The 556182-nt window shown below is 28.9% G+C and overlaps 9 protein-coding genes across 11 annotated transcripts; 5 read left to right on the plus strand and 4 right to left on the minus strand.

The window, feature by feature from the left end:
* Positions 1–13473: 13473 nt before the first annotated feature.
* Positions 13474–14506, minus strand: LOC123300601 (NFU1 iron-sulfur cluster scaffold homolog, mitochondrial-like). The gene is made up of 3 exons (XM_044883197.1): positions 14371–14506; positions 13905–14311; positions 13474–13844 (listed from the first exon to the last, which is right to left on the minus strand). The coding sequence occupies exons 1-3, from the start codon at positions 14436–14438 to the stop codon at positions 13522–13524; spliced, it is 798 nt and encodes a 265-aa protein (XP_044739132.1). The 5' UTR covers positions 14439–14506; the 3' UTR covers positions 13474–13521.
* A 224-nt stretch (positions 14507–14730) lies between these two features.
* Positions 14731–15920, plus strand: LOC123299816 (general transcription factor IIH subunit 5). Its single transcript, XM_044882185.1, has 2 exons — positions 14731–14803; positions 15734–15920. Exons 1-2 carry the CDS (start codon positions 14769–14771, stop codon positions 15918–15920), a joined length of 222 nt encoding a protein of 73 aa, XP_044738120.1. The 5' UTR covers positions 14731–14768.
* On the minus strand, positions 14881–16854 carry LOC123299813 (meiotic nuclear division protein 1 homolog). 2 transcript variants are annotated; one of them, XM_044882183.1, is made up of 5 exons: positions 16751–16854; positions 15633–15782; positions 15338–15580; positions 15132–15278; positions 14881–15020 (listed from the first exon to the last, which is right to left on the minus strand). In XM_044882183.1, the coding sequence occupies exons 2-5, from the start codon at positions 15720–15722 to the stop codon at positions 14883–14885; spliced, it is 618 nt and encodes a 205-aa protein (XP_044738118.1). In that variant the 5' UTR covers positions 15723–15782; positions 16751–16854; the 3' UTR covers positions 14881–14882. The 2 variants fall into 2 exon arrangements, with proteins under 2 accessions (XP_044738118.1, XP_044738117.1); XM_044882182.1 differs by having other exon boundaries at positions 16713–16834.
* Positions 15933–16461, plus strand: LOC123299814 (zinc finger HIT domain-containing protein 1). Its single transcript, XM_044882184.1, has one exon. The coding sequence runs from the start codon at positions 15933–15935 to the stop codon at positions 16392–16394; it is 462 nt and encodes a 153-aa protein (XP_044738119.1). The 3' UTR covers positions 16395–16461.
* A 6467-nt stretch (positions 16855–23321) lies between the features above and the next one.
* On the plus strand, positions 23322–33592 carry LOC123300661 (NPC1-like intracellular cholesterol transporter 1). The gene is made up of 14 exons (XM_044883268.1): positions 23322–23438; positions 23501–23747; positions 25346–25422; positions 26302–26553; positions 26617–26788; positions 26849–26955; positions 27904–28154; positions 28214–28377; positions 28549–28797; positions 29610–29922; positions 30237–30541; positions 30605–30756; positions 32340–32583; positions 32646–33592. Exons 1-14 carry the CDS (start codon positions 23365–23367, stop codon positions 32841–32843), a joined length of 2805 nt encoding a protein of 934 aa, XP_044739203.1. The 5' UTR covers positions 23322–23364; the 3' UTR covers positions 32844–33592.
* A 2429-nt stretch (positions 33593–36021) lies between these two features.
* Positions 36022–449298, plus strand: LOC123301809 (dual 3',5'-cyclic-AMP and -GMP phosphodiesterase 11-like). 2 transcript variants are annotated; one of them, XM_044884715.1, is made up of 18 exons: positions 36022–36118; positions 82793–82873; positions 407336–407558; positions 425793–426129; positions 429509–430243; positions 438767–438874; positions 438957–439205; positions 439670–439767; positions 439915–439978; positions 442617–442751; positions 442829–443029; positions 444708–444794; positions 444872–445039; positions 445107–445216; positions 445306–445494; positions 445571–445805; positions 445868–445951; positions 447095–449298. In XM_044884715.1, the coding sequence occupies exons 3-18, from the start codon at positions 407368–407370 to the stop codon at positions 447467–447469; spliced, it is 3366 nt and encodes a 1121-aa protein (XP_044740650.1). In that variant the 5' UTR covers positions 36022–36118; positions 82793–82873; positions 407336–407367; the 3' UTR covers positions 447470–449298. The 2 variants fall into 2 exon arrangements, with proteins under 2 accessions (XP_044740650.1, XP_044740649.1); XM_044884714.1 differs by lacking the exons at positions 36022–36118; positions 82793–82873 and adding an exon at positions 288311–288637.
* Positions 449299–453856: 4558 nt separating this feature from the next.
* On the minus strand, positions 453857–454471 carry LOC123300756 (U6 snRNA-associated Sm-like protein LSm7). Its single transcript, XM_044883403.1, has 2 exons — positions 454366–454471; positions 453857–454308 (listed from the first exon to the last, which is right to left on the minus strand). The coding sequence occupies exons 1-2, from the start codon at positions 454387–454389 to the stop codon at positions 453982–453984; spliced, it is 351 nt and encodes a 116-aa protein (XP_044739338.1). The 5' UTR covers positions 454390–454471; the 3' UTR covers positions 453857–453981.
* Positions 454472–456048: 1577 nt separating this feature from the next.
* Positions 456049–466459, plus strand: LOC123300225 (protein brunelleschi). The gene is made up of 10 exons (XM_044882753.1): positions 456049–456168; positions 456244–456732; positions 457031–458038; positions 459252–459412; positions 459479–459722; positions 460810–461632; positions 462949–463194; positions 464332–464681; positions 464864–465071; positions 466165–466459. Exons 2-10 carry the CDS (start codon positions 456285–456287, stop codon positions 466382–466384), a joined length of 3708 nt encoding a protein of 1235 aa, XP_044738688.1. The 5' UTR covers positions 456049–456168; positions 456244–456284; the 3' UTR covers positions 466385–466459.
* Positions 466460–474031: 7572 nt separating this feature from the next.
* On the minus strand, positions 474032–504425 carry LOC123299775 (estradiol 17-beta-dehydrogenase 11-like). The gene is made up of 6 exons (XM_044882118.1): positions 504368–504425; positions 502471–502841; positions 484858–484982; positions 476243–476353; positions 475809–476173; positions 474032–474572 (listed from the first exon to the last, which is right to left on the minus strand). Exons 2-6 carry the CDS (start codon positions 502730–502732, stop codon positions 474377–474379), a joined length of 1059 nt encoding a protein of 352 aa, XP_044738053.1. The 5' UTR covers positions 502733–502841; positions 504368–504425; the 3' UTR covers positions 474032–474376.
* Between the last annotated feature and the right edge of the window lie 51757 nt (positions 504426–556182).

Below are 556182 nucleotides of genomic sequence, written 5' to 3' on the forward strand. Positions count from 1 at the left end.
GCACCAATCTGGGCGATGTCTTCCTTTCGGTCGTCGTGTGCTTTGTACTGCGCATCTTTGGTTTTCAATTTTTTGTCTTTTTCAATTACTTAGACAGCCTGATGCACAGCACAAAGTACTCAACGACTGATGATTAGACCCCGCCCGGATAGGCACCTTAAATTCAGCCACGGGCGCTTATAGCTCGGGATAGGAATTTCATGTCCTTATTAGAAATGTTCCTGCATCACACACAATACATTGTCTGAAGACTTTTTCCTTGTCTTATACATAAAAACGTCCCCAAAAACTCTTCTTCCTCCATATATTTTAAATGGCTAACGAGATGGTTTCCAAACTGTATATAATTCTACCTTCAATATTTAATAAACTGTTAGTACTTTAGTTGTTTCATGTTTATTAGTAAATAAATATAATATACGTAATATTTGTGTTACCTTCAATTAATAATTTGTTTGTGTTTATGTGAATAATAAAAATAAATATGTATACACATTAAATCTGTATAGTCATTGAAGAATGTATATTTATATTATGGATATACCTACAAATCATACATCATAACGTGGATAATGATTGGTACTGGTATTCGTGAAATCGGGTCTTTTGCAACCAAATGCATTCTCATTTTTGTCCTATACAAGCAGGTAAATTTTTTAATACCCTTTACTGTGTTAAATTTATCCGTTTTCGAAATAGAGGGCGCAGAAGGTGTTGCGCTCAGCTTAACGTAATGAAAAAAGTTTCAGGCAAAATTTGTAGAAAATTTTACCCTGTACAACTTTTACAATCTTTTTTTAAATTTTGTTTAAGAACATTATAAAATTTGTCCACGCTAAAAAAGTTTAAACTATAACTAAAGTATTATCAATATGAGCTTCTTAACATTCATTTTATTTCCTTTAAAATGAAAATAAGAATATACTGGGGTTAAATAAATGTCAATTTCCATTGTAGTGTATGAATCGCCACAAAACGATTTAAGTGTCACAAAAAAAGCTGGAGCTCAAATATTCGACACAGAAATTTTGCAAGAAATTTTTTACTTTGCAACCAAATCAATAATTAATCAAAAAGCAATTAATTTTCATACTAACTTTAATAGCCTCAATAAATTTCAAAAAAAAAATAATAACAATAAGATTTGAGATAACATTGTAGGAAAATGAATTTTCTTCGTATTGCCTAATATTAAAGTTAATTACATTTTTAGTTATTTAAACCGACTGTTACCATACTGGATATATATTCCGAGGGACAGCATCCTTTTTGTTAAATGATTAGTACATGCTTGAAACTTGACAAGTTCTTTTTGGTTCCTTTTGGCAAGTCTACCAAACTTTCTCTCTACGACTTTTTTCGAAAGTGCTGTATTCGAAAAAAAATGTTGTTGATTGCACACTATTTTTACAAATTATGGATACAAAAAGGGTATGTACTGAATTTACAAAATAAACATACCTTTTATATAAATCCTTTAATATGGCTAATTTTAACGGTAACAGCCTGTATAGAGGAAAAAGTATGAAAAACAAAACAACGAGTTTTGTTGTTTTTCAACCATAATAAGTAAACAGTGCGTTGGTGTTTAATATAGCACCGCGGGTGTGGGTTTTAACTAATCAAGATGCCTGGCTGATGTAATTATTAATAAACAAGTATCTAGTATCTACCGGTAACTGTTGTAATATTAAACTACTCTTACTCTCACTAGCATAGTAAGCGGCCACTACTACATTAAAGATGAGTAATTCATTTATTTCTAAGGTTCCGTAGAGAATTAGAGATTTTCTTTCCACTGACCATAGAAGGGGCTCGGTAAAAATCACTTCTTAACATAATGATGGAAGCGATGGTAAGTATATAACAACGTGTATATTAATGCATTTACTCATCAAATTTATCTTTCTTCCAAAAGACAGAACAGAATATTTGTGGTATAGTGAGTGTATAGTGAAAATCTCTTCTTAATACAATGGTTTCCTTTCTGCACCAAATAATCAAAATGGTTTTTAAGGTATTTCCAAATTTTTTCGAAATTTTTCAAAAAATTACCCGTAACATTTGAAAAAAAATGCACTTTTTGCGAATCTTTTATCAAAAAACTTAATAACCCGATGGGCATTCTCCCAAAGTTTTGAGAAAAAATATTTCTAAGGAATTGAGGTAAGTGTGTACCGATATTTCAAAACAACTACGTGATAAATTGAAAGAATTCGAAGTAAAAACAGTCGGAATCGTGCATTTTATTACACTATGTTTATAATGATACATGTTAAATTTCCCCAACTTAGAAAAAATTCAGCTGAGGATTCGTTTTACTAATATAGTAAATTTCGAGTTACTAATATAGTAAAGTTCTTGGCAACCAAAAAAAAGTTTGAATATACCTTAATATTTTAGTATATAAAAGCAGAGTCAATGTGTAGGAAAGGAATATAAGAACCTGGTAGAATATTCTAGACAGTCTTGGAGCGTACCTCGGGACAGCGCTGGTCATTGGTGCTAGTATTACTTTAAAAGTTTTCGTAAAAATACTTCATTTTTATGTATAATTATATTTTTAAAAGTTCGGTAAATACCTACTATTTTGAAAGGAGTAAAACTTATAAAATTGGAAAGCACTGAGGAGGTAAAACATCAACTAAAAATTATAAACGTTTATAAACGTTTCTGTGCTTAAAATTTTCTTTGATAGTTGCCTGAATATGTGCGGATATTGCGCGCTTGATTAATTGATCGATAACATGCGAAATATCGGTTGAAAAATCAGTTGTGAAACATTTTGAAACACTATATTAATTATTTTTTCAATTTTTTATGTAATATAATTGCTTCAAATTGATATTTTATACTATTAGTGATGTCTTAGTTATGGATGGAGGTTTTTTTCTTCACAAATTTGCTTGGGCATCTCGTAAAACTGTGCTAGAAGTTTTAAAATTGTTTCCAAACTGCAAGCAAAATCGTTTTTTTTTTTTTTACGGTCATCCGGATGATGCTAGAGTACTAAGTCAGTAGAACGTATGCATTGACAATTGATAAAAACCCGCTCTTATAACAGAATTTGACTGATAATAATACCCCCAAAAGAAAAATTTTTTGTAATGAAAAAAAAATTTATTGTTAAAAAGTACGATATGAGTGAACTGCATCACCTTCAGTAGGTGGAAGATTCGCTAAGTTAAGTAACCACCTACATATTGAACTTTTAAACTTTTCAAATCACTCCGTACCAAAATCACGACTCAGTACCGATGCATTTTTCATTACAAAAAATTTTTCTTTTGGGGGTATTATTATCGGTCAAATTCTGTTTTAAGAGCGGGTTTTTATCAATTGTCAATGCATACGTTCTACTGACTTAGTTCTCTAGCATCAACCGGATGACCGTAAAAAAAAACTATTTTGCTTGCAGTTTGGAAACAATTTTAAAACTTCTAGCACAGTTTTACGAGATGCCCAAGCAAATTTGTGAAGAAAAAAACCTCCATCCATAACTAAGACATCACTAATAGTATAAAATATCAATTAGAAGCAATTATATTACATAAAAAATTGAAAAAATAATTAATATAGTGTTTCAAAATGTTTCACAACTGATTTTTCAACCGATATTTCGCATGTTATCGATCAATTAATCAAGCGCGCAATATCCGCACATATTCAGGCAACTATCAAAGAAAATTTTAAGCACAGAAACGTTTATAAAAAAGCACGCGTATATGAGCTATTGTAATTTAAAGAAACATGGCTTTTGGTCGATAAAAGCGATTTTTGCCCAAACTTTTCAATATTTTTCAAATTTGCTAAAACGATCTTCTTGGGAATATTAAGGACAAACTTTTCACTAAGGGTCGTTTAAAAATATATTTTTTTCAAAGAGATATGGGCGTTTCAAAAAAATGCAATTTTTAACAGTTTTTTTTCAATAAATTTTTTATTTTATAATTTTTTGACATCTAACTGGGCTAGCTCGATTCGAAATTAAAAGTTACGCATTTTTTGTTCGAAACTTTTTTTTATACAAAGCGTATTTTTAAAAAAAAACTTAAAAAAATGGTTTTCGAGCAACTTTGGCAGCCATTTTGAATGTCTTCCGGTAATTTAAAAGTGTAAAAAAATAGTGCATTGAATTCTACGGAAAATTTACGACTTTTTACATGCATTGGTTTGCTGTATCTCGGTTACTAAAATTTAACATTGTGCTCAAAATAGATAGACTAGACTATTATAAGATTTATTGTAGGTACTTATATTTATCGAACATTCTAAGAAAATTTAAAAAAAATTTAATAACTGCTAATAACACCGTTACTTAATATATTTATAGCAGGCTTTTAGATTATAAACAAAATTTTTATTATGCTTGACTGAAGTGAAATTTGATATTTCCAACAAAAATTTCCATTTCTATAAAATTTATAATAGCTTATTTTAAAATGGCTATAACCTGTACGATTAATTTCCTTTTAATTATTACTCTAATCTTATTATTACAAAATCACGTAGGTATAAAGGTAATAACTATTATACTTCAAAGGAAACTATCGCCTTAATCAAAAAGGGGTTTTGTAGAATGTCTACAATCTATTTTTCAAAATGTAATAAAATTTTGAGTAAATGTGAAATTCACAATTTGTCCGTCAATTAGAAAAGTATAAACTTTCTGCATGGGTTAAATGTACCAGTTGACTAAACCTGACACATTTTAAATCATATCTTAAAAAACTTGGTTCAAAAATATTTTCTTAATTCCTTAATTTATGGCGAATTTTCTGGTTTCAAGAAAACGGTTCTTATTCGTCTTGTTAAAGCATAAACAAAAAAATTTTATAAATATTCAGCTGTGTGTATTTAAATTGTATACGTATACATACGATGTATAAGTATTATGTACAGTTTCATGATTGCTGGCACAAATAATATACATTTTAGCAGCATGTTTATATGAACTTGGCTATAACGGGCGCTCAGTTTAATATCTACTAAATTATTCAATTTTTTCCTCTGACGAGTCCCAAAACTATTAATCAAAGAGAATAAGATAGAGAAGAAGCAGCTCATAAGAGCTAATGTGAAATCGTATTATACGAGTTTCAGCGTCTCTACCGAATAAGACTTTCAAACGTCGCCCCCGCAAAGTCACAATTATATTTCTTAGTTGCAATCCTGGCTGTTTACCATTCTGTATTCTGTATTTCCGGTAAAGACTTCAAAGATGAAAATTCAAATAAATGTCAATCATTTATTAATCGTTATATAATTCCCGCCTTTCGGATCATTTTCTGCCTCAGCGAATTCATCGAATTTTATAAAGACCTCCCACCCTTCAGCCCACTGACGACGCCATTTGTTTTAAATTACAGTGTTTATTTGCGGCATAATTTTAAGATGATTCATTAAACAAGAACCTGAATGCTTCAATAAAATTAATTTAAAATGTTTATCCTTGATTTTTGAGAAAGAATAAATTCCATTTATTCAAAAAGAAAACTGTGTATCATCTTTTCAATTTTGCAAAATATTTTTAATCAATAACTATCAATTCAATTTTTTAATGAATTATTCATTGATTTGCGAACTTTGCTTCACTGTTTTTATGGCATTTTGATGTATTCAAAGGCTTAGAACTTTCAATAAAAAATTATTTATTTATTTCTAATGCAAATTAAACTAGTATTAGTAGCCAAACAAGTTACCAGCCATAATTATTATCAATTAAATATAAATCATATTTTTATCTGTTTACTGACTTTTAAGCATTAATATGGCAATTTTATGTCAGCATAGAATTCATTTGAACTTGCCTTGAATTGATTCGATTATAAAAGTAGGATTAGCAAGTCGCAAAATAGATATCTCCGAAAATCTTTCTATTGACAGGATGGTTCAAGTTATGACAGCAGGATTTCATCAAATGGTAGATAACGTTTAAATAGTGAAAATATCTCAATACACTTATAGCCGGGAAAGAGTCTTTTTCAAGACGCTGTTGAAATTTTGGAAAATAACGGATATTTTTGTGAACATTTCCAAAACGTCTTCTTAGAAAAATTGAAAATTTGACAGTATGAGCGAAGGATCCTTCATGATTTAAGTTTTATGTTGAAAAATGCGAAAACTAGGGCTAACAGATCTGGATTTGCAATTTTCACCTGCCGAGAAAAAATCTGTAGCACAAAAACTTAAATAACCCGATTATTGTGTTTCTTTGATAAAAATCAATTATCAACTACATCTATATAGAGGTTTTCCAAATTCTGAAACAAACATCGCTTTTATTTGACGACCTTTTGAACAGTTTCTGAGATGTCGACCAAAATCTGTATACGAAAGGTGAGATGGTATGGTTCGTATGTACCTAAGAGCAATATCTTAGAAACTACGCAGCCTATAGTGAAATAAATCGGTCCAATTTTGTGGAGTTTCCGTCGTTCAATTCCCACAATGAAATGTATAAAATTTTTGTCATACTTCATTTAATTAATTGCACATTACAATAATTCATATTACATTATAAAATATGAGTCCCAAAATTTCTAGTAAGGATTTAAGAAAAAGGTTTTTTATTGATTATTTTTATGCAGGCGCATTTGACAGAATACCCTGATAGATTCTGTCTGAGAACTGAGTCCGCAATTCATTATACGGTCATTTAACATGATGTTATCGACTCATGTCTTGAAAATAACTTTCTGCAAAATTTGAATCGTTTTTAATAAATTTGATATCAATACGACCTTCAATGAAAATTGATTATGCAATCTTTTAAAATTTAACTTGATATTTTTTTATTAAAACCATACTTAGATAAACTAAGATAAATTAATAGAAACCTCTTCGGATTATTTTAAACGAGGGAATATGAAAATCTGCTGGTGCATTGCATCAGCCTATTTCATTTATCATCTCGTGTAACAGATACAATTGTGTGTTTAACAAAATTTATGACTTAATAAAACATGCGCATAAATTAAAATCTGTTTAGGATTTATTAGGCGTGATATGAATTCACCTGAATTAAATATAGATATGTGATTTTTCAAACATAAGGAAATTCAGTATATTGCCGTAATCAGAATCTTATTGTATCCGATTTTAATGAAAGTTCTTGAAACCTATCCTAGTTCAACAATTATCGCTCAAGATCCAAACACTTATCTCTATTAGTTATCGATTTGAGATGAAAATGGACTCCTGGACTCAAATTTTTCCAGATTTCAGGTTTAACTTCCAATCATGAGTAAATCCAGTCAAAGTGGAGTAAAAAAGCAAGCGCTACATGTAAATATACGAAGATACGATAGTAACATAGTTCCTACCGCGTGTCCCACAAAAAGTCGGGGTTTTCCTATAATCGTTGTTACTATGTTATAGACGAAGAAATTCCTTTCAGAACGTTTTAGATTTTATTCTAGTGTCACTCAGAATAGCTTACACTTCACAAAGAGTAGACCGGCATGTATAGAAGTGCTTGTGCCCGAAAGTTTCTCATATCATTTTGACGATGATGATTAATTATCATTAATACTCGGCTTTAGACTATATGTATAGAAATCACTGTAATTGTAGCACTTGCTGAGAAAATGTGCATCGAAAAGTAGACGAAAGGTAGAAAATTTATTGCCGCTTCATTCGATTTAACATTATGGAACTATTTCGATTATCCTCTATATTTATTTATTCAACAATATTTATCAATCGCGGTTACAGATATGTGAAAATATTTTTGTTAATTTAAGCCACAATGAACTAATCCCACCACAACAGCTTACATCACACGTGTTTATAAAAAATTTCAAAACAAATTAACTTTATTGCGTTTAGTTTATTTAAACATTATTCATAGTTTTATGTTTTTTTAACATTGAAAAAAAAAAAAAAACTTTGAATGGCCCATTACAAAGATTATATTTCATAAACAAAACAAGCATCTGTTTTTTAATCAACCAAAAATAAAACCGGAAGTAAACAAACAATTATGAAGATGTGTTTTGTGTACATAAAATTACTACCTCTATGTAGTACGACACATTTAGGAGCTGTACGATCCTATTCGATATCCAACAATTACGTTGAATTTTCAAAATTATTACAATCTGTTCAGAACCGTGAGCAGTGTCTTAAAAATAGTCGCCGGATAATTGGAAGGTTTTGTATTCAGAACAACTCACTGTATCATTTCTTATCCCCATGCCTACAGCGATGGGTATTGATTTTTTACCCAAATTACCTCGACTTAACGTAACGCTACTTGGTAGCCTGTAGAGGAGAAAAAACAATAGAGGAGATGGATCCCTTTACTGGCAATGTTAAAAAAGAGTATACGAGTTTCAAAGCTTCTAGTGATTGGGTCCAGTCATAAACGCTTTTCACGTCCATAATTTTGTGTAGAAAAAATTTTGTTAGCAGAGCGTAGTTTTGGTCTACGGACGTCTGCGTCACTTTGCGCCTCTTTGCTCTGTGTAATAATATCGTAATAACATTTACTGATTCTGTTGTAAATACAGCATTATTTACAGGACACAAATGTCCAGATGGCATTCGTGCCTGCATTCGCGACCTTTTTCCCTATCTTATGCTCATTGGGACGCTACCAATAAAACATGTCCCAAATCTTTTAGAACCCATTTATAGACCCCCTCCCTATAAATAATTTAGAATATAAAAAAAAAGAAAAGGTTATGATAAAAATTAAAATGATATTGGCAACGAACTTCGTAAGTCACGTTTCTTTGAAGTTACGTCCTCCCCCATGTAATACTTCACCACGTTAAACAATATCCCTTCTCTCTCCCCTGTTTTTGTGCCATATTTCATGAATAGTCCCTAGCTCTCTACCTATGGCGGATTTAAGGAAAAAGGTCCAGTGGACAAAATCTGGAAATAGGGCCGTTTTCTTCTAACCTTTGTTCATTAACTTGGAGCCCCCTTGTGGTGCCCTTCCCTACAAATATCTCTCCTCCTTGTATTTGTCTCCTTTAATGAACTTCGGATCCTCTTTTGGTGCCCTATTTCGAGGGCCCCGTGATCAACTGCTCCTTTGTCACCAATTAAAACCGCCACCGCATCTACATTGGACATTTCACATCTGATATACAGAAGTTTGTGGGTGGCTATTCACACTAGATTTTTGTGTATACATTTGATTATTAAACTGAGTAAAACTGACAAACATTTCGATGACATAATACCAGATATTAAAACAATGAACCTTGAGAATTATTATCAAACAATAAACATTTTTTTTTAAACAAATAAAATGTATATTCTAATAATTATTATTTATATTATATTATGTTTTTCATGATTTTTCCTTACCCGTATTTAAATATTTACGCTAAACAGCACGTAAATTGTCTAGGTCTGGCCTATATTATTCAAAACATTATCGCTATTATTATCACACAATATAAAGCCATGACAGTGATAAATAAACAAATGAAAAAAGTATCGATAAACTATTTTATAAGTAAGCTTTTAAGATAATTTTATACTGAAGTGTATAAAATAAAACATAATAGGTATCAGTTTTTTTTACTCATAGGTCAAAATGTATTTTTGCTCTAGGTTATTGCGACTTATTTTTTTTAATTAATTTACTGCATGTTTTAGAGTTTTAGATTATGCCAAAACTTGGTACTTAGGATTGGTTCCTTCTTCTAACGTTGATTCATAGTGAGATAATCGTAGCAACTGCCCCCTCCAACATGGAAACATCTTATAGATCTAATACAATTACCTTAATTTTGATCATTTGGCGTAAACTTTAAAGTAGCGAACAAGTAAATAATTATATCAAAAATTCTTTTGTAATGAACAATCAGCATTATTCATATATATTTTAAAAATTGGCTAAAAACAAATTACCAAACCGTACAGAGAACTCTTTTACCATTGTCATTAAATATTACCGCACATTATAATTAATACAATTAGCATATTTTTAATACAGAATAATTTGAACCATTTAAGCCAATTATTTAATGATAATAATTATGTATGGATATTTAAAAACATATTTGTCCTTGAATTAAAGAAATACAATCAAGTCATACCAATAATTATTATTTGACTTCAAAAAAAAACAACAACAACAAAAGTGCGTGTTTTGGAAAATAAATATATGTAGGTATGTATAGGTACCAATTTCGATAACTGCCATTATATTCAAAATACCTGTAGGCGTGCGTAGGTATTACGGATAGAAATTTAGTTTCCTGGGAAAAAGGGACATATTATATAAATCTTTATAGAGTAATTTCAGAATTTTCTCTTCATGAGGACAACTTTAACAATAAATAATCGAAACCCTATAGCCTTTCAAAGCAAGTTGGAAATATTTTTCGGGCTTTTGCTGCCGAGCTACGGCATCTGGAGCACCCTCAAATGAAATGCAGATGTCAATGATTTTAACTTCCTTACTAGTCTCGTTCAGGACCAATAGATCAGGACGAAGACTACTCCTTACGCCGGGTACTTGTCTATTGATATTCAAGACACCAACCGAGGTAGATGCGATCCTCGAGCAAGTCGGTCTTGAACGGCATTATGTAGCCGTTGCCACGCCGCTGAATGAATGGTACAATGATTAAGTAGTCGCTTATTACCGTTCTCAAATCGCCGTGTTCCATTTAATGGTACGACGCCGAGTCGGGCTCGGTGGATAAAGCGGTAATCGCAAAATCGAGTGTACCGCCCATTTAGTAGGAAGTGGTTGCTCGCTTCACTTAAGTTATTAAAAACTTGGCCAATTTGAATATTTGATAAAAAAATACTTTTCACAAACAAAGTATCACTGTCATAGACACGGCTTTCCTAACGACTTGATCACTGGACTGATTGAAAAATACTTCCTGGGCGCTATCAATTTTGGAAATTGATACGGAAGTTGTTTTGAAATAGATTTTTGGTCTGTTAATTTTTTTTTTTAAATATGTATCTATTTATTGAAAAGTTATGATTCTTATTATAAAACTTTGAAGTCGGTTTTTTTTACTTCTTTATTTCTTAAAATTTTCATTATTAAAAACATTTTTTATTTTGTGATTATTTTTCATACCATAAATTTTTTCAAAGGTAAAAACAATAGATTATGTAATTTCACATTTTTTACGAGTAAAAAGGAATGCATAGTATTTTTATTGCCTTTTTTATAGCAATTATGCAAAAATACAAATCAAAATCATTTTCAAGTATACTTACTTTTTCGAATCATAATTCTCAAGGTTTCGAAAAAAATAGTCCAATAAAAGTTATTTTTATCTGTCTTGTTTTTCAAATTTTACGAATTTTTTACTTGAAAACTGGAGAGTTTAGAGAAAAATGTCCAGGAACATGTTTTGTAAGTTTTAAACCCAAATTTATGATAAAAATTTTTCCGAAGCGATTCGGTTCATATTTTTTATTAGTTTATACAAGATCGTACTGGGTTCCTACCGACAACCTGCACTTTTACATTCAGAAGCATTTTTTAAACGGGATTTTGTAAAAATTTTCCATGCGAAAAACTCATGAACCTTCATGAAATGAATCCTTCATGAATGACGGATTTTACCGGGTCTAACTGTAACTAATCAAATCGCAACTCTTCAAACTTTCTTTTTACTCAACAAACAGATCTATAATCAATTAATAATGCGGTGATACCCTACCAGTAACAACATTCATCATGCACGCACAATTAAAATGACCACATCTCAAGTGGATTTACTAATTATAATCATGATAAATAAATTAAATTAGCAAACTGAGCTAATCAAAAATTGCTACTCAAACAGAAGATTAGTATTATTTTAAGAAGTATTTATTTAAAAATCTCAATTCTTAGAATACATTTTGGCAGTAATAAATTAACAAACTGGTAAAAGAAACATGAAAAATGAATTTTAATTTATAAATTATTTAAATAGCATGAATGTTTTAACTTATTACGCATTTCAATATATTAAAAAAAACATACTCCTCGATCCGTCCGTCCGTCCATCTGTATATATGCTGATATAATATCAACGTGTAAAAAATATGGCGCTTAGTTAAAATAATATAATTCATTTAAGTAATACAACACACACATGACTCCCCGCTTGAAAAATGCCGGCTGCATCAGTCAAGGTCGATAGTCAAAATAATAATAAGGAACCAAACGTAAAATCCAATAAATTAATTTACAAAAATTTACATGCTCTAGTAAGAAATATTATAAGAAAGGTTTATTTTACGATGCCACGAATATATTGTTATACGCTTCCAATTATGAAAAATTGGTCGTCAAAGAAGTAAAATTTAGAAATTTTGTATTATTTACAGCTCTTCATATTTCATAATTAATAAATTACACAATTTAAATTTCATAATTAGATAATAAAATGCAAGTTTTTCTATTATTTTTGACTTACAATGCCATCTGTTGTTTAACAATTAAACAAACATTTATCAATCAAAACGATCTCTGTAATCACTCTATTATCATGTTTCAACGGAATCAAATGTAGAAATACGCGTACACTTTGGGATAAATGTACTGTTTTCTACGAAGTAAATCACTATGATTTTCTGGGACCTTTTGATAAGTGTTGTAGGCTGTATAGACCGATATTTAACCCCAAAAAATGGGTTGAGACTCTGATCCCGACGCCATTTACATTGATTATTGAATTTCAAGTATACTTGGATGAATAGAACTTTTATTGTACCTTCAAAATGGTGATATTTACCGATTACTAGATTTCCCGATTCACGGTTCTAAAAATTGAAAGTTTAGGATTCACTCATCACTCGAAAAATAAGTTTTATCGATAAAAAGGAATCATGCAAAAATGTTGGATGTATAGGCGCAAATATTATGGAAGCATTAAACTTGATTTGTTTCCAAGCTCAATGAAATGCTTCCTCTACTCCAAAACTGGTAATAGATAGATGAACACTTTAAGTTAGATACCGACAACCGTACAGTTTAGGCAAAAACGTACTTACTGAAAAGTTTTACCCAAATTTATTTTTTCGTATAATTGTTTCTGCGGTATCTATACACTCTTCGAAAAAAATTCCCAATTAAAGTGATTTGTTTTTCTAAATTTTTGCTATCAATAACTGTCTTAACTATTCGGTTTACAAAAAAAGTTTCAAACAACAAATTTTTTGTTTTTATAAAGAACAACTTTCTAATTTAAAGTGTTCGTCTATTAAGTTTGCCAGTTATGAATCAGAGTGAGCTTTCAATTATACCTGTAAACTTAGATGGAATTTAATAACTGCATAAGATGTGTTCTTTGAAACTAACATTTTTCGTAAGTATTTTTCTCGATTTAATTTATTTTTCGAATTTCACATATATGTCAAGTTAAAAAAAACACCCTACATATACCCAATGAGAAAAAAATTCCCAATTTTGTTCACTTAAATGTCAATTAGTTTCATGAAATTCAAAAACAAAATAATTTTTAAAACATGAAATATATTTTTCGCATCAACAAAATACAAATCTAAATCATAAATCTAAAAAAACTATACTAAAAATTACAAGTCTTCACCCTTAACTTTCATTTTCGAAATAAATTTTTCGAATTCCTTTTCAGCATTTGTTTCAATTTCATTCTCAACTTGTTCGACACCAAGTACTTCTGGGATATAAAACTGCATCATATTCTCGATACCATTCTTTAACGTAACCATAGAACTTGGACAATTTGAACATGATCCTTGTAATTTTAATTTTACAATTCCATCTTCAAATCCAACATAAATAATATCGCCACCGTCTTCTTGTACAGTTGGGCGAATTCGAGTATCCAATAATTCTTTAATCATTTGTACAACTTCACTATCATCTTCGTTAATTTCTATCCAAAAAAATATAACGTTTACAAAAAAAGCATAAATAGATTGTATATAATTCTTACGTGTATCTGAACTTGTGGGTTTTGCATCGATTAAAATTGGTTGACCACTAGCAAAGAAATCCATTATTACAGCAAATATTTCTGGCTTTAATAGCTTCCAATCTGTTTCATCATCTGCCTTTGTAACAGTGATAAACTCAGGGCCTAAAAACACTCCGCGCACTCCTTCAATTCGATATAATAACTTGGCTAACGGTGAACAGTGTGCGGAAGCTACATTTGGAAAATCCATAGTTTGGCCTGGTTCTAATACAGCTTGACCAGGCAAAAATTTCAAACTATTTGGATTCGGAGTATCTTGCGTTTGTATAAACATCGAAAGTGATTGAGTCGTAGAAATTCTTCGACACACATTGTTGACGTTCAAATTTATTGATGTATTATTTATTTTGAAAAGTTTATTTGATCTAGAAAAATTTCAAAATTTTTCATTTTGATTAATTTATAATTTAATTGTATTCTTTACCTTATGGTTTTCAAATTTGCATTTCTATAGCAAGAAATGCAAGCCCATCGAATAGTATTTCGCATCATTTTGTCAAAATGTCAAGAGATTCAGTAATTTCTTATCACGTTTGACACTCATGCTCCAAATGTCAAAGATGTAAAAATAAAATATAAATACATAATATGTAAAATAATCACAAAAAAATCCAGGATTCTGAAATTTCAAATAATTTCGAATTAAATTGATTGGGTTTGGTTTAAATTAACAATTTATCAAAAACTTAAATATTTAACTACATATTTTCAAATTTGGCGCTATTTTATACATTAGTTGGCAGTATACAACTATAAAATGAAGCTATCTTCAATTCAGATTATTACAGCATTTTGTAAAGTAGTGTCAAATAATCATCGAAGATGGTTAATGTTATGAAAGGAGTTTTAGTTCAATGGTAAATATTAACGAAATATCCTTTTTTAAATAATTTTATTAATATTTAGATTATAAAAATATAAAAAAATTCATGAAACTTAGTTTATATAATCTAAATCAGCGGGAATACCAAACTGCTTATTTAGAACCGATTCCTCGACGAAAAATTTGTTTTTAGCCCATGATTTTACCGCAAAAATATTATCGGTCCATCGATTAATTGCTTCCTTCACCACCTTTAAATAAAAAAGAAAGATAGGTATTTATACATAACCCAGTATATTAAGTACTCTCGTTAAAGTGAAAATTTGGAGAATAAAATGGTTCGAGAAGTAAGTAGTCCCTACCTCTGCTTCTTTTTTCATTGCTTCCAGGACTTCAGGGTCGTTATCCTTATATTTTTGTATTTCTTTGTTTAAAACGAGCTCCTCAGCTTCAAGAATGGTCATTTCTTCCAAAACATTCTTACGTTCACTGGATTCTTCTCGATCGACCTATAAAATATTATTAAAATAATCGCTTCGTTTACACTAAATATCGAATACATACTGACCTTGGATAAATCAACTTTTTCTGACAAGGTTTTTAATTTTTTTCTACTTTCATCTAATTTTTCATTAAGTTCTTCAAGTTTTCTCTTTCGAATATGCTTTGCTTTGCTAGGATAAGCCCAATAATAAACAGAAGTTCCAATTTTATCTGTATCGATTAAACCGTCATCCACTAAGCTTTGAATTACATCCTTTACACTTTGAGCGATTATTCCTTTTTCTTTTGGTGCTATTTTCTCCAATTCCTAGAATGGACGCAATTTAATTTTTGGCTGAAATTCGAAGTAGTTTTCTTACCTTCAATTGAAAGAATTCCTTTTTCTCATAAAATAATTGTAACATACGACTTCGTTTTTCTTCAGCACTCACACATTTACGTTTCGACATGTTTGTTTCAGTGATCAGGCTATGAAACAATTTTTACTTCATTTGGATGAAACATTGAAACTGGGAAAAAGATTTATAATTCAAGATTTAGACGAGACTCATTTATTTATTGCAGCTGAAGTAATTGAAACTTTACAAGCTAAAATCGACGATTTAATGGATCAAATTAGTTTCCCGGTAACAGAAAAAGGATATTAAACATATTATAAAATGGCAGCAAGGGAATCAGGACGTATCAAGGACGCGGATAAAAAACGTGTCCTTGATGAAGCCGCTCGTAGACGTCGTCAACGTAAAGCTCTTGAGGCTTTAGAACAAGATAATTTTCATGATGATCCACATGCTGACTTGGTTATGAGTAAAAAGGCACCCAAATTTCAAGATAATACAGAATCACGAATTCGGCGAAAGAAATTAAAAAGTGCTGAATATTATAAAATGCGATATCGTAAATCATTTGCTCAGTTATTAGAAGAAGAAAAGAATATTAATCCGGATCCGCCGAATTATTCGACAGCTCAAGTTGGACCATCAAAATTACCACCAAGGAAATTTTGTGCAGTTTGTGGATATTTTAGTACATATACTTGTATTCCCTGTGGTGCTCGATACTGTAGTATTAGATGTCTTGGGACTCATTTAGATACTCGGTGTTTAAAATGGACTGCATAAGTGTTAATTATGTGTTAAGTAATTTGTATTTTTTTTATATTGTAAGCAATAATATTAAATTAATTGATTGAAGTTTAAAATCAACCGATTCTTTATTTTTATTTACTTACGTCTTAGCTGATATCCTTATTTCCGACTTCCTGAAATAAATTCATCTATTGTCCTGATTTTAGTTCAAATTTATCGAAAAAATAAGAACAACCGGAAATTGCACCCAAGTTACAAAAAACTAAAAATTTGCAATTTTGTGATATTATTTGAAAGCTTTAGGAGATGTGTATATTCCAAAAGAATGAAAAAAATTTAACATTGACTAACCTCTAAACAAAAAGTTGTTATATTAACAAAATACCTACTTCAATTAAGATTAAATGAATTATGCAACAGGCAATTAAGTCAGTTTAATCAAACAATACTTTTAAAATTTGACATTTACGAACAACAACTGCGCGGAGTAACCTATAAAACGAAAAAAACCCTATACTGTATACTTTAAACATTATAGACATACAAAATACAATAAATTAGTTTTATAAAAAAATGAGACAAAAAAAATTCGAACAAACGCTTTATTTTAATAGAATCCAAAACGATTTTTAATTTATTTCTACAAATTTATAAGTAAGAAAATGAAAAGTCAATTCTAAAGATGTTATAATATAAGATAACATTAATTTTAAAGATGTTATAACATTGAAACTAAAAGTAATTAGTAATTCATAGCAAATCTTTGCCGATGGTATTGTTTCCTGCCAGGTGCAAATTTTTGTTTTATTCCACAATATTATTTAAATATAGACTCGTTAGATGACGTAAGTGTAACTAAAAAAAGAGTGTACTATGGTGACCTAGCAACCATCAGGGGTCTGAAACTCAACGTTAGATGGGTACGTCTTATTTGGCTAGAGAAATATATAATTTAGACATTGTTTTTTTCCTGCCATTGGTAGTGTGTAGTGGAGTAGTGTTTTTACATTACAAGAAAGAGCTATATTTGTCATGGCAGCCACTATATTTCATTCATCTCATTTTTTTAGACTGTTGGTATTGAATTTATTTTTATTTATCCTGGCATTTAAAACGTTCCCTGTCCATCTGAATTTCAACCCCCTGGCAACCATAGAATAAGATAATGCTGGCGACTTAAATTGAATTAATGTATCCAGCATAGACAAACATTCATAAGACGATTCAATCATGTTAATAGAATGGAAATGAGCGACATCAGCGTATCTCTTGAAAGTTACACGAACTATTTAAAAGTTAGGGTCCCCGCAGACTGCAGACTTTTTATCGGCCGATAGTTTAGTCGGGTTGGGCTGAAAGTGCGCACACCGAGCCAATTAAACAGTTTGGTTGGTGAACAGGGCGCACACTAGTCCAACAGTCGGCCGACTATTCTCGAACTAGTTTGTAACTGACTGTTGAAGTGGTCGCACAATGAAAATATTGTCCAGGAAAATTATTGGTCTCATCATACTCCGGAGGAGGAAAATCAACAAGAGATTCCGAGAGTATCGGGTGCATCCCATTCTCAGTGATAGATTAGTTAGTGGAAAATTTTACACTATGCATTCCAAATTACTTGATTACCCGAAAAAAATTTCCGCCTATTATTGAATGAGCATTACCAGCTTCAATGAACTTTTCAAGCTAATTGGACCAGCAATAGCGAAGGAGGATACAAATTTAAGACTTTCTATACCTGTGGAAGAGCCACATCACAGAGCGAACTGAGCTATCGGCCGACTAAACAATCGTCATGTATGCGCAGACGTGTATGCGCCAATACTGATTAAACAGTTGGCCGATAGTTGGCCGACAGATTTGTTTGAATGTAATCGGGTAGCCCATCAAACTTTTTTGTCGGCCGATACTGAATCGCTGTAGTGTGCGCATATGCATTCCTCTCCATACTGATTAAGAAGCCGACCAAACTATCGGCCGATAAAAAGTCTGCAGTCTGCGGGGGCCCTTAATAAGATTATCTTTTATAGGTGTTGCATGTAGCCTTACATATACATAGCCAACCTGTTATAACATCGGCATCATATCCTGAAGATAGCTGGTTCAAATCTTAGGTATACCATCAAAATTTTTTAAAATGACATGATCAAAACTTTGAATTCGTGTAGCCCTCAATAGTGTCGCTAGCGTACGATTGTTTCCAATAATTTTATTCATATTGCACTGTCTTTTAGGATTTGTCCATGGTTATGGTATCCAGTATTGTGTAGGTATTCGTGTTATCTGTAAGGACACCGATTACGGACGTTACGAGACTTACAGTAAACAGTACCACTCCAGAGTGTTTAACTCGAAATAAAATGTGGTTCCTAGAGTTGTCCTATAGAAAAAATCGTTAAAAAATTACAATTGTTAAATATGTAAAAATAGGATTGCTTTGGGGTACCGCAAGCTCTATAAATTAAAAGTAATGTAGAATAAGTAAACAAATATTATCTATTACGTATTTTGTAAGTTTATAATATTATGATTGAAATCAACTTGAGTCATGCGTTCCCAATTTAATACGACAAATGTTTATATTAAGAACATTTTTAATATTTAATTAATTATAATGATTTTAGAGTAGAAAATAAGGTTTTCTATGTATATTTATTACATGGTTTGATAAACAATGACCCTTTCTGCAATAAATTATTATAAATTTTTAAGTAGTGATAAGTAAAAAGTTGTTCTCTTTTTGTTTACAAAAAATTTCCTTCAACCAAAAAAAAACTGTTAATTTATTCTAATTTATTGAAATGTTAGTTTTAGTCCAACAACACGTAATCAAGTACTAATATAAATTCATAATATTATCAAGTGCAAATTTTAATCGGAATTGCAGCCTTGCATATTATCTTTTATTTTACAGTGTAATAAACACTTATTGTTTGTATTGTGATGAAAATTTTTGTTATTTACTATTAAAAAGTGTTGTAAAATTTTTTTAATTGCGTTATTTTTATCTCTTGAAAATGCAAATAAAAACTTTCTTAGTTAAAAGTTCTTTATATTAATGATAAGTAAATAAATAAATTACTGAGTTACATAGATAATTTTCTTAGAATATGCATTACAAATTTGTACTGAAATTTAAGGTATTTTAGGTAAATTAGCACTCTGTGATTAATAATTAAATTTTATATCGATATTTTAACTAACCTACACATGACTTTTGCACCAAAAAAAAGTATGTCAATTAACCATAAAATGCTTTCTGTACACAGTTTTGTTTATAAAATAATCCCGTAGAAATTTTTTAGAGCGGCACGCTTTTAAGAAAGGGTACGTTAAATTTATTTAGATTGAAAATTTTTCAAATTATTTTGTAAAGTTTTATCTTTGAGTGAGTGCATTGAACCCTAAAATAAATATAAATGTTCATTTTTTATAAGCTCCCAAAACAGCAGAATTTATATTATAATTAACGATGTTACTGAAAACAAACACAGCTTTTTTTATTATATAAAACTAATTTGGTTTTTATTTTAGGAAATAAAGGTTGGATTGCACCAATCGGTTTTAGAATAACCAGAGTTCTAATGCGCCTAAATAATTGTACATAGAACATAGCATACTTTGCTTAGCGCTAAAAACCGAATGGTGCAACCTAAGATAATATATAAGAAGGTATTCCAATCCTGCAATGCATGATGGGAAATGTGTCAAGCCAGACACACTAGCCGGGTTATAAAGTCGTTTCATGCTAACTCCTCAAATAATAAAATTTATTTTTTAATAATAATTCAGCGTCAGAAAAAATTATTTTTACCCTTCCATAACAATAATAAATAATAATTAGTAATTAAAAACCTTTAATTAATTGTTTTTTATTGTGTCCGCAACTTTATAACCCGGCTAGTGTGTCTGACACACTCGTGGTGGCGCGACCGCTTGACACATTTCCCATCATGCATTGCAGGATTGGAATACCTTCTTATATATTATCTTAGTGCAACCCTAACTAGTTTGCTAAAAAAATTTTGAAATATTGGTTTTGCTTCATTTACCAATCTTTGTCCTTTTTATTCAGTTTTTTCTATTTTAATTTGACTAATCCTAAAGTACCTAATATTTTCATATTCACTACTATAGATAATCAATTATAATAGTTAGTTTTTAGTGATTTAGATAAATTGCATGACTGATGATGTACTCATGATAGTAAAATATAGATCTATAACTTGTTCACAGAGTGAATGAAAATAAATTGTATAAAAATGATCCACTTTCACTCAATACCTAATGTATTTACAAGACTGATTAGTTGGAAGATTCGTTTAATATGGCACGTTAGGAAAGCGTTCTAAACAGTAGAATCTGATCAGATCAGACCGACTTTTTTCTCATTGTGAGAATTCTCTCCGTGAACATAGTATAAACAAAAGGTGATTGCATAATTTCATTAATTTAGGTAATTAGGATTATTACTAGTTTCAATAGATACAATTTTGAAGTGTGTACTTTATTATTTCCCGTTAATTAAAAATTTTTTTTAAAATAAAAATATGTTCTAAAGGTTTGTTTATATTTGCAGTTCAAGAATGTTCGTTACGTATGAATAAAACACTATGTTTTATTCCTTGAGTACACAAGGCCAGGGTTTAAACGTAGCACAGTATGAATGTGCTGGCCATAAAAATTTGACTCAGTAATTTTTACATATCAAACAAAAAATAATGAATTGAAATTTGAAACGGAATTAGTTGTGTTAAATATAAATGGCTAGAACTGGCTTACTGTACTGGCTTCAAACTGATTTTATGTATCCGACATAGATACAAAGTAGCAGAACGCATTTTAATTTCATGCAATCATTAAAATGAATCGTTTTTTGCATACAAAATGCCTTCAAAATAAATGGATAATATAGGTTTGGTATCTTTAGCCTGAAATAAAACCGGCGTAAATGATATTTTTGTTTATTGATAAAAATATTTTTTTATCCTCTATCTACTGGCTTATTTTATTAATACCTATAACTTTTTTAAATATTAGTTCGTGTCTTTAAGTCAATTTTCCGGAGATGGTAATTATTTCTGTTTCTAGCAAAAATTGGGTTGGGTTATGTTGGGTCAACTTTTTTTATAGTGTATGCAATACATATTGCAAGATTATATCATTTATGGAATTTGTATTGCATTAAATCAACAAACAGAGAAGTTGTCATAGACAATTGCAAATTCTTCAACTACTGGAGTGCGTATTTGTATTATTAAGGCCTTCGTGATGAGCGCCGTTATTTATCCAACTATCTATAGTCAATCAACCCAAAAATCTTTTGAAAAGGTCGTGCTGTATGTAATACTTTACGGATTATATGAAATGATATCCGACTATCAGTTCCATTTAGTATTTGTTGTTTCTTCAGTCTGGACGCATTTATGTGAGTTTTTTTGTTTCTGTCAGTAGATTTCCACTTTATAAACAATTTCTGATGCGATGTAGGTACTTATAATCTTGTACAAAAGCACTTACTTTGAAGTATCTCAATGTCACAAAAAATGCACGGATTACATATAATACTATATGTAATCCGTAGCATTTTTTGTGACACTGGGATACTTATATTTTGTTTGAAATTATACTAAATTTTATTGTAATTGCACTTATTCTTCCATATCAGACAATAAGGATTTTGAACTTTAAGATACTGACACAAAATTTCTAAAGCAGTTGTTAAAGTAATACCGACACTTAAAAAGGACGAATTTTGAAAAAGGACTAAAACAATTTGTGACCGACGTTATTCTATTTATTACATGATGATTATTTTCTTTTTGTCATTTCGAAAAACTTCCACCATATCGTCGTAAATATGCCGCTTTTTCGACTGTAGGTGGATTATTTGAAACCGTCGAAAAAGTACGACATGATGATATTCGTGAATAAAAAATAAGAGAATAAAAATGATTACTTAAAAATAATTAGCCTGTAGAAAATAAAATAACGCCTAGCGAATAAAGCAAATTATTTTAGTGTTCTTTTGATTACACCGATACGATGAGCGCTATAACCAGGATCGGGCGTAGCTTTTTCTCTCATCATAGTCCCCCAATTTTTACTCTTGTTGATTGTTGTTGTTTTACGCCACGGTTGACTCTGCCGCTTATCTTTAGTCTTCGTAAATCTACCTGAGGCACTCGATGGAAGCCCTTAACCCAAAAGTTTATTTATTTTCTTCTACTTTCCTTCTATTTCTAAACTTTTCTTTCTTTTTTTCAGTCCTCGTAAATTTTCCTAGGGCCCCACACGGGAGACCTTTACTAAAATTTTGTCGCTCCTTTTACCTGCCGACCCTACACCTTGGCATTGTTGAGGTAGGCCATAGTCTGACCTTGGTTGTAATTATTATTTTCCCGACAATAATTACGTAATTCGATTTATCAACGAATCGGTAATTGATTTCAAGTAGTATGCATAAAATTAATTTCAAATTCACCAATGTACATAAACATATAAATTATTTGATCATGGAAAAGAACTCTGTACCTCTTTTCATATGCTCAGCGAGTCTCTGGGGGTTTTTATTAATTTTATGATAAATGAATCAAACAAAATAATTAAACAGTGGATTTTTTGTTTTGTTTAATTTTTACTCGTGTTTGATTTGTTCATAAATCATACCTATGTTTAAAAACGTGATAAAATAAAAGGAAATATTCACGGCTACAAATTATACATCCATTTCCACATTTTTAATATTAGTACAGAAATAAAAATTCAATAATAATGTGATCATAGATTTGTTGGAGATCTATTGTGATATGAACTATATTTAATACTGATTTTATTAATTCCATTGTGTAATTGATTAATTAAAGAAAGAAATATATAATTAAATTTTACCATTGTCATAAATTATTATGATTGAATACATGATTAAATTAATAATCATTGATAATGAGTTAAGAAAATTTTATACTTTTTAAAACAGAAAAATAAAAGTGATAATTTGTAAATGGCGCTTCTTATAAATAGCTGTAATCATCTCGCGTCATATATTTTGGAAAGTTCTGATAGATTTTTTTACGAGTAAGTACTCATTAAAAAATCTTTAAAATTTTGTATATATTTTAAAAGTTTGTCATCATCAGTTTAGGTGTGTCAATAGCGAAACATCCATGGAAAACTATTCTATATTGTTGGATATTTGTTGCATTAAGTGTAGTAGGCTTAGTACGGTTTCGTCAAGAGAAAAATCCTCTAAATTTGTGGGTGCCACCTGATTCGAATTTTCATAGTGATACATTATGGTTAATGGAAAATTTTAAAACTGCGATACGTCCACAAACTGTTTTAGTCACTGCGGAAAATGTGTTAACACCAAATGTTTTACGACAGGTACGTTTAAAGTTTTTTTGTGTAGTGGTCATGCGCAGATTTCTCAATTGTTAACTTAAACAATTAGGTACTACTGGGTTCAAAAATTGTGTAGGTACTCTGATTAAATTCATGCTATCCATTCATGCCAAATTGATTTGCTGCCGAAAATAAGTGATTGGTATGAGCGTATGATCTCAGAGGCTCGATCATAAATTCCCTGATTCATTTTTTTTTTTCATTCAAAAATTACATATTCTATGACTTTGCTTGTGATAAATATTTTTATTTTAACAATATTAATGGGAAAATTAATTATTATTTTTGTGCCTTTTCTTCTCTTTTAACTCTCTTTTCTACGCTTCAATTTTACTGGAAATCTAATGTGATCGGCATCTCATAGAACCGACCATATAAATTGTCCTTTTTTTCCAAGAGTTAAGCATGCCAAAAATTTTATATTTGATCACACATCGATCGCCAGGCCGTTCAGTTAACAGCATAGCCTTTTTACTAAACGGCGCCGTTCAACTTGTGTCCTGAATGATATTCAGCCATATTCTTATTTGGTAATCACGATATCAAATAACATAACTCAATAACACAGTATACACATGTAAATAATTAAAATATTATTTGCTAACGCAGTTCAAAATCCACGGTAGTTGTATTCGTAAAAAACTATGTTTTTAAATCAAGCCCATCTATTATTGCGCCATGGTTCAAAGCAGGCCTACAACTAAACTTTTGGAATCTTTGACCACCAAAAGGTGACTGCATTACCTCAGTATCTCTCGAAGAAACTGAACTTTTGAAATTTCGACGCCATAGTTTGTATCAGAGTACTTTAACTCTTGTTGTGAATTTTTAATAGTACCAATTTTTTGTCACTATACTTTTCCATTGGTATTTTTTTGCTTCAAACTGCGAGAATCATTTATAATATTGTTGTTGGCCGTCGCCATATTGACAGTGTGCTAGTTTCAGTGCCAGGTGACAGAAAGCGGAACTAAATTTAAAAGACTAGGCTAGGCAAATAGATAAACGTTATCGATTTAAATCATTAGCCTAGCTGTTAGAATGCCTATAGAAAAATAATCTTTTTTTAGATACAAACTTTTGACCCATAATTTTCTTGATGTTTTGAAATTAAAATGAAGTTCTTAACGGAAATATAAATCGGTATATTAACTCTTAAAAGCTGACACACGTTTCTCGATTCAAAAAAATCGATTTTTAAATAGCATTATCATTTAAATATTAGCTTTTCATTTATATTTTGGTATTTTTCATTCATAATGGGTAATGAACAGCTAATGGGTAATGAAATTGTCCACCCTTGCTTTGTCCCAGCTGCGCCAATGTTTGGACATCTTTTGTTACAAGTCTGAATTTGTACATTGTACAACTTTTTTGACCATGGTTGTAGTACTCTTTAATAAAAAGTAATGGGACCTTGAAAATCTTACATAACGTTTAATTATGGTTTTTTTAATTTTATCGTAACAATTAACTAAATAATTTTTACCTTCAAGTGTTTATTTGAAAAAAACTTTATTGTACGCGGTCAAAGTGTAAAATTTTAATTTATTTAACGGGGTGTTCTAAATGGTTTACAGGTGGCCGAGCTAAGTCAAAAGATTAAGAAGGTTCAGACAAGTAATGGCATGGTTAAATGGGACGATGTTTGTTTTAAGTAAGATTTTATTTGATTTTAAACTACCTTTACCTCTGTAATATTTATTCCTAGGTCCACGAATAGGTATGTTCCAGGATCACAATCGTTACAAAAAATTACGTTTTTTTGACATAAATAACCAACGTCGTTAAATAAAAACTGAAAAGGAAAAAACAAACTTGCTAGAGTAATAATATATAAGATGTACATATGATTATTTTAAGGGCATAGGGGAACTCACTGACAGTCTTAGCTCTCGCGTTCGACCCCCGGCGTTCTCTATATGTATTATCTCTATGGTTTACATAGCGATTTTAACAGTCGATATCTATTAAAATGTAGACCGGCTAAAATATTTCCAATAAAGGGTCCTGACAATTAAAACCGGTATGTAAACTACTGAACTTGATTATTTCTTTCCAGTTTTTATTTAACTCAGTCAGGCTTTTTTTTTTTTATAAATTTATTATTTTTACTTTACACTTTTTAGTTAGGATTTTTTAGTTCGTTGGCTTTCATTTTCATCCTTGGTATGTATGCTTGGTTCTTTGTGGCGCTCTAGAGATACACGCGTGGACCGATATTAATGTTCTTACATAAATCGATTTGTGATATCACTCGATAGGTTTTAAGAGGAAAATTTTTATTGAAGACATATAATATAGCGCTAAAAATTGGTCATTTTAATTTTTATAATTTTGATATTAATATATCCAGTAGTTTTACTCCCACAATTAAGACAAATATAACGACACCTCTCAAGCTAAAATCCATTGAACCGTTTAGACTACAAAGCGTTCCAAAGAAACATACACACATATACTCGAAAATCATATCCCTCCTTGTGGCGCAGTCAATAATAACCCAATAATATTAAAAAATTAAATTTGATTTCAGAGCACCAATGTTGGAACTATCTTTTGCAGAACGCTCAAAAATTGATCCCAATGATGATAACATAACAAATTTTTTTGACGAATTCGATCCTAGCGTAGATTTAAATATACATCTTTACTGTGCAATCCTAGACAATATGAAATTAGGATGTATCGAATGGAACATTGTTGATATTTGGAAATATGATCCAGAAAAAATTAGCGAATTAACAAATGAAGATATTATTGACGATATTAATTCTGTAGCAATTAGGTTATTTACCATTATCCTTTGTAAAAAAATACTCCTTATTTAATGAGAATATTCCGTTTTTAGTCCTGTGTCGGGACATCCAATGAATTATTCCTCTTTACTGGGTGGTGTCAAACGTAATTCAACTGGTCACATTATATCAGCGGAATCGTTGGTAGCGTTATGGATGGTTAATGTAAATTTTGAGGATGTAGATATGAATGTTGCTGGAAACGATGCTGGGACCGCGGATTGGGTATGTTTAAAAAAATCATTTTATTGAATTGAATTAAAAGTTAAAACTAAAAAATATAAGGCTTCAGAATCATCTTTGAAATGGGAAAAAGCATTTTTAAATACAATGGAAAAATTATCGAAAAATGTTACTGATGACGTCAAAGTTTTTTATGAAGCAAGTCGAAGGTAAATATTCTGAGAGTTCGTCAGAATACTGCTTTTAAATTTCAGAAGTTATAAAATTTATTAAAATAAATTACCGGAATAAATTTCTATTTTTTATTGGCTGAAGCTTATATAATTAAAATTTTAGGGACTTGAATAGATTCTCGCTGTTTTCTATTCGTATAGCATTCAATTCCATTGCTTTTGAAACATTCCTTGATTGATTTGAAACTTTTCCGATATTAATTCATATTAATTCTGCAATGAGTAATGCTTTCAATTGTTCGACTTAACGCACTTGAGCTTTTTTTATTTTCAACATCAAAGTTATAATTTTTTAAAACAGATCACCATAAGAACAGTTACTATAAATAATTTTAGGAATGTAGAACCAATAGTTAGTGTTATCTGTTGAGCAAGCCCATGCGCAGGAATCAGCCAAGGGAGGGCGGGGGTTGACTCCAACTTTTATTTATCACGTTACATCATAAAGTCAATAAAAACAAGAAACTCTTTTTTCTGCAAGGTTCAGAAAAAAATTTTTCCAAAACTTTGTGCACATCGACTTCTACACTGCGATGTATATAGAGCGAATCTTCTGACATTGTCGATCTAAGGTATGGTTCGAAATCACGCAAAGTTGAAAAGAAACGTTCATTCGTTGCTGTTGTCACAGGTAAAATCGGCAGAACGAAAAGCAATTGGTAGATATTTGAAAACGAATCTTCATTGCAAATATCGAGTGCTTCGAGTGAATTTTTGACGTCTTGCTCGCTAATGCATTTTCAGGACTATATTATTAGTTCAAATTTATACGAAGAGATTCTCAATAGGTAAGCCAAAATGACCCCTAACCCTTCTCGTACGCACGGGTCTGTTGTTGAGAAACTGTAATCTTGAACTTCTGAAATTTAGAATTGTTTTTTTTTACAAAATATTGTAGAAATAATTTTGAGATGTATATTGTAGTTTTGGAGATGTTAGCGGAGCGACCATGTTTCAAGATATTGATAAATTAGCAATTGGAATTACCTTAATGGTGATTTATGTACAATTAGTATTATCAAATTATAATTGGATTGAATTTAGGGCAATTTTAGGTGGATTTGGTTTATTGTGTGTTGGAATGGCTTTTATATCAGCCTGTGGAATTTGTTCGTTAATTGGAATATCATACGGACCGGTACATACTTCATTACCATTTTTATTAATGGGATTAGGTAGGAAACTATTTTAGACTTAAATAATTTCCATTTACATGATATTCCATATTCTGTAGGAATTGACGATATGTTTGTCATGATGGCAAGTTGGAATCAGCTGGATCAATTGGACAAAGTTGATCTAAACATTTGTATTGGAAAAATGTTACGTCATGCTGGTCCTTCTATAACGCTTACTACATTTACAGATGTACTTGCTTTTATAATTGGAGCTTCTACGGTAAGTACTTTTAACAGACTTTCTTTGTATCAAAACCAGTATTTATGACATACAGTGATTAGAAAAAAAACTGCCCTAATAAAATATTATGCAGTGTCTTATTTTGGCACTATTATGTATAAATGCTAGAACTAACAAACAAAAATGTTAATAAAAAATTCTTTGTTTCAGATTTTACCATGCTTACAATCATTCTGTTTTTACGCTGCCGTTGGTGTTTTTCTAACTTTTGTATTTGCTGTAACATTCTTCACAGCGTGTTTTACGTTAGATCAGAAACGTATTAAAAATGATTATAATGCATTTATTTTTTGTTACAAACATCCTGATTATAAGTATCCAGCATGGAGTCAACGGAATTATTCTTCAAGTATTTTTGAAGCTGTTTATTCTAAATTTATTTTAACGAGACCAGGAAAAGTAATTATTATTTTAATTATACTACCAGAATAAAATTACTAAAACGATAATGCATTTTTAGTCTTTAATTGTGAGCTAGTGAGTAAAAAGAAGACGATTTGAGACGAGAGATTCTTCCGTTGTATATTCATTAGAAGAACTGTGGCACATGAGTGCCGATCTCCGGCATATAATATATCCTCCACGGATTATTATATGCCACGGATATATGATATTGTTGAGTATCGCCGTAGAGATTACATATAAAACTCTGTTTTGCAAGAAAGAGACGGGAAACTATTTTCGAATGCTTATAACTTCTTCATTTTTTAATCAATTTTAATTTAATTAAAGAGAATTGAAAAAATACACTCACACCAGGGCGCGAACACCGGACCTCTTGAATTCATGCCAAGCACCTTTTCCAGTTCGGTTATACGAGCTCTAGACATAGAGTGTAATTTTTTTGTAACTCATCGAATTTTTATTTGTCAACAATTAACTTTATTATTATTTATATTTTTTGTTTTCTAGCTTGTATAAAATTTTTAAGCGTAAACTTTAAGATTATAATTGATGTTTATTTATGATACAATGACATAAACTATAAAGGCAATTTTAACTTGTCAATAATCTTAATGGCTTTGATTTTTAAAAATTGTATACAAGCTAGTTAACAAAAAAATAATTAATTTTAATTTAAGATTATGTTATCAAGTCAACTTTTACATTTTTATGGGCTATGTGGCAAATTCGATAACAGTCCTCTACCCAAGCGTTCTTTGAAAATAATCTCATAAAATTTTACATTTCTAAAATAAGTTCCTTTTCAGGTATTAGTAATTTTGATTACATTAATTACTTTTGGTGTAAGTTTACAAAGTGCGATGGAATTAGAACAAAGATTTGATCCATATTGGTTTATACCAGCTAATACATATTTACATGCCTATTTGAAAGAACGGAATGAGTACTTTCCACAAATGGGATATGAAGGCATTGTATTTTTTGGAAAATTAAATTATTCACATGAATTTATGAACATACATAATATGGCGTTGAAATTGAAAGAACGTACGGATATCGTTAATAATGTGGATACTTGGACTGTACCATTTATTGAATACGCTAAAGCTTTAAATGCAGGTAAGATAAAGTCGAGCATCACTTCTCAGCCCCGGTCGGGTCTAGTTGGGGCTCAAAAACAGTTTTAAAGAATACACAAATTCACTTCATCTACTTATTTTAATCCTACTGGGTCATTTCATCATACGCGCGATTATTCGATATTGTATTCATTTATTAATTTCTGTAATTCGTTTCGTTTGATATGGAATTTCCGCTACTATGAACACAAAGCTTAGTGTTATTCTTTTTCCCGTACGTTAATCCCAAGCGAAAGTTATTGAATTTTAAAACTCTTAATACTTATCCATTTTTTATTTAATTTTTTTGTGCAGATTTCAAACCATATAATATGTCAGACGAAATTTGGAGCGAATACATCGGAAAATTTTTATACAGCCCTAGAGGTGCACGCTATCAAAGAAATTTTCGTTTTGAAACTGATCTACTTTGTGGACTTCCAGCACCTCCAACAACAGTTGCTGGTTTTGAGTTTCGTTTTAATATTTTTAAAGGACCTGAAGAAACATTACCAGCAAAACAAGCCGTAGAAAATATAGTTCGGAACAATAGCATAACAACAGGCGATAGATTTGCCACGGTTTGGGCAAAAATTTTTGGTAGTTGGGTTACAGATGAGGTAATAACATATTTTCCTAGCTTATTTGATATTTTTTTAAAAACAATTTTACATGTTTTTAAGGTGATAGAAGTTGAAGTTATAAGAAATTTGATGCTTGCATTGGCTTGCGTTATGTTTTGTACCGTGATACTCGTTACAAATTTACAAATGTGTGTATGGATATTTGTATGTGTATTGCTTACAATGATTAATGTTTGCGGTTATATGCAACGGTACGGATGTGAATTATTTTTTCTAGATAAAATAAAAAATCTTGTAATATTAAATATAGGCTAACATTACATATTATCTGATCATTTTTATTAATTCTATCGAATGTTGCTACCAGCAATGTCAGTGTGATTTTATATGTCTGAAATCAAAAAGTGGTGGTTTCCATTTTTATTAACACCCGGGCATAGTAACATGCCGATGCACAAACGGGTATATTTCTTATAAGATGTTTTAATTCTATATTTAATATTGACATATATGAGCCAGTAGCCGGCATATTTTAACAAGTTTCATATTAAGATTATTTATTATCGTAGACTTTATGTACAGAGAATGAGGATGCAAAATTTCGATTATGAATTGCTTTAAATCGATGTCTAAATTATCAAATCAACAAGTCTGTCGTTTCATGCGCTTGTAAAATGTTAATGCAAACTTATTATGAATGTGTAATAAGAATTGCATACAAAGAACAGGCGGAAATGTCACTTTATAAGAATATGATTTTCAAAACTCGAAAAGTATCTGTATATTAAGTAAAATCATGAAACTTGTTCACGGAATATCTATAAATTACGTAACGCATTTAAGGGGGGGAGTCAATTTAACATATATTATGTAACAAAAAATTAATTATATTGCTAACATTGAAAAATGAACGTTAATTTTTTCACATTTCCCAGCAATTCTTTTATTTAAAAACTGAAGATATAGCAATTATTTTGTGCAATAAATTTAAGGTTGTTATGAAGAAAATGCTATTTAATGACAAACTTTCACAAATTGAAATCCAAATTCATATAATAAGAAAAGCCTAGGCAAAATAAAAAGTCATTCTTGTTCTTGGTTTTCGTGAAAAACGACGTTAAAGCTACTAGTTTTAGACGATTTATTACATTGCATTGTAGGGAAACAACGGCAAACAAACTAATTTAAGGTTCATAACCCGGAATGACACAAAAAAGTACCATAGTATTTTATAGACCTTTTCATCGATTTGCTTTTGTTTCGGACAGTTGTCAAAAAACTATTTAATCTAAGATAGTTAAATATATTTTATCTTTTTCAAGGAGCGCTTTTTGACAAGGATAGAAGATATAAGATATGTCTATACTTGCTTGATAACAGTCCGAAACAAAATGTATCATTTTGTAAATGAAAAGCCCTATTAAAGCTTTATAAATAACTGTACCCATTTACAAAACATCCTGTTTTTAGTTGTTAATATAATTCAAAAATTATCCCAAAATGTATGAAATTTAATATAATTGTATTACGCTTGGTAACGTTGCATCTGTGTTGAAGGTATGTCATTGTATTGTCATAAAATAATTTTATTAAATAATTAATTTTGTTTATACACAATTGAACTTTTCATGGAATTAAAATTTTCAAATACTTTTTGGATTATGATATCATGGACTAATCGTACAATGTCAACATAAACATTCCAGGAGTCTAAAAAATCTTCAAAATGTGTTACGTAATTTCTAAAATACCATAAGTCAGGCGATTGTTGGCTCTAAGACTATATGGCTTTATGTTAACATTTAAATTTTGATAATAATTTTTTTTCTTATAGGTGGGGTTTGACTATTGACTTAGTTGCATGTATTGGATTAGAGTTGGCAATTGGATTATGTGTTGATTATGCAACGCATATAGGACATACATTTTTAACAAATACTACGGGTAATCGCAAAAGTCGAGCAATTGCTACTGTTTCATATGTTGGTAGCGCTGTCTTTTATGGAGGTGGATCCACATTATTGGCTCTGTCTATGTTAAGTCAATCTGAGGCATACGTTTTTCAGTCATTTTTTAAGGTAAAGAAGTATACTCATGAATCGCATTTCCAAATAATTCATTTTTGGTTATTTTATTTTAGATATTTTTCCTGGTCGTGGTTTTTGGACTATTCCACGGTGTTGTGTTCTTGCCTGTAGTTTTAAGTATAATTGGTCCGCCGCCTTATCAATATTTACGTATGCCTCAATCTAATGAAGCTCAAAAAGAAATGGATAATGAGGGTTCTGATGCATTCGAAGGAGTGCCAACAATAGAATTAAAAGAAAATTTTGCGTAAATATTTCGACACAACTAGCACATTATATGACAATCAATTTTTTATTTATCTCTTTTTTTATACATTTTGTATTTTATTGATATTATTTTCTGTACCCTGTGATAAAATATTCTTTACTTGATGATGTGTAGTAGTTAAGATTTTTCTGATTAGCCTTCTTGCCAATGGTGGATTTAGCTTTTTGCTGCTATAGGCTGATAGCTTCATACCGTCTTACCCACGCAAGTAGGGTTACAAACTTATATCTCCCAAAAACTAAAAATTCTAATAATACTAATAAATTCGGTTAGTGAATAAAAAAACTCTTAATAATGTGAGTCATTTTTTAGGACCTTTGGAAAATGATATGTTTTTTATGAGCTACTGTGTTCCTTTTAAGTTTTAAGTTGTTTCCAAACAGGGTAAACTAGTGGCTCGCTTTCTTTTGCGAAAATGTGCTTTTAGTTTGACATTAATTAGTCAATCTGAAGAACGGAGAAAATTCATTATGCTCCGGTGTAAAACGGGAGGGTTGACAACTGCACTTGACAAATATTTGACAAAATAAAGCAAAGGAGGTCTACAATTTAATGCAAATGTAATCAATGAAAACTTAAGTATGAAGCTTACATCAATATTGTTTTGTTTACCGTTAAAATTACCGCTTTAAGCTAAAACCACCTGCTCAGTCTATACCAAAATCCGCCTCAGTTTATTGCACAAAGTTTTATGATATTTCCAATAATTTTCAATAAAGACTGTTAAACATTTTTAGTTTTCTTTTTATTACAATTCGCAGTGATGTTCAATTATTTTAAAGATAAGTTTAAGGAAGTCCATATTTATTTACATAAAATAATATATAGTGACGCAACGGTATTTTCAACGTGAGTGTTTGGGTAAGGATATACTAAGAAATGATTAATGAGCGATTCATGTGATTAATTTTTATAATTACGAAACGCGAGTTGAATAAAAATTACCTTATTATAAACAATAGCTGTAACAACAGTTGTGAATTTTGGTAATGTAATTTCAAACTAATGAACTACAAAGATGTTAATTCATTTATGGCTACATTTTTGCCGTAAGTTGATTTTGTTGAATCGTACATTTATAATGTTTTTACCATAATATAGTTTTTGTCATCTGAAGGTGAATATTGTGTTAATGCTTAAAAAACCTAGGACAAGAATTCGATTTTTGAGAAGACATAAAGGTTTGTATCTTTAAAAACAAAAATGAGTTAAATTGTTCAATATCTCACTTTTTCTTTCAAAATCTTCCTTGAAAGGTTGCTACTGAAAAAGTTTCGGATTGCAAATAATCTCACATTCTAGGTTTGTTCCAGTATTACTCGAATACGTTCCTGCTGCCCAACTAACTACATCTGAGGTAAAAATCCATGGAATTAAACAAACCTACAATTTGAACATTTTTTTTATTTTTAAATTTCGATATATCGAAAACCAAATGAAGGAACATATTGAAAATACTTCAAATCTTGTTTCAAAAAATTAAAATTTGCTTTATTGTTGAAAAATTATAATAAGATTTTTATTCGGAGAATCTGATCTATCGTAGTGGGTAACAATCCTGTTGTTAAGAAACTTGGTATGAAACCTTCTTCAACGAAATAAGCTATGGACTTATAAGTCCAGATAAAATAAATTATTTTAAACTTGAAAGCCAGCCTAACTTTAGAAAATTAATTTTATAAGAAATAATAAATGGACATGGGCTGATTTCGATGCTAAAAAGCGAATTTATATGCGTAAACTTTCGATTAATCATCAGTACATAGTATAAAACAATGTCGGTTCCGTCTGTCTACCCCTATGTATGTATTTCTAATCGTGATTCAAGAGGAAGATTTTTATGTATAATAATACATGCATAATATAGTAGAGTAAGGGGTTGAAAGGGGTGTGCTTCAAAAACTTAAAGTTGTGCATCGATTAAGCTCAAATATTGACAATATATACAACCAGCTTCTAGGATTCTTTTTATCTATTTATAACCTTGGGGATGTGGAAAAGCGGAGCGAGAAAATGGGGATGTATAATGTAATATTTTCAAATATACCCAAATAGGGTAACAAATAAAAGAGCATGACGTGTATATTACAAAACTGTAATCCCTGCATAAGGGGATATGGGAGGAGGGATGTAAGTGGGGATGTTGCTTAGCAAAGCGGGTAGTTCACAGCTAGTAAGCAAACTAAATAACAAGTCATTGAAGTTAACCAAACTAATCAAGTTAATCAATACTGAATTAACTAATGAAACTCAAGCGACTGTTTTTAAAGAATCGATAAAAAGAAAATAGTAACAATTAAATACCTTATCAACACATACAATTTCGTTTGGCTTAGCAAAGTAATCAAATATCACTAGTTAGCTCGTTAGCTGAATGTTATGTCCAAAATATAACAAAATATTTCAAAAAACAATTGAATAACCATATTGAGCATGCGTATTAACTAAACTGAAATTGCGCCTTTTCTATCACCTGAAAAAATTTCTACTGCGCAAAAGTGTTAGTTTTCAAATAAACAATGAAACAGTTTGAAATGGAAAGTGAAATTTTATGATAAAAATGTGTTTTATCACAAAAATGAATTAAAAGAGTGCTATATTATTGTTTTAATGATAAGTACCTATAAATTTAATACAACGCGTAGGTATTTGTAGGAGGTAAAGTATTAAGATACGCGATATAATACATATATACAGTTCGGTGCCCCTTACCCTTCACACACAAACACCCAGCCAGAAGCAATAACAATCTAGCGTGTGATAGAACGTCGTACTGCCGGGCACCAACAGTCCATACGGCAAGAAGTAGTCATGTCGTGTTTATAACAATTTTTTTTTATATAGAAAATTTTGTACTAAATAAAACAGCAGTTGCAGTAAAATTCAACATATTATTTCAGAGACATAAATTGATTTCAAAACTTAATTTCCAAAAATTAGGTTAGATATTAAAAATTAATACCGTATCAAAAAAATATAAACAATATAACAGTAAAACTAATTTTCAGTGATTTTTAAAATGTTATTTAAAAAAAAAATGTGAAGTGATTAGTGAAAATTATTTCTGAAGGAAAATAATGTTTTAAAAGTTTGTGAGTTTTATTTTTTTTCGATTTTTTTTAAGTGACCATATTTTTTTGTTTTAACAATATACAAGTTGAATTTTAATGCATGTTTGTTTTTTTTTATATTTGAATTCAAAGATCTTATAATAATTTTTTGCAATTTGAAGTGAGAGAAGTGTTCTACGTTTTTGAGGTATATGACAAAGATAGATTCACAAAAGTATTATTATAATAATGTTGCATATCAGCTGTTTATGTTGTAATATTGAAATCATGAGTAATTTTGTGCTTTTTTTGTATGTACGATTTGTTTTTTAATTTTTTTTTAAATAATTTATTAGATAGTTTTTTTTTGGGAATGGGAATTTTGCATGACAATGTTTTCTTTTGCCAATTTAGGATAGTATACTATTTTCATCAGTGTTGTTATGGTAACGAGTTTGTTATATGAAATTTTGTTCGATTTTTGTTTTATTCTGTACGTATAAAAATTTCAATGAAGAAGTAAGTGTAATTAAAAAACAATGTGACAGTCCACACGACCTCTCTGTACAATTAGTACAGTAAAAGATGTTACAAATAAAGGAAAATGAAAGAAACTGTTCGTATTTTGCTAAAACCTCATGGAATGTGTTTCTTAGGCGTCAAATATCATTAGTAAGGCATGATTTAGTGGTGCAAATGTTTCTATTTGTTTGTAAACAATAAATTGTTAATTCAATGAAACGGTTAATGTTAAAGTTGACTTACAAAATTAATAAATAGGCAACTTGAATTACGTATACGTTATACATGTATAATAATTTTCGATTATTTGACAAACACTTAACATTTACGTCATACTAGTTGTCTATTTACTAATTTTTTAAGTATAAAAAGGAAAATAATGCAACTTGTTGGAAATGGATTTGTTTGAACCAACATGTACAAATATATCATACTACATCTATACATCTAACAACATCACTACATCTAACTACACTTACATCTATCAACAGATTATTATATCTATAAATTACTAAATGACCCGGTGAACTTCATTTTACCAACAGTTTATTGTAACTATTGACCACCGATTAATAATCTTAATTAACCTGCAGCTCCAATTCATTAATAGTTGTACTATGCTTAGTCAGCCCGCAAGTTATTAAATTCATTAAAGTTTTGTTATAGTTGGCACGTCGTTTGAAACATCGAAAATTTATCCATCCATATCGAATTAATCTTAACCTAATGGATGGATAAGCCATCCGTAATATTAACTGAATCAAAAAGTGACTCAATATCGATTTTTCATATATCATTCAGAAAAGCGAAGTACCAATGATATTTTATCGTATATAGCCAGTGGCGGATTTATACATTTCCGCCAGTAGGCTATTCAATTCTTGCCGCCCCTAGTAACTTCTGCAATTCAATATGCTAGTTCACAATTTCTCGTTATTAGTATGATTTTGAACTAAGGGATCGTTGCGTCAGTTCCTAGATTTTTCTTACAACTTAAGATTTAGTGAAGTTTCCTCAAGAAATAGTCTTTGCACTTACAGTTTAAAAACTTTATTAAACTTTATGTGTTAATAATCGGTTTAAAGTTAGCAATGCAATCAATTAAGTAATGAAAGTTTTTACTATGCGAGGTTTTAAATCCGCACCCTGTATATATAGCCCTGGTAGGTAGCACATGGAAAATTGATTCTATTTTGGAATATGTGGTTCATAGTAATAATATAATAATATGGAAATGGGAGTGAAGTTTTTAGCATATAGATTACAAAGACCTACTTTTAGTATATATTTCCTGATGGCTTAGGTTAGTTTAGGTTAGAATGGCTATTCTGGGGTCGGGCACACTTAGAGCATAGGGTCCGTTGTGAAACCGAAATAAGGGTTGTTCCATCCCCGGCCACTACTACATGAACCATTTGGAGTTGTTCAAGAACAACAGGAGCGCTTTGACGTCAACGGACTTTAGGTCGGAGAGGTCAAGAGCTGGACAGTGACAGAGAAGATGAAACATAGTCTCCTCCTCCACTCCACTGTGACAGCTCCTGCAATAGTCATGATACAATGTCAGACCCAGTCGTTCAGCATGCCTACCGTCCAGCCAAAGTCCTGTAATAGCCGCAACGATTTTGTTAATAGAGACCCTTGGAAGCAATATAAGATCTTCCGAATGTCTGCGATTGTACTCAGACCATAAGGCTGATGGTTTAGTTCTCCTTAAACTTAAAATCATTGTAATCATGGATGTTAAAAACTGCCTAGTTTTCAACTAAGACTTTATTGTTGTGACTATTGTTCTGATTCTATTATGTCCTATTGCCCCTGACACTGATTGAATATGTGCATTTTAAATACATTTTATCCCCTTCATTAAAAAATGTACCTATATTATACATTTTTTATGCATAATAAATTTACGATGTTCTTTATAATATAAATATACAGAGAGATCCATAATTATTCGTAACTTTGAATATAAAAGTAGAATTCATCATCAACCGATTGACGGAAATAAGTTATTATTGGCGTATGTGACATAAAGACCGAAGTGACTACGATTAATATAAAGGGTGAAGTGAAGTTGAGTTGTTGCCTTAGCCATAAGTATGGTCTTTCGGATAAAGATAGAGTTGATCATCAAGCGATTAATGGAAAAAAGTTATTCCTGGCGTATGTGACAGAAAGACCGGAATGACTACGATTAATATAAAAGCTGAGGAGAAGTTGAGGCTTTATATCACGCCAGGACTTTGTGGTCGTAGATTGTATATTGTTTTATTTAATGCCCTAGCCATAATATTATAGCCCTAGCATTATATTATATAGACATGCCTTAGCTATATCTTCTCGACAGCATTTAACTCCAGAAAAAACGAATTGTATGGCTTGCTGGTATGCTTCCGAGCCCTAAAAATACAAGCCATAAAAATTGTCAATCACGAAGTTAAATGCAGCCGGGAAAACGGTATTATCGGCCAGGGAATCGAAAAAAGTTAAATAAAAACAATAATTCCGCTATTCATATATTTTCAACCATAAATTCAAATTATTTTACTATCGAAATTTTAAGTGCCTTGACCTTTTTTGAAAAATACTTCTAATAAATTCAATTTATGATAAGAAGAATTATGAAGAAAAAAAATTTTCAGATCATTGTTCAAATGAGCTTCGATCTGATTTCTCGATAAGCTCTATATATTTTCTTAAGTTATGATTCATAATTTTGCAACAGCCTGTATACAGGTTATAAAACGTTTTTGTTATAAAGTCGTTTAGTGACCTACTTAAATGTCATTTGCTTCTTGACTGTGGAACGAGGTTTTTAGTCCAATGCATAAGCTTTTTGAACTTTGTTCAAAAATTTTCTAGGTTAGATTATGATGACTTATACAGATAATTTCACTTTTATGCAGGTAAACTACATTCTTTCACTTTCGAGCTATTTTTTTTAAAGTATTCGACCATGAATTGTTATAAAAATTCATAATTTTCTTAAGCTCCATGAAAGATTTCATTCAATTCTTGACTGAAGTGGGTATGTAGGTACTCATTAACACTAAATAAAATAAATAATTTAAATAATAAAAATTCGACTGCGTTAAATATAATCTGAAAAGGAAAAAATAAGTACAGCAATTTGCATAGCGACTTTAACAGTCGGGGCCCATCCTTGGAAAAATTTGAGTTGATCTAGTCGGTTTTTTTTAAATTTGTAATATTTTAGACTTTTCAGTGTCCCAGCACTAAAAAACCCTCCTACTATATATTATATTAAAACTTTTAAACCAATTTATTATTCCTAATTAAATTTAAACATATAACTTATTTTTGTAATCCCATTTTAATTTCCTTTATTTTGATACTTTACTCGATAGGTTTTGTTAATTTTTTTAAATTAACGTATTACTATTTCGCTCCAAAAATCCTCCATTTTGTTTTGTTTTTTCAAACACCTATCTAAGAACACTTTAGTTTTTCATACAAATATAAAGATGTCCTACGAACAAGGCATCACGAGGTCATAAAGAAAAATTCACAAACAAATATACACACATACATTCATACAAGATACGCGCGAAAAACGTAGCCACTCCTTGACAGTCGGGTAATAAGGTGCAAATTGTAAATGTGGGGGTTTTTGAACACAACATTGTCGATTGAAGTACCGTTTTCACAATCGCGAAATCTTCGTTGATTTCCCGTATAGAGCATTAGGTAGTCAGGTATAGATTGTTACATCGGATCTTGGAACCATTTTGAAGAAGCTTTTGTAATTTGGCGCAGCTGCTATAAATTCTGTCACTACATTTGCTTTTCATAAAATCTGTCGTGAGACGATATTTACCTTTAGTAGAGTTGCATTGAATGAGAACATAGAGGATCTATTAGTTTTTATTAAGGTAGTACCAGCATGAAATCACTTTTCGACAGATTTGGCCGAATTTTTTTTCTCGGGTTTATAATAGCTTTATTTATGAATTCCTAAAATTTCATAATTTTTGACCGTTTAGATCGCGAGATATTTAAAGACAAAGTTCGCGATTTTGAGGGTCATGTCCCATTTAAAGCATGTAAAATGTCCGGTCTCTCCAATTATTTTTTATGATATTATTATATATTGAAGAAAAAGTAGAAAAAAATGTTTATACAATACAATTCTAAAAAAAAAATTTAGAAATTAATTTTCACTTTCGAGATATTAATTTTGACGTAAATTGGTCGAAATTGGGACGTTGGCATAATTATTTCCCATTTTAAACGGTCAAAATTTCTGAAACTTTGGGAATTAATAGTAAGCATTATTAAATTCTTAAATTTAATTTTTCGTTAAATTCTGTCGAAAAAAAAATTGTACCATTGCTTTAACATAGAAACTGCAAATACCATGCTAGAACATCGTTAAAACTATTTTATTATCGTACTTTTTAGGTCAAACGATTGAATTTTATTTGAATAGATGCTAAAAATGTACCATATTATTCCAAACGTGTAACAAAAAATAAAGTTCATTGTCATAAATTTAGAATTTAATTTACGTTAAAATTTATTTTATGTGTATTAGAAAGTTGTAACTTTTCTAGCAAATTATAAGATAATTATTTTTTCATTAAAAAAATTAAAGAAATTTCAAAAATAATGATATAACCGCAAAAAATATTGTCTGTGGTTAACATATTTCTTATTAAAAATCAATGATTAATTAGGAATGCAACTATTACAGTTCTAATTTACATAGTAAATTTATAATAATTGTGAATACTGTTAAAAAAAATCTGATGAAATTTTTAATTTATTGCGTTTCCTTTAATTTATTGCGTTTATTAGATCGTAGTTTTAATACGTGTGATTTATAGGACCCATTGTGAACTATATGTCTGGTACATGTGGATATATGGATCCATTGGAGTATTATTTGAGAATATAATTGATTAATATATCTACGCTACCGTCAAAAAAAAATCGCAGTTTGTACATATATTGTTTTCTCTTTTTTCTTTACTCCAGTTTCTTTAGAAAACTGTTTTTCATTGTAGTGGAGAAATTGTTTCCTAATGGCGAGTTGTACATCAGATGGTAACTTTTCTCGTTCTTGTGGTACACCCTGTTGCACCTTTTTTACAGATTCTTCACTGCACTGTGATTACTCCAATGGTAACGGTTACAAGATATTTGCTGTATTTTAGTATTTTAATAGTTTTATCTGTTTTAGTTTCGATTCTCATACCACCTTGACCTTAAATACCTCATGGCTTTGCATCAACAAGCATATCGGTGAAAATAGTGTTTCTTTCGCCTCTACGCTATCTTTCCTCGCTGCTCATTCTACCACTTCATCTGCTTTAATATCTGACTTCACATCATCCAAAATCTAGTAAAGTGTAGAGGAGGTATGGGCGAGTTATTTTAAGTTGAAGTCATCATTGTTATAACTTTTTTGTGTGTTATAAACTCTATTGCGTGTCTATTTATCCAAGTCCGCATTGTTCATAGAGGAGGAAGCGAGACGGGTATACGAATCTTCTACCTATCTCAGTTTCTCTAATAGTAATGAGATAGGTAGAAAAAAAAAAAAGTTGTCTCTCTGTCTTACTCGTATTTTAGGTTGTCGTTGGTTAGGTTGTCACTGTCTTATTCGTATTTTAAGTGAGGAGTCCGAGGGGTTTCTCTGAGTTACATTCGTCCATGCCTCATGTAGAGACTGACCGCACCTGCTCCGGTTTATTATAAAATTTTTTCACAATTCCTCACTACCTTTCTATCTATAAGCGTTTTAGATATTATAGCCTTTAGTGCTTGTAATCCAACCAATCAGTGCATGTGAAGTTTTGTCATTTTCGTTCAATTAAGTACGATTATTTCTTTTATTCCCAGGATAAGGCAGTTCTAAATTCTTGCAATATTTAAAAAAAGTTAAACAAATTTTTGAACTCCTTGTATATATTTTATATGGTTTTTATCGATATATTTACAAAATTTTAGCTAATAACTATGCAAATTTTTTTTTTAAACTTAAACAAACAATTTAATTAATTAAAAAAGATTTTTTTAAAAGTTAATAAAAAATCAATAATTATAACCAAAAAACCCATTCAATAAATTTTTTTTCTAATCTTGTTTGTTTTTGTGAAACAAATTACAAACAAACGTCCAATTATGTCCATAAAAAAATTATATAAATTTGTCCTCAAACATACCAAAAACCACCAATCCACACCATTTGTGTATTACAAAAAAATAAAAACCAGTTTTTTTTCTTCATTTGATTTTTGCAGTAACAATTATAATAAAAATATTTTAATGAAATGGAAATTAACCACCGATTTAGTTTTTATGATTATTATTATTTTTAAATTAAGTAAATAAATATAATTATGCACAGACGTTAAGCATTATTATTTAGAGGTTTTTTTTAACTAGCTTCCAAAAACGAAGGAAGTTTATGGGTTTAGTATCAGTTATGGGAAGAATGTTGCTTGGTGATGATCTAGAATTTTCAAGGTTGTTGTAGAATGTTTTAGACTTGAATGAATGAAGCATACTCGGGCAATGCCAAAATTTGTATTTTCTCAAACCTCAAACATAACTATTGGCTCTTAGCATAAATGTGGGTCTGGCTGGAATAATTAAAAAAAAAAGAATTAAATGCATTCAATTACTTTGCTGAGTAAAAATTTAGTTTTTAACATCACATGCTTATGGATTTTCGTCAGTGTGCCTTAGTTCATGATAAGCTAACAATTATCACTAAAGCTTTTCTTACAAAAATTTTATACATTTCGCTTGAATTTAAAATTGGCTCTTGGTAACATTACGAAACACTAAGAACAGACCAGGAAAATGGGCGCAAGTGTAAGACCAAACCAAAATCTCGTGTATCATCAATCATTTTGTCATGAATCAATGACCGTTATCGTAAATAGAACAACGATAACAGGCTTAAACTGGATTTTAGCAGGCGTTGAATATATAGACGGATGTTAAGAAATCGTAGTAATTTACAACAATACTGTTATATGTTTGAATAAAGCGTTTATTAAAAAATGTTCACTCCTTTAATGGCTTAGTTCAGGGATGGCAAACCGCGATACAATATTTTGGACACGCCACCGATAACAAAGTTCACTATAAAGTATTATATGACGAACGAGCAAATGATCGCGAACGAATGGGAGCTCGTTTGTTATTGTCACTTTGAAACAAATTACATATCTGGAGCTCAAAAAAGCGAATCTATTAGTTACTCGACTGCAAATGTCATTGCTCGGCATAGTAAACCTTTTCAAGAGGGAGAGGTTTGAAGGAAGCCTGTTAGCAAGCGTTTTCTCACTTTTTGATAATTGCTATACTAAAGATAAGATAATTTAGCATATCAAAGATATTCCTCCTCTGTCTAGAAACACAATAAAAGAAAGAATCTAAAAATGACTGGAAATTGAACAGATCAACATAAAATTTACATTAACGTCGCTCTTTCTATATTGCTTTGTCTCGACGAAAGTAATGACGTCACCAAATCTGCACGTTTAGTTGTTTTTGGTCGATATTGCATAGAAAACGTCATTAAGGAAGAAATAATTGCGAATCCCAATAATCACGGAACCAAAATTATTTGACGACACGTCTAAGGCCTCAGTAATCATTTCTTTAGAAAAAATGGTTCTGTGATACATAAAGGTATGCCATTCCTGGTCTAGTCATTCCTTAGACCACTACTGTTTTCTAAAGATCTAAGCCTGTATATTACTGCCATATTGACTGCTTCACGTATTAAGAAAATAAAGTAAGATCAGAAACAAATTCAGTCTGCAAAAACCATACAAAGCCGTGAAACAATAAGAGAGCTCTTTTTTGAAATTGAGTGTATTGTTTTGTTAAAAGGTTTTTAACTTTTATAGTTTAAAGATAAGTCGAATATGTTTGTACTACAATGACAAACCTTTTTTTATTTTGTTTTTTTGAATTGTTGGTCCTTTGAAACTATAATAATCTGTTATCTTAAAATTACTTATCTTCACTTTGATAATTGAGAATTATTATTATTAAAAATTTTAATAAGGAAAATATAATTGTTATCGTGTTAAATCAAGGTTATTTGTTTTGAGTATGTGTTGTAATGTTTGTACAGGGTGGTACGTCCTGATCAGCCTATACAGACAATTACAGTTTCTTCTAGATTTGTTCGGTAAAATCTGCATGTAACACTATACAATCTGAATGCGATTTCAATACAATTTTACACCAGTCAGAGCCCAACAACACTTTAGGTCCAGCCATTACTCGTTCCCTGTCTGGTAAATTCATGGTAAAATCATGTGCACCTTTTGAATTCGAATAGCACTCACTTTACTATTACTTACCAGTGATTGGATGAATGTTGTGTTTTGTACATTCACGAATGAGAATTTTTATCTCCAATATTCGCAAATGCTAATGCGAATGTTAACGTTAACGTTATGTATTAACTTAATACATATGATTCTTCATTAGCGTAAAAGTGTCTTTCATATAAATTTCGTTAAATACAAACCGTATAAGTCCATTAAAACACACCGTATACCTAAATCCATTTAAGGTGTTTGTTTCCCTACGGTATTGTAAAAAAGTTTAGGTTTATTGCACGGTACATACATATAAACCAAATACATGTTTTGTAGTCAAGTAATGTGTTATTTTTAGCTTTACAATGCCACGCAACTACAAAAATATATAATATATTGTGTGCAAGAGCTGCTTATAAATTTGAAAATGTAGTTGTCTCTGTTCATCAAATGATGGATCTTCGATGAACTCCTAATTAAATTAAAATTTTGTTTTTATATGATCGACAACCTGATATTATTATAAAACTACAGAATTGTCTAAATATTTTAGATAGTTTTTTTATAACACTCTCTAGATTTTTTGTATAGAAATATCCAATTGAAAAGGATAACCAATATGATTGATCATTTTTTTCAGCCAACTTTGAACGATAAAATAATAATAAAAAACCAGATGGCCTAGGAATTTTTTGTGATTTTTGGAAACTTTGTTAATAAAAAAATGTATTTATAAAGTTTTATTGAAATCCCTAGTATTATTTAATCCTTGCATATCTCCTTAACAAACTACAGTTTGTTAATATTCTGTTCAACACGCAGTATAGTCATGGATATAAAAACAAAAAAACTTCAGTTTCTTTTGATTTGAGGTTAGTTTGCTATAATTGCATTTGCGCAATAGTCAAATTGAACTGTGATTAAAAAGGATTATAATATAAGCACATATTTGTGAATTTTTATACCATGCATATATGTAATATGCAAGGTATACTAAGTTTACCCTATGGGTTTTAGGTGTTTACCCGTGAGGGCGCTAATTAGGCGTAAATTGTATAGTATGTATTAGAAAGAATAGCCTACTTATTAACCGACATAAAAAAATGAGAAGGTTCTCAATTAGACAGTATTTTTTAAAAATGTTTGTTACCTCAGAACTTTCGTCTGAGCGCAACGATTTTGATGATTTTTTATTTGAAAGCTGGTGCTTTCCGTGTGGTCTCATTTCAATTTGGTTCTCAGTTCTGACAATGAAATTCATGAGAAAAAAAACCACATCTCTTAAATTTGCATTAAGTATATGCGCGTCAAATGGGCGAATAACTCAATATGACGTCAATCGATTTCGATGATTCTTTTTTTAGTGACAAATTAGTTAGTGTACTTCAGATTCACTAAAAAGTAAAAAATAACGATAATATAATGTAGTTACAATTATTGTTATTTTTGAAGTCAGTGCCAGCCAAGTTAATGTAGCAAACTGTTCTGTCACAAGTGTTTCCTTGGCTGACACTGACTCCAAAAATAACAGTAATTGTAACTACATTATATTACCGTTATTTTTTACTTTTTAGTTCATATTAATTTGTTTTGGAATATTTTTTTTGAAGTAGGTGTTTTTGTTAAAAGATTTTTATTTTTTAATGTTCTAATCATTAAATGGAGCTCCGCTTTTTAAATAAAAAAAACTTACAACTGCTTATGACTGCTACATCTACTTGTGACGTTATTTTTGATATCCCCAATAGCATCTTGCGTAATTTGTTTAAAAATTGAATTAAAAATACATTGACAATTTGATCTGTTTTTGAAATTTAATAAAATAATAACATATCATTTTAAGAAAAAAATTTCTTAACGATATGCAAGGGTAATTTTCTTTTCAAAGTAGATGATCGTTTATCAGTTCAGATGGAAAATCCAAAGCTAAGACTAATAAATAAATTGTATTTTTATCGATGAAATTTTTCTTACATATGATGTGATTTATGGTAACATAAGACTTGTCTCCAATATTAAATTGAATGTAATAAAATCTACATGAGAAATTTTATCATATAAATAAAATGTGTTTGCTGTAATCTGTATTATATAATGTGATTTTTTTTGTAATAAAATGTAATAATAATATTATATGTGCGACGTGCGTCATTAAATCAAATGAAACAGAAACCCTTTTCTTATACAAGGTGGTAAACAAAAAAATTTTTTTCATAAAGCCTTCTGCTTTCGTAATTTCTCTTAATACGATTTCAACGCTACTTCTGGTTGAATTGACGAAAAGGGCCACTAAAGATGGAAAAATTCCTTTATAAATTGGCTACAGTGCAAGGGCGTCGCCAGCCCATGGCAAAGAGGGGGGCAAGTTTGTAACGCTTAAAAAAATCTATTGATGCTACAAACAAAATTTTGATATAGGTATTTATGAAATTGATCTAATTAGTCCATTACCGTTTGTCTGTCCGTTAACACGATAACTCAAAAACGAAGAGATATCCAGTTGAATTTTTTTAATATCGTACTCCAGACCCAAAAGTGAGATAAAAAAGTAAACAAATTTTGTTTGAGACATTTTTTCGTAAAAAACTTTTTTTCCGTAAGAGTCCAAATTAAAACAAAAATTTAGTTCCTTTTTTCTCAAAAAGTATAAAAAATGGTTAGTTGACAATTTGTAGTTAGCTTGATTGATTCTAATTTCATATTTAACTCACCCCATAACTAAAATTTTGAATTCAGTTGAATTTTACCATAAAAGTGGGAAATTTTTCGGGGGTTGCGATGTGGGCAATATAATTTTTCGAACTATTCTGTTAATTTCGAGACGATTGATGGTTATCCCATCCTCCTAGTAATGTATACAACAGAAAAACGTAATCTTGGGGCGGGGTATTGTTTCGATTTTCTGTTATTTTAACTTTATTATGTTGATTGGTCAAAACGTCATGTTTTGGGGGAGTTTTTCCAATTTTCAGGAGGGCTGAAATAAAAAAGTTGTTGTTTTTTGTTTTCCCCCGAAGGTTTCAAGCAATTTCACGTCGAATGCAAAACATCGCATCTTTCTAGCATGTCTAGAAGTGCCTTCGAATTTGTGTATGCCAGTGAGTCAGTCAGCCAGTCACTTTCACTTTGAGAATTTGCATTTCTCTGGTTAACATTTACACCCGACTAATTGGTCTGGTTTTTTGATTTTTTAATTCTTTAAATATCTATAACTTAAGGATATACAAATTTCAAAATGCTTTAATAGATCTAGAATATCTCATTTAGGGGTCCTTCAAGGATAATTTTAAAATTTTCGTAGTGCCTGACTATTGTAATGCGAATTGTTCAACCGATCCCTACTAATATGGACACATCAAAATTTGCTTTCAGAGGTAATATCGTCTTGTTTGAAATAAGCCGAACACATTAAAAGACGAGCAAATGAAAACAAATTATGACATGGCGCTGTAAAACCTATTAATGATCGGGTCTTATACAAAAGCATGAAAAATAATAACATATTGTTTGAATAGATTATGAGATCATGTGCTCTGTAAAAAATGTGATTATATTTTATATATTATTATGAAGTAATACAAAAATGAGTAATAATTATGTAAATGAATACAAATAATCAATAAAAATTATAAAATAATTGTTATGCATTTTTAATTTTTAATAATTATTACATAAATGTATATAATTTATGTTCTAATTGAATTATATGCACTTTATCACCTTTAATTATTTAATTATTATTCACGTTACTTTTATTATTTATTAACTCCCATTTTGAAAATTTATTTTGGCCTTATTCTATGTATGTAAGAGTGTATCAATGCAACTACTTTAAAATAAAATTATTATTGTAATTATTTGATTTTAGTCTTTGATTTTAGTTACAGATTGTGATAATCCTTAACTGAGTTTCTGGCTACCTGGCACTTACCGGCAAACTTATTAAACGAATGAAGCATACTTTTAGAGATTAAACCGTTCAAGAGGAAAGTACGAAAACTATAGAATATACACTTTTTGAAAGTTTGCAAGATCAAGACTACTTCCATGGTCCAAGATCAATACCAAGACCACGATTAAAAGCATATTTTGATCTCGCAAGATCTCTGTGCCAAATGTCACCTAGATCCGTTCAGTCGTTCTGGCGTGATTGAATAACAAACATCCATCCATCCAACCATCCCAAAACCATCAAGCACTGAAAACTTGAAACTTGTTTTAAGGCTTTAGATTAGTTATAAATAAATACGACATACAAAGTTTCAACTCTTTCTAATGTATCTCCTTCACCCTAATTTAAGAAATGGCAAAACAAAAAATTAGATTTTTTTAATTTCTTTTTTTTCACTCCTCAGGCAAGACCTAGTCATCCGCTCATCACAATTTTCACTTCTTAGATGACGCAAATTATATAGGAAAATGGGCGGACATATTACATATTATGACAAGATTTTCACTTTTACTTTCGCAGCCTCCACCCCCGTATCAGTGATTTTATCCGCCATTACCGAAAAAGGTTCCCTCCACACCCCCTTTACATAATGGCAACAACATCGGAAGGACTACAGATCACGAGCAGAACACGTCTATATCTCGTAGTCCAATAGTAATGAAGTCGCAAATAGTTTTAGCTAGTCATAGTGTACAATTTAGCATATTAATTATATACTTTTTTAGTACAAAAAAATTACCACCGATAACACATATCTCACACAGTCATACAACATATTATTATTATATCGTTGAATAAAATCATAAAAAATAAAACTATCGGTTAAAATTAAATTAAAATGAGAATATGTTATTGATATGACATAATAATCTATCTAATCGTTGTTTTAAATGTAAACAAGGAGAGCAACTTATTATAAAGAGTTTTCCATTAAGACAGTCCGAATTCATAAATTTAAACTACTTAAAACAATTTGTATTTGAGAAATCATAAAATTTTTATAATTTGTATATATGAAATATATTAAGGTATACTAAGTTTAGTCTCAAGTTTCTAACGCTTAGAAATATTGATGTTACGAACAAAATTTTGATAAAGGTGTTCATAAAAACATCTAATTAGTCCATTTTCGGTTGTCTGTCCATCTGTTTACCGACACGATAACTCAAAAATGAAAAGAGATATCAAGTTTAAATTTTTATATGTATTTGAGATGTTTAAACGCAGTCCTTTTGGCACTCTCTGTTGATGACATATTAATATCTGAGATGTCACTTGGTGACAGTTCAATGTACTGTTTCCTACAGGTGTAATACCCACGTATGTAGTAATTATGATATATTTCCATGATAATACCATACATAATATAAGTAATTAATACCATACAGTATGTCAACAAATCTGACAAATGACATACTATGACGTCACGTCCGTTTTAAAATTTGAATTTCCTTTTTAGAAATTTGAATTTCTCTCAATGAATTTGTCAATGGTTTAGTTCAAATGTCCAGCCAAAAAAACGACGGTTTTGGAATGGTTAGGGAATAATTTTGCACGAATTGCTTTAATTATCAGTATAAAAGTACTATCATTTATGTGGTAGAATACAATATTTATTATTGCGCTATCGTACACAAACATGACAATTTCATGAACGAACATTTTTTACCCATTTCAAAAAAGTGTACAACGTCGCTAAAGAAGTTTTCACTTCAAAAATTTGAACCAAATTTAAATTTCATGAATATTCCTTATTGGTGCAATAAACAAACAGTGAAGTTTGGTCGATTACCCTTACAAGTAAGCACAAAGTCGTCAGCGATGATATCGAACTTAATCCATGTGATCGAGCCATCAAAGAAATGTATTTTTCGTATAACAGTGGACAGCATAGCTGCCTGCGGTTGCCATATATCAAACGAATGGCTGGGATGGAATGCTCATAATTAAAGTTTAAACTTTGACCACTCTAATGGAAAACCTTTTATTAGTTTAGTCGTAGTCAACTGTTGTACTCTGTATATGCTACGATCATTTTTAATGTTTGTTTACTCTTGCATATCAATAATTATTATCAATAAAAGATAGTATTATATTATATACGTTTTTATTATTAATATACCTATCATCATCTATGATAATCATATATGAAGTTATTAGTGTATCACGGAGTGGCACACGGGTGCGAAAAAAATTTGCACGAAAATTTTTCCTCTGGGTTTTAATAAACTATTATTGACACTGGTGGAAATTAAAAAAAAAAAAACTATTTAAATTAAATTTAAACCTTACTAAATTTATTGAAAACAAAAAACCCGTTGTGCTCGACTAATTAAGGATGTATGAGCACGATACTGGAGACACAAATAAAAAAAAATATTTTTTGAATTTTGATGATGAATTATGTTGACTGAATAATGAACTTGACAATATACGAAGAAAAGTAGGAGTAAAATTTTTGATATTTGAATATATCTTCAAAATATCGAAAATTGAAAATTTTGTTTAATTATTTAGCTTTCGATTTTGGATAACTCTTGGCCTGTTCATATCACTCATAGAGATTTCTGGCTTGTTCCGTTCTCATTTTTTCACGTTCTATAGTTGATCCATATGAAGTATATTGTTCCAATTTTATCGGTCAGGGAACTCTCTGTACATAAATGCATTTTGTGTCATACTTTAAACCCATTTAAATTTAATGATATTTAAAATGAATCATGTTATGATATTAGATTTGTATACCATGCATATATGTAATATGCAAGGTATACTAATTTTAGTCCCAAGTTTGTAACGCTTAAAAATATTAATGCTATGAACAAAGTTTTGGTATAGGTGTTTATAAAATCACCTAATTAGTCCATTTTCGGTTGTCTGCCCGTCTGTCCGTCTATCCGTCTGTCTATGTGTCCGTCTGTCCGTTTGTCTGCCAACACGATAACTCAAAAACGAAAAAAGAAAACAAGCTGAAATTTGTACAGCGTACTCAGGATGTCAAAAGTGAGGTCAAGTTCGTAAATGAGCAACATAGTTCAATTGGGTTTTGATCTATGGGCCCGTAGGACCCATCATGTTAGCCTTTAGAGATAGAACAAAAGTTGTATGTAAAAAATCTTCCTTATAAAAAAATCAACAACTTTTGTTTGAAACATTTTTTCGTAAACATCACTGTTTACCCGTGAGGGCGCAAATTAGGTGTAAATTGTATAGTATGTATTATATGGGGATATCAGTTATGTATGTGTGACATGTATGTATATTTGTAATGTGATAGAGTAATCAACACTGTCTATGCATGGTATTTCAACATTTAACTCTATTTCATGGACGTTGCCAAGGGGAAGGACGGAGTTCAATTACTTGTTTTAAAAAAGGAAAATTCGATCGTATTCAAAATTTCATTTCGCATTCAAACTTTCATTTTCATTTATCAAACTGCATTTTTAGGTAAATTAGGTCAAATTTTAAAATAATAACATTTTCGTTTTTTTTTTCCTGTATGACTTGAATGACTTTTCAAGATAGTAATTTATTACTAATCAGCCATTTTTATTGACTGACTATATGAAAAAAGAGTCCTATAAATTTGTGTTCTTATAATTCATATTCTGTATCTTTCAGACCCCCTCTCTGGCCCAGTGGCTGGCGATGCCCCTGTACGTTTTAATATATATTTACTGATGATCCCTCATTTTGTGTGCTACTTGCTTGTAGAAAGTAAAAGAACTATTGCAATGCCGAATAACATGGTGTTGAGCTTTCATCGGGAATATCTACTCGTAGTTTGAGCAGCCTGAATTCATTTTAACTAGTTTCGGAGTGATGTCTGTACGTGTGTATGTACGTATCTCCTATAACATAAAACTATATGCGGTAAAATGTTAAAATTTTTGATTTAGAACTATTAGATTTAAAACTAGTAATTTCTAATTGTGAACTTTCGTGCTGGTACTTTACAAATCTTTATATTTCAACGGGGCAGTTTTTCTAAAGAAATACTTTATAAGACCATAAACGTGCCCGCCAAATAACTCTTCCTTAATGAAGTTTGCTACGCAAAAGCAGCTAAACGAGCAGATTTAATGATGTCAGTCTTTTGTCAAGACATAGCGATATGAAAGGAGTGGTGTTAAGGTAGATTTTTATTGATCTGTTACATTTCCGATCAGTTTTAAGAAAGAGTTACACCCCCCCCCCCCCTTTGAAAGAGTTTCTATGCCGGGCTAAGATATTTGTTGCCGAGTAACATGCCGCGTTCCTATGATTATTTTTGCCAACATATTTAATCATATAAGTTGACTGTTTATTTCTGTCTTTCATTGCCCTAACAGTTAATTCCTTTTGCTCCTTTTGTGATTTGTGACTTGTTTCAAAATGCCGAGTAGTCTAAGATGTAACTACAATAATAAACTAATGCGGGTTCGTAAGATCACTCGCTTTCGTTCGTAATATTATACTTCATAGTGAACTTTGTGATCGGTGGCGTGTCCAAAATATTGTGTCGCGTGCCACTGGTGCGCCATCCCTGTCGTATAATGTTGATATTTTGTATTGAAAATTACTATTTTTTTGTGTATTTGTACGTATTTTCAATCCCGATAGAAATATTCGTTTAGAGTATCCTTGAATTCATTTAGATCTTAAAAATAAACAAGGAACTCATGCGGTGACCACATTAGATTTTTTATACTTTAATTATGATTGATATTTTTATAACCTTAAAGCAATGATAGGTATTCTCTATGATTAATTTATAAATAATGCAATTTATTAATTAACGTTGAATGATTGTTTATTATAATATGAAATGTAATTGTATCAAAGTATATATTAACTACAGTAATTTTAGACGACTTGTTCAACAAACTGCTTAAATAATACTTGCAACCTGCAAATTGTAGAAATATATTAGCACAACAAAATTAAATAAAAAATAATGGTAATAAAGAAAAAAGTTTTGCATCTTTGAAATTTTCCACAGTTGTTCATTTCAAGCATTGTTCATTGCTTGTAAAAACTTTGTACCGTAAAGTCGACCACTCAGGGTGGGGGATGCTTAACCCCGTTTTTTGGAGGATAGTTGGTAGGTTTTAATCAGTTTTTTATTTACAGTCTGTTTTTTAATTACAAAACAACTATGCATCAAATAAAAGTTCTACCTGAATTAATTGAGCACATTTTTGTTTTTTTTTCGTCTTTCTAGCTTTAAAATTGACCGAAATATGCCAATTTTAAAATGGTGTATTTTTTGCTAATTCAATCAAATGAAACATTATCCTTCTTAGTTCAGTAAAATAATACATTGTGGTATGCAAAAGGTCGGGTAGTTTTGATTTTTTCCTATGTTGTTAGTATTAGGCCCATGACTTAAAATCCAAGTTTTCCACCTCGGGGTGCCAAGGCCCGCCGCGGGGCGCGCCACTTTTTAATGAAATATCGAAAATTTGACCATTTCTAAGTGAAATCTCGCGAACGGTTTATTTTACAGAAAATATTATTTTAATAAATTAAAGGGTAATAAATTTGTGACAGTTTAAGCCCAACACCAGGTTTGTAGCGTAAATAATGGCTGAAATACAAACCTTCAAAATAAACCATTTTTTCAAAGATTTGTGAAAATCGTGATTTTTTAAAAATATTTCCACAATATAATTGTTTAAATCAAACGCCGTATAATTTAATTGTGTATGTTAGTTTATTTGCTATAAAAGAATAAAAGAAAGTATTAATAAAATTATGAAAGAAAGAATGAAAAGTGTGTTTGTAGGAGTTATATATTAACATTTTTTTATCAATGAATGTCCTATTTAGTTAAAACAATACAGTACACTTTGGAAGTATTTGTTACAAATAACGATAACAGTATCTATTTAAAGTTTTCGCATTTTTGATGGGCCAGGATGGAAATGCTCAAGCCCTGCCTGATGCTCCTTGTTCTCTTCATCCAGTGGAAAATTTAACTCTCCTATATCTTCATGTTTAGAGTTATTTATTGACGCCAGCATGTCGTCTTCGTCTTCAAAGCTCCCCTCAAACGGATTTATTTCCGAAACGTTTTCGCAAGATTCTCCTAGAGAACAGGTGCATAGAGAAGAACATATAAGACCAGCTTTACGGCAACCACATGAGTTCTTGCACGCTTTCTTACAATTGCAAGATATCATTTTAAGAAGGGATTCAGGAGCTGCATCTCTGTCCATTTTGAGGGGAGAGAGCCCAAATCTGGTAGATATCCAGCCCCATTCAAGAGGGTTTTTCTCTTGACCTAGCCACTTCTGTATCTTAAAAATGATACTTTTAAGCAATAACCATGTACGAACATTCAGATCATTTTAAACAACAAATCTGACAATAACATGACAATAGAATTAATTTGTTTTTACTAAACTACTAACACTCAGCTGATCAATTAATAATGCAGGTTTACCAACCTATATCATTGATCCCAATTATCTTAGTTAATTTATTTTGAAGATCTATAATTCAGCCATTATTTACGCTACAAACCTGGTGTTGGGCTTAAACTGTCACAAATTTATTACCCTTTAATTTATTAAAATAATATTTTCTGTAAAATAAACCGTTCGCGAGATGTCACTTAGGAATGGTCAAATTTTCGATATTTCATTAAAAAGTGGCGCGCCCCGCGGCGCGCCTTGGCACCCCGAGGTGGAAAACTTGGATTTTAAGTCATGGGCTCAGCACTAACAACATATCCAAAAATCAAAACTACCCGACCTTTTGCACAGCAACCCCATATTTTCATACATATTTACTGGATTATCTTGTAAATTGTTAGAGATAAAACATAAGTTTAAATTTAATTCCTTATAAAAAAATTTTCAAACAACTTTTGTTTGAAACATTTTTTCGTAAACATCACTCTCTTCTCTTGAGAGCGCAAATTATATAGGATGTATTAGCCTTTTTCCTCTGAAGATTAAAAAAAGATCCTCTAGATGGCAGAATATATTTGTACCTCCCCCCAGTGTTGCCATCTAGCGGACCATTTTTTAATCTTCAGAGGAAAAAGGCCTGGAATTATTAATTATTGTATGTCCGGATTTAATGATAATATGATAATGTTTATGTAGTTAGTTAAAATATGTCTTATGTAGTTAGTTAAAAATTTTTATTAGTATTATTTAAAAAATATAATGCTTTAATTAGCCTTTTTACTCCGAAGGTTAAAAAAAGATACGCTAGATGGCAACACTAGGGGGTGTACATATTTATCCTGCCATCTAGACGATCTTTTTTTAATCTTCAGAGGAAAAAGGCTAATTGTATGAGCCTGTCTATACATGGTATTTCAACAATTAACTCAGTCAATTGTTTGTGTTCACTTGTTTATATACGTATGTGGAAACCGCTGAAATTCTTCTCTCAAAATTGACTTATCTTCTATCTGAACCTAGTTTTCTATTATGGTTTTTCTAATTATACAAAATTCAAATTGTTACACAACAGCCACTACACAGATGAGAATTTTATTACTCGATTTGACTCCTATTCAGCTAGACTGAATTTTTTTGAGAAATGAAAACCAAAAGGAGTGTATTAACTTGTTATTATTATTGATGAATAATACTGCGCGTTAGCTACAAACCAACTATATACATATATACCGTCTCTAATGATATTTTGAGTGATGAAATGCTTCTTTGAAGTCACGATTGATATTATTAGTGCAAGCATGCATCGTTTCAAATATAATTTTTAATTATTAATTATTTAGCGGATTCATACGTGCACATTTTGTTAATATTTGACTGATTATTGATTCTGACATTTTATAATTTTATGCAATGCATTATGAAATGTCGGCAAAAATAGCCTGAGATATCATTATGTGTATGTTTCTTTTCCATTCGATGCTTGATGGAAATTATCTTTACGTTTCGATTAAATGTAAGTTGAGCCTTTAATGTTTGTTTTCACGGTCGCCAGGTCTTGTTTTATTTAATTTACAAGACAAATTTTTTTCGAAATGAAAGCAAGATTACGCCATCCTCTTCCACTAATACATTACACTAGATTGGAGTCGACTTTGACTTTATTTTGTATATTTCGAATAGATTAACGCATTTTATAATAAACAATTTATAGGTAAACATATCGAATTAAAGATCCGATTTTGATAACAGCTTCTTAAATTCTGCCATTGAAATTTTCTCAAGTTAAGGAGATATATGCAAGGATTGAATAATACTAGAAATTTCAATAAAACTTTACAAATACATTTTCAAAAATCACAAAAAGTTCCTAGGTCATCGGGCTTTTAATTATTATTTTTCAAAGTTGGCTGAAAAAATGATCAATCACATAGGTTATGCTTTTCAATTGGATATTTCTATATAAAAAAATCTATCGGATGTGATAAAAAACTAATATTTAGACAATCTTGTAGTTTATAATAATATCATAAAAATATAATGTTGTCGATAATATAAAAAAAAATTTTTAATTTAATTATGAGTTCATCGAAGATCCATTATTTGATGAACAGGGACGACTATAGTTAAGAGTATTGATAACTGAAGAGAGATATCTATGTTATCAAATTTATAATCAACACTTGCACACAATATATTATATATTTTTGTTGATGCGTGGTATTGTAAAGCTAAAAATAACACATTATTTGACTACAAAGCATGTATTTGGTTTATATCTATGTACCTTGCATATAAACCAAAACTTTTTTTACAATACTGTAGGGAAACAAACTCCTTAAATTACTTCAAATAATTACGAAAGTATAGCTTTCAAAATATTTATTGTGACTGTTTGTCAAATACCTATGTTCAAAATGTTTATTACGGAATCGGCGTTAAGGTTTAATATTTTTGCCCTTTACTTTTTCGACAAATGTAAAATATTGGATGTTTCTCATTGATATGTTTTTATGCAAAAATAAGCTTATATTAAGAGATAACAAAAAACTTATTACCCTTAATCAAATGTTTTACAGCTCCGATCAGCTTTAATGCGTAAATTTTAAATATTTTATCTTTAATGATGAAAGGGTGCTAATCGGTTACTCGGACTCATAACTGAAAAGCGATTGTAAACAATTGTTTAATTTCGTACATTGTGTGGGGTAAGCAGACGTAAGTTCGGTAGCAAAGTTAGCTGTTTGTTCGAAAACCACATTTTTGATTACATTTTTATGACATTTCCTTCATAGTTTTGAATAGTATTGTTGTAAATTACAATGGTTTCTTAATATCCATCTATTTATTACAGTTTAAGTATGTTATCGTGGTTCTATTTTAAGCCACCGGTTGCAGCATCGCAAATGATTTTACCAATATAGTTTTCTGTGAAAATTGGCAGGTCTTCGAAATTTTTCACTGTGGTCACTATCTACACGCTTTGGATTGTCTAGCGAAGTGGGCAAATAATATCTAGTAAAAATATAAAATAGTGTTTAATTAAATTAATAATAAAAAAAGCTGATTAATGATTATATTTTATTATATTGTTATTATTAAATGTAACTTGCTAGTAAACGCCATACAATTAAATATTAACAGTGTTATTATAATGACAATCAATCATAATATATTATTACATGTTTCTTATACCTCTATGAATATCAACGTTAAATTATTTCTTTATATTAATTATAAAGCGGTTATTCAGATCTGTAAGTCGGCATAAGGCCTTGTTTTGATCAGTTTAACGGTCGATAAATTTTTCCAATTTTTTACTTTTTATATTTATTGGTAAAGATGAAGAATGGGCTCATCTATCAATTTTCATCACATTTCGAAATTTTTCACGATTTTTTCAAATCCGATTCTTTTGGAAATTTCAATGAGATAGCAGGTAATTTCTAAGATACCGACTAAAACGTCCGGGAAATGATATTTCTTCAAACAATATCTCGCAAAACAATCGCAAAATCAACCAGACTATTTGCACTAATTAGAATTTAAAAAAACAAAATTGAATATGATGAAGTATTTTTGAGATATCTTTCAAATCTCTCGTCAAATAAAAAGCATTTTCTCATGGGATAATAGGCGACATTAAGAAAAACGAGAGGTGTTGTGTGACACCCGGTAGGAACTATGGTAATATCGTATGTTCGCACATTATAAATGTGGCGCTTACTTTTTTATTCAGATTTGGTTTAATTTTTTTGATGGTTTGAATGATTGATTATGCACATGCTCAATTTAGTAAGATCATTTTGTGTTTTTTTCCTCTGTCTATATTTTATTTTTTTAAATATTCGGAGCGACTTTTAGTCGATTTGCTAAAAAAAAAAAAAAAAAAATTCCAAAAAAAAAAAAGAAAAATAAAAAAATATACAACATGATAAAAATTATTTGAAAATACAAATAACTGTAATTAGTAATTAATTATAAATATTAGTTTTGTGGTACGCTACCTTGCAGGCTTTGTGTAATTTGTTTCTTTAATGTTTTATTTTTAGTTTTTCTCTCTCGATACTTTAAGCATTTCTGTGCATTGGTATTTTTAGGTTTAATTACAAATAATGATGTGGGTGGCCTCTGTGATTAGGCATGCGTCAGAAAAACGGAGGTTAAACCCCCATTATTATATTATTATTATATACATATTTTTAGGTTTAATTTGTTTTTGTTTCCATTTTTGAGAAGTCAAATTATTACTTGTTTTATTGTGCAAAGAATTAAATACTATAGCTACTTAACTCTATACTTTATGTATTAATTGTAATATTAGTTAGACATACTTCTGGTTTAGTTGTCAACCCAATATGTGCGTACATTACCCACAATTTGTTTGATCAGGATATTTAATATGGCATAACATAAAATTTCATTGTACTTAGGTACTTTAAATTATCTCTATTATGTATAACCTCTGATAACTCATAACTCATTGTTTTTGTGAATGAAAAAACATAAATTTTGGACAAAAAATACAAACTGACAGATTGTAAAATATTTTTGCATATACTCAAATTCATGGCAAGCTGAATCGATTAAAAAAAATTTAATTTCCTAAGTAATCTACATGTCGAATTTCGGGATCGTTTTTATTTGTTGCACTTTTTTTGGTTTTACCTCCCAACCAGCAAACAAATCATTACGTGCGATAAAGAACATAGTGGCAATTGTTCTAATATCCTCTGAATCGTTAAATGAACGCAATTTTGTTTTTTTGTGGTCCTAATTTCCTTATATGCTACATTTTCAAATTTGAAAACAAAATTTTTTATCATTTTCTCGATTTATTCAAAATGTTTTTAAAAAAATACAAAAAATCGAAAAAAAAATTTTTGTACAAACCTATTTGGATAAAAATTATTATCTAGAGAATTTTTCACCAAAAATACAGACTTCTTTAATAATGGTTAAATGAGCAGTGTGTGATGTCACTTATTTCTGAAGGCCGATATCCTGGAGTTATTTTATTAAATATCTTAGAAACTTGATGTTTAATTGAAAAATTACTTAGTTTTTCGTGTTTTTTCTAGTAAACTACTAGCCCAGAGCCAGTAAGTATCTAAACAAACTAAAAAGAGAATGCAAAGTAGAAAATTACTTATCACTAACATAGTACTCGTGCAAAGTTCATATTTTCAAAAAATTTTCTCGATCTGCGTTTGCTAAACTACACCAAGTCTTGTAGATAAATTTTATGTTTTTCATTATTGATTAACATTATTTCAGGAATAAACTTTTAAATATAGACGACATGCGAGATTTTACACCAAATGATTAACATTACTTTTTTTTGTTAAAAAAAAAAAAAAAAAATGTTCTGTAGTAGAAATGTAGAAGTCAAGGTAACGTTAAAAATTTGTACCGTACGTATATCTATTATTTTATAATTAACATAATAAAAGCGAAATATTTAAATTTTTCACATGTGACTAGCGAGTAGGCACAAATGTTTGATTATCATTGAGTAAATTTTTCCATAATCACATACAAAAAGACACATTTTTATGTTGAATAATTTTTCTAAAGATAATTTGTATTCATTAATAAACTTCTACACATTTACTACAGTCATTTAATGCAAATTATCCCACCAACGTTCACTTTTTCCAAACTATGTAAAATTTTGGTGACATGTATTTTTTTTGTAAATTGAATCATAAATTTATGTATGTAAAAATTATGAAAATTTGCAGATGATATAACTCATTTTAATCGATTGATCCAAATATCTTCATAAAAATTTTTCAGGTTAAAGTGGAATATCATATATTCTAGCGTCGGATTTGATCTGGACCATGTGGATCCTTTTATAGTCAACTCAGATCTTAAATAGTAGAAGATGGAATCACACTTTAAATTTGAAAATTGATCCTCTTAATAAATAACATTTTTATTTAAAAACTTTTTTTCGAAAATTGCAAGCTTTTGGATTAAATGCTACTTAAAAATATTCCATTATTGTTGTAATCGAAAGAAGTCAGCCTTAGACAACTTTTGGCTAAAGTATTTTTTTGTAACTAGCGTGTTTTCTTTCGCTTCATCGCGTGTTCTCAAGCTTCACAGAGCTCAAATTTAAAACTCCAATAAATTGGCTACGCCTTGAAAAATACTGAAAATACGTACAAATAATTGATGTTCATTATTTATTGGTCCAAAATAACTTAGTAATTGATTTTTTATTAAAACTTAAGTCAAAAATATTTATTTACATTTTTTCTAAACTCTTAAAGAAAATCGTAAACAATCGAGGAAAAATTTGGTTCTCCAATTTTTATAATAACATCGTTCTATGTTCATTTTAACCTGGAGAAAACAGTTCCACCTACTAAAATACGCTTCCAATTATGGTTTGGAAGATATCAACTTCCTTAGGCTCAAATTTTAAATAAAATAAACTGGGAATTTGTATAAATGTCCCATATTTCCAATGCGATGAGATTGTATTGAGAAAAATAATTTTATTTTCAGATTAATTTTTTACTCAATTATATTATTACCTAAGCCTAAGAAAATTTAATTTCTTAACACAATCCACTTAATTTTGAATCAAACGATAGTCAAACAGTGTATGTTTTAATGAAATTGATTTCGATTGTGACCAGCTAAATTGAACCGTATACCTTTATCATATCGCGGCAAAATTGAGTACGCTTTACTGGATTTTTTAGGTTGGCTTATAATCTAAACACCCTATACAAATATTATGCCTTACTTCATTTAAATATTGATAAATTTGTGTTGCCCTTGTAAATTTTCTTAGCCATGGTACGGTACTTGTATACATTTAGTTATTTTTCATAACATAAAACACGCAAACCCACGTGTAAATATTTATTATTAAATATATACAGTTTAATTTTATAAATTTTATGTAAATTGGAAGAAAGATATTAATATTACGATTTATGACTATTTTGTCATTGAAAATGAAAAATTATTTTACTTTCTCCTTGTTATTATAATGAAAAATATAATATATAATGGCTACGGATGTTTTAGCATATGTTAAACAGGATTCCAAAAGTTGTTAAAAATCCGTTTCGTGTTTGGAGAACGTATACAAATATTTATAATATTTAATTATAAAACAGACCAACATGAATGCAAAATATACACTTCTCAAAACTAAAAACACAACATTTTATACCCGACTGCGAACGGAGTGGTAATGTGTTTATCAGTCTAAATATGTTTATATGTGTGTTCCTTACAGGGACATTAGAGACCAAACGCGTGCGCTGATCTTGACGATTGTAACATCAATCGATTTATATTAATCTTGCGAGTGTCAGTGAAGATATAGCAGTAATGAAAAATGCGAACACCAGACGCCATATTGTGAAAAAGAAAAAAATGAAATTTAACGAACCCTATTAAGTGGGATATCATTTAATAGATATTAAATACACAAATCGATTGATGTTGTCATTAAAATCGGCTAGGATGTTCGGTCTTCATAGCGAAAGGAATAAACATCCAAACATGATACTGAAAATGAAAGTTGACGAAATATGGTCAGTTGGGTATCATTTAATATGTATTTGAAAATCCTAACTAAAAAGTGTAAAATAAAAGAATAATTAATTTAAAAAATCAACTGCTTTAAATTAAAACTGAAAAGAAAGAAACAAGTCCTGTAGTTTATAATTATAATCTATATCTGTTAAAATTTTCCCATTAATGAGCCCTGGCTGTTAAGTCGCTATTTAAACTATTGGACTTTTTTCTTTATTTTCAGTTTTTATTTGACGCAGTCGGGTTTTCTTTTATTTTTTGAAATCAAAAATCTCTTGGCTTGTATTTCATTTATAATTTTTATATGTTTATATTAAAAAATATATGCGGAGAATTATCCCTAATATTTTTTACTAGAAATTATGACATTTAAAAATATGTATTTTCGCCTTTTGTTTGATCGAATACTGACTTGTTTTGAGTACAAAACATACTTTTTATAATAAATAATTAAAATAATAAAAAATAATTTTATTTAATATATAATGTGTTTTTTTATTTGATCCCAAAATTTTTCGAACTTGCGTTCATTCTCAAGCGATTTATAATATTCATGATCAAATCTCTTGAGAATGAATGCAAGTTTGAAAAATTTTAGATCAAATAAAAAAACTTGTACACTAATAACAAAAATATTTTTTATTATGTTAATTTTTTATTATAATATAGTATGTACTACCAAAAACCTAATATAAATTCACTTAAAATACTTTTTATTTTGTGCTCCAATTTCTGTGATGAATCTAGTACATGCCTGTCATAGGGCTTTTCATTTTAAAATCACGATTCACATTTGTTTCGTACTAAATGATTTATAGCCGATGTGATAAAATGAATAACAAATATCTTCTATCTTAGTCCTACTTATTGCTGTCAGTACGAAAAAATAAACTCTGCACTTGCGCTTATGACATGATGAAAAAGCCTATTATCACACCCTAGTTGCCCTGCGAGTCAATAGGAAAATAAAAAAAAAAGCTCTAGGAATAATGTCACAATCACAAAAGCTTTTCATAAGGATGAGTAAATAGTTGATTGGCTTAACAAAACAGTAACTGTTCACGATTTATGCGATTAATTAATAAAAAGAATTATCCATATCTGGAATTTAACATTTGGAAAATTATTAAAAGAACAATAAAATCATTCGTTTCACATTTTTGTAGAAACATTTTACTATAATTAAATATTCAATAACTGTTTGGCCTATATATACAATTGACATTTTAATTTAAGTAATTAAATTAATTACATAATCAATTAACGTCTTTGTTGTTTTTCTTCAATGGCATTATTGTCATATATTAATAAAATTAAGTGATTAAAATTGACGTAATTAAATTTGGAATAATTAAATTCACTTAAGAAATATTTTACTGTTTTATCATTTTATTATTTTAATAGAATGGTTATTATTTTAAAATTTTCATTCATCTATTAACGGTTGTCTATTTTCAAAACAAAACTAAACAAGGCTTTGCTGGAGTGCTCGTTATTCACTTTAGAAAATAATTTATCGTGTGTAACTTTAAATTAAAATAAGTAATTATTTTTGTCCGTAGAATGCCCCCAAAGCCTAATTCCGATTGCTGGTATCTTAATAAACCCCGTATTACCATCACTCAACGAGAACCTTTTTTTATTGAATGGTATGCTTAAATATGTGTTTCGTTTACAAGATTGTATGCAACATTTCCGTTAAATATTATGTATCTATGAGAGATAATAAACACTGTTTCTTTTTCTATGGGTAGATAAAGGTTTTCTTAGCATTAAAATCCAATAAATTCAACCTACTTCTTTATTTAGAAAAACTGTACTCTTGTAAATTTTTCTTAAGTTAAGTTTAGATTACTGCACATTCAAAAATTGGATACAAACATACGTATGTGAGATTTCCTATATGGAAATCGTCTCATTTTCTAGAATGTAAATACGTAAATCACCTGACTACAGATTGTCTGCAAGTTTAATTCAATGTCGACCTTACAATCATTTATAAAAAGACATTCTTTATTTTTTCTAACCTTTTAGTGTCATCATAAGTTCACTGATCGATTCATCAATTCTTCAAGATTTTGTACTCAGAAAAATTTGATTTTTTCGAGTCGGATTTACATCAGCGACATATGGTTTACTATTAATTTTAGTGTCTTAAGTCGATGCCTTTACCAACTGCGCTATCATTTCAAATTCTCTGTCTATTAGTACCAACAATCTTCGTGTGGTTGGATCAATCACATATGGACCAGACATGATAGATATGTTTTCGTACTAACCTAATTGATAATAATTAATAATGTAAAATTATATATTATATTTTTAACTTAAATGTCATTTATACAGTTGTTTTATAAGTTATTGCGGGTGTTACACTACTAGGGAATAAGTACAAGTTTATTTTCCATCAATAAAATGCATGGCTTTAAACTAAAATCAATCTCTTTCATAGAAGTACTGATTTTGTATATTTAACTTCAGTGATTTTGTATCAATGAATTCATATTTTGAATTTATCCACTCTATTGTAAATACAAATATTTAGCTGTACTTGTTCCAATCGTTAGGAAATCGTTTGTAAGTTTTTTTTACTTTATTTCAATATGAAACGGCCAACTTCGGAATGAGGTTGTCATTTTTTTTCCAGTGTATGCCAGCGTAGGTATTTCATTCCGTCCATTTTCTACTTATCAATTGGTCATCCGATATTGCTTGAGTAAAACAATCCGAAAACTAGAAACTCTTCAGCTTTGTGTACATTTAGATGTTTGTGCTATTCCTCAAGAACTAAAATTTCCTAGATTTTCAGAAAATTTGTCTGAAAGCCATTTCTCATACTATAAATAGTCAATAAATTAACACAAAATACTTATAATATTTTATTACAAAAAAATTTATGAATATTCAATCATATTATTTGAAATATAATCAGGTAGGTGGTCTACAAAACGATTGTTCAGTGTCTTTGTTATTAGAATAGCACTTCGGTACTGAAAGGTTAATGAAATACTAATTAAATTACTTAAGTCGTATAATCATCTTACGCAAAAGTATATTATATGTATTATATTATAATCTCATACGTTGAAAATTAAGTATGCTTTTAAAACGACTTAATTAATAATGTCAGTAATTAAAATATTTGTGCAAAAATTTGTATAATATGTATTATTCAAAAAATAAAATACATGTGCTATATTAAAATATAATTATTATTTGAATGAAAAAAAAAACCGGTATTTAGAATATTTATTTTAACGATAAAATACAAAATGCATGTGTTGGAAGTCTATGAAGCTAGTTGTGTAGGACGGCCATGTAGGTTATAGTGACGGTCCAAGGTAAATCATCGTTTCTTCGTTCTCATTGTGTTAGCTCCGAAAGCTCGTAATGCTTGGTCGTAATTCGTTCGGTAGGAATTATTTTTGGTGAAAGGGATAAGGAATATCTTTGCAGCTATTCCAAGGTATTGGTGGAACGTTCTAATAGCCGCATATATGGAGGATATTTGAAGTGAGATAATAAATTTGAAACATCTCCGATTTTTCTCTAACCATATTTGTCCTATGGTATCCCCTAAGTTCGTTTCCTCCTCTTCTTAATTCAAGGCCTTGTAAATAAAAAAAAATTTCTAAATAAGTGCCAAAAATTAATAAAGCTATTTCACGATTGGAAACGATGTATTTTTGTTTCCTCTGCTCGTGGAGTATTTTCTTGAAAATATAGGCATTAGAACTGCCACATATTCAAAAAGTTTAATTTTTGCAGTTAACTGTTTTTGGTTATAATAAAAATTTTAGTTGATTAACGTCGTATGAAATGCGGTTTTCGGGGCATGAAAGGGAGTATCGTAAAATAATTTTCTGTTTGTAACTCTTACGGTACGCGCGTATGGGATACAACTTATCTTACCTTACCTAATATTATTTTTTACAGATTTAAATAGATTTTAAAACATATTTTGTATACGAAATTTTTTTTTTATATACAGAATGGACAAAGTTACAGCAAGTTGAAATTTGAAATTACGTATAATCAGGATGTATACGAAATCGAATGAAATTAAATCTAGTAGCCAGCTGGCTATCTTTATTTTCGGTGAATCTTTATTATCTTAATTTTTGGAGATCTTGATAAAAAATTCGTGTTTACGCGAAACCGTATCCTCATAGTCACCCACATCATAATTATATGGTTAGACTTGTAAATGAATCGACTGAGGTTTTCGTGTTACCAAAAACTGTGAGCATACTTTATTTTGTATATAAATTGACAAAAATAAAGAAGAGCCTATCTTGTATGCGGTCTTTTATAAATTTGACCTGAAAATATCTGTATTCATCTTCCCTGGAAATATGACCAGTTTAAATTTCACAAAAGCTAACATACTTTTGAATTTAAAGAGGGTAGAGGCAAACCACTTCGGGGAACTCCAAGAAAAGGAATTTTCAGAATGCTGAGAGTGGTGAAGTCGCATTGTTTGGTACCATACTATTCCAAAAGCAAATAAAACAGCAGAAAAAGATTGAAAAATGAAATAACTAGTAATGTAACTCAAAACAAGTTCTTTGTGCCAATAGGGGATCGGACAAAATTTTTTTTATCGCTTCAGATTATAAATTCTCACTTCACGAATAGAAATCGATTTTTGAATATCTTTACAAGTATGCAAGATATGAACGTTTAAAATTCCTAATTAAATAAAGAGGAAAATACCCACTAGTTACGTCATACGTGGGTATCGCCATAGAGATGACATATAAAACTTTGTTTTACTAAAAAGAGGAGCAACCTTTGAATGCAATGTTTGATTGCTTATAACTTCTTCGAATCAATTTTAATTTCACTTTCAAAATTTGACATAATATCAAGTCTAGTTTTACATTTTTATGGGTAATACGGCCAATTTGTCATAATGATTATTCCCTATTAGTTATTTGTTTGGATATTTTAATTTATTTCAGTTTAAGAATTTTAATCGTTGAATTTATTGCATTGAAATTGAAATGAACAATGAATTTATTCTTGAACAAAGTCATTGGTATAGAAAACCAATCTTCCTCCAACTACCGAATCAACAAATGTGTTTGCTATCTTAACAGACATATTTTCGTAATAATAACATATAACCAGTATTTTTCTATAATTTATAATATTATAACATTACTACAGTAATTAAAAAGTAAAATTCACAGTACATTTTAACATTTAATTATTTGTGTTAAAGTCAAGTGTAAAATTGTTAAGACTTTAACATTACTCAGTTGTTAGTTTGTGGTGATTTTTATTTCAATGAAATGTTTTATTTTTTTTTAAGAGATTTGTATTTCTGATTTTCGCGATTTAAGTTATTGTTATTTTAATGATAAGTGTGAATTTTTGTGTGTGATTGTTATTTAAATTTTTGTTTTTTGTTCGAAAGTTATTCTTTTATTTGGTGTTCGTAACGTGTTGGTGATAATGTTTTGTTGATAAGTAAAAAACTTTGCCGTATGTGCTTTTAGAATGTGACATATTGTGATATTTGTTTCTGTTATTTTTGCGATTACTTTTTCTGCCCGATTTAAGTTTTTTTTTTATTAATATTGGTTTAAGATACCGTAGTTATGGAATGATTTGAAGATGATTAACTAGGTATGAATAATAAAAAGATTCCAATTTATTGGGCTAAGAATTATTTATGTGTTACATCTTTCTGCGTAATTCCACCAGACAATTTTCCACAAACGAAGAGCGCAAAGTTGGAATACAAAAATTAATTCAAAAATTTTTAAGAAGTCTAGCCCTACTCTCATATATTATCTGACAAAAATAATATCGAATATACAGAAATGACCTAAATATTCGAAAATGAAGTACGGTGAATATTAAACCGGTGAGTTCAACATTAACCGCTAGTTTTACACTTCTTTATTTATTTATATCTATCAATATGACAATACTAAACTTAGCTTGGAAACCGAATCGAAAGTATGTCGAGAATTCGATATCCATAAACTTTTGTTTAATAGCCTATCTCGCCCTAAAATATGTATAAATCCTGACGCCGTTCAACAGTTTTATTCACTTTTTGCATCTTTTATCGATAGCATAAACGGTGTTAAAATCTAATATGCGTAATAAATAAGCGTAAAAATAGATCTAAGAAGTAAACGTGATTGAGAGTCATCAGAGAAGGCTAAAATGTTTTTTTGCATTCATTTTTAAATTTATGTTAGTAAAGCCCAGATTAGAGCTCCATCCCAATTTTCCGATTATGACTTATTCAACTAGGGTTTCTGCACGTTTATTCTCGAGAAATTTATCGAGATGGGAAAAAAACTCAACGCCACGAGAACTCGTGAAATCAATACCGTGCGCTAGGTAACTAAAAAAACATGCATATAATACTTGTGGATAAAAGACATAAAAGACTATATCCAAACTCAAATTCTAGTTTGATCGAATTTTCGACATCGCAAACCAAAATAATGGAGAGAACCGACAAAGAATTATTTGAACTTCAACTAAAAATCTATTCAGGCAGCTGAAACCACAGACAAAACCAGTCACACTCTCACATAACTAGAAATTTAATAAACAAAGGAGACCTTTACTTTTTTGAGTCAACTGGGCAACGAATGCATACTCTTGAATGTATGTATAAAGCTGTTGTGACTATTAACATAGTCTAAAATAGCTTATAAATATAGAAGAAAAGACATTTTTAGTTGTTGATAGCAAAATGTTTGTTTTGTTAAGTTTTTAAAATTATCTAAATATGTACTAGTAATTTTGTTGATTTATTTTTACTATTTTTTTTCAAATTAAGGACTGGTGTACTTTTGGGAACTGATAGGGACCCAATAATTATAAAAAAGTTAAGTACTACTCCAGCTTTTATTTTTGCATAGACGAGCCGAATACATGTTTAATTTATTGCCTATTTTTTATTTGGTAATTAAAAAGGACAATTTATGGTAAATATTATTCTAATTTGTAACACAGCAAAAAATTGGAGATAACATCGTGATTTATTATAAATTTCATAATTTCTCGAGATATCCTGGTCGAGAATTCTCGTGCTTCGAGAAAAAAAAGGTCAAGAAACCAGGAACCGTACCTTCAACATAAAAGTAATGAGCATGGGTGTATATATATTAAAGTAAATTTTAATAAAAATCGTTCATTTTAATTAAAATTTTATTAAATATATTCGAGAATATTTTAAATTATTCTTGAATAATATTTAAACAAATTATGAAAATAATATCATAAAGTTCTTTGTATCTATTTAACATAAAATTAAACGTAGATACTTTTTCTATTCATTAAATAGAAATTTCGAACTTTAGAGGTCATATTATATAGTCGTTTAAACTGTTAAAACAAGCAAAAAACAATGAAGATAATAAAAAACATTTAAAATAAAATAAAATTATTTAAGTAAAAAACAGACTCCAAAGTGGGAGAATATACCCTATTTTCAGGAACTTCGCATTATTTGTAAATGAGAGCTATACAGTTTGACAAATATTTTTTATAAAACAGTACCTATGAAAAGACAGATTACAGATTACAACAGCTAATTATCTTGTGGGCCTTGTAAGTTTTTGGGAAAGCAAAGAAAACTGCAAAACAAATGGTGACGCATTAGAGCACCTTTGATATATTCTTATTCAAATATTTCTAAAAATATTTACTTTGAATCGAGTGCTTTACGCTTACTAATTAAGAGGCGCAATACATTTTATAAGCCACTGTGTAATATCGCTTTAACGCGTGAAACAATCGATGTGGAGGTTCTGCTTTATTCTGGCAATGTGGTTAGCCGCCATCTTGAATTTATACTGAGTAATAATTTTACACTTCTGTTATAATTTTACACTTTAAGCATTTGTATCTCTAAGTCAAAATATGCAAAACTTAACCATTTTAAGGGTTATTTATAACATTACATGTGATTCACATATACTTTTATAGTTATAACACTTACAATCGTAAAACACGTGCATTTTTGTGTGTTGAGTTACAATACGTACATCAACAAGTTTTTGCCGTAAATGAATTAATTCTTAGGAACAATGATCTGAAATGAGGCCTCGCAATGATCCACTAAATAATTTTATACTACTGTCAAAAAATATATTTTGTGTCAAATGACTTTCTGTTGTTTTAACTGCGCGGCTTACTCAATTCCCTGACGCAGTTGGCAGGTCAATATTGACAATTCCGTAAGGAACTGAGATATTTCATTAGCGGTTCATCCTAATAACTCCAAAACTAAAATTTTTTTGTTCAATTGAAGAAATGTGTTCAATTGAAACAGTTTACTTTTGCAACAATAAAAATTGTTTATGCAACCGTTGGTAGCTTTGACTTAGAGGCGATAGCATTTGGCGTAATTCGATTCGATTTAAATATCAACTCTCTGAGTTCTATATTTCATGATTATTTATTACAATCGATTTATTGGATTAGGATTATAAAATTGCTCAGAAACAAGCTGTATTCAGCTTTAGTAAATTCATTTTAGTACCTCGTAAAACTACATCGTTTCGATAGCATATATCTGACACCTGTTCTATCGTTCGCTTGACTGACCGCAGTATGTGTGTGTACACAACTACTATAACCATTCTTCCAATTATCAGCTTTAGTAAATTAAACGAATTTTTTTTGACCTTGGTCTTAATCCATAATTGAGATAAGCAAATGAAATAAATTTTGCATTTTTTACAAATTGTGATGTGGGTATACGGGTTGCTGAATGAAGACATACAAAAAAGTATAATAAATTGAAAATAAAATAATGGTTTAATTAAATTTTTAACATAAAGTACACACATACACATAGCTCGTACGTTTTAATACCCCAGCACACAGACCGTACACTGAGCTTAACGTCCCAATGGATATTTGTAATTGGAATACTCAAGTAGTATATCACATTTGAATATTATCATCATTGGGTATCAAATTTACGTTATCGTACACAAAAAAAAGAGAAATGAAATAAAAGCTCATAAAAAACTTGAATAAAAAGAAAACGACACTAAAAAATAATATAGTATTTAGTTATTTTAAATATATTTCAATACCCTACGCATTATTTAAGAAAGGACTATGAACTGAAAGGATCGAGATCAATGTCCGAACAAAAGCTTTTAAACACTTTTGTTTTATCATAAATATGTATCAGCTGTGTATGAGAGGCAAATCAAAATAGCACAAAAAATAAATGTATTAAGAATGAAAGTTCAATTGATTTTTGTTTGATAGATTTGACATAAAATTCAAATATTTTTATAAAAAATTGAAAGCAGACACATATATGGCATGTTAAATCATACAAATGCTACAATAATATATGAAATGTAATTTACATTTTTATGTATTCCTTGTGTAAATATCAATTTATAGAAAGGACTCACTACCCTTTGTTCATAGAGTCGCGTCAGTTAGTTCAAAAACCATTCTTTGATACAATAAAAATGAATCTCATTGAAATTAGCTGTTATTTTGAAATATTGGCACAAAGACGTGACGGACTTGAGTGGAGAGGGTATCAGGACAAAAGACGCCTAACTGGGCGAAGTCTAATCCTCAGTCGTTGCTTTGTTTTCAAGTAATTGTAAGTGATTAAAAACAATTGAAATTGTTGGGCAGCCTGATTTGCAGTACAAATATCGCAACGACAGATAACTAGGCTCTGTTCATATAGGCGCCCAAAATTCAGTCACGGGAGCTTAAAGCTCGGCATTGGAGGTTTCAAGTCCAAGTATATATGTTCTTGATTGGCACTAGTGATGAACAAGACCAGGACAAAAGCCTACACTCAGAGATCTTTGTTTTGCAATTAACCTTGAACTTGGTTTTGCTTGTATTCACCTAATTTTTATTTTGGTTTTTGTTTTGCATGTAGTGCAAGATTTATTATTTTTGTTTGCTTGTTTGCTTGCTTACTAAATTTTGTATTGAAATTGAATAATCAAAGTCGATAATTACTATTATAAATTATATTTTTATTATGAAACTAAAGTTTTTCCTACATGATATAGCAAATAGACAGAATCGAAAAAATTACACAGGAGCTGGAACTCTAACCCGGGTCCTTCTGATATCCGGTTTATTATAATAAATGTTAATAATACAAATGATGACTTAATTAAACACATCTTCGCCCTATTAGCTCAGTTGGTTAAGGCGTAACCAATTCCGTCCGCGAGATGCTTAGGGTAACGGGTTCGATTCCCGGCGTCGCAATAATATTAATTTAATTAATAGTTGTGATGGACTGGTGTAGTGCGTGGTATATGCATGAACGAGGTGCACTCAGCTTCTGAAATTGAAACTGATAAATGAAACTATCAGCGAAAAGGTGGTAAAACACATATATGGTATCACAATGGACACTATCGCCTAAGTGTTTCCTTCGTGGACAGCCAACATAACCTAACTTAACTTAACCTAAATACACCTTAGCTTTTACTTAAAAACCATGGAAACCGGTTTTGAATCCGAAAAAATCATTTTTTCACATTCTTTTTTAACCCCAGAACTAAAAAAAAGGGGTGTTATAAGTTTGACCGCTATGTGTGTGTGTGTCTGTTTGTGTGTGTGTGTGGCATCGTAGTGCCTAAACGGATGAACCGATTTTGATGTTTTTGGTTTTGTTTGAAAGGTAATTTGATGGAGAGTGTTCTTTGATTTGATATGTATAAAATGTGAGTTTAGGGTTCCATACCCGAAAACTTTATCGGGGCTTTTTTAAATTTTGTAAATTTAGTTGTTGGAATTAAACTGTTAACATAATTTTTACCGTGGCTAGCACAGAGTCGAATATTATTCTAATATTAAACAAACAAATCAGATCATTTTAGCGTGGCTGTTATTTTAAAGATATGATTACAATACTAATTAATTAATTTAACTAGGATTTGTTCTTTTAAATTTTTTTAAGAAAATAATTTTGTAACAATTTAAATTTGATTTTGATTCAATTGCAGAATACATATGCTTTAATTATAAATAGACCAGAGTACATCAAAGTTTAATTATCTTGTATGCTCCCATAATAATTATAATGTTGATTATTATTGACCCCTAAGGACTTTTCTAAAATGTAGAGTATAAGACCACTGTGGCACACAATTACCAATTCTCATTATCATGGGATACAAATTATAGTTTTGTTTATCATCCTACGTAGACAGTATATTCCTCCTACGTAAATGTATTCGATTTATATAAGGATTCAATCAAAATCATGAAAGATATCCAACGATAATATGGCGTTTTATGTTTCTTTTTGATTTTATCCAAATGTCAGAAACCTGATATTTGGAATTTTATGGTTTTATAAAGTTTATGATTTTATAAAAAGCAGTCTACATTTTTTTAAATATACTCAAAAATCCGGTAATCGGAAAAAATAGACCGAAAGTTTTATAGTTCCGGCGTATTGTTGTAATTACGAGTTGGTTGGTTTGAGTTTTCTAACTATGGAGAAATTGGTTGGGGTCTGAAGTTTTTATTTTGGTTCCATTTTTTCCTAAATCCAACATAATCCAGTTCTTTTGATGATCATAGAAGTAGTTTTCGAGACTCCATTTTTCGAAAAGATATCTGATTTTTGTATTTTCTGGGTCAAAATAAACCCTATAAGCGGAATTCTGAAACAAAAACTTAAGATCGTGAATTTTTTTAAAAGGTCTTAAAAAACAAACTGGGAAAAATTTGTTGTCTGCTATTTCGGTAAAACTTAGCCGACAAGATAATTTTGACTAAAAAATACAAAAATTGGATCGATATGGTATTTGGATGTATATACTTTTCAATATATCGTCAAAATGCCCGATGATAAGCAATTAATCGTAACTTTTGGAATCTAACTTAAGAAAACCTAAAAAAAAAAACAAAAATTTAGTTAATTGAACGACTAGATGAATAGATCTCGAGTTACAAAAATAAAGAATTCCTGTAGGATTTGGAAGGATACAGAAAAATATTCGACAAATGGTCAAATGGATCGATTTTTGTATTTTTGGGTCGAAGCTTTCCTATTGGTCGTTTCTTTTGATTTCTATCTACAATGTTGCTTTTCAAAGTCGAAGTGAGAGATAACGCGACATCTTAGAAAGAGAAAAATATAGTTCTCTAAATAGTTGTTGTATTTGTACAGCAAATTTGTCAGCGCTATTACAAATATTATCATAAATTATTCATCTGTGCTCATAAGTTACATCGCCACTCTTGCTAATAACTTCTGGATTAGACTAAATATACATCAAAAAGTAATTTTAATTTATTGTTTTTTCGTAAACTAAACGGTCAATTACAACCTTATTTAGCCTTAAGCATCCCTAATTTGTTTATTTACATATACATAGTTTTTTTTTGCAAAGTTAATTTATGTAGCAAAAACGCAAACTTAAAATGTTCAATAATGTCTATGTCTAATAGTATGGATTCCTATCCTTTATGTGTTAAATATAGACAACTTTGATAATTTATAAAATCTAACAGAGACAGACAATAGTCCTACAATTTTTTTTTCAACTTTATGCCGTGGAAAACTGTCCCCTTGCAAAACTACTTTAAATAACATTTCATGCAAAACTACTTTCAATACCATGTCGTTACAAATATTTTAAATTGGGGATGATCCTGATGTCGAATTGGCCATATTACCCAGAAAAAGGTAAAACTAGACTTACATACCATTACAAAATTTGAAAGTGAAATTAAAATTGATTAAAAAACGAAGATGTTATAGCAATCAAAGATTGCATTCAAATGTTGCCCATCTCATTTTAGCAAAACAAAGTTTTATATGTAATCTCTATATCGATATCCATGTATGACGTCACTAGTGGGTATCTTCCTCTATGTTTAGTTAGAAATTTTAAACGTTCATATCTTGCATACTAGCAAAGCTTTTTAAAAACCAACTTCACTTTTCTGCGCCTTCAGTTAGAATTATTTACCTGAAGTGATACAAAAAATTTAGTACGATCCCCTATTCATTTTATTTCTAAGACTAGATATTCTATATTAATACAAATAAACCATTATTTATTTAAGTAAAAAAAACACTAAAAATAGAAGCATATTTTCCATAGAAAATAATAAAATGACAAGAACTAGATATAATTATATAAAAGTATAATAAAACAATAGATTGCTAAGTGTAAATTATAATTAATAATAGCTAACGGTTACTGTAGTCAATTTAGCACCAACAACTTACTATTTGCTAATTATTTATAATGAATGTTGTACCTACTAAACGGATAGGAATGATATCATTTTATTTATATTTATTTACCTATTTATACTTATAAAGGTATCTATGTATGTATGTATGTGTGTGTGTGTTTATTAAATTATGTAAATATTAAAATTTAATATATAAGAATTGTACAAGATCTGTCAGAAATAAGCCATGAATTTGGTAGATGATAAGTATTAGTAAAATTTATTTTATAAAATTTTGTTTATGGTGAATATTATTTCCATGTCACTAATACTAACCGAGAATTTTCAAATTTTGTTTGTTGGAGCTTTCAAATCGTAAATATTCCTATTCACCCATGCATGCGATACGCCAAGTAAGGGGAGTTTTTCAAACAGAAATACTGTAAGCTCAGTTCGATATATCTCTAGAAACAACGAATTGAATTGCTTGAACTGCAAGATAAATACCAGGACCAAGACAATCCTTGCGGAATAAAAATAATGCTTACAAGAACAAGACCGAACTGAAAGATACTTGCGAGAACTTTTCTACTATTTCTAAAATATTTAAGTATGAGACAGATCCTAGTTTCATATATAAATGTTTAAGTAGGAGACAGATCCTAGTTCGGTTTTTAATAGTTATTTACGATTCCTAACGTACGAGCTGGGAAACCGGAGAGGTGCGTTAATAATGCATTATCACACGTATATCGTACAAAACTTTACTTACGCCTCTAAAATGTGCAAATAAACGGTAATTATAATTTAAAATTTGTTTTGTTATTGAGATAACAAGAACATTAAAATAATTACCATTGTTTATTATTGTTATTAGTTAAGACTTTGGCGGTAATTTGGCTCACTGGATTGCTTGTAAATTCGTGTGGTAATGAAAATAAAAACCGCTAGCTTCACTGGCCTTAAAAATAATAGCCATCGCTTTATAGCCTCCACCTTTCTTGATCTCGCTTATCCCCCTTCCATAACAATAAAAGGATTGTTTTACACAGCTAAAATATATGCACAGTTTAATTTTTTTAAAGTGTAAAATAGTCATAGTTCATTAAGTATATCAAAAGAAGGCTATGAATTGTTTGATATTTACTATTTAAAATTTTTACAAAAATCTTTAATTTTGTGTTATTTTGATGTATTCTGATAATCTGATGATATTGTACAATTTCATTTAAATCAATTCAGTAGTCCTTGCGAGAAAGCATAACAAATAAACAAACAAATATCCTTACTTTAACATTTATAATATATAGGGACTCGATCAAATTTATGAAAATGAATGTAATATTATTAACGTACGCCACAATGTTGAAAGGTTTTCTTGTTAAAATAGTATACTTGGAACAGCGAGTGTAAATAAATATAATTACTTATGATTTTGTTAACAGCAAGATTGTATCCCAGATCAAGAATAAAGAAAAAATTGGTAAAAGCAAGGCCAAGGCCAATAATTAGGACTCCTTCCTTTTTTTACCATGTCAAACAGGATAACTCCTTATCAAAAAAATAAACAACTTTTGTTTGAAACATTTTTTTGTAAACATCATTGTTTACTCACGAGGGTATAACATACATTAGATGCAAATTTTGTATTATGTATTAATATGGGATTATCAGTTATGTATGTGTGACATATATAGGTAGGTATATGTATAATGTGATAGAGTAATCAACATTGTCTATATATGGAATTTCAACAATTTACTCAGTCAATTGTTTGTTTTAACTTGTTTATAACAATATTCAATGTTAAGGACTGTTTTGAAAGCTGAAACCTTTTTATATTTAGCACAATAAAAAATTATCCATATCCGTATACTTTTAAAAACTCTGCGCAGGTAATATGAACCTAAACTTCTGAATCAATCTGTACCTATAGCACCCCTACTCATTAACTATTTTGTATAATTGTGAGTGAAGCTAACTAGCTAGTTAAGTATTATGTACACAAGTTTGTTGAGTGTGATGCTAAATTTAAAGTATGTCAATAAAATGTAATAAAGATAAAAACACATTATATTCATTATGATTATTAGGAGCTAGTATTATTTGAATATTTTGTGAGAAGTGGGAAAAAATTAAATACCTAGGATTTGGTATCCATTTCACTAACAATAGCGCAACACAATGGTGTAAATTTAGGAAAATCAAAATTCAAATACACATATAAAAGGACTTGTACATCATGAAATAAACATTTCATTAAACATATTGCCAAACTTGTTTGACAAACAAACCACAAAAATCGAACATATCAATCAAAGTATCAAACACATCAAACTCATTCCCTTTTATTAGTATCAAGAAATGAATTTCCCGCAATTTGTCCTCGCGAAAAAAAACTATAGGGAGCAAATTATAGTTTGGATACCATGGGGACTCTTTTGGACGAATATGGTACACTGCTGTTCTTCTTAGGTTCAAAAATTTAATTTTTCGAATGCTCGAAAACTTGAAAAAATATTGAAAATTGTCGCAGAAAAGTTCGATTCATGAGATATACAGGCATTAATGGGATGGACGAAAAATTATTCTAGTTTATCTAAAAGGCTTAAACCGTTGAGCTGTACATACGGTTGAGCCTGAAAAAAGATCGCTTTCTTGAAATATCATTTATCTGCCAAGGCTGGAACGTGATACACCAGTACTTATTTAGACCGGAAAATGGATTGCTGATAAAGGGCGTTCGGAAATATTTTGAACTTTAGATCGAAACTAACTCAAGCAATGCGACTAATCAACAAAAAAAAAACTTACTTGGCCCATGATTATTATACCATACATATATGTAATATGCAAGGTATACTAAGTTTAGCCCCAAGTTTGTAACGCTTAAAAATATTGATGCTACGCACAAAATTTTGATATACGTGTTCATAAAATCACCTAATTCATCCATTTTCGGTTGCCCGTCTGTCCGTCCGTCCGTCTGTCAACTCGATAACTCAAAAACGAAAGAAGATATCAAGCTGAAATGTTTACAGCGTACTCAGGACGTAAAAAGTGAGGTCGAATTCGTAAATGAGCAACATAGGTCAATTGGATCTTGGTTCGGTAGGACCCATCTTGTAAACCGATAGAGATATAACAAAAGTTTAAATGTAACCAATATTCCTTATACAAAACAAAACAACTTTTGTTTGATACATTTTTTCGTAAACATCACTGTTTACCCGTGTGGTCGTAAATTGTATAGTATGTATTATATGGAAATATCACTTATATTAGTTATGTATGTGTGACATGTTTTAATTTGTAATGTGATAGAGTAATCAACCCTGTCTATGTATGGTATTTCAACAATTAACTCAGTCAATTGTTTGTTTTCACTTGTTTTTACCTTACTTTTTATATTTTTGAACTAAGTAATTTACTTTCTCTCAATTCAAGAAAATTTTCTTCGCCGAATGCAATCTTTATTCATGAATATTCTTGGTTTGAGATAAATTTCATATTTTTATTATGAACTCAAGCGTACTTTTGTTTCAATTTTTTGTGTACTCTTTATATGTATACGAGTCCCTCATACATCATATATTTAATAGCTTTTTCTATATTAACACGTTATATCAAATATTATATGAGGACGAGACTTCTGCATCTCTTGATTTTTCTTTTAAAATTAGTTTTTGTTAGTAGGCAAGCCGCAAACCCCTTGAAAAACAAAAATAACCGACCAATCACTAAAAATGTGAATGCAACTTAACATGTAATTTTCGTAAACCTTGGACCAAAAGGAGTCAATTCGTAAAAAAAAACTTTTGCGAGTGGGCTATTAATTGTTATAAGCAAATTAACTTATTAATATACAGTTTGTTTTTAGGTTAGGTAAGGTTAGGTTAGGTTGTATTGGCTGTCCACGAAGGACACGCTTAGGCTATGGAGTCCATTGTGATACCATATATGTGTTTTACTACCTTTCCGTTGATAATTTCATTTATCAGCTCCTCAATTTCAGAAGCTGAGTGCACCTCCTTCATGCATATACCATGCACTACACCAGCTCATCACAACTATTAATTAAATTCATTTTGTTGCGACGGCGGGAATCGAACTCGCTACCTTAAGCATACCGCGGATGGAATTGATTACGCCTTAACCAACTAAGCTAATAGGGCGATCAGTTTGTGTTTAATATTGTAGAAAATTTTATTATTGTAGAAAACTGACTCAAAAAACATATAGGAACTGATTTTGCGACCTCTTTATGCGAATTGACACGACTCTACATGTGTATAATAATGTATTTTAACTCGAAAACAAACGCTATATCTATACATAGATTTTTCGACGAGAGAAATGTATATTTTCTTTTAAAAAAAAAAAGCCGGTTTATGCTTAAGATCTGAGGAGTATTTGGCGTAGAAGTTTTTTGGATTCGATCAACACTCATCGATATAAAAAAAAATTAAAATTGGCTCCTTTTGGTCCAAGGTTTACGAAAAGTACAAACATGTTTAGTAACATTTACATTTTCAAAGATTGGTCAGTCATTTTCATTTCTACGGATTTTAGGTTTGTCGCTTATCTATAGAGAAAGTGCTTTTGTTTGAAAAAATTTCGATTTTGAATTGAATTTCAAATCGTTATGTTTCGGAATAAACTTTAATTAAATTGACGGAATAATCTTCAAATATTATTTGGAGGAATGTTAACAATTGATTTGAAAGGCGTCATCAATTTTTTGCGCAGTGAATTAACTCTGAGTATTTTATTAAAGATCCGTATAGAATAATGGACACAAACTACATGGAATGATAATAATATACGTATGGTACTGTTTGCTTTATACAAACATACATTAATTTTAATTCTGATAATTATTATGGTACAAATATAATAAATAACACCTTCAAATCAATAACATTGCACAGAACCACCATTCATTATTATTTTATTGTAATTTTAATTATCTAGTTGATATATTACTTTTATGTGGAAATGGTGTTGTTTTGTTCTTTATCTATAATATGAATAGTTTTAGTTTATAAACATATATATCGATGGTACTTTTAAAAAGGTCCATAAAATTGGCTAGCCCAAATTAAAAATATTGAATTTGGATTTAGAACTTTTTAGATTCAATAGTAATTTGTTGTGTGCGGACGATTTTCCATTAATTGAATAATAAAAAAACTTTTAACAAAAAGAAAACCGACTTCAAAAGGAAAACTTTTCCAAAGTATATTAAAATGCACTAAAAAGTAAAAAAACAACGATAATATAATGTAGTTTAAATTATTGTTATTTTTGGAGTCGGTGTCAGCCAAGGAAACAACTTTGACAGAACAGTTTTCTACATTAGCTTGGCTGACACTGCACCGACTCCAAAAATAACAATAATTTTAACTACATTATATTATCGTTATTTTTTTACTTTTTAGTGCATTTTAATATATTTTTGAAAAGTTTTCCTTTTGAAGTCGGTTTTCTTTTTGTTAAAAGTTTTTTTATTCTGTGATTTTTAGTGAATCTGAAGTACACTCACCAACTTGCCACTAAAAAAAGAATCATCGAAGTGATATTGAGTTATTCGTCCTCTTGTCGTGCATACTTAATGCAAACGGGAAGCACCAGTTTTTTAACAGATGAATCATCAAAATCGGTTCACCCAGTCAAAAGTTTTGAGGTAACAAACAAAAAATACAGTCGAATTGATGACTTCTTCGAATAACCTCGAATTGATAACGTTTTTGTTGGAAGTCGGGTTAAAAAGAAAGGTCTATCAGGATTTAATAACCTAACAGTCCTTCATATAAATGTTGATATTTTGTTTTATTCTGGGTGTAACATTTAAGTGCTAATTGAGTGCTTCCGAAAATCTTGAAAATTTTTAAAAAAAGATGAGTATTTCAAAAAATTAAAAGAAATATACTCAAATAATACCTTAATGTATTTACCTATTTTCTCATAGTGTTTTTGCATTACGTTATCAGAGTGGGTGGATACCATCACAGGGTAAACGCAATTGCGAAACAATCCACAGACCCGTGCTAACTCGACCCCATTAAACGCGTGCCAACCCGTGAATCACAAAGTGGACGCTATCACAGGATAAACTCAAGCGACAAAAATCTCGGAAATCCTTGCTAATTCGACCCCATTAAAGGCATGGCCAATATGGTGAAAGCGATGGGAAGACAAAACCATATGTTCGTTAAAAATGGTAAAGCACACTTTATTTGACAACGCTTCTTTTACTATCTATCCAGCCAAAATTGTTGAGTTTTTAACTGTTGAGCAACAGGTTTAAATAACTTTAAAAATAGACATTTAAGGTATTTCCAGCATGAATGCACTTGTCCACAGGCTTGGTCTATTTTTTCATAGACTCAGAAAAATGTTAGTTGTGAGATCTTGAAGTTGCAGAATTTTTGGTGGCTTAGATCGCGAGGTCATCAGCTGTTAATTGACTTTTCCGATTGCGACTTCCAAGTATGTAAAACTCTAACTGTCCTTCCAGCTATTTTTTTACGATATTAAAAAATTCTTTCAACAAAATTTAATAAAAATTAGGAGAGTTGAAAAGAAGTTTTTAGAAAAAAATAAAAATAATAACTTTAGATATTAATTTTCCTGTTCAAGATATTTAATTTTGACGTAAATTGCTCAAAATTGGGAACGTAGGCATAATTGTCAAGTGTTTTAAATAGTAGAAATTACTCAATTTCATTATCAATTATTGAAACTTTCAGATTTAATAGTAAGCCCTATTAGGTTTTTAAATTTAATTTTTTGTTAAATTCTGTTGAAACATTTTTATACCTTAGCTTTAGCATATGCACTGTAAATACCATGTTGGAAATATTTTACCCTAATATTTCACATTTCATATTTTTTTGAAAAATTTCTTTGTCAAAAGATGAATTGAATTTCTTTTCTCATATTTACAGGTTAATTAAAACACGTCAAACTGGCGACCTCAGGTGATCATCCATCTCCGCCCGTGTTGTGGTCTGCACGCCATAAACCAGGTTTGTTATATTACAATAAAAAAGTTTGTAAATATAAGTTCACTTACTAATAGTTTTAAGTAATTGATACAATCCGTTAAATTTGTTTAATCGAAATTTTCAGAGAGCCAATTTCGAATGGCCCGAAAAAAATTCAATAATAATTTGTTTTCACTCTCGCATTTTTTTCACAAACTTATTTTCTTGAAAACGTGCACGCATATATACAAGTAATTTTTGTCCATATAAAAATAAGGATAATAATTTTCATTTAAATTTAAAAATAATCCTTTAAAATTGCGTATGAAGGAAGAGCTTTTAACTTTTTTACCATTCATACTTATTATTTATTTAATATAGATACGAAAGAATAGATACTTTAAGCTCTTTATATGATGATTTAGTATTTTTGTTTTTTAACATTTAAAAAGTATCATAATAGAGCTTTTATTTCTTTTCAATTTGGAAAAAGGGTTTTTTTGTTCGTTTTTTGTTATTCATAGATGCGTAAATAAATTTTGTATAAATCACTTTTTCTTATACAGAAAAGTTTTTTTCTTTTATTTAACTTTTGTAAAGGGTTCCGTATCAAAAACACAGACATTTACATTTAATTAAATATTAGAAACATGAACTTTTTCAATTTCTTAATGTAAAAAAAAACTGTTGAAGCGTACAAGAGTCTAGAATAACGAAATTGAGTATTAGTCATCCTTTATTATTCAATTTCAAAAGGCCAGCTAATTTTACATCATACTTTGCAAAATGTGAATCTGTTAATCAAACATAGAACTTGTAGGATGATCAGGAATTTCCGATTGTATGACTTTTAGAATGAAATTCGTTTTATTTACCATGAACTTCTTTGTATGAACATGTAATTTCTTATATACATGATGGGCCATTTTCATTTATGTATATGAATGTCTCGCCAGAAGCGCCACCTATTAAAAAATGACCAGAACAAAAATTGTAGAGTTTCATGGAGTATACCATGTTCATGACATCAGATTGGGCTTAGTTCTTCGGGTTGCTTTAATAGTCAATTTAGATCCTAAACAGTAAGAGAAAACAGTTTTCATCTACACCATTTTTTCGATGGTTTAGAATGCGACTTAAAAATATATCATTATTGCATAATATATGTCATGCCATAATCGAAATAAAGCACGCTAACTACGAGAACATTTGCATGTGTCCATAACTTTGATCTACAATTATCGATAAACTTTAAACGTCCTTTCTTTTGGTTAAATGTAACAATGACATATGTTTAAGTCGCATTTCTTCCGAAAGCTAACGTTTTTCGAAAAATTGTTTTACACAAAAATTGTTACTTTCTATGAGGATCAACTTTATGATTTAAAGTGTTATCTTTAGTTGTTATCTCTTATCATTTAGAATCTATATTTTCTACTAAAAGAACTAGGTCAAATCGGGTATCAGAACCTGATACCTCCTATCCAATTCTACATTTTTTTGCTGAGGTCATTTTGTAATAGGCGACATATTCAGATGCATAGATTAAAATGGCCCACCCTGTATAATAATATACTTTATATGTAAAGTATGGAAGGAATATTAAATTTTGCTTAAACTTTGTAACGGTTAGAAATATTGATGAAAGAAATACCTTAAGCAAAACCAAATAGTTGTTTTACTTTCAGTTGTACTTTATCCAAATATGAAACTGAACCTCTGAAAATAACGGACTACTGTTTTTTTTTTGTTTGATTTTCTTTCCATAAAAAAATTAAATTGTAGGAATTATAACTTTAGTTACATTTATTAAAAAAACTTACTATACTATGTGTCATTTTGTTTAAGTTTTCATGAAAGTTCATACAATTTGTTGAGAGACATGCTATACAAGTTGCATATCAAAATAAATGGTTTGAATAATTTTATCTTTTTATACCATGTATATATGAAATATACATAGTATATTAAGTTTAGTCCAAAGTTTGTAACGCCTAAAAATATTCATGCTACGAAAAAAATTTTGGTATAGGTGTTCATAGAATCACCTAATTAGTCCATTTCCGTTTGTCCGTCCGTCCGTCCGCCCGTCTGTGGACACGATAACTCAAAAACGAAAAGAGATATCAAGATGAAATTTTTATAGCGTACTCAGGACCTAAAAACTGAGGTTAAGTTCGTAAATGAGCAATATGGGTCAATTGGGTCTTGGGTCCGTAGGACCCATCTTGTTAACCGTTAGAGATAGAACAAAAGTTTAAATGTAAAAAATGTTCTTTATAAAAAAATAAACAACTTTTGTTTGAAACATCACTGTTTACCCACGAGGGCGCTTATTAGGTGCAAATTTTATAGTATGCATTAATATGGGAATATCAGTGTGTGTGTAGCTATTTAAAAGTGGATATATTTTTTTATTAACGTGAAGTCAAAAAACAAACGATTGCTTCATCAACACTGTCTATACATGGTATTTCAACAATTAACTCAGTCAATTGTTTGAGTTCACTTGTTATAGTATAATTTTATTTATTCAATCTTGAGAAAAAAAATTTATTAAATCACTCTAATTTGAGCACCATTTGCTTTTAATGTTAATATGTTTTAGTCTAAGATCCGTACTAAAATCGTCCTTCACCGAACTCCTTACCAGACAAAATTTTGTTAATACCAAGATAAAGGATTTTTTTATTTCATTTATTTAACAAAGAGGGTGTGGAAATTGTGTGTAATTAGCAGCATTTTGTTTTTAATAATTGCAAGAATTAACGTGTCCTCTAATTCTAATTTTTGCTAACATAAAATTTCGCAGATCATTACTCCTGGAAAGTTAAGCTGGTTGAGTGCTGGTATGGAAGGTCAGGGTTTATGGAGTCCATGAACGCGGTAGTCGGCGCTTATTCATATTTAGCATGTCAAAAGTGTTAAAATTGTCCAAGCATTTTAATTAATACCAAAATATGGAAACGCTTATCACCTCCATTGATATAAGTATAACCTTATAAGAATCATTTACTAACACTGAATGGTATAAAAGTTTACAAAAGAATCGAAATTCGATAGCTTTTTTATAAGACTCGTTTACAATTCAACTAATTGTAAGAAATAATACCTTATATAACTGTATAGTTACTTATACGCCCTTTGTAGTAATTAGTATTGCTATTTTTATACATGTTTATAAAAGTTTAATAAGCAAAAAATTTTATATTTAGGTACTATTAAAATTAATGAACATAAAACTAAAATAATTTATTTTTCAATTAAAATACAATGAAATAAAATGATTTTATATATCTATATTATCATAAAATTATAGACCGTTTTTGTTAAGTGCGGTGCTCATCATTAGAAAAACTATTAATGTTTACTAAATTAATTTTCTTTGTATTAAGAAACTTTTTACATTTTGTAACACACATATGTTCGTATTCAAAAACAAAAAAATTTATGTAGGGCATGTTCGAGGTGACATACAAGCTCATCGGTACAGTATTTTTGCTGGAAAATATATTTTATTGTTGAATAGTTATTAATGTTATCAAGTGATCATAATGTCAGACAAATTCCCTACTGCGTTTTTCCAGAACGATAACTCAAATATGACAGCATCCTGCACATTTGAAAACGCAGCTTTTTCGAAAAAGGAAGCCATTCACGAAGTTTCAAGTATATATTTATCATTCAAAAAACCCGTGGTGTTCCCGGGTCTAAAACAACTTTGTGATAGTCTGTTATATAAAAAAGGTTGAGGGTAAGGGGAAAGTTTGATTATTGTACAGTTATATGTATCTAAATTTATTCATTTTTTATCACTAATTACAAGAGGGTATTTTCTTTTATACGAGAAATAATCTAAAAATATTTTTTTGAGATAGCTTAGACAAAAAGTAGTAAAACAACAAAATAAATTAAATTCAAAGTTTTCGGTTTCCTTTATCTGTTTTTAAACACCATGAAGTAGTAGCCGGTCATGTTATTACATCATAAAGCTATGTAAACAAAAAAGTTTAAACAATAATCATACAAAATTTCAGCGCATTTTTGTTTACATAATTGTCTAGCGTCATGACCACACAGGAATTCATTGTCATTATTCGAGCGTTTTTCGCCAAATTTTGTCCAATGGAAAATTTAAATGCATTTTTATACCATGTATATATGAAATATATCATAGTATATTAAGTTTAGTGCTAAGTTTTTATCGCTTAAAAAATTGATGCTACCAACAAAATTTGGTATAGGTGTTCATAAAATCACCTAATAAGGCTATTTCCGGCTATCCCTGTCCGTTTGTCCGCCAGTCTGTCTGTAAGCACGATAACGAAAAAACGAAAGAGATATCAAGCTGAAATTTTTATAGCATGCTTAGGATATAAAAAGTGAGGAGTTCGTAAATGAGCAACATAGGTCATTTTTTTGCAAACGTAAACACTGTCTATACATGGTATTTCAATAATTTACTGACTCAATTGTTTGTTTTCACTTGTTATACCATGTGTATGAAGTATACCAAGGTATATTAAGTTTAGTCCCAAGTTTGTAACGCTTAAAAATATTGATACTATAAACAAAATTTTGGTACAGGTGTTCATAAAATCATCTAATTAGTTTCTTTCCGTCTGTCTGTCTGTCTGTCTGTTGTCTGTCGTCTGTCGTCAGTCCGTCTGTCATCACGATTACTCAAAAACGTAAACAGATATCAAGCAGAAATTTTTATAGCGTGCTAAGGACGTAAAAAGTCAGGTCAAGTTCGTAAATGAGCAATATAGGTCAATTGGGTCTTGGGTCCGTAGGACCCATCTTGTAAACCGTTAAAGATAGAACAAAAGTTTAAATGTAAAAAATGTTCCTTTTAAAAAAATAAACACTTTTTGTTTGGAACTTTTTTTCGTAAACATCACTGTTTACCCGTGAGGTCGTAAATTATGCACAAATTGTATAGTTTGTATTATATGGGAATATCAGTTATATATGTGTGACATGTATGTATGTGTAATGTGACAAAGTAATCAACACTGTCTATACATGGTATTTAAACAATTAACTCAGTCAATTGTTTGTTTTCACTTGTTTCCTTATCGATTGAATTTAAATTTTGTTTTTTTCGTGGTTTATAAGTACTATAGAATCTAATTGAAACACTACCTACCTTATTATTTCTTTAAGATATATTTAACAGCAATTGGATCACAGACCAAAATACTTTCCGCACAATAAGACCTAGAAGCTTAGAATTCACGTACAACGACGTAATTACGGGTATCAGCTGGTAAAATTTAAAATTAATATAAATGTAATTTTCAATCCACATACATACCGTAGTTGTAGGAGGTACTTTGTGCCGATATGAAATTTGATTTCCTGTTCAAGTAATAATATTTTAAATCGGATATAAACATGATTGAACATATTTTAGTGACATACATTGATTATTATGAAAAAGAAAACTTCATTAATATTCATAACTGATATTATTGTACGGAAAAATCACTTTATTAAAAAATATGGGAAATTTTTTATTGTGATGACATTATTATACATTTTTATTTTATTTTTCATTGTCATGGTTAGAGCTAGGTATTTTTTAGGTGGGTGTTTTTTATGGATTATAATTGTGTAATTTATGTAGTATTCACAAATTTTTTAATTTATACCTACTATTATCATCAATCTTTACTAGAAATTATATATATTAAAAATTTTATCTCCAATTCCATCCGCAAGTATTTCTACGTTCATTAGAATTAGAAACAAGCCGTGGATAGAGTCTGGCGCGACCCTTGGGGTCCACACAAATAACTTCATAGCATGACAAGAAGTCATAAAAAATAAAAAAAATAAAAACTCGACCGACTTAATTGAATGTCATATTACCGTTAATACGCTTCCATTGGCACATCAACTAAGTCGATATAATTTTTTGTTCCGCAATATTGGTCAGGAAAAACTTTAAGAAAAATCTCGCCCGGCTCGAAACGACTTGCATGACCGAATGTTATGAAATTCTTTTCGGATCATATTGCTGTTCATACGCTTCGATCGGCAATATAAATCAGAATAAAATTTAAGAAAAATCTCGCGCGACTCGAAACGGCTCGACCGAATGTTGTGAAATTCTTTTCGAGCCATATGGTACGAGAGTTGGAAATGTTTTGGAACGTTTTTTTTAATAACTAGAAAATATTTGACACGATGTTATTAATGCAAAACTATCTAGAAATTATAATTCCTATTGCTAGATGATATAAAACAAGTGAAAAAAAACAATAGACTGAGTTAATTGTTGAAATACCCTGTATAGAGAGAGGAGTCTATGCTGGTTTTATTTTTTATAAATTAGAAGAGTTTAGAACACACAATTATGGCGGCCTTCCGGGCGCCATTTACTTGGTTTTCGAAAATATTTTCAAGATTTCATTTTTTCCGTCTTTCGAGAATGTTGCGCAAGACCACTAGTTGAAGCTACCTGCAAATCTTCAATTCCTTCAAAAGTTGTTTATTTTTTTTATAAGGAACATTTTTTAAAATACTTGTGCTCTATCTCTAACAATTTTTTAGATGGGTTCTACGGATCCGAGACCCAATTAGCCTATAAATTGCTCTTTTACGAATTCAAATCCACGTTTTACGTCTTGAGTACGCTATAAAAATCCTGATATCTCTTTTCAATCTTAATTTATCGTGATTACAGACGGACGGACAGCCGGAAATAGACTAATAAGGTGATTTTATGAACACCTATAACAAAATTTTGTTTGTATCATGAATATTTCTAAGCGTTATGAACTTAGGTACTAAACTTATAGTATACCTGCATATTTCATACATTCAGAGTATAAGATCAGTTTTATAGTGAATAGTCAAGTCAGTAAACGCACTTAACTTATTTTATTTTATTCCTAACTAATTGTAATAAGAAAATAAATTTTCAAAATACAGCTTAAAATCTATCTTTTGATAACATTATCAGATCTTATAACATGATATTACGTGATACAATTGTACATAATAGCAACGACTTTCAAATTTTATTTGTACAACCGACGAAAAAGGAGGAGGTTCTCAATTCAACCCGCATTTTTTTTAAACGACAACGCATAACTTAAGAAGTTGGCTACATATAACTTTGAACAAAAAGTTTGCCCCTAAGGGTAGAAAAATAGAGAATGATCGATTGTTCACCCATTGAATTTTTATCTGTGAATCGATTCTTATATATGTTCACTGATTTCCCCGCCAATTGTGGACGATTTTGAAAGGGATACTCTCGTTTGTTTGAAAGAGTATGAACTCCAAAACTTTTAGTTTTAAAGATATAGACTAATGCGGGTAATATCTGAGTTTATTTATTACGTACTCAGGCAGACCTTAACTTAAATCATTGACTGGAGTCGATACTTATTAAATTTAATTTTTTTATTTTTACTTTTTATTTTTTACTTTTTTTGTGCGTTGTTTGTCGGTTTTATTTTTTGCAAAATTTTGTTATCTAGAGTATGATTAATTGTTTTGTTTAGAGACCGTTGTAATAACTAAGAATGTAATTTTAAAACCGAAATAAAAAATATTCGATGTCGCCAAAAGCGACATATACACTATATTTTTAGGATAACTATAAAAATTTTTACAATAAATTCATTTTTCTCTGTACGTATGAAAATTATTTTTTATACTGATAACAATTTTTCTATAGACTGGAATGAATCGCTTCTGATTATAATATCACATATTTAATTCATATCACGTACGGTTTTTCCATATAAAATTCTGGATATATACTTTTCTGCGTCTTTTTTTTTTTGTGTGAAAAACATTTGGTTATGTTGATTGATAGATATTATTAGGTTCTTTCTTTAAAGTAAAAGTAAATTTTATTATTTAATCAAAATTATATAAATAATAACCCTCTGAAATGTCGTATTTGTGCGTGTTTAAATTCCTGTTATATTGGGAAAATTAATTCGATTTAGGATTATTTCATTAAACGTTGGCGCATCCAGGCGTCACATGATACGATTTCTGACTATGTCGTAGTGAAAATGATGGGTATTATGAAGATGAGCATGATCGTTATCCATTCATTCGATTTTCAATGTTTGGTGCTTCCTGTTCTTTGTAAAGTTCCTGTTCAGAGGTAGACCGTGCACCTTTTGTGTACATTTAGAAAAAACTAGCTGTTAAACCCGCTTCGCTGGGTTGTTTTTGCACATTTAAATATCAAAATTGTTAAATGAAAGACTTTTTTTTTTAATTCTCTCTGTGTGTACGGAACAGTAAGATTTTTTTGGCCGATCCCAATATTATGTCTACACTCTCTGTGTGTACGGAAAAGTAAGGGAAAGATCGATAGAAACCCATGGAACATTCCAGAATATTCGAGAAAGTTCTAGAAAATTCGATAGAAATCCATAGAACATTCCAGAATGTTCGAGAAAATTCTAGAAAATTCGATAGAAATCCATAGAACATTCCAGAATGTTCGAGAAAATTCTAGAAAATTCGATAGAAATCCATGGAACATTCCAGAATTTTCGAGAAAAATCGAAAGACATTTGCGCCAGTAGCGCCATCTAGTGAAAATTGTACTATTGACAGTGGGGCCTATTGTACTATTAGAACTATTTTTTTAATCTATTTTCTATGAATTTCTAGATCATTTTTAATTCCACCCCCTCCAAACTCCCTTATTCACAATGGGAGCCTAAGGGCTACCCAATGACATAATCCCCTACCGAAGGTCAATGGTTAGTTTTAGGGAAAATCGGGGACATACAAACAAACACTCTCTTTTTATATATATAGATTACACTTTGAAAAACATTTTACGCTAAACTAAAAGTAGTAGGGATTTCGTGTTTAACGCAAATTGTAGTAATAACTACTGTGATTCGTGATTTTTACTTCGAAGTGAAGATTTCCTAAAACTAGAGGAAAACAAGATTTTCTAAAGTCGTAACTAAACTATAATGCGTAGAAGGTAACGACTAGCGATTAGATATATTCTTCCTCCTCGTTGCAACAGAAATTTAAGATGTAATTCTTTAGGTTATACTCAAAATAGAAATTTTATTTATTTAAATTACTTTTTTAAGAATCTTTGATTTGAAGTTTTCTATTTCGAATGTTTAAAATATTTAATTCAATCCCAAGTCACAAGACAAACAGAAATCCAATTTAGAAACTCTATCATATAGATAATACATTGCTTATCATCTAACAAGGATAAGCTCTAACCAATATTTGCATTTAAGAGCATCAGAAATGTACCTATAATAAGTAAACATTTTCGTGAAATTATGTACACATTTTATATACAGTGTTCTTAAAATATCGAAGGTATGAATTAACACTCCAACTGATGTATGAGATAATTTTTTTCGTTTGCGACCTCGATTCGATCCGATAGTATCGTCACCATTGTATTTGTTCACATATAAGGATACTCTCTATCTTATCTCACGTTTCGACAGAGTTCGCTTTTTGTCTTATTTACTTTTTTCCCACCGAATGACAAGTAGTGGACTCATATTGACGATAGCCTGATCTGATCATTTATTTGTTTAAAAATTTTCTATAATTTGTGTGCGATATTCACCTTTAACGACGTAATGATGCATGGTGATTTTCCCAATATTAATTATATCGTGCTGCCCAGAAAAACTGGTAACTGCAGCAAGATTGAGACAAAAATTAAGTTTCGAAAAATTATTTACATTTGATTCAAGTAGTTTTTAGATAAAAGCAAATTGGCCACCACCATTGATTGATCCATTGATTTAAATACCTTAGATTATTATTTATTAATTTGTTAAAATCGTAAAGAAAACGCCGATATGAATAATTCATATTGTTTAAGTCTTATTTTATCGAAAAATATCTTAATCAAATGTAGTTTTTCGAAACAAATGCATTATTTTTTTCTCAACCTGGCTACTGCCAAAGATTAAAATTGCAAATGTTGTGTAAACCCTAAGGATAATCGATATTAACGAAGAGCACTTTTTTTGAAGTAAATAGTTTTTCAGTACACATCTAAATTCCATACTTAAGTAGGGAAGAAAAACGGTTTCAAAATTGCAACTTCAAGAGCGTACAGCGCCAAAACGGTGCAACTGTTACTAGGACATGTCTAGCTAAATCGCCTTTTTTGAGCTAAGCTATATGTTTTGGAGCGTTATAAAGACTTTTTAGCGACACTCTGTGTAAAGAAAGTCAGTATATAATTGATGGTGGGATTTCAACGAAAATTATTTTGATTGAAGTTAAAACTAATATTTGCAATCCTCCAAAACGCAATTGTAAACCATGAGAATAGTCGATGTCTATGAAGAGCACCTGTTTTAACCCTCGAACTAAACAAAAGGGATTTTATAAGTTTGATCGCTATGTGTGTGCGTCTTTCTGTCTGTCAGTCTGTGGCATCGTGGCGCCTAAATGGATGAACCGATTTTGATTTTTTTGTTTCGTTTGAAAGGTAATTTAATGGAAAGTGTTCTTAGCTATTTTTCAAGTACGACTTTAGAGTTCCGTACCCTAAAAAACTAAAAAATTGGCGATTATCTTCAAAATTGGCTCAGTTTGGCAAAGGCTTTAAGAAAAAAGGTAATTTAATGGAGAGTGTTCTTAAATATGTTTCAAATGCGAGTTTAGTAAGCAGTTAACTTTGTCTAAATTCCATACTTAAAAGCATTTACGTCCATTGGCGTAAAAATTTAAGGGGGCTAGAGCTACCAAAATCCCCACATTTTACGACCTTGAGTTGATTGATATTACTTATAAGGTTGTTATTAGTTGTTTTGTATGAAAAACAGTGTCGCAACAACAAATTTTATCAAAATTGCGCTATCTGCTCTAAAATTAAAAAAAAAAAACCACTTATTTTGAGCTAAGTTATATGTGGTATAAAGCGTTGTTGAGACCTTTTAGCGACACCCTGCAGATGAAAACCTATGCACGTGTAGTTACCGAAACCCGATAACAAGTAAAAGGTATTTTATGTGAGTTAATACAACTAATATTACCAGATTAGTGACAGCTTAAATTTGTCTACTATATCGCATTATTATTTAGGAGGATCAGGTGGCCAACTGTTCCAACAACAACTCTGGTTATTATTGATATTGTTGGCTTTAAACTCTAAATACTGTCTGCTTTAGTTTATTTTAGTAATTAAATTTTGTACATAATTAAAAATTGAAAAAAAAAACCTCTAATTTACTGCAATATTGACACTATAGTAAACCACAATTTACCCTAATTTTCAATGATAATTTATTTGTTTTCAATAGTACAAAATGCTAGAAAAATGGATAGTTTATTACATAATGCAGTATTGTTGACATAGTTTTACATATGCATTTGTAAACTAAACAGGATTATGTAATTTGTTTCTTTGTTACGTACATTTTAAGCTCTTTGCATAATTGGTGACAGTATAAAGAACATCGGTATCATTATGGACTTATTGTTAAAATAATGTACACTGATTGTTCGGCTGTTAAATTTTCCTTGACTATATTTATCTTTTCGAATCAAACAGTCTCCCTTTTATGGAAATTCTAGCTATTCTAGCGTAAATGGCACAAGAGCATTTAATGCCCAAATCTAAATGAAAAATTGATAATTGTTAGTAAAGATGACAAGCGGTACTTACTTCTGAATAGATGAGGGAAAAACTTCTTATTTCATATTTTTCCCTTCGTTCATTTTTTATGGGTACCTAAGACATTGGAAATATAGTCCCTCGATCCATTTTAATGCAATATGTTATACATTCGGTTTGGTTTTTTGGTTCTGAAAAGCACAAAATTAAAGAATTTCACTCGGCTTCCTTGATATTCCTACGAATAATCACTCGCAGAAATAAACCATTTTCGAATTTATTAGTAACTTATTAATACTTTCCCGATACGGTAAACAATTAATTTGTATTTTCCTTGACTGTTCGAATCGACTTTAATTTGTACCACCACGAAGCTTCGTGAACTTTGATGTAAAATATCAACATGACCCTCCGTAAAGAAGCGTATCACGTTATTACCCAAGTCGGAAAGCTGACTTCATCTTCATGATTCTTTATGGAATATTTCAGGTACATATTGTATTCGCAGATACAGAGAATATCGGAAAAGCTTTTCTAAATGCACATCGGCCTATTCTTTTGGTTTCTTTTCTATAAAGTTTAAGAAAATATCCTAATGCATACCAGAAAGTAAAGGTAAATATCATTCTTTTAGTACGATAGAATAACCTAAAATTTATTGATTCTATAGAAATAATTGCTGAGTGTATTTCTGTAAGCAATACACTCAGCAATTATGAAATAAAGTAAAAATTATATTTTTAATATTTGAAAATATTTTAAAAAGGTCAAAATAATTTTAAATGCTAAAGTAATCCGAAATTTAAGAGGGTGCATAAACTTCTTTATGCACCCTACCTTTCGGGGGTCTGAAAGACTGAAAGACTCACAAAATGACCTTTTTTGAAAATTAAAATTTTTAAGGGCGAATAACGGGTTTTTCGAGGTCGCTGACCTCGAATTTTCAGTCAAATAGTTTAACTTGTTACCCCCTGCCCTTTTTTAATCCACAAATAAATAATTCCATTTTTTTTAAACTTAAGCCTTTTTAAGGCATGTAAAGGAGTTCTTAAAGTTGCGTGTCTCGAATTTATGCTCAAATTGATTCCATTTCACCCCTTCCTCTTTTAACGTGTATAAGTAGACCCCCGAAATAAAAAATATAATTTTTTTTGAAAATTAAAGCCTTTATAAGGCATGTAAGGTAGTTTTTCAAGTAGTTTTCTGAAGTCAATGCTTTTCCATTCAATACACCCAGCAAACAATCATTTCTATAGAAAAATTTTGATTTATTGTGCTATTTGAACAATATGTAAATTGAAAACCTTTTTCTTACTCTGACTTACAGTCACACATATACTATACAATATAACAAATGGTATTATATGGTTATTGTATTGGGTTAGCTGCATTGCAGGGATAGACAATGTATAACTTACCATATGTACATCCAGTATTTTATATCTGTGATGATGTTGTCTTTGTATGATAAACCATCCCGTCCGTTACTGAGTGTGACAGGGACAGTATTCTAATTACAAAAAGAAGTGAAGAAATCGACAATTTTGAGATAAATAGTTCATATGAATTGGAAGCATCGAAATTTCTGTCCTATATCGTACATATTAAAGATACTGAAACTAAAAAAAATTCTTTGAAAAAAAGTTTCATAGAGCATTTATTAAACCATTTTATTGCGGTATCTTTCTTGGTACGCCCATATTTTATTGCAGTGCGAATGATTGAAAATCTTAATAGCTTAATTAAGCTTAATTTGTGTCCTAGCAAATGACAAATTTTTGGTGTACAAATTTTATAAATTCAACTGTATAACAAAATCTATGGAAAGTTCCCGTCTAGGGGGGGGGGTACATGCCTTCCTCTGGTTCGCCCATGGATAAATGTGAATAATACAAAGGAGTAAGTGAGGAATATCTTAAAAGCACGTAACTTGGTGACGGATTATGAAACTTGAGACAAAGACAAAGTTTCCTTTGGTGTGGTCATTTTTTCTTTAACACTCAACACAGTTATCCTATTGGTGTTCATGTCTCTTGTGTGTATTTTGAGTATAATTATAATTTAGTATTATAGTGCAATAAATAAGCCGGAAAATGTGGAAAAGTGGTGGAACAGCTCCGATTTCAAAAATTTTTTGTGTACGTATTCCTTAGACCTCTAGGAACATTCAGCCGCACTAACCTTGGCATTGGAAAAAAAACTGAGAAAGTTAGGGTAGTTTTCCCATCCCCAAAACTCTCTAAATAGTAGCAGTGAAAACAAATCAATATTTCAACTCAAAAATCGTCTTCCGAGGGTTTTTGAGGTCGTTGATCATGAATTCAAGATTAAAAAGCAACTGAATATGGTTTCAACCCCATTAAAATTACCCTTAAAGTGATAGAGACAAAAACTTTATTAAATTCAAAATTTTGCCTCAGAAATTGTCTCTCTCTGGTTTTAGAAGTCATTGATAATGAATTTGAGGGCAAGAAGCAACTGAATGTAGTCCCAAGCCACCCCTAAAGGCCACCCCTAGAAGTGACAGAGAAAAAATTTAAAATTGTTCCTCGAATATCGTCTTTCGGGGGGTTTTTGGGGCCGCTGATCGCGAATCCAAGGTCAAAAAGTAACTTGGATGGTTGCAACCCCATTAAAACTACCCCTAGAAATGATATGATAAATAAATTTTGAAAATACTGAATTTCACCACAGAAATTGCCTCTCTGCGGTTTTAAGAGTCGCTGATCATGAATTTGAGGTCAAAAAGTAACTGAATGTCACAGCATCCTTATTAAAACCTCCCCTAGAAGTGACAGAGATAAAATTTTAAATTTGAATTCTCTCCTCGAATATCGACTTTCGGGTAATTTTGGGGGCGCTGATTACGAATCCAAGGTCAAAAAGCAGCTGAAGAGGGTTGCAACCCCAAAAAAACTACCCCCAGATGTCTTGCCATCAGATTCATTATCAACGACTTCAAAAACCACAGAAAGACAATTTCTAAAATAAAATTCAAAGTTTTCAAAATTTTTTAATCATTTACACTTCTAGGGGTAGTTTTAATAGGGTTGCAACCATCCAAGTTACTTTTTGACCTTGAATTCGTGATCAGCGATGCCAAAAACCCCCCGAAAGACGATATTCGATTAAAAATTTAAAATTTAATCTCTGTATCTTCTAGGGGTGGCTTTTAGGGGTGGCTTGGAACTACATTCAGTTGCTTCTTACCCTCAAATTCATTATCAACGACTTCAAAAACCGCAGAAAGACAATTTCTGAGGTCAAATTCAAAATTTTCAAAATTTTTTAAATATTGACACTTCTAGGGGTAATTTTAATGGGGTTGCAACCATTTTCAGTTGTTTTTAAACCTTGAATTCATGATCAGTGACCTCGAAAACCCTCGGAAGACGATTTTTGAGGTGAAATATTGATTTGTTTTCACTGTTACTATTTGGGGATGGGAAAACTACCCTAACTTTCTCAGTTTTTTTTCCAATGCCAAGGTTAGTGCGGCTGAATGTTCCTAGAGGTCTAAGGAACACGTACACAAAAAATTTTTGAAATCGGAGCTGTTCCACCACTTTTCCACATTTGATGGTATTTTCCGGCTTATTTACTGTAGTATTACTAGACTATACGATTATTTACTAGAATCTAGAAACTTTGTTGTTGAGGTTATTACATGCATATAATACGGGTGTTAACATACATTTACTAAAATTATACATAGTAGACGTGTCTTGTTTAGTAGGTATTTAAGTTTGTGCAAATTATTTTGTGTATTATCTTATTGTTGCTATCTAATATATTGTTACTATTTGTTGCCTTTAATAATTAGTTAACTTATAATTGTTTAAACATTAGACAGATTTAATGTTGGATATAATACGGCAATTTAAATTAAAGAAAATCAACATAAATCTTTATAGTTGGCTTACACAGTAAAAAAATACTGATCTTAATACTTAATTAATTCAAGAAAATAACTGCTACCATGTTAAGAACATATTATCTTGCTACTAGCCCTGTTTTTTCTGTGTACTATTGCTAGCTAATCATAGAACATAAACAAGTTCAAATGATAACGTTAAAGATAGATAATCTTCAAACGTTTTCGTAATTTATCACTCTAGGCCAGGGATGGTGAGCTAACGGCACAAGATTTTGGGTACGCCACTAAACACAAAGGTAACTATGAAGTATTATATTACAAACGAACTCGAGTGATCCTACATTTTCTGTAAAACGGCATTTTGATATAAATCAGAAATTGGTTAGTTAAAAAAGCGAACCAGAGCAAAGGGCGCAATGAAAGACAGAAATAAACAGTCGCCGTCATGATTCAATGTTTGCAAAAATTGTCATACGAGGGCGGCAAGCTACTCGACTGCAAATGACATGGCTCGACATAGTAAATTTTTTCAAGAGTGACTATTTTTGATTGTAGAGATAAGATAATTTAGCGAAACAGAGATACTCCAGTATCTAGAAACGCAATAAAAAAAAAGAATCTTAAAGCTGGCTGGGAATATAACAGATCAACAAAAATTTGACATTTACTCAAAGTTGACGAAAGCACTGACGTAACGAAATCTGCACGATTAGCTGTTTATGCTCGATATTGCATAGGAAACGTCATTAAGGAAGAATTAATTGCGATAAAGAAATGCTTGCTGAGAAAGAAATTTATTTCAAAAAAAAACTCAAAGTAGGCACGTCTATGGCCTCATAAATCATTTCCTTAGAAAAAATGACACGTTGGTATATAAAGAGCCGCTGCCCCTGCCCTAGACCTTTAATCATAAAAGATTCTTAGCTTATATTGTGTGCGAAATTTTCAATTAGAATTTTCACAATAGTGTGTATCCTTTATTTTCTAAAATTTCAACACAACACCCTGAATCTTTAAATCTAAAAAAGACGCTATAAGTGTATTGAGAAAATGCCATTATTTTGACTTTATGCACGAAATGGACGATACTTGCAGAGGATTTAAATAGGATTCAAAAACTTAAAATGTCTGATTAAAAATTGATTTTCTATTTTCATGAAAATTTCGTTTACAAAGCCTTTTTTTTAATAAACGATCCGAATAGTGGATATCGAATCATTAGCTTCACAGACCTCATAAGTTTTAATTCAATGAAGCTGATAGCGTTCATGTTATAATAAACAATTAATATGAACAAACAAATTTAATTTTTTAGAGCGTTAATTTATGGAATTCTATGATAAATAAATAAAACTGAATTATTTTGTAAAATTTCCACTATATTTTTTAATTTTTAATAAATTAAAATAATATTGTTACAATTGTTTCAACCATGACGGAAATTATAAAAAATTAAAAAATGGAGTGGAAATTTTGCAAAATAATTTAGTTTTATTTATTTTATTTAATTTTCGTTATTTTTGGGTCAATATTATCCTAAAAAATAATTTTTACCAAATATTAATTATTACAGAATAATTACACCATTACAAGAGTGGACAGTCTTGATTTCAACAATCATTGAATATCCATTTAATTATTCAGTGATTGTTGAAATCCAGTTTAAGTTGGTACCATAGTTCTAATTTAATCCTCCGGAAAATGATTTTCTCAATACACGTTACATACTTTTTAATGGAAATTAATGGAAATTCTTTTACAATAACTGTAAAAAAAATAACTTTTTATTTACTGCAATTAAAACAATTTTTTTATTCTAAATATTTACTTAAAATAAAAAGTATTTAATTAGCAATTAATTTGAATGAATTCAATTTTAGTAACCTTTGACTGTTGAATAATAATTATCATGCGTAGAAATTGAATATAATATAATTGAAGACATCTTTCTTAATTGACAAACATTGTATTATTGTGTTAATTACATTTAAGTAATTATTGTATTATTAGTTGTATACCGAGAGTTTGTAAATATTCATATTATTAATTTGAAAGAAAGTATGATTGGATATTTTTTACTCAATCACACCAAAAATACTGAATCAATTTTATTTTAATGAAATGATAAATGATACCAGTGGGGACACCGGTGACTGAAGATGGCACGATAAAACTGCATTTTTGGATCTATGCTTCTTATGTGTACGATACAGATCGATACTTTTTTAATTGTTTATTACGTTGCAATATTAGCAGTTTTTCAGTTAGGCCGTGGTCTTGTGGTTACGGTGCCCACTCCTCCTGAGGAAGGTGGTTAGGTTAAAAGGTCGTTAGGTTTTAAATTAAAAATAGAATATATATATATATATATATATATATATATATATATATATATATATATATATATAAAAATTAAAGCGAAAATAACATTATTTTTACCGGGTGCCCACCATACCTCAAGCTCTTTTTTTACAATACGTAGATATTCCTTAAATTCTAAACTAATATCTTGACAGCCAAGCCGAAGTCAAGGCAAGAGTCGTCTTATTATTCATGGGGTCTAAGTAAAATTGATGTTTAGGAGGCGGGCTAAATAGGCGTAAGCGGGTTGAAAGATAGCATGTGGTAGATTTGTTTCTCAAATTGGCATTGATTATATTGTGAGTATTCCCCAAAACACTTTATCGAATTTCTCCAAACCCTTTAAGGGCAAATTATTGATTATTAACCCGCCAAATATTAAATCGCAACAAACTTGAATTTTAACGCTCCAAATACGTAACAGATGTGAGTAAATTTTCAGACTATTTTAGCTCAGAGCTACAAAGTTTCTATTCGCTTAGGTGTACTAAATCCTAAAATGTAGATTGTTTATACATCATTCAATGGTCTTCTTTTAACCCGCTCGACTTCAGTTAGGTTTATTGAAAAAACCCTTCAACATAATAGAAAGAAGTAAGAAAGTGGTCAACCAAACTAAATTCTGCTTTCAATTTGTTTCAAACCTCTTGTATGTTTAATTATTTGAACCTTGACAATGGTATATTTTAAATTGATAAAAGCTTGACATTGATTTGATCTTTATTCTGCGCAGTAACACGTAAATTTTACGCACGCATGTGTAAAATACAAAAAAAATTTAAATAAGCACTGATTGATAAGGGTTTTTTTTTTTTATAAGATACGCTTTTAAACTTTGTAAATTTTATTTGTGGGTATATTCACGTAATTAATTTCGGGGAAATCTGGATAACCAATATAGTGTTAGTTTCCTTTGAATTTTGCTGTTTTTACAAACTTTTATTTAACTTGCAATGCGTAACTATGTTTATAAGGGGGAAATCTTTCAACTCAATTTGGAAGCAACTAATTCAGCTGAAATTTTGTATACGCGTTAAGTTTGAAGTGATCTGATTTTCCTATCGCTTCCACCATAAATATATATGTCATTTTTAGTTTTAAATTAAAAATTGAAATAAAAAATACTTTTTAAAGAACAAGATTTGATTGTACTAAATAGTAGACAATTATTTTGTAGGAGCCACTCATACATAACTATTTGTAAAAGCTTGAAGCGGTCAATATAAAATATCAACAATGATTCGGAGCACCTCAAGCTTTTACGAATATTTATGTATGACTGACTCCTACAAAATATGTTCTACTTTTTAGTACAATAAATAAAATATTTTTTATTGAAATTTCTATTCATAATTAAAAATCTGATGAACTATCATCTTCGTAAAAGTTTTTTTGGCAGAGGCACATCTCAAAACGAAATGATTTTATGATTACAATGTTTTCGTTTCACAAATATTTAGAGGGCGTTTAAAAAAAATTCTGGGTGATTTACACGTCAATTAGGTATATATACTGAGCGAGCTAATGACCTGCCATTCAAAGCAATAAAATTGGATTTTAGTGGGTACTGCATCCAGTGCCCAAAGGTATTACATAACTTCTTGTTCTAAAAAAATGTACAGTTTCCCACTGATTTTTTTTCCGAATTAAATTACTAATTTATATATATGAACTTTCTATTTATATAAATCATATTATCTGGATGGAATTTTTCTTATATTAAGGTTCGAAAACTTCAATAAGGCAAAGAAGACAAAAATAAATTGGATGCAATTAAGAGTATTTTCGCACACCTTGTTATCTTGAATTATCCTATGTATGTATGTATGTATTATTATAATGGACGTCTGTCTGTTACACAATTTATTTCATTCATTCATAAATTTAAAGAGGAAATGAATTTATAAATATGAATAAAAAACAATAATAAACAAAATTATAAATTTGTGTTCTGTTGTCTTAATTACTACATACTTATTATTATATCTGGTGAAAACTTGAATTATGTATCTGTTGTTTCATGTCTTTAAAGTTAGCAGAATCGAATCTATACCAGACAAACATTGTGTTGTATGGTTTTTGTTATCAGGTTCGCGGCATTTCGAAATATCCTTTATTTTCGTCCATTATTCTATTATCATATCATTCAAATATTTATGTTACCTGTTACTCTAATAATTAAGACCAGTCTTGAGTCGCTTTTGTTTGCCATGCAATTTAAATTTAAAACCTCAAAAATTATTATTTTTGAATATTTAAATAGAAATACTAGAATACTTAAAAGCTTAAAACTGTCTGTGACAAGTTCTTATAAAGGCAAATATTTTATCACATCATTAGTGCGGTAAAGGGTTGTCAATGGAAAAATTAAGCGTAGGGCTATACGATAAAAGAACGCGTGTTCACTCTTGAGCAATATTTTAAAATAAACGAAGATTTGCCAACTACATCTTGCAATTTTCATTAAACTATGGTTGGATTAGTTCATCATCCAAGCCATTGAGTTAAGATTTACCGCAAATCTAATCTGTTGAATTTTTTTTCTTAAAAAAACTGTTCGTTTGTGACAGCAAAACCTTTACTCGATGCCTTCGCTACAAATTTCACCCGATGTGTAAGTCTTTTACTATATTATTTTTTAAGCCCTTTACCATATATTTTATGAGTCAACAAGAGAAATTTACAAACTTAAAAAACCTCAGCGTGATTTTTCAAATAGGTGCATCCGTTTAGCCGCTGCGATGCAACAGACAGTAAAAACACACATAGCGGTCAAACTTATACGACTCCTTTTTTTGGTTCGGGGGTTAATAAAATATTCACAATTTCTAGTTAAAAATCTGTGTTTTCTATCAAATTTATTTCAACTTGATCAGTTTATAACTTTTAGAGTTATTAACGATCAAATATTTAATGAAGCATTTGTACAGTTCAAATCTAAAAGAAAATTTTTTTAAATTCTTTTATTGAAAATTTAAAAAATCTCTGTTTCTACACCGTAAAAATATAGCATACTTATCTATGTGTTTCTGTAATTTAATAATTAATTAAGTTATTTCATCCAATTCAAACTTTGGTATCCAAGTATATGCAAGTTATTTATACAATCAATTCTGTTACTCGTTATCTGCTAGCTTTACAGATATGATGCCTCCTTATAAGATTACATTATTATTTATGTATACAACAATAATATTAAATATTATTATTATAATGCCTACAAACGAGGATATCCTTTTATCTCATATAAGTCTTCTTAGTTCTGAGTATAAAAAATATAAAATAAAACAGTACAAAAGACGGACGAACGACTGACAGACTGACTGACGGACGGATATGCACCCACACGCTTCAGTTTCATTCACTAAATTTAATATGTACATGAATACTACATATGGTTGGTTAATTTATGTGTTTTATGTAAGCAGTAATTACTGGAATCATTATTAGGTTGGGTCTTATACTTGTCTCTAGCGAAACGGTTTTGGAAATGAAACATTTATAAGATAGTTGCATCAAAAGTAAGTGTATGAGAATAAAGAGTCTCGATAATCGGAACCTTTTTTATTTGCTTGCACGTTCCATGCCGCTTTCTACCAATCACTCAAAAATGATATTGTTTGTCTGTATGTACATCTAATGTGAGTCATTATTATGATTTTAAAGGCGCAATTAGAGTGAGGCAACACTGGGCGACATATCGCTCGTAATTTCTTGTCAAGTGTTGCTTATTGTGGGCGTGCGACAACATAGTACAAAATTCAATTTAATTTGTCCATATTCCATGTTGCATGTTACAAGCCGCACCGATCCGTTCACTTTTGGGTAGACGACGACGCTGTTCAACTTAATGTATAGCGTACGTCAAGGATATATATTTTTTGTCGCTTTGTGTTCCCTCTATCCCTATTGAAAGACAATGTGTAGCATACTTGAATCCCGCATGATAGCATCATTATAAAACATTCTTAAAGTTGTGTGTACAGTTTCGCTTAAACACATACATCTCAATGCTGTTTTTGAAATGCTTTATTTTATTTATACTGAATATTTCGACACATTCCCGATAATCGAAAACCCCTGGTTTTTATTTAGTTCCGATTATCAAGAATCTACAATATTCGATTGTGGTTTTCTATTTTGATATAGAGAATTCAAATGATACAAGTGAAATTTATAAAATTTAAAAAACCCCTGAAACATTTTTCGGGTACGGAACACTAAACTCGCACTTGAAACACATCTAAGAACACTCTCCATTAAATTACTCTTTTCCTGAAAGCTTTTTCCAAATTGAGTCACTTTTGAAGATCATCACCAATTTTTAAGGTTTTTCGGGTACGAAGCCCTAAACGCACTTGGCTAAGAACGCTAAAGTCGAATATTTATGTTATTATTTATAATATTTTTTTATATCCAAGTTGATAATTTCAATTTTAAATTAAGAAATTTTAGTTATTCATACTTTAATTAATTTAAAAATTATTAAAAAAACACAGTTATACCAAAGTTTTTAGTTTTTACTTTTGTCGACAGTACCTGGATTTCTGCCAGTTTTATGACTGAATATCATTTCTTTTTTTTTTTTAATTTTTCGATTAATATATTCGATATCAATTATTTTTATAAAAAGGAACAATTCATGATGAATTTACTCCTTTTGACAAGCACAATGAATTTCAGTTGAATTTAATATATGTATCCTTTATTATTTAAATTGAATTTTCGAATCTATTAGACGCTTTCAGTTCAAGCACAACGAAGTTAAAATTTCCATCTAATTTTTAACAAAAAAAGTTCAATAACTTTGTTCTTTATCAGAGTGATATATAACATTTGTATTACTTCACAGTCAAATTGTGAACAAAAAATGTTTTATTAATTTTTTTTTTAATCAATCGGATTGAAAAGTTTAACAGATATTAAAAATATGAATGAACTTTAATTAAAAACTATTTTTCAATATATGTGAAAACAGTATTATATTTAGGCAAGAAAATAAACATGCAAAAACGTTGATCGATCGAATAAGCACAAAACAGGACCGATTTACTAAAGATACAATATCTTCTGGGCTTGTTATTCTTTTTTGCATTTTAGTTTCAATTATGACATCCTCTATTAAGATAGTAGGCAAAAAAGGACCTAATTTAAAAAAAAATTATAACAAATTTTTAAAATTAAAATCGTAATTTGGATAACATTCCTATTCCAAGAACCGATTTTGATTTTGTTTGTTTGTTTGAATGGTAATTTGATTGAGAGTATTCTTAGTTATATTTCAAATGCAAGATAAGGGTTCCGTACACGATAACAACTAGAAAAGAGGTGATGATCTTGTAACGGATGATCAGATTTTCTTGAAAGATTGCTTAGTATACTTTTGATCAAAATACCTTTGAAAAAACTAAAATCGGTTTATCTGTTAGGTACAACATCACAAAGGAATCGATCAGACTGATTTTTGCCGGTAGAATTTTTAAATTTTAAATTTAATATTATTCTAAACCGCCGAACCAAAAAAAAAGGGGTGATATAAGTTTGACCGCTATGTGTGTTGTTTGTCTTTGGCATCGTAGCACCTAAATGGATGAACCCATTTGGATTTTTTTGTTTCGTTTGAAAGGTAATTTAATGGGGTATTGTTAGCTCTGTTTCAAGTGCGAGTTCCATTAGGGTTCCTTTCCCAGAACAACTTTAAAATATGCAATGATCCTCAAAATCGGTTCAGTTTGGAGAAGGTTCTGAGGAAAAAGATAATTTAATGAAGAACACTGTCCATTAAATTATCTTTAAATACGTTAGGGTTCTGTGCCCGAAAAATTTGTCGGGCATTTTTTAAATTTTGTAAATCTTGTCCTGATATCATAAGGAATAAAATTGCGTGTGGTATCGTACGTAATGAAATCGCTCTTGTTTCATTCCAGTTCGTACGATCTTCGCTTTTTGTCCGGACTACTTGTTTCACAGTACTAATACAAAAACATTCCATATGTGACACACGATACAGACAGAATAAATCATTGATACTCATTCAGTGACATAGCAGCTCTCTTTTTTTCCATAGTTTATATTTACGGCTTTAGTTTTGTTTCGTATTTTATTTTGTACTTTTCTTTTTTTGTTATCATATCAAAACTTGTCGTCTGTTCTCTCATCGCATTGTTTGTATTAAATAAAATATACAAATTTTTGTGAATAACATATTTTGTGTAATATTGGAAAACGAATCGTATTATAAAAAGTTGCTGTTAACTTTGTTATAAATTTATGTGATGACAAATTTGTTTTTCTTTTCTATATACAGAGTGCTTTTCCATGTTCGTTAGTTCCAAGTAAAAGGTGTTTGTACACTAATTTAGCTGATATAATTATATTTATACTACTGATTCGATATATTCAATTCGATTTTTCTATTTTTAGGATGAAAAGTTTCATTAAAATCCGTTATAAATTTGTTTTGTTTTATTCTCTTGTCGATTTAGATAAAATTCATTTTCAAGGGTAAAAAATTAAAATGTAAGGGATTATGGTAATTAGGATCTAAAAACATAAAGATCCAGATTATTTGAAGATAATGCATTTTTTGAGATATCTGATTTTGAAATAAATGTTTTTCAAACAGAATTTCAGGCGATATCTCAATAACTGGCCACCTTATCGTTAAATGAACCCTATTGTAGTATTGTTGGGGTCAAATTTACACTATACCTATACCAAATTTCATCAAATTCCAAAACAATTTTTGTGTGTGATTTTCTCAATTTTTTCGTCTTCAAATTTTACAAAAATCATATTTAAGTAACTTTTCTCGTTAAAATGCAAAAATCGTGTCCATTACAGTTTCTTAGGTATGGACTTAAGTCTTATACGAGGGGTGATATCCTGAAGAACTTTATTAAAAATCAACCCAATTTTGTGTCAATAGGTTATTTAGCAAATTTAGATTTCATCCATAAAATATTCGTCCATAATTTGACGAATGGTCGATAATTTTTTCGAGATATCTCGAGAACGGCTACGAAATAAATTATTGTCACTCAATAACTGTTCACGTAATCGTTAAATAAACTTTATTTTGGTAATTTTTGGGTAAAAAGCACCCTATATTCCACGAATTACCAAATTTGTAAAACAAAATATGACCTGTGAATCCAATTAGTTTTGTGATTTGCCAGTTCCAGTTTACATTTGAAATTCATTTGAAAGTAATTTGCAATTTGATAATTTGGCGTTTTCTCTTTAAAATTTGTATCTTTGTCTGATTTACCGAAGAAACTACTTAAACTACTTCAAAAATTTGAAATAACGTCTACTTATAGAATATTCTCACACAACATGTATGGAAAGAATTGTTATTTTAGTATATTTTTAATAAACTAAGAGATTGGTATTTTAAACAATTGCCAAAATATGAGAGTTATTTTAAAATTCCATAAAAGTCTCAGATAATAAATTAGAACAAGCTTCTCTACTGTAGAGAATGCAAAAATCATAAAAGTTAAATAAAATGTTAAAAATATAAAAGAAATTAATCCAAAGTGTTCTTGGCAAATTCTACAAAATCTGCAATGCACCAATATTTTGATTTTTGAAAGAAAAATCGGTCATGTATGAAATATTTTACTCCAACAAGGATTCTTTATTCTGAAAATTGTTAATCTAATACAGCTCTAATAGACCACAGTCAGGAATCACGTTGTAAAAGATGCTCCTATATATAAAAATAAGTTTAAGCACCACGCGTCAGTTTATCGTGATTCAGGCGAGTACAGTTTAGAAAATGAATGTCACGCCCCTTGGTATCTAACCCGTATACTAGCAAATACGTACGGCGTTGCTGGTTCTAACTCTACATAAGTATTTTAACCGAACTACACAAAAATGCACCGAAATTACCGAATTTCTTTCTGTACGGTATTTATCTAATTCGCTTCGAATACTCATGCAAAGTTAGTATTCACCAATGGCATACATATTTGCTGGTGCAGGGGTGAGACACCAAGGTGTGTGAAATTTATATTTTCACCTGTAATTACCTGTATCGCGCAAAACTGACGCCATGGTGTAGTGTATAATAAAAAAAGATATTTTCTAGATAATTTTAAAAATTTGATTTGAAGATTTCGATATCCACTTAAAAATCGATTATGAATTTTCATGCGACATTTCCATTTTGAGAATTTTGGGTACTTAAAATACCATTTTCATAATTTGTAGAACAAGTTTTTAAGAATTATTTCAGCAGAAAGTGAATTTTTTGAAAAAAGAAGAAACTGAAGTCAGTTTCATTCTTTCAGCCCTTCAAATGTTAGTGGTCCGTAATCTTGGTGAAGTTTCTCTCTCTCATGACAGACTCTTGTTTTCAGTTGAACCCACAAGAAAAGTAGTTATTATTAGATCCCCTACTTTATAACTTAGGTATGCTTATTTAACTTTATTTAGTTAAATTAAAAATACAATTTGATTTATGCAATTTTCTTAAGTTATTTTTTATGTACTTTTACGCGCACAAAATTCTGTGCTGAACTCTATAACACATCTATTTAAAAATCATCTCCTTAATATTTTCAATAAGTATGGAAATGTATTGTATGCAAAACAGTATAAACCAACAGAAAAATGATATTATAAATATAAAATTATTGTAAACAAAATTCATTGCGTAAATAACTCATAATTTTTCAGAAGGGTGTTTGTACATCGCTACAAGACATAACGATAACAACGCTGCATACAGTGATAATATTAATAACATGTCGTCATCTTTTCTATGTATTCAATATAAATATTTTCTTCTTTAAATATTTCGATGTAATATGTTTGAATATACTTATTTGTATCAATATAATAAATAAAATATGTATTTTAAGGATAAAAATTCAAAAGCCAATGGAGCAAAACTTTACACTGTTATCGATATTTTTATATATGTCGCAGATAGATTGCCGAACCAGGTGTTTAACATAACTGTTAGTTGTTTTGCATAATGGAGCTCTTTTATAGTAGGAGAAGCGAACGACAAAAATTGGTAACATTTTCTAAAGGCTGATTTTGTAATATTTACGTTCTATTTTTATTATTTGTTTTGGTTACTTTAATCATGTATACGATTTTTGCTTACATCAAAGTCTCTCGATTATAATTGATGATTTTAATATGATACAGACAGCGTAAACTAAATATTGACAAATATCTTGTCTATTAATTTTAATTAAAGAGAATTGAAAAAAATACACTCGAACCAGGACTCGAACCCGGACTTCTTGGATTCATGAAAATATTTCTTGGATTCTTAGATTTACGTTATATTGGTGGAGTAGAGAAACGTGCCAACAGTCGGTTGGTTAGTGTACCGTTTGGCGCGGGGGCGGCTTTAAATCTTCAAAAAACGTTTTGTATATTAGTGGAAAATTTTTATATTGGTGCAGAATACTATTGTCAATATAAAAAATATAGTCAGTCAGTTTTGTAAAACTGATACGGTAATCCATCTGCGACATATATATCATTTTTATTTTTATTTTTGTAAATATTATGAATTACATTGAACTCGCATAGAATTTAAATTTGTTGGAACATTCTTCGAATATCAAGGAAATAAGTTTTATCTTGATTAAAAAAGGACTTTAACCCATGAGCACTCGCATTATGAGCATTTTGCACACGCTCGGTTTAAAACATAAATAACTTTCATCAAATGCTATATGTGGTTGATACTTTTTCTATTTACCTATACTTTTATCTATTTTCCAATTATGAATTTTTTAGATTTTGAACTGTTGAAGCGTTGTTCAAATAAACCTCTATCATTAAAAAAATTTGCATTTCGTTAGTGGTCATCCAAGAAAAAAAAAATTATGATAAGAAGAACCAACTATTGGGAAAATCACTAATGGCGTAAAATCACTATTATTACTATTGGGAAAATCACTAATGGCGTCAAGCAGTTAATATGGCAGTCATGAGCAGACTTACATCTTAAAAAACACGGCAGTGGTCTTTGGAACAATACTTTGAAAATTACTAAAGTTTCTTATTATCTTTCTATTTATTCAACGTCCTATGAAACCCAGATTGAGGTTCTGTCACATGCCTTTCTAATTTTAGTGTTTCTATAAAAACTGTTGAGCAGAGTTATGATTTTCCATCTCGGCGAGTGTAAAGGATATTATTTTCTTTTCGGGAATCCCAAGAAACTTGGTTTTTTGGTAGTTATTTTTATGATTCTGGAGGATTAGCAACTATAAATTAATTATTACAGAAGAGTTAAAAATGGTAGCAGAGCATGGTTTCACGATTGTTTTTAAGGATATGTTTTCGAATATAATTTCTACATTATTAGTTTTCGAATATAATTTCTACATATTTATTTTTATTCCTTTTAAATAAAGAATTTCCATTTAATATTTCTTTGTTAACATCAACACACATAGATGTAATACATATAATTCTGTCACCAAGCGGAAGGAAAAAATTGCAATACCATTATTGAATCACATTATGCAAATATTGAAAAAAATTAAGGTTTTCAAAAAAACTTTATCATTACACACAAAAATATTAATAATTTTATATTTTTTGATTGCTTCAATATTTAAATAATATATTTTACTTCCTTGTACAACGTTTGCGGTGAGAAGTATTGCAATAGCGATAAAATTCAATGCTGAGTTGTAAAGGGAAATACTGAAGTGACGTTTTTTTTATGTAAATGTATCTTACTCAAAATCATTATCCCTTGAATATTGAAATTCTGGTATTAAGGCCTTTGCTTTTATAATTATTTCATATTGAAATGAAGTAAAAATACTTTAAAACAATTTCCTAAAGATTGAAACAAGTACAGCTAAATATTTGAATTTACTATAGAATAAGATTGAATTTAAAATACGAATTCATTGATACAAAATCACTGAAGTTAAATAAACAAAGTCATTACTTCTATTAAAAGAGATTGATTTTAGTTTAAAATCATGCATTTTATTTTTGAAAAATAAAATTGTATTTAGTTGGAATATGTAATCATGTAAATAAAGCGAATCGATGAATTAAAGAAAATTTTTTTACCTTTGCTTTAAAAAGAGGACTTGGTTATTATGAACACATATGTGTCATGCCTAGTCAATATGTGATTGTTTCAACTACATGCTTTTGTTGTTACTAACTTACAGAAAGTTTGAAATAACACGTATCGATAGCGCAGTTGGTTTAGCGATATAATTAGGACACTAAAATTACTAGTAATCCATATGTCGCTGGTTTAAATCCGACTTGAAGAAATCTATTTTTTTAAATATACCTGCTCATGTGGTTGTGACAATCACATAAGTATTTTATTATAATATTTATATTAATTGTTTGAAACTATTTCATAACAACAATTTCAAAACAACAATATTTGAAATTTGATAGACAGTATATTGCTTTCATAATAAAAACTCATGCGTTTGTGTCAACTTCACCACTCAACCCCGTACGATAGTTGTATCACATTCGTTGCACCATTCGTCATATTTGATCTCACGATGAGGTTACGATAACCTAATATCGATTGGTATTAAGAATTTTTTTTTCAGTGTAGCCATTTCGAATATCTTTGAAACTACTTTTACTAGTTTATAAAAGTACAGGGAAGTGATATGGTGTTCACATATTTTTGTAAAACATACATTCTACATATATACAATAATGACGTAAAAGATTGAAAAGGAAACATAACATCTGGTACCATTTTCAGAATCATTTTGTATAAGTAATGTAGGCTTTTGTTCTAAACGAATAAAATTTATTTGTCTTACAAAATAATACATTATTTATGTAATTTCTTATTATATTATTCATTTTATGATATTAAAAATTGTATGAACTCTCTTTCTTTCCTTTACGTTTGTGTAAGTGGAGAAACATTGAATATTTATTTAAAAAAAATTTAATATTTTATTTGATTCTAAAACTAAATAATGACTTATACGTGTTTGGTTTGGTTTTACGTCAGTACACAATTTTTGGTTTTCGTTATGTATATCAAATATTTACGAATTACGTCAAAAGTATACCGCAAAGTGTTTTTAGACATCATTTATAATGGTCACAAAAAAAAAACAAAAAAACAAATGAAACCAAACAATTGAGTTGAAATAGCCTGTATAGAAAATGCTGAATATCAGTGCTTGCGTCAGTTTTTATAAATTTGAATGGTTTAAAAAATCAACACAATTATGGCGGTCGAAGGCTTTATTTTGCTAAAGAAAAATTCGGAAATTTTCGAAAGTATTTTCTAAAATTTTTTCATTTTACGAAAATGTTTCACAAGGCTAGTTAAAGCTACTTGTGACTTTTCAACCCTATATGTAATAGTTTTGGAGAAAATGTTTAGTTTTGATCTAATTTGTGCCTTCGCGGGTTAACAGGGATGTTTACAAAAAAATGTTTCAAACGAAAGACATTTTTCATATTTAAACTTTTTTTTATCTCTATGTTCTATCCCAAGATCCAATAAGATCTACGTTACTCATTTACGAATTCAACCTTACTTTTTTTTATCCTGAGTACGCTAAAAATTTTAGCTTCATATCTCTTTTCCTTTTTGAGTTATCGTGTTGGCAAATGAATGGATAGACGGTCAGACAACCAGAAATGGAATAATTTAGTGATTTTATGAACACCTATATCAAAAATTTGTTCGTAGTATCAATATTTTTAAGCGTTACAAACTTGAGCCTAAACTTAGTATACCTTTATATATATTTAACAGAACTGCAAACTGAAAACTTTTTTTTTTTTTTTTAATTTTTTTTTATTATTAATCTTAATTAACCAACTGATCCAATTCATTAGTAGCTATACTATGCTTATCTTCCCCTCTAAGTCCCCTAAGGTCACCCGCAAGCCCACTCCCTGTTTAATCCGCCCGCTAAAAAAATTTTACCACTATCTCTTGGAAATGCTTGCGGTCCAATAAAAGCTGTAATAAAAACTTCACAGTACTTGAATAATAGTATGTAATACCTCTATACTATAATATCGTATGGCTTAATTGGCTAAGGCACTTGACATGAATCCAAATGGTCTGGGTTCGAGTCCTAGTATGAGTGTATTTTTTTTAAATTAACTTTAATTATATACAATTGATTTATCAAAAAATTTGAAAAAATCTCGTCTCAAGCTTAGTATAATTACATTCCTGGTATTTTTGAAATTGTTTAAAAGTGGAGTGAAATTGGAAAAATAATTTTTTTTTTTTTTTTTTGTATCTGATGACGAATCGTAACTAAATGGGAAACATCATGTTAGAGCCCAAATTGTTAAAACAAAAAAAGAGTAAACCGTTAATATTACACTTAATAATAACAATTTTAATAGATCTTAACTTTTATAATACACATAATTTATACTTTCCATATAGAATTTAATATAAAAATAAAATCCATTTTATTAGGAAATAACATTATTTTATTGTTCATTTGAAGACCTTTTACCATTATACGTACGTCCATATACAAACAGAGTGGATCCTAAGTGAATATACAGACTGACAGTTAAAAAATAATTCTTAGGGACTATACATTAATCATGGCTAGTCTATATGTGATTGTGTCATCTACATAAAGATTGTTGGTAACAAACTTACAGAAAGTTTGAAATTAACTTATTTATCATTTTTATTATATAAAGCATATTTTTTGGTAATATATCAAGTATCGGTAGCGCAGTTGATTAAGCGATAAAAAAAAAACCTAATAAACCTGCTCATGTGGTTGTGACAATCACATGAGTATTTGTTAATTATGTCATAGGTTAAGACGAGGGGAGGGGGTTAACGAAATGTGAAATGTGTGAGAAGGGCAAGGGGAGAAGCTTTGTGACATCACATGTCAAAATCTTAAATGCTAAAACGCAAAATTTATAAGTAAACCAAAAACTCATAAATACTTTTCTGTGAGACCTTCGACAAGTGTTACCGCACGCGCCATACCATTTGATAAACATTTTGAAACAGCTGTTATAACTTAATTATTTCTAAATATTCAATTGAAAAAAAGGGGAAATATGTCACATCAAGGGCAAGGGATTTTCATCAATGTGACCTGTGATAAAGACGAGGAAGGGTCAATGCATCAAATTGTGTGATGTAATTAATAGATGGTTCCTCAGTCATTGTTTTCTTACGTGCATTAGTTCTTGCGATTTGTAAACTTTCTGAATATGGCCCTATGGATTGTAATAATGATTTTTCGAGACACTTTGGGTCTGTTGGATTTCTGTGTTTCAAACATCTTCAGTTCGAGGTATCCGAGCCAGATATAAATAGCATTCAAGATATTATAAACCACGCCTCTTAAAATCGATTAGTTTATAATTTTATAGTTAACCAATTTGGTAAGTTTCGTAATATTTCATTGTGATGAGGTCACATTTTTTTACCGATTCATTCTTTGGATTTATTTTTCTAGTAAATGCACGTAAAAAGTTTCACTTCAAGAAATTGTTCCGCTAAGAAAGTTTTTGGTTTTAAGTAAATTTCTTCTCGTTTCTAGAATATTTTTCTTCCTTTTAAAACTAAAATGTATTCCCCATTCATTTTTTTTCTAGTCCACGACAGATAATAAAGAAACTAATACTTTTTATAACTATATATCCAGTTAGGCCTCACTCTGTAAAAGTTGTTACTATTTTTAGCTATTTTATAGGTTATATAATAGCAACAAACGTATATAATAATTTTTATAACCATATTATAATACCTACTCTTCTTTGTTGTTGTTGGTAATATGCGGTAAAAAAAAGTTTATACGATTCTTTTCTTTCCATTCTTTTTATTAATTATAGTCGTAAAAAGGCTTTAAATCGAAAAGCAACGTCTGGTGTAGGTAGTAACATAGTAACCGAAAAGAAAAGTTATGTTTGATTTATTAATATTATTTGGCTAACTAACAATAATTTGTTATGTATATAATGGAAAATTATTATTTTGGCGTTTTTTTATCGTTTTAGACCAGTGATTCCTAAACATTTTTGTTTCGTAGATTCTTTGTCAATTTAAGTAGAATTCATACCAGGCACAAAGGGGGTTAGAAAATTAGAGAAATAGCTGTGACATTTTTTTGTACCACACAGTCTTCAGTTTGTGGTTATCATTCTAACTCCACCCATTGTACGATTGATGGTTCGTCACTTTAAGCTTCGAATTTACGTTTGTCTCCTTTTTTTTATTTGTACTGCCATAGATGCTCTTGATTGCTTCTCTGTTGAAATCACTATAAGTTGGCCAGAGTAGATCTAACGTCGAAGCCAGCAAATTAACCAACCATTCATGAATTATTCAAATAAGGCAGGTTAATAAGTGATAGAAGATTTGTGAAAGTCTGGAACCCTCTAGTCATTAGATGAACATGCACGATAACACTTCTTTGATTTATTGACTGAAACACTTTGGCGCCTTATTTTCTTGCTTTGCCTAGAAGAGGGCTAAAAAAATATTTCAGTGTTGAGAAAAATGAGGAGAAATTTCCGAATGAATCTCGTGAACTGAATCCTTTTTCTTTTTTCCTTAATTTTCTTTCCAACCCTTAATTTTACCTGATTATTCCTAGACTTTATCCTAATATTTATTTGGGTTTTCAAAATTCACCTCTTTGATTGGGAAAAACTTTTGAAATGTAGAAAATTTCCATGTTTTCGTATAAAAGCATTTATTTCAATTTTTTAGCATTTGTAATCCTAATCACTAATGTTTTACAATGATAGATTCATTAAAATATTTTCGGATTGATAGCCATAACTTCATAAATTTTCTCTCATACTAGTCTAAACTAATATACTTCATCAGCCCCAATTCAATATACTTTAATACTTTTGCTGATGTATGTTAGAATTATAATAATCGAACAGTCACTCTTACATCAAACTATATTATTGTACCAACTGAGGATAATAAGTTCTTACTGAATCATCCTGTACAATTTAGTAGTTTTTTTCAGCAAATATATTGTTTCTTCCTAGGATTTATTACCTAACAAATTGGCAAACATGTAATATCCACAATGCCAGTAGCGAGTGTTAAAAGACTACATAAATTATTTAATAAAAACAGGAAAAAAGGAAAATTATTTGCTTTTATTACACGCCACTAAAGGCGTCGTAACTTTTATATTTATTTTATGAAGAGGTCAATGTCGTCGAAAAAATTTGACGGTTGATACTGGTCGATATCAAATGATAATCTCTGATTGTGATTTTGTTTAAAAAATATTCTAAAATAATTTGTGGGTTTCGAACAAGAAAAGTCTATTTCTATAAAAAGTTATAACAGTAGCAGTAAGTAGAAAAGCATAACTTTCCAATTATCCATAACGGCAACTGCAATTACTTAAAGTTATCTTGCGAGTTATCTCAAGTCATTAAAATATATTTAAATAAATCAAATTTAAAAAATATTATTATTATTATAATTTATGATATGAAGTAAGGAAATGTTCTAATTTAATAAATTATTATGCATATATGACTATAGAGAAAGAGACAAGTAAACATATTTGATAAACAAAGATCGAAAGATAAATTATGTTTGTAATTCATGAATGAGTTTCAATTTTTATGAATGATATAAAAAAATGTCATTGGTAGTTGTTGTTTATTGCTTTATGAAAATAAATAAATAAAAATGTTTATATAAATAAAATACACTGAAATTAATAAACGACTTTACTAAATTGAAAAATTTAAGTAAAAAATAGTAAAAGTTTGAATTCATTTCTATTTTATTTTAATTTGGCCTTTATAGTTGAAGAATTTTTTGTTTAGTTCATTAAATGCATTTGTTTTTATCCCTAACCATATCCCTATAGATTTCGCTGAATGGATTCGATTGAAACTCTACAATAATATAGCTCATACGTCAGACTAACACATAAGTTATAATTTTTAAAGATGTATTAAAAAATAAAAAGTTTAATTTAGTCTGATATTTCTCTGCACCATCTATGCGCATCATTTTGAGACATACATTAAAAATGGCAAACGTAAAAAATGAAAAAAATTGTGAAAATACAATTCACGACCATATAAATGAAACAGCAGTCCTTTTGACGATCTCTGTTGATGACGCATTAATATGCGACCTGTCAATTGGTGACAGGTCGTGACAGTTCAATGTATAATTTACACTTTAAAAAAATGAATTTACAACACAGAATTGACACACGTTATTATTAAGTTATCTAATAAAAAGCCGTAGAATAATATAACTCAATGTAATACCAAACAAAATATAAGTAATTAATACCATAAAGTATGTCAACAAATCTGAAAAGCCACATACTATGACGTCACGTCTGTTTTAAAATTTCAATTTTCGTTTTAGAAATTTGAATTTCTCTCACTGAATTTGTACTTTTATTAATTAATTTTAAGTAATTAATAAGATTAATTACTAAAATAATGATTTAGTTGAAATGTCCAGCCAAGGAAGCTATGGAAAAAAAAATTTGAACCAAGTTTCAATATCATGAATATTCCTTATTGACGTCTATTTTTAAATTCATTTAAATTCAAAACAGCGACCATATTTTTGGAATTTATAGGAGAGCAATTTAACTGAATACCATGCCCATGTATGAATACCAATTTATAGAGGCAACTTTTTTCAAGAGCTCGTTCGTTGCATGCGAAATTGCTTACTTCCATCCATTTGAAATATGTGTAGTAGGTTCGTGAATTTTCAAAAATAAACAAGCTTTTCCTTCATACAAACTCAAGCCTTCGTATAAATTGTTTCAATTTATCCTTTAAGGTTTACACGAATGAACTTCATATAGTGTTTATGTGACGGTAATATTTTATTTTCGTCGGATTGTAAACTAACTAGTTAATTTAACTTTCAAAAAAGGCTCAAAAACTACACTAAACCCGTGCTAACTCGACCCAGACCAACTAAAGATCACGCAATGAGTGTATTTTCGTTAATAGGTGTTAAATTAGCGCTAGTTGGAGTTGTTTCTTGTAATTCACAATCTGTCGGTAATTACAATATAACGTTAACATATAACAGTACCAAATTACAGTATTATTATTGTCACAATATTACTTTGACAAACATTAGTGATAATTATCTGTAATATCGATTATTTGTTTACAGAATTATCAAAAATAATTATTGCAACCAAACACAATATGCCAAGTCAAACAGTACAGTGATAATAATAATAATAACTGATATGTGGGTGTTAAAATAATGAAGAAGAGAATATTAATAATAATTATCATATTGTTATTACTTCAACCAGGGTGTTTGTTTTAACACATTTATCCTTTAAGAAAATGGAGCTTTTGCTTTTGTATTTTTTAAGCGTTCTAATTTTAACTATTATCAGTTATAACAAGAACTATGAATAGAGTGAGTGATCACTAGATTAAAATCGTGATTTGTGTCTACCCAATGGAAGACACAAAAATAAAGAATTATTTGAATACAATTATCACTAGAATGTCAAATAAATCTATATTTTAGTTCTAAAATATTAAGTTTATTTAGTCTGTTTAAGGTTTCACTATTGTCGAGAAGGTTAAGCACATACACATTTGGATGCAGTTCTAAACGATACACATAGAATTCACTAAATCGCACTATTTTTTCACGCACTATGGTCACATTTAAACTACGATCGTACGCAGCACTTTGGACTGAAATAGCTTTAAAATCTCAATGTTTCTTACAATTGTTGTGCCCTACAATTGATTGCCGTATGTCCAAATAGGCTTTTCTTAGGCTAATTTTTCGATTTAGAACGATTCCAGGGAAATATACACACCAATAGTATAAATATGATGAAACCTTATGAACTTTGGGCTTATTGGCCATTTTTTGTTCGAAATATTTAGTTAGTCATTTACATGTTTTCGATGTATAGGAGCGCACTTTTTAGAAGCGTTTTGGTACCGAAATGCCTTAAGCCACTGCATCATTGTTCAGTCAGAAAGGTTTGGAATCTATGATAATATAGTTACATAATTTTATAACAGTTACATAATTTTCTGCAGATGGCACTGCTCATCATTCCAATCCAGAGTTGTTCAAGGAGCTAACCCACTGCATCAATTTTCAGCCAAAAAGGTTTGGTATGTATGGTAATGTATAATCTAAAGCCAATCATATACTTAAGAGCAGACTGTTGTATATGGTCGAACCAAATTAGATTATATTACTTCTGTCGAAGTTTTCATAATAGATAGGCGCCATGGCAGATTTTAATTACGAATGTATTCAAAAAAATAATTGCTAAATTGAATAGTTGCATTTCTAAGATTCGTTAACGAATTTATTTTTTAAGGATATTTTTTAAGGATAAGGATATGGGTGTTGGTATTGGTGGTATTTCGCTAAAGATTTCTTAAAATAATCGTCGGTCTTGCCCCGCATTGATTTAAAAAATGAACATTGTTAAAATTCAGATATTCTTTACATTGAAAGCAAAACGTGATAAATTCAGTTAGTTTGATATTATTTACGTTCAAAGCAAAACGTGATTTGCCTTTAAGAGAAATTTGCTTAGTTTACGCAGCTTCTGCGTTATGGAGTTTGTTTCATAAGATTGGGTAGGATGAAACAAAATGTTATGTTAGTGGGTTCTTCTTTAAGGTACTGGAAACATATTTATATGATGACGTTAATACTTTTCCTAGTAAAAGTTTAATGTATATAAATAAAATTTCAACGTTATAACATGTCCATATGTTTTATGTATAAGTCTATTTTCGTTTCGTTTTTATGGTTAGTATAGATTGTTTATTGGATATTTTGCTAATAGCGTTCAAATTTTGCATAAATTCATACAGCCTGCCATTTTTGTCGTCAGTTATACAATATCGCCACATTTATAAGCTTGATCTGCTTTTTGTAATATAATTTTTTAATTAAGTTTTCACCACATGCCTGATCTCTAAAAGGTGAAATATATTTAGGTGTATGAAACGATCATAATACAACAATACGATATCATATATATGAAAAATGAAATTCGAAAATACGATTCAAAATAGAAATTTAAATACAGTGTGAGGCAGAAGAGTGTGCTATTTTGAAAACCTTGTAATACAAAAACTTATAATTTTATTACACCCATATAAGTAGTTTTTAAAAAATTGAAAAATTATCAAATCTTTCAAATCAATTATAAATTTTTATTTTTAACTAAATTAAGTAAATTGTATTTTTATCAATTAGAACTGTTAAATTAACTAAAGCATTCGAGAAAATTAACTTAATGTAATTGAGCTCAAAATTCACTACAGTAAAATGAGTTTCATATAGACGTAAACATTCTTCCAGACAACCAAGATATTCATCACATTCTGCAGGATTTGAACAACATATTGTCAAATCCGTTCTTTCAGTGCTTTAACCGTTGGTAGTCGATTATCCCTATTATTAAAATCGTAGTTTTATCTAAAAATCATATAGTGGATCCAATTTTAAACACAAGAATAGAAGAAATTTTCATAAATCATACTGTAGGTATATTTCACATACATGAAGCTTCATAAGAATCCAAATATGGATAACACTATACATAAATAATAACACGTATTATTTATGTTAGTATGGCTAGCTGGCGGCTGAGCCTACTTGTGGATGGATATTCATTCAAAAATATTATCTATATTAATTCATTCATAGTTTCATAAATATTTATTTTCATAAAGTTATGATTTAATTATTAAAAATTTAATCCCTACATATTATAAATGTGAAAGTAAGCATGTTTGTTTGTTTGTTTGTTACGCTTTCACGATAAAACTAGCGAATGGTTTTTAATGAAACTGTACTGCAATATAGCTCATACTTCAGCATAACACATGAACTATAATTCATAAAGATATATTTAAAAAAAATTAAATTTAATTTGACATTTACCTTTTTTTAAATTTTATAGAAATATTTAATTTATGATCTGATTTATAGATCTGATCCATTTATAATCATCATTTTGAACCATAAATTAATGAATTATGTAAAAATTTAAAACAGTAAATGTCAAACAAATCATGGCCAATTATTCTGAAATACTATTTTATAAATTATGACTATTTTACATTTAACAAAATTGAATACTGTGTACATCAAAAGAGCGTGGAGGCTATAAAGCGGTGGTTTTTACTTCTAAGCTCAGCAAAGCAAGCGGGTATCAATCTAGTTATATATACGTGTTATTTGGTTTGAAAATGAGGCAAAGTAGAGATATCGTGTCCTGATATACTTTTTACCCATTTTTAGGGGATGTTTTTACATTTTAATTAACAATATTTGTTTGGTTTTTTAATTACAAAATTTTTAATAATAAACATGAAATATTGTGTGATTATTGTTTTATTACTTTTGTTTTTATAAGATAATTAAAAATTTTATTTTGTTCTTTTGATTAAAATTGAAAATGAATAAAAAATTGTAATAAATTATCGTTGCCTTAATGTTAATGAAAATGTGTATTACAAATTCAATTGATGTGAACGATATTTTTTCAACTGAGTTTCAATTTTAAAAGCTTTTGATTCGGTACAAATTTTATATTTGAAAATTAATCTTCTTAATGACAAGATATATTATTTTTGACTAAAACACTGTATAAGTATTTTTTTAATACTGTCTGACAGAATTGTAAATATTTCACAAATTAGTGAGTATTGAATGAAGTTTCGTCAAATAAAATATATATTTCGGAAATAATGTATCGAATTATTAAACGAATGTTATGTTTTGAATCTAAATTAATTTTCATTCAAATCAAAATCAGTTACATAAACAATTGTTTTTCGAACTGTCTCATTTTCTGGCGTATTTCATAATATCGGAAGCTCAAATCTCAAAAACATAAGTTTTTCTACGAGGTCTACCTTGTGAAGCAATATAATAATAGTATCTCTCCAATGATTACCTACTACTGGCGTTTTTAAAATTTCGTTGCTTTTCTTACTAATAGCCTTTTTCTTTTTAGCGTATTGTACCTTGAGCTTATTTCCTGCCCTTAAACATGGCCTTGTGTCAATGTCACAAGCCAAAAAAATATCAAAATTGGACAAAAATAAGGATTCAAATTCTGTGGCAGCCTTGATTTACAATCGACATATTTGTTAAGAAATGAATGATCTTTCTGTGAACTACTGTCTATGAACCTTGCATTAAATATATTTTGTATAATAAGGTCCCTTGCACAGTCAATCCAACTTCAAAAATTTTGGATTTTGGGGTTCCAATCGCGCTTGATCTAACATTTATGGCCAAGTCACGCAAAATCTCTACTTTAAGTTTCTTTATGGGAAAAGGCTTCAAAGTGTTAGCAACTGGAGATAAATTATTTGAGAATATCGATTGGTGTCCTTATTGGCCATCACAAGCTCAATAAGGATATGTACAAAGTCAATCTGCAGATTTTTTCATTAAAAGGAGGAACTGTGTAAATGCTCTCTCTAAAACGACATCATCACTTGGAATGTATTGTTCTCCGCTCAAGTGAAATAAATGAATTACAGCCCAGGAATATCGTAAAGTTTATTAAAGCTGTAGAGCTTTTGGGGCACCTTTCATGCAAAATGGCTTTTCTTTATGTAAAGAATTTTAGTGGTTTTTCGTTATATTATATTGCCTGCCTTTGTAGCATAAGGTTGTGCAACCAAAGTCAAGCTATAATAATTGATGGCATGCAATTCACAACGGCCAAATGTTCTCAAAGGGTTCTAGAATTCATCACAAAAAGAAAAGCCATTTTCCTTATGACAATAACCCCTCTATCTGTCGTATAGGATGAATTATTAATTCTTAAAAAGGCATGCAGTAGAAAAAGGGAGAACATTTTCTGTCATCATCTCCTTATTTGTATACCCTTGAATCTCTCAAAAGCTCAATATAGATTTAATTTTGGTAAAACAAAATCATTCTCATAGCCTATTACGTAAAGTAATTTCATAATTTATTCTGCATGCCTTGCTGTATATTTTATGGACGTTATGATGTCATTTTTTCCGGAACACATTTGTAATGTTAATAAGAATTTCACAATCATTTTAATTAAGAGAAAATTATTGTTCATATCACTGATGTTGATGTTGATGATGTAGACGGCAATAAATGATGCTGACGATATGATATGATGCATATGAATGATATGAGATGAGAGCGAGTGTAGGCTGTGTTCTCTGGTCTCGTGATTGACGGACGACTGATTATATTTCTCATAATATTCCATGAATATTTTATTATTAGTCCTGTTTGTAAGTATGTCACTTTATTAATACGCCAAATGGATATTTGAACATTTTTTGTTCAAATTTATATGAAAAGTAGTACAGGGTGAGTTGTTAAGGATAAATGTGTGTTTCAGTTAACGTAGTAAGAACAAGGCAAGTTTAGACTTGTTGTGATTGAAATAATTTGTACCATATTTTCAACTTTGATGATGAATTTTGTTATAACTTCATGAATGTGGTAGAAAAATAAGAATACAATTTTTCGATATCTGCCTTGGTTTTCGAAATATCGAAAGCTAAATAATTAAATAAAATTTTCAATTTTCGATATTTTGAAAATTACTCCAGATATCAAAATTTTGATTTGTACTTTTCGTCTTATTTTGTCAAATTATAACATATTTCACCATCAAAATTGAAAATATACATTTTTTTAAATTTATATCCCCACTACCGTGCAGCATGAGATGGATAACTTTAAGACCCAGAGGTAGATTTTCCATAAGACAAAGTAGGCACGTGCCTACAGGTCATCCTAGCCAGACGTCATCCTATTGAAAATTGACAGAATTTACGTAAAAACACGATTAATTTCGTTCAGTATTTAATTTTCTAAAACGCTTTGTTATATATTGTAGTTTAAGGAGCTTTTATCATTTTTATGAGTTATTGAGTATTGAGCGTAACGGAAGCAGAGTTTTATGTAATTATTAGTCCTGACAAGAATAACTTCCTAAGAGCTAACATTATTTTGATGGATTTACTCAAGGTTTTGAATTGAGGCTCCGCTATAATTTTTGTTATGTTGTCTTCTATTCAAATTCTAATCATTATTTAGAATAATCACAGGGCAATTTCTCTTTCAGAAATAGGATTCAAAGAGCATAAAAATTACTAAAATCAAAATATTTATAACTACCGAAGTTTTAAAACATTAATTTCACTATAATTTATCAATTTTGCTACATAATTTAAATAATCAAAAAGTAAATTATGTAGTAAATACTTGTCAATGAGTCAACGTGTGTCTTTGATTACCTCCTGTAACGTTCTGTCTGATCAATATTTTATGAAAATTTTCATTTAAAATATTTTTCATTATACATATCCTTTGTTATGGATTTGTGTACATATTTGGCATTGTGTACTTATTAATGGAATTTTTAATTTATTTTCCAAGAAAAGTTTGAAACAAGATTTTTGCTTTTGGAATGTTCGTTTTTAATATTTTAATTGTATGTTTATAATTATTTAATAATGAAGTTTCAATTTATTATCAAATAATTATTCTTGAAATAAATTATTTAGTTTCCACGTAGAAAGAAATATTCATGTAGATTTTTCATATGTAAATGCAACCGAAAAGCTAACGAACTTGTTCATAATATTCCAATTCTTCTATGATTTTCTAGATATTTTTAAAGACCCCTTAGGAAGTTTACAAAAAAACCGAGAAAATTTAATTGTATTTGATTTAGATTATTGTTACTCTTTTGGGTCATTTATGCTCATAAAATCAAATTATCGGGTCTCTTTGACGGTTGGGCGAGTAGTTTCTGAAATATCGAATGAAGTCTTATAAAAGGAGTCATTTCTATTTCGGGATAGAAATATTATATAGGATATGATATCTCGGAGTAATTTCTTCAGACGACACTTCAAAAACTTGTTGTTCAATCGCAAAATTAACAATATGTAGTGAGTCTTAATAGTTTAGAGTCTTTATAGTTTAGTAAAAAGTTCGCAAATACTTAAAAAATTAAAACTCGTTTGAAAAAAGTAAAGGTTGTTAGGATCCATTTTGTTTTTCGGCTTACTTCAACCAAACCCGCCTCCGAAACCACCAAAAAGATTTGCCTGTCACTTTTTTGCCGGTTTTTAAAAAATGGGTTTTGATTTACCGTTGCTTTGAAGATGAAGACTACTACTTTCCCTCACACTTTCGTCATTTATAGGAATATCGATTTGAAAATTTGCATTGTCACGCAGGAAGATGGGTCACATTTTTTACGATATTTAACCAAAAACTGAGCCTTAACCTCAGCCTACTACAAATTAACAAATAGGGCAAATTCTTAAATTTTTGCCTAGCGCCAGAGATGGTTAGAGATTTCGAAAAAATTTATTAGAAATAGTTGCTTAGAAGGTTTTTTATGCCCATATACCGATTTTCATGACAAAATTCGCAATTTTTATGTTTTCATTATTTTTGTCTGCACTCAAAATTATTACAAGTTTATTGAAATATTTGAATTCATAACACTATTAAATTATCAATTTGTTCAGTTTTTACATTCCATAGTTATAAAATTAGAAAATAAACTTAGTAATAACTTAGAAAATAATGAAAAATTAAAAATGCTAATTTTGTCATGAAAATCGGTATATGGGCTTTTATATAAGAAACTTTTTTTATAATTTTTTTCGATATCTCTAACTATCTCTGGTGCTAGGCAAAATTTAAAGAATTTGCCCTATTGGTCACTTTGTAGTAGGCTGAGTTTAAGATTCAGGTTTCTGTTAACTATCTTAAAAATGTAACCCATCCCCTTATATTACTTTGCAAATTTTTAAACCGATATTCCTATAAATGACGAAAGTGTGTGAGAGAAAATATTCCACATCAACTCAGGAGCTTATTTACTACGCGGAGCTTATTTACTAGTTAGGGTTCATCGATTTTTTTAGGTGCTATATCCTAGAAAAAATGAGTTGAATGAAGTACAATCGAATGAGTGGGTTGTTACTTGATAAAAGTCTAATATTTGTATTAAAATGAAACAATTGTTGCATATTTATTCTATTCCTTGTTCTAAACGGATATAAGTGAAACAAAACTAAATATAGAATCGTATGAAACCTGATCTCGAATAAATATTATGAATTCTAAATGTTGTTTTCATTTAATGTATTAAAAAAACCATTCCAAAATTACATTACAATTATTATTACATTAACAAAGAAACTTCATGGTTCAGAAAATTCTAACTATACTGGGTTTAAAAGAGTCAAAATTCTAAATTACTCAGACTATCTCAAAGCAATTGTACGGTGATATGTAATTATCTTTTATTACTTTGGTTTGATTGTGGTTTATTGACTTTTATTTTTACCTTAAAAATTTTTGTAGAATTCGATACACACAGAATGCATATTGTGTATTAATTATTTATAATGAATCTACAAATGACCGGCACGCAATCAATATTGTAACGAATCTGGTATCGTGTATGGTTGGGGAAAGGTAATTTCTAGAAAGGAATAAAATTAAGTCTGGCATCAAAGGTAGCTGTGGAACCGAAAAGGATAGACCGTGGTTTTCATGAAAACGATTTGTATGAAAAAGTGTATTTATAGGTGTTGAAGAAATGACAAGTCAGTCGATAAGGAGAGAGATTGATGCAATAGTGTAGTGCCAAAAGTTGTTGATGAATTATCACTATACAGAATGTTTGATTTACATCTAGGCATATAAATATCACGAGTATGACAGAATACATGCATTAAGCAATGCATCTAAGTGAAAGGTATTATATACATGTGTTGAAGCTTCGATATGCGTTGAGATAGTTGTTAGACGCTTGGAAAGTGGGGGTTTCTTAGTTGAATATATAATGCAATTTCATATAACACCTATAATACCTCTTACTTAGATGCATTGCTTAACGCATGTACTCTGTCATCCTAGTGATATTTATATGCCTAGATGTAATTCGAACATTCTGTATATTATAAATATGAAAGTAAGGATGTTTGTTTGTATGTTTGTTAAACTTTCACGCAAAAACTCTCTAATACATTTGGATGAAATTATACAAAAATATATCTCATACATCAAAATAACGCATGAGCTATAATTTATAACGATATATTTAAAAAAAATAAAATAAGAAAATTAAATTTATTCTGACATTTTACAGCTCTATCTATGATCATCTTTTGAACCATAAATTAAAGATTTTTGTAAAAATTTAAAATAGTAAATGTCAAACAATTTATGGTCATCGTTTCTGCAATACTCAATGAATTATGACTATTTTACACTTTAAAAAATTGAAAACAATGCATATATTTTAGCTTAGTAAAGGAAACCCTTCGAGTGTTGTGGAAGGAATATAAGTGAGACCAAGAGAGGTGGAGGCTATAAAGCGGTGGTTTTTACATTTAAGCTCAGTGAAGCGGGTGGGTATCAAGCTAATTATAAATATATTTGCTGTGAAAATATTGTGAAAAACAGTTTTAAAAATTGCTTTTATGGAAGAAACAATTTACTTTTGCAATGCACAGTAAACTATATCAAAGTTTTCAAATAACTCATCCAGTGGTGCTTTTATTTCATCGAATCTACGGGCTAGAACGCTACAACATGATCCTGTTATCGATTTAAGATGATAAAATAAAGTATTTAAGCTATTGTGCCAAAGTTATTACAAATATCTAAACTTCTTATAATTTAAGGGCTATACTAATTTACTTTCTGTTTAAAGAGGCAAGAAGTACCTAAATTATTTTGTTGCAGCTTTAACTAATATTAACAGTCATAAAATTTCACTTTAGAATCTCTTTTGATGCAGTTTTGTAAACAATAACGCTTTGTTATAACAATTGATGTAAGTATATTTAATTATACTCGGTATAGGTATTCTATAAATAGAATAATGTACAATACGCCTTAATAATATGAATACGGTATGTTTATTTATTTTAAAATTGAGAATTCGAAATCATACTCCTGAAAAACTACGAACCGTCAGATATAACACACTCCTTCTGGTGTGGTCGGATAGAGAGTGTTCCGTCATGATTGTATTTAGTTCATGATATGTTAACAATTTCTTTCAAATAAGTTAACAATTGTAATAATTATTAAAGAGACAAAAAATACAAATGGCAAAATATCACGGAAATTGACGAACGTGTACAACTATATTTAACAGAATGCTTAACTCAAAATTTACGTCGATAAATAATTTCTAAGAACTTTTTGATTTTTTTGTGATTTAAGGTGTTTATTTCCCTACAGTATTGTATAAAAAGTTTTGGTTTATATGCACTGATTTACATTCATATAAACCAAATATATGCTTTGTAGTCAAGTAATGTGTTATTTTTAGCTTTACAATACTACGCAACTACAAAAATATATAATATATTGTGTCCAAGTGATGCTTATGAATTTGATAATATAGATATCTCTCTTCAATTACCAATACTCTAAATATAGTCGTGTCTGTTCATCAAGTGATGTATCTTCGATGAACTCATAATTAAATTAAAGTTTTGTTTTTACATTATTGGCAACCTTATATTTTTATGGTATTATTATAAACTGCAAGGTGGTCTAAATATTTTAGATAGTTTCATCACACTTATCACACGAATTTTTGAAATAGAAATATCCAATTGAAAAGGATAACCTATATAATTTATCATTTTTTCAGACAACTTTGAACGGTAAAATAATAATAAAAAGCCCGTATTTATAATGTAAGTTAAAGTTTTATTGAAATCCCTAGTATTATTCAATCCTTGCATATCCCTTTAACGAATCTATTCTCCAAAGAATCAATTTTTCGATGTTCATACTCCCGGTATATAGCTTCAAGTATACTCCGTGTATATTTTTCTCGTGTAAACAATAAAAAAATGTTTATAAAAAAATTAAAGAAATTAATAAAAAACTTAATTAAGAGAGAGTAAAGTAGATTAAGTTTTGTTTGTAATTTAATACATTACAATGTTATTATTATTATTATTAAAGTAATAATTATCTTATGTTGGTTTGTTTATATGGTTTTTAGTGTTGTAATTGTAACAAATGAAATGAAGGTAGATACGATATACTTTTTATTTTTTTAATACCTTTTTTTTAGTAGTAATATAATGTAGAAAAAAAAAGTCGCCAGTCTGGATATGAGATGGCGGCATACGGACGGACGGGGTTCCTCTAACCGCTACTGTTGTTCGCTATCTGTTATAATATCAGTCACCACAAAGTCACACATTAATACACACGATTTAATTAAAATATAATAATTATCATTATTATTATTATTATTAATTATTAATGTCCTTTGTTTAATCAATCGCTAGCGTGATAATAATGCTTTTTTAGACAAAACACAATTAAGAAGGCGATTTTAATAATACCGAAATAATGCATACGGAATGCCAAGTCGGTGCTCAACCAAAACTGGTACATAACCAGGAAGCCAAATTAGAGAGGACCTCGCAACTGCGTTACGTCTCAAATGTGGGACTGGTTGAACACCTCACTTACCGTAAGTTTGGAAGCCAAATTAAGATGGAACTCGCAATTGCGCTACGTCCCAAACGTAATCCTGGTTTGAGTGCCTCAATTACCTCAAAGTTGACATTCATTCATTAATGCCTCACTGAAATTTCTAGTCCGGCGAAAGAGAAATAGAAAACCAAAAGAAAATAATAGGTTGCCGAACTTGTCCCTGACTAGGTTCAGATCAACATTCACATGTTGTGCCTTCCAAATGTACGCCACATTAAACGTTCCTATAAATTAATGTATTATTATTGATGCTCAATTTTTAATTTAATTTTACTTTGCCTAATGGTGGTGATGGGATTCGAGCCGGCGGCCATCGGGGAGTCTTGAATGCTAACCATTACACCAAAGAATCATATAGATGATTGTTAATATATAATGCTTATATATTGTTAGACAGTTAGTTTATGATCCTAGAAAATTATAGAGGCACAGATTAGCTAGCATGAAAATTATTTATTACATATTTATATGTATAATGCGTCTTTGAAAAAAAAAAAGGTAAACATTCGATTATCGTTACTTTATATCAGTCAGGCTTTCCAATTATATCTAAAACTATTAACCTTTTAAAGACTTTGATCTATTTGACATGATATTATCTATGCCTATGTCTCTTTCAGTAGTAGATAACATGGAGCTTACTATGATAAGAGACTTATCTATATATATGCTGTAATTTATAGGCTGTGGTTGGAGCTGCTCAAAATAGATATTATAGTTTCGCGATTTCAAAACTCTCTATTTGCGTGGTGGCTCGATCATTTCGATTGAAAAGGATTAGAGCTGTAGATTAACTAAAATAGACATATCTGATATGATCAAATTAACTTTTTGAATAATTTAATTCTGAGTTCGGAGAAAAAAATTGAATTTAGTAGATCATTATGATACAAATTGAGGAAACTAAAATCCAACATTTTTTGATGGTCGGAAGGGGTCCAAAAAAAATGGTAAAGTGGCCTAATCCGGTCTTTCGCGTCAGACACCGTCGGATTGAGTTAAAAATAAAAAAGTGTTCAATAAGCTTACGCGCCGTAAAAAGGCGAAAAGAATGAGCTGCGAATGAACCCAATTGGTCCATCGATGTCCCCACAAATTGCAAAAAACCATCGATTTTGCTCGAAATTTCAAAACTTCATAGCTCTTGTTGTTTTAAAGATTCAAAGCTGAGATTTAAATGGATTGTAGCTTTTGTACCCATGAAGTATCACACACAATTTCAGCAAGATCGAATTTATACTTTTTGCAAACCGCAGCTGAATGCAAAAAACAGGACCTTTGTAAAATGGCCCTAAAAAAGTTGTGGTGCGGTAACGCGCTATTTTTTTTACGCGATCATATGCTTCAATAGTTAAAGTAATACCTACTAAAGTCTCAACCTCTCATCTTAAGTAAAAGTTAATAAAATATTAATTTTAAATTACTATTATTTTAAATTATAACATTAAAAATAGGATGGGAGTAATGAGAGCAATTATTAAGAGACAGAAGTTATGTGACATTATAGTCTTAATAATTGCTCCCATTACTCCCATCCTATTTTTAATGTTATAATTTAAAATAATAGTAATTTAAAATTAATATTTTAGTAACTTTTACTAAAGATGAGAGGTTGGCACTTTAGTAGGTATTACTTTAACTATTGAAGCATATGATCGCGTAAAAAAAATAGCGCGTTACCGCACCACAACTTTTTTAGGGCCATTTTACAAAAGTCCTGTTTTTTGCATTCAGCTGCGGTTTGCAAAAAGTATACATTCGATCTTGCTGAAATTGTGTGTGATACTTCATGGGTACAAAAGCTACAATCCATTTAAATCTCAGCTTTGAATCTTTAAAACAACAAGAGCTATGAAGTTTTGAAATTTCGAGCAAAATCGATGGTTTTTTGCAATTTGTGGGGACATCGATGGACCAATTGGGTTCATTCGCAGCTCATTCTTTTCGCCTTTTTACGGCGCGTAAGCTTATTGAACACTTTTTTATTTTTAACTCAATCCGACGGTGTCTGACGCGAAAGACCGGATTAGGCCACTTTACCATTTTTTTTGGACCCCTTCCGACCATCAAAAAATGTTGGATTTTAGTTTCCTCAATTTGTATCATAATGATCTACTAAATTCAATTTTTTTCTCCGAACTCAGAATTATCTAAAAATTGACGCCATTTTTTTTTTATTTGATCACACTAATCATGCAAACTATGAGTTCTGGCAACTCTGTTAGTTATTAGTAGGCTTATAGGTCGTGAGAGTTGTATTTAATATGCCCATCTGTTACTCCATGAACACTGTTTAAATGCAATTAGCAGAGATGTAAAACTACTCAAATTAACATTAAATTAAATATTTTATATGCATTTAAAGTTAAAATGAAAGTATCTCTCAAGTTATTCAATTAATTGAAGGCAATTAATTGAATATTACTAAATTGATTAATTAATTGAATTAATATATTGATTGAATGTTCAATGTTTCAAAAGAAAAATAAATTGAACATAATACAGACACTTTCCTATCTTTATAAAACAATAAGTATAAATCTTAACGCTTGCTGATTACTCTTTATGGTTGATAAATGAGAGTATAATAGTTCGCGAGATAACTTTTAGTATCTTTATAAATTACAGAGTAAAAAACGAAGCTCTTCAAAGAATAATTCCATATAAATGGTTTTAATTTAGAAGAGCACCGTTAAATGCGTAGAAAATATAGCACATTTCTTATGGAATCGTCCAAAGCCTTTATGACATTTAAAGAGAAAAGTAAGGCTTAGCTTGGCTTAGCTCTTCTTAGAAAAGTTAGGAAAGGCTTATTATTTATAGAAGAAATTTTGCTTTCACCATTTTAATGGGAGGAAACTTTTATCTGCCCTGATACTATAGAATTTTTTTTTATTATACCTTTTTATTGTACCTGGATGTGAAAAATGAAAATTGTGAAAATTAACAGCATTTTCGAAGCAATTTGAAAAACTGCTTTTCTTTATAAAAATTTGTTTCCACCAATTAATGTTTAAGAGGATTCTTAAAAAAATTATAAAGTTTCACGTCAATCAAAGCCTTAAGTATGAATTAGTTACCAGTAATTATTATGTTATTTGGGGCTCATTAAAATTTTTCTTCTCCGAGGATAAATGGAAATTGTTGACACCAGGTTTTAATTTTTCTTTGGAGTAGGATGATTTTTATTAAAAGAGTCCAATTAGCTCCTAGGCATTTTCCACAGAAGATAATTTACTGCAAATGCCGTTTATACCGATTTGGCCTGTGATGTAAACTTCCTTAAATTTTTATCGCTTCCACAAAAAATTATCATCACCTACGTTGTTTTTACTATCCCAAAGGTTCTCGTCCTTCAAAAACGTCAGCTGGAGTAGTGGATAGTTGTGTAGAAAAGTCGGTGACTGCTTTTAAACCGGCCTAAAGGGTAGAGGACTCAAATGTAAAAAAATTTGAAGGAATTAGAAAGTGAAATAATATATTATTTGAGACATTCTGAATTGATTGGTTGTTGAGTTGATTTCAAAAAATTTTCAAATAAATAATTCGTTAATTTCAGTTACAATGATCATAATATGATATGACATTTGACCTATATAATTAAAATATATAATATTGTCTTGAACTATAGTTAAGTTTCTTTCCCATTATTATATGTATAATTAATAAATTAAATAATATTATATTAAGTATTTTAAATGAAATTATAAAATCACAAAATATATTATAATTGACCTTAATTAATTAAGTCATTCTTTCTAATTAATATTTGTTTGCATTTAACTTAACACTTTACAAGATAGTGGGGTACAAAATATACAATTTTATATTATAATATATATTATGTTTCCTATCTAATGTGTTACATCATATGATTATTGATTACGGTTGAGAACAGTATTCTTTCTATTTATGTAATTAATTAATTTTTTGTTTTATTTTATAGGTAAGACCACTGAAGAAGAGTTAATTAAATGTACAGGAAGAAAAGAAATTGTAAGTACAATTTCTGAGTTTTTTATTTTTCTAAGAAAAAACCACCCCGAAAAGTACGAAATTTAGTTGTTTTGACGGGTTGTTTGCAAGATTTACTATTTTCGCGTATAGTTTCAACGAATATCTCGAAAACATATACACAATATCATAATAATACAGGAGAAGGATCCCTATCATCTTGACCAAGAGGTCCTTTGTATACTCCTTCAGAACAGCCATTTACCCGAAGGCGAGACGTCTCCGGGTAAGAAGTGCTATTTTAAACACATGAAGCAATAGGATTCTGTTGAGACCAGACCCTCCACAGAAAGCCCACAATTCTCCGTCAGGATTATTCCAAGGATCGATGCATTAATGGTTTCGATTCTAAGCATTCTGTACCTGACACCCTACCACCCTGGGTTTCTGCAAGTGCAAATAAAATATATGGAGGTTTCATTCCGTACAGGCCCTATAAGTGGCATCCTCAGAGATCCCCAATTTATGAAGCTAGTGTCAATTTACAGTGTCCTGTCAAGAGTCTCACCATCTTTTTCAGATGTGTTCTAGTGAGATTCAGTTCAGCACGCCTAATGGCCTAGATGTGGCTGTGCACAGCTAGGCCTATCACATCCCTTGCGCAAAGTCTGAGTAATCACAATAATAATTGTGATTTAAAACAAATTTTATTTTGTTTTTAGACAAATTGAATGAATTTAGTAAACGTAATTTAATTCCTTATAAGTTTTTACTTCAATAAAATACCAGTCGCTTGGCGTAGACATTTTTACAAATAAATCTTTAAGTTCATGCAATATATCCGAATCACAAGGTTATTTCATACATTAATAATAGCATTATCAGTGCGATTTGAGACACTTGTCGGATCCGCTCTTTCAGTGTTTCAATATTATTTTGATAAACATTTTGACAGCGTAAGCGCAATGCTAGGGTGCCCACTGCTCGTTTTAACTGCATGAATGGCAGAAAAATTTGTTCTGCGCAAGTAAATTTCGAATACAATTTACTCAATTAACAATACTGACATATAATTTACTTCCTTCAGAACTTTGTTAAATTCTCTTTTTATAATTTAAGATGCTAAAAAGATAATTTGGAAAAATTGATGCAATTTCTTTCTACATCGTTTTCAAAATAGTACACTTCTCTGTCCCATTCTGTATTAATTGTGACATAACTACAATGATTCTTGATACCATCCATTATTAATTGTAATAATATCATTTTATGATCTTCATTAGTATGTATAAATGTTGACAGCACATGTTAAATAATGACTGCCAGAGGCACATTCTGAATATTACATAGTGTACGTATATCACACACTTTGTGGAGATACATGCAGCCGACAACCAGAATCTAGAGAACGATGTTCTTTATCCAGTATATTTTATATACACGTATCGTTGTCGAACTTGTGAATTCTGGTTGCTAGCTGATTTCGATATAAGGTAGGTCTATGTTTATAAACAAACCTTCAATAAGATTACTGTGAGAATTATAATTAATGATATGTATTAAATAATTGCGAATAAAATTAAATATTTTTGCATTTAGATTTATTTATTACATTACTAAAATAATATATCATTGATATATCAGTAATTTTCCTTAGCTAATCGTTATTCGTTGCTATTAAATCAAAAATTAAACTGTGTATTTACCTACTGTTTAGGAATATTTTTGTGAGTATATTACACAATCTAAAACTGAATTGCAATTGCGCTTTGTGAAGAAACATTTATTTATTTTTATTTCTTATTTCGAATATGTTTCCTACATTGTCAGAGATAATTATGCGCTGAAAAATTGTCTTGCAAGTTAGAATATACAGGGTGGTCCATTTTAATATATTATGGCTAATAGCTCGTTTTGTGGTAAACCAATCAAAAAATAACTTTAACAATAGTTGCAGAGTTTGGGGGGGGGCATCATGTTCTGACATCAGATTGGGCCAAGTTCTTCGGATTTCTTTAATAGTCAATTTAAATGATACAAGGTAAGAGATAGAATAACACTTTAAATTACAAAGTTGATCCTCATAAAAAATTAACATTTTTTATTTTATTTTTATTTTTTCGAAAATCGTTACCTTTTGGAAGAAATGCGACTTAAAAATGTGCCAATATTGCATTTAATCGACACACGGTAAAAACAGAAAATTGTGTTAGCCAAAAGTTGCCAAGGGCAATACAACACATCCGCCTGGGTCCATGACTTTGACCTGAAATTCTAGTTTTAAGGTCATTTGACCTTGTTCTTCAAATGATATTGAAAATTTACCTGAGCTTACAAATTATTAACACAGACGAATGATTATTTTGGTAAAGCTAGCGTAGTTTCTTTCGATTAATTGCAATAATGACATATTTTTGAGCCTCATTTTTTCTGAAAGCTTACGATTTTCGAAAAATGTTTTAAATAAAAAATGTTCGTTTTTTTTTTGTGAGGGTCAACTTTCTAATTTAAGTAGTATTCTATCTCTTTCCTTTTAGGTACTAAATTGACCATTAAAAAGCAACCCAAAAAACAACATTGCATCTGATTTCAGAACATGATGATGTCCCCCATCAAACTTTGCAACTTTTGTTTACTTATTTTTTACTTACGAAACTAGCTTGTTTATGATTGTCTAAGTACAAAACAAGCTATTAGCCATAATATATTAAAATGGCCCACCTTTTATTTGTATGTTTTTGGAATGTGTAGGGTAAAAAAGACTTAAAAAACACGAAATTGAAATTGTTTGGAAGACAAAGTAAGTACCTCATGAGAGAGCGCCTTAACCTTTTCAAAACATACAGTTTTATATAGCATTTCGGGGGATACTACAGAAAATACTCGACAAATCGACAAAATATATTTTGTTTTTTTATCCATTAACATTAATCTATATACCTAGCTTTACTTATTTTCGAAACAAATTTGAACGAAGACGTTAGAGTGAAATTTTTTTCCTTTCAGTAAATGATGATTGAATACATAGTTTGTGAGATATAGTCCGAAATCGATTTTCGGTAACTTATAGGCTTTGCTCTAGAAACTTGTATCGATCCATGGAAACATGTAAGTTCACGGTATGTCTTATTCTTGAAATCATGGAACAGGCTCAGGGCTACTCATGGAAAAATCGTAGGACTCAAGTGGAAAACCTCAAGTTTCTTTGTCGCTATACATAATAACAATATTTGATTTTAAAGTTTGTATGTTATCTCTAGAGGCTCGTAAAATCTCTTAGCACCTGCGACTCTGCGAGTAATTTCAAACAAATGTATATTCTACATAATCTATTCGGCTTTTTGCATTTTGATTGAAGTGAAAGTTGTTATTATCCACTGATTAGTTTTGCAAAACTTGATGCTTTCAATTACATCCACGTTAAGGAAAAGTTGGTTGTCACTTTAAATATAATGCTGTCATTTATAATATCCAGAAAATAACTTCTATTTGAATAACTTGTTCACTGCATTCGTTTTAAAGTCCATATAAAAAAATAATACAGTATATCTTGAAGAACAAAATGAATTATTTATAAGAATCTTTAAATACTTACAATTTATTTTCAATAAGGAAATTTTATAAAATTCATAAATATTTATAAGAAATAATAATTCATTTTTAGCATAAAGTTATCCAAGTCATATTTATTTTCAATTATTGGTATCAAGATAGTAAAATGTCATGACAAAAGATAAATTAATAGTAGCTAAAGTTTGTGACATCCCTGTATCTGAAGAGCTATAGGCTTGCAAGATTAAATAAAGAGAAAGTAAACGCTTTCAGTTCTATATTTTTTCATCACTATCAGAGGAAACCATTTTCTTTTAAATAACCATTTATGCTATGCAATTTCGGTTTGCTCACAAGTATTTTGCCCTCCTCACCAAAATTCGATTCGATTTTTTTTTTGGAATTTTCCCATAAACATTTCAGTTTATTTGGATTAAGCAAAAAAGATGCCGCTTTGTTTATATTGGCCCTAAGGGCAATCAAAATTCATCCTAGGGATGTATCAACTGCGCAAAAAATATTTCAATTTAAAATTTATATGAATAACTGACAATTTTTGATTGTTTCTATCAACAATTAAGGAGATATGTAAGGATTGGATAATACTAAGGATTTCAATAAAACTTTTTAAATACATTTTTCGATTTACAAAGTTTCCAAAAATGACAAAAAATTTCTAGGTCATCGGGCTTTTTATTATTATTTTATCGTTCAAAGTTGGCTGAAAAAATGATGAATCATATAGTTTATACTTTTCAATTGGATATTTCTATATCAAAAAATCTAGAGAGTGTGATAAAAAACTGACTAAAATATTTAGACAATCTTGTAGTTTATAATAATAATAAAAATATAAGGTTGCCGATGGTATAAAAACAAAATTTTAATTCAATTATGAGTTCATCGAAGATCCATCATTTGATGAACAGAGACTACAGTTATAGTATTGATGATTGAAGAGCGATATCTATATTATCAAAACTATAAGCAACACTTGCACACAATTTATTATATATTTTTGTACGTGCTTGGTATTATCAAGCTAAAAATAACATATTACTTGACTACAAAGTATATATTTGGTTTATATGTATACAGTTTGTTTAAGTTTAACGTGTCTGTGCATTTGTGTAAATTTCGATTTATGTCCCAATTTCCTAGATCCATTTTTGTATTATATAAGTTCGTATTTCGACTACCAAGTAGTCATCATCAGTATGAATCTGCAAACTGTTGTTTTGATGTGTTCACAATTTATACTTTCCTATCTGAAAATTGTGACATCAGTCTTCATAAGATCTATTACATGATACTTTTTGGCCAATGATATTCGAGTATTTTATCACCTGATTTTGACAACTAAAAATAATAAAAACCTTCCAAATCCAACAATCCAATCCAAAATAAATAACATAAAATAACAGTAAAAAACCGACAAAAATTCTTGAGACCATATAATTATCTTGAGACCATATAATTATCATTTACTGGAACTTATATGTTTTCCATTCCAATTTACTTCGTTTAGCATGAAGTGACTTGATTTTAAAAATTAAATTTAGTAACTGCTCTGCTTTGAATGTTTGCTTAAATTGGATAAAATTAGGAAATGTATCGTGCATGTTTAATATTGTTAAAAGTGTCAATTAGCTTTAAGTTTTTCCTGTATGTCTAGGTTTGGCATTATAGCTCCCAAACCGATGAACCAATTTTGATTTTGTTTTTGTTTGAAATGTAATTTGATCAAGAGTGTGCGTCAGATTTAATGTATACATAAATTGTTCCGTAATTTATGTCGGTTAAAGTACATAAATTACGAACAAACAGATTATATAAAATAATAGAACTACTTTCTTATGCGCAATGATTGATGCGCGAATTAATTTACCTACTCGTTTGAGTATTGATTAGGAGCTCTCTTCTTTTTGGGATCTCCTAGAGGATGGATTGAATTTAAAATATCAACAATAATGGATCCTAGATCCAATACAACCTTTAAATTATTTTTGCACGTGATGTATTTTAAAACGATATGTGAGCAAGCAGAAGTATTTTTATCCAAAATAATCTGGTAATGTTTAATTTATTATAATTTTTGGAGATAGTTTGAAAGGGTTTTTATTTCAATATGTGATGCATCCATTTAAACTTTGATATAAATTAATTTAAAGTTTCTTGACTAAAATGTCTTAGTATTTATCAATCTTTATTTGTAAAACACTTTAAATTTTGTGTATTTACTAAATATTTGATTTTGTTATTCAGTAAACACTTAATGTGTTAAATTTAGGATACTGTACCAATTCTTGTTATAAAATATGGTTGACATAAAATATCTTTCAAGTTTATAAATTATCTTTGATTTTGTTTTTAACTCTTTCCTTCTGACATTTTGTTTTGTAGGTGTGAAATTTAAATCCATGCGGTAAATTTTGGAAAGGTAAAGAAATGAAGCCTTTACTTGAACATCAAACATTTCATCCAGTTCTGATCTAAAAACCTCTGGACCTGTCAGTTTAAATATCAGGGTGGCTTTAAATAGTACAATTATCCCGGAAAACTGTATGGGTGGGCCCTTAGCATACTTTTTAACTCGTACTCTAAATCATTTCTTAACTTCGTAACTCGTAACTCTTGTAAATCTTAATTTTCATATTCTACTTTTTAATAACCCCATTAGGGTTATAATTTTCTTTTAACTTTTTGCTTCAAAATGACTACATTTCTTTGAACAAATCTTTAGTAGTATTTACATCTTTGGATCTGAAAATGTCAAAATTTCTTTAACATTTAAAAACTACCATGACGTCTTCTTTACACGTGTATTAAAGAAATTTTTATTTTGAAACCTCCAATTAAATTATATCTGAACTATTCACACAGAATTGATTCGTAGGAAATTTTTTACAACACACCAAAGAGTCCAAAGGTTTATTACTTACATGTTAATAAAACATGTTTTGATTTAGTATTCTTCACAAATATTTACATTGTGTCAAAAAACAAAAAATAAAATTTGCAACATACTAATAAAACCATTTTGCTTAATAATAAAATATACGTTTGTACACAAAAAACATATGTGCGCGAAGCCCCCCGGGGGCAAGGTCACAAGCAGTACATGCTATATGTATATTATTATGTATGTATATACAAACTGGTGGTGTTGGATCAAACCGGCGCCACAGCGGACATGCACTCTCATATCACATTCTACAACTATGTAGTACCAGCTCCCACCTCTATAAAACATAAATCATACCAAATATGTATTATAAAAAAAAATTAAATAAATAATAAATTGGTACGCGATTCAGGTTCTTCTAAAATAAAATGTTCCATACCCCAAAGGGGCGATAAAATAAATAATTTTGATAAACTAATATAAGTTACTAACTCGACTCGTGCGGAAAAGCGCAATGCGGTACCCGTGGACGTTTCTTATATTAGTATAAAGAGAAAAAAGTATTGAAAATAGATCAATTTGAAATTAATTCTCATAATATACGTTATTCTTTATTTTGCTAGTTATTCAAATATTCGCATTCGCCGTTGGTTGGCCGTTTCATGTTGAAATAAAGTAAAAATACTTTCAAACAATTGTCTAACGATTGGAACAAGTACAGCTAAGTATTTGTATTTACAATAGAATGGGAGTGAATTTAAAATATGAATTTACTGGTACAGAATCACTGAAGTCGAATAAACAAAATAATTACTTCTATGAAAAAGATTGATTTTGGTTTAAAGTGATGCATTTTATTGATGGAAAATAAAATTGTACTTAGTTGGAATATATAATCGTGTAAATGAAGCGAATGTACGAATAAAAAATCTTTACGTTTGCTTTAAATATAGAATTATATTAGTACGAAAATATATCTATCATGTGTGATTGAGTCAAACACATGAAAATTGTTGTTAGTAACAGAGAATTTGAAATAAACTAATTAATCATTTTTGTTAATATTTGGGATATTTTTGTATTTTTATATCATCAACTGATAGTTGGTAGAGCCGTGAATCCAAGACAATAAAATTAATAGCAAAATTACATGTCGCTGGTTCTAATCCGCCTCGGAGAATCAAAATTTTTTTTTTAAATAAACCTACTTGTACGAATAAACCTTTTATTTTTTTACCTGCCCATATAGTTGTGACAATCACACCAGTATTTTCTTATAATATTTATAAGTGGTAGAATCGATAAAAAAAAAATTGTTTAAAACTATTTTGTATTTCAAAACAACAATATTTGTTTATATTTAACAGTACTCGTATATTAATTTCATATAAAAAACTCATGCATTTGTGTCAACTTTATATCGGTTGATATTAAGATTTTTTTTTCCAATGTAGCTTTGGCAAGACCTCTGCATATTAGGCGCGACCTCTGTACGTAAGTATCTCGCATAGCTATTACCGTAAGATGTTGGCCTTTTACATCGTAGGACTGTAGATTTAATTACTTAACTTCTCCATTTTTACTCATCACGATACTCAAATCATGTTTGACAAGCGTTACAAATTTAACTATAATTCCTCTATGCACAGTTGTATATTTTAATGATTACAAAACATATAGATATGCATGATGTACATAAATTAACCGATTAAATTTGTATACCGATTAATTGTATTTTCACAAATTCAACCTTCAAATCAAACCAATATTTGTATGTTGAATATATATGAATTAAAATGTTTGGTTGGATGTACTAAATAGACCGCGAGTCCACAAACAAACGCAATTTCTATGATTCATTTTTTGGCTGACTTTTTCAGGGTTGATAAAAGTAAGTTTGGTAACAAAGAAAGTTGAAGTTTTTAACGGTACCTATGTTAAAAGATAGTTATAAACAATAAAATATGTGATAAAGAAATTCAGAAAGTTTATAATAGTCCTCTTTATATTAGTAACTTTCTTGTTATCAATAAGTTTCTTCTAATATTATTTTAATAAAATTTTACTTCAATATGAGAGTTAGCCTTTAAGGTATTTGTTTCCCTACAGTATTGTAAAAGAGTTTTGGTTTATTGCACGGTACATACATATAAACCAAATACATTCTTTGTAATCAAATAATGTGTTATTTTTAGCTTTACAATACCACGCAACTACAAAAATATATAATATATTGTGTGCAAGTGCTACCTATAAATTTGATAATATAGATATCTCTCTTCAATTATCAATACTTAATTATAGTCATCTCTGTTCACCAAATGATGGATCTTCGATGAATTCATAATTATATTAAAATTTTGTTTTTATACCATCGACAACCATATATTTTTATGGTATTCTTATAAACTAGAAGATTGTCTAAATATTTTAGATAGTTTTTTATCACAATCTCTAGATTTTTTGATATAGAAATATCCCATTGAAAAGGATAACCAATATGATTCATCATTTTTTCAGCTAATTTTGAACGGTAAAATAATAGTAAAAAGCCCGATGACCTAGGAATTTTAAGTGATTTTTGGAAACTTTGTTAATCAAAAAATGTATTTATAAAGTTTTATTGAAATCCCTAGTATTATTCAATCCTTGCATATCTCCTTAATATTTGTGTGCTTTGCCTTATGATACAGAAATAACAGAGGAATCGACATATCTGATAAATCTTTATGTGTCGAGAAAAAGATATTAATTTCTGCGGTATCATCCCTTCAAATGGTAGACAGATATAATCAAGGAAATTTTGCCTCGTTATCGGCTCACGATCAAAAATGTTTGGAGGAACTAATGTAACATATTCTTGGCGTCAATATAAAAACCACAGCTTTTTTTCTTTCAATCACTACATATATTTTATATTTATATATGTTTTTTTTTGTATTGTTCGATAATAATCTGCTTGTTTAATCTGCATATTATGTTATTAAACAATAAATAAATAAATAAATAAATACATACATAAATGATTTATTCTTTTTGAAGTTTTTGCAAATATTTTTTTTATTGTATGTATCTATTGTGATATATTATGTATTAACTATATCTAATCAGTGCATAGATCAAGGTTAGATATATGTTGTGTGTGTGTTCAAGAAAGTGAGGATAATATTTTAGTATTTAGACTCATCCATTGTGTACTTTTTCTATAAGGAAAATTTGGGTTATCAATGTAAAAGATGCTTAATTTACAGAGAAGGCAACCGCACGATAAAAAAAGAGTACTGAAAAATACACAATATATATCCCTATTATATATTATAAATATGAAAGTAAGGATGTTTGTTTGTTTGTATGTTTGCTTTCACGCAAAAACTACCGAGCAGATTTGAATGAAACTGCATAACAATATAGCTCGCACATCAGAATAACGCATGAGCTATAATTTATAAAGTTATATTTAAAAGAAATTAAAAAATTAAATTTAATTTGATATTTTACTGCGCCATCTATGATCATCATTTTGAACCATAATTTAAAGATTTCTGTAAAAAGTTAAAATAGTAAATGTCAAACTATTGAGGACCATCTTTTCTGATATACTGAATTATGACTTTTTCACAATTAAAAAAAATTGAAAACTGTGCATATATTTAAGCTGTGTAAAACAATCCCTTCTAATGTTATGGAAAGGGGATAAGTAAGATCAAGAGAGGAGGAGGTAATAAAGCGGTGGTTTTACTTTTAAGCCAGTGTGGCGGGTGAGTATCAAGCTAGTTTTAATATAAATTATACTATATTTTCAACAGATAAAGTCCACACACACACAACTACTTAATATATTATATATGAGCGTCGTCGGTATTCCTTCTATTGCTGTATCGTGTATCAGATACTTGCACACCCTGTAATTTTATTTCTTTATTATATACCTACTTAATATTTTGACATTAATGTTAATAATAATTATTATTATTGGTAAAGTATAGTTATTACAAGAAACAGTTGAATGAACATTAAAAAATCGTTAAAAACTTTCCATCTCACAAGGTTGCAAAATACGAAAAATTTTTTTTCCTTCAAAAATTTGATAATATCTTGCAGTGTTTTTCTATTATATTATTGCTGTTTTGTTTTGCAAATTAAGTTTTTAGAATTTTTTTTTTTTTGATGTATTGAATAAACCTTGAGGTTTTTTATTATATGGCGCCTGCTAATCCATGCTTTTATTAAAGGAATTTGTCAGGTGGAATTTTAATTCTTTTTTTTGTGTGTGATGAAATTTCTGATTGCTCAAGCTTAGTATGTCAATATATAGGAAATTCATGTGAATAATGTATTCTTATCTTTAAGATTATATATTTTGTCCAATGAAAATAATACATGTATGACAAGACTTATCTATCTGTCTTTTGTTAGCCGCTTTCTAAGACTTAAAAATACTTTAAATAGCTTAATTTTTAATTAAACATTAAATATTGAATTAAATATTAATTTCAGATAAAGACCTACTCGTGATATTTTTGCGGTTTGAGTTCTAATAATTCGATATTTAATGTTTAATTAAAAATTTAGCCGTTCTTAATTTTAGCTCTTTAGTTAACACAGCTCTTAGGTTTAGAAGGCGGCTAATAGAATACAAGTAATTTGGAATACATGTATTACATTCATTAGGCAAAATACATAACGTTGAAGATAAGAAGATCGTGGCAGATTGTTCACCTGAATTTCCTGTGTATTGGCATACTAAGCCTGAGCAATTAAGAATTTTATCACGAACACACACACACAAAAATAATTAAAATTTCACCAAACAAATTCGTTTAATCAAACCGTTTAGGTGATTTTGCCAAGATATAATAATGCCGGTTTTCCAGTATAGACATCACATAACAGTAGATATCAGTAACATATAGACATCAGTAACAGTAATGTATGTGCTCATAAAATCAATAATCAGTCATAATTAGTCCATTTTCGGTTGTCTTTCCGTCTGTCTGACAACACGATTACTCAAAAACGAAAACATAGATCTATTGGGTCTTGGCCCGAAAGACCCATTTTGTAAACCGTTAGAGAACAAAAGTTTAAGTGTAAAAAATTTAAAACTTGTGTTTGAAACATTTTTTTGTACGTCACTGTTTACCCGTTAGGGCGCAAATTATGACAAAAATTTGGGGTTTATTTTCTCCAAATCTATAAAAGATAGTTTTGGAAACTAGTGGTTTTTTTGAACATTCTCAAAAAACGAAATAAAATACTATTTTCTAAAACCGAATAAATGGCGGCCGGAAGGCCGCCTTCATTGTGTTGGTTTTTAAACTCCTACTAATTTATTAAAAAAAAAAAAATTCAAGCACTGATATTCAACACTTTCTATTAAGGTATTTCCACAATTAATTGTTTGTTTTAGTCTCAATCTCAATTAATTGTTTGTTTTAATCTCAGTCAATTGTTTGTTTTAACTTGTTTTAGCTTGTTTAACTCAAGTTGTTCTCGAAAAGTATTCTTGTATTGTAACTCAAGTGGCTATATGGGTTAATGAACGCTTCTTATCATTACTGTTTTTGTTCTATTGCTATCAATCTTTTGAGCCATTATACAACCATCTTCATTATGCCTTATCTTTTCTATTTAAAAAGTTAATTTTTTCAAACATTCCTTTCTAACTATCAGCTTATTCGAATCCATGTTTCTCTTAAAAACAGACTTTGTCTTTGTGTATCCGAATTCTTTACTCTCCATCATCCTTGATCTTCACATTAAGCTCATATTAAGCTACTAAGCTGTTCATTTAATCGCAATCTTGTACAATCTTTTCCATACTTTTTAAGGAAAAGTGCATCATAGTAAGTATCTAATAGGTGTTTTTCTTTTTTTCATAAAAGTTATAGTGTTTTTTATTGAAGTCAATGTTTCGAATGTCACTTACATTGAAACAATTATTTGATTGTTTCATAACTAGGCCACTGATAATAATAATTACATAAGAATCAAACAATAACATTATATTATTAATATAATGCATCTGAATTATGACCATGAATCATTAACCGTTAATAATGTCGGATAAACAGACAAGTCTGTCTTATAGACTAGAAAGAATTTCAGAAAATATAACTTTTAGAAGCAAATCATATTACTTTTGGCGAAAAGTCGTTTCTCCATATTTCGACCCTGCTGAATCCGAATATGTCGGTTGCCCAACCGAAATCTCGATCGGAAGTGAGATATTCAAGATGGCGGCCAAATTTTTGCCCTATTTTCTGGTTTTTTCAATTTCATTGTTATTTCAAACTTTATTAAAAAAATTCGTCAACATAGTTAATGTGTACTTTTGTCAGATATTAATTGACGATGATATTTTCACTATATATTAAAATTAAAACTTTCGTAATTTTTGAGGCACCCATTATTTTTCTGTTAATGTATTGTTAAAGAACAATTTATTGACCATTTACCCTTTTTATACCATGTATATAAAATATACCAAGGTATATTTTCACTTGTTTACATCTGAACTACATAGCTCAAGTTTCGATCCTGCAAATTTATACAAGAGATATTCAAATAAAGATTATTAATATCAAAATGAGAGCAATTTCTTCGAATGGAGACATTGTCGTTTATAAGTTGGAAAATTAAAAGGTGGTCCACTAACATAACATGGGTTACTAAATCCCCGCTTTTGCAGCCCGCTATTACCCAACTAAGAGGCCGTTTTTCTCAATATTCAGGTAGGAAATTCAAATAAAATAAACTGCGTATTTACCTTTTGTATAATTTGAAAAAAAAAAAGATAAAATAAATACTAGAATAGAAAAAAAATTTACTTGGTAAACACAAAAAAGTTCTATTACGATGTGACGATGGAAAAATTTCAATTTATATAAAAAAAAACTATGAATCATACACATAATAGATTTTCAAACATTGTTTAAATTTTTTTTTGTACATGAAGTTTAATTGATGTATAACAATTATAATTTATGTAATGTTTTAATTATTAATTTGTTGTAATCGGAGAAATACCTTACGGCGAGACAACTTACATACAACTGAAAAGAAATATAAAAAAATTATATATAATCAGGCGCCTTTAATTGCTTTCTTGCTATTAGCAATTATTTTTATTGAATGTTTTATATAGCCACAGATATATATATTAACTGGCAAAAAAAGCAGGGCAATAAATATGCTAAAGGTTTCGTTTAAATTATTTGGAAAATCTTGGAACATTTTGCGATTGATTAGCTGGGTAAATATAAGATATGTATATTGAAAAAATTGTTCTGGGATATCGTCTTTCGTATTTGATTGTCGTCGATATCTTAAAGGACCCAAATTTTGATGTCAAAGTTACTGTAAATAAATATAATAATCCAGAGAATAAAGAATAAATAAAGACCGAATTTCTAAATAATTCCGGGAAAGCTGGATTTTTGCATGACTTCTATTTGTGGCTCTAAACAAAATCTCAAAAGTCCCCATCGATCTGAATGCCGCTACAAAAGTAACCTGGGGTCATAGGTCACAAAATACGATTTTTCGCGAATATTTCGTTAACGGTCACTGTTATCGAAAAAATAGCCGTTATCAGGAAATTGTCTATAGAAAATATAAAATTACTTTTTTTCGTAAGACTAACGGTTTTTAAGAAAATTCGACTCAAAAATTTGTAACGTTGTACCGTTAAGGAGTGTACTCAGTGAAGTATGCACTCCTTAGCGATATCTGTGTTTTGAATATTTATAATTAACGGCTGAATGAAATACAGATATAAATGAAATAAACATTACAAAAAGATTTAACGATCAACTTCAAAAATTTTTGAAGTATGAACTAGTTGCATTTCCATTAACCATTATATTGCAAGGACACCTATACAATCATTTATTTTTTAAAACCAGAAAAAGCCAAACTATAAACAACAATTTATTCCTCGAAATCTTAAGCTTGTATCCATCGTGTAAAAATAAGCTGCATTAAATCTTTTTGTAATTCTTATTTCACTATGCTTTCACAGATACTTATTATTAAGGAATACAACTTTTTGAGTTGAATTTTCATAAAAACTGCTGAAAAAAATTAATTGCATATTTTTATAGGCAATTTCCTGATCTAAAAATTTGATAACTGCTATTTTTTCTGTGGCCTTTAACCACGGGTAACTTTTGAAGCGGCATTCGGATCGTTGTAGACTTGGGATTTTGTTTAGAACCACAAATAGAATGTTAATGCAAAAATCCTTTCCCCAAGTAAAATGTTTATATTCTTTGGATTTATAAGTAATCAAATTGGAGGCAAAAAATGCATCTCGCTTATTTTGCAAATTTCTTTATTTGTTATGACCAAAAAATACAAAAATCAGTCATCATATCGCCAAAAATTCTGTACAAAATCTTTTATTTCGGAGTGATTCCCGAAATATCTCGAATAATTAATTGTATCAATTGTAGATTTTTATGTTTTTGGGTTCTAACATCACAGAAACTTTTTGTCAAATAGACAAACCCGATTTTTGTGTTTTTAGGTTAATTTTTCCCCTGAAAATAATGTTGAAAAATCAAGAAAAACACACGAAAAAATTTATTACAGAATCTTTTTTCATACTTTTATAGATGACCCTAAAAATACAATTATCGAATTTATTTAACTATCGGGTGATTATGCCGCCTAATATTCTGTATAATAAGCATTTATTTCGGAGCGATTTTGGAGAAAACTCGAAAAATGATCGTCTCAAATGTTCTGTACTTTTATGTTTTTTGGATCTCAATTACCCTAAAAAGTTGCTAGATCACTTCATGGTTAGTTTTGCGATTGAAACAAGTTTCGGAAGAGAACTTTTTTGTCTTGTCGGGTCGTTTGGTGTATCCATTTTGACTAGTTTACATGAGCACAAGCAATTGTTATGAAGTGCCCACATAAGATTTTTATCTCAAAAAACGATATTAAAAAAAAAATTATAATATTTTGTGTTTAAATAATTGATTTTTAATTAACTTCCAGCTTTGATTTTAGTAAAGAATAAATCTCAAAAAACATTTTTTCACGTTTTGAAACAAGCATGTAGGCATTCTTGATGCATAAAGGTATTTTTGATTGAAAAGAAATACCTTAACACGGAAGATATTCTCTCAGGTTGAATAATTTATTGAAGAAGATCGTGATCCATTTTTAATGATGAAAGTATTTGAGTCCATTAAGAGTAAACAATAGTTGTTGAATGATCATTTAAATGAATTTTTATGAAGTCTAACACGGAATCAGTCCATGTGTAATTCCTTTTAACCGGTATGCTAATTTTGAACCCATTTTGATAAAGAAAAGGAAAGTTCGAAAATAGAATCGAGGAAAAAACATGTTTTAACAACCGCACAAGATGTAACACCTCGCTAAGAGGGTAATCTTGATTTATGCATGGTACTCAAAAAAGAACTTAGTGGAAGAATTTTTTGTATAAAATGAGAAATTGAGAATTTTTTTATTTCATCAAATTAAAGGTAAAAATATAACCTTTTTTTGCGACCCATTCTTAACTATTCGTAAGAAATATTAAATTGAAAAAGTGAATTTTATGGTTTAATTAAACTAAAAGTATTGCTAAAATATAACCTTATTTTTCGACGAATTGCTTCAAAGTAAAACATTTAAAGATCTTTTGGCTAATCGAAAATTGTTGGTTTATGCATTTACTTACGAATAGCTAAAACCGCTTAGGTTTTAAAAAATTTAGTTCGTAAAGAAAAAAAAAAAAATGATAACAATGTAAGAAAAATTATGGTATTCACAATGTGAGCATGAAAAGAGAGTGTCAGCCGGTAAATTTTTTATTCGAATTATTGCTTCCCTAAGCTTATATTGGGGGTCATCAGGTATTATGTAAACAAATGTAGGGGAAGGTTGTTCAATTTTTTCTTACTTTTGTTGACAAAGGGGGTGGGAGGAATATTATAAATCTTACGTTTATAAAAATATTATAAAATAATAAACATATTTTCAAAACAAAAATTTTCTACTTTTCTTTTGTACTAGGCTAATTACGTGCTTAAGGTGATTGTAAACCTACAGTTTTGTAAAAAAGTTTTGGTTTATTGGACGGTACATACATATAAACCAAATACATGCTTTGTAGTCAAGTAATGAGTTATTTTTGGCTTTACAATACCACACAACTACAAAAATATATAATATATTGTGTGCTAGTGAAGCTTATAACTTTGATAATATAGATATCGATCTTCAATCATTGATACTCTAACTATACTCGTCACTGTTCATCTAATGATGAATCTTCGATAAACTCATAATTAAATTAAAATTTTGTTTATATATCATCGCCAACCTTATATTTTTATGGTATTATTATAAACTACAAGATTGTCTAAATATTTTAGATATTTTTATCACACTCTCTAGGTTTTTTGATATAGATAGAATAACCAAATAGATTCATCAATTTTTTCAGCCAACTTTGAACGATAAAATAATAATTAAAATCCCGGTGAACTAGGAATTTTTTGTGATTTTTAGAAAGTTTGTTAATCAAAAATTGTATTTGTCAAGTTTTATTAAAATCCCTAGTATTATTCAATGTTTGCATATCTCCTTAAGAACTGTGTGCTTTGCATTATGATACAGATTTTCAACCAGCCATAAATTCCGTTGATTCTATTGGCTGAAAATCTGTATATTCTAAACTGTTAATTTTTTTGATTTAATAACAATTTCGAAAAGTTCTCATAGCTTATCATTTGGAGGAGTTAATAATATTCTTATTTTTGCTTATACATGGCGGGAGGGGATTTTAAATCATTGAAAGTTTGCCTACATAACAACTGAATGACCCTAAGGCTATAGAATTGCTAATGGGATAAAATTAACCCTGGCGCCTATTTTAATTCAAACCTTATTTTACCTATAATTTATGGAAAAACAATAAAGACCTTGGTTCAATATATTTAAACACCTTGAATGAATTAAGTTGGTTTTATTTAAATATAATTATATTGTTTTAATAAATTTTCAATATGCATTTTTTTTAAAACTATATGATATTGAGTAGCATACATATTATCGTAATACAGTCCCTGACACAAATTTTATTAGTTTGTCGTGAATATTTAATTTTTTTTTAAATAATAAAAGAATTTTTAATAATTACTACATAGATATAGTTTGTAGAGGAATATATACGTTGATTATAAATTGTTTTAGTGAAATTGAACTATGACTCATTAACAAACCATAAATCATAAATAAATTGTTTGATGCATTTTAAAAAAATTAATTATTTTGTTATTGACATTATTCTATATTTTATATAAACTTCCTTTTTAAGCTAATTCTTACATAAGAAAAAAAGTTGCAGGTGTGTTTTAGTCAAAAATTTGTAAATTTACAGATTATGAACCCGTTTATTTGGTGAAAGCGGCCTTTTACATGGAAACCTTTTAGGCTATATAGAACATCATATTTCCTAAAGAAATATTGTCCCCATACAGCGAGGAACTCCTATTCTAGAGGATTGGGATTGAAAACAAAATCTTTCAATAAATTGTCGATATCATCGTTCATTGGTTAGTGAAATTTTTAAATTATGAAAGTAAACTTTATGTACTCTTTTCTTACACGATTTACCAAAAAAGATCAATCTGTGCTTGTTTTACCCGAGTTAAATCAACCAACCCAACTTAAGTTGTTTTTGGGTCATTTATCAGCAAAAGTTTGCTTCTAGATGAATGATAGTATTTTACAGTGTGTCGCATTTAAGATGAAGACAGCATTATATAAGGGGGAGGGGTTTCTTCATCTTAAACCACTCTGTATATTAAAAAGCCTTAAACCTTAAAAACCTTATATAAAACCAATAGCCTTGTGATATTGCTCCAGCCAAATTGTTTTTTTTAACATATCCTCAATAGCAAAAAATAGCGTTACACTTGCACATTCAATTTTATTCATTCTTTTAAAACAATACAATATTGTACAGAACATGTCATAAAGAAAGGATAGGGAAAATGAAAGGAAGGGGACGAATGTAAATGTCATAAAACTGTTATAAAAATTTAATTACCATAAGACAGAAAGAACTGCCGTGTATCAATGTATCTTATAGTAATTCTAAGCAATCAGGTAATGCAAATAATATTCGGCTTAATTTTATTACATGGGTTTCAACGTATTCAAAAAAAAGTTGCCTTTATTATTCAAATATGTCATATTCTTAAAGATTTTCTCCATATTTCGCTGTTTAACAGTTTTCAATTTTATTACGGTAGAGTTAAAACTGAAAGGTGAGTGAATTTATGTTCCAGAGGTCATTTTTTATAAGTATAAATTAATTTTAAAACTTTAACATGAAATTGTTCACATTATTATGATAAACAATAAAACTACTTCTCAAAATTAAAATTTAATATCTTAATTTCTTTTTTATTTCTAAATTCTATAAAAAAAAATTGTTTTGTAAAATTCGGAGCAAGAAAATAATCGGAAGAAATGATTTAGAAAATATGTTTTCTTAGTCATAGATAGAAATATCTATTCTTTATATTATTTAACCTTAAATAGATATTTATATTAGAATTTGCTCATTATATTATTGCATATATGTAATATGCAAGGTATACTAAGTTTAGTCCCAAGTTTTTAACGCTTAAAAACATTGATTCTACGAACAAAATTTTGATATAGGTGTTCATAAAATCACCTAATTAGTTTCCGTTCGTCCGTCCATCTGTGGACACGATAACTCAAAAACCAAAAAAGATATCAAGCTACAATTCTTACAGCGTTCTCAGGACGTAAAAATTGAGGTCAATTGGGTCTTGTAAACCGTTAGAGATAGAACAAAAGTTTAAATCTAAAAAATGTTCCTTATCAAAAAATAAACGACTTTTGTTTGAAACATTTTTTCGTAAACATTATAATACGTATTATATGGGAATATCAGTTATGTACGTGTGACATGTATGTATGTGTAATGTGATAGAGTAAGATCAACACATGGTATTTCATGTCAATGCATGGTATTTCAATAATTAACTCAGTCAATTGTTTGTTTTCACTTGTTTATTTTCTAAATTTAGTATGTATGGAAGAAATTTGCTTTAAATAAAAATATACATTTATGAAATCGAATATTCATAAAATCAAATTGAAAATTTTGAAAAAAATATATATATAAAATACATATAAGATTTTCTAAATAGTTGTTGAATATATATGGAAAAATATGTATACAAATGAAAATACTCTTATGTGGTTTGCTCATTGTTGATACAGAAAATTCTAAGTTATAGAGACAACCAGTGCTAAATAAAGGTCGACTAAATAGAATTTTATTATAAATATGTCATATTTTAGTATATTTTTAAAAATATACATTGGTAAAGTCACGTTTACATTGTAAGAAATGTTTTAGCTCTGTGTAAACAGTAGTTACAAAGTTTCTTATTTATTACAGGGAATGAGTCTGTTTGAAATATTTGTTTAGGGGCCATTTCTAAATATCATAATAGAATTATGCAGCAGGTTTATAACTTTTCCAAAAATCGTTACAAACTTGGGACTAAACTTAGTATACCTTGGTATATTTCATATACATGGTATAAAAATGGACTCCTAGACGTTCATAATGCGTAATAGAAAATTTGAAAGGTACATTCACATTACAACAAATTAACATCGAACAAAGTTCGAGAAACATAGTCTAAACAGCTTAACAATTGTATTAAAACAAATATAAATATAAATATAATAAAAAAATGTATTATTGTAGACAAAAAAAGATTAATATTTGTAAATGGAAATATTAGTATGTTTGTTGTAAAGTTTTTGATAAAACGGTAACAACGATGATTGTTTTTTTATTTTGATACAAAAACAGATTATTATCAGTGTTTACTTATTTTTGTTGTTACTAAAATTGTATTATTGTAAATGTGTAAATATTATTTTCAAAAACATATTTGTTAAGCAGGTGTGACTAATTGTAATTTTTATTATTCCATTAACCTATGTAAGGACATTGGAAAAGTTTTTCTTTCTCTGACAAGCGCGAATTCAAATTTTTTTTAGATGGAAATACGATTTTTCGATTTTATAATTAGTAGTTTTTTTTCTGTGGACCTTTGCTTTATTTGCAATAAAAAAGTCACAAAAATATATTTCTTTAAATCTTTAGAGTTCAGCTAATTTCTGAGATATAAATATCAAATTAACTCAATGTTTTCGAACTCGATTTTGATCGACTTTAGGAATATCGCAACCAGAATGCAATTTTAATTAATATCTGAAAAACTAATATTTTTAAAATTTTGTGAATTGTTTTTGATATTCCATCTAAAGCTCAATTGAACTTTTTAGGTCCTCTACAGAGAGAAAACGATAAGCACGAAAATATTTTAGTGGATATCTTAGGAACTACTCGTCCAGTCATCAAAGGCCCCTGATTTCTTGATTTATTCCAATTTTATTAAGGCGCAATTCCACTGAAGCAACACTGATTGACATGTTGCTCGATATTTGTTGTCAAGTGTTGCTTATTGTAGGCGTGCGACAACACAGCACAAAATTCAATTAAATTTGTCCAGATGCCATGTTGCATGCTACAAGCCGCGGAGATCCGTTCACTGTTGGATAGACGACGACACTGTTCAACACGTAGCAAAGAGACATATTTTTTATCGTTTTGTGTTCCCTCTATGTCTATTGAAAAACTGTACTTCAATGCCGTATGCTACATGTTCCCTGAGTGGAATTGCGCCTTTACAAATCCTCCAAAAATGAGATAATCTATTCTAGGTAAGGGATATCTAATTATGGTTATATTAAGACTAGGGGAAGCTATACGTCTTTACTTTTTGTAAGAGACAACTTTCCTGATTTCCCATCTCTGGTCATACATGTTCTGAGTACTTTTTATGTAAAGAAAATTTAATTCGATTGACTAACACATTATTACACCCTATATACGATATTGGTAATATCTACAGGCCATTTCTTATCGTATCAAATATGCTTCATAAAGCAAAATTGCACACAAAATGCAGTAGAAATTTTTTGTCATATTATGTAATCTACTAAGGCAGAATATACCAAACTATGTATATTATTATTATTATCTTTATCATATGTGTTACTACACAATTTTAAACTTACTGTGCGGAAAATCTTATTATATACAATTTTCATAAATTTTAATCAATATCTTTTCTTTAGTATAGATACATGTTTCGTTTTTCACGAAACATGAAAAATTTTATGCTTATAAATGTTATGCATATAAATAAATGTATTGCCATTTTTACACTCGATTAATGCTAAAATCACTCTATAATGTATAATTTATGGGAGAGGTTCTTGAACCATTTAATATACAGGGTGTCCCCTAAGACACCTCCAGACTTATATACGTTTGTCCAAAATCCCGTAGTTAAAGTAGTACGAGCTCTAAGGCAAATTAAGACTTATGATTGAAATTATTTGTATCCTATTTTCAACTTTGATGATAAATTTTGTTATAACTTCATGAATGGAGACGAAAAATTTGAATAAAATTTTTTGATATCTGCCTTGGTTTTTGAAATATTGAAAGCTAAATAATTAAACAAAATTTTCGATAGTTTAAAAATTACTCCAGATATCGAAAAATTGTATTCATGCTTTTCGTTTTATATTGTCAAGTTATAAAATAATTCACTATCAAAATGTGTCCGCTCATATATCCTTAATTGTTCGGGCATAACGTTTTTTTTTTCTCTGTCACATTACACATACATACATGTAACACATATATAACTGATATTCCGATATAATACATACTATACAATTTTTGCGCATAATTTGCGCTCTCACGGGTAAACAGTGATGTTTACGAAAAATGTTTCAAACAAAAGTTGTTTATTTTTTGATAAGGAATATTTTTTACATTATACTTTTGTTCCATCTATAACGGCTTACAAGATAAGTCTTACGGACCCAAGACCCAATTGACCTATTTTGCTCATTTACGAACTCGACTCTACTTTTTACGTCCTAAGCACGCTATAATAATTTCAGCTTGATATCTCTTTTCGTTTTTGAGTAATCGTGGTGACAGGCGGGCAGACGCAAACAGGCAGACAATAGGTGATAGGCGCTACAAATTTGGGACTAAACTTAGTATACCTTGGTATATTTCATATACATGGTATAAAATCAAAAATTTTGTATTTCAACCATTTTTACAATAAAAACAATAACAATAAATGCACTTAACAAAATTAACAAATAAAATCTTGAATAAAAATGTTTAACCTTGAATGAAAATCGTCTAAAGCGTATTTTATAATTAAAAGTTGGAAAACATTTCCCTCTTTTATTGTATGCAACGAAGCACTTAAACCAACAATAATAAGATAAAAACAATATTTTCTTATTATTTCCTGGCAGCAACTAAACTGTTGTACTCTCAATAAAGAAAAGCATAGAGATATACGTAATTTGAATGTTAATGAATTTTTAACCGACATCAAACAAAATAAGGAGGTTCTCAATTAGTTTGTATTTTTTTTTTCATGTTTGTTACCTCAGAACTTTCGACTGGGTGAACCGATGATTCTTTATCTATTTGAAAGCTGGTGCTTCCCGTGTGGTCCCATTTTATTTTGGTCCAGTTCTGACAACGGCATCCATGAGAAAACCATAACAGTCTTAAATTTGCATTAAGTATGCACGACAAGAGGACGAATAACTCAATATCACGCCAAACAATTTCGATGATTCTTTTTTAGTGGCAAATTAGTTTGTGTACTTCAGAATCACTAAAAATCACAAAATAAAAAAAACTTTTAACAAAAAAAAAACCGATTTCAAAAGAAAAACTTTTTTAAAACAATTAATATGCACTAAAAAGTAAAAAAAATAACGATAATATAATGTAGTTAAAATTATTGTTATTTTTGGTGTTGGTGTCAGCTAAGCTAATGTAACAAACTGTTCTGCAAAAATAACAATAATTTTAAGTACATTATATTATCGTTATTTTTTACTTTTTAGTGCATATTATTTGTTTTGGAAAAGTTTTTCTTTTAAAGTCGGTTTTCTTTTTGTTAAAAGTTTTTTTTATGTAGATAAAGAAGATTTGGATACGTGTAATGTAAAATAATTCATTCAAATTCAGGAGTATTGAAACTAAAAAAAAAACGAACAAAGTGTATTATAATTTATGTAAATTAATATTGTTTAAAATTTTAAATAATGCAAATTTTTTGGAAATATAGTCACGAACACAGAAACCGCTTTCTTGAACCAGCACTGAGAAAAAAGATTTGGAGTCATATGATTTTCTGTCGTCTCAACTGCGCGGCAAAGCTCGCATAAGCGCTTAATCAAGTCATTACATTAACAGTTCTCCTTATATTTATTAATTTAGTTTGATTATTATTGTTATTGATTAGAAAATAAAATTTGGTTTATTTGAAAAGACGCGTTCAAGTAAAACTTTTTACTTTTGAAACAATAAATAAAAATGTTGCATCAAATTTTGTTGTATCAAAAAATAAATTCATCTATCCAATTCAAATTTAGTGGACTCAACTACCTAAAACTTAACTTCAATTCCTTCAATTCAACTGCGAAATGTCAACTTTGCACAGAGTTGACTCGATTTCGTGAATTTTTATCAGTGTGTATCTCAATTTTTAGATCAGCAAAAACATTGGATATTGGGAAAAAATTATGTGGACATTTTTTTATGTAAAAAGGTAGAAAAGGATAAACCAATTAAGCCCCTTGTTTTAAGAATAATGATCCCAGTTCGGGAACACGTGTCTATGTAATAAAAACTATTGAAGATAGAAGTACTATCATTATTTTACAGGAAAATTTTTAGGATCAAATCTGTTATCTGTTCAAAGTTATATAGGCTTATAGAATTTTAAGTTATATATACTTTTAGAACGTAAAATTTGATATCTGTATTTATAAATTTGCAATCAGGATTTATTAAGTTTGGAACTAATTTTGTCCATAAAAATTTGTTGTAAATTGGGATGACACTTCTAAAAAAAGGGGCTTCAGTATTTACCTTTTTCTCCTTTTATAGTAAAAAAATTCTTCTTCCAAAATTAACCAGATAACTTTTTGTTTTCGTTGGCACATGGTAAAAATTTTTTTGTGGATATAGCGTATTGGTAACGCCATACTGTATACTGTATTAAGAAAGGAATAGTAACATTAGCAAAAGTTACGACGAACGAGTCAATGCAAACGTCAGGCCCATACTGGTTAGCAATACCCACAATACTTCTGGTGAATTGTCCTATTAAATACTGTAATATTACTTATGCTAACATAGATATTATAGAATCTGTCTCTATACCATACCAACATTGTAGAAAACGCTATACATTTCTTATCGATTGTTGTGGATTAAGATATTTCTACGATTTTTTTATTAAAAGTTGAAATGTGAAAATACTACAAAGAGGAGTAGCCATGTTCTGAGGTTAAGGTTGATAGTGTTTTTAATTACTCCTTAATTCTTTTAATTCCTCTTCAGGTGTGTTGGCATCTAATTCATAATGCGAGATTTAAGTCCAAAAACTGAAAAAAGCTGGGGAACTCAGCTCCTTTAATTCGAAATCTAAGAGGTGGTGAAGGCTTTATAAGGAGAAGTTTCAAGAAGTCAAAAAGAAGGACAGTAAGAATATTGTGAATACTTTAAATGTTTCGGCTTTTAGAGCAAGTATTCTCAAGTAATTTTTTATTTGATACTGTTCGTTGACTTTCCACTGGTTTTCCCTAACTTCTATCGTATATGTTGTCCGTATTTTGAATATATTTAGTGAGTCATTTTTTTCATATGTAAGTGTATTACATTTGCGGCTTACTTTATTTTCCTTTTTAATTTTCCGCTACTATGCGCTAATTAACATTCTATTCTTCTTACACTAAAATAATTGTTTTCCATTATAAACAAATTTTTGGTATATTTCTGAACTACTTATCGTTACCCGACAGATTTACTGGATAATTTCCTTCACTCCTCTTTTACTCTCTTTCTCTTCGGAACTTGTATTGATTTATTATAGATTCCCATTTAGGGATCCGCCTGGTAGGATATTATTGCCGAATTTCATTCTTTATTTTTATATGTGCGCGTATAATTGGAGAAAACATTTGAATTAAAAAGTAAAAAGGCGCATGCTTTTCTTGTCTAGAGCCAGTGCTGTTGCTGATTAATAAATTAAAACTAAACCTTCAAAATAAAAACTTTCCATTTGCATCCAAAGCATAATGTAACAATTTCGCCTTGGTAAATATAAAAAAAAATTAGAGAAAAAGGTGAAAAGTCTTCTTACTGACGTTAAATTAATATTTTTTGCGCTGTATGATAAACATAAATCATGTGCTTTTATATTCTTCATACACAATATTATTGTTTAGAGAATTCTTAAGATAAAAACTATTTTGCATAACTCATTTCAAATAGTTTATTTTCTCATGAATACTGAAATAAAAACAAAATATGAATAAATATTGTGCAATTTTTTGAAATTTAGCCGTGATTTTATGTATTGGAAGATTTTAGATTTCATCTTATCAATTGGAGCAATAAATATATTTAATAAAATAAGTGCGTTTCAAATAGAGGAGTATGAGACAACGGGAGCGACCATAAATTTGACTGGTCTAATGCTCGTTCGAGTGTCTTCGTCTTTGTTTGATAAAGCTGTAAAATTATTTAGTTACCGCAGTAAATTATTTAGTTGCACTCATACAGTTGTGCGAGGCGGTTGTTTGTTTTTTCCTACTTCCTTAAAAAAAAAACAAAAGTATAACGTCCGAGATAACCATTAAAATGCATACAATATTTTATATTGTATTTACATTAATTATATCCCTAAATCTATCTTAACGAGATATTATTTTGAATTTTATGTTCTTTCATTACCCCATCACATAATTTTTTAATTCTGGCACCTAAAATAATTTGAGATGGCTCCCATTCGACTAATAAGACATTTATTCGCTTCGATTTCCCGAAATGCGGGGTAATCGAAACTAATGGTAATGGTTACTTAGGTTTAAGATTTCTTTGTGATATTTTGGTAACTAATTAAGTAAAGTTTTCGTTTATAATTAATAAAAATTTAAATTAAAATTTTATTAAAAATATTTCTTAGTATGATCCTATTCCTCCACGCTCTCCTAGTTTGGAAAGAAACGTTCTTAGTTACAAACTTTCAAGATTGTTTTTATGACAAAAAATTTTGAAAATTATGACACAAAAGTAATTTTAAAAATTTATTTATATTTATATTTCATGACAAAATTCACATTTTTAATTTTTGAATTATTTTGGTCTTTACTTAGAGTTAATTAGTCAAAATATTAAGAATCGACCCTATTTGTCAATTTTTAGTAGGCTGAGTTTCCGATTTCGGTTAAGTATCTAAAAAACCTATGAGACTATAAATGTGAAATAACGAAAATATGAGGGTGTCTTTATCTTAAATGTGACACTATATGTTTATGCATACAATTATATTAACATTACAGTATCATTATTACAGTAGCGCGTCATTTACGTGGAAACTCCTGAAATAAAACTCATGCACGGTGTGAATAGTTATTAATTTTTAGTATAACATATCGTTTTTCGTCAATTGTGTATATATTTGCAATTCAATAATTTCCTATAAATCTTTTTTGCGTACACGAATGTCTTGCGGTGTCCTTGCACATACGATTTTTTAATACCTTGCTTAATAGACTCAAATCTTCGGTATATGAAGTTTTAGGAGTTTAAAACTTTAAAATCTTAAATTAAATGCTATTAAATTAAAGTAGTTTTAATTAGAGCAGATAATAAAACTTAAAACGTTGTTTATACTATATAAAAATTATAAGATGTAGTAAAAAAGTTTTAGAAATAAATCTTAATTTAATTGTGTAAAAAATATAATTATATTTTAAAAACCCATGTAATGAGGTATAGTTTTAAATGGTTATTACACTGCAGTTTTTCGTAGTAAGTTGTCCGTAGCATCTTTACATCATTTTACAGGATTATTCATTTTAGTCGATAGATCTTTCTTACCTTACTTGTCAAAAGTTTCTAAGACGATAAATTTTGGCTACCGAATTAACTTCTGGTTTTCTTTAATAAATTATTTTTTTTACGTTATATGTGCTTCATAACACCTCCTTAGTTGTTGTTGTTTTTTTTTTTAAATTTAGTTTAAAATTACTTGTTACAACTTGTCTAGCTAACAAATTTATCAGACTTAATTTTGAATGAGCAGAAAATGAATATTAAAAAAGAGGAACTCTTTTACGATTGGAGTTGAGTAGTTTCTTATGATATCGACTAAAATCGTATCCAAAGGTGATACCCCGGAGCTAATTTAATACCTTCAAAACTTGTACTGAAACTTTGGTCCATTTTTATCATATTTTTCAACTAAACCAAAAGTTTATTGTCAGATTATAACATGAAATAAATCTTAATTTAAGAAGATGGAAAGTATATAATTATCAGCTCCTAAAATAATGCAAATACTCCAATCTCATGTAAAATTTATATATTCTGCGTTTGAAAATATTCAAATAATAAAAAAAAAGGATTTTCGTCAACTTTTTACAAATAAAAGTATTTATGGAGCGGCGATTAATCTGAATTTATTAAATAGAAATTACTGTCACATTTTTCAAAATCATCTAGTAAAACGAATGTATTTTTTTTAAAGATATTAATTTACAAAATTAAAAACTAGACGTTTATACGATAAATTTTCATATTTATTAGTTTTATTTTTTCTTTGTTGCATAAAATAACAAGAAAATGTAGCATGAAAAATGCTTTTTAAAGTACTTAACGACCACCATATAACATAATTATCTACGATAATAAACACTAGATATGATGATGATAATAAACTCAAATTACTCATCACTTAAGTTCATTTCTACCTCGCTAATATTAGATTGATAGCAATGCTTTAAGAGACTAGTATTTAGACGGTAAAATAGGTCGGAACTATGACCTGGGCGTAGCTCGCTTCAATTGTTGAGACCGAAAATTTGTGGTACGCAAATTGGATCTTGACGTCGTTTATACTGTCGATTAAAGTTGCAAACTGGAAACAAAACTGATAAAGGACGTCAAATTGTCGTCAGTCGTTATATATTTTAACTATCAAGGAAAAGAGTATGGCGAATCAAATTTCTAGCCCTTTTTCTGATCAGTTTTAAATAACCAATCGATATGAGATAAATTAAGGTCTTCCAATTTTTTATTGACATAAATTACCCTCAGATTTAAAAGATCAAATTTAATTCATTATATTTCAAAGAAAACATGACTTAAAATTTCTAAATACCAGTCTATAAGAGAGTTATTTAAAAACCAGCTGAAAACTAGTTTGCAATAGTGATGCGACTTAAGTAGGATTTTGTGACTCGAATCGATCGAGTAAGTTTACTACGTTAATCTAATCACTCGAGTTTTCGAGCCACTAGAGTTATCTATTTACACTCCTTGCAACACGAGCAAAATTTGCTGAAATATTTTTCAAGAATTTTGCCTCACATAGGATTGTCAAGAAAAAATTGACATTGAGATGAAAATTACAAGAAAAAAATGGCTACCAATTTAATATCTTAAAGTTGGAATAATGAAAAGAAACTTCGCAATATTCTTTCTGGTAAGAATTCATAGAAAAGTTGTGGATATACCCATTATTAAATACCTTACTTATACGAAATAAAATACAAAACATTGTTTATGTGTGTCGTTGAATCTACTCAGCGAGTTGGCTGGACAACTCAGGTACAATCAAGCTCGAGTAAAATTCGTTTTCATTCGAATACGAATTTGACAAATTCACTCGAGTCACTGGAAATTTAACAGTACTCGAGTCGAATCACTAGTTTGACACCACCAATCGCTTTCCGTTGTTATTTGTTTATAAATTTATTGTTACCAAAAGTTGTATCGGTGTAGGTGACACTTTAGATCCGGAAAGTGGTACATGTCTTTGTTATACGGGGTCCTTCAAACGCCATCTCTTATATGAAAGTTTACGATTTTTTCCATTTTTCAGCGAAACGTATTCGCGATTTTAGGTCATGAGCAAAAATAGTTCTCACAATATTTTTCATAAATAAGATTTGTGTGCCAAATTTAAAAATGATATCTATAAATATATAGGAGACTTTCTATAGATATAGATAGATAGTCACTCATCACGATATCTCTGGAACTATAAGACCTAGAGACTTGAAATTTGGCAGGAATATTCCTTTTGCCAAGTAGAGGTCAGCTAAGAACGGATTTTACGAAATTCCACCCACAAGGGAGGTTGCGGGGGTGTTCATGAATAAAAAATTCATATTTTTCAATTATGGCTTTTAATAGTTCAAAAATTGGTCAGAATGTTTTAAATTACATTTAGAAATTTCTTTAACCTTCGGAGGGTAGAAAGGTGTAGCGAGAAAGTGGGAAGGAAATATCGAATATTTACAAATATACCTAAGTGGGGTATCAAATAAAAGAGCATGACGTGTACATTACAAAACTGTTATCCAACGCAAGGAAATGTGGAGGGAGGGGTGCAAGTGGGGATGTTGCCCAGCAAAGCGGGCGGGTAACAGCTAGTATAATATATTTATGAAGAAAATTCAAAGAAATACGAATGGGAATGTTACAATTGACTTTAGGGGTCACAGATTTTAAAAAAAATCACCCCGTATTACACTGAAACATACTACTTTCAACTTCGAATTCCAACAGGACACATTTATGGAAATTATTTCTCTTAGTTTTGCTAATATTATTGAGGTATTCATATTATCGTATTGTTTGTTTATTAATAAAGACTATTTTTTATAATTTTAATGTATGTACTTCATTCAAGTTTTAGATATGATGGTTATAATGTTTAACGGATATTTACTAAATATATTCCGTGCTTGAATTTTTCTATTAATTTTGCTTATGGAATATAGCCTCATATATACGGTTTTGAAGTCCGACAGCTGTATGCGCGTTCTCTACGGTTCGTTGTTGGCCAGAATATGTTCCTTGGTGTTATTGTGTGTAATACATAATAATGTCCTCAGGAACGTTACAAATTGATATATTTTTAAATTTTAAACTAGTGCTGGTAGGTAGGTAATATATTTTTATATTCAAATTAAAAAATAAGAAAAAAACATCTCGAAATTCCATTTATAAAAAATATTTACCGCGAAGGAAACATACCTATAACTTTTCTTAATTCTAAACTCGTTACTAGCTAGTAAAAACTGCAAAATAGTTTTTCGAAACGAAGCAAACATAAAAGACTGGGAAAATGCAAAACATTGTTAGAATCACTCAAATGCAGCACAGGACTGAGAAACGTTCTTAAATGAGCTGGCGGAATAAATGAATGTAAACCTGAAATGGACAGCGGAACAGCGGGACATTGCAGGAAATTGTGTAGCTACGAGCTTCTTAGAAATATCCCGAGATTGTCAGACACAAGGATCAGAAGGCATCTGGGAGTTCCGTTTGCAAACCGCAATTTGCTCTTGAATGAAGATATCTTAAGAAAGGTCAATCTTAGATAGAGGCATGAACGCACTTGTGGTACTACAAGACAGATATTGTCTGAGTACAATCTTAGGTGTTCCGAAGATCTTATATTGTTTCCGAGGGCCTCTATAAGCAAAATCGTTCCGGTCAGTACAAGACACTGGTTAGGTGGCAGGTGCATTGAATGCCTAGGCCTATCAGTGTATCACGATTATTGCAGGAAGTGTCCTAGTGCGGAGGAAAAAACGATGCCTACGCTTCCCCGTCACTATCCAGCTAAGGCCATGCTGAAATGGACTCGTCTGAATCAGCGTTTCTTTGTCGAGCTCTCCAACCTGAAGTGCGTTATCGTTAAAACCCTACTTCTGTTCTTAAACAGCTCTAAATGGTTCATGGAGTAATGGTAGGGGATGAGTCAATCGTCTTTTCTGTATCACAACGGATGGTCTGTGTATCATTCCCCAAGCTAGCCACCCTAACCTTACCTTACCTAAGATCGCACCAATTTCATTTCTATGAATGCTTTTTTACAGATTGTTTTTCATAGATTTTCTTTTTCTAAATCTATTTCAATTAAAAGTTCATGTTAAAGACCAGCTCATGTTAATGTAGAATAACTGAAATAAAAGTAACTGCCGTGGTTTTTCCCTGGATAATATATGTAGAAGAAAAACAAATATTCATAAAATTTTAATATTTTTAATCAAACACATTTACATAACACATTATTAAGTAAACACTGAGCAATTAGTTTGAAGCACTCTAAAATGCTATCTGAGTTTAAAACTAGTTAAATCCTGGTATTTATCATTTTTTGAATAGATACTTCCAAAACAACATCTGATTATCAAATTTAATTTAATATCCCTATCAATTTTGTGTTATAAGTTAAAACCTACATTTACATAGATGCTTATGATAAATTTATATAGTCAAGTGTTACTCTTGGTCTCATTTTGTAAAAGAGAAAATATTGGGAATATTATGAGATATGATTTAGACCAAGCCATTTAAAAATATACCAGTTGAATCGTCTGAGACAAACTATTCTTTATCTAGGTTTTTTTCTCTCCCAAGACTATAGTCGTATATATACGAGACGAAACCGATACGACATGAGATCAATTTTGATGAGAACGAGACGATACACCTTTACAGAAATTTATTGAATTTTTTTCCATAAATCTCGTCATGTGTAAAGCCTACATTTCACAAATGATACTTTGTACATCTAGCATACTCAGAAACCATAAAAGTAGACGAATATTGGAATAGTATGAGCTTAAAATGGATGCGTTTGAAATGGATTTTCATCTTTGGATATCTATTCTTTATTACCTCCATGCGGGAATTTAATTCAGTATATTCTTTTACACTTCTAAAAATCATCATTTCTGAAATTTTCCAGTTAATTTGATTTAATCATAATTTCTTAAGCTTTTTTTAAATTTCGTATGTATCGGTTTATCTTCCATTGGTTTTCCAACTCAAAATTGTATAAAGTAAAAAGACTTTCATCATGATGGATACAAAACTTCATCTTATTGAATGCTTTAAGTTTTAGGAAAATAGACAGAAACCAACACCAATACCAACCTAATAAACAAAATATTAAATTTTAACAACTAATCTTAGAAAGGATTAAATTTGGAAAGCTATTGTTAAAACCGTGCCTTGTATCTTAGTACGAACATTCATCATAGTCATGGACTCATGCTGAGTGATCTTAATAGTAAAGAAATTTACCATCTTAATTTCTCCATCAAACACGTGTGGCGGTAGTTGATACTTATTTACCATTAAAAATTTCATTTTAAAATATATACATAAATAATAAAATTAAAAATATTTCTATCACCATAGAAATATTTTTGCGAGTTCAGTTGCATTGGAATGTCAAATTTTACTTGTAATGCCCAAAGTATCTTTTTTATGCCTGTGCCGGGTGTTTTTCGCTATAAAATTCCCATAACGAGTGAGTTTATAAGCTTTTCAAAGCACTGCCTTATATAAGATATCACAGTTATGTTACTCTCCCCATTTTCCTATCTTTTAGTCTCGTTTTAGGTCAAAATTGTGTTTTACAAGGGAATACTCGACACAAAAAATTTCAAAAAACTCCTGGCGATTAGACAAGCTTTAAAATTTAGATCTTTTAGCACTTCATTAAATTTATCTCCAAGATTTTCTTTTAGTAATTAATCTTACCGCAAAAACAACAATAATGCACAAAACAATTACAATTATAATTTTCGTCCTACGTTCCATTTAAAATCTTTTTGCTAGAGAACAGAGAAATTGTATTATTAAAAGCTATAACCGTCTATATAGATGGCAGCTATTTGGGTTTACCTTGTGGTATTTATTCGTTGACTGACGTTATAAAAATATAGTTTTTTAAATCAGCAAGTTAAAATTTACGAATTTTCATATTTTTTTGATATTGAAAAGCTAAACTGCTTCAAATCGAAAAGCAAAAAATTTATTTATTTTTTAAATAATTTAAACGTTCCGTATTTGGGCTCCAAAACAAAATAAAATGTCAACCGTATAATAAGCATAGCCCTCTAGATTAGATAGATTATAAATTTCCCAAAACTAACAGACTCATCTCAGAAATTTCAATAAAATTCAGCAGCTGTTAGGCTTCTAATACGCAAAAAATTTTGGTATAGGTCTTCATAAAATTATCTAATTAATCCATTTCCAGTTGTCTGTAAACAGGCTAACTCAAAAATTAAAAGAAGTATCAAGCTGAAATTTATATAGCGTCCTCAGGACGTAAAAAGTAATCTTAAATTGGTAAATGAGCAACATAGGCCAATTGGTTGTGGGTCCGTAAGACCCATCTTGTAAACCGTTAGTGATAGAACACAAGTTTAATAGTAAAAAATGTTCCTTATAAAAAATAAGCAACTTTTGTTTGAAACATTTTTTCGTATTAAACAACTCTGTTTACCCGTGAGGACAGGACAAAACTTTGGTGTCCATTTACTCTAAAACTATGAAACATAGTGAGTTGAAAATTTAAACTAGTGGTCTTGTGAAAGATTCTCGAAAAACGAAAAAAATCCTATAAAATAGATTCGAATATTTTCGAAAAACAAAACAAATGGTTAATATTGGTGTTGGTTCTTTGACCTTTTCTAATTTAAAATAATACAAGCACTGACATTCAGCACTTTCTATACAGGGTATTTCACCAATTAACTCAGTCAATAGTTTTTTTTATACTTGTTCCATTTGGGCTTAATCTTTAAATACAAAGGTAAGATGGTAAGATTTACTGGTAGAGGTCTGTTTTTTGTATGAAACTTTTATGTTTGTGTCTTACATGTATGTGGTGAACATTTTGCTTAGGTTAATTATTATTAAACATGAAATGCGAATTTTTTCCTTCATACACAAAGATTTATTGTAACTCCACCACTTTACATTCGTTATTGTATTATCATTTGTTCTGCCATTTTTTTTACAGATTGGTAACACAAATAGGTAGGTATGCCACTTTTTCTGTACTTTCATGTTCAAAGTTGTTAATAAGTGTTAATTAAAATACGTGTTTATATAATTCAAAATTTTTTATGTCATTATTTTGAATATGATTACAATTATTTGTTTTTTGATTACAATTTACAATTATTTGTATTTAATTATAACCTTTGATATAAAAAGATTGCCATTTTAGCTAAAATATCAAATATTTTTCACATCGTAAAATTTATTTCAGTGTCAAATAAACTAAAATAATTCCATTCCATTATGCCTTCATAAAAATATTTCAAATTTTTTATGGCGGATAATTTGATTCACTTCTAAACCATAAGATTGGGGGCCATAATATTCATCTGTTTTAGAACCAAACATTTTTTTTTTAATTTTCTTCGAATTTTTCATTCAAATTCGAATATTTTCAACATGGAAATCTTCAATGATCAAACAGTATTTTTTTTCCAAAAACAGCAGCTATCTATTAAAAAATATATCAAATCAATGCCCAATAAACTAATGAATTAGTGAAAAAATAATGAATTTTAGAAAACAATAAGAGAGAGATATTGACGAGTTATGGGTTTTGACAACCTGATCTATTATCCAAAATGAAGGTTTCGAATCAGATGTAACAGTTATTTTAGAAACCCTAGAAATTTGAATGGCTGTTGGCAAGGTCGAGTAATGTAATTCTTTCAGAAGGCCTGGTAATAACCATCAATTTGAAGCTTGTCGCACAGTTTCTTTGAAACAGAAAGTCCAGTCCCCGCCAGTCTCTTAAATTTCTACCCGTTTTAAATAATTGCCATATACTACGCCTGGCATTAGAAGAGTGTGAACTGCATCAATGTAACTTGAAAAAAAAACTTGCCAGCCGCCAAAAGGTACGCTAAATTCTTTGTGTTATAATGCCGCGAGTAGAAATATCTCGAAATGAAGTAAAATAAAGGAGCATCTCTCCCAGAAACATAAAATGCTACGGTGGGCTACGAGGAATTATAGTTTGTGTTGAAAAATACTGGCATTGTAAAATCTAAAAAAAAGAGACAGTCTTTTTGGAAATTTTCGCTAAAAATATAAAGTCTCATTCAATTTATTATATCAATGTCGACACATGTTTGTTTAAGATTTTTTTTAGCTCACATAGGAAATCCCACTTTTATCCAAAAATACTTTGTAAGCTAAAGTCGAAATCAATATCTGTCCCTGAATGACATTTGTTGTTGACGAAATATGTAGATATTTAATAAAATTGTTGGATACTCACCTTCATTTTCCATAGTTGTGACCATTGAAAATACGGGATGGTTTAACACAATCTGAATTTAAATAAATTTGAAAAATTTTTTAGTTAATATCTTCATAAAATGTCAAATAAAAACTGATCGTAGCCACCATAAATTCGATTTTAAAATTAAAATTTTAAATGTTTCTTGAAATATTGTCAGTGTAGTTTCACAAGCTATCCATTTTTCAGTTTTCCAGTTTTATAATGGTGCTTTGATTATAAAAACGCGTAGCATAATCCCTAACCAACAGAAAATTTGTGATATTAAGATAGATATTAACACAGCATGTGGCGTTCAAGTTAGACTTGCCAAGTACCAACACATGATTAAGGTATTTTCTAGCTTACCCCGATAATAACAGCGATGAAAGCTAAACTAATTCCAACTTTTGTCAATAAACTATTGCTTTTTCTTGAAGGAATTGGTGCTGCAATTATCTGCTTTTGTTTCGGTTCACATTTTGGTTCATATAGTTTCTTTGCTCTGTTAGCAGCCATCAAAATAATAAATATAAAAAAGAGGCAAATATGTTTAGCAACTTTATAGAAAAAACGAATCGTAGAATACTTACGGTACACATCCTTGATTGTTCGAAATTAGAAATGTTATAATTGGGCGGTACATCGTAAAGTGATCTTTTAGATTTTAGATTTCCCGCGAAATATTTAGTCATTAAAATGTTTCTATTTTACTTTCAACAAATTCGACGACAATAAATTATTCTTGATTAGTTTTTTCTTTCATACCTTTTTAAAAAACTTGAAAATATGAGAAATCAAAATAATTTTTTGTCGTCGATTCTGTTGAAACTCTTGTTTCTAGGGTATCCTAACACATCCTATAAGGAAAGCCCACTTGAAAATAATGACATTCTGAATATTATAAACAAATATAATTAAAATTCGTTCACGACTACAATAACCTGTAAGTGGCACTGTATTGAAGGTGGAAAAAGCTCTCTAAAGCTGATACTTCGAGCACAATTATTCGGAATTGATTTTCGTCAAGTAGAAACTAGCCATAACGAATTTTTGTAAAAGACTCACCGTGGCTAGTTTCATATATTAAGGGAAGTAGGTACATTTTAATTCATTTTTTAATTAGTGTTATTTCGCCATTCGGATTAATGTTGCGAAATATTGAAAAATTATTATTGCAAGTATAAATTTTGAAATGTTAAATATCTAGAGTGTGTTGGCATTTAAGATGAAGACCCTCTTATTTTCGTCATACAGAGTGATGGGTCACATTTAAGGTGCTTAATCGAAATGAGAACTTTAAGCTGAGCCTAGTAAAAATAGCCAAATAGGGCCGATTCTTGATATTTTTCCTAGCTTCAGAGATAGAGATATCGAAAAAAAACTATTATAAAAAGTTTCTTAGAACATTATTTTATACCCACATACCGATTTTCACATCAAAATTCGCATTTTTAATTTTTTCATTATTTTGGTCTACACTCATAGTTATCACAAGTTTATTGAAATATTTGAATGCATAACACTATTACATTATCAATTTATCCAGTTTTTACATTCCACAGCACTCTAGTTATAAAAGTTTATTTTTTAATTTTATAACTAGTGTGCTATGGAATGTAAAAACTGGACAAATTGATAATTTATTAGTGTTATGTATTCAAATATTTCAATAAACTTGAAATAATTATGAGTGGGGACCAAAATAATGAAAAATTAAAAATGCGAATTTTGTTATGAGCATTTTTTTCAACATGATTCCTGGTGGGTCATTTCATCCGAAAAAATTTAGCATGGGTTTGTTATCTAGCGACTGTTACTAAACTTTTTAGTAAAAGTTTACTCTGCCTAGAAATAGTCAACTCTTACTGGCAATTGAATTTTAACTGTTAACATATATAAATACACCTTTCATAGTTATTTGGGTTTGCCTGTTTTGCTCGTCCGTACTCTCTTGCAGAACGTCTTCAGTCTGTTTAAATGATTTATCTATTTTTTCATAAATAATATGTACGTATACATACAATAATAAAAGATAAAAAAATAAAGAATATTGTTTACTTTTAGTATGTAGATTGGAGGCTGGGTTAGGGAGGGAATTGATGTTTATTTATTAAGTGAATATGATAAAATGAGTAAATGTTGTGTACTTATTACACATTACATTACGTAGGTACAAAGTAATCCATCACATTATTTTAATGTTTGTTTTACCATTATAGTAGTTGAATATACAGTGTGTATCAGCTTATGATGGTAATACAGAATGTTTCATAATATAATTTTCCATTAAGGGCTCTATTCATTCTTCATTCAAGTGTAGTCTGCCTTATACGAGAAATATCTATTAGAGTAAGTAACATTTTTCCGGGTGCAAGTTCCTTACACCAAAGTTCTCTGTCTTCGACAATAACATGTACACAAGAAATTTTTTGATTTAAAATTAATGGCATATAGACTACAACCCCATGCTGAAATTGTCGGGTGAAATGACCCACCAGTAATCATGTTGAAGAAGATGCTCCTATATGTAAAAGTAAGTTCAAGCATCCTGGCGTCAGTTTTGCACGGTACAAGTGAGTATAGGTGAGAATATTAATGTCTCGCCCCTTAGTGTCTCATCCCTGCACCAGCAAATATGTACGACGTTGCTGGATACTAACTCTACATAAATTCGATAGCTTTGGTACCGGAAGTTGAAAAAAATGTATGTACTCTCGTCAATTGCCGAAGCTCTACGTGATTTTTTTCTGTGGGCATTTATGTAATTCGCTTTGAATACTTATGCAGAATTAATATCCAGCAACGCCCTACATATTTGGTGGTGCAGGGGTGAGACACCAAAGGGTGTGGTATTCATATTTTTACCTATACTCACCTGTACTGCGCAAAATTAACGCCATGGTGCTTAAACTTACTTTTAAATATCCTTTTCAACATGATTCCTGTTGGGTTATTTTGCATGGGCTTGTAGCCGTGGGTAGGGTCTGGTGCACCCTTGAGGTCCACACGAAAAACTTTCCAGTATAATAAATAGTTATAAATATTTAAATAACCGACTCAACCGCCGTTAATACGATTCAATCGACACCACAACGGAATCGATTTCATTTTTTGTTCCCGCGAACTGATCACGAAAAAATAAAAAAATAAAAAAACAATCGAATCGAAACGACTTGACTGAATATTATGAAATTCTTTTCAGATCATATTGCCGTTAACATGCTTCAATCGACCTCCCAACGAAGTCGGTAACATTTTTTTTCGCGCGATTGCCACAACAAAAAAATTGTCTGTGTACGTACACACGCACATACTCCTTCTCCAAATTGATGTGAATGCCTTTTCCTAACCATGAAACGTAAAGATATGATGAAAATTTCGAAAATCAGACTCATTACAATAAATTCCTATACTGGGAAGTTAACAAGTGTATTAAAATACAGCCAAATGAAAAATACTGAAAACATAGTAAAAAAATTCTACTCTCAATGTTTTACAAACCTCTTATTATTATTAGTTTAATTAAAAAATTGACATTGTTTGAAAATAATAAAATAATAATGTTTTCCGTCTGATTGATTTTGAAATACCATATTTTATTAGATGATTGTTAATAATATAAAATAGACCCTTCTCAATGTTTGCAATCGATGTGTCTGGTAAGGAAACATTGTATATCAATTAACTTCCTGTGCGCCCCCTACAATTTTATTGAATGTCGATTGTAAAGAAAGAGTCAAGTCAGCCACAGCCATACAAGGAGGGTGAATAATCTAAACTCAATTGAAAATTGTTTGTTGAATGTTCAGCTTATAATTTAATATTTTATAAAAAGTTACATTATGCAAGTTTTGTTTTACGATGTTTATAAGAGGGTAGTTTGTTTCCTTTTGAAAAATACAACGAGGGTTGGTTAAAGAAAATGTCTGGATAATATTAATCGATAAAATAAGTCAATTACCTCTAAAATTGAAATTTGACATCCCCTAAATTTTTTAAATATTCTAATACTGTGTATTTTAGTTTCTCTGTAATGCCGCGCGGGTATTGCTCCGTTAAGTGTCGTAACGTTCTGGAATATTCATATTTCCGAAACTTAATATCCATTTAGAACTATGGTTTTTTTTTCGGCCTTGAATCCTAACCCGTCAGCACTCGTGTCAACTGTTCAGTAATCTTTGTAAATCATAACCTCTACATGAGTTTATATAAATTTATTTTTTAATGCACTAGTTAAATAAAAATAGTTTGGCTACGTGATAATTGAATGATGTTTGATAGTGAAAATATTAGAGCAGAGAAATAATCTAAATAATTAAATTAATTTAAACTAATTTCATCATAATTCTATCACAAGTTTTTTTAATTTCCTCAGTACGGCATTCCGACTAGAAATTACTTGGGAATCACCCAGATTATGCATCTGTTCCTCATTGGATACCAATAAGCCAAGAAAATTTGTATAAGGTGGATATGAATGCAAACAATTGTTTTTTTTTTGTTTTGTTTACAAGCTGAATGGGATTGTCCAATCTGGAAATGATTGGGACCCAAATACGTATCTACATTACATTTCCAATTGGAATTATAGCTGGATAACATTTCGAATTTTCTCCTAAGAAGTTTCTCATCGGGACACAAGGGGGATTCTTAATTATGGCAGGACAAGAATTTGAGTCATAGTCCCAGGTGCAGTCCCTAAAAGAAAACCCAATGAGGCACTAGTAGGTCTAAGGATTCTTAATTATGGCAGGACAAGAATTAGAGTCATAGTCCCAGGTGCAGTCCCTAAAAGAAAACCCAATGAGGCACTAATAGGTCTAAGGATTTCTGGTCGTGATATATTAAACTAACGAAAGTACGCGAACAAGCACGGAAATTTCCTAAGTTTATATTTTTTTGCATACACTTGTACTCTCGTGATGAGAGAAATTTTCACAATTTCTGAAGGACTTGAAAAAAATATATTTAAAAAAACTGTAGATTGGTTGAACGTCATTCGAAAATAGATAACATTATAAGGAGATAGAAAAATCAATCTTCACTTTATATTCTCAGACATTGTTCAATTTGATCAACTGCAGGCGTCAATCGGCCATTCAAAGTTTTGCGAAAATTTCAAGGCATATTAGAATCTAGAACATTCTGTCAGATTGATATATTTCACACCCATACAGTATGTTTCACTTCGTAGTTTGTCAATTGGTTTTAAAATATTTTGAAAAATTTTGGTGACCTCTCGAAGGATTTTCATAAGTAAATATACTATAAAATTCCTTCTCATAGCTTCCACTATATGTTTCATACGTATGTTTTTTGGAGTAATAATGTTCAATAGAGTTTTAACACATCGCGTGACCTTAGCCTTATGCATATTTATATTTCTACACTTCCACAAATTTATTCTTATTACACAATATTACTAACTTTTGGGTAACACTTTATTTTTATTACACAATATTGCTAAATTTTTCCTTCAGGCGAAACACAACGCAGATTTATCCCAACAAGGTTAATCAATTGCACCATAATATGTTATAATTTCCAATATTTTATATACCAAACATCTTATATCCAAAAGATACGGAATCCTACAAAATATGTAAAGCCTACACAATTTTTTTGTTGAAAAAAAAATTATCCATTTGTTTTGTTATTTTTGTAAAACGTATTCAACTATTAATAATTTCAAGCGTATATTTTTGCATTTTTATAACAAACTACAAAAATTTAAATGCTATTTTATTTTATATCTTTTGTTTTTAAAAATAAGAAAACAAAATATATGCATTTGAAAAAAAGTTTGTTTTTCAATTTTCTTATATTATCATTTTATTCATGAAAATAAAAAGTAAAGGATCTCTCAACTGCTATTCATCTTTCTAAAACTGTAATGTTTAATAAAATTGAACCAACTTTATTCTCTATTTCTTATTATTTCTGCACTTTACTTAATGAACCTATAGTTTCATTTTTTTTAACTTTACAAAATAACAACCCGATAATCCAAAATTGATTGGTGCAAAGAAAATCTCATGGCAATTGGCAAACATATAAAATCTGACGTAAAAGTGTCTTGTCTATTCATCCGCGGACAAATCACCCAGGAAAATTCATTCCCGACAAATCACTCGACGATAATATACCCATAAAATAAATTAATTGGGTACGTGTTCTTATGGATCTACGGGGTTTTCGTCTTTGCGTTAACAATGTGATTTCGATTCATAGCCTTTTTACAGGTTGCCCATTCCTCTAATGGAGTGGAGTTATCACAGGAGCCCCGGTTTTCCTTTAACCCTGTAAGTATGCCCATGCCCATAATGCGGTTTGGCCATGGCTTCTTATGGTGTAGAATTGTCGCGTCGATGAATCGGCCTGCGAGTGAATTTTTGTTTGAAATTGTCGTTGATTATGTATTTTTTTTAAATAACTTTTTTTTAGCGAAATTCCACAATCTATCTAACCCAAGTAACCCAACAGAGTCAAAAATGGAAAATTTTTTTGCGGAAAAGTACACTACGGTACAAATCTGGTGCAATTTAGTACTTATCGAAAAACTACGGATTTAGATGCGGGAACATTTTAATGTTAGGTTCATATAGGTTATGTGGGAGTTAGAATATTCGGAACTTGGGTGTTTTGATATTGCTTGCATCACTTTGATGAAATTATGACATTGTAGCATAATTGCGAACGAAATTCATTATTCACTCTTTCAAAAGTCCATGCAAATTTTTAATTGTACTTTGAGCTTAAAAATCATGATTATTTTTTGACGACCTTATTCAAATAAGAAGATAAAGGAATAATAAACGTAAAAACAATTTTCCGCCGCCCGTAACCTTGAAAACTGTTGGACAACGGACATTTTATGTCAGAACAAAATGAAATTTGAAATTTTATTCAATAACCTTCGAATTTATATATAGTTTTCAATGGATAGTCATCAATTTTATGTAGGTATTCAGTGCAGATTTAGGGCTAAAAACTTCAGAACCCAATCAACTCCTCTATAGTCGGCAATCTCAATCCACCCAACTCGTAATTACAACAATTCTCCGGGTCTATAAAATTTTCGGCTTATTTTTTCAGTCGATTTTTCTCGATCCTTTTTTCCGATTACCATTCAGTTCAATTAAAAATTTTCTTGTTCTCTCTGAAAGAGAAGAAAGAGATGAATGAAAATTTTCATAAAGTAAAGAAATTTTATATAGGATTTTTACAACAGCCTCTCAAAATTTCTGCCATTCTGAAATGACTTTCATACATCGCTCGCTATAGATTAATCTCCACGTTTGAGTCTTTCATCTCTGAGGATTTTTTTAAATCTAAATTCATATCATTTTGTGCGCGATAGACACCTTTCACAAAAGATAAGAACCTTTTTTTTTTTTAAGATATTAATAAATGTATATCAATTTTAATTTACATGAGTATAGTACCTACATATAAAATTGTGTAAATTGAATTGTATAGACAGATCGTTTACATTAACATTATTATGAATCGTTTACATGTTTACTTGAAATATATAAATGTTTAAGTATTCTTCTATGATGCCTTTACTTGTTTGTGTATTATGTATAATATGTACCTACCTATAACATCACACAAGAAGATGAAAACATTCTTCATTCTTCTTTTTCAACGTAGGAGCAGTTATTATATAGAAATAGTTCTTCATCTCCTGTTGGATGGAGAATATATAGATAGTGGTACATAGAGTAATGTCATCGTGATATGTTGTCTGAAACAATCAATGAACTTTGCCACCGTCCATTGCACTATAAGAGTATGTTTTGAGTGTGTACATTATTACGTATATAAAATTATTCTAAAGGTTCCGTATCGATATGGAAACTTTTATTGTAACTTTCTAGTAGAAAGATATACTTTTCTTTGCAGATTAGGCTAAGTTGATGAGTTTGTAAGATCTTGTTTCTACATGAGATGTTCAATGGTAGAATGGACCGGAAATAAAAACAACTTCATTGATGTAACTTTCTGAGAGTAATTGGTTATTAGTGTAAATAAAGTAGTATATGCAGAATGGTAACCATGAATCTTATTGACCTTGCATAGGTTAGGTTAGGTTAGGTTAGAGTGGCTATCTTTGGGTGGAACACACTTAGACCATAAGGTCCACTGTAATACCGAAAAAGGGTTAGCCCATTCCCAGCCACTACTCCATGAACCATTTATAGCTGTTTAGAAACAGAAGGAGTGCTTTGACGTGAAAGGACTTAAGGGCAAAAGGTCGTAGAAATCGGAAAAGAAAGGCTGGCCCAAGTGAACCAACAGGTCCTGCAATAATCAGGTTCACTTTCAGGTCCAGGCGTTCAGCGTAGCTGCCACCTGGCCAGTGTTCTGTAATAGCTGCAACAATTTTGCTAATAGTGGCCCTTGCTAATAGGGTAATATGGTAACACAAGTAGGTTCCTCTCTCCATCTAAGATTGGACTTTTTTAAGGTATCCTCTTTGCAGAGCTATTTGCAGTTCACAATTGGAACTCCCGGATGTCTGTTGATTTTGTGTCTGGCAGCATTGTATTGTACCATTTAAAGCAAGCTCGCCGGCTTCACAATTTTCCAGAATGCCCCTGTGTCTAAGTACTAATACTAGGTTTACAATAATTTGTTCCGCCAGCTCGTTAAAGTACATTCGGCAGTCCAGTGCTACCTGCCTTGCATAGGATCAAAAAGAAATAAGAATCACACAACTAGTAGTTCATTGCACCATTCATATCCGATTACAATCTCTTCGAAATCTTCCCATTAATCACTCTTCAAGAGTTCATTGATCTCTCTTCAATCTTCGTTTCCTTCGCTTCATATAATTTCCAGACTTTAGTAAAAGCTCAATGTAAATTTCTGCCTCTTTTTTTAGAGCATTAAGAAAAGCTTAACCAAAAATATCGGTTTTCCATTGCCAGACGCCTACCAAGTCAATTGTCTATCATTTCTATTTTGCCATTCCCCACCATTCTGGGCAATTATGATCCCCCATTTATTGAGATTGGTATCGACACTACAGTTTCCTAAAGCTACTCTTTTGGCTCTGACGAGAAGGTTCTTCGGCTGCGCGCTTCGGGCATATTTTTTCTTGTGATATAATCCATGGCAGCAGAATGAACAAACCATCACAATCCTTTATTCTCCTACCTTTAACGCTATGCATTAATTGCAGCTACTATCTTAGTAAATTTTAAAATCTCTGGATGGCCTAACACCAGTCCTTCTCAGCTTTATTGCTCTTTTTCTTTGTTGATCTTATCCGTCTGCTACCATCTGTCAGTTACAGAGGAATCAGATATTTATTTCTCAAGTTCTCCGATTAGGTTTTGTTATTTTCCCACTACTCTGCTGATAATATATATTTACTAATTATACCGATCTTCCAGATTATTTCTGTTGACCTACGAATGCTGATTTTCTTATCTTCCTATCACTTAAATTCACTACTTATTCAAAAACAAAATTTTCATAAATAATCTCTACATCACTAACCTCCTCTTGTTCCACAAATTCGGCTCCCTTTTATAGTTAAAGTAATTCCAACAATTAATATTAGTGGCATTAAAATTTAAGTCCCGTTCCAGTTTTTAAGATGAATGGTCTGCCAATGGAAGTAGTGAATTCTGCAAACTAATAGCTGACTACGAAATCCTTATTATAATTGCCAAATACCACACTTCATAAAACATGTTTCTCTTAGCTTTATGTTATTATGGCATGTAATTACATTGAGTAGTACTTTGAAGTTTACTATTTAATATATATATTTAGTATAATTTTAGTTCGTAGTATTTTTTGTATTTAATTCACAAAAGAAAATTTGAAAAACTTTTCAGAGAAAACCAAGAATAATTTATGAACATATGTGTGTAAAACAAAATAATGATTACTTGTTTTTATTACACGACAAAATGGTTTTGAAAACTTGTCACTTATTAAACTTTTTGTAGTCATTGTTTGAATTGTCTGGCCAAAATATAAAAAACTTCACGATCAAACACAATTGTCTGTTATTATGACGAAAAATATTTTAGTTTTGTATAAAATTGTTTATGATAGTTTAATAAAAGGACTTTTACTTTCAAAAAAGTTGATTTTAAAGTTATTTGTTCTTTATATACAATAAAAAACGTTCTAATATAAATTATCTATTTCTTACCAGTTACGAACAAACAGTTCAGTTATGAACACGAGGTTTTTTGTGTCCTGCAATATATAAAATCTATGACCGCTTAAAATTTCGCATTCTCTATTAAGAACTACATCTATTTTGAGTATTTAATTTCTACACGGAGGGTTTAACAAAGACTTGAAGCAACGCTTGATATAACTGGGTCGCGATATGCAGAACAAACCGAAGGGCTAATTTGGACCTAGTCTTTGTGCGAACGTTGATACAATATTAAGTTGTTATCATTTGATGCTAATTCGAATCGGGATCAATACTTGTTTCATAACTTGGCCTTATTTCATAACTTGTTTTTTCTTATTGACTCGTGCGTACCTAGTCATGGTAACGAGAATCAGATCGAGTTCTGCGCTACCAGTGGATAATTTTTTGTGTTAAAGGAAGCTATTTTGACTAATTTTTAATTGTATACGTAAATATTAAATTAAAATCATTTAAAAATAATAATTAATTAAACTTGTTGCATTAGACATTGTGAAAATAAGAGACTAAATTGCATAAATAATATTTTTTTTGAATAAATTTGTTTAGAAATTTGGAAAAATTCAAAAACAACGTGTAACGATAAAAAGGATGTGTTACAAACTCCTATTTTGAGCCTAAATTTCAAATAATTTTGTTTAAATTTGCATTTCAGTTTCCAAGGTAATCATACTAAAGTCAAAAAATTGTATAAAACCGTGGTATTTATTTTGTTATATTTATTATAAACAAGTTTTGTACAAATTGATTTAATCTCTTGAGAATGAACGAAACTTCGAAAAATTTTAAGATAAAATAAAAAACTTTTAGTCATACCAATAATAAAATAATTTTTTTTATTTTAATTATTTATTGTAATATAGTATGTACTACCAAAAACCTAATATAAATTCAAATTATATTTTTTAATTGAAAATTGGCATAATGACTTATTTAAATTTGATAGAAAATAGTATTAAATTTTCAATGTAAACTATATATTCAAGCCATAAATTTCTATATCCATCCATACAATACAGTATTTGACCGATACCGATTTGCCACATTACCCATAAAAATGTAAAAGCAGACTTGCTACCATTACAAAATTTGTAAGTTAAATTAAAATTGATTAAAAAAACGAAGAAGTAATGAGTCTCTTTTTCAGGCAAAACAGAATTTTATATGTATTCTCTCTATGGTGATATCGTGCAATGACGTCACTAATCTATATCTTTCTCTTTGGAGTTTCAAACGTTTTGCATACTTCTAAATATCTTCAAAAATCAACTTCACTTTTCTGCCCGTTCAGTCAGAGTTCTTCACCTGAAGTGACTTAAAAAAAAACTCCCCCATTATATGAATAAAGTAGTGAATGCTTACCATGGAATCTTTTGAAATAAAACTCATGCAAGGTGCGAATAAGGTGATGGTATTCGATAATAAATTGAGCTCAACTTGTCTGTTTAGAAATCAATTAAAAATACTATGCAAATTTCTTTGATAAAAAGATAAATAAACTTAACAAATGTGGTAATGACCATTACCTCCATACTAACAGTGATTAATAAACATTATAAAAATATCAATTTTATGACGTACCAATCTTTAATACCGTCATAGTTCAACATTTGTTTCCTTATGAAAAGCTATAAAATGAATATGGCGCCATCAATACTAATATTTATTTATTATTGAAGAAAATGATTAAAAATTATTAAAAAGCTTTGGCTGACTGCTTTTAACTACAAAAAGATTTAAAAAAAATAAAAATCAAACAAACAAATTATTATTATGATGCTATTAAATTAAATTGATATAAACTATTGCATATAATATGTAGAGTATGGAGTTTGGCTACATTTTAATGACCTAATTAAAATAAATTTAAACTCATTATTTCATTCAAGATTTTTGTGATATGAAATATTTTTTTGATACAAATATTTATTGCAATTTTATTACATGCAAGTAGTTACCCGCCTGCTTTGTTGGAGAAATTCAATTTGGGTAAACACATGATTAAGCGAGGCGATATAACATTCGAGATTGATTTTTTTCGGACAAGACAGATCAGGAGACTTTTTACATTCAATTCATTAAATCAAATTATAAAAGTTGTATTTTTGTATCCTGTTTTGAATCTATACAATTCATGAATTTTTTTTTCATCGCCAGCCATTTTCATAAGTGCAGAAATTTATTACTTGGTTAATAATTCACGAAATCGGCAAAATTTTGTTATTCGGAAGATTTTGGGTTCGCTGATATGATTCGAAAGCATCTGGCTGTACACCCCATTCCTAAATCATCCTACATTTGGGCTAGTTGTAGTAAAATATAAATTGTTATAAAATTTATAGCATAATTACTCGGGGGGTTTCGAGGTAAATTATTGATCCCCCTGAGTAATTATTTTGAATGTATTTTACAACAATTTAGAGATAATCCTGGGGCTGAGGTGTGCGCTCAGTTCGTCCTGGTCGCCAGGTGCATCAAGAAAAATTTTTGAACACGTATTCGTGATCAGCGACCCCAAAAGCCCTCGAACAATAAAATTTGGTCATTATTTACCTAGTAATTAATTTTTGCACTTAGGCAAATGCATGGATATGCATGCTCTTATTTACCAAAAAAAAATTTTATAAATTATATAGAATCAAAATATATCACAAATTTTATAATTGTCGTTCTAAATCCAATGCAAAAAACCGCATCTCGATCTATCTTATTTTATTATATTCTCACTATAAATGATTGAATTTGTTTATTTATTATGAGCCGAATATATCGATATAATTTTTCTAGTGGGTACCCGCTCACCCTGGGTGCTCCCTGGAATTAACCTAACTTCAAGTCATTTTTCTACTGAAAAAATTTTTGTTTTCGAAACATAGCTATGGAAATCTCTTGGTCGAGCGTTAAATTTCTTGGATCCGGAAACTTAGATCGATACCCGAGCTCTGTGGCGTATACCCGGATGCGTACATAAGGATGAAACAAAGAATATAACATAGACATCTGGTAGTTTGTTTCCGTAGAATCAGTACATGTTATTACGATATTATTACATAGAGCAGAAGGGCGCAGATCTGCTAACAGAATTCTTTTTAAGCTAAAAATGAATGTGAAGAACACTTATGACTGGATCCAATCTTTAGAGGTGTTGAAACTCGTATACTCTTTTTAAACATTGCCAGTAATGAGAACCTTTTCCTCTATCTTATGCTCTTTGGATTAAAGTCTGTTTGAAACTTTATAATCATTAGAGGCATTGTAACTTGTATTTGATTTTAACGCTAAGATGTCAGCGGCAGGAGTAAACAAAGTAAAAAAACCATACTTTAAACACTGAGCTGATTTTTTCATTGAATAAAAAGATTAAAGATGCCTACTTCATTATACATTTAATCTGCTTTACCATATTTGCTTCCCGACTTTTTATAATTGCGATATTTTTCCTACTTTTTTATATAAACTTTGTAGTTTGTGTTGTTATATAAGACCCAAAATTTTCTAGTTTTTTGTTTTTGATATACATTTTGAACTTTTAATTTTTAGGTTAAATGTTTTCATATACATCATCTAGTTTTAATTTTATAGTTGTGTGTGAAATTTTTATTTCTTGTCTACAATTTGGAAATTTACTACAATTTTTTACATTAACCTCTTTTACATATGCATGGTATGTGCGTATGATTTAAAAGATTTGAAACAAATATTTCTGTTAAATATTATGTGTCTATGGGCGTTGTAAACTATAGTTCTTTTTATTATCGCTAGATAGAGCTTTTCTTAGTATTAAAATCCAATACTTTTTTAAATATTGCCAGTAATGAAGCTCCTTCTCCTCTATGTTATTCTCTTTGAGTTAAACTCTGTATGAAAGTTTATAATCATGTCCGTTCATACACATAACACATTAGTTATATTAGTATGGTATCAATTTCTAATTAAGTCTTGACTGCTGTGGCATCATACGTTTATGTAACTACCAATAACTTACACTCATATGCTAATTATATTATATGTGTTCAAAATAGCTTTTGGATGTGTTATGTTATGTTAAAGCTTATAATACACAAAACAAATTTTATTATGCGATGAAACACGGAAATGAGAAAATTTGTATATTCAATATTTTTCAATTAGAAAAAGCTTTGTTATTGTTTTTTTTATTGAAATGGTAGAAATTGGTATTGGTGTCAACTACTCGAATTTCTTGTAAGCTCTGAATTGGAATTGAAGCGAATAATGTTATGATTCTTAATATCCATTAATTTAACAAACTTTTTTTTATCGAATTTCAAAAACTTAAAATGTTTTTAATTTTAAATAGCTGCAACACCTTGTAAATCATCATGTGTTTATTGGAACTATGTTCTTTACCGCTAGTTGGGAGTTAAAACCAAAAAAACTGCAACAGATATCAAAAACCGAAATCTAGGTTCCCTAGGAAACTAGTACTTTCTCAATCGATTCAGATTGCCATGAATTTTGAGAAAATACAAAAATCTTTTTATAACTATCAATTTGTATTTTTTGTCAAAATTTTATGTTTAAAGTAAGTACAATGCAAGTTTTTATGTTATATCATAATAAATATCCTAATCAAATCAAACTTTAAATGTACTCACTTATTGGGAAGACTACTAAATCAGAAGTATGTCTTCTTTAAACTAATACTACAATTATTGCATACAGTAAAAATTAAAAGTAGCTATAAAATTAAATTCTTTAAATGAATCAAACAAGTATTTGACTTTTAAAATTTACTTGAAAAATATCTTGTTAATAAAAAAAAGTAAGCGCTACATTTATAATGTACCAAAGTACGAAAAGAATATAGTTCCTACCGGGTGTCCCACTACACCTCTCTTATTTTTACTCAATATCTTTAGCCTTGATTCAAAAAAACTTCTATAGTTAAATCCTGGATATGGTTTTATGCTCACTTTAACCACGTATCTTTGCAAAACTGTTTCTAAGATTTTGCCAAGAAATGAAGGTGATTTATGCTAGATGTACGTAAGTCATACTTGTGTGCATGGTCTACTGAGTTTAGGAACGATCGAAATGTTTAAAGCATGTTTAAAGATACCTTCTTCATCCTCGTATTTTATATGGTACTCCAAAGTATAAATCCAGTATGAAAAACTTATTTTATATATAATATTTTGTAGCTGAATGAAAATGTCTGTAACAAAATAATTTTCTGAACTGTTATAAACTTTAAGGTTACGTTGCTGTTAAGTACACTATGGTGCCTACCTAGATTATTAAGAGATTTTAATAACTTCGTGCCAATATAGAATTATATCAGATCACATACCTCATCATATTGTAAACATGGGAATACTCCATCAACATAGGTTGATTCATTAGCTCTGACAGAATATTTTCTCTAAATTGATTTCAGCTGCCTTTGATATAATCAAAAACATATTTTTAATAGATTGGAAAATAATGTATTTTCTAGCGAGAAACTTTACTAAAATAATATCAATCACGATGATATTGGATTCATTGGACTGATAATTTTATGCCATTTGTGTTTTGATTTTGACAAAGGATATCGTGGGTGATTCCAAACAAGTGAGGTCTGGAAATCGTATATTCGACCTTTTTATCGTGAATAGATTTAATATCACAAAAATGGTGCAATTTTTCTCATTTTTTAAGCGTTTTTCCTGCGTAGGCCTATCAGCGGTGGAATAATAATATATATTGAACACAAATCAAAATTCAAATCAAATTGTCATTCTCCAAAAAATAATATGTGTTATGTGTGGCTTGCTCATGACTCACAGTTAAACTTTATTCAAGAGCAGGACGGCACCCTTCGACAAAATATTTTAATATAAATAGCATGCAAATATCTTTCGATAAATATTATTGGAACTATGTTCCTTATCGGTAGCTGAGTACTACATGCGAAAAAGTGTCCGGTCGACACCTTTTCTATCTAATATATTTAAACTATCAATTCTTTTATATCAGCAATCTCGAAAACGGCTCGAACGATTTTCATGAATATTCATATCCTGGGGGTTTATGAGGCGAAAAATCGATCTAGCTAGGTTTCATTTTTAGAAAATTTCGTTTTATCCGTGTTTTCATGAAAAACTGAAACAAATTTAAAAATACGACTCTTATTGACATCTATTGGTGTTTATAGTAGTTAACGAAATAAAGTACATTAGCGGGACATTCAAATTGTGGAAACATTTTAAACGGTTCTTATATTAGTAATAAAATTTGTGTCTTTCTTACTCAAAAAATACCGAGCAAAGCTTGGTCATCCAAGTACTAGTTTTTTATCTTGAAACTTAATAGTATTTTCAACGAGGATATGGGCTTGTGGTTAGAGTACCCCCGCTTCCAATGCGGAAAGTCACCAATCGAAATCCATCGACGACAATAAATTTTTTTTAAATTCTACTTAACCAATTTTGATTATTGAATATCTCATTTCAAACAGATGTCTTATATTTTAATTTTATTGAATTTCCAAGGAAAGCCAATTCACAATTGAATTTTCTTAATTTCAATTTAAAGTTCATGCCATTGAAAAAAACATTTAGACATCACAAAAAAACATCACATCGTCTCTCACTTTAATTTTAGTTCTAACAAATCATTATGTACTATAACCACACAAGCAACCAAGCCCCACCACTACGGTGATGTATCTAGGTTTGAAAATTGATGAGAAAATGTTCAATGGAAAATTGTTAGTAGATGATTTAATGTAAATATTTGATGAGAACATGTATTGTAATACATTATAATATATTGAGATATTTGTTAAAAAAAACCTTTTCTCTAGGTGAAGTGTTTATTTGCATGGTAACGCACACGTGTGTTCAGATGTAATTCAAAATTATAATGCACGTTAATGTTAAAAAACAACTTTTATTTTTTTTTCGTATTGTGTATCCCTTACGCTAGTAAAATAGAACGCCATCTCGTGTTTTATTTTGTGGTCTTGGTTAATATTAAATCATTATTTAATTCCACTTTAGCCCGAGAGCTGGTAGAAGACAGCTGGTGGTTTTTGTGAGAGGTGTTGAGGCATCCTGAAAATTCGTCAAATCTCGTGTATGTCTCCCTACTATTTCTGCTAAACCACTTTTTCAAAAATTAAAACACGATACGGCGCAAAGAGCATCAAAAGTACTTTACTAGTGTATAGATTGGCCAGAAGTTCTTCCATTTTAATAATTTTACGTTTTTTGTTTGATTTCAGGTAAATTTCATCAGAAAATAAGAAAGATATTGTATAAAAAATGAAAAAATTATAACGTAAGTCCATTTTGAATTAGTTTTTATATTATATTTACAATTTTTCTTTGTATTGGCTTGTTTTCATGATTTCTAGAGAGATAAGTATATAATTATGGAAAAAATTTTTTAATTTAAAAGTTTTGTTTTCTTATCATGTTTATTTAGAGTCGCTCTGACAACTCAGGTCCTTGGCGACTGCACTTAAATACAATGTTTGGATGAAATTAGTAGGATTATTTTGGTATATTCTATTTTCTGTCATTTAAGTTATGTTTCAAATAATTGATATTCAATTACAGATTTGGAAAAACTTAATAATTAAAAATATTTTATTAAACATTTTATGAATTAGTTTGAAACGTTATTTTTAACTGGGCTTTCATTTTTCCCTTTTACAAGCCACATACGTATTTTTTACGGCAAATTCAGTTGAAAATAAACAGTTAAGGAGGCTTAAACAGTTGACTTTGTGAGCTATTACATTTCTTGTTTTCAAGGTTTTTTTCGTAGAGAGATACTTATATTTTTGTGTTTGTTTTAACTGCAGTAATAAACTGATATACATAGCATATAGTGCAGTATATTCATACAAAGTAAGCATAACTTGCTTTTATCAGAATGAAAATTTTGAAACAAATTAGATTACTCCAATAAGCATAATCAGTTTGAGTTAGTTGGAATTAGAATTTGCAACAGTGATAATAAATTATGCTTTTTGATACATATAATCAATGAAGGCTCAAGGACGATGAATGAAAAAATTTCTGCTTTGATGACTGGTTATTTAAATTTTTTCCAAAAACATCCATTTCCATGATGTGATAATTTACATTACTAACGTTAAATTTCCATACATCAATCCAAAATCCCTATATATTATAAATGTGAAAGTAAGGATGTTTGTTTGTTTGTTTGTTTTTACCCTTTCACGCAAAAACTAGCGAATGGTTTTTAATAAAACTGTACAGCAATATAGCTGATACATCAGAATAACACATGAGCTATAAATTAAAAAGATATAGATATTTTTTTTTTTAAAATTAAATTTAATCTGACATTTACTATTTTAAATTTTTACAGAAATCTTTAATTTTTGATTCAAAAGGATGATCACAGATGGAGCAGGAGTGTTCATCATTATGAACGATAAATTAAAGATTTCTGTAAAAATTTAAAGCAGTAAATGTCACAATTCATGGCCATCTTTCTGATGTACTCAATGAATTATGACTTAAAAAATTGAAAACTGGAGGCTTTAAAGCGATGGTTTTTATTTTTAAATCCAGTAAACCCTTTTGAATCCGGGTATCAAGCTAGTTTTACTAATATTTTTTCTATTTTTTTTTCGAGTAATAAGAATCTAAGTAGGAAATTCCAAGCAATTGGGTAAATCCAGTCTTCGATTGTCAAGGTCTCAAACAAATCAAATGAACCATGTATTGGTTTATCCATTTTCCTGAATGTCGCCAAGGCTTATAAATCAAGCCTCGGCTTAGTAGACCTTGTCCGGCCATTAACCAAATGGAACCAACTAGGTTTATATAGTCCAGGTTGCTTTTTTAACTTGACATATGCGTGAAACTCGAAAAATAAGTAATAATCGAGGTAAATGCTTCATACAAAAAGTGTTAATTTTATTATACGGGCATTGAATTTCAAGTTTTCCGGTTCAATCAAAACATCCCTCTGATTCATAACTGGCACATATTAGACGATTAGCATTTAACATTTCAGTACGTTTTTGCTCAAACTGTACGGTTTGCAGAAAAATGTTTCCAACAAAAAATGTTACCCTTTTAATCAATATTAACTTTCTGATTTAATTTGTTCGTCTATCTATTACCAGGTATGAAGTAGAGTGAGCTTATCATGGAACCTGAAAACCTGGGCCAAAATTAATGTCTGCGTAAAATGTGCCCCCATAGACCCAAGCATTTGTGTCGGTAAAACTTATTTTTTGAGTTTCAAGCATATGTCAAATTAAAAAAGACACCCTAATAAATTTAAGGTATCAAGATGATCATACGAAAACTGATTTCCTTATGAACTTCTTGAATTTGTCCAAAATGTTTCGGGAATGATTTTTCTCAAAATGATTGACTTTTCAATAGGATGTCTCAAGCTAATTTATATAAAACCGTCTTCAAAAATAATTTAATTACATGATGGAAGTATATTTGGACTTGCACTACAAAGTATTTATCATAAAACAAATATTTTTATTATAAACCAGGGCTTCTTAAACTTTTGTAATTCACGACCCCATTTATGATTGCGAGTTTCTTGACGACCCCATACAAATATAAAATAAAAATAAATTAATATTTTTTGATGATTTATTTATTAGGTAACAATATACATATACATATGAAAATATATAAGTTTAGAATTCGTTTTGAAACATACAAAAATCTAAAATTAAAAATTGCACAAAAAATTATAAAATTGTATTTATTATAGTTTCAAAAATAAAAGTGGATTCTGACCGTCTTAATTCTCTCTAATATATTCAAGTAGTTGCGTGGTAAGTATTAAATTAAAGTATAAGTTAAAAATTTAATGAGATGGATGTGCCTGTTTTTTATTGCATAACAAATCAAATCTTGGTGGAGTGTTTGAAACTGCTGGACGTAAGACCTCTTCAACATTTTTTATCGCTGAAAGATATTGGGATTTAATATGTGTTAAAGCTGTTTCTTCAGCAATAATACCTAGAAATTTTGTTGATAGTTATTTCTCGGGATTATTTCGGCTTTTAGAGATTGACAAAAATAAATTTATATTTTTTATTAATTCCAATAACATTTCATAATTCATAGTAAATGTTATTCAAGTTATTATAATACTCTTAATAGAAATGAAGGTACAAACAATCTTTCCGAATTAGAAGATTTTATGATATATTTATCTACGATAATTGTTATTTTATCTTTATAACAACAATTTTACAAGTTAAAAAACATTTTCTGTTAAATTGTATTTTTACCTCTCGCGACCCCAGAATTTTGCTACGCGACCCCAAATGTGGTCGCGACCCATAGTTTAAGAAGCCCTGTTATAAACAATAAAACATTTTTTAGATACAATTACTCAAAAAACAAAACTAAGTGAAAAGTTAAATATCGTAAACATAAATTTTCCAACTTTTTTTGTACTTTTTAATTCTACGTACCATATTTTGTATAGTTGGCAAAACATTTTTATAAATTTCCTAAGAGAATATAAAACTTGAATATTACTTTTTTACATTTTGCAAATTTGTAAAATTGTTTTTACTTTAATATGAGATGGAAAACCTGTATAATAGTTATCGATTGGCAGAAAATTCTAAATTGTAGAAAGTTTTCCTTTTTTATTTTAACATTTCAGCACTTGCAACGCTTATGCTTCTCATTTTTTGAGGTAAAATCTTGCCATAGAATTCATGAAGTGAACATGAACTAATTTCCCCTAATTTTAGTGAACACTGAAATGTTTTTCAGCTTACTCTGAATAAAAATTGATAAAATGAGACACCTCCAAATTTATTTATTACAGTCATTTCCACACGGGGCAAGGAACTAAAGATAACAAATTATATATCTTTTTACTACCATTAAAGACATAAATAGATCGAAAATTCCAATTAGATTGCAAGTATTGCAAGCTCCGTGCATGAGTTTTATTTAAGGCGTTCCCATGGTAAGGATTCACTACTGTATTCAATATTCATATATTTCTATGGATGAACATATAATTCTATGGACATATAAATTTAAACAAGTATTTATGCAAATTTCGTATCTTATTTGCACAATTTCTAATGTGGCAAACTTAATTATTTCTTATTTTTCAATAATATTATTTTGACATTTACGTGTAAAGAATTGAAAATTAATCATAACAGCAATTTTTGACTCCAAAATTACCCACTGAAACGCTGACGTCGTTTTGATTGTTCCTACCGCACCCAACGAATAGAAATATTTCTAAACATCGGACACTCAAGACTTACTATACAATACTCACATAATAAATTTATTCGTAAAATATTTTGTACTTTCGTGTTCAATTAGTTTTAAAAAAATTAAAAATAAACAAAAAAAAATTTGACTAAAATTTATTAAATTTACAAAAATTTTGTAATCTCTAAATTATTTTTATCAGAAGCAATATCTACCACGCATTTGTCTGGCTTTATTAAATTGTCTAATTAATATCGTTTTTGTATCTTGTGTGAAAATATTATTTTGCAGTGTGTAGGAGTTAATTTAAACATTTATCAAATAATAATTATCTGTGAACCTGAAATGACTGTAGGCATATAATATGCCATCAATTCAGCCCGAATAAGGTAAGATGTAGTACCAAGATCAGAGTGTTCCGTTTTTCATTCTCTAATTTCTTGAAATAAATTACTGAAATAGCAATTATGTGAAGACAAAATTTAGTTACCAGAAGGTAAGCGATATAGAAAATGATGAACCATGTGCATTTATTTTCTTGAACAGCAGAAATAACATTTGGTAATGTTTCAGAGTACAAAATTTTGTTTACAGTATTTATTAACTTTCAAGTTGACTTTGCGATTTAAATCACATTCCCCTAAGTTACTACTTATTGTAAGAGATGCGATGGTTTGAAAAGAAGTGCCGTGATGTACCTCGGATCAAGCAACGTCTACCACGGAGCAATGATAATAGACACGCACTAAATTCTACAATTATTTGCTCGTTTGTTATAGGACCTCGATTCATTAAAAGTACCAGTTGAAACTTGGCGATCAGAGAATAAGATGCTTCTGATGAGAAACTTTTTTTAGTTTTCAATGTTTTAATCACAATAAATGTTGAAGTGAGCACTTTCAGATACAATTAGTATGGGGGAATCTACGGACACGCTAGGAATGTGAACCATGGTACATTATGGTAAAAACTTCATCTACCATTGATCACACGTTTTTATCGATAGTTGTTTAAGATTTATATTCTCGGAAAAATACTGTTACTTTACTGTTATAAAATAGAAACAAGTTTTAGTGTTATATTGGGCTTTATTGTATTTGAAAAAATTTGCTTTCAGAACACACACATGTAAATTTTGTTTCTTGGCACTACACCTGCCCCTAATAATAGTGGTAATAATAATTGATTATTAAAATAATTAACAATTAATTAAAATGATCGAATGCATACTAGTTAAAATTTGAGATCTCATTTTATAATACAGGGTGGGCTAAAAAGTCACTACTCGTCGTATTGGTTGTTTGTATCAATTTCCTTCTTATCAACATTACGTCTTTTTTTCGCTTTGATGGCTAAAACTTTGGAAATCGAGTGATGATAAAAATTAAGAATAGGATAAAAAAAAGATGATTTCTGCCAATTTTCTATTAATAATTATAAGCTGTTGATTAGAAAATGGAATTGTTTGAAAACTTACACATCAAAGATATTTATTTGTTAAAGATGTTTACATAAAAAAACTAAATGCGCATTAAATTTTCATAACCTAAAGTACTCAAACCACCTCATTAAAAATCATTTATCATCACGCAACAATAAATAAATGTCTGCACTAAATAATTTTTTATGTCTTATTTTTTATCTAAAAAACATCAGTAATAAAATTTAAATTATTAAATTATATAAAAAAAAAAAAAAAACATTTTCTAGACAATTATATGAAAAACTTTATAATGAGTATACTATATTTTAATAACAAAAACTTATTACGTTTAAATAAATAAAATTAATATAAATTACTATTTCGTATCCTAAAATAAAGGTTAATGTTTTTCACCACACATTGCGAGCACGAATTTTCAACAGACCTTTACGTTTTAAGGTCGTTTCAATCCAATAATACTATTTTCTACCATTTACATCATTCATATCATCCCTCCTTGTATATTATAAATGTGAAAGTAAGGAGGTTTGTTTGTTTGTTCGTTTGTTACGCTTTCACGCAAAAACTAGCGAATGATTTTTAATGAAACTGTACAGCAATATAGCTCATAGACCAGAATAACACATGAGCTATAATTTATAAAGATATATTAAAAAATAAATAAATTTAATTTAATCTGATATTTACTATTTTAAATTTTTACAAAAATCTTTAATTTATGGTTCAAATTGAAGATCATAGATGGAACTGATCCATGATCATGATTTTGAACCATAAATTAAATATTTGTGTAAAAATTTAGAATAGTAAATGTCAAACCATGGCCACCTTTTCTGATATACTCAATTGATTATGACTATTTTACAATTAAAAAAATTGAAAATCTTTTAACTGCGTACAACAATCTCTTCAAGTGTTATCGAAGGTTTATAAGTGAGATCAAGAGAGGTGGAGGCTATAAAGCGTTGGTTTGTACTTTTAGGCCCAGTGAAGCGGACTGGTATCAATCTAGTGAATAATATATCTGGCTTAATCATTCATATTTTACACGTGGGTTAACCATTATACAGGAACGTAAAAATAAGATGTGCAGTATCATTCGAATTGTTTGATGCAGAACTTTAACGATTTCTGAGAAATGTTAATATTACCTACGTTTGATATCTAAAATTTTCCTGGTTACTTTACATATCAAACGTAGGTAATATTAAAATTTCTCAGAAATCGTTAAAGTTCTGCATCAAACAATTCGAATGATACTGTACATCTTATTTTTACGTACCTGTATAAAATGGTTAACTAACCCACGTGTAAAATATGAATGTTTTAGTAGTCGGATAGAGGAATACATAAAATAGCCATTCTTAGGGAGGTCTCAATCTTCTTCTTCTATTCTATTCTTCTTCTTCCTCTTTCTTCTTCGATTCTTTTCGTATATTATTTAAAATCAGAAACATTTCAGATGAGGGAAATAATCAATGGCCTACAAAAGCTTAAAGCATAAACTCATGGGTTTCATTACAACAAGTAGGCTAACTTGGGGCTATATTATTATTATTAATATTAAAGTTTGAAATATTAACGAATTCATGTCTGCCAAGGAGGGATAGAGAAACAGGGCTTACACACCAGAGCCATCCATCTCCTTGAGAGACATAAATCTTCACAAGGAAGCTATGTCCTTTGAAGAAGGTTCACTGACTTGTGGCGACGTCCAAAGTTCCGTCTGTCTTCCGAGCCGGGAGTACGTTAGTCTGTCTAGTGTCCTGGTCAAGCATTCTCCGTCCCTGCTCCGCAGGATGTGGAACCTACTAAAAGAAAAATAAATGAAAAACTTCAAGGCTGTTACTTGAAGATAGTCTGATGCGATCTCACTGTACGAAGGGTGCCTATTATGGCATCCTTCTGCATGGCAGAGATGAGGTAACAAAGATGAGACCTGCAGACCGGAACTTCCTCGAGAGTGGAAGGAATTCTGAATTATTTTTTTTATTATTATTATTCTGCATACTGTATTTTAAGGCAAAAGCAACTGTGTAAGAAAAGAAAAAAATTAGTAACAAAGTTCATAAAATGAAGTTATTTTTAAATAATACACTACTAGATTATCAAACTTTTCTAGAAAACGGTTTCTGTTGAAAAAAAATAAGTTTCTGTTTTACTTTTTATATTTAATAAAACTGTTTATTTTTATAAAAAATTTCATCGTTTGAATAATAACATAAAACCCAAAAAGAACCAAATTATAAGAGAAACTCTGTTGTTTTTATACCATGTATATATGAAATATGTTAAGGTACACTAAATTTAGTCCCAAGTTTGTAACGCTTAAGAATGTTGATGCTACCAACAAAATTTTGTTGGTCTATCTTTAACCCGGTAATTCGAAAGTGAAAATGAGATATCACGCTGAAATTTTGAAATTTTTCGAATTTGTCGAGTTTGTAAATGAGCAATATAAAAAATGGTAGTTATAAAAAAATAAACAACTTTTGTTTCGACCATTTTTTCGAAAACGTCACTGTTTACTCGTGTAGGCGCGAATTAAATTTATACGTTACATATATTATAAACTAGCTTTTACCCGCGGCTCCTCCCGCGTTTTTGTCCGTAAATAACTCTCAAGATCTTTAAAAAGTGAATAAAATAATATGAAATTTTTTTTATTGCCTTAAAGGTGGCATAAAAATGGAAAAGGCCATAAATTGTATCTTTCATGTTTTATGAAATTTCAAATAATTAATCAGCTTTCAATCTTTTTTTAAATGTAAAAAGTATGTCTGATAACCTTGATTGGCAGATGTCCATAAGTTTCCTTCACCCTGATTTATAAAATGTCAAAAAAATAAAATTATTTTTTTAAATTTTTTTTTAAAATATATTTTTAAAAATTATAGCTCATGTGTTGTTTTGTTGTATGAATTACATTATTGTACAGTTTCATTCAAATCAATTCGCTAGTTATTGCGTGAAAGCGTAACAAACAAACAAATGAAAAAACAAACAAACATCCTTACTCTCATATTTATAATATATAGGAATGTGTTTGTTTATCTTTCTTTACTTACATGACTTAAAAAAACAAACGATTGCGTAATCAACACTGTCTATACATGATATTTTAACAATTAACTCAGTCAATTGTTTGTTTTCACTTTTTTTTTTTTTGTTTTTTTTTAAGGTAAACATATTATTCTTTTCAAACAAAATATATATTTATAAACAATGGAAGGAAACTTCATCGAGAAAAATACTGCTTCATTGATTTTCTATAATGTAATTTTTTTCTAGATCAAATGTATTCGAAAAATATTTTGTGTTGTTTTTTATTTTGCTTAGCAACCAACATGTTGTTAAAATAGTGTAGTACGTTGTTTTGCCTGAAACAATTATTTCCTATACAACATTTTCCTATTAAAACAATCAATGTCTTTGCAGTACTAGAAAGCTTTAGAATCATAATTCTCAGAGATTCCATCGTTTGCATTGTATTGTAATTTCTCTTCTAATTGCGTATTTATGTTTCTAATTGTCTAAGGCCGGTGTTCACCCATTTGAAAACCAGATCAGACATATTTTTTATGAAATTGTATTGATTTATAAACACGCCTTTCATACTTTTTCTATCGAAAAGTGTTCATGGCTTTTTTAATTAAATTAATTTTAATCAATAATAATGTTTTCTTTGAAAAATTTTTTGCAAGCAACCATTATGTTCGTAATTAAATTTTCTTTCTTCAGATACCAATTTCGATTTATAAAGGATGCATTTATATGTGAAATAATCAAATTTTTAAGAAATAATTCTAAGAATGAAAAATTCGAAATTTTAAACAATCACTTAAAGATGATGTCATTGTTGTGGGTTTTTCACTTTAATAGATAAATAAGATTTTTTAAAGACAATACACATAAACTCCAGGAATCTTAATCGTGTGACTCACACTTCAACATAAGTAATTCTAACTTAAGTGTGTGACCTAATTTGTTATTTTACAGTTGAGTGTAAACAAAACACAAATTGCGTGGAATTTTTTTACTTTCGAAGTGAATGTTTACCTGGATGTACCAATTTATAGACAGAATTTTTTCCACTCCAAAAATTAATTCTAAGTGGCTTAGCCCAAGAGAAAAATTATCTTCTAAACTATGTAAATGAAAATTAAAGCTTTTGTGAAATATTGTTTTGTAACATACCAAACAATTCCAAAGTGATAAGAATTAAACAAGGAAATATTTTCATTCGTTATCAAAAAATATATCTTTGTTTTCTGCTAAAATAATATTTTTGTTATTACTATTTTAGCACTGTCACCGTCAAGAAATTTGCTCTTGAGTTTTCAAAGAAAATATCCATCTATGTAGCTCCGTGGATTTAGCACCCTCAAATGCGAATTTTCGTAAAATATTGATTAGATTCGTTTGTGCATTTATCCATATTTGTCCATCCTCTAATTGAAATTTATGACAAAATTAAAAATTATAATTAAATTAATTTATCATTCGTTCGACAACGATTTGCCAACATTCAATTTTAAATTTTGAGAAAATTAAAATTTGCGTTAACACCCTAGTTTGTCCTCCTTATGTCTACCTTTTTAATTCAAATTTTGAGAAATTTATTTGACATCGGCAATTCATAACTTATTTTTTCTTTTACAAAAGTATATAAAAAAAAACTTTTAACAAAAAGAAAACCGACTTCAAAAGAAAAACTTTTCCAAAACAAATATATGCACTAAAAAGTAAAGAAAATAACGATAATATTAACGATAATAAATGTTATTTTTGGAGTCGGTGTCGGTCAAAGAAACAACTTTGACAGAACAGTTTGACCGACTCCAAAATAACAATAATTTTATCTGCATTATATTATCGTTATTTTTTTTTTTTACTTTTTAGTGCATATTAATTTGTTTTGGAAAAGTTTTCTTTTTGAAGTCGGTTTTCCTTTGTTAAAAGATTTTTTTATTTTGTGATTTTTTATTGAATCTGAAGTACACTCACTAATTTATTACTAAAAAAAGAATTATTGAAATCGGTTGCGGTGATATTGAGTGATTCGTCCTCTTGTCGGATATACTTAATACAAATTTAAGACTTTTATGGTTTTCTCATGGATGCCTTTGTCAAACCTGGGCCAAAAAGAAATGGGACCACTCGGGAAGCATCAGCTTTCAAATAGATAAAAAATCATCAAAATCAGTTCACCCAATTGTAAGTTCTGAGGTAACAAACATAAAAAAAATACAGTCGAATTAAGAACCTCCTTTTTTTTGTTTGAAGTCGGTTAAAAATTACATAGTGTTTATGAATTTGGTTATTCGTCAATGAATAAACAAAAATTTAGAGTGGAAAAACGTGGACAAATCGTTTTCTTACGAATGAAATATGAATTTTTTGAAAATTTGCTTCTGGAGATGCTGATATCATAATTTTTAATTGTGTCAAAACTTTCAATTAGAGAGTGGACAAACGAAAATTTTGGGTGATCAAATGTGGACAAATGAAGGATAAACGAATGCAATCAGCGTTTTATAAAAATTAGCATTTGGGGGTGCTATTTCGACGGAGCTCATTTATGTACCTAATGATGAAATTATTTATTTAGAACTGTTTTAAGATTTGGTTGCATACATTTCATGTTGTAGTTCTCAACACCTACTGATGTTCGAAATATTCGATTTTCATATTTTAATAGAATATTCCATTTTTACTTTGGCTGAATCCATTTTGAATATTTTAGACAAGGAAATCATGATTTAATCAAATAGTTTTTATTTTTGAAAAATTCACATTATCAGCTTGATTTCGAGTTTGTTTGTTCTCAAATGAAGGTCCTTTCAGTATTTTTCAAGTTTATTTTCTTCAAAATAATATTTTCAAGTAGTTTCGTAACAAATGATAGTTCTAAACACTTGTACTTGAGGTCCAAACACTTAAAATTTCATAATTAAATTCAGATAGGTATGATTAAAAAAAAAAAAAATTATCTACACCTATTTGTAATGATAGGTTATGGTTTGGAACATGTTATAAGAACTTGTAATTACAAATCAAATTAATTATGACAGCGTTGGAGTTAGCCTCTATTTCGTCTTTTTTTTATATGGACCTTGTTTTTCCAGAGATTGCTGGAAAAGAGAAAGAGGCAAGGAATTGAAACCTTGAAGTTAATACCAACAAAAAAATTTATGGGAAAAATCTTTAGTATGGCTGGACCACAGACTGGTATTTCAAGTTCAAAATTGACTTTTTCTCTCCATTTTTCTTTTTAGGTTGATTGGATTTTTCTCTCAGATCGCAGAGCTAAAATTATATTTTTTTAGTTGTTTATAAATATTTCTTTTTGATAACATGTAATAGCTTATTCGAGAACATTGGAGGTATGAGGAGGTATTTGAAACTGAATGCAACACACTTTATATCGAAAAGCTGTATTCGCCACTTACCAACTGTACCAATTTCATTGTTCTCCAATTTGTGGATTATTATAGGTATTGAAAGTCGCCTTATTAGCTCAGTTGGTTAAGGCTTAACAAATTCCTTAGTGTGCGCTTAGGGTAGCGGGTTCGATTCTCGCCGCCGCAACAAAATTAATTTAATTAATAGTTGTGATGGGCTGGTGTAGTGCATGGTATATGCATGAAGGGGATGCACTCAGCTTCTGAAATTAAGGAGCTGATAAATGAACTTATCAACGGAAAGGTGGTAAAACACATATATGGTATCACAATGGGCGCTATAGCTTAAGTATGTCCTTCGTGGAGAGCCAGTATAACCTTTCCTTACCTATAGGTATTGAAGTAATAATGTTCAATTATTTTTCTTCATGCCTACTAAGTGGAACATTTATTATCTTAATCCACATCTGTGTATTCTAAGGTACTTAGGATCTTGATTTAATATTTCATCACTATATTAAAACTTTTGTTTTAATATTTTGGATTTCTTCATACAATAATTATTCTTGAATAATTTTTTTTGTCAGTGAATTTTACCTTCTTTGTTGTTATTATCATTATTATTTTTTTTTTTAAATTTATGATTTGAAATATTATTATCATCGATAATGGATACATTATTCTTGAAACTCATAAAATTTTATGACCAATTATTATTTTGAAATTATTTTTTTATTTCTGTATCTAAATTGAAAGTTTTGTTGTAACGGCTTTTGACACGTATCTGTGAATGCCTTTTATGTCTGTTTTATTCCGTGAGAATCAATTTACTGAGATGCTTTCGGTTGAGAAATTTAGTCATTAAAAAATTATCTAATAAATCTTTAATTAAACCCTGTATTTGACCTTCAAAGTTATATTATATATCTTACCTGAAATAATTATTTAATCATAGTTAATATATTATCATTTATTGAAAGTGAATCTTTCCTCATAAACCCATGGTTAATTTTTTTTCATTTATTGAAAGGGAATCTCATCTTTGATGTGGATTAAAAAATTTGAACAATTTTCTTCGCGTCAGGAATACCCAGGAGCACAAACATTTTCATACCCAGGAATTTTTTGACGATATTCCCTGCGACCTGGGAACCATTTTAAATTCATATAAATAAAAGCGAGCGTATTTTTTCAATTTCTGGAAGCTTTGTTACAAAAGCAAAGAATAGGCTTCAGAGATCGTTAATTCAACGTGATTGTGTTTTTCAAATTCCACTTTAAAAACAAGTGAAATTTACAAATTTTTCGGCTACGGAACCCTAAACTCGCATTTTAAACATAATTAAGAACACTTTCCATCAATTTGCCCTTTTCCTTAAAACCTTTTCCAAACTGAGCCGATTTAAAGATCATCGACAATTTTGCCGGGTACGGAACCCTAAATTCGCATCTAAACCCTTAATTCCATAGCTAAGAACATTTTCCATTAAATTACCTTTCAAACAAAACCAATAAAATCAAAATCCAAGCACACAGACACGCACTCATAGTGGATAAACTTATAACATACACCACTTTTTGTTGGTTCAGGGGTTAAAAAGTCCTAAATAACGATATTTTCAGACAGACCATAGGTTATTCTATGCAATTATAGATAATATTAAGCAATTTATTTTCTTTGCAATTATAGTTAAAATATTAATTTTTCTATGCAATTATAATATTCGATGCAAATATAAAATATTTAGACCTAAAATATATTATACTACAAAGACAAAAAGCAGTCACTTTTTGTTAATCACTTTTAAGAGAGCATATTTATGGTAATATAATGTGGAATACTTAAACAAATAAAATAAAGATATTATTTTTGATTAAATATTTAGAAACCCGAGAAATGAATACAAATTCCGATACCCAGGAACGGAAAAACCTCGGAAATGCGAAAACCCTAGTACTGAGCTTTGAATCTCCTAAGAGTGCCGTTAATTTTTTAACGAGTCCTCTTATCTTGCTTATAAATTAAAATCGTTTATAATTAATTAAAGTAGATATTAATAATTGATAATTTTTTAACAAAAAACTATACAATAAAAAAAATCAATTTATTAAATTGATATAAATTACAAAATGACTAACATTCAATAATTAATTGATTAATAATTACATTCTTCAGTAAAAAAAAAAGTAATAAAATCGTGCAGAGAAAAAAAAAGTTCTAATAAATTTTATCAACAAGAAATTTTTGGTGAAAGAAATTAAAAAAAAAAAACGGTATATAAATTAAATAAAGTTAAAAACTCAACACAACATATGAGAAGGAAAAAATATATACAAATAGCGCGCCTCCTCACACTACCGAGGAGAATGTTATTCACGATCTACAGTACAATGTTATTATCCCCTACTCTTTTATTACACTGTGTTGGTAGTAAACTTAACTGAACATAGCCATAATAACAGAAAGATTCGAACTGCGTTCAATGCATGTGTAGCGAGATCACTCAGTTAACTGTAGACTTTTGTACGAGACACAACAAATTTTATTATTTGTATAACTCACATGGAATTTATTTGAGTTAACACACACGAGTTTATGAGAAAATAAATCAAACTTTTTCCCGATCCAAAACAATTTTTAAATTTTCTGTTTGTGTAAAAAATATAATTTTGTTATGTGAAAATTCGTGATTTTTTTTTAAGTGTTTTAAAAATTTTATTTTATAATTTTTTTGAGAAAGTGAAGTGAAAATATGTAAAAGTTTATTTTATTATTTTTCTGTGTTTTATTTTAGTTTTATTTTATTTTTTTAAGTTTTAATTTGTGACTTGAAAAAGTGTGCAAGGATTTTTCCACTCTTTCATCTATGGTAATTATTATTGTTATTATTATTTTTTGATAGTGAATTTTTTCAAACCCTCTATATTTTATGTGGCGTACAAAATTAATAAAGACCCTTTATTTGAATTCTTTTTTGGTAAAGAACAAGTTTTAATGCAAAAAACTCTTTTATTATTATTTGAAATCATTATTATATGTGGATTATATACTGAAACAATCACGTTGCCTATAAGCATACACTGTCAGTGATAAATAGCTTAGCCATGCTTAGCATTACAAACTTTTCCGCACGAAAATTGTTGTTGCCTGATCGTTTTCTAATTGTTTAGCCCCGAAAATTTTTTGATTGTGTAATTAAGCATGAAGATCTTCGACTAATAACTGGATAAATCTTTTGTCTGACAATATAAAAGGTGATGTACTTGGGCCGGCACTTAAAACTTTGCAATTTTCAAGATATAGGATAACAATGTGAACCTCGTTTTCTCGATTTCTCGTTAACTCTTCGTACACTCAACAGTTTTCGTCGAGGAAAAAGTAATGCTAAGCATAATATAAGTCAAAAATTTCTAAAGGTGTATTTATCAATAACAAGGTATGTTGATGGATATTCTACTAGAAGCAATGTTTGATTATAATAAATAGTCATTTCCATTGTTAAGTTTTAGAGTAAGAATATGTGGTTAAATTAAATTTAATAGAAGTAAAAACGACTAGAAGTTTTTACTATAGAATGTCCTTGAGTAAAAACGTTAATTTTAGAATTTATTTCTGACTCAAAATTTTTTTTTTTTGTTTTTCAACTCATAAGATAGTTTTTCATACTGTTATAAATAAGTTTTTGGTAATGAATGAGAATTCAAAAATACGTTATTTTGAAGTATGCGTGTATAGATATAAGTTTTATTTGATTCTCAATGGAAATTTACTAGGAAACTTATCATCTGATGAAGTGTGTTAGTTGTTATTCTTTTTTTTATTGTTATCATATTTTAAATCTTTTTTTTGTTTATTTATTTGCATATCATTTGATATTCATACTTTATCGGATATCGAAGTTTTTTATGTTATTATCTGCGATGCCCTTCAAAAAAAATTTTTTTTTGAGACTTGTAGACTTGTTTAGAAATAATTTGAATCGAATAATTTTGTTTCTTGGGGAGTAACGCTCTCGATTATCATGGCGAGATCAGTTTCATATAGTTATATTATGCAATAAAGTCAGTGAAATGGTAAATCGAACACCTTGTTAAAACATAAGGTCTTTGAAACCGAACTACTAGACAGGTTAAAAAATTGCTAGGATCAATTTCTCTACTTATATAAAAAAACGTAACACTTTTACCTACTAAGGACTTACTTGTGATAATAGTTTACTTGGTATACAAAATTAGTATTGTACCTAATTGGTGTTGTTAAATGCAAAAATATGAAAATCGGAGCTTTGAGTCCATTTTTCCAAGTCTCATGTAAAATTAGTTTGCTTTTTGTTAATTTAAATTCGCATTTCTATGACTGCGCTCTGTTACCATTTGAAAAAAGGTATTTATTCTACTATATTGGGCTAGTACACCAGACTAGGTGCGTCGCCAGCCAATATGCCAGAGGGGGCAACCTAAAAGTAACAGAATATGAATTATAAGAAAAAAAATTTTCATATAAAGGCCATTTTGCTAAAGTTTCTTAAAACATAATTTTGCGAATTAGGAATTTAGACAAAGCAATACAAATAATTTTTTTAGAAAGATTACATTTATTTACAAAAATTTGACCTATTTTATCATTAATTTACCTGATATGGGATTTGGTCAATGAAAATGGAAGTTTGAAATGAAATTTTGAAGTCAGTAGAATATTACATTTTTAAATCAAACGAACGTTCGTTATTTTTGGAAATCTAAAGTGGGGGATGCTGCCCCCATTTAGCTACGCTCATGCACCTGACAGTAAATTACATGGATCAAATTATATTATAAGTTTTTAATCAGCTATGATACTAATTAATTTTAAATTTGTTTTATGTAAATTTAAATGCGCAATTTTATGACTACCATGTGTACAAAGATATTGCATTACTTCTGCTACATTGGATAGATCCAGCTAACAATAAATTAAATAGATCTCACTAAATTAAAAGTTTTCAATCAGTTATGATACTAATTAATTTTAAATTTGGCTTTGGGAAATTTAAATGAACAATTTTATGACTACCATGTGTACAAAGATATTCCCATAATTTTGCTATATTGGATTAATACGCCAGAAAGTAAATTTATTCAAAGAAAAGTTGTTAACCAGTTATACTAATCATTTTTCTGCCTTTTGTAAATTGAAATACGCAATTCTACCACTGTGCTCAGCTACCATGTGTACAAAAATATTCCAATACTTTGATTAATACACAGAACGGAATCGACTCTATTGGACATCCGAGATTTATTACCTGAGTAACATTTTTCAGAAATTTTGGGTGAATATTATTACTATGTCGGTGTGAACGCCGTACTGATTTGACCATTGAGGGAATAATTAGTAACATGAGTTATGGCGGACGAGTCAATACAGTATGGGCATCTGTCCCATAATGGTTCGCTATATCCACAATACTTCTAGTGGAAACGTCATTTCTTATCGTGTACAAACTCGAGAGTTCTTTTCTGGCAAGTAACCCATTTTCCCAATAAACTTTTCTGACAGCTGTATTCTCGATTTTACATAGCCTAGACAAAGACAGTATAAAAAGTGTAATAAAAAAGATTTTAATTTTGATTTGATAATCAAATCAGCAAAGATATAAGGAAAAATAAAAATACTGCAAATTAATTGCAACAAAATAATTATATTTAAAAACATTCAAATGTTATCACACATTTTCTTCACAAAATTCAGTGAGTCATTTTAATAAATAAAATAATAAATAAAAACACATTATAATGAGTGCGCACGAATGCGGTGCAGAGCGGGGAAGTCACAAAAAATCACTCATTTAGTTATAAATCATTTTGATACTTAATTTATTTGTGCACAGTTATTAAATATTTTAATTAAATATGCGAATATGAAAAAAAAAAACGTGATTTAAATGGAATATTTTATTTGTATTATAATTTTTTTCATATTATCGTCGTATTTTCTTATGATTAAAGACCGGAAAATATGCCGTAAGGGGAAAACAAACAAGAAATATTTGCGATTTGAGAAGATAAAATTTTCATTTGAAAGTAAAACTTATGGTAATTTTATGCTGAATAACACTTCATTCAAATGACTACCGAACTTACTATTGCAAGGTTGAATTTGATGGTACCACAAAAAGTAATCTAATGATGTTTAATCACAGCTTTCGCGTAGGCCTACAGTAGTCGGGAGCCAGAGTTGCCAAACCTCAAACCAAGATAAAATTATTTGGTGACTAGCTTTTGCCCTCGCATCCGCCTGTGTTTTGTTCGTAAATAATTGGCAAAGATATTAAAAAAGTAAATAAGTAAAATAATATGAAAAAGGAAAAGGCCATAAAATTTATCTTTTATGTTTATGAAATGCCAAATAATTAATTGGTTTAGAAATATATTAATTAAAGCTTAAAAGTCACATAAAAATGGAAATTAATAACGAGAAATAGAGATAATCTTGGTTGAACAGGTGTCCATAAACTGTATCTCTTTCATCCTGTTTTATGAAATGTCAAATTAAATAAATTTAATTAAAAAAAATTCTTTTTTAAACATCTTTATAAATTATAGCTCATGTGTTATTTTGATAAATGAGCTATATTGTTATCAAGTTTCATTCAAATCCATTCAATAGTTCTTTCGTGAAAGCGTAACAAACAAACAAACATCCTTACTTTCACATTTATAACATATACGGAAGTGTACAACAAAGTAAGCCTTACAACTTTCAATTTTTATAAAAATTTTTGGATAATAAACCACACGTGAAGTGTGTATTTCGTCATGAATTTGCCAAGCTATATTGAAAAGAAATGACGTTATTATTCCTGGAGAAATCTCTTACGTATTTTTGGTTGTTATGTCGTACTTAAATCCAATCTCTAACTAATGAGTAGAGATTGTTATAAATACATAATTTTTATGTTTTTGTTTGTTTATAACCTTAAAAACCTCAAAATAATTTGTCTTAATGAAAAATAGTTGTTGAATATTTTAGAGGAAGAAAAGCTTGTTTTTATTTTGTTTTTAAAATTTTTTTTATAAGTGCTTTGTGTTTTTCCAGATATCCCTCTTTATACTTCTTTAAATTTCTGAATAACTAAATCACTTAGTCCTCTTCATTACAAACATGGCAGTATTTAAGTTTGCGGACATTAAGATACAGTAACCATTTAAATTTTTTTCTAGCATCCAAAATTTCTGTTGTATTCGAAAAACTGCTTTCGTTCCAAGAGGAAGAACAAAACTTATAATGAATAAATATCATTGATTTGCACTGAAAATACAGAAATCATCGTGCGACTTCCATACTTATATACTTACAGTTGGCAATGTTGATTGTTTGTATCACGTGAACAGCACGCTATTAGCTGCGCTGTGTACTAAAACTGCATAGAGATAGTTTTTTATCATCATCTACCTTTTGTAGCGTTGAGAGGAGTTTAATAACAGCTCGCTTGTTGCTTGTTTGGTTGCTGTTATTGAATGCACCGTTTTCCAAATAAGTCGCATTCTTATGTAGAAATGTAACCATATCATAATAAATATTGCCAAACCAGTTTGTACAAACATCTCAAGGTCAATCAACGATTTAATTCTTTACTTTGTGTGTATTTGTGTGTATAAGGTACCTTAGGAGGTATAAAAGGTATCCCCTTATATACACTCACTATTGCACCTAAGGTATTTAGAGGAATATCTTTTTTTTTTGATGTATTATTGTTTAAATCAGTTCGTATTGGATCCATCACTGAGTGTTTTTTTGTTCTTATTTTGGTGGCGTTTAGATTATAATTTTTTTTAGTTGTAATTTAAAAGTCGTTTCTCTACTTTATTATGTGTTTGAAATTTTAGAGAAGACCGCGATGTATCAAGCAAATACTGTGTGTGTAAGGGAATCAAATCATTACAAACTTCTTTGGTAACAATTGAATAAATTAGGGTTTCTTCGACAACTAAAATTGTCTTGATAAATAAGGAAGTTGTCCATTCTTTAAGTATACTTAAATAAAAATTCCTAATTAATTAATGATATTCCTAAAGACTAACATGATGATTCATAGTTGAATTCATGCCCGTCGCAAATCTATTATTTTAATTGCGACACTTAATATTTTGAATTATTGTATGTAAGTGTGGAATTTTTTTGAATGGGAATAGTTTTACTTCAAAACAAGTGCTTATGACGACAAAACTCAACAACAATTGTACATCAAACAATGTATCAAACTCGATTGTGGTATAAATATGCAAATATTTTCCAAGTGAGTGTAAGGATCACGATATTTTCTTAAGGAAACTGAGTTTTACTATTTCACTCGAGGGGAATTTTTAAACAGCTAAAATATATGCACAGTTTTCATTTTTTTATGTGTGAAATGTATAATTCATCATTCATTTATGTATAATTCATCGAGTATATACGAAAAGACGGCCATGAATGGTTTGACATTTACTGATTTCAATTTTTACAGAAATCTGTAATTTATGGTTCAAAATGATGATCATAGATGAAACAGTAAAATGTCAGATTGAAGTTCTGATTTGCATTTTCTGAAATTAAATTTAATTCTTTAATTTAATAAAAATATCTTAATAAATTATAGCTTATGTGTTATTCTGATGTATGAGCTATATTGTTGTACAGTTTCCTTCAAATTCATTCGGTAGTTTTTACGTAAAAGCGCTACAAACAAACAAACAATCAAACATCCTTACCTTCACATTTATATTGGGATAATTTTTAACACATGCGTTAATAATGTCAGTGTACAAATTATGAAATTTTAATTATTCATGCTGTGATTAATTTAAAAATTAAAAGAAAAACACACAGTTATTCGAAAGTTTAAAATTTGCATTTCCGTCGACAACCCCATTGACTGCCTTTTTTTTGAAAAGCTTTGATACAAGAGTTTAGATACATGTTTTGATCAGAGACACCCGATGATGCTTGATTTTCATGATTGACTTCAGTTGTATAACACAAAAACTTTTGTTATTTTCTTAAGGAAATTGAGTTCGATATAATAAAGTCTGGTGAAAATAATAATTTTAGTTCCTGGAAAACTTTGGTACAAGAGCCTTAATACTTGTTTTTGATCAAAGACACAACATTCTCGATTTTCTAACTGACTTTAATATTATAACACAACATACAACTTTTATGTTATAACATGATATAATTTTTTTTTAAATTAACCCAAATTTATATAATATTTATTCTGTTGAACCCAATTAGTTAGAACATTCATATCATGAACCCATAATTATTATGTTTTCGTTTACCTGAAACACTAAACATTTATTTAAAGGTAATTAACTTGACTTTTTTAATTTGAAGATGAATTAACTTACACTAACATCTATCATATGTATTGAATGCATTATTATTGTGTCTGATTTAATATAATACTAAGCCAGTCAAGGTTAAGAGATGATTGTTGGATACAACCATTCACCAATCAAAGACATAGTTCAAAATGATATTAAATATAAATTCATCCAACTCCAAAACAATAGGGTACTTTCGGTAGTAAAATATAAATTTGAAAATGAAATTTGATAAAAAATAAAATTTATGTAGAAAAAGTGAAAACAATGTACTGAGCTAATTGTTGAAATACCATGTATAGACAGTGTTGATCACTATCACATTACACATACATACATGTCACACATACATAACTATAATATTCTCATATAATACATACTATACAATTTTCGCCCTCACGGGTAAACATTGACTTTTACGAAAAAATGTTTTAAAATATAATTTTTTATGGCTTTTCTTACGAAAATCAACATTTTCAAGTACTTTTTTAAATATAGTAGAATACCCTATTGTTTTGACGGATAGTTATCTCAGTATTCTCGTAAGCCAATGAACTGGTCGCCATTTTATATTTTGAGCTCGATATTGGTAATTTTGATAGTTTTTATTTGTGACAAGCTAATGAAATAAAGTTGTTAGTCTATTTTAAATACGATGTAGTTGAAATTTTTGGAATTATAAATTCTAAACAACAAATTAATTATTCATTTAATTCCGTATCATCTAATAAACTGCTACTATACATTCGACTTTGTCAACAACAAAACGTAATTCACTTATATTTATTTTCAACGATGAACAACAAAAAACTATTTAAAATTCACAGTAAAACATTTGAACTCGTTTAGAAAATGTAAACAAAAAGTTTTATTTATTTTTTCACCAGTAACCAGCCTGGAGTTCAGTAAAATAAGGAAAACATATCAACAAAAACAATACATTCTCTTGTAGGTTATATTTGATGCACAATAAATGTATCGCACCATGTCGATAGGCATTTGTGTGAATTCCCTTAAGCTTTTCAATAAAAGTTTGACTGAATAGAGTTCAATTGAAAACAAAAAATAAACTTTTCCTATTTATAAATAGTTTTATTTAACTGAATCAAACACGGAGAGGTCACCTATTTTTCTTTCATGAATGTTAAAGCTTTATTTTATGCTTAACAGATATTTATTGAAACCAAAAAAAAGAAAGTCTGAATGACCACAAGCCACGAATATTGAAGATACCAGTGGAGATGATTGATTGTGAATAATTTTGAATCGGGGATGGATTCTACTGAATCCTTGTATTTATCAAAAGCTAAAATTTCGATTTTACTTACACCTAATTTAACGATATACTTAAAAGTACACTAAGCAAATCATTTTGTTTTTTGCGTTGTTATAATGCGTAAGGTAAGAAAAACCCATGAAAAACTAAGTCGATTTATTTGATGATTACCAAACGATAGAAAATACTCGACTAATATCAAATTTTGGACATTTTGTGTCAAAATTACTCTTCATCAATTTCAGAAACAAAAATTTGTTTGCGATTTTTTCGATTTTTCTAAGGATCACCTTTCGAAAAGCATAATAAAATCTATAACAATTGCGATTCCAAATTCGATAAAATTTCAGCTTTTAAGTAGTTTTGGTTTAAAATTATGAAAATGGGATTCATTAGGTGATTGGATAGTTTCTGAGATATGGTGCAAAATCGCATGCAAAGAATGGATCTAAGGAATTTTCTGAGGAAATAATTATTTAATATTGAAACAAATTTGATTTTCGTGACTTCGGGGGTCTAATAATTGTAGAAAATCCATAAAAAAGGAGACATATTATTTTAAGGGTACCAATTTAATAACAAAAATAATTCGTAGCGCATGAGCTGCGTTAGCTATTCGAATTTCCTCAGAGATTGAAAAAATAACATATTTTTCTTAAAATCTAATATTTCCTTCGACAATTCGCTTAAAACCGTTAAAATCCTAAAAATCATATGACGAAAGATTGGAGTAAACAACATGGAAATCCTTTGATTTTTCAATAGGTCTTGAGCTACGTTAATTTACAAACCCTGTGCGTATACACGTGATTTGCATTTTTATTTCGATAAAGATGTCACAGTGAAAACAGGAACACTTTAAAAATTTGTTATGTTGCCAAAACAAATCATATGATTCAAAATATATTTTTTAATCAATAATATAATAAATAATATTAAATATCACAATCAGTTAAGGCTGTTATCTTGTCAGAGGAAACAGGCTCGATTAAAGTGGATTAATTATTCAAAAGTAATTATTGTTCAAATTTTGTGAACATAATAAATAAAAATAATTTTGTTTGAAAATGTTTTTTAATTAAATTGTAACACTAATCGAGGAAAAAGGTATTTGTGATAAATCCTCAGATAATATTAATGAAAACCTCAAGTGTAATCAGTTCATAAAAAAGTGTAACCAAGGGAAATTAAATTTTCTTAACTAGACTGAAATTACTTGTTTAGATAAATGTTTTTTTAAGCAATATCGCTCTGTAATATCGCTCTATTTATGAAAATATTTCAGAAATTATACAAATCTAATCAATAAATGGCAATTGCTAAACAGAAAACCGGGATCTGTTTATCGAATCTTAGAACTTTGCCGGGGGATCTTATATTGGTGGATTTGATCTTTAAAATTCAAACCAATATTTTTCTGGTTAAGTAAGTCATTGTATTTAGATGTATACTTAACTCCAAAAAAACTGCCACAGTTAAAACATTCTAAGCGTACTCATCATATGTTATGTTATAATAGTAACACTTAGAATGTTTTAAAACGAGCATTTTTTTTGACATTGAGTATACATTATAGTAAAATTTGTTTGCTAAGTAAAATAATATGTAATTCCATTTTATCAAGAAATTCGTCAACCAACAAAAAAATTCCTGACTTTGTGTTTTAGAATACAAAAATTGTAGATATTATTTTGTTGCAGGAGCTGCGTTAGCTAAGCAAATTCCCCCAAAGATTGAAAAATAACACTTTTTGCATAAAATCGAATATTGCATTTTTATTTTTTCAAGAATTTTTATTTCAACATCTAAGCGCCTAGAAAAAAATCATAAGAGTACTTTTTAGCATAAAACTGAACAAAAAATACAAAAATATTTTTATTTTGAAAAACTCTAATTTTAGTACTTTGCGCATTTGTACTTTTTCGCTTAAAAAGCGGTTCAGTTGATAATTTTAAATTTTTCCAGGTTTTCCAATGTTTGATGTTACCATTTTACTAATTAAATGCATACAATTATTTTCAAATAGTTCATCAATTCGTAAGAATCATAATCGTTTAGTAATCCAACGTAACAACCTTAATGACTGATATTAATATACTAAATATAACAATAACAACATACAGATTATAGTTATGATATTTTTGTAAGTCTATTATCCGATATCTCATCTGGTTGCAATATCAATAAAAACAAATAATTTTTACTAAACTATATCGACACAAAATATAATCAATAATTCATTTTAAGTAAATAATAACATTTACTTATTTTTGTACTGAATTTTATTAATAATAAGGTCAATGTTCGTTTCTTTCAATCATACAGACATCAAAAATGTATATAGAGTGTCTCTAATTTAACTGAATTACTGACAGCTAAAATATGTTTTAAATGATATTATTTTGGACAATTACCTACAAATTCATTTCTGCCTATTGGAAGTGTATCCTGTATATATGAAATATGTATCAAGGTAGTATACTAATATTAGTCCCCAGCTTGTAACGCTTAGAAATATTAATGATACGAATAAAATTATGGTTTAGGTGTTCATAAAATCACCTTATTAGTCCCTTGCCAAGATAATAATAATTGCGTCCGCCCGACCGTCAGTCGGCACGATAACTCGTAAACGATAAGTGATATGAAGCTGAAATTTTTATAATAATAATAATAATGGGGTTTAAGTCCCGTTCCTCTCAGACAAATACGACTATAACATCGGTCACCCACATCGTTTCTTTAATGTTTATTTATTTAATCTACATTTATCTATATACAATATAATTAAACTTATGATGTGGGTGAAGCCAATTTCTTCGTTCTTATCCAAGAGACGACAGTGTTATCAATTTACCGGCCCCAATAATTATAATTGATGAGACTGCTGTTGTCTGGATTGAACAGGTAAAGGTGATGGTACCTTTCTTAGTTGAAATTTTTATAGCGTACTTAGGACGTAAAAAGTGACTTAGAGTTCGTAAATGAGCAGCTTAGATCAATTGAGTCTTGGGTTCGTAGGACCCATCTTGTAAACGTTAAAGATAGAACAAAAGTTAAAATGTAAAAAATGCACCTTAAAAAAACAATTTTTCTGTTAAATATTTTTTTGTGAACACCACTGTTTACCCGTATGAGTGCAAATTAGCATAGAAATTTCTTCCGTCTGGATTCTGGGTTAGATTGTTGAATATCCATTTCTTGCACTAATTTAGCTTCAATACACAATTATGTATTGGCATCAGGTTTATCTTGGCCGATACTTGCACGTAATTAACTTTTTACCTATTTTACAGTAGGCAAGATTTTTCTCACGAATTTAACTATCTTTGGTTTTCTTAACAAAGATAAAAATATCTGACAATTATTAAAAATGTGATACAAATTTTTGCATCCTTGAAAATCAATGAAAAGTTTGCAAAGTTTTAATTTAATGAATATTAATTTTTTCGGGACACTCATTACATATTAATATTTAATAAATCCAAAACCTTGGACATTTTTTTTGTAATTGAATTACATACTAACTTATCATTTAATTTTCATGGTAACATTTTAATCATTAATTACATTTAATTTAAATACTGCTATTGTAGTTGGCATTCTTTGTAAATATTATTTAAATTATATTGAATACTGATCATTTATGTGTAGAAAGTAACCAAAGTGTTTAATGTTCTTAGAATTAGTTTAAAAAAAAATTTTTAACAATTGGAAATTTCTTAGAATTCTTCTTAAGAATGATTACATCACAATTTAGATTTTGTTTTGACGTCATTTCTTCTGGTTTTTTTTATTACTAAATAAAATTGTGTGCAAATTAGTGCAACAATTATGTTTGAATATGTGAGATTTCTATTAGCATGCGAACACCGTCTATTTGATTAGTCAAATAGAAACAAACACACAAAATTTACGACTGTATTTTAATTACTTTTGATTACAAATTTTAAACAAAATCACTGACTATAAAATAAAAAAAATCTTGTTCAAACTTGCATGCAAAATAAACTAAAACATATTTATTGAGGCCTTTAAACCGAAATGCTTTTTTTAATTATGGTAGTATACTCACGTTACATGATGTGGATAGAGGTTATTTTTATTATTTCTCTTACTTACTCCTAAGAACCTATGAAATATGTACCTCCCTCATATAGAGTGTATAATGAATCAGGTCATGTGGTTTTCGATAAAATGTTTCCACAAAAGTTGTTGGAATTTTTATGCGAATTATTTTTATTATTTATTGTTTTCCAATTCCTGTGATTAAATAGTTCATCAAAACAGCAGCGCTGATCTTGTGTGTTGAAGCAGAGGGCCAACAGCTGAGGATAAAGTTGATTTATTGTATATTTTTATAAATCTATTTATTCATTTTTAAATGATTCATCATCATTATACCATGCATATATGAAATATACATAGCATATTAAGTTTAGTCCCAAGTTTGTAACGCTTAAAAATAATGATGCTACGAAAAAAATTTTGTCATAGGTGTTCATAAAATCACCTAATTAGTCCATTTCCGGTTGTCCGTCCGTCTGTGGACACAATAACTCGAAAAATCGAAAAAAGATATCGAGCTGAAATTTTTACAGCGTACTCGGGACGTAAAAAGTGAGGTCAAGTAAATGAGCATCATAGGTCAATTAGGTCTTGGGTCCGTAGGACCCATCTTGTAAACCGTTAGAGATAGAACAAAAGTTTAAATGTAAAAAATGTTCCTTATCAAAAATTAAACAACTTTTGTTTGAAACATTTTTTCGTAAACATCACTATTTACCCGCGAGGGCTCCAATAAGGCGTTAAGTTTATAATATGTACTATACTTGATTATCAGTTTTGTATGTGTCACATGTTTGTATGTGTAATGTGATAAAGAAATCAACACTGACTATGCATGGTATTTCAACAATTAACTCAGTCAATTGTTTGTTTTCACTTGTTTTAATTATGATTTTAACCGGTATATATTATTTATTGACTATTTACAACAGAGCAGGCCTGGATGCATGGATAAGAATGTTGGAGTAAAGAGTAAAGAGCAAGGAGCAAAGAGTAAAGAGCAATTTCTGTTTTCTAAAACATACACACTGGTTGGATTCTATACGTATATACATAGCTATACTACTACACTGTATACAACTAAGTTTTTTACTGCTTACTGTAGTATACACTACTACAATCAAATACAATATACAATTAATACACCCATACACCCCTCCATTAAAAATAATATTCTAAATGTATTATGTAATTTAATATTTTAGGGAAACTTAACGGTGAATAATTTTATTTTTAATGATTCTAATTATAATATTCTTTCAAAGATTAGTTTTTGTCAAAACGGTAATTCTCCTTCACTGGAAAAAAATTAAAAAGATTGCCATTTTCACACGCTTCTTCTATACTACGCGTGTTAAAATGTCATTTTTAATTGCAATTATCTCATCTCAGACGCGATAAATTGTCTTTAAATTTTAACAGCATATGTATTAGCCTTTTAACTAGTTTTGAAGATTTCTTAAGATTTTGCTCAAATAACCCAACTACCATATTGCTATAGTCTTTACCGTATCATTACAACCTTAAGAATAAAACGCAAGTTTAAACATGTATGAACCCGTTGATTTTAAATACCTTGATGAATAAAAGTTATTACCTTTTGTATTATTTTACCCGTGTTGTGTCGTTTTCTTTGTTATCGTTATAATATATAGACGTTTTTGCATGTAATGTCAAAGGTTTTTAGTTCGAGTACAGAATGCTAACTACAAAAATATAGTTGATGTATAATAATAAATCCTTAGTTACCTTTCTGTACGTTAACTTACCTGTAATAATATCACATTACTGTTTGTGTACATATAACTTTATTAGCATGATTTTGTAATATTTAACATATACACGTGTATAAACTTGATGATATTATAAATAATAATAATATTTGTACAAGGTGGTCCCGAACTCAGTCAAACATTGACGGACGCTTTTTATGATGCATTTATTTTATAGTACTTATTTGATAGTAGACGGAAGATCTCAAAATATATATAAGAAATATATTACATTTCTTTCAATTTGTTTCAATTATTTTTATTACACAAATGAATTGTATGTATTATTTAATGAGGGCAGCTATGACGAGTTTCGTCATAAACACTTATTGTTAGATTCCAATATCTTGCAGCTTTACTAAAAAAACTTATAAAAACAAAAAATGCTAAAATAATTAAGTATTATTAAATGATGAAATTACAGTAGGTATGAATTTCTATCGTATTCTAGTCATTATCTCAGGAAAGTCTATAACTTTACAAGCTAAAACTCTAATTTGGTTAGTAAAAAGCGAATCGGTTCTAACGTGATTTGAACCCGAGAAATCTTGGCGAACTAATAAAAATTAGTTTAAAAAAAAAAAAATAAAAAAGATGCTGTTTGACGACACTGTCTGTGGCATCGTAGATCTTAAACGGATGAACCGATTTTGATTTTTATGGTTTTGTTTGAAAGGTAATTTAATGGATAGTGTTCTGCGTTACAAGTGCGAATTTAGGTTTCCGTACCCGGAAAATTTATCGGGGATTTTTTTAATATTCTAATTTCACTTGTTGAAAATTTCAATCGCTTAGAGATCGAATAAGCTATGTTTAAGGTATATCGCGAACTATATTTGTGAGTGAATTATAGAAAAAATTCTTACCCTTCTTACTCTTACATTGTCAAAACTGTTTTGCTTTTTTCATAAAGAAAATACAACAATTTATGAGGTAAAAATGTTTAGTAAATCCTAAACGTGTATTGTATTTTTACTAAATTGATGCACTTTTTTTTGTGATCCCTTATTTTTGACCAAGAACTTACTTATTGAAGATTGATCAAACGAATCACACAGTACAACAAGTAAAATTTATTCATATTGTACCTTTATTTGGATCATTTCTATAATGTGATCTCACCCAATACACTTGGTGTAATAATGCACAACTATGGAAATTTCCATTATATAAATTGTATATATAATTTTTTGCATACTGTTGATAAGAAATTATAAAACAAATGAAACAATAAATTTTTGTATTGTGAAATTGATATAAGCTACTCACTACCAAACCGTTGTAATTGAGGTATTTGCGAAATTTAATTCCTTGGTAGTACATAAAATGCAGTAATCTTTTTTTTAATAAAAATAATATTCATTTATATTATGCACGTGCAAATCCAAATTTTGATAGTTTTATTTTTATTAATCTGCGCAGTTTTACACGAGCATTTTAAAATCGTGTTAAAATTTTTTATTGGTACCAAAATGCTTCATCTTGCACAACAATTAAAAAACGTAAATTCATGAAAATTCAAAGCATTTTGAGATGGTCCAATATTCAGTGTCGCAAATTTTTAACATTGACAAACTGTGGTCATTCTTGTTAAAATGAAAATGTAATGTAATCTTATCTTATATATTTAAACAAGTAATTCTTGTATATATATTTATATATATATCGACGATCTTGGAAATGGCTCCAACGATTTTCATGAAAATGACTATGCAGGGTTTTTTTGCAGGGTTTCATTTTTGAAAAACGTCGTTTTATCTGTCTTTTCATGAAAAACTGAAACCTGCAATGCAAATTATAACTCTTCCTGACATCTATTGGTGTATACCGTAGTAAATGAAATAAAATACATTAACGGGATATTCAAATTGGTATTTGTGTGGAGACATTTTAAACGGTCTTATATTAGTGATAAAATTTGTGTCTTTTTAACTCAAAAATACCGAGCACAGCTCGGTCATCCAGATATTAGTATACTTAACAGTTATCAAGAAATTCAAAATTTTTTGTCATCTTTAGGAATAAGCCCCTCTAAGAAGATCCTAAAAATATCCAATTGACGATAACCGAAAAAATACTCTCGTATAATAGAAAATACTGAAATACTCGACCAAAGTTTAGTCAAAAAAAAAAGTTATTTTTTCGATTTTTTCTAGGGGGCTATGTAGCCTTAAGAAAATTGCAAAAAATAAACAAGATTTGTTTCCCTAATTTTGATAAAACTCAATACATAAGGTAATTTTGACCCATAAAATTAAAAAATCAGATTTATTATTAATTGGATACACAGTTTCTGAATTTAAAATATTTGTTGTTTATGTATATTCACGTATGTCTTTAATACTCTAGAAAATCCAAAAATCGAGATAAATATTGTTTTTTAAGTTTACCGTGCTAAGTAGTATTTTCAGTTTATCGATTAAATCACAAAATTTTAGTTTTGTTTGCTTTTAAAGGCCACTTTGTATTCGTTTTCAATAAAGCATCAAATTTAATTTTGTAAAACAGGAAACACCAAAAAAAAATGACCTTTGATTTCGGACTTAAAAAAAAACTATCAAAAAAGTCCTTCAAAAAATTGATAATAAGTTTCCTTGAATGGTGATAAAATGAATTTTGTATTCTGAAGTCAATATACGTATTACTGTAAAGTAAATTTGATTCTAATAAAGCCATTACATTACTATTAGTCATTGTGTTTAATCCTAATTAGGATCAGTGTAATTCCTAAATGGGATTTACCTTTGACATGATATGTTTTTGTAATAAGTCTTCTATTATGATTGATATGTGTTATTGAATTAATAATAATAATATCTTATCAAAGTGTATTTAAACGGGATTTAAACAGATCTATATTTATTAAATATTATTTCTCATCAATTATATTTGATCATGAAGCGTCATCATCAATAAAATTTTTAATTGAATATCGATTAATTTTTAATAGTTGATGTGCGTCATTTTATAAATATTTTAAGATAGGCGGCTCGAATCACAGTCTTTTTCTGTGAATTGAATGTAATTAGCTTTGTTTTGATTAATAAATTTGCGTAAAATATATCTTGTCTTTTTATTGACTTTCTATTATGGATCTTAAGAGAGTGTAATTATAAAACTGCTTAAGACTTTTCGTTATATTTTTTTTACTTTCCAGTATAGGAAGTTACTACCCCTAGCTACTACCCTCTGAGCGATGTGGAGTTAATTAAGAACAGGTCTAACGTCAACAGACTTCAAATCGTAGGACTCGTCACAAATAATGGCCGACCCAAGTGAGTCAGATTCATTCTTCTTATGCAAGATCTAGACAAAGAGGTTGTCATCGTCTCTTCCTCCACTTTAATTGGGTCGCAATGAAAGCAAAGATCTAACCGTTCCCTGTGTTTTCCTGCCATACAGTCTCCACTGATATAGTTGCAACGAAGGAAATTATTGAAATGCGATAATGTCGTCAGACCGCTTATAATTGTACTCTGACAATGCAGTACCACAAATACGTACCTCCATCCACTTCATATTCAGGTTCTTTAAGATGCTTTCATTTAGGAGTAGTTTTCAGTATGTAAAAAGTGTTTCTTGATGCTTATTTTGTCTGCTACCTTTGTTCCGTTCCTGACACAAAGAGTTCATCTGTTTCACAATTCCTTGAAATGTCCTTGGGGCTTGGAACCCATATCAAGTTTACATTGACATTTGTCTACAAATAATTTAGAGAAAATCGACATTCCAGTGCTACCTTTGTGGATATAGACAAAAAAAATAGGTAGACAAAAAGCAAGTCATTTTGTCGCCGTTTGAATATATCAGAGAATAGTCAAGAAAGTATTTTCTTTGGCCTAAATTATCCTAAAATATATAAAAATTGTATGAATAATAAAAAAACTTTAAACAAATTTAAACCGACTTCAAAAAAAATCAACTCAAAAACAAATTAATATGCACTAAAAAGTTAAAATTACGAAAATATAATGTAGTTACAATTATTGTTATTTTTGGAGTTGGTGTCAGCCAAGGAAACAACTGTGAAAGCACAGTTTGCTACATTAACTTGGCTGACTCCAAAAATAACAATAATTTTAACTACATTATATTTCCGTTATTTTTTACTTTTTAGTGCATATTAATTTGTGATTGAATTGTTTTTTTTAAGTCGGTTTTTTTTTGTTTAAAGTTTTTTAATTTATAATTTTTAGTTAACTACACTAACTAATTTATCACTTAAAGGATAATCATCGAAATCAGTTAGCGCGATACTGAGTTATTCGCCCATTTGTCACGCGCATACTTAATGCAAATTTAAGACTTATATGGTTTGCACATAACACTGTCAGAACTGCACCAAATAGAAATGGGGCCAAACGGGAAACACGAGCTTTCAAATAGATAAAGAATCATCAAAATCGATTCACCCAATCAAAAGATCTGAGGTAACAAACATTTTAAAAAAATACAGTCGAATTGAGAACCTCTTTCTTTTTTGTTTGAAATCGGTTAAAAAAGTTCGAATGTAGATTCCAAAAATTATATGTAATTGTGAGTTTTTTCTATTTTATTTTTTGGGTTATTTTTTCGGTATTTGTGTATGAATTGTTCTTTGAAAATGACGACCTTTCTTCGATGTCAACGAAGTTAATCTATTTTATTCTTTTCATTTTAATAAAACGAAAAAAAAAGAAATGCGTACAAAAAAATAAACAAATAAAACCATTTTAACATTTAAAAGATAAATAAATATTTGTTATACTTTAAAAAACATTTAAAAGATAAAGCAAGAAGTATAAAGAGTAAAAAGAAAAAAGTAGCTGAACAAAGCATAGGAATAACAATAACAATGAATGAACAAAATAAAAAAAAAAACAATCATGAATTTAACATTTTTGGAGTATAAATATGTATAAAAAAAATTATGTGCTACAACGATAGAATAAAAAAAAAAAACATTATTTTGATGCTCAAAGTGTCAAAACGAACGTGTACATCGAATGAGAAAAACAACCAAACTTCTATGTTTTACAAAATATTTTCTGTTTAGTGCAGAATGCAGCTGGCTTTAGAGGTAGTCAATTAGCATGAACTTTACACGAAACAAGTGAAAACAAACAAGTGACTGAGTTAATTGTTGAAATACCATGTATAGAGTGTTGATTAGTCTATCACATTACACATACATACATGTCACACATACATAACTGATATTCCCATATTAATACATACTACAAAATTTGCACCTGATTAGCGCCGCCGAGGGTAAACAGTGATGTTTACAAAAAACAAAATGTTTTAAACAAAAGTTGTTTATTTTATTATAAGGAATATTTTTTAAATTTAAACTTTTGTTGTATCTCTAACGGTTTACAAGATGGGTCCTACGGACCCAAGACCCAATTGACCTATGCTACTCATTTATGAACTCGACCTTACTTTTTAATTTTTACGTCCTGAGTATGCTATTAAAATTTCATCTTGGTTTTTTTCGTTTTTGAGTTATCGTGTTGACAGACAGACAGACAGACAGACAGACAACCAGAAATGAACTAATTAGGTGATTCTATGAACAGCTATACCATTTTTTTCGTAGCATCAATATTTTTAAGCGTTAAAAACTTGGGACTGAACTTAATATACTATGTATATTAAGTTTAGTCCCAAGTATATACCTTTTATACCATGTATACTTCATATGGTATAAAGTACATGGTATAAAAAATTAATTAATTAATCCAAATTTATTAGAAATTATGGAAAATATGATTATAATATAGATAGTATAACGTTTGAATGTGTTTGAGTGTTTACCTGAACGGGTTGTTTACATTTAACGGGTTGTTTACATTTTATTTGTTCAATGTGCATTTTCTTTCTTTCTACTTAATATTAAAATAATGTAAATTGTAAGTACTTACAAAACTGATGTTTTAAGTTTGCCTATGTTAAAAGTTTTGTGTTTTACAAACAAATTTTTTTAAACATTCGCCACAACTGCTTACTAATGTAACCGTATACACTTTTCTAATGTACGATTGCTATAAATAACATGAAAATGCTTTCATGCTTGTACAGGGTGATACAGAATTAATACAAAAAGAGTAATTTTAGTATTTTCTTAACGAATAGTAGTTCGATATGTTAATTTTACTTTGTTGGGATATGGTGTGGAAATTTGAAATAAATAGTATAGGTATTAATTTTACTTGAAAATAAATTATTGTTTTAAAATAATTCAGTACCAACGTGAGATTAAGGCATTGTTTCCTGAATTTATACAAACGAAATATATTACTTAATGACACATTCTAACTTGTTATGATCTCCTGATGTTTTTTTATAAAATTATACTTTCAAAACTACTTAAAAAATGTTTAAGTTTAAGTTTTTTTTTTGGTATCCTAATACTCTATTATCAGTTTCTAAAGGAACTATTAATCGGAGATATTATTACAATATTTTTCCTGTTTACTTTAAAAAAATTTAGAAAAAAATACACTCGAAAAAATAGACCCGGAAAAACTACAAAATTTTTGCGATAGTGACGCATTTTTTAACGCTAAAGGCTAATGCTTTAAGGGCTAAGGATTTAAGAACTAAATCAACTCCTCTATAATCGACAAGCTGAACCCACCCAACTCGCAAGTCAATACTCCGGATCTGTAAAATTTTCGGTCTTTTTTCCGATTATCACTTTAAAATTTACCTGTGAATACTTTTACCCTGTTATAAATATGATTCATGATTGTCCAATATATTTTGTTGATTTAAAATTTATTTAAAATAACTAAATAATTAATTTAATTTTTGAACATTGATTACAAATATTTAACATTCCTTTTCTCACCTTCTCCTTTTTCAAACATTTTGTCATGGAAATGCCAAACATGTTGATTACATTGTTTGAGAGGCAAAAATATTTACTATTTACCATTTTTTGAAATCATCGGTGATTAAGAAATGATATACAGCATGTTTCATTGAGAATTGGTCTTCGGTCGTTGTACCTCAATATAGGTATAATATGTTGTACTGGGTTTCAAAGAGATATGAATAGAGACGAAAGTACAAAAACCTACATGAAAGTAATTCTTGGTAATTTTTATAAAATTGTTTAAGATCTTACATTATTAGATGCAACATTTCCTACTGATGTATACTCTAGTATATATAACTTTTTGCTCTAGCCTTATACTCTTTGATACAGTCTTCATGGCGTATTTCTTTTTTATGATATCTACTTAAAATTCGTTCTGCATAAATATTTCATTTTAAAATAATATAACATACAATATCTAGACGAGTTTTGTGTTATTATTATACTCTACTATTGCGAATGACATTATTACTTCCACCGCATCGTTGTTGATGGCTGTGCCTCTGTTGAGAAATACATTACTTTTCTACGAGCTATTATTAAATTGAAAAATTGTAAAATTACCTTTTGCATAACATAATTCTGAATTATTGAGTTTCATGTCGTGCTTTAAATACATATTCAGAAAATATTTTCTTTTAAGGTAGTATACGTGTATTAAGGCAATTTTAAATTTAGGGTTGAAATTATTTGTACCTTATTATCAAATTTGGTTATGAATTTTGTTATAACTTCATGAATGTAGACGAAAAATAAGAATTAAAAGTTCGATATCTGCCTTGGTTTTCGTAATATCGAAAGCAAAATAATTAAACCCAATTTTCGATATTTTGAAAACTACTCCATATATCGAAACATTTTATTCGTACTTTTCGTCTTATATTGTCAAGTTATAACATAATTCACCATCAAATGCTCACTGTGCTGATATTCTTAATTAGTCGGACACAACGAGTTTTTTTTTGTTTTTAATAATTTATTAAGGTTTTAACTTTAATTTGAACAGTTATTTTTTTAATTTCCTCGGACTAGTTTTGAAGAAATCTATGAAAAGATATTATCCATTTACGGTTTTCCCATAAGACCAATGTTAAATATGCCTACTGTAAAATAATCAGGCAACCCCCCTAAAGTTTTCAGAATTGATTCAAACTTAGTCCAATTTCATATAAAAAAATCAAGGTTTTTATTTAAAATTGCCTTGGTGCTGGTACATCCTTAGAATTCAATATTCGATTTTTTTGTCCTTCTCAAACAAATCAGTTTAGCTCCAAAAATAATTATAGCAAACTTTATACAAGTGCAAATACGTCTTATCTCATACTGACCCTGAAAAATTTTCAATTTGCTCAAATAAGAACACATAAGAATGCATGCAAAAATCATTTTTTTCCAAGGCTCATGAAAGTGATCATCATCAGCCACATTGACTGACAATTGTAATTTTTAAGTTATATATTAATTTTAGTGAACATTAATTGATTTTAAATTTGTTGAAGAATCAAAGAACTTTTAAGTCTCTTGAAAGGGAAGTCTCGGGCTACGATAATTTTAGTAGAGGAAAAAGTTGTTAGACTCATTATTTAGAAGATCCTTTGAAAATTCAGGCCGATTTTATAGCAGACGGTTGCTCTATATTTAGTTTGGTTTGTCAGTTCATAACGAACGAAGAGCCGAAAATTATTTCTAATATCACGTAATGGACCTATTAATTACCCTCCAACTAAAGAATATACCGAATTAGATTATTTTGTTTTTGTGGAAATGTAAGCTGAAAGAAATAAATTTTGAATTTTTGCAAAATAAAAAATATTTTTGTATTTTTCAGTTTTAAGCAAAAAAGTACTCTTGTAATTTTATCTCCAGGCGCTAGTTTTTGTGTTATTTTGAAAAAATGTGTTATTTTTCAATCTCTGAGGGAATTCGCTTAACTTACGCGGCTCCTTTTTAACGCACGAATTTTTTTAAAGTTGTGAATCTCTAAAAAAACACCCGTTACATTAAACGATGTTTGCTTACACTTAATAAGTTCAAGGAATACCGTTTTTTTGCGTTATAATTTTACCAACACAGTGCTAATGAATATAATTTCAATTTGAAAAGAATACACAATATTATAAAAACAGTTGATCTATTGTTTGGTGTTCGCCTTCAATTTTATTTTTTAGTGTCTATTCACAGAAATCATTGAACTAACCGTATAAAATTGATTAGCATCGTTTTGTGGATGTTATTTATCTACTGTTGTTAATTTTAAAGAAAGTAATGTGCCAATGAATAATATGTTCCTTTGTTTAATTTTTTTCGGTGAATTATTTCCTAATTTAGGTGTACACAGCCATGCCATTGTTTTCTTAATTTGATTTTAATTGTATGTGAATGTAAGGGGCTTTTATTGTCGACAATGTCGAGCATTTATTCAAATGCTCTCAATTTTATTACGGCGAAAAAAGGCATAAGCTTAAATATTGTGATATTGGAGAGTAATTTGTTATAATTTGATAAATCTTTTTCATTTAAAGAATAGCAACAGAATTTAATTGTTGAGGACTCTTATTTTGGTTCAGAGAGTAACATTAACCTAAATTTATAATTTATCCACTCATTTAATAATTTAATTTGTTAAGCCGTAGGAAAGGAATTAAAACTATTAGGATTTAAATTGAACAACTGGTAAACCATACAACATACCAAATTTCTATTCTAAATCCATAGGAATTACAATTGAATAACATACCTAAAAATTATTCAAGCACGAGATCGAAACTCGTTGAACAATCAACGATAATATATCACACTTTTTGTAAAGCTTTAAGGAACCTCCATAGAAGTTTCATAGAAGCAAATGAGAACATTGTGTGCTGTTACCTTTTTATTATTAATTGTGTAAACATTAATTTTTCCGTATGTTTATGGTCGGAAATTTTGAAAAGAAGTCGATGCATTGACTTCAAATTTTAGCAGCTCATTGCATTTATACTCAAAAGTGTTCCTACACACTCCCGAAGATATAGCGGGAACGAATTTTTAAAAATAAATGAAAAAAGGAATGAAAGTCTAATAAATGCCAAATGTGTTTTTAGATTCTTTTTATTTAATCCCTTAATCTTTAATATCAGACAAAGCTAATGCGAAAATGCGAAACGTGGCCTGATTTAATAAGTATGTTAATAATTCCAATTTTCAATTTATAAAATTTTAATTTCTACTTCTATAATTACAGTTATTCAAGGCTTTAAATGTTTACTTCTATGGACTACATATCTTCTTGTTCCCATGACTACATATCTTTTTGTTTAATATAAGGGGAGCATTTCTTATATCAAGCAGAGGATTTTAGCCGCCGAACTAAAAGGGGTGTTATAAGTTTGACCGCGATGTGTATGTGTGTGTGTGTTTGGGTGTATCATCCTAGCGTCTAAACGGATGAACCGATTTTGATTTTTTTGCTTTTGTTTGAAAGGCAATTTAATAATGCGAGTTTAGGGCTCTGTTGCCGAAAAATTTGTCGTGAATTTTGTAAATTTTGTAAATTTCACTTGTTCAGACAATAATTTATACAAGTATGAATTATTCCTAAATAATTATGTTAGTGAATTATGTAAGTTTCAATTAATTAATATCCGTTTGTTAGAATATAATCTGATAGTAAATAAAATAGTAAACATTATTATATTTTGTAAAAGCATGGTTTTGTATCTATGTATAAATTATAAGAGTCTCTCTTAGAATAGTTACAGAGCAATACTAGTAGCATCGTAGCAGATATAGCAGTGAATAGTAAACATTAATTTTTGTTTATGTAAGCAAATATAAAATGGTATATGTTCATTAAATCTTATATAATTGTGTACAGAATGCGTAGAAGAAAAGGGTGAATGCTAAAAAACATCTTTGAGGATAATATTATTTTAGTAAGTGTCGTCTCATCTGAGGAAAAGTTTGCCCACTGAAATTTTTTTAGTTTTCTATTGACTATCGTGAAATAATAATATGATAAACTTTCTTTCTAACATTTCAAATTTAAAATGTGTTGATTATGTTCCTGGAATGTATATTAGAACTTAACGATATTTCGAATTAAATTTCGTATTTGCCCTAATGTGCATTAATTTTTGCTAGTATATAAACGTATTTCGACTACCATGTAGTCATCATCAGTATGAATTAGGTAATTTCTCTTAAAAGTTTTGGAACAAGTGAAATTTACAAAATTTAAAAAACCGCCTACAAAATTTTTCGGCTACGGAACCCTAAACTAGCATTTGAAACATATCTAAGAACACTCCTTTAAATTACCTTTCAAATAAAACCAAAAAAATCAAAATCGGTTTATCCGTTTAGGCGCTACGATTCCCACAGACAGACAGACACACACACACATAGCGGTCAAACTTATAACACCCCTTGTTTTAGGTCGGGGACTAAAAATATAAGCTACCAAATTCTTCCTGTGTTTCCTTAATATTCATCTATTTATTCAACGCTTGCTGAAACTTCAATCGTAGATTACAGCTATTTTAAGCTACACGTGCTCACATTCCACGATTTTTCCAATACATGTATTTTTAATTTTTAAGTCAAACAGAAACTATGCTTAATTAATGATAAAAGATTAAACCAATCTTACACTTCGGTTGAACGGACGTTTTTCAGTAGCCCGTTAGAGGTTTAATTTTTATTAAAAGATCTGTTGTGCACCTGGATAGATGAACCATAAAAGAAATTAATTTTCAATGAGAATTAAATTTCTGTGTACAGTTTCCGTAACACTCTGTACAAATAAGTATTATATTTTATAGGTAGTTATTATATATGTATGTTTTTAATGAGCATCAGTGAATATATGTGCTAAATAGTTAATCATAGTTAGAGCTGCTAGCGACTAAATATTTAGTAAGTATAAACCTAAATTAAGTGTCTATATCTATGTGGCTGGCTGACTTTACTTGAACACAGTTAGTTCTTCTTCAAACTAACTTATATAATGAATGTATTTATTTGAAATAGTGCATAGTAAGAATTTATAAATAGTGCCAATAAGTTAAGAACCGCATTATAAACATACATATTTATGTCATATATGTTTTAATACATGTACGATGATGATCGTACAATCGAATACAATAAACTTGAACTGATCAGTGGCAGTTTTATTTGTGTATCACATCAATCTAAAAAAAACGCCATAGAAAATACATTATCTTTAATTATGGAAATATTAGCTTACCGGCCTCCAATAACCATAATATAATGTAGTTACAATTATTGTTAATTTTGGAGCCGGTGTCAGTCAAGAAAACAACTGTGACAGAACAGTTTGCCACCTTAACTTGGCTGACACCGACTCCAAAAATAAAAATAATTGTAACTACATTATATTATCGTTATTTTATTACTTTTTATTGTATATTAATTTGTTTCGGAATAGTTTATTTTTGAAATCGGATTTTTTTTTTTTAATTTTATTATTTTGTGATTTTTAGTGAATCTGAAGTACACTAATTAATTTGCCATTAAAAAAAGAATCATCGAATTCGATTGGCGTGATATTGAGTTATTCGTCTATTTGTTGCGCACATACTTAATACAAATTTAAGACTTATATGGTTTTCTCATGGATGCCATTATCAGAACTGGACCAAATTGAAATGGGGCCACTCGGAAAGCACCAGCTTTCAAATAGAAAAACAATCTTCAAAATCGGTTCACCCAGCGCAAGTTCTGAGGCAACAAAAAAAAAAAAACACAGTCGAATTGAGAACCTCCTCCTTTTTTGTTTGAAGTTGGTTAAAAATGACAAATGCGGGAGCTGTATGACAGACAATTGTCATGGAAAAAGTCGAGAAAGAATTTAAATGGCAGTTGTAGAAAATATATTTTTAATTTATACAAGTATTACTCTCTTCATCCAGAAAATTTTGGGCTTGTTGTACCAAACAGGACTGGTTATTTGAAGTCATTCCTTAAGATTTGCATATACGGTGATATTTCTGACAGACATATTTGGAGAAATATTTTTAAGATTGAAAAAATATTTTATGTCCTTTTTAAAGGTGTTTAATAGAAAAATAGAACTACATTTCCGCCGCATTAATTGAGATGAAACGCAAATCTAGATTATCTTCGCTTATATAACAGTTTCGTGCTGCTAAGATTTGATAACTTCTTAGGAGAGATATATGAAAAAAATGTATATTTCTTTTGAAATTCTTCGGAAAATTACTCAATAATGAATTCAATCATAACTAAAGCTAATAAATATCGATTATTGGATTAATTCCATATTTCTGAATAATTAAAAAAAAAAAAAATAAATAAACACTTTTAGTCTCTTCAGAAAACTTCAAATGCTACTAAATAATCATAAAATAAACTACTGAGATACTGATATAGTTTTTTCTTTGAAAATCTAATAAAATCTCAAGAAACAACAAGAAGTATAAGATTTTGACGAAATATGAATTGAAAAACACATTTGCATTTCATGGTAGCATGATTTATATATTTTCTTCGAAATAGAAATAAAATATTCTCCTACAATGTAATGTGTCATTGAAATATTTGTATACTAAGTAATTCAAATTATCTTGTGAAGAAGACTTACAATAACATGAAATACATATTTTTAATGTATGTTTATTCACACCTAATCCTGCACATACTTCTATAAATTCGCTTAAAGTCACAGATCTTAAGGTATTTCCAGTATGAATGTCGACAAATTTCGCCGTATTAGCTTTTAGATCACAAAATATTGTTCGAAACGGTTTTGATTTTACAAGTTGTATATTATTGCATATACATAGCAGTTATGACAGTCAGTCAGTTAAATGTTAAATCAAAGCTTGGCAGTCAGCCCTAATGTATGTACTACAAATAAATAAGATTCAATTATGCCGTGGTGTTTAAATGAATTTACTACAGCTGAAAATTGTTATACAGGTTGTATATTGCATATAAATGACAGTTATGTCAATTACTTATTTAAATGTGAGAAAGCTAATCAGTCAGACTGAATATTTTTTATTTAATGTACATACATTAGGGCTCACTGACCAGCTATGTTCTCACATTTAATTGATTGCCATAAGTCTTATTTATGTGCAACATACAACCTGCAGAACAATTTTCAATTTTAATAAATTCATTCTAATAGCAAGGCAATCATAACTCAATCTTATTTATTTATTACACAAACATTAGGGCTGACTGACCACCTCTGTTCTAACATTTAACTGACTGACTGTCATAACCGTTATTTATATGCAACACGACAATCAAAACCGTTTCGATATCATATATCTGACCCCTGTTCTATCGTTCGCTTGACTGACCGTAGTATGTGTGTGTACACAACTACTATAACCAAACGTCAAATCAGTAACTTTGGTAAATTCCAAGAATTTTTTTGGCCTGGCTCTCCCATCATGCTAACTGAAAAACCCTATACATCCTTATATCAAAAACATTGATGTCATAAATGTAATCTGTTACGTTGAATCTAAACTAAAAGAAGACATAATGATTCCCCCCCTTAGCTACACGTACATGGTGTATTCTAATATAAAAATAAACTTTAGAATATTATTATTATGATTATGATTATTATTAATGACATAAATAAGTTCATTTATAATGTTATATAATGTGTTCTAACACGATCATCATATAATATTACTTGCATTTTAATTGTAATAATACTCTTGTTTATTATAAAATGAGTACAATGTCTAGAATCTGTATATTATTCAAGACAGCAGCCTTTTCAACTTTGTAATATATCAACTAAAAGACCTGTACCACTTGTTGTAAGGCAGTACTATGTATTTCATTGATATTAAAACTTTTCTTTTAAAACTGTGATTTTTGGAACTATGTTCCTTATTGTTTGCTGGTTGGGAGTTAAAACAAAAAAAGCTGCAACAGACTTCCAAAAACCGACATCTAGGTTACCTAGGAAACTAAAATTTTTTCAATTAATGGGTTGACTACTAAATCAGAAGTATGTTTTTTTAAAACTAATACTACAATTATTCCATACTCTTAAAACTAAAAGTACCTATAAAATTGAATTCTTTAAAGAATCAAAGAAGTATTTGACTTCTAAAATGAATACCTTTAATTTTCAGAAAAATATCTTGTAAATAAAAAAAGTAAGCGCTACATTTATAATGTACCAAGATACGAAAATTTTTTTGTTCCTATCAGGTGTCCCACGACACCTCTCGATCTTTTTAACACATAAATCACAATAAAAGTATTGTAATTTTTCTTAAATACCACAGAAAAATTACATTTGAATTGCTGATTTCGTTAAATGTTTCTTACTTAGAAATGTATTGTTTTCAGTTCTGGTAATTATTTAGTGCAAGTCAATATTGATCACTGGTTAAAGTCTTATATAATGTGATATTTAATGTACCAGTATTGACTTCTAATATAAAAAGATCGTAGGAAATAAAATGAAAATTGAAAATCAGTATTTGAAAAGGTAAAACAAACCTATATTTACACAAATTGATCGTGATTGTGTAAAATCACACTCGTTATACACCTACAAGTGAATTAGTTTTATATGTTCATGTACACCAAGTTACTTTGTAAGTAAATAAGTCTAGGTACAAATGTTTATTTGATAGTTGGTACAAAAATACCATCAAAACTTTGCAAGAACATTTTTACTTTAAGTACATCTTTAAAAAGATACGTATAATATTTTATGAAAAACAATAATTTATTTTTTGGCTTATCAATCCAATCATGATTTCAAAAATTTCCTGATATGTATACTTGGTTTCAAAACATCTAGAATCCAAAAATCATTTCGACAGATGAAATACTTTGTTCTATTCAAAAACAATTTTGTTAATCTGTTTAATACCTCGACTAAGGCTTGACAACAACCGCAAACGGACTAATTAGCTGATTTTATGAACACCTGTACCAAAATTTTGTTGAGAGCATCAATATTCAAGCGTTACAAACTTGGGACTAATATACGCTAATACTTAATATACCTTGATATATTTCATATATATGGTATAAAAATAAAGTTTCAAAACTAAAATCACGCTCTAAAAAAAATAAAATAAGAAAATATTATCATCTGAAATTATTATAAGTAAAATCACCATTTAAGTCGGGGGACCGTTCTCTAGAACGCCTTTAAATTTTAGAAGTCTTCCGGCGGTAATGACAGTTTGACTTCTTGTTTCATACTTTTAAGAGCTTGTTGTTTTATTTATTTTATTGACCTGAACATTCTCATTATTATTGGATCAACTCAGAGCTTCAAAAGTTTTTAAAGCAGATGATATTTCTGAATGAACTATATTGAAAAGTAAGTACTTACAATACCAAAACATGAACAGAGGTGTAATCAATGTAATTTATTACTTTCAAACATAACGTACTTACCTGAGAAAAACCACATCGTAACAGTGCAGTCAGTGTTATGTGAGTGTTGTGTGTATGCTAACTGTAAGTTCTTCTTCAGTTTGAAGCATCATGTCAATCTTGAGCTTCTCTTTGTGTCATCTGTCTTCATTTACTTTTAATTTGATTATTTCTTTAAAAAGTTTCTCTCATCTTACTTTACTTACAATGTAACCGTAGAACATGTAACCATATCGTATCGCACTTTATCTATCATTCATTATTCAATCAGTTACTTATTTTCTAATTAATGTGATGGATTTTTTACATTAATGGAAAATTATGTGAAATGGATTGAAAAAATATGTTTATTTGGTTGATTTAAATGAATTCTTTGAAAGGAAAGTTTGAAGTTGCACTGAAATTGCGCACGTACGAACTACAACTTGCGTTTATTTCTCATTTTATCTGATCTTTCTAAAAACTTTGACGTTTAATTTTAGAATACTCGTATATTAAAGCAGTATTCGGGTCTAGAAATTTGAAGGAATCGATTTTTCTGTGTGCATATTTTTAAAGGTAAGGCCATTAAATATATGCCCTTAAAGGGATTTTCCAAAATTCTAATTATTTATGAGATATAGCTTTACTGGTAACGAAGTTCGAATTGATCGCTCTGTACTGCGAGCTTTTGCCGATTCAAAAGAAAGCTTGATTGGCAAAATTATCTCTGCAAGACATTGCATATGAAGTAGAAGAAGATCCGTATGGATCTGGTATCGCCGATTAAACCAAAATGAGGAATATTATTATCCGAGTTATTCTGCCAGAATTGTCTCTCAAATTTAAAACAAATTTCTTTTGAAACTGCATTTTTCGAGGGAGTTGACAAGATATCTCAAGCTCTACTCGACAGAATCCTTTGAAATTTGGTGGGAATTTTATCTTATCCATCCAGCTGTCTATCTGTTTGTCTGCTTAGATGTGTTTGGTTACATGACGGAACTAGTAAAATAGACAGAAGTCTGTAATTAGAAATAAAGTGCAGGAGTTTAATTTTAGTTAGAGTTGAAGATGATGGTCGGCTCTGGGAGAAGTATGTTCATGTAAGAACAGAAGTAGAGAAGGTTAAGTTTGTGTGAAGATTTTGTTTATTAAGTTGATATTGTCTAGCGAAATGGGCTAGCATAGAAGTAAAGAAAATCGACACTTTATTTCGAATTACACATAACTCTCCGAATATTCATTTTATTTTGAACCCACATGATTATATTTTAGTTTATACATATTTAATGAATATGGCGGTGCTTGGAAGTGTACTAGCTTCAAAACAAAAAATATTCTTCGTATATTCACAGTTGTCTGTGGGAAAAGCAGTATTAGAAAGGATTTTTATATTGTGAATTTTGTAATGAAAAACTTTATGGATTTAGAAAAGTTTAACAATGGATACGCTTTTGAGGTCACTATCCTAAAATAATAAATTCTTTTTGAAAACAATGAACCTTTTAGAATACACATGCATATATATACTACTTATGCAAGAAGGTATCCCGTTATATACTGGGATGCCGTTCTATTTTTATCTATAAATATATAGGAGACTTTCTATAGATCTATATAGATAGATAGTCACTCATCACGATATCTCTGGAACTATAAGACCTAGAGACTTGAAATTTGGCAGGAATATTCCTTTTGCCAAGTAGAAGTCAGCTAAGAACGGATTTTACGAAATTCCACCCACAAGGGGGGTTGCGGGGGTGTTCATGAATAAAAAATTCATATTTTTAAATTATGGCTTTTAATAGTTCAAAACTTGGTCAGAATGTTTTAAATTACATTTAGAAATTTTTTTAACCTTCGGAGGGAAGAAAGGTGTAGCGAGAAAGTGGGAAGGAAATATCGAATATTTACAAATATACCTAAGTGGGGTATCAAATAAAAGAGCATGACGTGTACATTACAAAAATGTTATCCAACGCGAGGAAATTTGGAGGGAGGGGTGCAAGTGGGGATGTTGCCCAGCAAAGCGGGTATATTTTAAGCCACGCAAAGCGGGCGGGTAACAGCTAGTAGTATATAAATAGGAAATGGTTTCCTGATAATAATTTTGTTTTTTTTGTTTTTTTTTTGTTTTATTCCGTATGGTGATAAGAAAAACAATAATATATAAATACTTTTGAGCTGGATAATGTAAAAACAATATGTTTCTATTTATATATATGTTGGCGGGCTATAAGGATTACGAAATGTATAAAATTGATTTACCCTTTCTTATTGAAAAAAATCTTGATGTATTTCTTTTTAGTATTTTATTTTATCTTTTTTATGGTTACGTAGCGAAGGTTAGCTACCGGAACCCTATTGCTAAAACTTCGCAGTCCGTTCATCCGTCTGGTAGCGAGAAATAGACATCTCATAAACTGTAATAATTCAGAGCAAAAGCTTCGTGAAAGTAGCATCCCCAAATATGTATTTTCCTAAAATGATGATTGGATGCATTTGTCCATCCTCTAATTAAAGGTTATGGCATAATTAAAAATTATGATATAAGCATCCGTAATTTTCATTATATTCAGTTGTCATTCGTTTGACAACGATTTGCCCATGTTTATCTACCCAAATTTTGTTTTGTCCACCCTTTAATTTTAAATTTTGGAAATTAAAACTTGACATCAGCACTTTATTATATATAAAAAGTAGGATCTTGTACGATGGTACGGAATCCTTCGTAAACACACCCGACTCGCACCTCACTGGTTTTTATTAGTGGTTACATTTGAGTTCATTGTGTAACTCATCCAATGAGGTTACAAAAATTTAAGTTTTATTTTTGACATTATTTTATTTTTACTGGTGGGCAAAATAACAACTTTGGTTGGACAAACCATTGCCAAACTAATGGCGTCTGGATTTTCTCCAAATTTAAAACCTAACGGTGGACAAAGAAATATTTTCTGTAGAAAAACGTGTACAAATCGTTGTCAAACGTGTGACATCGAGTATTGCTAATTTTTTAATTGTGTCATAACTTTCAATTAGATGGTAGGCAAACGAAATTTTTTATGGGCAAATGTGGAAAAATGATAAGCAAACGAATCCAATCAGCATTTTATGCAAATTTGCATTTGGGGGTGCTATTTTCAAGTAGCGTAAATAGCTTAGAATATAATATTTAACAGAGATATTTTGACGATGAGAATAGTGGAAATAATCATAATCCGTAGTACAAGAAAATTCGAGATTATTCAAGTTATATTCTTGAGAAAATCCTAAATTTTGTTGCAAAACCCTTAAGGCAAAGTGGCTTCTATATTTTAATATCAAAAGATACTTTCTAGAAACTTCATGTAATTCGATATAACGACTCGAATGTAACAAAATGTCCACAATATTGAGTACTTAATTTATTAAACAAAAAATTATTATCACAATTTTAAAAAAAATTTCTGTTATCAATTGAGAGTGCATATAATAACTTGCATGAAACAAAAAAAAATGCCTTCAATTTCATTCAAAAACAATATATTAAATTACTGTAATGCATTTTAAAATTAAACAACATAATTTATAAAATATTATAATTATGTTACTGATAAGAATAGTTTGTTTGTGATATCAACAGAATGTTTAATTTACTAACAGGCTTGTTAGTGTATGACATTGCTTTTGTTATCAACATAATATAGAATTATAATTGTGGTTATAATATGACAAAAAATTTGATTAGCTGCGTAAAAAATTCCAGATGTGAAACCAGAAAAAAAAAAACTTGTTGGTAATGTGTAATTGGTTTTCTACGTGGTTTGAACATCATTGTCAAGTTCCTACTAAAAGAATTGTTTAGCCGCAAAAAAATTCCCTTGTTGAGTTATCAACGGAAATATCCACCCACTCCATTCCAGCAATGACGTTTTCTCACCTATATATGTGTATTAAGAAATTGACTTTATCTTAACGTTATCTATCATTTGATAAAGTCCTACTGTTATAACTTGGATCACCCTGTAAATAAGTTAATTGGAGCGTAACACGACATCTATACGCTTGTACATGTGTAAATATCTCCCATTACTCAAAAAACGATGCAAACGAATTTTAATTTTATAAAAATTTAAACACTGTCGTTAAAACTTCAAAATGGTAATATTTCCAACCTAATTGTAATATTTAAGATATTTTTATTGTAGTAAGAAAGAAGGCGATATCTTAGCAACCCTGCATCGCACACTCTCACAATATATTACTCATCTGTGCACATGGCATGCCAATCAGCACAAGATCACAGCACGGAAGTTAATTGTACAACGTTGTCACTTGAACAATTCGTTTTTGGATTTGACTAAATAATCTATACTTAAAATGTATGGATTCACAACCTTTTCGTGTGTAATATCGAAAACTTTATAGCAGCTAACAGAGACTGCAGATTAAGTCTCGTGTAACCCAATTGCAATATTTTTTACCGTTTCAAAACTTAAGACTAAATTTAATATCCTTATAATATATTACAGAAATAGAAATACAAATCTTCATTATTTTTTTACTATCCAATTTTCCTATATTTACATTTTCTGATAAAAATAACAAATACCAGTAATAAATGGTTATATTTCTCCCTTCTATTAATATAAAAATGAACAAATGTTTTTGATTCATCAAAAATACATTATTCTCTCTATAATCTACTCAATTCATATTACATTTATTCGTCTATCTGTCCTACTGTTATTGCGGACCAAATGAAACATAACGCAGTGATTACAGAGTATCAATTCCGATTACAAATATTACATTTTTATACAGGTGGTCTTATTCTATCCGAGTCCGAGTATTGTTTATTATTGTCGGTAATTTTTTTATAATATTGGCCCACGCAAGTAATTGGTTGATTCACGCAAGCAAAATCTTCACGCAAGAATTCGAAGACAATTTATTTAGCACGTCTTACATGAGGTAATTGCAATTAAAAATGACTTTTTAATGACACACATAGCATCGGAGAAACGTGTCACCATGGTTATCTTTTTAATTTTTCCAGTGAAAGAGACTTACCGTTTTGACAAAATTCTTATTTTTAGAAGGATATTATATTTTGAATCATAAAAACAAAAAGCAATTGCGGTCGTATTACGCCAATAATTCTCCGAATGTTGCATTATTCTAATTATTCAATCAGCTCTGATTTATCGGGGAAGACAAATGACTTTACATATCCCCAAATAAAATAGTTTAATGGGCTTAGATCGCACGATTTTTTCATATTTTTAGACCGCACGACTATTTTATAAAAATTTTAACATTTTACAATCGTTGCTTTGCCGTGAGTCTATTCCTTATAAAATGGTAAATCAAGCACAAAACAACTCTCTACTGCTAAATCGGTTATTGAACAAAAGAGTTTTGCCAACTCAAAGTTGCGAACTTACAAAAAAAAAAAAAAAACTCTTGTTTTTAATAAGTGTAATCAAAATATCCAAGTTTATGTTGCTCGTTTAGTTTCAATGAGTTAGATTATTCTTAAAAAGACAATTTTATGTGAACAGGTATAGACTCTCTAAGGTCTATTGTAGCTTGGCAGTTGTTTTTTACGAATTTTATGCGCTGAAGTTAAATTTGGAAGCTTTGCTATATTATTATGTCGGATTTATATAAACTGCTAATAGATGTAGAAAGTATACTTATTAGGAAGGAATGACATAGAAAAGAAAAAAACCTAGTTTCTCCATCCATAAAAGAAATGTACGGGCAGGATAGATTTAGGGTTCAAATTATTTTAATCTTATTTTCAACTTTGATGATGAATTTTATTATAACTTCATGAATGTAGACGAAAAATAAGAACACAATTTTTCGTTGTCTGCCTTAGTTTTCAAAGTATCGAAAGCTGAATAATTAAAGAAATTTTCATCTTTCAATAGTTTGAGTTATAACAAATTCATTATTAAAATTATATTTTCTTTGTTAACTTGAAATTAATGCCACTTTTATTTATATTTGCTTAGGATTTTATCCCTTGTCTTTTAATCCAAAATTCAAATCGCACGATATGTTTAATTGTGACCATCCTGTAAATTTATCTATTTATTAATGACGATCACATCAAATATATTGATTGTATTGTTAAGTATTTTTCCATACAATATTCGTGGGTGATGTCAGGGGGACAGAGCGAGGTGTGGGTTGGTGCTACATCTGTGAATGGTTGAATGTGGAAAGATACTCTTTTATTAATGATATTCCAGATTCATTTTTTTCATTTATAATTGAGGTTTTATCTGCGCTTCTTTTTTTTTATTATTTGATAACGATATGTATGTGATATTCATAAATCTTTTTAAATATCTTTTTTTTTTGTCTTTTAATTTGTAATTAATGTTTAAATTATGGGCAATAAATATTTTATCAAAGATATTAAATATAACGTATTTTGAATTGAAACTTTGCTTAAAATATTCCGAATTGCCTGTGTTATCTATTGTTGGTTCAGAATTTACGAGAAAATGATAACAGATTTTAATGCTAATAAAGACTAATAAAGATGAAAAAAACCAATGTATTTCGACCTAGCTGGTTTTTTAGCGAATTGCCGAAGGAAGTGGAGCTTTTGCTTCTGTACTGATGAAAGAATTTTGAAAAAATATCTTCAAATGTTCATCGATCCTACCTAATAGATGTCAAAAATGACCATCGTTAAAATTTATATTTTTGTATGTATGAATTTTTGTATCTATACCTTGATGTATCTGTAAACTCTCTAGCGGTCGCAATTTCAATCCGATTTGAATACAATTTGGTATCGAAGGGTTTTGGAATTTGAAAGGTCAAGTTCGTTAATGGGAAAAATCGACAGATAAACAAGAAGTGAGGGGCTGCGCAAAGTATAAAATTTTGAATTTTTTCAAAATAAGAAATATTTTTATGTTTTTTGAGCAGTTCTAAGCAAAAAATTCTTGGAAAACTAAAAATGCAATATTCGATTTTAAGGATAATGTGTTGTTTTTTTTTCAATCTCTGAGAGAATTATTTAATGTTTTTTGAAAATATGAAATTGCCAAAAATCTCTTATTTAATATTATCTAAATTTTTAGAGTAATTTCCCGTCTAGCACTATATGGTAAAGCATCGGACGTAAAGCCTTAAAAACCATTTAAAAAAATTCAAAATTTTAAATTCACAATATTTCGGTACAAAAAAGGGTTGATGGAGACTGGGAAAGAAAAGAGCACTTTCTCGACTATAATAAAAGACACATATAGATTTTAAATTTTAAGTCTAGTTCGAAAAGGTTGTTAAGGCGGCGGAAGCCTCAAAAACCGTGAAAATCCGTAACATGTCGACAAAAAAGAGTGAGAAGGGAATTTAAGAAATGATGTTTAAACAAATTTAAGTGTCATATTTTCTTTCATTTCCAAGATTCAATTTTAATCAAATTGGAAATTCAACATGGAAAACCCAAAAATTCCTGGAATTTCAGAAAAGAAACATTCATTTTATGAAAAATATAAATATCCTTTAGAAAGAAAAACTAGAATACAACATTTCCATATTTGCATTTTAAAACAAGGGCATAAATAAAGACGAAAGTAGAATTTCTTTAAAAGTTATTTTCAATCTTGTTTTTAATTACTACAAAAAAATTTAATTGCTAATAAAAATCTAACTATGATATCTCAATAAACTCATAAAATTTAAAATAAAAATAGATTTGTCATTAATTTATAATTAGTATCTATCCACTCCTAGAAGTACCTTAGTATTCAAAATTATTGTGCCACATTAATCAGTTTTTCAGCAAATATGCTATAAGAGCAAGCAAAAGTTGAAAAAAACACATTCACTTATAAAATAATCATAAGAGAATTTTGATAAAAATCCGCCACTTTACGCACATTCCATAAAAAAAGTCAATTTTTATGTGTGACTGACAGTTCAAATAAGTTAGAATATGTAAAATATTTGATAGCAAACATATGAAATAATTTAAAGTAAAATAGATGGCATACGAAGTCATTATATTCTAAAATGTAGTTGGTTGGAGCGCTGGATCGGAAAGCCAGATCTATTGGACTCGGATCCCACTCTTGAGTATTTGTTCTTATCTAACATTGATGGCAAAATTATTTAACCAATTTAAATATATTACTTTTCAAAGGCTAACCACCTCCGTTTAGTAAAGGTATAAGCTGAAATTAGTTAAACAACTAAATTATGCCATAAAAAATAACTACGTAATTTTTTTGAACTGTGTATTTTAAATGTTGATTTTTATACACTTGTTTTTCTTTCTTAAAGGAAATATCTTTCCATTTTCTACTACGGTATAGGTGTTGTTTTCTTTAATATAAAACAGATGTCTTAATATAAAAACAAACAAATTATTAATTAAATAATATTTAGAATACAAGAGAAATAATATTAGAATAAATAATAATAACACTTTTATGATATTATATAAAATGTAAAAATTATTTTTATACTTAAAATTAATTATTTTGTAACATTTTGTGTATAAGTTTTAATTAAATTTATTATTTTAATTGTATGTATTTATTATGAAATATTAAATTTAAAGAGGTAAGACATCTTTATTTCTTTAATTTCAGGAGATAAACGTTTTTAGTTAAATAATTTATTAAGAAGAGCAGATGAGTTACTTTGGTGTATTTGGAATATTTTAAATAGTAGTAAAAAGTAAAGAAGTCCAATAAAAATTCCAATAAAGATTCATTCAAGGAACGACCGCCGAAAATATCTCCAAAATATTATGCTTTATGTAAGATTTCGGACGATGCTATAGAAATTATTTTCTAGACAAATCGTCAAATGTACTCGATTTTTGAATTTTTTGAGCCTGAATTAGTCCATAAAAAGAGTTTTGGAAAATTTATAAGGTAATTTTGATTCAAAATATCATCAAAAATTCTATATGAAAGCGATTTCTCAAATCCGCAGTTTCCGATAGTTTCATAGAAAATATTTATCTAATACCCAAATGAACTATATTTTCGTGGCTTTTGGGTCCCAATTACTGTAAAAAGTTAAGAAATCTGGAGAAAAAAATTGTATGCAAGCAAGTAAACAAAAAAAATTAATAAAGTTAATTGTTGACAAATAGCTCTCGTCTACAGCTCGTATAGCCCAACTGAATAAGATGCTTGGCATGATTCCAATAGATCGGGGTTCGAGTCCTGGTGCGAGCTTAATTTTTTTCAATTTTCTTTAATTAAGAAACAAATTTTTTATAATTTTTTTATTAATTACAAAAACCGGGTGCAAATTGTATTATTGTAAAAATGGGGAAAATATTATAACTTGAGCTGAAAAATTGTTGAAACAAAAATAGGCATTCTAAATTTATTTTTGCGAACACGCATGTTAACGGAATATTTTTAATAATCTTTCATAAAAGTCCGTCAAATTAGACTTAAGCTAAACCCGCTCAAACGTAACAAATACAAAGTATTTTATACATCAATATATTATTTTTAATAATGTTTTTGTTTTCAAAACTATCAATTCAGTTCACGCTCGATTTATTCATATGGTTTAATAAAATTAAAGTTTATTTATGAATCGTCAACATGTATGATGAGTTCACAACAATATGGCAGTAATATTAAAATATGTCATTAATTTTAATAGTCCAGGTTTATGAAAATGTTTAAAATATGTATTATTATTATATTCTATTATTTACAATTTAATACCATGCTGTAAAATGAATTTAAGTTATTTGATGTTATTTTAATATTGTTATTTATCAAATTTTATAATGAAATGAAATTTCCATACCATATAAATACAACATTGTAATTTTTAGATCCAAGAATCGAAAACTCTCATTGGATTAACAAGGATAACCATAACTGTGGATAGTAAAGGGATAGACGATTTTGTAAACACTGTAAAAAAATGCTAATTCATTTTTCCAAATTTTTCTTTTTTCATCACAAAAAGCATTCAATGAAATTAAGTTACTTATATTATTAAAATTATTTTAGTTATTAAAATTTAGTTAAGTTTAGAAATTGCTAACATTTTTAAATTGCAATAAGATGACGTCCTGCATGTCTTGAATTCCTAGAAGTTGACATTGCAGGCGGTTCTTGATATTATTCATCACATGTCACCTCCAATGGGATACCACCTTTCTCGGATCTATTCTTTCGGTGCATCAATATTGTTAACTTTCCAGAGAAAGTTAATGTAATGGGGCCGATTTTGAAAATCTCCAGTTTTACATATTTACGCGGTTTTAAGGCCGCAATATCCGAATCTGACCTTTTCAATGTGATGTCTGTGTGTGTGTGTTCGTATGTGCTTATGTTCGTTCGGATTCGTTAGCCTCGATTGTCTCGCGAACCAGTTATGAAATTAATACGCGACTGGGCTAATTCGGCGCGTATTTAAAAACTGAAAGAGTTTTCAGCAGAATTAGTTGAGCCGTTTTTAAATGGTAATAAAAAAACTGAATAAACGGAATCTGAAAAGTGGATAACACACATTATTTATCTATGGAGATAAGGATCTTTCCAGTATAAGGTGCAGTACATGTTCGAAGAATAATCTATGAAGGCTAACAAGATTTTTTTGTAATGTTCTTTCCTCCTCTGGGAAGTAAGTAGTGTGGACTACAGGAGTTGCACTCACACGACTTCAGTACCACACCGACTCTGTACTGTAAATTTATTTCGATAAAACGTCGTCATAGATTAAGCGCGATTCTTAAGGGTCCAACTTTCCATTGTGACTGTTTTGTTGACAACAAAAACATGATAGAAGAAAGGAAATTATAACCTAAAAAAGAAAATTTGGAAAAATAGATGGAATTTCTTTTAAATGCATCTTTGAAATCACACTCATCTCTGTTCCACCCTCTTTTAGCACGCCTTAAAATACATTTAATAAATTTTTTGTGTAGAATTACTGTATTAGTAGGAGTAGGTACCTCGTTTTACACTTTAGGCGTAAAGTGTGCATATTATAATAAAATGGCAAAGAGAACATGCGTTTATCCATAATGAGTTTTTTCGGTATTGGCGCATAACTTTCCACATAAAATTCATTATTAACATATAAATGCAAAACTGTCATAATTTTATGTTAAATAATAATAAAATATTATTATTAAAAGTTTTATGAAAAATTAATCTATTTAGTATTATATAGAATGTGTTGAAATATTCGAGGTACAAATTAATGTCAAAACCAAAAATTGTATGATTTAAAAAAAAAAATCATCAAATGAATAAAAACAAATTATATCCTTGGAAAATTTGTTTATGCAGTTTATACAGGAGTTTTAGGATTAACTAATTCAAAGCGATGTTCGCATTGTGACAAAGTTAATATTAGCTTAGTTTTAATCATCACAATAAAATGTGATTCCCTGATTGATAACGAAGGGAAAATCCAAATTAACAGATAAATAAAATACTTTGGTCATAGGCTACAATTTATTGTAATTCCCCACTACATAAATAAGGGAAAATTTTCTTTTTTTTTTAATCTTAATATTTCATTTAAACTAATTTTTTAACCGACTTCAAACAAAAAAGAAAAGGTTTTCAATTCGACTGTATTTTTTTTTAATGTTTGTTTCCTCAAAACTTTTGACTGGGTGAACCGATTTTGATGATTCTTCTTTATCTATCTCGTGCTTCCCGTGCTGTCCCATTTCAATTTGGTCCAGTTCTGACAATGGTATCTATGTGAAGACTATATAAGTCCTAAATTTGAATAATAATGTGCGCGACAAAAGGACGAATAACTCAGTATCACGCCAAACGATTTCGGTGATTCTTTTTTAGTGATAAATTAGTTAGTATACTTCACTAAAAATCATAAAATAAGAAATCTTCTAACAAAAAAAAACCGACTTAAAAAAAAACAATTCAAAAACAAATTAATATGCACTAAAAAGTAAAAAATAACGAAAGTGTAATGTAGTTACAATTATTGTTATTTTTGGAGTCGGTGTCAGCTAAGTTAATCTAGCAAACTGTTCTGTCAGAGTTGTTTCCTTGTCTGACACCGACTCCGAAAATAACAATAATTGTAACTAAGTAAGTTTTTTTATTTGTATTAAATATTTTAATCTTAAACAATTTTTGTTTTTTAATTGAACATTTTTTATTCTCTGCGCAATAAATTATCATAAAATATGAATAGCCTTTTTCCTTCAAACATCCGCTCTACATAAAATATATCAATTAAAAATAAGGATGAAAAACGATTCAACATAAATAACAAAGAAATTTATGTGTTAAAAAAAGGACTGGTTAAAAGGAAGAACAGAACTAACCACTTTTCGTGAAGAAATAATAAAAAAAACCGATTAAATAAGTAAGTGCCTTGATATATAAGCTGTAGTATCAACCACGACATTATGGTATGCCGTGGGATTTATCGTCTATATTTGGTTTTTTTTCCTAAATAACTTTATTACATATAAGTTTTAATATAAAAGGAAAAAAATGTTATCCCATTTTTCGTTTTGTGATTACATTTCAATTATTTTTTTGCTTCAATTTTTTTTTTTTTTTTTCAAGTAAGATGAAATTTGTAAACTATAATTTTTTATTTCAACATCTCTAATTTTTCTTTTATTCGTAATTTATCAATAACAAAAGTATGTTAAACGGATTTTTCTAAAAATGAAAAGAAATGTGGTAAAATCTATTTAACTTTTAAGGGACAGATTAATTAAATTTTTAATTAAGTAAATTGCTGTATTCATTGGTTCAACAAATTGTAAACACATATTTACCTGCGAATCTAGGGAAAATATTAAGTTATTCAAATTTTTGAGTGTAATTATGGAAACAAAATTAAAATGTAGGGTGTTATCAAAATTGCATTTTGAAAGAATATCATATTCGCTTCCGTTAAGTTTTCCCATTACTAGTATAAACTGAAAAATTTAAATAATCTCGTTATTTTCACCAAAACTTTTCTTTGAGGCTGTGTAAGGTCGATCTTCACCCATCTGATAACTAGATGAGAATACTTTTTATGAAGGTTTATTGTTATATAAACACTCCTAACACAGTTTTTCTATCGAAAAATGTTCATGAGTAGTTTTAATTAAATTAAAGTTACTCAATTTTTTCCCTGAACGGGTTTTGTTCAAGCAAGCCTATATTATTATTTTCGTAAATAAATTATTTTTCTATCTGATTATAATTTCAATTGGTTTATAGATCGGTGTAGTTACCTATATTGACTTACCTGTTCATGTGGTATGAGCAGGTCCACACCGATCTGTTAACCAATCGAAATTAGCATCAGGTATCAGAAGATAATTTAATTACGAAAATAATGGTTTATGGGCTTTCCTAAAAAAGGAAAAAATTCATTAAAATTTATTTAGTTAAAAATAGCCATTAACACTTTTCGATAGAAAATACAAAATATGTGTCATCTGGTTTGCAGATGGGTGAAGATCGACCTTGTACCCTCTCTTGTACCATTAAAGGAAATTTATTAAAGTATTTGTTATTATTTTTTTATTCTCAAGGTAATAAATAGAGGTGCCATATTAAGTTTTACTTGTGTTTTCGTGTTTCTGTCTGGGGCATCGTAGTTCCTAAACGGATGAACTGTTTTTGATTGAAAGATTTTCGTTTGAAAGGTGACTTGTTCGAGATTGTTCTAAGCTATGATTTTCATTGCTATTTCTTTCTATTTTTCACGATTTTCCGCGAGAAAAACGCATTTTCAACGTTTTAAGGGCTTTGCTCATCTCTACAGTCACTCCAAATTAAAAGTGTCAATACGGCGGCTAATTATCTCACACTTTACATTGAAGTATAATGTGATTTAAATTAGTGCCCAAATTTGTCGAGGGTTTTTAAAAAATTGTATATTTCACTTGTTTGAGATAACTAAAAATCGGACATATTCACTATTTGACGTCAGAAACGGAGGCACTCAAAAAATTGATATATCTAATTACATTGAATGAAAGTACTTTTATGTGGTTCAAACGAAAGACTGATGATAAATTTTCATCAGACATAATACGTATTTGTGAATATCGTAAGTTCTCAAGTTCATTCATAAAATTAATAATTATCATCGCACAAACATTATTATAATATAATAATAAACATATGTAAATTAAAATACATCTATCATTGAGCAGTGAGCATTGAGCAGAAGCAACCAAGTAAGCTAAAGAAGAAAACAATGATATAATTTATATACGTACTACGTTAATAAGGGGCGTATTTATAAAATATGTTTTTACTATATAGTTCTGTAGTTCTGTCTACTCTATGTAATGTGTTTATTTGTGTTTGTGTTAACACATTACATTCTGGGTCAAAGATTTAAATTTATATTATTATTATTGTAATGAGAATATGTTCATTTATTTCATTTGGCTGTGTGTTCGATGTGCGATATCCTTTCATATCTTAAACTTTATATTATACCTTACTAATGTGAAGTACAGCTCGGGTTTTCTGGTAATTTTTATACCATGAATATGAAATATACCAAGGTATACCAAGTCTAGTCCAAAGTTTGTAACGCTTAAAAATATTGATGCTATGAACAAAATTTTGGTATAGGTGTTCATAAAATCACCTAATTAGTCCATTTCCGGCTGTCTGCTTGTCTTTCGTCTGTCCGTCTGCCATCACGTTAACTCAAAAACGAAAAGAGCTATCAAGCTGAAATTTTTATAGTGTGCGTAAAAAGTGGGGTCGAGTTCGTAAATGAACAACATAGGCCAATTGGGTCTTGTAAACCGTTAGACATAGAACAAAAGTTAAAATGTAAAAAATATTCCTTATAAAAAACTTTTGTTTGAAAAATTTTTTTTCGTAAACATCACTGTTTACCCGTGAGAGCGCAAATTATACGCATATCGTATTGTATGTATTATATGGGAATATCAGTTATATATGTGTGACATGTATGTATGTGTAATGTGACAGAGTAATCAACACTGTCTATACATGGCATTTCAACAATTAACTCAGTCAATTGTTTGTTTTCACTTGTTTTAAAATTTGTTTATTTGATACACGCATCTTAAACAGGAGGCTTCTTTCATTTGAACAATGCTTAAACCATTTTAGTTTTACTTTGCCTTTTAAATTGTTTACTTTGATATTTAACTATCTCATCAATCCTAAACTGTTCCTGATTGAAGCTATCTTATGGAAGGTGAAGTGAAAAGAACTTGTGATACTGCAAGAGGGATATCATCGGAGAAAAGTAGCGACCGTTTCTGGCACAGCGGTTAATTGGAAAAAACTATTACTCAATTCTTCTATCAGGATTCAGAGCTTGAGGAGTTTTAGGAGAAAACGGATTAAAAACTTAGATTAATTATTCTTTGACGACGTTTTAGAATTACAATATTTAATTTAAATTTTTGCTGTTCTGAAGCAGCTATAATAAGTTTTGGAAAGCGATAGGTGGCTGGCTCCTGGTATTACAATATATATTATTATGTAAGTCTATCCCTCACATACTGCATTTAAAACTTAACCGTACTTGCGCTTCTTGTCGTATGTGTCAGATTGAAAAAGCAGGTAACATAGGTGCGTTTATCTTCCGTCGTTAACTAAAATTGCCCTTCTATCTGAAAATCCATTACTCCCTGTTGATTTTTTGAAAATATTTTCATGTAAACACTCTTAATCTCCATAAATAATTAGTGACCTGAAAATAAATCCATTGTTTGTTATTTTTATTAGATAAAATTACCCTTTTTTGAACGATTTGGTTGGTAAATCTGCTGATGATTAAAATGATTGTAAAAGCCTCTTCGCCTACCTTTCCATATTATTATCTATACAAACATTTTCAACTGTGGCCATATTTCTTGTTAGATTTCAAAGATAGCCATCCTTGCAACGTTGCTAAATCTATTCCAAATTCCAAAGGAATTGTAAAGATAACAAGTGTTACTTATTGTTGTTGTTTACATTTAATCATGCACACGATATTGAAAAAATTGCATTCTTGTCTAGAACTCGAATAGCCTAATTGGTAGGGAGCTTGACATGAATCAAAGAAGTCCGGGTTCGAGTGTATTTTTTTTCAATTCTCTTTAATTACAAGTGTTGTTTAGAAAAATAATGTTACTATTCGATATGTTATCGTTTTGGACAAACATAGACTTATGAGAAGCCTCGCAATAAAACAAGGGAATATTGTTGCTTTTTCAACCAGTTTCCCCGTCGAATTAATATTATTGTAATGAGAATATATTAATACTTACATGCACACAATACTAAAAACTAAATACTGATAAAATAAATACTTACACACATGCGTAAAACGTATTAGTAGTTGTTGTTTGGCCTTTAACTTTTATTATTATTATTAAAAATATTATTAGTTATTATCAAAACCGTCAAATTTAAATAATCAATAACATAAGGGTTTTTATTTGTTTGAAAAAATTATGTTGATAGTTTTAAAATTAACAAGCACAATTGACGAAAAAAGTATGTTAAAAGTTTTAAAATTAACAGCAAAATTGTTGTCTAAAACTGAATATTCGATAGTAAAAACGAAAACCCAAAAAATTGTGTAAAAATATTCTAATAATGTGTTAAAAATTTAACTCTTTTAACGTATTTATATTTATACCACAAAATGTATAAATATACGAAATAGCTTTATTACGCCAGTAAAATCTTACAATAAAAACAGCTAAAATCACAAAACGTGATGTAAAGCTACATTTTTGATATGTTATTTGATCCCCTTAGGAAAGTGTGAAACCACATTTTGAAAGCAAAAAAAAGTTGTATTTCCTGCATAATACGCGAAAAACTGAAAAATTTTCGGACTTTTTTTTTCAGTTTTTGCTATTCAATTCAAAAACTGAGCTTTTTGACATTAGTTGCCATTATCATTTTGAAAGTATACTAAATTTAAACACAATTTAAGCCGATCTACAGTTCCGTATGTCTAATAGTTTTTGAGATATGATGCTTGGAAAATTTCAGAAATGCTAAAATTTTGAGTTTTGTTTATGCTAACCCGTTAGGGATAGAACAAAAGTTTAAAGGTAAAAAATGTTCCTTATACCAAAATAAACAACTTTTGTTTTAAACATTTTTCGTAAACATTATTGTTTTCTCGTGCAGGGGTAAATGAGGGCAAAAATCTGGTGTCCATTTTCTCCAAAAATATAAAAGATGGAGGGATGCAAATTTGTAGGTAGCTTCAACTTGCGAGCATTATGAAAAGTTATTGAAAAAAATCCAAAAAAGTTTTCTAGCAAATACTTCGAAAAATTTACAAAATTTTCGACACCTGGTACAAATGGGACTGACTTTGAATTGCACTGTAAAAACAGAAAAAAGTTCGAAAATTTTTCGGTTTTTCACTTATTACGTAGGAAGCACAACTTTTTTTTGCTTGCAAAATGTGGTTTGACACTCCTAAGAGTTACAAATAACATACAAAAAAGTAGTTTTACATCACGCTTTGCGATTTTAATGTAGGATTTGACTGGCGTATATGTGGATAAACATCTATTTAGAAATGAGTTTCGTCCTAAGCACTTACTTACCGGTAATATTATATATAACCTGCAAAATGGCTTTATTATATGCAAAAAAAAAAAAAATATATATATATATATTTTGAATAATAAAATATACATTAAATTCTCATCAAAATCAAAAAAAAAATTTGCAAATCATTTTCGTTCCTATCACTCACAAAATTAAAAGCAGATTCTATAAATTTTTGATATTGCAATTTCGAAATGGAGATTAAATAAATTCAACGGATTGGTCAAATTTAATATATTAAATACAATAACAATCATATGAGTCACTAATGTAAATAATTATGTATGCAAATTATTCTGCAACAAAAACATACACACCATTATTGTCGCTGATCAAAAACTTTATTACTCATTCTTAAAATATTTGAAATTTTATTATATATACAAACATTAAATTGTTGTGAATTCCAAATTGATATTTATATGGTGTTGTAATTTGAAAAATTAGAAGTGATAGTTACAATACGAGGAATGTGGAATTCCGCCTATTTTGAAACGAAAAAAATAGAACGTTTTGTACAAAAATAGTTATCAAATTATTAGCTTCGGAGAGCATACCTTCTCTAAAGGTACCTTCTAGTTATGGAATACTAAAATTTGGATATATTAAGAGTTTTTATATGATAACCTGTATATTACTAATTGTTTTTTATTACACTTATTATTTACAAAACATTAAACAAATCGACTGAATAGATGATAAATCCGTTCTCAGGAGGCTGCATTGGAAAATTCCTTAAAAACAGATAAATTTACGTCGACGTAGAGCGTCATTTAAATTTTTCATATATAATTATTTAATAACGCATTTAAGAAGATATTAAGGGCTTTTTATTATTATTTTATCGTTCAAAGTTGACTGAAAAAATGATGATTCATACAGGTTATCCATTGCAATTGGATACTTTTCTAAATCAAAAAATTAAGAGAATGTGATAAGAAAAATATCTAAAATATTTAGACAATCTTGTAGTTAGTATATGATAATGCCGTAAAAGTCTAAGGTTGTCGATGATATAAAACAAAATTTTAATTTAAATATGAGTTCATCGAAGATCCATCATTTGATGAACAGAGACGACTATAGTTAGAGTATTGATGGTTGATGAGATATATCTATATTATCAAATTTATAAGCAATACTTGCACACAATATATTGTATATTTTTGTTGTTGCATGGTATTGTAAAACTAAAAATAACTCATTATTACATTTCAAAGCATGTATTTCGTTCATATGTATGTACCGTGCAATAAACCAAAATTTTTTACAATATTATCACCTTAAATAAATTATCACAAATATAGAAACGAATTAATTAACTACAAAAACATTATACTACATTAATCATTCTTCGTCTTTTTCACACAATATTTCTTATTACCACTCCTGCCTCCTTTTCCGCATGAAGCCCTTTCTAGTAATAGCAAATTACCAAATAAGGAATTCTTCGACATTAAGGCTCAATTAATTCGCGATATTTGCCTATTTAAATTGTTTGCATTAAGTCCATCTAAATCGACTGAAAACAATTTTTGTCTGAGTGAGTATTCACTACAATGTAAAACGTTTCATTTACGATTCGAGGTGAGATACGCTTAAGCAGTCAGCGTATTTGACTTTGATAGGTATGTTTAGAGGCAAGTTGTCCCCATTTTTTTGTAGAGGCTGAATAAACCTTAATTATGCGTATATCAATCACTAAACCAGCCCATCACAGCTTTGTTGAGACGGAGTAAATCGAATCTGTTACCCCTGACATATTAATAATGGAATTGGTTACGCTTTAACCAAAAGGGTTGTATAACATAGAGGCGTAAAAGCATACGAAACGCAATAAGTGAATTATTGAATGCTTAAAAAGAGGCCGAAAAGGGGGACCGCCTTCTCTTTTTGTCTCGCAGTAGACAAAGCGCGAAAATTAATATTTTGAGTTATTGCATAAACACGCATGTCTTTGTATTTCATAGAGGTAATATAAGATAAGCAAAGATAGTTATACGCGTACTTTTATTACGTCTCTCTCTATAACGATCAATCGTTTGGATGGCCACATTACGGTTATTACTTCTATGGCTTTCACCAACGGAGCCATTAGGATGTACAAAATGTTCTATATGGGACCGGAATCTATTTTCTCTACGGTTATGTATACCTGATTTATATTCTATCTAGAAATTCCTTGATATTTTATCCTGGCAACTTTAAAAAAAAAGTGCATTATGTGCATTATAAATTTATTTAAATCTAAAATGCATTTAAATATAATATGGCAGCTTTTAATAAGGACAGGACGTATCATAAACAAACTAATAAATATATTTTTTGTTACTACTGTTAATTCTATTGACTAGGTCATGATAATGATTTGAATATTAAAAACGAAGGTCGATTTATCCACACAACTAAGCACCATTACATTACATATTTTATATTATTATTATTTTTTTTTTTAAATAACATCAATATTTATTATATTATAAAACTAATAAACATTAGGATTTCACACATGTAATATATTGGTTTTACACTTACAGATATGTAAATTATAAAAAAAATATCATATAAGTTGACGTGTATTGCGTATCTATATACATTCAATAGGTTGCCAATGAGGAAACAATAATAAATAAACATGGAAAAATTTATTTGATTAGTTCGTGTTTGTTGGCCAAGGATTAAAACAAACGTAAATTATTTTAAATATTTTTTTTTTACTGATAAAAATTGTAATTATGTAGGGTGCGTTCTATAAAATTATATTAAAATAAATTAGTTATACTATTAAGAAAATAAAGCATTGTGCATTATTAAAATATTAATTCATTGAAAAATACTCCATTTTAGGGTTCAAATTATGTATAACTTCGCTGGACAATTTCAACTTTAGATTGAAAACAAAGACTATCATGTTATAGACTTCACATCCCTTGCTCTCACTTATTTCCACTTTTATTCACAACTTCAAGGGCTTTAATTTTTGGTGTGGAACCCTATTTTTTTTAAAATAAATTTTTGAAAAGCCTTTAAAACTGTAATTTTCACGGTTCCGGTTTTAGCGCTGTAAGTTGTGTCTTAAATTGGGTTTTATAGAGTTTTCATCGGGACTCTCTTCTCGAGAACCCATAATCGATTAACTTAGTATCCACGTTTATTTCTAGGCTTGTTTTTTTGTCTTCGACTAGTCGACCAAGCCGTGGTATGAAACTTAACATTGTTCTTACCATTTTCTCACTTTTCGTGGTGCCATTCGCATTCAAGTTTGGCTGTGTTGATCGTAAATTATGATGCCTTCCAGCCTTATCTGTTATTACATTCGCTATACAGTATTGAAAATGGCTTCTGCCAGAATTTCATGCAGTCTTGTTAATGACTTGTAGCTTGAGTCGTCAGCCAACAATCATAACCTGAGGATGGGGTGCTCCCTTAACAGTATATCATTATCTATTTCCTTAAACTTATCGCTACCGTGCTGGCTTATACATGCATAAAGAATTCTCCTGCTAATTCTAGAGTGACTTCTCTTAAAGATTTGTCATCCACCAAAACCCAAGAGTGTGGTCTTTCCTTGAGAGTATGTATTTGGATAAACTTAGCCCAGTCGTGCTTGCTTATCCTGACGTAAATGAATCGGAGTGTGTTAAACTGCTTAATAATATCCATCCCTGCTATCTCAGTAACTGGAATTCATAAACTAGGTTATTGACTAGTTGTTTCAATTTGGCGCCATCACCATTGTAGAAAGAGATCGGTCAGTACAAAGTTCGCTAGAGTGTATCATACTCTGATTCATCAACCACGTTATTAAAATTATATAATAGGCGTGTCAAGCGAGGAAACTGCGCTTCAAGTTTGGATGACTAAAAATTATTTTTTTGCAATACAACATATATAATCTTACTATTTATTCTTTAGAGAATTATGTAAGGTTTTAAAAATGTGTCATTCCGGACAGTTTTGTTTTGTATTTTTAAGGTTATCAGAGAAAAAAACTATATAGATTGTGACAATTTTTAAATTTATTAAATAATATTGCATCTTATTTTATAATAACCAATTTTTCATTTTTTTGCACTAAATAACAATCAATAAGTAATTACAAAATCATGTAGAAATAAATAAAAATTCAAAAATAATAAGAAAAAGCTGGCTGTCAAAAATTGGGTACCGCACACCCTGGTTCACTGACTACGCAACTCCGTATAGGTTCTCTCACGCCGGATTATGTATGCGTAAAGAATTCTTCTGCTACTGTCAGACTTTCCTGATGCACTTCTCTTAAAAACTTCCAGCTTGAGTCAACTAACAATCAAATCAAGCCCAGCTATTTTCAAGAAATTTTATAAACGAACTATGATAAAACTATTTTATCACTAATTAATAATCAAAAATTCAAGAAATTTACATTGATAAATTTTTTTTTTGGCTTTTATATGGCAAATTTTAATATTTTGGCTTGAATGACTTAGCATAGATAACTATCACATGCTATTTTTGAACAAATTTCACTGTTGTATGAGACGTATCCTTAATTCATAAAAAATTGGGCTCGAATCCAAATTGATACAGTTTTTATATATTTATGCCATATTTAAACGTTAAACGCTACGACCTTGGTACGCATTTTCTAAGAATAACGTATCGCGTCTTCGTTTTGGTGATATGATATCGTCTCTCATATTAAATGAAATGGTAACAGTTATAAATATTTTTATGTATGAAAAACATTTTATTGTATTACATTTTTTCATATCTCGTCTGTCGTAAATAACAATTTTTATAATAAAATGTAAATGTATCCGCCGAATAAAAAGTAATATCTGTAATAGTAGCTAAAAAAGAAAAAACTCCTTTCACATGACATCTATGTACAAATGTATAAAATCAGAGAAAATTGGAAATTATCAAGGAAAATGAATGACCGGGAGATATAATTGATATAAGGGCAATCTAAGATATATAAAAGAAATATTTTACAATATATAAAATAAATTGAATTTTTATGATTTTTGGGTTTTAATTACTTTAGACAATGATTTTTTTAAATCCATTTAAACAACTTATTTTGGAAATTTATTCTGGATATTAAACAAGACCCAAAATATATTATTAGGATTAATATAGGATTTTTGGAACAGTATAGAATTAATATAGGATTTTTGATAGGTTAGGTTAGGTTATATTGGCTGTCCACGAAGGACACACTTAGGCTATAGAGCCTATTGTGATACCATATATGTGTTTAACCACCTTTCCACTGATAATTTCTTTTATCAGCTCTTCAATTTCAGTGGTTGAGTGCACCTCTTTCATGCATATACCATGCACTACACCAGCCCATCACAACTATTAATTAAATTAATTTTGTTTCGACGGCGGGAATCGAACGCGCTACCCTAAGCATACCGCGGACGGAATTGGTTACGCCTTAAAAAACTGAGCTAATAGGACGACTTATTTGATGATTATATGCATAGTTTCTGAGATATCGACCAAAATAGCATAAGAAGAGAGATTTCCCGGATCGATTGAAATCAATTGCTTAAAATATATTTGTCTATTAACTATTTTTTTTGGGTCTTCTCCCAATATTTCATGTTATCGATAAAAAAAAAGCTGCTGTGTGCAGGTGAAATCGTTCAAATCTAAAAAAGAAATTATGACTAATGTTACTGGGTATCCAAAAATACGACTGTGTGATTATAACACATAGTTTTCGAGGTATCTATGAGGCAAAATACCACACTTAAGTTAATCTCGGCAGTAAGTATTATCTTTTACTAAAATGGTATTAATTTTTCCCTTGGTCTGAATTTGTATAAATTTTTGAAAATAAGGGATAATTAGTATGTTAAATTATAACGAAAATTCTTGTTACAACCCTGTTTAAGATATTTTCTCCCTAGCGGGCATGTTAACATACTTACACGTAGAACAATAACCAAAAGTATTATTTCTGGACTTCTGCATATCTCAGATCCAATTACTCAACATTGCAGATTGCTTTTACACAGAGGTAAAAAACATTTTTATTATGAGTTTTTATATTTCGACAAATGGTGTATGTTTTTCTTTTTATTATGCGCAAAAATTTCCATCCTCTTAGATCATATACTCTAAAAATGTTTGTTGATAACAGCCTACGGTACTTAAACAGATGACTGATCATTTAGCGAAATATTATATGTTTGTCTTTCTAGATAAAAATGAAATTGTTGTTTTTGAAAGGAAATTATATGACATTTTTTCTTATACGTTTAACTAAAACTACTATATGCGAAAAAAATGGTTTAAAATGTGTTTTTGATGAGATGCGAATTCTTCATCGCTTTTACCCACGTGCATGTAGTAGTAGTTGCTCTCAACATGCAAAGGTATGTTGTTTCCAAAAATTCGGGAGAACAATTTTCCAATAGTTTTCAATGAAGAAATTAACGAGGTCAAATTTTTTTATATACTTTCTTTTAGTGCGTTCCAAAAATAAAATCAATTTTCATTTGTTAATATAAAAATTAAGATGAGTTTAAAAAGATATTTGACATAACCAGTTTAAGTTTTCAAAAAATTACCAGAACTCCATTATCGACCCATTTATCAAAGTTCAACGTGTCGAAAAAACAAGTTAAAAATATATCCCCGACAAGTATAACTTACCACTTAAAGACTATAACGGAAAATTCATAGCTAAAAAAAATTAAAACATTTTCATTCAAGGTAGAAATGGTAATAATAAAAAATAATATCCCACGCCATTAATTTTCACGATTTGTGGTGTAGTATACAAAAAATATATAAATGTACTGATAAAATATGTAAACATTACACATTACATGCATTATGTAGTACTTTGGAATGTAACAAAAATTGAAACGCTCTGAGAATAATTTATGAAAAGTGGTTACAACGCGTTTTTATAGTGAGCTATTTCATTTAATTTTTCGAAGGGCTATTAAATTAAATGGTTATATAGTTTTTATACCCTGTTACATATGAAATATATATCAAGGTATAATAATTTTAGTCCCAAATTTGTAACTCTTAGAAATATTGATGCTATTAACAAAATTTTGGTATACGTGTTCAAAAAAATCCGTTCATTTCCGTTTGTCTGTATGTCTTTCTATGTGTCTGTGATCACTAAACTCAAGAACGAAAAGATACATCCAGCTGAAATTTTTATAGCGTGATCAGGACCTAAAAAGCGAGGTTACGGTCTTGGGTCCGTAAGATCCATCTTGTAAACCTTTAAAGATAGAACAAAAGTTTAAATATAAAAAATTTTCCTTATAAATAAATAATAATTTTATTAAAAAATTAACAACTTGTTTGAAACATTTTTTCGAAAACATCATGGTTTATCCGTGAAGGCGCAAATTAGGACAATACTTGTCCACGCTCAAAATGACGCCATAATTGTGTTGGTTTTTTAAACTCTTCTTATTTGTAAAATAATATTCAAGCACTGTCATTCAACACTTTCTTTACAGAATATTTCAACAATTCAGTCAATTGTTTGCCTTCATTTTTTTTTTTTTTTTTGTAAATTGAATCTCAGAATCAAAAAAAACGTATTCTGATAATTACTGGTGAGTAGACCAAGACTCTCCAAATGTACAAAGCTCAAATATATAAAATAATATTATATACGCCCTCGTGGGACAAAAAATCAATGTCTTTGAAAAATTTTTTTTAGAAAAATTTTGAAGAACTACACATGTTTACAAGATACTTCCGGCTTAAGAGATAGCGTGTAAATATTTCGCATGAATTCAGTTAGATTTAGTTTTTTCCGACAACTAGGATCAATTTTTCCAAATTTCAGTTTACTTTAATACATAAATTGAGGTCCATTGAACTAAACATTACATTTTACATACATACAGAACATAGGTATCATAACGGGAGGTAGATATATTATTAATAAATATCTACATCAACACATACCTTCATCTTAAGTAAAAGAGTTTGTAAGTGTTCCTCCACTTTTACATCAGCATCTCGTGAACAGCATGTGATCACATTTGAAAGTCATTTTATTTGTAGTTCGATTGCTTGTCGGTTAGTTGCTCTGCGTTCTGATCAATTCTCATTAATTCTATTCTTTTTTATAATCGAAAGTTGAATATATCGTTACTATTTTTTTTTTCAAGAATAAAATTACTGTTATTAAAATATCTATTATTGCATTTTATTTCGTGAAAGTTTTTTTATTGGCATTGTGATATGAAGTTTATAGTATTCGTCGCGAAAATCTAAAACAATAAGTTTAATTGTTTACGACTAGGTTCTTCTTATCATTCAGCAGTCATATTGATCTATTGTTACACTGTAAGAAATTTGTTCCCGATTTTGAGGGTATACAATTTTAAAGATAGATGGTTGTATCATTAAATGTATCTGAAAAGTAAGGGCACATGAGCCGATGTCAGTATGGGTTCACTGATGATACCCACAATACTTCTGGCAAATAGTACTATTTAACACTGATACTACTAATGACATACCACAATATCTCTAAAAATGACGTTATTGGTTAATAATAATAAAGAGACGAGCAATGTGACAGCAAACATAGCGTTTACATCTATACTTTATAGAATCGGAGTTCAATAATGCGTCGATAAACGCGCCAAAAATTATCGGAGGAAAACAAGTAGTATTGCGACATCTGCAATGTAGTATGGAATTCAAAACCATACTGTCGAGTTGAACTTACTGCTTACTAATGTAAGTGGCGCCCAAGTTTTTATACTCTACATTAGTGTAAATAATGCCCTAGTTTTGGATCTTTCGGCAATGGCAGTGTATCTTACTTTTTGAGTGTCTAAACCCCATTCATTTCTTACCGTGTATTAATCTTTGACCGTAATTTTTATAAATCTCTACATGTTCCTCTGCCTAGCAAATTGACGCATCTTTTAATAAACTTTTCCTTCAAGTATCCAGGTCATTACTTCTCGATCATTCAACAGTATTCTTGATCTTGCATCTTTGAAACTAAAATTGCAGCCTGGCAAATGGTGAAATGATTTCAATTACTATGAAATTGCTGAGAAGATGACTAAGATAGTCGCCGGGGGACTCAAAGGCATCCAGCATAGAAAGTTGATACGTTTTTGAATGAATAGAATAATTTATTTCACCAGAAAGTTATTGGTTTAACTTTTTTAGGTCGTGTCCATCCATTGTTTGTTTTTTTGTTTGTTTGTAAGAAATAAAGAAGAATTAAGTAAAATTTCATGATGATCGAGGTGGTACACTTTTTTATAATATAAACACCATAAAACTGTTAACAAAAATAATTGTTTTCTATAAATTCTGTGGAAGTAATTACTGAAATATATTTATGATCTATTTTAAAGCTATCCTCTGGCAGAATTCAAAAAATTTATTTTAATTCTGGTAATTTTTTAATTTCCTTAATTGTTTTGCTAGGGTTTTTTTCTCTTCACTGAGATAATAATGGGTATTACTGAAAAAACGTAATTAATTTTGAATTCCAGCGCTAACTAGGACTTCTCAATCGCTTATAACATGCATATGATGTTTGTCTTTAATAAGGAAACTTAGAGAAATTGATTTATTATCCAAGTCGACGATTGGCAAATATTGCAAGCTAAGTAAAGTTAACTTTGACCCCTGATCCACAGTCTTGCGGACTATTTTTTTCGTGTAAAAATAACCTTTTTTTTAGTGAAGTCGGACAAGGCGAGGCAATTAGAGAAATTGAAAGCCGAAAAGATCCTTGCCATGAAGGGAGGGATAATGAAGGGGCACTTTAAGGTAAAGTTTAAGGGGGAAAAGGTTAATTAATTTCATAAATACTGACAGGTAGTTTTTTTTTGTAAAATTACAACTGTCCAGCTAAGCGAATAGCCTTAAATAAATAGTGTTGTTATCTGTTTTATTTCTTGGTATCAGTTATAATTATTAATTGATAACAATAACCTAGAACAATAAAAATTACATTTATATAAATACGTCATAGCTCATATCATAATTTGGTCGTTCATAGGTAAGAAAAAATAAAATGTAATAATTTAAAAACTCAATATTACATGAATTTTGTTCTTTTCAGTTCGTGCTAGTAGATAAAAACAACATTATTACAGGGTAATAAGACATCCTTATCTAATTACACTTAGTGTAAGTACCTACTACACCTACCAAAAAAGAACGAAGTATATATTATATGTTACATACAAAGTAAGTAAAATGAATATAAACAAAAATAAAACATAATGTTATGGAATAAACCAAGGTTATTGCACTCTCAATGTGTAAATAATAATAATGATTTAGCAATAAAAAAATAACTCATTATTATATATTATGGATATTACCTAACTTTAACACACACAAAATATCTACCTTTTGTGCAAAAAAAAAGGTTATTGTAGAAGAGAGATCTCCTCTGTGTTATATATTTTTTGATGTAATAACTAATTATTTACGATTGAATGTTCGAAATTTTAATTATGATTACATAACTGTTGTTTCTTTTCAAGTAAAAATAGGATAATTATTTTTAAAATTATCTTAAGTTAATTCAGTACTTGCTCTATTTACAATTAAAGAGTAGATCAATGAGCATAGGATAGAGAGGAAGGTCGCTATACAGGCACGATGTCACCTGAGTACTTGTGTCCTGTGAATACTACCGTATTTACAACATAATCAGTACATGTTATTACTGTGCTGGGCTCATAACCCAGAGGTCCGTAGATTGAAACTTCGCTCTGCGAAGAGAATTTTTTTTAAACAAAATTATGGAGGTGAAGAGCGTTTGTGGCTGGACCCAATCACTAGAGGCGTTGAAACTCGTATACCTTTTTTAACGTTGCCAGTAATCGCAGCCTTTTCCTTCATTTTATGCTCTTTGTTGTAGATAGAGCGAAATACTTGAAGTGTACAAAAAGTGTATGGGTTGCAAAACTAAAATTTAAAAAAACTGTTTCGCTTCAACTCGTAATCTATACCTTAGATAATTAGATCAGAAGAGGTATGTGATTGAAATACGGTAAGATCTCAAACTGAGTATTTTTTTTGACTCAGGGTATAATTGAATTATTTTCTTGTACTTAGTGGTTGATCTACATAATAAAGCATATAGGACGTTGCTTTTATAAAAAGCACATGATGTCTTTTCAAACTTTACGTTCTCAAATCTCTAAGTTTTGTCTCAACAAAAATACTGACTAGTGAATCGATGTAGAGCATTTTCTCTCATAAGACATATATATATATATATATATATATATATATATATATATATATATATATATATATATGACAGAGTGACCATTTTCGAGATAGATTGAAAAGGGGAAATAAAATTAGTAAAATTGAGAAAAATTTCTGCCAATTTCTAAATGAGTTCCGTAACGACTCCGAAAATGCTAAGTAATGCTAGCAGACTTGCCTTCCAGACTAATACCAATCAAACTATGTTGCCCTTTTTCGGGCGTTTGGGAATAAGGAAAGATGGAAATGTCTATGAAATGAAATAGGGAACTTATTAGTTAGTGGCAGAAATTTATCCCAATTTTTACTAATTTTCTTTCCCCCTCCCTCTCTATCTCGTAAAATGGTCGCTCGACCATATATATGTCATATTCTAGAATATTTAATTATTTCAATTTTTTTGATTCAGTGCATACTTACGTACACACTACATTGAATGGTATCCCAATTATTATTATTACCTTTATATTTTATTTGTATCGCCCTTCTGTTGATATATTAATGGTAATAAATTTTGATATTTTGTGACACAAAACATCATCAAAAATAAATGATACATATGACGAATATATCAAAAAAACTACATATATCATCTGTTTTTTTGTTTTATTGTGCGTACAGAAAGTTATATTATGGTTTTTTTTTGTTATACTATGTTTTTTTTTTCATGTAATTTCATTTTTAAGTCAATTTCATTACTATTGCCTTTGTTTTTAACCGACTTAAAACAAAAAAAGGAGGTTCTCAGTTCGACTGGTGAACCGATTTTGATGATTCTTATCTATTTGAAAGCTGGTGCTTCCCGTGTGGTCTCATTTCATTTTATACAAAGGTATGTTATTGCAAAAAATTGGGCAGAATATTTTTCCAATAGTTACAATTTAGAAATTTACGTGGCTAAATTTTCTTTTATACATTGTATAGTGCGTTCCAAAATAATCAATTTTTATTTTTAACCCACTTCAAAAAGGAGAAGGTTCTCAATTCGGCTGTATTTGTTTTTTTTTTGTTTTTGTTTTTTTTTTTTTTTTGTTACCTCAGAACGACTGGGTGAACCTATTTTAATTTTCATTTTTATTTGAAAGCTGATGCTTTCCGTGTGGTCCCATTTAAATTTGGACCAGTTCTGACAACGGTATCCATGAGAAAACCATAAAAGTCTTAAATTTGCATTAAGTATGCACGACAAAAGAAAGAATAACTCAATATCACGCTAACCGATTTCGATGATTTTTTAGTGACAAATTTAGTGTTAGTGTACTTCAGATTCACTAAAAATTACAAAATAAGAAAACTTTTAACAAAAGGAAATAATGATGGATATATCGATTTTCTTGAAGTGTTAAATTCTATTAAAATGAAGACTTATTAATCATTGATAATCATTTTTAATAACGATTATTATATAAATAATAGTTTATTGTTAAAAATATATTTTAATATTATAAATAAAGAAATAAAATATTTATTAACGGTAAAGAAATATAATTTATAATAAATACTAGAGTGATACCCACTCGCTTCGCTGGGTTTAAAAGTAAAGATGATAAAGATTGCTCCCTCTTATCCCTTTTCTATAACACTCGAAATAATGTTGGGGATAGTTTTACACAGGTAAAATATATTATTTTTTAAATGTAAAATAGTAACTATTCATTGAGTATATCAGAAAAGATAGCCTTGAAATATTTTATATTGACTATTTTTACAGAAATCTGTAATTTATGGTAAATGCAAATATCAAATTTAATAAATTTTTTTTATTTTTTTTAAATATATCTCTATAAATTATAGTTCATGTGTTATTATGATATATCAGCTATATTGCTGTACAGTTTCATTAAAAACCATTCGCTAGTTTAAGCGTGAAAGCGTAACAAACAAACAAACAAACATGCTTACTTTGGCATTTATAATAGAGAGATATAGAGATAATAAACTTAAACTTACAAAAGAACACTTAGATTGAAAAGTGGAAATACTTAAAAAGCCTATTTCATCGTTAGTAATAAAAGAAATGCGATCAAATTTATTTCAAAATATTTACAAAATTTAGAAAAAGAGAATGCTGTTAAATTTAGAAAAGGAGAATGCTGTTAAACGTGTAATGGATCACGTACGCTTCAATTTTGTTAAAATGGAATGAAGACTTATAATATGAAATATAATTCCTACTACCTATATTTTCTGATGAAATTGTTCTTGTTAATAATGTCATTTTTGTATTTTAGTCATTACTTTTGACATATTTGTATTTATTGTTATTACTTATATCATCCACTTTTGTCATTACTTTTTATTATTGTAGTAGTTATTATTCTTCCTCTTCTCTTTTGTAGATTTCATAAATGGTTGAAAAATGGTCCAGTTTTTTGCTTAATATTAATCAAAATCATAAATGTTCGATTTATTGCAGTTCTTCTATGCCTCTATATTCGGGGGGCCTCTTATTTTAGACACAGTACACGAAGATATATTCACTGATTTTTACTCTACTACTATCGTATTTTATATATTCTACTACTATATATTTATCGTATAGACTATCGTAAATTTCATTCTTGAAGTAACGCAACAATAAAAAAGTCAGATACTATAAAGCCAATTGTACAAGCTGTGTTAACAAAAATTACTGTATACTGTCGTAAAATGAACTTGGCTTATTTTGGTATTGGTGTTCATACAATCACCTAATTAGTCCGGTTGTCCGTCCGTCCGTCCGTCTGTGGACACGATAACTCAAAAACGAAAAAAGATATCGAGCTGAAATTTTTAAAGCGTTCTCAGGACGTAAAAAGTGAGATCGAGTTCGAAATGAGAATCATAGGTCAATTGGGTCTTGGGTCCGTAGGAACCATCTTGTAAACCGTTAGAGATAGGACAATAGTTTATATATAATAAATTTTCCTTATAAAAAAATAAACAACTTTTGTTAGAAACATTTTTTCGTAAACATCACTATTTACCCGTGAGGGCGCAAATTAGGCGGAAATTTTATAGTATGCACTATACTTGAATATCAGTTATGTATGTGTCACATGTATGTATGTGTTATGCGATAAAGAAATCAACACTGACTATGCATGGTATTTCAAAAATTAACTCAGTCAATTGTTTATTTTAACTTGTTTTAACATATATTTTTTGGAAAGTAAGATTTTTTATCACATGAAAAGTTTCTGATGAATATGGTTCAATGCTAAATTCATCAATAATTTGTGGTTATTTCAATGTTTCCCTCATCAGAAAAACGTGAAAAATTATACATTTTCTTCCTATAAAAAACGAGGGAAACTGAATTTATCAGTTAAATAATAAATTTCATCATGCCTGATTCATTAATGTCATAACAATGATATAGATGATATGTCGTATCGAACAATAAACATCATGTCCAGAAAAATTGTAATTTATAAGTTAACGATATATCAACTCATTATATTTTATAAAAATTGAATAACAATTATTATTCTTACACCATCAAATTAATCTTCAATTTGGTCAATCAATTCAAAAAATATATTTTTAAAACCTCAACTTGTTCGTATTTGTAAGTAGTTAAAGATGAACTGATAAAAATTGTTTATTTTAACCAGATGTTAAAGAGATGTTACCATTTGTATATGTATACGCTGATAGAGGCATCATATCATACCTAGTTGTTGTAACAAAATTAGTCAGATAGATAAAAACAAGCCAAGTATCATAATTTTTACAAGTAGTATTGTAATATTTCTTATTGAATAAAATAAAATATTTTCTTTGTTAAATTACGATAGTGAATAGTATAAAATCTTGAACAGTAAATTTTTGTGTGTTATACTTGAAAGTTTCAGACAATAAAAGTCTAGTGCAGGATTACGATAGTAGTATTGAAAATTTTCCTAAGAATTTTTCACCGTGTAGCCATTAAATTCAGACTTGTTTCTATTTACAATTTCAAAATTTAAAGAAAGATGCGCTGAAAACGTGATTTCTTGAAAAAAATATTCTAGAACCATTTTTTCTGTGTGTTGTTTAAAAATTTACGATGATTGGATTTTTATTAAAAAATATATAATTTTAATGTAAAAACTAAACAAAGAAAAATAATTTTTAGGTATTAAATGCTTTTAACTATAACGACTACATCTAAATCTGTTTTACTTTGTGAGATGATTGATTGTAGAAAATAAAATTATACGCATTTTCTACTAAAATTAGATTCAAGTTGTTTGTTTTTAAAACACTCTTTCAGAATATGAATATTTAATCAAAAGTAAATACATTAAAAATAAATTTATTGTCTGTTTATGTAGCTTTGCCAATTACATTTATTTATTGGTATGTTTATTATCTAATCGTCCATTCACATTTTTATCATATTTTAACGTAATTTCGATACATAAAAACACCACTAGGTGAATTTTTTGTAAATTTGGATATACTTTAATGGTTTATGCAAAGGTACATTAATTATGCCACACAAAATTAATTGATTGAAAATAAATCTTGATTTCATAATACATCATATCCGTATTCCTATCCTTATATATTATAAAAGCTCAATTTTGATTCTGTTTAATATTATGGATTTATAAAAACATGAATTTTGCAGGAAATGTGCATTTAAAAGAATATTAAAAAATATACAAAAAAGCTGCTTACAGATTTTTACTTAATCTAAAATGTAAATAATAGGAATATTGCAAAATTGGTCAAGTGTGTGCATCACACACAATTATGTGGTTCCATAAAAATGTGATACTGCTAGTAGATTTCGAAAATTCATATTACATCAAATTACATTTCTACTGTTATCGATGCTTTTACCATTAGATTTGAACAAAGAAACTGAAATGATTAATACTTTTAAAGGTGCACTTAACATTAAAAATATTTTTTCTCCAGAGTCATAAATGGAGAGCCTCGAGCTGTTATAATTGAGGGGAAAAAGTAGTTTTTTTCTTTTTATTGCATCAAGTTTTTACTTAGTGGATTTAAATAGTGGCACCTTTTTGAAGTTTTATTTGAGACCAAAAACGTATAATTGGTTTCAGTCGTGTACAAAAATATTTCGTATGTATATCAAAATATAGTGGAGGCGATAGAAGAAAAATACAGTTTAGTTTTTAAACTTTCCCACGTTATTTCTATAATTTTTCATGTGATAACTGTCAGCATACAGTTGTATTGTCTGATTTTCTAACACTTATCTTTGAGAAAATCTAGTCTTAATTTTCAAAAATAAAATTTATAGATACCAAAACGACAAGTAAAAGCTATTAAAGGCTCAAAACTTAACCTCATTTTATAAAAAAGATTGCGGTCGTAGGACCCCCGTTAGGAACGAAGTTAAATAAACATTTCTAAACAATTTTACTTACTTTTCCAAATCTGCGTTATACATATAATCTGTTTTCGATTGCTCACATAAATAAAGTAATTAAAATTAGTTAATTACTTTATATAATAATTTATTGAAAAATTAAGGTTTATAAATTGTTTTTCGTTTGACAGCTAACAGAATTCATTTGGTTAGTGTCAAGTATCCAGTGTTCTCAGACGCACATAATTATAATATACGAATTTTGCCATTTTTGTACTATTTATATCCAAAACTAGTTATGTGCATGGTCACATAGCTAGTTTTGGATAAAAATAGTAAAAAATTGCAAAACTGGTGTAGGTACTATAATAAATAAAAGTAATAATTAATAAGAGTATGTGAACATATCGTGGTTGCCATGGACATGGCACACAAATACCAACATATAAAGCACATCTCACACCGTTACGTGATGATTTCTGCTAGTTTTCTCACCATGGCAAGCCATGTTAACATACTTCGTTCCAGAAGGCTTGTTTCTTTACTACTTAGCCCAAAATAAAAAAAATTATATACATTTATACATGAACAAATAATTATGTAGTTAAATTCTAGTAATGCTTATTAGACATAACTGCACATACAAATACTAAATCTATTTTGTTTGAGTTATTATTTGCATGGCCTGCATTCATATGTACAATGTAAATATAATGCAAACATTGTATTCTATTCCATTTCATTTGATTTCATACATTGTAAAAAATGTACAGAGAGATCATCAAAACATTGATTACATTGCTTCATTCAGAGCTGTTTATAAAAATTCAATTCTTTCAATTATAAAAAATATGCAATATATCTTCAATTACATAAAATCACTCTGTCTTATAATCTCTATATATTATAAATGTGAAAGTAAGTATGTTTGTTTGTTTTTACACTTTCACGCTAAAACTAGCGAATGGTTTTTAATGAAACTGTACAGCAATATATCTTATACTTCAGAATAACACATGAGATATAATTTATAACGATATATTAATAATACAAAAAAATTAATTTAATTTAACATTACCATAAATTACAGATTTCTGTAAAAGTAGTCATTTGACATTACCATAAATTACAGATTTCTGTAAAAATGATCAATATAAAATATTTCACGGCCATCTTTTCTGATATACATATGTTTTACCTGTGTAAAACAAACCTTACCATTTTTTCGAGTGTTATAGAAAGGAGATAAGCGAGAGCAATTTTTATCAATCTTTACTTTTAAACCCAGCGAAGCGGATGGGTATTAGGCTAGTGTTTACCATAAAACTCGATATATTACATTATGTAATCATTAAATAATAATTTTTGTGGTCAAAACAAATGATTATTATGTGTGATATTAAGTGTTGTTTTGTTGCAATATTATTGCATTTAAAAACAATGCAATTCAAAGAAGAAACAAGTCATTGACACTTTATTTTACTGACATTAATTCAAAAACTGTATTTTATATGCGATACCATTATTCATCAACAAAACCGCATCTGCCTATTTCAAACTTGTGCTAATTCAGATGTGAAGCAAACACTCTCGATTGAGATATACGATTTTCTCCAAACAAAGAAGTAGATTTCGACGAATGGAGTATTTGTATTTGTTTTAACAGTGTTACTCGAAATGGTCTTTAGGGCGTTCGAAAAGGCACAAGTACATTTGAATGATAACAAATTTATCGAAAGAGATAAATTTACTTTAATAAAACAATAAAACTATTCATTTGATTGAAACTAAAAAAAGCTGAATGGACTTGATAAAAAAAATTTAAATACGAAAAACTAATAATACGGATGTTTTTGTATGCAATTGTTTTTTCTAAGAACGATTTGTTTAAAAATGACAAACACAAATGAAGTGTTAAGTGGATAATACTGTAGTTGCCGAATGTCGAATTTGCCATATTAAGCATAAAAATGTAAAACTACATTTAATATCATGACAATAGAAAGTGAAATTAAAATTGATTAAAAAACGAAAAAGTTATAAGCATTCAAAGATTGTTGCCTCCTCCTTTGAGCAAAACAAAATTTTATATGTATTTTATATTTATTTATATCTATGGTGATATCGGGCAAAGCCATCAATAACCTATATCTTCCTCTTTGTTTAATTAGGAATTTTGAACGTTCATTTTTTCCGTACTTATAAAGATTTTCAAAAACCAACTTCACTTTTCGGCCCGTGCAGAGAGAATGCAGAAGCACGTTGACTAAATTCAAATTTTCCAAATTTTAGTTTAAACGTCAACACACAACGGTTCGACAGAAATTATTTATTAAATAATAATTGAATAATTATATCTTCAACATATAAATGATTGAAATGAAATTTGAGTCCTTTCATTTCGAAAATTCTGTAAAAAAATTCAAATAATTTATTCGTATTTACTCTAGTTGTTCATAATCACTTCAACTCACATTTTAGGATTTTTTTAAGAAAGTAACGTTAACAGAAAGTGTTATACATATCTTAAACAAATTATTATTTCCACAAATATAAAATACTAGCTGCACCCCTCGGTGTTACCCGCAATTAAAAAAGTTGTAATCCCATAGAAATCGTGCATTTTTCCGGGTCAAAAATTAGCCTAACTCATTTTCTCCAGAACTATCACAATTTGTGCAAAAAATCATGTCGATCCTTTGCTCTATGAAAATTTAAAACAAATCTATCCCACAGGAACTATACATTTTACCTTCTTCTTTGTGGAATTGACTACAAACTTAAGGCACATTATTAGAAATCAAATAATCTGAAACCTCTTGATTAAACATACGTTTGTATGGAGGTGCACAAATCTGTGTACATATTTTGTTATGTTTAAAAGTTTTTTAATTGGCACAATATTTGTATGAATAAAATATTTTACTATGTATACACATTATATTGCATTAAAACAAATGGAATAATTGACCTTAACCTAAAATAAAATAACAAATAATCATAGTACTAGAATAGTTTAAAACATTTTTTATTCTTTGCTACTGTTTATAATATTGTTACCTTGTTTGTTCTATTATGTTATACATAGTTTTCGCATAGTCAATTTATTTGCTCTTATTTTTGAATTGAACTAATAAATTAAGACAAATTAAAATAGTTATTTACGATACTAGTGGGATAACAGTATTATTAACGCACGTCTGTGAAATTTCTAAAACGAGTGAGTTATCACACGTGTATCGTACAAAATTTTATCTACGCCTCTAAAATATGGAAATAAAGAATAATTATTATTTAAAACTAGAGTAATACCCATGCGTTTCGCTGGGTTTAAAAGTAAAGAAAAGATTCCTCTCGCTTATCCCCTTTCTATAACACTCGAAATAATGATAAGGATTGTTTTACACAGGTAAAATATATGTATGGTTTTCAATTTTCAATTTTTTAAATGTATAATAGTCGTAATTATTCATTGAGTATATCAGAAAAGATGGCCGTGAAATATTTTATATTGACTATTTTTACAGAAATCTGTAATTTATGGTAATGTCAAAGTAAATTAATTTTCATTTTTTTTTTTAAATTTAAAAAATGTTGCTGTACAGTTTTATTAAAAACCCTTCGCTAGTTTTAGCGTGAAAGCATAACAAACAAACAAACAAACAAAAATGTTTACTTTCGCATTTATAATATATAGAGATTTGTCACGGCTTATTGCGAAAAATAGAAAATTTAAAAAAATACTAGGTATAAGTAACATTACCACTCTAATACGGTAATGAACTATTTTTCCAACGCATTCTTTAATTCTATACTTGTCGGCAATTCTTCATTGTTAAAAATCATATAATATTAAAAAAAACATTCAATATATACGAATTGTTTGAACAACGAAGTTATTTATTGGTTTAGTTCTAGTTTTAATATCTACAATGACTTTATCAATCGCATGTAATAATTAATTAAAATTATGTAAATAAATTCATACGATATTAACTTCACGTACCTACTTCCAAAAAAACTACTTGAATTAATAGAATTATCATAAATATACATTTAAAAAACATTAATCACAACAAATCATCTTAAATTAATTAATTTAGGAAACATAAAATTAGGCATATTCAAAATTTGTACGTAGTAAATTTGATAAGATAAATTTTATTTTGACAGCCTGAAAATAATCTTAAGATATTTCACGTACGACTTAAACCGTTCTGTAGTGTTATTACTATAACATTACATTTGATACACATAACATTACATGTGGTTATAGTTATAACACTTAGCATCGTAAAATACGTGAAATGAGTGAAATGAAAAATTATATCTATCAATTAACACCCTTTACAATTACCCTTCACCCTTATCAATTAATCACCCTTTTTACAAATCGATTTTCAAGTCGATTCCCTGTATGGTTTCTGAGAAATTAACTCATAAACCTGCAGAGAAACGATAAGAATTTTTGACAAAAGACCTATAGAATGATTAATTGATAAAAACACTGAATTTTTTGTAATACCTTCCTAAAGGACGTCTTTTGATTTTTATGGAAAATGGTTTTCGGTTAAACTGAAACGGAAATTATAGATTCTGATAGTTCTGGATGAGTTATTAAATAGTCACCTTCAGGAGATGTGTCAAAGTACAAACATATATAAAAAACATTGTTTTGTTTTAATTTTAGAGATCTATTCATAATATTCCATCCAATATATTGTGAAAGAAGTTTCGACTCTCCAATGTTATTCGCAAGAAGAAGTTGTCATCTATGAAATTAGCGAATGAAAATTGTGTGTTTTAGCATCCTATTATTTAGCATACTAATATCTCAGATACAAACTCCAGAAGAAGTGTTTTCTTGCTGTGTTTAAACACTGATCCCCGTTTCCCTATATCACATCTTGAATTTTTACAGCTTTGTGCATCCACATATTTGTGATTTACTTATTTAGCCCTGTCACAATCCATAATTTCAATGAAAGCCATTTTTCACTAGTAATGTGTAGATTTTGGTCATGGACGCCAAAATCTGATATTGAATGCATATAGATTACTTTTCTATAGGCCATTATACTAAAAGTTTCAGTAAATATAGCTACCTACGGCGAAATTTTGATAACTAGTTTTTTACCTTAGTATATAGTAGGGAATAAAGCCTTTTTAGTTTTGAACAAAATACAAATGTTTCAATCAATTTCAATATTTATTGAACTATGTTCAGTAAAATTATTAATTCAAATAATTATGTATTTGCGCATAAATAGTTGTATGATGGCTTTATTTTTTTTACAATTGTGGGTGAATGAATATTTCAAACATGAATTGAAAACACTACCACACATTCAAATCATGTTGACTTTAAAAAGTATTACACAATACACATATACACAAATAAAATATACAACACAGAGACAACACAACTGTCTGGTGATTTTCCAATTCTGAGAGAATAGAAATGTATTTAGTTTAAGGCTAGATTCACACGATAGTGTTTGGAGAAACATTTGGTAAATGTCGTTCCCAATTTTGATGAAAATAATGGCAGATAAATTTCATATGCTTTAAATCGTTTTTAAATTTCTAGCTCAGCTTGTCGTCTTAACCAAATATTGTGACCTTCAAATAAATAGGGCACTGCCAATTTCAGTGCTTTTTATTTGTATGTACAAATTAGAAGAAGTAAAAGAAAATAATGCAACATCCCTAAAACCATTTTAACTTGCTACAAAATGATGTTTGCTATGTATACGAATTCGAAAGATTTTTGAGTTACCTCTACTGCCCAATTTGAGTTACAATTGCCCAATACACTTATGATCGGAAAAGTATCCTTTTCTAGATACAAGGTATTGAAATTTTTTGGAGAAAAAGGATATTATTGTTAATATTTCCAAAACGGCTGCTTAGAAAAATTGGAAATTGGACTGTACGAGCTAAGCATTTTTCATGATTTAAGGCTTATGATGATAAAGTACGAAAACTAGCGATAGAGATACGGCTTGCCATCTTATTAAGAGAAAAATCTTCTTTAGCGCCATTGACAATAATTTGAAAGAATAATAACATTATACAATACACCGTACACATCGGGCAATAAGCGCCAATTTTTAAATTTTTCTAAGCAATCGTTTTGATAATCCACAATACTACCTATCCTTTTTTAAATTACAATACTCTGTATCTAGAAAAAGACACTTTCTCGGCTATAAGTGTACTGAGAAATTTTCATTCTTTTCACGTTTTGTACCATTTGATGAAATCCTGCTGTTGTAACATAGATCACCCTCTATAGTTGTGCACCATCCCTTTCACACTTCCCCGACGGCGAATCGAAAAAAATTTCTATTGGAAATGAAGAATTTCGATTCTTTTTTAATTTAATGCGGTCAATGTGCGGCCAGCCTTATTAAATGATAAAGTATGTTCTTAGCAAATGACGACATTTGATGATGCTGCTGCTTTTGCTCTAGTGGACTATGATCTCACTCTCCACTCAAACACACATCTAAAATAACTGAGAATGTTTTAAATGTCATCTCATAGAAATATTTAACTGTGAAATACCACTTTTTTGTGTTTCAATCACATTACAGTCACGGCCTGCCTCTTTAAATGTTTTATGAATAAATAATTAGTTATTAATTTTATTATGAATGACTAACTAATCAAATTATCATGATTCATCAATAAAGAATTTCTATGATCAAAAATTTTTCAAATTAAAACGTTTTTTCCCATATTTTCAAGTTAACTAATAATTCTCGATTTTTCTATATATTTCTTATTATTTCATACTAAAGTTTAACGTCATTGGAATGAAAATGTTTGTGCTACAAATGATTTATATATTTTTTCGAAAATCGAAAACAAATTTTTTAATTAAATTTTACAATTTAACTTTTACACTAAAATTTTTTCTGATTTAATCGATTAACTTGCAAAATTGCAAATAACTTGTATTGTTTGTTTTGGAATTTTCATAAAAAAGAAAGCTCCTTTAAAAAATTGATGCAAGGGGAAAAACATTTTTTTCTTGGATATATATACTACTCGGTTATTAACGGGAATTTTAATCCAGAAAATACAAAAACTGAATCATTTAACGATTAAGGTGATTGTAAACCTACAGTATTGTAAAAAAAGTTTTGGTTTATTACAAATACATGCTTTGTAGTCAAGTAATGAGTTATTTTTAGCTTTACAATACCACGTAACTACAAAAATATATAATATATTGTGTGCAAGTGATGCTTATAAATTTGATAATATAGATGCTCTTCAATCATCAATACTCTAACCAAAGTCGTATCTGTTAATTAAATTAAAATTTTGTTTTTAACTCATCGGCAACCTTATATTTTTATGGTATTATTATTGACTACAAGATTGTCTAAATATTTTAGATAGTTTTTCTTCACATTCTCTAGATTTTTTGATATTCGCTCCGAGCGTGAATTTCGTTTCCATGACAACGATACACTACTTTAATTATAGAATTAATGGATGCATATATAATTGTGTGGATTGCATTGAAAACTTACATTTAAAATTTAATATTCTTGTTTCACAAATTTAAATAAATAATTACGATAATTAACATTTGAAAAATAATATTTGTACAATTTGATTTCTTATTTTCACAATTTTTAATGCATTAAGTTTAATTAATTAGTGTTTTTCAATCATTTTAATTTGACAGTTTCTATATCATTAACATGTAAATAATTGCAAATTAGTCATAACAGCCCACTTTATCTCCAAAATTTTTCACTTAAAGCGCTGGCATCGATTTTATTATCCCTACCATGACTACGCACACAACGAATAGAAATATCCAATTGAAAAGGATAACCTATATGATTCATCATTTTTTTAGCCATCTTTGAACGATAAAATAATACTACAGCTCGATGACCTAGGAATTTTTTGTGATTTGGAAATGGAAATTTTATTAATCAAAAAATGTGTTTATTCAGTTTTATTGAAATCTCTAGTATTATTCAATCCTTGCATATTTCCTTAATCGAGTACTTATAATATAGATATCGAGACATATTACATCCCTCGAAATATTTTATCAAGTCCAATATCCAACTACTCATCTAGTCATCGAAATAAGTGAATTTTTGAGTTCTTTAGAACTTCTTTGCCTTATTTGCAAACTTAAACAGTTATATGGAATGGCAAAATTTTTTCTACAGATTTAAATAATCGTGTTTATACTAAAACATTAAATTATAGATAAGTAAAAATTGATTCATTAATAATTAGCAAAACAAAAATTATTTATTCGGAATAAAATTGCAAAAAATTACTTTGTTAAACACAAAGTGATAATTGACTAATTTGGCTGATTAAATATTCAATGTACAGGAAAAATTTCACAATTTATACAACAAACTAGAGTGATACCCACCCGCTTCGCTGTGTCTAAAAGTAAAGGTTGATAAAGATTGCTCTCGCTTATCCCCTTCCTATAACACTCGAACTAATGGTAAGGATTGTTTTTCACAGGTAAAATATACGTATGGTTTTCTATTTTTTTAAATGTATAATATTCGTAGTTATTCATTGAGTATATCAGAAAAGATGGTCGTAAAATATTTTATATTGACTATTTTTACAGAAATCTGTAATTTATGGTAATGTCAAATTAATTTTTAAATTTTATTTTTTATTAATATATCTTTATAAATTATATCTCATGTGTTATTCTGAAGTATGAGCTATATTGCTGTACAGCTTTATTAAAAACCATTCGCTTGTTTTAGCGTGAAAGCGTAACAGACAAACAATAAACAAACATGCTTACTTTCGCATTTATAATATAATAGAGATAATTTTTATTGGGGAGGCATATAAAAATCAGATTTATTATAAAAAAATCAAATATTACGGATAGTAATAATTATTATTATAAAAACAAAAAAGTTTATTACATAATAATGTTTATGTTACGTGATAATTCAAATATGATTGATTAATGACAGACAGCAGCATGTGTGTGAAACACATGATTGATGGATTTTGTGCAAATCATCGGTTTCAAATATTAATAAAAAAAAAAATGTATTATTATAATTTTCTAAACAACAAAAAATTATCATATATTATAATAGGCGAGAATATTATATTTGAGATAAAATTTATATTGAAAAACTTTTTTCTATACGCTAAACTACTTCGTCATTTTTGAATCTGTGTCAAATTCTTTGGTAGGTATTAAAGATTGAAAAAAAACTTTATTTTTCTTAACTGAATGTTTTATATTTAAATTCATTTTGAGGCGAAGCCCTGATAAAAATGCTAAACAATCGAAAAAAAGGCTTATATTTAGTTATTTCATGTAATTATTTTGGACAGAACCTTTACAAATTAACAAGTGTAAGTTCTCCTTTGACTTTTACAAAAAAATTATTTCCTTTGAAATTTTCAAAAAAAAAAATTTAATAATTATTCAAAACAATATAATCCTAAATCCAAAATTTCAATCACTGCTGTTTCAATCATTGCGAGATACAGACGTCACACCGAAATAGTAAAAATTTATTCATCGACGCCCAAAATGGATATTTCCGTTGAAAAATCAATATCGAAGTAAAAAGAGATATTATAAAATTAAAAATAATAAACCGATATTGGATTTTTGTATACATAGACCAGACGCTGGATAGAGTTGAGTGTGTAAAATATGAGGACCTGCAGATGCTGCCAGAAACCCTATTAGTTCAATTTTTGTTTATTTGCGCCTGTACTTAAGGATACAAGTGCCAGGACAATTCTGTATAAAAGGCTTGTTTTGTTTTACATGAAGTGGGACTAAGTCCTAATTAATTCTGAAAATTTTAAGATGGATGATATGTTTTCGTAGATTTCTCCAAAACTAGTCGTGGTGCTCGACTAATTCAGAATATACGTGTACAGTAGTGGAGACAAAAATTTAAAGAAATATATATTTTATGTGATGATGATTTAACTTGACAATATAAGACGGAAAGTAAGAATTAATTAAATTTTTCGATATCTGGAGTAATTTTCAAAATATCGAAAATTTTGTCTAATTATTCAGCTTTCGATATTTCGAAAACCAAAGCAAATATCGAAATGTTTTTCCTTCTTTTTCACTACATTCATGAAGCTATAGCAAAATTCATCTTCAAAGTTGAAAATAAGGGACAAATAATTTCAACTGTAAATCTAAAATTGTCTTGGTGCTCGTACTACCTTAACTATTAAATATTGAAATACAAATTAGTACAGATTCAAAAATACCACTGGATGGAGTCCAACTTAATTTAAAAAATAACCATCAAATGCCAAATATTCGATAATTTAATTTAGTTTTAACCACAAAAGGAGGTCGCGTGCTCTCTTGTGGATGAACAATTTATATAATTTATTACCTTGTTTGGTTCATTTTCACTTTCATGATCACTCACTGTTTTATGACGAAGGTAAAGAACATATTTTTCTTATCGGAAATACCTACATAATTTGTAAAAAATTTCCTGTTCATTTACCGATAATAAAATATTTTTTTTTAATTTCATAAAATATTCCGAAATATGCAAATTATAGTCTCGGTGTCCGACAGCATACGATGACAATATCTTTTGAAATTATAGCGTAGTTTAAAGTAGTTCTTTCCCTGCTATGCTATAAGTATATGCATAGTTATACAACTTCACTGCTTACAACCAAGTAATTTTAATCCTTACTGTAATGCGACTTATATCAGCAAACACAATACAAGGAAGGAACGCACATATACACTAGGATGGATACACACTACACCCCTCTATTACAAATAATACTCATAATTTTATTTTTTATTTTTCATTATTATTGTTTTTGTTTTTTTTTTAATCAAAGTGGTTATTCTGCTTCACTGGAAAGATTGCCATTTTAACACGCTTCTCCTATTCTACGTCTGTTTAAACTGTCATTTTTAATTAAAATTATCTCATGTTAGGCGTGGTAAATTTTCTGCGATTTTTAACAGAATGTTTATTCGGCTTTTCTAATTATTTTGCTTTCGTGGCCTAACTATCTTAAACTGGTAGGCCCAGTAAAGTCAGTAAAAACTTCACTCCCGGAAATCATATGTTTTATAAGAACCATTGTTCATCACCTACCTTATCTATCGGTTTAAAGAGGAATGAGCAGATAGAATTATAGGGTCATCGCATGTGTTTTTAGATAATACGAAGGTCGTGTGATGTATTTATCGAATACAAAAAATTTTTTAATTTAACTAATAGAATCACCCATCCATAACGATCAATAATATCCTTTCTGGTATATGTCGAACTGTATGTAATTTGTCGCCCACAATTCAATATGTAATATACTCTGGCAGTATTAACCATGCCATCCATGCCAGTTCGACTACATTATAATTTGAGAATAATGAAAATGTGAATGAACTTTGAACGAGTATATAATTTTATATTTAATTAGTTTATGCATAGTCTAAGAGGCGATCACAAAAATAAACAATATTGCGAAATCAGGGTGAGATAATAGATGCCATGTATCAACTATTTTATGTAGATGCAAAGTTTGAATTTGAATGTGATAACAGAAATTCTTGGTTAAAAACGGCAATAAATTTAGTGGGAGTCGGTCCATGATTCTTCTATAAGTACTTTCCCATAAGACCGTCTTTTTATACTGTGCGATCAAGATAACGAGGTAAACTTGTTACTGCGGGTGTAGATTTGTCTCAAAATAATTTAGATAATTTTACTTTATAAAGCTCAACACGGTAAGAAATGAATGGCGTTTCTTACAATGCTGGTATGGTATAGAGACAGATACATATAGTATCTATGTTAGCAATAGTAACATTATAGTATTGAATAGGACTATCCACTAGCAGTATTGTGAGTATCACCAACCAGTATGGCCCTGGTGCCTATACTGCATTGACTCGTCCGCCATAGTTAGTGCTAATGTTACTATTCACTCAATAAAGTGCATAAGTATGGCGTTCACATCGATACTGACATTGTGATATCCACAAAAAACTTCTATTCTTTTGTTTTATGTGATTCACCTCTTAGACTATTCTGAATTATAATTGATAAATTAAATAATTCAATCGTTTTGACCATTTGGCTTTCTTTTCGTTAGGTACACAGAAAATCGTATGAGACATGATATTAACTGACATTTATTAAATTTGATATCGAAAATCTATGTTATTTCAGATTAAATTTATTAATATGAAAATTCGATTTCTATAAAATAGACTATATAAAAAAAAGGATCGTTGACCGATTAATTGCTATTGAAAATCTTTTTTACATCTCAGTTTACATGTTTAATTATGAAGCAGGATCAATTTTAATATCTTACCCATTGTTCAGCATTATTCCTGATCTTCACTTACCAACAACAATGATTAAACTTTTATTGTTAACTGTTTTTATAAAAATTTTAAAATTGCTTGGTATTTTCGAAAATTTGTGTGAATAAGAATGCAGTTTATGAAGTAAAACAAGACGAAAGTTGCAAGAACGGGTTTTATACAGCTTCATAATGCTTTTTAAAGATCGCTTGGATTATTATCGCTTACACACTCTATCCCTAAGATTGTTTTCCTTTTATTTAGTAGAATAAATTATCCTTTTCACAACGACAAATCTGCAAGATACCTTTAATTCATACATTTCATGGTCTGATAAAAAATTTAAAGCCTGTAAAATAAATAAAAAACTTTAATGATTAAACCAAATATCGTCATAGATGTTATGTTTTTTTTATTGATCATTATTTTTAACCACCGCAGACAAATTAACTTTAATCATAATAATGTTTGGTCAGCATTTATTTTCTTTCCATACCCTGCTTTTAAGTTATTTTACTATATGTGCAAAAGATAATGGATTGCCATATTTAACTCAATCCCAGTATCAACAATTTGCACCTGTTTAAATTATATTGATTTAATTATCGTTATTAAAGAAAGGAAAATTAAAAAGGAAATCAACTTTATATTCATACCACCAATAAATTTCGTGTATTGCCTGAAGAGCCGTTAATGATGAGCTTCGTCAAAAACACTTCTTGTCGTTGGGTTACATCTGTTTTATTACATAAACATACAAATTAAACAACAAATTTTAAAAAACATCTTACGTCTTGCAATTCTAATGCATTTTTTTAATGCATATAGTACAATTTTGTACCCAAAAATAGAATATTTTTGCTAATATTTACCAAAGCTCTAAAATTCATTTTAATTGATGGTTGAAGACTTTACATATTCCATCCTTATTAAGTGGGACATCTTTCAGTGTCCCAGATTGAATGTAACTTACAAAAAGAATTTATTGATGGAACAAATTTTATCCATCAAATAATATGTTTAATATCAAGTCTGACGTATCTGATGAGGCACTCTTCACGATACACCCTGTAAGTAAGTGCTTACGTAGAGTATTTATGTTTAATTATAATAAATTTCGTAATGAGAAGAGATGATTCTGGACAAGAGTTGGATTAATAAACTTTAACTCACTATAACGTGATGCAGCTTATTTTATAGCAGTTGTTAGGTGTATCGGTAGGTATCTACAGCTACACCACGGTGGTTGGAGCTAATGCTTGTTAGTGTTACCTATAAATATTGTGTAACATGTTGCGTATTTTATATTATTTATAGTTACCGTGTGCTTATTGAAAAATATTCGGGATAAAGCCAGAATTATTAAAAAAAAAATTGTCATATAAAACTAACCTATAAAAATCAAGTTTTTATTATAGTTTATTTTATTTTTTTTAAATTTGTATTTTTTATTATTTATTCTTTAATCGTCTGCAAAGTTTCGGCTCGATTGGATCACGGGAAAAGGGTTTCAAATCGTTCTTAAGATTTTTCGGCGGACAAGCAGACAGGCAGAGTTTACGAGTTAAAAAGAATGTAGTGAAAATTATGAAAACGTTCTGACATACTCTTGGCGTAGGATTATCGTGACAGACTGAAAATATTATAATCCTTGCCTACACTATAACATGGGTCGTATTTTTTAAATAAGACCCCATTCCAGAAATTAAAATTTTTAAAGTTGTGAACAAAAGTAGTAATTGGTGAGAGCAAGGAAAGTGAAGTTCATAATGCGATAGTTTTTGTTTGCAATCTTAAGTTGAAATGGCCCAGTGAAACGGGTGGGCAGCTGCTAGTTTTCGATAAAGTAGTAGCCGAGAAGCAGATGAGACTATTTTTTTTCAATCTCTAAATCTGGAAAAATATTTTAATTACAAAAAAATAAATCTGTTTATATTGTAGCGACGTAGGTTAAGTAAGGTTGCCGAAGGTGTCTGAGTTGTACCTACTCTGAGTTGTAGCCGTTTTGATGCATTTAATACCTATTTCACTGTTTCTCATTTATTTCAATAGCAGGAGTACACCTCCTTCATGCTTCTGTCTCCCAAGGTAGACTATTGTAGTACACTAGCGCATTGCAAATATTTAAGTTTAAGTTTTGGAGAAATCTATGAAAACATCCATCTACCGTTTTCCCATGAAACACAACATGTTTATTATGCCTATTTTTAAAGTCATTTATTTATTTAAATTAATCGGGCAACTCCCGTCTTCCTTCTAAAATTTTCAGAATGGATTTAGACTTTGTACATCCTTAATAGCGGCCTTGCTCAGTGTTTTTGTGCTACCATAGAAATACCTCGATATAAATTGTTAATTTGTTTCAAATAATTATAAAAAATGTACAGATACAGGGACCAAGACAAGACGATAGATACCTGATATTCCCACCTGAATCCAGATTAAACATTAGGTATATTTTGTATAAACACAGTAGTATAATACTAACAACACTAATGTTAAACTTGAGTTGAACATGTAAGGTTATCAACATTAATTATCTCTCTTATGTTTTGTAAATAATTTATGATATACTGGCGCCATTAATAAATAATAATATTTAATACACTCTCCGCCTCTATCTCTTGCTCAGTTAGGCAAGCACACGTTTCATTATTTGGATCTTTCTTATATTATTATGTACAGATAGATATTTTTTACTTTCACTAAATATATCTAATAGACACACTTTTTTTTCGAGAAATGTCTTCGTAGATGAAAGAAAAAAACTTATATGAAAATGTGTCTTATTTTGTAATTAATTATAGTTTTTGTTGCTGTGGGGAAAATATTATTTTGTGAGAAAGGATCGTAACCGACGTAAATACATTTTTCTTCTTAAATAGGAACGTACAAAAATCATTAATTTTGGTAAAATGATGTCTTTCATTTTATCTTTCTTGGATTACACGCCTTAATCAAGGTCTTAGCTTCAATTCATCAATTTTTTCCAAACTTAACTTTCAATTTATTTTGTACGAAAAGAATAGACTCGGAGTGAGAATGACCATTATCCACTTGACGTAAAATGGTTGGTGGTTACCTATAATAGTGGACATTGGACATATCCATAAAAATTGATTAGTGTTACTGTTAAGAAGATATGCAAGGATTGGATAATACTAGGGATTTCAATAAAACTTTAAAAATACATTTTTTTATTAACAAAGTTTCCAAAAATTACAAAAAATTCGTAAGTCATCGGGCTTTTTATTAATATTTTTCGTCAAAGTTGGCTGAAAAAATGATGAAATCATATAGGTTATCCTTTTCAATTGGATATTTCTATATCAAAAAAATTAGAGAGTGTGATAAAAAACTATCTAAAATATTTCGACAATCTTGTAGTTTATAATAATACTATAATAATATAAGGTTGTCGATGGTAAAAAAATAAAATTTTAATTTAATTATGAGTTCATCGAAGATCCATCATTTGATGAACAGAGACTACTATAGTTAGAATATTGATGATTGAAGAGAGACATCTATATTATCAAATTTATAAGAAGCACATTTCTTTCCAGAAAGGGGCGGGTGATCCAAGGCACATTCCAGCAGAAGACATTATTTTTCTTTTGGTAACTCATGTGACTTTAACTCGTCAGCACTCCTTTCAACTGTTAAGTTATCTTTAATCCCATGGTGAGAAATTTGTTCTGCACATTTCCTTTAATTAACTGAGTACGAATTTGAATCATTTTAGAACAAAAATTAAAATAATCATAATCATATATATTCATTAATTATACGATAAATATTTATTGAATCAATTCTTTGCATATTAAAAATGAGGATTTTATATAGATAATTAATATAGATACTTAAATTTTATGTACCAGAAGAATGCTTTCAATAAAAATTATCTGATCACAACGTCAACTACATTTATCAATCTTATTATTAAAATTAATAATTATTAATTATTATGACATTGTAATATTTTGACAAGTAAATTTCGATGAATTAAACAAAGTCGAATATCCGTAAACTAACGAAAGCACATGAACTGTCCCAATTTCTGAAGAACTGGAAAGAAATATGTTTTTAAAAACTATAGATAGGTTGAAAAAATTTGAAAAATTCATTATTCGAAAATATAGTAAAAATTATATGAGCATGGAAAAAAATTCAACCACAAATACCATTCATAAATAAAAAATATTTATGTTTGAAATCCATAGTGAGCAAAATGATCATAACGAGAGTGCTGACACACGGGTAAAAGTAAAATTATTCTAAACTCATTAGGTATTTTATAAATCCTCTTATCAATGGAAATATTTTGTTCAATTTTGCAAACCATATTTTTAAAGCCGAAAAGTTTTTTATTCATTCACTGACCGTTACAAAATCATAAATCTATATAAACCTTTCGAAATTCATCGAACAGCAAATAAAAAGGGATGGGGAAAAACATATTGTAAATAAATATTATATACATAGTTAATCAGTGAAGAGCTAGTTTTGCTCCTAACGGCATAATTATCTTTTAACGTCAACTTTTCCCATTATAATAATCTAGAATAATCAGTTTCAGTCCTAAAAGTATCATATTATTCCTTTTTACTATACCCTAAAGTCTACATAGAAGGTAAAGTACATCCCACACCGTTTAAATAAATGTAAAATCTTTTATATGTTTACCAGTGGCTCTCAACCTATGGTATAACATAAAATTACAATGTTACTCTATGACTAACAAAAAGCTTATTTCCTCAAAAATAATGCCAAAGGGGAAATGATTTTTGTTCAAATCGAAGGTAGACAAATTTTCCTGATTTTTTGCATTGTTTCTTTTAAAATATCGAGTAAATTACGAAAAAATATTTTGTTTCGGAATTTAATGTAACTTGATGTACAAGGTAATTTTGACACAAAAATAGAGTCTATTTAACGGCTGGGTAAGTAGTTTTTGAGATATTATCTAAAATCTTGTTTGAATAATTCTAAAAAAACAAATTTCTCTAGGGTGTCACCCCTCGCTTAAATGTTTAGTCGATATCTCAAAAACTACTAATCGAATCATGTTTTTAACTCCCTTATCTTTTTTATAGTTTTGGAGAAAATGGATACCAAAGTTTTGTCCTAATTTGCGCCGTCACGGGTAAACAGTGACGTTTACGAAAAAAATGTTTCAAACAAAAATTGTTTTTTTTTTTATGTGGATCATTTTTTTGGTTTACACTTTTGTATTATCTCTAACGATTTACAAGCTGAGTCCTAAGACTCAATTGTCCTATGTTTTGCTCATTAACGAACTCAACCTCACTTTTTACGTCCTGAGCACGCTATAAAACTTTCTACTTGATATATCTTATCGTGTTGTTAGACGGATAGACCGGAAACGGACTGATAAAATGTGACTTTATGAACACCTATACCAAAATTTTGTCGTACCATCAATATTTTTAAGCGTTACAAACTTGGGACTAAATTTAGTGTACCTTGAGATATATTACAGATATATAGTATATAGTATCAAAAGGAAGTTTTTCTTATTGTTTAGCTACAAAACTTTTTTTTGTCAGTTAAAAAACTATTCTTCTAAACACGTTTAACAACATTTTTGATGCAAAATGTTGGAGGACTCTGTTATTTGAATATTTGTCGCCGTTGTTTATGTATTTCAAAATGTGAAAATAAATGACTCTTTCAAACATAAACTATCCACTATCCACAAGCTAATGGTCGAACTGACTGTTTATATGCTCGTTTATTCTCTATATTTATATTTTTTTCGAGTTAATTCTAAAGAGACATGCAATTTTTTTGAACGTGAAATAGGCAGGCAGATAGATACATTCATAAATTACTAAAACATTTTAGAATGATTTGAAAACTACAATAATACAACAAACAAAAGGATATACTGAATAATTCCGTAACATTTGTACAGGACAGGGGCAGAAGTTTATTTGTATTTTTAACCAAATAAAGTTAAATAAGTAAGTCTTGTATTAGTCAAATCTAACTATTTGCTACATTTTTCCGTGAGTTTACTTGCAAAGTATATGAATCTGCAAGAATCTCACTGGAATCTTGAATGCTTTAAATCACTTGTAAATACAATTTTCTCCTAACCGGGCAGAAAGCGTCAACTTTCGTCAAGCTGTACTAATCGAAGTCGCTGCTTTCGATCTTTCCGCCTCCGTTTAGCAGAAAAATCGTCTACATACCACAGGAGCAAGTAGAGCTGAGATATTATTTACTTTTGCTCCTTAGAAAATATCCTATTAAATACTTCTTAATAAAATTGATTAGTTTTTGTGTTTATATGCTTAAAATCGCACACTTCTTTGACCATCACTGTTCGTCGTTTGGCATTTTGCTACACGAGGTAAAATGCAGCCAAAATTTCTTAATTTCACCATTCCTACAATTGATAAGTATAGATTCTTATTTTATGATTTTTTTAAGAAAATAATTTAATATCTGCTACTGATTTTGCCTTTTTTACAAATCAGGATATCCGTTCCAAGTTTTTACTGCCGTACTGACGGATATTCTGTATTATGGGAAAAAATGTTTTTTTTTTTTTTTATTTGTTTTGAGATAAAGATTTATTATAATGAATGAAAAGCATTATTTTCCATAATTAATAAAAATGAGAACATTTATTTTAAGACTTAATTATTAGGTTGGAGTTATTAAAAACTATGTGTGTACTGCTTTTAACTGAGTCTTGTCCTAAATAAATTGTAGAAAATAGTACATTTAGATTTAATATAAATTCATCTCTGAGTGGAAAAATCTTTAATTAATTAGTACAGAATGTTTTTTCGTAAATTGTCAGTTTAAAGACAATAAGAAAAAAGTATTTACAAAATTAAAAAAAAATGATAGCATCAATTTTAAATTTTTTTAATTTAAAATATCTTGAGTAAAGAAAGTATTGTAATCGAAAAAATTTGTTCGAAAAAAGAAATTTTAAGCATTTCTGCATCTATTTTTTGCAGTGTGGCGTGTCGTACGAATGTCGTATATCTGAAGAAAAAAAAACTAAGCCATATAGTATTGCAATTTTATATTTAGGACTTTTGTAGCAAATGATTGAGTGATTGTTGAAAAATTTCAGATTTCAGAAATATCCAATCTGACTACCCTCCCCCTAAGGACATTCCAGGAAATTACGAGACCGACGAGCTTGCTAGAAATGGCACAATACTGCCGGACACAAGCATCAATAATTATCCGGGAGTTCCATTTGCGAACTGCAAGTTGCTCCTCAAAGAGGATATCTTAAAAAGGGCCTATTTTAGATGGAGGGAGGAACGTACTTGTGGTATTACAAGACACATATGGCAGGCGTTCCGAAGATCTTATATCACTTCCAAGGGCCTCTGTTCGCGAAGTTTTTGCGGTTATTACAGGACACTGGCTAGGCGACAGGTATGCTGAACGCTTGGGCCTGGCAGTACTACTGCAAGAGCTGTCACAGTGGTAAGGAGGAGGAGACAATGTCTCATCTTCTCTGTCACTACCCAGCTCTTTTCATGAGGAGATGGACTTTCTTGAGCCAGCCTCTCTTTGACGACCTGTCCAACTTAAAGCCCGTCGACGTCAAAGCTATCCTGCTCTACTTAAACAGCTCCAAATAGTTCACGGAGTAGTGGACGGGGATGGGCCAACCCTTTTTTCGCTATCACAACGGGCCCTATGGTCTAAGTGTGTCCCACCCCAGAACAACTACTCAAACCTTACCTAACCTAACTCTCCCCCTGGTCGCTTGATTTTTGCTAATTATTAGAAACGAATATTTTATACATTTGAGATTTGACCACACCTTTTTACAAATCTGTGATCTGAGAGTATAGCTCAGTCATAGATATTTCCTCTAAAAATTATTTTACTTTCAACATTTTTTGAAACTGTCTGTAAAATGATTATATTCCCGTATCGTTATTAATGATAAATAACAATAAAATTAATGGATTTTTTGTACTCACTCACACAATAAAATTTTTTACCCATTTTATTGCATTTGTTTTTTGCTAGACACTTTTTTTCTTTTCGAACTTATCTACAATAATGAATCAATAAAAAATTGTTTTTAATTTCCATTAAATATTAATTGAAGTAATTTTTTTTGTATAAAATTTTCTTCTTTTTTTTTCGTGTTTGTGTTGAAGTTTTAAATGTCATTTTGATTAATATCTAAATTCAATTTTATAACTTAGGACTTTTGTATTTCAATTTAAACTTAATTGCTTGTAAAAACATTATAATAAATACACTCACGAGTACAGAAATTGGATCACTCAACGTGAAAAAATATTTTGGGCTTACAAAAATTTAGGATAAATAAGTTTCAAGCAGTGATACCCATTTAACACATCAATATATTATTTGTGTAAGTACCTATACACTTTCGTTTACACCTTTTAAAATTTCTTTTTTTCGAGAAAACGTGTCTCACTTTATTAGGATATAAAAAAAATTTACATAAAGAAAACCGACTTCAAAAGAAAAACTTTTCCAAAAGAAAATAATATGAATTAAAAAGTAAAAATATTAAGATACTATAATGTAGTTAAGATTATTGTAATTTTTGGAGTCGGTGTCAGACATGGAAACAACTCTGACACAACAGTTTGCTACATTAGCTTGGCTGACATCGACTCCAAAAATAACAATAATTTTAACCACATAATATTATTGTTATTTTTTACTTTTAAGTGCATATTACGTTGCTTTTTTTGAATTTGGTTTTCTTTTTGTAAAAAGTTTTTTTTTTGTTGTGATTTTTAGTGAATCTGAAGTACACTAACTAATTTGTCACTAAAAAAGAATCATCGAAATCGGTTGGCATGAGATTGAGTTATTCGTCCTCTTGCCGTGCATACTTAATGTAAATTTAAGACTTTTATGGTTTTCTCATGGATTCCGTTGTCAGAACTGGACCAAAATGAAATGGGACCACACGGGAAGCACCACTTTTCAAATCGATAAATAACCATCAAAATCGGTTCGCCCCAATCGAAAGTTCTGAGGTAACACACATTAAGAAAAATAGTAGTTGATATGATATTATATTAACGATTCTTGTATCCAATATAATCCAATTTTTTGGTCTGTGAGTGTATTTAAAGATAATTGTGCGTAAGATTATTGAAATGAATATAATTTTTTTTCAGGCAAAAATTGTTAATGATGTCGAGTTTTTATTGTGTCGACTTATTCTCAATTATTTTAAAATAATGGTTTGTAAAATATTCTATTAAAATATATTTATCTTATTTTCTTACAAAAAAAATTTATAAGATACGCACAATTAACACAAATTTTCATTAATTTTCACATAAATCACAATTTATGAATATAATAATTTGATATTCATAAACTATAAATTTAAATTTATGCAAAAGCTGATCTTTAATCGTATACCACACACTTCTCAGAAAATATGTAAATTTACGCTTTTTCTACTTTGTTAAAATGATATTTCTTCGGAGAAAATTAGATTTCTTACATTTAAAAAAGTATCTACTTGATAAATTGCTTTTCTCATTTTTCTTAATCCAACAAAATAGCATAAAATTTTATATTTTTAATTCATTTACTTTGTTTTAAAGAAAGCTTCGGCCAAAATGAGAGAGATGAATTATTTTTAAATTTATCAAACTGGAAAAACACGATATGTCAACAAATTATGGAAAAACTATTTTTTATCACTATCAATATGTACGCCACTGGGTTTTGAACAGGAAAAATTCACTATTAAAAAAATGTTAAAACAATGTATGTTTTCTTGTTGCTAATCAAATAAAAATATTTTTATTTTTAGGTTAAATTCCTGAAAAAAATAAGTTGACAAACAAAAATTTCCAAAACATTTTTCAAAAAAAAACAATATTAAAATAATATGTTTGTTATTTACAACTTATGATCAAAAATTTCTCTATTAAATATTAAGAAATAAGCAAAATAACGAAAATACGTCAGCTAAAACCATTAAACGTGACCAAACAAATACGACGGAGGTCCGCAAAGTGCGGTCGCTATTATTCAAGATTAAGCGTCACCACGGTGTCGACTATCACAGTGGCCATCAAAGAGTGGTGGCGGGATGTGGCGCTGTGCACTAAGGGGGGCAGCGCCTCCGTAGGCCCGCTGCCCCCTGGGGTCGTTACTCGGCCCTGTAATAAGAAGTCACGCCGCCCCATGGGACACGCGTTCAGTATGTGCAGGTTCCATCGGTGTCGAACCAAAAAGAGTAAGCATACCTTTTTTATTATTTTTATTTATTTATTAATGCTACAGCCCATTTGACTATTACACGCATGCCGTATTCCGGATGATGGATGTCGCATTCACGCACAATAAAGCCTTTTTTAAAGTAATTAACAAATTATGAAAGTTTCGTGTCGTCTTTATTGCGCAAAAATCTGATATTCGTCATTCAACAACACGACATAATCAACTGGAATTGTAGAACAGGCGTTATTAAAATTTTCTGCATGTTGGTTTTCCAAACTTTTTTTTGCATGCTTTTATTTCAGATTAGTTTGTTAGTGTATTAGTGTATTAGACTTAATTTATAGATAGATGAATTACATAAATTCTAAGTTTAGGTTTTACAAGGTAGGAAGTAAATATTTTCCTTGTGCCCCCTCCTGTCTTCTATCGTCTGATCTTAACTCAACTTGCGAAGAGGTTATAGTTTTTGACGCTTGCCAGATGATCATATTGTCATTAATTTCAGATTAAAATTAATAATTTCAATAGATGTATAGAATGAATAAATAGATATTCAAAATATGTACCTGACATCTGAACATATATCGGGAGACATTTTTGTTATTTGATTTTCAATGATTCTCTTTGTACTACACGGTAAGAAATGCATGGCGTTTACTATAATGCTAATATGGTATATAGATAGAGACTATAATATCTATGTTAGCATAGGTAATATTACCTACAATATTGACTAGAGCTACCCACCAGAAGTATTGTGGGTATCGCCAACCAGTGTAAGTCTGACGCCCATACTGCATTGACTCGTCTGCCATAGCTATTACTAATGTAACTATTCCCTCAATACAATACACAGAATGCCGTTCACGCCGATACTAACATAGTGATATCCACAAAAAATTGCTTACCGTGTATTCTGAAATAATTTACCAAAAAAATTCTCGCGAAGTGCGAGAACCAATTAAATATTTTAAAACCAATTTGCATTTCTGAATCGAAATAGTATATGTATATATCCGGCTCGAAGGACAAGCAACTACTTATATTAATGTATGTTTCCAGTAATGGCGATATTTTTTGTGTAGGAAAAATCACTTCATTTTTAAGAATTTAGATAAACTCGAGTTAAATGTCACTATTTTTCAAAATTTTAAACTCAAAATATGTTAGACTTTTTAATAACAAATATTTAAAATCACTTATTTTTGCTCATTTTTTTTTAAATCCATCTGTCATATTTTAAGATGACAGATGTTTTAAATTGACTATTGTTTGCATTTAGGTGAAACAATTTTCGTACTACCAACTGCATTTACAGATAGAGGTACCCCGGCTACAAAACAATATATGAAAGATAAACATTACATTTTATATTTGATCTTATTCGTCAAATATGATATAAATTCTCTTTTTGTTTGATACCATGAAGTGCCTTCAGTATGTATGCATGACCGACCATTGATAACAGATGAATCATAAAATTGTACAAATCGCCAAAGAGCATATTTCAGTAGATATTGTAAAAAAGTAACATTATGGATGGAGTCTTGTAAACCATCATTTAATTCATTTTAACTAAACCAAACATAATTTCAATTGTTTAGATATTTGTATTTTCAATGTAATTGAAGGATAGAAAAACTTGAGTAAAATCAAAGTCAATATTGTTTTATCATTTTCATTGTTTTAAAATATCTTTTGATTATCAGTTTTTTACTTTGATAATCAATCGTAAATGATTTTATGACCTTGCCAAAACAGAGCTAAGAAAGCGTGCAATTTTTTAGATATTTAAACGATTTCGTATGCAAAGTACTGAAATTAGCTTAAAAAAGTATGAACGAATCAACAACTTTACATTTTCTTTCAAATAAATATATTCCATTTAAAAACGAAAACAAGAAAGCCATTTCAATTACACTGGAAAAAAAATTCAACCGATATGAGGTTGTCTGAAACTCATCGCGCGATCATATATGGCGAATGGTATCACGAATGTGATATAACTACTATACGGGGTTGAGTGATGAAGTTGACACAAACGCATGAGCTGTTTGTATGAACGTAATATACATATTAGTCTAAAAACTTTCAAATATTGTTTTCGAAATGCAGCATAGTTTTACACAATCTTTGATTGGTTCTACCTCTTATAAATATTATAACAAAATACTGATGTGATTGTCACAACCACATAAACAGGTAAAAAAAATAAAAGGTTAATACCCGCTTATAGGTCTATTTAAAAAAGTTAAATTTATTAGAGTCGAATTTGAACCAGCGACATATTGATTACTATTGATCATAGTGTCCTAAGTCTACAGCTTAACCACCTGTGTAACCGATACTTGTTACATAATTACCAACAAATATTGTATATGTTATAAAAATGATCAATAAGTTTATTTCAAACTTTCTGTAAGTAACAACAATATTCATGTAGTTGGCTCAATCACATATGGACTAGACGTGATAGATATGCGATCATAATAACCAAATCCTCTAAAGCAAACGCAATTCCATCAATAAAATGCATGACTTTAAACTAAAATCAATCTCTTTCATAAAAGTAATGGTTTTGTATATTTAACTTCAGTGATTTTGTATCAATGAATTTATATTTTAAATTCAATCCCATTCTATTGTAAATATAAATATTTAGCTGTACTTGTTCCAATCGTTAGAAAATTATTTGATAAAATTTGAAGTTTTTTTACTTTATTTCAATATGAAACGGCCCACTTCGGGATTAGTTTGTCATTATTTTTTTTTCAGTGTACCTACTTTTTAATACATACGTTTAATTAAATTAAGTGAAGGCTTAAAATTTTATTACACCCAACATTCATGCATGCAATTATTATTACACAAATAAGAAAACCTTATACTTGTTCGTTGCTGTAGGAAATAAAAAAAACAATTTAAAAATAAGGTTAAAAAAAGGTTCTTGATTTTATTCTAAATTAATTGATTGTTCATTATTGGTACAAATAATGCTTCGTTTAAGCAAATGAGTTTTGAGTACTTGAATTAATTGAAAATTACATTAAGTGTATAACTTGAACTATTGTATAAACCTTTTTTTTCTTATTATTTTTATTTTCAATTTCAATCGAATTTTCTTTTAATGAATTCATGGTGATTTATTTTAAACGTCCGTTTACTTTTATAAGAAAAATTTTATTTGAAAAGTTTCACATCATGGAAAATTTATGTCATAAATATTCTTATGTGTAGGAATTGAAAGTATCCGGGATATGAGTAAAAAATATTTAATTTCATAATTATAGGTGTGTTAATTCTAATTAATTTTATCTTACATAAATTGTTTACAAATTTTTTGAATACCAAAAATATGGGGGCGAATATTAACTTTCATCACTTACAAAAAAAAAATTGAAGTTATTTTTAAATAAATACTAATCGTTTAAAATTGTTTTCAGAATTTATTTTTTGATTTATTTATTATAAAAGTAATTTTAGATAAAATACTTGAAACAGTTTTTTATATAAAGAAATCATTTTGGATTATTTAACATAAATTCTTAAACATTTTTTCTGATTTTATTTTATATCAAATTGAATTCTTTATTTTTTTTAAAAGTGTTTGAGTGTAAGTTTAACGTAATAGTAGATAGTTGGGATTATCAAAAAGTACTTCAGTTTTTCATAAATCCAACCAGTAAACCGTCTACCAAAAAGCATTGGCAAGTTCTAAAGAAAACAATGAAAAGAGAAATGCAAATTATGGACATTAAAATTATTACTTATATATTATGCATTCCATGTAAAGAGTAATATTTACTGGTCCTTCGAGTCGAGCCCGATAAAATATAATTATTGCGTTTAAACAAAATAATTTTTTGTGTATTTTTATTTGAATTCGTGTTATGGTATTTAGTTTAGGTTAGGTAAGAGTGGCTGTCCTAGGGTGGGACACACTTAGACCATAGGGTCCGTTGTGATACCAAAAAGGGGTTGGGCCATCTCCGGCCACTACTCCATGAACCATTTGGAGCTGTTCAAGAACAGTAGGTGTTTTTTGACGTCAGCGGACTTCAGGTCGGAGAGATCGTCAAAAAAAAAGACTGACTCAAGTAAATCCACCTCCTCATGGCAAGAGCTGGGCAGTGACAGAGGATGAGACATCGTTTCTTCCTCCTCCTCACTGTGACAAATTCTGCAATAATCATGATACACCGTTAGGCCTTGGCGTTCTATGGTACTTAAGTCTAACTAACCTCTTCAGACGGTTCTTATACGGTGATACAATTTTGGTCAATTGAGCCAGATAAATGAATAGTCGCAATTGTGAATTAAGTCGTGGATTTGCATTACTAGCGTGACTAACAACCAATCGAATACTAAGAATTTTTGATGATGGAATCTTACAAAAATTTCGCTCGTATCTAGTAAATTCGATTTATAAACTTGTGTTCTTAGTGCCACATTTAGTGATAAAATCGAAGGTTATGCCAAGGAATTTAAGGAGGGGGAGTAACAGCTTTTGAAATATTAAATGAAGGCAAATTGGAATTTTTAATAAGCGAAGTTGTAGACAACAAATTAATCTACAAGTTGTCAGCTGAATAGTTTTTTTTTCCAGTGCCTTAGATTGCGCAGCTCCTACGTGACTTTTTTTTGAAATACAATGCGTTCACTGTATGTTATCAAGATATCCTCATGTGAATATTTTACCTCAGATATACCCATACAAACAAGATCAATCATTGTGATAAATTTTTAACTGTACCTTTTTCTGCAAACAAAAATTTCGTACAAACAGCAAAAAGATTTTTGTGCTATGCAAAAAATAAGAATAAAAGATATTCCTTTGTGTAAATTCAACGTAGAATAAAGAATACCATTCAAGAATTTGTGATTAATGGTTAAATTTGACATTTGTACAGTGAGTCCCATGATAATTATATCCAATTTAAAGAAATAGTTTCGATTGAAATAAAATTCAATAAATTGTCCTGGGATATTTTTAGATAGTAATAGAAATTGAGTAAATAGATAGAATAAATAAAATATAAAGTCAAACAGAATTTATTTCAAATATTTATAGCTTTCAACAGATACGTCATTGTTTTTTCTACTCATCAGAATTATTTTCTTATTCAACCCGAATTTATTATCGCCAAGTATTTATTGATATTACATATACGTCTGTGTTTTTTTCCTCCTCTCAAATTCAATCCACTCCTTAAGGAACATGACTCGTCAGTAATTGATAATAATCACTATGATTTTTAGTATGTTTATTATAGTTAACGAAACATATTATTATATAAAATGAAAATTTCGGAGTACCTTACCGATAAATTAAGAGAGTAATTTTTTAATTAAAAATACCTTAAATAACATCATTTCTTATGAGCATGGCCATGTTATTTAGTGTATTATTGATAATTACTCTCTTAGTTGATCGGTAAGGTACCCAAATTTTTGTTGTATACATGTTTCGTTAACTATAACATACTTAAAAAACGTATCGTTTTCTACTTATTTATTTTTTCTATTACTGACGAAGAGGGATGGTCCTTAATCATACGACTATGCTTGAGGAAAATTTTGAGAAGTTTTGTCGATTGTTTTTATATCTTGCACGCCTTTGTTTCCGTATGAGATGTTAAGTATTCCTTGAAAAAAAAAATACCGAAGGATTTCTCGGTTTAAAGTAATTGCGTTGTCCGAATATATTGATAATTTTCGGGTAAACTATATACCTATTTTAACTCCATTTATCTTGTGGCATTCTGTAGAGAAAGAAAATAGCAACATATTGAAAATTCTAAAAATTTGATTATGCTGTAATATGCAAAGTAATAATTTTTATTTCGAACAGTCAATTTCGAAATTCTTGGGAATGAATTATGAATATTCATACATATGTGAAAATTGAAATTGATTCTTGATAATATTCAATTCATTCATTATGTGTTGCTAGGACGTTTAGGAAAATAAATCTCTATATATTATAAATGCGAAAGTAAGCATGTTTGTTTGTTTGTTTGTTACGCTTTCACGCTAAAACTAGCGAATAGTTTTTAATAAAACTTTTCAGCAATATAGCTCATACTTCTGAATAACACATGAGCTATAATTTATAAAGATATATTATTTAAATAAAATTTTTTTAAATTAATTTAATTTGACATTACGTACCATAAATTACAGAATTCTGTAAAAGTAGTCATTTGATATTAGCTTAAATTATAGATTTCTGTAAAAATAGTCAATATAAAATATTTCACGGCCATCCTTTCTGATATACTCAATGAATAATTACAACTATCATACACTTAAAAAAATAGAAAACCATACATATATTTTACAGGCGAGAGAAATATTTATCAATATTTACTTTTAAACCCAGCGAAGCGGGTGGGTATCACTCTAGTATTATATGTTTTTGATATATTATATTCTAAGAATTATGTCTGTGATGTTTGACGATAATAGAGATTCTAAATTTAATGAGAGGATCGAATGATCTTCGTTCATCTTTAATAATTATTACTTTGATCAATCCCCTTTTTAGCAAACTTGTGTCGTTTTAAGTATTCTCAGAATAATACTTTATATATAGCGGAAATACCTTATAAATTTTATCTTTTCATCAAAATATTTTTAATTGGAGTATAAAAGTAGGCTCTATTATTTTAGTGGCTTCACAATTTCCTGTAATGTTTCCAGTGATAATTTATTCAGTTTCAGTTCATCTAGCGATTCAATTGTCTCGTCTCACGTCTATTAACCTTCGGCTACATATTTGATAATTTCCTCCAAACTAAACCCAGTAAAATTCATTCAGCATGAATAATTTTCGCATGGAGAATTTTTTCAGAATCCCATTTAAAAAATGCTCCTGAACGTGTCAGTTGCTAGTTTTTTTTATACAAATAAATAATATTGACCGAATCACTTCGATAAAAAGTTTATCATATAATTTTGTTCAAGGTTAACAAAAAATGATCCTAGACATTTTCTCTAAACCGTCCAGTTTTCGAATAAACCATTCGTAAAATTTGAAAAATTTACATTCCTAAAAAATTGTATGTCAAAATCAGATTTTTAATATATATAAATTTTATTTGCAGTATAAAGCTTTCTTAAGAACACCCCGCAAAGTTTTTTGGCCTAATTGCATTTCAAGTGCTTGATTGTTAATTGTTAAGAAAGTGCCCGAAAAACCACCCAAAAATAAAAATTTTCTGTTCTCTATATACATGCTAGAAAGACGGAATTTTCATCAACTTTTATATCGAGCACGTCTGAGCTAACTCACTAACTCAAATATTCTTTTATATTGTACAATTTTTAGAATTATAAGAGTATTACAAAAATTCATTAAAATTCAATCAGTTGATTTTAAGATAAATCCATTCAAGCGAGTTTAACAACTAATATTACTAAGGCAGTTTGTTCAAAACTGTTGATTGTTGCATATTTTTTGCCTACATTGTTTCTTCTAAGATGAGTAACACTGGTTGTTATAAAATTTCATAAAATAGGTTAATTAATAAATTACAGATAACACACTATAAAGGCTGCTTTCAAATAATATAATAGCTTCAAATTTCAAATAAAATTAATTTAATTAGTACTTAAAAATTTAATAGCACATAAAATTCAAAACAATTAATTATGTTTAGAATTTACGATTATGTCTTATGAAGTGTTTTAATATACAGTTAAGAATTTAAATCAGAAAATTTTAAATTATTATCAAATGACTGTATAATTGCGTTTAATTACATTTCTAATGAGTCAAATAAATGAGCTTAGGGTCAGATGTAGTATTTGACACTCATGTAAGAACAGCTGGAAATTTACGAGACTGTCTTCCAAATCGCTTGTATCAAATCAAGTTCTATCACTATTAAAATACTTATAAGCAGCATTTTCACTTTCAGAAGGTGAATTTATTGTTGCGGCTGTAAAAGCTTGAGACGCTCAGTTAAAAATATGAAAAATGCATCAGAACGCCTCATCTACTTCACTCGCCTAATTATTTTTCGATTCATTCTTGATATTAAGCGCCTCAAGCTTTTACAAATAGTCGAGTATAAGTGACTCATAGATAAAATTATTTTCTACTTTTTAGTACAATAAAACCTTATCCCTTAAAAAGTATTTGTTATTAAAATTTTTAATTTAATATTAAAAAAATGTATATATATCAATTATGGTGGAAGCGATGTGAAAATCAGGACGCCAAAACCTTTCCATCCATTTTCATCCAAATTAAATGTGCATGCAAAATTTCAGCTCAATCGGAAACCGGGAAGTTGATCCAATTTGACTTGCAAGATTTGTTTACAGACAGACAACGGGAGAGGTGAAACTAAATAAAAGCTTGTAAAAATACAAAATAGTTGTCAAAAAGAATGGTGTACCTTTATTTATAATTGTGATTCTTAAGGTGTCGGCCAATAGGCATCCCCAATGACAGATTAAAAATAGGGCTCACTAAGTCTGGTTTAGGGCATGAAAGCAGGCAGGGCATCGATTATTAGACTCCTAATAGAAAATAAGTTTGTGTAAAATAGTAGAATGTTTGTCAATTTAGACGATATAATAAAAATTCAAGTAAACAGTATTTCAGCCACTAAAACCTTAAAAATTGTAACTATTTTACTTACTAAATAAAACAGCAATGTAAAATAAAACTAGGGTACCATTTTCTTTTAAAAACCTAAGGCAGCAATAAATTAAATTCCACGGCGAACATCCCTTTCTTTCGAGTTTCGGATACATTTTTTAATTTAATATTATTATTATTTGAATGTCAATTAATAAATATTAAACATTATTAAGCGAAATAAATAGTAAATTACACAACCAGGACGCAAACGTAAGGAATGTCTCTTTTTTTCTTGCTCCCGTGATGTGCATACTATTTTTCTGCTCGACGGAGGCGGAAAGCGGCAACTTTATTTATTGTTAACCGTGAAGAAGAGACTATGATCTCGAAACAATTACCACAAGTAAATAGGTTTTATAAAAAATTCAAAAATAGTTTCTTATTTGAAATTTTAAGTTACCTCCGCAAATATAACTGCTTGAAAGCTCTTGCCATGCAAATTTTCGTAGAATAAGTTGTAAGGCTCGACCTTTACAACTGCCTGTTAAATTTCCAGTCTTTCTGAAATGTTTGTCAAATGTTACGATTGGCCCTTGACCTGAAAGTACATAAATATAATTAATAGCTCATCATACGCACCCACCCAAACAAGAAACCATAATTAATCTTTTCTTAATCCTTGGTTATATAATTAGTTTAAAGATAATAGGATTGTAATTATAAATTTAATGTAAAATTTTTTTTTTTTAAATTTCTCACTTTAAACGTACAAACGATATAAATTTTTTAACATTCATTATCGTTCGAACTTTTCATAAAAAGTGTGTTTTGTGGTTGGTAATTAGGTTTTTAATTCTGTTAATAAAAAAAAATGTTAATTTCGAATATTTTATGTAAATTTGAAAATTGATTATCTTTTACCAAATATTTATTTTCGCATTAAAAAAAAAACGTTTAACAGTTAATTAAAATATAATAATTTTTTAAAACATAATTAAACAAGTGAAAACAAACAATTAACAAAGATAAAAAATGAGAACTCTAGGATGTTTCGAAATAAATTTCGATTTTCGTCCCAATTTTAGATCAATTTTTTGTATTATATAAATACGTATTTTGACTACCAAGTAGTCATAATCAGAATGAATAAGCTAATCGTAATTACTCTTATTGTGTATGTTACTCGTTGCTAATTTGGTGGCGGACTGCACATTGATATTTTAATGTACCTTCAATCTAGACTGTTCTAAGTATCTGTCAACTTGTAATGTCAGTGATGTCAGCCAATTAGCTTCATTCAGGTGATTAGTTCTTGGCCATAGCGCATGATATACCAATATAGATACCATCCGAAGGTCTCTTTTAAAAAAATTAACTGGTGATTACTAACTTCGAAACTTCTAATAACAAAAGTAATGTTCATTTATAAATCGTGACGTAATAATAAAACTAATAGATATAATTAAAAACCAGTGTGTATAAGGTCTGATTGCTTTGTACACAATTAATTTTACACGTGTTATAATTTGTACAGAATAAAAAACACAAAAAAAATGTATTTATTGATGAATTATGGTATATGTGGGTGGTCTTCTTCTCTTTGAACATCGTATGCTGCTGGTGCAATCGAACGTAGTACCTACTCTTTATTAGTAATTGTTATAATAAACAACAATATCGACTCTGATACTGCTGTGTGTTCACGCTTTTAATAATGCGATTTTATACAATGTGTCTCAGAATTCCATATCCACTCTTTAGTGTCATGCTTCTTTTAAGTTAAGTCAGATACAGAAAGGGCTAGATTCATTAATGAGGTACTGACTAAGTCGACAAAAATTTGGAAGGGAACAAATTTTGAAAAAGCTTGATATTTTTCGAGACTTTGGTTACAGAAACGGAACTTTCTTACGTGTTGACGAAACAAGGTGAAGGCCAAATTTTTTGGTTGGGACGCCTGAAACATACTGGATAAGTTGACAACTGAATTTGAAGAAACATGTGAAAAATGTCAAGGTATCAACGAATACTACGACTTCATTAATTATTTTCATAAGTTGAAATCTGATGAAATTCGGGAGAAATTAAAATTACTGAAAGAAAAAATGCGTAGCGCAGGAGCTGCTTTAACTAAGCGAACTACCTCCATTTTTTCAATCTCTGAGGGAATTAGCTCATGCGCTACGTATTATTTCTTTCAGAAATTTTGATTTCTCACGAATTTCACCAGATTCCAACTTATGTGTTTTCAAATGTTATATAATATTTATAATTACCATCGTTGTGACGAAATGTAGCTCATAAATTAATTGCATTTTCTTATTTGAAAAGAATAAAAAACTGTCTGCGCCCTCAGATGAAAGAAAATCGTTTTAACAGCTCAGAAATTATGTGTATTGAATCTGAGTCATTCCATTCTTTAGACTTCGACTGTCACAAGGCGGGTGGAGGGAGGCGCCGGCAAATTCTCATCTTCTCAGAGGCGGTAAGAAGAATAAATCTGACCCTAGGTACAGAAAAATATTTCAAACAAAATTTGTTCGTATCAAGGAGAGCAAGCATTTCATCTCGAGGCAACATTATTTATTTTAAACATTTTTCGAATCTAATTTTAAAGAAATTGAATGTAAAAACTACTAAAACTGTTAAATTTTATATCCAAATTTTAAATTTTGGCTTCAATTTCAGAAAAAAATACTCGTTGACATTTAAAAAGGCACCGCAAAAATCCTTTCTTGATCAAATGTCGAAACTTTTCATATTTCAAAAAATTGTTCCAAACAAAAAATAATACTTTTTTATTGAAGATTTTTGAATTTAAAGCAATTTTCTGTGTCTTACCATTACCAAAAATGAGTTGTTGATCTTTATCTGAACTAAAAGATCAAAATCTAAGGCGCCCATAAGATACCTTGAAACAATTTGCTTTAACTGACTTAAAAAAAGATCTCATTAAATTATGTGTGTGTATGTAGATAAAGCCTTTTGCACATCTTGTATATTGTAGGTTCATGTTGTGTGTTGAAAATTGATTTTCAATAAATAATAATGTTCGTAATTAAGTAGAAACTTCAATAAAAAAATCTACATCATTTTTTTTTTTTTAAATCAATGGATGAAAACACTTTAATGAAAACTTTTATGAGGAAGAGTCGGAGTGGCAGATTGCAATGAAGTGATAGTTTTTGAGAAATTGTACTAAAAAAAATGTTTCATGGAAAATTCTGGTTTTTTTCGATATTGATTTATAAATGAGATTTATAAAAAAAGTTATAAACCCACCCTTTTGCCCGCATTCATACTATACGAAAGTTGACACCAGTAGAGCTTGTTAGAAAGAGCATAACAAGCCTTCAGTCTTTCAAGGCTAAAAAATAGTATACAATAAAATTAGTGCGGTAAATTGTCCGTTTCATATCATGTAGACTTAGAAATACGAATAATGTGAGTAATTTTAATACGAGTGTGTAATTGACAATTCGCGCGCGTATTGCACGCTATTGTTCTTTATGAACCGGTGGTTTAAAATGAAACTACTAAAACATGCTTTAACTAGATTTCAGGGGTGGAAGGGGGCCTGGTAACTCCTTTTTTCGGGGTTTACAAATAAGAAAAAAACTGTGTATCAAATAAAAAAAGCAAGTTATAAAAATTCTAGCTGAAGTAATTGTGCACATATTTGTTTTTTTGCCTTTCTAGCTTCAAAATTGGCCGAGGTATGCCAATTTTAAAATTGTTTATTTTTGGCTCATTCAATCAAAATAAAAATGTTTGTAAAAACAACTTTTGTTTGAAATATTCTTTCGTAAAGATTAAAAGTTTATTTTTTTCATGGTTAGAACAAGGCATTAACACTATTTTGGAGAAGAAGTATGTGTGTGTGTGTGTACGTCCGTAGACATTTTTTTCGTCGACGATATCGTGTGAACAAAAAATGATATGGACTTGTATCGTTGAGGTATTGTCGGTCTATGCGTATAAAAAGCAATATGATCCTGAAAGAATTTAAAAGTTTCATAACTTTCGTTTCGAGTCGGGCGATCTTTATCTTAAATTGTATCCTGATGGATATCGCGCGAACAAAAAAAAAGTATCAATTTCGTTGAAGTGATGATCGAAGCGCATTAACGGCATTATGATCCGAAAAGAATTTCATAACATTCGATCGAGTCGTTTCGAGTCGATCGAGTTTTTATTTTTTAAATTTTTTATAACTTTTCATTATGCTCGGTTAAAAAGTTACTCGTATGGATTTCAAGAGACTCTATCCACGACTTCTCGTTACTGTTTTTTTGACCTTTTTTCATTTAAATAAGTCAGCGAATTCAGCTATAATTTTTTTTATTTGATACATAGTTCTTTGTAATTTGTAAAAAAAACTGTTTATTTAACCCCTAAAAAAGGGGTTGGGGTTTTTTACAATCAAATAAACAACTTTGACAAAGACGCAATCATGTTTTCCATGCCTTTTTATTTAATTTTGTTATATGATATCTAGATTTCAAGTGTGAATAAAATTTTTGAATTACTTATGAGTTAAATTGAAACCCAAATGCATTATAACTATTCGAATGGAATGTTTTAACAGTCCATGATGACTACCATTGACAATCGTTGTGTTTTGTGTGTATTCAAATCAAAAATGGATTTAATTACCAGTTGTTAGGTTCTTTCTGACTGGTGTCAGGTGCACTTGAATAACGTAATCATTTATTTATGAAGTAGGAAGGTATATAATAGAAATGAATTCTTTATAAACATTTTAATCACGGTATGATTTATAAAAAAAAAAAAAACCACCCACAATGATATGGTGTGTGATGTGATTAGGTAAATACTGTTATGGACATGCATTAAAAAAAAAACTCCCATTAAGATTTATCAACGTTGGTGATATTTTTATTTTTTTATTGAATATTTATAGTTTTATTTTTAAATAAGGCTTTATTGATATTTAAATAATGTTGTAAACATTATAGTGCACAAAATCCTTAAGAGAATACCTCAGATTTTAAAATAATTATCTCGTCCAGTTTTTAAACGGGATATTTAGGAGAAAAAAAATTAGTTTTTAAGAAAATATACTTTGCAAATAAATCGGAGTGTAGGAAGTTGTTTGAAAAATCGGAAAGGTACGAAAAACAAGTTTTTTGTAAAGAAAAAAGAACGATAAGTGTTGTAGGGCACCTGGTAGGAACTATGTTCCTTTTGTACCTTGGCACATTATAAATGTCGCACTTTCTTTTATTTATTTACAAGATATTTTTATGAAAATTTAAACTGTTAATTTTAGAAATCAAATCCTTGTTCGATTCTTTAAAGAATTTAATTTTATAGCTACTTTTGTTTTAACTGTATGAATTAATTCTAGTATTAGTTTAAAGAAGACATACTCCTGATTAAGAAGTCAACCCAATATATGCGTACATTACGTTTGGTTTGATCAAGATATTTATTGTGACATAACATAAAAATTTCATTGTACTTACTGTATATTATCTCTGTTTGCTTTAACTTCTGATTACTTTCACAACTCAATTTTTTAAAATGACAAAAAATAAAATAAGAAAAAAATACAAATTGACTTTTATAAAAATATTTTTGCACTTTCTCCAAATTCATAGATTCCTGGATTAAAAAAGGTTTAGTTTCCTAGGTAACTTACATGTTGATTTTTAGTGTCGTTTTATGACTAGCTAAAGTCAAACTAGCGAACTAGAAAGACACGCTGGCAAAATAACGAAAAACATGAGGCTAGCTCAAGTCAAACTAGCATGACTCGCTGGAAATTCGTTCTGATCTCAAATTTTAGCTTTTTATGGTATTATTTTGTGAAAAATTTTCGTTGCAAAATAATATAAGGTTTTCGAACAATTCTAGAAAAGCAAAAATAGGTGTTTCGGAAAAGCCGTGCGTGATCGCTAACGAAGCAATCCGACAACAATTAGAGTTTTGTGAATATTTTTCTATTACTTTCACTGAGTGTAATAACAAGCTCTGTACTTAATTATAGTTAGGTAGAGTGTTCTTATTCTTAATTATTGTTAAGGATTTTTTGAGAATTGCAACAATTTGAAGGAGAACTTAAGTTGCGTAGAGCTTTACGTTTTCTGTCAAATGTTAAAATTTAGAAGAATTCTTGTACTTTTATGCAATGGTAGTCAATTATGCCCTTTCTCTTGTTTCCATCACTTCTAGCAAGTAACCGTAGGCGTACAAATCTAGAACAAATATAGTAATTTTCAATATGATTTAAAGCCAGATTAAATAAATACCTAATAGGATGAAATTATTAATTTAATAATAAAAATAATTTCCAATATTATTCATTATTATTTTAATTTTATTAATTGTACACTTTAAATAAATATATTATGGGTAGAATTTAATTAGTTAAATTATCAATAATACACATGGTACACAAATACCACGTATTCTCACCCACCAAACAAAGCCACACATATATATGCACACACGTGCGAACCACATTTTGTGTATGTCCTCATCCGCTCATCCTCATTTCTGATTCACATTGAATTTATAAAATGCTTTTAAATATACAAACACAGATCATTCATATTATATTAAGTGTCCCAAATAAGTCGATTTTTTATGTCTGTAACACTTCGAAATTCAAAAATAATATGAATCAAGTGAAACTGAACAATTGGATGAGTTAGTTATGGAAATACATTGCTTCTAATGTGTTGAATGCCAGTGCTTGCATTATTTTTAATAAATAAGATAAACTTTAAAGAACCAGCACAAGTATGGCGCCCTTTCGGCCACCATTTGTTTTGGAAGACCTAGTTGAAGTTTCCTGCTAATTTTCAACTGCCTATCATTTATGGTTTTGGAGACAGCAGATACCAAAGTTTTGTTTTAATTTGCGTCCTCACGGGCAAACCGTGATGTTTACAAAAAAAATGTTTCATACCAATGTTATTTATTTTTTATAGGAACATTTCGTATGTTTAAAATTTAGTTCTATCTCTAACGGTTTACAAGATGGATCTTACGGACCCAGGACCCAATTGACTGATGCTGCAAATTTATGAGTTCAAACTCACTTTTTACGTTTTGAACACGGTATAAAAATTTCAGCTTGATATCTCTTTTCATTTTCGAGTTATCGTGTCCACGGACGTACAAAAAAGACTGGTAACCGGAAATGGACTGATTATGTGATTTTTTACCAAATTTTTGACGAAGCATCAATATTTTTAAGTATTACAAATCTGGGACTAGACTTAGAATACCTTGATATATATTTCATATATACTGGTAATAAAAATAATTCGATATCTCAAACCTTCCTAATCCTTACAATCGGTATTTGAGCAGACTGATTTTCAATAATACCTTTAACTAGTTGTAACCGATCTTGACCCGACCCGACCCCACAGAAAAAAACCGATTATCGATCAGATTTTCAAAGAGATTACACAAATCCTTGCGATAACTTCTATTTCTATTGTGAAGCAGTAGATGATCGTGATCTTCGACAATTTCTTCCTCCAAACTGCCTCGCAAACCAGTAACTTCAAAACGAGTAGATAACTTGTAATTGGATACTATGATTTTTAAGATTATCTGCTAATTTCCCGGAATTCATAGGCATAGAAATCCTCAGATCTCTAACTATTGTAAGGAATATGTTTAAGTCACTCTATCTCGTTCAAATAAATATCATTCACTACCAAATGGTACATAATTATAAGTGAGTAGTCTGTATTTTAGTTTGAGTGAGACGGAGTGAACAAACAATACAAATTGTCCAACGCCCGCCATGATTTAACATCGTGTATGTTTATGTGCAATAGAGTAGACTAGCTCGACTCGGACGGATTTCCGTAAACGACAAGCAGTAAACAAAGACCGTGAGTATATTTTTCATCAAACCTAGACATAATTAGCTTGAAAATGAGGGGTGAATCATAGAATTTTATAAAGACATAAGAGCGCTAAGTTTAAGACAAGAAAAAACTTGCTAGAGTAATAGATATTATGAAATGTATAGAGGTAGGTTCATGTTTAGTTACCTCTACACACACTTAATACGAATTAAATATTATCACTGTAAATAATATAATATGTACAATAAATCGCTAATTTAAATATATAATTAAATTAATTAATTAATTTTGAAATCGATGACCAATATAAAAGGTACCTATATGTTTATAATATAAATACACATAGGTATATGTAATTTAATTACTTTTATATATCGATAAATATTGAGTTTAATTTTGGTGAATAAATAAATATTTGAATAATAATTCAATTTGAATTATTTAGAGATGAATATTTTATATGTAACAAATAAAATGCTTCTAAAATTTTATTTAATATTTTGAGCTATTCAAGAGAAAACTTACTTAAATTAAAAAATTTCTTTTTCAAAATACAAAATACAGTATTTTTAAATAAATAAATTATAGTATCAAACTTAAAAAGTTATTCAATGAAGTATTTGATTCTTGGCTGAATAAAATGACAACTCTTGAATTAAATACATGTATGTTTTTATATGAAATATATCAAGGTATACTAATTTATACCCAAGTTTGTAACCTTTAAAAGTATTGATGCTGTGAACAAAATTTTGATATAGGTGCTCATAAAATTACCGAAATAGTCTACTTCCGTTTGTCTGTCTGTCCGTCTGTCATCACGATAACTCAAAAACGAAAAGAGATATCAAGCTGAAATTGCTATAAAGCGTGCTGAGGACATAAAAAGTGAAGTCGAGTTCGTAAATGAGCAATATAGGCCAATTGGATCCGTAAGACCTATCTTGTGAACCGTTAGAAGAGATAGAACAAAAGTTTAAATGTAAAAAATGTTCCTAAAAGTTTACATGTAAAAACTAACAACTTTATACAACAGCCTGAATATAAGTCTGTGATTAGCGATATTGTTCAACTCGCTTTTGAAGAATAATTGATTTTTTACTTAATTAAGCTTAATTTTTTTTTTTTTTTTTTTTGTTAACAAAATAATTGATATCATAATTAATCGCCATTAACTAACTATTTATTTATGTATTTCTACAAAGAAATCGATATATAAAATCGATATATTTCTACAAAGAAATCGATATATAAAATAGTGTTTACTATTCCTTATCAATAAAATAAAGTCAGGAAACATTACTCTACAGAAAACAAGTGAAAACAAACAATTGACTGAGTTAATTGTTGAAACACCATGCATAGACAGTGTTGATTACTCTATCACATTACACATACATACATAACTGATATTCCCATATAATACATACTGTACAATTAACGCCTAATTTTCGCACTCACGGGTAAACAGTGATGTTTACGAAAAAATGTTTTAGAAAAAAGTTGGTTATTTTTTTATAAGGAAGGTTGGTTATCTTTTTGTTATATCCCTAACGGTTTACAAGATGAGTCCTGCGGACCTAAGACCAAATGGACCTATGTTTCTCATTTACGAACTTGACTTCACTTTTTACGTCCTGATTACAATGTAAAAGTTTCAGCTTGATATCTTTTTTCGTTTTTGAGTTGTCGAGTTGACAAACGGACGGACGGACGGATGGACAGACAACCGGAAATGGACTAATTAGTTGACACCTGTACCAAAATTTTGTTCATAGTGTCAATATTTTTGAGCGGTACAAACTTGGGACTAAACTTAGTATACCTTGCATATTATATATACGTATGGTATAAAAATGGCCATCACAAAACTAATTAAACCAATACATACCTACATGTAATTAAACCAGAAACAAATAAAATCAACAAATTGTAGCTTTAGAGAAGAACTTAATGGCTAATAAAATCTTTACATTATGTGCTTTTGGTTAAATAATTCTTTTACCTCCATTATATTTCATGTTTCAGTTTTATATCCTAAAAAGATATTAAATACTTTTAAAAATATAAGTTCTTCTCAAATCTAATTTTTTAATACAGGACGATTTTTAAAAAAGCTTCCAACTTTATATTTCGAAAATGGAATGGAAAATCATAAACGTGAAAACAAGTTATAGGTCGATTTTAAGTCTTAGTGAAAATAGAGTACGGAAGTCAACTTTATTTAGCAGATAGGAAAGTTGTAAACATTTATCGGATAAAGATATTAGCAAAATGAAATCGACTACACGTGAACTAAAAGCGGACTCAAATACTTTGCCCAAAAATGCTTCAAAGCTTAAAACAGGACAAAAATTCTAGCGAAAATGCTAAATTAAAAAAAATAAATTTTTCTTTTTCGAACTCATAATATTTTATGATTTTTTAATTATTTTAACTAATTGTTATTTTCTTTTATTTCCAGGTGAGTTCCTAAGATTTTCGATTACATTTACACAAATCAGTTTAGGGTAGGTAATGAAAAATTTAATTTTTACTATGCTCTCGATGGAATATCTATCGGAGTTTTTTCTATTTACTGGGATATTATCTTTAGGTTTATTTAAGTATTAAGAAAAACAAAATATCAAAATTACTAAAAAATGCACTTATATAGATCTAACATGAAAATGACATCAATTCAGATATTAATATGTGCTTTGTGTAATATTATTTCATTCTTTCTTAGAAAATATATGTATCAAAAACTTCATTAAACTATATTTTTAAACGCTATACCTACAGGTTAAATCATTTATATATATAGTCAATGGCTCGTTTTGTAGTTAACCAATAAACAAATACCTTCAATAAAAGTTGAGTTTGATGGAGGAAATCATCTTCTGACATCAGATTCGACCTAGTTCTCCGGGAAACAAGCGGTTCTAAGAAACCTAGTTTTAAGAAATAGAATAACACTTAAATTTAAATTAGAACCTCAAAAAAAACTAAAATTTTTGTAAAAAAACTTTTTTCGAATATCGTTAGCTTTTCTAGGAAATTTAAGTCCAGGTAAATTTTGAAGATTATTTCAAGATCTCAAATGAACTTGAAAGTCAAATAAACATAACTTGACAATTTTTGGGTAAAACATTTTTCTGTAGCTAGGGTGTTTTTTATACCATGTATATATGAAATATACATAGTATTATAAGTTTGGTCCCAAGTTTGTAACGCCTAAAAATATTGATGCTACAAAAACAAAATTGGTATAGGTGTTCATAAAATCACCTAATTAATCCATTTCCGGTTGTCCGTCCGTCCGTCCGGCCGTCCGCCTGTGGTCACGATTACTCAAAAACGAAAAGAGATATCAAGGTGAAATTTTTACAGCGTGCTTAGGACGTAAAAAGTGAGGTCAAGTTCGTAAATGAGCAACATGGGTCAATTGGATCATGGGTCCGTAGTACCCATCTTGTAAACCGTTAGAGATAGAACAAAAGTTTAAATGTAAAAAATGTTGCTTATAAAAAAATATAAAACTTTTGTTTGAAACATTTTTTTGTAAACATCACTGTTTACCCACGAGGGCGTTAATTAGGTGCAAATTTTATAGTATGTATTAATATAGGAATATCAAAGTGAATATCTTTTGTTATTTACGTGACGTCAAAAAACAAACGATTGCGCATCAACACTTGCGCATTATATGAGAATATCAGTTAAATATGTCAGATATGTATGTATGTGAAATGTTATCATGAGAAATGAGTTATGTATGTGAAATGAGTTTTCAACACTGCCTATACATGGTATTTCAACAATTAACTCAGTCAATTGTTTGTTTTCTCTTGTTTCGATTAAATACAACAACGACATAATTTTAAATCGCATTTTCTCCGAAAGCTAACGATTTTCGAAAAAAAGTTTTAAATAGAAAATGTTTGTCTTTTTATGAAGTACAGCTTTCTTATTTAAAGGATTATTTTCTCTTACTTTTTAGGATCTAAATTAACTATTAAAGCAACCCGGAGAACTAGACCAAAACTGATGTCAGAACTCTGCAACTTTTGTGTCAGTTACTTTTTATTAGTTTATCACCCTGTATACTTTTTATTAAATTGTGTAATATTTTTATTTTGCGGCAAATTTTTAATTGCACAACAAGCTTACTTTAATAACCAACAAAGAATTCGTTCAGAAATTCGTCGAGTGGCTCGCAGTTGAGTATCCATCCATTGCAATTTTTCGGGTGTCAAGTAGTCCGTTTCTCATTGGATAGAATGATCATTTTTATACATAATAATAAGAAAAATTACGCCTTAAGGCTCTTCTGTTTTTTCACTTTGAGTTCGTCTCGCGGCGTGGCAACATTATCCTCAACAGGTTTTCAACAATCTTGAGCTTGGTCAATTTTTAGCCCTCGGCCATCTATATGTTTCCGTAGAAAAATTAGTTTGACGTTACTTGAACAAAAGCAACATTTCACATCGAATACATAAATATACAGTAGTAAAAGTACATAACAGTAGTAAAAGCCCTGAGTAATAAATGTATCTATCTACAATGCAAACTTGATAAGTTTTTAATTATAAATTTTCCGTTTGATTTCTTCGTTATAAATATTTTCTATTGATTTTAATTTATAGATATATATTATTTTACTTTGTAGAATAGAACTTTCTTTGTGTAATTGGCAGGTGCCTTTATATCCATGTACAGAATACAAATACAACAAAGTTGATGAAACAAACAATATAAATTTATTTACATATAATTTGTGTTCAAATCAAAGTAATAAATTTTGCAATAAAACAATTCTTTGTATCATTAAAATATCAATCAAACTTCCTCCTTATTGATTTGTTTCATCAAATTGTAATTTGCTTGTTCGTCAAAAAAACAAATAATATTATACAGGTTGGGTCTTTTTAATCTATAATGACTTATAGCTCGTTTTGTAGTTAATCAATCAATAAATAACGTATTCAAAAATTGTAGAGTTTGATGGGAGGCATCATGTTCTGATATCAGATTGGACCTTGTTCTTTAATTGTCATAGATTCTAAACGTCAGAATAACAGATAGAATAACACTTAAATTAGAATGTTGATCTGCTTCGGAGGAAATGCGGCTTAAAAATACTCTTAAAGTTTATCGATAATTGTATTTCATGGAAACAGGCAAATGTCTATTGCCCTAAATTTTGGCTACGCTTTCTAACGATTAAATGCAATAATGACATATTTTTAAGTCTTAGCTTCCGAAAGCTTTGTTTTTTATAAGGATTTTCTTTAATTTAAAGTGTTCTTCTGTTTCTTATCGTTTAGGATCTAAATTCGCTATTTAAGAAACCCGAAGAACTAGGCCCCCATGAAACTCTGCAACTTCTGTATAAGTTGTTTTTTGATTTGTTAACAGCAAAAGGAGCTATTATCCATTAAAGATTAAAATGACCCACCCTGTATATTTCGTGATTTATTTTTTAAGTTGTATTAAAATAATTTTTTTTTATTGAAAAATATTCACAGCATGAAATAATATTTCCTTTGAAAATTTTGATTGAAAAATAATAATTTGAAATAATCAAAAAGTTAATTTCCCATTTTATATTGAATATTAAAGAAAAGATTATTAAGAAATTATTCGATTGCCGGATTAAGTGGGTTGTTTTATTCGAAAGTGGAACATTGATTTTGTCAAAATATAGAAGATGATATACCCGTATATGTTTTTTCATTATATGAATAAGCTAATTTTAAGTGTCCCAAATTTATCTGCAATCATTTATTAACTTACATAGCTTTAAATGATACATAAAATGAAAATTATGTATGTCCAACTACATACTCATGTAACAGTAGGACCTTAAAAGCATGTTAAATACTGAGGTATTTAACGAAATTTCCATTCATTGTATCCCTATAATAATATTTCACAAAGTTGGTAATAATTATGGAAAATTATGGTGATTTTTATCTCAAAAATATTCGTGTATATTTGTCCTGTCAATTTATTATTATTTCTAGCCAGGAGCAGAAACAATATATTTTGTTGTTGTAGTGTGATAACATCAATTTTACTTTGGGCATCGTATGAATAAATATGTATAATTACAGTGAAACCTTTTTTAGTATATCCTACATTAGTGCCCATTTCGTTTTTGAAGGCATATCAAATTTCTCTAATCGAATATACTCTTTCTGGAATAAATCAAACAATCCTCAACAAATTGTTCCAGGATTTTTTGAATTGCATTTTCGTTATAGGAAATTATTTTCGAAAACTACGAACTCCGATAGTTCTTACTCTATGGTACTTGTGTCGTTGAATAGAAAATTTTATGACAAACAAGAATTCCCGAAGAGCAACAAGAATCAATAGTATCTATAGGAAAGTTAAATAGTGATCAAAAGCGGTTTCACTGTAATATTTGTATAATTATCCTTGTCTATTCATTATAGCTACAATATAATTAGTACTGTTCCTATCAAATTATATTTGTTCTGTTTACTAATAATGGACCAGGGCAACCCAACTGTACAGTTTCTCATTTTCGTTTGGATGTAGCTAGTTTTATTTTTCCATCAAATACAAATTAGTTTCCATGCATTTAATGTGTTTTTTTTATTATTGTTTTTTTCCATTAATGACGATTGAATTCAATATCATGGCCATCAATTTCATGTCTCTCATGTTTTTACGTTTTTTCTTTCTTTTTTTTAATTTTATTTGTGACGTTTTAATTAAAGCACAATCAAAATATTTTAATGTTGGTAATTATAAAAAAGGAGATATATTTTTTCTTTTCCATTGGAAAAAAGTTTGGGTTTGTCATTGAAATAATACAAATGGCAAACCTTTTGGTTATATCTGTTTTTGGAAAAGTTTTGCAAAAATTATTGTATTAAATAAAGCCTAAAGGGTAACAAGGGCCACATACAATGAATCAGTTGTTTTTACATTTAGAATAGATTTTTTTATTTAATAGCTTTTATTATTTTTAATTTTTTTTTTTTTTTATGTTAGTCGCACCAATGAATGTTTTTACGCTGGAGTCAATCAGAAACATTTCAGAGGGGGGGAGGGGAATTATCTCTAAGGGGAAAAGGCAATGTCGCGATTAATTTACCGATGCCCATCCTAAATCGCTTATGATAGAAGGTTAATGAATTTTAACTTATAGTGCGAATGCAGTCACCTAATTATTTTGAAAAGAAAATACGGCCATGTCACTTGCTGAATCGGTTAAGTAGTGGACTCCAAACTGACGGTTTGTGTAAATCTTTATACAAAGCTTCATGTCCTATTTCACCCCTTTAGGGGATGAATTTCGAAAAATCATTTCTTAAATGGCACCTACAGTATAAAATCAATATCCTCTCGAAATTTCATACTATCATTAGCGTTTTAAGCTTGGCGTCGATATATCAGTCGCGTCATTGCCTACCCCCTCCAGATTATTTACCCCCTATGAAATGTTTCTGATTTTAAATATTATACAAAAAGAATTATTTTGAAGAAAAAAAAATCATCAAAATCGGAGCTGTTATTGAGGAGAACTCCCTAAGAATGGCTATTTTATGTATTCCTTTATCCGACTATGTCCAAGGAAATTGTTTTTTAAAAGTCAAATATATTAAAAAACTTTTGCATCCTCTTATTTTCTTGCATTAGAACAAAATGTATTAACTGTAAAAAATAAAATTTATCTTCATAATTCTAATTATATGCTTTTTATAGCATTGTTAATTTAGGTGGGCCCTTAATGCCGCAGGTACCCACATAAAACACGCGCAAATTCAGTTTCTTTAATGTTAAGGTTTTGAAATAAAAGTTAGGTATTATCATCGAAATTAGAGACAAAACTTTCACATATTATAAAAGAAATTAAAGGACAAAAAGAGAGGTTTGCTAATACAAATATAATTCTAATTTGACATGCTCGATAATCTTAACATTTTTCGATAATAAAGTATCAAATTTATTTTCATTATAATTAAACATATTGTGAGTTTCAATTTCCATTCTAAACCTTTAAAGATCAATGATTTAATATAATGTACATTATAGAGTTATTGATTTCATTCTACAAATATAAATATTTAATCGTTATACCCATATAGATATGATATGACATCATAGAGCAGAAATGTCATACATCTCATAAATGCATCATAACATGGTAAGTTTTTCTTGAATTTATTATAAGCAAACCTAATGCAACTGGTTGAATATTCTGTATAAATCTTTCTCAAATCATACTACAATCGTATATTTTATTCAAAATGAATACAGAATCATATAAAAGTAGGTGACGTGTATTGTTGCTCTTTACAAATATCAGGGCGGCGCGGGGCCTTTATAGTCTGGATTTGTTAGGAAACTTGTAATTCTAGGAAAATAGATTTTATCATCTGCCTGGCACAAATTTTTTATTAGTCTTCGAACTTTCGATGGGCCAAGCTTGAAAAATGTAACTTTTAAACAAACACTTTACTATTGAGGCAACTTTAGTCTAGTACTTAGTCTAGTACAGTTGTCAGTGATGTCAATCAATTTTTTGAATTTTAACTTCCAATTTAACCACTTTTATGTTTATTTACAAATTCCATTTTAGTATAACGTATTCACTCCCACTTAAATATATATAGATTGAGAAATTGTTTGGCTCAATCGAACTTCGAAACTAGTTTTTCTCCATTTTCAATCATATTTTCATGAGAGTAGCATACATCAAAATGGTTATACTAAAAAGATCGTTTTGTTGTATTTTAGCTATTTTTACATGCTTAACAGTCCAATACGTAAGCTGGGATGAATAGAAAAAGTGAAGAAACCGAAGCGATTTTAATGAACCAAAAAAAGGACATTCAGCACACTCCCGATTCTCTATTATGCTTCGTACAATGTGTTAGAAAAGGAAAGAAGGAAGTATCTCAATACACATTTTTAACACCCATTTTCACTTACAACAACCAATCTCCCTTACTTGAAAGTGCACACATAGGGCCTTCTAACACTGCAAACGCAAATGAGTAGCAGTACGTGGTCATGGAGAAAAGGTTGGGCATACTCACTGTACTCACGGTATATGTACACTAGCGGACCCGAAAGATTCCTGTGGAAACGTAACCCCAATTCATTAATACCTATACTATGTTTAGCCTGACCGCTAAACCCATTCTGCTAAGCTCATTCCGCTGAACCCAATTCTTACTTCTATCTATTGGAAAGTGGAAAGGCCACAGACTGACCTTCGACCTTTAGTCTGGCCTTCGGCAGTGGAGGTCGCTGCGCTCGCATATAGCTCTAATAAATAGCTCTTCACAATATCTGAATAATAATTAATAATACCTCAATACTATTAAAAATACATAGTAAGTTGTAATAATAATGTAATTTTAATAATAAATAACACCTCAATACTATTAAAAATACATAGTTAATGGTAAGTTGTAATATAATGTAATATATGATTTATATGCGCTCCCACCATTTAATGAAATTTAATTTTTTTGGTGCCGAACCACCAAAAACAGTGGTAGTGGGCCAAATAAATCTAAACTATCATTGGATCCACTTGAACACACACCAAAAAGTATAATCCAAATGGGTCCGTCCGTTTAGGAGGAGTACAGTGACTAATATCTACACATTCGAAATATGTATAATAGACCTTTTTCATCGATTTTCTTTTGTTTCGGACAGTTGTCAAAAAACTATTCAACCTAAGAAATTTAAATATATTTTATATTTTCAAGCAGCGCTTTTTGACAAAAATAGAAAATATATGATATGTCGTTACTTGATTGAAAATAGTCCGAAACAAAAAAGAATCATTTTGTAAATGAAAAGCCCTGTAGATGTTAATTTATTGTATAATACATGTATCAAAAATAAGTGTTGGCCCTTATTTTTGATACATGTTGTATTACATACCCTATATCAAATTTAATATTATTATGGTTATGTCGTTCTTCAGTAAGATTTTCTTTCATATCTCACCACGTACTCCGTTTGAGTTGTTCTCAACAGAATATAACATGATGTTGATTCTTTTGTGTGTGTATATATATAGACATGTTTCTAGGTATATAAGTAACTTAGCTCTCGTTTCAGAGCTATACTTTTCTACAAGTACTAGGAATAGAGGTGGATAAGTATTATTCCAGACATGAATATAAATGTAATAAAGATCATACAAAATTTTTTTATACTCAATAAGTATAAATATTTACATATTTTATGTATAATATCGCTATATTCACGTGAATAGAAAATAATGTTTATATGAAACTTAATAATGTTTTTCCTTTGAAAATAAGATAATTTTCTTATTGATAAGTGGATATTTCCGTATTTTTCATACATAGAAACTGATTTCGAAGCAAATCTGTTATGAGAAATAGTTGTTATAAATTCGAAAGATGTTAAATCATAATGAAGAACTTGAAAAATATACCTTTCTACATTTCTAATTGGACGAGCTTTCTAGAAAATGACTGTATAAAATGGAAAAAGTGTTGTTAAAAAATCTGGATAAAAAATCAAACTGAAGGTCAAAAGGTGTCTTTTTCTACTACCCTTGGCAGGGTAAGCACAGGTGTAGTGGTTAATTTGCGACGAAAAATAGCAGCAACAAATTTTTTTTTTCTTTTGATTTTATATATATTAATTTAGAAATTTCGATTAAAGAATATTCGATTAAATTTCAATTTTCGCCTCTAATTCAAAATTTTTTCATAAGGGGGCAGGTACGACTATCAATTCATACGTTCAATCTTAAATTTTTACAATACTGGATATACTGGTTAGACCATTTTAATATATTTGGCTTATAGCTCGTTTTTTAGTTAAGCAATCAAAAAATAACGTAAACAGAAGCTACAGACTTTGATGAGAGACATCATGACATCGGATTATATTTAGTTCTCCGGGTTGCTCTAGTAATCAATTTAGGTAACCGTACCTTAAAAGGTAAGAGGTAGAATATCACTTTCAATTAGAAAGTTGATCTTCATAAAAAAAACATTTTTAATTAAATATTTTTTTCGAAAATCGTTAGGTCTCGGAAAAATATGCCATTATTGCATTTAGTCGAAAGAAAACATGGGAGCTACAGAAAAATGCTTTACCAAAAGTTGTCAAGGGCAAAAGAGGACATTTGCCTGTGTCCATGACCTTGATTTGAAATTCCATTTTCAATGTCATTTCACTTAGATCTTCACATGATCTTGAAAATTTACCTGGACTTAAAAGTTATTAACACAGACGAATGATTTTTATTGTGCTTGCTAACTTTTGTTTAACTTATTTTCTAATGCTAGATTATTTATTTTTGATTAATTACAATAATTACATATTTTTAAATCGAATTTCCTCCGAAAACTAACTATTTTCGAAAAAAATGTGTGTTATATCTCTTACTTTTCAGGATTTTAATTGAGTATTTAAACAAGCCGAAGAACTTGATTCAATCTGATGGCCGAACATGATAGATTAAAATTCCATAAGAGATTAAAATGACTCACCCTGTATATATTAAATAAATAATGATATGTGACAATTTGCATTTTTTCCTAGGTACTTGTAGATAATACGAGTGTATTGTCACGTATGTAATTGAATCAACATATCACATGCAGCTCTGTAAATCACGTTCAATATACAATTTTATCAAAATCTCTCACAACTAATACATGATTACAGTCATTGAAGTAAATATGGAATATAGTACAACATGACAATCGCATCACCATTATTCTAATAATGGTACGTCCAATTGCAGGAAATTACATTTCTTGTCTTGTTTTAAAAAAATATAGGAGTAAAGAAGGCCCTTAAAAACCAAGCTCCTATTATTTTGACGAATAGATTAATAGTTCTTGATTTATGATCAATAAGTTTTTATAGAATAGATAAAAACACAAAGCAAGATAATTTTTGTAGTGTTATAAATGAAAAATTATTTTATACACTAAAAAAAATTAAAATAATGACAATCTAATCCCGAAATTGGCCGTTTCATATTGAAATAAAGTAATAATACTTTCAACAATTTCAAAACGATTGGAACAAGTACAGCTTGTATTTACAATAAATAGAATGGGATTGAATTTAAAATATGAATTCATTGATACAAAATCATTGAAGTAAAATGAACAAAATCATTACTTTTATGAAAGAGATTGCTTTTAGTTTAAAATCATGCATTTTATTGATGGAAAATGAAATTGTACTTAGTTGGAAGATATAATCGTGTAAATAAAGCGAATCAATGAATTAAAAGAAAATTTCTTTGCGTTTGCTTTAAATAGAGTATTTGGTAATTATGATCGCATATCTATCATGTCTAGTCCATATTTGATTGATACATGAAGATTTTTGTTACTAACTTATAGAAAGTTTGAAATAAACATCTTGATCATTTTTGTAATATTTACCATATTTTTTTTGTATGTATTGAACTAGAAGCAATTTATTTTTTTTTTTACATAATCCTATTAGTAGGTATTGATCTTTTTTTAAATAAAAGGATTATACCTACTCATGTAGCTGTGACAATCACATAAGTATTTTGTTATAATATTTATAATTGGTAGAACCAATCAAAAAAGATTCTTTTAAACTATATGTTGCTTTTCAAAACAACAATATTTGAAATTTGTTAGACAGTATATTACTTTCATACAAACAACTCATGCGTATCAACTTCACCACTCATATCGGTTAGTATTAAGAATTTTCTTTTCAGTGTATATAAAATTCTGTAACAATCGTTTTTTGTAATATTATTATAAAATTCGGGTTTCATTGATGATGATTAGCATGCATAGTTTCTTAGCTACTGTCCAAAATAAATGAAACGAAAAATTACAAAACGCTTTCCATTCAAGTCTGAGTGGTGTACTTGGTCGGTTTGTTTTAATAAATTATCCTTTGAAAGATTTTTTTTAGTAAAAATTGAACCAATCTTTCGTTGAAACGAAGTATATGTATAAATATATATATATAATATAATATATAACAAAGAATTCAATCAAAGATTGATTTAACAGAACAATATTTTTTTGTTTACTTAAAGTAAATATTAATCAAAGTATGGTACTAAGAAATAATTTTATTAAAATAAATAATGTCCAGACTAGTCTGAAAATATATCTTAATTTAATTATGTTTACAGATTTCGTATCGTTATATTTTTGATTATATTTTTTTTTTTAAATGTTTGATTATCGTCCGAGATTAAATGAACACTTGAGACAATTATTAAACAAATAAATTTTTACTTTATATTTTTTCAAGTATAATCTAAATTGATTGAATCAATCATTGAAGTATCAAATAGAAAAGTTTTATACATTATTGCTTTTTACTAATTTTTTAATGAAAAATTGAACTGCTCAAGAAATATAAATATATATCTGTATAAATCTATTTGTTTCGCTTTATTAGCCACAACTGAGAATTCGAAAACGTTGTATATTATAATATTGATTTCTGTACAATTATTTTTAAAACCGCCTTTGTAGTCACATCTAGAGTTGCCGACTTAAAAAAGGTCATTTCGAGACATTTTGACAAATAATCAATAATTATGCTAGACAAAAAATAATGATCAAAAAATTCATATTTAAAATGTGCGTATTTATATTTATTTGAGTAGGTAACATACTGACGGATCTACAAATACCTGGACAAACTTGAAAAACAAAATAGGTCACAGGTATTAATTTATTTTATAGGACATGCTAACTTCTTCAAAATATGATGCAATAAAGCAGAGTAGTTAAGTTTGCTGAACAAATGCCGCCCCGCGATACCTTTCTGCATCCTATTCCTAATTCATAATAAATCATTAAAGCAAGTATATATTGTTAAAAATGTATTTTAATGTTATAAAAATATAGAATATTTTATTAAACATTTAAAAAGAGATAAGAATTATATATAAAAAGAAAAAAAAAGAAAAAAAATAAAATAAAAAACTTTTAACAAAAAGAAAAACCGACTTCAAAAGACAAACTTTTCCAAAATAAATTAATATGCACTAAAAAGTAAAAAAATAATTTTTTTTTATTTTGTGATTTTTAGTGAAGCACACTAACTAGTTTGTCACTAAAAAAAGAATCATCGAAATCGGCTGGCGTGATATTGACTTATTTGACCTTTAGTCGCACATACTTCATGAAAATTAAAGACTTTTATGATTTTCTCATGGATGCCGTTGTCAGAACTGGGCCAAAATGAAATGATGCGGAAAGCACCAGCAGCACCAAAATCGGTTCACCCAGTCGAAATTTCTAAGGTAACACACATTAAAAAAAAAGTCGACTTGATAACCTCCTCCTTTTTGTTTGAAGTCGGTTAAAAAATGCAGCTTATAATCTAATTCACAAAGTCCTCTTCGTAAGTAAAAATAAAATAAACTGATTATTTATGTAGATAGGGTAATAATAATATAGGGTAAATTTTTTAATAAATAGGTATTAATTTTGGGTAGGATAAAGTTGGTAAATATATTTTCAATGGCATCCAACTCCTTTCTACAACGAATGCAATCTACATATTCGTTGAATAGAAAGCGTTCGAACAAAATCAATTATAAAAGTTATAACGAAAGCAATTATTATTCTCCCTTGGATTCTAGAATTATGAATACAAATTATTTATTTGATTGTATAAAATGAATAATATAATAATTATTCACAATGTAATATTAAATAATATTATAATTTAAAACAAACCGTGTTAATACAGCCTTCACTGGCTACATCATTAGCTTCCTGATAAACCCTATTATTATTGTATTAATTCCGAAACGCTGAGGCAATTTCTATGCTTTCAATTGATTCTACTAATTTCATTATAAAATACATTTTCCTTATCTTAACCGAAAAATTTGAAATTCCACCCATCTCACCTCTAAACCTTTGTTTGCCAATCTGATTGGAAATTTTCAAGATAGATATGAAAGATAGGTAAGCCCAACATATGTGCAAACAAATTGATTTTTGTATTTCGCTATTCGAAGTGAAAACGATAGCGTTCTATCATGTTAATAAAATAAATATGTACATAAATTATAAAAAGTAATTAATATATTTTTTTTGATAATACAATAATTTTTATTTTTTTAATATTTTTAATTATCGTTATCTTATATTTCCTTTTTTGATTTTTAGTTTCATATCAACTACATTATTGTATTAATATTTATTATGTTTGTTGCACCAATAATAAAAATATTAATCAAAAATTATATATATTTTAAAAATTTTATAACAAATCGTTATCGATATTTATTTATTTATATTTTTATCTCATTTTACCATATTTTATTAGTTCTAGTTTAAATGTGGACGGATAATGATTATAATATAAACATCTAAGGAGGAGACAAATCTACAACAAAAAATTATTTTTTCTCACCCCTGTGAAGAAAATGTCAACTTTCGTCTCGCTGTGCAATACGAAGTTGCCGCTTTCTGCCTCCTTCGAGGAGAAAATAGCATACACACAACGGGAGCAAGTAAAGAATGTCTCAGGTCTCATGTTCATTGTTGCCCGGGGCAAAGCTGAGACTTTGTTCAGAGATGATCTGAGATTTTTTTTACTTTTGCTCCGCAGATGTGTAATATACTCGTACTATATTTTTGAACAGCCTTTATTGCATTTAAAAAAAGCAATTTAATTTTACATAGCCTCCACAATATTTATATTATTTTTATGTGTTATTTCCGAAATATACACGGTTTCCTGCGATGTTTCGCTTTCTATCACATGCACCTTTTCAATAAAAAAGATTAAAATAATTTTCTGCATGATTTATAACAGACCCAACCGTAGTAGCTCAGGTTAAGGCGTAACTAATTCCGTTCGCGGTATGCCTGATATAGCGGGTTCGATTCACCCTTCACAACAAAATTTAATTTAATTAACAGTTGTGATGGGCCGCTGGTGTATGCATGAAAGAGGTGCACTCAGAATCTGAAAATAATTGTGGAGCAGCAATAAATATAGATTGTATCACAATGGGCTATGTAGCCTAAGTGTATCCTTCGTGGACAGCCAATATATCCTAACCTAACCTATAACAGACAGTCAGGTAAATTGAAACAATCCTACATATGTGTTATTTAATGCATTTTCAAACTTTTTTCATAGCTTTGTTCATAATATTCCTTAACATTTCTGATAATAAATTCCGAAATTCGCCACTTCTAGTTGAATGCCTGCCTAGAAGCAAAACTAGATCGAAAAGATAAGGTACATTCATCCCTACATACATATTCAGTACATTTCATTACTCCAAGTAATAACTTATTAACAATAAATATTGAAACTAGAGCACTAAACAAAACTAAGATACAGCATTGAGTTTTGTTCATTCTTATGATGATATTGCCTTCACAAGGAGTTAGGCAGCTTTCTCGTTGACTTGCAATCTTAGCCGTGAAAGATAACGCATGGCCTGCTACTTGACAACTTCGTTTATAGTTTCGATTTGAAGTTCGTGGTAAAGACGTTTTTTACGAAAGTTCCATGGTGCATTGACAACCTCGTGCTTGTAACTTTTATTATTTCCAAAATACTTTAATTTCCTATTGACAATAAGTTTTTTGAAAAAAGTATTATTTAATTTTCACCAAATACGTTAAAGTCTTTCTTATACCGTTTCGGAAATACCACCCCTAATTTCATTCTTAAATACATGGAAACCAAAAATGAATTATGCGCATTTTAAATTTTCTTTAGAAATTTTTTTTTTTTAAATTGATAATATAACTAAGAAAAAATAATTTCTATGTAAATGATTCATTCGTTTAAAGTGAATGAAAATTTTTTTCTTTGGTTCCTAATTAAAAATCAACTCATCCTTCAATTGTTTGATTTCAATTCATAAAACTCTTAATTTTTTCTTGAATTATTAATTGATGTTTTCTTCATTTTCTTCAAGGAGATTTTAATATGCCAATTTCATGCTACATAAACTCCTTTGTAGTTGAAAATGCGACTTAATCAATTTATAAAAAAATAATAATATCCTTAGAGTTCATATTTTATTTTACTTCCGTTGTAATAATTTTAATCAGTTTCAAAACGAAATAATTTCTTTTTATGTAAAATATTGCTGTATTTGATAAGATCCATAGCCAACAGCCCAGCACTATACTAAAAGATAAAGCAAATTTAAATCGTCCACTGTTACTCCGACTTTTTTAAGAATATATGTAAGGATTGAACAATACAAGGGATTTCAATAAAACTTTATAACTACAGTTTTTGATTAACAAAGTTTCCAAAAATCACAAAAAATTTCTAGGTTATCGGGCTTTTTATTATTATTTTATCGTTCAAAGTTGGTTGAAAATGTTGAATCATATAGGGTATCCTTTTCAATTGGATATTTCTATATCAAAAAATCTAGAGAATGTGATAAAATCTATGTCAAATATTTACACAGTCTTGTAGTTTATAATAATATGTACCATAAAAATATAAGGTTGTCGATGATATAAAAGCAAAATTTTAATTTAATGAGTTCATTGAAGATCCATCATTTGATGAACAGACATGACTATAGTTAAAGTATTGATGGTTGAAGATAGATATCTATATAATCAATTTCATAACCAGCACTTTCACACAATATTATATATTTTTGTAGTTGCGTAGTATTGTAAAGCTAAAAATAACACATTATTGGACTAAAAAGCATGTCTTTGGTTTATATGTATGTACCTACCTTGCAATAAACCAAAAATTTTTTAACAATACTGTAGGGAAACAAACACCTTAAATTTCTTTCGAAAATTTATTCACAATGAATAATAATAAATAATAATTGATGAAAGTACAATTATATTACGCAATACATCAATTCTTTTTATTGAATTCGTATTTATTTGAACTTGACCCAAATATATGAAATTAACTTATTTGTTATGCATAACCTTAACTATCATATTGAAACGTGTTTCATAAAACAATAAAATAATCTAAAAATAAATCAACCCATTCTCCTTTCCGTGTTCAAGGAACTGCTTGTACTTTTACAATATTTCCCCCATTTCAAGTGTAATTACCTACACATCATTTTCTAAGCTAAAAAAGAAGAGCTATTAATTGAATTATTTAAAATCGTGTTATGAAGCGTAACAAAATTAAAATATAATTTCCTTCTTATTTCATGCAAATTATTTTAATGGAAGTTAAAGGTCACCCAGCCAAAGAAAAGTGAAAGAAAACAAAAGATTGTGTGTGTGTAAGTATGAGTTGTTAATTATAAATTCGTTTCACGTATGCCGACAACCTTTTATCTTTTTAAATATTTAATGTACCACAACGATAGAGGTTTTTAAAATTTTAAGTGGTTAAGAAATACAACACTAGCTCAGTTTAGTATACGCATCGAGTTACTATTTTATTTAATGTCCTCGTGTGTATTATAAATATATGACATGACCCCCACTTGATTAAAATCTCTCGAAAGAAATGCAATTTACATATTTACTAAACAAGCGAGATAAGTTGAGGCGGTGTGAATATTTTTTTTTAGAGTAAAAGGCAAAAGATTTTTACCAACTAATAAAATTTTTACAACTTTTTACTAATAAAATGTTTGTTAGTCAAATTTGTATTTTTTTAATTTTGGGAACAAAACAATATTTATGTCAGGAGCTTAGTAGGTAGTACGTGCGCCTAAGTTTAGACCTAAAGTTGAAATTATTTTTACCTTATTTTCAATTTACCACTTTGATTATGAATTTTGTTACATCTTCATGAATGTAGACGAAAAATAAGGCTACAGATGGGTTTTTTTTGTTTTTCAAGAATTTATTGACATTTTAACTTAAATTTAAATAGTTTTTTTTTTTTTTATTTTAATTTCCACCTAGTTTTTTAATTTCCAGACTAGTTTTGGAGAAATCTATGAAAACATAATCCATCTGCCGTTTTCCCATAAGACCAATGTTAAATATGCCTACTTTTGAAGTCATTTATTTATTTAAATAATCAGGCAACCTCCCTGAAATTTTCAGAACTGATTTAGACTTAATCCGACCTCTTATAAAACAAACCAAGCCTTTTAACCAAAATTGTCCTGACGGTCGTACATCCTTAAAAATCGTGTAACCAAAACTGTAAATAATTGTATAAGTATAAAATGTTTGGTTCAAATGTTCATCTTTAAGCGCAGACGCAAGAAACTGTTAAATTTGAATTGATTGAATTGACCATTTTAAAGGTATTTTTAAATTGATTTTATGTTTTAATTTCAGAATCTTAATGACTATAGATTTAAAGCATGATCACAAAGATGAGAAATATAAAATATGAACTTAATTAATTTTTTTACCTAAATAAACAATTTTTAATTGTCATTGTTTGCTATTATTTTCCCATCCATTACATTTCTCGCCTCTTTGTCTGTATTCAAAATAATATCCAATATTAAAATTAAATATTATAGGGAAACTTAATTTTACAGAATCAACAATCGATGATCTTCGATAAATAACAAGGGAGCTTTTTTAAATATAGACTAAATAAAGCTTTAAATATTCAATGTCACTGTCATCGTATTCCATTCAACTCAGAAATACATACACACAGAAACACACACACACACACAGTCTAATATTTTATCTTGTTAAAAGATAAATTTTCTTTTAAGCTTTTAATCCTTGTAATAATATTAGTTTATAATTAGAAGATTAAAATATTAAGTACAATTTAATTATTTTATACAGAAATTAAATGGTTGGAACTTTTTAAAAACCGTTTAAATGTATGTATGTCGGGTATAGAACAGATAACACACCTACATATTATATAGTTTTGAATAAAGGATGAACGTATTTTAAATTAAAAGTTTCTATTAAACATTTTTTTTTTTTTTTTTTGGAAATAATAAATTTTCATGATATTAATTTTACTGAATGAAAAACTAATAATATTTAGGGTTTATTAATATATCTTTCTGATAAAAACTTTCTGCTAAAAAGACTGAAAATCGAAATGAAAATTTTTGTCACGGGATTGCTGTTGTTGGGGCTCTATGAGACATCAACTCCATTAGCTTCCGCAAAGCGTTAAAAAGGGTATTTGAGAGAAAATTGTTAAATTTATAATATTTATAATATAATCTAGGAATAATTTAAAATGAGCAAATTGTTTAGGATATCTATTTTAGTATTATTTATTATAACAAGTGAAATTTAAAAAATTTGAAAAAAACCCCGACAATTGATTTGGTTATGGAACCCTAAACTCGAACTTGAAACACTTTCTCTCTCTCTCTCCCCATTCAATTACTTTTTTCTTTATTGCCTTTTACTACTAACAAATTTGACTACTATCTGTTGGACTGGCTGAAGATTTCGGCTGTGGAATATAGTTCTAATAAATACCTATTCACAATACCTGAATAGTAATAAATAATACTCAATACTATTCAAATACCTGTTCACTATTCTATAATAAATATGGTGGAAGCGCAGATAAATACAAATATAGAGTGATAATAACCAAACAGATGAAAGCTAGACTGTACACATTCAACTACTTTAATTATCTCCTACTATTCCCAAATTTTATAAATAATTTTCTTTTTTATTATTATATCATAAAATATTACGATCATCAAAAACATCCGTACAAAAATAGAACTAATAAATAATTTTCTTGCTATATTATTCCTTAATGACTAAATTAATTACGAAATATATTAAACAAATTTATTGTTGCAAAAACATCAGCCAAAACAATAAAGATATCAAAACACATACCACAGACAATGATAGATGATTCTATAATAAATCTAGTAGTTTTTTTTTTCGATATGAGTTTTAAAACGAAGCACAAACTGACAAACGTACCAACGATATTTCTTTCTTTACCACTGATACTAACTGAAAATAAAAAAAACTCCTAAAAATAGAAAAAGAGATATATATACTGCACTTTCGACTGCAATAGAGTTATCATCTTTTTTGACATTAATATACTGAACTTTTCTATATACGAAAATATATTAAAAGTTTTTCGACCTGCATTTAAATGTAATCTACTTTTTTTGTAATCATTTTTTTGTTAGGTAAATGTTACTTTTTCATATGTCATAATTTTATCATAGAGTAGTAGAGCGAAAATTTTGTTGATGTTCATGTTATTATACACATTTTATTTTAAATTGTAATCAAAATTTGTTGTTCATTCAAACCTTAAAAAGTGCAAAATTTCTGAAATTACTCCACCAGTTTCACCATGTGAAGCGTCGTTATGAATTTTTTAATTGCACACATGACAATGTTTTTTTTTTCAGTAAACAGACAATATATGGTGCTTGTGATACGTGATTTAGTTTAGACAGACTTTAAAAAATTTATTCTAAAAGTATCGTGGTATCAAATGAAAGGTTTTTGAGCATATTTTATCAATGAATGTTTATTATTTATTTAAAAAAATTTTAAGCTTGTTAACATCTTTTGTGTAATCAGGATTTTATTATACCTTGTATATGTAATACTGCAAAATATTGATGCTACGAATCAAATTTTGATACCAGTGTTTATGAAATCACATTATTAGTCCATTTTCGTTAGTCCACCTGTCTGTCTGTGTCAATACGATAACTCAAAGATGAAAAAGGTATCAAGCGGAAATTAAAGCGTGCAAAGGACGTAGAAAGTAAGGTAGAGTTCGTAAATGAGCAACATAGGTCAATTGGGTCTTGAGTCCATGGGACCCATCTTTAGAACCCTTAGGGAGATAGAACAGAAGTTTAAATGTAAAAAAATTTCATTAAAAAAAAATAAAAAAATAATTTTTCGTAAATATTACTGTTTACCCTTGAGGGCACAAATAATATAATATGTATTATGTAGGAATATCAATTATGTGTGTGTGAGCTGTATGTATGTGTGGCTATTTTAAGAGTGGCTATCTTTCTTTACTCACATGACGTGAAAAAACAAGTGATTGTGTAATCAACAATGTCGATACAATTTATTTCAACAGTTAACTCAGTTAGTTTTTTGTCTTCACTGGTTTTTAACTTTATTTACTCACGAGAAAAACTTTTTCGCCCACCAAGGTGTTGATGTCAGAAATACAGTATATTCTAATTTATGTTAAAAGCTTCCATCGTTAAACTTTAAACTTATAGAACAAAATTTTGCAATACTTTGTTTATATGCTAATTTATTATGAAAACTATTTCTATTCCCATACGAGTCAAGTCCGCAAGAAAATTCATTTATAACGAATTTTTTTTAAAAACATTTACAAACAAACCCACCGATACAGGAATCACATTAGTTTTTGTCAATGTATTTTTTTTTTTGTAAAAACTTTAAATATTTATATTACATTATACTTGAAGTGTTACGACATTTCTCAATCTATAAAAAAATATTTCCTTGGGGTATTTAACGAAAAAAAAGAACCTTCTTTTAAATTCACTTTGGACATTATTCGTTTTTCTTTATTGCATTATATGAAGGTTACAAAAATTCAGAGGGCATAAATCACGTATGTATGATATATTGAATTGATGGCTATTCTATTGAAAATATCGGTTGAAAGGTGATTTTCACAAAATATTATATATAATAACAATTTTCAAAAGTAGGAACGGTAGAACTATAGTGATCCAAGTAACATTTTTATGTTTTACTTAAGGATAATTTTTATTTAATTTTAACGGTTGTTAGAGGGACAATAACGGTTGTAATAATAATCGGTTAAACACACAAAAAAAATAATTTTCTCATTAAGTAAGAGATTGAGATCTCTTCTGTTTCGTGCCCAAATTTTCAAATATTTATTTTAGGGAAAATGACACTGGGATCATCATCGTTCTACGTCAAATTTATACATTTATATAGTACTGCTCATAAAAATATACGTCCATCGGTGCTGATAATACCGTAATCATAAAGAAAGCATATTAATCGTTTTATTTCAAAAGCTCAATTCTCAATGAACGGAAGCATAAACTTTTAGTTATTAATCACTTAAAACAAACTTTTATGATCCTTGCATAGACTTTTATCGAATCTATTCGATTTTCGAATAATTTTCATTTTCTACACTTCGGCCTCTATTCTACAGAATGGTGGAAGTGATGGGAAGTCAGGAATATATTTATTTTATATAATTTATATAGACCATGGGACTTCACGGTTTTTTAAACTATGAATACATACTTGAAAATACGTGTTTGGCTTCTTTTTGATGAGCCTACCATACTCTACGATTTTTTTCGAAAAGGCTGCGTTTTCCAATTAGCATGATGGCGTCATATTTGAGTTAACGTTTTCAAAAAACGAAGCAGGGAATTTGTTGTTCAGCAAAATTAAACCATGTTTGTATTCAAAAACAAAAATACCTACTTAAGTACGACATGTTCGAGGTGGTATGCAGCAAGCGCATTGGTGTAGTATTTTGGCGGACAAAATTGTTTAATAATTATTAGTGTTACAAATGGTCATAGTGGCAAATTTCCTGCTGCGTTTTTTCAGAATGATAATTCAAATATGGCGTTATCATGCTCATTTGAAAACGCAAACTTTTCGGGAAAAAAAAATCGTAGAGGAAAGTTTAGTAGACCCGTCAAAAGGTAGCCACTCACGAAGTTCTCGTGGTGTTGCACGATCTTACATTTTGAAGCAAACAATAATACTTCTCATTTGACTTCTTTTAAACGAATTATCTGTTTGGATTATTGACAATTTTTCTTTTAATTGGTTTCTTACGAAACACCCAAAACGTCTTAAAATATTTTAGAATAAAGTTAGTAACTTAGAATAGAAGCTAGCACCCCTGAGTGGTGAAAATGTGCAAGCATAATATAATTTTCTAGAAAGTTTTGAAATTTTCGTGAACCTTGAATTTTCTTGAACGAACAATTTAATTCATTTTCAAAAGCATAACAGCATGTTCAACTAATTAGTCGTATTTTTTTTTTAAAATATCAACTAATTTTTGTTTCTTCTTCTTTTTTAGGTGAGTAATATTCAAACATTTCACCAACACCAACCTGAACCATTTTTGGGGTAAAGTACGAACTATTTAATTACGATGTGTCAGTCTTGAATGCATATATCAAGAATTATTTTTAAAGTAATATTTCTTCCAGGAAATACATATTCACTTCTTGTTATAAGTTATTGTAAAAGTTATTTTTAGAAAATCGATTTTCTTTTTACCACACAAAATAAATATATCGTTACTAAAGAAACATTTGTTCGATTTTATTTTTAGAAAACTGATGCATGTGTGTGGGGGGAAAGACAACAATATCATAGACGTTCTAGACATCATTTGTTCATATAGATAAGTTTACAAGACATTGAAAATCAGTATGTTAGAACAAGAGTATACGTACGATAAATTGCAATGTCCTCAGTGTTGTCCTTAAGGAATATATAGGATAAAAATAACTTTATTCTGTATTACGTATAAATTCATTATTCTCATACTGTTATTACAATGCAAACGGATGTTTTTGTTTGTTAATATACAGAGTGATGTGTAGGTAATGAAATGGAATATCATATCCACATTCAGCTAATTTTTAGGGGAAACAAAAATACTGTTTTTTTTTGTCTTATTCGGAGTACTTTCTCATCTTCATGGTCAAACATTAGTTGCTTTTGTTGCGACAAAGATCAAGAATCTACTACAAACATATGTAGTTCCATTTAAAAAAGAAAAATGACCCCTGACTGTAAGACTGTATTTGCATTCTCCATAAAAACAAGGTTTAATTTGTTTTCGCGCTTTTTGAATTTCCATTACATTTTCAAAATAAAACAGTAGAAAGATTACAAAAAAGCTTCCTTGTATTCTAGGATATAGCACGTCAAAAAATCCATGATCCTTAACTTTCTGCCCCGTAGTAAATAAATTCCGGAGTTGATGTGAAGCATTTTCTCTCATAGGACATATTAAATGGCAGAACGGCCATTTTCGGAATAGAAGGGATTTCGAGATAGAAGTGGTTTCGGTATAAAAGGGATTACAGCAATTTTCGGAAATTCTCCCACGCCTGATTACAAATTACCGTCTAATTGTCTGTTGCAGTATCTGCCACTATTTTTCTATATAAGTTTTCCTGTTTACTTCAACTCCACCTGAAATCGATATAAATTTTTATTTTCCACTATTTTCCCAGTTTGTTAAAAATGGATGCTTTGACTTACCATTTCTTCCAGACGGTTAGAGTCCACTTTTTTCTCCAAATTTCTATACTTCCGTCTATCTCGAAAATGGCCGTTCTGCCAAATATATGTCCTATAAGAAAAAATGCTTCACATCGACTCAGAGTTCATTTACTACGCAGCAGAAAGCTAGGTTCATGAATTTTTGACGTGCTATATCCTAGAATATTGTATATTATAATAAGAGCTCAAATATATTTAACTATTGTTCGCAAAAACCACGCACTTAATCCATGTAAAGAAACTTACACAAATTATATTGAATAGAAATTTCATTCAACTTGAAACAGAAGAACAATAATTATCTCTTATAGTGAATTGATTTTCAAAACATTGTGTTTTTTGAGAACACTGTATATGTAATGTTGTCTGAATCCACAGCTTGACGATACATTTATGTTTTTAAGAAATATTTGAATATATGTGTTATTCTCTATTTTGTGTCTCTAATCTTTTAAACTCAATATTTGTCGAAAAAGAGAAATAGAAAAAATAAACGTAAATGAACTTTGACATAAGTCGGTCGGTCGTTGATACAGGGATGTATAATATATATTTCTAAATATAGTTAGTTATCTGATAGTATGGGAAACGGGTGACAATATTCATCATCTTCAACGTATACACACACCTCTCTTGGCGATGAATTCAATTACTCACGTACGTAGAAGAAATGTAGATAAAGGTGTAGAAAAATATTTATTCATCCTTCTAAAAGACACTGTCTGTATGTAAGTCTGTTTATGGCTGTTGCTAACACCGCGCCAAATTTTTTTATAATAATTAAATATTTTATTATAATAAAAAGTTTTTAAATCATTTTACTGTGGCTTTAATTTTATTATGATTTATAGACTGCCAGCTTGTAACAGAAAAACATCATCATTTTTTTTACAGTCTGTCAATGATAGAGGATATATTCTAAATTGCCACAAGCAGCAGAAAAATGTATTAAATAACATTAATGACGAATTAACGCATAGTTAAAAGTAACTTTTGTTTGTAAAACACAAATAAAAACTTTTTACAGTCTGCCATTCATTTAAATAAAGGTCAAGACTGTTCACTAGACTTGAAATTGATTGGCAGACGGATTTCTCGGGTTCAAACTTTTACATACCAGTTTTTTTTGTCAACTAATATTGGTTTTGTTAAAGTTTGTATGCACGAGAAAACCTGCCAATCAATTATAAATGTATTAAACAATCTTTTCTTTTATTAAAATCAATGGCAGACTGTAAAATGTTTTTCTCTGTGTTTTACAAGCAAATGTTAATTTTTTGGAATTTTGGTTGCTATATAGCGCGCATCCCGCTTTCATTAACGCAAACACTTTCAGAAGCAGGACATACTTGATCCCTACTTAAATTCAATAAGGAAAATCTAAAATTCAGCATCCTTAAAATAAGCTTTCAAAAACATTGAGAGTTTATTATTACTTACCTCTCGTAACAAACTTGACTATATCATCATATTACCAAAGAAACGACGTCTGAGGGCGGTGACCAACGTGAAGTATAATGGTAAGGAAGCTAAAAAGTCGTGACAGAAACAAAGTGATGGTGCCAGTTGTCCATGAATAGGGAATCGGAGTAATTTTTTTATCACGTCAGATGAACAATTCTCACTTCACGAATAGAAAAGTGAAGTTCAAATTAACCTTTAAAACTTCTAATTAAACAAAGGCAAAGATACCCACTAGTGATGTCGTACATGGGTATTGCCATAACTTTGTTTTCTCTAAAAGAAGACGTATTGCCATAGAGATTACATATAAAACTTTGTTTTTGCTAAAAAAAGACGGGCAACCTTTGATTTCTTATAACTTCTTCGTTTTTTAATCAATTTTAATTTCACTTTCAAATTTTGTCATGATATCAAGCCTATAGTTTTACATTTTTATGGGTAATATGGCCAATTCGACATCAGGATTATTCCCTATTGTATCAATTATTATTTTATAAAAAAATGTATTCCACCGAAGCAGGCGGGTAACACCTCTCACTAGATATATCTATAAATAGTAAAATGGATCTATAAATAGATTGAAATATACGAAGGGTAAAATTTATTCCAATGTCTAGTCAGTCAGTTATTATCAATGGGAGTATCTATCCGTCTATCTATGATCAGTATTTTTCATTTAAGTTTATCTTGTAATACAACTCATAGATAACGAAGGTATAATTGAATCATAAGAATGTTTTGAAGAAGACAGTAAGTGGCGACTACTGATCAATATAATTGATTTATATGACGATTTTATAAAGGACTTAACTATATGAGATGAAAATTACATTTTAGACTCAGGGTTTAAATTATTTGTACCTTATTTTCAACTTTGTCGTCTATATTCATGAATTTTATTTTAACTTCATGAATATAGACGAAAAATAAGATCGATATCTGCCTTGGTTTTCGAAATATCGAAAGCTTTCGTCTTATATTGTCAAGTTATAACATTATTGACCATCAAAATTGGAAAATAATATTTTTTTTAAATTTATGTCCTACTATCGTGCTCATATATCCTTAATTATTCGGGCACACTGGGTTTTTTTTTTTTTTTTTCCATAGTTGATTAAGGTTTTATTTTTAATTTAAATAGTTTTTTTTTTTAATTTCCACACACTAGTTTTCCCATAAGACCAATGTTAAATATGCCTACTTTTGAAGTCATTTATTATTTTAATATTTGAGGAACCCCCCCCCCCCAGTATAGTTTTCAAAATTGATTAAGTCTTAGTCCAATTTCATATAAAAGAAATCCTTAATTAAAAAACAAGGCGCATATCTTCCTTTCGAAATCGCTGTTGCTCAGTATTTCAAGACTACCTACTTGAAAAAGTAAATAAATCTGGCTAATGTAAAAAGTATCAAAACAATTTTGGAAATTATCCTACAGTAAGTAAAATGGGTTTTAATGGAAATTTTTGGGTTTTTTAGAAGTTTCAGTCCCTTATTGTTTAGAAAGTTCAATACATAATTTTTTTTTAATTTGTTAAATATCGATTAAAAATTTTGATCTCAATTTTGTTAAAAATCAATTTTAAGGTACGTACTACTTTGTAACCAAATACTCGTTTATAACGTATATTTTCGGAAAATTTTATGAAATTGTTTGGGGAAAATATATAATCAAATTTATTTTGCCAATAATGCTTGTCTCTGTGTAAATTTTTAAATCTGCCTTTATTCTGTACCAATTTCTAAAAGATCAGAATTAGTATGATTAATTATACTAACAAATCGAAAAATCTCGAAATTTTGATTATTAAATCCACAGTAAATCCATACTGAAGAATGAAAAAGATAAAAAAAAATAATTCAATAATTAATATAATTAATAATTTTAAACAATAGTTTATTGATTAATCCCAAGAAAAACCTCCCATTTATCTTCCGTCTTATTCATCACATACGTAAACAAATAAACCAAAATAAATAAAAAAATTAAAAACCTTGATCCAAAGAAATTTGTAAGGTGTAATTTACTTTATCATCGATTTCGTAGAATAATGATGATGAATCAAAAATATTCATATTGTAATCTTTTCATATTTTTTGCATACCATTATTTTTAAATGGTCTAATAAATATTTTAAGAAAAGGTGTTAATTTGCGATGGAAATATTATTTTGTTACAAAAGAAATACTTTAACACAATGACTAATTTAATTTAACTTGAATGATTGTCAATAATTTTTATTTTATTTATTGTAAAAATTTATTCCAAAAAAGGTGAACCGAAAATTAAATTAACGAAATAAAACTCTTTAATCTATACTCAAAATTTAAGGTGTCATCGGTACAAAACTTTATAGTTTTTTCTAGCATGCCGTATTCAATTTTTTTTACTAGTTTGTGCGGCTCTTGTCACGTTTAATCTTACTACTTTTTTCGTGAAAGACCCGTTAGTCAAATTTAATCCACTTCCCGATTTCCGATTGAGCTGTAATTTTGCATGCACATTTACATAGGCTGAAAATGTATGGTCAGGTTGTGGCGTCCTGATTTTCCCCTCGCTTCCACCATATTTGATATATATATATACATTTTTTTCCTTAAGTTAAAAATTTTAATAAAATACTTTTTAAGGCACAAGCTTTTATTGTACTAAAAGGTAGAAAATAATTTTATTTATGAGTCACTCATACTCGACTATTTGTAAAAGCTTGAGGCGCTTAATATCAATAATGAATCGAAAAATAATTAGCCATGTGGAGTAGATGAGAGTTTCCGATTCATTTTTGATATTTTAATTTGAGCGCCACAAGCCTTTACAAATAGTCGTAGATAAAAATATTTACTCTTAGATAAAAATATTTACTCATTTTTAGTACAATAAAAGCTTGTCCCGAAAAAGTATTTTTTATTAAAATTTTTTTGTCATTTTAAAAAGACAATTCCTAACAAAGTTTTTGCATGGGTTAAGTTAAATTTAACAGTACACTAACACTGACACATTTTAAAGCATATCTCAAAATATATTGTACTGATTTTGTTTGAATATTCTAATAATACCTTAATTTAAGAATTTTTTGGTACCAAGGAAGCAGTTCTTGCCCGTCTGGTTAAAAAGATAAAGACAAAACAATTTATAAAAATGCAGTTGTGCATAGTTTATATTTGTATACATACGATGTATAAGTATTATGTGCAGTTACAAGCTTGTTGCCACAAATAAGATTCGTTTATATCATGACGTTTTTATAAACTTGACTTGAACGGACATTATACCTTAAATATTGATCGATATAAACAGTAAACTTTGCATAATTGTGGAGAAAATCGAAAATAGGCCGAAAACGTATTATCTTTCGTTGTACCAATGATAAGTTCGATGTGCACAGAATGAGTAATTATTTACCTACCGTTGTACGAAGGTAGTGGTCGTTTAAAATTAATTTTAATTGACCAAGTTCTTATTTTATAATCCAGGAAAGAAAAAGAAATTATACTCAAATAATTTAATAGCTAAATATTATTCATTCATCTACCTGTGAAAATGAATAATTTTGACATATTATTTTGATAAATATCTTGTAATTTTGTAATTCTGAAGGTCAGCAAAAAACGAACAACAGTTGTTTTAAAAAAAGTCAATTTTTATGTGTCTGGTAAAATTTTTGATTATATTATACCTACAGTCCGAACAAGTTGTAACATGTGTCTTTAATTGCAAACAATAACACACCTGATTTTGTAACAGAAAAACATCAATCAAATAGCCCACGTTATTATTAAATCACTGAATTGTGAATAATAAAATGGCAATCTGTTTGTAAGGTTTTGCAACAGTTGCAGCAGCTCCAGATATTGATAGCCGGCTACTTTTGGTTTTTACTGTATGAATTAATTGTACTATTAGTTTATAATAGACATACTTCTGATTTAGTAGGCAACCCAATCAATATGTGCGTACATTGCGTTTGGTTTAATTTAATTTATTATGACATAACATAAAAATTTCATTGTACTTAATTTATAAATTATCTCTGTAATCTTTAACTTCTGACAACTTTTAAAACTCAATTTTTTTAATGATAAAACAAAAAAATTGGATAAAAATTACAAATTGAGAATTACACAATTTTTTTTGTTTTTTCTCAAAATTCATGGTGAACTGAATCGATTAAAGAAGTTTTAGTTTCCTAGGTAATTTACATGTCGTTTTTTGTTGCACTTTTTTTTGGTTTTCACAGAGTTCCAAAAATTCCTTTACTTGCCTATAGACTTTTCTGTCAATTTTTTTTTAAATTTTGTAGTCCAGTGCAACAAATCTCTCAATCAGTAGAAAGAATGAATCATACCGTCCACATGTGTTTATATGATATCATGAAAATTTTATAAATGGCTTTTTTTATTGGCAATAAATTTTGTTCATTTAAAAAAAAAAGAAGGTAAACTTACTATCGGTTCTAGAATTACATCATAAAAAAGTAACAGCAAACCTGACTCAAAAAATCATTACTCATTTCTTGATTATATTAAGTTGTTAACATTTATACATTTATATCATACGTCATACCAAATGGATTATAAACCAAAAATTTGTTATAAAAAAATAGTACGGAATTACGATACTAATAGCTATTACTTATCTAATTAGTGTGTCTGTTGCTAAAATGCTCGAATATTAGTCGTTTAAAACGATTTTTTGTTAAATAATTTATTTAAAAAGTGTAATTACTTCAAGTAATTAGGTAAGAAAAAAATCTTATATCTATATCTTAATTACGGTTCCGTAGTAAGTGTTGTTATAATTAACACCTCCACAAATTATGTTAATGTAATTAAACGAAAAATTTTCCGTGTTTTCTGAAATTATAAATTAAAACAAATGATTGTTTTTGGGTTCCGTATCAAAATCAATTTGATGTATTTCTCTTTTACCTCAATCTTTATAAAATGTGAAAATGTGTGAACGTCATACTGTTTGCTGAGGAAATAGTAATATTATCAATAGTTATGACGGACGAGTCAATGCAGTATGAGCGTCAGGCCCCATACTGTTTGCCGATATCCACAGAACTTCTGGTGGATAGCTATGTTCAATACTGTAATATTACTTATCCTAATATAGATACTATATGTATCTGTCTCTATATCATACCAGAATTATAGTAAACGTCATGTATTTCTTATCTTTTATTTTCATTTCTTTAACTAACAAAGACGATACTTTTAAGCTTTATAACTAGATGGGTTAAATTCGTGCTCTAAATGTGTCACCAGTTTGCTTTTCGAATATTTAAAATAAGTTACAATGTGGTTAGTTTTTAATATTCGTGGCCACCCCAAGTTACCCAAATAACTTTATTTTACAATTAAAACTATAATTGACGTATGTACGTAACCTTTTATTTTATCATGTTGTTACATGTTTTGAAACATTTTTTTTTATAAACTGTATGAAATATTTATTTTTCTTATAATCATGAGGTAACTAAAAACAATGCTGTCTAGTGTTATTTATTTAAACATTCAATATTCCATTCCTACTAACCAGCTGTTTGTTATGTAAATTTGTAATTTAAATTAATGCGCGCGCAAAAAGATTTACTGTTTGTATAAGGTAATGAAAAGAATTTTAGTCAGTTTCCAATAATATCATGCGTAGAAACCTATAGAAAATGTAGAAATATTTTATTTGTATACGGAACCTCGTAACACCCGACCCATTTAACTTCAAAAGGCCATAAATTCTTTATATTAATTTTTTTATCGCTATGAGTAAAATAATTACTCATTCTTTCGCATTACAAATATAAACTTTTTTTTCTTTTAATCTAATTATTTCATATTCACTAACACTCGATAAAATGGCGGCGTATTCGAGGTGGGATTGTCTCTTTGTCATGGAATTATTGTATTTTTTAAATATGGGCTATCATAGGGGTCCGGGTCAACATTGGTTCAAGTACCGTTAGTGTTGCAATAATTATTTGTTCACCCTCTGTTTTAAACTTCTTTATACGAAGTGGTCTACCCTAGTAGCTCAGGTGGTTAAGATATGACCAATTCCGTTCGCGGTTTGCCTAGGGTAGCGGGCTCAGTTCCCGCTGTCACATCAAAAATTAAACTAATAGTTGTGATGGGCTGGTGTAGTGCATGGTATATGCATGAAAGAGGTGCACTCAGTCTCTGAAAATAACAGAGGAGCTGATAAATGAAATTATCAGCGGATAAAGTGGTAAAACACATATATGATATCAAAATGGGCTATATAGCCTAAGCGTGTCCTTCGTGGACAGCCAATACAACCTCACCTAACCTTATACGAAGTGAAATCCATTTTATTTCGTTTTTCGAAACTCAACAGCAATAACATTTTTAGATTATTTCTGAATCCATTTTGATTAGATTAATTATTCTCGTTAAAGGAATTCATTTTATGTTTTTTAAATACAAAATTGTTTATCATTAAAAATTGATGTCGATTTGAGTATGTTTTGAAAATATTATAAATTAAAATATCAAAACATTTTTAATGTTGCTACTTGAAACAAACCTTTGATCACCTTCTTATTCTTAAACTTGAAAACAAAGGAAAAACACATTTATGATTGGAAACGAACCCATTTTATTTTACAAATTTTTGTGTGGTTTATAATAATATTATAAGAACGTGAAAAATAATGTGTATATATGTATAATTTTCAAACAACGGGTCATAAATTTTAAACTAGTGTACCTACTTGTATAGCAGAACATATTCCAGTCGTAAGGTATGGCATACATGTTGCCATATATGTTTTTTTAACATACATGTAATAAACATAATACTTTTTTGTCATGAAGAATAAACAATTTTGTAAGTAAAATTATATTTTTCTAAATAATTTTGTTTCATCATTAATCATTTTTATTCATTTACTAAATATTATAATATAATAATATAATATTTTTTGTCCTTTTTAAATAATCCTTTGAAGAATTTCATTTGCGTAATTATTTAATTTTAATGAAATTTATATGATGATTATTTTCGATTTTCCATTATTTACACTTAGAAAATTTTCACTTTTTCATGGAAAGTGTATTGGTAAAAATTTTTGTGTTGAAGTTTCAATAAACATATACATTTGACCGTCCTTAAATCCATTTTGATCTGATTTAACGTGAATTTTAGCAGTTGTACAAGAAGCAATTATAATACTAAAAAACGTGTTCTTTCTCAAGGTATTTCGGTACAAAAAAATGAAAATGATCCAAAAATTTTTTTTAATCAATTAATCATCTTTTTATACGCGTTTTATGAAAAATTCATATCGATTCTTTAAACGGTTAAGGAAAAATTACCTATCAAAGTCAGTTTTGATTTAACCGACTTCAAACAAAAAAGGATGAGGTTATCAATTCGACTGTATTTTTTAATGTGTGCTACCTCAGAACTTTCGACTGGGTGAACCGATTTTGTTGAATCTTTATCTATTTGAAAGCTAGTACTTTCCGTGTGGTTCCATTTCATTTTGGTCGAGTTCTGATAACGGCATCCATAAGAAAATCATAAAAGTCTTAAATTTGCATTAAATATGCACGACAAAGGGACGCATAACTCAATATCAATGTTTTTACAAAAAAAGTCTTTCATTTCGGTGTGATTTTAAAGCTTAAAACTTGAGGGATGTTGATAAAAAAAATTTTATGTAAATGGTAAAACATTTTTAAAACCACTTTGTTTTGACTAAAAAACCAACATTTATTACTACTTCTTCATGTTTTTAATAATTAATTAATAAAAAACCGTGCAGAGAATCGATTTGAAATTTATACAGAAGAGGTATTAAATATTCATTAATTGGGACGTAAAATTTCAATTTTGTTGGTATCACTTTCGTTTTAGTATCGAAACACCTTAAAATGAATTGCTACATTCGAATTTTTTTAACAGAATAATAATCAATAATCATGTCTTTCGATCTATGAGGAATAACTTCCAATTCATAAATTTTATTGTCAGACTAGACATACAAAGTCTTTTAATTGGAGAAAGCATTGTATTAACAAACAATTGAAGCTATAATATATTAACTGCAGTGCAACATTTGAAGTTTATATTAAGTATATAAAACAAAAGCTAAATATAAATCATTAACTAACGAAGAATAATGATTATATTATTTTATTATTAAATACATCTATCTTTAGGTAAAAACTATTTTTATACCCTGTTATATATGAAATATATATCAAGGTATACTAATTTTAGTCCCAAATTTGTACGCTTAGAAATATTTACAAAATTTTGGTATAGGTGTTCATAAAATCAACCAATTAGCTCAGTTCCGACCGTCTATCTGTCTGTGATCACGATAACTCAAACGCGAAACGAAATATCAAGCTGAAATTTTTATAGCGTGTAATAATAATAAAAAATGTTCCCTATAAAAAAATGAACATTTTATGTTTGAAACATTTGAAACGTCATGGTTCACCCGACAGGGCGCAAATTAGGACAGAACTTTTGTGTCCTTTTTCTGAAAAACTATAATAGATAGGGAATTGAAAATTTGCAAGTAGCTTCAACAAGTGGTCTTGTAAAATATTCTCAAAATTCTAGAAAATACTAGCGAAAATTTTCGAAAATAAAAAAAGGGCTCACGAAAGTCTTCCAAACCTGTGTTGGTTCTTCTAATTTATAAAAATAACTAGCTTGATACCTACCCTCTTCACTGTGCTTAGAGTAAAAACCATCACTTTATCCTCCACGTCTCTTGATCTCACTTATTCCCTTGCCATAACACTCGAAGGAATTGTTTTACACAGCTAAAATTGTTGCATAATTTTCAATTTTTTTAAGTGTATAAAGTCATAATTCATTGAGTATATCAAAAAAGAAAAAGGCCTTGAATTGTTTGACATTTACTATTATAAATTTTTACAGAAATCTTCAATTTATGGTTTAAAATGATGATCAAAGATGGAGTTTAAGTTTTTTAAATATATTTTTATAAATTATAGCTTATGTGTTATTCTGATGAATGAGCTGTATTGTTGTACAGTTTCATTCAAATCCATTCGCTAGTATTTGCGTGAAAGCATAACAAACAAACAAACATCCTTACTTTCAGATATATAATATAAAGCGATGTTGACACTCAACACTTTCTATACAGGGTATTTCAACAATTAACTCAGTCAATCTTTTGTTTTCATTAAACTTAAAAGTTACATACAACAACATGACATTTAAAAGTTAATAAGCTAAATACTTTCACAATGTTCAACATTAATAAAACGATGTACTTTCAAATAAATATTAACCATATATTTTATCTATTTTAAATAATATACAGAGTCATACAGACGAAAGAAGAAGAGTCCATCTGGCAATAATTTTGTATGTATTTCCCAATGGGAATGATTTGACTGAAATTAGGAAAAATGTCAGTAGATATTATTCCTTTTCATTGCAGTTTGATAACTCATAACAAAATACAAGTTTCAATAACGTTTGATTATTATTCAAAAGTTCAACCCTTCACCCACACTCGCGTGGACTATCCTCGCGTGGAGTATAGCACGAGTGTAGAAATGAGTGCTTTCACACTCTGTCTTCGGCTTCTTCTTACTTTGCAAGTATCTCATTGCTATCACTGACATCGAAATTGGAACAGATACTGCAGTAATTCCCTGTGGGTGTAGCTAGTGCAATTATATTCATGTTTATTACAATAAAAAAAATCAATTGTTTACTTTATCTTGTAACGGGCACATCTTTCCGTTAGCTATTAATTATTCAAGTAATTAATAGCACAAGGAAGGCTGTGCCGTTCCATTTACCATAACAAGATAATTTGTATAAATTATTATTTCGTTTAATAAATTCATACTTTGAAGTTCGATTTATTATTTCATGCAACTATATATTTCAGAAGAAGATTTATTTCAAGACATAATATTTTGGTTCCGATACCAAAAGATACGTTCATATTTATTTATTATCGCTTTGTTATTTGCTTTGCTATATTAATAATCTCTTTACCAAGAGATATAGTACGGCAAACGTGATTTTTGTTACCGTTAAGACCCCTTTTCGTACAGTTACGTATAGATCATTTACGGCTACGGCTTCTTTGCAAGTAAACCTTATTTTTTTTTTTTTTAACTTTTCCGGATCATGTTTCAATTCGAAGGATGTTTAGAATGTATGAAGCAGTTCGAAGCAAGTTTAGTAAAATTTTTGTATCATTCTGTAAATTTTAATTGACATAAGTATTTTCAGTTAAACTTACTTAAAAACATTATCTATGATATACAAAATATAATTTTTATTGAATTTAATATGAGTATTAAATTCTCCAATAAAATTGAAATATGAATCGTGATTTGTTAATTTTTTTTACTTTAATTTTTATTTTATAAATTAAAACTTTCATCATGAACTTAATTTTAAATATTGAATTTCATGGGAAATGTAGAAATTTGCATTATATTATCCTATTTCTCGTATCCGCAAGCAGTAAGATAACTAAATTTGACCTTAAAAAAACATTATATTTAAACTCTAAAGGGATCTATACACCATCAAAGATTTCATCCTCGAGAGATCTTCAAAGTAGTAAGCAATACAAACTAAAAGGAAAATGAACCTGTTATTTTTAATTTATAATTGTGTTAGTAAACTGAACATCAAATGTTGTCCAAAAAGCCCCCTGGAGACATTTACTGTGAATTATTTTTTTACAAAATGGCGGGAATTAGATACCATTTGAATTATTTCTATTCAGTTTATATATATATTTTTTTTAATTTTTTTGTATTTATTTGTCTTCTCATAAAATAAAGTGAAGTTTTTTTTAAATAAAATAACAATTATTAATAAAATAATAATTTATTGCAATATTTGAAACAAAACAGCATTTATTTTAATAATGACATTATTATTAACAATTATTTACTAGTTTGGATGAAGTTAAATACAATGTCCAACCATTTTAGTTCGTTAATAATCAATATTAATCACAAATAAACACGACCCAAAGGTAATCAACTCGATTAACAAGACCTAATCACTAAAATAAAGTCAGTACATACCAAAAAAAAAATCAGAAAATAATATACGAACACCTGAAACGACCAAAATTAAATTACACTAATTAGTGAATGAACACGGGCACAATGAAAACGGCCTTAACACTTAAATAAAGTCACTATAGAAATGGTTCAAAAAATGTTAATAATCGCAATCAATTGAGAATACATACAAAGAGACTTAACTACATGCAAACGAATTTTGAAAGATGTATTGTTTATTTATTTAAAAATATATAAAATATTGTTTCCCCAACAACCATTGAAATAGGTAAATTATTATCCAAATTAATTGACGGCTCTACACGACTACAACGTGTGGAGCCACCTGGAGTAAGACACCTTCAGAGGACTAAAATAGTAGTTGCAGATCTGTTTTAAATTAAAAACTATAATATGTGTTTAAATTCATTTTGACAGAAAATGTCAACAAAGTGTTGCCATTCTAACGAGCTACAAAAATCAGAGCACGCTTTAACTTCATTAGCTTTAACAAGCCCCAAAAGTCGTTCTTTCTGGAGTCAAATGCGGCCAAAAAGTACATACCTCGGTTAAGGGATAAAGAAAAAAACTTACCAATAAACAATCTGACAAAACATTGTCACCAAATGAAGTTTTACATATTAAACTTATTATATTGTACTTAATATGTTTATGTTTTAATATTTCTTAAAAACAAATTTTTTAATTTTATGGCATGCAGTTTAATATCGTTTCATCTCTGCTTTAAGTTTGTTTCTCGCCTCGAAGCGAAAATATTTTGATCAGAAATTTTCACTTTTGTTATCTCTAAATATAGTATTCATATTACGGAAATAGAATTCTAAAAATAAACTTATGCATTTCTATCTATTCAGCCCAATATAATAATAAGTATGTACTACAACTCCACATAAAATGGCATAGATGAGTGTATTAGTATTTTACATATGCACAATAATATAACCATAAACTTAGAAATATGTACATCGAAATGACGCGTTATGTGAAAATATTTAAATGTGAGGGAAATGAACTTGGGTCTCCTATGGTAGGATTTCTAAAATAAACCATTACTTAACTAAAAAAAGGGTGTTATAAGTTTGACCGCTATGTGTTGTCTGCCTGTCGTGTGTCTGTCTGTGGCATCGTAGCGCCAAAACGAATCAACCGATTTTGATTTTTTTGTTTCGTTTGAAAGATAATTAAACGGGAAGTGCTTTTACCTTTTTTTCACGCACGAGCTTAGAGTTCCGCACCCGGAACAACTAAAACATAGTCGAAGATCTTAAAAATCGGTTCTGTTGGAAGAAAGTTTAGGTAAGGAAAAAGGTACCATTTAATGGAAATTGTTTTTAGATATGTTTCAAATCCGAGTTTAGGGTTCTGTATCCGAAAAATTTATAGGTTTTTTTTTTTTTTAATGCTGTAAATTTCACTTGTGTACTCAATGGCATGATCAAATCAATTGCCAATTTATCCCAATTTTTATTAAACAAATATGCAATTTCGTTTAATTTGAGCCCTATTTTTCGATTTTTTTGTTTGATTTTGAATATAAGTTCAAATTTGGCTACTACGTTTAAAAAATCGTTTTACTCAAATATTGTTCAAGTTTTGTAAATTAGGTGTGTTGACCCATCAAATTTTTATTATAGTTTTATCAATTTGGTGGCCTTGTTTAAATAATCGAGATTTTGTACTTTACTCAAACTACAAAAAATCAAGCCGCGGGTAAAGTCTGATGCGGCCCTTGGGGTCCACACGCATAACTTCCCAACAATTGTTATAAAAACTTAAAAAAAGTAAAAATTCGACCGACTCGATCGAATGTTATGAAATTTTTTCGGATCATATATTGCTTTTAAAGCGCTTCGATCGACACCTCAACAAAGTCGATTGCATTTGTTATTCGCTCGATAACAAACAGGAAAAACTTTTTAAAAAAAGTCTATTTTAAGGCAACAGTCGCACAAAATGATTTTTCCAATATCATTCAGGCACTAATAAACAAATTTTATATTTTATGGACTATTTAGAAATGAATTTCTCTCATCTTTATGCATGCGTTTATTTTGTAAGTCTATAAGTATCAGTCTATGTCGTATTGTTATAAATGCTTTCAAGAATCTCAAGTTCTCCTTCTTCTTCTTCTTCATCTTCTAGTACTTCTAAAATATGACACGTTATGATTATGATTATTATAGCATGAAGTATAAAATATGTGGAAGTGTGGAAGTGTGTATAGTAATAATGCATTTCGCATAATACTTCCTTATAAATACTCTTTCTATATTCAAGTCTATGCTGATGTGATGTGATTGTAATACTTTTGCTGCTGTACTAACTGCTCTTCTATTCACTGCAAGAACCAACAAGAACAAATATAATATCTTCACTGCTATTCGCCTTAGTGTAGGCGCTGAGTGGGTTTCCTATGCATTTACAGGTCCTACCAAACAAGAAGTGGCAACCTTGGAACGGGAATGTATGATGAAATTTTGAAAAGCTATCGGTCCCATACCAACCGGCTTGATTTCAAATTATTGCAATTGTTTTTGATAAATAATCAGTCCTTCCAGATCAAAGTCAGCAAAAATTGAAATTAGGTCAAAATTTTCTAGGTTTTTCTTATTTTTCGGCATGATCCGGTCGTTTGCCGGGGTCGGAAACTTAGATTTAATATTTCCGTTACATTGCAAACAACATATAAAAAAAATAAACATATATGATTTGATGCAATAACTCAAGTTTTAGAGATATTTGAAAAAATAGAGATATTTGAAAAAATAGAAAATATTCTTAAACTAGGACAAATTTGAAATTTTCTTATATATAAAAAAATATATAATTGAAAATCAAAATACATAGAAAAACATTCCTTGTTCGAAACCCACTCAGCGCCTACACTATCTTCTAGTAGTGATATTTTTCAAACTATCTTCATCCGTCGTTCAAGAACAAACACATAATCAACATTGCATACGTCATTTTGTGTTGTTTGTTGTATCTGGTGTTGTTAAGTCCTTTGTTGTTACATAAGGTCTGTTTTAAACATCTTAAAGATTTTATTCGATAATTGTCTATAATTGTAGGAAAAATCAATTGCGTTTCGAAATTTCATTTCATTTTGTACCAAAAGTGGAAGTATATACAATATTATCGATGTGTTCTGATGGATGTATGCTTCTAGGAAGCATATAAGTATCGTAAATCGTATAAAAAGACCTAATCATCGAAAAGATTAAAAAAGTTTGGCATTATTGCAATTGTTTGATCACTCTCAAACTATACTTTTCAACTGTTTCCGCCTATAGAATAGTGTGTGTATTGTATAAGCCAATTAATTTACAATATAGCACGTATAAAAAACGTTTCGAGATTGCTTGCCCACAGCTAGACCAGTAATTGGTTTGATCAGCGTTGATGTGTAAGTATTCGTCCACTCCTTGCATGTTAATTCTTAGATGTTATAATTCGATACTAAAACAATAATGAGTCAGTCTTGTTTCAAAGCATAACCCATTGCTTAACAAACTTCAATGGGGCTTGAACCAATATTTACCCGGTTATCATTTCCTATATGGCTTAGTAACTTGAGATAGCATTCCCTTACAAACTCATAATTCCCCCAAATATCGGTCTTTAATATACTCTAAGACAGGCATGGGCAAACGTGTGACAATCAAAAATACGAGTAAGACAGAGAGACAACATTTTTTTTCTACCTATGTCATTACTATTAGAGAAACTGAGATAGGTAGAAGATTCATATATCCGTCTCGCTTCCTCCTCTATGAGCAATGCGGACTTGCATAATAATAAGAGACACACAATAAAGTTTATGACACAATAACTCGCCATGCCTGCTCTAAGATATAATTTTATTATGTTTATGGAAAGCAAATTTTCCCATATATTTTTTTTTATGTATAAGGGTGGGTAAAACAGATTTTATCCTTTTTCTAAATGCAACTCATTATCGTTACGGCGTTTCGTTTGGAGAAAAAAGGACAAATACAAAAATAATCATAAAAGGAAAACACCAATAGGGCGTGTTATGTTATGTTATTCTCCATATTACTATTATAATGTTATTTTTAAACATATAATAACAATTTAAATAACACTTTTTTTCAAAAACAAAAATGGATATCAAGGACATACATAGTATTTTCTTACTGACGTCATACCAATAAACAATTGAATTGCATTCAATGACGGATACACTATGGATTCAAATAACCATGAAATAAAAATCCTTGGATGCTATTTTCATGATTTTTTATTTTTAAGTTTCATTTCAATTAAGCTTCGGTAAATATTTTGGTTATTTCAGCAGGGAATATACCTTTGTCCTCCATTTCAATGTATATCTAATATCTTTCGTTAAAATTAGAAAATGAGATGGCAAGATTTGAAATTAAAATTAAAATCAATTGATAAACATAACAGATATAAGGAATTAAATAATCTTAAAAAGATACAGAGGTAAAATTTGAATATTGAACAGGAAATACTCGAACAAGTGTAGTATCTACAAATTAAAAAAAAAAAAAAACTTTTCACAAAAAGAAAACAGACTTAAAAAGAAAACAGACTTCAAAAGAAAAATTTTTCCAAAATAAATTAAAATATGTAAAAAGTACTACTCACTAAAAAGTAAAAGAATAACGAAAATATATCGGTTGACGTGGTATTGAGTAATTCGTCCTCTTTTCGTGCATACTTAATGCAAATTTAAGACTTTTATGGTTTTCTTATTTATGCCGTTGTCAGAACTGGACAAAAATGAAATCGTTTCACACGGAAAACATCAGCTTTCAAATAGATAAAAAATCATCAAAATCGGTTCACCCAGTCAAAAGTTCAAAGGCAACAAACATTAAAAAAAAAAAAAATCAGTCGAACTGATAACCTCCTCCTTTTTGATTGAAGTCGGTTAAAAACATTAAAAAGATTGATAAAAATAACTAATATAGAATGAGTTTTTAAAATCTTATTCTTGCAAAACAACTTTTGATAGTAGTCTGTATAACAATTGCAGACTCTGTATATTCTATTTGTATATTTAAATCCTTCATATTTTCGTAGTTATTTAATGTTCTAAAAATTGATTTCACATGATATTTTTGTTCGTCTCTTGAAACAATACAAAAATTTTAGGAAAATTATGGAAGCAGCTTCCATATGGCATTTTATGTATAGAATATTGCATTTTTATTTTTTAACAATTTTAATTTCAACAACTAAGCGTCTAGAGAAAAATCACAAGAATACTTCGTTGCTTCAAACTGATTAAAAAATACCAAAAATATTTTTTATTTTGAAAAAATTCAAAATTTTGTTCTTTGAGGAAAAGCAATAGCTCCATTTCCTTCGGCAGTTCGCTAACTATGTTTTTTTGTAATTAATAACGATCTGGCGTGGTGTTAGCAACGGCTAAACAACATGTCTTGTATCTGAATAAATTAATTAATTCTTAATTTAAATTTTAAAATAAAAAATAGATAAGATTTAGGTCACTCATAAATAAAATAAAATATAAAAATTTTCAATTTGATTGAAAATCCCAAGTACATTTTTTTTAACATAAAACTAACGACATTAAAATAACAATAGAATATAAAAAAACACGAACTCTAAATAAACAATACAAAATAAAAAACTAAAGTTTGAATATTTTTCAAATACGAGTATAAAATAATAAAAAAATTTTAATCAATTATTATATATTTTTTTTTATTATTGAAAAAGTATTAAAATAAACTTCATATAGAAATACGTAGAAAGATATCGACAAAAAAATGGTGTGTAATAAAATAATAAAAATAGTAGATAAAACAAAAAAAAAATACGGGAAAAACAATATTTTTCCCTAGTCAATGTATTCATGAATATTACATTTACTATATAACGATGTATAGTCACTAAAAAAAACCAACATACTAAACACGTACCGTCTATAATGGCTATATAAATTACAAGATACCATGCCAATGGGGACAAATGTAACACGAATTTGTTAAGTTTGGAAGGTAGAATTCTTAGGCCATCTGGGTTTGCAGACACTGCACTGAAAAAAAAAATTAAATTAATGACAACCTCATTCCGAAATTAGCCGTTTCATTATGAAATAAAGTAAAAATAATGTCAAACAACTGCTAACGATTGGAACAAGTACAACCAAATATTTGTATTTACAATAGAATGGGATTGAATTTAAAATATGAATTCATTGATACAAAATCAATGAAGTTAAATAAACATATAAAAAAATCATAACTTCTATGAAAGAGATTGATTTTAGTTTAAAGTCATGCATTTTCTTGATGGCAAATAAAATTGTACTTAGTTGGAAGATATAATCGTGTAAATAAAGCAAACCAATGTATTCAATAAATTTCTTTGCGTTTGCTTTCAATAGAGAATTTGGATTTGAGCGCATATCTATCCTGTCAGTCCATATATAATTGAGCCAACTACATGAAGATTGTTGTTACTAACTTAACAGAAAGTTTAAAATAAGCTTATTGATCATTTTTTGGTATATATGCAATTAGCATTGATAGCGCAGTTGGTTTAGCTGTAGACTTAGGACACTAAAATAAATAGTAATCTGATTCGAAGAAATCTGATTTTTTTTTTTAAATAAATCTATTAGCAGGTCTTGGAGTTGTGATAACCACATCACTATTTTGTTATAATATTTATAAATGGTAGAATCAATCAAAAAAAAGATTGTTTAAAACTATGTTGCATTTCAAAACAACAATATTTGATTTTATAGACAGTATATTACTTTCATACAAAAAACTCATGCGCTTGTGTCAACTTCACCACTCATCTCCGTACGGTAGTTGTATCATATTTGATCTCGCGATGAGGATGAGACAACCTCATGTCGGTTGGTATTAAAAAACAATTATTTTCAGTGTAGGCACAGTGTTGTTCATCGCAATGTAATCGATGTACAATTAAAAGAATTGTACCAGGATGACCGAGCTTGAATCTCAAAGTATTTTTTTAGTTAAAAAGACACAAATTTTACCACTAATATGAGAACCGTGGGCTATTTTAATTTAATTATGAGTTCATCGAAGATTCATCATTTGATGAACAGAGACGACTATAGTTTATAGAGTATTGATGATTAAAGAGCGATATCTATATTATCAAATTTATAAGCAGCACTTGCACACAATATATTATATATTTTTGTAGTTCTGTGGTATTGTAAAGCTAAAAATATCACATTACTTGACTTCAAAGCATGTATTTGGTTTATATGTATGTACCGTGCAATAAACCAAAACTTTTTACAATACTGTAGGGAAATAGTTTTGTTAATTAATCATGTTTCTTTTGTCCTTCACGAATATCATCATGTCCTACTAATTCGTCGCTTCTAAATAGTCGCCATACAACCGCGAATATACCTCATAATTTGGTGTTGGATTAAGTCTGCTTTCGCTACTAGCTCACATTCGGATGTAATTTAATTGGTTTATTAACTTAACTACAAATGATTTTTAGCTATTTATTTTCAATCTTGAGCAGAAACCTTCAATACTTTTGAAATTGTCTATACCTTTTATATAAAATAGTTTGAATTTATATAATGTAATTCGATTTTTAAATATTGCTCTCTCTTTATCATATACTTTTAATAATTTTTATTAAGAAAGACTTCCATAAAATAACCAAATTTTTCCACACATAAAAAATTTCATCGTTTTAGACTATATTGATCAACTCTAGTAGCTCAGTTGGTTAAGGCGTAACCAATTCCCTTCCAGATATGCCTCAAAATCGGTTCATCCGCTAAGGCGCAACGATGCCGCAGACAGACAGACAGACACACACACATAGCGGTCAAACTTATAACATCCCTTTTTTTTAGTTCGGGGATTAATAAAACCAATATCAAGGGGATTTTATGTTTGAAGATTTAATTTCGAGTTAAAGTTCAAAGTTAAAGTCAATGTGGAAGTTAATTTAAGTTATAAGAATTTTTATGATATGCATATTTTATAACTTTATAAACAAAGACTTATGAATACAATTTTTTAACAATATTATATGCATTGTGTTTACAGAATTTATTAAGAAAAACAATTCCCACTTTGTTTGTAACGTCTGTATCAGGGTAAATGGTCAATAATTTATGGGATGAAAAAGTACATCTAAATAAGTATTTTGGTATGATGGACACAAATTCGAAAGCGCTCCTCTTCAGAGCTACTAATCCGTTGGGTTATTGTAATAAGAAACACTTTTGCTCTGTCTCTAACGATTTGTTAAGTCAATCGCTGATTTTTCTCTTTTTAAAACTTCTCTTACAGTTTTGCGGTATCTGACACTCTGTTAAAGATAGAGCAAAACTTTAAATAGCAAAATGTTTACACAAAAAATACCACCAGCTCTTATTCGAAATATTGTTAAGAAAATCCAACGTTTTAAGATGAAATTCGTTACGGTATGCAAAGCTTCTAACGTTTATAGCTCCGAAAAGAAGAGTTTCCGGGCCAAAATACCATGCATATCAAAATGCTTGTTTTAGTGTACCTCAAGATCCCCTTTATTAGTTACCATTTTATTCTGGTACATCCGTTATAAGAAAAGTTGTGACGCCACAAAATATATGAAACAATAAAAAAAATATCACACAATTCCTTCGAGATTCTATGAAACAGAATGCTTTTCAATAATAATGAAAAACAAATTATGTAAATTTATTATGACAGTTCTGCAGTTTATTAAAACATAAAAATATTCAAATCCATTCTATGAGAAAAACTTAAATAATGAATTATGAGCTTTCGGAGTATGTAATGAAAAACGCTTTGGAAAAATAGAAACTTTTTGGTATTTTATAATGACATTATGGGTGCTTTCGGTAGTTTTAGTGCTTACTCTATAAATAATAAAACTAGTTCTTTTGTCGTTCGAATACACTAGCTTTGCATTTTAATTTTGTAACAAAGATGATGTAAGCCTACACAGTGAAGAATTGTTGGATAGAAGTAAACGCAATTACTATACTGCTGATGTACTTAAAACCAGTAAATATTTCTAGACTCAACGATCTCAATATTCTTAATTCAAAAAAATATGTATTTGACTGCTAAAAACTATAGCAAATAAATATTTTCTTGAACTATTTAATGAATGAATGAAATTGTGTTTCGTCAACTTTTTAGAAAAAACATACTACAAATCAAATAAGTAGGTCATTTCGATTATGCATTTTTTTTAAAATTAACATTGGCGGCGAAAGGACCTCCTTAATTCAATAAGTTTTTGACTTCTTGAAAATTAAATTATAGCCAGAAAATATTGTCTAAAATCAAAGTGTTTACTTGCTGCCTTAAGAACAAATTTTCCTGTTAGTATTTTTGTCAGTTTACTATTTATTTCTCAATCAATTTCACGGTAAAGTATATGAGTGCAAAATCAGAAACCTGAATATTTCGAAAAACTAATTTGCAGTTTTTTTTCACTTCATCTTATTGATAGCTGGTAGTATAATTCAAGAAAAGTTGCTAGGGTCATACTGTCTTGTAATACTGTCAACAATGTTAACATTTTTGAAAAAAAATGTACACGTTAAAGTATGATTGAAACTTCACTATACGATAGATTAAGTCTTTTTTAATTAACGGCGAAAATTTAAGACAATGGCGGCGAAAGAACCACCTTTATTTATATTAAATTTTCCACTTCAAATTAAAAGAATTAAATTTTAAATTTATTAATCGATTAACCTTCAAAAACAAATCGAAAGGCATATATTTCAGCTCAATATTTAGTACATTGACCCTCTACGCAAATTTATTTATTTTTTCTAATGTAGTAATTGCTGTTATAACAATGACATTGAAATTTTTTTTCCTGTTTTCATAATATTTTTTTTTTAACAATCTCATAAATTATAAAAATATGTCATTATTTATATAAATTTTATATAAATCATTTCATTTATTGTAGTAGAAAGTTTTACTGTATGACTGTAACAAACTTGATTATAAAAAAATACGAAGATTCTATTTTTCATTTTAATTCAAATTTATTTCGTATTTTCTTCAATTTTTTAGCATTCAGTATCAATAAGTTTGGTACACATTTATTTCAAAATTTAAATTAAATAAACAACTTTAAAAAAATGTCGATAGATAATTTTTTGTAACAATTTCGGGTTTAATTTTTCTGAGTTCCTAAAATTTGTTTCGTTTTGTCGACAAATAAATTTGACTCATCTAAAAATTTTCGGAAGAAATATTTTTATCAAAAAAGTTCATTTTTCGATCCATTTTAACAAACGTCTAGTGAAATTACAATACTTCATCGACGTATTCCAAAAATTTATATTTTGTGTAGACAAATGTTGAATTATTTACTTTCTGAATCCTTTTTTTAACATCATGCCTCGACACTTTGGCATAATTTAGTTTTATCTAACTTGTATCATGTTAATTTTTTCAGACTAAATTACCTTGAATTTTACATGAATTTAAATTATTAATGTTATTATTTTCTCGTAATAGAAAATTACTGTTTTCAACCCGAAAATGTATATGACTCATATACATGGAAATAAATATTTTTTTACTTTTTTCTAAATTTTCAAAACTATAAAGCATGTGTATAACCAAAATACGTGGAACTGCTAGGAATAGAAAAAGTCCTTATATCCAAATATGGTTAAAGGGTATGGAAGGAAAAATTAGTTTGGCTTACAACGCTTCTACAATAATACTTCTACAAATATATATATATATATATATATATATATATTATATTCATTGTTTTGACATTTCATAAAGAAGTATGTCTGATAGCTTTGGTTGAACAGATGTCCATAAATTGAATCTCTTTCATCCTGTTTGTTTCATATTATTTTATTTATTTTTTTATGATTTTTTGCAGTTATTTAAGAACAATAACGCAGACAAAACCGCGGGTAAAAACTAGACTTATCATGGTGCAAGTTATTGGTATAGATTTAGTCTCTTCAAGTCATATTCACTATGAATTTTTTAATATTCATATGATATGATTATTGATATTTGATAAAACTTAATAAATTATAATTTTATTTGAAAATAGTTTTATCAATTTTAACTTTATATGTATATTATGTGCGTGTTTTAAACAATAAATATTAAACTGATAGTAAATGAATAATAGTTTTAACTAATAGTATTAATAGTCTTCAAAACACAAATGATATTAAATTTCTACTTCCGTGCTTAAGGGTTATTTTATAGCCAATAAAGTATATACATATACTATGATGTTTAGTAGAAACACTAAAGTCAATTTTCCATTACATTTATTTCATTAATTAAATCATTTAATTAATGGAAAATAATCTTGAAAGTATTTTAGAATATTCTAGAATGTGTGATTATATAATATATATATATATTTTTCAATAATTAACAAAGTTTAATATATGTACACATCCTCGAAGGATCTATTAATTTTTTAATGTGCTAGAGGTTGTACATTCGGAAATTTTCAAGATGGGAAACCCGTTAAAATGTCTTTGCATTTTCGCTGTTTCACATTTCTTAATATATTTTTTAACATAATAAGTTTCAATTTCCTTGAAACTTTCCATGCTTCACAAACTCAATTTGTATCTAATTGAATTTTGTTACCCTTAATACAGTTGAGTCTCGATCGACCAATACCTTAAATTATTCGTCTTTAAAAGCGCATAAATGTTGTTTTCCTTTCAACAAATGATTGATTGTTGTCGCATTAAGTCGATTACTTCGATAATTCTATTTGCTTACTTTCTACCAAATAGCCACTAATTTCTTTAAGAATAAGATGATAATAAAATAATTTAATTAATTATAACAAGCAATATCTCCATTGCCCTTTAGGGAAATTTGCCAAAAAGTCAAAGAGAATGAAGCTTTATCCATTAATATTCTATCTTCAAGCCTACCTCTATGAATTTTTACAGCTTCCTATAATTTTAATCTTTTAAGGCATTTTAACTGACAATACAAGGGATTGTCAAGAAAATTGTTTAAATTATTCTTCAATAATTAACAAATGTATATTCTCGAAGGATCTATTAATTTTATTTTTATTTAACTTTGTTTTACTTAGGTAAATAATTTTTCAAGGGCATGCATTCGAATTCGAATTTATGATATTCTCTAAACATGCGCAAAGTAATCAATAATAACTGCTCTGATAAACATTCACTTAAAAAAATTTTTTAAACGCGTCTAGTATAGTACAACTTTGTAAAACCGGAAGTGTTCATTTGAACCAAAAATAATCCCTTTAATGTGTATATAAGTATACAAAAATAGTTCGTTCTTAAGAAGTTTCACTCGAATTATTTTGTTTAAACCGTAATATTTTTATCGAATAAAATTTTTAATTTCATGTAATTAATGTTTTTCTTTTTTCGTTGCAGGTAAGCAAAATATAATATCTACTTCTTTTAATAATCGTGTGAATTTTGGAACAAAATGTAAGTAGATTTAATAATCTGGCTGAAATTTTCTTCTCTTTATGAATATTTTTATTTAAAATCTCAAATCAAAATAATTTTCAAAACTTATTCTGATTTCAAAATTTTTATACATTAAAGTCTTAGCTCGATTCGTACAAAGAATGGAGGCAATCAATACAATTTTTGTTGCCATAAGGGCGTCGAAAATCTAAGATTTGCTAAAATTAATATGTCAATCTTTTTGGCTTATATTTATTTCTCTAAGATGCTCTTTATCAGTAGAACTTAGGCTTAAGTACAGACTATCAATAACTGTAGCTTTGAAATTATGATTATTTAACAGATTCCTCAATATAAAGATTAAATATAGGAAATTTCTGTACCATAGATTAGAACTAACTATTATCAGTTTTTAACCCGAGATCCTTAGTACTCCAATTATCTGAGGGTTTCACCTCGAAATTTAACGAAATAAGCTGGATTTTTGTATAAACTTTTATTTTGATACTACAAATTTTGTCTCAAAAGTCAAATATGGTCACGTGTGCGCCTTAGATTTTCAAGGTCAAAGGTCACAAAAATAATTTTTCTGTAATATCTCGTTTATCTTACCTTCAATCGTATTTACATTTATTATAAAAGTTGTAGAGGATAAATTATTCTATAAATTTTGGCTGAAACTATTTTTTGTACGTTGAGACGTTTTTGAAATATAGGTTGCAGAAGATGTAGCGTAAAAATGGCTTCAGACAAAATTTGTGGAGAATTTTATCCTCTGCAACTTTTATAATAAATGTTAACACGACTTAAGGCAAAGGAAACGAGATATTTTCAAAAACTGATTTTCGCGATCATTGACTTTTAATATCTAAGGACCCGCACCCGTGACCATATGTGACTTTTGAGATAACATTTTTACTATCAAAATAAAGGTTTGTACAAAAATTCATCTTATTCCGCTAGATTCCGAGGTCGACCACTTTTTTTGAAAAAGATGATCGGGTTAGGTATAGACATAATTTCCATTTTATAAAACAATTAAAAATTTCGAACTTCTAAAAAAGTTACAAACACTCGGGTTTACTCTGCTAACAGTTTCAAAATTCAAATTTCAGATCAAATTTTGATTAATTGTTATAATGGGAATAAACAAAGAATTTGGAAAAATGATTTCTGTGACCACCCTGTTTAGATATAACAAAATTTGTGTCGATCATCTAAAATAGTAGAGAAACCTTGTTATTAGTGATGGGACGAATGTTGAATTTTGCACATTCGCGAATGTGAATGCGAATGTAAGTTTTCAAACGAAGCGTTCTCAAATTCTAATGTGGATTAGAAAAATTCTAATTAATTCTGATGTGAATGATTATCTTAATTAATCCTTATATATTATTGCTCCAGCATGGTTTTTCTGCCCATACCTTATCTTTCTTATTCCATGATTCACATCTCATTTTCATGCTTATCATGATGGCTTCTGACGAAAAATATACTCACGGTTTAAAATTGTACCGCTTTAGAAAAAATAGGCTAGACAAATAATAAATAAATAACTTTAACGAAAAAATAATATAACTCTATTTTAAATGAGTTAAATAATAAGTGTATTAGGTAAACATGATTCTAATGTAAGAGTTTTTATAGATGTTTCCTAATACTGAAGACACCATTAAGAAGTGAATCAGCAACTGTAAAGATATTTCAAATGAAACTATTTTTAAAACATGTTCTCCTAATATTTATTTAATCTTCTTTTTTTTCACCACTATTTTACGAAATTCGTTGTTGTGTTTTAGTCACGAGTGCAGGTTAGCCATAGGCTACGGTAGCCACGAGAGCGGGATTCCTAACGAGTCAAGCTACTAAATATAATTCTGATTTAGTGTAAAAGAGTCCGTCGTATAAGTCTATTAAAAACAAACCATATCAATCCATGAAAATCAAAATTCAGTTTTTTTTTTATTTGAGGTTAGTTTACTATAATCATATTTGTCCAACATTCAAATTTAACAGTGATTATTAAAAAGTGATCTAAAAATATGACTTAAGTACACATTTGAAAATGATGATGATATTTTGTCAAAAACATTCGCATCGTTTTTTCAAGTAATGCGAGATATTCGTCCCATCACTAGTTAGTATAATGAAGAAAGACATTTACATTGCAGCTTTAAATATTTTGAAGTGCATTATTCCAATTTAGCTAAGTGAAAGACGTTACCTAAAATATATGCAATATGTTTACATGAAAGCATGTCTGCTTGATGCATCCCTTCCAGAGTTTAATAATAATAATAATGACATAATATTGTAATGCATTGACGTTGAAAAGTTTTTGACATAAAATCGAATGAAAATTAAAACCTTTCTTTGTATATAATACATACACTTGATGTAATAGTCAGGGATAGAGAACATGAACATAGAAAACCGAACCAACATCAATATTAAAGTCGGTATGATATGATGTGTGTTATACATACATTTATGTACAGGAAATACTATTAATCATCACTCATCATCATCCATATACTAAACATCAGAGTTCACTGAATACTTCCGGCTAGTAGTCAATATGTCTGTTTTATAGTACAGTATAGTACAAAACACAGTGTTTATTAAATATTGAAGGAGTTATTATAATATAAGATCCAGTAGTGGGTAAAAAGTCATTAGTCTTTTTTGTTGTCGTTGTTTCATTCCAGATATCCAGTTCATATCATATCAGTTTGGTCATATTTCCAGACGATTTTTTCATTTTTTCCCTAGGCCTCTTTTTAAGGGTACTTCCCTCTAGGCCAAAACAGGATTTTTTGGTTTTCTCAAAAACGGCTCTAACGATTTCGATTAAACTGGGCACAAGGCTAGATCTTAAGGTGTTCCTAGGATTGGTATAAGCCACATATCCGAGAAAATTCGAGAAGGCCCACATCCTTGGGAATAACTTTTTTTTTTGGGTTTTTTCAAAAACGGCTCAAACGATTTCGATTAAACTAGGCACAAGGCTAGACCTTAAAGTGTTCCTAGGATTGGTATAAGCCACATATCCGGAAAAATTCGAGAAGGCCCACACCCTAAGGAAAACCTTACCAAATACAGGAAAATGGGATTTTCTAGGGAGAGGTAAGGAGACAGAAGTGAAACTTCGTGTCAGGGTTTATATGGACAAGGTCCTAGGTTTGATATAACTCGCATCTGGAGCCGTGGAGCTGGAGGGGATGAAATCGTCAAAATTGATCAAATATTATTTAAAATGTCTTTTTCAGTAACTTTTGTAACTTGGTAATCTTTGCTTAACCTCACCCTTTCCAAACTACATCTTTCTAAATATTATATTAAATCCAATAAATACTTAAGCCTGTTCCTCATTACCGTTTGATTCCAAATATACCGCTATGCTTGTATCTATAGCTGATATAAAATAAATTATTTATATCAAATAATTTATTATATCAATTTTATAAAAATATATCAATTTTATAATATAATAAAGTCTTGTCCGATGTTTCGGACTCTTTAATTTTTTTTTAATTTGTGTTCCCAATACCGTGCTCATACATTCTTAATTAGTTGGACACAACGGGTTTCTTTTAATTTTTAATAATTTATTAAGGTTTTAACTTTAATTTAGAAAGTTTTTTTTTAATTTCCGATTAGTTTTGGAGAAATTAATGAAAAAATATCATCCATCTACCGTTTTCTCATAAGACCAATGTTAAATATACCTAGTTTTGAAGTCATTTATTTATTTAAATAATCGGGCAACTCCCGTAAAATTTTCAGAATTTATTTGAACTTAATCTAACTTCATATAAAAACAAAATCAAGCCTGTTATCTAAAATTGCTCTGGCGCTCGTACATCCTTAAGAATGTTAAGATTTTAAAACATTTTGATTCATATTAAAAATCTATTTTATTGTAAAAATGAAAGCTTAAGAGGATTTTAGTACAACTTAAAAAAAATTTAATTTATATGTTATTTGCTTTCACATGGTACTGACAGACACGGTACTGGCACTTTTCTTTAAGATAACAACTGTAATTATTTTTTGGTTATTAATTCAAAATTATCCATTTACCATTTAATGCTCTTTCAATGGCTTGAATCGTTTTCGAGCCTATTTCGATTCCACGCTAAGAACTATCTATCTTCGATTCCACCATGATTCGTTTCTAAACTAGATTTAAAACAGAGAAACCTTTAAAATATTCATTCATCTATTTTATTGTATATAATAAGTACGTAGTATCCAACTCCGCACTTTCCCCCTCAGCCATAGTCCGATCTCAGTATACTTTTGTTTTGTTTCATGTGTATACCCAACAACCAAACAAACAAACGCTACATTAAAAGCCAACAAACAAATAACTAACCAAGAGCCAAGTGCTTGATTCTACCATACAAACTACATTCATGTCAATTACTTTATGTTTTATGCATTTATCCACCAGTATAATACTATACAACATTTAGGGTAAAGTGTTGTACCTTAGTACAACACTCTTCAATTCCCTGAAAGAAAATGAAACAGTTACTACATAAAGAACGAAAGTTTCCTTATCATACAACAAGCAAACAAGCAATAGTTTACCATATGCTATTGTTATCAAACAAAACAAGTAAAATTTACAAAATCTAATTTACTCCCGACAATCTTTTTGGTTACAGGACCCTAAACTCGTACTTAAAACATAATGCGACAATTTGTAAAAGTGTAGGGACTTGAAACACTTACCTCTATGCTGTACCCTAGTATGACTTAAGATTAAGATTACATATTGAAAGGCATAATCCCAATAGAAATCGTCGGAAATTGTTCAAGATGCATTAGGTTGTGATCCATGGTACGTTATGATCTTCTACCATATCTCGCATATGAATAAAATATAAATATCTATTTTTAATCATAAAATTTGAAGCCTATTTTTTATTTAAAAGACAGTTCATTCATACAAACTATATATCTATCTATTTAACGTCTACTAAAAGTTTGTGTCTGTTATCGTAGCTCTACACTAGGCTATCGGTTGTCACATGACACATTTTCCCAATATTATTTTCCCATTTGTAAATTGTGTAAAATTGTACTCCAAGGTACACCACTCACCCATATTATATGTTATGTATTATGTTATATGGAGTTGCAACAAGAACTCCAACTCAATTGGCGCCACAGGAAATAAACGTATTATTATTATTATTATTATGAATTGCAATTTATAAATTATTAACAAACAACACACATGATTATGTATTACGACATTTATTCATAATAAATTTTGAATTAGAATGTGTCAAACGGAGTTAAACTTTGATTTGAAAACTTTAAATTAAGTGGCTGTTAAAAAAGTTAAAATTTTGATTTTAGAAATTTTAATTGCGACATCATAACCACTCACCAAAAGGTGTTTATATGCAAAATTAGTTTTGAAAAGTGTACAATTACTGAAGGTAGTTGGGTCATTCCAGCAAAATTTTAAGAAATATTCAAAACGTTAAATATAAGTAATAAAAAGCCTAAAAAACACGCTGTTAAAATTTGAAGACGAGTTACCTAGTCTTACATGAGAGAATTGCAATTAAAATGCCTACCAATGACGATTTGACGAATATTTCCTTCATATAATGTCTTAGAAATGTCTGATAGTCATATTTTTGCAATTTTTGGGTCAAGAGAAATAAAAAGTTTTTGAATTTTTTAAGACCCTTAAGAAAATTAGAGAAAATTCGCGCATCAAATTTAGATAAAAGTCGTAAGGATTTTGACCCAAAAAATACAAAAATCGGATTGTTTTGATAATTGAATGGATAGTTTTTAGATATCATCCAAAATTCCAAACGAAGAGCAACGATTTGTCGAATTAATTACAAACAATTTCTTAGAAAACATTTCGTTTAAAAATTCAATTTTCGAGATTTTCCGATGCTACTTACTCTAGAAGTCTAGACAATCCAAAAACCAAGACTAGTTAAATAAAAAAAACTGTCGATAATTTCGAACGAACGTTACTATTAAATGACATTTTACGTATTTTGTAATTAATTTGAAACTTTGTTCTTCTTAGTTCAGTTGTATTAAGTTAGTTGATGCTGATGATGTTCATAAATACAGTGGACTTTTGGAAATTAATTAGGTCACATATATTGCGGTTTATGTCAGACAGATGGCTAACATTATTCATTTGGTATATATGTCGCAGCCAACTAGATTACTTAGGCATTCAATTAATTGCCTAGTCTTTTTACTACATCCACAGCGTCTAATACAACATTTAATTAACTGGCTGTCTGATGTTTATGCCATTCATAGAATAGGGTGCCGATTTGAGGAAAAAAGGTGAAATGTCTGACAAAAAAATTTTTTTAACGTCGGTTAAAATATAATATATTGTTATTTGGTAATCATGAGTTCAAATAGTGTAAATCAACACAATACACATATAAGTAGTTAAAATATTATTTGTTAACTTGAATGACTTTGGATATGCACGTAGAAATATCTTTGGCGGTGGGGGGGAGGTGCGTTTGGAGGGTTGCTTAGGTGATGGTTACTTGAAATTAATTCAGCAAATTGAAGTTTTCAACATGTATATCTACTCTGATAATCAAATAGAAAACTAGTTTTTTATTATGATCGTGAATCATTCAGAACCTGCAATCGTACCGAAACTCCAGATTCGTGAATTATCGCGCGTTGTTCGGCTAACTTTGAAAGAATTCGTGGCTGTTGAGTTTACCCCGGTTCGGTGTGATTGTGTTGCGACTTTATGTGTTGTATTATATTTAATGTTTTGTCAATTTTTATAATTTTGTTTGTTTATAGCAGTAATATAAAACAAATAAGTATTTATTTGCTCAAATACTTCAACTATAGTGTTTTGTTTCATTTAATACGTGTTAACTGTCTGTATAAGTATAAAAAATAAGCTAAATTTCAATAAAAAATAGATTTACTGAAAGGTTCGGTTAGATGAGATAGATACCGAACATTCGAAATCGGTTTCGGTAGAAATTACCGTTTCGGTCAGACACTGGTCATCTCTATATCTTTATATATTATAAATGCGAAAGTAAGCATGTTTGTTTGTTTGTTTATTTGTTACGCTTTCACGTTAAAACTAGCGAATGGTTTTTAATGAAACTGTACAGCAATATACATGATATAATTTATAAAGATATATTAATAAAAAAAAATTTTTTGAATTAATTTAATTTGACATTACCATAAATTACAGATTTCTGTAAAAGTAGTCATTTGACATTACTGTAAATTACAGATTTCTGTAAAAATAGTCAATATAAAATATTTCACGGCTATCTTTTTTGATATATACAATGAACAATTACGACTATTATACATTTTAAAAAATAGAAAACCATACATTAATTTTATCTGTGTAAAACAATCCTTAACATTATTTCGAGTGTTATAGAAAGTGGATAAGCGAGAGCAATCTTTACTTTTAAGCTCAGCGAAGCGGGTGGGTATCACTCTAGTTGGTATATAATACTCACATATGAAGCGTATATAATTGTAATGTACTCTACAATTACGTTCTGGGAATTACATTAAATAGATTGACCGTTTTAATGTACCTATACTTAACCCATGCATTTATACAGCTTTGTTACATACCCATACTAAGTCTTTGAAGTTATGAGTAATAATTAATATCTTATATGCCCACGTACCTTGAGAAAATGTTGACTTCGTAATTTTTGAGACTTTCTAAATATTCAATTTATCCGCTAACCCCCTTTGAATCACCCTTACCTGAGCGTACTTTTTTTCGTAATTCATTTGTTGAATGGGGTTTGTTTATATATTACTTCTTTGCATCGTTAAATCCAATGATTTATTCTTACATTATTTTGTAAAATTATAGTTCGCTTATTGTTGAATACAATAAATTACCAATAAGACAAGATTATTGTTCAATAATTTCATAAATAATATATCTAAAAGTTGAATTTAAAAACATTATATGTATCTCTATATATTATAAATGCGAAAGTAAGCATATTTGTTTGTTTGTTTGTTCCGCTTTCACGCTAAAACTAGCGAATGTTTTTTAATGAAACTGTATAGCAAAATAGCTGAAATACTTTAGAATAACACATGAAATATAATTTATAAAGATATATATTAATAAAAAAAAAATTAAAAATTAATTTATATTGACATTACCATTAATTACAAATTTCTGTAAAAGTAGTCATTTGACATTACCATAAATTACAGATTTCTGTAAAAATAGTCAATATAAAATATTTCACGGCCATCTTTTCTGATATACTCAATGAATAACTACGACTATTATTCATTTAAAAAAAAAAGAAAACCATACGTATATTTTACCTGTGTAAAACAATCCTTACCATTATATCGAGTGTTATAGAAAGGGGATAAGCGAGAGCAATCTTTATTTCTAAAACCAGCCAAGCGGGTGGGTGTCACTCTAGTTTATTCATATTTCGTTGAGTTTTATTCATAAATTTTCAGAAAATAATAAATAATTTTATAGTAAAATATTACCAAGTAATAACATATCATAAAAATGTTATTTTAAAAAGATTTTTGACACAAATAGGGTGTCCATTCATACAGGATGGGCCATTTTAATCTATTATGGTTAATAGCTCGTTTGTCAGTTAAACAATCAAAAAAAAATTTAAGTTGCAGAGTTTGATGGAGGTATCATGTTCAGCATTAGAAAGTTCACAGAAAGCGTGACTTCGACAATTAATTTCTCATAAATCGTACAGAGAATCGATATGAAGTGTTCACAAAAGAATTGATTAAAAATGTGATTAATTGATAAATAAAATTTTAACTTTTTGTATCATTTTCATTTCATTCTTTATCACAAAAAATTCCCGTGCTTTGCCCTTCTTAGTGTTATAGCTATAACATATTTAATGAATGAAAAAATGAATCACATGTAATGCAATAGTGATAACACTTACGAATGGTTTCGTACTCATGCGTTTCTAATGACATTGAGTATGTATTGGGTAAAAAAAAAAAATAGTAAACCACGTAAAAAGGAAACCTCCCCTAACAATGTTGAATATAGTATAAAATCTAATGACTCGTGAAAAATCTCACCAATTAAATCGTGAATTTGACCATCAGCAAATTAAACTCTCAAATTAAAAAACCTACAAATATAAAATTAAATTTTAAATTTGACCAACTTATAAAATTTTGTATGTAAAAAAAAGCAGAATTATTGTATACAAGAAAATACATGAAAATAAATGATAACAAATAAGTTACATACGAAAAAAAAAAAGAGAAACAAGTGATAAAAACGATATGAAGATAAGAGTCAAGACAAAAAGTACTTAAGAAAATCTTCATATTTATATATTTTCCATTTCATAGTGAAAAATATGATATATTACAAAAATATAGAGTGTATTTACCCTGAATATAAAAATGTTATATTTATATATTTACATTTTTATATTTTCGTTTTTCTTAGTAGAAAAACAACTATTGAAATATTAGGGAAAACATTCCTTTAAATGGTAAAATCATTGTGTAGAAAGTTTCATATATATTAGAGAAATTGGACAACAAAAATTTGACCTTCTATATTATAATTTCCATATGTTTCTCTCAACCAAGAAAATATACAAGGCTTAATTAACAAGATATCTGAAGAATGCCTTTATTAGGTAGATGGCAGGTAAATAAAAAATAAAACAAGTGAAAACAAACAATTGACTGAGTTAATTGTTGAAATACCATGTATAGACTTTGTAACATTACACATACATGTCACCCATAAATAATTAATATTCCCATGTAATAAAATCTAATTTGCGCTCTCACGGGTAAACAGTGATGTTTACGAAAAAATATTTCAAACGAAAGTTGCTTATTTTTTTCATTTAAACTTTTGTTCTATCTCTAACGTGCACAAGACCCAATTTACCTATGTTGCTCATTTGAACTCGACCTCACTTTTTACGTCCTGAGTGCGCTGTATTTCAGCTTGATAGTGCGTCCATTTCAGCTTGATATTTTTTTCATTTTTTAGTTACAAAGCGTTACAAACTTGGGACTAAACTTATTTCATATATACATGGTATAAAAACCCAACTTCGTTAAATAAAAACTGAAAAAAGAAAACCAGACTCGCAGTAGTTTACAGAACGACTTTAACAGCCGGAACCCATTATTTTAAAGATTTGAGTCTTTTTCGATACTAATGGGCACCGACTGTTGAAAGTCGCTACGCAAACTGCTGGACTTGGTTTTTCTTTTTATTTCTTATTTAACGCATCCAAATTTTTTTATTTTTTTTATTACACACTTTGTAGGCAGGATTTTGAAATACCTACCTACATACATGCATACATACATATATAGACTGATCAAGACATTTCAAAAAGAAAGCCCGCGCGTAATTTTGTTTTATAAAGTTCAACACACACGCGAGACATTTGTAGAAATTTAAGATAGTTTAATATTCACTAATCATTTTCTTATTCTCACCGTGCATGAGTTTTATTGAAGGCGTTTTCATGTTAACGACGCACTACTTTATTAATTTAATTGTATGGAAGCATATATAATTGTATTGCATTTATGGCTTACATTGAAAATCTAATATTGTTGTCTAACAAATTTTAATAAGTAATTATGATAATTTACATTTAAAGAATAATATTTGTGCAATTTGGTCTCTTATTTTCAAAATTTTTATTGCAACAAGTTTAATTAATTGTTATTTTTCAATAATTTTAATTTGACATTTACTGTAACATTTACATATAAAGAATTGCAAATTAGTCATAACAGTCTTCTTTAACGCCAAAATTATCCGATTTTATTGTCCCAACCATGACTACGCACACAACGAATAGAAAGTTTATGTGTCATGATACGACGTGCTTTATTTATTTGTTTAAGAAATTATTTTTACTTAGTCATAGCTTATTTTCGATTTTGTCTACGCTCATACGCAATGGAAATATTTTCTTAATATATGTTTATAAAAAGGCTATAACAAACGATAGTTGATATACAATTAAAAACAAATAAAATGAACTCATTAATGACTTTATTTTATCTTTTAACACGTTTACTGGTTTAATAGCTTCTTTTAAAATCAAATAAGATGCATTGTCATCCAAACTAAACCAAATTTCAGCTCAACCGGTTGAAGTTATATACTTTTAAATTAAGTTTTCACCCAACCACACCAAATATGGTGGAGGTAATGCAATCATCAGGTCATGCTTACCATCAAAATGCATTGTCATCCAAACTAAACGTGCATATCTCCTTCAAAATTGATTTGCTAGATTCCACCCAAGATAAACATACATACATACATAAGTCTTTTAGTGTAGCTTAAAAATTTTTACTTTTCCTATACAAATTCTAGGGAAAAATAGGGAAAAAAAGACAGACATCAGATTGGTGCCTATGTTCCTATGCTATTTTATATGAGAAAAAATGCACGAAATTTATGATCGAAATTTCCCATTTCAATTAATGATAGAAATTTCCCATTTCCTTTACAAAATCATCGAATCTGAAAGTTTTTCTATGTTATGGTTTTTCCCTAATATATTTTAACGAAAGCCGCAACTTTTTGAGACGTTATTGCTCGGAAATTATAAAAGACATAGACGAGACGTCTGATGTGTTGCGTCCCTGTAACAAACTTCGCAAGCCCACTGGCTTATAAAAGGGATGGCTTATTCCAGATATACCAGGGTGTTAAAAACAGCGATTTTACGTCGTGTATATATAGTAGGTGCTACCTGCATTTTCAATTTTCTAACTATATTCTACGGATATGCACACCATGCTATATGAATAAGAATTGTCTCAATCCGACAAGATCCAAATTTTATTTTGTACCGGAGCATAAATATTGATAGTGACTTTATATACTTTACTAGTGATAAACGCTGTTTTTATACAAGCGCTCAAGTGTTGACTTACAGTTACTGCAATTTCCGAAAGTTAAATAAAAACTTTCTTTCGGTAAGTGTTTTGCTCTTCCCGGGCCCCGGTGCACTACTCACTCGAACTAAACGTCAACCGCCGGCCCTGTAAATAGCGTTATGATTTTCAGGAGATAGATTATCTTTTAGGAATCGGTTTTAAATATAAGTTAATTAACTAGCCCTTATATGATTTATCAAGTTTATATTGACATAAATGGCGATCTGAAAATTTTTAAGTATTATATTTTGAAGTAAACGCGAATGAAAGATTTCTACGAGTGACGTAGAAATAAAAGTTCCTTCCCCCTTTTCTAACTAAATACCGGTCTAATAGGCTTTAATGATTCAAATGTGATGAATTTGAGTGTATTTTCTTATGCTGAAAATATTTTTAAAATACACAGCAGTCTGCAGCCATAAATAATAACTTATTATATATATCTTATATCATGGTGTCTAACTTGCAGCAAGTCATATAAAAATGTAAACATCGTACAGAAGTAAAAACAAGATGTGTACATAGTTTTTAAAGTTATTTAAAATAGATTGTATACATTTGTTACAAATTGAACATATTTTACGTTTAAAATGCATTTTTCCATCAATGCATGTATTTACTTCTTGTAACCTAACTCAATAAGTTTGTGATATGAATTTAACGTTTTCTATTTATAATGGTAAGAAAAAATAATCTCCGAAGATGTTTATGTATCAATTTCTGGTTATCCGTTTATACTCTATTTCATAAAATTGCTACGAAGTATGTTCATTTTGATCTCCAAGTGCAGGTACAAAGTGTAAATAGTATTGAAGCAGGCTTAAATCTTTAAAAAATAGCAGTTTTTTATGGAATGGTTGGATCATTAAAAGAGTAAAGGCTAAGTTCTATTAAATAGATTAGTTCATTCTAAAAGACAGTAGTATTCAAAAAGTGTATACACTTGTCTAAGTTTCTGAGAAGATACAACATACTAGGACTAAAACCCAAACGGTTTTTTTTAGCCTTTAGTAAGATTCTTGCAAACAAATTTTTCAAACGTATACGCCAAAAGTCAAAAAGTAAAAAAAAAATGACAAAGTAGAATTAGATAATGCTAAAAAAAAACAAGTGAATTTTTAAAAGGAACATTTTTTACAATTTCGTTTTTGAGTTATCATGGCGACAAAAGGACAGGCATTCAGATGGACAACCGGAAATGGAATTTTATGAACACTTATACCAAAATTTTGTTCGTAGCATCAATATTTTTAAAAGTTACAAACTTGGGACTAAACTGAGTATATCTTGATATACATATATTACATATATACATGCTAATTGAGGTCTAAACAAATTTTCCCCTGAAAGTGTTCTTGTAGCATATTTTTTAAACCCTCGAATCCAAAAAAGGGGTATTATAAGTTTGTCTTTTATGTGTACGTGTCTGTCTGTCTATGGTATCGTAGGGCCTAAACGGATGAACCAATTTTGACTTTTTTATTTCCGTACCCGGAATAACTAAAACAGGTGATGATCTACAAAATCGCTTCAGTTTGGAGAAAGCTCTAAGGAAAAAAGTAATTTAATGGAAAGTGTTCATAGATATATTTCAACTGCGAGTTTACGTTTCCGTACTCGAACAAAATGTCAGTAGTTTTTTAAATATTGTAAATTTTACTTGTTTGATTCTGATTATTATTTGAATTATTTTTCAAAACAATTTCAGGACATTGTGCACAAACAATATACTTACTTTTACTGCATGTAAACATAAAATTTAAATTCAAGCAAATAATCTGTACATAGAATACGTTATATGTGGATACTTCAAATACTCTTGTAACTGAAGTGTACTTAGTAGAATTATTCTACATTCTATGGAGTACTACCAAAATTACTTTTTTTTTTTTATTTTACTTTTTTACTGAACGAAAAAATATTAAACGTACTTAAAAAAATTTGTTATATGTTTCAAGTATTATTTACGAAAAACATTGTTTTCTCGAATTTCTAACTAGGTATACCTACTCTTATTTCGAACACTCTATTGTTCATCGAGGATTGTTGTAATTAACGTTGTAATTTTACCTAGTGAACATTATTTTTGATTTTTGATTTTTTTTGTTGTTTCCCTCCAGTATTTTGAAGAACAAATAACGAATAACAGAAGTTGGGAACAAAATTTACACGAAGATTTTTGATTGCAATAGGGGATAAACCTGATGTTGACTTGGCCATTTTACCCATAAAAATGTAAACCTAGACTTGATACCATGACAAAATTTGAAAGTGAAATTAAAATTGATAAAAAAACGGAGAAGATATAAGCAATCAAAGATTGCATCTCTATTGCGTGGCACACGTGTTACTTATGGGTATTTTCCTCTTTGTTTAATTAGGAATTTTAAACGTTCATATCTTTTATACTAGTAAAGATTTTGAAAGTCCAACTTCACTTTTCTATTCGTGAAATGTGTTTTGTGTCACGATTTATTTTTAATAATTAATTAGAACACTTAATATTTTACACAATTCCAAAAGTAGCAAAAACTAATTTACTATTTACTTCTGAAAAAGTTTAAAGTACACAACAGGTGAAAACCTTAAGACATAAGAGATTTCTTTTTAAATAAAAATAATGCCATTTCTATTGATTTTAAATTACATTTATTTACTCAAAACCAAAACAAACCGAAAGAAAGCATAACAAATATTTTCCGCATGAAAGAAATTTTGTTATCTTACCTGATTTAACCAAAGTTTTTTTTTAATAACAAATATATGAAAAACCTCTAGAAAAATATCCTTAAAGTTTTTGTAAGAAAAACAAAGAAAGAAAGAAATAGAAGAAAGATATATACTTAAAATAATATTATATTCTCATGTGGTTTATAATAGGATTTTGTTTGTCTCTTCAAAATGTTATTAAAGTTCGATGTTTTTAAAAGTATACCACTACAAATATTATATGAAACAACTAACATTATCATCTTTTAACGAGTGTCCCAAATAAAAATTCAAGATAAAATTTTAGAAAATCTTTTATAATACGAACAGTTTGATTTATTGTATCTTCTTTGCTTCAAAGGTAATTCAGAATTTCGGCAGCTATAAGATATTTGTGGGTAGGCAACACTGAATTTATTTCACTTGTATGGATTGGAGAACAGTCCATCTCAAGTGATGGTGTAGTTTGAGAGAGAAAGAGCTTTTCCTTACGAGATTGATTTTGAGCATATACTTATTCAGGTTGCAATGGCCAATAAATAAACCAGTAAATATACTCAAATCATTTTTTCCCATCTTCAAACGCTCTGAAGCTTTTTTTTTTATGAAAATCCTTTTAAAAGAGCCTTTGCATGGTCTTGGCTATGACTGTTTGCCCAAGAGGGGTTTAACTCGTGTACCATCCATTATACTATATTAGTTTTTATTGTGCTTTTCAGTAACCAAGCTATGGTTCTGGACCGTTTAATTTGTCAGCCGAATCAGGCAATGCAGCCAATAATTACTTTATTATTATTAATCAAATTTTTTAGTGATTTGATACATTGACGATGAAGGGTTTCTGTACGACCATTGGGCAAGGTTATTTTTAATTATTTACTTATCATCTCTCTTACATCATAACACATAAAAATTTATAGAGATATATTTTTTTTAAAAGGATTAAAAAAATTATATTTATTGTTTAGACATTTCATAAAACAGGATTAAGGAGATACAATTTATGGACATCTGTTCAACCAAAGTTATCAGATACACGTCTCGCATTAAAAAAAAAAATGAAAACTGACTATTTGATATATTTACTTTTATCTGTATAAAACAATCGAAGAAGTTTACTTTTGATTATTGCATATTCATTGAGAACATGTAATTCAAAAAAAAAAAAATCATTTTTACATTATACAAAAAGAATTGTTTCTTTAACGGTTAGTTTTAATCTTATTTTCTCTTTATTTATTTTCAAGCAAAAGTTGTTAAGCAACATGTTTCTAACAAATAATTTTTTTTGTAAGAAGTAGGTATGTCTGACAATCTTGGTTAAATAGATGTCCATAAATTGTATCTTTTTCACCCTGTTTGTTTCATATTATTTTATTTATTTTTTAAGGGATCATCGAAAGTTATTTAAGTACAAAAACGCGGATGAAGCCGTGGGTAAAAGCTAATATTATAATCTTTTAGTTTTAAGAATAGAGTTTTTTTTAACATTGTATTAATAAAAATTTTTATTTTTTTGAATCAATAAATATAAAAATGAAATAAAACAAGTGAAAACAAACAATTGACCGAGTTAATTGTTGAAAAAAGAAAGATATCCACTCTTAGATAGCCACACACATGTAACTGCTATTCCCATATAATAATACTACAAAATTTGCACATAATTTGCACCCTCGTGGGTAAACAGCTATGTTTATAAGAAAAGTAGTTTATTTTTTTAAAAGGAACATTTTTTACATTTAAACTTTTGCTCTATCTCTTACGGTTTACACAATGGGTCTTACGGACCCAAGACCAAAATTGACCTATTTTACTCATTTAAGAACTCGTCCCCACATGTCCTGAACACGATGTAAATATTTCAGCTTGATATCATTTTTCGTTTTTGAGTAATATTGTTGACAGACAGACAGACAGACAACCGAAAATGGACTAATTAGGTGATTTAATGAACACCTATTCCAAAATTTTGCTGGTAGCATCAATATTTTTAAGCGTTACAAACTTGGGAATAAACTTATTATACTATGATATATTTCATACATACATGGTATAAAAACAAATTCTCATTTTCTTTGAGGATAGTGTTCACTTTTTATAATTTTCAAATTAAGTAAGTTTTAGTTACCACACTATAATTCTGTAGCAAATATTGTGTATTAAGTAGATGAAATAACTTGGCAAAATGCATTTTATTTGTAGAGAATGAAAAGAGACACGTTTTCTTGTCAGTTTGTAATAGTGAATATGTTATTACCGGCGGCGGCAGGTACAATATATAAAATATTATGAGACGAAAAAAAGTACATCAGTGAACTAAGAAACTGACACTAAGTATTAAACATGCATTGTGAAAGAAACTTTGTGTATAGCTTGAAAGAAAATGTTTTACATTAAAAGAAAAATATAAAAGAGAGAAATTTATTTATTCTTATTATTTTACAAGAAAATGAATATAAGTTTTATGAAAATGTAGTATTCAGATAGAAAAAAAAACTGTGATTTGGGTTTAAATCTTCGACGAAGTGCTAATGATAGCACCAAAAGTTCAAAAACTAGTTTTTTCGAAGTACAGTATGAGATAAATTTGACTATAAACTACGAAAACTGTGCCACCACGAAAATTGATTTTCGAAATGTCGTTTGGAAACGAAAAATAAAAAAACTTTTAACAAAAAACTTATCTAAAAATTGCACTAAAAAGTATAAAAATAATGTAGTTACAATTATTGTTATTTTTGGAGTCGGTGTAAGCCAAGGAAACCACTGTGACAGAACAGTTTGCTACATTAACTTGGCTGACACCGACGTCAAAAATAACAATAATTGTAATTACATTATTTATTTATTTTGGATTAGGTTTTTTTTTAAGTTGGTTTTTGTTTTTGTTAGACGTTTTTTTATTTTGTGATTTTTAGTGAATCTGAAGTATCTCATCGTCACAAAATTTGCACGGTTTTTACCATTCTAATTGATAAATCAATAACAGTACATATAGCTATATCACATAGAATGATAAAACCATTGCAAATTTTGTGACGCAGAGATACACTTACTAATTTGTTCCTAAAAAAATAATCATCGAAATCGGTTGGACTGTTTTGAGTTATTTATTCATTTGTCGCGCACATAATGCGCATTTAAGATTTATATGGCTTTCTTTTGGATGCCATTGTTAAAACTGGACCAAATTTTAGAAAATCTTTTATACTGCGACCAGTTTGATTTATTGTGCCTTCTTTGCTTCAAAGGTAATCCAGAATTCCAAAAACTGGATCAAAACTGGGCCAGATTGAAATGGGTCCACACGGAAAGCATATGCTTTCAAATTTAAAAAAACATCTAAATCGGTTCACCGAGTCGAACGTTTGAGGTAACAAACATTAAAAAATAAATAGTCGAATTGAGAACCTTCTCCTTTTTTGACGTCGATTAATAAAGGAAGGAATAATCTCCGAAAATATTGGTTAAATCATTGAATAGATTGATTTCTGGGCACTTTTATATTTAATGAAATTAAAATATAAATATAATAATCTTTGGTTTTTCCAATCAAACTTCCTCAAGTGCCAAAAATTCAATGATCGAGTTTGAAGTAAAATGCAATTTATAATTAAATACCAGACAAATAAAAAATAACAGTATATAGTTTATTATTATCTAGAAGAAACCTTTAACGGCAGATTTACGACCAAATAAATAAAATTGAAATTATTTTAACCTTAAATTAATAGTTTAGTTTCAATATTAAAATTATACCTTGAAAATAATAGCCAAACAATACATTATTAATTATTATCTAAAAGTTATTGGCGTCGAGACAAGAAAATTTACTAAAATACACCTGCAAACTCACGATAAAAATGTTAAACGTGTGTACCTATGTCTGTTTGAAAATAAATTAATTTAAAAAATTTAAAACGTATTATGTAATTTACGATGCAATTATTTAAGCGATGATAATTTCGAATAATTACTTTTGGTGTATCATCTGTGAAATTGGCGCTTATCCATTTCAACTTTGATATTTGAATTTTGTCTAGTCTATTGACACATATATTTTTAGCAATTTGGGAAATTAATAATTCAAATTACTATGACGAATTTTCTTATTTTTAACCCCCGTACTATAAAAAGGAGTGTTATAAGTTTGACCGTTATGTGTGTGTGCCTGTGTGTTTGTCTGTCTGTGGCATCGTAGCACCTAAACGGATGAACCGATTTTAATTTTTTTGGTTTCATTTCAATGGTAATTTAATTCATGTGCGAGCTTAGAGTTTTGTACTCGAAAAACTAAAAAATTGGCGATGATCTTCAAAATCGATTTAGTTTGGAAAAGGCATGACATATCATTTTAACATATAAATAATTACTATGGAAATGAATGGTCAAATAAACATGGCTCAACTTCATTTCAAAAAGTGAAATGGTAAAATAATTAGGTAATTCAAAACAATAATTCAAAAGAACAAAGTCAACTCAAATATTTCAGTTTAATTAAGAAATTTGTCCCAAAAAATGATAGCTCTCTAAGTATTCTTTTCATCTCATCTGATGTCCTTGACCAACACTTTGAAATTGATTTAAGAAGGAGTGCTATAAGTTTAAAGTGTTTATCTGTACGTCTGTGTGTTTGTCAGTGGCTTCGTATCCCCTAAACGGTCAAACGGTTTTATAGTTTCGGAACCAACTTGATTCAGAACATTTTATAGCTAAAAATCGGTTTACAAGGACTAAATCGCATTTCTCGTGGGTTTTTAAAATTTTGTAAATTTCACTTGTAACATAAAAAGCAGAGAAAAATTCGAAATACGAAAGTTGTAAGTCGAAAATCGATAAAAATTTGACACTGAGAACATGGCTAAAGCCTCGTTTGTCTTTTTTACTAAACTTATCTTCATCAACCCTCTAAATGACAAGCAAAAAGGATAGTAAAATTTTTCCTCTAGTGTCTGAACAATGTTTATTTTTAATACCATAAGCAATTACTTGAAACGTACAAGAGACATTAATAAAGACACGAACGAAACATGCTTTATCATTTTATCATCATTCCTAATATCTTATAAAAAAGTGTAAAGAAAAATAGCATTTTGTTACAAAAAAAAAAGTGAAAAAGTATTGTTAAGTACTTAAAAATATTTTCTTTTCTAATTGAAAATACAAGATGTTTACTTTAACTGATTCTTAGAAAAAATAGATAATGGGGAAATAAATTATTTGTTTATTTTTCTTAACCATTTTTTTATACTTTCCATTATAACTATTCTACTAAGGATCTAAATTTATTACAATGTGTTAATTTGATCCCATTCGTGTACCTTTTTAACCGACTTCAAACAAAAAAAGTGGAAGGTTATCAATTCAGCTGTATTTTTTTTTGTGTGTTACCTCAGAACTTTTGACTGGGTGAACCTATTTTGATGATTCTTTATCTATTTGAAAGCTGGTGCTTTCCGTGTGCTTCCCATTTCATTTTGATCCAGTTTTGACAACGGCATCCATGAGAAAACCATTAAAGTCTTAAATTTGCATTAAATCTGCAAGACGAATAACTCAATGTCACGCAACCCGATTTCGATGATTCTTTTTTTAGCGACAAATTAGTTACTGTAGTTTTTTTTTTTATTATTAGGTAGTGCTTTATCGAAAAAAACCCGACTTCAAAAGAAAAACTTTTCCAAAATAAATCAGCCAATCAAATGTAGCAAACTGTTCTGTCAGAGTTGTTTCCTTGGCTGACACCGACTCCAAAAATAACAATAATTTTAACTGCATTCTATTATCGTTATTTTTAGTGCATATTGATTTGTTTGGAAAAGTTTTTCTTTTCAAGTCGGTTTTTTTTTGTTAAAAGTTTTTTTTTATGCATACCTGGTTGTTTTAAAATTTGTTTATTTATTTTTTACATACTTGTTAGAAGTCCCAAATTGTTCCACAAACTTTTCGAATGTAGTCATTATTTGTGGAGCCTAGAAGTATACCGGTGGGTAATGAAAATATTCATACCCACATAACATTTTATATGGCTATTGGAACTTCAGAAAAACATTTCAAAATGTTCTTACTAGTTTTGAAAACTATTAACCAAAATTTTGAATTTGTAAGAGCGGAAGAAAAGGAACAACATCTGATTAAGCTTCAAAGTTAATGTTAATTTTAGTCATTTTGAAAACAATTCAGAATGTTCGAATGGAATTACAACTCGTTTGTTGGTTTACTATGATATTCGATAATCTAAAATAATTTGATGAAATAATCCAAATCGATATGTGTTTTTTTCGTTGTAATATCAAAGGTTTTTGACTTTCAAACAAACAAAAAATGGTAACAAAAAATCCGATGTATTTCAAAGTTTATTTCATGTGTGAGTTTTTAGACATGTTAAAGTGAAATTTATGATAAGTGACATTCGTTTTATACTCTTAAATGAACACTTATTCATACGTGAATAACGTAGAAAGTTAATATTTTCTAACAGCAAAAAAGAAAACTTATTCTGATACCGCACAAAAAATTGGTGAATAGTATTGACTAAAACGAACATATGTTACACGGACCATGAAAATGAAATATCAATAGAATATATATAGACTGGTGGCTAACAACACTTTCAGTTGTCTTGTAAACTTACGTCTGCGATTGATGAGACATTTAATTATTTTAAACGATGATGTAGCTCATATTCGCTCGAGAATTGGAAATAGAGAAAATTCATGAAATTTAAATTTAGTTCAAAATTTTTTTACTTTATTGGCTGGATGTTTGAAGTAAGCCATTATTTTAGTAATTGTTATATTTTTAATTACTTTTAAATTAATTAATAAACATACAAATTCAATGAAATTCATATTTCTAAAACGGAAATTCAAATTTTAAAACAGACGTGACGTCATAGTATGGTAATAATTAACATACTGTATGGTAATAATTACTTATATTTTGTATAGTATAACCATGGATATATACTATAATTACTACATACGTGGGTATAACACTAGTAGTAAACAGTACATTGAACTGTCACCAATTGACAGGTCACATATTAATACGTCATCAACAGAGAGCGCCAAAAGTACTGCGTTTAAGCATCTCAAAATTTTTCTCTATTTTAAATATTTTTTGCACTTAATTACAGCATTTTTAAACAGTATTTATATTTTTTACTATGTTATAGCGGTGTAAACAATGAATTTAAAAAAAAATACATGAATATTTCCCATTAGTACCAATATCATCTTTTTCAAAAACTAAATGTCTTTATCAGTGATAAACCTTTGTTAATAAAAAAAAATTGATGGTGTTGTTAGCTGCCAGTTCAATATATTTATAAAAAAAATGAAAATTTTCCATTAACAAAGTTTTATCGAAATAAAATACTGCTAGCGTAAAAGCTTTTCTCAATTATTTGTTCGCCTTTATTATGGTATTTTCATATGAATTTTATGTTGAGAATGAGGTCTGTTTATGAAATCAAATGTTGTTATTAATATTTTGGGCTTTCATTTTTGTATATTTTATCTATTTTGTTTGTGGAGAGATGATCATAGAACTTTAATGCCTTTATTCATGGTTCATGTTCACTGTTTCATCTCAATTTGGTCAACACAGAAGTTTAATTTCATAATAAACCGGGTGTGTTTCATTGCTCACCACTAATATTTCAATACGAGATAATTTCAAAAAAAAAAAAAAAAAGAAAAAAAGAAATATTTTTCAAAGTTATGTATCGAGTTGGATTCAGTATTCAGCAGAAATTCTGTATAAAAGTCTTTACCCATATTTTAGAGGACCCAGATTTTCCAACAAAACTTAGTAACGACTTAAAATCGAATATTGCATTTTTAGTTTTTCAAGAATTTTGATTTCTAAAACGTCCAGAAAAAAAAAACTAAGCTTCTAGAGAAAAAAAAGTCATAAGAGTACTTTTTTGCTTAAAAAGATATGCAAGGATTGAATAATTCTAGGGATTTCAATAAAACTTTATAAATACATTTTTTTATTAAAATGTTTCCAAAAATCACAAATAATTACTAGGTTATCGGGCTTTTTATAATTTTATCGTTCAAAGCTGGCTGAAAAAATGATGAATCATGTGGATTATCCTTTTCAATTGGATATTTCTATATCAAAAAATCTAGCGAGTGTGATAAAAAACTATCTAAAAGATTAAGACAATCTTGTAGTTTATAATAATACCATAAAAATATAAGATTGTCTATGATATAACAACAAAATTTTAATTTAATTATGAGAGATCATCGAAGATTCATCATTTGATGAAGAGGGACGTCTATAGTTAGAGTATTGATGATTGAAGTGCGATTTCTATATACTCAAATTTATAAGCATCACTTGCACACAATATATTATATATTTTTGTAGTTGTGTGTTATTGTAAAGCTAAGAATAACTCGTTACTTGACTACAAAGCATGTATTTGGTTTATATGTATGTACCGTGCAATAAACCAAAACTTTATTACATTACTGTAGATTTACAATCACCTTAAAACTGATCGAAAGACACAAAAATATTTTTTATTTTGATAAAATTCAATATTTTTTTACTTTAATAAAACATTTGTAAATTTTAGCATTTGTAAGCCCATAATCAAAATTTTTTTTTCAAATTAGTTCACTTTTTCAGTTATTGTAGTGTATTATAACAATTTTCAATGCTTTATACTAAAAACTATTAATTTTTTGTATACTTTTTTTCGATTTGATCTATTTATTATTTTTTGAAAAATTTTATAAAAATGATTTCATTTACTGATAAATTTTTCATTTCCTTCATTGCAAATTGATAAAAGATTGACATTCTAGACAAGCGACTCCGACGTATAGAACACACCCATCCATACACATTTAACCTAAATACATATGATCCTATCGAATATTTCGAAATAGAAAAAAAAAAAGAAACATTTATATATACATTTATGTATTTGTATACATATATTAAAAATTCATCAAGTGTATGTCATGTTTTTGATGAAACAACTTTTATGTTATCTTCCAATTCGTACTTTATAAAGTTCGTAGAGTATTTACCTTTCTTTGACTTTAAAGATTATTTTCATAAGAAAGCAAGTCTAATTTAAATATTTACAAAATGCCAACTTAAACGTATGAAGAAAGCCTTTATAAGATATTTTAAACTAATAGAATAGCGACGTATACATTGGAAAATGTACCTAATGTACCAAGTTGAGGTCAAAGTAGGTTAAAGACATCAGTCTGCAGGGTTTAACTTCTTTCCAATGACTATCGCTTTATTTTCCATGATTGAAACCCATAAAAATCCAATACGTCGGTTCTCCAGGACCAAGAGACGATATAGCAGATGGTGAGTTGTTTCTTCCTCACTGCCCACCAGAAGCTTTTATTGCCGACAGCGTAGTTTCTTATTCTTGTGTTTTGCGTAATCCTATTACTGCCAATCATTGGCAACAAATTTCGAACTTTGAAGAAATTACCTCAATTGTATCAAATTTCATCAACAACTGAAAGCAAAATTTAAAAACCCCCGACAAATTTTTCGGGTACGGGCTCCTAAACTTGCACTTGAAACATATCTAGGTTAGGTTAGGTTAGAGTGGCTGTCCTAGAGTGGGACATACTTAGACCATAGGGTCCGTTGTGATATCGAAAAAGGGTTGGCCCATCCCCGGCCACTACTCCATGAACCATTTGGAGCTGTTTAAAAACAGCAGGAGAGCTTTGACGTCGACGGACTCCAGGTCAGACAGGTCTTCAAAGAGAGGCTGGCTCAAGTAAGTCCATCTCCTCATGACAAAAGCTGGGCAGTGACAGAGAAGATGAGACATTGTCCCCTCCTCCTCACCACTGCGACAGCTCCTGCATTAGTCGTGATACACTGCCAGGCCCAGGAAATGAAACATATCTAAGAATATACTCCATTAAATTACCTTTTTCTTTAAAGTTTTTCCCAAACCGAACGGATTTTGAAGATCATCCCCATGAAAAAATCAAAATCGGTTCATCCGTTTAATCGCTACGATGCCACAGACAGACAGACAGGCAGTGAGAAAAGCAGGCAGACAGACTGACAGACACACACGCATTGCGATCAAACTTATAACACCCATTTTTTAGTTCGGGGGTTAAAAAACTTGAGTATATCAACTACTTGGTTAAGGACGATACTAAAATCTATATTCACGTTTTATGAACAAAATATCCTAATGAAATTCATATTGCCGAGTGTTTAATTTTTACAATAATAATAAACCAGAAAAAACTACTTTGGATATTAGAAAATTAGGATTATGCCAACAAAATTTTCTGAATAACGCATTCGATTATAGTAGGAATCAATGAAACAATGCCGATTGTCGTTGAGGCTATTTTTGAAGGGAATTGATCAGTATTCGATGTAATTAACCGTCAATACAGTGCAATTTGATGAAAACAAGAGAAAATAAATTGGAAAACCTATGTATTGTCTCTTTTCCATTTTATCGATACATTTAATTTTGAAAAACTTTGATGATCATCATTTTGGATCATCATCGGATGATAAAAAGAAAGCCACAGCAGTATCGTTTAACTTTGAACTTACATAAACAAGTAGTTAAACTATACTCTGTGATGTAGTTTGTTAAAGTATCATTGATATGTTTAGATTATTCAAATTGTTCTTTAAATAAAAGTTATGAGGAAAAGTTAAAAGTATTGTTGACCTTAGCAACTTGACTTTTCATACAAGTTATAAATAAATGTCAACTGATATATATCATATTAATATGAAAGCGTAAGAAGAAAACCGTTTAAGAATATCGTTTATATATCCCTGCAATAAAAACAAACCTGATTTAAATATTATCGTTAAAAATGTTTTATAGTTCATGTCTTGGATACATCTATTTGATCCGCTAACATGTTTAATGTTTATAAATAAAAATTATCATATTTATTGTTTTTTAACTATCCACAAAAATATAGCAAGACGGAAATTGTATTATGAAACAAAATCGAAATAAAAATTTTCAAGTTCAACAGAATAATAAAGATTGCTTTTTTTGTATGAATATTTAAAATAACTTATATTGGATTTTTTTATTGCTGAAACTGCTTCTGGAATATTGTTATTTGTATAATATGTAATATTCATTTCATAGAATTTTATTTTATTTGGTTTCGGAAAAAATTACCATATATTTTGAACCTCGTATGTTGTGGTAACATGTTGTTATAAACGTGGAATTTCCTACAAACCAAAAAAAAGAACTTCATCATTACGTATTATTAAAAAAATTTTCCAGATGTTTATTCATGCAACGTGTATATTTCTTGAACACATTTTTAATTTTATATTTCCATATAAAAACATTTCAACGCAAATTTTTTATTTAAGGATGTGTATGATCAAGTAATTTCTGGTAAATAAATTTAAAAAATATATATTTTCAATTTTAATAGTGAATTATGGTAACTTGACGATATTAGGCGAAAAATAAGGTATATCTGGCCTAATTTTCAAAATTGAAATTTTTTAAAATTATTTCGATACTTCAAAAACCAAGGTAGATATCGAAAATTTTTATTATTATTTTACGTCTACATTCATGAAGTTATAATAAAATTCATCCTCAAAGTTCAAAATATGATAAAAATAGTTTCAACCCTAATTCTACCCTGCTCGTACATCCCTTATATGAATGGGGACACGTAGTTTATTTTCTTATCTATTTCATTGCTAATGTGTTTACTTTCTATTAAAAAGTTTTGTTTTTATTTGTTTTCATTCGTCCAAGTCAAAAATATCAAAAACTTTCGAAATTCGTTTTTTGAGATTACTCCATAAGAGCTATGTAATTAATATCGATTTTCAATTATTTTTTTCTTAAAAATTTGCATGGATATCTAAGCTGAACATTTATCCACATTCTTTGAGTACAAGTCTACCTATAAAAAAAGTTTAAGCCTTTAAATCAAACAGAGCTGACATGCTCATACATCCTTGGAGATATGCAAGAACTGAATAATACTAAGAATTTAAATAAAACTCTATAAATACATTTTTTTATTAACAAGTTTCCAAATATCATAAAATATTCCTAGGTTATCGGGCGTTTTATTATTATTTTATCGTTCAAAGTTGGCTGAAAAAACGATGAATCCTTTTAGATTATCCTTTTCAATTGGATATTTCTATATCAAAAAATTTTAAGAGTGTGATAAAAAACTTTCTAAAATATTTAGACGTTGTAGTTCATAATAAAACCATAAAAATATAAGGTTACCGATGCTATAAAAACAAAACTTTAATTTAATTATGAGTTATGAGTGATCATTTGATGAACAGAGACGACTTTAGTTAGAGTATTGATGATTGAAGAGCAATATCTGTATTATCGAAATTTATAAGCATCGCTTGCATACAATATATTATATATTTTTGTAGTTGCGTGATATTGTAAAACCAAAAATAACTCTTTACTTGAATACGAAGCATGTATTTGGTTTATATGTATATACCGGGCAATAAACCAAAACTTTTTTACAATACTGTGGATTTACAATCACCTTAAATAGTTTTATTTTATTTACCATTGATAAATTTTTTGCATTTCCTGAATAGATTGTCAAACCTACTTCTTTTGGTGCATCTACAAACAAGCTAGTACGTTTTTCTGTATTTTAAAGAGAACTACTTTTTCAAGCTTTTACGTTTTGTTGTTCTTAAGATTTAGGATAAATAATAAACTTCTATGCAAACATTTTATTATTATTAATAACAGGGTCATTGTAACTTCAATTGAAAATTTTATAATGTTTATGATAATTTATGAACTTAATGCAATGAAAATTCTTAGACATAACTAAACAAAACTATGGTATCGTCATAAAAATAATGCTATTAGCAGAAGTATAAGTACATAAATGGCTGTACACAAAACAACCCATATATTACTCATACATGTTTCAAAGTTTGTTGGTGGTATTTTTCATTATCATTCTTAAATCATTATAAATTTTATTACCACCGCACACATATTATTTGTCAATGCCCCTTTTTATCAATAAACATATTATTAGACCACAGACCATTTTTGAATTGAAAATTTTTTTAAGCACGTTGAGCACTTTTTGAGTGAACAAAAATCATGGAACTCACGCCAACTAAGTCATCACTTCCGTCGACAGTCCTCATGACTGAGTATCTTTTTTTTTCTATAATCATACTTTTGAAACTTCGCGTTGTACATGTGACCTAATTCTAGGAAACTATACGCCAAAATAGTCAAATGGAGCCGATTTTTTAGATTTCAACGAAGAAATTATTCAAGACAATAATTATTTTAATATTCAAATGAAAATTGACCAAATAAATTTCCCAATTTTCTTAAGGGGCACCTATCACAATCCAAAAAAATCACTAAATTGTTTTGTTTCGGAATTTGGATTAGACTTGGTAAATAGAGTTTCCAAGATGTCATCCGCTTTAGATATGCTATTCGTATTTTTCTCAATTAACCCTTTTATTCGAAACCCATATCAAAAGAGGGAGTGCATAAAAAATAACGAGGTGATAATCTTGGGTGGTCCGCTATTTTGGATTTAGAATGACGCATTTAGCTAATCATGTATTGTCTTCTGTCTGATAAATTTCATGCATACATAATAGTGATTTTTGATAAAAATCGTCATCTCAAAACTTCAAATAACTCCAAACTTCACAAAAATGTACTACTCCTATTTTTATATCACTTTTTAATCAAAATCAAAGTTGACTGTTATTTGACTGTACAGTATAAAATCAATATCTTCTCGAAATTCCAAACTTCTGTCATTAGCGAGGCTGGGCATCGATAATATCAGTCGCGACATTGCCTATTCTCCCTTCAGATTATTTCCCCCATCTGAAATGTTTCTGATTTTAAATAATATACAAAAAGAATCATTTTGAAAAAAAAATCATCAAAATCGGAGCTGTCATTGAGGACTCCCTAAGAATGGCTATTTTATGTATTCCTTTATCCGACTAATACATACTTACAAACATTGTAAGTTAAATAAAAGCTTGTAATAAGAATTATCATTAGCACGTACTGAGGTCTATATATAAGCATTGACTAATGATAAATACTTGTAATAATAATAATTAAATAAATTTATATGCAAAAAGCTATAAAATTTAATATATTATAGTTTTTATATTACATGATAGATAGGTTATAGGTACTTATGTGCTTATAAATACCAGACAAAAATAGGAAAACATATTATAAGAGTTTTATGTGCCTCTAAGATCGTATTATTATTATTATTGTTAAAGATATATGCAGTAAAATATTATTATAAATTGTTTTCAAAGTTATGAATATTTTGTATAAGGGTCATTAAACTATATTATGCATATTTGAGAGGAAATTATCATGTATTCATTGTTGTATTGTATTACATGAAAATCTAATATAAATGTTGAAATGAAATAATGTATTTTCATATATTAGTTCTGTAGCAATACTTTCCTCGTCTCATAAAATATTTATTTTAATAATATTTGTATACTAAAGATTGCTCTCGCTTATCCCTTTTCTATATCGAAATAATGGTAAGGATTGTTTAACACAGGTAAAATATTTGTATGGTTTTCTATTTTTTTAAATATAGTTAGTTCTAATAGTCGTAATTATTCATTGAGTATATCAGAGAAGATGGCCGTGAAATATTTTATATTGAATCGGAAAGAAAAACTAAAAAATCTATGATCTTCAAAATCGATTCAGTTTGGAAAAGGCATGACATATAAATAATTACTATGGAAATGAATGGTCAAATAACCTGCTTCAATTCATTTCAAAAAGTGAAATGGTAAAATAATTAGGTAATGCAAAATAATAATTCAAACGAACAAAATTTACTTAAATATATCAATTTCAATTAAAATATTTCCAAAAATTTGTTCCAAAAAATGATAGCTCTCTAAGTATCCTTTTCATCTCATCTCATGTTCATGACCATCACTTTGATATTGATTTGAGAAGGAATGTTATAAGTTTAAAGTGTTTAGCTGTGCGTCTGTGTGTTTCTCAGTGACATCGTAGCCCCTAAACGGTCGAACCGATTCGATTGAGAACATTTTATAGCAAAGTTTCCAAAAATCGGTTTAGGCACAAGAAATAAATCGCATTTGTCGGAGGTTTTTTAAATTTTGTAAATTTCACTTGCAAATTAAAATCGAACAGAACAGTTGTCAATTTTTTAAATTTTACTTTCATTCAAAAGAAACTAAATAAATTTTTAGAAAAAAATGATTAAAATTCAAAAAAAAATATATATATATATATTACTTAAAATTCTATCAGTTAATAGTTGCAATTCGATTTTAGCGAGATATATAAATGAAAAAGCACAGTATAATCTTGGCGGCGTCGATAGCCACTTCCTATAGTTAAACATAGAAAAATTTCCAAGATTATTTTAAAGGAAATGAAGTTTAATTATGCTAATTTAAAACACCTGTTATATGAGGGAAATATGTGCATTATAAACTAGTTTAACTGTATTTTATAATAAAATTGTGTAGTTATGTATGTAATCTATTTTTAGAGTACAGACTTTATATTATTATCTGTTTTATGTATTGAAGGATATTTAACGATTCATTTTATTGTTACGTTAAATAGTTTTATTATTTGTACTCTGGAAATAACAGGGTTCTCTCAAACATATAGATAGATAAGTACTGTATGTATAAAAATATTATTCTCGAGATTAGGATTCGAAAACTTTAAGACCGTATTTCTTGAACAGATAAAACGCTACTTTAAAATATGTTATGTCTTCTTAATTATCGAGACTTTTTGGTCATGCCATATTTGCTTTTTATTCCTAACGTATTTGTCTTTCTTTTACGCCAAAACGGAAATTAGAATTGCCATGATTCGTGCGGTAACATAAACTACTTTTTAATAAAAAATAAAAAATCTTTCCTTCAGGGAAAGTGATTATTAAATTTTGAAAATATATCTAGACAAAATTGAAATATCACGTCATAATAAGGCACTTGAGGATGTTTGTTCGGTCTTGGCGAGGGGAGGGAAAAAGAAAGGTCGGTGCTGAGCCAAGAAAAATCACACAGCTGATTCTTTCAAGAATACTTCGTCGAAAATTGAAAAATATCACTAGCGAATTGTCTTACTTATTGATGTGGCAACCCTACAGCTTTATTTTACGTATACGGAACCCTAAACTCGCACTTGAAACATATCTAAAGTCACTCTCTATTAAATAACCTTTTTCCTTAAAGCCTTTTCCGAACTGAACCGATTTTGAAGATTATCGTCAATTTTTAGTTTTCTCGGGTACGGAACCCTAAACTCGCACTGGAAACAAAGTTTAGAGCACTCTTCATTAAAAAACCTTTCAAACGAAACAGAAAAATCAAAATCGGTCCATCCGTTTAGGAGCTACGACTCCCAAGATAGGTAGACACACACATAGATAGTGGTCAAACTTATAATTGCACCCCTTTTCTTAGTTCGGAGGTTAAAAAGAGAGGGACAAAACTTGATGGATCTAAGCAAAATAACTTCAAGGAATTTTGTGTTGAAAATTCAGTACTGCATTTTCACATTTTCTTTGTACAAAATTTGTGCACGATCACCTAAACTAAGCTGGGTATAAGCGCTAGTGTAATAATATTTTTGGATTATCCATACGAATGAATGCATCTATTCCACATATCGTGTAGACTATAGAGTATAGATAGGTAAGTAAATATATCGTGTTCGATATCCTATCTTTAAAACATTAGTATTATCGTTATTATCGGTATGTACCTAAGTGTATTATATAGTCGATAAATACAATATGGATAGTATAGAATGGTAGAAGTAATTCAAACAAACACGTAAATGTTATGTAGTTTAATTACTATTGTATTATTATTAGTTTTAGTTAATTACATAGAATATTGTTTGAGAAAATTAAAAATTTTATGTATGGACATCACATTTAAAACTTCCATTGTTGATATTTAATAACAGTCTGTGATGTATTTTTGCAATGAAAAAAAAATTTCTAAGTAAAAGATGTGATGACTCAAGATGACTTTCTTCATCTGATTCAGGAGTTGTCAAAATAGATACGTATGTATTCGAAATTAGGTATTAAAATAGATGTTTAAAGTACCATAGAGGAACAAAAGCAGATATCACAACAATCTTAACGAGGTATGCAAGGATTAAATAATACCAGGCATTTCAATAAAACTTTATAAATACATTTTTTGATTAACACAGTTTCCAAAAATCACAAAAAATTCCTAGGTCATCGGGCTTTTTATTATTATTTTATCGTTCAGTGTTGGCTGAAAAAATAATGAATCATATGGGTTATACTTTTCAATTGGATATTTCTGAATCAAAAAATCTAGGCAATGTGATAAAAAACTGTCTAAAATATTAAGAAAATCTTGTAGTTGCCAATGATATAAAACAAAATTTTAATTTTATTATGAGGTCATCGAAGATCCATCATTTGATGAACCGAGACGACTATACTTAGAGTTTTGATGGTTCAAGAGCGATATCTACATTATCAAATTTATAAGCATCACTTACACACAATATATAATATATTTTTGTAGTTGCGTGGTATTGTAAAGCCAAAAACAATTCATTACTTGATTACAAAGCATGTATTTGGTTTATATGTATGTACCGTACAATAAACCAAAACTTTTTTACAATACTTAGGATAGTACATATAGGATGAACACAAGCAGATATCACAATCTTAAGGTATTTACAGCATGGTATTTGCAGTTCCTATGCTAAAACTATGGTAAAACGCACTTATCGGCAGAATTTAACGAATTTTTTTTTTCAGACTAGGGCTTACTATTATTAAGCCTGAAAGTTTCAGAATTTTTGAACGTTTAAAATACGAGATAATTAATGCCTTAGTTCCCAAATTTGATGTCTTCTTAGGCTCCTTAGAGATAATTTTAGATGGTAATTAATAGCTGAGAGGACAGTGAGTTTTACATGCCTTGACCCTCGAAATCACGAACTTTGCGGCTGATAATCCCACGATCTAAACGACCAAAAATTAACCAATATTTTTCAACAGCTCTATCGTCTTTATAGTTTTCTATACAGCGGTTCAAGTTTTGTTCGCACTCATCGCAAAAATAGGAAATTTTGTACCGGATGGACTCAAATATTGCAAAATGAATTTTACAAAAACAACATCACATGTGCATTTTAAACAAAAATCAGATTGTTTTCAACTACAGCCAGTTAAATTTGTTATTGTATTGAACAATTTTCGAAATAATTCTCTGCATCTTTCACAGTATGTATATTAATGAAAGTAGAAAATTTAAATAAATTACGTTTTGCGAGTATTTTATTTTAATTGTCTACTCCAGAATACGCCCTAACATTAGTACAAGGCTTAATTAGTACTAAATGCTCACAAAATTTTAACGTGCATTGAAAACAAAGTCGACATACAAAGCTTTATTATGACATTTAGAGATATTTAACATTCATTTTGTCAGTTAGTAATAAAATGAGCAAGCTATTTATTTTAAAGCCATTTTTTCTTTCCTGTCTTCAAAGTATAGCTGTTAGTACATTACAAATAGTATTAGATACATAAACTCTACATCGAATGTTATGTGTAGAATAGAAAAAGTGGAGCAGAATATTGTGCGAATTTGAAAATACTCTAAAAAGAAATTCATTTTCCAAACCATCTTTTTACCACCTTAAACTACATAAAAAAGAAAATTAAATAAAGAAGAAAATTAATTATGTTTTAATGTGTTTGCCTTCCTAGAATTCTGTAAAAAAGTTTAGGATTATATGCACGATAGTAGTATATATGCTTGTAGTGAAATAATGTCTAATGTTTTTCTATACAGTAGTGCGGTACCATTCGACTGTTACAATATATATAATATTAATTTAAGATGAGTAGAAGTTTTGTTCATATAGTTATTTCTCTTCAACTACAATCATCTAACTATAGTTATTTTTTTTTCAACAAAATAATTGTTTAACATTGTGTTACAATATCTCAACAATGACATGGTCAATAATTTTCAGTTAACGGTTAGTTTTTTTTCTAGAATTAAAAAACTTGTTAAAAACACAACCTCTCCTATGCTCTCTGTGTTAATGATTCGAACTTCATTCATTTTATTTCGAGTTTGAGACGGTCAATCGACTTCAAAAAGCGTAATTGTACTATAACATCCTTAATAATTATTTAAAAAATTTAGAATTTAACACAACATCTTATCATGGCGCTTACACGGCCAAAGAAAGCATTTTGTCAAAACAACATTGAAACACTGAGGCAGCAGATTCGTCAAGAGGTGGTTCAAATTCCTCTGGAAATGCTGAAGAATAACTTTATAACTTGTCTAGAAGAACGTCATATTATTGGAATTAAAACTAATTAGAAATTTAACTTCATTATAAATTAACGGAGTTTACCTAAAAATACAATTTAGAATTACCTGACGAAGGATTTTCAAAAAAAATGAAGATGATAAAATAATAATTTGTAAAAATGGTCGGAATTTTTTATAGCGTTTTCAAAATCGTATACTTTGCTGTCCCATCCTGTAAATATATATAGAATCAATAAAAACGACTATTCAGACTAGAATGACATACAATATAAATTGTAAATGTATAATATCTCTTCTACAGCAGTTAGTCACAATATATGAAGTCGTTAAGGGTTAATCTCAAGGACAATGTGTTGTTGATGTTGACTAAATGTCCGATTTAAGCTTCTATTTAGAATGTCCATTAATCTGAAGTACCTACAGAATGCACGAAAACTGATATTTGACATATATATTATTTATTACTCATGCCATAAAACATTCTATTTTTGTGCGACAGTCGCTCAATCAATCCAAAGATCCAAAAACTCCCTGTTTGAAACGCTTTTTTATTACACTGTTAGAGAGAAAAATTTTATTATTTCCTTCAATATAACGACAAGAAAGTGATTCTCGTTTTAAAAAGTTTAAACTAAGGAAATCTCCTACTCTCCTATTTTGGATTTTGATGGTAGACAAATTTTACCCTACCATTGCGAAAGAGTAGTGTAGCCAAAACGATAATCAAGATTGAAATATCATATTTAGACAAAATATTGATTGCGAAAAATTTATTCATTTTCGTGAAACCGGTTCAGTGGCCGAGCGAGTAAAGCCTTTAACCGTTTGACTACTGGCTGGAAGGTTGCGGGTTTGAATCGAGGCAGCGAAAATCTGATCAATTATAATTAATGGAGCAGTAAATTGATCACAATGTCGTCGCTTGGATATGAACCAAATAACCGTTTAAAAAAGTAATAAATTGGCAGTACATAGTCGGTGTGGTACTGGAGTTTTTCGAGTGCGACCCCTGTAGTCCACACGACTAACTTCCCAGAGGGGGAAAAACATTAAAAAAAGGTCTTGTTAGCCTTCATAGATTATTCTTCGAACATGTACTGCAGCTTATGCTGGAACGATTATTATCTCCATAGATAAATGATGTGTTTTATCCACTTTTCAGAATCTGTTTATTCAGTTTTTTCCAGTTTTTTTATTACCATTAGAAACGGCTCAACTAATTCTGCTGAAAACTCTTTCAGTTCTTAAATACGCGATTACGCGTCGAATAAGCACAGTCATTGTTATTATTTATTTTCGTTGGTTGTGACCATAACTTATTCTTCTCGTAAAAAAGATGAGTTGAAAAAAAAAATGAATTGTGTTTGTTGCCCTTTTACTTGATTAGTTTTTTGGCGCACTCAATGAGTAAATAGCTTTTACCATTGCATCCCACATTCGAATAATAAAGTAAAAATATGTATTAAATGTATATGAGGTCATAGCTAGTTAGTAAATTGTCAACATTAAATATATGACAAATTATTGGACAACAATTTAGCCAAGCGCGGTGATTCAGAACCATGTAAAAAGAATTCAAATATTTCCAGCATATAAAAACCTTTCTTGTGTGTAAGCCAACAAAGTTTTCCTCTATAATAATGTCGTAATACTTTTTAATATCCAAAAACCTACATTATAAATTTTATATTAAAACCATTTAATATTTTTTTTTTTGGCATAAAATTGATTGCGTAAAATATTTACGTAATTTTAAGGAAAATTTATTACATAAATATTATGATTTAAATGAAAATATAGCACGTATTTTGTTTGTAGTGAACTGGACCGGCCTGGTCTGTTTTCTATAAAATGATTTTTAATGATTATTTTTCTTTCAGTTTTTCTTTGTAAAATGTACACAGGATGTCCTCCTTACTTGATGCTCCAACTTTAATTTAAGCGATAGTTTCACGAAGTTCTCAAATAGAAATTGCGAACATTATTTTTTCTTTTGACCAAAATTTAATAATTAAAGAAATTTGGTCAAAACAAGGTCATAAATGGGAATTACCGAGAAGCATTATCCTGGATACACGATGTTTAACTATTTTACTCTGGATTCCTAGCCTCAAGGATGGGGAGGCAAACATGTAGACAAAAAGCATATCCTGTTAAACAAATGGCTCATGTCTCATGTAGGTCCTGTAGGCCATCTCATGGAGGTCGTTTCAAAAAAGGTGTCCGTCGGTGAGCTCCATATCTCTGGTTTGGATGTTTCGGATAAATCTTGCTCATCGACTTTGAAAATGCTGTTTCGAAAAAAACTCGTTTAGAGTTTCAAAAAACGCTTACACTCAGTTAATTTGTTTTTTTTTTTTTTTTTTTAAATTCTAGAGCCAAAGATGAACCCTTGGCGTCATCAATTGCCTCCAATAAACACAGCTGCTGCTTTGTGCGAGCCAATCTTCCCTCGCGTGTGCTTTATTTCGCTCTCGATAAGCAGCTGCTAGTCCAGTCTCTAGTCAGCCTACTATCCCCTTAATGACAACAAAAAGACAAGTGAACCATAAAAAGAACCTTATCTGCCTATACACTGCAGCTATAACAAAAAAATGTACTGTCGAGATTAATTACTGCGGGAAATGTGAGTAGGAAGAAGATACGACTGAAAATAAGCTATATCCATATCCGGGCACTCGAAAACCGACGATTTGACGAATTTTGGTTTTCTAAATTTTCTAAATGAGGGGACCTAAAAGGACATCAGAAAACTAAATTCAATGCCTTTTTTATAACACTGTAAATTGACAAACATATAAAAGGATTTAGATCATTTTCAAATTGAAAATTGTCTTAGAAAATACGATCTTGAAGTCTTTTGGATTGAGGTCATAAGACACCCTACACAATAAATTTTTCATTTGGTTGTTTCTCAAGGATATTTTCTTTATAAATGTATTTTTCATATCCAAACACTAAATAAATGCTATATCAATTCATATAATCTTTATTATTTTGTGGCAATATTCCAAGTTCAAGTTTTCTTGGGTGTAATAATATATTGAAAATGTTTACGTACATTTTCCAACCATGTTTATGTATGTACACTATATTGATTCTATATAAATATTTAGAAATAGAACAGGATTAAATACTGCTACCACTATGGTCATAATATGTACATTATTGGAATTTTATGTTATATGAAGCCAAATTTGTTTATATGACGATTAATAGTAATTTTTGGAATAGTTTAAAATTAAGTATTATATGTGCATCGTAAATGGTTTCACACTGATTTTTGGCAATCGTTTTGTTTGGAGTATGAGAGACACAAGTACCGCAATCGAAATTCTAATCAAACATATACACATTTTAAATTAAGTGTTTAAAAATCTGGAGCATTACTGCACTCAATTTTACCAAATACAGTGGCAAAACACCATTAAATTTTTCACTCGTCGAAATGAATCAACTCAATGTGTACACGCGAGTTGTCGTTTTAAACATCATTTTTAACCCCCGAATTAAAAAAAAGAGGTGTTATAAGTTTGACCGATATGTGTGTGTGTGTGTCTGTCTGTCTGTCTGAAGCATCGTAGCGCCTAAACGGATGAACCAATTTTGATTTTTTTGTTTCATATGAAAGGTAATTTCTTGTAATGAAGAGTGTTCTTAGCTATGTTATAAGTGCGAGTTTAGGGCTTCGTACCCGAGAAAACTAAAAAGTTGTTGATGATTTTCAAAATCGGCTCAGTTTGGAAAAGGCTTTAAGGAAAAAGTAATTTAATGGAAAGTATTCTTGGGTATGTTTCAAATGCAATTTAGGATTTCGTCCCCGAAAAATTTGTCGGAGGTTTTTTAAATTTTGTAAATTTGACTTGAACATAATGATTTGTTCAAATTTTTAATTATAATAAAATATTTATCATATATAAAATGAAATATTATTAATTATTTATTCTAAAATAGATGATCGTTCTTGATATATAACAGTAAGAGATTCATATATTTGTTATATTTATAGCAAGTTATACACCTATAATACATATGTTGTTGGGGCCATATATAAAACACACGTATTTATACTTATACAGTTCTTAGTATCTTATTATTTCCACGTGAATGATTTTTGATGTCAAACAAACACGTGCTCTTATATCTTTGTATAAATTAGATTATATACATTTGTTTCTTTCTATGTAGGCAATATTTTAATGAAATATAATAAATCAAACATTTACTTTTTTTATAATAATTGTGAAAGATAAATTCATCTTCTACAATTTTCATAAAACTATGAAATATTGTATTCAATTGATCTTATCAAATAGTATAATAATCGTATAGTTGGATTAGGGAATACGTAAAATAGCCATTCTTAGAGTCCTCAATGACAGATCCGATTTGCTTTTTTTTTTCAAAATGATTCTTTTTGTATATTATTTAAAATCAGAAACATTTCAGATAGGGGAAATAATCTGGAATCAAATTCCAAACTTCTATCATTAGCGATTCAGGCTAGGCGCCGATATATCAGTCCGAACATTGCCTATTCGCTCTCTAGATTATTTCCCCTATCTAAAATGTTTCTGATTTTAAATAATATACAAAAAGAATCATTTTGAAAAAAAAATCATCCAAATCGGAGCTATCATTGAGGACTCCCGTCTAAAAACATTCATTGATGCGACTAGTAGTTTTATAAAAATGTGGAAACAGCTAAATAATAATACGCTATTGATTACGTCTTGAAAACGGCATTCACAGGTTTTTATTGCAGAAATCGTTCAATGGGTTTTTGAATGAGAAAAAACAGCGAATTCTATTAAATTAGAGATTTCGTTCGTATTTTATTGAAAAATTATTATTTTACTCATTGAAATTTGGAAGAATGTTGCTACTACATTTCCTTGATAATATTATCAAACTGGACATCGATATCATCATCTATATCTATAATAATGTCGTCTTCTGCAATATTTTTCACTCCTATCTTCAGTTTCCACCCTCTAATTTCATAGCGGTTTTTTTTTTCTATAATAACTCACTGAATGATTTCTGCAATAAAAACTCGTCCGTGAACTTTCAATATGGCATAACCAATTGCCTATAATGTCAAAATACTAAAACTACTATAAAAATATGACTGCCCATTTTTATTTTCTAAAAATTATTTTTTATATAAAATCAAATAATAATAAACATTTATTATCCTTTCCAAGAAAATTTCTATACATACATAAATACTATTCAAACTAGTGATTAATTTTATATATAACCATATTCGACGAAAAACAATTACATGAGTTAATATCAATAATCGTACCCACTCATTCACAAAAGTTTTTCATTTTCCAAGATTAGTAAACTTTTTATTTTTTATTTATTCATCAATGTTTAACGTAAAATAAAGAGAGAGGCGTAATCCTTCGAAAGTCTGGTTTTAAAGACTTTAAAAACAAAGCTAATATATTATATTTGTATTCAAGTATCAATTGTGAAATAAATTTATGGTTTTATCAAAGTATTTAACCGATAATTCATCAAAATTTCTTCTTTTTACCCGACTGTGAAGGAGTAGTTATGTTTTAACAAGTACAATAGTTTGTATAGCAACTTTAACAGCCAAGGCTCATGGATATCTCAGACCGGCTCAGATCTTCAGCAGGGTCTCGATTAATAATGGTCCCCGACTGACTAATAATGACATAGCAATTGTTAAAATCACTATGTAAACTATACTCTACTTGTTTCTTTCTTTTCAGATATTACTTTGCGCAATCCGGTTTTTGATTTTTTTAATTTTTTATTTTATTTTAGTAAAATAATGTATATTACGAAATTATCGACCAGTTTAATTGATAAATTTTTAATGTCACCTGTCTAATACGATTTATCGATATAAAAAAACAATGTAATTCAGAAAAGATCTTCGTTTTCATTTGTAGAGCCGATTGATAATCACGTGGTTATTTGAATTAGTGTCTTCTTATCAGAGAGAGAATTTGATTTCTTAGAAAAAGAAAACTAACTTTAATATCATGTCGTTAGAAATATCTTAAACAAAAAAATTACAAAGTTATTTGGGAAGGGCAGGATTTCTAAAGGCTTTAAAAGTTTTATTGATGTAGGTTCCCATGTTTGACCCGTATAATCGATTTTTAATTAATTTTAGTGTCATCCACTCAATCAGTTTTTATTAACGATTAATTTTATTAAAAGGTTTGATTATACTCTCTTGCCCCACTGCCATAAATGCTTTCACCCTCCCCAGATTACTTTAAATGAGCAAACGTTAAACAAATTTTTAGCCCATGTCCTTATTCTCCGTAAAACGATTTAAATAAATACCAATGAGAACTACAGTAAGGGAGTTAGAAAGTTACATCCGGTTTGCTCAAAGTTCAAAATTATCACATCAACTCTTGGTCTGTATAATTTTCCTCAAAAAATTCAGTTTAATAAATGTGGTGCCAGCGCAAGTAAATCCATTTCCACCATTTTTTACGGTATCTGTAATTTGACATTATCTTAACTTCAAGTATAAATCAACCTTCAACATTTAATGAATTTTGCATACAAACCACTGACATATAGATACAAACATTAGAAAGAAAAAGGAAAGTTAACAATTCTTTTCGAGTTCGTCGAAGTAGATGATACACATATATCGACTAATGTCTACATTGTTTGCATGTGTCTACATGTTAGATATTCCACAACGTTTGCGTATACAAGAGGAGGGAGTGAGGATTTGATGAATGATTCTTGACCTACTTTTTTTTTGAAATAATGACAAAGAGCTTTTTTTTCTCTATATGCCACTCAGGTGGAAAAAAAATTGGTACTTCAAATATACTTCGATATACATATCATACACAATTTTTTTTATATATTATTTTTTCGTAAAAGGCGAAGGGAGGGTTGTTTTTCTATGTACTTAGAGAAGTATTTTGTTAACAACATACTTGAAAAAAAAAATTATATAGTGAACGATAAGGACCTGTTGATAAAAAAATTTATTATTAAAAATATGTATACATTTTTTTTCACTTTGAAAGTTGATTTCAAATTTTTTGAGTAGGTACTTCGTATATTTAGTATATATTTTTAATTTTTGTTTGATCTGTTCTAAAACTGGACTTTACATTTTGTTATTATATTTTGTCCTTACTTTACGGCTTACTAGGGAGAAAATAAGTTTCCAAAACAAGGGTTTGATTTCAAGTGACCCACTTGAGTTTCGAAATAAAATATAACGAACTAAAATATGTTTATATTATAAAAGTTGAAGTTTTGTACTATAATTAATTTTAGATTCTGTTTAAATATAAAACTTGGTTAAATATAGACATGAAATGAATCAAAAATCATTTTTTCGTCTCGAAATGTATATATAAATTTCCATTTTTCTTTGCATTTACTCAGCTTCATAATGCATCTAAAAGATAAAAAATTATGTAGAAGTTTAAGGGGAGCTTTAAACGAAGAAAATGAATTTTTTTAAATTGCCGTAGTATGTTTCGGTACCGATTGCTCACGGCTTTCTGCAGCACCAATTCTGCATTTTCTCAAATTGTGCGGAAACGTTATAGTATTTTGCAACGAAATTTCTGATCCAAAAAAATCCATTAAAATTTGAGGCCATACAAGGATTTCCTGACAAGTCATACAAGCCGGGAAAATAAAAGGGTAAAACGCGATATTTTAAATAAAATGCGAAAAACCTTTTTTTTGCACCTTTCCTTTTTTTTATAAACAACTTTCTGATTTTTTACAAATTATGTTTTCGTAGAGTTATTTTAAATTTTAAACTCTTAGCAAAAGATTATATTGTAATAATCGGTGTCTTTATCTTTATACATAAACTAACAGACCCGGCCGCGCGTTGCTGTGGCTAAGATTCAGTAGTAGGACATCAGTCATGAAGACCATGCTTTTTTTGCATAGATTCCATTTGTAAAAACACGTGGCGACCTCCATGACTGATTTTCAACTACCGTTACCCCATAATTCAATGACATTATTATTTACGAACGAAGGCGGAAACGTTAAAGCTGGTATACGACGATAATATTGCGACTGTAAAGTGAGATGCTAACACCAAAAATTGAAAAAGTAAGAACAATTGAATTTCACTGTATTTCGTTTATTACAAAATAAATTTAGGTTATACCTTAGCCTCAGCAACACGAGGTGGTTATCTTATATGAAACGTTTGTATTTTTAACATAGCGCCATCTATTAAATACTTACTCAATCCAGTCAACAGATATCACCTGTTTGAATCGTTTCAAGCTAACAGATAATTGTGACTGTCAAATAATAGACAAATAATTTGCAATAAAATATATTAATTTGCAATAAAATAATATTGCAACTATAAATTGAAATGTAAGTTATCCTACCTTTCAAGTTGGATCAAATTGCACACCGTGTGCAAACCAAATTTAATATGGGTTCGGTAGTTTAGGAGTCCATAGCGGACAAACAACGGGACACGTAATTTTTATATATAAAGATATTACAAAATTTGTTGCAGTAGGATATCCAATTCATCGATTTTTTACTTTTGTTTCAAATATTTTGCCAAAAGATAAATAATAAATAACTAACGGAAATTGTACACGGAAGTTAAAGTAACAACATTGTACAACTCGTAAGTTTATTAAACAAGAATACAAACTTTTTTTTTAAGTTAGAAAAGATTACATCTAATCTTAGATAGTCAATTCAACGTGAAATTATTATTTAATTAACAGTGTAGATACTAACCAACATAACTTTTTACTTCCACGCTAACCATATTATATGTGCAGTCAGTTTTCTTTTTCTTACTTTCCTTTTTGCCCCGTAATTAAATTTGTGGGAAAATTCTGAGAGATAATATGCTGTATAATAAAAATCTCTTACAGTAAAACTTAATTTATTTTTCCGTCAATCAAAGTAAATTTTATATATTTTTTAATTAGATTAATTTGTTTTTTTTTTTTTTTTTTTACTTAGAAAGAAAGATATTAGTCAACAGAATTTTGTCAATCGTCATTTTGCATATACAGAGTTTCTTTTTTAAGTTGATAAAATTAAAGAAAATCGATTTTCGTAACTTTTTGGGTCAAAATTGTTGAATGAGTTTTATTAAAATAGAAATAAAAAACATTTTTCCGTAGAATTTTTATAATAAAAGTTTTGAATTTTTATAAATCAAAATTACTTTGTCTCACTGAATGGTAGATTGAAGCTTATTATGGACCGCCATTTTGAGCGGCGTATGGGAATAAAATTTCATAACCAGTCAGAACCCGCGGTCATTCGTTCGGTAATTTTTAGTCGTATGATGAGCAATTTGCTCACGCGTTCTGTACATGCATAAAATATTTCATGCTTTAAATATTCTTTAACTTTGTAAATCATAACCTCTACATAATTTTATAGAAATTTATTTTTTAAATACTAACTACTTAAAAATAGTTTGATTACGTGATTATTTAATGTAATGAGAGAAATTCTCAGAATTTTTGAAGGACTTGAAAAAGTATATTTTTAAAAACTTACGTAGTGTAGAGTTAGGTAGAAAAAATTATAATTCGAAAATGGATAGAATTATATAAAGTTAGAAAAAACTTCAATCACATATATCACTTGAAAAATAAAAGTTATTTATGTTTTAAATCGAGCGTGAGCAAAATGCTTATTACACGAGTGCTGACTAGTTAATCCACCTTTGTCGACAATAAGACCTAAAAATTGCATATGTAACATCCCCAACAGTCCTACATGTAAAACATATATTTACTGTATAAAATCATGCAGATTTTGCAAACAGTCGACTTCTGCCAAAAAGTGAATTTTTCAAAACTACCTAACTATAATATTCGTTTATTAATGTTTGATCGGTTGAGTCAATGACTGTTTAAGGTCTGAATTTTTAAAAAAAAATTTTTCTCACACACAAAAAAAAAATTAAGGAAGTCATATATTTCACTAATTAATCGCAACAAAAAAATCTACTAAAAATAATGGCATCTTTTAAATTCTTAAATTGCCTTTTTTTAAAGTTCCTGTATAATAATAGGTTTGCCCAATGGTGGTATTAAATAAAATTACTCCGGTAATGGTTTTTTTACAATGAATATAAACAAAAAAAACGTTTACGCTAGAGATATATACGTAACACTGTTTCATTAATTATAACAACTATTTTTAGATTCATATAAGTACGAATACTTGTACCTCATTTATCGAAAGGAACATTGAGCATATACAGTCTCTGTAATGTGGAACTTAATGGCGTACAGTTTATATAAGATGCCAAGAATCTTAAACTGGAAGTGACTGTTTAGATATACTTTATCGTGTTTTTTTGTTTTATTCAGTACTGGATAATTCATTGTAGTTAATGGAACTTTTCAAATGCTTTTAGTTTTCTAAAAGTTTATAAACCGTTGGAGCTTGATTTTTAACAAACTTATCAGGCACAGGAGAGATACTTTCTTTAATTAAAGGAAATTCAAAATTGACGAAGTAATTTCTGTTTGAAGCTTAGCGAAAAAATTAAAATTATTGTTAAAAATTAACTTTCCCAATTTTCAACCTAATTGTCAGAAAAACAAATTAGTCGAGTGACATACTGACTTTTTTATTGTCTCTGTTTTTTGAATATATAGAAGCAAAAAACTTCTAAACATTTTGATGAATATTTCTCGAAATATTACGAAAATCTCTCCAATCCATACAGGATTTCGTGCTAGAACTATAGAAAATATTCGAACAATCGTCAAATCAGCATTTAATCTTTAGTATTCTCCTCAAATTCTATTATTCAAAATGCCAAAATCATGCTTGTTTGATCAAAATTTTTATCTTCTAGTTGTGTCTAATTTTTTTAAATTATACTCCAGTCCATGATACTTGCTGATAATTAGCATTCTATAGTTGCAATAGTATAGTTTATAATCGTTTAATTACTGGATTCAAAAATGACGGATGTTCCTCTAAGTTTCGTCCCCTTTTTTATCACTTTAGAAGTTAAATTTTCATTAATCCTATCTTGATGAGTGTCGAAATGGCGAAATGAGAGCGTCTATATTGCGAAGTTCTTAACTATTGGGTTTTGGACAAAAGTATACAAGGCATTATCAACTTAAAATTATCAAAGAATTCGCTCTTAAGCTATGTTCATCGAGTCACTAAACATCCTGTATTTAGAGAAGATTAGATTACACTAACAAATCTGGTATATCAATTATTCGGAATCTCTCTTCAGTGAAGATAAATAATCCTGTATATATCTTTTATATTTTTTTACTATTAATATGAAGTGGCGTATAAAAGAAAAATAAAGAAAACGCAAAGCATCCTTCATCACGTTTCATCTTATTCAGCATGTTTATTTTCTTTATATGTAATATAGTATACTTTATTCGAATATCACTATAACTGGTCGAAGAAAGCAAAAAAAAAAAATGGACAAAAAATTCATGTTGACAGATTCTCTAGAACAAAAAAGTGTATTTTTATACAATAATTATTGTAGCGTAATAGTTTTTTTTGTATTGTTTGGCAAGAAAAAAAATATATATGTATACTCTTACATTTTATAAGTTAAATATATCGTTTTTCTTGTTCTTTATTTCTGTCACAGTTTAAGTGAAAAGCATTATTTTTGATTCGAAAATAGTCTTTCAATTTTCTTGTTTACATAGGTTATTTATTCTGGTTAACAGATTGAAATTGAAAAGTTTATTTGAAAAATATTATTTGGTATTGCTTTTATTGATATTGATATCTAACCCATCTATTTTTAAATTTGAAGTTTTCACTTTATTAATAATTTTAGAAAGGCATAGATACAAATATCAAACATCTGCTCTGCGGAAATCAAACTTAAAACTTAAAATAACTGGCCTTTGACCTGACCTTCGGCCTGACTGGAGCATTCGGCAGTGGAGCTCACTCGCTCGCATATATCTCTAATAAATACCTATTCACAATATCTGAATAATAATAAATAATACCTCAATAAAGAAATTCACAATTCTAGATAAATATGGTGCTGTTAACAATTCTAGATAAATATGGTGGGGGCGCAAATAAATACATTTGAATAGTAAGATGTAATCTTATATATTATTTATATGCATTTCCACCATTTTTTTTCATGGGCTTTAATTTTTTGGTTCGGAACTCTTAAAAACTTATGAGGCCATAAATTCACTTCGTATTTATTGGGAAAATATAAAACAAATAAACTTTAAAATACAGTTGTGTCAAAGAATAAACAACAAAAAACAATGCGTCGTTAGCAATTGCAGTTCATGGTTTTACTAGAAGAACTAGAATTTCTACAATTTTCTTAACAGAAAATAAGTCTTGGAAAAAAACAAAATAATTTTTTTTTTAATTTTCATAGTAACTTTTGAATATCATTTTCATAGTAACTTTCACGTAAAAATTGCGAAAATCGGATTTATTTGAAAGAATTTTCTGTCAATTTCAGGATATGACATTTTCAGTTCATTCGATTTTAAATTTGAACTCTGCGAAAGCGGAAATATAAACAAGCGGCCCTAATGAATTTAACGAAGACATAAATTTGTTTAAATATTTATTGTTTTATCTCCATGGCTACTTCGAAAATTTTGATTGCGTTTTAAACAATTCGTTTTCTTTGGTTGGTAGTGTATAAACTAAAAATTTTTTTCTTTTATCTTACATTAAAATGGCTTAAAAGACATTTTAATTAACAATCATCATACATATACCTTAGTACAGTTAAATAAATAAGAATTTTCAATCTAACTGTTTACATAGTTTTTACATTATATATGTAAAGTTTAAAATATAACTCTTTTTCATAATCTTTTTTCTGTACTGTACCTTAATGAATAATAAATGTTGGATTAAGAATATAAGTAAAGAAAGATTTCTAAATATCATATGTACAAAACTTTGTAAATACAATTTTCTTCTTGTTCAAAGTAAAATTATAGTCTAATTAAAGAATAAACATCTTGTTATATGTTATAGTATGAGAGCCTATAACGATTTGAGATCATAGGATATTATACATAGAGAACGCCATAGCCCAAAATTTGCGATATGATGAATGAGAGAGAAGACTGCCAGTTAGTTCCTATGTGTCCTTATCTAATCTATATGTCATTGGCTAGATATTGTTTACTTTATTGCTATTAAGTAAATAGTTAAAAAAAGATTTATGGAATATTATTTAATACATTAAAAGTTATTCAAAAAGTAGAAACGCCAAAAGCCTAATCATTATTTAAATTTAAGTGCACTTTCTTTCTATGCGTCCGCGTCATGTGATTAGGACATATCACTGTAACAAGGTCACATAGGAACTAATTGGCAGTCTTTTCTCTCATTTATTATATCGCATTCACTTACAAGCTAGCATATGCCTTGCATTATCTATGTATAATATTCTATGTTTGAGAGCTTTGTGTAGTGGTTGACTTCTTTGAGTTGACAACAATCTTCTTTGATAACCGATTTGACAGCAGTAAGCAGTGTTGCCAACTCAAACCATGATCAGTGGTTTTACCACTAAAACTAGTATTTTTTAATATCACTTATGCTAATTATTGAAAGTTTTGTAATAAAAATCGATAAATATTCTGGTGCCACATCTGTCTAGTAGTTTTATATCGTCTATTCATTGGGCTTGAGAATTGAAAGTACACTGTCAAACAGTATGCTTTATGTATAATCCAATAGTGTCAGTTTCATTGATATTAAAAATATTTTTCTTTGTTTTATTAAGCCCCGAACTAAAAAAAGGGATGTTATAAGCTTAACCGCTATTTGTGTCTGTTTGTCTGTGGCATCGTAGCGCCTAAACGGATGAACCGATTTTAATTTTTTTGATTTCGTTTGAAAGGTAATTAAACGGAGAGTGTTCTAAATAGAGAGTGTTTTAAGTGCTAGTTTAGGGTTCCGGGGGCGAACAAAACTAAAAAATTGGCAACGATCTTCAAAATGCTTTAAGGAAAAAGGTAATTGAATGGAGAGTGTTCATATACATGTTTCAAGTGCGAGCTTAAGGTTCCGTACCCGAAAAAGTAGGTATAGGGTATTTCAAATTTTGTAAATTTCACTTGTTGTGAACCTCAAAAAAACCACCCTTACTATCACTCTTTAGATTCTTTGCAACTATTTGCGCTAGACAGAGCACCTTCTAGACAGTAGCACTAATAATCTTTGTATACGCACCTAAAGATAAAATATCTCAATGATTAAAAACTTTTTACCTTCGTAATTGAAGCTTTGGTTCTACATGGTAAGAAATGTACGGCGTTTACTACAATGCTGGTATGGTATAGAGACAGATACTTTAGTATCTATGTTAACATAATATTACAGTAGTGAATAGAGCTAGTCACCACAAGTATTGTGGTATCACCAACCAGTATGGGCCTGACGCCTATACTACAGGATACAGTATGGCGTTCACACCGATACAGATATAGTTATACCACAAAAAATTGCATAGCGTGTACACAAAGATAAGACCATAGCGATAAAAGGTCTAGTCTTTGAGGAAAAATTCAAGGACGTTCGCTTGTACCCAATTTTTTTTTCCAAAATTCAGAAGAATAAAAGTTTACATAATGTCTGTCAATTATCCAGTTCGAATTCTAAGGCTTTTTCGAAACATCTGCTCTTATTCTAATCACAATGATTTTTGTAAAGTTTGTGTGTAATAATATTATATAATTTAAATTGTCTCAGCCACATTATACATCGCTAATAACATTTTAAATAAATTTGTTTCTATTTTGTAAATGTTTTTAGAACAGTACTCGAGAAAATACTTTTCATGTTAAACTTGTTGTTTTCAAAATCCTTTTAATGTTTTATTTTATACGTTTTTTCTATCTTATGTTCAATTTTCGTTTACTCTAGATTTTATATTGTTTTGTATTTGTATTTATTTAAGTTTTAATTATAGCTCTCTTTAAAAACTAAATACCATTCAATTGTAGATAAATCTGTTTATTGTTCAGATAGATATATTTGTTTTACAATTTATTCTTTTTAATCTTATTGTGACGAGCTTAATCTGTAAATAGAATCCAATTCAACCTACATTTTCCTTTGTTTTAAAGTTGTGAAAACTACACAATTAAAAGCAATTAATGTGTTGGTTGTACTCAGCTGAATAAATGTTATATACAATTCTAATCACACACTCAACAATTGGGGCTTTGCATTTTAAAGTACGTAAAATTCAAAAATGTAAAAAAAAGGCTCCAATTTGGAAGAAAATTTCGTACATATGGATAAGTCTTATGTATTACGATTATATAATTTCATGAAAATAAAATTCGAGACCTGAACATGATTGTGCGGTAGAGACTATGAAGTAATTCAGACATATTTTAAAAGATAATGGATTTGTAACTTGAATTTTGCATTATTTCGGCACTAGTGTGTCCATTCACCTATAGGTCCTACAATCTTCAAATTAATTCATCGGAAAATACTGTTTTCATTTTGGGGAATTCCAGAATCCTGATTTTTTGACGGAAAATAAAATTTTACAGAAAAATTTATTTTTTATTTACCATGATAATCGAATACCCTTAATACAATTTACTCTAAAATATTTATTATTTCCGAATAATCAAATCAAATTGACGAGCTGATTACATAATAAAATTTATTTGGTAATTAGTAATTAAAAATGAATTTGTGCAAAAAAAAAAAGCGAAATTAGTTCACTTAAATCACAAAAAATAATCATAATTATAATCAAAAAATATATAAATAATCAGGAAATTATTACTTCCGGTATACCTAAATACGTAATAATACATTATTAATTTCCTTATGTGTTTTGCTATAGGTACTAAAAAACTAATGATTGCTAGTTAGTATTGATGGCGTTAACATATTTGGATGAAATAATGAGTAAACATTTACAAAAATAATATACAATACACGTATTTGAATGACTGATTGGACAGGTGATTGTTAATTTATTAGATTGTTTATCAAAATACTGCAACATGAAATCAATAATTCCGATCGCATAATTTTTGATTCAATGTTCAATGGAATATTTTTTGAATGATGTTATTGAGATTCAAAATTTTATAATTACAAATTGTACAAAAAGAGTAAACCCAGAATATATTTTATTATCATTGATCCTAAATACCTAATCTTACAAGTTTTGCCTCTTTGTCATGCAAACTCCCAAGAAAACGTTTATTTTTCTTAAAATTTTGGGCAAAAATCATTTTAGATGCATTTATTTGGTTATGAAGAATGGAGAATCTTTTACTGAAAAGAAATAACATCTACTGACATTACGATTTCTTAAATTGCCGATTTTAAAAACATAAAATAATAATTGACACAATATCGCGGTGTTATTCAGATAAATCAATTAACTCAAAAGATTGTCCCTCAGTCACGAAATCAGCCTGAGTTGCATGGCTTTGATGTCATTATTTAAGGTGTTTGTTTCCCTACAGTATTGTAAAAAAGTTTTGGTTTATATGCACGTTACATACATATAAACCAAATACATGCTTTGTAGTCAAGTTTGTGTTATTTTTAGCTTTACAATACCACACAACTACAAAAATATATAATATATTGTGTGCAAGTACTGATTATAAATTTGATAATATAGATATTTTTCTTCAATCATATATACTCTAAACTATGGTCGTCTCTGTTCATCAAATGATTGATCTTCGATGAACTAATCATAAAATTAAAATTTTGTTTTTATATAATCGATAACCTTATATTTTTGTGGTATTATTATAAACTACAAGATTTTTTAAATATTTTAGATAGTTTTTTATCACACTAGATTTTTTGATAAAGATATATCCAATTGGAACGGATACCTATTCGTTGTGTGCGTAGTCATGGTGGGGATAATAAAATCGATGCCAGCGCTTTAAGTGAAAAATTTTGGAGATAAAGTGGGCTGTTATGACTAATTTGCAATTATTTACATGTTAATGATATAGAAACTGTCAAATTAAAATGATTGAAAAACACTAATTAATTAAACTTAATGCATTAAAAATTGTGAAAATAAGAAATCAAATTGTACAAATATTATTTTTCAAATGTTAATTATCGTAATTATTTATTTAAATTTGTGAAACAAGAATATTAAATTTTAAATGTAAGTTTTCAATGCAATCCACACAATTATATATGCATCCATTAATTCTATAATTAAAGTAGTGTATCGTTGTCATGGAAACGAAATTCACGCTCGGAGCGAATATGATTCATCATTTTTTCAGCCAACTTTGAACGATAAAATAATAATAAAAAACCGGATAACCTATAGGAATTTTTTGTGATTTTTAGAAACTTTGTTAATCAATAAATGTATTAGTTTTATTGAAATCCCTAGTATTAAATCAATCAATCCTTGCGTATCTCCGTAAAGTAATTTGGACTACAAAAATATAAAAATTCAGATCATTTGGCCATTTAAAAAGTATTTGTCGAAATATCTATAGAAGCAACTCTTATGATACAATTTAGTTTAAACATAATATTTAAAAATCTTTTTGAAATAGAATTACAAAAGATTTAGTAATAAATAGTTCTCATCAATTAAAAAAAAAAGTTTGTGATTATATCGGCTTTCTTTTACTAAATACAAAATCAATATTACTTGTAATAGGATAACATTTTTTATTCTGTTACATTACAAAAGACGAGTTTACGTTAAACCGTTACATTCACAAATAATAATCATCTTATCTTCTTTATATTAAATGACGATAATAAAGCTTTATCGTCATTTAGTCAATGATTTTTTCGTGATTAGTAGATGATTTTACATTTTTTTTTCTTTTTTTCTACGTATTTTCCATTTTAAATTTTTGCTGACTAATAAACTGTAAAAAAAGTACAGAGTGGCTCAGAGTAATAAATGTTAATTATAGTTTCTTTTTTGTTATAGGCCTGCATTTGCGCAGCATAGACGAGCCGCGCATGACCGTGGAAACAGTTGCGGCTGGCGGTGGCACGGGGCTCACAAGTAGTGGTGTTGATCCACTAAGTAATAAAGCCTCGGCCGCCTTTAATCATCGACATACACAATCAAATAATTATGATCCAGAATATGCACGTATGGAAACATGGCTAGATGAGCATCCAGATTTTGTACAAGATTATTTTTTAAGGTAAGGCAAATAAAATTTCTCCTTAAATCAAAACGCAATTTTTATATTTTGAACTTTGTTCAAGAAAATTAAAGACCCGTTTTCAAAACAGGAAATCAAGATGTTAGTAAAAACCACACTTCCAAACGCTTTTCAGCTCTTGTAGAAAAAATCTGATCTTTTGGAAATGTTAACGGAATGCACGGTCAGGTGAAACAACCGTTCGAAATCTTTTTCACAAATTTTACAAAAGTATTCGTTGAGTGCGTCTTACAACACTGGTAAAATATCAAATCTTGCAAGTTCATACCAACTATTTTTTTTTTTCATTAATAATATGACTTTGGTTTTTTTTGTACAAAATTGTAAAAATTATGGCATTTATGTAATATGCATTGCATACATATACTACTTAAAATAGCAGATTATACGAAGTTGTTAAAAGTTTGCCACCTATGGAACCATTTTTGGTCTGAGCCCAACGAATAATGAATAATATTTTTACTCTACATATGTAGATCGAAAATTTTAGTTTTATGATCCACTTTTGTTGTTCACAAGTATATTAATCTAATTTTTATTTGGGTTAAAAAAATATTTTAATTCCATTTTTCTAACGGGTTTAAAAAAATATATTTATGAAAAATGATGTTTTTCTTTTAAATAGAAAAAACACAGACAAAAGAACCTACATATTTTATATTTTTTTAAGAGATAAAAAATTAACATATATATTAAAAATAATTATGTTACATTACATTAAGAAACGTATTTTTTAATATAACATTTTACAAGAAAAAAAGAAAATTTAATTATGTTTAAAATATAATATTTCTACAAATGATTTGCTGAAATTTACAAATTTAGACATAAAGGGCTACATGGCTGCAAGCTTTAATTGAAAATAAAAACTCTCAGGATTCAATTTCACGATATTTTTTTCCTTAACGCGAAAGAAGTTTCTAAGGGTTTGTTATCTTGAAATAATAATATTATCTTCAATGAGACCGTGGTCTTGCGGTTACTGTGCCCACTCCCAATGCAGAAAGTCGTCCGTTCAAAGCCCATCCATGTTAATAAATTTTCTTTAAATTTTAATTTTTTTAAATTTTGGTTAATCTTTTTTTGGTAATTTTGCCTGCATCTGATATTTTATATTTTTGAGTTACACAATAGCCAGGAATGTTCATATTTCAGTAAAAGAATGTATAAGCGTTTCCTTATTCGAAATTACTAGCAAGCACACATTGAATTTAGTTTTCGAATAAGTCTTTTGTTGCAGAGCATTTAAAAATTGAAAAACAGCATAGTCAAGGTTAACTCTTGTTGTACAGATCATCCAATTGCTAAAAATCGTTGAAATATATGTTGAAATAATTCATATTCATATTCAAATTTCTTGGAATGACTATATAAAAGACTACAATAGCTCGTTGCCATATTCTAAATATTTCGAAGAAACATGTTTTAAATTTAGCCAAAGTATTTTATAACATATTTTTCGACTTTTCGCTTGGTTGAATTTGACGACGTTACAAAATGATATTTACCAAATTTATGGTCATCTCGGTAGCTGGCTCAGGAATTGGCGAAGGTACGTTCCAGAATAGACAATGCATTAAAAAAACTATCACTTGATTTTACACATGCCTTATGTATGACACCTTATACTATCTGTAAAGCATTTCGTTAGTCATTATAATATATGATAAGTAAGAAGAGTTTTTATGGACGTTCATAGGTATAAGACAAAGAAAGACTCTTCAGACAATTTATTGTGTTTGATGCGTGATGCAATCATATCATTTGATTTAGGTGGGATCGTATCACACAAAATAAATTGTCTGAAGAGTCTTTCTTTGTCTTATACATAAGAACGTCCATATAAACTATTTTTATTTCATATAATATAATGGCTAACGCGATGCTTTACAACTATATATTCGTTTTTACCATCGAATAACTTTATTATCCATTCACAATACTAACCATAGTCATGCCGTTTTTTTTTTCGTTCATATGAAAAACTCGAATTGAAAATCTGTTTGTCACTGATCGTAAAACACAAACTTTAACACCGAGCTTACCCAGACAACTTTCTCCTACACATATACAGAATAAGAAATTTTAAATGAAATGGTTCTTGAATTTCATCTAGTATCCTCTAATCCACTAAAAACAAACAACTCTTTAAAAATATGGCGTAAAGTAGGTCATTAATTTTCACTGTTATAGTTCTTTGTTCTCAAAATGGTGTGATAAAAAGAAAAAAATGATGAAAATTATTTATCATTACATACACAAAAACTTTTTTTTTCCAAATAATTTTTTATATTTTTGTATTACGGTTTAGTGTAAAAGTGATTAATTTTGTATGTATTTATATGTAAATATAACAAAAGAACATATCTCAAACATTCATAAAAAAGTTTTTCATTCATATTTGTCAAAATTCTTTTCGAAAAAGTTTGTTTTGACAGGTTTTAAAAATATTTCTAGTCGAATCGAATTACTCATTTTTTATCAATTCAAGAATAGTCTTTTAAAGGCACAATTTTATACCATGTATATATGAAATATACATGTATAGTATATTAAGTTTAGTCCCAAGTTTGTAACGCTTAAAAATATTGATGCTACGAAAAAAATTTTGGTATAGGTGTTCATAGAATCATCTAATTAGCCCATTTCCGATTTCTGTCTGAAAGTCTGTCGTCTGTCATAACGGTTATTCAAATAGGAAAAGAGATATCAAGCTGAAGTTTTTATAGCGTGCTGAGGACGTTAAAAGTGAGGTCAAGTTCGTAAATGAGCAACGTAGGTCAATCTTGTAAACCGTTAGAGATAGAACAAAAGTTTAAATGCAAAAAAAAATCCTTTAAAAAAATAAACAACTTTTGTTTAAAACTTTTTTTCGTAAACATCACTGTTTACCCGTGAGAGCGCAAACTGTATAGTAAGTATGTTACAAGATATTTTTCTGAAAATTTAAGGTATTAATTTTAGAAGTCAAATAATTGTATGATCCTTTAATAAATTTAATTTTGCTGCTTTTAGTTTTTACTACATGAAATAATTGCAGTATTAGTTTAAAAAAGACATACTTCTGATTAAGTAGTCAACCCCATATGTAAGTACATAGTATACTCTATGTCAAAAAAAATACTCGTTTTAAGACATTCTAAGTGTTACTATTATAACATAACATATGATGAGTACGCTTAGAATGTTTTAACTGTGGCAGTTTTTTTTGAATTAAGTATACATTGGTTTGATTAGGATATTTATTATGACATAACATAAAAATTACATTGTACTTGCTTTAAATTATCTCTGTTTTCTTTAACTTCTGATAACTTTCACAACTCAATGTTTTGTAAATGATAAAACATAAAATTTTGAAAAAAAATACAAATTGACTGATTTTTCCGTTTTCTCAAAATTCATGGTAACTTGAACCAATTGAAAAAGTTTTAGTTTCCTAGATGTCGATTTTTGTTGTCTGTTGCAGTTTTTTGGTTTTAACTCCCAACCAGCAAGCAAATATCCTGCGATAAGGAACAAGGCTCCAAAAAATTTTCTACATGTTTTAAAACAAACTCTGACAAATGCAATTTTTACTCTAAATAAAATTCCAAAAAAATACGTGACGAGCGTGTATATCAAGGATATAATAAATTATAAATTGAGTATCTTTTGTGGCATAATACGCGTGACTTTTCTCACTGTCTATCTGCGGATATTGACTATTACGTTCCCATTTGAAACCATGGAGGATATATATAACTATTTTTTCTAAAACAAAAAGCAGAAACGTGCCATTCATCCATAATGGTTTTAATTTATTCCATTAAAAAAATGGGTGTTACAACACAACAGCAAACATGTTATAACGACCGTAAATTATTTACAAAATATTGACATAATATATTTTAGAAAATAATTAAATATATTCTTTGTTGACAAAATGACAACAACAATACCAGAAGAATAACACACAAAACAGCCAAGCATTTATAATTTGCTTGTATAACCATTTGGGTTGTGTAGCATCCCATCCAGCATCCATCCTTTCATACATTTAGTCTTCCGTATTCATTAATCTTAGTGTTGTATGTTATAAAATATAATATAACAATATGTTATTATCTTAACAATATTTAAATATAACGCCTACAACAATATATTCTTTTTGGTTTGTTATAATATTAATTTTATCAACGTTATGTCATTTTCATTTAAGCCATATACGGGGTGCTAGAAAAGTATCGTAGCTGCAGCTAAACTCGAAAAATAACGGGTTTAAAAAAAAATAAAAGTTGAGAAGTTTTAATCTTGAAGGCAAGCTTGTCTTTTAAGGTCATTAAAAAGTGAACTCTTTTAAAATTTTTGTCGTGATAAACTTAATAAAAATTCGGCTCATTACGAATCGGATCATAGGTAAGGTTGTGTTTTTTTAACAAATTTATAATTCTAACTGTGAAAAATTTTCAAAAAACTGACTGAACATTGATGTATTTCTTCTGATTTGTCATTTCATTGTTGAGGTATAATAACGTAAAGTTAGTCAATTTTAATGTTGAACAGAAACGACTATATTTAGATTATTATGGTTGAAGAGAGATAACTTTATTAACAGAGAGTGGTACATTATTTCACAACAAGCTTGTATACTTTTACCGTGCATATAAGTCCAAAAAAATTTTACAACATTATAGGATGACAAACACCTTAACTGGTAAGAGATAGAGTAAACTATTAAGAAGTCACTTATTTAAAAAAATTAACAACTGCTGTTCGAAAAATGTTTTTGAGAACTCGAATAGTTTTAGCAGAAATTCTATTTGAAATTTTACCTTTTATTGTATAGAAATAAGTTTTTGCTTTAACATTCTCATAATAGAAAGAGATATAAAAAATTTTAAAAGGAGAAACCTGGTCTATATAAGACGAAGACTATTTTTTACCGCGACTATACATACAATGGCGAGGGTTATGTGTTTGATCCATATGTATGTATGTTATTATGTTTGGACCTAGCTTCTAAACTACTTAGTAAAATTTTACAAATGAGGTATCGTTAGATGCGGCTTGATCGCCCGCTGGCTACAGGTTACAGGCTTACAAGAATAATCGTAAACCTAAAAGTATTTCCAATTTCTGTTTCACTTAAATTAGTTTCCTTTTCTATACATAATCATAAGAAAGTTAAACAGTTTGAAGCAAAACGAAATGTCGTATCTATTCGTTAATTTTTTATCACCTCATTTTCACATTAGAATAACGCAACTTGTTCAGCAAGCATATGAATAGACTTGACATAATTTTATCATCATGTCATTTTAGTTGAATGTACAAATTTTACTTGTTAGCTGATAGATACTGAAGTGTCTTCTTCATCTTCAGTAATGATTATTATCATCAGATATAAATAATATATACGCTCCGTGTGCCTTGACTTAGTTATAGTTGTTACTAAAGTTTCAAATTTCATTTTAATAAATTTTTGAAATTATTAATGTGGAATCATTAATATTCGTTTCGTTGCTGTTAGGAAATATCGGAATATAAAACATGATATCTTGATATCCAAAAATAAAATATCCTTCCATTCTACATTCTACACAACTAGTGATTCATAACCCACAAGGTATCGAAATAAACTTTTTAACCATCTTATTCATGAAGTTCGTAGAACCGATCTTGTAAACCGTTAAAGATAGAACAAAAGTTTAAATGTAAAAAATATTCCTTATAAAAAAATAACCAACTTTTGTTTGAAACATTTTTTCGTAAATATCACTATTTACCCGTGAGGGCGCAAATTAGGCGAAAATTGTATATGTAATTATGGGAATATCAGTTATGTATGTGTGACATGTATAGGTATATGTGTAATATGATAGAGTCATCAACACTGTCTATGCATGGTGTTGAAATACCAATTAACTCAGTCAATTGTTTTTTGTTTTTAATTTTCCTTAAGGATTAAGGAAATATAAATGCATAAAATATTTTTCCCCAAAATTGATATATTGAACCAAAATTTACAAAGAACAATAAACTCATTTTTTTTAAATAAAACAAAAAAAAAAACTAAAACATTGAATTTCAACAAACAATAATAAATCAAAACCAATTCTAACACAAAAAAAAAAAGTGAAATACAAAACTTGATTAATTTATTGAATAACTGTTATTTTTTGACATGTAAAAGGTCTGTTTTACCTCGGTAATACTTAAATTAAGGCAGTTTCGTCTGCAAATAAGTAGATGACCGGTAATTTGTAACATTTTCAACGAAGATGGTATATATTATATTATTAAAATGTTGCAGAAAATTAAACAAAATATCTCCGGATGTCGGAAAATAAAGCCACCGTCAAATCCCCGATGGGTAAATAAAAAATTTATTAGTGGATACAAACTTCTTCATCCATATTGGGGGAGTAAACTGGAGAATGCATGATCAAGCTTGCTACGAAAATTGTGATCAAGTTGAGAGGAAGATATAAATTAGTGCAGATAGAAAGAGACAGAGTATATTATCTATTATATATATACGTATAGAGACCCAGTAGCTTAGTGGCAGAACACTGGACTAAGATAACCAGAGAGCAGCGTTCAAAACGAGCTTATGTATATTAAAAAAGTTGTTTGTTTTTATTACTCAATAATCTTATAAATAATATTTATTCTATTTGTAACATTTACACCAAAAGATGGAGCTAAAGAAGTTTTACTTCAGTCGTGTGGTCTATAGCATAATCGTTTTTTCTGCATCTCTATTATAATGGTCTCGTTTTAAAAGGGCTTTATCTTCTTCTTCAAATATTATGACAAATTAGCTTAATTTCACCTAATCTGAAGCTTCTGTCCCTATCAAATTTCATTGAAATTTTGTGAAATATAATTCCTGGAAATGTTTCAATTGCCACAAAGCCCAAATATTTTGTGATCATTGCTACCTTTTTTTCTGCTCTTAAAAGAACTACCATATACTTTATTCTACGTTGATATTATTAGTCTTCCATTACAAATTAATCAATTGTATAAAGTTTTATTAAAAATCGAACACAGAAAATTTAAAAAAAAAATTCTTTTTAAGGGACAAGCTTTTATTGTACTAAAAAGTAGAAAATAATTTTATCCATGAGTCACTCATACCCGACTATTTGTAAAAGCTTGTGGCGCTCAATTTAAAATATCAAAAATGAATCGGAACGTCTCATCAACTCCACATGCCTAATTATTTTTCGATTCATTCTTGATATTAAGCGCCTCAAGCTTTTACAATAGCCGGGTATGATTGACTTAAAGATAAAATTATTTTCTACTTTCTAGTACAATAAAAGTTTGTCCCATTAAAAGTATTTTTTATTCAAATTTTTAATTTGAGTCAAAAACAAATGTATATATATTAAACATGGTGGAAGCGATGGGAAAATTAGGATGGTACAACCTTACCATGCATTGTCATCCAAACTAAATGTGCATGGAAAATTTCAGCTCAATCGGAAACCGGGAAGTGGATCAATTTTGACTTGCAAGATTCTATTACAGACAGACAACGGGACAAGTGAAACTAAATAAAAGCTTAAACTTCAAAAAGTCTACTTCAGATTTGTTTTGAATGAGGATAAAACAAACATAGCATCATCCACAAATGATATGTAGGTACACATTCATTATTCAATATGATTGTATAAAGTACCATTGTTCGATTGATCCAACTGTTTTTGGTGTCTGGCTGGCTATCCGTTAACCAGTTAAAATTTTTTGAAAGAATATCTTGGAGTATGATACATACAACCACCCACACGTCAATCTGCTACAACAGGTTTCTTAGTACTCACTCACTCAAGTATGAATGAATGGTAGTAGTATTGGTGTGTCTGTCTTTAATATTCATTCATATATCAAGAAAAAGAACAGTTGGTATTCTTCCGATATCCTGAAATAAAAGAAATATTAAAAAAAATACAACGGTAATATAATAAGAAAATTGTAGTTTTTAGTGCTGAACTAAAATATTTATCGATTTTGGTTGAAACGTGGCCGTAAAAGAAGATGTTTCAAGAATATTATTGCTTGCAATATTGGCAAAGAAACATCTATATCTCTACCCACTTTTTTCTTTAATACATACATACATACATAGTATAAAACAAAGTCGTTTCCGTCTGTCTGTCCTAAATCCTATGTATGATTATATATTTAAAACTACGGAACGGATTTTGATGCGGTTTACGGATTTTTAATCATTAGATAATTCAAGAGGGAGGTTTTTATGTATAATACATGCATAATATAGTAGAGTAAGGGGCTGAAATAGAAGTTGAAGGCCATGTGCTTCCAAAACTTTTGCATCGATTAAGCTTAAATATTGACAAGATATATGAACTCTAAAAAATGCTCTAAAACAGCAAAAAACTTACATCGGGTCCAAATATTCATTGTCTATAGCTCATAATGCAAATGATTCAATAATTATTTTTATCATAAAATGAATAGATTATTAAGCTTTAAAAATAATCATTTCGAAAAATTCATAAATTATTCGTTGGCTATTCATCATAATTCCAAGAATTTTTATTTTTTGGAATGATTCATCTTGAAATCAGATTTATCCAATCCACCACTAAAATAAATTTTCAATAGATATATTTGTGTTGAAAACCCACTCACATATAATAAATCATAAAGGAAAAAACCAAAGTAGTGTTTCACTTTTGTTGGCTCTAAAACATAAGAGATGATTATTTTTTTATAGAGAGGGAACCGGAAATTCTTTATCTTTTCAATATTTGAAAAAATACACAAGTGCCAATTTGATTTATATTATTTCACGGTATTTTCTTATTTTTTATGTTGTTGGAAAAATTCCCAAGAAGAAAATGATGTGTGATACTTAGATTACTGGCGCTTATTTTGCATTTTTTTTGATTGACATGAAAATTATAATTATTTTTAAAGCAAATACATAAATTTTTTAAATAAAATTGTACCGTGTGTTCAAAAAGTTGTTAATGAAAGATAACCATATATTTTTAACTAATAGTAAACATCTCAAATATTTCATCTCTTTTTATATCAAATTATTTAGTCCATTTAATTTTTAAGGCTTAAAACTATCGCTTATATTAGCTCTTCATACATAGGCGTTAGTTTCTTGAAGGAAAAACTAAAGAAAACGTGTACTATTTCGAAGAAGTTTGAATTAAACATGAAGGGCCACTAACATTGGGTCCATATTACTACCATTTTGTTGTATAATCATTAGTTGGTGATTGTAAACCTACAGTACAGTATTGTAAAAAAGTTTTGGTTTATTGCACGGTACATACATATAAACCAAATGCATGCTTTGTAGTCAAGCAATGAGTTATTTTTGGCCTTACAATACCACGCAACTACAAAAATATATAATATATTGTGTGCAAGTGATGCTTATAAACTTGATAAAATAGATATCGCTCTTCAATCATCAATACTCTTAACCATAGTCGTCTCTGTTCATCAAATGATGGATCTTCGATGGAGTATTGATGATTGAAGACCGATATCTATTTTATCAAATTTATAAGCAGCACTTCCACACAATATATTATATATTTTTGTAGTTGCGTGGTATTGTAAAGCTAAAAATAACTCATTACTTGACTACAAAGCATGTATTTGGTTTAAATGTATATACCGTACAATAAATCAAAACTTTTTCACAATACTGTAGATTTAATCAATTTTGAAATACATGGTAAAATTTATAGAAAAACGGAAAAAAAATAAAAACTGTAATCTTAACATTGACTAAGTAATTATGAAAAATGACATTAAAATAAATAGCACGTTGCCAATTCCTGGTAACAATTGTGTAAATAAAATTTTTAAAAAAATCAACTTCTGAGATTTCACTCACTTACATTCAATACGAACATAAAATATAAAACAAATATTATAAGTAATTACTAGTAATTAGAAAATCATAGTTATTTTTATTTGATTATTTAGAATTTTTCATCTTACATTATTACTTTATTTTAAAACCATTGCTGTAATCCAGTTTTGTATTTAAAACTATAAATTGTTTCAATACATTACGTGTCCAAATTTTATTGCGTGTCCAGTGTGTAACGGCCTAAGAAAAGAAGCAAAAAATTTTCCTAAGAAGTATATACTTTCACAATAGTAGGTATGGAATTTTATTTTTACACGTTATATTTTATTCGAAAAATATCGATGGATGTCAATTTCATCACCTTATTTTTGAAGTATAAATTAGAGGCTTAAAGCTAAAAAATTTTCAATCTTCAGGAGCTTATTTTCGGAAACAATCGCCTGAGAAAAAATTTCAGGCAAATCCTCAAGAAAACAAAGAAAGAGTTTCTGCATCGATAATTATGGAAAGTATATTAGTTTTGACTAAAGTGAGAAGAAATTTCCAAGGTTTCCACGTAGCTAAAATAAAAAAAATTAACTAACCTGCGCTGGGCAACTAACCTTCTAACCTTCACTTCATATGCCGTCACTTATCCTCCTTTTGTTAACAATTTTTGTCGATTTTATTATTTTGGTGGGGAATCCTAATTTTTTTGAAAACAGCTTTCTATACGTCAAATAATTTTTCAAATTGGTTAAGTACCTAGTACCTACACCTTGATCTTGAAGGCATATATTTTGAAGACTGTGGCCTAGTTTATACCACCGATAAAAGAGTTCACAACTTTTAAACGACTGAACTGACTTTCATGTAACTGTACAGTTTTTTAATATACACATCATGCCTTATTATTTGATATCAGACTTGAGTATATTCGTTCGTTCCCACTTTCATCCCTCCTCTCATATCCCCTTTCGTCGGTTTGTAATGTACACGTCATGCCCTTTTATTTATCATTATCTATTACGAAGAACCAACGAAACCGTTTTGTGATCAAGTTTCCAACTTAACGATCATTGAGGCATTTGATCCCCTGCACTTATCATTATTTATCGATTTATGGGTTGAAATTCATTAAAATGTTTTTTCTCTTAATTCCATAGAAATATAGTGAACTCTGATTTGAATTTTTGGTTAAGATCGTTAAAAAGGTATGCATTACACAGTTTTAACTTAAAAAAGGAGAGTTTTCAACTAGTTTTACGTCTCATTTTATTGTAAAACACTTGAAAATAAACATCTTCATATACTTTCCAGAATAAATATAGATTGAGATATCTAGTTAATCTTTTATTTTATGCTGAGATTTAACAAAAATTACTTTTCTATTTTTATCGTACACAAGAAACCCTTCTTCTTTCGTTGTTCAAGTGGATGTGATGCTTGTCAGTAAATAAATATACAATTTTAGTTAAGTTTTAAAAATAAATAACATTTTTGTTTGTTTGCCTTAAAAATAGAAGATTCCTTACACATTTCATTTTGATACAACAGAATTAGATTTCAAATAAAAGTATTGTTTTATTCGAAAGTTTGTTTAAAACAGTCCTTGACGTAAAAGTTGAAGTGGGCGGTTAATTTAAAGTTATCTGATAATTGCATTTTCAAGCTTTTTAAGTTAAATTGGTGTGTAATTGGATTAAATCTTAAACCAATCATATGAAAATATGTCAAAACAGGGTGTCTTCAAGAATTAACTTTCCGATTTTCCAGTATAGGTAGATAATATTTTTATCCCCCGAACTAAAAAAAAGGGATGTTATAAGTTTGACCGCTATGTATGTGTGTCTGTCTGTGGCATCGTAGCAACTAAACGGATGGCGACGATCTACAAAATGCTTTAAAAAAGGTAATTTCATGTAGTGTTCTTGTATATGTTTCAAGTGCGAGTTTATGGTTCCGTACCCGAAAAATTTGTGGGGGTTTTTTTTAAATTTTGTAAATTTCACTTGTTCTTTGATTTTATGTAGATTCAAACAAATTCACTACGCAAATAGTGAATATCTCGAAAACTTTGTTAAATAATAATCGTCTACTTTGGGTACGAATTAGCTTTAATAGTGATTTTTATCCAAATAGAGAACAAAAGGTTTTGATTTTATTAGCACTGGGTTTTTGTCATTTTTTCGTGTTTCTACAGCAATTAGGACCCAAATGACACGAAAGTTCAGTTCATTTAACCATTAGACAAATACCTACTTTTTAAAAATAAATCCTGAAATCGATCCGAAAAAATGCTCTCCGTTGAGGCTTTTGGACAATATCTTAGAAACTTGGATAAAAATTACCTTATGTGCTGACTTGAAGACTTGAAGATTCGCTGTTTGAGCTTAAATCGACAGCGAATTAAAGGATTATTCGCTGAATTTGAATTGAATCTATACAATTTTGAAAGGAAAAGAGTCAAAAGTGGCATTGATTGACGCAAGTCGATTAATTTTCCATCAAATGTGATTTTTTTGTAAAGGTAATAATTTTGAGTAAAGCGAGTAAGATAAAAGTTAATTTTCATATTAACACGGTTTATTATTTATTAAACTTTTGGTCCCTACAAAACAACAAAATAATCAAAACAACAAAATAATCAAAGATCTTGATCGATAAACGGTTGAGAACCACTAATTTAAACAGAATCAGGTTCCATCCCACATTAAATTAAAACAAACAGAACAATAATATAAAACAGTAGTAAAGTTTTTCTAAAAATGTGTATTTATGTAATACGATATTATGACAACTGCATCCAAATTCGTAGTAACGAATAAAGTATTACGATGATGATGCTGTTATTTATTTTGAGCAAATACGTTCACGTTCATGTTTTAGGTCTAGAGCCACGCGTAGTGTTTGATAATCGTTTCAGTATGGCTGGAAGTTTGAGTAGCTGATTCATCTATGAAAATTTGCATGCTTGGGGACTTGTTTCTTAGGGCCCAGCAAAGGAGGTCACAGTTTATAATCGCAGGCAAGCTTAAAAATAACGACTATTCGTTAGGATATTATTCAAATGAATAAGAGATGTAAAAATCGTCTAGCCCGAAATTTAACCCTGACTATTGAAATTTTTTGGAGGAAACAGTTTAATTGTAGTTTATTTTCCAGTAACTTGTAATTTACAGAGCTCAGAATTTTTTAGTACAAAATGGTTATTATTAAAATTGCTTTTAGGGCTTTCTGTTCAACAAAAGTGCTAATCACATCATCAAAGTTTAAATTTCGAACCATAGAATGTTCGATGAATAAAATAAAATAAAAATAGAATAAAATTCTTGCCCCAATTTCCTAAATAAATTTCTATATTTGATCGATCACTCGGCACTAATCGTAGTCACAGGAATGCTTAAGTATAACAGAAATTCAGTGTATATTTCAGGAAAGCTTTAATGAAATAAAATGAGTGTTGGTTGTAAGAGACTGAAATTGGTTCATTTATTCCAAGGAAATGGGACCTCAGTCGCAGTTAATGATAATGTCTAATACACGATTGGATGAGTTCACTTTCAAACAAGCTTTCAGACTTTTGGAGACATTCATCTTCTTATATTTCAAATGAATGATGTTTGACCTTGATACTGACTTGATACGCTGGCTAGGTGATATCTTTTCCAACAAATGCATTGAAATGTTGATACATTTTTTTATTTAATTTGTGTATGCACGTAGGTAACTTAAATTAATTATAGATAAGGCTAATTAATTTTACTAAATGCTGTAATAATAAATGTTAGGAAACCTGCTGTATTCGCGGCCGTCTCAGATCGCAAAAGGGGGCCCTCTTCTGGTGATCTTCTGAGCCCGTAACATTTTGTCCGTCCTACCACCCATCATAACGCCACTAGGAGGGAAAATTTTGATAGACTCCACAACTTATATCTTCTTTTTATTTTCAGCCATTCTGAATTGACTATTTAATACTGTGATTGGTCCTAGACCTGTATTTTCACGTCATACATACTCCAAGAATGATATGTACTAATGTTTTCCATTCAAAACGTTTACTCACTCAAATCGACTACTGAAATAAAAATGCATTCTACGTTTAAAAAAAAAGAAACGTAAGAGAAAAAATAAAAAATAAACAATAATATTATATATAATCGTTATGTGTTTAAAAATCTTGTTAACTTTTATATATATATAAAGGTCGACGAACTGTTTCTATTTCATTCTAGCTCGCATACAGGATGGTATGTCAAGAGTAAGAGCTAAAAGGAAGTCGTGAAAATTTAAATAAACCTTAAAGCAATCTTTACGTGTGTAAATTAGGAGGATGCCTTTCATAGGTGATATTTTTCTAACGAAGTTATCAGGCAAATCAAACTAATTTTAATTTTATTTTTCAAGCAGATTTAATTTTTTTATTACATCGCATCCTAACGAAATAATTTAAAGAATAAAATAATTTAAATATTTTAATTGTAAAGCTTGGAGTACTCTTCATATATTTTTTAGGTGATTATTTTGTACTTTTTAGTCCGATTTAAAATATGTTTATTTTACATTGTAAAATATTATTAATTTGAATTTTTTTATTGGTTTAAAACACTATTCAAATTTTTTTACCAAAAACAATTTATTAAAAAAATAATCTTGATTGATAATTTTACAAAACCTTTCAGTAAAAAACTCTTTCCTTGTTTGTGAAATAACACCACCAATTGTGTGTAAAAACTTCCCACTCTTAGTTTAAGAATTATCATAAAAGTATTGCAATTTTGACCATGGAAATTATTGCAATTGATAATTTCGGGCGCCAATCTGTACATAAATTATCTATATACGAGGATCATACAGATTTTTATGTTACATGTTTGTAATGATAAATATCTCTTCCACTTTTGTGTGTTATGTTTTATAGGAAAATAACAAAACATTTAATGATCCACACACAAAAAAAATAACGTAAAATACTTCTTATATAAGTGTTGAATTATATCAAAGCGTGACTAGAAATTTGTACAAGAGATTCTGTTGTAGAAAAGTAATAAAAAAAAATACAGAAGCATAACTTTATAGTATTTAGGTATTTAATACAAATAAATTTTGAAAAATAAAAGATTTTCCTTTTTGGATTACCAAAAGAAACAGAAACCTATACTATTTCGCAGAAAATACTGACCACTCTCATAAAATGCCCTTCTCATGCATTTTTGTCAATATCACTTAAGGATGTACGTGTGCCAGGGCAATTTTGGATAATAGGCTTGATTTTTTTATATGAAGTTAGGCTTAGTATAAATCAGTTCTGAAAATTTTGGAGGGTGGGGTTGCCTGATTATTTTAATAAATAATAAATAAATGATTTCAAAAGTAGGCATATTTAACATTGAACTTTTAGGAAAACGGTGATGGATTATATGTTTTCATAGATTTCTCCAAAACTAGTCGGGGGAAATTAAAAAAAAAAAAAAACAATATTAAAATTAAAATTAAAGCCTTAATGAATTATTGAAAACCAAAAAACAACCGCTGTGCGTGACTACTTAAGGATGTATGAGCACGGTAGTGGGAACACAAATTTAAAAAATATATATATTTGCAATTGTGATGGTTAATTATGTTATAACTTGACAATAAAGACAAAAAGTAAGCATACATTTTTTCGATAATTGGAGTAATTTTCAAAATATCGAAAATTGAAAATTTTGTTTCATTACTTAGCTTTCAATATTTCAAAAACAACGGCAGATATTGAAAAATTGTATTCTTATTTTTCGTCTACATTCATGAAGTTATAACAAAATTCATCATCAAAGTTAAAGATGGGATACAAATAATTTCAATCACAAGTCTAAAGTTGCCTTGGCATTCGTACTACCTTAAGAAAAAAATACCCTTCTCCTAACAAAATGAGGATAAAAAATAACTGAAACTCAAGGAATTATACTGAATATTTCCGTGTTAGTTCGCCCCATAGATCGAAATAGCCGTGTCCGAAGTTTAGGGCATATATATAGACCTAATTTTAATTTATATAGAAATAAGATTATCTGATATTCAGTCATTGGAGGCTTCGCAGTTTAAACGAATAAAATTTAAAAATGAAGCAGAAGTCTCATCGAAGTTTCGTCGAAGAGCTACTCAGTAAATCTGATTTGAGATTTATAATACTTCACGTCTTATAAAGAATTCGTATTGTTCAAAGTGATTATATCCATAAAATCGCTGAATAAAAAATCTCGTATCCAGCCGTGTAAATTCGCGATCTACTTCAGAAGTCGTGAGTACCGTAAAAGTCAAAGCATGTTTCATGCCAAGTATTTCAGTAATTTATAAATACTAGGTAGGAATCAAAATCTAATTGTCGGTAGGTAAATAGCATTTTCCTTTACCAACAATTTTTGAAACAGAACCCTGAAATAAAACCAATAAAGCACTTGTGTAGTTTCTTTAACATTTTGAACCCCTCTCATGTTAGTTTTTGTAGTTCTTTTGTACAGTAGAATCTCGATAAGTTAAAGTTCAAGGGAAACACAAAATATTTTAAGTTATAGAGGTTTTAAGTTATCAAGTGTCTATGTTAGGTAAAGGTTAATATAGAGGTATGTACATGTTTCTATGTACGCTAGTTAATATAGAGGTATGTACATGTTTCTATGTAGTTACTGAGGGCCTATACAGAGATTATTTATTTAAGTTATAGAGGTTGCGTATTTTCAGTTATAGAGGTTTTGGGCTCTGATGGGAAGGGAACATAGTATTTTTTGAAGTAACAGAGGTTTTTATGTTACCGAGGTTTAAGTTATCGAGATTCTACTGTAGTTAGTTTTTGTATTTCTTTTTGCTACTTGTAACACAAATGGATAACTGAGGAATTTTAATAAACTTTTTTTTTACAAAGTGTGAATTATAACATGAATACAACAAAAAAAGCTTAACTTTGTTTTTTTTCCACATCAGATCAATGTCCTGATGAAACTCAATTTTTTTTTCTATAATATAAAAATATCCTCTTCCATGTAGCCGTTTTTTTTTTCTTGATATTTTCGATAAATCACTTTGGAAATTTTTTATATGAAAGTTAATTTTATTAAACTGTGAATTTTTTTCGAGAAATTGATATTTTTCGTTCATTTTCTAAACAAAATTAAATATTACTAGTTTTACATCATGGGCAAAAAATATACCTTAAAGATATTTATTTTCATTAAAATAGGAAAATAGATTTTCTTCAAACCTTCTTCAAAGAAATATATAATATTTATTAATGTCCTTTCTAGGTAAAATTTGTTTATTCCTTGCGGTTATTTTGTAGATTTTTAGCTATATTAATTTGCGTTTTTATACCCTGTTTATATGAAATATATATCAAAGTATACTAAATTTAGTCTCAAATTTGTAACGCTTAAAAATATTGATACTACTTAAGTACTATACCACCAGTCTTTATACAAACGTAAATTTTATTATACAGAATACAACAATAGTAATTTTCTTGAATTTGACTTTATTAATTAAAGACATATCGTACATTTAAATTTAAATAAAGAAAATTATAAAAAGCGGAAATACGTTTCCCGTAGAATATTTAAAAAAAACTGCTGTTTTTTCGATAAAGTTAGCGTTTTTGGATTTTTATTGATTGAGCAAAATAACATTTTTTGTGAAAAAAATGTTACTTGGCGTTTATTTTAAGTTTTTAAGGAAGGAGTATTTCTTCGATTGTCTCTTCTTTAGAATAAATAAATTGGCAGTACATAGTCGGTGTGGTACTGAAGTCGTGTAAGTGCGACCCCTGTAGATCACACGACTAACTTTCCAGAGGGGGGAAAAACATTAACAAAAGGTCTTTTTAGCCTTCATAAATTATTCTTCGAAAATGTACTGCAGCTTATGCTGGAACGATCATTATTACCATAGATAAATGATGTGTTTTATCCACTTTTCAGATTCTGTTTATTCAGTTTTTTCCAGTTTTCTTATTACCATTAAAAACGGCTCAACTAATTCTGCTGAAAACTCTTTCAGTTCTTAAATACGCGATTGTCCAGTCACGTGACCTGGTCCAGTCACATGAGCCCAGTTAATGACAAAACTGGTTCACGAGATAATCGAGGCGAAAGAGAGTTTGTATCAATTTTGCAAGCTGAACCTTTTTAAAACTGATTATTATTTAATTATAAACTCTATTTTCCTGAAATTTTTGGAGAATGGTTAAAAAAAATGAAAATATATTGCCCAGGCATAACTCTGTAGATAACGAACAAAAGATGTTTCTATCATCAAAATTTCTAACCGTGAAAAAAATGAAGATTTTTTAAAAACACAAGGTATAAAAATGACAAAATATTAACATTTTGATTGTATTGTTACAGGAAAGCAACACGACAAATAGTCGATTCATGGTTGGTATCACATGCAACACCGACCAGTAGTAGCGTCGAATTATCATCACCCACACATGGACCACCAAGTCGTGGTGGTTCTGGTGCAACAACACCCGTTCGTAAAATATCAGCACATGAATTTGAACGTGGTGGTTTATTAAAACCAATTGTGAATACAATTGATGGTACACCCACATTTTTATCTGTTAATAGTCAAAATGATTTGGGTGGTATACCAATATGTGGACAATTTACTACACGGCCACAACGAAGGTCACGTAATGAATTACGACATTTAGATGAAAAAGAATTAATTTTTGAATTGGTAAGCAAAATATTTTTTTTATTTGTCTCATTTAAACTCAATTTCGCATGAAATTCATTCAGTTTACTAACAAAAATATTTTAAACAACTATTGGGAAAATAATTGTTTCTTGCGAAAGCTTTTTTTTACGTTGGACCGTTTTGAAAATAGAGCGTGTAGAAGATGAAGCGCTCAGCTATACTTACCTTAGCGCAGCGTCAATACTTATAAATATAAGGTATTAAATATTTATTTAAGTATTATTTATCGATAATGAAGTGAAAAAATCGTATAATAGACAGGGTCAATCGTGAGTCCGTCTATTTTGCGATCTATTTCCTTAATTATTCATTAAATACTACTTAAATAATTATTTAATACCTTATATTTATAAATAGTGCCCAGCACTGAAGTATGATCAGCTTAGAGCACCATCTTCTGCGCCCTCTATTTCAAAAACGATTCGACGTACAAAAAAAGTTTCAGACAAAATTTGTAGAAATTTTTATATAAATGTTAGATACAACTTGTATAATAAATGGTAATACGATTGAATGGGAATACGAGTTGACTTTGAATGTCTAAGGACGCGAACGCGTGATCAATTGTGACTTTTGAGATAGCATTTGTACTATCAAAATAAAGGTTTGTACAAAAATTCAACTTATTCCGTTAGATTCCGAGGTGAAATCCTAAGATGATTGGATTAGTTGTTCAAGTATATTAATGAATTGTCTAATAAAAAATTATTGGAAAATGATAAGAATCTTAGTATTTTAGAATCGAATTTATTAAAAAAATAACTCGAAACTGACACTATCGTCTCTGTGAACGCGTATCAAAACATCAACACATGTCTATAACACCTCTTTCTTAGATGCATTGCTTAACGCATGTATTCTGTCATACTCGGGGTAGGCCTATGCCTAGATGTAAGCTGAACACTAGGTATAGTTATCTTAATAGAAAATTTTCACGACTAATATTACAAACTTATAATTGAAAAATCACAAGCATAATAATTGTAAAACTTAAAGAAAATAATAATTTCGAAAAATTCTATATTTTATTGACATATTAAAGAACACATAAAACCTTAAAAGATTTTCCACAATCAGTGTGTTTGTATATAAATAATTCTATAAATAAACGCCTCTGGTATTTTATTCTTTTCTTTCACAAAACTTTTCTCTTCGTTCATTTTCTTTTAGAATTCTTTTTATCTCAAATGTTCGTCGTAGCTCTCTCTATATTTTATATTAATTCCAATAAATTAGATTTATTGATTACATCACATTCGCTCACAGATATTTCTTTGCATCGCATCAATGTAAATAATTCAATTATGTTATAAATTTATTTACTCAACTGGTGAGGAAAAACTTTCTGGAATTTTTTTTTTATTGAAAAAAATTATTAAAAAAGTATTGAAGTATTTGTATTATGATATTACTGACGTATTTCTTAGTTTGATCTTATTATCCCTGTACTATCAATAGATTCCTTGATTTTCAATCAAACTAATAACTTTTGTAATTAAGTTCGTTTTCTTTTAAAAATGTACTCAATAGTTCCTATTCATGATTTTTAATAAAATTACGTACCATTGAATTCATTGAAAAACGTTTCATAACAAGTACAAGTAAAATTTACAAAATTAAAAAACCTCCAACAAAATTTTTCGGGTACGGAACCGTAAACTCGCATTTAAAACATATAAAAGAAGACTCTCCATTAAATTAACTTTTTCCTTAAAGCATGTGGAAGAAGTCGCCAATTTTTTTGCTTTTTTCGTGTACGGAACCCTAAACTCACACTTATAACATAGCTAAGAACACTCTCCGTTAAACTACCTTTCAAACGAAACCAAAAAAAAATCCAAAAAATGGTTCATCCGTTTAGGCGCTATGATGTCACAGACAAACAGGCACGCACACAGACAGACACACAGGCATAGTGATCAAACTTATAACACCCCTTTTTTTTAGTTCGGGGGTTAAAAACAGCAACAATCAAATTCCGATGTCATGCAAAACGTAATTGGTTATTCAAACAAGTAAAATTTACAAAATTGAAAAAACCCCCGACAAATTTTTCGGCTACGGCTACGGAAATCGCCTTTTTCCTTAAAGCCTTTTCCAAACTGAGCCGATTTGGAAGATCATCACCAATTTTTAGTTTTTTACGGGTACGGAACCCTAAATTCGCTCTTGAAACATAGCTAAGGAAGAACACTCTCCATTAAATTACCTTTCAACGTCTTAAATTTAAAATATAGTTTTAAAAAATACAAAAGAACGCTTGATTAACACATGGACTGAAAAGTATAAAACAATGTTACGATAATTAAAATTTAATTTCCAGAAAGTAAAGCTCAATACAATCTAGAATAATTATCTGTGTTTTTATGGCAAACATGAACGAAAGTTTATTGAGACATATGTTATTTCTTGGTAACTCTGCCTAGAAAACGATTTTATTGCCTATAAAATTTCCTAGAAACTATTATTAGCCTGAGTGCCTACTTTTCTTTATTATTATAAAAGGAAAAAAAGTTAAACAATTGATATTTGTCATAACGTTTTTATGTTTTCTTTTTATATTATGTACAGTTGAATATTGAAAAAAGAGATTTTCAGGACTATAAAGAAAAGTTTTATTTATTTTTTTATTCGAAACATATGATTTTTCGAATACTTATTACATCAAAAAATGTAATAATCATAAAAAACATACTTTGTTTAGAAAATACCAAATATCGTGGGATTAAGTTAATTATCACCTTTTTATTAACAAATAGGGAATGTGATGTTAATAAAACGTTTTTTTCCATCGAATTTTCGACATAAACGACCTTCAACATTCATTACAGAAATTAAAATTAATTGTCTTAAAAAATTTTCACTACACTCCCAAAAATCCGACAAAAAAAAGAGGACCGTAAGAGGAAAATTTTAAGTCGAATGCGCCTTACACAAAATTCAATAATTAAGGAGTTATGGGCACTTTTTAATTTTACCCATAAAGTAAAAACATTGTTGAGTAAAGTATTAGTTATTGATTCAAAATTTTATTTTTAATCGTAAAAAAAGGCATATCTTAGCCAATTTTGATGCTAGAAAATGTGCAAAATAACATCAGCTGTAACTTTTGTATAAAAATTTTTAATTAATAACTACTCAACAATGCCTTTATTGATTAAATTTAATAGTGCTCATAACTCCTTACCTATTAAGTTTTGGATTAAAGTTCAAAAGGCACATTCGACTTAAAATTGTTCAGAGAATACACTCTTAAGGTGTGACCATCGAAGCATGGAACACCCTGTATATAGATTTACTAAAAGGCTAAAAAGAGGGTGCAAGGTCTCTATTAAATAAAATTTTTCTTTATTTACAGGTCAAAGATATATGTAACGAATTAGATGTCCGATCATTATGCCACAAAATTCTACAAAATGTATCAATGTTACTGCACGCGGATCGTGGATCACTGTTCCTTGTCCAGGGTGAACGTAACAGCATCAATAATGTCTACAACAATAATAACAACCTTAACAATTCAACAACACCTAGTCCTTCAACGAATCTTTTAAATAATAATAGTATATTAACGAGCTCCTCCACCACCACCGCGACACAAGTACCAAGATCACCAAGTCCAACAGATATACCACCTAGTTTAATAACACCAAATAATTTATTACACACTAATCAACAATTATTACAGCAGAACGATAAAATTTTTGATCGTTTAATTAATCCCGGACAATTTGGTGGTAATGATTGTCGTATGATTGGTGCAGACAATAAAATAGTACAAAATAATAATAATAATAATAATAATTTAAATAATAATAATAATAATAACACAACAATGACGTCATTGGTTCTAACCTCAAATCATCAACAATCAATGTATGATGATGATCAACAATCGAAGGATACAGAACAACAATGTAATATAAATCCACCGACATGCAGATATCTAGTCTCGAAATTATTTGATGTATGTTCAAAATCAACGCTGGTTGAAATGGAACAAAAGGAGGAGATACGAATACCATGGGGATGTGGTATTGTTGGTTATGTGGCAGAGAGTGGTGAATCTGTTAACATACCTGATGCTTATAAGGTGAGTAACTAGCAATATTTTACTTTAAGCAGAGGTGGATTAAGAAATTTTCCACTCACGTACTTTCCAATATTTTCCGTATTACAAGTAAAATTTACAAAATATAAAAAACCCCCGACAAATTTACGGGTACGGAACTCTAAACGCGCACTTGAAACATATCTTAGAACACTCTACATTTAATTACCTTTTTCCCTAAAGCCTTTTCCAAGTTGAGCCGATTTTGAAGATCATCGCCAATTTTTTTCGGGTACAGAACCCTAAGCTCGCACTTGAAACATAGCTAAGAACACTCTCATTAAATTACCTTTCAAACGAAACCAAAAAAATCAAAATCGGTTCATTCGTTTAGGCAGTAGAATGCCACAGACAGACAGACACACACACATAGCGGTCAAACACCCCCTTTTTTAGTTCGGGGGTTAAAAAATAATAAGCTAAGAGTTTTTGTCTGATATACAATGAGATCCTAAAAAAATTCTTTGATAAAAATATCGAAAGAGTGTAAAAATGTTTTTCAATTGCAATGAAAATTATTTATCAGATTAATTTCGATTCAAAATTACGAAAAACGGATATATTTAAACATGCATTATCTGTCTATTTCAAGAGAGTTGTGAATAAATTGGATTTTAAATTTGAGCCCCCATGAAGCTGATCGGAGCTCGGCTCGGAGGACCATAATTAGATTAAATTTTAGCCGGTTGCAGTGTCCCATTTTTTAACACAAGGGCTAAAAACTTCAAAACCCAACCAACTCATCTATATTCAACAAACTCAACCCAACTCGTAATTACAACAATACATCGGCTCTATAAAATTTTCGGTATTTTTTCCGATTATCATAATTTGACGTTAAAAATTTACATGACTTTTTTCTACGGATTAAAATTAAATTTCTTCGGACTTCTCGAAATTAATGTGGTTAATAAATTTAAATTTTTTCAAATCGAATCGTTACATCCTCTAAAAATAGTATAGAAGCGTAAATTTTATTTAAATATTCAAATTAGGAGTTATTTCGTAGTAGGAAGTTTCACTTGAAAAAGTTTACTTTGATAGAATTTTTAAATAATTGGAAATTCTCTCTTTTTCGATATTTTTGTGTCTATGTGGGTGTACTATGCTAATTAGAGACTATAAATCATAAATATGTACAGAATGTATCAGTAAAAACATTTGATATTCTTATTATGAAACTAAATTTGTACATTTATTTCAAATTTTTTTTTATTTTAGTCAAAGCCTATATAACTTTTTCTATTTCAACAGATTATACCACTTAACATAGAGTGAGAGTGAGATCGAAGTGTGAATCGTTTGTTCTGTATACGCAAACATACAAATAGAATAAGGACACGAAGGGCCTTCATATAATTTAAGTCACTTACATAAAACAGGAATGGTGGAGTTGGTTATATCCTAGACCGGATATGTAAACGACCCGGGTTCAAGTCCCAGCTCCTGTGTAATTTTGTCGTTTCTTTCTATTTTGTCCAAAAAACCAGGAAAAAAATTAATATAGTCAACTTTTCTCACTTATTCGACGATTTATAGTACAAGAGTTTACCACAAGGGGGCAAATTTTTTAATAAAGATCCAAGCAGAGACTATAATATAAATTTTATATTTGGGAGTATACAAATTCATTCAAAATTGCCTACCATCTACTCTCAACCAGTTAAAGTTTATAATTCGTAATAAATAATTAATGTGAAAAAATTATTAAATAATATAATTAAAAAACCCATCATTAATTTAAAACTTTAACATTCTGTAATAGCTACATTAAAATTTCTTTTTGGGGGAAATAATTTTGAATGATAGTTATAATATAATTATCTTTCGTAAAATTCTTTATACAGCTTTTATCAACATTAAATAAATTGGTTTTTTTATTTCATAAAAGTTGGGTAAATTTAAACCCCAAAAATATTGTGTGAAAGTAAAAATTTCCAGTTTGCTAATTATACAAAAATATTTTTATTTAAAAAATATGTCATCCAACTGCTGACTGAAACTCGTTACATGTTATGTATAGGAACCCTTTTTAAAAACGTAACAAAAATTAATAAACCATAAAGAAATTTTATATTTCAAAATTAACAAAAATTTGTTAAACATGTCTAGTCACACTAAAGCGTGAAAGTAGGTAAATTTTAAAATTGGGATCATACTTATTTTGGAATGCAAAATGATCCCTCTGGCATAAGCATCAGTGTATCCAGCAAAGCCAGCAAAGATTTGCTAAATTCTAACTTTTGTAAAAATTTTCGAAATAATAGGTTGCATATTTAGGTGAGTTTGTAGCGCCATGTTTCAGCCATCTTTTTCAATAAAAATTCACTTAACAATAGTGTATGTTCCAGTCACTCTAATTCTAGGTAGTAGCAATAATTGTTAAAAATATTGGTCCAAGACTCGAACCTTGAGGAACTCCAGTTCTTTAAAAATGTATATTCTTAACTATAACAACATTCTTATTGGGTTTTTACTTACCATTTAATAATTTGTTTACTAAATCATGCATTCGCGTGAATTCTTTATATTAATAAATTATTTTTATCGTGTAAATAGATGTGACATTCATTTTAAAGCACATGTTGAAAGCATGCCTCACTTCAAATATATCAGTATTATTAATATTTTATAATATCCATTAGTACCATTTCTAGGTATTGTTATCATTATATTTGAAACTTAATTTAGTTACAATAATAATAAACTTTGTTTGTAGTTATCAAAAAGGATTCTTACCTTTCTAATATAAAACAAAAGCATATGTTTTAAATAATAGAAACACAGATCCTTCACTGGCGTCGTGTCGACCGAAATTATTGTATTATTTATATAAATAAACTTAACACATATAGAAAACCTCTTTGAATTTAATAATATTATTTAATTAAATAAAATAAGTTTGTTAGTTTAAATAAAACGTAGAACAAAACCCTTTTATGTAAAACTTAATAAAGGTGATTTTCTAAAAGTACTTGAAACGCCTCGTAAAGTAAATTTCGATACTCAAACCTTTTTTGCAGCAACTTTCTATTAACAAAAATATTTGGGGAACTGTATAAAGGGGAAAATAAATTTAAAGATATATCTATTCGTTGTGTACGAAGTCATGGTAGGGACAATAAAATCAATGCCAGCGCTTCCAGTGAAAAAATTTAGCGATAAAGGAGGCTGTTATGACTAATTTGCAATTCTTTACATGTTAATGTTATAGAAATGTCAAATTAAAATTATTGAAAAACACTAATTAATTAAACTTAATGCAATGCAAAATTAAATAAAGAGATGTGACTTCTCGATACTGCTATTCTACCTTAAACCAAAACTATTAAAAATGTATAGAATGCACAAACATTATGTAGCAATGTCAAATTGACAGTTTGAGTCAACAAACGATATTATTAAAATTTATCAAAAAGTTTAAGTTTTATTTTTTTAAATTTTCATTAGATAAAAATTCGTTCCACCTTATATATTATTTAAACTCCTGGTAGAAGCTGTAATGATCATTCTTGAGTATTAGTATGGTTTCACAGAATCAAATAGAGGATTGTTTTCAACTGCAGCAAGGATTTAAAAAAGGATGGATTTAGAATATGTCGTACAAACTTAATCCTCCTTCTGCATGTAGATATAAATTGATGTTTTCAAATCGGAAATCACTTGTAAACATACACAGACTTACTTGGTTTGTTTATTCACAAACGTTTGTTATTATTATACATCTATGTCTAAAAATGTCTATGTACCATATTGTTTGTTGTATTTATAGAGGATGATTAACTGTGAATTAAAAACTTGAAAACTATTTTAAATGAATAAATAGTTCATGCCTTCAGTCGCTAACAAGTGCTCTGTAAATTTTACTCAATATGTAGGTCATTTCCTATTTTGATCCGTATCAGGCCCCAAATCATCCCATTGAGAATCCCTTCACATAAATTTGAATTATCAATAGTTCTATAAATGAAGCCTCTATGAAAAGCATTTCCACTGACTAGTTAGCTGTTCAAGGTATTTCGTTATCTTTGAGCCGAGTACCACAAACAGAAAACCAGGATCTTGGCGAAGCTATCGAACTGGCTGACGCTGCAAAAAAGATTTTGATTGAAATAAGACAAAACGTTGGAGAATAGTTTACGAAAAATTTTCAAAACCGTGAGCGAAATGTGACATCTGGGTCGGCGAAGTTAAACTTTGGCGAAAACGTATTCCGAACAGCGCGTCAAAAATTCACTCAAAGCATTCGATATTTATAATGTAGGTGGGTTTCCAAATATGAACCAAATGATTCGCGTTCTCGCAGTTTTGTTTGTAACAATAGCGACGAATGAATTCTTCTTTTCAACTTAACGTCGTCGCAAAACATAACTTAGATCGGCAATGTCTGAAGATCGGCTACTCGCGATGGGAAGTTTTTTTCTCTATACCTCAGAATTAACTCATTGAAAAATAGTGACAGAATATTACATTTTAACATAATAAAATGTTCTGTCCTCGATTTTTAACGATGTCAGGTCAGACAAATCTATGAGTTTCACGCGCGGTTAGTTAGTTATTGACCCATAAAATTTAATGTTTGTTATTTTGCGTAAATAATTGGATTGTTACAGAAATGCATATTCATTTTGACAGGTAGATGATACCTGCGCAGTTTTGTCCAATCCTTAAACTTGTATTGCTTACGCTTTGACAGCAAAAGGTTATTTTTTTCACAAATCCTTCTAGGGAAAGTCTGAAAGAACTGAAATGCACTACAATTGATGTTATTAGGCTTTCGTAACGAATTCTCTTTTATCGGCATATGAATTCTCATTAAAAATTTTGTTTTTGATAATTATTCAAATTTGAAAATGATAACTTGTTTTCGAGTAAATAAATGATTGGCACATCTATATAGAATTAGATTATCTACGATAGTTAATGCAATGTATGCATGCTGGAGACACTGATGATGACGAAAGAGAAGATGAAGTAAAGAGACAACAATCATGTTCTTTAAAAGACATGAATTGTGTGACAGGAAACTGATACACCTACACTTGTGTCTGACTAACTATTATATTTACTTACTTGGTTGTTGGTTCATTGTAGTAAGTTGTATGTCTAAACAACAACTGCTTGGTTATTCGACAAATATCCGACACATACTCAAATACATTTTTAAAATACACATATTCTCTGAAATAAACATTTTCTGATTGTTCCTGAAATTATAATTCATATACAGAAGTTTCATTGTTGCACCGTAGAAATTTCTGCAAAATTATTTACTTTATCTTGAAATATAGCTCTAAAAAAAAGCAGCAGTACTTAAAATAGAGCCAGAAAATGTCAATCACATTGTGGATCCATATGGAATTTCACTTGTCCCGGTTTATTCAATGATAAAAGATTCCGGATCTTTTTCAAAGGTCGAGTCCGTCTATCCAATCACCTGGATCTCTTCTGTACACTTCGAGAAACAAGAACATACAAAAAAAAAAAACAGAATAAAGAAATTTCCATTACATGGAAGGCAGAAAAGTCGAATTTTACCGGTTTATTCATGGTCAAGAGACTCCGGATATTTCTTAAATGCCGAGTCCGTCTGTTTAATCACCTGGTCTCTTTTGTACACTTCGAGAAACAAATACATACCAAGAAAACCATAAAAAAAATTCCAATCGACTGGCTAAAAAGTAGACTTGTACCGGTTTCAAATATAAGCACTTTTTTGTGAACATGTTTGTACATTTTTAACTAGCATTGAATAATGTAATCCTTCTTCTTAAATTTCGAATTTTACGATTTTATACAATAATAGAGTAACACAATCGCAATAGAAATAAATAAATTACAATAATTAAATAATGAAGTAGTTTAGCGTACGAAGTGTAAATTTTCCTGCAGTAATTCTAGAACGCAATGCAGAACTTTCTAGAAAACTTTATCTCTTTTTTTCGTATTAATAAAATTAATGTATATAAAGTACTTAGAAAAAACCCATACGAATATTATCAACGAAACACATTACTCAGTTCAATTATGGCTGAGAATACATTTGTTTGCTACTTCTAGATAACGAAGCTCAAGCGCCAATCGTGAAAGGTTTTTTGGAGAGGACACCATAAACTTCACACGAGTTTGATTAGTGAATAATTTTATACTTTTCATGCACTTACTTTTTTGTTTGTTTCTTTGTCCGACCCGGTGGTTTCGCTAGGCTTACTTGAAAAAACACAAAAATCCAGCTTAATTTACTATTTAACGACAAGTTTCTGAGATTTGTCATGAAATTGTTTCGGGCTGCCGCCTTTCGATTACTGTCAGCCCAATTTGGATAAAAATGGAAAATTCTTTTTATTCAAATCAGAAAAAACAAATTTTCCCAATTTTTTGCAATATTCTTTTGATAAAACTTGATTCAATTGAGGAATTTTTACAACAAATTTTATTCATAACGATTGGGTGACCCTGCACGAAAAACTTGTTTCGGTGCGATTCTAGATGTACCTCAAAAAATTCTTACCTATTCGTAAATGAAATGAATTTTTATGTTTTGAATCCATATTTCCCCAAAAGTCACGAAAATCTAGTTGATTTTGTGATTGAATGGCGAAATTCTGAGGTATCGACTTGAGTAATTGCTCCGCGATACCACTTCTCGTATACGAGTTTAGTTGATATCTCAAAAACTACTTACTCAACCGACCACGGTACCCGATTTTTGTAGTTATATAGATTAAAAGGACCATAGATAGTGAACAGATAAATAGTTTTTGAGATATCGACTAGAAGAATATTTTATCGCGGTCGGTAGAATGCACGTCTATGTGGTATAGATTCTCAATGCGATGCTAATCATTTACGATTTGAAGTAGCATGTGTATTTTCAACTTTAAACAATGTATAAATTATTTCTTAAAAACTTCCATATTAAATTTCATTATCAACATCCTAACTTATAAGACAGCAGCATTAGGATATTATTATTACAATTTTATTTATGTGAATGTTTTTATCAAAAAGTTTAATAAGGAAATTGAATGTCTTCCAAGAAATATCATCAATTAGTTAGTTTTTCTTCTTAAAATATAAATATTATATTTCTAATTGATTCATTGAATAAATTATTTTATATTTCTTGAACTACTTAGAAAGATTATCAGGCAGACAACGAAAATCGATGACATAAACAGGATATAAGCTAATTAGAGGGTGTAATGTTTAGAATAATATTTTAATACACCTTTCCTGTAAAAAATCGTATAATCTTTAAATTAGCTAAAATTAACGTTAATCGCATCTTTCAAAAACCAAAACGAAAAAAATAAACTTCTGTTGTACTTTTTAGGTCAGGTCTTTTAATACGATGGCGACTTGCTTTTTCCGTTGTTATTAAATTAATAGAACTAAAAAAAAACTAATAACCTCTTTCTTTGCAATCGGGTGAAAAACAAAATAAAAAAAACTTTTAACAAAAAGAAAACCGACTTCAAAAGAAAAACTTTTCCAAAATAAATTAATATGCATTCAAAAGTAAAAAAATAACGATAATATAATGTAGTTAAAATTACTGTTATTTTTGGAGTCGGTGTCAGCCAAGGAAACAACTCTGACAGAACAGTTTGCTACATTAGCTTGGCTGACACCGACTCCAAAAATAACAATAATTTTAACTACATTATATTATCGTTATTTTTTTACTTTTTAATGCATATTAATTTATTTTGGAAAAGTTTTTCTTTTAAAGTCGGTTTTCTTTTTGTGTTTTTTTTTTATTTTGTAATTTTTAGTGAATCTGAAGTACACAAACTATTGCCACTAAAAATAGAATCATCGATATAAGTTGGCTTGAAATGGGACCGCACGGGAAGCACCAGCTTTCAAACAGATAAAAAATCATTTAAATCGGTTCACCCAGTCAAAAGTTCTGAGGTAACAAACATAAAAAAAAAATACAGTCGAATTGATAACCTCCTATGTTTTTGTTTGAAGTCGGTTAAAAATATTCTTTTACAATTATATAATTACATAGGGAAATAACAAAGTTAGGTGTTATTACTTGAAACTCGAGATCATATTGGATTTTTAAACTAAGAAAGACTCTGCCTAGCGATAGAACAAATAACTATAGTTTTCAACGCCCATAGATACATAATATTTAACGGAAATGTTTATTTACAATCTTGTAACATACGCACATACCATACACATATAAAAGAGCTTACAGCACATTAAAATGTATAATAAAGTAGGCATCTTTTGCTTTTTGATTTAATTAAAAAATCAGCTGAGTTTAAGTACTTTATTTCGGCCATGAAACTGAAATATATCGACCAAAAGCCTTTGTTTCAATGTCATTTTGAAATTTTCGTCCCTTGGTCAGATTAAAAACTGTGACCATGTTAAAAAATATTTGTAAATCGTCTAACTATTTGAAAGTAGATATTTTAAAATTTCTCTTATGATATTATTCTTTTATTCTTTTCTTTTTTAATAATCAAGGTTGTTTTGTTTCAGGATGAACGTTTCAATCACGATATTGATGTTCGAACAGGGTATAAAACAAAAGCATTGCTAGCAATGCCAATTAAAGACACGAATGGTCACGTCATTGGTGTCGCTCAGGTACGTTTAGATTACTTTTAATCTATTTAATTTCGTAACAAGAACATCGAATTCATATTTCATGAATTTATTCTATTTATAGGTGATAAATAAACAGGGTGATTCATGTTTTACGGCAGCAGATGAAAAAGTATTCTCCAGTTATTTGCAATTTTGTGGGATTGGTTTACGTAACGCTCAATTATATGAACGTAGTCAATTGGAAGTTCGTAGAAATCAAGTGTTATTGGATCTCGCTCGAATGATATTCGAAGAACAGAGTACAATTGAACATATGGTCTTTCGAATATTAACGCATACACAATCACTTATACAATGTCAAAGGGTTCAGGTATGTATTTCATAATTTCTAGGAATACTAAATCGATAAAGTATAGTAGTTTACAAAAATTACAAAAATAGTGACTATAGGAAAACATGACGTCTAGTCTACATGAAATAAATGAGAAAAAGGGGAATTCGTGCAATTTTACTGATCATGCTACGAATTAAGTTTAATTGAAAATCGATTTTTCATACATTTTCGAATAATCTGGAAACTTAACATATCGTTCCAAAACTTAAAATATCAAAACAGGTGTCGAAGTCGAAAACCATGAGGACTAAGGAAGGAAACCCTTTGCCTATTTTCATTTGCCCTTTGTTAAATTTTCCCATTATTTAGATTTCAGGAATATTTACTTAAAAATTAGCACTTTACACTTTAACTCTTTGTATATAAATTAGTTATCTCGCTGGGTAATGTAATTTTTCATCAGTTTAAGAGAATAATAATCTCTTAAATTTATATTACAGGTTTTGCTGGTACATCAACCATCGAAAGGAAGCTTTTCACGTGTATTCGATTTTGCAGCAACCGATCTCAATTCTATGGATTGTGATTCCAGAACTAGGTAAATAATTTTTCACAAACTTAAAAAAAAAAAAAACAATATTTTATTCCATTTTTTAATCGTATTCGATTATTTTTTGGAACGAATAATACTTTTTCACAAAATTTTATTCGCATGAAATTATATATCATGTTTTCTCTGATTTAGTCCATTCGAAAGCCGATTTCCTATCAATATTGGTATCACTGGTTATGTAGCGACAACTGGTGAGGTATGTATAATACGAAAATATATTGTTTTCCTTAAAAAATTTCCATATACAAAACATGAAATCCCCAATTTACCACATACTTTTATTTACAAAAAGACATACTAATATAATTAACAGATTAAATTGTTTAAAACCCTGAATCAATTTATCGATTTTAGTAAAAAAAAAAAGTTCTAAAAAAGAAAAAATTTTTGTGTTTAAATTGTTTTCTATCTTGTACGAAATTACTAATTAAGATGTAAAGTTTAATTTCGGTTTGGTGAAGAGTGTTGTTACCCTCTTCCAAAAAGGGGGTGGACAAAAATACGCTCAGTAACATCCAGCAAAATATCTTCGTTGACTTCTCTTTAAACGATCCATAATACAAATTTCAACCTTTGATTGTTGCTTGCTTAATTCTATCGAACACTTGTCTTTTCATCTAGATTCTAGATTAATATATATCTTCCAATCATGTGCTCCGTCAGGATTAAATCCAGGCAGATGCAACTGCGTCTACACTATGATGGGTCAAATATGAGCTCTTAAATTAATAAGAAAGTCATATTCATCAAAGTTTTCCATTTTTACCTCAGTCCCGAATAAAAAAATTCAAATCTTAATACTATTAGTTGAACGTACAGCAAATCTCAATACAAATTTTGTGGAAAATTAAATAATCTATCAAAAATTGTATCTTTTGTTTGATTGATTTAACTACAGTAAGCGTTTAAAAGATTTTCGTAACCAAAATTCAAAGTATGCTGATTTTCGAAATTTTTATTAATTATCTTAGAAAATATTTGATTTATTTTTGGGAATGTTACTACAATTTCGAGTTTTCGAAAGCTTTTCAAACTATTTCTAGATAGAAGTCCGTATGTATGTATAAAAATGAGCTTTTATTGTACTTGGTACAATATCTTAATCGATTCTAATAATTTTTGCGACATTCAATAGTATTCATTAATAGCTGGATCTGATTAGATTTTAAAGTTCATTGGTTAATAAGCACTTTCTATCCCACTACAAGGTACGAGACATTAAGGGCAAATAAAGCAAGTGATGAGGCTTTAAATGAATTCATTGGTGAATACACAGATTTGATTACTCATGCCACCTCGGTCAACAGCGGCCTCTGAGACACAAAACAAAGCGGCCTCTACATGATCAGTGTTTGCAGGAAAAAAGTAGAGGCGGACACTGAATTTATCAACAAGGTTGAAAGCAAATTTGGGCAGCAATCTAAACGCCTTACGTTTTTTTTCAAACGGTGGTTTAATAAAAAAGAATTCTTAATGTTTTTTTCTGTGTAACCTCTTTCCGGGGGTTTAAAATGCACCCTGCTCCCGGCACCCATGCTTGTAATTATTCTAAAATAATTGGAGGACCCTGTATATAATTTTTTGTAATTAATTATTAAACATAAATAAAAATTCAATTAACTTTAACTACTCTAATAATAATTTTCGATCAAAATACACAACAAATTCATAATAATTTTAATGCTTAAATTACAAAATATAATTTTCAAGGTTTTTCCTTCCAATACAACTTAATATAAAATTATTATCTAATATTAATGGAAAATTACTTCTTAAAAACATATACATATAATGTGAGACGAGAGTGGAAGGGAGGGAATAGCTTTAATAATATTATTATTTTGAAAACGATATAATTAATATAATTTTACTTTACGATTATTATTAGTACTTACACAGCAGTATAATATTCTAATGATTATATAATCCGTATATATTGTATGTGGGTGGACTCCATTCCGTCGAGAAACTGATGCCCTCCTGTAACGATAATATATTTTATAATATTGTTTGTAATCATCGTTAGTTTTAATGTTGTTGTTTTTGTGTTTTTAATTGTTTTCTGAAACAAAATGATTACTTGAAATGAGATGTAACAGAATGAAAAATCCAAAAATCTAACTCTGTTACTAGGAGATATAGGACGCAACTTCAGTTCTGGTAAAGATTATTTCCAGATCACAATCTACATATCTTACATATTATACATCGATTTGTTTCTGACACAATTACAGGATCAATTTTTGAATCATCGTAATATTTTATCAAATTTTGTATATCTCTTTCCCAACAATAGGCAAATTTTGATGAAAAATACTCTTCAATTTTATAGACGTCGAAAATTCAATCGAAGCATTCGATATTTGCATTGAAGATATTGCGTTTCCGAATGTCTACCAAATGCTTCGCGCCCTGGCAGTTTCGTCTCTGGTAACAGCAACAAACGAACGCTCCTTTTCAACTTCGCACCGTTCCCTAAACATACCTCAGACCGATAATGTTTTAAGGTCGGCTAAACCGTTTAGCCTCACTCAGTATACATCATGATGTAGAGGTTTATGCGCACAGAGCTTTGGAGAAGTTTTTCTCTGTACATCGCAGAAGAAAAAATAGTGCAAATACTCGAAAAAGAGTTTCTTTTTTTTTATTGACTTTATGACCTAACATGATGAACAAAAATTTGAACTCCTTTCCTTTTGGATGATTCCTGAGTATGGGCGTGTTTCTCCTTCAAAAAATACTAACAACTTTTTTCGAAAATCCAAAATCCCATATACGATTAGTACAAACAAATTAAAACTTTTTTAATTTAGTAAATAATATTTCCATTCTAGACCGTAAATATTCCAAATGCATACGAAGACTCACGATTTGATCCAAGTGTGGATGATGGAACTGGATTTACACATAGAAGTATACTATGTATGGCAATAAAAAATTCTTGTGGTCAAATTATTGGTGTAATACAGGTAAACAGCTTTTTCAAGAAAAACTTTTTTCATTTGAAAATATTTAAAATTAATCCGATTTTATTTTGGTATTTCAGTTAATAAATAAATTTGACGATTTAGCATTTACTAAAAATGATGAGAATTTCGTGGAAGCATTCGCAATATTTTGTGGAATGGGTATACATAATACGCACATGTATGAAAAAGCTGTGATAGCAATTGCAAAGCAGAGTGTGACGTTAGAAGTTCTTTCCTACCATGCATCTGCTTCTATTGATGATGCAATTCGACTTAGGGTAAGTTATACTAGAAATCTAAGAAAAATTAAACGATCTTGAAACGATATGGAATCAAATACTAACTAATCTACGGGTGTCGGAAGTTTTGGAAGCTATGCTATCTTAATTTCAAAATCATCGAATTTTTTATTTTATTTATTTAAGGTTTTTATAAAGTGAACGGAGTAACAGTCTCATTGTCCCTCTCATTTTGCCCCATACGAAATACATAGAATAAAGTAGTAGTTTTTTAATTTTAAATTGATGAAAATATATATATTTTTGAAAAGTTACAATTGTGGCGTATTAACGTAGTTCCAGCATGGTATTTGCAGTTTCTATGTTAAAGCAATGGTACAATTTTTTTTTCGACAGAATTTAACGAAAAATTAAATTTAAGAATTTAATAATGCTTACTATTAATTCCCAAAGTTTCAGAAATTTTGACCGTTTAAAATGGGAAATAATTATGCCAACGTCCCAATTTCGATCAATTTACGTCAAAATTAATATCTCGAAAGTGAAAATTAATTTCTAAATTTTTTTTTTAGAATTGTATTGTATAAACATTTTTTTCTACTTTTTCTTCAATATATAATAATATCATAAAAAATAGTTGGAGAGACCGGACATTTTACATGCTTTAAATGGGACATGACCCTCAAAATCGCGAACTTTGTCTTTAAATATCTCGCGATCTAAACGGTCAAAAATTATGAAATTTTAGGAATTCACAAATAAAGCTATTATAAACCCGAGAAAAAAAATTCGGCCAAATCTGTCGAAAAGTGATTTCATGCTGGTACTACCTTAAGTCTGACAACACTGAAATGTTTATGTTGACATTTTATGATCAATTTATGATACGATAATAAAAAAAAATATATTTGTTTTTGAAAATTTTAATTTCGTGAAAAGTGAATTTCAACATAATTATTTTATTATTAAATTATTTTTTATTTAATTACCATTATATCATTATTTAATTAAATTATTTTTTGACAATACAATGATATACCTTCAACACATGTGCAGCATTGCCAAGCGTAACATAATTATTTTAAATTTATAACATTTTGTGAAAATCTTTATTAATTGCCTCAAAAATTAAAAACGGGAATATTTTAAAATGAGCACCGTTAAGTATTTATACACCATCAATAAATACTATTATAGTTTTTTGTTAATAACATTTTGGGTCTCGACATACTATCCTTATATTAGTGTTTTCCAAAAACCAAAAACAGAAAAGCCTTCAAATTTTGGCCAGACGTTTCTTATTATGCGAATAATTGACTGTCAATTTTTTGAAGGCCTGTCATTAAATCGAATTATGTTCACAAAAAGCTTAAGTATTTTTTAAAATAAACATGTTATGTTTTCAATTGACTTAAAAATATGAAACTAACCTGTTACAAAATAAGGAACGCAACCATATATTTCCATTTTTAAATGTTATTTTCAAATAAACGAATTTACAAACTTTTTGTATAGAAATTTCCTTTTTATTAAATTTTATTTTTAAATTGCTTTTAAATATGAAAATAATTGACAACTTCATTAAAAATATATACTTAGAAATTTTGGAAAATTGTCTTAAAATTCTAACTTTTTCTGTCACAAGCCAAAATTATGCCTTCGACAAATTGCCTACCCATTAATGCCAGATTACCTAATGTGCCATATTTTGTTTTAGAATTTAAGAGTACCTTCTGCGGCACATTATAATCTTCATGATTTTAAATTTGACGACATACAATTAGATGACGACGATACACTAAAGGTAAGTGTTTATAAATTTAAAACCAGTTCCGCTGCTTCTAAATAAATATAATTTAATAATTTTTTGTTTCTGTGCAGGCTTGTTTGAGAATGTTTCTAGATTTGGATTTACTAGAACGATTTCATGTTGATCGAACAGTTCTATGCCGATGGTTGCTTAGTGTGAAGAAAAATTATCGACAAGTCACATACCATAATTGGCGGCATGCTTTTAATGTTGCTCAAATGATGTTTTCGATTTTAACGGTAAGTTTCAATTTTTTTTAAAATTTTCAAAATTAAATTTTTGTTAAATATTTTTTATGTGTTGCAGACAACGCAATGGTGGAAAATCTTTGGCGAAATGGAATGTTTAGCATTGATGATTGCATGTTTATGCCATGATTTAGATCATCGTGGGACCAACAATTCATTTCAAATCAAGTATGTTGTTTCTCAAAAATATTTTATAAAATTTTTTTGCATAGAAATCGCAATGTTTCGAAAAATAATTACAATCGTTTAATTTTTAGAGCTTCATCGCCACTCGCACAATTATATTCAACGTCAACAATGGAACATCATCATTTCGACCAATGTTTAATGATCTTAAATTCACCTGGAAATCAAATTCTTTCAAATGTTTCACCAGATGAATATTCCAGAGTTGTGAAGGTATTAGAAGATGCAATTTTATCAACGGATCTGGCTGTTTACTTCAGGTAATAATTATAAAAGATTATAAAAAAAAATTCACAATTTAGATGAGAAAATTAAACTTTTTTTGTTTGGAAACAGGAAACGCGGTTCATTCTTCCGTATTGTACAAAATGTAGTGGAAGACGGTCATGATCCAGCTATTTGGGCATCTGAAGAAAATCGTGAGCTGCTACGCGCAATGTTAATGACTGTATGCGATTTAGCAGCAATTACAAAACCATGGGACATTGAATATCGTGTCGCTGAACTAGTATCATCAGAATTCTTTGAACAAGGCGATATTGAACGGCAAGAATTAAACATTACACCAATTGTAAGTTATCTTTTAAATTTTTTAAGGAATTTTTAACTAACTTCAATTTTTTTTATTTTCAGGATCTTATGAATCGCGAAAAAGAGGATCAATTACCGTTAATGCAAGTTGGATTTATTGATTCTATATGTTTGCCAATCTATGAGGTAAGTTTGTCTATCGAAGAGGCTCGGTTTACTATAATTTTAAATGTAAAACTTCTTAAACGTATCTGTTTGAAATTGTAAGCTACTTTTAAGTCATAAGGAGAAATTCTTCATAAAGTAAGAAATGTCTAGAGATGGTAACTTTATGTATGAGAGAGATAGATAATCATTTTTCATCCGTCACAGCCAATTAGCTTAATCAGCCGTTTAGTTAAGAGCATTTACTAACTGGCGCCGTTCAACTAGCGACCTAAATGATATTTAGCGTTGCGTCTAAAAAGGTAAAAAGATGAAATATCTGCCATTTGAAATTGTTTATTTTCATAATGTAAAATATAACATATTGTTAAATAAAGTGCATTCCAAAAATATAGTCGTAGGCCTGGTGTGAATCATTCGCAGTCGCAATAATAACGTGCTTGTTTTAAAAGCAAAGTTTTTTGCTTGTTCAAATGTTGTGGAGTTAACAAATTACTTACATGTAATTAAAATATTATTTGTTAACTCAAGTTAAACTTCCACGGCATTTGAATAAGCAAAAAACTTTGCTTTTAAAACAAGCACATCTATTATTGCGACTGCGACAATGATTCACACCAGGCCTACGACTAAATTTTTGGAATTTCTGGCCACCAAAAGGTGATTGACTTGACACAGCACCTCTCAAAGAAATCAAACTTTCTGAAATTTCGTCACCATAGTTTGTATCTGTTTACTGTAGCTCTTGCCGTGAAACCCAGTTTTTAATAGTACCATGTTCCGACTTTTGTCATTACATTCTTCCATTGTACTTTTTTTGAGTCAATAAAACTGTGAGAAATACCAACAATATTGTTGCTTGCCGGCGGCTTATTGAGAGTGTGTAGGTTTCAGAGCTAGGTGGCAGAAAGTGTAACTAAATTTAAATGGCTAGACTAGGCAAGTAGTTAAATGCTAACGACCCAAGTCATTTGCCTAGTTGTTTGATTGAATGGCTGAATATCATTTAGACCGCTAGTTGAACAACGCCGTTTAGCAGAAAGACTAGACTGCTAATTGAACGGCTAATTAACCTAATTGGCTGCGGCACATACATGAATAAAGAAGTTTCGCTTCTAATGTGAGTTTAAATGGATGAGACTCAAGATATTTTTTTCTTTGCAGGCATTTGCTGTGTTAAATGATAAACTTGAACCATTAGTCGAAGGTGTACGAGACAATAAAGCACATTGGTTAGAAATTGCAGCCGCAAAATCATTAACCACCCAAAATAACGGACCACAACAAAATAATGTTGAACCAATGGTCAAAGATGATGAAGACGAAGAAGAAGAAACAACTGCAGAATATACTGAAGTCAATGAAATACGCCGAATGTCTTCAACACCAAAAAAAATACATGAGTCAATATCAGCGCCATGTTCGCCAATCGAAAAAACCATTCCAAAAACAACTATGACAAATTCAATTTCAACACATAAAATCTCAACAAGCAGTGGACCTGAGTTCAGACCACATTTAGATGAAAATCATCTATAAATCGAATGAAATTAATTACTTATTTAATTTAGTGAATTTTTGTTTATTTTTAACCAAAAAATTTGTGTGAATATTCTTAATTTATAATACAGTTGGTATCAATTTTACCAAAACAAAAACATATTTCTATAAAGTGTTTTCGTAGTGAATTTTCCTCTTCTTTGAATTTAAGGGGTAAGTTTCAATGTAATTATAGTAAAAGATTATATAAAGTTCTTTCGATTTCAAAATTTGTACATAACTTTTACATAACACTTATGAAAATGGGGCCATTTGTCCTTTGAATCTTAGCCAATAGATATATTCCCGAATTTTCAAACAATTGGCTTAAGATTTAGATTCAGTTCCACCAATTCGGCTACTTAAAAACGTGTATGTTCATGATTTAATCATAATTAATCGAAGTTGGTAGGAAGAACATAAAAACTATAAAATATAAAAATAATAACAATCGGAATTGATGTTACAGTAAAAACTAATTATATACCTACAGAAATAAGTGAAACTTAATATTGTAAAGTATGTACAGTTTGTTGTAGTTTTACAAGATAACCCAACTGAAACAAAGGGATATTTTGCAAATATTTATGTATAAAGAAGTTTCACTGTATTTAATAAACACCCTTCTTCTTTTAAAATAACAGTTTAGTTATTATTAGACAACTATTAGATGAATTCTTGTGAACTCTAATTTAAAATTAGGACCAAAGATAGATCGAATTCCTAAAAGCCTCCTGGAAGTTTGTTCACTCAATACATTATAGGAAAATCTACGTTTTCCGAGAGTTAAAATTTCCCTTTTATATATTTAAAAAAGCTCATAATTTTTTTTTTTAATTCCAAAATCTTTTAAAAAGAAAATTTGATCATTTTCTAAAATCAATTTTTCCTTCCCTTAAATTCACAACTATACTTACTTAGGGCTTGTTTAGTAGATACTTTGCATCTATAGTCGCGACAATGATCAATGAATAAGAAATGAGACAACACAATCGTGGTATCTGTTAACCTAGCCCATTATAAAAATATTTCTTTCTAAATAAATATCAAATTTTATACGCACTAAAAAAGTAGTAGTTGAAAAATTTTTACTTAGAATTGAGAATTTAAAGTAGAAGTAGCGTGAATTTTTTTGTACTATAAAAGAAAAACAAGCAAAAAATTGTAATTTAGTAATCTTTTTTAAGGCCAGTAGTGAAAAAAATCCACATTTATAAATATAAATTATCTAAAAAAGAGAACTAATTTTGCACTTATAAAAAAAAAGATGCACAAATTTGTTTGTTTATATTTGGGTCTTGTTTTAAGCTTGTTCAATAAAATCCTCATATTAACGCACTTTTAAACTTGTATATCAGAGCCGTAACTAAGGTGTGGCAATGCTGGCCCGCGCCAACAGATTTGAGGCGTAAATTAAAAAGTATGTTTTGTATGTAAAATAAAAAGTCAATTGAATCATATAAAAGGCGCAAATGTATCTCTTTTTCATGCCTAAACTCATTATTTTACAATATTATAAATGTCATAGTTTGTAGAAAAAAATATTTGAGGGAGTTTCCAAATATCTTAAGACTTATCATTTCATTAAGGAGAGGCGTAATCTGAATTTTTACTACAAGCGCTGCTCACTAATGTTACGGCCCTGCTTTTAATGAAAAGTTTACACGACACGTACAAGTTTTTTTAACGACATAATGTCTTTCAATTAAAATATCTACAATCTAAAAGCAAGTACCGAAGAACCAATGGTACAATTTTGCACATTTTGAAGAGTGCGTTATTGATATTATGTCAATTTAATAAAAAATATTTTATGAGAGAAGCTAAAACAGACCTATTAATTTTATTAGTTAAATCTTGTACATTTTATAAATACATGAAGATGACTAGTTTAATTTAAATGCATTTCAATATTATTTTATGAAATTCCAAAAAAAAAAACAACTGAATTTTAAACGTAATAACAACTTCTTTGAGTTTGTGTGCCTCGATTTGTTGTACGGATTTGTTGTTCAGATTTAAATATTTTGTAATGTTTTATATTGTAAAAGGAGTTTGGTTATTACGTTTTAGAATTTAGCAAAAACAAAACACAGGGTGATTGCTGAATGTTTATACAGACATTTTAAATTGAAAAATTCCGCCATGAGAGCAAATTTTAAACAATAGTTTGATTTAAAAGAGTTGTTTTCCTTTTGAAATAAAAAGGAACTCATTAATTTAGATTATTAAAAGAGAAAAGGGTTTCACTGATTGATATATGGAATTTGAGAACGTAGGTAGTTATATTTTTGATAATTAACGTTTTCAAAATTATTTTATGGCATGTAGTTTTATTAAATTTTGATAGAACTCAAAATATATTGTAAATATGTCCTTAGTATTTCAAGGGAGTTTTTTTTATGGGACTTTAATATTTCATGTATATTTTGTGAAATTTCCTGTAAAAATTACTAATTTTATCAGAAAAGAATTTGGTGGAAATCCCTCCAATGAATATATTTTACTTTTCACGCAGGATCGGCTTAAGCGCTAGATTAAAAAGACTACCTATATTTGAAATGTCACAAATTCAGGAAATTGAATTTAACTTTTTTGACACAACGAGAAAAAGTTTTTTCTGAGTATAAGAATTATACGGTTTTTTTTTTAAACTAGACATGTGCTTAAAAATCGAAAAATATGTTTTATCGAGAAAAATGATTCACGAAAAAAATGTAGTGTTCAATGGCGCACAATTCATGTAATCATTATATTAGACCTGGACTTTCAAGTTCAATATCTGCTTTTCATATCTGATAAGAGATAGAAAACACTTTAAATTAGAAAGTCATCCCTTATTTAAAAGGTAACATTTTAACATTTTTTGTTCGAATCATTTTTTTCGAAAACTAGATCTTTAAGACAGAAACTGACTGCCAAATATTTTTTCAAAAATTGAATTAAAAAATTCACAAAAGTAAATTTATTTAGACAGAAATTTAATCTATCGAAACTATTCAGTTTGCAAACAAATGCTTCAAACAGAAAATACAACTTTCTTATTTAAAGTATTCTTCTTCTATCTCTTGTCAGTTATGAAGCAGAGTGAGCTCATGAACTCAACTTTTTTGTGGGAATAATTTTTTTTTCTATAAAACATATTTTCAAATTTCAAGTATATGTCAAGATAAAAAAAAAACATCCCGAATAATTTTGGATCTATATCTTTTGGTCTATTAACCATAATAGTAGTTTTTCGGTTAAAACGACTTAATCCGATGCTGCCTTTCACAGTATTATGAAAAAATGAAAAAATTTAACATTCATGAAAGAATTTTTAATTTGTATAAATAATAATTATTTACTGTATAAACTCTTTAATTACTTGTAAATTAGTAAGATGTTGTTACTTAAACATATTTACTTGATGGGTTCACGATAACTTATCTTGTTATATAGGAGTGTTTTCATTTAAGTTGTTATGACTTTTTTATAAAAAAAAAAAGAAAAAAAAAAGGATAATTGTTTTGTAAACTACAAACAAGGCTATTTTTTACAAACGAAGGTACTAGTCTTTACGTACTTAGATATATATCTAAATAATATTCCTAATGTTTTTTTAACATTATATGACGAAATAATACCCGTTTGGATCGAATCCAAGACGTTTCTTTAGCTTTCAGAGCCTTAACCAACTAGAAATGTAAACATTTCTTTAATATCTGATTTACTTGTAATATTTTGTTGTTGACTATTTAATGGACAGGATTTTTTTAAATCTATTTTTTTAAATAAGTTTTATCAACTTAATTAAAGCACCCGGTAAGTAAACAACCATCTGAATTTTCAAATTTCTATTTTAAAAAAAATTTAAAATAGACGAAAAAGTATTGCACTATTAGTTTGTAGATAAAAAAAATGAGTGAATTTATACTTATTAAGAAACATAAAAAAGTAATTTAAAAAAAAAAAAAAAAAAAAAAAAAAAAACAATTATAATATATATTTTTAAATATGGAACCAAACGATACGAGAAAAACATCCATGGTATAAATATATTTTAGAAAATAAATAATTTATTTAATTAATTTTACAAGCTCTCTTTTCATAATTTATTTTTTTAATATTCTAAATTATTAATTAATTAAGATTATTAATTATTAATATTTAAAACAAAACAAAACAAAAAAATACAATTAATCACAATTTTTGTATGTGATTTAACTTCCTAAATAAAAACAACTATCTTCACTTATGAATTTAATTTATTTTTACCCTATCCTCTCTCCAATTTTATGGTTTGTCAACAGTGTCGGATTAATCCATGTCCAAATTGGTTTTTTAGTCTTCGTAAATCAACATAGCGCAACCCTTTTTGCCTCCCTTCACACACGTACAAATTTGTTTTCTTCTGTTTTGACGTTACTCCGGTGCCCTAGACAGTTGCTCAATCCGACAAATGGTTAGTCCGTCACTGTTTATTAAAGTCAATTGGATTAGAGTAATTTCGATTACCTACATAATATCCTTGAGTAAGTATTGGCAAAATTTAAAGTACGTGTTGTTTTTTTTCAAAATGACGTTATCAAATCATTGAGCTCTAAATTTGATCCCTGTGAAGCCAACCATAATTAACATAATCAATTTTATACGTTGGAAAGTTCTCACGATGATTAAATAAGCTTAAATTAATGTTTTCATGAAAATTGGAGGACAAAACTTTTTCGCTTTTCTTAAACTACCTTTTAAAAGAATTCAAAAAAATAGGAAAAAGTCTCTGATTTGTTTTTTATTTCACTATTGGGCGAGTATTTTTAAAGGTATTTACTAGATCGTATCAGAGGGGTCATATTCTGGATCAATTTTTTCAGTCGATAGTCCAGAAGTTCCTTGATTACTCACAAAATCAACCAAATTTTTGTGACTATGGAATATTTATGACAATTAGGTCCCAAAAACACAAATTTAGCTTATTTGACGATTTGGTGAGTATTTTTCGAGATATCTCTAGCATATAAAAATTTATCAAATAAAAACATCACTTACAGCATTTTAAGCGATATTTCAAAAACTACTCACTCAAACGGGCCCCTTGAATCACGTGCCATTAACCATTAAAAGAACGCGCTTGGTTGGATAGGTCCCACGAGTCATGACTCATTAACTAGAAATTCGAGTTTATCTTCAAACATTACCAAAAGTATTTCTAAGCTCCCTATCTACCCTACACTTTTTACAGCCCTTAATAGAATTATATATAGTAGATTTTTAGATCACTTTAGGCATGCTTGGCTTACGACTTTTGGATTGTTAGAAAAATTGTTAATGGTTAAAAAAAAATCTTTGAGATATTACTTTCCGTTTAATCCTGTCAAATTAAACATGAAAAGGACGTGAACGTTGTATCAAGTCAGATATTTATGCTTTTTTGATATGTAGTTCGTAACATAAAGGCAATGTGATATCCAAGTTTTCCACCTCGTCACATGACCGGATCATTCTCGAAAGTGAAAAAAAAAATGATGGCTTAGTTTTTATCGATTTTGATAAAAATTTTTAAAGTAGGCTAAATTTACAACAATTTGAGTCCAGAAAGTTTGTGCCATTCTGGATATTCTTGAAAGCCCTTCTGACATCTCAAAATCGTGATCCATCAAAGAGACATAATTTTAAATCAAATAAATACAACAAAATTGATGTCAGATTTTCAGACATTTTTCATCGATGTATTTGGACATATATTTCATTTTTAATATAATTTAGCCAAATTTCTTCATTTTCAGTACCATTAAAATTTCTGAAGACTTCTATTTACTTGGTTTTATATCCGAAACCGTTTTGAACTAAAACATGTTCACAATATTTTGTCAAAGTCGACAAAAACCAAATTTTTATTTATTTTTGAGCAAAGAGCATAAGATAGAAGAAAAGGCTTACATTACTGGCAATGTTAAACAAGAGTATACGATTTTTAACGCCTCCTACGGTTTGCTCGTCATAAACGTTGTTCACCCCCATAATTTTGTTAAAAAAATTCCTGTTATCAGAGCGTATGAGCCCAGTACGCTTCCGCTGTGCTCTGTGTAATAATATCGTAATAACATGTACTGATTCTGTTGTAGTAATTTTTGAGAATGTCCCGGTCGCCTGCAGAGGTCTAAAACTTGGATTTGAAATTGTCTTTACGTTGCAAAAATACCTGATTTGATGCAGTGTTCAATGTTTAATTTGACTGAATTATTTATTTAATCAATTCTTCTTTTAATGTATAATTTATTTTTACATGAAAGATTGTCAAAATATTTGTACCTAGCCTGTATATAAGTCTATTTTACAATCTTTAAAATAGACGGCATGGTTACTTAATAATAAATAAGGGACGGAGGGTTAAGAAAGAAGAAAAAATCATGCAATTTTTAATTTATTAAATGTAAATAAAAAATAATTCAGTATTACATTGTTAAACCAATGTTTTAAACACAAAACAATTATAATGCAATTAGCTATGAAAATAACTACCCCTTAATAAATTAACCATCTTGAGCAATAAAAGGATTTTGTATAGCCTCCATACCATCAACAGGACATATCAAAACAACACTTGTTCCTCGGCATACAACTAATCCCAAGGGTCGTGTATCTTCAACTAATTTATAGGGATCATCTGGATCACGTAAAAACTCAGTAGTATTATCCAATACCAAATTCAATAATGGATCATATCCTTTCAGAATACCGGCTGCTTCACGTCCGCCGGCAAACTTTACGCGAATACTTTTCTCTAAATATTTGGATAGATCTAAGATAGATTCTTTGCGTTTTTTCTCTTTGGCATCGCCACCACCCTGGTGGGCACTCTAAAAAAAGAAACCTTGTTCAATTTCGTTCAACATTTGAAAGTGTTGACCACAAACCTTTTTGTCTTGAACTGAACTCATTCTTAATTTTTACGTATTTATTAAAACTAAAACTAGGTTAGTTTTTATAAATTCAAAACTTATGACACTCGCAGTACCAACATTAAATAATGAATAGACTTTTGAAGTTAAAGATGAAAGGTTTGAAACTATGGAGTGTAGAAATATAAAGAATCATCAGATCTTTTCATTTTAAAAAGTGATTACCTTTTGTTTCGGACAGTTTGTGAAAAAACTAATGTGATAAAATGAATAACAAATATCTTGTATCTTTGTCCAACTTAATACTATCCGTCCAAAACAATATTAAAATGAAAAGATCTATTGCTGTTTGACTAAAAAATGTCACAAAATATCATTTTATAAAATTGCTAAAATGGCGCTTGGGTAGCAAAAGGGTGTTTGACGTGAACTTGTTTTTCCTGCTCTAATAACTTGTTTAGTTCTCTATCCTACTTTTATTACTTTGAGCACATCTTTTAAAATATGTACATTTTTACACATTCTTATTTTGTATAAAAACTTTAATAAGAAAAGAAGAATCTCTGTTAATTTGTTTTATGAAAAAATAAATAAGATTTTTTTTTTTTTTTTAAATGAATAGAAATCATTATATATTTCAAATTTTGTTTTATTTTTTAAATATTCTATCCTATTTTTCCTTTCAGAACAAAATTATCAATTCAATAATTATTTTGTAAAGTTAAGAATTAAGTTAATTATATGGTCATATATAATCGGGGTAGCTGTGTGGGTATAGCTCTTGCCTATGCAACCAAGGTACGCTGGTTCGTATACTGGTGTGTTAAACATTTTTACTTTTAAATTAAACTTTTAAATTTTTCTTGATGTTAAAAATTGTTCACTCTTTTTATAGTTAAAATTATCTATATAACCCGCCTTCATGCTATAAAAACGTCAGTTATACATAGGTCATAAATCACTATTCTGTCAGGGGGTGGGAATTTAAATAATCATAAATATATGTTCTCCTGTTACAAAATATTAAAAATTTTATTTATAAAATTAAAAAATCGCTCGTTAAGACTAAAATATGAAATTTTGTAACAAGAGAACATGTTATATATTTTATCCCACTTTTTTTATAACATATTCGCCTATTACAAAATATTAAAAAAAATACTTATTTTGCTTGCTTTTTGTTGTACTTGCTAATTTATTAAATGAAATTTTATAAGATTTTGTAATAGGAGAACATCTTATTTCACAAAAAAAGTAAATTATGTTAGTCACACTTTCCTACTTTGTCATAAATCACTCTTCTGTCAGGGGGTGGGAATTAAAATAACATAAATTATACGGCTCTCTTACTTATTTGTCGCTTTTGGTTCTCATAACCATTATCTAAAAAAATGACTTTATATTCTTATTCTATTTAAAATTGTTAGTCATCAAGAAACTTTAAAGATATTCCCCATCCGTTTCGATCTGTTTAGCTACTTTCCTTTATTTGGATTAATCGGATTTATTTTTCTTTGACATAATAATTGTCAAAGTATTTTTGAATTATTAAGGCGTACACACTACATTTCTTAATGTTGGTAGTGACCCTCTAGCCGATTATTAGAAAAGTTAGGCAGAAATGTCATTTAAAAAATGCAACGTCTACAACGTAAGTTAAAACAGAAACCTGTAAAAATCTGAACTTTGACAGATGATGATTATTTGTCAAAAAAAATTTTTGATAGTTTTGACATTAAATTGCCAAAACGTAAGTGAAAAATTATCATTTTAAATGGAATTATAATATATTTAAATAAACACAAACACACGAATCAGGTAATTTGCTACAAATTTAATTGAATTAATTAAATGGAACATATAATTACCCATTTTTTTTTTTTTCAAATACAGTTATAATGAAGTGCTTAATGAAAGTTTTATAAACAAAATCAATGCGTTCGTCAGTTAGTTACATACTTTCTAGTGCAGCGAGTGAACCTAATATGTCTTATCCTGATTACGAACAAATATCACATGATCATGCAGCTGTACTAATACTAGTTCGTCAAATTGGAACACAACTTAAGACAAAAACATTTTCACGTCTGTTTGAACGAATTTTACGTTGTAATTGTCATAAAATTACTGATTCGAGTGGTCAAGTGCGTGAAGTTTGGATACGATATGTAAAAGAATATCCAGTGGAGAATAATGATTGGGGTGATTTTCAAACACATCGAAAATTGCTGGGTTTGATTTCGTTGGGAAAATATGATTCACAACAGGAGTTAAATGAAATATGTCGCGTTCATGAAAGTTTAAAAGTGAAATATACAAGTACATTGTTCGATACACGATGTATTTTATTTGGACCAAGTGAACCCCCTGGTCTCACTGACGGTAAGTTTAATTAACTCATTAATAGATTAAAAAATGAGACAATTTGCATATGAAAAATCAGTCGCAGTAGTGTTTTACATGAAGTTTAAAATGACAATTCGTTGGAAAATGTTTTAGATTATCAATAGTTACCTTTCAGGTTGAATTCGAAAATGATTTGTTAAATTAAACCAGCTAAACTAACCACTGTAGGTACATTCGCTTTAGACAAACTTGATTTATGCCTCATTTTCTTTCTCTTATAGTATAAAGCGGCTTAAAATGCACACCACTAATTTATTTACTTAAATTTTTTTAGGCGAGAAATTAGAAAAAGACATCGATAATTTAAATGAAGAAGAAAAGAAAACATTTCAAACCCCATCAAACTTTAAAACACGAGCATTTTTCTACAACGATGGAGATCCATGCGTCGAACTGGAAACACATTTATCTGAATTTGTAAATTCATTATTTTGGGTCTTAGAATCTAAACGTTTGGAACGATCCCGTGAAAAAATTGAGCGTGTGTCATTGCTGTTAGCTCCATTCGAGAAGAAAGATTTCGTTGGATTGGATTTAGAATCGCGAAACAATAAAAAAAGATGTATGGGTCGTATTACCAAACATTTGGGTGATTTATCCTTACAAGCAGGGTTAATTAGTGAAAGTTTAACGTTTTATTATTCAGCTAGAGATACTCTTAAATCGGTTAACGATTGGTTATGGTTGGGGGCAGCTTATGAAGGATTATGTGCCGCCTCTGTGTTAGTTTTATATCCAAATTTTCAACGTAGTGTTCCTTTACAACGTAATTCAAGTTTACAAGATGGGTCTCCAGGGAAATCACGTTCGAATTCCGTTGTTTCAATTCCTTCAACAGAATTAATACGTGTTCGAAAAGATATAACAAATATACTTTCTGAAGATGATATTTCAAAGAAATATCGTGAAGCAATTATCCATTACAGTAAATATCAAAATGCTGGGATTATTGAGACGGAAGCGAGTTTTAAAGCTGCCAGGATCTCTATTGAACAAAATCAAACACTACAAGCTGCTAGTTTTTTACAAAATGTTGTGTTCATTAATTTAACGTTAAGTGAACAGGAGAAAATACAACGATTTGAAACTTTATCGGATTTATATACACAAATTGGTTTTGTACGAAAAGCATCGTTTTGCCAACGTTTGGGGGCATCGAGATATGTTTCACAGAATAATCCATCACCGAATTGGAGTCAGTGTTATAATTTAATGTTACAAAGTTTTTCTGGTTATAAATTAAGTTTAGAACCAAATGAAATGCTTGCGAATCAAAGTTATGGTGAGTTATCTTAGAAACAAGTCGACAATGACAGAATTTTTCTATTTTTTGGTTCAAAATTATCTATATTATTATTAATTATATATTTTTTAAAGATAAAAACCTCTTTGGAAAAATCGAAAATAAGTTTTTGTTACGAAATTTCATATGTCTCGCCAAATAAGGTTTTTTTCTGAGATTCCCTAGGCCAGGGGTGGTAAACCTTTATGTATCAACGTGCCATTTTTTTCTAAAGAAATGTTTAATGAGGCCATAGACAATTTTATCAACGAAATTAACTATTATGCTACACGTGAATATGCGTTCGTATGCTATGCGCTCGTTCGTAATATAACAACACTTCGTAATATCGTTCGTAATATAACAAACACTTCTTAGTGAACTTTGTGATCGGTGGCGTACCCCAAATATTGCCTCCCGTACCATCAATGGCACGCGTGCCATTGGTTCGCCATTCCTACCCAAATCCTATAATCACATACCAAAGGCGATCTTTCGTAAAAACTTTAGGCCAGAGGTGGCAAATCTTCATGTATTAACGTGCCATGTTTTACAGGAATGCGGCCATAGACGTAAAATAATTTTTACTTCGTGATTATTGAAAAAATACTGTTTGTTTCAAATCAATATCTTTCTCAGCAAGCGAATTTTTAACAGCCGTGTCTATGGCCTTTGCAGTTGTTAGCAACGATGTTTTCGCAATTAATTCTTCTTTAATGACAAAAACAACTGGGTATACAGATTTAATGACGTCAGTACTTTCGTCAAGACATACCAAAGATTTATTATGCCGAGCAATGGCATTTCCAGCCGAGTAATTTGCCACGCTCATATGACAATTTTTTCGAAGATATTTAATCATAGACGTAAACTATTTATTTCTGTCTTTCGTTACACTTGCAATTAATTCCTTTTGCTCTGCCACGTTTTAAGAGATATCCCGTTCTGACCGGATAATATTTAATGGGTGAGTTGTTTAATATTATACTACTTACCTAAGTTCACCTTTAACGATCCTACATTTTTCGAGAAAAACGACCTACATGGGTCATGGTATACAGTCGGAAATTTTTTTCAAATTCTAATTTAAAATCCTTTGGTACGCAAAATCTTAATTATCTGAAATATCGGGATATGTCGGGGAGGAAGAAAAGTATCAATAAGATACTATTTCAATTTTAAAGTACTTAATCTAATCTGAAAAATTTTTTAGGTTGGCAAACATTACAAATACAATTACTACAAGAAATTGTAGTTGCAGCTCGACGAATGGGTCATGGTGCGCTAGCGACTCGCCATATGACATTTCTTTTACAGACAATGTGGAATCATTTAACGCCACAAGAACAACGAGATTTATCGTTACAATTACAGGTATAATTTTGTCTTAATTATTTGATGAGAATGTTTTAATTTTTTTCCCAATTTGTTTTCTTTCAGGGATTATCGTCTCAATGTGAAGGTGCTCCTGTTCCATTAGTACTAGATTCTGGTATTGTAATACCACCGGCCAATTTAACAAATATACCAAAATGTAAAATGTTCAAAATACAAAATTTAAAACCACATTTGCAACCGCAAAAAATTGAAAAAGAAAAATTAGATCATGGACCATTTTTATTTACACCGATACATTTTGGTGGTTCTTTGGATCGTAAAAATAAAAAACCAAAATCGAAAATGGGTAAGTTTCAACTAAATAAGAGTTATTTTAATATCCCATTTCATGCCCGTGCGCAGAAACTATCCAGGGGAGTGGAGATTTAAACCTTTGTTCATCATGCTAGGTTATAATGTCAATAAAAACAAGAAATTTTTTTTTCGAGTAAGAGAACATTTTATTATGTCAAATTGGGATATTTATTCTCTATTTTTCAACAAGTTAATTCTGCGAGGTACAGAAAAAAACTTTTCCAAAACTTTGTGCACATAGACCACTCACTGCGATGTATATTGTGAGAGACTAAATTGTTTAGCAGACTTTCAGATATTTTCGATCTAAAGTAGGCTTTGAGACGACGCAAAGGTGCGTTCATACGTCCCTATTGTCACAGTCCAAACTGCCAAACACGAAGCATTTGGTAGACATTTGGGAACGCATCCCTCATTACAAATATCGAATGCTTCGAGTGAATTTTTATTTTACTGTTCGGTAATGCGTTTACGTCAAAGTTTTGATTTTGTAGACCCAGATGTCACGGAAATCATTGTGCAATATTGAAGTGTATGGTTCAAAAAGTTGACCGCAAGATTCTTCATCATTTTGTTGGGAAAGAGACAAGCAAAATTTTATAAAATATTGCGATGATAAAAAATCGAACCTGTAAATGTGTCAGAAACAAATGAATTTAGATTGTGATCCGGAAATAATCTTCAACTGAATTAGTACATTCGTGCTTTGAGTCGATTTGAGGCGAGCTTTGGCTTATCCAATTTCATGTCGTATTAATCGCATATTTAGCTCATAGTTTGCTTATACTCACATTTTCGTTTTTAATAATTTCAATGATTGGTTTTTTACATAAAAAGCGATGAATATTCATGGGACAGTCTTGGGATCAAAAATCAATAAATGTCAACAAATGTCGAAACAACTTGAATAACTAACTAGTCAATGGAAATGCGTTTCATAAATGGCTGCATTTACAGGACTATATTATTGTGGGGAGATTCTCAACAGGAGGAGGGCTCCTAGACCACCCTTTGTGCGCATGGGCATGTCTCATTTTATAGATCTTGGATCTTAATAAATGATATTTATCCTCTTTCAGATTTTTTATGGGTAGAAAACGATATATGTGAAGTACAATTAACCTTAATAAATCCATTACCATTTGAGCTAAAAGTGTCAAATATGCGTTTACTAACAAATGGTCCAGTATTCGAATCCATTCCAGAAACAATATTATTACCACCAGAAACACCACAATTAACAACATTAATCGGTACACCAAAAGAGTGTGGCGAATTAGAAATATTAGGTTATAGTACACATTCGTTAGGTGTTAAATCAAATTGTCGTTTAAAAAATATGGAAAAATTTTTACCGCTATATAGTATAGATATAATTCCTGCCTTACCAGTAATGGATATTAAAACATCACTCCCACAATCTGCAACATTTTCTAATTTTAGTAATTACGAGAATATAGTAACATCCGCAAGTTTAAGTTTATATAATGGTGAATCCGCTGAATGTACAATAACGCTTACAAATACTAGTGACGTAATAATAGAATTATTGGATGTATCCATACAAAGTGGTTTAGAACCATCGGTGCAAGATCAGATATTTAAATGGTCTCAATCAAATTTAGAATCACAATTACCTTTAGCTTCAAAAGCTACCGCTAGTTTAACATTATATTTATATTCGGCTACAAATTTTTTGGGTCCTGTGCAATATTTAAGTGTTGGTGAATTAAGTAGTGGTATTTATTGTAATTCATCACATCCAAGCAGTTTAATGTCAATGTCAGTTGGTGGTCCAAGCTCTCTACCCTCTAGAATTAATTCCCCTGTACATGGTAGTGCTATGATGGGCAGTAGTTTTCATTCAGCACGACGAAATGAATTTATGTCATCTAGTTTCAGGTATTATAATATGTACCTACATGTTTGTAATTTTTTATAGGGCATATAATATTTCGGTTGCAAAATTTCAAATTGTCAGTACATGTTTAAGATTTTAAATACAAAATTTTTGTGGTTTTAATGATTTTATCTACACTCGGTTTTTTGTGGATAACTTGGTAAATTTAAAAAATTGCTAAAAAACCAAAAAATATGTTTTTTTTTTCTTTAATTTTCTGGAGTAATCATTAAAAGTCACGAAAATTTAGTTTATTTTGCTATTAGAGAAATAAGTATATTTTAAGTGATTGATCGAAATCGATTCGAATAACGCTCCTCGCAATATCTCAGAAGCTGTGCATCAAATAAATTAATGGACTCGATTTTTGTATTCTTTGGGTCAAAATTACCCTTTATTCTCAAATCAATTATTATCAAATTCGGACACACAAATTTTGTTTGTGATTTTATTTTAAAGGGATAATATATTCTAAGAAATTGCTTGAAATCGATTTGAAAAATCACTCCTCGTATGACATTTTTGACAAATATTGGAAACTGTGTATCTAATGAACTAATGAATCCGTTTCTAATCAACCAATGAACCCAAAAATTCAAAAATCGTGTTCATTTGATGATTGTATTTAGTTTTTGAAATACGGTCCAAAATTTCAAATGATTTTGTGTTAATTTTTTAGAATGTATTTGTTTAGTAGTTAAATAAACTGGATTAGCGTGACTTTTCGGTTTAACTACTCTAGTAAATCTAAAAATCAAGACAAAATTATTTTTTGGGATTTTTGCAATTTTTTAAATTTACCAAATTAATCACAAAAACGGGTGTTTGTAGAATCATTAAAATGTTAGAAATTTCGTTTTTAATTTGGATAAAATTCAATTAGTACTCAAAAACACTATTACTTGATCATTTAATTTAACTTTTTTGAGATAACTCCTGAAGTTTGAAAACATCAAGTTACACTGGGCAAAAATTTCTCTTTTTTAATGACGGTAAACTTAGTGTAGTTTTAATTTCTGCAAATTTCTAAAAGTCAGGGAAAAGTCATAAAAATTAATGTACTTTGTGATTCAGAAAATATTGTCATTCATATCAAAAATACATTTTTTCGGGTTAGGCTTAAATTATACTCGTTATCCGTTCACAAACATGCTTGTCTACTAGATCGGAGCGAAGAACATTTGAAAATAACTTAATTCGAAAATTATCTAATTCTCATTTTCAGAGCTTGTCATACACAATCTAAATATTATATGTTTTAGTTAATATCACAAAAAAAAATAATTTTTTCAAAAATAAAACTATTATTTTTAAATAGATCATCGAATTCAGGACAATCTAGTTTAGCTACAACAATGGGCGGAGCGCGATCGCCATTACCTTCCGGTTTAACATGTGTGCCAATAAATACTGTATCGTCAACAATTGAAGCTCAACTTAGATTACGTTATTCGGGTGGTTCTGGATATCAAACCGGTTATTGTCGTACCAGTTCTGTATATATTAGTTTAGAAATGTTGCCAAGTGTACAAATAACGAGTTGGGATGTGATACCAGCTGAAACGTAAGTATCAGTTTACAATAAAACCGTTTTTTGATTTGTGAAGTTATACTTCTTTAACGATGTTGTGAAAATATTATCAATGTGAATATTATGAAATTATGAGTAGGAACGAAAATTTAACACAATGGAACTATCGACTAGACCAAGAGAGTTTGGAGGTCAACATCTCCCGCCATTATTGAGAATCTCTCCACATAAATTTGAACTAACAATATAGTTAATGCTCCCAACTGGCTGAAGCTGCGAAACAGATTTTGACTGAAAGCAGACGAAACTAGAAGAGTTCAGACAAATTTTCAAAACTGTGAGCGAAGCAGATTGAACTCACGTAATAACAGACTGTTTCAGTTGAAGATTATTTCCTGATCACAATCTACATACCGTATATCGATTTGTTTCTGACACATTTACAGGATAGTTTTTGAATCATCGTAATATTTTATTAAATTATGATTGTCTCTTTCCCAACAAAATGAAAAATTTTGATGAAGACTCTTTCGCTCAACTTTTTGAATCATACTGTTCAGTTTTGCATAATTATTTCCATGACATTTGGGTCGACGAAGTTAAACTTTGGCGAAAACACATTCCCAGACACGGCGTTAGTAATTCACTCAAAGCACTCGATATTTTTAATGAAGATGTGTTTCCAAATGTCTACCAAATGCTTCACGTTCTGTGCAGTTTTATCTATGACAACAGCGACGAATGAATGCTTCTTTTTAACTTTGTGTCGTCTCAAAACAAACCTTAGGTCGACAATATCTGAAGAACGGCTAAACGGCTTAACCTCGTTCAAAATCATTGCGGCTTAGAGGTCGATACGCACTGAGATTTTTTCTGTACATCGCTCAATTAACTTATTGAAAAATAATGACTGAATATTACATTTTGACATAATAAAATTTTTCTTTATTCGAAAAAAGAGTCTTTTGTTTTTATTGATTTTATGACCTAACATAATGAACAAAAGTTTGAATCACCTCTCCCCCTGGATGATTTCAGTGCACGGGACTGCTATCGACACAATAATAGCAAAATAATTTTCGCATTAATGAAGTATAACTTCTTGAGAATGTTAATACCACAATAATTATTTTAGTAAAATGACTGACCATATCTTTTGTTTTTTTACAGAAATTCTCATTTTTATCTAGTCCTTGATATAACGAACCTCACATCACAAGAGATGGAGTTACATTACACACCCACAAAACATATATTAATTGAAGGACACAAATGTTGTAGTGTTGCCGTGCCATTAAATCGTTGTCCATTATCGAAATTATCCAAAATTTATATGGATCAACAACAGTCTACAGTAAATAATTTAGAATTAAATAAAATCTGTTCGGAGCATATTGCAAATTCCGTTGATTTACGATGGCATTTGCTGGGAACAGATACAAAAGGCAAGGTATCGTTAAAAGGTATCACCTTAACACCAAATATGTTGGATTTAGTTCGAATGTCACCATTAAATTGGAGTAAGTTACTTTTTTATACTTGTAATTTTAATTCTATACCAATATTGACAAACTTCGTATTATGGCCAACCCGTATAAGTCCAACCCAATGATACATTGGGTTGGATTTATACGGGTTGGCCATTTTTTGGAAGCTTTTCCAGAAGAATAAAATTTGATTCAAGATTTTGTTTATTTTGCAGATGTAACGTTAAATTCACAAATTACTAAGTCACAAGAAGAAATATGTTTTAATATTGGTGAATCGATCACGTTAGGAATACAAATTAGTAATAATTTAGAAAGACCATTACGACAATTAACGCTTGATATACAATTTTATCAAGATCATCAGAATGGTATCAATAATTATCGATTGGATACTCGATTAGCAACAATCGGTGCTACTAAGTAAGTTATTTTTATCTCTATCTATTTCAATCTCTATAAAAAAAAAAAGGATTTGTGTGCTAATATACGCACGTGAGAAGCTATACTTCTCCTCTAATAATAATAACAAATGTAATAATTTATAAATTATGTAAACAAATAATACATACATGATGCCATTATAAAAAAACTGTAATTTCACTTAATCTGTCATCTATTTATCCTTATCTATTGTGAGTAACCAGTGGCGTAGCTAGGTGGACAAAGCCCTCGGTGCAAAGAGTAATAGAGGTCTCCCACCGTCTATAGTTAAGTCTATACGTCGTTGTCTTTATGAGGGGTAGAATAAGCTATGTGTTTATAATGAAGGAAAACGAAAATTAATAAAAACATTGATGCACATGAAAAAAAAATTTTCAACAAAATTCTCAGTCAAATTCACAATCTTTTGCGCGGTTGAATTTATGTAAATTCGTCCATACCTTCACTCAAATCCAAGTTCAATGGCGCCTTATTTTCTGTTACAATTAATGCTAAATGTCGGAGTTATAAATAGTTGCATCGCTGTATACACTTCCGTAAAGTAACATTCAAGCACGCCAAATTTCGTTATATTTTCTTTTATTATAAGTTTTTAAAATCAACGTACGATTAGAAACCTCCTCCTTTCTTTTTAAAGCTTAGGGGACCGCCTTAGCTTCAGGGCCCTGATTCATTGCACCATCTTGCCAAATGATAGCTACGCCACTGTGAGTAATATTTCTTTTATCGACTAATTTCATGGCGTTAAAAAATTAAAACTAACTTCATAATGTAGTTTTTGCATCGCACTGTGCGCACGTATTATAATAATTCACTCTCATGGTTTGTTCATAACGCAGGACCCATTTTGTAAACCGTTAGAGATAGAACAAAAGTTTAAATGTAAAAAATGTTCCTTATAAAAAAATAAACAACTTTTGTTTGAAACATTTTCTTGTAAACAACATTGTTCCCACAAGGGCACTAATTATTTAAGAGTGTATATCTTTATTTATTTACGTATTTCAACAATTAACTCAGTCAATTGTTTGTTTTCACTTGTTTTTTATATTAATTATAATTTTATTTTCAGAGTTTTACTGCCAACATTAGAAGAACAGGGTCAAACTTACCATGAATGTATTGTAATATTTTTTACACCAGGACAATATAAAGCTGACATACAATGTACCGCTCCAGAAAATCTAAACGGATCCATAGACACAAATATCGGCGGTGCTATTGTAGATGGTCAACAAAGTGGACACACATGGCGATATATACCCCCTGTTGAAATCCGAATTAATGAATAACAAGACAGAATGTTCATGGATATTGTTAATGAGCCTAATAATTATAATAATGTACAGAAATCAAAAATGAACAATAATAATAAAATATGTCAAACATATAATAATAATGGATGTCTATTCGATAAAGATTTCAAATGTTTTTATTCTTACACAAGGATGTATTTTTTAATATAAAAATTCTGTAATAAAATATTTAAAATAGCTGTAAAGAAATTCAAAGAAAATTATAAAACATTATTAAATTGTTTTTGGTTTTTTGTTTTTATTTTTTGTAGTGTTCCCAAGGAAGTGTTATTGCTTAACTTTTAATAGGAATACCGTCATAGATACATTTGCAGACAATTATGTTATTACCGCGAGCCACGAATTTCGGCACGTTGAAAGAATGGTTAAACAGTGGATGTTTACAAAAATTGTGATCTATCCTTCGAAAGTGGCAAGTTCGGGTCGTAATTGTACGATGGTATGATTTGGGATCACACAATCTAGATTAGTACAATAAAATAAAATATCTATAAGAAAAAGAGTTGCATGTTTGAAATTTGACATCGTTGTTTAAGGTTGTAAAACTTCGGACTGAAAATCGATTACACAAGACCCCCTCCTCCTAAAAGCTGTAATTTTGTTGTATTTCAACAATTAACTCAGTCAATTGTTTGTTTCCACTTGTTTTAAATAATTTTATTGTATTGAATGATGAAGAAAATTTGATATGAACTTGAAATTCAACAGCCCCAATTTTTTTCAGCTCAGTTATATAACTATTTTAGAAAAGTCTTAAATTTGATTAAAAACGTTAAAAGCATGGAAGACTCCTGGTATTTCATAAGTATTTATGATTATGCTATGTTTGACGACCAAATTCTTTAAATGACTTAAATTTCGATTTTTCTCTAAATGCCTAGATAAATTTACTGGTATATAAATTTGTATTTCGACTACCATGTAGTAATCATCAGTATGAATTAGTTGATCGTAATTACTCTTATGGTGTATGTTACTCGTTGCTAATTTGATGGCAGTCTGCGCTTGTCGAAATACGTATATTTATACAATACAAAATTGATCTAGGAAATAGGAGATAATCCTAATATGGTCGAATTGGCCATATTACGCATAAAAATGTAACACAGACTTGATACCATGACAAAATTTGAATACTCCTCAACCCCATGTAACCAAACATCTGTCAAAAAAGATGGCAGTTTTGTTCGTATTTATTTCGTGGAATACACTTCGGTGCAAAAGGAACACCAGCGACGCTTTAATTTCTGTCTTTTCGTTGACAAATATTAGGGTACTTTCGGTAGTGAAAAATAAATTATGAAATTTGAAAAAAGTTAAAATTTATGTAAAAATATACTTAAATATTCTGATTTCGAGTCATGAAAGCATATTTTTCTTTTATAATATTAAAATTAAAAATCGTTATTTTTAAACTGTATGTTACGTCACCTAAAACGCGGGAAAGCCTTGATGTGATGTCATAACGGTATGAATCATAGACCATCAGTTAGTTCAGTATAGACAGCTGGGTATAATATATCCATAGATAATAAATATAGCTAACGTAATTAGTAATTAATCTCTTGTGCCGTACCTGTTTGGTTCATAGAATATTAATAATACATAGAGAACGAGAGGGATCTGCTAGCATGTAAGTGGATGCGATAAGATGAATGAGAGATAAGATTGTCTGTGAGTTCACCTGTGTCCTTGTCATAATCATATGTACATATAATATTAGTAAGTATAAGTATATGTATTAGACAAATTAGACAGGGATACAGGGGAACTTACTGGCAGTCTTCTCTATCGCTTCGCATATCACATCCACTTACAGGCTAGCGTTCGCTGTCTTCATATCTCTATGGTTTAGTTAGTAGTATTTATAAGAAAGTAAATATTGTGTTTTATAATAAAAAAGTGTTCCAAAATTAACGCAATAACCTCGAATCAGGCGTTAATCTTGGGACACCCTTTATTATTATTATTATATAAAAGTGATAGAATTTTACTTATTTTGTATAAAAACTTTAAATAGAAAATAAGAATCTCTGTAATTTGTTTTATGAAAATATTTATGTACTTTTTTCTTTTTTTTTTTTGTTATAAATAAATAAAGATCGTTATATATTTTAAATTTTGTTTTATTTTTAAATTTTTCTATCCTATTTTTTCTTTCAGAACAAAATTATCAATTAATTAATTATTTAGTAAAGGTATGTATTAAATTAATTATACGGTATTAAACTTACCCTTTATGTATTTCTTTTTACTCCTTTTTTTACAATAAACTTATCAATAAATGAATAATTGTAGTAATATTTTGTTAAAAATGTAGGTTTTATTTGATATTCCAGAAATCGATGTAAAGGATTAAAGATAAAGGTAGGTATAATAATATTAATAATTAAACCAGAAAAATTGATAAAAAGGATATTTTATTATATATATTTGTACATATTTCACCTAAAATAAATATGAATAAATAATAATGATTATTTTATACAGTATAAAATCAATTTTCTGGATAACAATTTTTTCATTTTTTCTAAATTAATAAAAATTAATATAAATAAATAAAAATCATTGTATATTTTAAATTTTGTTTGTTTTTTTTCTATCCCATTTTTCCTTTCAGAACAAAATTATTAACTAATTAATTATTCATAAAGGTAAGTATTAATATAATTGTATGATTATACATAAGTCGGGTAGCTGTGTGGGTATAGCACTTGTCTATGACACCTAGGTACGCTGGTTCGTACCATGACGATGTTACAATTTTTTCTTTTATATTAAATGAATTTTTCCTGATGTTAAAAATTTTCCACTATTTTTATAGTTTAAATTATCTACATACTCCGCCCTCTTGTAATAAATAAGGTCGGTTATTCATATGTCATAAATCACTATTCTGTCAGGAGGTGGGAATTTAAATATATCTCACTCTTTAAAATCATATTCTCCTGCTACAAAATACTAAAAATTTGTACAAATGGCTTGGAGCTCCGCGATCTTAGCACCTCATGTGCGGAATTTCGATTGACCAATTATACCATCTGAAAGGTCAGAAATTGGTCATAAAAGGTCAGTTGGTCTTATTAATTGGTCAGCATCAGAAAATTTTTTATTAAAGATTGAAAAAACTCCACCTATGCGCGATCGGGAAGCATTCGCTGATAATTGGTCAGCTAATAATATAAATTATAATTGGTCAGTTTAATTTTATATTCAAAAAATAATATAATTTCGAAAAAATTTTCAATTTTTTCAACATTTGTACTAGGAGAACATAAGTGGGAATTAGTAGTTCCTGATAAGGAGAAAGGTGAGTAAGTGTTTTCACCCCGAAAGTCTAAAATTTTATTTTGGCAGAAAGTTATTGGTCTGCTCACTAGAGGTCACACTCACCAAACACGGGTGTGCAGACCACTAACTTTCTGACTTACGAGGTGACAACAATTACCTTGCTATCAGGTACTACTTATTCCGTCCGTCCTTGATGTTCTCCTAGTAGAAATGTGAAAAAATTGAAGTTTTTGAACGAAAAAAAACTAATTTTTTCATCATTTACTAGGCAAACATGCTGTGGTGGAAATTTGAAAAAAAATGAAAATAAAAATCAGATTTTGCTTAATTAAAAGATTTAATGAACTTTATTTTAATATATGTCCTCACCTAGTTTCGAACCAAGGGACTATTTATTCGAAGTCAGATACGCTAACCATTATACCATTAGGGCTCTGTTATTCGTATTAATAAATAATTATATTCATATTTTCGACTTTCTTAAATTATAACAAAAAGTAAAACTCATTTTCGGAAAATTTTGAGTAGTATTATTACAAACAAAAAATGGCAAACGAAGTTTGAAATACTTACCTATCGTGAAGTTCGAAATACTCACCTATTTTTAACTGAAATAATATTGTATAGCTACAGAGAGATGGGGAAAAATAAAATAAAAGCAGGGTTTGAGTTTTCAACTTTATTTAAATGAAATCAAAATACATAAAAACTATTTACGAATTACTTGCACATAATTCCATATAATTAATTTCATCTTAAAAAAATTTTTTTGCATCAACTTTTTTTTACAAACCAAATTCCACACAAAAATAAAATGAAAATCCAAAAAGAATATTACGTATTTACAATCCAACTTCTTTATCTCACCTATATTTTATAAGAATTTGTTTGTACCTTTACTAAAAAAAATTAATTAGTTAATTAATAATTTTGTTCTGAAAGGAAAAATGGGATAGAATAAAATAAAACAAAATTTAAAATATATAACGATATTTATTTATTTATATTAATTTGAAAACGTTATCCCGAAAATTGTTTTTTTACTATATAAAATAACCATTATTATTATTCATTCAAATTTTTTATAGGTGACATATGTACAAATATATATAATACAAGTGAAAACAAACAATTGACTGAGTTAATTGTTGAAATACCATGCATAGTCAGTGTTGATTTATTTATCACATTACACATACAAACATGTGACACATACATAACTGATAATTAAGTATAGTACCTATTATAAAATTTCCGCCTAATTGGCGCCCTCACGAGTAAACAGTGATGTTTATGAAAAAAAATTTTACATTTAAACTTTTGTTCTATCTCTAACGGTTTACAAGATGGGTCCTACGGACCCAAGACCCAATTCACCTATGATGCTCATTTACGAACTTGACCTCACTTTTAATTAATCCAATTCCTTCTCAGGTATGTAAATTCTTAACAATAAATTATATTAAATGACATTCTTCCTTTCATATTATATTTTTAAAACAAAATTCCGTTCTGTATGATTTGATAGAGCAATATTTATTTATTTTATAAGAAATTCTCAAATGTTTTTGATCTATTATAAAATCTGAAATTTGTATATATTTTTAATTTATTAAAAATAGATATTTTAATAATTTTAGACGTTTAAAGACTTTTTGCGGAATTTGTAAATATCTGAGAAGAATATTAATTTTACAAGTCAAAACAAAGATATAAATTTTAGAATATAAATATACATATGATATCAATAAACCCGCGCTTATCATTTAAACATTGGTGATGACAACGTACGCACGCGCCATAAAATATTAAAAGCCTCTGCAATTGAATTAATGAGAATAATTTATTACTGTGAAATATTTATAATCCAACAATTGCTAATAATAAACGAACAATCAATAATACCTTAAAATACATTGATTAAGGAAGTAAAAAGTGGAAATCAATAGTATGGGGGGCTAACTTGACGACAAATAATTGTTTAATAAATAATAAATAAAAACGATCGAACAAATAATTTTAATGATCAAACAATGAAGAACAAACGACGAACGTCACCAAATTGGATATCCGGGTTTTTTTAAAAATTGACAGTTAAAAAAAGGTTTAAAATTTAATTTAATTTTTGGCAAGAAAGCGTGTGTATTTTTCCGAAATAAATTTTTTGTGGCTTTTTATTAGCAAAATCGACATTTTGGAGTACTTTTTCAAATATAGTAGAATACCCTATTTTCTCGTTTGAGTTGAGTATTCTTGTATAGTGTCCATGAACAACAATGTTGAACGGCAGGCAGGACATTATGTAGTTGGTTACCTGCCGTGTATGCAACTCTCCTTTCGTTCATGTATTAACAATTGCACAAAAAAGAAATAATCAATAGGAGACATTTTTAAGGAAAATAATAAAATAATATTTCTAAAATAATTAAAACAATATATTTTTAATCATCAAATTTTTTTTAATTACAACATTTTCACAATTATATTAAAAAATAACATACAAACATGTGAAATAGTTTGGCAAGATTTTTTTTTTTATTAATCAAAAATATAATTTTTTTAAATCGAAATTTACAACTTTCTAACTAACTTTTATTTTTTATTTAATATTTTGTTTGGTTGACTATCTAAAAATATAAAGTTATGTGGTTTTTATGTTGTATTTTTAATAATAATAGTAAATTCTAATTATTACTTTCATTTAAGGCGCATTTTAAAATAACATTTTAAGGCATTTTAATATTATTATTTAATTAAGTATTTTTTTTTTTATATAATAAAGTGCGAATGGGGTATGATCGATGACGTCACATTTAAATGCAAATAGATGTCATTTGTTTTAGAAGTCAAGGTTAAATATTTAATCATTATGTCAATCTGTCATGTCAAATAAATAAAATTTATTTGATAAATTATCGAAAAATCGTTAAAAATAATTTTTCACCGCTTTTCCCTAGCTGCCTAATATAATAGCTCGCTATTCAATTAAAAAGAGATTTTTAAAATAAATCTACAGGTTGATTTACACTGAATCAGGACTTACTATTCTGCCACGTACACGTTCTGTACGTCACGGTGGTAATTGTTTTATTGGATGAGTGGGCACGTTTGAGATGATACAAAAATAGAACAAGTCCGATTTCATTCCAGCAAAATAATATTTCGAAATTATTAAAGCTAGGACTGCCAACTCTTCGGTTTTATATCGGAGGAATCGCCGGTTTTCGAGGTGTGTATCCACTATTTTGAAGGATAATCCCCGGATTTATGCCATCTTTATAAGAAATAAGTAAATACAAGTTTTTACGACAAGGGCTTCATACGATCAAAGGAACCCAGATTTACGAAGATTAAAAAAACATAATCTTCGGATATATTGGAATGATCTCCGGATTTTCTTAAATTTTGATTTGGCAGCCCTAATTAAAGCATAACTGATTCTAAAATTAACAGCAGAAATATGCTCGTTTGTCTCCTCTGTAAACCTGTAGACCTGTCTCCTTTGTCTCGTCTCCAGTGTAAGTTTATAATCACACAAAGCCTATATAATCGTTTTAGAATTGCTCTTGTCCGAGGATAAGCTTACTAAAATAACCTTAAGGTAACCTTTTTGAAATAATTTTAAATAATTTCTGTTAGACAATTTTGCCTGTAGAAATTCGAATGATCTATACTTTAAAAGGTTAATGAAAATTAAAGTCATGAACATAAAAAGGTTAACTAATGTGGTTTGTGTCAAATAAAAACTAAAAAAGCTACGTTGTTGCTTAGCTTTAAAAGTAATGCAACAAAAATCCCTAGCCACAACCTTACATGTGAAAAAGTTGCACAAAAGCTTAAAAAATTTATAAAACCATCAATTGTTAACAAAAAACTAAACACAGTAACATCTCGATAAATTACATTCTTGTTTCCCAATTTCACCAATACATCCTTCACCTATATATCCCATTGAACTTAAATTTCATGTAGGTACGACCGTGTTTCGCGTCAAGTACATGTTTATAGAAATATCCCTGTAATCCCCACAAGTATCCCATTTTCATTCCTATCTATTTCGAGACATTACTGTAATTTGTACTACCCATCTAGAACTACGAAAAATCGAGGCTAAATAAAACTGTACAAAAAATATTATTCAAAATTCCTAGGCTTATTTAATGCCCAAAATTATTGCATGTATTTACTTTCTTTATATAGCGTAAAATTGTGTTTATCCACAATTATAAATTTTTAATCACGTCATAAAAATTGCTTTATATGTTTTCTTAATAATTAAATTAAGTAATTTTATATATTAATAAATATATAATTAATTACTAGAATAATTAATTAATATAGTTTGTTTTAAATAACTATATACAGCCTTACAAAAAATATTATTTTACATTAGATAGAAATCACAACTCACAATCGGCTTCGTGTCACAATCGAAAATGAACGACCTCTTTAATACTATCATGTACTTAAACGTTTGTTTAATTTCGTATAACTGGCGAAGAAACTCGAATATTTAACTGTTTTAGTATATCTATCTAAAGTACAATAATATTTTTTGTATTCATGTATAATCACAATGATTTGGTTCAAAATTAAAACTTATAAAATAAGTAAATTTATAATGCGTAGAATTAATTATTATTTACATAAATTAATAGTTAATTATTTTTTTTAAATTTATGGCTGTCGTTCTTCCTCTGTAACATCTGTACCTAATACACGATGTTTTATTGTCACATTATTATCGATTGCTTTTTTATTGATTGATGATTTTTCGAATGATGGTAGCGTTGGTTTATTTGAATTTTCTTCAGGATGAGCATCAGGTACTAAGAATCGTGATAAACTGGAATATACGTTCCATGGAACGACACTAAAACAGAAAGAAAATCGAATTTAAGATAAACTGTAGGTATTATTACACTTTAATAAACCTAATTAAAATTTGAATTTTTTACCCAATTTCCTAGATCAATTTTGTATTATATAAATACGTATTTCGACTACCATAAAGCCATCATCACTATGAATTGGATAATCGTAATTAATAGTGATTTTTTTGTTCTAAATGTCATTAAAATTTAACCCGCCAGCACTCCCCTTACGAGCATTTTCCTCAAGCTCGATTTAAAACATAAATAACTTTTATTTTTCAAATGGTATATGTGGTTGAAACTTTTTATATCTTCATATAATTTTATCTTTTCCCGAATTATGAACTTTTCATATTTTTTCAATCTTTTTTTATAACTTATTTATAATATAATTTTTATTGAAAGCATTCTTACTGAATATTCTTCTTATATATATATATCTATATACATATAAAATGATCTGTCCTGAATGACTGACTGACTGACGGATCAACACACAGCTTAGACGGCTGATCGTAAAGTTCTGAAACTTGAAGAGTGTGTTCTTTGTATGGTAAAGGTATCCGATAAGAAAGGATTTTCCAAAATTCTACCCCTAAGAGGGTGAAATAGGGGACGAAAGTTTGTATGAAAATCGGTCATTTTTGAGTCCACTTCGAAACCGATTAAAAAATTTATTTCACCAATAGAATGCTACATTGTCAGCAAGTAACATGGGCAGTATTTTATTTAAAACAAGTTAAGGTTCCGCAAAACAAATTAAAACCCATTAAATGACGATCAAAAGGGGAAGTAAGTGAGGGTAAATGAAAAGAAGGCTATTTTGCGGAAGTTTTTGTTTTTAAAGTTGAAATTGCCAATCGACGCGGGCGAGTAACTGCTAGTTTATAATATAATTAATAAATATGATAATGATTATTTTGATTTTTTTTCTAAAATTATTCACTCATTTAAATTCGTACTCAGTAAATTAAAGAATATTTAAGGGTCTAAATATTTGATGCTTGTGCAAAACGCGTGAGCTAATCTCTCTCATCGCGGGACTAATGATTACCTAATGGTTTACGGGAGTACGAATGAGTACCTTACAGTGACACAGTATTCACAGCTAGAAGTCTATTAGGAATAGTTGGAACGAGACGTTTTGAGGTGGTTCTATACTTTACAATCTCTGAATATTGGGATTTTCCATGCATATAATACTCTTCCATTTTCTTTTAAATTAAGATACTTACTGTTTCAATACAAATGCAGCACTTAAGTGTGATGGTATAACAACCATTCGTCGATTATAAAGAATAGCGCTAACAATTTCATCAGCTACATCGTTACTATTCAATCGTGGTATAAATCGTGCATTAGCATGATCAAACATTCCAGTCGATTTTATGAAAAATGGACAAATGCATGATGTTTTTATATCAAAATAACGACCACTATCTAATTCCAATCTTAAAGATTCATCAAAACCAACAGCTGCAAATTTTGATGCACAATAGTCAATCAATTTTGCAGTACCAACATGTCCGGCTACTGATGCAATTGTTACAATATGTCCACGATTTTTTCTCATCATCGCTGGCAAAAAGGCTTTTGTAGTCTGTTAAACAAAATTAACATTTTTTTTATTATTTGGAAAAATTTGTTTTTTGAATTGTTGGTAACTTACCCAAAAGTGTGAGATAGAATTTACATCAAATGTTCTTTGGATTAAGTGATCTGGAGTTTCGAGTAATGTTTTTCCAGATACAACTCCTGCATTATTTATTAGTATTGAAACCTGAAACAAAGAAAATCATATTATTGCAAAATATTGACTTATTTTTGATGTATCAGAGTTGTTCACTGGGTAGGACAATGTTAAAAAAAATTAAGATAGATTTCAATAATTTTTGAGGGTTATTTGCAGAATAACATTCAACGTTGGTTTGTCCCGGGGCCTTTTCAGGTCTAATTTCGACCCTGGCTGTGTCGTTTAAATGCGCATTATGTAATTAATTTTTAATTACGCATGCGTATACATTTCGTAATTGATCTATTATGTAGATAATAATAATGGAATGACATTTTTAGAATGAAAATTATAAATTTATTGTATTTTTATTTCAAATTATAGACATATAACCTATATTTTTGTGTAAGTATTGAGTGTATATGTAATTTAAAATAATGATTATTGCTTTGAAATTAATATCTCCGTGTATATACAAAAAAAAGTTATATATTCATTGTATTCTATTAATTTTAAATTGACAAATCACATTATTTATTATTACTGAAATATGATGCCTATTTTATATACGTAATAACATTATTATTTTTTATTCAGCGAACCTAGTCAAAAGCTCACGTGAGATGTACTGTTTATGTTAGTCTTACAGAAATAGGTGTATTTTTTGTTTTGAAAATATCGCTACCAGTTTTTTAAGTCAAAATTACCCCGAATTTTGTGTTGTTCCACACGGAAAATTTTAAATTTGAGATAAAATTATTATTATTAAAAAACGTTTTCCATCAGATTTTCTAGTTTTAAGAATTAGAAAACGCTAGTGCTATTATAGTGTTATAAGATTATTTTTCGACTACTAACATTGGCAACAACAAGCTTACATAATTAGATTTACAGTGTACAATTGTTAGCCCCCGACTTCTTTTTTCTTCTCAGTTTTTATTCAATTCTGTCATGTTTTTGGATTTTTAAAATTTATTTGTTGAATTTTACACTTTTTAGTTAAGAATTTCAAATATCTATTCAATGATACTCCACTTAACATAGTTCGTCGGCTTTCATTTTTTCCCACAATATGGTGTCTGGTTGCCGTCATATTGAATTTTCATTTTCTGTCATGTCCTTAATGACAGTCACAAGATTAAGACAAATCGATTGACGACTCCTTTGCGTCGCGCAGTCAGGTAAAAAGCTGGTTGTTACCGTTGTGCTATTTAAATTTAAAAGATAGTTCTTTCTTTATTTTTAGCTGATTTTGTCATATTACTTCAGTAACTATAATTTTGCCAATTTGCGACGAAGTAAATTCGTTAAATGGTTGTGAATATTTGCAAAATGATGTGATGAGCCATGCGGAAGGGACATTTTGATGTAACAGCATTGCGAGTCTCTTTGAGGTTGAAAAAAAACAATGATTTAGAATATAAAGTTTATTTTGTACAGTGACGATAATTTATCACGCTAGCGTGTGAGTAAATGTAGTATGAATGATTTAGAAATGCATGTCTATAATCATTTTATGTTAATAGGTTTTCATTTCCTGTACGCGATCGTCTTTTATTTGGATTTGTCCTTACATGTATTAATTTATGCATATTAATATCATTTCTTAGAACTTGGATTATGTGGATATTATTAAAAGAAAAATACAGAATTATTGATTTTTTTAGTTATAAAATTTTTGTTATTTTGTCTTCGATAAAAATAGGGGTGTCTTGAAGTCTTTTGTGCGTCTGTATAACAGGGAATATTCATGAAATTTAAATTTGGTTTAAATATTTTTTTCCGTAGCTTTATTGGCTGGACATTTGATCTAAACCATTATTTTAGGAATTAATATCTTTTTTTAATTCAAATTTCTAAAACGAAAATTCAAATTTTAAAACGGGCATGTCGTTATAGTATTTGGCTTGCCAGACTTGTTGATATACTGTATGGTATTAATTACTTATATTTTGTATGGTACTACCATGGATATATACTATAATTACTACATACGTGGGTGTTACACTTGTAGTAAACAATTCATTGAACTGTCATCAACTGACAGATCACATATTAATACGTCATCAACAGAGAGCGCCGAAAAGGACTGCGTTTAAGCATCTCAAAATTATTCTCTATTTTAAATATTTTATTACTCTTAATTACAGCATTTTAAACAGTATTTATATTTTTTACTATTTTATAACGGTGTAAGCAATGAATTAAAAATATAAAAAAAAATACATGAATATTCCCTATTGCCTGTAGCACTGCTTTAAATTTTATTTTAAGCCTGGATTCTTCTCAGTTTGTGAAGGAATTTCCAAACACTTGAGAACATTCAATTTTTTTTTTACTTGAAGCCTGTTTTAATTATTCCAGCCATTTAAAGATAATCTGGTCGTTTTCTTTTCATATTGGATATTTTGAAATTTTGTAAATTTCACTAATGTACAGTTTGAGTTTCTTAAAATAACGGAGACTTAAGGTGGTCAATTTAATTGTATCTATTAAATGAACTGTTTGTATTGACTGTTTTAAGTCTAAAAACTTGTAGAGGGGTTAACGGGTGAATTCGGCGGAGAAATCGTACAAAATTTGTTAGCAATTTTCATATGATAATATCGAGATTAGAGTTCTTATTTCTCTCGACATGAGAATAAATTATCGAAATTGAAAACGAAATGCTTTTTGTCAGACTTCGATAGTTTAAGGTAACAGTCGGTGGCAAGCAAGGGAGTTTACGAACTTAAGGGAGAATGTGATTTGGATAGAGTTACCTACTTGTGGTATGGTTCGACAAAAAAAAGCTGCAAATTTGGTATAAAATTATTGCAAAAATCAATGCAGCTGATAATGTATTTAATGTCAGAAGTGTTGCAATGTATATTAATAGTAAATGAATCATAATTTATGAAATAAAAATTTGAATTGATATTATAATGAAGGCTACTCTACTGGATAGCAGTAACAATTTAAATAATCAATCTGCATTACACTTCCTAATTGATAAATTGATGAAATAATAAATTTGTATTCGTACGTAAATAAATTTAAAAAGAATAACTTTTAAATTGAAACAATTTAAATTCATTCACTTGATTGAAAAATATATTTTTCTGCACCCACTATCCGAAAGTACCAACTGTCGCATTTGACTAGAGAAAGAACGACTTTTGTGGCTTGCTAAAGCTAATAAAGTTAAAGCGTGCCCTGATTTTTGTTACTCGGTAATAATTTAATAATTTTGCATTCCTTAAATTACCGTGTTGGGATGTAAATTTCCCAAAAACGGTAGGAAAATTTTACATTCAAATGGGTGATTTTCTCCTACTCATCGTTTATTTTATGAAATATATTATATTTTAAACATTTTTTTTAAATCAATTTTATAGAAGAGAAAAAACTGGTGACCGTTTTTATACCATGTATATGAAATATATCAAGGTATACTAATTTAGTCCCAAGTTTGTAACGCTTATTGACGCTACGAACAAAATTTTGGTATAGGTGTTCATAAAACGATCTAATTAGTCCCTTTTCGGTTGTCTGCCCGTCTGCCTGTCAACACGATAGCTCAAAAATGAAAAAATATATCAAGCTGAAATTTTTATAGTGTGCTCAGGAGATAAAAAGTGAGTTCGAGTTTGTAAATGAGCCACATAGGTCAAGGAGCCACATAGGTTAGAGATAGAACATAAGTTAAAATTTAAAAAAATGTTCCCTACAAAAAAATAGACAACTTTTGTTTGAATCATTTTTCCGTAAACATCACTGTTTACCCGTAACAGCGCAAATTATATAGTATGTATTATATGAGAATATCAGTTGAGTACAGTTTGTGACATGCATATATATATGTTTATTTGTCTTTACATGGTATTTTAACAATTAATTCAGTCAATTGTTTGTTTTCACTTGTTAAATCATCATTTGACCATTGTTAAGAACACATTTTATCGATAATACTGACCTAATACATGAGTTAGCTATTGGTGTGTCAAGTCTGTCTTGCAGAACGTCGGTCTTGCAGTAATTTAATGGAAGACGATGATTTTCCGTTTACTTATTACGGCAACTATTTATTGACAATCTTGGTCAATTTGACATTTTGAAATTATTTTTGCAAGGTCTGGAAAGACGCATTTTATAAAATTTTTCGAATAGAAGGCTTACATTTTCTCATTTCTTTGCCTTCTCTCAAATCTTGGACAAATTGTACATAAACAATTTTTATTGCGACGTTTCGTGCCCTGAAACGTATGTATAAGGCTTGGAAAACCAATAGCTTACTCGTGTATTGTGTTAGTACAATCGATAAAATGAGTTCTTAACCTTGGTCAAATTGTGTGCAATTTGTTATCACTAGCTCCCCTACTATTATAATTTTACAATCCATAGTACCATTGTTATCATAGCAAACGTGATATTTTGTTGTTGTAAAATAATTTGTATAAAGTTTACTAGACAAACTTTAATTGTTATTTAAACGATTATTAGACCGTACTTTAGACTAGGTATGATGGTATGGTATAGGCTGATAATACTCTGTATAATAAGAGCCATAACCATTGCGTTATTTACAATACTGTATGGAATAAAAACTTTAAGTTCAACTCGACAGTATGGTCTTGAATCCCATACTAAATTGCAGATGCCGCAATGCTGTTTGTTTTTCCCGCTATGATTTTTGATACGTTTATCAATACGCATTATTGAACTAAGATCCTATTCAGTATAGGTGTAAACGCTATGTCTGTTGTAACACTGTGTTAAATAGTACTATTCGCCAGAAGTATTGTGAATATCACTAGTCAGAATGAGCTTGAAACCCATACTGACATAAGCTCATGCTCCCCAACGCTCATGTTCCGATATATATACTGGTATAATCATCTATGTTTAAAATTTTATAGCTAATTAAAATCATCGAAACCATAGAGAATTCCGTTCACGGCTTTACTAACATAATGATATCGGCAAAAAATTTCTTACCGTGTACCAATTTAGGTACAATTGTCTAAATTATATTACAACGATGTCAGAGATCTGATCAGATTTCTCACTTTCAACAATAAACTCTTAAAAAATAAGCCCTTTATCATGATGACAAGAATATAATTCAGAATAAATTACACAATTTGTCACAGTACGCAATAAATATATTATATTGCAAAAAATGTATTTACTGTCACTTAAATCTATATTAAAAAGAAATGAAATCACCTTTATAGAAGATTAATTAAATGATAATTTCAACATTTTCAACAAGAGTCATATTTATATGTGAAATAATTTAAAAATCTTAACAAAAAAATAAATAAAAGTGAATTTAATATTACAAAATAATTTACATTTACTTTGCTTAATGTAAAATATTAAAAATGTAATTTACATGCCATGGAGTATACTCTTATAGTTATACGCCAGTAAAATCTTACAAAAAAATTACTAAAATGGCAAAACGCGATGTAAAGCTGCTTTTTTGGTATGTTATTTGGACTCCATATGGGAGAGTGAAATTACGTTTTGTAAACAAAAAAAAGTTGTGCTACATGCGTAATAGGTGAAAAAATATTCATACGTATCACGTATTCCCGCTGCCAATTGTACTATCTTTCGAAAAATTTTCGAAGTATTTTCTAAAAAACTTTTTTCTCGTTCCATAAGGCTCACTAGTTGAAGCTACCTACAAATTTTCAGTTCTCTATTTGTTATATATTTGGAAAAAATGGACACCAAAGTTTTGCCTCCTTACGAGAAAACAATGCTGTTTACGAAAAACTGTTTAAACAAAAGTTGTTTATTTTTTTATAAGAATTTTCTACTCTAAAATTTATGTTCTATCTCTAACGGCTTAACATCAGCAAAACTAAAAATTTTAACATTTCTGAAAACCATGTAAATTTTTCAAGAATCATATCTCAAAAACTATTAGACATACGGAGCTGTGGGTTGGCTTCAATTATTTCAAATTTAATATAGATTCAAAATGATAGTAGCAACTAATGTCAAAAGTTCATAGTTTTTGAATTGAACTACAAAAGCTGAAAAAAGTTCGAAAATTTTGTAGTTTTTTACGGATTACGCAGGTAGCACAACTTTTTTTTTGTTTGCAAAACATAGTTTCACATTCCCCTAAAGGGTTCAAATAATATACCAAAACCATATATCAAAAAGCTTTACATCGCATTTTACGATTTTAATGTAGAATTTGACTGGCGTATTATGACTTTAATAAATTTAATTTTTAAACAACTTTCCACTGCTAGATAATTGGTAAACAAAAAAACTTCATAAAATGTTTTAATTAACCAATTACAAAAAAAGGTCAGGTCGAATAAAAATATTTTGACTAAAGAATTTTATGAGCTATTATAGAGTTGATTTATTTTTTGTTGGACTTTACAAACAAAGATAATAAATAATATTATATATGTATATATGTATTATTATTTATTCTCTTTGTTTGTAGGGTCCAACATAAAATAAACCAACTATACTATAAAATGCTGTTTAGGGCTCTGAATCTTAAAAGTTCGAATAGAAATGGCGATTCAGTTTCTCACCGCTTTCAAAAAGTTTGTAGTTGTGCACAATACAAATTTGCAGATACCGATGTGATCAAACTTATCTATTTTAGTCTAAAAGAAATTATCGCACATGTTTTTACAGCATCTATCATTTGATTTGGACGCACTTAAGGGCGTTATAATATAATTTTCTCTATTTGCTCAAGAATAAAAATGACAAAGGTACGAAATTTTAAATAATTTGCTTTGGGATAGGTTTTTTATTCGGAAAATATTTCATAAATAAGATATTTTTCGTGACAAATAAAACAATTTTTCCCTATTCAAATTGTAGCACGACGAACACGAAGAGGTTTGGTAACTTCTAATTCTATGATTTTTGATTAGCATGTGACAATTTAACAAAAATTCAAATTGACAATTTTTTGCTAGATATAAATTCAAAAACATCTATTTTTAGAATCATTTCTTCCAAGTACTAGTTGGAATTTTTATTACAAGACTTAATCATGACGAAGATATTGAGATATAAAAAGGATGTAAAAAAAATTTATTTATTAATATCACCTGCACAAAGTAATTAAAATAATAAATATAAGTATCAATTAGTTAGTATATCTATATATGAATAAATTATTTTAATACTCCTTCATAATTACTTCTTAATTATTTTCAATTAAAAATATGTATACTTATTATAAGCATTTTTATAAAAATGACATATCTTGGAATAAGTGGCATAAAAGCTCTTTTAAACTGCGTCATTAATTAATTAGTCTTATGTTTGTTGTTTTCGATGCAATCTTAGCCCCGGCAAAATCCGTCATTGAGTATGATTATTTTTCGTATGGAAAATTTTTGTAGAATCCCGTTTAAAACATGCTTTTGAACGTAAACGTGCAGGTTGTCGATCGGTAACTCGGTAGGATATTGTTTAAACTAATTTTTTTAAAGTAATATGGAATGGCTTCGGAAAAATTTTCTTAGACATTTTTCTCTAAGCGCTTCGGTTTCGAGTAAAAGACTCGTAAAATTTGAAAAAACGCGATTTTTACGATTTTCATCCCTCAACAAGTGTATGAAAAAATCAAATTTTTAATATGTATAAAATTTTTATTTATAGTGTAAAGGTTACTCAAAAAAATCCCGCAAAAATTTTTGGCCTACTTGCATTTTAAGAGCTTGATTGTTAATTAATAAAGATAATAAATCGAAATAAAGTCAAATTAACAGAAAAGTTAAAAAGATTTTACATTTTCCACAACGAAAACTTCCGGGAAGCTGGGAAAACCGTTTTCTGATTTAACGGGGAGTTGCGTTGTGTCAAATGAAATTTTCCGAATTTTTCAGTTAATTTGACTTAATTTCGAGTTGATTATTGAAAATTACATCTTTCTAGCATTTATAGAACAGAAAATCGTTATTTTTGGGTGATTTTTCGCGCGTTCTCTTATTAATTAACAATCAAGCACATAAAATGCAATTAGGCCAAAAATTTCGGCGGGATGTGGTTGAGTTACCTTTGCAATAAAAATAAAAATTTGATACATATAAAAATTTGATTTTTTTATACTCTTGTTGAGGGAAGAAAATCGTAAAAATGCAAAAATTGAAAATCATTCACCGCATAGTTTTAATGAAAAATAAAATTAAGCACATGTTTAGACGATAAGTTTTAAAGGAGGAGGTTACGGAAAAAATTGTGTGGACAAGACAACTATAGTAAACTATTGTGATTGTAACAGAAACAAATATAGTAGACTGGCGTAAACACTTGATCCCACACAGAGTGAATACACCTCCGATGCTACAGCATAAGGCGAAAGTTCCTTAAATAATATACCTATGAAAAGTAATTTTTAAACCGCCAAATATCATCATGAAACTCTTTTCATTCATAATTTGTGAATTTATATTTTAAACATATTTTATAACAGCATAAACTGTAGATATACGTAACCTTTATACTCATTTATAATTGAGAAAGTTATAAAACAAAAATACTATATTTAGGTTTATATTTTTATATATACTTACTTCACCAATTTCGTCAATAGTTTGTTGAGCAACTCTATAAACATCCTCTCGTTTACATAAATCAACTTTATAACCTTTGGCAAATCCACCATTTGCTTTAATTAATTTTACAGTCTCTTCCACACCTGAAACAAAATGTACAATAAAAATTCAATAAATAAATATAAAAAAAAAACTTTATTATTTTTTAAATTCAATTAATAATACGTCATGTAATTGAATTTAAAAAATTATATATTATTACTTATATTAATCTTTTTTTATGGTTTGGTATGTACCGTAACAAAACTATAACAAGATTTATGTTTTAAAAGGTGATTGTTTTCTCCTACTAAATCATGCAAATATTGTTTTACGCAAAATTGGAATGGAATAAAGTCAAATTATTTTTGACCGTAGATAAGAAAAGCTGTTAACTTAAATCACCTGTTTTCCTGCCTCTGTCACTGAGTTTCTCTAGAACGGATGAACGGATTTCAGTGCAATTTTCTTTCAGTTATCCAACAGAAGACTGTTTTATTAGGAATAACTGGTTCGTAGGAATCTCATTGGACGTTTGAAAAATATAATTTTTTCAGTCGTGCAGAGTGAATTAAGGAAGTGACTGCGAAGTGTATAGAAGCTTTGAATTTTTTATTAATAATTTTCACAAGTATCTTTTCTAGTGTTTTTTTATTAAAAATGTAATTATTTTCTCATTCAATGCCTAAAGATCTGTTTTTTTCGTGGGTTTTTAAGTTTGGAAAATTCTACCTGTGGTTAGAAGTTCTACTAATCGTATGCACTAACAAATTACTAGGTATACAGTGGTTTTATTTGAATGGACAAACTCAGTCTCAATATAAGTCGATTTTTGGTGTAGTCACTATAGTAATTTATCGACACTTCCACCATTTTATTAAATTGAGATGAAAATTCGCAAAATATTTTCTACTTTAGTTTCTAAGATATTTTTAAGAAGCTTGAATATTAAGAAGAAAACAAGTTCATTTTCCTAAGTAATTAAGGTCCATAAATGTATTTAATTTATTTTTTAATTATGATATTTCTCCGTTTCTTCCCTTTATTATCATACTCTCTCTTCCTTATGGCCTTAGTCTGCCCTTGGAATATAAATAAACCTTATAAGTTTCATCAAAATCTTTCAAATTGAAGTTAAAAAATAAGTATAAAGATAAAAATTGTATATATATTAGATCCGCAGTAATTCGGCTCCCCTTGTTATCCGACATAGCTATAACGGTAATTTAAAAAAAAAATTATTTAGTTTAACGGCTGCACTTCTAACAACTGAGGTCATCAACGGTAATTACATTATAGATTTATTATAAATACATGAATTTATCATGTCTGAATTTAGAAAATAATCTTATCACTTTGACATGTAATTTGTCGGATTACTTCGTATTCTTTTTCAAAAAGTTCCGGACTACAGGGAGTTTGTGGCAGTACTCTATAGTCCGACAAATTCGATAATTCCACACTACTTTGCAAAACGTTTGTCGGATTACCGCGGGTCCACTGTGTAATGATATATTTGAAGGCAAGCTAATACCATTTACTTTAGGAGAAGTAAATTTGAAGAGCTCATATATTTCATTCCATTACTTAGGTCATTACCTTAGAAAAATTACTGCACCTTGATAAGAAATAAAACATTTGTTTTATAGTTAATGCTTGATCGATTTTAATTGTTTTTAATTTTAAAAGGTGTGTTTTATTTTAACACAAACGTATGAAATTCCAACCTTAATATCGATTGTACTCCTTACTTGTTTGATACAGATTATGGCCACGCTTGTATTTATTATTTAATTAAAATCACAATCTGTCTATTACGTGTTAAAAAAATATAATACTTGAGAAAAATATTAAATTAATATTCTCATAAGTATCATTAAAAACAATACAAATATAATATGACCAATTCATGTTCGAGATAATGGTATCTGAATAATTAAAGTTTATGAAACAATATTGATTTTATTTGTTTAGTAAAAAATTAAAAAATCTCATAGCATCTATTAAATAATAATAGACCCAATACATGTTTATATAGCGATGTCACAGAAAATTTGATAAATAAGTGATGTCGATTGAATAGGCATAAAAATTTTTTTTACAGCAATGATCTCGAATAGACACTTCCAAAAAAAAATTTGACTACCCTTTTTTTTGTCTTAAAAGTTAATTAAAGTCCAAAAATGCGAATCATCTAAGCTATCGAACCAGTCTTTTAATCGTTCATTTAATTAAAAATTTAATGTAAAAGTTCCAATTTTTGCAAGGTAATATGAACATATTTTTATGAATGGTTTTGAATCCAAAAAGTTTATATACATAGAGAACGCGTAGTATCTGGTTATATACAGTTTTGTAATATTTTTTCTGAAAAATGAAAAAGTTTTTAATATGCAGGTTTGTATATTCTACAATATGTGACCGCAGTTTATTAAGGTAGTACCTACACGAAAGTGATATTCCAAGAATTTCTCAAAACTCAGAATATAAAATATTTAATTCATAATACACATGCTGTTAAAATTAGAAGATGATTTACCATGCCATACATGAGATATTAGCAATTAAAAGTGACGCAATTTGTACGTGTACATGGGAGAAGTGTATAAAAATACACAAATTTACAAATATTATATTTATTTACCAATGAATGACGTCCACCATCTCTATGAAAAACTAATATAATGTAGAATACTATATTTAGAAAATATATAAATAAAAATAAAAATTATTTACCATATAGTTTCGATAAAAAACTTAAATAAATAACTCGTTTTAGCGATGATTTTTGTGGAAAAGATATGAAGACTAATGTTAAAGGCATATGTCATAGTGTGTGTGTTTATATGTATACTAGAAACAGTAGCGAGGAACTACAGTCTTGTGAAAATAATATATGGTATATGTATAATAGTCATAGCACAGTTAATGCACTGAATGATAGTATTAGTCCAAAACTTTTTGACTGGACGGTCGCGGAGGAACTACCTTAAGTACACATTTTGTTTTTTCAGTAATATTGTAATTGAAATATTGTAGTAGATGAAAGTGCATTTAAATTTAAATAATAAAATTAAACTCAATAAAACTTTTAGTTAATTTTATTAAAAATTAAACTGTTTAGATTGGTTTGTTATGTAAAGAAGTTTCTTTTGACGTTTCTACTTTTTGAATAACTTTTAATGTATTAAATAATATTCCATAAATCGTTTTTTAACTATTTACTTAATAGCAATAATGTAAACAATATGTAGCCAATGACATATAGATTAGACAAGGGAAACTCACTGGCAGTCTTCTCTTTCATTCATCATATCGCAATCTTTAAACTCTTTGGTTTACTATGACTTGTCATAACAGATAACGTCATGATTCATGGCGTACGATTCTGAAGTGTTTTAATGTCACAATTTTTTGAAGCGAGTATATTTATTGCAAAACACTTTAACTGTAAATATTTTATTATAGGAATCATTTTTTTGGATACTACAATCAATTCGACGTGTTTTTGGTACATAAAAAAATTTACTGGAAGTGTCTATTGCATGAATTTTTCTTGTCAATTTTAAGAATCAAATAGGCTTATTAAACCTTGACAAAAAAATTTTCTTTAAGTGTTTTTTGCAAAGAAAAAGTTAAATGAGAGCTATTATTTAAACTTATTGTAAAAAAAGTAAAACATGGATGTAGAATTAAAAAAAATCATTTTATTATTAATTTAAAATTGTGTTTTGTAATTGATAATGTTGGGTTGGATTTTAATCAGTGTAATTGAACCGCAATTTTACTGATATGCGACTTTAGTATTATGGTAAAAACAACTCAATGGAAACACCAATCTAATTATATTTTCGTGATAAAATTTTTGAGTGAATCATAGCTGCTGCAGAAATAAATCAATAATCCATGTATATAAATATAATTTTGTTGAATGCCCTACACTTGAAATATTATATTTATTAAAATAATAAAATAGTGAAATTGTTAAATTACCAACATGATATAAGCTACAAAAAAGAGTGAGTCTTATTTCAGGGAAGTACCATTGTAACGACTCACTAATTTATCAATATAATTGTATGAATGAACATATAAGTCTAATTTTAAATAAATGCAATGGTTTAAAGCAAATTTTATAAGGTAAAAGCGCTGCGGTTGATTTAGACAATCCGCCCACCCCTACCTACTTTATTAAATTTTCTATAATTTTTTACCTTGCTTATATGATAAAAAAGAAAATTATTGTATTGTTTAGTTAGTTAGTTTGTTTGTTTGTTATTCAACAGTTTTCAATTTAATTGGTGTGGCATACGATATTTCAGGACATACATTTTCAACTAATATTTCCTATCCCTATAAATTACAAATGTTTAAAGTAAAAATGTTTGATTGTTTGTTTTTTACGCTTTCACGCAAAAACTAGCGAATGGATTTGAATGAAACTGTACAACAATATAGCTCATACATCAGAATAACACATGAGCTATAATTTATAAAGAAATATTAAAAAAAACATTTTATTGCTATAGGTACTATGAAAAATTTAAAATAGTAAATGTAAAACAATTCATAGCCATCTTTTCTGAAATGAATTATGACTATTTTTACTTAAAAAAATTGAAAACTGTCGATGTTTTTTAGTTGGTAAAACAATCCCTTCGAGTGTTATGGAACTAGAATAAGTGAGATCAAGAGAAGTGGAGCGGTGGTTCTTACTTTTAAGCCCAGCTAAGCGGGCGAGTATCAAGCTAGTCATAGTATACTTTGGTATGATTAAATTTCTTGTGAAACATTTTATTTTTTCCAAATAAAATGATTGCTGCATATATTTAATACAATTTATATACATTTCATAGAAAGTTGAAAGTACACTAACTATTTAATGTGTAATTAGAAACAAAAAACAAAAAAAAATTTAATGAAATAAAATTAATTTTATGACATTGCATATACAAGTTATCCATCATACTATTTATTATACATCAAGAGCTAGTTTTGCCATATTTGATCGTGCGCTGGACTAAAACAGTCGGTATATAGACTTACTTGCAAAAAATTACAAATAAGAAATAGTGGCATCAGGAATTACGATTCCTGTTTAGATTCACAATTTGGTCTTACTATTCAAATGCATTTACATTACATTACATCTTACTATTCAAATGCATTTATTTGCGCTCCCAACATATTTATTTAAAATTGTGAACAGCTATGTGAATAGTATTCAGGTATAATTTAAAATTATTCAGGTATTGTGAATAGGTATTTCTTAGAGCTATTCGTGAGCGCAGTGAGTTCCACTGCCGATGTTTCCAGCCAGACCAAAGTGCCAGTTATTTCAAAGTTTTAAGTTTGCAAAAGTTTTTTAATTTTTAATCTATAGAAGCTTGAGAAATATTTTCGAAAATGTATGCTTACATTAAACATTTAATATTACAAACAACAATATAAAAATCCCAATTTTTAGCAATTTTTATGGGTTAGCAATTAATACCATATAAAAAATTAAGATTTTTATCTATACATTGCCACAATATCCGATCAAACTTAAGAAATTCAAAAAATTTTATCAAATAAAAACGATTTGCCCTAAAAATCGATGGAAATCGAATCAATCGAGCTGATTTGGTATTTTATTAGATAGTAAATTTCTATAATAGCATCTTAAATTAAGCTTCTTAAAATGAAAAAATTATGTAACTCGTAAGCCACCCAGTTTAATCTGTAATTTCGTGAATAGTGCGTATCTGATCAATATATGGTCGGGTAAAGTTAGAGTAGCTGCCATGGGGTGGACCAAACTTAGACTAAAGAATTGTTTAAGAACAGCAGCAACGCTTTGGCATCAACGAACTTATAGTCCGAGGGGTCATTGATGAAAGGCTGGCTCAAGTGAGTCCATTTCCTCACAAGGCAAGAATTGGATGCACGGTAAGAAATACATTGTGCTTCCTACAATGTTGGTATGGTATAGAGACAAAATACTAAAGTATCTATGTGAGCATAAGTAATATTATCGAATAGAGCTATCCACCAGAATTCCAGAATTATTTTGCGTATCGCCAACTAGTATAGGCCTGCGCCCAAACTGTATTGATTTGTCCACCACAACTATTCCCTCAATACAGTACACAGTATGGCGTTTAGACCGATACTGACAAGGTGATATCCATAAAAAATTTCTTACCGTGTATAGACGGAGAAAATGAGATATCGCCTAGCCAGGCCTATCCATATATATAGAAATGGAAGAAGTTCAATGTGCCTTCAAAATTTGGCAGGGCTGGCTCTTAGTATAGTATATCTTTCCTTTTAATTATTTAACTTTAAGCAATGGATTACTGTGTCGTCATCATGATATGTGGCTAGAGGGTTCTAATCATAATTATTATTATGAGTAGATAATTTACTTTACTATTTATTAAACATGTAATTGTAATAAGAACAAGTTCAGTGTTAATTTTTAGTATATATAATCTTGTATTTTTTTTAGTTAATTTTACTTTTACTTGCATATGTATTCACTTGACCAATCACCATTATTAACATAAGATTCATATTATTAGAAGATTCTGTCTAACGATTACGCAGATATCTACAGAATTTCAGTAAAAATATGTGCTAATAAACGCAACATCACCGAAAAAATTGATTTTATGAAGGTTGAATTTTGCATTTTTATTTTCTTATCAAAAATAGGTAAGGATGAAGTACGCCTAGCACTTGCGAGCGGTTGCGTTAGTTGCGTTTATTAGTACAATTCCCGAAAAAGCTGCAAAAATAGCTGATTTTGCGAAATTTTTTGTTTCTTAATATAATTTTTTAATCAGCTTTCATGTCCTTTAAGAAATATAAATTATAATCCCTAGACAGTTTTGCATTTGCTGACAACGCACCAGATAATATTATAATGATTAGAAAAGTCATTTAATAGGGCTATAATTTTAAACTTTCCTTCCGAAGGGGAGAAAATGTATTTTCCTAGTACAGTGATGCTTGGTTAAGTCAAAGTGGGATCTTGATATGTGAGAAACCTTCATAACTGGAACTCATGCTGAGGTCCAAACACTTTGGCACACTGAATTATCTCTGTTAGTGGGGCGGTACGAATCAAACCTCTATATCGGTGATTCGTGCTTTCGATTTTACCGCCTTAGTTACCTCTATAACTAAGACAGCGAGTGAATTTTATATGCATTAACCTCTGTAACTGAGAACTGAGATAACATCGTTTTGTTTGTTTACTTACTTATTCTTATTCTACTTCTTTTTTAAGCTTCAATGACTCATGAAAGTTGGAAGATAAGCTATGAAGTCTGTGTCGAATTTAATGTGCCAAAATCGACTCCCTGTAGAATAATTCAGAATAAAGATAAAATTCAGTCACAATGTCCTGAAGGGCAAGGAAAACTAAAACGTGTAGCTCCTAAACGGATGGATAGATTTTGATTTGTTGTTTGAACTCGTGTTACATAAGTATGAGGCTGCACGAATGAACAAGCTCATCTCACAAAAGAAGCATTGTTTTATTTTGTGTTATCGAAATTGTATTCACATGATTGCCATTATTTCTCAAAATATTTGCAAAAACCAAACATTATTTTTAAAATATCCTTGGGTAAAACTATTTTAAAAAAAAGTTAAAATTTTGTTTTTGAACCATTAATTCTTCGATTATGAAGTAAAAAGATCGCTTTACATATTTAAAATTGAAAATGTTGAATGAATAAAATTGACATTAGAAATTAAATTTTTTTCACACAACTCACTATTATAAATATTTGCATAAACTACATCATAAAAACATGTACGCTATGATACTTTGTAAATATAAAAATATTATTCTTAATTACATAATTAAATATTGTGTATATGTACGCTTATTAAGCAATGCAAATTATGTGCTATATCTATATACCTTTAAAAAACTAATAATATGTCTAATAATATACTCACAATTATTTTAAAATATATATATATATATATATATATATATATATATATATATATATATATATATATATATATATATATATATATATATATATATAATATCATTTTTATTTATTTATAATTTGCATGATTAAATAGTTTTTTTTTTACAATATAAAAAAATTCATACAAGGAAATTGTAAAAAAATATTTTTAATCACGTGTACAATTTAAGAAATAGTCTTTTTTGTTTCTTTTGTCTTTAAGTATTACGAAAAAAAATTTAGATTTTAGAATTGAAGAAATAAAATTTCCAATTTTCTTTGCTTAGTCCACGTATATTTATTTAATATTTTAATAATTTAAAATATATTTTGACATGTTTCGTCTAATTTTCATAACTATATGTTAGACGTCGTCTATGTTAGACGAAACATGTCAAAATATATTTTAAATTATTAAAATATTAAATAAATATAAGTGGACTAAGCAAAGAAAATTGGAAATTTTATTTCTTCAATTCAAATTATGGAGTTCCACAAAGTAAAGCTCTTTACAATTAATTAGATTTTAGAAAATTTTCTTAGTGTTGATATATGGAAATCATGTAGCTCTACCAATGTTAATAAATCCAATTTTCAGAGCTTTATTAACTTTAGGAAAGAGTTTCATGGTTAGGACAAGGCATTAACACAATTTGGAGAAGTATATGTGTGTGTGTGGGTACGTACGTACATGGTCATTTTTTTCGTCGTTGATCGAAGCCTATTAACAGCAATATGATCCGAAAAGAATTTCATAACATTCGATCGAGTCGTTTCAAGTCGTTTCGAGTCTTTATTTTTTAAATTTTTTTATTATGCTGGGAAGTTATTCATTCGTGTGGTCGCACCAGACTCTATCCACAACTTGATTTGTGATAGTTTGTTTCATTATGAAATTGTTAATTCAAAAATTAGATGTTACCAAAGTAGGAATTAATAAGAAATTCCCAAAAAAAATAATATTAGACCCTAGCCATCTCATAATTGGCATTCTTCTCTATTCAATTATTGTCTTAGCTATTGACCATCCAGAACTTTTGATTTTGTCTCGTCAGTGTTTTGTTGAGCGATTCTTCCTTCGGTATTAATCAAACCGTACCCAGAACGTTGTTCGCAGTCCGTATTTTATTCAAGCTATATGTCCCGATCTTCTCCATTTGAGGATCTTTACGTTCACCACCACGTCTTTTATCTGGATTGTTTTGCAAATTAGTTTTTTTCCTATTTAGCTAATGCATACAGATAATGCCTAAATTTTAATCGAAATACGTATTATAATATAAAAACTGATGTGAAAATTTTGGATGTCTTGAGATTTTTTTACGATAAGTGTTAGTCGTTACGCCGCAATTTATCGACGCTTCCACCATTTAATAATTTTTGTGTGCTGTATTTGAATAATCTTAAGTCCCTACAAAAACAGATAGCAAAAAATTCCACAAAGACTCAGATTCAGAAAATTCTGCCCCATAGGGAAAAATTTTACTAAAAATCATTTATTGAGGTTATTTCGTAGTTTTGACCCAAAAATCACGAAAATCGGAATTATTTGAGCGTATTGTCTTCATTTTTCAAAATTATCAGTTCTTAGATCATTACAGGATTTGAAATTAAACTCTCTGAATCTGATAGTAGCAAAATCATTTTGATTCGAGTTATCGTTTTCGTCAGATTCAAATGAATAGAAGCCTTTATGTAAACCTGCAATTTTTTTTAGATATTTATTATAATTATTTGTTGCTTTTTGGCGTAAGACCTCTTTTTTATAGACATTTTCAATTAAAATTGGTATTTAAAATAAATAATTATTACAACAAATCAATGTTCGATTATTTTTTTGTAATATAAACTATTATCTATGGTATGAACATTGAATCTAAAATTTTAAATATCATTGTAATTTAATTTAAGAAATTCTGTAATTTTTTGCATGGCCTTGCCCGTTGATAAAGAAACCAAAAAAGTATTCGCAAACTATATATCTACAATAATTTTTTAGTAATAATAACTTCTTCAAAAAAAAAAAAAATAATAATAATACTATTTTTACAGTAAATCACCTAATCATTAAAATTTGGGGAAAAAATTAATGTGGTTTACCAAATGATTTTCTTATTCAGAAAGGATTTAGAGATAGTAAAAATGTAAATGTCAAATGAAGTCTGAAAATATTAATTATTCGATATTGCTGCATACAACAAAAATCAAAAGAAAAAGTGCACTAAATGTTACAAACTTCCTAATTCTAAAATATGAATTTTATTACGGCTAATAGTTTTCGAGCTATGTAAAATGTCGTTTCAGTTGTAAAAACAATACTTGACGCGAAAATAGGAGAGAGAATTTTGCATTTTGAGATAATACAAGAGATATGTTACTCTTTGTGTCTGCAACCCTGGATCCAGGAAGGGGCTTATCAGGACACTCCTCCTGATAAGCTCCTGAAATCTTGATATAATGTGTTTGAAAAAAATATTTTAAAACACCTAGTTGGTTTTTGAACGTATCCCAAGTTAGACCCAAAGATCAGCAGATAAATGGAGCCGATCTAATATGTAAATATTGTACCTTAAAATTTGAGACGAACTTTAATTAGATGAATGTAGTAAGATTAGAGAATAAAATATTCCGGGTCCCAAAGATTAAGGACATGTCTTAATTGTCAAGTGTCTTTCCTGGTTTTATAATTATTAAAGAGGTTTTATTTTCGAACAAAAATGACCCGATTATTACATTTGTGAAATTTTTTTTATAACTTATCTCAAACGCCGGAGACAGACAGCGCCATTATCAAGTTCTTTTCCCGGTTAAAAAGAAACGTAGATCGCTGCAAAATTAGTCTAACTGGATTCATGGGCGGACAAGATCCGAACAACGTATTTTTTCGTAGTTACAGTACCCCCATTATTTTATACAAGTGAATAAAAAAAAGTAAAAAATGAAACAATCACAATTATTATAAATAATCGATTTCCTCATTTTTGAAAAAATATTGTGCTCGAACATATTTATTGTTTTGTAATTTTGTATATGCATGTAAGGTTATTAATTTAAACTCTGTAATTCAATAACCTTCAAATTAAATGGATTTTTTACACTATTATGAGTCTTATGAATCCTCAAATTATTAAATAAATAAAGTAATAAAAAAAATTAGTAAAGCAATAAAAATTTTTTATGGCCCCTAAATAAAAATAAATAATGATTTTCCAATCAAAGTTGTAAAGAGTAAAATCTAATACGTAATAATCATTAATTTAAAAAAAAAAATTTGTTGTTTCGAGTTAATACGTTATTCTATAGGCCTATGGTTTAGATATTTTTATGGTCTTTTTTCGAATTTTTCATCTATTTTAAAATAAATCGATGGTTTTAAAAGTATGTTTAAATTTTAAAATGGTGGACTAGGCCTATTAATCGAGAAAATAAAACCGAAAAAACATTATAACAAAGAAATTGACTCCTCGCCAGTTGATTTTTATTAGAGCTGGAGAAAAATGTTTGCCTGAGCTTACTAAACAAAGTCATATACATTCGTACTTGTGTTTTTTCGATTTACCCCCATAGTGTGGGACAGAAATACCCTGAATTTATTTATTTGAATTTCATATTTTGAACAACTCTCAGTATTCTTGTATCCATGACATTTTTACCTATCCTCACCGTTTTTGAGAAATAAGCATTTGAAAAACAAAAATGCAGATTTGAGAAAATAAAGATTATTTTGTTGATTCAGTCAAAAATTGAATTTGAAAGCCATTAGTAGGTAATTATATTTTGAACAATTTGAAAATTTTTTGACAATTTTCACTAAAACTCATCATTTTCGATATACAAGCGTTAAAAATAATAAAGTTTGGATTTATGAAGAAAATTATTTACGAAAATTTTGTGGTTTTGGTCAAAAATTTGATGTAAAAACAATACGACTTTTTATTTGAGACACTTCTGTACACACTTTTAAACCCATGACATTTTTTGTCTTTCCTCGCCGTTTCCGATATATCAGAGTTTGAAAAAAATAGGGATTTTTTCCGAAAAATTAATAATGACGAAAATAAAGATTATTTTGCGACTTTGGACACAAATTTGATTTAAAAACCATATGATATTATATTTTGGACTGTTTTAAACACTTTTTGATATTTTTTATTTTACCCAACGTTTTCCATATATAAACGTTTAAAATTTTGTATAGGATGAATCAGGTTATTTAAGAATTTTGAATTTTTGAAGACACACAATTTTTATTTTTAACAATGTTTGTCATTCTTGAAAATCACCGTTTTTGCTTTTTTCAAACATGAATATATTAGCTTATTATATATAATAAAAATAATTATATTATATATTATATTTATATATGATCTTGTTTGAAATGGGGATGCACAATAGATAGAAATGGTATTTTTGAATTCAGGGGATTTTAAAATATAATGATCCGTTGAAAGCTCGTAATAGAATTTTGGTGGGAAATATAATCAGTATAATATCACGTACATGTAGATAAAAAAATGTCTGTTGAATTATTATTATAGGCAAAAGTGTGTAGACGCCGACTCTTGAACAATAATTAGCATAATTAATAAACATCGACTATCTTATAATCTCCTATAACTTGATAAATAAAACACTTAATTTGGTAATTGTTCTATGAGAATCGATTGATTAGATAATTACATATATTTTTATAATTATAGAACGGTACTTAGCCAGAATGAAATGGGTCAGAACTCTGATCATGATGAAACTCACATTAATTGTTGGAATTCAACTCTGACCGACCGACAGACAGATTTTTTTTAATGTTTATTATCTTGAAATTTTAATAACATTCTCAGCGAGGCCGTGGTCTTGTGATTACAGTTCTAGCTTTTCATGAAGAAGGTCGTCAGGTCGAAATCCAACCACGACAATTGATATTTAAATTTTTTTAAATTGTATCAGAAATACATATTTTTTAAATATAAAAAGTTATATCGAAAAGAACGAAGCTCCTACCGTGTGCCACGACATCCCCTGCTCTTATTTTTCTTAAACTTGATCGCCATTAATACCAATTCAAAACTGTAAGTGCTTGAAAAGTACTGTGAATTTGACATGATTATTAAAAAGAATTGGGAATCTGATCCACATAGACTTTTGTTAAAGGCTGTCTCGTCCTCAAATATAAACGATATGGAGTGGACTTTTTTAACCGTTCCCAAGTTTTATGAGAGCTTTCATAATTTTTTTATGAATTGAAAAAATTTTAAGGATTGTGTTAAAAATGTATTTCATTTTCTGAGGGCCCTTTTTGTGGAGATCCGGAGACACTATCTATGTCTTGTCTACCTAATTAGCCTTGGTTCGGGTTCGGAGTCTCGACTGTTTTTTCGGAATAAATACCAATATATTTTTATATATTATCTAAACAATAAATCACAGAAATATTAAAACATAGACATAAATAACTTCCATAAATAAATAAGAATAATTTCTGGTCTCACAACTTGTATGTTGCACATTTATATTTATTATAAGAAGAACAAGAAATACCTGTGATAATGTGTGAATGTATTGTATATTCATTTTAATAAAATCATTCAGATATACAAAACAAATCAACTATGGAGTAACATACAATAATACAGTGAAACAATCATGTAACCTTCACCTAATTAAATATGTAGCTATAAACGTTAGCTGTATTGTATGCAACAATAACAACAACATTAACAATAACCAGTATTATATGCAGCAAGAATACAGCATACCTAATCAAGTTATCTGTGTGTATATCATTGATTATAGTACGATTGTTATTATATGTTTTGTTATGAAAAAATTCTTGTAACGATCTTCAGTGATTTCATAGGTAGATAAGATTCTATTTAAATGATGAGTACTTCTTAAAAAATCTTTTGTACTGCGATCATATCAGTTTGATTGTACCGCTTTTGCTCCAAAAGCTCTACAGCCTTAATAAACTTTAGGTTATTCCGATGCGTGGCTTCATTTATTTCACTTAAGAGGATATGCAAAGTTTGAATAATACTAAGGATTTCAATAAAACTTTATAAATGCATTTTTTGATTAACAAAGTTTCAAAAATCAAAAAAAAATTCCTAACATTACTATTATTTATCGTTCAAAATTGACTGAAAAAATGATGGATCATATAGATATCCTTTTCAATTGGATATTTCTAAATCAAAAGTCTCGAGAGTGTGATAAAAAACTATCTAAAATATTTATAGACAATCTTGTAGTTTATAATAACACTATAAAAATATAAGGTTGTCGATGATATAAAAACAAAATTTTAATTTAAGTATGAGTTTATCGAAGATCCGTCATTTGATAAACAGAGACGACTATAGTTAGAGTATTGATGATTGAAGAGCGATATCTATATTATTAAATTTATAAGCGGCACTTGCACACAATATATTTTATATTTTTGTAGTTTCGTGGAATTTCAAAGCTAAAAATAACACATTATTTGACTACAAAGCATGTCTTTGGTTTTTATGTATGTACCGTGCAATAAATGCAACGTTTGTCTTCCACCAGGCTTAATATGTGTTTCATTATGAGGAGTATTTATGGCTCCCGGTAAAGAATTCAGCGCTTAACCTTTGATTTAGATTCATAAGCGCGAAAATTGTCTCCCAATCTAGTCTTGCAATTTTTCAATTTAAAGGTTAGTTTAATCGGAAGAATATTTAGCCGTTTAAAGTTATTTTTAGGTCTTTTCAATATTTATTAATATTTCTTGCTTTTTAAAGAGTTCTGTGAGGATTTTCTGAAAAACATTTAGCTTTTGATGTAATAGATATACAAAAACGTACTCTTCGTGCTATGATCGGTTGTTCATTTAATCTTATAAGAATTTCACTGTACTAAAAATTATTGTGTAGGTAGGTATATGATTATAGTAGATGGATGCGAAATATATTATTACAAGTGTGTGTATTTTAGATATTATATAAAAATCATATATATGTGCTATTTATACATCGTGTTTAATATAAAATTTTAAACCGTCATGACAATGTCTCAACCTCATCGCCAGATCAAATATGACGCATGGAGCCACGAATATGATACTACTACCGTACGGGGTTGAGTGGTAAAGTTGACACAAACGTATGAGTTGTTTGTATGAAAATAATATACTGTCAAACAAATTTCAAATATTGTTGTTTTGAAATGCAACATAGCTTTTAACCGACTTCAAATAAAAAAAAGGAGGTTCTCAATTCGACTGTATTTTTTTTTTATGTTTGTTACTTCAGAACTTTTGACTGGGTGAACCGATTTTGATAATTCTTTTTCTATTTGAAAGCTGGTGCTTCCCGTGTGGTCCATTTTTATTTTGTTTTAGTTCTGACAACGGCATCCATGAGAAAACCATAACTGTCTTAAATTTGCATTAAGTATGCAAAGCAAGAGGACGAATGACTCGCCAACCGATTTTGATGATTCTTTTTTAGTGACAAATTAGTGTACTTCAGATTCACTAAAAATCACAAAATAAAAAAAAACTTTTACCAAAAAGAAAACTGACTTCAAAGAAAAAACTTTTCCAAAACAAATCAATATGCACTAAAAAGTAAAAAAATAACGATAATATAATACAGTTAAAATTATTGTTATTTTTGGAGTCGGTGTCAGCCAAGGAAACAACTCTGACAGAACAGTTTGCTATATTAACTTAGCTGACACCGACTCCAAAAATAACAATAATTTTAACTTTTAAAAGTTTTAATTTTAAAATTAGTGTATGTAAAATGATTTCCTAGGCACCCGGTATATAAGATAATAATTAATTAACCAACATTACTTACACAGTTATTAAACTAAAATCAATAAGTAAGTATACCACCAACTGACTGACTGACCGACCTGTACCTGTGTAGTATGTACCAATAACCATAAAATAATAACATTTATAAAGTCGTTGAATTGTAAAGTGAAGTCATTACACTCTCACTTACACTTTCATTATAAAAAAAAATCACATATAACATAAATTCTTTTATGTATTATATTTATTTAATAATAAATACAATGTTTACATTGTAAATAGATTCATAGATCTTTTTTGTAATCACAATAAGACGATGACTGATGAATAGAACAATTAATGATTGTTTTCAATTTATTGACCTGTTTAGAGAATTTTAATTAACTTTTAAGAAGATTTAAACTATGATCTTTTTAATCATCTTTTGATTAGGTCGACATTTTATTCTTACACGCCTTGAAATCTAAAATACAGAACACCTTGCCAGAGGTTGATAACACACGTGGAAGTTTTTAAACAAACATAATATTAATAGACATTTTCAAGAAAAAAAAATTTTCCTTTTTTTATCTTAAAAGTTAGTTAAAATCCAAAAAATGTCATCTAAGCTATCGAAACCGTCTTTTAATCGTTCATTTAACTATAAATTTAATGTTTAATTTCAAATTTTTTCAACGTAATATAAACATCTTTTATGAATGGTTTTAAATCCAAAGAGTTTATATACATAGACACGCGAGGGATATGCCAGCTTGTAAGTGAATGCGATATGATGAATGAGACAGAAGACTGCCTGTGAGTTCCCCTGTGTTCCTGTCATAGTCATATGTCATAATCATATGATGTATAGAGATTTTTTGTTTGCTATTTGTTTTGTACAAAGAGGTTATATACAGTTTTGTATTATTTTTCTGAAAAATGAAAAAGTGTTTAATATGCAGATTTGCATATTCTCCAATAAGTGGCCGCAGTTTATAATAAGTACATAATTGTTTTTTTTTTTCAGAAATATTGTAATTGAGATATTGGTAGATGAAAGTGCACATAAATATAAATAATAATTAAACTCAATAAAACTTTAAGTTAATTTTATTAAAAATTAAACTGTTAATATTGTGTTTGTTATGTAAATAAAGTTTCTTTTGACGTTTCTACTTTTTGAATAACTTTTAATGTATTAAATAATATTCCATAAATCGTTTTTTAAATATTTACTTAATAGCAATAAAGTAAACAATATGTAGCCAATCTATTTTGCCACACGCAAATCACAACTTGAGTTCGAAAAGAAAATCATACTTATGCGGAATAGGCCTATGCCGCATGATTTGCGTAAAAAAAAAGATATGTTTTTATGCATAGAAGTTTTAAAACAACCAGGCTCAGTATTGTTGGACACATTTTGAGCGTTCTCTCAAAATTAATAGGGGAATGATATTACAAAGTAATAGTGGAATGATATTTTGTATGAAAATACGCCATTTTTAAAACTGTAAAAAATTGTTTACGCCTTTAGAATGCAAATTAAAACCCATGAAATTGTGAACAAAAGGGGGAGACAAGTGCGGGCAGGGGAAGTGAAGGCTATACAGCGGTGGTCTTTATTTTAAGTTAATATTGCCCAGCGAACATAACATTAATTGATTGTTAGGCAGTACGAATTCGGCGGGCCAACTAGTTATAATATAAAAGACTAGTTTAAATCTTATGACAAAAGTGTTAAGAAATCGTCATACGTATGAATTTGTACGATACATAACGGAACAGGAACACTATACCTATAGGAAATTAAAAAGAAATGCACATAATAAAATTGTAACAAACCTTCTTCATTGACATCCCATACAACAACCTTAGCCTTCAATCGAGCTAAACGTAATGCTGTTAATCGTCCAATTCCACTTCCTGCTCCAGTTATTACAGCAACATCACCTTCAATATCCTTTTTTGTCCTTAATGAATACGGTGTCAATGTTTTCACAATTGATATCGCAAATTGTACAATTATATATAATAAATATGTTAATACTTCTAAAACAACTTGTGCAATTGTTTGATGTGATGTTTGTGCTGTTTTCGAAGTCATTTTGTTTGTTTATTTAAAAAGAAAACTAAGTATTAAGGCACTGTTATTCTTTTATTTAGTATATCATTAATTTAGAATTCTTTTGATGTTACGTTGTCGTTTCTTCTATCTGAAACAAAAAGAAATGATCGATTAAATATTATGCAAAATAAATAAAATCAATCATTAAAATTTCGGATTTCTGAAGTTTAGAAAGTTCCCGTTAGATACACGACAAGTTATAAAAAAAAACTTTTTTCGAATTAATACATAGTACAAACCAAAGTCGCTTTTCAGTCTGTCTGTTCCTAATCCTTATGTATGCTTAGATCTTTAAAACTTCGCATCGGATTTTGATGCGGTATTTTCTAATAGATAGTGTGATTCAAGAGAAAGGTTTTTATGTTTAATACACGCATAATATAGTAGAGTAAAGGATTGAAAGGGATGTGCTTCAAAGCCATAAAAAGTTGTGCATCGATTAAGCTCAAATATTGACAAGATATACTACCAGCTTCAAGGATTGTTTTTATCTATTTAACCTTCGGGGGGTGGAAAGGTGGAGCGAGAAAGGGGGGGGATTGAATAATCAAAAATTTTTAAATTTAACTCAAGTGGGCTATCAAATAAAAAAAAATACGTGCAAATAAAAGAACAGGAGATAAAAGTGGGATATGCTACGAAATATAAAGGGGTATCAAATAAAATAATATAACGTGCAAATAAAAGATCAGGAGATAAACTTGGTATATGCTACGAAATATAAAAATTGTGGGAGCGCTATGAATAATGTTTAAGGCGGTATTCTGGTCTAGAAATTAGAAAAAATCGATTTGCTTTTTTTTAAAGGTTAGATCCTTAAAATATTTCCTTAAACGGATTTTTCAAAATTCGAATAATTTTCGGAAATACAGTGGATTTTCTGGTAACTAAGTTCAAATTGATCGCTCTGAACTTCGAGACATTGCATATGAAGTTGAATAAGATCCAATGTAAGGATTTGGGATCGCCGGTTCATCCAAAGTGAGTAATATTACTTTCCGAGTTACTTTACCGGAATTGTCTCTCAAACTTAAAACGCGTTTTTCTCGAAACTACATTTTTTCGAGGTCAGTGACATTATATCTCAAATTCTACTCGACTGAATTTTAGAAATTCTACTCGAAAGAATTTTAATACTAGATTTCAGTGATACAAACTCATTTTTGTTGACAACAATTTTTTTGTCGACACAAGCTAAAGACTCAATTAAAAACTTTCCAAACGTGTCCTAAATTTTAATATAATCAGATAATTTTTGACTAACATTTTTTAAACTTAATTTTAAAGAACAGAATATGTTTTGAAAAGTCATCAGTTTTTTAAGAAATAAAAAATAATATTAAGAAATATAAAAATTCACTAGCAAATTCTTAAAATTGGATTTAACTGAAAATATTTATTTTTAGAAATCTATTATTGGAAAATTTTTCTGATAAATTTTTACAATTACAAATAATTATATAAGTAATAATTAAAATAAACTATTTTAATAAATATGTACTATTTCACAGTATATTGCAAAACTAGATTTGCAATAATTATTATTTACAAAAAAAAAAAATAATCAATCAATAATTTTCGTTCAGAAAAGTTTAATTTATTTTTCAAACTCACTTTAAGAATAAAAACTCGAAAAAAACTAATAACTTCACCAGCACTACAAATTAGATCAACTGATACAAAACAATTAAAATATGTTTTGTTATTTAAGAGAAATTTATAATATTTTATTTTAAGAAAATTTTCGATAAAAAGTTATGTTATCAAAATATTTTATTTTCAATAGTTTATTTGAAGTATATTTTTATGATAAGAAGTTTAAAAAAAAATCCAAGCTGATAATGTGGAAGGATAATTTTTACAGAGTGTAACGGAAATAGATATTCGATTCTTAATATTATAAAAATGTGAATGTAGAGAGACCGTATTTAATTTGATGAATTTTTATTTTGGCTTCAGCGATGGGAAGAAAAAAGCAATTTAATTGGCTCGTCTACAATACTATTTTTTGTATATTCATCTGATTTACACTTGGCTCTAGCTCATCGAGATGTACCCTAATTTTCATATACAAAATTTGAAACGAAAATCAGATAAGTAACCGAGTCAATAAAAATCTTGTAAAAAAGGGTAAAAAATCACGGTAAGAAATGTATGGTGTTTACTACAATGCTGGTATGGTATAGAGGCAGATACTCCACCAGAAGTATTGTGGGTATCGCCAACCAGTATGGGTCTGATGACCATAGTGTATTGACTCGACCGCCATAACTAGTACTATAATGTTATTATAATTCCCTGAATGGTCAAATCAGTAAGGCGTTCACACCGAAAATTACATAGTGATATCCATAAAAAATTTCTTACCGTGTACTATTTTCAGAGAATATAATAATGCATATTGTATTCTAATCTTTAATATTATCTACCCAACCTTTTATATTTATTCTCTTTTAGTTAAAAAGTTTAAAAGGTCAAATCTTTCTATTTATTATATTTGTTTTTATAATTTTATAAAATTATTTCTATATTATTTTTATTATTCGTTTAATAAAAATTTAATTTCCATTTTATAATTCTGTTGTTTTGAATTTATTGTGTAACTTTACATCACCGATTGTGTATTTAATAACATTTCTGTAGTCGATACTAACGAATTTTCGAATACAAAATGCAGCTTACATAAGCGTTCGCTGTTTTTCGCAGTATACCTTAAGTTGATGACGACATAATATTCAATATAGGTAGAGAAATTTTTATCTTTTATTTTGTTTATAAATATTTAATTATGTTGAATGATGTCCCTCAGAAAAGGATGCATAGTAATTAAAAGCGGTGAAGTATTTAAAAAAAAGTATTTAACAAAAATTTTATCACATTTTTGAATTGCATAGTTAAAAAGTTCGAATTATACCTTGCTGAATATTCACATGAAGAGAAGACAGAGTCATTACATACTTTTTATTTAATTTTTCCTGTTTCAATGATATCAATTTCATCGTCATCGTGCAAATATACAAAAGACAATTGTGAAAACAAACAATTGGACTGAGTTAATTGTTGAAATACTATGTATAGACAGTGTTGATTATGCAATCGTTCGTTCTTTTACGTCTTGTAAGTAGAGAAAGATAGCCACGGTTACAAATAAATTAATAAAAGTGTCTTTCTTCGCACTTCCGCAGTGGATATAGTATATTGTTTGCTATAACAAACAAATACATACATAACATACTATATAATGTTGCTAACCATATTTGTGTCCTCACGGGTAAACATTGATGTTTACCAAAAAATATTTAAAACAAAAGATTTTTATTTGTTTATAAGGAACATTTTTTAAATATAAACTTTTCTTCTATCTCTAAATGTTTACAAGATGGATTCTGCGGACCCAAGACCCAATTGACCTATGTTGCTTATTTTCGAACTCGAACTCAAAGCATGTTATCTAAGCATGTTATCAAAATTTTAGCTTGATATCTGTTTTCTCTTTTGAGTTATCAAAAAGCGAGTTTACAGCAGACGGACAGGCAGACAGACATTAAGATGGAAAACCAGAAATTGATTTTATGAGCACTTATACCAAAATTTTGTTCGTATCATCAATATTTTTACAAAACTTGGAACTAAAATTTAATATACCTTGATATATTTCATACATACATGGTATAAAAGTGACAATGCTATAAGTGTTTCATTTTTCCAAAATTTTTATCAGAATTATATGAATTTTAAGCTAAAAAAGTCCTTCAGCAAAATATCTAACAAATTTTAAATTTAAATATGTTTTTATTTTTAACTTTTAAGATTAAGAAGAAGACGGCTCGGACTTTTATAAAAAACTTAAACAAGTTGTTAAAGGTTTCCAAAATTTCAGTTTAAATCTAACTTAGACTCATTATTAGAATTTTTAAATTACAATAAGTTTCATATACAATTGTTATTAAAATAATTCAACAAATTTTAAGCTAAAAAAGTCCATCAGCAAAATATCTAACAAATTTTAAATTTATATTTTTATTCTTAACTTTTAAGATTTAATTATTATACTCTCAAACGGTAGAGGAATCTTAAATTAAAATTTAAAATTTTTCATTTTCAAGTCCAGTTACATTATTTCAATATACTTTTTATGGCTTAATCTTGGCCTTTATACAGAAGGTGATTTAGAAGATTTATTTGATTAAGTTAGAGTTTGAGAAAATAGCCTAAAATTAAGTAGATAATTATCGTCGGATATATTTTTATTTTTTTTTTGTAAATTTTGAAGTTCAATAAGATTTTGTCTATGCATTGTAATAATCAGTGATTAATTATTGTTAAACAATTTTTGTAAATAAACATGATAAAATGTCTTGTTCAAATAAATAATTTTAAGCCGTTTTATAAGATAATTATAGTAACATAATATTATTACTTGTTTACATTTTTATTAGTAATCTTGTACCTAATTAAAAAATATAAAATCGAACATTTTGTATTCTAAGAATTAAAAATATTGAGTAATGCTTTTAAAAATAACATATTACACTGTAGTTAAGGATCAAAAGTTGAGACATTAACATGTATTGCATTTTTAGTGGTTTCGTTGAAACATAATGAGATGACTTAATTTTTAAGGTGGAGAAAAAGGGGTCGATTGGAAAAAAAATCTTATCGATTTTTTCTCTAGGCTGCCTTTTCCTGACCACGGGGTATTTTCCTTATTTCTTTATCAAATTCCATGATTTACCCTTCATTTTACAGCTAATAGTGTTCTCTGCTATTTATCAAAAAGTACTTCAAAATGTTGATTTTGCTAATAAAAAGCCACCAAAGATTTATTTCGGAAAAATACACACGCTTTCTTGCCAAAAACTTAAATAACCTTTTAAACTGTCAAAAACGCGGACATCCAATTTGATAACGTAATATCGGTATCATTATACGAAATAACACAAATAAGTTGGACAGATATTCATAGACATCTGATTATAATAAATATAAATACGTATTATCTATGGATATATTACACTCAGCTGTCTACACTGAACTAACTGATGGTCTATGGCTCATACCGATATGACATCACAGCAGAGCTTTCCCGCGTTTTAGGTCACGTGATATAAAGTTTAAAAATTACGATTTTTAATTTTAATATTTTATTTTAAGAAAAATGTGCTTTTTTGACTCGAAATCAGAATATTAAAGTATATTTTTACATAAATTTTAGCTTTTTTCAAATTTCATAATTTTTTTTGACTAACGAGAATATCCTATTGCTAATGACGAAAAATAGACGCATAATCTCAAAAATGTACCACTTAGGAAAAAGCAGGGTAGAGAAATAATATTAAGATTTAATTTTGTTTATTATGCAAATTGTACTTTTCATTATGAAAAAGTACATAATTAAATCTTATAGCGTGAAATTAACATTCTAATTGTCTCAAAACTAAAAGTTTCCGTAAAGGATTTTAGGGGATATCTCGAAAGCGACTCACTAGCTACGGAGCTACGGATTGTAGGTACGTGTTCTTTTCGGTTTGATGTTTAACGAAAAATTTGCTATTTCTTTGTTTTTTTTTAATAGCAAATTCAAGGTCATAATCCCGAAATGGAAAATAAATCGGTTCCAAATCATGTAAGAGAGGTTTATTTAATAAAAAAAATCATCTCGTTAAGTTGAAAATTCGTTTTGGAAATTTAATTTTGCAACTAAGGAATTTACGCCGTTTTTGTTTTATTTTGTTAAACCGCTTTAATTGTTGTTAATATTGAATATGGGTTTAGGAAACAAAATTGCTAGTTTAATCTGATATTTCACTCTTTTGATTCCCGTCAAGCAGATTGTGATCGGATAAAAACTCACCTTGAGCTCAAAGTACAACTTTTTTTCAGACATTTAGTACAAAATGAAATTGTGCAAAAACTATAAAACCGAATGAAACGTTATTTACAACATTTTTTTTTTTTTTTAAGTTATCGAAAAACATCTAAGGAACAAAAAGTTCCCTAGCACAAGAGAGCAAAACTTACAGGCTTACAAAGGAGCAAAACAAATTTTCCTATTACTGTTACAAGGATATGTTTTGTCTGTCTAATGCTGTATCATTATAATTAGTAAACATAAAATTTAATTAAAACCAACATATTTTAAACGCAAAAACCGCAAGACAATACCACATATTGCAATATTAGCGAATTGCCGAAGGAAATGGAGCTATTGCTTTTGTACTGATGGTGTAATTTTGGAAAATGTCTATCGATCCTACCTAATAGATAAATATATATATATGTCTATACGTTTATGTGTCTGTAAACTCTCTAGCGACTGCAATTTAAGTCCGATTTGTTTAAAATTTGATATCAAGAAGGGTTGAAAGGTCAAGTTCTTTATTGAGAAAAATCGACCGATAAACAAGGGGTGGGGGATGATCAAAGTAAAAAATTATGAATTTTATCAAAATAAAATTTTTTTTGTATTTTTTGATCAATTTTAAGCAAAAAAGTACTCTTGTGAAAAATTAACAAGTGAAAACAAACAATTGACTGAGTTTATTGTTGAAATACCATGCATAGTGTCCACAGACGGACGGACGGACGGACGGTAAACCGGAAATGGACTAATTAGGTGATTTTATGAACACCTATGACAAAATTTTTTTCCTAGCATCATTATTTTTAAGCGTTACAAACTTGGGACTAAACTTCATATACTATGTATATTTCATATATGCATGGTATAAAAATGCATTATTCGATTTTTACAAAAATTTTTAAATCTTTGAGAAAATTCGCTTAGCTAACACAGCTCCTGTGCTACGTATTTTTTTTTTGTTGCATAATTTGTCTGCAAAAGCTCAGATCATTAACACCAATAACAACAGTAGGTACTTATTAATTAAGATTAATTATCTTTTTATTTTAATTAAAATTTAATATATTATGGAAATAGAATTTGTATTAAAAAACAAACTTTAATTTCAATAATCTTATTAAAGTTAATAAATATTTATTTAAAAATGATCATTATTTTCAAATAAAATTCACTTTCAAATTTCACCTTGAAGTTTGTGTTTTAACGAATTTTAAATTAAAATCATCATCGTACCGCTTTGTTTTTATAGCAATTGCGGTGGTTTATGTGACCTTTACTAGAAAGATCATTGGCTTGAATCAGTAAAATATTAATTGCAGGTATTTGTTTAACCCATTTAAATTCAGGAAAAAACGTTATATTTAAATTTTTTTAATTTTAAAAAACGTGTTCAAATCGGTCGAAACGGCTGGCTGGCTAAAAAGATAAGTTTTATTTTTAGTTAACAAATTTTCGTTCGAATGTTCAAAGTTCATTTGTACAGTTTAATTTCGTGGTTTGATATATCGATATCAAAACGTGGGCTAGGCCCGCTTTTGAGAGGTCAACTTTTTGTACACGCAAGTGGGAAAAAATATTTATATGCATTTATAAGACTCTACATGAAATCCAAAAGCGAAAAATTATTATTATTTTTAATTAAAATATTATTTTTCGGTCTGTGGTATTAGATTATAGCAATTTTATATTTGTCAAGATATCATATTATTGTTATGATCTCAAGGTTTTTATTATACCATGTATATGAAATATATCAAGGTATACAAAGTTTAGTCCCAAGTTTGTAACGTTTAAAAATATTGACCCTACGAACAAAATTTTGGTATAGGTGTTAATAATATCGCCTAATTAGTCCATTTCCGGTTGTCTGTCTGTCTGTCGTCTGTCTGTCCGTCTGTCATCCGATTACTCAAAAACGAAAAGAGATATTAAGCTGAAATTTTTATAGCGTGCTTAAGACGTAAAAAGTGACGTCGAGTTCGAAAATGAGCAACATAGATCAATTGGGTCCGTAGTACCCATCTTGTAAACTGTTAGAGATAGAACAAAAGTTTAAATGTAAAATATATTCCTTATAAAAAAATAAACAACTGTTTGAAATATTTTTTTTCGTAAACATCGCTGTTTACTTGTGAGAGTAAATTATGCGCAAAATTGTATAGTATGTATTATATGGGTATATCAGTTATATATGTGTGACATGTATGTACATGTGTGTGTAATGTGACATTGTAATCAACACTGTCTTTGCATGGTATTTCAACAATTAACTCAGTCAATTGTTTGTTTTCCCTTGTTATATAATTTTAATAATTGAATAACTTTTGAGTACCATAAAACTGTCATAAAATTTCTTGAAGTAATTATAGATTGTGGGTATTTTTTTGTGGGAGATTTTTTTATTACTTATAAAATTAGTAGTAATTCATGCTTAATGTAATGTAAATTTCAGCTTAATGTAATGTATTTCATGTAAAGTTAAGGCAATTTTTTATCGAGCCAAACATTTTCATTTACCCTATGGGGGCAAAATCATCAAGGATCCCAAAATTCAATTTGTTTTATGACGATGTTCTAACGAATGGGCAGATTTTTTTGCAAACATTGCTAAGAACAGCCTCGATCAAGGTACCTTTCAAGCAAAAGAAGGTCAAAACCGATTTATCCGTTTAAGATCTCCGATACCACAAACTTATGTCGCGGGTTTATTTTTAATTAAATATTATACTTAACATACGTTCCTCCAAATGGCGGCAATTGTATTATGGGCTTACAATCTATTTCTCCCAAATATTCTAATCCATTCATAAACAATTTCTACTTCATTCAACTGTTTTTAAGGAGATATGCAGGGATTGAATAATACTAGGGATTTCAATAAAACTTTATAAATACATTTTTTGATTAAGGTTCCAAAAATCACAAATAATTCCCAGGTCATCGGGCTTTTTATTATTATTTTATCGTTCAAAATTGACTGAGAAAATGATGAATCATATAGGTTACCTTTTTCAATTGGATATTTCTCAAAAAATCTCGAGAGTGTGATAAAAAACTATCTAAAATATTTAGACAATCTTGTAGTTTATAATAATACTATAATAATATAAGGTTGTCGATGATATAAGAACAAAATTTTAATTTAATTATGAATTCATCGAAGATCCATCATATGATGAACAGAGACGACTATAGTTAGAGTATGGATGATTGAAGAGCGATATCTATATTATCAAATTTATAAGACTCACCTGCACACAATATATTATATTGTATTGATGAGTTAGAGTATTGATGATTGAAGAGCGATATCTATATTATCAAATTTATAAGACTCACCTGCACACAATATATTATATATTTTTTTAGTTGCGTGGTATTGTAAAGCTAAAAATAACACAATATTTGACTACAAAGCATGTATTTGGTTTATATGTCTGTACCGTGCAATTAACCAAAACTTTTTACAATACTGTAGGTTTACAATCACTAATGTAAGAAGTTCATAAGACTATTAAAGTATTCGTTGTATAAAACGCTGAATATCTCCCAAAGCCACCTGTTTTGCCATGTGCTGCCAGAATAAGTTAGTGTAACCATCAAGATAAGTAAATAGCATGTTTGTCTGCTGATTAAATTGTGATAAGTTTTTTATGCGGTCAAAATTCATTGCATGGATAACCATTTTGTAGGTTGTATGGAGCTACTGATGGCGTATCCAACTAGTACTCTGCATTCAAGTTGAAACAACAAGCCGTATGCGTATGTACCGAATACTAAGTAACGGGTACACTATCGTAACGGGTACACTATCTAGTACCGAGTTATAGTTGAACTATAACAGGGAATATTCATGAAATTTAAATTTGGTTCAAATATTTTTCTTCCGTAACTTTAATCACTGGACATTTCAACTAAACCATTATTTTAGTAATTAATATCCTTTTAATTACTTAAAATTAATTAATAAAAGTACAAAGTCAGTGAGGGCATTTAAAAATTTCAAAAACGGAATTTCAAATTTTTATACGGACGTGACATCATAGTACTTTCTTGTCAAATTTGTTGACATACTGTATGGTATTAATTACTTACATTTTATATGGTATTACATTGAGTTATATTATTCTACCGGCTTTTTATTAGAACACTTATTAATAACGAGTGTAAATTCTGTGTTGTAAATTCATTTTTTTATAGCGTAAATTATACATTGAATTGTCACCAATTGACAGATCGCGTACTTATGCGTCATCAACAGAGAGCGCCAAAAGAACTGCGTATAAATATCTCAAAATTATAATGTATTTTAAATATTTTTTTAAACTTAATTACAGCATTTTTAAACAGTATTTATATTTTTACTTTGTTATAACAGTGTAAGCAATGAATTAAAAATATAAAAAAAATACATGAATATTCCCTACTGACATAATATCATATCAATTTTATTAGGTAATATGTATCGAAAGTAACGAGATACATACGAGTACCCAATTCCTCGTTACTTTTGCATTACTATTTTTAACTATTCTGCATAGTTTTTTACATGAATAAAAAAAGCTTTACAAATTAAAATAAGATTGGTATAGAAACAGTGTGAATTTATTATAACAAAGTTGACCTGAATTCTATAAAACTAGTTCTTCCGTGTAAAAATAAATAATTAATTATAATATGTCGATAGCTATTGAAGGTATCAATCAAATAACTTTTTTTAATTCTATATAATTTCATCACTAGCGCCTTTCAAATTTCACCTTTTATTTTACATGGCAAGAATCAATTTAAAAAATTCAAAACAGGGGCGCATCTTCTATAACACTTTAGCCTTCCTATAGGCAATTGAAAAATTATTATTAGTTATTATATTTTAAATATGTAAAAATTATTATTAGATAGTGGAAAATTATACAATTTTAAGGTAGCACGAGTGCAAAGGCAAAACTTGTGGTTGAAATTATTTGTACCTTGTTTTCAACTTTGATAATGAATTTTGTTATAACTTCATGAATTAAGACGAAAATAAGAATAAAATTTTTCGATATCTGCCCTGGTTTTCGAAATATCGAAAGCTAAATAATTAAACAAAATTTTCAATTTTCGATATTTTGAAAATTACTCCCGATATTGAATAATTTTATTGTTACTTTTCATCTTATATTATTGTCAAGTTATAAAATAACTCACCATCAAAATTGAAAATATAAATTTTTTTAAATTTTAGTCCCCGCTACCTTGTTTATACATCCTTAATTAGTCGAGCACAACGGATTGTTTTGTTTTCAATAATTTATTAAGGCTTTAAATTTAATTAAGATAGTTTTTCTTTTATTTCCACAGACTAGTTTTGGAGATCTCTATGGAAACATATCATCCATCTACCGTTTTGAAGTCATTTATTTATTTAAATAACACATCCTTAATATTTAGTAAGAGTATGAAGCATGTGGAATCGCAGCTTCCATAAAATTGAGTATAATACAAGTTGGATAATACCTACTTAGCTGTGTTGCTCCCAGAGCCTCTATAATACAAGTATGATAATTTTAAACAACGGGTGAAAAAAGGTTTGATGTAGGAGAAATTTTGGTGAGTTCTCGATCGTACTATAGCGAGAGTACTGCCGAAATTTATATTTCTATATCGCATGGCTTAAAGTTAGGGAGCAGAAAAATTTTTTTTTCATCTCTTGATGCTTCGTCTGTGTAGCTTTCTCCCCATTATTACATCTAACGAAATTACCAGAGTTCCTCTTTTCATCTTTGAAGATAGATTCCTAAAAACGGGTATCCGTCAAATTAAAGTACCTCTGTGGGTGTGAAAACATTCGGAGTATCATGAAAGAGAACACCCCAGTTGCAAGAGTTGTCATTGCTTAAAAAAGTATATATTAGTGAAGTTTGGGGTTATTTTGAAATTTATGATACAAAATGATGATGATTTTCTGTTAAAAACATTCTCATCGTTTTTGCGAATATTCGTCCCATTACTAGTCTAGAGGTATATATTAATGGCATTGTTAGCTGACTGGAACCGGGACTATTATAGATTTAATTTGTTGATAAGGAAAATTTATTATATTAATTTTTTTAAATACTTTTTGTAAATTTCAACAAAAAATTAACACATTTATTTTTTAATTAACTAAAATTTTGCCGAGGCCTTCATGATAAAAATTTAAAAAAAAGATACTTTATAATAATCATCCTTGAAAAAAATCAAAATTGAAAAACATCTTTGTAAGTCACGTCATAAAATCATTTTATACACCTCTATATGCATGGCATGTGTTGTGGATAGATATGTCCTTTAAATACAATTTGCTACGATGTGCGATTTTATAATCAACCAGAGTCTAAGCCCATCTTATTTCATACATCCCAATTTAACTGTAAAGTATCACGCATAATCTATAAATTTCAGAAACTCTCGGAGACTCTGATAGTTCTTGATGAGTAAGTCAAGACCTCTATGGACACGTAGATCAGAATTTCTTGTTTCAGAAGAATACAGATTTTTTAAAGATATGGATATTAGTTTTATGGTCATACTGCATTAAAAATTTTCCAACATAACGCTGCTTTCTCAATAGCGTCGACTTGCCCAGTGATGGGTCTACCTTAGAACTACTTCTATAGTTTTTATTTTATTTATATATATGGACGTTGCTGGCGCCAATGTGCGAAATCTCGGATTAAATGTAAACAAGTGTAAACACGGATAGACACCCAACCATTTCTAGTCAGTTATAGTCTAACATCCGCCAAGATCGGATCCTTTCCTAGTTGAATAAAAGCTTCTTGAAGTAACCATTTGAATTAGTAGTGAATAGCATCAGTGATAAAAGTTTATAATTAAATTAGTTCTCCTAAACTGCAGCTTTGAAAACCAACGTGAAACATTTCTACACGTCGAAATTTCAAGCAGAGTTCATAAACAACCAAAAGCAAAGACACTCATTTTTAACAGTAATTTTGGTTTTGGATCACCAAACATAGTCTTTTTCGTTCGGTTCCGAACACAGGTTGGAAAATCTTCAATAGACCCTAACGAAGATAAATTGAAAATTATGTTAGTGGTGTGAGATTTTGGTAAAGGGTCCAAACTGCTTTCGCATTACTGCAGCCCGACCCTGTTGAATGCTCTTCAATTTTTTTAGCTGCCAAGACGTAGAAGAAGAATCTATGGTAGTAGTACTTCTATCTAATAATCACAACGTCTTGAGTTTGGACATGTAAGTTAAATGGCTATTTAGACTCAGATGTTATTCAAAGGAATTTTATCATCTCTTGATAGAATAAAATGCTTGTTTTAATACCGCAAAGCGAGATTAAATATTATTGGATGTACAACGTACAAACTGGAGCCGGTTAAGTGGAAGGTTAACATGTCTATATCAAATCACAATACGAGTATATTAATACAAATAATGACCTTAAGAAATCAAGTAATGTATATATATCTGTAATAATAATACGTGTAATATATAAATAAATCTTTAAAATTTGCATGTCTATAAAATAAAAAGATTGATTGAAAATTGAAAAGAATTGAAGAGATAGAGTGAAGGGTTTTGGTAAGACTATTTTTGCAATTTTTTTTAATCAATCAATTGTAGGATTGAATAATAATCATAAAAATAATAGTTTAAAAAAACTAAAAAACAAGCTTCTGTAGTAATTAGCTGAACCAATAGGTAGAAAATAATTTCTTTAAATTCAAAAAAATTATTTTTTACCCCCGAACCAAAAACAGGGTGTTATAAGTTTGACCGCTATGTGTGTGTGTCTTTCTGTCTGTCTGTGGCATCGTAGCGCGTAACCGGATGAACCAATTTTAATTTTTTTGTTTCATTTCAAAGGTAATTTAATTGAGAGTGTTCTTATCCATGTTTCAAGTGCGAGTTTAGGATTACGTACCCGAAACAACTAAAAAATAGGCGATAATCTTCAAAATTGGTTCAGTTTGAAGAACGCTCTAAGGAAAAAGGTAATTTAATCGAGAGTGTTCTTAGATATGTGTCAAAAGCGATTTTAAGGTTCCGTACTGGAAAAATTTGTCGTAGTGGATAAATTTCAATTATTTTTACCATGTAATAGACAGATATTGGTAAAAGTAAAGTCACTATAAAATATCCTAAAAGCACCCCACGCTTTTTTACGATAAAATGATTTTTTTTTAATTTCAAGAAATTATTTTCTATATTTTAGTTCAGTTAGATTACCGATTAATCCTCTTCTGGATTAACTGAAAAATCTGTGGTGATGAGATAATATTCCATAATATTAATCAATAAAAACTAAAAAACTAAAAAACAAGCTTTTCTAGCTAGCTAAAATAAAAAGTTGAAAATAAATAATAATTTGAAAAAAAACTTGGTGAAAGCTTCTTTTGTAAGAGGCTAAACTAAAAAGTAGAAAAACATTTCTCTAATTAAAAAAAAAATAGAGTGATTAAGAAAAAAAATCGTATTATCGTAAAAAAGCGTGGGGTGCTTTTTAAGATATTTTATAATGACTTTACTTTTACCAATAAGTTATTTACAATAATTGAAAACTAGCACCCTGCCCTTTTTACGATAAAATGAACTTATATAGAAATTATTTTCTATCTTTTAGTTTAGCTGGTTACAAAAGCAGAAGCTTTCTTTAATTTTTTTTAAAATAATTATTTATTTTCTATTTTTTTTCAGCAAGCTACAAAAGTATATTTTTTAGTTTTTAAATCAAAAAAGTCATTTTGTTTTAGCCCAAAAATGGGTTATGGTTAAACTGACTCTTAATTAGCTAGTGACTGCATCAAATAATATTTTGAACTTAAATTTTTTATCTTTTCTGTAGGCGTAAATTTCTCACAAAAAAATTTCTTGTATTCATTTTACGGAACCGTTTTTGTGATTTATTTTGGCTAGGCTAATTTTTCAAAGGTTTATACCAAATACAAGAAATAAAAATAACGTTATTAGAATTTAAATGAGTTCTTTGAACTTTTTGTCTGATGTATGAAACCTTATTTATAATTTAATAAGCAATGGCGATAATAATCATATACCTAATTGGTTTAACAGACAGACAGTGTTATTAGAGATTATGCAAGAATTTGTAATATTTTAAATTTTTAAATTTTATAGGCAATTAAAGATTTATAAAAAATTTTATTTTTGTGGATTTTATTTGCAAAAATTTGATTAATAATATCATTAGACGATAATATTAAAATAAAAGTTTAAAGAAACCTCCAACATAATTCGTTTGTAGCTATGTTTCAAGAAAATCTGCTCTGTCGTTTGACAAAAATATAAAAAAAAATCCTCCGTTTAAGACTTTAAGAGTTATGATGCTACAGACAGACACACAGATACACAGACACGTTAAACTTGTAACACCTCTCTTTTTAATCGTTAGCTTGGAAATTAAAAGGTTCCTTGTTACTCAAACTATATTAGTATAAGCAAATGTCAATACTTTGCTGGCAATATAGCTTAAAAAAAATTTTAAATAAAAATACACGACTGTGTTAAATAAAAACTGCAAAGAACTGAAACAAGTCTAGTAGTTTATATAGCGACTTTAACAGTCGGGATCCATTAAAATCTAGACCAGCTCGAATCTTCCCAATAATATACCTCGGCTGTTAAGTCGCCATCTAAACTACTACATTTGTTTTATTCTTTTCAGTTTTTATTTAAAACAGTCGGGTTTTTTTTTATTTTTGAATTATTTATTTTTTTAAAACAAAACAAAAAAATAAAAATAAAATAAATAAAACAAAATCTAAACAACTTACAACTTCCACACAATATACATAGTGTGGTTTCTCCGTGAGTATACGGTCCGTTTTTGGTAAATAAATGCTAAGGTATGTGATATACGCACGATATGTTGTGCACAAAACTGAATTTACAAAGAAAGGGTGTGTAATAAAACATGGTTTATGGTTTAGTTTTTATGATAATATAAATGACCAAATATAGTTTTTCTTGTAGTAATTTTGCATTTAGGTCATTCCTTCATACTATGATAAAACATATCCTCTGTTTAAATAGTGTTTTATTGATTGAATTTAATTTTGATGAATGTATTTTTTGTTAATGGATTTGGTTAATTATCTCTTAAATTAGGCCTCAGATCCAAATTTGGTAAACATTTTCTTCTTTTTTTTTCTTATTCAGGAAATGAAGAGGTCAATTCAGAACACCCTGTATACAAACTTAATATTAAGTAAAGACGTACGATTATTACCTTTTTATTCTTTGAACAAAATTTTAATAAAAATTAAATAAATTAAAATTTTTATATATTGATTAAGATAATTATATGAATCAACATATGTAAATAAATATTGAATATATAAATATATATTTATTTTGTATGCAATATTGAAATGAAAAGTACCCACCTATTAAGGTAGTACCTACACGAAAGTGATATTTCAAGAATTTCTCAAAACTCAGAATATAAAATATTTAATTCATAATACACATGCTGTTAAAATTAGAAGATGATTTACCATGTCATACATGAGATATTAGCAATTAAAAGTGACGCAATTTGTACGTGTACATGGGAGAAGCGTATAAAAATACACAAATTTACAAATATTATATTTATTTATCAATGAATGACGTTCACCATCTCTATGAAAAACTAATATAATGTAGAATACTATATTTAGAAAATATATAAAAAAAATAAAAATTATTTACCATATAGTTTCGATAAAAAACTTAAATAAATAACTCGTTTTAGCGATAATTTTTTGTGGAAAGGATATAAAGACTAATGGTAAAGGTATATATCATAGTGTGATATAATTGTGAGTAACTACAGTCTTGTGAAAATAATATATGGTATATGTATAATAGTCATAGCACAGTTAATGCACTGAATGATAGTATTAGTCCAAAACTTTTTGACTGGACTGTCGCGGAGGAACTATCTTAATATATAAATTGTAATGTGTAATGTACCAACTTTATAGTTACTAAGTATATATAAACTCGGTCAATGAAGTAATTATTTTTATAAATTTACATAATTATTTTTATAAATTTATATATTAAAATATATTTGATATTTAACTACTACTATAACAATAATTAAATATTATTTACAAACTATTTATATATATTAATCAATAGTATTTATCGAACGCAAACATCCATGGCATTTTACAAGGAGTTTCAAAAAAGTAAAAATAAATATACCGTCAATACAAATTGTCAATAAAATCAATAAAAATTTTCGATCTGTGACATTCTGTTTGATTATATGTACAAACTACTTAAGAGGAGAATCAGCTCTTGAATGTAAGTGAATATTGACAATATACATAGTGTTTTTTTAAGTTGGCATATCCATAAAGAAAATTTCAAAGGCTCGCATTTAATACCGGAATCGAATTCCATCTAAGTTTTCAGGTTCAATTACAAGCTCACTCTGATTCATAACTGACAAACATTAGATAAACACTTTAATATAAAAAGAAACAGTAATTCATAGCAAAAATCTAGCTTTTTGGGCGTTTGTTTATTCAAATTGAACAAAAATGGCCTTTATAGAAAAACAAAAAACTTATTGAATTTATTGGAAAATTTTTTTCAAAGAGTGCCTAAATTTTTCAAAAACAATTATACGAATTAGCATTTTAATACGAAACAATTTTGGGTAAAACTTTTCAGTCCGTTTTTCCCTAAACTGTACGGTTTACGGAAAAATGTTTCTAACAAAAAATGTAACTTTTAATCAATAGCTGAATGAATGAGCTTTTCATTGAGCTTGAAACCGTCAAGTTTAATGTCTGCGTAAATTATGCGCTTACTTGGATTAGTAAATTATGGACTTATTTTTTTGTGTATGTTCAAGTAGATGCGAGGATGGTTTAGATTCACAATTCAGTCCACTACAAAATGTTTTTGAGGATTTCGCACCAAAAAATTATAATCCATGAAATAAATGGAGGAAACGCATATAAATAATATATTACATTACATCTCACTATTGAAATGTATTTATTTGCGCCCCCCACCATATTTATCTAGAGTTGTGTACAGCTATTTGAATAGTATTGACGTAGTATGTATTATTATTCAGGTATTGTGAATAGGTATTTATTAGAGCTATTTGTGAGCGCAGCGAGCTCCACTATCGAAGAATCCAGCCAGGCCAAATGCCATGTTTTTCCAAATTTTTAAGTTTTCACTTCCATCAACAGTCCCTATGATTGACAATCTTTCTTTTTATAGGTAGGTTTTTACTCTAAGAATGTGGCTAAAATTTCAACATAATTGTCCATGCAAATTTGAAGAAAAAAATCGTTGAAATAATCGGTATAAAATACATTTGGCTCTTCTCGAAGAAATCTCAAGAAACGACATATTTTGAAAGTTTTTGATGTTTCACTTGAAATGAATGAAAACAAATTAAAAAAAAAAAATTTTAATAGAAAGTAAAATTATTAGCAATGGCAATGAAAAGAAAAAAACCAAGTGTTTCCATTCATATATCTGTGAAATTATGTTATCTTATTTTCAACTTTAATGATGAATTTTTTTAAAACTTCATGAATGTAAACAAAAAATGAGAGTACCATTTTTGCGTATCTGTCTTGGTTTTTGAAACATCGAAAGCTGAATACTTAAAAACAAAATTTTCTACTTTCGCTATTTTAAAAATTACGCCAGATTTCGAAACATTTTATTCTTACTTTTCGTCTTATATCGTCAAGCTATAACATAATTCACCATCGAAACATCTACCATTAGTTTTAACACTTTTAGTTTGAAATAATGTTATCGATAAAACAAGTATTTTTATACCACGTATATGAAATATATCAAGGTATACTAAGTTTAGTCCCAAGTTTGTAACGCTTAAAAATATTGATGCTATGAACAAAATTTTGGTATAGATGTTCATAAAATATAAAATGCACTAATTAGTCCATTTTCGGTTGTCTGTTTGTCTGTCGTCTATCCGTCTGTCATCACGATTACCTAAAAACGAAAAGAGATATCAAGTTGAAATTTTATAGCGTGCTGAGGACGTAAAAAGTGAGGTCGAGTTCGTAAATGAGCAAGATAGGTCTTGGGTTCGTAGGATCCATCTTGTAAACCATTAGAGATAGAACAAAAGTTTGGATATAAAAAATGTTCCTTATAAAAAAATTAAACAACTTTTGTTTCAAACATTTTGCCGTAAACATCACTGTTTACCCATGAGAGCGCATATTATGCGCAAATTGAAGTATCATATGGGTATATCAGTTATATATGTGTGACATGTATGTATGTGTAATGTGACAGAGTTATCAACACTGTCTATACATGGTATATCAACAATTAACTCACTCAATTGTTTGTTTTCACTTGTTAGAGTTATTAACTTGTGTCAAATTAAAATATTTTAATTAACATTAAATAACACACTTTTTTGAAACATTTTGTAAGTTCTACACAACAGTAATTAGTAATTAAACGTACATTCATGTATATCATTTATTTATGCAAAAAAAAAGGAAACCATTTGTTAAAAACTATTTACTAACATAATTTATAATATTTTCATATGAACCATAAATTGTAATTTAATTTGTCAATACTAAACTACTCATTATATAACATTTTTACAAAATAATTTGCGTAAATGGTTTTTGTTTTGATATTTTTTAATATAAAATTATTTCAAAATATTTATTTAATCCAAAAGTGTATTTTGAATGACCTTTAAAATTATATAACAATCTGAATTTAGTAATAAATATTCTTACCAATATTTTATTGGCTTCTCTTTGGATGTGATAGAGTCTTCGAGAAATATATAAACTTTGTTGACCTTGTACTCTAAAAATCTTTTCTAAAGAAAAAGTTTCTAAAAGATTTTTTTTGAAGTGAAAACTTCTTTAGCGGCGTTGTACACTTTTTTTGTAATGGGTAAAAAATGTTAAATTCGCGACAGGGTCACGTGTCCTGATCGAAAATTCGTAAGATCTTGTCACAGTCAGTACACAGGTTCGCATCCGATCACCGAAGTTAAGCAACATTGAGCACAGTCAGTACTTGGATGGGTGACCGCTTGGGAACACTGTGTGCGGTTTCCTTTTAATTAAAAATATATTTTTTTATTCATTTATTCTCATGACGCATCTGCATTGCTTCAAAAAAGATTGGAAAAAGCTTTTATGAATTGCCAATGATTTTGAGTGGAGATTTCAACATAAACTTTGCAGACGATAAAAATCAACTATTAATTGAATTTTTAAATAATGAATTTGGTTTAACTATGTCAAATGATCGCAATGTTAGCACAACGAAATACAAAACTGCTATTGATGCGGTCTTTATTAGACATTTAAATAGGTTCGAATCAAAACTGTTCGTTTCTTACTTCAGCTATCATAAACCGATCGTATCAGTTTTAGAGATTGGCGATGATGGTTCTGGCAGTAATGATGGGGAAAAAGTCGTCGAAATTATGGATGTAAGTTGATTTTTCTAAGAGATAAACTTTTTAATGTAAATAATAAACTCTATCAGGCAAATTTTTATTTTGGCGTACCCTTGGCTTCGATAAGGCAGATGGTATACAGGGTGCGTAAGAGAATTGTACGAAAATGATGTAAAAGGCAATTCGATCAATTCTAGATACTTAATTGACATAAAAGCACACAATACATTACTTAATTTTCTTAAATTATCTTTTATGTTGTATAAGATGGTTGAAAGATATTTTGGAAAAATTGAAGGGATTTCTCTTTATAGATTTTCGAATAATTGTCTGTTCATCCTGTACTTACTCTGCAAAAAACTATTTTAGTAATTAGGATCTAATATTATAAAATTGCAATCTTAAAAACAGATGACAAAAATAATGATGTTTAAATTACCGAAGATGATAAACTGTGTTACAACCGGGTCAAAAAAAGTTAACTCTAATCATTATAGTTAATATCTTAAAAATATGAAATTGATAAATTTGTTTTTTTAAATAATAAATAATGAATAATTCTTATTAACAAAGACAATATCAGTTTTAATATAATTAATGATTAATTATTAATTTTATAAGTTATAAAAATACATTTTTTAAGATTAACAACAATAAATAAGATTCAATTTTGAAATGAAGTAATAAGTTGACCAATTAATAAGATATTTTATTTATAACATAATTAATTTAATAAAATCGAAAATATTCAAACAAAAATATTAAAAGTATAAGATTATAAAATTTTTTTACCTAAAAATGTAAAAAATTAGAATTTGTGTCGTATTTTTTATAAATGTTTGAACAGTAAATCGTATTAAGTTTGTACATAAAACCGTCTAAGAATGAATTTGGGAAATCGAAGTAAATTGTTTCCAGAAAAAAATAAATATAAGTGCTAATTTGTTAATTTCCTGCCTCACTATTATTCGTAATAACAGGTTTTTCTGATGCGTATGATTATTAAAGCTTTAAAGAATGGTAAAAAGAAACTTTCTTTTTCAGTGCCTATTGAATTTCGAAAATAAATACGCTTCGAAATTATATTGTGAACTATAATAAAATATGGGGTATATATAAGTACACATAAAAATATGTTAATTAACGCCAGATATTTATTTTTAGTCATTTAACTCCAAGATAGATAAAAAAGACGCATAAATTGAGTATAGAACAACAACACAAGCTTGTACAAAATAGAATTAAAAACGATAAATATTTTTATTTTTATTTTTTTAACATTATATGCATATAACTAAATTTTTTTCCTTTGCGTTCGCCCTGTGATTTACGGGTAGTGTTATTACGGGTCTGCAGGTTTTTTGGCCCTTTCGTTCATCCTGTGATTGAATTCACTCTGTGATCTACGGGTTGGCCATGACTTTAATGGGGTCGAGTTGGTACAGGTCTGCGGGTTTTTTTTTTCCTTCAGTTCACTCTGTGATTGAATTCACCCTGTGATCTACAGGTTGGCCAGGCATTTAATGGGGTCGAGTCAGGGCGGGTCTGCAGGTTTATTCATTTTTAGGCTTGAAAATATTAACCAAGAAAATTGAGCATATTTTCCTGAATTAAAGAAAAACTGTAAGTTTCGGTATCTCTGCAGACGGATTCGTAATCTACGTAAAAAATGCTTGAAATTGTTTATTTCCCTGATGTTTTAGGATGATTTTTAAGTAAAAGGGCCTAAACTGAACCAAGTTCGGTTTTGTCTCCCTCCAACGGTTTCTTTGTGGAGTATTTGGTCCAAATGCCTTTTTTTTTTTAATCATTAGCTTCTTCAGTATTTTGGAATTCCGAATTACCAATTTTAATTTATAACAAAAAAAAACTAATTTAATTTGGCGGGTAAATTGCAAATCTAAACATTTTTACCAACTTATTATAATATAAAAATGTTTTTGTTCATATTTAAAATAATTTTACGTTATATAGCTGTAAATTAAATTTAAATGCAGTTAAATAACTATTATTGCAGTTTTTTTCATACATGGATGTTCAATATAATATTTTTCTGTGCAAATTATATAAGAACTGTTCCCTCTGATTATCTGGTGTTAAAACACACTTTTTAAACGTGAATTTCACCTTTTTCGAAGTACATACAAGTCGCACCCATAAAATATAAAAAAAAAAATGGTGGAAGTTTCAGGAAATTAAGTTCTTTTTTTAACTCTTGATCAAATTTAACGAATACAAAAAAGAAAACAAAAAGAAAAAAAACCTTAAATGCTCTTAAAAGTAAACAGCATAATTATTCTATTGTATATTTATCCCATTCCTTTCAGAACGTAAGTTTCTTTTCCTTCGTACAAAGTCAAATTCTTTTGAAGTCATAGTTTAATTAAAAGGCAAGCTCATTATTTTTATTCAAGAAAATTACAAAGTTTTATGAATTAAACATAGTTATTCAGACCAAAAAAAAAGAAAAACAAAAAACATCAAAGTAATATATCACACGTGAAACCTTGAACCTATTATAAAAATAAACCTTTGATCATATAATTTTATACACATGTAATTAATGAAGAGCAAGCATGATTAATTAAAGGGCAAAAATAAACTTATGAAGGCCTCTTAATAAGTACATACATGTATTGCGAAATGAGTATTTAATATAGATATAGTATACATAAAATATATCTGAGTATATGAAGTTTAGTCCCAAGTTTGTAAAGCTTAGAAATATTTATGATACGAACAAAATTTTGGTATTCGTTGTGTGCATAGTCATGGTAGGGACTAACTAATTTGCAATTCTTTACATGTTATTGTTATAGAAAATGTCAAATTAAAATTATTGAAAAACACTAATTATTTAAACTTAATGTATTAAAAATTGTGAAAATAAGAAATCAAATTGCACAAATATTATTTTTCAAATGTAAATTATCATAATTATTTATTTAAATTTGTGAGACAATAATATTAAATTTTTAATGTAAGTCATAAATGCAATCCATACAATTACATATGCATCCATACAATTCTATAATTAAAGTAGTGTATCGTTACAATAAAACTCACGCACAGTGCGAATAGGTGTTCATAAAATCAACTTATTTGTCCATTTCCGTTTGTCCGTCCATCCATCCGCCTGTCTGATTGTCTACAGTCTACACAATAATTCAAAAAAAAAGAAGTTTAGTGAAAAACCTGCATGACGCATGTGTTTTAAAAACTGTCAACCATAACCTCATCGAATATTCTGAGTCATGGGGACTAGGGAAGCGATTTCATAAGTGTTTTAAAATTGGAACTAAAATTATAAGTTTGGGTTTCATAGCTTTTTTGTGTCACCAAATATTAAATGTTTAATTATTTACCGGCCAATCCTAAATTTCCAAACTTAGAATATTTATTATTTTCTTTACATTTAGCATTTTACAAATCAAAATAATCAATTTTTTTTATTCAAGAATGAAAAACCCATCTCTTTTTTCCTTTATAATCAACAACCTCGATTATACAAGTCTTTATCCATGTTAAACACAATTAATAATATTTATTCGCCTTGAAGTTTAAACTTAGATCTTTTACTTATCTTTTCGATTTATCTGGGTCATGCCACATTAAAAATCCATTCATTCACATTAATTACGTAGACCGTGAGCCCATAATGATGAAAAATTTTCATGACTCTCTTGGTCTAAGTTTTTGAGTATAGATAAAAGTCGAGCTAACTCGAATCTCTAGTGCCTAGTTTATGGGAATTCAGTTTTTCGGTATTCGTGTTTTTCGATTACTTCTTTTTGTCTGCCATTTATTTTAAAAGAAATTTATTGATAACAACAAAAAAATAATAGAAGAAAGTTAGTAACTGTCTGAAAGATTGGCATCATCTTTTGCAAACTCATTGCCATTTTTTTCCACGTACCCAATAAGTTTCTTTTAACTTATAAGGCAGGCAAAAGAAGTTTACGGAAAACACGAACATCAAAAAAGTATATTTCTATAAATTCGACAAGGATTCTACGATTAATACAAATTTCTTTCTTACATTTTCCAGTCATCAAAAAAGCAAGAGAAAAGAATTATGGAAATCTCACTTCATTATGGGCTCAAGATCTATTATCTAGTTGGTTTATTTTTAAAAGAACAAAGTTCTATGTTTTTTCTAAACTATGTTTTTAGAATAATGTATTTAACCGCAATTAGATAAAGGATACAAAGTTTAATAAAATATAAAAAGACTTGATGACTGAAAATTGATGCCAAGGATAACATTATACAAATTTTTTAAGAATGGATTCGACAAATTAATGAGCCAGAAAGTATAGAATATGGGTATAATTAAATTTAAACCGTTTATGTTTGGCAATTAATATTTGTCAAATGTTCATGATTATTTTAACTTTTTTACTGACTTCAATATAGTGATCGAAATTTTCCAACATGATTCCTTAATTAATTTTTAATGGGAATAAAAGTAGGAATAAAAGTATTTTTCATGTCTTGTATGGTAGTAAGTATTTACGTACACTTTGCTCCTTAAAAATCCTTACAAAAAAGTCGAACACGATAACATCGCATGAACGGGTGGACCAAGTCACATTACCATTTTTTGAAATTAATCGTTAACTTTGTGTAATATTGGGCTTTGACTATTGTATCAATTTTTTAAGTCTTCGGGCATAACAAACTGATGACACTAAGGTTTTTTTTTTATAAAATTTAATTCGCTACAACTCTTGCTTGAATTTTTTTTATATTTATCAGCATTTTTCACAAATTGGGAAATTGGACATTTTCGGAAATGTGGACACACAAAATGATAGATTTTAGTTCCAAAGGGTCGAAAACAAGCAAGTATAATTTTATCTTTCCTTTAACGATTTTAATTCAGAAGAATTTGATTGGTCTAATTTTCCAATAAAATTAATACAATAGTACCGTTACTGAACTATTTCAAAATTATTGAAATATTCTCCGAAATTATTCCCATATTCTCCAAATATCTAGCTATGAGATTTTGCAATCTTAAAAGCATTTATTTTAGAAACAAGCATAACAAAATTAAAATAAAACTTCAAAACCAAAATACATGCATTTTTCAAATTTTCACCTAGAATGACTTTTTTAGGACTAATTTAATCATTGACTTTTTTATAATTTTTAATTGGATGAAGATTATTTAAAAGTCTAAAAAAAATTGACGATATTGGTATTTATTATTTTAATTTTATTATATTTATCGAACGATGTTTCTTGTATTTCGACATTTTTTTTTTTTTTTAAATTAAAACGTTAATTAGCAAATAAAACGTTATTTACTAAATACAGGAATAAATTGAAATAGAATATTATGATCGTTGTTAATACTAAAAGTTATGGATAAGATTAAAAGCTGTTTGAATCATTACCATGAGATGTCAGGATTTAATGATATGATGTGCTCTTGACCAAATTTCACCGAACCAATGAACAAAAAAAAAAATCAATCATACCTATGTCAAAGAAATAATATTTGAATATTTATTTTTTTACATAATCAATTTGCTTATATTTATCTATTTAAATTTTTTTTATTGAAGTTATTTTAAAGTAGAACGAACACGATAGCAACTATAAGGTTCATTAGTTAGGCGACAAGTCTGCGTTGTGAAATTTTTTACTTTAGCAATTCTTTGTTTATAAATTTTCGATAGGGAGATCAAGATTATTGGTAGGCGAGACATGCTTAACATATGAAGTAGGAGAAGGTGTCCTATGATGATCTCTCTATGAAAAATCTTTTTGGTTTCTTTATTTAACTGTTAAGTAGTATTGGCATGCCAATTTCTTTTGATTTGTTCAAAGTTTTAGAAATATTCAAAATTTCTCAAAAGGGGTCGTTTAACTGACCTTGTAAGAATAGGTGAGTAGATTGATCCCATTGCATTTTTTACCAAACAATGCGCATAAAATATTAATTGTTCTTTTACACTACTAAAGTCTAGGTTAGGTTAGGTTATATTGGCTGTCCACGAAGGACACACTTAGGCTATTGATAGAGCCCATTGTGATACCATATATGTGTTTTACCACCTTTTGCACTGATAATTTCATTTATCAGCTCGTCAATTATTTTCTGAGTGCTGAGTGCACCTCCTTTTTCTATAGTCTAAGGTAAATATTTTTTTTAACCGACGAAAAAACAAAAGGAGGAAGGTTTTCAATTCTACGCGTATATTATTTGTTTTTTTATGTATGACCAAACATAAATTTTTATAGAGTTTAGCCTAATTTTGATAATTCTATTTTTATTGGACAGAATATACCTCGAAGTTGGTCTCATATCAATTTGGGAAAAAAATTCCAACAATTACAAAAACTCTAAATAGAACTGACGAAAAATGTTAAAAAAAAAGTAAAAAATCATTTTAATAAAGAACCGACTAATATCAATAATTTCCTTGTGAGCAATTAAATCAATTTTTAATTGCAGATGGATATTTTAGTTGATACTTTATTAAAATTACTTTTTACATTTTTGTACGTTTTTCATCGGTTCTATTTTTTTGCAAAAAATGTTAACTATATTATCCCCATCAAGCCTCATCAAGTACCGTGATCGAACTCCCTCTCATTTTCAATTTACATACAAATTGTTTTTAATAAATAAACAAAAAAAATTACATTGATCTTATCACTTGATAAATATATATAAATATATTAATTACACAGATCATTTATTATGATTCTAACCTTGAATTTGTAAGTGAAAAACTTGTTTTCATACTTTCCTTTAATATAATTTAAATAATATTCACATTTTCATCTTTTTTATTCTATCAATTACATTAATTTATTAAAATTTTATGGTTGAATGAATTTGTAAAAATTTCTTATAACATTTTTTCAATCAATGATTTTCCGCATTAATTTGTAATGGCATTTACCAGCGCTGGCAACGTTTCCGAAAGTTTATTTTAAGAGGCCTGAATTTCAGATATATTTTTCCTAATTGAACTAAGGCAGAGAGAAAATACGTCTTACATTTGAAAACATTTGCTTTAATTATCACGGGATGTGTAACAGAACCTAAAGCAACCAAATTGTTAACGTAATTTTCCCCAACTTGTAGACATACGATTTTCTTGCAAATTTGCACACGAATCAAGGACCGATACAATAATTTAATAACTTTATCAACTTTGATGATAAATTTTATTATAGCTTCATGAATGTAGACGAAAAATAAGAATAAAATTTGTCGATACCTGCCTTGTTTTCGAAATATCGAAAGCTTAATAAAATAAAACAAAATTTTTCAATTTTCAATATTTTGAAAATTACTCCAGATATCGATAAATTTTATTCTTTCATCTTATAGTGTTAAGTTATAACATAATTCACTATCAAAATTGAAAATATATTTTTTTTATTTGTGCTCCCATTACCGTGCTCACATATCCTTAACAAGTCGGGCACTACGTATTTCTTTGTTTTATACATAAGAACGTCCATAAGAACTCGTCTTCATAAATTATAAATCCCTAAGTGGGTGGTTGTCAAACAGTATATAATTTATTATACTATACAGGCACGAAAAATGATTTAAAAATTTTTTTTCAAATTTATATCAAAGCAAAGAGTTTTTGCTGCTTTTTTCAAGAATATTGAATATACACAAGTAACCACAACTGCTCTCAGTTACCAAATATTCTTCATCCGTTTTAATTCAATCAGAAAACAAATATCATAAATTCAGCAGTTTTGAAATCAAATTTTTGGTAAGTTTGCCAGTGCTTGTACCATCATCGCATCTTCATAATTTATTGTTCATCTAATCTTCATGATTTATTAAAATTAATTGTCGTGTGCTGCATTTGATTACAATTTATTGTAAGAAAGAATTTTTGTACAGGATTTTCCAGAATAATTTTTCACTGTCAATCAAAGTTCATGTTTTTTTATGATTTATTATAATTTTAATTTTAATAGATTATCAATTGTATAAAATTCGTCGTATATGTAAATGTTACAATGAAAAAAATTCGTGTGATAGCTCATTGAATTCGGAAGGATGTCTAGAAAAATGCGTTGTCTAGCCCATAATAATAATTGCAACACAATTTGTTGTGTGCTGAAAAACGCTTCTGGCATAATTTTCTAGACATCATTCCGAATCCAACAAGCTATCACACGTATTTTTACGATTAGCATTTCTATATTTCACCAATTTGAACTTGGCGACCAGACTATATGGCATGCCATCCTCATAGTAATTTTATAATAAAACCCGTTATTCAATAAATCAAAAAAACTTGATTATCTTTGTAATATTTTTTTTAAATGAATGCCATGAATCGCGCGGTATGATCATCGTAGATACAGATGAAATAATTAAACAAAGGTATTATACAGGATGTTTATAAATTATATAAACACGCAATTTATCAATTTCAATTTAGCATGATGTATAGATTATTTCTATTGTATTGTGATTATATTTATTTTTATTCAGTCATTAGTTATATTTTTGCTGTTTATTAAAATGTATCAAAAATATCATTTTCATAAATGTTTACTAATCCAGGTTTCCTAAATGAAGCTCCGGCATTATACACAAGGTTGAGTTAATAATACACAGATAACACTGGTCAACACAAATTTTGCAACAGAAGCATGACTTTACTTTTTGAAAAGCTTTTGACTTGCTGATTATGAATCTGAGCGCAAAATTGCTTCAACACGTCACGTTATCGAGAAATTCGTCCCTTCACATGGAAAAAACTTGTGTCTTAATTCGAGGTCATATTTCAACGGTGAATAATTTTTTCTCACGAAAATATTTACGCCATCAGAAAATACCATTTATTCCCCCTCAAAAGCCATTTTGAATTTTCCCAAAATCTTTTTCAAACAAATAGAATAGTATATATATATAAAAATATAACTATAGGATTAATTAATTACAGATAAAAATATAAATTAGTAGTAATGAATAGGTATTTTAACTATAATAAATATCATATGATTTCTCGAACAGCAAAAAGGATATCGGTATGATTCAAAAAGTATTTTAAAAGAAGAGGGAAGGAAAAGGAAATCTTAAAATTTTTCATATGAAATAATAATTACAAAATGGTTTTACGGAACTTCGAATATAACAAAAAATATTTCAAAAATCTTATGTATTAGAGAAATTCGGAATTCAAATTCGAATTCAACACCCTCAAAAACTAGAAGAAATGTCTATCGCATCAATGTGGGAAACAAAAAATCAAATTTTGTTGACCAGTGTAATCAATAATAATGTTCAGTAAGGTACCTGCGCCGAAGATAGCCCTATTTCTAAGATGCCCCACTTTCAAAATCTTATAATTGTAAACATTCGAATAAGTTTAAATTTCGCGTTCATGTTCGGTTAGTGACATAGATAAAACTGCAACTTCACATCAAAGGTAGGAAGCTGTTTTCTGACGCTTGGTAAATAAGCTCCGGAGTCGATGTGGAGTATTTTCTCTTATAGGCCATTTATATGGCAGAACGGCCATTTTGGAGATAAAGGAGAGGTGAAAATAAAATAAGTAAAAATTGTAAAAAGTTTCTGCTCCTTGAAAAATAAGTTATTTAACGACCCCACAAATGTTACGTAATACTAGTAGAAATATCCCCCTTTTCCTATCCGGGCTAATCATGGAACAAACCATTTTAAGCTTTTTCGAGTGTTGGGGAGGAGAGGGGTGGGAATGTCTGCCAGTTGTATGTTACGTTTGTGTGACCATTAGAGAGCTTATTTGGTAGGAGGTAGAAATTTTTCTTAATTTTTACTAATTTCATATCTCACTTTCCGCCTATCTCGAAAATGGCCGCTCTGCTATATGTATGTAGCATGAGTGATGCTCTACAACGCCTCAGAAGCTCATTTACCACGCGGTAGAAAGTTAGGGTTTATGGATTTCTTTTGCGTGCTGTATCCTAGAATAAATGACGAATATTGTGATAAAGTTTGAGTTCATGCATTATTTCTTGAGGTACAGGTGAGTACAGGAGAGAATACGATTGTGTGTCGCCCCTTCAAAAGGAAATATGTACGGCGTTGATGGTTACTAACTGCATAAGTATTCGAATCAAATTTTATAACTGCCGTACATAAATAAATAACGTAAATTGACGGGAGATCAAAAACTTTTTTTAACTTCCGGTTTTGCAGTTACCGGATTTATTTTTAATCGGCTTTTATGTAATTCGCTTTGAATACTTATGCAGAGTTAGTATCCAGCAACGCCGTAAATATTTGTTGGTGCAGGAGTGAGAAACTAAGGGGTGGGACATTCATATTCTCACCTGCTTGAACTTACTTTTATATATATGAGCATCTTTTTCAACATGATTCCTGGTGGGTCATTTCACCCGAAAAATTTAAGCTTTCTTTAGTATAGTCTAAAAAACATCAGTTATGAAAAAACCGCTAGGTACGAAATAGGATACTTTCCCTTTTGTGTAAGATTATCTTATAAGAATTTCCTACATATATTGTGCGTCGTGTATTAGATTTTCATATCAGGAATTCAAAAACCTTTCAAACTTGTTTTTATACAAAAGAATTATGCAAAAAATGCACCTTCGCTATATAATTAATTATTCGTCACATCATATATTAAATTTTCCTGCTTACATACATTTTATTTAATTGTTTTTCAATCAAGGCAAATTATTTTTTCTGCAAATTTACCTCGATATCTGCACATCATACATCAACAATAAATTTATTAAGTTTGCATGCCATTACTGTAATTATCTGCTATAAAATGTAGAAAATTGTTTTTTTTTAACCTGTATGATTACATAATTCTGTGAAATTATTTACTTAAGGTTGGGAAAAATTAAATGGTTTTCTTGTAAGAATTAAAATTTCCATTACTATATCCGTCATGAAACATCCTCATTATTTTTAAACATAAGTGAAAGTTTCCCCTATTAGTTTATGTATATTTAGTGGACACTGTAATTGGCCTATTTTAAAAATTACAGAAAAAATTGAAAAAATCACGCTCTAAATTAGCCTTAAATATTACGCAGCCAGAATAAAACAAATTCGCAGTGCAGGAGCTGCGTTATGTATGCGAATTCCCTCAGAGATTGAACACATTTTTCTTAAATTCGAATATTGCATTTTTAGTTTTCCAAGAATTTTTATTTCGAAAACTAAGGTGTAATCGATGCATTTATGGAATTGAAGCTCCTAAACGGATGCCGCGAGTTTTAGTTTTTTTTATTGAAAGGTAATTTGATCGCGAGTGTTCTTAGCTATGTTTCAAGAAAATCTGCTCAGCCGTTAGAAGATCACACACAGATATGCAGGCACATTAAACTTATAACACCTCTTTTTTAGCCGGGAGTAAAAAAATAAATGCAAATCTGTTTTTTCTTTGTACAAGGCAAGAATATTTAGTATATTATTATATCCATTAAGTATAATTGCACCTCTGGACCTTCTGCAGCAGTTGATTCGTTCGAATTAATTTTCGATGATTTAAAAGGATTTAAATTCGAATCCCGAAGCAAAATGCGCCAAAGGAAGTCGTAAGAAAAGCTCAAAAATTGTGAACGGGGGCGAATTTATAATTCCGGGTCTTCCGCTACAAACTATCTCTGACAGAAGCAATTTTTTGAGATGAAGCAGTTTCCTCGAACTTTTGCACAATGTTGTGATTTGTTTTTTCAGTAGGTTGATAATTTTAACAAATCTTCCCGTTAAAGTCTACAATCAAACAATTTTTAAACGATGAGTGTTAGTTAATCGATAAAATATCGTAAATGGTTGCTTCCAACTAATATTTTACGTTTAAAACAAGTGAAAGTATTTACATCTTTCGAATTTACAGAGTTGCAAACAAATAAAACTGGAATTGGATCAACCTTTATAAAATACGAAAACCATGCGATTACCTTAGTTGAGTATAATGATAAACTGTTGTGGAATTTTCAGCGTATTTGTGTTATTTTTCAAACTTCTGTAAAAATACTAATGACTAATAAATTTACTACGTGTACGCAAATACAGAAATTTTCAATTCGTTGATAAAACTACTGGTCAATTGTCGTGTTGTATTACTAAAACGTGCTTCCTACTTAATTATTAACAAAATTCTAATAGTTTATAAATTGTATTATAGATTAAAGTCACGGTTGGGTTAAGAGATTATTGCATCTATTTACTTAACATAATACACTTGACGAATGTAAATGTTAGTTTTTTTTAATTGCTTAAAAAATCTATCGGTCAAGAGTCAGTAAGTATTTGACAATCAAGGTTCCATATCAGTGCATAATTAACTAAGTAATCTTATTGACTTCCTAGAGGAAGTTAATGTAATGGGGTCGATTTTGAAAATCTCCAGTTTTATATATTTCCTCGGTTTCAATGCCGCAATATCCGAATCAAACTGAATTCTTTCGCCTTGATTAGCGAACCAGTTATGACATAAACGCGTGACTGGGCTAATTCGATTCGAATTTCAGCAGAATTAGTTGAGCCGTTTGTTTTTTAATGGTAATAAAAAAACTGGAAAAAACTGAATAAACAGAATCTGAAAAGTGGATAAAACACATCACATCCTGAATCCAATCGTTTGTAAGTTTAAAGAATTTCTCGATAACAATTAGCGAGTTGAAGTTTTTATAATAAAAATCAAAGTTGTACAAAATAATATTTGCTGCGATTTATTATTTTTGTTTCTTGTTTCATATTTTATTTTAAGGAGATCCTTGCGCTTGGGGGAAGTAAATTGTGCAGTTTTTTTTAAAATAACATTGGCGGCGAAAGGAACTCTTTCACAAACATTTACACGGTACGGTATGATTGAAATTTCACTTTACGAGAGATAACCCTCCCCTCCTTAAGCCCCCCTTAATTAAAGCTTAGTTAATTATCGTTTGTAAGTTTGACAAATTTTTGATTGAGATTAATCAAGTTGAAGTTTTTATAATAAAAAACAAATTTGTAGAAAATAATATTTGCTACGATTTATAATTTTTGTTTTTTGTTTGATATTTTATTTAATTCACATAATCATTACGTTTTCGCCGCATACCCAACGGATTTCTAATAAGACTAAAAATCATAGCTAACTTTGGAAAACAGATCTTCTAATCATTTCAACTATACTTAATTAAACCAGACATTTGACATACACATACGCTCCGAAAATTTGATAGAAATGTGGGAAAAAAAAATAAATCTCAGCTTGCCTGAAATACAAGTTTGAAAATAATTTAGTTCGTCTAAATAATCTGATTTTTTTTATTACATTAAATTCTTAAATTAAAGTACTTGGTTATTCGTATTAAAGTTTCAAACTGGCTTCAGGATTCTTTTTGCAAATAAAATGCTTCCATTAGGATCGTAAAAACTTGAGAGCAAGATTTTTTTGTATTTTCGCGTGAGCAGGGGGTTATCTACTTTAAATTGTAAAATTTTTCATCTACAGCTACGGAGCCCTGATTGGGTGTCATTAATACGATACTGTGCTATGTTGAATGAGTTAAAATAATGGGATTTATACATTTTTTTATACTTATTTATTACTTTCTAATATATTTAATTGAAAAATTATTAAAAAATAAAAGTGAATTTTTTTCCATAAATATCATTAAAAAATTCACATAACTGTCATATTTATGACATGTGACAAATTAAAGTTTGGAATTGAAATAAGAAAAAAAAATTTTTCTCATTAATTTGAATAGGATTTATTATTTTTTGCTCTTATTATTAAGTAATTTTGAAAATTATTAAATAATTATTAGTTACTAATTATTATTTTTACAATGTTACGAAATAATTATTTTTGCAATATTTATTTTTAAATAATTTAGAAAAAGTTGTTAGTTATACCTCGTTTCTGTAAAAAACTTGTTTGTGTAAAATAATGGGTAGAGTATTAATCAAAGCTTTCATTCTATTGAGGCACATCTAAGTATGGAAAATTTTCAAAAAATTACCAATGAAGCATACCTATTAGCGAATTCTCGAAAGAAATGGAGCTATTGCTTTCGTACTGATATGATGGTGGAATTTTTGAATAAAATTTTGTATCAAGAACGGTTTTGATATTTGGTCAAGTTCGTTAATGAGAAAAATCGACCGATAAAAAGGGGTGGGGAAAATTAAAAAATATATATATATTTTTGTATTTTTAAGCAAAAAAGTACTCTTGTAATTATTTCTCTTGGTGCTTAGTTTTCGAAATAAAAATTCTTGAAAAATTAAAAATGTGTGTTATTTTCTCAATCGCTGCGAGTAGTCGCTTAGCTAACGCGTTAGATTGCGTTAGGGAGTATTGAATATATGGTTTACAGCGGAACTTTCTAGTTTTAACCCCCGCGCCATTGGGTTGAAGGGGGTTTATTTCGTAAAGTAAATCAGATAACTTTTAAAAGATTTTCAGTCATAATTTTTAATTTGTTACTCCTCCCCCTTTTTCGAATACATAAGTAGACCCCCTAAATAAATAATACCACTTTTTTGGAAAAATTTAAGACTTTTTAAGGCACCTTAAGCTTAAGCTCAAAATCACATTTCTGGTTTATTTATATTAAAAAAGTTTTTTAGCTTCTTATTCCGAAACTGTACTAGCTTTCGAATGAGCAGTAGATTTTTATTCAACTATTTTTCTCAAAGATACAGCTGTTTAAAATTTCAGCAATTTACATTTTTATACCCTGTGTATAGGAAATACATTAAGGTATATCAATTGTTGGTATAGGTTTTCATAAAATAATCTAATAAATCCATTCCCGTTTGTCATCCATCCGGAGACATTACTCAAAAATGAAAAGAGATATCAAGCTGAAATATTTTATAGCGTGCTCAGGACGTAAAAAGTGAGTTTCAGCTCGTAAATGAGCATCAATTGGATCTTGTAAATCGTTAGATATATAACAAAATTTTAAATGTAAAAAATGTTCCTTATACAAAAATAAACAACTTTCGGTTGAAACATTTTTTTTAATCACCTCTATTTTCCCGTGAGGGTGCAAATTATGACAAACTTTTGGGGTCCATTTTCTCCAAAACGATTAAAGATATTGAATTGAAAATTTGCAGGTATATAGCTTCAAATAGTAGTTTTGTGAAACTTTCTTGAAGAACGAAAAAATAATCTAGAAAATTCTTGAGTATTGAGTATTTTTTTATACTAGTTTTGGTGCCGTGGTGGATTTATTAATAAGTATTGAAGCAAGTGAAATTAAATAATTGACTGAGTTAATTATTGGAATACCCTGTATAGAAAGTGTTGAATGTGAGTGCTTGTATTATTTGTTATAAATTAGAAGAGTTTAAAAAGCCGAAAGCTTGTTTTCATAAATTATTTCTAATTTTTTATTGCAAAAGTATTGCAAAAAAAAAAATCCTTATAAGCGCATGTACCTTATTAAACAACCTTGGAATATGAAATTAACAAGCAAGTGTTATTTTAATTTTCAGAGCTAGATTTTTTTGCCTGACGTATGTGCAAAACCGAAGTCATTGACAAAAGAATATGTAAAACAAAATTGCAGGAAATTGGCAATCTGTTATTTAGTATCCTTGACATTTATAGCACGCAGACGCAACAAAAGATTTTTGACATATTTTTATTTGCATAGTTCAGAATTTCAGTCAATATTAATAAACTATACCAACAATCATAGTAAGGCCATGGATACAGGTGTATGCACTATAATATACAGTTTATTGTTTAATTCTGACAATATTATCTGGATTAATGATCTAAAAAACATTAAAAAATTTACATTTTTAAGTGACAATTTTTAATCGTCATATCAAAAATAAATTTAAAATACCGGTTTTAAATTTTAATTTAAATTAATCTGGCCTTGTAAAATACACTCAATTTTAGCATAAATTAAACTGTGTTCTCAGATGTAAACTAATTAGTTTTGTTTACGTAAACCAATAAAAATTGTTTTTTACAAAAATTTGCGTATTACCAAGCGTAAAGATACTGACTGATACACTGGAAATTAAAATTTATAAGACTTTGAAATTAACGACTTGAAAAGATATAAAATTTTGAAATACATATGTTTCTATGTAAATTATCTTGTGGCCAATTATCGAGTGACGTAATAACATATTCTGAAAATTTAAAAATTGGCATCACCATAGGCGTATCTCGAGAAGAAAATTATCCGCAAGGCTCCACGTGCAAACGAGGATCCTGTTTCTCCTGCGTGGTATATTAGCTCCTGGGTTGATGTGGAGCATTTTCTCTCATAGGATATTTATATGACAGAGCGGCCATTTTCGAGATAAAGAGGAAGGGGGAAATAAAATTAGTAAAAATTGAGACAAATTTCTGCTCCTTATCCTGTAAACTCCCTAATTATCGCATAAACGTTACATACTGCTGGCAGATATTACCCCCTCCCCTCTTTTTCTTCCCAAACGCCCGAAAGAGGATAACCTGAATTGATTAATAATAGTCGAGAATTACGTAACATTTGCCCGGTCGTTAGGGAAATTATTCGCCAAGGAACAGCTAAACTATTCAATTTTTACTCATTTTATTTTCACCATCTTCCTCTCTATTTCGAAAATGGCCGCTCTGCCATATACATATCCTATGAAAGAAAATGCTCCACATCGACTCGGGAGAATTTTTACCGAGTATACCGTTCACGTGCCATATATCGTACAATAAAATTTTGTGTGTAAAATTCTTGGGTTTTTTAAACGGGTTTCACTCATGAAAACTACAAAAAAAAAATCGGGAAATTTTGTCATAAAACCATATATGTATATAAAAATAATTTCCTAAACTAATTTTGACCTAAAAAAATTCAAAAACTGGGTTTCTTTGAAGATTAAACGAATAGTTTCTGAGATATGCCCCTATAACCACTAGTATACTACTTGAAACAATAACTCATACTTTTTTAGCTTAGCTACATAACATCAGCTTCGTGATTTCTCAAAAACTACTTTATTTTGGTCAAAATTACGTTTTATCAAATTTCGAAATAAAAATTGTTGTTAATTCCATACCAACTTCAAATAGGTCACAAAACAAAGAAATTAATTTAGGTTTATATTATTTTGATGAAACTGGCTGAAATCGAACCTCAGATGTTTTCTGGCAAATAAATAAGTTAAATAAGAATTTGAGTTTTGCACACTTTCTCGTTTCTAATTACTTAAGTAATACCTACGAATAAATTTAAATAAATTTATCTTATTTCATCACCCATTTGTCAAATTTATTTCGCCTAAAACAATAAACACAGATTCAGTTCTAATTATTTAACAATTTAATTACCTTTGTTTTCATAATAAAAAATTTTAAAATATTATATTGTGTATGTACCAGGTGAGGTTTTGCACAAATCATTCATTACAAGTGAAATCAAACAATTGACTGAGTTAATTATTGAAATACCATGTATAGACAGTGTAGATTACTGTGTCATATTACACATACATAAATGTCACACATATATAACTGATATTATCATATAAAACATAATATACAATTTGCGGTCTCACGGGTAAACAGTGATATTTACGAAAAAATTTTTGAAACAAAAGTTGTTTATTTTTTAAAAGAAACATTTTTTACATTTAATCATCTGTTCTATCTCTAACGGTTTACAAGATGTTTCTTACGGACCCAAAAGCCAATTGACCTATGTTGCTTATTTACGAACTTGATCTCACCTTTTACGGACTAAGCACGCTATTCAAATTTCAGCTTGATATCTCTTTTCGTTTTTGAGTACGTGATGACAGACAGACAGACAAACGGAAATGGATAATAAGGTGATTTTATGAACACACCTATACCAAAATTATTTCCTAGTATCAATATTTTTAAGCGTTACAAACTTGGGACTAAACTTTAGTATACCTTGGTATATTTCATACATAATAACACTCTCAAACGTAATAAAATAAAACCAAAAAGAGTTAAATTAAATTCAAAATTAGTTACATATGGTTGAAATCTTTTTTTACAACCAATATAATCTCCGTTAAAAAAACCTTGAAACCAAACACAAAAATATTACCCAATGAATTCGAATTTTATTATTAGAATATAAAATATAATATTATGAAGTTCTAAATTTTGTTTTCGTAACTTTTATAATAATTTATACTTTCATTTTGTTGAAATAAATTTTATTTATAAAATAAAATTGCCACATTGTTAATTGAATTCTAATTGATTTCAAACAGTTGAATAAATATACAATTTAAAATTTTCTATCAAATTATTCTGTATAAAAAAATTGTTTTCCTTTACTAATATAAGGTCAGTTGGTTATAAGGCGTAACCAATTCCGTTCGCGGTATGCATGGGGTAGCGGGTTCGATTCCCGCCATCGCAACAAAAATTAATTTAATTAATAGTTGTGATCGGTTGGTGTAGTGCATGGTATATGCATGAAGGAGGTGCACTCAACCTCTGAAAATAATTGAGGAGCAGATAAATGAAATTATCAGCGGAAAAGGTGGTAAAACACATATATGGTATCACAATGGGCTCTATAGCCAAAGTGTGTCCTTCGTGGACAGCCAATATAACCTAATCTAACATAATCCACCAGTATAAATATCCATTTGCACCCTTAAAAATAATTCCTGATTCCTAATTTCATTGGAAAAGTCAAGAATTAAATGAAACCATTAAATAGGGATGAAAGCTCTTTTTTGATTAAAAATATATATTTCTATTAAGGCATTTCCGTAAAATAAACTCTAAACGATTTATGAGAAATTAACTATCAAAGTCAGAGTTTTTACCAAAAAGGGCACATTACTCATTAACTGTACAGAGAATCGATATAAATTTTTACAAAAGACTTTTATTTCAACTCTTTAATTAAGAAGTGCGCCTTTTATTTTAGAACTCAGTTTAGAAAAGGCTAAAAGTAAAAAGAAAATTTAAAAGAGAGTGTTCTTAGATATGTTTCAAGTGCGAGTTTCGGGTTCCGTACCCGAAAAAATTTGTTGGGAGTTTTTTAAAATTGGTAAATTTCACTTATTGTGTATATGGTTGCTTAGAATTTTAAACCTTGTTTGAAAAACTTATCTCAAATGAAAAAAAAAAAAAAAAAAAAACTAAATTTTTATTCACATAGAGCTTTTGAAATTTAACTAATTATTTTATGATAATTATAAAATTAATCCATTATGGATAATGACCTTATCTGATGACTTGTGTTTACCTTATGAATGATTTAGCTTAATAATTCTTACAAATATTTCAAACCTTGAAAATATTTAAAATAAATTTTCAATTTTTATTTTTTTAAATTAATTTTTAATAATTGAGCTAAATCATACATAAGATAAACACAAGAAAGATGGTGTCATTATTCTTTGGATAATTAACACAAAATATTAAAAAATAAAATATAGTTTTTTTTTTATTGAAAAAGTTATTGCCCCGAAAGTTAAATGGATAACTTTCAAATTATAACTACGAGCAGTTCAATTTAATTTGTTTCCTTGCGCTTCCACCAAATTGTTAACTTATTTTCGAATTTCATTATGATATCAAGTAGATGGTACCGCATTTTATTGCCATACTGCCTCAAACTAGAAATGTTCATACAGCTAACAATTATCTTGATTAAACGAACACGATAAAATGCAAACGTAACCTCGAAATTTTCATACTCGTTTCGAATACAAATGATTCGAAAACTCAATTCAAGGGTTCTTTATTTTGCTGATCATTCAAACACTAAACACTGAAATAAAAAATACTTCCTAGAACTTTAAAAAATTTGTAAATTTTCGAGATAGAAATATTTATTTGGTCTCCGACAGTTGTCATAACGTAGTCTCAAAGCCGAAATTGCATAAATTTTAAATTAAAATTTGAAACAATCGTTCGGTAAAACAACATTTAATGTTTAATTAAAAATTAATTTTCCTGATAGGTAAGACCACCCAATATGTTATTCTAGGCTAATTAAAGGAAATTATTTAATTACAAAAAAGTAATTAATATATACCGGTTTTGTTTGTGTAAGAAAAGTTTTTAATTTTCCTCAAAGTCTTTAATTAGACACAAAAACTGAAAAACACAAAAAACGATCACAGAAAAAAATAAAATTTTACAAAAATAAACACAGAAAACTTACAATAATCAAAAATCGTAGCGTTAATCCAAAAATATCACACAAATTTTGGAAAATATATACAACTCACATAATCAATCACACAACTGAAAAACACCGTAACAAAATCGATTTACTTCGAAATAAAAAGAAAAATCGAGAAAAATTAAAAGAAAATAAAATAACTGAAACAGAACGTAAAAGCGACGCGTCGTAGCTCGACAACAAACAAATGCATACTATATTATGAGCGGCGTCTTAAAATGTGCGTCGGCCGTCCGTCCCAGTAATATATTCTTATAACCATTTGTTTATTCCTATACACTTCAATATGAATACAGCAACGAACAGAGCGAGCGCATGCCACTTGAATAATAATTAAAATCAGCGCAATCGCGAAATTCAACATTTTATTTTGTTGTTTTATTACAAAAATAAAAATTTTATTTTAAAAAGAGATAGTTTATACATTAAAACTTATTTTATAGTTTGTTTGTTCTCTTTTTATAATCATAAAAATTCATTTTATTTTAGTTTTTTTAATATAAAAATCTATTTAATTTAATATTAAAAAGAGATGGTATCATTATTTATATGTATTTTATTTATATTACACTATTAAAATTATAATTACAATATATTTTCTCTCTTTTTTTATTATTTTAAAATTTTAATATTTTTACAATTTTTGCAAAAACTTGTTTTTTTTATATGAAAAAGAGAAGAATTTATCTCTACAGTTAGTTTAAATACACTTTATTCCTTTTTATTGATGTTTTAAAATAATAAATTATTTGTAATTGCATAGGTTTATGCATAGTAGATAAAGATGAAAATTGTCATGTTTGTATGATAACATATATCTACTTTCTCTTACTTTTACTTGTTATATTTATTTGAAATTGAAAGTGTTTGTATTAGATAAGGTACAATAGATATCATTGAAATATGAATTAAATTGTTGTTGTCATTTTTTTTGGTTTTGTGCCGTCTAACTTCACATTTTTAGTGGCAAAAATTTTGAAAGCGAAAATTTTCTTATAAAAATTAAGAAATTCATTATTCCTTTTTTTTGGAATTATTATTTATTATTTGGGAGTTATTTTGACTAAGTCTTGATGTAATTTCTTCATGCACTGTAAGCCAAAAGGTTCAAAGTATTATCAATGAAATTTTCATTAAAAATGTATATAACAATAACATAATCGATAAAAAATAGTTTTTCTCAATCGTCAAATCTAACCGAATATTATGCGCAACTATGTATAGAAATTTTAAACAAATATTTTGATGAAAACAAGTGAAAACAAACAGTTGACTGAGTTAATTTTTGAATACCATGTATAGACAGTGTTGATGACGCAATAGTTTGTTTTTTGACGTCACGTAAATAAAAGAAAATATCCACTTTTAAATAGCCACACACACATAACTGATATTCCCATATTAATACATACTATAAATTTTGCACCTAATTAGCGCCCTCGTGGGTAAACAGTGATGTTTACAAAAAAATGTTTCAAACAAAAGTTGTTTACTTTTTTATAGAGGAACATTTTTTACATTTAAACTTTTGTTCTATCTCTAACGGATCTAATTGACCTATATTGCTCATTGCGAACTCGACCTCACTTTTTACGTTCTGAGTACACTACAGTACACTACAAAAATTTCAGCTTGATATCTCTTTTCGTTTTTGAGTTATCGTGTTGGCAAACAGGCGGACAGACGGGCAGACAACCGGAAATGAACTAATTAGGTGATTCTATGAACACCTATACCAAAATTTTTTTACGTAGCATTAATATTTTTAAGCGTTACAAACTTGGGACTAAATATACTATTTATATTATATATATATATATATATATATATATATATATATATATATATATATGGTATAAATAGCTGTAAAAACGGTAATTTCCAATCTATTCTTCTTCAATTTTTATACCCAAAAATTGGTGGAAGAGGTGGGAATAAATAAAGTTAGATTTTAAAACGAAAAAAATAATTCTTATGTAAAATTTTGGGTAATTTTTTAGGATGCAGTATCAGTGGTAACCTTGATGAAAAAAATAAATACCAACTTTTTTTTTCCGAATTGATTTAGACATAGTCCAACTTCATATAAAAAAATTCGTAGCGCAGGAGCTGCGTTAGTTTAATGAACTCCCTCAGAGATTGAAAAAATAACACATTTTTCTTAAAATCGAATTTTTAGTTTTCCAAGAATTTTTATTTCGATAACTAAACGTCTAGAGAAAAAAAATGTTCAACAATGTGAAAACCAGACTAATACCATTGATTTCAATTAATAAATGAAATTTAATTTTTGATACTTCAATAATTTGAAAACCCTCAATTATTTCAGAGCTTAAAGTTTTCACTTCTGTCGGCAGTTAATAACTGCAATAGATACTGCACCAATTTTGTTTGTTTGTGTGCAATCAGCACGGTACATACATATAAACCAAATACATGCTTTGTAATCCAATAATGTGTTTTTTTTTTTTAGCTTTACAATACCACGAAACTACAAAAATATAAAATATATTGTGTGCATTCTCTTCAATCATCAATAATCTAACTATAGTCGCCTCTGTTCATAAAATGATGGATTTTCGATGAACTCATAATTAAATTAAAATTTTGTTTTAATATCATCAACAACTTTATATTTTTAGGGTATTATTATAAACTACAAGATTGTTTAAATATTTTAGATAGTTTTTTATCACTCTCTTTAGATTTTTTAATATAGAAATATCCAATTCAAAAGGATAACTTATATGATTCGTCATTTTTTCAGCCAACTTTGAACGATAAAGTAATACAAAAAAGCTCGATCACCTAGAAATTTTTTGTGATTTTTAAAAACTTTGCTTATCAAAAAATGTATTTATAAAGTTTAATTGAAATCCCTTGTATTATTCAATTCTTACATATCTCCTAAACTATAAAATGTCAAATAACTAACTATATTGTTTTTCAATTATATGTTTTTTAAATATAGTTTGTTTATTACAAAATAGCATTAATTACTATGTTTATCGCGTTTTTTGTATAATAATTTATGTAATTCATTTATTCTAAAAAACATGCATGTATACATTATGTATGTTTACTAAATGAAACGTCCGTAACAAAATGAGATTGAGCCTACATTAAAAATTTAATTTGATTCAATCCTAAAATTATATTTAATATACGGATCACGAAGTCGTTTTTTAGTGTTATAGTCCAGTTCAATAAACTACCAACAAATAATAATTATAATGGAAATTTCTGGAACCTTATATAGTTATCTAAACGATTAAAAGGTGAAATTTGCAAAATGTGAAAAGTCCAAAAATGTACGTTACAAAAGTAGAAAATTTAAGGATATATGCAAATATTGAATAATAGGAGATATAATAACTAGGGATTTCAATAAAACTTTATAAATACAGTTTTTATTTAACAAAGTTTTCAAAAATCACAAAAAATTCCTAGGTCATTGGGCTTCTTATTATTATTTTATCGTTCAAAATTGGCTGAAAAAAGATGAATCGTATTGGTTATCCTTTTAAATTGGATATTTCTATATCAAAAAATCTAGCGAGTGTAATCTAAATCGACCCTTTGGAGTCGATTCGTAGGCGAAAGAAGTATAGGATAGCGAAATTACGAATAGGGGGTTTATGAGAGTTTACGAATAGGGGGAGATGAGAATAGAAAAGAGGTTACGAAATCGAATAGAATAATGGGGAATCTATGATAATAAATAATCATAAGCATGCATGTATTTGAGGGCCACACGGATCAAGCAAGAAAAAATTGTCTGTGTTAGAGCTTTGACAAAAAGGGCAGGTGGTTGTTGAATGAAGTTTTAAGGGTAAAAAAATAGTGACGATGTAGGTACTTGTTGATTACAAAAAAGGGAAAGGATGTGGATAAGTTTTTTGTAAAGGCGACACATAATCGATAAAAGAGCGAAGGTTGGATTACTAAAAAATTGGTCGGCTTATACGATTTATTACGGACCCCACACTGCCTAATCCGACCTTGCGTCTAATCCGACATCTAAATAATGGAAAAAGGGCAAATGGTCTAGAACAACAAGTTTTGGAACCACTGGACTCTAGAGACATAAACCTTAAGAATTCCTAATAATTCACTTGTCTACTTTTTAATAGCATTTAACATATGAACGAATATAACGGTAGTGGGTGTATAACCTTAATAATCGGTTAATTACAAACATCATAATGAATATTTAGGAAACTTCAATTTTAACAACTGTGTTAATTATCAAGTTTTTTTGATTATTTAAATCTAACACGCTATTCAACGATTTGAATGAAACAGGAAAAAATTAATTAAAAAATTTTGTAATTGAAAAACTTAAAATTATATTAATACATAATATCTTTAAGTCTGATTTAGGATAGAGTGGCGCCGAATAAATAAATACAAAATTGAAATTCATAAGAAATGAAATCATCAACTTTCTCGGGCCTTCCTGTAGGTACGAATACAAGTGAGATTTACAAAATTAAAAAACCCCCGGCATAAAATATTCTCAATCAAGTTGGTTCGGCCGTTTAGGGGCTACGATGCCACTGAAAAACACACAGACGCACAGATAAACACTTTAAACTTATAACACTCCTTCTTAAACCAATATCAAAGTGATGGTCAAAGACATCAGATAAAATGAAAAGGATACTTAGAGGTCTATCACTTTTTGGACAAATTTTTGGAAATAATTTTTATTTGAAATTGAAATATTTGAGTTGACTTTTTTCTTTTGAATTATTGTTTTGAATTAGCTAATTATTTTACCATTTCACTTTTCGAAATGAATTGAGTCAGGTTTATTTTCCATAATAATTATTTACCTATATGTTAAAATAATATGTCATGCCCTTTTCAAACTGAATCAATTTTGAAGAAGAACACCTTTTTTTAGTTAGTTTTTTAGGGTAGGGAACCCTATGCTCGCACTTGACACATAGCTAAGAACACCGTTAAATTACCTTTCAAATGATACCAAAAAAATTTTAAAGCGATGTCACAGACAGACACACACACACATAGCGGTCAAACTTATAACACCTCTTTTTTTAGTTCGGGAGTTAATCAAACTTACAACACCCTTTTTTTTAAGTTGGATGTTAAAAATGCATTCAACTATCATATATATTTGAATTCGTTTTATGGCAGTCGGTGTATAACCTTAACAGTTAGTTAATTAAAAATTTGTTAATGATTATTGAAGAAACATGAATACTAATTGCATTAGTTACCAATTTGTTTGTTTAATTATATCTAACACGCTATCCGTTATTTGAATAATGCAGGAAAATTTAATTAAAAATCTTTGCAATTTGAAAAATTTTAAATTACATGATTACATTATACCCACTTTGAAGCTGGAATGAATAAATAAAACGATTTTGTGAAAAATAAATGAATAATGACTGACATCAAACTTATAAGAAATTCAATCGTCAAGGTTCTTCTACCTTTCTTTAGAAGTAAAATCTTTCATTTCTTTTTTTCCGGTTCTCAGCACGCTAAGAAGAAATTTAAAACAAGTTACTCAATTTAAAGTATCCGCAAAACCACAAAAAAATTATTTAAATAATAAAAAAAACACTGCATTAACTTTGCAATTTTTTGATTGTGCCGTTCATTAGCAAAACCTTCTACAATTGAATATAGAAGTAAAACACTAGAATCGTAAATATTAAACATATTGTTTAAAGACAAAAAATAATAGAAAATTTAATTTCCTACAAAATTTGCTTATTTTCCTTGTATTTTATAGACGATTATAATTTACATATATACTACATGTGTAAAAAATATTCTATGCGTTACATATATTATTATGTATGTGTTTGTTTGTTTATCTTTCTTTACTTACATGACTGTCTATACCATAGAATATTATACATAGAGAACGCAATTGTAAAAATTTTCGATATGATGAATGAGAGAGAAGGCTGCCAGTTAGTTCGTATGTGCCCTTGTCTAATCTATATGTCATTGGCTAGATATTGCTTACATTAACAAAATCTCTATGTATCATATGATTATGACATATGACTATGACAAGGACACATAGGAACTAACTGGCAGATTTCTCTCTCATTCATCATATCGCATCCACTTATAGGCTAGCATATCCCTCGCGTTATCTATGTATAACATTCTATAGGCTATACATGGTATTTCAACACTTAACTCAGTCAATTGTTTCTTTTCAATAGTTTTTTGTAATTTCAAAAAGTTACATTTGTTATTGAAAGACTTTACATAAGTTCTTAATAAGTAATGTTAACCCTCTTTGTATATCCTCCCGTCAACGAATTTAATATTTCAAGTAGCAAAACCAACATGGACATTAAATTCATCTCTACAAAAACTATAGCTCCTGAAAAAATTAATTTTTAACTGCTTAACTACTTTAATTATTCAAAAATTAGCATACATTTTTTTTTTTGGCATTGAAAGGATATTCATGAAAAAATAATAATTTTTCTGATTTAAATTAGGAAATTTTTTTTTATTTCAATTATTTGTCTTTTTGAAAGACTATTATTTTTTAATTACAAGGTTATATTCATAGATTCAATAATCTGAGAATCGAATTAAATTTGTTTGCTTACGCCCCTAAAAAATAAACATAAACTTCCTTATTAAAAAAATATCACTTTAGACATTTAATTATATATAATTAATAATTTTTTCAAAGTTTATTATCACTGTTTTATTCATCTTTAAGCTTGTTAAACTTAATTTAACATTGAAACCGCTATAACCGAAACTAGTTTTCATTCTACATATTTTTATTATGAAACTAAACTTTTTACATTTGTTTCAAATTTGTGTGTACTTTAAAAGTCAAAGTCACTTCTACATGCTACTTTTAATAACTTTTGTTATATTAACTTGTTATATCACTTAACATATGAGAATGAAGAGCCTAAGTGACCGAGCGGTCTAAAGAGTTAGACTTTAACCGTTTGTCTACTAAGACTAAGGTTGCGAGTTCGAATCCAAGCAGAGGCAGTGGGAGCAATTATAATTAATGGGGCGGTAAAATTAATCACATTGTCGTCGCTTGGATAAGAACGAAGTAACCGATTCCACCCACATCATAAATGTAATTGTATATATGGATGTAGTTTAATAAATAAAGATTAAGAAATAATGATGTGGGTGGCCTCTATTACAGGCGAATTTGTCAGAGAAACGGAGATAAAACCCCATTATTACTATTATTAACATATCAGAAGTATGTTTGAAAGTATATTCAATCAAAAAAAAATAAGTCCCTTCATTCGATTAAGAATTTTTTAAGTTTAGAAATTAAAGAAATGTTCAATTAATACGTCAAATTATGAAATAAAGAAAATTTAGAAGGTCTATAGAAATGACTATAATATACTCTTTCAAAATTTACTAGAAACATGAATTTAGTTCAAACCATGGCTAATAATGACTACTAAACTTGCATCCAATATAATTATTTAAATACCCGAGATATATTGAAAGTATTTACCAGTTCAGCTACAAACAACGTAGCCATTTGTATTTTATTTTAAATATGTTAAAAAAAGCTTACATGCTTACCTTTAGTAATAAACCTAATATCTTGAATTAAATGAATATAACCACTAAATGTTAATATGGTTTAGTAATTTCGTTTTTTCTCACAATCACAATTATTTTACGTTAATGATTATCCTTAAACTGAAGAATTTAATGAAAATAAGATACACTTATATAAAAAAAATACTAAGCATTTCCACTTGGTCATGGTCTGACGACTTACAAAGTCTTTTTTTTTTTAGCAAATATTTTATTATCTGATTTAACTTTAGAGTTTCATAACTAAATAAACTATGACGGCAATGATAAACCAATTACGACAAAATAACGAATAGCAAAACAACGAATATCAAAAGTACAAAATAATACGGACAGACTAGCCGTATACTATAAAAATTAATTAAAATATAATAAATATTTAGCAATTTGTTTTGTTGAAAATAAAAAAATACTTTAATTTCAAGAGTTATTTTTATTTGCTTTTTCCACTTGTTACATTTTTTTAAATATGTGACATGTTTCGAACGATGAATCCATTTTCAAACTGTGACCGATACTACAAGTTTTGTTTTTCAAATTTAATTCAACAAATAGTTTTTGTTGTTGTCAAGGTATAAAAATAACTTTAACTAAAAGATAGAAAAAAGTTTTAAATTTGTGTCAGTTTGATGGTATCTCCAGCGTGAAAGCACTTGTCGGCATATTTGGCCTATTTTTTCACAGGATTAAAATTATGTTATCTGCGGGAATAAATTTTTGGTCGTTTAGATCGCGAGATAATCAGTTGCAAAGTTTGCGATTTTGTCAAAGCATGTACAACTCAACGTCCTCCCAGCTATTTTTTTCGATATTAAAAAGTACCCGCAGAAAAAGTACAGAATTGAAAAGTACTAGAGTTAAAAGGAATGTTTTTATTTTTGATTAGAAAAAAAATGCCCTGTTCGTCTGTGAAAAAAAAAAACTAAAAAAAAAATGAGATTTTCTTGTTGCAACATGTACTTTTAGGGAAAACAGTGGCAGACACCGCAGACTGGTAATACTTATGACCGTAATATGAAATCAAGCGTGGGAGAATTTCTGAAAATTGCTGGAAAACAGTATTAAGGATGTATGAGCGAGGGCGTGGGGGCAAAAATTTAAAAATAGATATTTTCAATTTTGATGATAAATTTATATTATTACTTGACGATATAAGACGAAAAGTAAGAATAAAATTTCGATATCTGGCTTAATTTTCAAAATATCGAAAATTGAAAATTTTGTTTAATTATTTTAGCTTTCGATATTTCTTAATTGAAAGATAATAACATTGCGACATTTTTAATTATTATTATAAAATTTTCCTATTTCGCTCAAGTAGGTATGCTCTTACTCTTCGACCCCACAGTATCTGTGGTGCGAGTTTAAGTGCATTGAGTGTAAATCCGCATTTGATCTTATCTTAAATTTCATTATCGAGCACGCACATGCAGACATCTATAAGTATAGTGTTTAATTTATTTTTCTGACCATACACACAGCACACGCTAATTAATTTATACGTTACATTTATATCTGATTTACACAAAAAAAGTAATATTTAAAAAAAAATAAATAAACATTATATTCATTTTCAAAAATCAATTCAAATTTACTTCGAAAACCAAAACAATGAGTGGCATGGCTTCTTGAATGACATCACGACTTGGCATACAATAATTTTTGTGTGGGCAAGTTTAAGCAGTAGTAATAAAATAACCTGCTTCCAGTGGCGGATTTACCAGCAGGCTGAGTAGGCTGGAGCCTAGGGCGGCAAATTTTAAGAGGCGGCAAATTTAGTTCATAAATTTTTTATTTCGATTGATAAAATTTAGAAAAAATTATAATACACACACAAAATACGAATTTCAAAAATTATAGAGGAATTAAAATATTCAACAAAAACCGAAATATAGTCCTATATACAGTGCTAAATAATAAGTATCTCAAAATCTCTGCATAAACAATTGCTAAACGCTTTTGATTATAATGTAATGATCATGAATTTTTAGAATATCGCAATAGCGATTCCATATTATAGTCGAAATTTAGTTATTTTTACATATTTTCTTCACTGATAATTACTATAATTTTTTCTCCGTGTACCTAATAATTATGAGATCTCCTTACACAATTCAATCCAGAGCTCTCTTGTGCATAGAGTCAGAGCTAATAAACAAGATTTCGTACGACGATATAATAAATGATTTTGCGAATTCAAAGTGTCGCAAAATATTATTGTAATGCTTTTATAATTTGACTTGAATTATAATACTAACAAATAATTAAGAAAGGATATATTTATTGTGTTGTTTTGTAACTGTAAGTGTAATAATAAATATTTATCAACGTTCGCCAAATATAGATTTTTTGTGTAAGCTTTATTCCTATTACATAAGTATTGTATAGTTTTAACACATACCTTAACTTACTTTAAAATTGGTACATGTTTGAGATATTTTTTGCATAAAATATTGTTTTTTGATAATTCTTTGCTGTAAAAATAATCAAGGATCTAACACGGTACCATAGTTCTCGATGAAACTAACCATACGGGAAAAGTTGATGTAATGAGGATAATGGAGCACAAATCATAAAGTTGCAATTTTATTGATAGATAATTGATATGATTGTGAACTAAGATATCAAAATTTAGAGGCGGCAAAAATTGAATAGCCTACGGGCGGCAAATCTCTAAATCCGCCACTGCCTGCTTCGTTCTATTAAAATCTATTGTTGTTTACATAGCGTTGGCCATGGCTTGACGTAATACTTTCAATACTTTCTGATTGGTGTTTGCTACCACGTGATCGAATGCCTGATTTTGATAAAATTATTTTATAAAAATTATAATAATCCTTATTTAATACAAAAATTAATTTTGTGTTTTGTTATCCACATATCATGATTAGAAACTTTTATCCAACCGATTTATTCTTAGTGGACAAAAGCCTATGATTAATCAAGTTATCAAGTGGTTATAGTGTAAAAAAATTCCATGCCGCGATTTTTCGCATCAAAAGAAAACGCCGCACTTTCGAAAAAAGCCGTAAAGAGAAGTTTGGTAGACTCGCCAAATCAAAGCCACTCACGAAGTTTCAAGTAAGTATTAATCATTTAACAAAGCACCGTTTGTGTCCCACGGACATTCTTAACATCCTAAAATTTTACGATGAAAACTTCTTCAGATTCCTTGAACACTTTTGGGATAGGAAAAAAGAACTGAACACACGTGATCGTCACGGAGTGACGGTGGAAACTAAACGCTTAAAATTCAATTCCATTTGACATCCCCTCAGTCACCTGCTGCAGGTATCGCTGCTGGGCTACCATTCAAAAAACTTGCGTTCAAAACCCAACCCACAAAAAATATTTTTAATATTATTTATAATAGTTTTTTATGCCCATATTCAGAATTTCAATTTACAAATTATGAAATTTCAATTATTCATACTGAAATTAATTAAAAAATTCAAAAGAAACTTAGTTTTTCCTAAAAAGTTTTTAAATTTTTACTTCTGTCGGCAGTTCCCATGACTGACATAATTTTTTTTCATTCATTTACAAAAAATCCATCCTTGATTAAATAGTAAATCTAATTTCATTATTAAATTATGCAGGAATGCTAATTTTACGTGATAAATTTTTAGTTTTAAGATAAATTAATTCTTTTTAAAACACGTCTCAACTTCAATTACATTGTTTTGATAACATTTAAATTGAGATAAAAAATGTAAGTTTTTTTTTAATCTAATAGTAAATCTTCACGTGCTTCTTTCTAAGTTAAGATAAAAATATTTTTAATCTAACATTGAATCTTCACGTGCTTGTCGTCACCTGGTGAACAATATACATTTATTATGAGTTATGTTACAAAAATTTGTTCATAATTAATTAGTCAGCTAATATAATGATTTAAAATTAAACAATTGATTGTACATCATTATGTCCATGCAGCCGCGTAGATTTTTATACGAGCGCACATTGTTCGTGCTTTATAATTGAATTATAAAAAATTGACTCATACTTTATCTACACTGAACGACTTAAAAAATCAAAAAATCATTTTGATATTTATATGATAACTGGCGTCTTAAAATGAGTATCAGCAGGCTTTGAATAAGTAGATGATTATTTAGAAAACCACAGTAATTTACAACAATATTAATCAAATGTTTGAATGAACTGTCTAATAAAAAATAGCCCACTCTTTTAATGGTCTAGTAATTGATCATTCCAGACCACTGTTCCGTATTAAATATTTAAGCCTGGAAGTTATATTTCCATATTGACAGCATGGCGTCATTAGTAATTTTCCCAATACTTCGGTACAGATTGTTCAAAAAAATTGACAACCCCAGCCATAAAAATTCCTATAAGTATAACTCGAATCGAATAATCTTTTTCGGGAATCTCAAAGTTCATACCCTGTTTCAAAATGTGAAAACGTCCTGGTGATGAATACCACCCTTTTTTGGAGAATAGAAAACATATTGGGAGAATGAAAAATATAATAATCTTTTCGTCTTTCATAAGCTTTATTTTGTTTTTATACATTTTGTTTTGGTATGCACTTTAGACTATTCGAAATTACAATGGCGAAAAGTCGCTTTATTTAAGTGTCAAGATGGTCACGCTATTCTAACCATAGCAATTAAGATACCAAGTTATAAAAATTTTCTAAGAAAACATCGATATAACTTTTTAGTATTGATTTCAGTCCAGTTTTTAGCAAATCGTTTTTGTTCCATTCTATTCTAACCCACCTCTAAAACTTTTTGGTTATCATGAAGCGCTATTTAAAGAAATACGATCAATGATATTTTGAAAATACAAGTTCTTGAATCAATTGGACATCTAAAAACGAAAAAGTTGTCAAAATTCATAAAATCATCCTTTGGTTGAAATTTGGTGTAAAAAGTTTTCTATAAACCGCTTGCCTTTTTACCCGACTGCGCGACGCAAAGAAGAGTACTGCGTTTAGCAGTCTGTATGTAGTATGTGTGCTCCGATTTTAATCATTCTTACGCCAATTGATTTGTTTTAATCTTGCGAGTATCACCAAAGACGCCACATATGCCAGTATTTAAAAATCAATATGGCTATAACCAGACGCCAATTTGTGAAAAAAAGGAAAGTTGATAATCTATATGTTAAGTGGAGTATCATTAAATATAAGAATTTGAAAATCCTAACTAAAAACTAGTAGGTAGGATCGATGAACATTTGAAGATATTTTTCCAAAATTTCACCATCAGTACAAAACCAATAGCTCTATTTCCTTCGGCAATTCGCTAAAAAGTACACTATAATATTTTTAGCCGCTGATTTAGAAAACTTCTTAAATAACATTTATTTTTCATTTCACTTTCATTACCACTCAAGTTACTTAT

This window comes from Chrysoperla carnea, chromosome 5, assembly GCF_905475395.1.
Source record: "Chrysoperla carnea chromosome 5, inChrCarn1.1, whole genome shotgun sequence".
Classification (NCBI taxonomy): Eukaryota; Metazoa; Arthropoda; class Insecta; order Neuroptera; family Chrysopidae; genus Chrysoperla; species Chrysoperla carnea.

Excerpts from the sequence above, each read along its gene's own strand:
- LOC123301809 (XM_044884714.1), top strand. The coding sequence starts at position 288,586 with ATGGGACACGCGTTCAGTATGTGCAGGTTCCATCGGTGTCGAACCAAA. Across the intron at positions 288,638-407,335 it reads TCGGTGTCGAACCAAAAAGA|GCCTGCATTTGCGCAGCATA; the intron begins GTAAGCATACCT and ends TTTTTGTTATAG. Across the intron at positions 426,130-429,508 it reads AAGAATTAATTTTTGAATTG|GTCAAAGATATATGTAACGA; the intron begins GTAAGCAAAATA and ends CTTTATTTACAG.
- LOC123299775 (XM_044882118.1), bottom strand. The coding sequence starts at position 502,732 with ATGACTTCGAAAACAGCACAAACATCACATCAAACAATTGCACAAGTT. Across the intron at positions 476,174-476,242 it reads ATTCTATCTCACACTTTTGG|ACTACAAAAGCCTTTTTGCC; the intron begins GTAAGTTACCAA and ends TTTGTTTAACAG. Across the intron at positions 474,573-475,808 it reads GCTGCATTTGTATTGAAACA|TGTCGTTCCATGGAACGTAT; the intron begins GTAAGTATCTTA and ends TTTCTGTTTTAG.
- LOC123299813 (XM_044882183.1), bottom strand. The coding sequence starts at position 15,722 with ATGTCGAAACGTAAATGTGTGAGTGCTGAAGAAAAACGAAGTCGTATG. Across the intron at positions 15,279-15,337 it reads AAAAAGTTGATTTATCCAAG|GTCGATCGAGAAGAATCCAG; the intron begins GTCAGTATGTAT and ends AATATTTTATAG. Across the intron at positions 15,021-15,131 it reads CAATGAAAAAAGAAGCAGAG|GTGGTGAAGGAAGCAATTAA; the intron begins GTAGGGACTACT and ends TTTTATTTAAAG.
- LOC123300225 (XM_044882753.1), top strand. The coding sequence starts at position 456,285 with ATGCGTTCGTCAGTTAGTTACATACTTTCTAGTGCAGCGAGTGAACCT. Across the intron at positions 461,633-462,948 it reads TTTATGTCATCTAGTTTCAG|ATCATCGAATTCAGGACAAT; the intron begins GTATTATAATAT and ends ATTTTTAAATAG. Across the intron at positions 464,682-464,863 it reads AATGTCACCATTAAATTGGA|ATGTAACGTTAAATTCACAA; the intron begins GTAAGTTACTTT and ends TTTATTTTGCAG.
- LOC123300756 (XM_044883403.1), bottom strand. The coding sequence starts at position 454,389 with ATGAGTTCAGTTCAAGACAAAAAG. Across the intron at positions 454,309-454,365 it reads GTTCAGTTCAAGACAAAAAG|AGTGCCCACCAGGGTGGTGG; the intron begins GTTTGTGGTCAA and ends TTCTTTTTTTAG.
- LOC123299814 (XM_044882184.1), top strand. The coding sequence starts at position 15,933 with ATGGCAGCAAGGGAATCAGGACGTATCAAGGACGCGGATAAAAAACGT.
- LOC123300601 (XM_044883197.1), bottom strand. The coding sequence starts at position 14,438 with ATGATGCGAAATACTATTCGATGGGCTTGCATTTCTTGCTATAGAAAT. Across the intron at positions 14,312-14,370 it reads GCAAATTTGAAAACCATAAG|ATCAAATAAACTTTTCAAAA; the intron begins GTAAAGAATACA and ends AAATTTTTCTAG. Across the intron at positions 13,845-13,904 it reads ACCCACAAGTTCAGATACAC|AAATTAACGAAGATGATAGT; the intron begins GTAAGAATTATA and ends TTTTTTGGATAG.
- LOC123299816 (XM_044882185.1), top strand. The coding sequence starts at position 14,769 with ATGGTTAATGTTATGAAAGGAGTTTTAGTTCAATG. Across the intron at positions 14,804-15,733 it reads AAAGGAGTTTTAGTTCAATG|TGATCAGGCTATGAAACAAT; the intron begins GTAAATATTAAC and ends TGTTTGTTTCAG.
- LOC123300661 (XM_044883268.1), top strand. The coding sequence starts at position 23,365 with ATGGCGCTTCTTATAAATAGCTGTAATCATCTCGCGTCATATATTTTG. Across the intron at positions 23,439-23,500 it reads TCTGATAGATTTTTTTACGA|TTTAGGTGTGTCAATAGCGA; the intron begins GTAAGTACTCAT and ends TGTCATCATCAG. Across the intron at positions 32,584-32,645 it reads TTTTTCAGTCATTTTTTAAG|ATATTTTTCCTGGTCGTGGT; the intron begins GTAAAGAAGTAT and ends ATTTTATTTTAG.